The 576,716-nt window shown below is 45.6% G+C and overlaps 1 protein-coding gene across 6 annotated transcripts; it reads right to left on the bottom strand.

Moving 5' to 3' along the window:
• Positions 1 to 127,684: 127,684 nt before the first annotated feature.
• DENND2A (DENN domain containing 2A) lies at positions 127,685 to 548,598 on the bottom strand. 6 transcript variants are annotated; one of them, XM_069628810.1, is made up of 23 exons: positions 548,546 to 548,598; positions 548,429 to 548,459; positions 548,294 to 548,329; positions 548,088 to 548,117; positions 347,224 to 347,322; positions 331,392 to 332,591; positions 326,440 to 326,564; positions 277,876 to 277,994; positions 275,273 to 275,476; positions 274,950 to 275,043; positions 273,662 to 273,712; positions 272,927 to 273,111; positions 257,259 to 257,368; positions 252,761 to 252,830; positions 214,721 to 214,798; positions 207,573 to 207,713; positions 201,486 to 201,634; positions 165,663 to 165,840; positions 164,969 to 165,010; positions 152,832 to 152,949; positions 149,868 to 150,107; positions 130,519 to 130,605; positions 127,685 to 128,902 (listed from the first exon to the last, which is right to left on the bottom strand). In XM_069628810.1, the coding sequence occupies exons 5-23, from the start codon at positions 347,307 to 347,309 to the stop codon at positions 128,871 to 128,873; spliced, it is 3,309 nt and encodes a 1,102-aa protein (XP_069484911.1). In that variant the 5' UTR covers positions 347,310 to 347,322; positions 548,088 to 548,117; positions 548,294 to 548,329; positions 548,429 to 548,459; positions 548,546 to 548,598; the 3' UTR covers positions 127,685 to 128,870. The 6 variants fall into 6 exon arrangements, with proteins under 6 accessions (XP_069484911.1, XP_069484912.1, XP_069484913.1 ...); XM_069628811.1 differs by lacking the exon at positions 548,088 to 548,117 and having other exon boundaries at positions 548,546 to 548,596; XM_069628812.1 differs by lacking the exons at positions 548,088 to 548,117; positions 548,294 to 548,329 and having other exon boundaries at positions 548,546 to 548,593.
• Between the last annotated feature and the right edge of the window lie 28,118 nt (positions 548,599 to 576,716).

The raw sequence follows: 576,716 nt of genomic DNA, 5'->3' as shown, positions 1-576,716 counted from the left end.
TGCCTTTATGAATTTGTTTCCTGCTATAACCTCTTCGGGTTTGGGAAGTCGCAGATTGCTATAATTGTACCAGAGGAGTTCATAGTGCCTTGCGCAAACTATGAAATTACTTTTTTGATGGATCAGGTGAAGCTACAATTGTATGTAAACACACAGTAGCAATGTCCAGTGAGTGGAAAGGATTGCCATTAAATGGAAAGCTGTCTCTTTCTATGTTGGAGCTTTGAGACTATCCAGAGTGACCATTACGCTCTCTCAGTTGAGGATGGGTAACTTATTTTTGCCCTCAAATGTCTCACAAAGGATTGGGGCGGGTAAAGCCAATTGGGGCTATAATGCCCTAATTGGATTAAAGTCCAGGCCCCCAAGACTGACCTGTGGTGGGTTACTGTAGTTGACCCCTCTCACACGCTACGTGATTGGGATTTAGGTAGATCCTCCCCATACCAACCCTGGGCCCAACGTCCACCGGTATGGGGTGGCGCCTGCCTCCCCCCTCCACCACCTTGCTGGCCCTCAGAACCAATAACGTGACTTCATCACAATGTCGCACTTCTAAGTAAATGAGGGTCCACGCCTGGCACAGCTACTGCCACACAGCATACAATGGATTCTTGTTTAATCCCTCTTCAGTTGTGATTGTACTTTTTACACTTCCTGTATAAACAGGAAGCAGATTTGTACGACACCCAGAAGACATGTGATCATGATTAGAAAGTTATGATGAAGTTGTATAGATGTGTAAATACATTGCAAGAAAGTAAGTGCCGAGTAGGCTTTGACCGACATGCTTTACATTATGAATGCTCACGGTTGACTCTTCTGGACAGCTCCACGCTTGCGGGGTGATGACGGCTGCAAGCATTAATAGAACTTGCAGTAACAGCCCTGAAAGACCAAACTGCTACTCCTGTTCAGGATACTATGAACGAGAACCACCACCTGGGGAAAAAAAGGGGCAGGTGCGTATAGGGAGAAGATATGACTTCTTTCATTAGCCGCATGAGGAAAGAAGCGATGGCTGGACGGTTTAGAATTCATCTCTAAGATTAGAGAACCTCTAGAGCATTGTTCTTCATTCTGTTAAGCCATTATAGAAAAGAGAAAGACCATATACAAATCAACACTTGGCGCTCTCCCCACCCTTAAATGGGGCAGTCCAGTCCAAACTGCTCGGCCAAATCCCTTCTGTCCGAGACCACAAGCAACCCCAGACATATTTCAGCCTCATTGGGTGTCATCACTGAGGTGTACCTTGGATCTCTTGTCCGAGCACGCTAACAACATGGGTCCTGGGCCTCGATCCCCAAGCTATACCTCCCTGATGATGCCTCACTGACGATGCGCAATGAGGCAAAACATGTCTGTTGCCCAATTAAAAGAAAAACAGCCAGAACCATTAGTTACGATGGAAGAAGAAGACCTCTTTGAAAATCGATAATACCTTCAGAAGTAGAGACATACAAAGCTTTGGAAAAAACTATTTCTAAAATAACAGAATGATGAAGATAAGTCGGTTTTACCATGCCCTGTTGTCAAATACTATGCTCTGGAGGCATTTCATGTGGAATTTCCACCAGTGGCCAAAATGGACTCCCGGACATGTCATTTATCACCCCAAATGTACTATCAGAGGATGGTTCACCCCCAATATCCATTTGATAAGAAAATAGAGGTGATGGTAAAGAGGGCCTTTTCGACAATTTACTTTTCTATCCGGACAGGAACGTATGCTGTATATCCTGCTCAGTCCATAATTTTAGATTTCAGAAATCTCTATGACATTACATAAGAAGAAGGAAACTTCACTCCCCTCTTCAGAATGATGACAAAAAACAAGCTAGATTCTTATTGGACAGCACATTGGATGGGCTTTGTTGTGCAAGGGCATCTTCTGGGTCAGCTTTAACTGCACACCGCTGGTAGGTGAACATCCCACTTTTTCTGATGTGATAATTCCCCTGTACCTTTTGCTAGGTTTTCTGAGTTTTTGACTGTATTTTCCCTCTCAGCTAGACGTAAAAACAAAGCCTGACTGAGAGAGTGACTCTGTGTTTGGTGCTTTGCCTTAAGAGTCCTTTAGACTCCTAGGGCCTAGGCACCCCATGGTGTTCCAGAGAGATTACCCCATGTGTTACTCATGTGGCTAGGCTGCAAGCATCTTTTTCATTTCTGTTATAGGGTTTGCACCTCATGGACACCATTTTACCTGAAGGGGGTCCTTTTCTCTCTAGCACTGTGTGGAAACTATAGCACACAGCACCTCCGTCCACTGCCTTCAAAATGTTCAAGGATTGTCACTTGTATAGTGTTCTCCAGTGAGCCACCTACATTTTGGAGTGTGGTCACATAATCTGTGACTTTTCAATAAATGTAGTTTTAGTTCTTTATAATCATTTCTGTGATGTACTTTCCACACTGAAATCATGTTGCCGAAGGTGCTTTTAATAGCACAAATATCCAATGTTTATCTCTTGAAACTTCAAAATCAAAAATTGCCAACCCCTGTTTCAAGCCACTACAGGTTCCCTCTCGGGGCATAATTACATCTGGAGTGCCTAAAACGCCAGGATGAAGGGGAATGTCGTGCTGTAAAAAAGGTATTTATTAAACATGCAGGCGGGTAGGGCATAGTGGCCTTGGCTGAAGCTAGGGCCATGCACCATAAATTGCTGAAATTGAAGAAAGTTGAGCATTCTGGTCGGTAATAGAGCAACCTCCTCCAGGCATCCAAGGAAGGTGATTCTATGGTTTTTTTGGCAATGTATAGGTGCAGGGAAGTGTACCGATCACAAATTAATACAGAATGCCACCCCAGAGGCTGTCTGGACTGCCTATTTTGGAAATCTTTATAAGGATGACAAAATTGCCTCTAGTGTGGCTGCTGGTTCCACCCCGGAAAGGTCCCGGCATGAGGATGCAGTCCCACCAGTGTTGTCTGTGAGTGATATCAAGGTGGCACTTATGTCACATAAATTGGGGAAAGCCCCCGGACCCGACATGGTCCCCATTGATTGGTACAGGCAGGAAGCAGCCATATGGATCCCTTATTTGGTCAAACCTTTTAACACCTTGCTAGTAGCTAATGCAGTCCCACACTCATGGACTCAAGCACTACCTGTCCCCGTATTCATGAAGGGAGACAGGGGGTCTCCTGCCAGTCATAGACCCATCTCCCTTCTTGATGCGGGAGGCAAGGTGTTTGCAAAGGTGGTTTTGGGGCATTTGGAAACATGGAGTTTGGAGGTGGGAGCTTTGGACCATCTACAGGCCGTATTCCAGCGTAACGTTCGCCCCATTGGCCAGGTTGTGAGCTTTACTTGATCATGGAAAAATATATTACGCGGAGGAATATGAATGTTTATGTAATCTTCGTTGACCTCAAAACTGCCTTTGACAGTGTGCCCAGAGCAAGACTGTGGTAGTTATTGATGAATCTGGGCATGCCATCTGGTATTTTGAGAGCGATCCAGTTGCTATATACCAGCAATGGGGCAGTAATTGAGCACTTGTTAGATGGACAAACCGCATGTAAACATAAAGTCGATGTTGGGAGTCAGACAAGGCTGTGTACTTGCCCCTAGGCTGGTTTGTCTATTTAATTATGGGGTCATTCACTCATTATTGGCAGAGCCTACTGAAACACCTTTACTGGCGAATGAGAGAGCACCAATTTTTGTATTTGCAGACAATGCTGTTTTATTCTCTCACTCCCAAAGCCCTTCGGAGGCAATTGACTATTTTTGAAAAGTTCTGTGAGGCAAATGGTCTGACAATAAATATGCACCTTATGACTAGCCTGAAGGATGGCCTGATTGAGCAGGTTACTCAATATGAGTATTTAGCTGTTAGATTGAGGGCGAATTGTGCAGGGAGTGATCAGGTGAACTGGGCAGCACTGCCGTTGACGAGGCACTATGGGGCTGTGTCCAGATACGTCCAGGATAATGGGGTGGGCCTGGTTAGTGTTACTTTGCATATTTATAAGAGCCAAGCTAGACAGGCGGCCATGTATGGGGTGGAGCTCTGGGGCATGTGTAATACAGGCCAGCTCCAGGTTGTGGAGCATACACTTTTGAAAACCATCCTGGGCCTGCCTGTAAACGCCCCAAATGTCCTGTTTTTTTGGGACATGGATTTGAGGAGTATTGGCTTCATTTGTGGAGCAAGGGCAGTGTTTTTCTAGGCTCTCCTTTGGCCTAATTGTAACCTGCGCAATTATAGAAAAGGGGTAAAAGATGTCTTGTCTCAACCTGGAGGTTTGAATATAGGTTGGCTGGTGGATATAAGAAAAGCGTTGACCACTATGGGGTGGGGAAACTACTGGCTGGATCCAGAATCAATTCCATTACATTTCAAGATGCAATTGAAGAATGCCCATGAAAGAAGATGGGAGAGAGAAATCTGTGTGAAATTAGTAAACTCATCTAGTTTGGCTATGTATGCCTCAAGGAAGGAAAAGTCTGGTTTAGAATATTATCTAGACAGAATGCAACGAAACTGACGAGATGCCTCTACCCTAAGCTGCATGTGGGCATACTGCCCCTTGCTAGCCTGAAGCACAACTGGAATTCGAGTAATACAGCAGACTGCCAGTTCTGCTTAAATGTAGTTGAAAGCACAGGGCACTTTATTTTCTTTTGCACAGAGTACCTCCATGTTAAAGGACATTTGTACCGCACACTATCACCACCGAAGTGGTCCCCTGGCGCTCTGGCGGCTCTGAAAAAGGGGAGGAGAGGGGGTGGGTTAGTGGGAATAAGCTGGAAAAGTGCAAGAGAGCAGTGATGTGCTGTTGGCAGCCTCAGCCCGGTGGGTCCGTTGGCTGGGCTTGGGGTGTTTTACGGTCCGTAGTCATGTGCTGTTTAAGTCTGTGTGGTTTGTTTTGTTGTTGCATTGTTGTGAAGTTTGTGGGGATTGCTGCGTTTTAGGCTTGTTGTTGTGTTTGGTTAGAGTTTGAGAGGTGTATGCAGAGGGATGGAATTGTTAGTTGGTTGGTTAGTTGGCATTGCTGTCCTTGCAATTATGGGATTCCATCGAGGTGCGGTACATGCTGACATTTACATTTCTATCCAAATGCAACGCGAGCTAAAGTTTAAAATTCTAAGTGTGGTGCATGTTAAAAATAACATTTCTATCTAGGTGCGGCCTGAGCTAAAGTTCAGAATTCCATACGAGTGTGGCACATGCTAACAATCACATTTCTATCTAGGTGCGGCGTGAGCTAAAGTTCAGAATTCCATACGAGTGTGGCACATGCTAACAATCACATTTCTATCTAGATGCGACGCGAGCTAAAGTTCAGAATTCCATACGAGTGTGGCACATGCTAACAATCACATTTCTATCTAGGTGCGGCGCGAGCTAAAGTTCAGAATTCCATACGAGTGTGGCACATGCTAACAATCACATTTCTATCTAGGTGCGGCGCGAGCTAAAGTTCAGAATTCCATACGAGTGTGGCACATGCTAACAATCACATTTCTATCTAGATGCGACGCGAGCTAAAGTTCAGAATTCCATACGAGTGTGGCACATGCTAACAATCACATTTCTATCTAGATGCGACGCGAGCTAAAGTTCAGAATTCCATGCGAGTGTGGCACATGCTAACAGTCACATTTCCATCTCGATGTGGTGCAAGCTAAAGTTAAGAATCCTGAGTGTGGCACATGCTAACAGTCCCATTTCTTTCTAGATGTGACGGATCTAGATGAGAAGGAAATATTTGATACTGCTTTTTAAACAACTTTGCATAAGAGTAAGTGAGGCCCTCCATTTGTGCTTCTTGGCGGGTGGGGATTGGGGATGAAGTAGCGACCCACTGTATGGGGAATTATGTATGCCATGCCTGGAGGAAGAGATCAAAGCATGCTATCTGTCTGATGAATGATGGACTAGGCCTGGATGGTTAGTTGGCCCCATTTGAATGATTTTAAGTATTTTTAGCAATTTAATTTTTGCGTTATTTCCTTTTTATCTGTATTATCCCTTATATGTACATGTTATTTATTGTTGATCAATTTTATGTATGTGGCTTTTATGATCTGCTGGATCGAAATAAAGTTAAATGAAATGAAACACCAGCTTCTTGTTTTAGTATGCCCAGGGTTTCTCCGGTTTCAGATGTAGAATGCCAATATGTGGGCTGGGCTGTTCAGAATAGCTGTGTGCCTCTCCTCTGTGTGGATAGGTTGTGAGGCAACAAACTCACAATGTGTATAACCTATCGTAGATGATTGAAAATGTTTTTAAGTGTAAGCTTGTATATAAATTTAAATAGTTCAACATCCATGTTGATAAAAGTCATCGTAGGTTAGGGGATATTAAGGTAGCCCTTTCTGTCATTTGCCCGCGTGGAGTCCACAATGAGTCCAGTCATTAAAATGAGTCTGATCAGTCTTTATTCAGAACATAAAAGATTAGAGGTATTGTCCAAACATCAGCAATGCATATTTCATCAAAGTCTTTTCTTTCAAGGGTTATTAACCTGAACAAAAAAGCTCCTCCATACATGTTCATAAGGATTTTGGATTAGCTCCCTCGCACTCGCAGTCTAATGATTGTTTATATCAAAAGGTCCTCCTAGTCATCTTTTCAGATGTGATTGGAGATTACCGCTGCCAGTCCCTAGAGCCGTCACTGTCTTGGCAATAAAGTGCAGCAGTAGCTGCAGAGTGGTGTCTATGGGCAGGTCAAGTGAGCCTGGCCTTTTGCCCCCAGTTTCCACAGAGATTTTTCACGAGTCTTGGCTCCCCTCTTCCATGGGATCCAGACATCTACCTTCTGCCCGGTCCTTTCCTCTTCGCACTGTGGACTTGGCCCCTTCAGCTCGGAGCTCCATCCCTACCTTTTGCCCCTTGGATAAAATGTGCCCTCTTGTACTCTTCTCTTCAGACAAGTACTAACTTCAGTAGATTTCTTCTTCTCCACATGCTTTCCATCTGCCTTTGGATGATCCTTTCTGACCACCAGCTTCTGGTATCCTCCTGCCACCGTCTGTTCCTCACATTCCAAATGCTGTTCTCCTACCATTTGCTCTTCTCCCCTTCTCATCTCCAATCTCTGCCACTCCTTCCCCTTGTCCTCCACTTCACTCCTTCTTGTAGCCATCCCTTACAATGCCAAATCTCTGCAAGCTCTGCTCTTCTTCTCTCCTGCTTCAAGCACCCAAACCACATTTATCACTATCCCGCTTCTCCCCAGGGTTGGGCTCGGGAGTAGGAATGTTTAGGTATGTCATGTTATTTGAGACAATAGTTGTGCTCCAGTGATGATCCCGTGCCTGCTGGAGGAGGCTAAGCGGGAGTGACAAGGGGGTCCTCCCATCGAAATAACACCCGTGGCGCTATAATCCATTGGCTTAGGGAGATACCCACCGTCCTATTTACCCCAATAAAGGTCATCAGATCCAGGCAAGCAGACTTTTACAGCGGCTAGTTCTTTGTTGGAAATGTTTTGATTAAGTTCTCCACTCTGCCGCCTTTTGTATTTGTATTTATTTGAAAATATATAGCTCTTTACGCCAAAGTGCTGTACATATCAAACTTACAGTACAAAAATATGAGAAAAAACAAAACATTTAAAATGTTAATCTTTTACATCATGATTGAAGAAGATAGCACTTAGGAGAAGAGTGGAATAAGAAGAAACAGAACAAAGAAAAAGAGGGAGGGCATTCCAGTGAAGAAGGGGCAATAATGAAAAAGAACAGAATCGTGATTGGGTGCAAGGATGACGGGGAACTGATAAGAGAAATTGAGAATGGGAACGAAGCGAATGAGACAGAACATAGAAAGAGATGAGAGGCAAGGAGGAGCACAACCATAAAAGATTTGAAGACAAAACAAAGAAAATTGAATTTGGGACGACGAAAAAGGCTAGCCATCAAAGAGAAGATAAACACAGGGAAATAGAATCACAAGGAGAAAGTGAATATAGAAGACACATATAAAAATTGAAAACAGATTTTAGGGGAGCCAGCTGAGAAACATGAGCAGCAAAAAGTAGGACTGACCAGTAAAAGAGATGTGCAAAAATAAAATGAGGAGTTTAGTAGCATTGAAAGTAAGTAAATGCTGAGCTTTATGAATGCTAAAGAGATGAAAGCGACATAAGCATGAAATAATCGAGATGTGACAAGAGAAAGACAAGTCAGTGTCAAGATAAAGACCAAGATTACGACCAGTAGACAAAATTGGAAGTCGAGCAGGAGGAAAAGAAACAGAGGCGGAGAGGGAGGAAGGAAAGCATTAGCAGAGAAAAGGTCGACCTCCGTTTTAGTAGTGTTCATAACGAGAAAATGGTCAAACATCCAAGATTTGATCACTAAAAGACAAGAGGTAAGATTATCATTTATAGCAGAGGAAAAAGGACTGAAAGAGTTTGATATCATCAGCATAAAAATGATATGATACCACAAAGGATGACATGATAGCAGCAAAAGGAGATGAGAGAGAAAAGACAAGGATCCAAAACAGAACCTTTTTGTTTCTTGCAACTAGATTAATGAAGATGGGGCCTCTCCTTTGTTTTCAGCGTTCTCTTTCTGTTATGTCCTAATTTTCATTTATACTTATTGTCATAGATACAGGTTTTTGAAAGTGAACGTTTTTGCGGTAATTTTGTCAGGATCCTCTTTTGTATCTGCATATTACTTTGTTTTAAAAAAGATCTTTTGGCAGAGTGTCACTGGTGCTTGTATCTTCATCATTGCTTGGTTCACTGATCCCGCTCAGAGCTGGGTGGGATTGTGCCAGGAGTGCTTTCTGTACACTGCATTTGGCCCTTTTTCTTTTGTAAAGTATAGATATAACTCTCTCTAGAGCCAATTGTCTCACAAAAGAATGTATGTGCCTTTCATGTTTTAATATATGGTCCTGGAAATTTAATAGCATCCCATTGAGAGAAGTGTAACCTTTTGGGGTTGCCTCCAGTAGTGTTTCCATTCTGTGTTTACTGCCTCATTTTCTTTATCCTAACTAGCATGGCAACGGGTTAGAGGTTTAATCAAAATGTGAATTTTACGAGAGGTCTTATTTTGACGGGATTCCCAATTCTCTTGTAGATCTTTAGATTTCTCATCCTCATGATTTGGAAATCTACATATCTGGAAGCCATGTGCAATATAGTCATTTTCCAAGTATCGTTTGAGAGTGGTCATTTTACAAAAAGGGGTGTTTTTTTTATTTCGTCCATCGTTCCAATTTAATTGATTTATCCTTTAGTGTTTCCTCTTTTACAGTCTAGCTGCTGAATGCAATACAAGTGGACCTTCGAGGAGCAAAGAGTTTGCCAATCTCTGGTTCATGGTTGTCTGCATTATCCAAATTTTGCAGCAAATTTCTCAATTTATTGCAGTCATTTTTATATATAATCTAGGGCCTTTGCCTTGTGCAAGCTGGAAAGTTTATCAAAGAGAAAAATGTGGGTTTGGTTGTTCTTTCCACCACTTGGACCTCAAAATATTCTCTGTTGTCTTCGATACTGTGTGACAGCGGTATCACAAGCCACCTCCTTCCAATGTCTTTAAAATGATTAAGGATTGTCATGTGTACAGTGTCCTTCAGAATGTGACCTATATTTTGAAGTGTGGTCAAATAATCTGTGGTTACTCGTTCATTCAATTTGAGGTCTTTATAATATAATAATGTTTGTTATGTGTTATTCATATCCCATCCAACATCAATTGTCATGGCTTTTAAGTGCTCCAAGTACTCGAGGGGTTCGCCAGACTGTACTCTGAACATACATTAATTGCCAGAGAAATACATTGCATGATATTATGCATTCACGATTGCATGCAAATGATAATTTTTGGCAGAGTTGACAGTACTGTAACATCATATTTAGCAGGTATATGCATTTGGTGTGGGTGCAGTGTGATTTGCTATGTCTGTTAGAATGTAGCCGCTGCCATGAGGAGCGAATCTGGCATGGGACTCAGCCAACTAATATGGGAACGCTCCACTAAAAGAGGAGCAAGCAGCATTTGTAAATATACAGGACTATCTAGCATTATAGCAACTGATTGTAGTTGAGGACTCTGCAATATAATTTAAGAGGGTATGTTTAAAAGTGACGAATCAAGGTAATTCGTCCCTTTTCCCCAAGGCACCCCTGTGAGGGTAGTGAGGTGAGCCCACTCCGCAAAACCCTACCTAGGGGTCGAGGCAAGTGGGTCCTCACCGGGAGAAACTCCCCCTTAGGGAACAAGGACTCCTGTGATGAACTCCCTAAAGTAATATGGTCATACGGAACCTAAGTTCTGCAGTGGTTAATATTGGCCACTAACTTTATCTATCGAGTATTGGTATAATGCCAGTTCTGATTCTCCTCTTGATAGTTGATGGGCATTGCCACTTGTCTAATAAAGAACTGGGAAACTCGAAAAGGAGAGAGGGGGGAAACGAAACTTCACTTTGGTTAATAGGGTCTATACACTACTGACAGCAGGTGGTGAAGTGGGAGGAGTCGTCTTAGAAAAGTACCCATGATCCAGGGTAGGGCTGGGACAAGAAATAGGCCCGGACACTGAAAAAAAAAGTGGCCCACCCTCACCTCAAAATAAGTGGCCCTCAAACCATCATCCCTGAATCGTATCAATTCACGAATTTATAGAAAATGCTACTTATGGAGGGTTCATCATATGTCTATTACAATACAAATCATAAAATAACATAACTTTGCATACAGTTCTGTGATAAGGTCCACAGCTCTGAGGCGCAGGAGTGGCATGAACCAACCACCCACACAGCGGTTTTGGGACCTGCTGCAAGTCAATGCGTATACAGGGCTCTGCAACCCCAGCAGGTAAGGAGGGTTAGGGTGATGATGATTGGATAGGAAGGGTGATAAAATGAGTACCACAAGTTGGTTAATTTTAGCACCTATCTATGAGAGGCATATGCTAGCTATACACAGTCCCTTAACAGTCACCATAGGAGTCTTGGAGTGAGTTATTATGACTAAGTCGCTCTTGTTACACCCACCTTAGAGAGGCCAGTGCGAGAAGTTAGAAACCCACCTGTGGAGGCGAGCTGGGGGCCTGTGAATCTTCAGAGACAGTCAAGGAGGTAGACAAAGAGGCTGCAGTTGACTGGAGAGAGAGCAAACGGCTGGCGCAGGCACAGGGTGATGGGGGAGAGGCAGAGGATGTCAGCAAGGGCTGCACACGCCCTGCAGCAGGGACAGGTGCTTGGCAGCTCTACCAGCTGCACCCTCCGGGTACTCACCCCGGGTCTGTGCATGCTCCCCTTTCACCCCCCCTGGTCAGCAGGCACGCGAGTGGCAGCTTCTGTGTCAGGCTACATACGTGCCCCGTGCTGTTTCATGGTTAATTTAATGCTGCACAGCATTGTGGTCTACCCACAATCCCTTCTTGGGTTCAGTATCTTAAGTATATTAGTTATCCAATTGAAAAACACAAGACCACGGGAGGTTCAGAACAAAATGTATAAAAAATCAAAACACAACTTTGCCAAGCTTACTGCATTTATCCAGTCTGTTTGTTGAAATGTTATCTGAGTGGGAAACAAAAAAGCTTACAAAACTTACTGCAAACCCTCTGTACAATCAGTGACCTTGTTCTAAAAGGAACATACATAAACACTGATGCAGCCTCAGCATGGTATTCATTTATAGCATTCTCACTCTGGCAAGCACATACACCCTTACAATGTTCACCACAGCCTCCTGGACATGTAGGGAAAATGTTCTGCTTCAGGCAACAGACAAACATCCAACTCTTAATGCAACGTTTCAAACATATTAAGTGGCCAGGTTCGGACTAGCCCATAGGGCAAGCAATGCCCGAACCAAAAGCAGAAAATGCTAGTGTGGGCCAGTATTTTCGGTCAAAGTGGGTCACTTGTATGGCCAATGTGTGCCAATTTGTTGAGTTACTTCGCTATGCGGCTATTAGTAGTTATGACTAGTGTTGCTGAATAAATATTCTTTAAAATGCACAATATGCATCACATTTTCTTTTTTTTGAAACTCCACCTTGGGTACTATTCAAACGGTCTGTCACAAAAGGAACGAATGAATTGCCATTTGCCACTGTGGGCCACTTTTTCATTGGTGCCAAGACATTATGCCCCAGTCCGACCCTGCTCTGTGTTACCATTCGGGCTGCCCATGCCCAGGGCCGACTCTAGTAGTTCATTTAGCAACCTCTAAAAGGGAGATGGGCCCTATAGGACTTTTTGGCTTCGACGGCGAAGCGCATGTTGTCTACATGTCAGTGGCTAACACTTAAAACAGGAGCTTCCCATTCCCACCTGGCATATTCAGCGCAGTCCCAGGAGGATGGATACAAGCTGTTTGAAGATGCATAATGGCCAGGTTATGGGTTGTGAAACTCGTGAAGAGTTTGTGGACTGTGAAATGCAATGACATTTCTTTCAATCATTTTGTTTGCCCTGGCAAAGTAGACCATACAGGAATAACATTCAAAATAATGTTCTTACTGCTGCCTGTTTGACCTGTGCAGTATTATTCGCTGAATTTAGCTTACCCCAGGATCTTGTAAAAATGTGCGTTACGCATTTTATGACGACGAATGGGTCAAGTGGACATCCACAACTTGGTTTAGCATAGCAGTTTCAATTGGTAGCCAGTGAGCATTTTAAAAGGCCAGCATAGCAGGAGAACCATTTAGTTATCTAGGTCAGACAAACTGGTAGAAGGCCCTGTCAATCCTCCCAAAGCAGTTCAGACCCACGATAAATGTAGTCCAATTTTTCACATACTTCCTCTAGCTTTTCCTTCTCAAACCTTCCTGAGCATCTTATCTATCTCTGGCCCCATCCCAACTATCTATCCGACTCTGCTCCTCCCTGCCACTACTGAATGTTCTATCATACTCCTCCTGTGCCTCTATGGACAAGCAAAGCGCTTCAACACCATTAACTTTGGCAAGAGGCACTTGCAAATGCAAGATAACATAACCTAACTATTGAAGTGGGTCATATTTAGGTTTGAGCAGGCACATCAACCCAGCAATCCATCTTACCATGCCATTTGTACATGGGAACAAATGGGATATATGAACTGGAGCATGCGGTCATTGGGAACAGGCAGTCCGCTTTCCCATTAAAAGGGATTGCTGTATTTTTACTGAAGCACAATAACACACATCTTGTTCAGTCTTAAACGTTGTCTTTACAAATCAGAAGCATTAGGAGCTAATCAAATGACATTTTACAAAGACTACAACTCCCAGAATGCAGCAGTTTGTTAAATGAAACTCAGGACAGAAACATTGGTGTGTGTGCAAGGTTGGGTTATCTATTGATCGCACACATCCCTGTGACACTCAGTTGACTTAGTACACTTAGTGATCCCAACCACAGTCCGATAATTCCAAAGAAAATATGAATCATTGAGAGCGAGCGAGCGAGTGAACACCAAGAGTCGGGCTTGACGTAAAACCTCTGCAGCGCTGCTTGGCCCATTTCCAAGCGGCACCAGAGAACCCACTACCCCAACCAATAGTGCCACTTTGCACGCCTCCGCCCACCAGGCGCCAGTCCTCGATAGCTTTATTTGGGGTAGGCAGGCAGAGATTGCGGCAGCTGTCAGGGCGGCACCGGTACTCACTGGTGCTGCGGCTCAGGCGGGCAGGGAGCGTGTCCTCGGTGGAGCTGGTGCTTGTGGATCGCCTGTGGAACTGGTCCCGCCGCGTGACCGCTCGATGCCAAGGCTCTGTTGTCCTTCGGCGGATCCTGGAGCAGGAAGCTCAACTGCACTCATTTGCATAAGGAGTGTCTGGCTCCCTCCAGCCCTCCTGTGCTTTAACTCTTTCATGTCGGCTGTCTGAAGAACTGCCGCAAGGGTGCTGACCTGGGCAGTCTGGAATGCGAGGACAGTAAATGATTGGTGGTTGTTGCGAAAAGGGGGTGCACTACCTCACCACTGCCAGTCTTCTTCGGGGTCTAAGATACAAAACAGCTCCCCAAAAGTGAACACTCATTAAACTGGCGAGGAGGGATGGGTTACTTCTAAGAACTGTGGCAAAGGATTGAGGGCAAGTGCAGAGAGCAGAGATTCCTGGGTCGGGGCAGGCAGGGTGCAAGACTTCCCTCCCTTCAAGGGCAGGCGAGCACCACGGCATGAGCAGTTGCAGGATGTTACTTTTTTACAAAACACTGGGAGCGGGCTGGGCTGCCAGCTCGGCCCACTCCCAGTGTTTTATAAAAAAGAAACACTTGACTTCCTTCAATGACAAAGCTCACCAGGCGGCTGTTGCCATGGTGTCTCTCGCATCAACTCGCTGCCTGCATGTCCTGATCATGCAGAGCAGATCAGAGGCAGGGCCTGCAGGCAGCCCTGAGCTGGTGCGAGACCGGCCCAGGCATGGGCTTTAAACCGGCCCCTTGCCCCTCGCCCGCCTCCATTTTGGGCCAATCCGACACTGCCTCTAGAGTAAATCTAGAGGAGAATTTTGAGATAGGAAATATAAGAGACAGAATCGAGAAGGCTCATCAGGAGATGAAGACAAAGAGTGAATCGAGAAATAAAGGGAAAGACGATTGATCTGAAAGTGCCCAGTCACAAGGCAAGGAGGGAGGCCTATTTAGCCTCGAGCACAGAGCCCTGTCTTTGGACAGACTGACTCTAAACAGAGATGAGAAGGAGGATAGCCACACTAGTTGGGGACAAGATATGTCAGCCGAAGACAGGGAAACCTTCCGTGGGGAGGAGAGTGATGGAGCATGAGATCCTGAGGGATGTTTTCAGGAAGACAAGGAAGTGAGGTGGTCTGAATTGGACCTGCCTAGAGAAAGGACGCCACAGACTATGGCGCATCCAGCGCAACCTAAAAGGCAACCACTTAGTGAGAGGGGGGATTCGCCACCCTATGTGAGCAGGCTGAGGTCATTACTGGGAAGAAGGCGATCAGGAACCATTGTTCCTGCTATGAACAGGCAGACGATGGGAGACGATTGCAATTTTGGGATTTCACAATTTCCCTTGTTAGAAAAAGGAGGAGCCAGACCACAGTATATCCCGTGGCCCCAGATGGATAAGAGTAATCTAGGTTTTAGCTCCCAAGTTTGAGTTTGGGCGCTGGCAAATTGATCTATGAATTAGAGGAAATGACAGGAGGAAACACGCCAGCTATAGGGGACATCAAGGGTCTTCTAGCCTCTATCCTTGGGGAGAAGGCTGATGACATTTGGACAAGAGCAGGATACTCAAGTGTCACAGCACAGAACACAGTGCATGATGCGGCGCTGTTTAATAATTGCAGAGCGGCAGTCTGGAAAGCGCTTAGAGTACAATATCCTGATGCACGTAAGATGCAGGAAGGCAAGGATCCGCTTGCTTACATTCTGAATTTTCAGGAACAGTGGTCTTTGGAATCTCAAGAGCCGTGAGGGAAATCAATACCTTTATTCTATCATATTTTGTGTTAGGGATTGCCAGACCAGGTACAGAGACAGCCCAGCGGCTGGTGGGTATGGAAGCGAAGCCATGGCCAGAAATCCAGCTGACCATTGTCGATTGCTGCAAGAGACAAATCAAAAGAGGGAAGATGCTAGGAAGCTTGAGGAAACCAAATTAGTACAGAAAAAACGGTCAAAATATGGTATTGAAGCAGTGATGCTGACTAGTGGAGAAGGGCCAGGATCACAGAAGGCTGCAGGTATGCAGCAGGTGACTAATCAATGGCAGTTGGATCAAGGAGGGAACTGATTTATGCTGAGAGGCAGGGGAGGCTTCCGCAGAAGAGGAGACTTTCAGAATAATCAGGGAAACTTTCAGAATAACCAAGGTGGTTTTCAGAATATGCAGAATGATAATCAAGGCATGCAGGGAGGGCAAATTGGAAGACCCCCTTCTGTGTGTTAGACATGTGGAATGACAGGGCATATTGCGTGATCATATGGGAACCAAGGGTATGTACAGAATGAGCAATTCTCAAGAGGGGGCACAGCTTATCCTCCAGCATATAGCCCACAAAGTAGGGACGGGTTCGCCCAAGATCAGACAGTGTATCAAGCACAAGGCCCGCAAACGCAACAGGCTTTACAACCACAGCAAGCACAATTGAATCCACCTCAAGGGCAGTCACAGCACGCACCCATGCAGATACAGCAGAGTGCAAAAATAGGACAGTTATTGACTCCTAGAGTAGGAAGGGTCACGTGAGGGAATCCTTTTACAGGCACAGGAATAAGTATGTACCCACAATAGGACAGCTCACAGGGTGACTTGATGTGTTTAGTACTATCGGTGACGCCACATCCTCAAGAAAAACAGAGGGTTGACGTTACCGTAGGAGGCAAATCCTTTTCTTTTTTTAGTAGAAACTGGGGCAACTCGCTCATGTATACGAGAGGAAACATTTTCATTATCTGGAAATGCCATGAATGCTCAAAGATTCTCTGGAGCTACAAGTAGAGTTCCTTTTACTGAGAAATTGCCAGTCTCTATAGGAGAATGTGATATATCTGTCCCGTTGTTGTATTCAAGGCAGACACCAGTTAATATATTGGGCCAAGATTTAATGACCAAATTAAATATGACGATTTCCTTCACTGATAAAGGCATAGTGTGTTCAACGGCAGGAATACATTATTTAAACATGGGCAAATTTATCATGGCATTTACTGGGTAAATAGCTCTGCAGGGAACGCCGTTAGAGCCTGAAGGTTTTCACTACGGGGTACACATTTTGTTAACATGATTACCTGGTTTAGTGGGCAAGATTATGAGTATACCTGATGAATTTCTATTCAGGCCACAGATACCTATGGATGAAGTGGGGGGACGGGTTTTTCCCTTGGAATTACAGGCAGCCATAGTGTGAGGGGAATTGGCCATGCTGTCAGGCTTCGCCCTTGGAAGCTGTGGCAGGTATGGAAACACAAATCAATTCCCTTAAGGATCAGAAGATGTGGTCTAGTCCTCAACCAACATGGCCACCGCCTGTATATCTTTGCACCACTCCCCCCGGAACAGCGCGTTGTATCCGTCCTCCTATTTGGACAGCACTGCTGTGTGTTCACAGTTACCTCGTATTCTGCTAGTCTTGGATTTCCTTTGGACTTCATTTTGCCCTTCTTTTGCTCCGTTCCTGTTCGGAGCACTGCCTTTCGTTACCTCTTCAGTTGCCCTTCCGTGTACCGGGTATGCCGTCTTTTCTACCTTGTTCCTCCTCTGCTCTGCTAATTCTGCTGTCCTATACCTTTCTACCTTTCGCTCGGATTAATTCCGTGGCTTGTACTTTTCTTATTTGCTTATCTGTCTCTGATTGTTCCGCATCCTCGCGTTCACGCTGCCTTTGTGACTTGTGCTGCCTCTGCCATTCTTCAATCGTCGCAAGTCTTCTGCCTCGCTTCGGGGAACGGCGGTCCCTTTCTTGCTGCTAACTACTTTCCTTACCTTTTCCTTCTCTTCAAATCTTTCACCTGAAACATCCAGCAGTCTGGTGAACCATTCTGGGTATTGTGGCCACAGTCATCACTATTCCTCTTCAGAAGGCATTTTGCGCTCTTGTAGAGCTTGGGAACTGACTTTTCTTACAAAAGAAGGACTTCATCTCCCAGCATACCGTGGAGTGGAATCTGCATACCCATAAACAGAATTAACTCTTGGAGGCATAAATCCACCTGCTCGCCTCAAAAACATAAACAACCCCCTGAATTGAATTACCACTGCATTTACCAGGGTTTTTTGTTGCCGACTGGCTTTTTCCCTGGACTGGGGGTTTGGCTCCTCACAGTTCTCTGAGATTTGGTACCTAATTAAGTTGAGATGGCCTCTGAGGGAGACAGACCCTACTTCCACGAAAAGAAGGAAATAAACAAAAAGGAGAAGAAAGACCCAGATACAACAAAGACAAGAAAGAAGAAACCGACAAACCCCAAGGACAGCTCCTCAGAAGGTCAAGGTGAGGAGGAGGTTCGGGAGGGTAATCCACAGCCTGACACATGCTTTAAGGTTGGGAAAAAGGTAGGCCATGGAGAACAGTGATTGCTATCGGGGAAGGATATAGATTGATTGACGTCACTGACAAGGTCATGTTTAAAGATGACCCGTCAGATAATGTTATGTTATGTTATTTTGCATTTATATAGCGCCTTATATACCATTGGTATGGTCTGAAGGCACTGGTAGGTTGAACGTCCTTGGGAACCGAAGTTCATATCAGTAGAGAGAGTCAAAAGGTGTGTGTGAGCACCTGCTCGTGCGGTATCGTGAAATAGCTGCTTTCTAGCGGTAGGTGTGGTGGTTGAGAGGTCAGGAGTATGTGTTCGTTCTGGCAGGATTTATCCATATCGGATATGGCTGCGTTAGGCCTGAGGAGAACGCCTCGCTGGGGGGTGTGTAACCAGCATTGATTATTTAGAGTGATGTGGAGTGAGCGGCGGATGTTGATATGAGAACAGTTATACCGAATGGTGTCATAGTATCTCTGTGTTCTAGTTGAGTGGTGATGTAAGGAGAGAGTAAGTGTGTTGGTGAGATGTGATGGTTTACATGCCCTTTCAGAGACTTCTAATTCATAGAGAGGCTATTGGGCATGATTCTAAAATTCACAGAGAGGTTATTGAGTAAACTTCTAAATTCAACTTTCACAGAGAGGCTATTGGGCACACTTCTAAATGCAACTATCTAATTGTACTTCTGAATTCAACTTTTCACAGAGAGGCTATTGGGTACACTTCTGAATTCAGCTTCTAAATGCACTTCAAAGTCAATTTTCACCGAGAAGTACACTTCTAAATTCAACTTTCACAGAGAGGCTATCGGGCACACTTCTAAATTCAGCTTTCCACAGTGAGGCTATTGGGCACTCTTCTAAATTCATCTATTCACAGGGAGGCTATTTGGTACACTTCTAAATTCACCTTTCACAGAGAGGTTATTGGGCACACTTCTGAATTCAGCTTTCCACAGTGAGGCCATTGGGCACACTTCTAAATTCAGCTTTCCACAGTGAGGCTATTGGGCACTCTTCTAAATTCATCAATTCACAGGGAGGCTATTTAGTACACTTCTAAATTCAACTTTCACAGGGAGGCTATTGGGTACACTTCTAAATTCAACTTGCACAGAGAGGCTAATTGGGCACACTTCTAAATTCAACTATTCACAGGGAGGCTATTGGGCACACTTCTAAATGTAACTTTCACAGAGAGGCTATTGGGCATACTTCTTAATGCAACTTTCTAATTGTACCTCTGACCTCAGCTTTTCACAGAGAGGCTTTTGGGCACACTTCTAAATTCAACTTTCACAGAGGCTATTGGGCACACTTCTAAATTCAACTCTCACAGAGAGGCTATTGGGCACAATTCTAAATTCAGCTTATCACAGAGAGGCTGTTGGGCACAATTCTAAGTTCAGCTTATCACAGAGAGGCTATTGGGCACAATTCTAAATTCATCTTATCACAGAGAGGTTGTTGGGCACAATTCTAAGTTCAGCTTATCACAGAGAGGCTATTGGGCACATTTCTAAATTCAACTTTCACAGAGAGGCTATTGGGCACAATTCTAAATTCAGCTTATCACAGAGAGGCTGTTGGGCACAATTCTAAGTTCAGCTTATCACAGAGAGGCTATTGGGCACATTTCTAAATTCAACTTTCACAGAGAGGCTATTGGGCACATTTCTAAATTCAACTTTCACAGAGAGGCTATTGGGCACAATTCTAAGTTCAACTTTCACAGAGAGGCTATTGGGCACAATTCTAAGTTCAACTTTCACAGAGAGGCTATTGGGCACATTTCTAAGTTCAACTTTCACAGAGAGGCTATTGGGCACATTTCTAAATTCAAGTATTCACAGAGAGGCTATTAGAGATTCAATCTAAGTGTGGCATATGCTAACAATCACATTTCTGCCTAGAAGTGGCGCAGGCTAATCTGTGTGGTTCTTTCGGGCTATGGTACAGGTTAACATTATACTGCAGACCATTCAAAGGTAAGTTAAGAGTGGCAGGAGCTTTCAGGAGTAGAGTAATTGCTCTACCCTCCACTCATGCCAGCACTTACAGTTTTGTCGGTGTCTGGTGCTTCCTTGGCGTCCCCTGCGGACACCTGCAGACACTTCCTGGAGCCGCCTCTGTTGGAGCCGCCCTTGGCCTTGGGGCCCTTAGCTGCTGGGGGCTGCCAGGCAGGGGGCTGCCCTGGGAGGACCAGAGTTGAGAGGCTCACAGCCCAATCAGAGTGGGGTTGGCGGGTTGGGAGGCGGGAGGGGAGCGGGAACCAGGAAGGGGGTGCGGGGAGGGAGAGGGATGCGCAGAGGGTCTGGGGGCCTAGTTACCCCCAGAAAGAAATGTGGAGGGCCCGGATGGGCCTCTTACCTCGCGCCTGCTGCCTGCAGGGAATGCAGGGGCCGGCGCGAGGAGGGTCGCTAGACCCATTCAACAAGGGCTCACGGCCCAATCAGAGTCGGGTGGGCGGGTTGGGAGGCGGGAGGGGAGCGGGAACCAGGAAGGGGGTGCGGGGTGGGAGAGCGATGCGCAGAGGGTATGGGGGCCTAGTTGCCCCCAGAATGAAATGTGGTGGGCCCGGATGGGTAGTGTAGTGTTTGAGCATTACGTATTGGATCAGGACAGAAAGATCAGAGGTTCCACAGAAGATGTTGATAGTGCATCAACAACCCACATTTCTTTATGAGGATATGGAGAAAGTACCTATTTCCTTATGGACTATGGGCCCTTATGACGTAGGCCTGTTAAAGGGGGTGAGAGAAGTTAAAACCAAGTTGAAACCAGGAGATTTTGTCTCGAGAAATGCAGTATTCCATGTCTCGAGAGGCAGATGAGGGTATTTTCAAGACTATATCAGCTATGATGGAACAAGGTATCTTAGTGACATCAGAGTCACTATGAAATACTGCGGTGAAGCATATCAAAAAATCAAAAGGTGTCATGGTATTTAATTCAGGACATGATACCGATTAACCAGATTGTAGAGCCAGAGTTTCCTCTAGTTCCGAATCCTGCAAATATTTTGTGCAGCATGCCCCCAGAAGCATGCTGTTTTATGGTGATTGACTAAAAAAATGCATTTTTCTCAATCCCGTTGCATAAAGATTCCCAAAAACTTACATTGTTTACATTCCATCATATTAAACTGAAAAGTACACATTTAGCCCAGGGGTACTGTGAGTCTCCATCGATCTTCAATAGGGTCCTGCAGATGGACCTAAGCAATATTGATTTGGCAAGTGTTGTGTTGCAATACGTAGCTGATATTTTGGTCTGTAGCAAAACAGAAAAGTGCACACAAGATTCAATTCAGCAAATTATTATTTTGGCAGACAAAGGATATAAGGTGGACAAAGAGAAACTGCACTACTGCCAAGAAGAGGTGTTGTACACAGGACAGTTAATCTTGCATGAAGGAAATAAAGTTACACCTGAAAGAGCTGAGGCAATCTTGAAAACATCAAAAGCGCACATGATAAAGCAAATGCAGCAGTTTTTAGAAGTATGTAATTATGTAAGAGCATGGCTAGTTGATTATAGTTCATACACAAGGCCTTTGTTGCAGGCCCTGAAAAAGGCACAGGTAAATAAGGACAAAATTGAATGGACTGAGGAAAGGGGTTTGGTGAACTAAAAAAGGCAATTTGTGTAGCTCCAGTTTTAGGGGTTGCCAATTATTCTGAGGCGTTCTGTTGATTCTTGCACATAAATGGGACAGTCATGACAGCAGTAATCGCACAGAGAACTACATTGGGGTACAAACCCTCAGCATATTACAGTGGGATTCAGGACCCAGTTATGAGGGGTCACTTCCCTTGCGAACAATCTTTGGCAGCAGCCGCATTCGCTATCGAGAAATCTGCAAGCATAGTGATGGGGTGTACCATGACATTATTTGTTGAGGATGCAGTGTTTGCTGTTTTGGAGAAACCTAAGGGTACACTGACGCCTCAAAGCGCTGCTGCTTATGAGGTGGTTATATCAAATCCAGCATTCAAAATAGGTGTGTGTAAAATGGTGAATCCTGCCAAGTTTGTAGCCGAACCACTGGCAGAGGATGAACAAGTGCATGATTGCTCAAACTATTGACGAGAGCCCAAGGGTAAAGGAGAAGGCACTAGCAGCTGGGGGGGTTTTCTTTATTGATGGTTCTTCGAAGATCGATCAGACTGATGGAGAAAGCATTCAGGCTCAGCTGTGGTTAGACACAGAGCTAATGGGGATTTTGAAGTGATAGCAAGTGCGAGACTACAGTCTCATTTTTCAGCACAGGGTGCAGAATTGGTGGCGTTTATTGTCACGCTATAGAATCACGCAGGGCAGGAAGTGTCGGTGTACAGTGACTCCACCTATGTGATGTCAACTGTGCACTCAGGGTTAGCACATTGGAAAAGGAGTGGTTACCTCCGTGCGGACAGCACTCCAGTGCAACAAGCTGCATTATTCAACAGGCTTATTAAAGCACTATAACTCCTAGTAGCCATTGCCATAGTTCAGTGTGCAGCACACAGAAACCAAGCCGCAGACGAAGAGATCAAAAGGGTTGCATATTCTTCTGATATTTTTAGTTTTGATACTCCTGATGTGAAAGAGAAAATTGTTGTAATAATGGTTGTGAATGAAAGCTTTAATCATTTGTCACAAACGCAGTTATTGGTGATTCAAGGTAAAGCTCCACAGGAAGAGAAAGACCTGTGGATGCTGAGGAGGTGTTCTTTATCCCCTTCCAAATTATTGTAGCCACAAGACAGCACTGGTAAACCAGTGATGCCTGTAGCCTTATTAAGGTTGGCGTTAGAACAGCTGCACTACCCTGCACATTTCACTAGGGAGAGCCTTGCAGCGACCATTGTGGAGGACTGGTTCATATCGTATCTGTTGAAACATGTTGACTGTTATGTAGTAAATTGCATCGTATGTCAAATGCTTACTGCTGGGCACACACTGCAAACAGTCAGAAGAGTAATTCCTTGACCAAATGGTCCTTTTCATCATTTACATATCGATTATGTTGATATGCTGAAGATTTGCAATGTATGTAGGTATATGATGGTGGTAGTGTGGCCGTTATCGAGATTGATTGAGGCTGGTCCATGCACACATCCTGATGCCACTTGCGCTGTGAAATTCTTACACTGAGAAGTATTTCCTAGATGGGGAGTATGTGAGGTATTGATATCAGATAATGGCCCCCATTTTGTGTATGAGGTATTTGAACAGATTAGCTTATTGCTTAGTATTAAACACAAGTTTTCTTCTGCTTATCACCTGCAAGCGAATGGGATATGTGAGAGACTCAATAGTCTGCTCATGGAGAGAATAGCTAAGTTGAAACTGACACTAAAAAAGGGGTGGTTGCATTTCCTGCCCCTTGCATTATATCCATTAAGAAATCAGCCCAGTTCTAACCACCACCTCACACCCCATGAACTAGTCACAGGGAGGTGAATGAGAACGCCTCCTACTCCTCCATCGAGGACTAGGAGTGATGCCCAGACAATTGCAAAATTGTTAGGAAATGAGCTACATGTGTACTTAACATGTATGACCGCTAGTATCTCTGTCATTTCAGATCAAGTCAAGCGGATGGGGTGTCGGTTTTAGAACACAGATAAAGACCATGCAGCAACTGGACCTGAAGGGCTATGTATACCTAAATTGTTTGCTGGAGATAAGGTTCTCATAAGGCATTTCACAAGAAAGTGGCACAAGCCACGATTTAGCGGACCTTTCATTGTGGAGGACATAACTCTGTCATCAGTCAAAGTCCCAGGGAGACGAGATTAGATACACCTAGGAGACGTGAAAATCTACACTCTAGAGGTTGATGCACGCCCAACCCATTCAGAAGCAAGTCAAGGAGAAGAAGTTCAGCACGTGCAGACTTGATCGATGACGAGGAAGAAGTATGCAAAGACTGTCCAGTAGATAGATCAAAGGGTACATTTGGACTGTAGCTCCCCTGAGACACTCTTTGTAATTGCTATAGCAAGGAGTGAGAAAAGCTACTGTTCTTGGGCCACAGAGGTTTTCTGACATTGGACTGTGGAGTGTTGGAGTAAATGAAAAATGCCCAATTTGGACTATTTGTTCCACGACTGGAAGAGGGAGCAGTTCCCCGACTCGTTTCTCACTGTCTTTTTCTTTGGAGTTAACCATGGCGTTATCAGATGTTGACATACATAGACTATTTCTTGCTGTCTTCATATTTATACTCTGAGCTTACCCTGCTCTTGTTCGGCATAGCACTGACATGCATACTTTTGTCCATGATCCTAAAAATGGCCTGACGTTTAGACCTTTATTGGCAGAAATTATAGAGCAGATCAGACTATTACCTGAACATCTTTCCGGACGCACAGATGATCCTATTGAACAATGAAGCGCACAAACTACTTGTCATGATCTTTTACTATTTGCTTCAAGTATACCCTTATCTTTTTGGTGAAACACTAACACTTATGTGTTTATGCGAGATATTATAAACTGCCCAGCAATCAGCTGATTACTTGTGAAGATCATAGAGCAAATTCAACAACTGCCGGAGCATCTAACGAGATTGCCTGAATAAAACACGTTTATCCTTCCTTAAAAATAGTTACAGACAATCATGTGGTCTATAGAGCATATTGCAATTCCAGAGAGTGAGCAGAGTCAACGCTGTGCGGAGAGACATTGATAGTGGAGCCTAATGTATTGCTGCATAATTTATGCCTGTTCAGCATCCATCATTGTTTTTCTGTTTCTATTGATTCAAACTGTTTACTTTAATGGGTCCAGAAGGGAAGGTGTTTCATTAATCCTTCCCACTCCAGGTACTTTGGCAGAACTAGACACGGCAAAAGGGCCAAGGCCTTATGTTATTGTCCCTACTCGAGTAGCTCACGTAGAGGTACATATGTCTGTGACAAGTGGCTGTATGCTTCCCTTTGGAGGGAGGTCCATTTTTTACTTACTCCATGATCATTATGTAAGGAATCATTTGCCAAAGAAGAGACCTAAGAGAAGTGCAAGGGAGGATGATTATAAATGAAATGATTATTTAGACAGTACAGCACATTTGGGGAACATGTGGTGCCAGCACTTGAATGAAGTGGGAAAAGGAACTACTGAGGAGGATTGCTATGTATGTGCACTCCTGCCTTATGCTATGGGAACGTCTAAGATATTCATAGCTATTGAAATAGATGTTCAAACTGCTCATTGCTTGACTCACCTTGCACTCTGTCATGAAAGAGGTCGGTTCCAGGGTCTAACAGCATCCTTGGTATTGTCACGCTCACCTGATTCCCACGGGGGCGCAGGTCTGGCTTCGAGTGCTGATGCTTCTTCAATGGTGAAGCGCAGGACTCTGAAGATGGACAGGTAGGGCCCCTCTCCTCTGGCTTCTCTGGCTCGTAGGAATATTCCCCTGTGCGTGAAAAGGGAGTATTACCTACTGACTGAATAATGCTCAAGCCTCCCACTCCCTTCCAACCCTCCACGATACCCTTCCACGATTCCCTGTGAAGTCTCACCTTAGGGTCTGGAAGGATGAGTTCTCCATCCTGCTTCTGATGCAGGGGCGCGTTGAAACCCAGTTACTTCACTGGATTGAGGTTTGATGGAAGTTCAAATAAGCTTTACTATTCAGGTAAGGCGCTGTAAGAGTTCTGTTGCAAGTTCAAAAGTTCAAGCTTAATAATAATGTCCATTGTCTTATTGCAGCAAGCGCTAACGCTTATGTCTTTTTCCCCTTAGGGGCCGGGGTTCGGAATGCCGGAGATATGGCGCCGACCCGAAGTGAAACGTGCAGTTCCAATAAATGACAGGTAAGTTCTGGATGAGCGTTCGGGTAATGTCTTTGCATTCGCTCATTCAATGTCTTTGTCTTTTTTCCCCATAGGGACGGGGTCCGGAATGCCAGGAAGCGGCAGGACCCGAAATGAAATGGGAATGACCCAACAGGTAAGTCTTAGAAGGAAACTGAGCTTTTCCTATTCCCTTCCTTCTCTCACCTTGTGTTCTTGTCTTTTTCTCTCTAGGCTCTGGGAAGTGGCTGCGGATCCGGATGATCGCTGCTGAAGATGGAGGTGCCCAGGAAAGGTGAGTGAAATGCACATTGCAGCGATCGAAGCGAAATGCTTTTAAAAATGTCTTCCCTTTCAGGATCGTCGGTGTGATGTCTCCGTGATACAGCTTTAGCAGGTAAGGTCTTCTTTCTCTCCAATTCTCTCTTATCTCCCTTTGCAGGTGACCCAGGATGCTGACAGTCGTGGCTGAAGTCCAGATGCAGGAGCTGACACGGTGAGCGTCCAGCTGCGAGGAGAAGAACAACGCGAACCGTGAGTTGCTGATCGGGCGTGGTTTAAATAGCTTTGGAAGAAGTTCCAGGTATGTATCCTTCCACCGATCAGATATGTATCCTTCCCCGACCACACCCAGGTGGAAAGTAGTCCCACAGGTAAAGTAGTTCCATTCAGGCCTCAAGAGGGCCTGGATGTAGCAGCATGGTCTGCATCAGGTAAGTGCACATTAAAACACTTGAACACATGTCTAGCTTTATGAGCCTGGCGCCTAAGGCGCCAGGACAGGGGTCCAACATGAGCCTGGCGCCTAAGGCGCCAGGACTGTGTCCAAAGGGCCCCAGCTTGGGCCCGCTGGCACTTCCCTGGGGGGAATGATGCCTGCCTCTGGGGTTGCTGGGTCAGACCTGGCTCCTTGGAGGTAGGCATCATGACAGGTATGGGCTACAGAATGCACATCCCTAGATGAAGATGATTATGTTCAAGATTTGAAGACAAGAGAAAGAGCACACACTAGAAATCATGTGATAAGATATGAACAGACTGGCATGAAAGGAGCTGGAATCAGATGGGAGATAAACAGGAAACTCAACTGTCAAGGGAAGACTGATGAAGAAGATTGAAGCTGCAAGGAAAGAGGCCAGATGCAAATCTGGGGAACAGTACTTTCTCCAGATGGCTGTTAGAAAGGCATAGTCGTAAACAGAGCTGTGGCAGTAACTGGTCATCACAAGACAGTTATTGAAGGTGTGTAAAATGGATGCAATTTCCATGGCGGAGGCTTGCGAAACTTCTAACATGGGTCGAAGACAAAGGGGGTCCACTACAGATAGTGCCACTGGCTAGTGCAGAGCTATGTTTCAGAAACAATGGCACAAGAAAAGTTGGAGAGAATCAACAGTGCAGCCAAATCTTTGATGTACCAGGAATGAAAGATAGGACAGTGGTAATAACAGATCACTATTAGGCCTGTGGATCTAGAGCTTACATGAAGCTGCCCAGAGACTTGGGAGGACTATGTTCCATCCTGATGGTTCATGTTCCAGCGTTGCTGATTCCAAAGAGAGATGTAAATATTGGTGAGTTTCCAAAAGCAAATGCTCACCTGAGGAAGAAGAGATCTGCTAAGCTCTTTAATTGAATGAAGACAGAGAACTATTGCTCAGCTAAATTGATAGAAGCTTTTGATGCCATTCCATATGAACATAGGTTTTTCATTCAGACTTCAGCAATATTCATGACAATCTTTATGCCCAGGATCCAGGTGATGATGAATGCCAAATGGTTACAGATGACCAGATGGCAGCTTCTGCAGACGATCAACACCACCATAAAGGGATTCAATGCTATCAAGGAGGAGCTGAGAGCCATCCAACTGATGACTCTTCAGAACAGATATGTCTTGGATATGATTACAGCTATGGATGGAGGTGTTTGTGCCAAAATCACAGAATCATGTTGCACATTCATACCTTCTCACGATGACGAGAATAGCACCTTGACAGAGGCCATGACAATGTTAACAAACCTACATGTCAAGATGGAAGACAAAGTGGAAGACATTGCTGATGACAGCTAGTTTGCGTCAATTTTCTCATGGGTTCCACAATGGATGGCAAACACTTCAAGCTCCTTGGAGCCCTGTTGGTGATGATAATGTTTGGGTTCTGTGTGATCAGGATAATAATCACACAATGCAAGAAGACTGCGAATAAAGCACTAGGAATGAAGACTGAGATTGATGTTGAATCAGGATTTGAACCTAAAGAGCTAACAGATGAAGAAATCAGAGACTATGTGAAAGCCAGTATTCATGCACCTGAGGGAACGAAGTTCCTGTACCCAAAACACCACAAGAAGTATGTGGGAAGATGGATTTACTGCAGTCCCAATGGGCAATGCAATTGTATGACCTGGAGTATTGATGAACATGTGAAATCAGCAGGATGCCTGAAAGGAGTTATAAAGATATGGGTCCCAAAGAAGCACTTCTTCAGACGAGGATGTGTTGATGTGAATATTGATGGGAGAGTGGTCGATGAATCACCCAGAGGGGGGAGTGTAGAGGAAGAGTCAAAAGCCCCTACCAAAAGCTCGGCCCCCAAGTTGCCTATGTGTTGGGAACCAGAAATTGCAACACACGCAGCACCAGTGAGGATGCCTGTACCGCAGAGAATCCTGGATACAAGGTATCCATTGAGAAAACCCTATATGCATTCACGAAGATATGATGGCCTTCTGGACAGAGACCCGGAAGAAGTGTGAAAATGAGTGAGAAAGAAGACTGGTGATGTCATGCGGAGCAGAACTGATGCACCCTGAAAAGATATGCAAGACGAAAGAACAAAGACATTCTATAAGATCTGAAGAGGAGGTGTTAAAGATGAGCAACAATTTGGGGTTGGAATGAAGATGCTCATGTAAAGAAACGCTGAAGAAAATTCAAAGTTATTTTACATGTGTACAGATGCAGTAATGCAAGTGGACAAAGTAATCTTGAGGTTGGCTACGTAGTGAATAGTTTGCAGCAATGCGCCAATGTATATACATTGGAATGTATAGAACCTGGATGTTCCACGATGCACTTTAGCAAAACTTGAACCCTGTGAATGGAAAGGGTTTTAGTGTGGCGCAGTTGGAAAACAGCTAATGGCGAAGGAGAATTCAAGAAAGGCTTGGCTGGCCCAGCATCAAGAGTCAAGGCCACCATGAGCCTGGTTGTCTGTCAAGTAGTTACATAAACGTGAGAAAGAAGCAAACTTCTGTTTGAGGTGGAATTAAAAAACACTGATGTCGTCAAGAGTTCATCATTTAATAGTATTATATGCAGCAAAGAGCTTGAAAATGTGGTCTCCAGTCACATGGTCAGATTGAAATAGACTTTGGGTCGAGCTACACCAAAACCAGAAGATAAAACCATGCCATGCTCTCTTTTATTCTCAGGCACAGAGAGCTTCTGCAAAGCCAAGTTCAAAGTCTTAATTGAATGGCAGACCGCAAGAGTGATGACAGATGTCTGGCTAATTAGGTGGGAAGCTATGGTCAAGACCAGCCCACAGGCACCTGGGATACCAGCCTGCATGCTGCTAGCGTGTGGAATATTCCGGAAGGGTACAAGTGTGCCAACCAATTGTAGAGGGTCATGTAACAGAGAGCCTTGTAGTTTGTATAACCAATGGATTGTCGTATATTTTATGACAATGAAGATGACTTGCACTAGAGGAGGGCTTAGTTGTCCACCTGATGTTAGAGACCCAATCACAACCCCTGTCAGTATGGAAAGTATACTTAGATGTTCCCTGTAATCTTATCACATCCCCAAGTAGGTTTTTGTAGTTTGTCACGTAGTGTGACATCACTAATGATGAATTTTGACTATAACAGTTGTGTTTTTTTATGAAATTCACTGAGATCGTGCTTTGCGACATCCGTTGATGTCCGTTGTAACTCTCTGTTTTAGATCATTGCAAATAAAACAGTACTATGTTTTGCCAACTTCCTGAGTCGGTTTGATTATTGATGTATGAGTAAGTTCTGCATCCCCATCCATCTCTAAGTATTGCTATCTCGTCTTAAAGAACCCAGATCTATGGGTTCACCTTCCGTCTAGTTTAAGCAATATTTTCCCTCCCACCCACTCATTCGATGGGATTGCTGTCTCTTAATCCTTCTTATGTCTTTGGGTCGCTTCCTCACCCCCATCAACTTCACCTGCAGCTTGCTGCGCTCTTTACACTCGTCCGTCATGGTCTCTACTTTCTGATTCGCCAGCTTAGCTCCACTAAGTGCGTATTCGCTACTGTATGCAGGAGGTGCAAACACTGGATTACTGTAACCTGCTGCAGATTTTAATTCCTTCAAGAGGTGAAATCCCCATCCTCCTGTCAGTGGGCCAGTTGTCCGAGGAGGAGCAGTGGGCGCTTCGCTCCCCCCACATCATGCTGGTTGAGCATCCACTCTCTCTTGGTTGGGTTCGCTTCCTTGTCCTCAAACATCTTCCATAGTTCCAATATTGCTCAATTTCTTTCCTTTGTATGCAGCATGCAACTATGTGGTCTTGTGTTGCAGCACATATTTTGAAAGGCTCCCCTCCTGGGGCCACGGCCTCACCATTTTGCGCTCTGTTTCGCAAGTCCATTCTGCGCTATACTTGCATATCTTATCCTTATATCGCAGAAGGGGCTTGCACAAATGTCTGAGGGGAGTGTCCCCCATTATGGCATCTCACCTTCTGACTGACGATACTTACGTGATCTCAAAGTGGTATTTTTCTATATTTCAAATAATACCAATCTTATTTTTATAGTGCTTGTGAACAATAAATCAACTCTTCCGAAATGCAACAATCATCAATCTATTCCTCCAGCCTCTCCGGCTTCACCAACATTGATGAGGGTGCATACCACAAGCCGCCCACACTCTAACTTGCACCCATTAAGGCCAATCCAAACCTCCAAGTGCTCTCAGAGCCCAGTCCAATTGTGCTACAATCCTTTTTGTTTTCAGAAACCTCAAACTCTTGAGCTAGTCGAGCCTCCACTCCTCAATCATCACCTTAGCCAGCGACTTTGCACTTTTTGCACTTTTGTTCACCAACATCTATGTTGCTCCACTGCGGGCGGACAACCTTCTGCCAATGTGCTATGTCCTATTCACAATCTTCTTTTGACGTCATCAGCCACTATGCATGCAAAATGTTTGAGTGCACTCTCAAACCACCGCAATAATCAAAATACCCCAGCATCCCATTTCAATATCAATACCCTGTGGCCGTCTTCCTGGTTTTACTCTCAGGGGAATCATCTCTTAAAGTGCCCACTCAGGGCGTGGCCATTCTTCTGTACCATAGCATAGGATAACCTTCTCTTGTTTGTTTTTTATGCCATTTTATTTTTTCTGTAGTATTCAACAGGGTGCCACTTTCCATAAACTAAGCTAACGCCTAGCGCCTAGAAACAGGGATCATCTCATCTTCCGTAACCTCAGCTCATGCCAGGAAACAGGACTTCTCACATAACTAACAAGTCACAATATAATTCCCTACCTCCTGTTTTTGTCAGATTGCTGGACTCAAATTAACACTCTGTGGGAGTGACGGTGTCCGAGGCCTTCGGCGGATCCACAATCTTCCACTCCACCTTCTCCTCTGCTGGGCATCCCATGGGGAGTGGGCAGGAATTTCACCAGGGGGAGCTGCTGACAACATCTCAGTTCATGCGTTATTAACAATCCTGTCCTCGCAGGTCACAACGCATCCCTTCAGGCGCTCAGCGGGAAAAAAGATTTGTCACCAAGGTTATTGGCGAACTGTGCCCTGCTACCACTGGTGGTGGAGGGGTGGGAATGCCCCCATCATTTAAGCAAGAGGTCTGGGTCAGGGGACATTCCCAACACCAAGAAACGGAAAAGTCAAAAAATATGATAAAACACTGCTTTATTAACAAGATCTTACAAATCAGGGATCGTACTGGACATCTCAAGATTCCCATTACGATGTCAGAGATGACACTTTATTCCACAAAACCTACGTTGAACCAGGGTTGGTTAGTGGGGAAAACTTTAGCATCTATATGGAGTTAGTGCCTTTATTGGCTACTCATTATCTGGTGGCCCCACATGTGACCACCTGATAAATGTTGCAAATAAAAGGCATGTCAGGTTAGTGCATTATGAATGGTTGGTGCAACAAAGTGTGAACTGGCACAGAAGGGGAGTAGGGATTGGTCAGTGAGGGTCTTCTCAGCCTTGATACTTTGGAAGGTTACCAGCCCATGAGCAACAATTCAAGGTGATGCGAACATCCCCAAAGGTGCTGTCTGTACTAACCAGGTTACCATCTCCTATTCTCTAGGCCTTGAGACAGGAATTAGCTTTCAACCTAGTACTACTTTGTATTGTCTGCCCTGGGATGGATCGGAATGATGATCTCTACCTGGCTCGAATGAATAGGCTTTGTCCTCCAGTCTCCGATCACGTGTGTAGTGACCACCGACCTGATTATCGTGCTCAACATTTACGTGAATCTTAAGCCTTTACGCATGCAGGTGTTATACCTTCCCTTTCCTCTGGAGGCTTGTTCAAGCTACCTTTCAGTCACTTTCAGTCTGATGTGGTGTGTCTCTGTCTTTCTAGCAACATTTGTTTCTCTCCCAATCTAAGAAGACTGTTTCTTTTGTCTGACGTGGTCTGTGCCTCTGAGTGCAGATGTGAAACTCTCCCTTCCTTGATGGCCTTAGCAGAATCATGTACACGGGCTGCACTAAAAGTCTGGTCTCTGTTTTCTTGCTAAATCAGCGTGCCAGGCCTCTCCCTGCATTCTCGTGCCTCCTCAGTGTTCCCATTCACTCCAATGTAGCTGCATCTTTCATTTTTATTTGTACGGCTACTTATGTTAACTGCGATCTGCGTTGTGCAAGCTTCATGTTCATCTGTGTGTCTTGCTTTCAGCATAGAAAAAGGGCATATGTCCTCTATCTAAGTGGGTCAAAAGCATTTTCTTTGTGTCTATATACAATGTGGCCTATTGTCTGTGTAGCATCGTGATGGACAGGTATATGCTTTGTGTTTAACGTATCTATATCTTGGTCCTAGTCGTGACATCGTTGGCTCCCTGCACCGTCACAGTCAGTCCACTTGCTCCATGATCTGCAAGTTTATTTTCTCTACAACGTAATCGGGGTAGGGTCTGTATGGTTGTCTCAGTGAAATGCATTTGTGGTACAGTGGTGATGGGGAGGAGGAGGAGGAGCCCAGGAACGATGTACACCTTTGATTCCTGTGACGTTGAGACAAGGAAGGAACTGGCGCAATGAGGGCCACACTCATCCGTCTCTCTTCATCAGTCTTTCCAAATCAATCCCCGCTCCATCAAATGGCATCAATCGTGATAGGTGAAGCCCACACTGCAAAACAGTGTTCTGTGCCTATTTTGCTGAGAGCACAGTAGATGCATGTTTATCTACCCTTTGGTTTTGCAGGGTGGGACCTAAAGGAGATAATATGGGCACTTGGGATATCAGAGAGAGGAGGGAGAGGGTGCTGCTTTCTAGTGCTTTAAGATGTGATAAAGTGAAATGGAAACCTTTCCTTTTCACCTTGCAACTTAATTGAGTACTAGTACTCTCTTTCAGGCCTTGAGAAGTGTAGGTACTCAAATGCTCAAAGATAAGAAGTGCAGGTACTGAGGACCGGCCCATTTAAAGCACTGAATGGAAAGGTTGGGCCGAGAGGACTGATCACCTTGCGCAGTGTTAGAGCACAAAATGGCGTCCTGCAGCAGGCCAGGCATCAGGGGTTCGGTGTGGTGTTAACCGAATCCTTCCCTGCAAGAAGTCCATGCTAGGGCTGGCCCAGCTGGTAACATTTGCTGATCTTTATACCACACACAGCAGATTGGAGTCAAATCTGACCCCTTTCCATTACACCCATGATGCGAAAATCGGCATGTTGATGAGAAACAAGGTATTTTGGTAAGGACATTTCAGCTTCCAAATTGCCCAAAATGTTTGAATCCTACATCAAAAAAACACCAATAAATTGCTAATCCTGTGGAAACAGAATTGGCAGGAATTCTGCTCTGCCAGCAGAGTGGAATTGTGGACAGAATCCACCGATGCCGCTCTGCAGGTGGCCATTTCCCCCACTCTTATCTTATGTTGTGAGGGCATTGAGAGCCATGATGCCTACCGCTACTCAGAGCATTCAGCGCGACTCAGAATCTTGCCAGTCAGGCAGGCGCTAAGTCCTAAACAAAAAAGTGGGGCGACTCATTAACATACCAATTGAATGTGGTGTCACCAGAAATTAGCCTATGAAGGTGCCCAGCCGCGTGTAACCTAGGCTGCAGCCCTGCTCTCAGGTTACTTCTGACGTCATGCTACGAGCTCCAGTGGTGCACGATGGTATCCATTGCATGTGTACCTCAATAAGACGAGTTTTATAGGCGCCATGGAATGGCTGAAGGTTGGTCTATTATGCAGAAAACGCGGGCTCTGCAGGAATGAGAGTGCACGGCCGGGACCAGTAGTTAATACGGTGCTCCCCTACCCATCCAAACTCCACATCTCCCCTGGCAAACCAATTGGAAGCCCTGAGTGAGTCCCCTGTGTACAGCACTCTGTTTCTTCCCAGCTTGGTCTGTGCTTTTTAATTCCTAGACATAAACACACACAGTGGTGCATTGCAGACCTGCTTTGCACCCACCCAGAAGCTCTGCAAGTGGTTATCTGCCTGTTCCACGCCGCCTTGATACCAGTGTAGTTCTGTGGGCCGGGTGGAGAGTTCAGGGTCAGTGTGGATGAGCGGTGCTTTGGGAACAGGGAAGGGGTGGGCAAAGGGGGGCAGAAGCAAAACAGAGGGCTGCAGTCAAAATGCATGCCCGGCATTGTCCACGCGCTTTTTCCGAGCCGAGTGGTGATATACCAGTCTGTCCAGGTCTAACCCAGACAGAGTGCAGATTAAAGGGTGGTCGTTCCTTTTGTTTGCGTTTCCATATTTCCACAGGGGGTCTGATGTCATTCTTTGAGGATGTTCTTTCCAGTGCCTCTAGACTTCAAGAGCAGAAATGGGGGTGAGCCGAGGATGCCTTTCTTTTCCAATGAAATATCATGGAACAAGTGAACTGAGCCCCCAAAGCCAATCTACAAGAACATGAATTTGCCTGGGAGAGTTTCCATTGGAAATTGAGGCAACGATGGATCCCACCCCCCTCCCGAATGGAGACGTGCGGGCCGGCTCTCAGCTATTTTAAGCCTGACAAATTCTCCCTGATTGGGGACGTACGTCCTCCGAATTATTTTAAGCCTTCTGTTTTGTAAAGGCGTCTTTAAGAGGATCTCTTTTAACACAGAGCGCCGCAGCGTCCTAACACCTGTGGGAGGAAAATATTCCATCACGACAAAGGGAAGGAGATTAAGGAGCCTACAAGGACTCAAGCAAGAGCTTTCGGAAAAGGAGGAGGAGTCGGTGCCAACGTGCCGCCAGGCAGCGACAGGTCTGCAAGACGATGAAGTGCAACCTGGAATCTGTGTGTCAGGGGGGTCGTGGGGTGGGGGTGGAGTGAAACGCACTAATATAAGAACCCCAGCAAACGGGAGTGGGACTGGATTCTCCAGAGCCAAGCCAAAGACACCCAACCTTCCACCAGGATCTATCAGAGACCCGAAGGATGAGGCCTTCTCGGTTGGGCGTTGGCGCCTACTTACTGGGCCACTTGTCCCTGCTGGTGCTGGCTGGGGAGGCAAGGAGCCATGAGGGCCTGGCCCCGGCTAGCTCTCCGACAGCGGGATGGGTACCCTCTCGTACAGAGCAGATGAGTAGGGTGGTGCAGTGGGCACCTAGAAAGAAGACGCCGGCCAGCCAACTGGAAGATGGGTCAGGAGAGGATGGCTCCGGCGCCTTGGACCACAGCGCAGAGGCTAGCAGCTCTCTGCCGGCGTACGATCGGCAGGGCCAAAGCATGCAGGTGCTCCGTTACCTACAGCGGCGCCCCAGGAGCCAAAGCTGGCGCCCAATCCGCCACCTCAGAGGACATGGGCGATTCAACACCGACACTGTGAGTACCGTGCATTACGCCACCCGACCGTGCACCGAAGCTGCAGAGACACTCTAGGCATTGGGGCATGGCGAATTGGAACACTCAAGAGTGTAGACCATGCCATCACTCCAAAAGTCAAAGTCCACAAGGACTCGGTGCCACTGTGCAACCACGAAGGCATTCCAGACCACTTAACATGGTGCCTTTGCAACCCCAGTCTGGTGTGAGTACAGGGCATGTTATCCAAGTTGAAAGGGTGGTAAAAGCCTGGGACCACCTTCCAACAAAAGTGATGGGCAAAATCTATAAGCAAATCAGCTTTCTATGGGTTTTGCAATTTATAAAGGGGTGTACTAGAAAAGGGTAGACCGGTGTGATATTTGGCATATCATGTGTCTTTGGGTGTGTTCTTTATTGCGATTACATGAGATATTTATGTAGAGTGTTTTTTAAAAGCGTTTATTGGCGTAATAGGGTAGGAAGGGCGCCAAATGTCCTGGAACTCCATGTATATGCCAGCTAGTGCCATCATCTGCTTATGTACAACACAAACGTGTCAGTGATTGATACTGTAAAACCCGGTAGTGCCATAAAATGGCATGCTTCGTTTTTACATGGAGGGCACTGCCAAGAAACAACCATAACGTGTCCCAAGCATGCCCATAAAATGCCCATGATCTCACCTCATATGGCAAGTATTATCGTCATATGCCCCAGTACTACACCCCCATGGCATGGAAAGCAATCATTTGCACCCTCAGTTATTCCCATAAGCAGGTGCCATATATTAACATGAGATGCTCATGTAATCCCATTACATGTGCAAATTCACTCACAAAAACTCGAACCTCTTAAACCCACATACATGCACTGACAAACCTACAGACACACATTTTCAAACATGGACAAGCGTGTAAATGCACCAAAGCATGTACTCGCAGCAGCACATGCCCAAGCAGAGCCATGTATTATCACACATACTGTTGTGCACATACTTACACACACACACAAAGATGCGCATAACCACTGCACCCAGCGGTGCGCCACATATCAGATGTACTATTTGGCTGAATACCAAACAGTTGGCCAAGTTCTCAGACAAAACTGGAGCTGAATAGTTGCCTTTTTAATTCAGAAGCTTACAAAGATGAAAATCGCGCTTTGTGAACAGAAAGCACTCTTTTGCGTATCTAGCCCGTGCTTTCTTTTCATTTTGTTTTCTGCAGAGTATGTTTGTTTAAAACATATTAAGAGCAGACCATCAGAAAAGGCAGTGCAATAGCAATGAAACTTGCATTTCTGTGCATCCTTAGGTGTAGCTTGCATGGGGGAGGGTTGGGCTGAGCCCCAATAACTGAGGGGAGGCCAAAGATAGAGGCTGCATGTGTCCACTTAACGAGTGGGGAATAACTGGAGAGGCTCCCCACATAGTTTCAAAAGTTCGTGTTGGGGTTAGGCATGTTTTGATTTCTGGCTCCAGCAAACACTGCAACACAAAGGGATTTATTATATCAATTGGCACCAAACTGAAAGCTCAAGTGCTGCTGAATACAAGCTTTTGTGATACCAAAGGCTTGCTTTCTCCCTGTGGTAAGGAGAGGAGGGATTTAATCATTGTTTCTGTAGCATTAAGCATTGAGTGTTGAGGGGTGGGGGAGGGGGGAGGTTTAGCTGGTCGGAACTGCTAGCTTGAGCGGTTGTGGACCCAATCAAAGTTGTAACCTCAGCAAGCGCCAAGTGCTGTTACCCCAACCTCCTAGTCTGAGCTACGGTGGCCCTGAGCAAAATGGGGACCCCAGCAAGCTCTTAGGGCTTTTACTGACCAAGTCCACGCCCCTAATGTTTGCTTGATGCTGCATTAGCACCGGGGCGCTAAAAATATATACATATTTTTTTTTTATTTGGACCACCCGACAGCACATGCCAGAGTCCCAGTAAAATAAGAAAAACCAAGATGGCCACCACACAAGTAACGTAGAAGAAAGTGTACGTTCGTTTTCCATGTTGCTGCCACCCACTGCATCAAGCAGGAGCAGGCAGTGAGGGCCTCTAGGGCAAGCATAGCTCTCAACTCACACGCTTTTGGAGGGTGTCACCCGCTTTGTAAAAGGCTGACTCACCCGCCAAGCCTCCAGCACTCCCATTCATTTCAATGGGCGTCTCACCCGCCAAAAACAAAATCGGGTGATTTCACCCGCCTTTGCAACACAAATGGTTGAGAGCTATCGGCAAGTGTGGGGGATTTAGGGAGGACTAGACGTACGTGGGGGTGAAGACGGGGGCACAAACCAAAACAATTGTCGCAGTGGTGCAAGAAGCTGAAAAGCAATGTGGGCTTATACTTTCGGAGCAAGTAAGCATTCCTGATTTGTTGGCGCCACTCCCCGGATGCTGATTATTATTAAAAGCTAGTTCGTCTCTCACAAACACACACACAACACACACACATAAACACGATGCTCAGCACTTTTCCTGCTGTGGGGGCTGTTGTATCTGGCCCCTAGGCCCACACAGGCACACGCACACAGACACGGACCAAAAGCACATGACGGACGCGATGCTGCTTGCTCCGCGTCCCGGCGGCAACTGCCGCACGGACGCACTTTATTTAACCACGCATGCGCGGGACCATAACGAGGCCCGCGCATGCGCACCAACAACCTGGGACGTCACATCCCTTTTTAACTTTAACCAAACAAATTAACCAGCTAGGCGTGCCTCCGCCCGCACGCCGGGTGCCCGGGTGGGCGGACATATGAACACCTGAGAGTCTCACCTTGCATCGCTCAGCACATGAGTCCAGGACATAGTCCTTGAGATGCCCGGGCAGTCGCCGCTCGCGGCGGATCGGGTACCTAGGTGATGCGGGAGGTGGAGTCGAATCCTCACTTTCAGGTCTCGGGGAGTCCCTGCCCTGCTCGCCCTCCTGATCTCCTGGCGGACCATCCTGCCCTACGCCTTCCTCTGATGTCCCATGTTCAGTCGGTCCTTCAATGCGTTTGAAGAACGACCGGTTGCGCGTGACTGTTCCTCGGTCGCAGGCTGCCGTCACCATGGTGCCCTTAACATGCGTTACCTTCCACGGGCGTGGCTCGAAGGGCAGGGACAACTTCCCCTCGGGGTGCCTGTTCCTGACCAACACTGTGTCCCCCACTCGCACCTCCTTTTCTTGCAGACCCCTTCTTTCACTTTCTTTGTCGTTGCGCCTGGCCCGTTCTTCCCTGACACCATCATTGTCTATTACTCCGGGTAGACGGCCGTCCTCTTCCGGTAGCATTCCCCTCGGGCATCGTCCAAATAGTGCCTCGGCTGGAGCCACTCTCGTGGACTGGTGGGGCGTCGTGCGGTATTCTCTCAGAAACTCCACGAGCTTCCTCTCCAGGTCTTCACCGCCACAGGCGGAGATCCTCAGGACCTTGTTAAGAGTCCGCATCATTCTCTCGGCCTCGCCGTTGGCCCGCGGCCAGAGCGGGGACACCCTGCGATGCCGGATCCCCCTTTCTCGGAGGTAGGTTGCAAATTGGCTGCCTGTGAACGGTGGCCCATTGTCCGAGCACAGGAGGTCTGGGAACACATGGGTGGCAAAAATTTTATCTAATGCCTTCGTTGCGAACTCTGTCGCCGTCGACTGTACCACCTCCACCCCGGGGTACCTGGACCATTGGTCCACTGCCACCAGGAAGTACATTCCCCGACCAGTCGAGCCAAAATCCACATGGACAGTTTCCCATGGTCTGCAGCTACGCTCCATCGACCTTATCGGCGGAGCTCTGTCCCCCGGGGCCGCTGCTTGACATGCGATACACCTACTCACGAAACTCTCCACTCGCCCCTCCAAGTCCGGGAACCATACTTTGTGTCTCAGCCGAGCCTTCATTTTGACAATCCCCTGATAGCCGATGTGGGCTAGTTCGAGGACCCTTGACCTCAGTGCCCGTGGGATGACGATTTGCCGCCCTCGAAGTATAAGCCCATCGTCCGCGACCGAGAGTTCATCCTTCACCTTCCAGAGCGCTCGGAGGTCGCTCTGAGCCTCCGCTTGACGGCGGGAGTTGTCGTGAAGCACTTCCCTCCATTCGCCACTCCTCACGGCATTCTTGACAATGGAAAACACCTCGTCCTTGGAGCATTCTGTTGCCATCTCAAGTCTCGATATTGCCATCGGAAAAGACCCTTCCACCACCTGACACAAGAGCCCATGGCACTCATTCGCCCCAATGTCGGTGACAGAGTTCTCCTTGCTGGGGTGGCGCAACAGGTAGTCGGCCGGGTTGTTCGTGCCTGGTCGGTATACGCGTTTCACCCCGTACTCCATCAGGGCTAGCATCCACCTTTCGATCCTGGGGGGCGGCTTGGACGACCCCCCAGCCAGTATGGGCAGGAGCGGCTTGTGGTCAGTCACCACCACAACAGGTTTGCCCAGTATGTACAGCCGGAAATGGCGACAGCCCCACAGGATGGCTAACGCTTCCCGTTCAATCTGTGAGTATCTCATTTCCGTGTCCGAAAAGGCCTTACTCGCATAGGCGATGGGGCGCATGTCCCCACGTTCGTCAGGTTGCAGTAGCACCGCCCCTACTCCCACTGGACTCGCGTCAACCACCACCTCTGATTCCACCTTGGGGTTGAAGTATGCCATGGTGTCCCCATCGGATAGGACATTTTTCAGAGCTTGGAATGCCTCCTGCTCACTGGCTCCCCATTTCCACACAGCGTCGTTCCTCGTTAGCACTCTGAGTGGTTCCGCCAGCGACGCTAGCCCCTTGATGAAACGCCCACAATATGTCACCATCCCCAGGAAGATCCTCACTTCCGTAGGGGACTGCGGGGGGGCGGCTTCCTTAATGTCCTTCACTTTGGCTGGGTCGGGCGACACACCGGCCGCGTGGAAGATGAACCCAAAGAAACCAATACGGTCCTTGAAGAACTCGCATTTTTGTCGATGAAGGGTGAGCCCTAAGTTCTCCAGCCTCAGGAGCGTGTCCTCCAACCTGTTCATGTGCTCCCGTTCGGAGTCCGCAAAGACTAAAATGTTGTCGCTCATGTTCAGCACCCCTTTTAGGCCAGCCAAAGCCCCTCTAATGGTGTTCTGGAAAACTTCGGCGGCCGATGAGATGCCGAAGCTCAGCCGTTTGAATTGGAAGAGGCCGTCATGCATCGTAAAAGTAGTTATGAACCTGGAGTCCGGGTGCAGTTCCAGCTGATGGTAGCCCGCTCGTAGGTCCAACTTCGAGAATACTCTCACCCCCTGAAGCTCTCCAATAATGTCATCTAGTGTGGGTGTAATGTGCCTCTCCCTCTTAATTGCAGCGTTTGGGAGGCGCATGTCTACGCAGATCCTCACTGCCCCAGGCTGTTTTGGCTTGGGGTCCACCACTATTGGGGACACCCAGGGCGTCGGCCCCTCCACTCTCTCAATGATGTCCATCTCTACTAGTGACCGGAGTTCCTCCTCCACCTTTTCTCTTAGGTGGAACGGGATCCTGCGGTGCTTGAGGGCTGTCGGTCTGATGGACTCGTCGATATGCAGGCGCACTGGGGGTGCTTTGAGTTTCCCTATGCCCTCGAAGATGCCCGAGAACCTGTCCAATAATGTCTCAATGTCTATCTGGTATACACCATACGCAAAATGAACCAAATTGAGGGCCTCCGACGCTGCGCAACTGAGAAGCGAGTGAGGGCTCACGTCGGTGACAAAGAACTTTGCCTTGATGGTACTATCCCCTTTCGACACAGGTGACACGAACACACCCTTGAGTGGCAGTGGGGTGTCTCCTCCAAAAGTAAATATCTTCGCCATTGGCTTGTCCAGTGCCGGCGGGCCTGGAAGTTTCAGGTAATCTTCCTCTGCCAGCACGCACACAGAGGCTCCTGTGTCTATGAGTATCTGAGTCGGCACACCCAATATGTCCACCACACACCTGGGTTGCCTCCTTCGTTTGTTTTCCGAGGCAATGTTAGAGATGAAGAACACCTCTTCTTCGTCCTCCTCCTCTACTTCCTCTTCCTCTGCGAGTTATAGCCTCCGTATCTCCTGTTCGAGGGCTGCAATGCTGCGTTGCCTTCTGAACCCGCCGCCTCTCATTCTCGCGGGGCCTCTCTAGGTGGGTACAGGGGCCGGTGCGCGGCACATGCGAGCATAGTGCCCTAGTGCATTGCACCGTCCGCACGACCTCGTCTTGGCGGGGCACTCCTCTGCATGTGGCAGGTCATATCCGCAATCTGGACAAGTCGACCCAGGCGTGGACAGATGCCTGTTCTCTGATGCCTTTGGGGCCCACTTCTCCTTCAGCTTTGTTCTTTTGGAAACAGCAAAAGCCTCCTCCCTTGCATTCGGCCTGACCGCCGCGTCCATGCTGGCACCTCTGGATTCCGCTAGCTCATATGTCCTTCCACTGTCTAGTATCTGCTGCAGTGACCACCCCGGCTCCCTCAGCACTTGCCGCCGCAATTTGCCCGAGCTGCAGCCCTGGAGCACCTGGTTCCTTATCATCAGCTCGTCGTTGCCCCAGCGACACGTGCTGGCTATAAATCGCAGTCTGGCATAGAATTGATCGAGAGATTCTTCCTCCCTTTGCTTGTCTCTGCAGAATAGGAACCTTTCGTAGTCTACATTTGACTGTGGGATGAAATGGTTCTCAAGCGCGGTCTTGACAGTGTCATACGTTACCACTGGTAGGGCGAGTGATTCATAGACGCGCATAACGTCCAGGCCAGCTGAATATAGAAGGGTCGCCCTTTTAGCGTCGTCATTCGAGGTCCCAGTCGCAGTAAAGTACATTTCCAACTTCTTTACCCATAGGAGCCACCTGGGTCCCAGCTTGGACGGGGGCCCTGACATGTCAAACTCCTGCATGGGCAGCTGCGATCCCTGTTGTGTCCTCACCACTCTCGTCGCCACTTCCGTTTCATCCTCGCTGCTTGTCATCTTCACAGGTCGCACAAGCACCTCTCGGGGTGATAGAGGCCGCAAACCTGGCTGGTGTGCTCTTCGACGTACCTTCTGCTGTGGTCAGCCGCTCTAGCCTTGTGTCCGGCTTTTTTTTGTTTTTTTTGGATTGTCCCCAGGTTGCTGTGAACAATCAAGAGTTCCAAAAATTTTCTTCGTGGCAGCGCACAAGCACCTTTGCAGGTCCCTCCTGCCTCGAGGCGAAAAACGTTCGCACTCTATCCGCGTCGTGCACTCGCGTGCCGACGATGTGTATCGTGCGCCCCCGTCCGTTGGGCGAACGCTGTGGCAGCGATCCCATTCTCGTCGCCAGTTGTTGTATCTGGCCCCTAGGCCCACACAGGCACACAAACACAGACACGGACCAAAAGAACATGCGGGACGCGATGCTGCTTGCTCCGCGTCCCGGCGGCAACTGCCGCACGGACGCACTTTATTTAACCACGCAGGCGCGGGACCATAACGAGGCCCGCGCATGCGCACCAACAACCTGGGATGTCACAGGGGCGAGGGGCGGTGGGGTTGAGGCAAAATAAGAATTTGAGTTAAGAGTATTTTACCAGCTATTTTGGGACGTAGGTGGTAAAGGGATTTTTAAGGAGTAAATGCACAGTTCTCATTCTAGATTGGCTATTTCTTTAGGCAATTCCTGCAAATGAACTATCATCAGTGCTCAAAGTGGGCCGGGGCCGGGCCCCGTCAGTCTCCAAAAAGTGGGACTGAGCCGGGGCCCCCCGTCCTACCACAACATTGGCGGGATGCATTATCCCGTCGCAGCCGCAGCCGCGACGGGATAATGTGCATGCAATGAAGTCAGGCGAGCTGACAGAAGTGGCAGCCAGCCACAGCGACGCTGTGACTGGCTGCCACTTCCGTCAGTCATAGTAACTGCCTTTGGTGACCCCTCGCGCGAGAGGTCACCAGAGGCAGTTACTGTCCCTTTGTTTCCCCAGGTCGCCGAGGCGTCTTTAACCCTCGGCGAACCTGGGGATTCCTCGACATATTTCGAGGTTTATAAAAGATGGCTTTGAAAGTACACATTTCAAGCCATCTTTTATAAAGCTTTGTCGACGGACAATGTTGTCCGTAGTCAAAGCTTTATAAAAGATTGCTTGAATTGTGTACTTTCAAAGCCATCTTTTATAAACCTGAAATGTTTAAAAAAGATGGCCTGAAAACTAGGCAAACCGTAGGATATGCACACAAATATATATAAATGTTATATATTTGTGTGCGTACCTTACTATGGTCTGTGTACTATGCATGCCATCTTTTCTAAACGTAGACATATGTAAAATATTTCTACGTTTATAAAAGATGGCTTGCATAGTACACAAACCATAGTAAGGTACGCACACAAATATATAACATTTTTATATATTTGTGTGTGTATACCCTACGATTTGCGTACTTTTTAGGCCACGCCCCTCCCACAAGCCACGCTCCCAAATGACCCCCCCCCCTCGATTTCTTACCCCACTTAAAGCCCTGACTATCATACATGCCGTCTTTATATCAGGAAGCACTGTAGCAGACATCATCTTTGTGGAAAGTGCAGGTTATGCCACTGGTCTGCACCCATCCTCTGAGCACTGCAGGTGGCATGAAGGGTCGAACATATTTGTCTCGGTTACTTCCTATGTTTCTTTGTTGTGGGTATTGGCCTGGTGTAGGGAGTAAAGCACGGGCAGGCACAGCTCTTATCTAAAGTTCTGATCCCTTAGTCCTTTGCATCTTTTTTTGTAATTTTGGGATGAGGTAGATCTCTTAGGGCTGATTTACAAACATGTTTTTAGCTGGGAAAGCCCCATTGAAAACATGTTTATAAATCAGGCCTCGAGGTTTCAGGGTCAGCAATACAGACCAGAAGAAAAAAAAACACAAAAAACACACGCAGGCACACCTTTCAATTTTTGTGATTTTAAAGTGGAGATAAAATAGCTATTGGGCCGCCCACGTTTCTCTGCGGACTTTGTTTGGGCGAGGCAGTGCTGATTTACAGACCTGAAATTGACACGTGAATCTGTATTTTACTTCTTTATTTGACTTATAAATCATTTGATCCAATTTATGTCAATTGCAATCAGACTGTCTTTAGTACGCAAATACCACTGTTTCTTAACTTTCCAATGTTGGGAGGGATTTCTTTTGCTGCTAAATAGTTGGGCAGTCTTGGCAAAAGAACATGTTTTTGTTTTAATAATGTGCTCACACCCTAGGACTGCCAAGCCCTTTACTAACAGCTTTTACCAATACCCACCGGATTTGTTTTGGCAACATCAGAAGGGTGAAAGTTGGTCCTGCGGGAATTATACCCCCTATATAACAGTTACCCACAGAGCTCAGCAGCAGTAACACTATCCTACTGAGCAGTCTCACATGGTGTAGAACCATTGAGCCGCGAGCTGCCTTCAGTTCCCCAGTGCAGGTGCATTACCTCCCAAGCTATTTTACTGTGATTGCAACTTGCAGAGTTCTCTGCAGCAGACCTATTACCACCCATAACTATCTCAATGCCATTGTGACTGTAACCAGCAGCTTTCCAACACAGTCCTTCGGGAAATCAATTTTCCCTGAAGAAAAGACGCCTTTCCTGTTGCAAATGGCTAAGGTATCTGTAATATGCAAAGTCAGCATCCTGGGACTTCAGGTAAGTGAATCACACGGAGCAGGAACACTCAGGATGCTGGTAAATATAAAAGGAACTTGCTTTATTAAGTTGCAGAGTTAAGTATGGCAGTTAGGCAGGGGGGTGTAGATGGTGCATCTCTATAGTTCAAGCTCCTACCCTGAAGTCCTTAGCGACAGACTTCCCTGGAATCTGGGGCTACCCACTTCCCTGGAATCTGGGGCTAACTACTTCTCTTGAATCTGGGGCTACCCACTTCCCTGGAATCTGGGGATACCCACTTCCCTGGAATCTGGGGCTACCCACTTCCCTGGAATCTGGGGCTAACCACTTCTCTGGAATCTGGGGCTACCCACTTCCCTGGAATCTGGGGCTACCCATTTCCTTGAAATCTGGGGCTAACCACTTCCCTGGAATCTGGGGCTACCCACTTCCCTGGAATCTGGGGCTACCCATTTCCCTGGAATCTGGGGCTAACCACTTCTCTTGAATCTGGTGCTACCAACTTCTCTGGAATCGGGGGCTACCCACTTCCCTGGAATCTGGGGCTACCCACTTTTCTGGAATCTGGGGCTACCCACTTCCCTGGAATCTGCTCTACCCAGATTCTCTATTCTGTGCATCAATGATGTAATAGATATGCAGTAAGGATACTACAGGACTCCTCTAGTTCAATGGTTGTCTATTAAAAAGTACAGGTTGGAGCGGAGTACACTCATTGAGGGGCTCACTTTACAAGCCACACTGCATGGAAACACGTATAGAGCGAGGTGCTAATGTTTTGCCCCAGTCTTTACACTAATTTTACTGCCCGGGTCATTTTACAAAACGTTTGCAGCTGGAAAGGCTTTCTCTGCATCATTCCTGCTCTGCCTATAAAAAAGAAAACAAACAAAAAAACTTTACGCCTGCCTGCATTTTTATGCAGGCGTACAACTAATGGATTTCTATGGACGTTGCCTGCATCGAGCTCCTGCTGAAAGGTGTCGGATGCCATGGGGATTCCCTGCTAAATGCCGCCTGTAGATGTGCAGGCGGCATTTACACCGTTCACAACACAGAGGCTAAAATAAGAGTAAAGTCACGTTTACGCTGTCATTTTCCCCTTCGCTGTGTGAATGTGGATGTGGAAAATGACGTGCAGGGGACCCAACAGCACGTCACTGCTAACCCTGGCGGTCCCCACGCATACTGCTTTTTGTAAAACGAGCCCGAGAGATACCCTTCAACACCCTCCCTCACCCATCCCACGAAAGGCTCTCTGTCCCACACCCCCACACCCTTCCCTCGCACTTGCACGCTTCCTTCATTAAGTACACTACATTTGCTTTTTGCGCACGCACCTTACAGGCTGCCTTTGCTGGCGCCATCAGGCAGTCTCGACCCCCCAAACCCGTCAGGCATTAGCAGTGCTAGGTGCTCGTTCTTATCACTCGTTTGCCTTTCTACTTCGGGTTTCAACTACATTAGCACCTCGCTGACCAAGGTAGCTTTTCGCAAGTAGTCTTCTAGTGTTTCTGCACCCGGCTTGGTGGCCTTTCTTTGTTCTGCCACGCAGAGGCAAATAAGCCTGTCTGTGATAATCTGCGGTTACTCACCCCCCCCCCCTCCACTGATTTATCTAGGGTTTTGCCACAGAATGACAGTGCAAGGAGGGATGGATGGCGAGCACATCGCTCCATTAGAATCCAAGGAGCTCACAGTGGCCTGAGATTGGCTTTCTCAACAGTAGGCAAAGAGTGCCCCAATGCGGCCAAATACCTACGCAAAGACGCTTTTCAGTCTACTCCTAACTGCAACACAGACACATAACGTTACAGGTATATGTAGCCAACATTCGCAGGAGCACGTGTTCATGTAGACAGAGACTCCTATCAATGCAAATCAGGGATGCTCAAGATCCATAGGGGAGCCCTTTGGTATAGTGCATGCACCCTAGTGTCACAGGTTTCCCCCCTTCTCACCTGTCTATGTTGCCTGATGTCCTCCTTAGGTGGAGTCTTCTTTCGTATGGTTCGGGACTTAAATAAGCCCGCTCGGCCGTCCTTGGCTTCCAGATTATGTTCAGCTTCGATGTCCAGGATCACTGGAAACTCCAGGAGTATTCAAGAAGGTGTTGGGGGCACGCGGAAGCAGCACAGGGATTCCGGGAAGTAGGAAAGAGGGAAGAAGTCGGGAGAAGGGAATCCAGGGGATAGCAAGTAGCATTAGAGAAGGTTTCGGAACACACGTCCGATCACAGCTAGTAGCAGCGTTGAGACACGCGGGGCCGCGGGGGTGTGGCTTCTTTATAGAGGACGCTGCATAGAACGTGAAGACTGGCGAGCAGTGTTCTGAGCTTGCCGCCATGTTGGTAGTATTATGGAGTGTAAGGCCCGACGTGTCAGGGACCAGGAGGCCCAGAAGGGGCGAGTTCGATGGTTCATGACAGCATGCCTCCTCCTGAAACTCGTTCCACCGGGTTTGCCCGGGTGTATGAGAAGGAACCTTATGAGTAGCCTGGGGGTATTTAGATTTGAGATAGGTTCCCAAGTGCGTTCACTGGGGGGATATCCTTTCCACTACACCAGGTACTGGAGTTTGCCACGTCTATATCTAGAATAGCAAATCCTGGAGACCTCATACTCTAGTTGGTCATTGATGAGTACTGGTTTGGGCCGAAGGTTAGTTTGAGAGGTCTGAACATATGGCTTTATTAAGGACGTGTGAAAGACTGGGTGGATTTTCTTCCAGGAGTCTGGAAGCTTGAGTCGGTAGGCCACTGGGTTGATGATTTCCTTTATAAGGAATGGCCCATAATATAGAGGAGCCAATTTATTTGGTCGCAAATACCATGGTAGCAGTTTCGAGGACAGCCAAACCTTATCCCCTATTGTATAGGAGGGGCTTGGTCTTCGTTTGGAGTCCGCATACAGTTTGGTCTGGGTCCTGGCCTTTTCTAATTGTTCTTTGGCTTCTCTTTGAACATTAATGAGCATTTCAATCCAGGAATCGACTGTTGGAACTGGTGTAGGATGAGGAAGGATGGAGGGTAGACCCGAAGGGTGGAATCCTTGGCTACAGAAAAAAGGACTGGTCTTAATAGCAGAGTGGTCTGAATTATTATAGGCGAATTCTGCCACTGGTATTAAGAGGGACCAATCGTCCAGGACCTTGGTAGCAAAGCAATGGAGATATTGTTCCAAGGTTTGGTTTACGCGCTCTGTGGCTCCGTTGGTTTGGGGGTGATATCCTGAGGAAAGAGCGCATTGGATTCCTAGTATTTGGCAAAGATTTTTCCAGAACAGAGAAATGTATTGGGGCCCTCTGTCTGATATGATCTTGGAAGGAAGTCCATGCAGTCAGAATATGTGTTCCAGGAAAATTCCAGCAAGTTCTGACGAGGATGGCAGTTTAAACAGAGGTGTAAAATGGGCCACATGGGTGAACAAATCAATGGTGACCATGATGGTTGTGTATCCCCTGGAAGGTGGTAATTCCACAATGAAGTCTGTTGCTATGAATTCCCAAGGCCTTGTTGGAAGTGGAGGTTGCTGCAATAGACCCGCTGGTCTCTTGTTGTCATGTTTGTTTTGATTACAGACAGAGCATGCCTGGATATAACTTTGTACATCAGCTTTCACTCCAGGCCACCAAAATTGCCTTGGTATTAATCAGAGGGTATTGGTAATACCACAATGCCCGGAGTAAAGAGTATCGTGACAGAGATTTATTATGCTTTGCTGTAGTTTTTGTGTTGGGATGACCAAGGCATTGTCTTTGAACAAGTATCCATCTTTGGTCTTAAGTTTCCACTGGTTCTTGTCCGAGATACCTTTCCAGAGTTCTGAGGATTGAGTCTGAGTGCGGACTTCATCTAGGAGGCTGGTCGCCTGGGCTACAATTATTGTGTGGGGAAACATCTTGGGAAATGCTCGGTCATCAGGAGGTTCATAGTCAAGACACCGAGACAAGGCATCAGCAATTACGTTTTGTGTTCCCAGAACATGGTGAATTTGGAACTGGTATTGAGCAAAGAAGAACGCCCAACGGGCCTGACGGCTGTTCCTGCATTCCAGGGCCTGTAACACTTGGAGATTTCGATGGTCCGTCCGAACCTGGACAGGATGTTTAGCTCCTAGAAGTAAATGACGCCACTCGGTGAAGGCTTGACGGATGGCTAGAAGTTCTTTTTCTAAGACTGAGTAATGAGTTTCACTGGAGGTCAATGTCCGTGAAAGATAGGCAATAGGATGTTCCAGCCCGTCATCTAGTTCCTGTTTCAGAACTGCTCCGATGGCATAGTTAGAGGCATCTGTTTCCACTAGGAATGGTCGATTTATATCAGGTTGGACCAGGATGGGGTACTTGTGTAAATTCTGTTTTTAGGCGTTGGAAGGCCTTCTCCTGGGCTGAGGTCCAATGATAGGGAGTATCTTTCTTCAACAAGGAGATGATCGGTTGAACAATCTCGGAGAAGGTTTATAGCAAGCTCAATTTCCTTAGTCTGAAGGGTTATGGGTCCAGAAGAAAGAGGTCTTCCATCAATAGCTTCTACAGGTTGCTGGACGTTCCGGGATTCGTAAGGAATATGGTGTTTAAGGACCCATTCCTGATCTATGAATATTCCCATGGCCCCACAGTCCACTTGTGCAAGAATGGGGTAGGATTCCTTCTTAGATGACGATAGAAAAGCCTGTAAGACTACCAGGGAGTTTTGTCCAGGAGAGTTCAAGGATGGTATAGATGTGGAGCCTGCATCTCTCTCCCGAAACTGAGCTCCATCTAGGATCGGGAGCTGGCGTTTCCCGAACGCCGTGGAGGGGCTAAGGGACATTCTCTGACTAAATGCTTGTCCGAGGCACAGTACATGCATAAGCCAGTATGGATCCTTCTCAGCCTTTCTTGGGGGGATATAGGTCCACGGAAGGCCCCTAGCTGTATGGGTTCAGGTTCATTTGTAGGAGCAGGAGAATCTTCGGATTTTGAAGGGCTCACAAGAGGATTTTATTGGATGGTTGACTTGGTCTTCCTTTTCTCTGCCTTTCTTTCCTGGATGCGGAAATCAATTTGTAGAGCAAGATCCATAAGTGCCTGGTAAGAACTAGGACGTGCTACCCTGGCTAATTCATCCTTAACATCTTAATTTAGCCCTCTTCGAAAGAGGGTGAAGCAAGCTTCAGAAGGCCAACCCGCTTCTTTAGCCAATTGCTTGAATCGAGTTACGTAGGCGAGCATGTCCTGAGAGCCTTGCTGGAAATCGAGTAAACGTTCTTGAGCACTAAAGACCTGTTCTGGGCGGTCAAACATAGTCTTTAGTGCTTGAATGAATCCATCATAATCATCCAAAAAAGAATCTCCGGTGTTAACTAATGGTGTGGCCCAGGCTAAGGCATTCCCGGAGAGGTGAGAAATAATAAAGCCCACTTTAGCCCTGGGGGTGGAAAAATAATAAGGTTTAAAGGTAAAGTGGACCAAACAAGAATCCAGGAATCCTTGGAAAGTTTTTGCACAGCCGTCATATTGTCAACAATGCCGCCCAATAGCACACTGTCCTTTGAGGCAGAGTCGCGTGAGAATACCAATTGTTTCAGTGTGGCGTTCTCCGCTTTGAAGTTCTGTACTTCGGTCGATAGTTCTTGCATGCCACGCATAAGATCCTGGATGGCCGCCTCCATGTCTGCATCGACTTCGGTCAGGTGGCGTCTCAATCTGTCACAGGTTTCCCCCCTTCTCACCTGTCTATGTTGCCTGATGTCCTCCTTAGGTGGAGTCTTCTTTCGTATGGTTCGGGACTTAAATAAGCCCTCTCGGCCGTCCTCGGCTTCCAGATTACGTTCAGCTTCGATGTCCAGGATCACGGGAAACTCCAGAAGTATTCAAGAAGGTGTTGGGGGCACTCGGAAGCGGCACAGGGATTCCGGGAAGTAGGAAAGAGGGAAGAAGTTGGGAGAAGGGAATCCAGGAGCCGGGGGATAGCAAGTAGCACTAGAGAAGGTTTCGGAACACACGTCCGATCTCAGCTGGTAGCAGCGTTGCAGGGCCGCGGGGGTGTGGATTCTTTATAGAGGACGCTGCGTAGAACGTGAAGACCGGCGAGCAGCGTTCTGAGCTTGCCGCCATGTTGGTAGTATTAATGAGTGTAAGGCCCGACGTGTCAGGGACCAGGAGGCCCAGAAGGGGCGAGTTCGATGGTTCATAACACCTAGTCTATGTGGGCAACCCAGGTGCATGCATTAATGCAGACCAAGAGAGCAGAGCTTCAGGCACCCATACAAACAGCGAGAACACAGATGAAGCTCTTTGAAGCACTTCACCTGTGTATAAGCACTATATATATATATAAACAATAAACAAATGAAGGAAGGAAGGAACCCATGCAGAAGCCCAGCAGTGTAGATATGTACTCTGTGGGCAGTATGTTTAATAGCAATCACTGGTGGCCATCGTCGCTATGGACACATTAGCCAGCGCAGGTAGTAGGAATGTCCATCATGCAATATAGACTGAGATCCATCAGGCAGCAGAGCGAAGGCTTAATTAGGCAATGTAGGCTCCTGTATGGCCCTATAGTGCCTCGAAGTTTAGCAGAACCGCACTGTAAAATATTTCACATTTAATTGTGTCTTCAATTAGGATATTTTCTTACGTTCTTCTTTTCATAACTGTTTTCTATAAACAGTAAATCAGACATGTAATGTGGAAATAACGTTTTCAATAGATTAAATGACACGTGTTTTACACCACAGGGTGCTTTCTCAAGGCTTAATACGTTTTGAACGAAGTTATTTGACTCGCTGATATGGCCACACAGCCTCCAACGAGCCCTGCTATGGCTCTGTGATTCTTTAAGAAATTAGCCGCCACTGGTGTACAGACAGTGGTCGAAGTGGGCGGGAGCGGTGGGGAGCGGTGCTCCTCTACTTCTTTTAATTAAGTTTTACTGTTCCTATACTTTTATTTTAAAAAGAAACCGTTCCGGAACAGTTTTGTTTTAAAATGAAAGTGTAGGAAGAAGTTGAAACATGCCCTTTCAGTGCACTGCACGTTCCCTTAAACAGCAGGTACATGTGTTTTGGGGTTTGCATTGTGCATGGGAGGAGGCGTGGTGATGGAGTTTGTGGGGAGCAGTGCAGGCCAGTAGGGAGCATAGTTCCACTACTTCTTTCCGTACTCCTCGACCACTGCCAAAGGCCAATTAGGGCTTAAGTCTAAGGTACACATGGGTGGACGAAGTCCCCCACTTTTTTCAGAGGGCACCTTGATATTAATTTCTGGTGACACCACATTCAATTGGTATGTTAATGAGTCGCGCCACGGTATTTATTTTAAGGACTTGACCCCTGCCAATCACAACTTAAAAGCTGCAGTCCCTCTGGGTTCCACTGAGTCACTTACTATGCTGAAGCTCTTTCCAACTAGCCCTGTACGGGTATGGCACATGTAAAGGCGAGTCCTAGGTCTCCAGTTCTTTGTTGCTCTTGTACTAGGAGCACCGTGCATTGTGTGGCAGCATGAGGGCAGATGGGCAGACTGTATGGGTCTCTTGGGTCTGTCCTGCTGTTAGTACTGATGCCTCTCTTGGTTGGGGAATGCTCAGCGGGAAATACAGTTATCTGCACATCTTCAGGAGCAGATGGAAATCACTCCTCTAACCTAGGAATAGGAGGAGCATCTTTGAATGGGGGCACACTACTCCTATTAGAATCTTTTCAAGCTCATGCTGGGGCCAACATGTATACAAATGGGGTTTTATCACAATCTTATTCTCGTCACGGACTCGGATGACCCGGTACACAATGGCTACCACAGACCCAAGAAGACCAGGGCAACATCTGGGCCTGATATGGGTAGAATTCCATCGGCAGCCAAAATCCAGGACGATTGAGCAGGAAAGCACACGTTTTGTTTGTGGCAAATGTCAATGTGACTCCCTATGGTGATTAATGTTTCTTGTATTTGTTTTTCCTCTGTGTTAGCTTGTTATCTGGGTGTCATGAAGTTACACTTTTGGTGTGCTCAGCATGTGCAAGCCACAATTTATAAATAAATACAGCCAGTGATTCACAGAGGGGTCATGAACATAAAAACGTGAGTGCATACGTCAGTGTAGCATGGGCTACATGGATCTGCCCACAGTCACACAAGGTGTCAAGTGGGAGCGCAGATTCCCGCATGCACACTAATAAGCTGTACTTCGTGGCTGCTGATTGCCTGCACCAGACTATGGCAAGGAGCGGCACTGGGGTGGAAGTTAGTTTGGCGATAAAAGGTTTCTTCTCCAACATGGTTCTGACCTTAGAGCGCCAGTGCCCTTGTACACGGCACCCAGTCCCTCTCTACAATAGATCCGCTCTTGTAAGTGTCTCCGCCTTACACTGACTTGCATGGCTTCGATCAGAGGCCGTCTGGTTGGGTAGGGCCTACTTGGGCCTTGAAGTGGGTGAGTGAACAAGAGAGTGTGCATGTGCGCGCGCACACTTATGAGTCATTGATTGGCTTTTCAGAAAGGTACTAGGATTTGGTCAATGACACCCGAATTGGATCTGTAAGTGGGTCTGTTCAGAGGGTGGCTGCAATTGTTTGGAATTTCTCTCTTCCATAAGTGTCTGCTGCGATCTGGGAGTGGATATATTCATGAGCTGGTTGGTGCGAGGACAATCACTCTTCAAACGGTGTCTGTTAGATTCTGGGAGTAGGTCTGTTCAATGAGTGTCTGCTACAGTGCAGATTTAATCATGAGGTTGTACGCTCTAGCTGGCTATTTTCAAGAGGTGGCTGCTACTAATACAACCCCAGGCGCCGACCGATGAGGTGGCCTGGTAGGTTGTCGTGAATTGCCAGTAACCACTGCGTTTCACAATGGCCTGCCACCTCCTTTCCCCTGTCTCCTTTTCCATAGTTATGGCATTGCCTTCCCCTCAACCTGAACCACCCTTGCCCCCCACCTCACCCCTTAAATACACCCCCCCACCACCCGACCACTTGCCTACCGGCTGCCACTTCCCTCCCAAAGCCAGTATGTCCGCTGCCCACCTTGAATGTCAAAATGGATGGTGGGTCCATGTTTGTTTTCTTGATGAGGAACTGGCTTCTGGGCTCAGCGCGAAACAGAATCCCCATTGAAAAATTGATGGAAACCTATCAGCACCCTGGCGGGAGACTCTTTGCTGGTAGACTTGACACCTTGTTGCTGGGCAGGCTTGTTCATTATCAGCCCCAAGCCCTCACCAAGGCTCTCGCTTCGCTTGGGTCTACCATGACTGACTTGGGCTGGCAGGCCAATCACGGACAATCCTGCACAACAACACAGTGCTTAATACTGCATCACCACATGGAGATTGTTATTGACCTCCTCTCAGCAAATCAGAATGGTTAGAGTGCAGTCAATAACTACTGGTATTGACTGCATTCTGAACATTGTCTTCCGAAGCAGACAGGGAAACAACAAAGCAATTTCCAGTCAAGATTTCTTTCAACAAGACACGTCCTCCCTGGAAGGACTTTTTTGCTGCAATACGCTATTTAACTCATTAAAGAGAGAGAGAGACATTGGGAAATCGTTTCATTGCCTTAAAAAGAAAATATTTGCCTTTACATGGTACCTAGTGCATGCTCATCTTAAAACTGTTCCAGTTCAACCAATTTGCAATTAAAATGTTTAACTTATCAAAACACAACCATGTTATTTAACTACTACAAAACAAAATCACATTTACTTTACTGTCTCAGCTTGTCTATTTACTTTACTCACACTTAAAGTACAATTGTTTACTTCACCAGTGAAACTCCAAAAGATGTATTTCTACTAGCGCATCACCTGCTAATAGCCTTATGAACCACGGGAGGGGTAATTATCGCATGGGATATTGACCATTACCCAATTTATGTACACCGGCTACTCCTTGGGCTATAACTTGATAGCGGGTCATTATCCCACGATAATGACCCTTCCTGTGGTTTATAGTGCTATTAGCACATGGAGATCGTTAATGAACTGCTCTCAGCCAATCAGAATGTTTAGGGTGCAGTCTATAACTACTGGTATTCACTGCATTCTGTCTTCAGACGCAGACCGGGAAATAATGCAACAAGGCAACACTTTCTGGCGGGACCTTTTTTTGCAGCAACATATTTAACACACGAAAGAGAAGGATAAAACTCTTGAAATTGCTTTCACTTTCTTACTTTTACATGACACCTAATTCAGGCTCATGTTAAATCTGTTCCAGTTGAGCCAAGTTACAATTAAAATACTTAATTTATGAAGACAACCATTTTATTTAAATAGTAGACATAAAAACATGTTTAATTTATTTAACTCTGTCCTTAATTTACTTTTCTCACTCTTAAAGTAACGTTTTTACTTCACCACTAAAACATGTATTCCTACTACCACCATGTGCTAATAGCCTTGTAGACCTCGGGATAATGACCCTCCCCCATGGGGCCATAACTTGGTGGCAGGTGACCCCCTCCATCGATCTATAAGACTATAGTGACTAATGCCAATCCTGAGATACACAACCTTGTCAAGACAATCACTTTTCAGAAAATAAAGCGTCCACTGCAAGTTGTCTTCACTGAGCCATTTAAAGAATCTTGTGAACAATCATTGAAACCCAATTGCCTCTGTTCAGGCCAACTTATGTGAGCTCATTAAGGCATCCACGCCATTCAAGAGAAGTTCATCTTTGCCTTGGTTTAACTCACAACCCTTTTGCTAAGCCCCATTACTTTTCACGTGTTCACCCTGTCATGGGTTTTGACCCATGTTGAATCAATAGACTGGGTAGATGTGGGGATGAGCTGTCGCCGCCCATTATTCTTTCCCAGAACAAACTAAATCAATAGACTGGGTGGATGTGGGGATGAGCTATCGCCACCCACATTCACGCCAGAATAGGAGAACTGCGCAGTTGGCATAAGACCACTCCAAAGATGCAACCTTCTTGTGGGGAATTCATTTTCTTAATCCCAAAAATGGTTGCATTACCAGTACTCACCACTATCAGAAAGCCATTGTTTTAAAACCACCAGACTTTTGTGTAAAACTGCACAAATGAAACAAAACCAGACCAAGGAAAGACTTGCTAAGAGGTGGAAGAATGTAAAACCATATTCTGAAATGACTTGAAGGAAGTCATTATTTAATGTATAGGTACAAATTGTCAGTTTGATTTGAATGTAGAAAACTGGGAACAAAAAGTGACATTTAGCTGAAACCTGGCTTAATGAAACTGAATTCTGCCTGACAACTACCCCCCGACAGGAGTTGATACTGGATCAACAGCTGTGTTCCCAGGCCTGGTTGCCAGGCCTGGCTGCATCCTGAGGTCACATGGCCCTGTTGATTAGATTAGGGGTGGAGCAGCTGGGGACTACAAGCAGTTGAACAAAGGCCTGTCCTGGACTCAGGCAAATGTTATATTGGGGGCGTCGTAAAAGTGGCTTCCTCTTAGGGGAAACTGGGAGGGGCAGTGTCTCTGCTAGCAGCTGAGCTTGGGGGAAGTGGATAAACCAGTTATTCCACCCTGTGATGTGGGAAGCCACACCCCTTTTTGACCAGGGCATAATTTAAAAAAGATAGATAACTCAAAGTGCGGACTTGTCAGAATTATATAAGTAATATCATTATTTTTGTGATTTTTCTGTGAACATTTTGAGATGCGTTAGGACCCTGTGGTGTATTCTGGGGGGTTGCTAGCGGAAAATAGGGTCTCACTCCAAATGTCTGCATGTTAAAAATCTGACACTTCATCAATTAATGTCCATACTCCTTGCGCACATGTGTGTAAATTTGGGTAAATGTCCGATATTGCAAAACCAGTTAAAAAGCGCAAAATGTTGTCATTTTTTAATGCAAGCCCCCAGGAAGATCAGAGGCGGACAAGCATGGACCATAAGGAATATATAATGTGCACATGTAATGTCAACAAATTGTATAACTGGGAAGGATGTATTTGAATCAAATATAGATTTGTGGGCAAACTGACCAGGGGAGGATCCTCTGACCTATAAAACCTACAGCATCACTCTGACTCACATTTCCTTCCCCCAATCATGGGAGAGGGGGAATGGGGCCAATGACAAGTAGAGAGGAGCAGGCTTAGCTAGGCCCAGGCACATTTTCAAAACACATAAAAAGAGACTGCTGGGACAGGTAGAGACATTCAAATCCAGTTGCTGCGGAGCGTTTTGCCGGACCACACAACCTCCAGAAGATACCAGTTCCAGACTGACTCCAGCTACATACTCCAGAACCTAGAACTTATACTTTAGAACCTAAATCAGAGGCCTAAAACCACAAGCTGAGTTCTCTGCAGCAGGCCTCAAATCATTGCAAGTTACTCACAGCCGGGCGAGCTGCTTGAATCCCTTGCCAAGAACTTTTGCCAGGACCAGTGCAGAGATCCAGGAGCCGTGCAGAGACCACTGTATCCGGACAGACTAGACCAGAGTTCCAGAGTGACCCAGACCACTGTGAGCAGAACCAGAGAGCTGACCCAGATCACTGTGAATTGCCGAGACCAGAACCGGAGTCCAGTCCAAAACCTGACCAGATCCGTGGCGAGGCCTATTTCAAATTTATATTGTGAGTACCTAGCAGAACCAATCTCTTAGTTAAAATAATATAATCCAAACTATTTTAACCTAAGTAGAACAGCCTCCTAGAAATCGTGTCATCTGTCATTTGTAAAGCTGCACAACTGTCACCTGTCAATTCTGAAGCTGCAAGCTGTCACCTGTCATTTTGAGTTTACTTTAAATCCGAAAAACTACCTTTATTTATTTAATCGTCCGTATCTCTGGAACCGTTTGGGATAGGAACGAAATTCAACTCTCATCTGAAAGCTTAGAATCTCAGCTCTCCAAGGAACCTAGAACCGACTTATACTTTTGCCGTAATCACGATTCATGCACTAACAAATTTTACCGCGATTTGCGATTTGGTTAAAAATCCAGCCACATGTAACCATCAGCAGTCATTTCTTTCCTTGCTAAAAATTCGTTTGCCTCTTAATCACCATCTCTGAATCATTGCTAAAGTGAGCCTGAACTCATCCCAAGTATCTCTCACTCACCCTGAACCTCCTAAAGGGAATTAAAAGCATTTTCAGCATATTTCTCACTTCATTGCCACCACATTCAAAGCACTTGGGCCTGTGTTTTAAAACTCATACCGGTTTTCTCTAAGCTTGCTGGGGGGGAACTGAATTTCGTATTGTATTTGATTGCATTCCTGAGAACTGTGTGCTCCTCTTTCCATCTCCTTCCATGTCTTACATTGCATAGGGGAGGGGGGTGAATTGCCAGAGAAAAAGTGATTATATTATCTTTTGCTAAAATCATCTCAAGTATTTCTGTACTGCATTTTATTCCTCATTGCTTTTCCCTTGAAATCATAAAAGTATTTTTGCTACTTGATCCATCCTATACTAACTCCTCATTGATTATAAAGAAGTGTGCTAGTGTCAGATTACCCATTGTTGATTAACATTATATTTATAAGGGCGATATCGATTATTAATTTATTATAAAAGCGTGGTATCTATATTTTGTCTTATTTCTCAAATAAACCTTTTAAACTTGCAAAACAGAACTACTTCTTGGCTCAGTGGGGTCAGGGGGATTCCAAGAGAGGGGTGTTATATAGGGGTAGTCATCCAGAACGCATGAACTGGACGTAAAGATATATCACTAAGGGTTTCCATTCAGTATCCCAGACTAGGCATTGATTTAGCTGCAGTGCAGTGTTGAATTGAATCTTCTTACAACCCATAAGTAGAGCAGTTGGTCATACATGCCAGGAACACCTAAGAAGGTTATTTTGCAGCATACAAATGGAGAACGAAGAGGAAGGAAATTTCGAGAGATATTAACAGTATGGATAATAAATGATAGGTCACACTTCTAATTCGGGATTTTAATATACTTCTGGTCAGGATCTAGTCAGTTTCACTTTTGGTGATGTAGTCTACACCCAAGTACAACATGCACGTGCAGCCGATAGCATTTGCTTTATGCATCCCTCACCCCACCTTTCGGTTATGGGGTTGGGAGTGCAGATTGCACAAATTGAGTTAGTAAAGTTGGATTATGCTTGGAACCAGAGTGACTGGAGTCAAGTGATGGGGGGGTTTTAGTGGAGAGCCGGCCCACCCACAAAGTGTGCAGGGGTGAGGTTCCCACAGAACACAGTGAACAGTGGGGAAATATTGCTGGCAAAGGAGATTACTTTTCTGGATGGCTGATGTAATGACTGGTCCACATCTTCCTGCCTTTGGAAACCATCTTGAGTGCGTTTGTAACAAAGCCAAGTATTTACTTTCAGGGAGGAGCTGACACATATGCGGTTAGTTCTGGGGGCGGGCAGTTGAAGGCGTATCAGGATCAATCCTCTGGCTCCTTACTTGACTAATGGATGGAAGGGCAGTATGGTTAGACGCAATGACGACAGTGCACTGCTCAGCAGCTGCCCTCAGTTGACTGAATGATTAGGGCACAATTTGCCTGTACTATTAAATCTAACTGATGGGCTCTGGATTAAGTGCCATATCCTCCCGTGCCCAGAATGCGGCTCAGCTTCAGGGATCAGCTGATGCCATGCAAGGCCCTGAAACTGCTACTAGAACCCAGCAAGAGAAAGATCATGTTCCTCGAGGAGCATTGAGCCTCTGGCGATGAATTTGGGACTGTGGAGTCCAGGGGGATTAGGGACCCAGCAGTGACAGTGACCAAAACAAGTTCAAGTTGGATAGGTTTAGAGCTTGCCTTAAGCTGCATGTGCTTTCCTCACAGATTGGTGTAAAGAGGCAGATGTACACGTCATCTATAGTGCCCTCCCCTTCACCTACGTCATATTGGAAGAACAAGAAAGCATTGTGTATGACACCTGGTATTGTCCCAATACCGTATCGAAGATATGAGAGATGTTATGCGCTCAAACAACTGTACCAAATGTACCCTCAAACTGATGTGGTGGAAGGATGTCTGCATACACGATTGAACATAGAAGAGCTATAAGTGAAATCTGACAAGAGTAAAGTGATGTCATGAAGAGAAGGTACAAGGACACACTGAAGCGATATGCGAATACTTAATCAATAAAGATGTGATTGAAGTAACAAAGTAACTGAACATTCAAATATGAAGAAATCATATGCACTAAGAAGGTAAGTGAGAAGAGGTGCAGTAGGTAAGTGAGAAGAGGTGCAGTAGAAGTACATACGCAGACACTTAAGGTAAATGAGACATACAGAAGCTTGCTGCAGTAGAACATGTAACTCAGGTAAAGCAGCCATGATGAAAAGATGGACACTAGTTTTGTATAATAGTAAGCTAAAAAGCCCCAAGAGTGCAGAGCTGACGTGCGCTGGGAAAAAGCTTCATGGAAGGAACAAAGAATATCTGTTTGGCTTGGGATCAGGGATGCCACATCAAGAAATAATTGCAAGGCACAAGAGGAGTCGAAGAGGATAAGCTACATACAAACAACATATTTTTCTTAGATTAAGTAAAGAAGTGAACATTTGCAAGTGCCAAGTATTAAACAATCAAAGATGCAGAAAGCATATACAAGACAGAGAATCCAAGTCTCCAGAGGTCAAAAGGAGTAATAGCACTGAGTATAATTGAATCAAATAGCACTAAATAAAAGGTCAGAATGGACACAATTGTGGTCTCCTCACATGTGGTGCAAGACTGGCCTATTCATTAAGGTCCAGACAAAGATAGCAATGTTCCTTCACTCCCTTAAAAGTCCTGAGGAAGAGAACAGTCATCAAGGTCAACTATAAAGAAGGCTTGGCTTACGGCCTAACTGATGAGAGATGGTAGGCTAATTGGGCAGTGGTCTGACATTGTTCCCCGCACCTGGTTTTTGTTTCACTTACATGCTGCTAATGAGCCGACTGTCCAAGGTTGGAAGAGAATGCCAACCAATCATGAGGGCCTATGTAGCAATGGATCATACATTGTTGCAGAAGCCAATCCGCTGCTTTTATTCTGTTATTAATCTGTATTATGCGTAGTCCGAGGTAGTTCATGGCATGCCTACCAGATAAGGGGCAGCCAATTGTGTTACTAAAACCTAAACGAAGTATAGGTATATATGTTCCCCTAACTAATCCCTCCATTCGATAGGTTTTTATTATTTGCCATGTAGGATGATGTCATAGCTGACGTACATCGAGGTATAAAGCTTTTGTGTAATTGAAATGTATTCGAGAGTGAGCTGCAATCTGTTGGTTCACCAGGTTTCCCTAAGTTATTGAGCTGATAACATAGTATTTTTCCACATTCCTTGAGTCTGTTCGGTTATTTGGATCTGAAATGTATTGGCAATTCCATCTGGTGCTTGGAACGCTCCAGGTGCTACTGCACACTGGCACGGTCTCACGGTATCATCTCTGGTTGCTATGGTTGTGCTGCAGACTTTAAAATGGGCTCACAACTCTAGTACTTGGTTTAGGATCTTGGATTGTATCCAGGACGGGGATGGAGGGGCCTCAACATGTCTTGCAGAAAACTAGATGCGGCCTGCGAGGTGCTTTTCCGATGGATGTAGCAGTAGGCGAATCCCTAAACACTGGATCAAGTGCACGCACATGCGCACACACACATCCAAAACCACTGCCAGATGGCCAAAACATTAGAGAGTAAAAAGTGAAAATCTCTAGTTCCGCCAGACCTGAGGCTAACCCCTTCCTGTGTTAGGACTTCTTGGCCAGTCTCTCACCTGTTCCCCTTACGAGGATCTCCTTCGAGTTTCAAATGTCCCCCATAGGGGATCTCCAGGTTTGGTCTTCTCAGTCCCGGCCTATTAGGGAAAGGTTGACTTTTTGCAATGTTCCCGCAATTGACTTCAATGGAGTCCCCAGCTTTTCTGATATGGACTTGGACTTTTGGACGATTTTTGCATGAAGGCTTTTTAGCTTCATTTGCGCCATTGGTGGTGCAGTGGGTGGTCCTTATGGTTCCTGATGCAGAGAAAGCGTCTCTTTTTTATTGTAAGTGGAGCGTGCAGGGACACTTTGCAAGCAGCTGCTGCACTGCCTGCAGCCCGCCTGTTTCTATATATTTCCTTCATTGCACCCCCAAACACCAACAGGCTTCACTCATTGGGCAGATGGGTCCTTCTTACTGAAAGTACCCCGAGGGAACAACTTTCATGCTCACATTACTTCCCATCATCTACTTAAATTTACCATCCGTACTCTAAATCCTAGCTGCTGAGTAAAGAATACAATTTGAAATTGACATGGGTGGGTCAGTGAGCCACAGGGGGAACCTTTTTAGTGCAACACCGGAGCTGGAAGGAAGTTGAAACAGTTGAGGCAAGATGGAGCCATTATGCACAACACTCTGGGTGGAGCTGGTTTTATACAATACAAACAGCTTTTTGAGGCCTAATTCGATATACATAACAATTAACAAATTTAAAACGTTGTCCTCTGCTCATACAGAGAAAATTAATTGAAAATAAATCCCAGTCTCTGGGCAGGGCTGGCTCAAGGACGACTTGAACTCCAGAGGGCCTGGTATCTTCTCTGCCCCCCCCCCCCACCACCCCCTCGCCTGAAGCACCAAGATTAGGTGGCCATTCTGTGTGGAAAGCCACTCCCATAGCAACTGGCATTAGGGCCCCCAAACGCCTTTACATGACTCTACACATTATAAAGGGCGGTTCTTTATCAGTTGCGAATGGCAGCAAGTCTCCCTAAAACCACGTTAATGTATGGCCGATAAGAGCTGGTGGGGACCCCTCTCCCCCAAGACCTCCCACAGCTTCAGTTGGCTACCGAAATGTGTGCCCTTTCTCAATACAATTAAGCAGTCACAAAACAGCCCCTTTCCCCCTCTTAACCGGTCTAATACAATTCGGATTGTCGGAATATAAAACTGCAATCCTACTATTTTTATTTACCATATTTATATACAAGTATATTTAACCAAAGCTGAAAAGAAACGTCATCAAGCAACAGCTGAATTTGTAGCTTAGGCTCAAAAACCCCACTAAGTTACGTCTCTTGTTTTCAAATTATTGTAATGTAAATACCCATTCGAGACTATCAAAGACTGGCATCACTCCCTCTCAGACCTCCATCTTCTGTATTGTTACTACTGACCATATAGGAAGCCTGGCAAGGCTGTTGCCACATCAGGCTTGGAATATTCTAGAACCGGCCCCACCTGTACGTCACTAACGGTTTTCTTTGCTCGCCTCGTCTCTTTCAGCACTCCTGCGCCGAGATCCAGTCGCGAGCCTGCCAGAAGCCCTCGGACTGCGACGGCTGCCTGGGCCTGTACACCTGCAAACCCTTTGTGTGGAAGTGTGACTTCAAGAGCCTCTCCAGGAAGACAGGTATAGCACGCGGCACACGCCTGCAGAGGAATGACACCAGCGGGGCCCCCGCAGCTAGGGTGACCTCTGACCCCCGGGCCCAAGGGGCAGGCAAGTCCCTTCCTATTTTATTAACTCAAAACCCTTTGCACTCTGGGATTTGTAGTAAAATGGTGACGGCAATGGACTGTTCTTCGATTCCTGTGTACCCTGCATTTCTTTGTGCAGGGATAGCCCATCATGATATTACATTTGGTACATAGGCATACAGCCTCATACAGAACCAATAAACCTTTCTTACGATATGAGGCAAAAGGCCAGGATTATTTCTGAACTCAAAAGAAGTGATGGGGAAAATAGGTTTGGGGGAAATACCACACCAGGGAAATTGGGCCTGGTCTGTGGCTAAACGAGCAAGCTGCGTTATGCAATGGTTTTCAGTATTTTGGGCACAAGAAAGGGGCCACTGATCACAAAGTTGACCTGTGGTATTTGAATACATATTTAAAACCTCTCTATCCTTGGGAATAGCTGCAAATATAGATGGGCGGATAGGTTTAGATATTTACTAAGGTGGGGGGGGGGGCTAGTGGGGGAGGTGGCAGGGGTCATTTTTCTGCAACCAAATGTGTAAAAAAAAAAAGAAATTCTACGAAATTGGGCCTCGAACTAATTTTTTTGAGGATGCACCGTACATCCGCCCTATGGTCTAGTAGTGCCCTCAGACTTCCATCGCTGGAAAATTGCTTGTTACCAGAAAATTCCTCATCTTACCTATTTTATGATTCACGTTCCACTCTCTACTATTACACACGCACCCCTAGTCATACAACCATTTTCCCTTTACCCTTTTCCGACTTGTACGTTCTGGGCATCCCTCTACTATTCCCGGTTCCCCTGAGCACTCAATGTTGCCCTTTTTCTTTTCTTCTTCCTCCAGAGGCTAAGGCCTGGTTACCCCAGGTTGTGGCACAATAGGACCATTTCTCAGACAAGGTACCAGACCGTGGTCTATGGAGGAAGAAGAAAGGAAAAAGAGCAAAAGCGAGGGGAAGGGAGAAGTGGGGATGTTAAAGGTATTTGTACCGCACACCGTCACCAACGGAATTGGTCCCCAGGCGCTCAGGCGGATCTGTAAATGATAAAGGTGGGATGGGTTAGTAGGTTAAAGAAGGGAGTAGGATAGTGAGAGGAGTGGTGTTCTGTTGGCAGCTTCAACTCCGTGTACACCGGGTGCTGAGCTTTGGTGCGGGTATCGGATCGGAGTCAGACCGCGTGTGCTGTTTTTCCGACTTATGTGTTGTTGCAGTGTTGTGAAGTGCGTGCGGCTTGTTGTGCGAGAGATGGTTGTGTGAGTTTTTAGTGAGATAAGTATGCAGAGTTTGAGCTTATATGGGTTAGTGGGTTACCTGACCTTTACCAATGCTAGCACTCGTAGTTCTGAGGAGTGTGGCACTTGTTGGCCCTCACATTCCCATCTAGACGCGGCGCAGGCCAATGTTTAGGGCTCCATACAGGTGTGGTTGTGCCAACATTCACACTTTTATCTAGACGCGGCGCAGGCTAGTGTTTAGAGATCAGTCCAGGTGTGGGCAAGCTAACATTCACAACTCCATCCGAACGCCACGCTCGCTGGTGTTCATGTCTCTGAGTGTGGCACATGCTAGCATTCACGTTTTTTCTAGGCGCGGGCATGTTGTCCTTCAATCGATCCTATCCAGATGCGACGCAGGCCAACGTCCATCTCGATGCGTCTGCCGGTCTGGGTGTGTTCGACCGGTACGTACGAGCGGGAGAGTCTAGGTTTTGTCTGGGTCTAGGTATGTGGTCAGTCTCTGTTGCCTTTCTTTGTGGCTGTTTTCCATGATGTCTTATGCTCGGTCGAGTGGTTGGTTCTTTGGCTTGAGTGTTTGTCCAATTTGAGAGTGGCCGAGGTTGGAGTTATTTTCATCATTGTTTTATTGTATGGGCATTCTAGTACGTCTACGTAGTGGTTACGCTTTGAAGAGCCATGATTTGAGGAGTTTCCTGAATGCTAGGTGGTTTGTTGTATTCCGTATATTCTTAGGTAGGTCGTTCCAAGTTTTGGGCGCCAGGTGAGAGAAAGACGATCCTCCGAGTTTTTTTCTGTTGTAGGGTTTTGGTTCCAGGCGTATGTCGGTGCTTGATCTTAGTGTTCTTGTCGGTTTATGTAGGCGTAGTTTGTTGCTTAGGAATTCTGTGCCTTGTTTGTGTATTGCTCTGTGCGTGATGCACATGGCCTTGAACTTTATTTGCTGTTTCAGTGGTAGCCAGTGTAGTATTTTTAGCGAGGGTGTGGTATGTTCTCTTCTGGGTAGCTTGAGGAAGAGTCTGGCTGCTGCATTTTGTATGCGTTGCAGTTTTTTAGAACTCGTTCGGGCATGCCCAGGTATAGGCTATTGGCATAGTCTACTCTGGACATGATCAGAGCGATGATGGTAAGTGTTTTGTTGTTGAACGACAGGAAAGGTAGGATCATTTTTGCTGCCCGCAGGAGGAAGAAACATTTCTTGATTACCAAGTTTACTTGTGGCTCCAGGGTGAGGTTGTTATCCATCAGGACCCCTAGGTTTTTTACAGTTGATGATGGTTCTGGTGTGGTGCCGAGCTCTCTTGGCCAGGGGATGTAGTTGATGTCTCCTCCCTTTTTTGAAAGAATCATTATCTCTGTTTTGCCTGGGTTGATTTTGAGATGGTTGAGGTTCATCCAGTTGAATATGTCACAAAGGCAATTCTCTAGTGTGGTGTTTTCTTCTCGGGTGTCTTGTATGTTGAAGATTATTTGAGTATCGTCGGCATAGTTGTAGCATGTGAGGCCGTGTTTTTTGATGAGTTTGATTAATAAGTACATGTAGATGTTGAATAGAAGCGGGGAGAAGGATGATCCTTGTGGTACTCCAAACGTGGAGACTCTGGGTTTGGATTTACAAGGTTTCATCCATATTGTTTCTGTTCTGTTTGTTAGGAAGTATTTGATCCATAGTAGGGCAGTCTCTGTTATCCCTAGTCCTTCTAATCTCTTTATGAGGATGGCGTGGTTGACAGTGTCGAAGGCTGCAGACAGATCAAGGAGAATCAGGGCGGTGCTGTTGTCTGAGTCTGTGTTTGTTTTTAGGTCGTCCCATATTGAGAGGAGAGCCGATTCTGTTCCTCTCATAGGTCTGAAGCCAACTTGTGCCTGGTCTAGTAGGCAATGCTCTTCTATGAATTCTTGGGTACTTTGGTAGACGTACGTTTCTAGCAGTTTGGCTATGTAGGGTATGTTGGAGATGGGTCTGTAGTTAGATGGGTCCTCCACGTTTCCTGTTGTGTCTTTAAGTAGTGGCTTGATGTAAGCTGATTTGAAGGCCTGCGGTACCTTGCCTGTTGAGATTGAGAGGTTGAGGAGATTCCTGTGGTATTCCATGGGGGTTCCTTGTTTGAGAATTATTTTGTATATGTCCGGGGGGCAAGGGTCTTCAGGAGAGCCCGATTTGTTTGATGAAAGCCTCAACTGATATCTCTGGGAAGTTTCGTAGCTTGTTTGTGTGTTCCTCGTCTGTGTCGGTGGGGTGTGAGCTGTGAACGCTTGGTTTGTTTTGTATGGTGTGTTAGATGGAGGTTATTTTGTTTTTGAAGTGGTCTCCGAGGTCCTCGCAAAGTTTTGCCGATGGGATTGGCGTGTTGTTGCAGGCCGGTGGGTTTTTTATTTAGTTTATGATTTTGAATAGTTCTTTTTGAGCGTTTGGTGCTCTGGAGATTCGGTTGTCATAATGTTTCCTCTTCGCGTTTTGTATTTCCTTTTTATATGTGCAGATTTGTTGTAGGAATTTCATTTTGTTTGCGGTGGTGTTGTTGGTCCTCCATTCAGCTTCTAGTTTTCGGTTTTTCCTTTTCATGGCGTTGAGTAGTGGGGTGAACCATTTTGCTGTAGTTTTCTTGTGTGATGGGGTGAAGGGCTTTTCTTTGACGATGTCGTCAAGGGTTGTTGCGATCCAGGTATGAAGTAGGGCAACTTTATTGTGTAGGTCTGCTACTTCCATGGTTGATGCTTGTGGTTTGCTGAGTTCTAGGAGCTCGGTTAGGTTGGAGTTTTTTATGGTTCTCCAATTTCTTTTCATCATGATGGGTTGTTTTTCTTGTTGCTTTTTTGTTGGGAGCGGCCGTCGTGATTATGAACGGAATAATGAGGTCGTCGCTCCAAAGTATTTGAATTGGGGGTGCCGTGGTGATGAGATCCTTGTTGCCGAAGATTGTGTCAAGTGTGTGCCCTGCTGAGTGGGTTGCTCCTTTGACTAGTTGTTGTAGGTTCATGGTTGCTAGTTGGGCGGTTAAGGATTTTTGTGTGGTTGTGGTTTCTTCGTCGAACCAGATGTTGAAATCTCCGAGAATGATCAGACGATTGTACTTGATGGCTAGGGTAGTGATTGCTTCCGTGAAAGCGTCTATGAAAGTCGCATCGTAGGTTGATGGTCTGTATAGCAGTATGAATTTCAGGTTGGTTTTGGGGTTTACTGAAAGTCGTATTAAGGATTCGCATTTGTCGACGTTTAGTGGATCTTCCAATTTGATGGCCAGTTGTTCATTGTGAATGATCGCTAGTCCCCCCCCCCTTTTTTGGATTTTCTGTTTGTTTGGATGCATTTGAAGTCTTCAGGCAGGCAGTTGTCGTCTAGCCATGTTTCGGTTACAAATAGGATGTCTATGCTTCCTTCTGACAGCAGGTCGTATATTTCCGTTGAGTGTTTGGACACTGACCTCGCGTTTATTAGGTTACAGTGGATTCTCTGGGTGAGATTTTGTTTTGAGGTTATTTGTTGTTCGAGTTTGTAATTGTCTGTTCGTGGAGTTTCTGCATTGATGTCGGTAGGATGAAGAACGGCGACAGCTGCTTCTTCATTGAAGCAGTCTAGTAAGTTGATAACAGGGCTGATTAGTCGTGGTGTTTCTGCTGTGATGCTACTCGGATGAAGATCAGCGGTGGTTTCTTCATTGGGTCCGATTGTTGGGTCGGGGGTGACGTTGCTGGTTGTTGGTACTTCGCCGTATTGTGCAGGGCATAGTGGGAATCGGTGTTGTCCCTCTGTTCTTGTAATGTAAGGGGTAATGGGGTCGGAGCCCTCCCACTCTCTTGTTGATTGCCCCCATCTTTTTTCCATGTGTATCAGGAAATTCTTTGCATGTTTCGAGGTTTCCGTGTTGGGGTGTCGGCGTACCGTGGTTGTTGCGAGGTAAGGTGTGAAGTATAAGGATTTTTCTCTTGTGGATTTTGTTCCGCTTGTGGCTGCTTTAGGCGTGTTTTCTTGCAATGGGGCTGTTTCTTGTGGGTTCTGTCGGTGTTGTGTGTTCGCGTCTCTTGTTGTTCGAACTTGTTCTCTTTCTCTGCGTCCTTTTCTGGTAGGGGCCATTTTCCAGTCTAGGTGCAGGCGTAGTGTGGTAGTTGGTCCTCTATGCTGTGCTGTGCGGTCGCAGTGACCTTGGTTTCCTTCTCTGGGTACCCTGGGGTGTTCTCTGGCTCAGTGTTGCTTTTGGTCGGTGGGTGGGGGGTATTTCCTAAGGGTACACTGTCGGGGGGGTTAGGGTGTTAGCGGTCTGCTGGTATGGGATTTAATTGAGTTGAGTCCTATCAGTGCAACCTAAACATCATACAATGCAATTAGGAGACAGAACCCCTGCTATAGTGGGAGAGAGGCCTATCAATGCAGTCTAAATTTCATACAATGCAATTAGGTTAGGAGACAGAACCCCTGATAAATTTGAGAGACCTGTATGGTGGGAGAGAGGCCCATCAGTGCAACCTAAACATCAAACAATGCAATTAGGAGACAGAACCCCTGCTAAATTTGAGAGACCGGTATAGTGGGAGAGAGGCCTATCAATGCAGTCTAAATATCATACAATATCATATCATACAATGCAATTAGGAGACAGAACCCCTGCTATAGTGGGAGAAAGGCATATCAATGCAGTCTAAATATCATACAATATCATATCATACAATGCAATTAGGAGACAGAACCCCTGCTTTAGTGGGAGAGATGCCTATCAATGCAGTCTAAGCGTCATGAAATGCAATCATTTTTTTTTTAAATTAATTTTTTTACTTTGGGTTTGGTAAGTGGCTCTGAGTCTGGGGTAGAGTAGTTGCTCTAATCCTGACCCAGGCCACTCCTATCTTACTGGTCCTTGTGGATGATGGTTGACGGCTGGCCCCTGCCTCCCCTGCAGACACCGGCTGACACTTCTTGGATCCTTCTTCTGGGCTCTATAACTGCGCTGAGCCCTAGCATGGCTTCCGGTCTCCCTCCTACCAGCTCCTCTCACTCTCCCCCCTGGATTCTCTCCCCACACTTTCTTGCATCTTCAGAACTCTGCACTTCAGAAGGCAGGCTCCACTCCAGTCTCAGGTCTCCGCTGCTGGCTGGCACTTCCCCGCCTACATCATGGACATAGAAGAGGGACTCCACTTGGAGCCCGACGGGCATAGCCTTTTAACACAGAAACCTGAATCAACGGTTTGCGCACTTGCCCCCAGCCTGTATTTAATCTGTTTCAGCATGCTTTTAACACCCTGGGTGCTTGACCCAGGATGCCAATACCAGCAATGATTCACCATTAATTTACACGTTTAACATGGACAGTACACACTGTTCACACACTACATAGTAACAGACTTAACACTCGCAAAGAAATATTAGATGGTCTTGACTTTGTATATTATTTTTAATATCTCAGTTGTTCCTCAAATGTAAAAACGAATGTCTCTGGTTTTTAAATTATCTAAGCATCAACCAATCAAATGCTTAAACTGCTCACATTCACAAATACGTTGGGTTCTCGTGGACACTGGCCTATATGTACATAACTCCACAGGTAGAAACAGAAATGTGGTTATTTTCAAATGTTGCAGAAGGAAAATTCAAAATCCATAAAGAGGTATTGGATGTAGCCAGCAGAATCTGCTTTGCACATTTGGTGAACTTACTGGTCAACGTTTTTTGTTCCACCTGATTGGGAAGTTCGATATGGCAGTTTTCACGGAAAATCTCGCTTTTGAGTCCAACGTCAACACTCTACTAAATCCTAGAGCAATCTAAATAAATAAAACGTCTTTGTATCTAAAACACACTCTTATTAACTTGTGGCACAGATTAGCTATCAGGAGACATGATAGGCCACCCAAAAGGCCAGTATCGATCAACGTATCACCTTGACTTTCAGAGTTACAATGGATATCTAGGCGTTTCATTACCTCTGCATCTTTGTTCTTACCTTTGTTCACTGCATCTCCAAGAATGTCCAGCTTCTTCACCTTTCTGGACACCCTCTGTAGGTTTGGGAAGCCCTCTTTTTTCCTCTACTTTCTAGCTCAATGATATTTAGATCGCTCCCACCTTCTCCACCCCACTGGGGTCCATTATCCACCCCCTAATGGCATCACCTTATTTCTCAGTGATTTCAGCCTCCTTGGCCACCACGTGCTCACTCCTTGCTACCTGCAACTGCTCTGTAAGATATTACTTTCCAAGCACCTCTAGGTCCTCCCTCCAGAACCCAGGCTTGGTATTGGCTGGCTTCTTTGATTTCTTCTCCAGCCTCCTGGGTCTTGGTCTAGATTGGGTCCCTTCTGGTGTGGACTCATGCAGCCCCCTAGGTATCTCTTCCCACCTCCCTGGTCTTTATCCAGATCCGGTACTTTCTGGTCTTGCCTCACCCAGTCTCAGGGACCTCAGCCTCCTGGGTCTTTATCCACCTAAAGTTCCCAATTGCCTGGCCTCCTGAACACGCCTCCCATCTCCTGGATCTTGCTGAATCGCTTCCTCTCTCTCACAACTTTTTCCAAACAAACTCCTTTCTCCAGTCTCCAACTCCTTCTCTGAACATTTCCCCTGCTAGACTTCTTATATATGTGCTTTTGTAGGGCTTTGGCCACGCCTTCGAGCCACCCTAAGATAAGGGGACGCAGGTGTGTTAGATGAGATAGGGACTGGCTGTTTGGCTGTGCCCCTGGGGATGGATTAGAACCATAATGTGAGACTTGGGATTGGCGCGCCCTTTGCTTGGGGTGGTCCTTTCTTTGCCGGACACATTCTGGCCTGCATTACAGCCTCTCTCTGGGGTAAGGGGACTCTGGTGGACCCCATCCCTGAGGATGGCTTTCAGTTCTAATGTGGGACTTGCAGCTGGTAAGTCTCTCCTCTTGGGTAGGCTAATCTCCGGTCATCTTCTCGGACCCTCCTAATGGCTGCCTCTTTTTCCCTCTGTAGATTTATACAGGATTCCGGCACCCGCGCAGTTACATCCGCATCTGATTCTTTAGCAGAGTCAGACGTCCTATAGTGCTGAGAGGCCTTACGACAGATCTTTTCTGCACCGTTTACCATCACATTTAATTACCCGTGCCAAACGTCTATCACTAACGCCGGCTTCCTCTTTCAATTTGCCAGATGAGGGCCCTTCGTAGCCTGCTGGCCACCCATAGGTTAGCATAAACAACTCTTCGATACCAAGGCTTTAACGTTAACCTCACTCTGAGCAAGGTTACGTCTAAAGAATTGCCTCCATCTGGTTTGCCATTGCCAATATTTGATCTGCCTTCACTGAATAACTTAGCATCCTGATTAATGTGCTGCAACATACACGGTCATTACACGTTCACCATTCTAGAGCTTTACCCGTGCTGATATCGACTCTTAACAACATCATAAAAACATTTAATGGGGTGTTTGTAGGTGTTGTCTGCATGTTGTAGGGATTTTCATGAGATTAGGAAAACAGACTAATATTGGCATTCTTTACTGGGGACCATCTTGATTACGTTATTGGGCCTGTCCCCAACCTACTACTTCCAATTAATCACCTATCCTGGGCTTTATCATCTCGCTTTCAGAACTCATGGAAGGTACATGCTCAGTCTCAGGAGGATCTGAGCGTGAATATTCTTAAATTGACTCTGGCCTAATTTCCTGAGGTAGACTTAGAGTCTCGAGTTCTGTTAAATTGAAGTTAATCAGTCTCGGACCTAAAATCCTTGGATGAAGCTTGATGCGTAACAGGTCCTCTGCAGCTTTAGATTTCACCTCTTTCCAGAGAAGCCGATCTGGGGTACCATCTTCTTGGGTTAATGCCTGCAAATGGGGGACCAGTCCTCTTCTTCCAAATAACTATCAATAGGTGAGCGATCAATCACTATGAATAGGTTGGAAAAGAAGCAGATGTAGCCTCCTCCCCTGGTGTAACATCTTGCAATCCCGTGCAGCTGATCCACTTGGCTGCGTGTAATAGGACATCTAGGTGTCTCCGAACTCTTCCTGCTGAGGAACATACACATCCAATGAACAACTGTGCTTTTCTACGCAGACACTTGGTCACCCTCCCACTGTCCTGTTCCTTGAAACCCTAAATTTTAAGATGCCTTTAGATTTTCTCTGTGATAAAAATAATGTCTCCCACTGATTTCCAATCTTGATTCTCGGTTTTCGACCATAGACTCATAATGGGTCTCTTAGCCACTCATGGTTGTTGGGCGCTTTTGCGTTGTGGGGCTGTCCCCGAACACGCAGTACTTACAGACTGAGGGTAGGTGTCTGTGGCTCTCTCAGCCAGAAGCAGAGAAGGTGACACGCAGCGTTATCCGCTTCACGAGAGCACTTGCAGTTGGTGTTGGCTCAGGTGTTTGCAGCAAGCACGGACAAAGAGAAAGGATGTTTGGGTGGTCCTGTTGGGTAGGAAAAACCGCACAACGCATGTGACCACATATATAAACTCCTGTTTCTTCACTGCTGACTTAAATGGGTGGAATGTCTTGATCTAATATCTCAACTCTTTCTTATTGTCATTTTACAATGACTCAAAATCAGACAAGTCATATCAGTCTGGATTTAAAATGCATCTTATTCTCCCCTCTATGTCCGATGCCATCTAATACAGATGCAGCAAGTCTTTACCCTCTGCACGGAGCACTTGTGCATACCACCGCTCTTGAAATGGGGATGCTTGCCATAATATTAGGGTACGCCTCCTTTTATCCATTCTCCTTGTAAAGGGTTAGTCAGAAACGGTACGACGTTACATCGGCAGGCTTTTTTTCAATTCGTTTTTTGCAAAAAATCTTCAGCCAAAAAAAAAATCATCGGAAATATGGGGTGGGGGGTCAAGGGAATATAAGGTGTTGGGGGTGAGGGGAATATGGACTAGATAATAGGGAAGGGGGTTTGGGAGAACCTCACCAAACACAAACATTACAAAATTCTATGAGTTTTCTCAGCTGGAAATATTCAGAAAATAACTCCCCAAAAAAAGACCTGGCAATCGAAGAACATAGAACCGTCAGGAGCACCTCTTTCTTCCTTTCACTCCCTCATTATTGAATACACTTTCTGATATACCTTTGATGAAAAGGGCATATCACTTATCTAGGATTCCTTCTAATCATTGTGAGGCATGGTTTGTGGAAACAGAGGCGATCAGCTGTGGGACTGTAATCTTGCTGACATTACTTTTCCTACTACCTTCCCACCCGCCCATCACAACCTTGACTGTTCCTTCATAGCAACTGGCCTCCAACACAAATGCAGGCCTGCAATTCTATCCCTGGCAGCACCAACTTTCATTATGAAAGCTCAACAAATAAGCACAGGTAAACTCATTCACTGCCCAGTGAAGGTGATGTAGGAGCAGGGTAGTTTCTTGACAATGCAGAGCTCATGGTGGAAAACTAGACTGCTCTGCCACACTCAGTGGCATAGCACAAGATTAGGGAGCCCCGCTGCAAGCCATGTTGAGGGTCCCACTGCCCCATGCACCTCAACAATGCATGGGTCCTACCGCACTCCAGGCCGGCCTGGACCACAACGCATGCGCAATGCCCAATGTTGATCATGCTGCTGCAGGGGCCTGCCACGCACTAAGCTAAGTGAAAGATCCAAGTATGTTTTGTTGATCAAAGCTTAAATCTTCCACCCCGTGCAGAAACAAGGGGTGGTGCCTGGCCCCTGGCATCCAAATGTACCAGTCACCTCTGTGCATGAGCAGTAATAGTGCAGTAATGATACCATAAGAAAATATTTTCATGTTGGCTTTTCTAATATATGCTAGTATCCCCATGAAAGAACTCACTCCTGTTGGCTTTGTTCTCATTTCCAGTGAAAAATATCATGCCACAGGAAGAAAACATGTTATTGCTGGCTTTAAAAATTGCTTCACACTCCACCATGTAAGAACACTCTTCATGTTGACGTTGCTCTCAACGCCAGTAAAAAAATGCAATGCAACAGTAAGGAAATGTCTCCTTGCGCCTGCACTAATGCCCCACGCCCCACATGATAACACACATTGGGGCTCATTACAAGTATGCTGGTCCGGAAGGCCCATAATGAGCCCCATTGACTTGACCCTTAATGCCAGAAAAAAGCCATGTTTCAGTAAGAAAACCTCATTGTTAGCTGCACAAATACTCACCCTCATCCCTCCATCCCCACCATGTAAGAACAATCATCATGTTGACTTTGCTCTGGGCCTTAACATCAGTAAAAATAAATACAGCATGCCATAATAAGAAAAAATCCCCTTGCTAGCTGCACATACTCCCTCCCCCCAAACACAAAAGAACACTTCATAGTCACTTTGCCCTTAGCGCTAATAAAAAATGCAATGCCGCAGTAAGGAAACATTTCCTGGCTGGCTCCACAAATACCCCCATCCCAAATATAAGAACACAAATGTCCGCCAGGCTTTGCCCTTAATGCAAGTAAAATGGCACCATGCCTCAGTAACAGAAACGTCCGGGCTGTCTGACCCATTTAAGCCCCCCACCCCACCTCCACTTCGAAACACCCATCAAGTTGGCTTTGCCCAAAAAATGATAGAAACATATGCTGTGTCGCTTTAAAACAGGTCAGTGCTCCAGTGCTCTGTGCGCCTTGCACACACACATTATTTCATTCATAACCATTCACCCACCAGTCACTCGCCCATACAGCTTCTCTCACATAGACTCATATGCACGCCCAGAACATTCACACATACACACACTGCATTCTCATTCACAGGACACGCGAACTCACACCCATGCATACACACTAGTCACATGCACTCCCTCATGTATCCATACATACACATCTGACATGCATGCACAATACACACACAGCCATGTACAAATAAAAAAAAGTCTTTTTTACCTGTTTACGGCCCAGTTTAGGCTCAGACGCGATGCCCCATCTTCACTCCAGGTCTCCGACTCCCACGCTCCATGCAGCCAAGAACCAGAAAGCAGGGAGCGATTCCTGGTTCCTGTCGGACATGCGCAGGGGAGCCGGAGGCAGAGCAACGCCACGCCTCGCTGCAGTCAGCCGCCCATTGCTGGGCCCCAACCCAGCCCTAGCCCAACATCAGAGGCGTTGCTGGGGGGGGGCTAAGAGGGCTATAGCCCCTGGTCTTTTGGTTGTAGCCCCAGATAGAATCTCAGGAGCTACAACCAAAAGACTAGGTAGCCCCCAGTCCCAACTGTTCCGACATTAGCATAGCCCCGGGTCTTTTCCAGACCTAGCAACTCCCCTGCCCAACATTATATTTCAATTTAAACAAAAGCGGTTTTATTAACTTGTCATTTAAAGTACTCAAATGTAATCGGTAACCACAGAAAGGTAGATAATATTGCACAAAAGTATTTACTTTTATTATCCCTTTTATCTGCTCATTGAAGCTCACTCTCCTGGATTCTGCTGCCTCGTACACATTTATTGCTGCAACACAATGGAAACAGACAAAAATGTCACCCTCAGAATTCCGGTTCCCGAAATTCCAACCTTTATTTTCCGAATCCTCTTACAGCACATATATATGTGGCAGTGGTATGGGATTAGAATAGTATGGGTGGGGGGGGGCTGCAGTGGTCTCCCTCTGCATATGTATGTGGTGTAATGGGGGTTGAAAGGAAAAAAAAAAGTCGGCATTTTCGGCCGTCAGACTTCTGGGGGTCGCAGTAAACACATAGATTCCAACACAATCAATTTTTTCAACAATGTTGCTCTCGATGGAAAGTATAACTAGAGCCAATAGCCTCTCTTCAGCCACTAAATATATGAATTAAAATATATAAATGTAAATATGTTTATCAGTTTTAATTTACACCTCTTAAAGGCATGGTCTAGTAAAAAATTTTATTGTCCCTACGGGTCGGCCATGTTTTGTTAAGCCTAAGTGGCTCGATTTTAGAAAACTTTCCTATGGACCTTTGCCGAGTTTTTGTCCATTAAACGCACGCGAAAACAAGCACCAGGGAGCCGCCATTTTCTGATAATCCTATCTTTTCCCCGATCGCCCTGGCTGACCTGCTTTTGCGGCACTAAATCAATTCCCCCGCCCCTGAGCCTGACATTATCAAAACATTCATATTCCCCGCCTCTCTCCGTGACGTTACTGTGCTGCGTAGGCAAACGCGCCCAGTCGTCCTCTGCGCGACTCCACACAGAACCCGGAAACCAACACAGATCAACTCACAACACAGCGCGCCACAATTCGGAATATGAAACTGTACTTTAAAATGAAACAGCAACACGGTACATTTGGTAAAGTACATTTATTTGACATTAAATGTTTAGAGAATATTCAGCAATTGCCATATGAACTCAGAAAGCCATTTATTTTCTTTTATCTGTATCCGCAATAACTGTTCCGTTTCATCTTGAGTCACGCGCTGTTCCTTTATGGTACACAGGGTGTTCATTTTCGTAAAAAGAATCACTTTGGAAGCACGGTGAACCGCAAGGCTGTTCCATCAACTAGGCACTAGTCCAGCCTAAAGGTTGATATGTTGCTTCTAGCCACTAGTACAGCGTAAGGGCATGTGGGCCCTTGGCGATCGTCCCATAATATGGTGATCGTGCTCCAGTTGTTGACACAAAGCTGCAGGTGTCTGCTGAAGGATCCATCCACCGGTGTCTCAAACAGATGGCAGTGGCAGAATGGGATCAAATACCTGTTATGAAAACAAAAAAATTATAATTAGTCTCGCTAGCCGAACTTCATTAATATTACTCATTTTATTTATTACGGCCGATCAGAAACTATTTGCTTGCAAGGATAGTTCAATGGAGTATGTTTGTCTCTAAAATCAATGCGAAAAGTAACGAGATAAATCGAGGCCAACACACAATGATAAACGACAGTTAGTCTACATGCGTGAGGAATTATATGATATATGATATGGCATTTGTAACGCGCCTATACTCAAGTGTTTCTAGGCGTGACGAGGCAGGTGGGGAACAAGGGCAGACAGACAACGATCCTACTAGGCCAGGTGTCTTTCTGATCGCGCATGGGGGAAGGGCTGTACATGGTTAGTTGAATACAAATTAAATAATAGGGCCAGCTGGTGGCAATTGCAAGGTAAATGCCGGGAGAAGGGGCTGAAGGATACAGAGACCGTCCCGTAGTGCAGGTAGGCAGTGCAGGGAAAAGTGGCTGGGCCAAGGACCGAGATCGGTGAGACCAGTGGACCTGCATGCCCAGGTGCCCACTACGAACACGTTTTACTTGCTTTTCCTAGCTCTTCATTCATTAATTTATTCATGCATCCATTCATTAAATCTTCATTCCGGTATAAAAGCGTGTAAAGATTTACTTACATTATATTTGAAATTTCCATTGTGTCTCTTCGTAATGCAGTCTGTAAAACGGATCGTGCTCTTGAAACGATTTTTCGTATACTGAACTAAAATGAAACTCGGTGTGGTTTCTGAATTTTCTGCCTTATCGTCTCTTACGTTATTGCGCACTCCCTTCAAATGTAGTTCTTTCGGCATGGTCCCTGTCTCAAGATAAAAAAACAATAGACCCTTATACTTCCAGTGCGACTTGTGGGCCTCATCTGGGCGCTGTCCTTCGCATTCTTTATTTGAAACATCACGTAGTATAGGCATCTGTGAGAACTTGAAGTTTAGAATCCGTCTATGTAGTGCGCCTTCAATGTGCAAATGCGAACTGGCTTCTCTCCCAAATGCCACGGCCCGCTTGGCTGGCGCTTTCTAAATGCCCCAATTTTGTCCCCGTTGTCTGCGAGCTTTGCAGCCCAAATTGAGACATTTAATTTTTGGCGGACGGTCAGGGAAAGTATAAAGTACCACAGGAGTTGAGTTAAAAGTGAGATTTATTGTTTGTTTGTTTTATTATTTGCAATATGCAAGCCTCCCCTCCGTTAACAGTGCGCAGCATTTACATTTACATGAGATGAGACATGAGAAAAGTATATACATACACATATGTGAGGTGAATAGAGAGAATTCAAAGATGACACCCAGCTTGTTCGCCACCCATGATGGTGAAGGTAGGGGTTAGGTTTACAGGTACACTGTACAATAACATTTATTTACAAAAATACAATCTTATTGCAATTATTTAAACCGGGATTTGTACTTCACAATCAGCTGTGCTTCGGGTGGGCATGGCACAGTCGCAATGTTCGGTGGCAATGGATCACTGCTCTGCACAGAAACGTCCAAAATTCCATATCTGTGCTTCTCCAACACAGCAACAATAAGGCCTTTCACAAAGTCGAACTGCATTTCATCATAGACTGGTTTGATCACCCATTGCTTACTTTGTTTTGAAAACACCTTAGTGTAGCGAGGCATCCTTACTTTACCCCATATTCCTAGATTGTTCACGTCCGACATTGCGGTTATGGGCCAAGACCGCTAGTAGAGTGCGATGTTTCATGCCCCGAAAGCTAGAATGCAAGCGCTTTGGACTGTACTTTAGGCACATATTGCGGAACACCTCCAAATCTCCTGTGTGACAGAATTCTGTCAGTCCTCTCAAATCTCTTGATAGAGTTTTGTAGAAAACAATCTTCTCAATGGCTTTGTGTGTCGGTGAAGATGGAATCAACCACTTCCTCTTCCGTGCCTCCTCTGGGGACAAAGGGCCATGTTCACATTGGTGGAAATGTTCATTTGCTGTCCAGCGGTTAACGTTGGTACAGTGGTGCATCAGTGACCGCCATTTTTCAAGTAGTATTTCCACTGACCCCTCACAAGTTTTTGAGCTCCACCAAAGATGGTTGGTGATAGAATGTGACCACTGCAAAATACTTTCAAAACCTTTTTTTTTCCCTGCAGCCGAGATTTTCTTATTGATTGATTTAGCAAGATGCCATACGTCAAATTGATGTTTAATATGTGGGAACTGCTCTCTCATTGTTTTGGCAATTGAAACGTGTCTATCCGTGGCTATGATGTCGATGTGCATTCCCCTTGATTGTAGATATTCCACTGATTTTATAAATCCTAGTTTCTCCATGGCCACTGAGGATGTACATTGTGTTACCTGCACGACCACCGAACTCACAATTTTCTTACTATCCATGCCCTGAAAGTGGTAGGTGCAGTACTTGGCAGAAAATCCAGGGCTGTCCCACTGTCCATCGCCGGCTAGCCTGAATCGTTTGCCTTCAAATGTACTTGCTAGAGACAATTGTTCAATTTTCCAAGCATCACTAATGGCCGGAAACAGATAATCACGTTGGTATATGTAGTACAGCGCTTTAGAAATGAAATGGAGTCCCACAAACTGAAAGAAAGCCTCTAACTTTCTAAAACTGGAGCCACTAAAAAGTGATGCAGCTGCACACAGTAGATTGCCTGCTGGCAGTTTCCCCAGCATCGGTGGTGCAGACCGTGAGAACCTACGATATAATCTACAGGCGGCATTTATTTTGACGTTACTGCCTTTTATTTGATGAGTCACATTAATCAATGGCTTCTCACATGCTTTCCCTCTAATGGAATGCACACATTTCAGCATACTTATAATTTCCATCAAACAACTGTCGAATACAATGTATTTGCTCACTTTCATTAGACTGTCATCCTGCGTCAACGTTGTTTCGGCCTGTGACGTTGTGGAGATTTCAACACATTGGAAAGTAATATCGCTGATATCAAGTTCTGATGCGTCTATGGATGCTGCGGCTGGTTCATTCTCTGTCATTTCGACATCTATTACTTCAACATTGATGGGAGAACACAACAATGTCGACAGGTTTTTTGGTGGCAAATTTTTGGCGGGTGTAGATTGTGTAAATTGATCTGCAACTACTTCAGAGCTATCTTCAATACATTCAATAACATCATCTTGTGGCGGTCGCACTGTAGCTATGGTCCAATGCAACTTTGCTGTAGTCTCCAAACACAGTTAATTCATGTTCTGGCCATTGGACATGAACATCTCGAGCCTGACCACGCCTCGCCTCAATTAATAGTTCCTCCATAGTGTACACGGTCTGGCAAGCCACATCTCTCATTCGCTTCACTGTCTATGTGTGTATAGTTCTGACACCCACAGGTAACTGGAGGAGAGATTGGAAAAGGGATGTTCAGTTTAAACACAAGATGGAGTGTAGTAGAATTGACTGGAAAAAAACATAAAATAGTCCCCAGCACAAACATTTTTTTAAAGTTATGAACTGTTTGTAACTAACCTTTTTTTGTTTTTTTTCTTTGCAACTTTTTTGACTCGACCTTCAACATCTGCACGCTGTAGCTCCGATTCGTTTCCGCATGTCCTCCCTTCCTCTTGCGCTGCAACGACTATATTTTCTGTATCCGCATAGACAGCACGGAATGAGGCTCCATCGTCTCCCTGAAACATAGTACTTTCATTACTATGTATCAAAATATTGTTAGCATAAAACACACGTGAGGACGAACACACAGGTACATCTCAATAGCCAAACACAATTTAAACATTGTGTGCAACAATCAAGCGACAAGTATTCGACCAGTGATGATCTATTTCGATGGAACTGTCAGTATCCATACCTCTGGCTCTGCATGGACTGCCATGAATGGTTGTATTGGAGAGGAGGCATCCGCATCTCCCTGAAACACAGTACTTGCATTAGTATGCTTTTCAATATTGGAAACACAACACATACTTGGGGTCGACGGCACAGGTACATATAGAGAGATAACCACAAATGATGCATTGTCCAAAAGAATCAAGGAAAATCCAAATATGATCACATTTCATCGACTTATTTCAACGATTCCTTTACATCTGCATCATCTAAATGAGATGTTGTGATTGTGGTGTAAGCTCCGCCGTCTCCCTGAAACACAGTACTTGGATTAGTATGGTTTTCAATATTGGAAACATAACACACACTTGGGGTCAAACGCACAGGTACATATAAAGAGATAACCGCAAATGATGCATTGTCCAAAAGAATCAAGGAAAATCTAAATATGATCACATTTCATTGACTTTTTTCTCCGATTTATTTACATCTGCATCATCTAAATTGGATGTTGTGATTGTAGTGGAAGCTTTGTCGTCTCCCTGAAACACAGCACCTGCGTTAATAGGGAAGAAAGTATAGCAAATGGAATCACGTTATATGATCACGCATGATGGAGCTGTCATTATCCATACCTCGTGCTGCTGAAGAATATCTATGGATGTTGCAAATGTAGTGCGCACTTCCGAAAGCTGTTGCGCCGATTCGTATACGCATGGTCCCGCTTCCACTTCCCCTGAAATTACTTGAATGTCAGGCTCTGCATCAAGCGCAGGGGTTGACGCTCCATCAACTGCCTGAAACATAGTACTTGCATTAGTGAGGATTACAATAGTGAAAACATAACACACACCTGGGGTCGACAGCACAGGTACATATCAACGGCTAACCACGAATGAAACATTGTGTAGAACAATCAAATCAAAATGCTCAATACAGCACAGGTCCCTGTTCCCATCTATATACATTCCGTTTGTGGGTTATGAAATCGAAAAAGAATATATTGGTAAATGTCATTATTCAAAAAACTATACACTGATATAATATCAATATCGAAATTATTACAAGGGATAGAACACCTACAATATCAATTAATCCGTTCGGATACCTACACACTACCGCAAGGCCTAAAGCTAAATCCGGACACTTGACTCACCGGTGGCGGAATGTGGACGAATAGAGTGGGAATAGCGTTTTCGAGCAATTTCTGTGTCGTTCGCCATTTATTCTTCTTTGTTACCCAAGATGTTGTGTACATGTCCAAGGAAAAGTGCCGGCTGCAGATGCGGTATCGATCACCCCTCTTGTCCTGTAAGACTTGTTGGACTCTACATTCCAGCTCATTCAGTGGATATCCGCAATGTCTGACCCATTCTCTTTTTCGATCAACAGTTTTCGGGAATACATGCATTTTAGTGCCTTCAGATTTCGCATGGGTCTTCGAAGGGCAACCGCTAATCAAACAGGCAGGCATTGTTGATAAATCTGAAAAGTAAATATCGACATTATTATACAATCTTCAAGAATAAAGATTTGATACAAAAGTAAATGAAATCATACAATGATCAATGCAAGGTTTGTTTTGGTCGCAGGAACTATACCAGTTCATTATGAGCTGCTTAGTATTTGCATAAGTTGCAGAAATGTATAAATGATATGACTAAAAACTGAACATGTGACTCATCCCTTGGATGTTCTGTATTGCACGAGAAGGAAACATGCTTACATTATAGACTGGACCCCCGAAGGGTGCAATTCGATGACAATAGTCACAGATGAAAATAAATAGATCTATTGATAGCATAGCAATGGAAACTCAAGTCAATAGCAATGAGACCAATGAACCTAGCACTATTGTGTACTCAACTCGCAAATAGATAGAAATTTAAAAATCTGCGAAATATGACTAGGAAACATGGCCTTACCTTGACCAACAAACAGTTGGATTCAGCAAGCAGAGCAGTATGTTGCAGGAGAATAGGTGGGTGGCCACAGGTAGCACACTGATGGGTTTGCTCTAAGCGGTCACAGAAGTTCACGGATAGCACGACGACAAGCAGATTAGCGTAGATCTCAGTGGTTGCCAAGTAACACGTTCAGGAGTTGACTTGCAAAGCACAAAGATGTTCTCATGAAACATATCAAGTGGTTTATAAAGTATTAGAAACAGGGGTGTGTTTGTGAATGAATGACGTATGTATATCGTGGTCTTAGGGGTGCGGCCTGCTTCAAGGGGAGGCCTGGCTGGAGAGACGGCGTCTGAGGAGGCCATGTGACCGATGGCCCCTTGGCGTGGGATACTTTTTGAAGTGTACATGTAGTTTGACACCTTGGCCTTTCGCGCCCCTGACAGCCCCCCATGCCAGTGCGCATCCACTGGCGCGAACCGCCTTTGATAGAGGGGGCTGGGATGGATGGGCCTGGGGCGTGCAGATAAGGCACAGGAAGACTGCTGAATGGAGACACACTTGTGTGGATTGCAGGGGGGCGGCCTGCTTCAAGGGGAGGCCTGGCTGGAGACACGGGGTCTGAGGAGGCCATGTGACCGATGGCCCCTTGGCGTGGGATACCTTTTGAAGTGTACATGTAGTTTGGCACCTTGGCCTTTCGCGCCCCTGATAGCCCCCCATGCCAGCGCGCATCCACTGGCGTGAACCGCCTTTATATCAGTATATCGTTGCTTATCAATAACAAATGCCACATACCGGAGATTCTTGTGAGCACAGACCCACACTTCAACCGGTGTATTATAGTGGTGAAGACCCTAAGGCCTGTATAATCCAATGGTAATTGTTAGTATAGATATATGTGTGACTTTTATAGAGACATGACCTACTGAAAGACCTTGAACAAGTGTTATATTCGCGATAATGCATGCACTAAATGTTATGTTAGCTTAGATAGATAGTGACCACCCTGCTTCACAGCGACCAGACCTTTACCCATTCGGAGCACAGATGTCCGACGTCCATCCTTGAATGGAGACGTACTTGATTCATTTAAAAATTGAACAACCGTTGTTAAAATATATGTGGTGTTTTATTTTGTATCTTATTTTCATGACACAAAAATACAAGACTTTAAAGATTATACAGGTCAGGTTGCAGCACAGTGAGAGAAAATCCCCTGTACTGACCGCTGTCACTCGGGAACGTTTCTCTAATGGCACGAACGGCACAGGCAGGTATCACTCTTCGAACGCGGTGTCCAAGCCTCCTGTGCAGCCACCATGTAAAGGAACGATAGGCCACCAGCCTGTACCACCTGTGAAAAGGAATGAAAAACTGTTTTTAAATGACCAAGATAAGTTTAATAAACGTTTGTTGTCAATGACAATTCTTGTAACTAATGGCATTCTGCACGGACAAATGCTATCTAGACAATGCACACTATTGAGCGACTTACATGCGTTACAATGATATGTAGATGTAATTTTGGATATAGTATAAGAACATGAAATAGGAGTGGCATGACAAGCAGAGTATACTTACTCGTTACTCGGATTACGAGGACGAACAGTCGCGCGAAGTTTGTGCATAAGCACCATCATTATTCTCAACACGGCCCGTGTGAGGCAGGCTGCCCTGAAGTCTGGCAGCTCAGTGATGCATTGCGGTCGTGGCTCGCCTTCCGAAATGTAGGCCAGGCATCCCGAGTTTTCTCGGCAGCAGCAGTTCTCGTCCTCAGTTGGCATTAGCTCGCACCGATTGCATGTGCACCAGGTGGAGACGCCGTCCATTCGACTAGGCCCAGGCTCTTCATCTGTTGATTCGTCCTGCCAACTGCCGTCCGAATCCCCATCGTTTTCGCGTGCTTCCCTTTCCAGTAGTTCCTCCTCGGTATACTCGGGCTCGTACATATAGGGCATTATTGTAGCCATTGTGTGTTAAACAAACTAAAATAATTTATAGCGGCGGTACTGGTATCTGTTCACACGGGCTACAAGCGGTGAAGGTAGCTGACCAGAGCACTGAAACGAGTCACAGAATACTCAAAGTAACACAGAGAGAGGAATGGAATCGAAAATCTGCTGCTGTGTGTTGTGAAACGGTCTTTTTATACTTATTGAGGAAAGGGGCGTCCTGCCATTTCCATGGCGACACGTCATTAGCTGGTGCACAGCGAATGTTGACACGAGACGTGCTTTGGCGTTGTGAAATGGGCGGTACGCGTCTGCTGATGACAGGCTCAGGGGCGGGGGATATGATTTAGTGCCGCAAAAGCAGGTCATCCAGGGCGATCGGGGAAAAGATAGGTTTATCAGAAAATGGCGGCTCCCTGGTGCTTGTTTTCGCGTGCGTTTAATGGACGAAAACTCGGGTATGGTCCATAGGAAAGTTTTCTAAAATCGAGCCATTTAGGCTTAAAAAAACATGGCCGACCCGTAGGGACAATAACATTTTTTACTAGACCATGCCTTTAACAATTAGCAACAGCAACTAAAGCCGGGGTCCTCTGGCCAACGCACACATTTGGAAACAACAAATAGCTCTGTGTTGTCAAATATGTTGCCGCACAGAACATTTTTTCACTATCCACAAGCCATAACTGTTGTCTTTGTCACTGCTACGCTATAGTGTAGTAATCCATGGGTGAGGATTTGTTTAATAGAGCATCATTGTTGAAACATGCCGTGTAACCAAGAATGTACTTTACTGTAACATCAATCAAGCCTTCGTACATTTTCATGTAAAAGCGCCACGATGCATTTGGGCTGCAGCGTGCTCTATAAATACAAATAAATAAAGTATTCTGCAAATGAACAACTTCTAGGGACTTTGAATTTTGTCAGCTGAGGCACAGTGATATTAACTGAGTTCTCTCCCTCTGGGGAGTCCCACACTTTGGCCAAGCATTAAAGCCAGGATTTGAGCTCAGTATGAAATTTAGGTGCTTGATCAGAAGGCTTTCCATCTATAGCTGGCAAAGCTATGTGTTAATGTTGGGCTTCCCAGAACTAAATTAATATTCTGCTTCATAGGGATGACTTGAAAAGTACACACATTTTTATTTATTTATTTATTGTGCATTTGTTAGGCGCTTATACATCAAATAAATTGGATTGCAAAGCGCCCAAATCACATCATAAACCCAACTAAAAATCGTTATAGAATCATCTGGCCCCAAAATAATATAATTTTATCTTTAGTGTACCCATATCGAAGAGCCTTAAAGCCAAGCAAGAAAATAAAATGCACAATATGGTCACTTGTGTGTAATCATTGTTTTACACAGTGTGGAGCTGGTTACGCACACCTCCCATTTCTAATCGCACATCATTTTCCCTTCTTAAGGAACATCCCCTACTCACTGCTGATCTGTAGGGCTCTAACACGAATTGCCTATTACTGATATGTTATATTAAGTCTTCACAGAGAGGCAAGTTTCTTTCTTTGTTCTTAGGAAAAGGCAAAGACATACAGAGCAGCACAGCCCTCTGAGGACTGGTTAGCAACAGATGATCCTGCGCACGAGCAGCCACCTGCCCCAAGAAAGTGCCCTTTTTAGGAGGCTGTACCCCACTGGAATTGCATACATCGTTGGCTGTCCACTTTAAAACGGCTCTTTCGATAGCTGCCTCCTATTATTTTTTGGAAGGTGGCAGTTGGCATGATGTCTTCTCACGATTTATCGGAAGAAATGGTCAGAAATCAGAAAAACGCAATTTAACCCAAAGAAAGCATCTTGATCCGAAAAATGCGAATGAGGTAAAGTGGTATTACAGGGGCAATAAGGGAGGGCCTCCCATATAGGGAAAGGAATGGGGCCACTAATCGAAAATAAACTGTGAACCCTAATTCTTCCAGCAGGTCAATATTAACCAAATGCATAGATCGGTCTTCCTACACCTTTCTAAATGCAAGCATTACTGAAGTAGCAATTGTGTAGATTTTAAATTTCATTTGCAAACTATTTTCGATCCAAGCCAAATGGTTTTATTATTGAAGAGGAGTGAGGACAAGACTGAGCCCAGGCGTGACAGCAGACTTCTGTGAAAGAACGTATAACAAGCAAAGCAGAGGTTTTCCATTCCAAGACCGCCATCTTGCTGGCCCACACAACGCGACAAGTAGTGTTCAAGGCAGCAGAGAGGACAGGGGAAGTCATAGCTTCCTGCCAGCCTTGACCTGAACCATCAACTAACTCTTGTCAAGCGTGGTTACATTTCAAAGCACCAGAAAAATTGCCAGTTATGTCCAGCCATTCAACCCTGAATGGACTGTTCAGGGCCCCCACGTCATCACTGACTATTTCACTAATGACATCATCACATGACAACACCAGTGACATGATTGACCAACTTCCCAGTGACCATTTCCTTCATCATATCCCTAATAACTGCTACACTGCACTGCTTAAGGATCACATCAACGTATCACCACTGCCCCACCCACACACCAGATCAAGAATACATCTCACTGCCTACCAACCTCACTACTCACTACATGACCTATTCAATAGCGCACTTATCAATGTCTCACTAATTCACCTATTCCCTCACTCCCTCCCTCAATCACAGTCTCGCCTCCACTCACTCGCATCTACGTAACTCATCACGCGCACACTCATCTACTATCAATAATTCTCCTAGTCAACACCCACTCACTCACTTTCTCACCTGCTCAAACATGCACTCCCTCGCCCAGCACCTCACCTATCCTCTCGCCCCCCCTCTCCTTGGCCTTCGCTCACCACAACATACTCTTCTATGTTACTTTTGCAAAGATATTGCTCAGGTCACGTGACCAGCTCCTGATACTGCAGGGCAACGAGTGCTAGAGGTAAGAAATGGAGCTGCAGCATAAAATAATCATCATACGATATAATAAAAGGCCAGAAGTAGGTTTGTCTGAGGCAGTGATGCCCAATTGAGACTGCCCGCTTTGCCTGTTGTCAATGCTTTGAGGGAGCAGTTGCCTTATGGAGCATGCTAATGGCCTCTATCCCTGACAAGTCACAGCTCGGTTCTATGTGAAAGGATCTCTGTTTAAAGGTCTCAAGAGAAAGACTGATTTACAATGCCTGTTTTTTTTTATCACAAAAACAGCATTGTAAAGGTATATATATATATATATATATATATATATGATATGGCATTTATAACCCGCTTGTACACAAGTGTTTCTAGGCACGACAAGACAAGGAGAGGTAAACAAAGGGAGGACAAAACAACGATCTTACTAGGCTATGTGTCATTCAGATTGCGCATGTGCGGGGGATAGGGAGGGGAAGACGTGCCAGGGCAGATGGGAAGGGAGAATGCACGTAACTCAATAAGTGCAGCCAGCAGGTGGCTCATAAGTGCAGGGAGAGGGACTGTAGGGTTGCAGGTACAGACCCTTAAGTGCGGGGGGAGCCCGGGGGCAGTGCGAGAGCAATTGGACATGCAAGCGCCTGGGCCCAAGTTCAGAGGGTATCCAGGTGACAATGCACGTAGCAGTCGGGTACATCAACAGGGGAGAGGAAGAGAGAAAGCGGAACCGAAACAGATGGTCTTAAGTTGCTTCTGGAGGTGAAGGTGGTTCTGCTCAAGTTTGAAAGAGGTAGGGAGGCTGTTCCAGAGGGAGGCCCCAGCCGAAGAGGGAGATCTGTCCCCAACTCTCTGCTTGGAACAGCGCCTGACCCTCAGAGTTGGAGGTGGATGAGCGGAGAGCTCGAGAAGGAAGATGTTTTGGAAGAGAAAATTGGAGGTAGAGCGGTTCCAGGCCCCAGAAAGCCCTGTGGATGATGCAGAGGTTCTTGAACTTGATCCTTGCAGCCACGGGGAGCCAGTGAAGAGATATCAGGGCTGGAGAAATACGATCCCTGGGCTTGAGGCCAAGGACAAGTCTTGCAGTCCTGTTCTGGATAAGTTGTAAAGGTCAAAGAGTAGAGACAGGCAGATTTAGAAAGAGGCTGTTGCAATAGTCCAGCCTAGAGAGGACCAGGGCTCTGGAGACAGTGAGCTTCTGGGGGAAAGTGAGAAAAGAAGAATACCTCCGAGGAGGTGCAGCTGATAGTTTGACTTCCTAGAGACGTCAGAGATGTGAGAAGAGAAGGCGAGGGTGGAGTCGAAGATGACACCAAGGTTCTTAGCATCACAGGAAGGAGCAGGCAGAGGGCCCAGAGTGGGTGGCCAGAGAGAGAGGAAAGGAGGGAGCAGGTGTCCCATTGAGGAGGATCTCAGTCTTACTGGCATTAAGGCAGAGATTATTGGCAGAATACCATTCCTGAATTGCAGCCAGACGGTCTGGTATGAGAGAAGGAGCAGAGGTGGCTGAGAGGAGCCTGAAAGAGAGCTGGGCGTCGTGTCATCCCCATAACACTAAACATTGGAGCAGAAAGGAGCGCTGTGGTGGGCAAGAGGTGCCAGGTAGTGGCTGAAAAGCCAGGGAGAGAGGTTAGACCCCTGGGGAACACCACAAGTAGAGAGATAGAAGAGAGGAAAGACCCCAGTTGGACCTGAGAGGGTCGGTCTGTGAGAAAGGAGGTTAACCAGGCCAGGGCCTGATCAGTGATACCCAAGTTGTCACAGAGGTATTTGAGCAGAATGGCATGGTTGACCGTGTCAAAAGCAGAGAATGCTCGTGGAGACAACCAACAGATTCAGTATGCAGATTAAGCTGGGAGATGACCAGTTTTTCTAGGAGATTGCCCAGGAAAGGAGTGATGGAGATCGGGTGATAGTTAGCCAGAGATGAAGGATCAGCTGAGGGCTTCTTTAGGTCTTTTTCTTTTGAGACCTTTTAAATGCGTTTTTCTTGTTTTTTTTATATTCAGGGGCTTTCACCCCCTGAATCCCTCATTGTTCTTCCCTGACCCCCCCCACCCTCTCCCGTGGGATTTCATCCGCAGCCCTCCCAACCAAACCAAAACACATACCAACACACACGCACCCACACATCCGTTCACCTCGTCCTGCGCTTCCAGGTCTCAACGTGCCCGTCGTGTGCGGCAGGGGCGTGACAGTTCAATTTTCGAAACACTGCTCCATGCGGTCACAGAATGGTCTTTCTAAATCGATCTTTTGGTGAAAAGATCTTTTTAAAAAGGTGTTTTCCCCTGGAATGCACAGCTCACTGGGAAAGGTCCATTAGCATTCCAAAGCCCTCATTCTGTGCATTCTCCACAGTAAATGCGTGCATCACATAACCCTGAAACAGGTTGATGCATGCACACTTGCACATTTGATTCAGAAGATGCTTGTGTGAAGACAAGTAGCGCAATACATAGATGTCTGGTTGTCTTGTGCAGGAAAGAAATGTTCAAACATCAGGTGTTGTAATTGTTTACAGACTCCTTGATTTTGGGAATAAGTGGTGGTTCAAATGAATGTTGAAAACAAGGAAAGTGGGTGTTTTATAAAAATGGGGACGAGCATGGGTGCAACTTTAAAGTGAGAGTGCATCCACTAGGGAAAGAACACAGATGCAGTAGACAGCAAACAGTCTCCCGTCAGACTCGCACGAGATTGCCCTGGGCCTCACCACTAGCACTTCCTCGGGAGACCTCAACAGCGTATCCTCAAGCCGAGGCAGAAGTGACGATAGCCTCTCTTTGAATTGAGTGCCAAATCCAAACGGCTTCTGCTTTAACTTCTCCTCACCTTTTCTCTTCCCTCTTTAGGAGGATTCTTACAGAGTCTGCAGAGCACGTGAAGGTCAAGATCCACAAGAACATGGAGGCGCCCGGGACTGTGGAGGCACCGGCGATCCCGAGGCGCTTTGGACTGTAAAGACATTGGGGGCAGAGCCATCTGGGACTGGGGTGGCATTGGGGAGCAACTATTCCGATGGCAGACGACGAAGGCGGAGTAAAGATTCACCTACAACTAGAGCCCTGGGGGAGCAAAGAAGGATATGGACTGGGGGGTTGCGGGGGTTGGCGAGCACAACAGTCTGGGAACAATGAGCTGTTGAAAGCCTGAGGTGGTGGGGTGCTGTGGAGAGGGGGTGAGGGGGTTGTTAAGCAAATCATGAACCGGACCAATATCAGTTATCTTCCTGTTTAATCCAGTTCGCTGGGATTCACTTCACTATTTCGTGCCTGTGAGCAAGAGCGGTCCATGTATGTGTACACCTGGGCACACAATATGGTCTTGACAATCCTTAGATTGCGAAAAATCGAATGTTTTTAATGTTCTTAATTTGAAAAAAGCAATGGCAGAAATAACTGCACGAACACAAGTACTTGCATTAGGTACAACAATTGACCCTGTGTCACTGGTAGAGCCGCCCACGCGTGCGCAGGAGTCATGACTCGTCTACATATACACGCAGGAAATTCCATACCTATGCAAACATCCACCACCATCTCATCAAATTCTCTTCTTTCTGCTATTCTCTAAACCCAGAGACGTGCTCCTGTATTTACAGCTGGCTGGCCTAGTCCCTCCCAAGGCACACTCGCCTCATATCCGAGTCCATCATCTTCGCTATGCAGGCCAGTGGGTGCCTCCCAGACGGCCTTGCTTCTTCCACAGGTGTTATGGGCGTGAGTTCCTGTGCACTTGCGTTCTCCTAGGTCCAAATGCCAGCCGGTTTTGAAACAGGTGTCACATCTGGTAGGCTCAGGCCGGATTCTTGCACTCCTATGGTGAATGTCCCATTGTCCCCCCCACACGTTTGGTGACGGTTAAAGGGCAGTCGGCCCACGCCATTGTGCCTCTACAAGATGATCACGTGACTAGCAATAGCTGGTTCCGCTGTACTTTATTCGGAGTGTTGCCATTACTCAATGTCCGCCTTCCTGCACTGCTAGAGCCAGCACTGCAGACTGCTGCGGCCATTGCATTACTCGCATAAAAAGCTCAACCTAGGTGAGGAAATGCAAACACATTTAAAAAAAACAAAGTCGAAACATCTCGAAAAACCTGCCAACATCAGCCCCGCTGATTGTATTACTAAACATAGTTGTCTTCGGTCTCAAAAGTCCAGGGCTGCTTTTCCATGCTTGTATAATTTAAGAAACAGACTGCGCCCCTCAAACAACCATACATCAATAGGTACAGAATACACCAAAGCACTACCTGATTGCGACTGCCTGTGTCACACGTGCTAAAATGCGGCACTGTACGCTCACATTTCTACCAAAAGCCAAAAAAGCCTGGCACACTCTTGCACCCTCTATCCCCCAACACTCCAAAGCCCTAGAGTTCACTCACCCCTTTGCCTATATTGCAATAGGCCGGCTCAACCAAAACCCAACGTTACTGACTACACTTGTACTCTTGTGCACCTGAAGGCCTTTTAGTGGGGTCAACGTCCAGGATTCGCACGCGCTGGGCCCCAGCGGTGGGCAGCTAGATTGTAAACAGGAAAGTGCATGTAAATAAAGGAACGATGATGCTGAGCTGGTGCTGTTTGTTCTCTTTGCTATTTCATGAGAAGTCTGGGATCATGGAAAGCGGTCATCTGCTGAAGCCAGCGACGCCTAAATAAAGCCGCGTTCACATGGGTTGCAGATGTAGAGAACCGCGCAAAGTTATCTGTTTTTTTTTAAAGAAATAACTATGATAGCATGTCTCAGAATTGTTCAAGTAGGTTCTCGCCTCTCTGTATCTTTTCTGTTGCTTGGCTACTAGAATCATCCCAGAGACCCCATCTCGACTAATGACCCCCAAGGTAAACCTGTGCATTACTCTAGGGATGGCATGTAGCAGTTGCCAGGGCTCTGAAGTGTGGCTGTTATCCCTGTGCATCGCTCTCACCTTGTATGACTTTGCAAACCTCTGGTGACCCAGGCAGGCATTTTGCCTCCTAGAAAGGTGGAGAGCAGGCATTGGATCTTTTGGAGCAATTGCTGCCTTCAGCAGGACGCCCCAACCCCTTTCTATCATCCTTGGCCAACAATGCATCCCTCGTGACTGCACCCGGGCCTTAGTATTGGGCACTGCCCCGCCTGTTCCTACCACTCCACAAAAGGAAGCAGGGCCAAGGGTAGACCGGGAGAACGTGAAAGGGCAGTGTGATGGCCCTCTGCCAATCCATGGCTGTTCTTCTGCAGGACACATTCATCCTGCATGCACAAAGAGCATGACGGGATCAGTAGTGTCGAGCCTCAGAACACTGGGACTAGTGCTCATATGTATGGCAGTGAGTGGGCACTGCAAGACACTAGCGGCATGCTGGCAAATTAAGCAACAACCATACCTCCTTGCGCAGTACCCCAATAAACTCAGGGACGCTCTGGCATATTATGGGCCCATGCACATTTAATAAAACCCTGATATATAGCAATCTGCCATATTGATCAGTACCCTAGGATGTTGAGCCACACCCTGGCATACTGAGAAGGGACAGCCCTGAATGGCGGAACCTAGGGCTGGAACAAGAGAAATAACACAGAAGTGGTAGCCGCCAGTATTGATTTAATCATACCATTAGTGGTGTATGATGGTCTATTCATAGAGCGGTATGATGTCATTGAAAATAATTGCAAAAAACCTTATCCTTTGGTCTGAGGTGGGTGTAACAGAGCGAGGTCACAATAAAGAGATAAAGCAGTCTATAGCAATCGCAAAAACAAACTAGCCTTGTTACATTGGCTGTAATCTAAGATTTATTACCTATTTTTCTAATCTTTTCAGACCTTGGTGTAAAGCACTTAACATCCAGGTTTATATTTTTTCAACTAATGGTGTCAAACAATCAATCCCATAGTGTTGGTACACATTATTTTAGAGCAGTGGCATTAAAAAACTCCATAATTGAACAAAACAAAATTGGGTAACGCAGTAGACATAAATACATACAAAATATAAGCTAACAAAGATGTCTGTTGTGAGTAAAGAAAGAGTATGTGTTCTCAAAGGTAGACCCCAACTATTGTAGGTCTAACTGCAGTATGAAAATTGAGCAATCCTAGGGACACTCACATTCAGCTTGACCACCGATACATTCTCCAGCACCCCAGCCCCATTGAGCAGCAGCACTGGCACATTGAGCAGCTCTTATGCATATTTGGCAGCACCATGGCATATATGCATCATTAGGTCAGTATGCAGTGCCTTGGTGCTGCCGGCATTGCTTTTGTATATTGACCAGCACAACCCCTGAAACACACAGCAGCACCCTGCAATATTGATAATCAGCCTTGCCTATTTTATCAGCACGGTCACTGACTGAGAAGCCCTTGGATATATTGAGCAGCACATCATCCTATGGCATATAAAGCAGCATCTTATTAAGCTTTATTGCGGTATTAGCATATTTGTCCGAATATATTTGGCTGAAATGGTACATTTGACTGAATTTGGCCTGTACCATTCGACTGAATATATCCGAACAAATTGGCTAATACATACCGAACATGTGGAGCGGGGGCTGCAGGGGTGTCCCCCGCTCCCCATGATCGGTCTGTATAAGCTTTGGGGGGTTGTGGGCATGTCCCCCGATTCCTCGATATTGGAGGACCAGGGGAAGAAAAAAAAAAAGAAAAAGAAAAAAGCGACCCTGCAGCATCAGATACGACCTGCGTTAGCGGGACAGATCTGGCGCCACAGGGTTGAAGTAGACCAGGCAGCGAGCGAGTAAGCAGATAAGTAGGGAAGGGGGATGGGGATATGGGTGGTGGTGTTTGATCATTTGAGAATTGATCGCAGGCGGGCTGATTTCTCTCGAACAGTTTGCCGCAATCAATTCTCATACCATCAAACACCCCTAAACCTGTATTGCTATACCACTTTAATTACACTGGGAAATTAAACTCTCAGGATTTCAAACCTGCTTCCTGGTAGTAAGTGCAATAGTGCAGAGAGCAGCAGCTTCATAATGGGCAAAAACCGGGGTATATGATCAGTGTTACAAAGTCCCAGCTTAATTCTGGGGACTTTTGATTGGGTGATAAAGGGGTCGGAGTCCCCTCTGAGACTGTGGGTAATGGACCCATGGACTCTATGGATAGGATCCCCCGGTCATCCTGACTTATCCCCGGTCACTAGGCAGCAGAAAGTCAAATGCTGAACGCAAGTGCAAGTGGCCCTGTAGGGGCCTTACCAGTAAACTTGCAACATCATATGGGGTAGTACACCCACCTCAAGCCCAGGTTCAGCCGGATGCAGGCCCCAACCTCACCAAAGACTGTCACAGCACTCTCAAGCCCAGGACACGCTTACCGCAAGTCCCACTGCATATGCGGCCCGCTGTGGGGCGCAGACACCTATGTGCATGGGTAGACGCCCACGGAGAAAGCATCTGAGCTTAAAGCTGTGGTTCAGCCCCATGCTAGTACTACCTACTAAATACTCTACATGGGGCTGGGTGTGGCAGTTCCCTTCACCCAATCACATGACAGCACTAATAAGGGTGCACACATGGAGGCCCTAACATCCAGACTGCCTCAAGAGGAGCTTGTGTTGGAATATAAGAGGGACGCCCCAGGAAAGAAAGAGTTGGCAATTCAGGAAGGAGGCAGTGGATGGAGTTGGGAGAGAGAGCAGAGGAGGCTGGAGACAAGAGAGGGGTCGAGGCACCAGCAGGTAGTTAGAGGGTGACATCAGGAGGAGGGAGACACCCAGAGGTTTCCAGAGGAGTTCATAAGGTGGTAGGACAGGCACATCTGGAGGTGGTTGGGAACCAAAGTGAAAGCACAAAGGGTTAGCAAAAGTCACAGTGGCTTCTTCACAAGCTCTTGGGGTTTTGGGTCATGGGGCGATTCAGCACTCTCCAGGTGCCTTTTCAACCTCATCATAAGCTCGTTGTCAGGCCTTGCTGTGATTGAGGCGTCCCTCCAGCAGTTTGCAGCTTCTCTTGAAACTCCCACGAAGGTTCAAGAGCTTCCACATCCTCTCCAGTTGCTTTTCAAACTTAAGTTGGCTGATCGGCTCTTGCTTTTCCTTTCTTCTGTCCTCCTCTTTCTCTCCCTCTTTGCTCATTGGCTTATTCATGGCTCTCCATAGAGTCCCTTCTTCCCTCCTGTGCTGTGGGGATTCTGGTTGGGATGTTAGTGGGAGTACGTCCCATGTATAGAGAACTTAGGGGGGTCCAGGGAGTCCTGCAGGCCACAAGGAATCTGCCACCTCCATGATGAGACCCCAAGAGGTGGTACACAGAGTGCCCCCAGGGTCTGCCTCCTCCTCCCCAAACTGCCCTGTAAGGCATGGCCCCATGACTCATCTTCCTTACATGAGAAGCACGGAAATAACACAGAACCGTCCAGAGGTCCAGAATTAGGCAGCAGCACCGAGAATACAGAATGCACCCCTCAACACTGACGTCACGTGCCTGCTCACACAGGTGAAAAATCAGTCGTATGATTCCAGACTTCTGGTAGCATTGGGCAGACCATGAGCACAGAGCAATGGCAGTTTACTGGCACAGATAGACAGGGGGCTAGGGGGGGGGGGCGGTGCAGAGCCGTGAGGGCACCATGACAGTTCAGCCAGACGTAAGTTGGCAGTGGCCATCTTTAGGCCCAAATCCACAGAGCAAGTCAAGTAATTATGAAGAATGGGGTGTTGAAGAACCAGAAAGTCATGAAGGGAATGAGAACGCAAAGCGAAACACGCTGCACGAAGGACAGACAAAGTAAACACCAGCCAATCAGTGAACAAGCACAGAACAGGAGAACGATCCAACCAACCCGGTTCCTTATAAAGCCTATTTAGAAGAGTACAAAAGCTAAGCCAGGGATGGCAGAGTGAGCGAGTTTGGACAGTGGCGCAGAGAAGTGCAGCGGCCAGAGAAAGAAAGAGTGGAGGTGCAAGAGAACCGGCAGACATTACGAAGTTCCATATCTCAGTGCAGTGGGGAACCAGGCAACCTTTGGAATAAGATGTAGCCAGCCTGCTATGATCTCTAATTCAGAGCCCAATAGGGGGGGGGGACAGTACAATCAGCTAACTGGGGCTATGTCCCAGGAGCTGGCGAGCTCCTGTGATGGCCAGGGAGATAGAGGAGTTGTCAATGTCCATCTGGTGACTCGTTATAAACCCGGACACTGGAAAGCACCAGATAAGTGGGGAATGAGAGCAACAGAGCCCGCAGTGGATTTAAGCCCAGGAGGGCCGCTATTGGCTGGTGGATGAGAATAAATGCAATCTGAAAGGCAAAGCATGCTGGGAGGGAGAATATCCTGCTGTTAACAGGCTCTTGCTGGTAGGCTTGTGATAACAACAGCCTTCATAGATTACCTGAATTTAGAGAAAAACTAGAGGGAGCCACGAAGGGGGGCAGAAAGCACTTCACAAGAGATATGTGGGACTTCGAGAACCGCCATGAAGGACAGGAAGCTCAGTAACAGAAACACGTGGGACCCGGACACTAGATTAGAAACGCCAGGACTTGAAACTGAACTTTAGGGGAAAGAACCAAGGCAGCTGGCCCTGTAAAGAGCCCTAAAGCACATTTGGTAAATAGTTCACACAGGCACCTTTTAGGTCATAGAGATCTTCTAGAATCCATCCCATCTCTGTTGAGAATTATGTGGAGGCACTGGGAGGGGTGAAGTATGTACCACTGGGGCCAAATCTTTAAAACTCCACTTTTGAAGTATACATATTTTATTTATTTATTGTCCATTTGTAAGGCGTTTATACATCAAGTAAATTGTGTTTCAAAGTGCCCACAGGACAACAGGGAGGGAACATGGGAATGAAAACCAAATACAACAATGAAAGATGGAGGCAGACCTACTAGACCTTGTGAGCATTCAGAATATGCAAGTGCAGAGAGAAGGGATGAGGCAATGGGGGGTAAGTGCAAGGTATACCAGGAGGGAAGTGCTAGGGAGTGAGCAGCTTTAAGTGCCAGGGTGAGTGGTAAGCTGCCAATACATAAGTGCAGGCCTGTGGTGGCATAGGCCAGTTGGTGCCAAGGCAAGTGCTGGGAGTGGGAAGATACTGAAGGCGATTGGGTGTCGGCGGCCAAGGCCCAAGAGCACACAAGGGCCCTGGTCACCAATCTCAGCAACTGTGTTTTAGCAGAGGAGGGAGGAAGCGAAGGAGGGGGTGAAAATGAAAGTCTTGACGAGCTTCCGGAATTTGAGGAGATCTGGCTCAAGGAGGAAAAGAAAGGGAGAGGCTGTTCCATAGGATGGAGCAAGCTGAGGAAAGATCAGCCACCAGCTTGCTGTTTAGAGAAACACTTGAGAAGTTGTGTTGTACTATTATTACCCTGGGAGCTGTAGTCAGGGAGGATACCCTGCTTCTTTGAGACCCTTCATCTGCCATGTAGCCCATGGCCCAAATCTTTAGTTTGCATAGTCCCCCCCCCCCAGTCCCCTAAAAGTCAATATTATGCATTTGGAGCTTGCAGGAGCAATTGTTTCCTGTTTTACTTGCAAATACCTCTGTATTCTGTCAGAACGTGGGGAAAGTGTAAGTAAGTGTTGTAAGTAAGGCAGTAGATCTTGAAATGTGATCTAAGATAGCTAGGGAGCCAACAAGGAGAACATACAATTCGGGAAATTATATGTTAGTGAGCTCTTGCAATGCACAGACTCGTCACTGTAGTAGATTCAAGGCTCATGTCCTTGCCCATAAGTGGTACTCAAACGTTGACCAATCCAATGTTAAGCACGCAGAGGTCTACAAAATGGTTTTCAGAGGAGCCATGGTAGAAGAAGGAAGGCACATGAACATGATATTCCCATCATCCATATTCTAAAGAACCAGGTCTTGGATGGCAGTACGAAAGACTGAGGAAGAAATGACAGATTAGATGTTTTGATGTACCAACAACAAAAAAATGTATTGCAACAAACGAGAAATATGTGATTTAAAGATTAGATTAGAATCAAGAGTAAAACCCAGAGGTTTTTCAGAGGACACCAAGTTCAGGAAACCAGAAGAGACCTTCACAGGGTGTTTAACAGAACCACAAATACCCAGTGTCTTCTCGACCATACAGCATTCTGGGAATCCCAGACAACAAGCTTTGGCTGTGCCAGCCATCAATTTACTGGCTTCTACAGCACCATATAGGAGGAATGAAAGTGATTCCCGGAAATTAACGTGGTCAAGGTTCTGCTAGGATGGAACTAGATCAACACTATCTGCCCCTGCTTAATGTCCACTGAAGTGCATCATCTCTGTTTCTTGGGTACGGATTGGGAGGAAATGACCCGCCATCCTTAGAATTGACATGCTGTGTCATGGCGTGTCTGTAGATCGATTTCATCAGTTTCCCTTTTCAGAGCATCGCTCCAGCTCAATTTAATTTCCTCGGGGATAGTTGGTAGGAGGAGATAAAATGCTTTCTTCAGAGGATGGTGAGGGTCCCCCAAACAGTCAAAGTTTCCTAAACTAGCTTTTATTCATGCGGACAAGTCATGAATCTAAAGACCTTAGCAGGTTGGTCTTAAAGATTCCTCATACTTTTTCTCCCCACATTGGTAATATTTCTCAGAGATGTCACTACCAGCTCTTTAACATTCATAAAATCAGATCTGTTCTTTCTTTATCTGCTTCCAAAGTTCTTGCTTCTGCTCTTGTATTCGCTCACCTGTTTAATTGCCCCTCCCTCCTTATGGGTCTCTGTGCTTTCAACCTTGCTCCTATTCACTCTATACATAGCTATTCTGTTTGTATCGTTCCATCTCTTACCCACCTGCAGATCTTGTCCTGGCTTAGATCTCCTTTTCATTTTCTTTTTATTTTATATTTAAATATTTTAATTTGTATTTGTTTATTTATTTATAAAGCTCACCTGGCTGTTGAGCAACTGGGCGCTTGCAAAAAAAAAATATCTTAGGTTGTTACAGGTACATAAATATGTTGCATTTCTTATGTTACAGGATCATATATCAAGCATTTCTTATGATACAATATCAGAAGACTTACATGTAAGATACGTTACAGTTTCAAGTATTTTACAATAAATGTACAGAGTATTTGGTACAGTTGAGGCATTTAGTGGTCGTTGGTGTGAAGCCAGAGTTTGACATTAGCTTTGAACACATGGAAGGAGGGGGTGGCTCCGAGTGCAACTGGGATGGCGTTCCAAAGCTGAGCTGCTAGAACTGGGAAGCTGGACCCACCAGTTCTTTTCAATTTAAAGCTGGGGATTTTAATGCTGTTAGAGAGGGCCTTTCGTTCAGACGTGTACGTTGTGAATTTTTCTGTGAGGTATGCAGGTGCTTTGTTGTTCAGACAATTGTGTGTAATGTTCAGAGTTTCAAATTTGATATGGTCATCGATGGCCAGCCAGTTGACGGCTCTTCTATGGACAGATATGTGTTGCCCTTTGGGAATACCTAGGGCAGTTCTAAGGGCATTGTTCTGCAGGGTTTGGAGTTTGTTGATGTTATGTTTACTAGTGCCTAGGTACAGTGCGTTACAGTAGTCTAATTTGGAGAGGATGAGGGCTCGCGCTATGGTTGTACAGCTGTCTGTGGAGAGGTATGGTTTACATGCGTGAATAAGTTTGCAGGTGTAACTGGTTGCTGAGGCTGTAGCATTTACTTGCTTGTCGAGGGTGAGAGCTGAGTCTAAGTAGAATCCTAAGGTTTTAACTTCCTTAGCTACCTTGATTTTGATGCCATCAATCATGATGGAGTTGTATAGATGGGGTAATTTGTTAAGTTTACTGGTAGAGCCGTTGATTAAGAGCTCGGTCTTGTCGTCGTTAAGACATAGGCCATGTGTGGCCATCCGGGTTTGGATGATTTGGTAGATTTTATTTATGAGGCTGGTGTCCTTTTCATAGTCCCCCTGGATTGGAATAAGGATCTGGGTATCATAAGCGTAGTTGGTATATGAGACCCCTAATTTGTCCAATATATCAAAGAGAGGCTTTGTAAAAATATTGTACAAAGTGGGGGAAACACATGACCCTTGAGAGACTCCACAGTGATGGGGACTGGATCCGCTGCTGATGTAGGTGAGAAGACTCTTATGGTTCTCTGGTCCAAGAATGAGCTTATCCACGCCGTGGCTTTTGTGGAGAAGTTGGCCGCTGATTTGAGGTGATTACAGAGTACCTTGTGATCTACCAGGTCGAAAGCAGCCGATAGGTCTAAGAGTAGGAGAATAGAGATGTTTCCTCTATCTTTGCGTGCATCTAGTTGGTTTTTAAGATCAAGGAGGGCCGTTTCGGTTCCATGTCTCGGTCTAAATCCTGATTGTCTTGTCCCTAGTAGATTTTTGATCTCCAGATAAGATTGGATCTTTAGATATGCAGCTTTATCTAAGATTTTGAGGAGGAACTGGACAGTTATGGGCCTATAGTTCGTTGGGACATTGGGGTCCAGGTTTGCCTTTTTTAGGAGAGGTAATATCCAAGCATCTTTGAGGTTGGCTGGCACAGAACATGTTTTGAATGATGAGTTGATAAATGATGTGACGAAGGGGGCTAGTTCATTTGCAGCCTCTTTGATAATGGGGCTGGGCAGGTGTCACCAAGGCATCGAGACGGTTTAAGAGACATGATGATGTTCTTAGTTTCCGCAATAGAAATGGCTCTAAAACTAAAATTGGTTAGGGGGTTTAGTTTGGTTGGCGGCAAGTTCCTGAAGCATGGTTTCTTGCGTGGAGAGGGCAATGTTGTGGAGGGCGGATCTTTTGGCTAATATTTTGTCTTGTAACATTGTGATTTTGTTGCATAGGGCCTTTTGAATGTTTGTGCACCAGACTTTGTCTTTGGTACAAGAGTCTATAGGTGCGATTGGGGATTCTAATTCTCTCAGGATGGAGAAGATTTCCCTAGTGTTCGAATTCGCTTTTTTGATTGTCATTAAATGTCTCTTTTTTTGCCTGAATGATTTGGTTTTTGTAGCTATTAGTAAGGGCAGTGAGGAGGTTTTTGTTACGGGGAGAAGGGTTCTTTCTCCAGCAGCCGTGTCGTTTCTCTTTGCGTAAGGCTTTTAGCGTGGGAGTGAACCAGGTGTTAAGATGGGCAATAGGTTTAGATTTGGTGAGTTTCAGCAGCGCGATGGCGTCAATCGCCGAGTTGATGGTGTTATTGTACAGGTCAGCAAGATCATTAGGGTTAGAGATCAGGCTAGAGTGATTCGTGATAGGTTGGATCAGGGGGAGAAGATTCGAGAGTGTTATATTTTTTTTTTACAGCGGGTGAGGGCAGGGGGAGCATGCGACTTAGAAGATTTGGGTTGGGGAGGGTCTGCAATGGTCAATGAGATCAGATAGTGATCCGTCCATATGCAAGGTTCAATTGCCGTTATGAGGGAAACGCAGTTGATATCTGCGACCCAGTCCAATGTGCAGCCTTTAGAGTGCATGGGGCCGTTATTCCGTATAGTGAGGCCTGCTTCCACAATGGTGTTGGCTATGGTGGAGGCATTGGAGTCTTTCAGGTCCTTATAGCCTAAGTTAAAATCGCCTAGTAGAATGATTTGTGTTCCCGGTTTGGCATTTGTGTTTAAGAGGGTGGATAAGTCTTCTTCAAAGGTGCCTAATGGGCCGGGGGGTCTGTAGATAAGGTGTACCGTGATAGTACGTGAGACGGAGATTTCTAGTTTTAGGGAGAGTAGTTCAGCTGACGGCATAGTAATACTGTCTATTTCTTTGATGGTGAGGTTGGCTTTGCAGATAAGAGCTAGGCCTCCTCCTTTGGAAGTTTCCCTGTCTTTTCTGAAGATGGTAAAGTTTGGGGGTATGGCTATCATAAGGCTAGGGCCAGCAGCTTTGTGTAGCCATGTTTCAGTAACTGCTAGGAAGTCGAGTTGGTTACAGGTGATGATGTCAGCAATTTCAGAGGCGTGGGCTATTCGAGATCTGGCGTTGATGAGACCTCCCTTGAGGTTTTGCATTATTTTAGTGTTATTGCTGATGTGGTCCTTGTTAGGCAAGGTTTCAGACGATTTGGCTATTAGCTCCTTCTTAGGGTGGCTGTGAGGTGGGTGTGCACCTGGTGGTTTGGGAAGTCTAGTGCTGAGTCTAAAGTTCCTTAGTCCGGTAGGACAAGCCTGATCGGTCGGGTCTGGGTAAAGGGAGCAGGCTGTTGGGGTGGTAGCTGTATGTGCATCTTTCTGGTTGGTTCCCTTTCTGTAGGTAGATTGTGGTGTGGGCCTACCATAATGGCTAAGGCAGAAAGTGTATAGAGTATAGCTAGGTAGCCTGTAGGTGTGTCAGACATGGGAGATGTCATAACTGTGTTTGTTGGTAAGTTGGACTGTAGTAGTCTGGTGCCTAATGGTAGTATAATCTAAGTGTGCAGAGTGCAGTTCACCCAGATTCGAGAATCACAATATGAACTAAAAGGCATGACTTCGAGTAGTTAGCAGCGTACAAGGCAAGCGACCAAAGGGTCTTAAATAGGTAACAGGATGCAGTGGCAAGCGACCAAAATGGTCTCAGATAGGTCACAGGGTTCAATGGTAGGCGACCAAAGAGTCTTAAATAAGGAACAGGATGCAGTGGCAAGCGACCAAAAGGGTCAAAATGGGTCGCAGGGTACAATGATAGGCGACCAAAAGGGTCTCAGATAGGTCACAGGGTGCAGTTATAACAATAACTATAACAATGCGGCATTCTAGGCAGTACTGAGTGAATGAGTGGGCACATTCATAGCAGAAATACAAGAGGGAAAACAAATACCAAGCTTGCAGCGAATGTGGGCATATAGAGCAGCGTATTCAGTTCAACAAAGACACAGCACCTAGATTCAAATTTCTAGGTTGAGGCAAAAATCAATATTGTCACAATGGGTAACAGTTCAGTAAAATCACAGCGCCTAGATTCGAATTTCTAGGGGGTGCACGAGAATCAATAAGGTCACCATGGGGAAAGTTTGGCAAATGTCAGTTGTGGCAGGGTACAATATCATGAGCGGAGAAGGCAAATAACATAGTTGCAGTAAATAAAAACATTGGGTTACTGTGAGCAAGTATCATCAAATGCCACAGAAGGTTAGACAGTATGCTCACAATGTGCTGAGTTCAGCTAAGTCACCGTAGGCTGAGGACAGCAGTATGGGCAGCATATCAGAGTGGCATGGCAATGTATGTAGAAATGTTCAAAAGAGCATTTAAGAGACGTACCAGCGAGCAGGGATACGCCCATGTAGACAGTACATTGAGTGTCATAGCAATGCCTAGTCAGTAGAGTTCAGCGTAGCAGGCGATCATGGTTATGTGCGATCACTCGGAGCCCTGCGGGGGGAGCAACAATATGCGCTTGTTCCCACTTATCAGTTAACAATATCAGCGTCTTCGTGCCGAGACCTCGCGGTTGGATATATGTACACGTAATCGATGTACTGATGCTTATAGTGAGCCCATTTTCGGCGGCGGCATGTGACTGGGGGCAGCGGGTAGTACAGTTATTGATGCAGAGGAGTATATGGGGGAAAGGGGGAGTTCAGGCGTGACATGGAGAGTTTAGTAGTTGAAGCGCCGAGATGCACGCCGGCGAGTAGACTAGGAGCATGATATTAACAGTTTGTATACAGACAAAATCAAAGGGATGAATGGGGGCTGGCGTGCAGAAGCTTCTTTGTGGATGATTTACAGTTGGTTAGGGTCATGCAGGCTGCTTACCAGTGTGATGGGCGCTGGAAGTTGAGGGTAACAGCGGCTGATAATGGAAGCCAGGGGTCCAGGGCTCTGTCAGCTATGGACAGGCTCGGGACAGGAAATGTCCCTTGTTGTGTGTGCTGGAGCTCGCCTGCCGGCGCCGGATTGGTCCTCAAGAAGGGCCCACTGGCCAATGGCGGCAAGGCAGTCCCTGGTAGAGGAAGATCAGTACTAGGCTGCAATAAAGAAGCTGCAGTCGGCCATCTTTGGCTATGTCGAGCCACGTGTGTTGTAATGGTGGCTTAACACACAAGTGATGATTCAAGTCGAATTGCAGTGCTGGGCAAGACGGGGTCGATTGGGGGGAAAAACGGCAGCAAATGTAGGCAAAAAAAGATGCGGTTTCTGCGGATGTAGGTCGGGGTAATGGCTGCTCCGGTGAAAGGTCGAAATTAGCCTAATGGCCTACCTTTTTGTTTAGATGATGCCCCAAGATCACCTGCAGGGGTGGGGGCACTGCTCCTACCTTGCCCCACCTTATCCTCCCTCCTCCCCCACCTTATCCTCCCTCCTATCTTTCTATTCCGCTCCTCGATCTCTTTGTTGCCAATCTTTCTCCTTTCTGTAGCTAGACCACCATGCGGGCAGTCCCTTTCCCGCTCATTCTCCCTTCTAGCACCCAAATATTGGAACTTTCTTCCTTTTCCATTCTTTCTATCTTCGCTTAGGCATAAGCGCTTAATAATAAAAAAATATTATAAAATGGAAGCATTGCCACTCCACGATGGGGGCGCTGTACTTCACCATGGACACTTCTCTGCTGGGAAACTGGCTCGCAGAACATTCTTTATCATGCCCCACAGCAAGGGGACTGGTGCTGCTTGAATTGTCCTCTTTTCCCGTTTTTTCTTTATCTCACTTTAAGATACTCAACACTTTATTGGCCTTGAATTAGGAACCCACTGTAACTAATCTTTTAACAGGTGTATGGGAGGATAGGTCCAAGAGACCCCCCCCCCCTCCCCTGCAGCCCCCCTTCCCTTGTGGGGTCCATGGCTCGTTGGGGGTCCCCCCTGCCACCGGGTGGACCACTGGTTGACACATCGACCAAACGTGCTGTATTAAGCTAGGACCTGGAAACCATTTTGTGAAACCAGAATGACATGAGCCCCTGTGCGCCGCAGCACGGCCCCCACCCTTGGAGAGTTCTCACTTGTCCCTGCGGCCGCAGCTCCCTGGCAGATCCGCTGAGAGCCCGTTCCCACGAACAGACGGACATGTGCTAGTGCTAGAAACTAACATTCACCTTCCGCAGTGTATTACTGTCCTCAGTATGACCCGGCCAGCAGGGCCGGGGTGGAAAAGAACTGTAAAATGGTCCCCCGACAAAAGTAGAGACCCCAAATACTAATATGCAAACTGCCTGTGATGAAACTCTTCTCTCCATGACCTTTTTGATGAAATATGTAAACTCCATGAGGATGGCAGAATGTGTATTCATGTGGCATTCTGGTTGAAATACCCATAACCCCGTAGCTATGCGCAAATGGTAGAAGTGTCCCGGGTTTTATGTTATATGTTTTTCCCAGAAGAATGTACTCCAAGGCCCTATGCCGTAACTGAACTAATGCTGCTAGAGTGCAACGGAAAACAAGTGCAACCACATTGGGAGCTCAAGTATATTGTGTAAGAAAACGCATAGAATGTATTCGAATGTTCAAGCTCACCATGTGTCACTGCCATCAGTCTCATTGGCCAGTTGTTCCTGCGTGCTCCACCAACCTTAATACTACCTCGCTTATCGTGCATGCATAGAGTGTAACAAAATGTTGTGGTTGTTAAATGCTTAACATACAGTTAACAATAGCAACATTGGTATAGGTAACACATTTGAAATGGCCATGTAAAGGCACTAACGTTGTAGACATATAAGCTTTGAAGAAAAAGCTCAATGAGTATTGTACAGTATATGAATTATTATGTCTTTTTGTATAACCTGCAAACACACGAGGAAAATACCATTGTGGGCATATCCAAGGCCACTTCCCCTCCCTCCCCAGTGAAGCCTGCCAGATGAAAGACAGAGGCCCGGGCTGCTCTACCTCACCTCCCCCAATTCGGCTGGAGCTGCTTCAAGCATTCACGTTCCCCCGCAGCTCCCATGGCCGCAACCAGCCACCTGAATTATTTACAACCCAGCAGTAAACCCCGGCCATAAACGCAGGCCAAAAGGTGCCCTTTCTTAGGCTCCACGACCCACCAGCTCACCCCAGGTTAATGGCCCCTGTAAAATTAGAACACCCAATACTATAGCAACACTGTAGGAACCCATTCATAATGACTTCTAACGAGACACGAAAACTTGGACAGCTCACCCCTTGCCCTGAGACCCAACCTCGTGACCTACGATACCCGGCCAACAGGATGATGGTAACCATGTATTGATGTATCACCAAAGGACCCCGCTCTAGGTGCATTCCTCCTGTGTTGCATTAACCTGTAGAATAACTTATTGTAGGATTTACAGGGAAAGATAATATTGCGGTATTGAATGAATGGGGTGTGCGTGGCCCTTAGGGCAGAAAGCCAAGGAAGACGTTCATCACTGACACTGGCCACACCTGGCACCGCAGCACCGCCCGGATGAGCCCAGCTGACCTGCCGTCCCACGTTGGCACCCCGTGACGTCCACCAACCACGGCGTAACACATCACAGCTGGACCTATAGTTAGTTGTCGCCACCCAATCCCCATGAACATGTGCCCCCTATAGTGTGTAGGTTCTTATGACGCATTTTGTAAATATATACGCCTGTCTTTGCTAGTGTCGGACAGAGCTCTCTCGGAGTTTGCAGAGTCCTTTGCATGCCCTATTTTTTATAAACTCCCATTAAGCTCACCCGCACTTTGTCTTAGCCTTATTCCCATCTTGGGAGAGTCCATTATTGTCTCTCATTGTGGGGAGGATCGTGCTATCAGGGGACGCTCACCTTCAGTGGTGACCCCGACAGCGCGATTATTTTTTCCTTAAATATATCCCTACCGTCCCCTTTGGCACAAAAATCTCCGGTCGAAAAGGGATACGCACGGTGTGCCGGCTCCGGTAGGCTGCCCGCCAACAGCGACCGGTACGCTTAGAAGTGCGCACTCAACAGAAAGAGGGTACGGGATCCCGGGTTAAAAAATCCCCTTTGAGTACCGCTCGCCGGAGCCGGGGCTGACCACTGAGCGTACGGCAACACTGCCTGGACGGACCCAGTTCAGAGACTCTCGGTTCAAGACTGGCACGTGAGTATTAAGTGCGAGCGACCATAAAGGGAGCAGGGGAGGAAAACAGGACAGGGAACGAGGTTATTTAAAAAGGGACACTTTGGTGAATACTAAGAACCACTATAGACTTTCTTTACTTTTTCGTTGCATATGGCCATTAGGATCAAAAGGTGAAAAGAGATAAAGAGACGGGAACCTAGCTCCGCAAGGGGGTAGAAGGCGGCGCCGCATAGTGCTATCTTGACTAGTACTGGCAATATATGAAGAAGTGGAAAATAAGATAAAGTTGTTTGGTAAAAGGGAGACACGGTGAATACATTAGCAACTGCTATTCTTTCTATTCTTCTCTCTGGGTTTATGGGGAAAAAACAGGGTTAGCACCAAAAAAAAAAAAAAAAAAAAAGAAGATAACCTAAGTAAAAAGACGAGTTTATATCAAACTACAAAGACAAATTTATATCAGATTAAGAGAGAAAGGGACAACTAGCAAGGGAGGAAAGGGATTACAAATTGAGCTGTGAATAGAGTGTTGCTTATTGGTGTGTATGCATCACATGTGTCAGAACATATTTTGTCAAGATGAATGTGTAAAAGTGGTAAAAAGTGCATAATTATGGTGTGGTCATGGTAAGTGTGACCAGAAGAAATTTTACGGGGATGAGCCCGATGCAGTAAAATGACTATTTTTTGAATAAATGTGCTGAAGATATTGGTAGTGTATAAAAGGTGGTTTGCTCTTGTATGTACCCCCTAAACTAGACAGAGTATAAGCTGTGCACACCCACTCCCATATTGCCCAGGTGGTGAAAACACACAGGTTCTTGCACGCAGAGATATACATATACATACATATATATCTAGTGATACATAGGGCAAACTGCACACCATGGGGGCAGAAACACCTCTGGCCCATATTTGTAAGAATCTACCTGGGTACGCTGAACGTATTAAGAAATATCATGATCAGTGGATTACAGAACTGAAGGGGGAAGGGTTACCCCAAATATGGCCAGAAGGAGGATCGTTTCACAAGAGTGTCCTGGATATGGTAGCCACATGCATTTGTTTAAAATACAAGGGGAAGCAGTTACATAATAGGAGAGAAATATTAGATCTATGGAGATTGCTTGAAGAAGTACCCCCTCCCAAAAAAAGAGAGGCAAGTACTGATTTGCCATCCACCACTGATAATCCATTGTTGATACCTGAAGACGACAAGGTGTCGCAAGAAGGGGGACCACCAGTAGAGGTAACTAGATTGTACCCAATACTAAAAAAGCCAGTGCCCGCAAAAGGATACAGTGACCCAACATATGTGGCCCCAACAACAGTTACTACGACTCTAGGGCCAACGGCACCCCCACCGTATGAGAGCCATAGACATCGCGACCAGGTGAGCACACCCACAGTAAATATAGAGAAACTAACAGAAGACTTGGAGACTAGGCTCTCCGTAGCAAAAGATGAGCTCTCAAGGATAAAAAGCATATGTGAACAGAGTGGGGCTAACACTGCTTGGTCAGAGCTGACAACAAGAATACAGGGTCATGATAAAACTATTGAGGAAGGGTGGAAGAAGGGAGAGATACTGTTCAGATTACAAGAGGAGCCAACTCGAATAATTGAAGTAGAGGAAAGGGAGGAACATACTGACAATGAGATTATGGCCACAGGAGGTAGAGAGGAATTATTGTGCGATATAGAAGAGGACTCAGAGGAAGGTGAAAGATTGAGTATGGCGATGGGAGGAGGAAATGAGGGGTTGGATGGTGCATGTTCGGAAAGAACAATGGAAGAAGAATGGGCAGGACGATTAAGGAATAGGCTGGGGAAAATGGCGCCACTAGGAAAGAAAGGAATGAAGGCGAGTACAGGTAATGCAACAAAGGGGAAGTTACAACTCCCACTAATACACAGGGGAGGAGGGAGGCCAAATTACATACCCTGGTCTCAGATGGACAAGGCTAATTTGTTAAAGTTATTACCACCGCTATCAGGAGGGGCAAGCAAGTGGATATAAGCATTTGAGAAGCATACAGCCGGGGTACCGCTAGCAATAGGTGATGTGAAGAGTTTGCTAGTATCGGCAGTTGGGGATCAAGCTGACAGAGTATGGGTAAAGGCTGGCTTCCCGGGGGTAACGTTAGATTGCGATCGCCATGATGGTGCCTCTTTTAACACAGTACGTGCAAGGGTGTGGGACGCGTTAAGAGACACATTTCCAGACACCCCAGATTTGCAGTCAGTAATGCAATCTACGATGAATGATGGAGAAGATGCTATGGATTACATTTTTCGGGTCCAGGAGATGTGGAGAGCGGAAACGGGCACGCCCTGGTATCAGTCAACCTCATTATTTTACCTCATAATAAAGAGAGAGCTCCCTAAAGAGGTACAAAAAGCACTTGACAAAATTGCAGGTATTGAAGCGAAAGGGTGGCCCGAAATACAGAGCATAATAGTTCACCACTGTAAAAGGATAAAGGAGAGGGAAAAGGAAATAGCACAAAAGAGATTGGCAGACGAAGCAAAGTTAGTACAAACAAAACTGGTGAAGGTCGCTGCAGCAGTAGCCGCGCTCCCACACAGCAGGGAGGGAGAGGAGGAGGAGGAGGAGGAGGAGGAGGGGCTGGTAGCAATACAGGGGAGGATGGCAACAAATTGGGCAAGAGCAAGATAACCACAGTGGAACGAGCAGGAGCAGAACGGAGGTCCGCAGTGGCCAGATTGGGCCCCTCGAGGGGGACGAGGTGGGTACAGGGGTCGCAGAGGGGGTGGACAAGGGTACGGGGGAAACGGAGGGAATGGATGGCAAGGTCCCAGAGGTGTGCAGGGAAGTTGTTGGAATTGCGGGAGGTGGGGACACTTTTCCCTAGAATGCAGGAACAGGCCAAACAACGGCTTTCAAGAGATGGAACAATATGGTAACCCCCCCACCCGGGAAGCCCGTACGGTCTTCCAATGGGACGACAACAGAGGGAACAAGAACAGGGGTATGCAGAACAAAGACAAACACATCATTATAGGTCACAGAATCACCCACAAAACAACGACAATATGCAATACACCCCAGGCAACCCTTTTGCAGTTTCAGGGAATGTCTTCAGCCAGGGGGGGACAATGAGACAACCAGCATAGGACAGCCCACAGAGAACACTTGCATGTCCAGTTCTGTCTACCACCTACGATGCAGCGGAGGAACCATTGGTAGGGGCGCAGATAGGAGACAAGCAGTTCATATTTATGGTGGATTCGGGAGCCGAGAAATCATGTATCCGTGAAGGCCGGTTTCCATTATCTAACCGGAAGTTAGAGACGCAGGGGTTCTCTGGGACTGTAATTGAAGTTCCTTACACAGAAGATTTGGATGTGACAGTGGGGGGTAAAACGGTAAAGACACCCTTACTTTATTATGAACAATCACCAATAAACCTGCTTGGAAGGGACCTTCTCAGCAAGCTCAATATGACAATATCGTTCACAAAGAGAGGGATAGTGTGCTCAACCCCAGTAATATGCCCATTACGCGTAATGCTGGTGGTACAGTCCCGAGCAACAGCACCAGAAATAAGCGGCATGCCAGTGGACGAGAGAATGTTTATTGAAAGATTAAAAACACTAGCCCAAGTAGTGCCCGAGCTAAAAAAAGTTAGAGGGAAGGATACCAGCAGAATTCATCTTCCGCCCAATAGTACGCCCAGACATAGCACCAGGTTCAGTGGTATCCTTAGACCTGCATGCTGTGCAAGTATCAGCCAAAAGGATTGCAGTAATTGGGATGGACATAGACGGGTGTGAATGGCGCACTGTGCTGTGCATCAATGCTGAACCCTACGTGACTTGTCTGATGAGGATCTCTTTTCTGATTCAGAGAGTGATGGCGAAATAATAATGGAAATAGCAATACCCTGTGACATTTTAATTCAAATAAGACAAGTGCCCATCCAGTTGATGGCAGTGGTGGGAGCACCACCGTCATTTTTTGATGATGACATGCGACTGGTGCCAAATAAGTTGTGGACAACGGGCCCCCATGATGTAGACTTGTTGCATGGAGTGACACCAGTAGTAATAAAACTCAAACCAGGGGCAATTGTGCCCCGAGTGAAGCAATACCCATTGTCGCGCGAAGCTGAGGAAGGGATAAAAGAGACAGTAAGTGCATTGCTAGCACAGGGAATTATAGTGCCCTCAAACTCCCCATGTAACACTTGTATCTATCCAATCAAAAAAGCAAAGGGAGGGGCTTGGAGGATGATCCAAGATTTCCGCCCCCTTAATGACGTCATACAAAAAGAGTTTCCTTTGGTCCCGAACCCTGCATCCATACTGTGCAGTATCCCGAAAACGGCATCACGTTTCACAGTGGTGGATTTAAAAAATGCATTCTTCTCCATCCCCTTGGCAGAAGAAAGCAGACACTTGACAGCATTCACACTAGGGGGGAAAAGATACGAGCATTGCAGGCTACCTCAGGGGTACTGTGAGAGTCCAAGCATATTCAACCGCATACTACACGAAGACCTGGGTAATCTAACAGTTGAAAGCACGATCATTCAGTACGTAGACGATTTGCTCGTCTGCGCACAGAGTGAAGAGACGTGCAGAAGAGACTCGGTTACCCTCGTTACACTGCTGGCCAATAAAGGATACAAAGTGGACAAAGGGAAACTACAATACTGCCAATCAGAAGTGCTGTGAATGGGACAGCTGATATCATATACTGATGGATGCAGTAATGCAAGGCCACTTCGCGTGCGAGCAGTCTCTCGCTGCCTCCCCGTTCGCCATTGAGAAAAGTGCCACAATAGTAATGGGGTGCACTGTCACGTTGTTTGTGGAACACTCATTGTTTGCAATACTGGAAAGATCAAAAAGTACACTGACTACACAACGAGCAACTGCCTATGAGATAATATTGTCCAGCGCCAATATTCACATAGTGAGGTGCAGGACAGTAAACCCAGCAACATTCATCACAGAACCGTGCACACTAGAAGACATGCAAGAACACAATTGTGCAACATACACAGGAGAAACAGGGGAGGGCACGGTGGTGTGTGAAAATGTCCTGAGCGAGGGAGAGGTGTACTTTGTGGATGGGTCAGCGTCAATTGACATGGACACAGGAGAGAAACATGTGGGACTAGCAGTAGTGAGGCTAGAAGAAGGGGAGTATGAAGTGTTAGTACAATATCGCCTTCCGTCCCATTTCTCAGCCCAGGCAGCAGAACTTATCGCCCTAATAGAAGCATTACATGCAGCAAAGGGATGTGCAGTGACAATATACACAGATTCAGCTTACATGACGACCACCGTACATGGAGGTCTAGCCCGGTGGGGGCGGAGAGGGTTTCGAAGGGTGGATGGGACCCCAGTACAACATACCGAACTGTTGAAGGAATTGATTGAGGCCCTGAAAGGCCCAACAATGGTAGCAATAGTGAAATGCCAAGCACATAGTCTAATACCAACGTTGTGACTTTGGGGAACGCAGCAGCAGACGCTGCTGCCAAGGAGGCTTCGTATTTCGAAAGACATGGAGCAGGTGAGTACCTATTGCAGCACCAGACGAACGAAGAACTTCCAGCAGGATACAATGCCATGCCCATATCGCAAATACTAGAGGTGCAAGTGGGGAAGAAAAAGTGTTGTGGGAAAAAAGGGGGTGCAGCCAATCGGCAACAGATTTATTGTGGCGCCAGAATAACTCAGGAAAAGTAGTGATGCCCATCAAACTGTTAGAAATAGCATTCCAGCAGTTACACTTTCCAGCGCACAATACTAAACAACACATTCAGAGATACAGGAAGATTGGTTTGTGCCATGTCTCCAGGAGCACATATCCAGGTTGACAATGGAGTGCACGACTTGCCAAATATATAACTCAGGGATGACCCTACGGACACTCAGGGGGACAATTCCAAAACCTACTGGGCCCTTCAGAGAACTACATATTGATTATGCAGATATGGGAGAGAGGTGTAATGGGGCACGCTACAGGATAGTGGTTGTATGTCCATTCTCCAGGTGGGTGGAAGCGGGTCCATGTGCGTGACCCAATGCTAAGGGCGCTGCAAAGTTCCTAGTGAGAGAAGTGTTCCCACGCTGGGGAATCTGACGTAATGCGCTCATACAACGGCACTCATTTTGTAAACGAACTCTTCAAGGAAGTGACTACATTATTAGGAATAAAACAAACTCTGCTCGATTTATCATCCTCAAAGTAACGGCATTGTCAAGAAGATGAACGGCCTGCTAAAAGGAAGATTGTCTAAATTGTGTTTTCATTAAAGAAAAACTGGATCTACTGCCTACCCCTTGCACTGTTTGAGCTGAGGAATCAGCCGAGCAAGGATCATCATCCGTCCCCGCACGAAATCGTGACAGGGAGACGGATGCACACAGCACATTCCCCACTGTGCCAACACTCAGATGCACACAGAAGTGCCACAATATTAGGAGATGAATTCACAGATTACCTGAAGAAGCTAACTAGGGCAGCGCGTGCAATCTCAAGGCAGCTCTCACCACCATTTACACAGGAGGTAGGGAACATAACAGTGTCCTTTATGGAACAGGACACACAAGGACAATTAATGCCAAGAGAGTTCATTTATGTCCGGAGCTTTGTGCGCCGGTGGAATGCCCCAAGGTTCCATGGGCCATACGAAGTAGTGTTTTGTACACCCACAGCTGTAAAGGTGAAGGGACTCAGGTACTGGATACATTTGACAGACGTGCGGAAGGCATATAATAGTGTGCAGGAAGAAGTGGATGGGGAGGCACAGACAACAGCAAACCAGAATAATGGAAATGATGAGTAAACATGAACAGATCAATGGAGGAATGTAACTGGTAAATTAAGCTGTTAACGAAACAATTCTATTACAGGTTATTGATCGAGATAAATGAGAAAAATTAATGATGGAAGAAAAAAAAATGTTTAATTGAAAATAACGGTGTAAAATATATGTATTTTCTGTTCCCTTCTCTGTGCAACCTCCCCCCCCCCCCCTTGACCATCTCCCTTTCTATAACTTCCTGGTACATACAGTGCCAACAAAAATGTTTACATGCACGTACTTAATGCACTTTTATATTTCAAACAGGAACTACCATGGCAACAAACGGGCAGCCTGCAACGAATAGATTGATTAAATGTAGAGATGCTTTAGCTGAAAGGTGTAGATATTCGTATGAGTGTGGATTGTCTGTATGCATTACATTATTTTTTACAAAACTGTTTGGCTTGGCTACCTATTGGTTTATAGCGTTCATCTCTATCGAGGTGAACGAGGGGGGAGGGAATAACGGGAATAATGTAACAAATCAAACCACAACTGCGAATACTAAAGAAGGTGATTTTTTGGTGTGGGACGGATCTAAACTTGTATGGGGATATAACACTAAACCGCCCAATGCAGCTACCTCGCGAACTGAAAGAATGCAGGATAAAATACAGGATAGCACAACTTCCCTGCCAGATGTCTCCGATTACAATGCCCACAGTTTAAACGATCGTAACCCTTCTGTTATATCATGGCTGTACAACACCCCCACCAGCGTGTCCACACATGTAACCACCCCCACAACAAAGAACACACTACCTGATAGAATAAAGAAAGAGAATGAAGAGATGGCAGTGAGATACACAGCATTATATGATGAATGGGAAAAGGGGGGCAGAGGGAAGAAAGGGGGGTCTAGACTGTTCCTCGCCCGTGAAGCCGGGAGATATCTTAAGAATAATAGGAGGAAAAGGGAGGTGGGGAGGAGAAAATACGACGAGTATTAAAGTTTGGGACTGGACAAGATGGAAGACCCACGACACCCCCACCAGACAAATAAATGGTATGCAGACATGAGTGCAACTGCAAAACAAACAACAAATGAGAGTTGCTATGTCTGCTCCCTCATTCCCCATGCTTCAGGTACACCCAAAGTATTGCTACCAAAAGAGTTGCCTATTGTGGATCCCCAATGCCTCCTTCATCTCACGTTGTGCAGAATTAAGAACACCTTCCAGGCACATGAGGTAACTTTTAAAATGCTGCAAAACGAGAAGACCTGTTACCCCGAAAGCGGAAGGAGTGATATGTTTGGAAGAACCATTTTTTATAATAAAAAGGGACATTATTCTCGGAAAATAAGTGGAAAGATGAAGAAATAATGTGCAAAGCGGAGGCGCTGCGAGGTGTGGCACCAGAGAAACTGCAGTGGATAGAAAAAACATGTACACCATTATGGAAAGAACACATCTCAAAATTGACCTGGGTGACTGCCATTGAAAAGCCATTCAAACTACAGAAAGAAATAGGCTATGAACTGTGTTTCAAGGGAGATGGGAAAACTATCATGGGGTTAAACAAAAACTGCAACAAGACCCTCACAATCCCGGACATGAGAAAAGGGACAGCGGCCCTCATGGACACTTATTGGGTATGTGGCAACCAGGCATACCTGCACCTCCCACAATCATGGAGCGGCATCTGCTCATTGACCACCCTACATTCTGCGCTAATGGTGATACCAGAGAGCCACATTGGTGGGAGCAAGAAAATGCGAGAGATTCCTCAGAAGAATGAGGCCCAACCAACTGCAGAATCACAATTATATGTCCTGTCTTCCGGCAATAAGGGGGAGATGCTGTCTCGGAGCAGACGATCGTCGAACTACATATCAAAAGCATCCTCAGAACTACTGGCACAGATCCCAGACAGATATCGATTATTCAGCTCTGCAGAGACTTTCTTCGCCTCACTCATCCCCAGCATCCAGGCACGGGCAAATGCAAAATGGCTCCAAATCACATGCTGGGTGCTGATCCAGCTGGCAAATGACACTGAAGAAGGATTTAACATAATAAAAGTGGAGCTGAGAGCACTGCGGCTAATGACCATGCAAAATAGGTATGTTTTAGACCTATTAACAGCGATGGACGGAGGTGTTTGTCGAAAAATTGGAAGTGCCTGCTGCACTTTCGTACCTTCTGAAGATGCAGATAATGGTACCTTATCCCACGTGATCGAAGCCGTACATAACCTGGGAGAGAGGATGAAAACGGAAGGTGGGGCCGAAGCAAGCACATGGTTCGACAACCTCTTCTCCTGGGTCCCATCATGGCTGGGAATGACTGTCAAATTGCTGATGCCCACGGTGGTGTTACTCTTTTTATTTTTTGTATGTGCCAGGTGGGTCTTCGATGTTGTGCAAACGCAGTACCAAATGGTGCAATGATGATGGTGACAATGGGTAACACTCGCGGTGCAATACAAAATATGCAGGAGGTGGAAGTGCAAACAGGAGAAAGAAACACACCAAAATTCCAGATGGTGCCCATATACCACAGTGGGGATGTAGTAGACAGACTATGGCACACCACAATTAAAGAGCCCCATGAACTTGAGTGGTATAAGGAGGTGTGGGTGGAACTGGAAGGGGACGGGGATTGTATATATATGACCTGCACACCAGACGAGTATGCTAGAAGGGGGAAAGCCTGCGAGGGGTATGTAGGGCATGGAGGCCCATAAAAGGCACCCCTGCATGGGATGAGGCAGTAGCAGAAGAAGAGGAACGCAAGAGGTTGAGGCAGTTACAGTATTCGTTACTTAAGTAACGAAAGGGGGGAAATGTATGGATGGATAGGTCCAAGAGACCCCCCATCCCCTGCATACACCCCCCCTCCTTGTGGGGTCCATGGCTCGTCGGGGGTCCCCCCTGCCACCGGGGCCCAGGTGGCGGGTGGACCACTGGCTGACACATCGACCAAAAGGGTATATTAAGCTAGGCCCTTGGAAACCATTTTGTGAAACCAGAATGACATGAGCCCCTGTGCGCCGCAGCATGGCCCCCACCCTTGGAGAGTTCTCACTTGTCCCTGCGGCCGCAGCTCCCTGGCAGATCCACCGAGAGCCCGTTCCCACGAACAGACGGACATGAGCTAGTGCTAGAAACTAACATTCACCTTCCGCAGTGTATTACTGTCCTCAGTATGACCCGGCCAGCAGGGCCGGGGGTGGAAAAGAACTGTAAAATGGTCTTCCGACAAAAGTAGAGACCCCAGTAGAGACCCCAAATACTAATATGCAAACTGCCTGTGATGAAACTCTTCTCTCCATGACCTTTTTGATGAAATATGTAAACTCCATGAAGATGGCAGAATGTGTGTTCATGTGGCATTCTGGTTGAAATACCCATATCCCCGTAGCTATGCGCAAATGGTAGAAGTGTCCCGGGTTTTATGTTATATGCTTTTCCCAGAAGAATGTACTCCAAGGCCCTATGCCATAACTGAACTAATGCTGCTAGAGTGCAACGGAAAACAAGTGCAACCGCATTGGGAGCTCAAGTAAATTGTGTAAGAAAACGCATAGAATGTATTCAAATGTTCAAGCTCACCATGTGTCACTGCCATCAGTCTCATTGGCCAGTTGTTCCTGCGTGCTCCACCAACCTTAATACTACCTCGCTTATCGTGCATGCATAGAGTGTAACAAAATGTTGTGGTTGTTAAATGCTTAACATATAGTTAACAATAGCAACATTGGTATAGGTAACACATTTGAAATGGGCATGTAAAGGCACTAACGATGTAGACATGTAAGCTTTGAAGAAAAAGCTCAATGAGTATTGTACAGTATATGAATTATTATGTCTTTTTGTATAACCTGCAAACACACGAGGAAAATACCATTGTGGGCATATCCAAGGCCCAGTGAAGCCTGCCAGATGAAAGACAGAGGCCCGGGCTGCTCTGCCTCACCTCCCCCAATTCGGCTGGAGCCGCTTCAAGCATTCACGTTCCCCCGCAGCTCCCATGGCCGCAACCAGCCACCTGAATTATTTACAACCCAGCAGTAAACCCCGGCCATAAACGCAGGCCAAAAGGTGCCCTTTCTTAGGCTCCACGACCCACCAGCTCACCCCAGGTTAATGGCCCCTGTAAAATTAGAACACCCAATACTATAGCAACACTGTAGGAACCCATTCATAATGACTTCTAACGAGACCCGAAAACTTGGACAGCTCACCCCTTGCCCTGAGCCCCAACCTTGTGACCTATGATAACCGGCCAACAGGATGATGGTTACCATGTATTGATGTATCACCAAAGGACCCCGCTCTAGGTGCATTCCTCCTGTGTTGCATTAACCTGTAGAATAACCTATTGTAGGATTTACAGGGAAAGATAATATTGCGGTATTAAATGAATGGGGTGTGCGTGGCCCTTAGGGCAGAAAGCCAAGGAAGACGTTCATCACTGATACTGGCCACGCCTGGCACCGCAGCACCGCCCGGATGAGCCCAGCTGACCTGCCCGCCCCACGTTGGCACCCCGTGACGTCCACCAACCATGGCGTAACACATCACAGCTGCACCTATAGTTAGTCGTCACCACCCAATCCCCACAAACATGTGCCCCCTATAGTGTGTAGGTTCTTATGACGCATTTTGTAAATATATACGCCTGTCTTTGCTAGTGTCGGACAGAGCGCTCGGAGTTTGCAGAGTCCTTTGCATGCCCTATTTTTTATAAACTACCATTAAGCTCACCCGCACTTTGTCTTAGCCTTATTCCCATCTTGGGAGAGTCCATTATTGCCTCTCATTGTGGGGAGGATCGTGCTATCAGGGGACGCTCACCTTCACAGGTCATATCATTTGGGCCATGCTTATGACTTTGATTCGTGTTTTCTTAATTCTTTAGTTCAGTCACATCTATTTATTAAATTAAAAGTTATTGAAAAAAGAAAATTACATTATTTTCTTTTGAATGCATGTTTTTATAAATCCCAGGAGGATAGCTCAGTGGTAATGAATTTGACCAGGACCGCGCTTAGAAACCTTGGGGTATTTAAGCGCATAATAAATATGCAACTAAGACAACAACACATTCTGTAACAGCGCCTCGATGCCCCCGGACTGTGTGAGCGCTTAAAAAAAATGCAAATAAATAAATATAAATGAATTTTTCTATGTATAAATGCTGCTTCATAAATGTGAATGCAGGCTTGTCTTGACTGTTTTTACCATAAATGACAGGTCCAGGTTTTATGCCAGGGGCACTCTAGTAGTATGTTTAAGTGGTACCATTGGAGCCTGAATCTTTGTTCCACTTTTGCTAGACAACCAACAAGTTGTGTAACTCCAGCAGTAAAGTTCTACTTGGACCCCCATCTCAGGCTAATAGAAATGCATGAATAACCTCTCCATAGTCCTCAACTCCAAGAAGACATTTAAGAGGGACTTCATGTGTTAGCTTTGGGAAGAAGGGCCTCACAGGTTGGGGAACCACCAGCCTCCTATGGTCACCACCTGTGGACGGACTATGGTTTCACTGTACAGGAAACCACCTTCCCAACAGATTCTATATTCCCAACAGATTCACCCTCCAACTGGGAACAGGCCTGTCTCCCATGGCCTTCAAGAGATGGACACTCTCTCTGACCATTACTAAACTGTGCACTTCATGGTGCTTGCAAGGATTGAGTATTCCAGGCAACCAGTTTTCGTCGTCAGGTTGAAGGGTTTGGTCAGCTACCTCGACCTCAGTGGTAGGTAGAGTAGAAGAGGAACTCTTCATCTGCTTTTTTCAGATTCTTCCTATCCCTTGCCTTGGGTTTCCCCTTTGGCTTAGGCTTCCCTTTAGGCTTGGATGAGGCAGCTTTCATGTTCTGAGACCTAGTACGTTGTAGCTCTGCTGTGTCCCCCACAAGACCAAAGTTTGTGAGATCATTCTCCAGCAGAACCTTACCTGGAATCTGCCTCTGTACACTTACAGGTATCATGACACTCCTCCATTTACTCCTAGAGTGACAGGCACTGGGAAGTTAAGAAGCAGGCCATCAGCCAACTTGATGGGCATCCGGGGAGCTCTTTACTAGAGAATCCACCACAGTTCGACTGGCCTAGTATCCCTGATGGCCCGAGGTGTCCACACCATCTGCCAGTACACTATCCGTAAAATAATGTTCAATAGTCAAGGATGGAAGCATACGCTTCAGCAACTCTAGGCTTCCACGATCAAAGGTATACTAGAACTACTTCTGATCTAATGACTCTGGGCAAGGAGTCAGAACAAAAGGATGCTCCTGTGAGTATTTTTCCATCATAAGGCAATTCCAGATTCACAGACGGGACCCCAACCTATCACCCTTACATTTGTGGTCCCCCTTCTGTCACTTTCTCCACAGGTTACACAAGATCCTTAGAATCTTTGTGTGTAAGGAGGCCTACTGTACCCACTTTCATGCTTGGGATTGTGAGTTTCTCTACCCGTTACATACTCTCCAGGTGGCTTACTCCCCTTAATGTTTTTGTGGCCTTATGGGATGCAGGTTTCAGTACAGCCACCCTCTTTCTCGGTTTGCCGCCCCCTCCCCCCTTATCCTTACTAAAAGCATGTTTGTCCTTTTGGGACCCTATTGGACACCCACAGAAAGATCAGCAGCTATGGCCAGTTTATTTACATCTAACTCCTTTAAATATGCCAAGTGCTATTTCAGCTCACAGGTACAATAGGCAAAATGTGTTAAAGCAGAACGATTAACCATGCCATCAAAAGTGGTTACTTTATGACCTTCAACTCAACCACTCATGTTTTTCCAAAGAGTCATCCACACAAGTCACCCAGTATCATTTCCTTTCTTTTGGTGGTTCTACACCTATTTAAGTAACGGTCAGGATTTTTCCCAAACTTTAGGAATAGAGCCTGCTCCAATTTATCAAAGTCTTTTCTCTCAGGCATTGGACAGCTCCATAATAGCACTGTAGCCATTCCTGAAATGTCTGCTGAGCAACCATGCAATTTTATCAGACTCATTCACACCTTTTTCTTCACAAGCATACTCAAATAAAGTCAACCGATCAATAATGTAATTCTTATCATAGACATTCAACAGATCCTTAAGAAATCGTGGATGAGAGGAGGACCCAGGATTATTCCCAGACCCTTCAGAGGAAACTGTAGACCCTTGAAGTCTAGCGAACTCCAACTGGAATGTTCTATCATTCCCAGCCCTATCAAATTCCATCTTGGACATTTTATAATTTATTTCTTTTCCTCTGATCCTCAACTCCTCTTTCTTAATCAAATACAGCCTCAGCTTCAGATATGGTAATAGACGTCAGAGAAGTACTCTTCTCCTCCCTTCTGGTTTCCAGAACAGGACCATTGGTACAGATGGACCGTGCCCCAGCATCTTCTACACCACTAGCATCAGGTCAAGATGTGTTTCTAGCTTCCTAGTGATCTATTAGTTTCTACACAAGATTAGCTTTTACACCAGAGGTAGGCAAGTCCCTTCTCCACACAACTTCAAATAATCAGGTTTGTGCAAAGCAAGAGTATTACTAGTGTATGTTTCCATAATAGGATATGTTAGATAACTTTTTACTGGCCCAACACTTTTAAACGCTATAGTTCTGAGCAAACAGAACTAAGATATCACTTGGTTGAATCTACACTGAGTGCCAAATACCTTAACCCACTGCTGCAAAACAATTTAAGATGGATTTCTAAAATCAGCCTCTAGGGAGGATTTTAGGAGTCCATCCAATGTATTGTATACAGGGAAGACGCTGAGAGGTTTGCCAAAATCCAGTCAAGGCTTAATATCAGGAAAAATGTGAGAGCGGTATAGGGCTTCAAAGAGTCCACACAGAACAATAATTCAAGTTAGTCAGCAAGTATCAACAATACAATTATTAGGCCTTTTCTGAAATCACCAGCCATACAATTGTAATCAAAAGCCATATATATCATTTATATCCAACTACCCTTAGAATTAAGATTGCATATTTATTAGATACCAGTAGTCAACTGGTGAGTAATTAAATGCAGAGAAAGCAGTTGGATTAGATAGACTAATCACAAACCTAGTTCCCTCTGTATTATGAAGTCCAGCCCTAAAATGTAATGTAGCCTTGTGCCCAAAAAGTCACAAGTTCCAACTCTGGTTTCTTTAGGGAAGTTATGTCAGAACCGATACAGTTGGTGGTGGTGGTGGTAATTGAAAAGTTCTTTAAAGTGAGATAAGTACTTAATTTGTTAGTTAAGTAGCCCAACTCTATTCTGTTCCCAAGGTAAGTCCTATTGCAGGATCCTTAGCCCTGGTTCGACAACCAAAGGCCAGTCCAGAGGGAGTTTACCAACAAGCTTTCCACACCAAATGTTACTCTATGCTTACCCTTTGGGAATTATATTACCTTACGTTCATCTGCCTCAGATTCTACCAGGTGACACTGCAGGTCTTCTGAAATTCTCTGAGGCTCCAATCTTCTCTCCTTGGTTCATGGGGGGCAGCGTCTAGGGCTTGCGGGTGCAGAGGATGCTTTTCGTATCACGACCTGGTTGCAGTTCTCACTAGATGGTTCCAGGCAAATTCTTGGAAAAGACCCCAAAGAAAAAATGCAGACCGCAGCTGTGCAGACCCTTGAGGACACCTAACAGGATTGCAGAAGGATGGTTCAAGCGGAGGTCACCACGGTCAGGTGGTGACAGGGGATCTTTCAGCTATGTTATGTTAAATGATTTTATAAAGCGTGTGCATTCGCAGAGGCATAGCATATTGGCACTAAGAGATACAGCAAGACCTAGAACAGGTGGGTTTTCAAAGAGCGACGGAACGCAAGATGGTCCCCTGTGGCTCAGAGGAAACACGAAACAAAGAAGAAGCCCCAGCTCTGTTTCGCTTGCCAGAAGGTTGAAAGTGCAAGAACAGGTGATTTATGGAATAAGCTGAAGATTTTGAGAGTCCCAAGGCTTTGCTCTGAACGGAGCCAGCTGAATTGTGGTAGTCCAAAAGGGACCACATGTGGTCCTAGGACACCTCCGAAGGCTGCCGAGACATGGATCCGTGGACATGGGTCGAGACTGGTAGTTCCTACTGGTCCAATGGTCGAACCAGCCAATCACTGGAGTCGATGCTGGTCAGCTGCAGAAGTCTTCAGGTCGTCAGTGTATTGCTCGCCCTCGCAGAATTCTTGGTTACATTGATCTCCCCAAAAGCTGCAAAAGCGCTCCTCTTCTTCAAGAATGAGGCTTGAAGCTAGCCCAATCCCACCAATTGTAAGGATCTGTAACATTCAAACATCACAGGGATGTCCAATCCTTGGCAACCACTGGCCATAACATACATCGAGCAACAGACTTTGGGACACCCTAGGATGTGGACCCGGACCAGACAGTCCCAGCCCCCTCCTCTGAGAGAGACACACACACACACCCCACAACCCACCCCCCATTTGCCAGTGAAAGCAGTAGCTTTCATCTGGAAAGGGGTTACCATATATGGCATTTCCTGACCTTTGAAGGCAGGAAGAAGGCCAAGGACAAGCGAAAATCTCTTGGCACAGCCATCTTAGGGTGCTAGCCACCTTCGGTAGACATTCGCAGTAAAGGCAACAGAACAAGTAAAATATCACAACAGCAGTTAAAATAAATCAATCACACAGCTGCCACTAGCTGTCTTTGGCACATTGTCAAAGTAACCAAAAAGCCTTTAGGGAAAAGGTTATATGGATACAAAGTATCCTAACTGCACTTCACTGTAAGGTGATATGTGCAATTGTAAAAATACAATAATTCCAAAAAGAGAGAACGCCTCCAGTACTGACAGTCTTAGCGACTAGTCAGTTTCCCCTTAAGAATGAACAAAACAGGAAAGGGAAGTAAAGCAGAATCTTTAATGACTTCAGAAAATCGGGACATGGTTAAAAAAAAAAAAAATTGCAAAAAGACTGGGAGTCCCACAGAAATCTATGGAGGGAAAGGTGTAAGCTTTCCTAACAAGCGGTGTACAGCTCTAATGCTGATAACTTGAAAATGTGTGTTCTAGCAGGCAAATCTGGTACTACTCTTTACAGGGAGACCACTTTTCCAGGGTTCTCTATTGTTATCTGCAATTAAACACTATGCGAAATCCACTTCATCATCCGTGGCAAACTTGGACAGAATTCCAATCTTGAACAACTCAAAAGTGCCTTTCATCTGAATAATAAACTTGAAAAAGTAATCCTCTCCCAGTCTGAAAGCTGGGAAGGGTATGGCAGTAGGTACTTTACAAATGGAAGATAACATAAGTACCTTTACCAAACCTAGTAATAACACTGACTTAATAGTTTTGCAGTTTCATTTTGGTTATAGAGTTACAGCACGAGTCCAGCAACACCATTCTTTACAATAAGAAATAAGGGCTATGTGTGGGTCACCTGGCCCATTGTGGAATGGAAACACACGATACTCCACATGGTGACACTATTTAAGCAAAGACACCGGGTTCAACGGCCATATCTGGTCGTAATAGCCAACATTATGCCCAGGCATAAATTAGGTCCTTGGGCTATAACCACCAGGTACGGCCCTTAGAAGCCAGCATTATTGCTATTACCACCCCAGGGCAAACCCCCAGAATGCTAAAGGTTGCCGTAAAAAAAGATCCCATGGACCACAGTAAATGAAGGACCTTTGGATTCATAGGGGACAATAAATATGGCACCACATGGAGTCCATCTTCCATTTCCATAGCGGTGAAGGAGGAGGAAGCAGGAGGTCGTGAGGCAGGTGGATGCAGGAAGGAGTTGCTTAGTAAGAAGTGGGTGGAAAAGCAGAGCACGTGACGAGCGGGAGCCAGGGAAACGTGGCCAGGATACGGGGCAGGATGAGATGATATATGGAGGGCTGAGAGGGAAGGTAGCAGGCACGAACATGGGTTTATGTAAGGGAATCAAGAAAGCGTTCGGGTGTTCCTAATTGGTTGGCGCCTTGTCCATGGGTCAAGTTCATTATAAAAAAAACAGCTTGACCCTAAGCTAAGACTTCTTAAATTGTTGAACTGCGTAGTTCGCATGTGGGCTTGGAACAGAGATCATTGTTACAGATCAGTTGCATGTTTATGTCGCAGCATCAGGCTATTCGGGTCCCATGCTGAGACGGAAGCAGTCTTCAATAAATCCCTCAGTGCCCCCATTCATCACATCTGTGCATCGGGTCATGAAGCGGATGGAAGACAGTTCTTTTGTTTTTAAGATCATTGTGAAGACAACCACTAGGTGGCAGGATTATGCACATCATGCAAATCTATAAAATATGCATGCCAAAGATAGATCATTTGACCCAAGTGGTGCCAATGCGACTCACTTGCCACAGGCAAAAGTGCACTTTATAGGCATCTACTCACAGAACCAACAATAGAATGGTGGCAGACTTTGATGCAAACTTACAATAGCTCAGTGACTGGTAATGTGCTTGCCTAGAGCGCCAAGAGGCATAGTACAGGCTATGAAATGATCGCACTCACTTATTCACGCAATTGACCCCTCACTGTCCTAGGTCACACCTTCCACGCTTCCGATTCACACTCTTCTGCTATGCAGCGGGGAAGGGATCATTTGGTCTCTTGTTGCCGTCTCACAAATCATCTGCTCAATTGACGCCATTGTTATCCAGAAATTCTCAGACCAAACCTTCCCAACTTAATTCGGAGGATTCACTAAAAATAAGCCAACCCTTGCTAAACCTGAGGCTTGTGGCTCACTGCTACAGTCCATCATTCCGAGACACAGGCCACTCGAGGCACTCCCCCACACACCGCAAAAGCGTAACCTCAAAACACTCAGAAATCCATCTGGAGGCCATGCACAGCAAACACCTAACCTTGCCCAACCATTTCGTAACTGGAGGCAGAGTAGAACAACCGTCTCTGGCGTAGAAGTTTCCAAACCTCAAGCGCATACTTGAGCACATCTCTGGTCCCCTCACACAACTAGACTAATTCTAGTACCACTCAAGCACAGTACTAGAAACTGCCTTCCTGAAAAATGAGCTTGCGTTAGAGGTTGCGGTTTCTACTCATCCCTCAATAGTTATTTGCTTGATCAAAGACCACTGACCACACACTGCAACCACAATCACACCCCCTCTCCCCTGCAACACATTTGTACTTCTCAAGTTGTGCATCTCTTAGTTTCTATCCTACTCCTGCTTCTCCTTCCCTCCCCGTTGGTTTCCATTATGCCCCCACACAGACCAGTCAGGTTTACTCCTGGCGGGAGCACAATACACCACTATCCAGACAAGCGTTGGCACTAACATTGAAAAGAGTCATAACATAAAAAGACATCCACTTACGATGCAACCTCATAACACAATGGAACTCCTCAGGAATATTATGTCGATTGATATCTCCTTCAAATGTAATGCTTACACGACTTGTGACCTCTCGGGATTAGGAGGATGCGGGCTAGAAAGTACCCTCCAACGGAACCGAGAAATCCTGATGAAGAGGAGTCCATTATCAAAAGAGTGTTCCTCATAGGATCCAACAGCTTTGCATCATGGGATACCGCCAAGCCGTCTCAATGGCAGGATTACCACCAATCTAACACACCTGGCTTGCAGGAACTCCCCTCCAAATTCTAATATGATGAATTACTTCCTTGAACTCACCTCAGTGCTGGAACGCATCGGAATGCTTCTTGAATCCATAGGCACAGAAAACCATTTCACCTTTCCAAGATCCACTTGCATCCTTGTACAGACATCAATAGTTTGGGAATATTTTATTTCAGGTCACATCACTACACTGTACAAATCTGCAAACAAGCACTCCTCAGAATCCTGATACACTCCGCCTTTGATTAGGGAAATCTTACATCACCTTTCCCCCACTGCAGACATAGCATTTGGCATGGGCATATCAAAACCTGAAAGCAGCATATTGAAGACCCAGCCCATCTCATTCAGCACCACAAGGCCTTCATCTTGGACCCAGGCTGATCCTTCTGAAAGTCTCAAGCTAACCCAAGATGGTGCCTTCTGTACCACCCTTGCCATTGTCCCAAGATTTCATTGGTTCACACTCAGTGGGGAGTCTGTTGTAGTATTTTGGTCCCTTTTTGCGTCCCTCTGTGCGTCACGCCACCCCACCTAGTTGTGACCAAGACACTGATATGCTACAATAAATGGACAAGCTTGTGTCGTATCAGCTCTGAGAGCTTTGCCCTGGGATGAGGAAAAACTGTACACGTCAAAGTCATTTAGTGATGCGCTCCATTTCCATTCTTCAGGTCAAATGTCAATGTTTCACATTTCTCAGAGACATTCCCTGGCGGCTTGACAGAGTGTTACGCATGACATCAACAATGTCCCCCCCGCCTCCCCCCCCGCCCCTCCCACCCTTTCAAATAGTAAATAAATGGTCTCTATACACAGTGGAGTGTTCCCTTCTTCTAGTCTTTCCAACCCATTTCACGAAAATGGGGGTAGTCCAGAGATCAGTGACCACTTTTGTTGCGTGGCAATATTTATGAGAACAAATCCGACTAGATGCCATAAATAGAAAAGTTTTTAATATATAAAAAATGAATCCATTTTCAAATCGTCTGAGGCAGATGCTGAGTTTATCCAATCTCTCTTGTCCAGTGCAAATAATCACAGGTTAGGAATAATTAAAAGCTTAAGGAGAGATATCTTCATTTCTTGAACAGACGGACTGAGGAAAATCTCATCTGCTCAAAGCCGCCGGACTGCAGGTTTCTCCCAGATCTGGCCCGGCTGCTTCAAGAACAAATCCCCAGAGGATTCTGGGGACTTTAAGGCACCAGTGGTCACTTCACGAGAGCTCGGCCCACCTTAGAGTTTACAACAGCAAAGGAACCACGCTTGTTACCATCATTCAGCCACTGGTACACCATGTATTTCACGATTTCACGCTCTGGCAGGGCCACTTGCTTATTTCTTGTGCAATAATCTTATCCTGTTACCTAAAGAAACAAATCAAGAAAAATGTCAATGATTTACATTGGGCATTGTCGATCACACAGCTGAGAGCAGAAAGAACATGGCTTTAGATATTGAATGGTATTACAATATTTTTTGCAGCCCGGATGGCAATGATCGACAAAAGATATTTTTTCACTGTACTGGCTGCAAAAATATCTTCAGTGCATGCATAGGCAAAGAATTGTTTAGCGTACTCCGATATTATCATACTACATAGGACATGCACTGCATATTTGTTTTTAAAACCTTGTGGCTGGCACATTGGGAGAACATGCGCTCTCTTTCTGTTTAGCTGGCTGCAAAGGTTTCTGCCATACCAACCCTTGGATCATTGCTTTGATAAGAATGAAAAAATCCAAAGGCTCAAGGGCTGATCACTATCGTGGTATTGCACCCCCAAAAAGCTCTTTTGCAATTATTCCAGTTTTAAATCTTAGGGATGTTCTATGATAATCGTGAATGAAGAAACAAACAGAAAATAGAACGTTCCTCATGGAAACGGCAACACAAATACGATCACTGATCTTGGCATGCACAGCAATTTACTATAATCGCTACAAATCTAAAAATGTATGTATTTATTTATTTCATTTATTGACAGCGCCCATACCCCGAGGTATCACGGCGCTGGTACAGACTAGAAATAACAGGCAGAAAGTTAATGGGACAGTTTGGTTGTATGCAGGCAAAGGTAACAAGGAGCCTCAGACAGCACAAGCTTGCAGTCTGTCATATTTTTTGAACAGCCAAGTTTTTTGTCTTTTTCAAGTATGATGGTGCCCCTTGGATTCAAAGGGGAAGGGCATTCCACAACAACGTGCTGTAGTGAAACGTACCCTTTTCAAAGTCTGTAAGGAACTGTCCCATCCTGCAGCCGAGGATGAGGTGGCCAGGAAATTGAACAACTGGGCACCAGAGTAGCTAAAGGGCCAGGCACCATTGAAATTCATGGGTAAGGGTCATTCAAGGGCCATGACAGAGGCTGAGAAACATAGAAATCAAAGGGTCATGTAAAGAGTGATTTAAATTCAAGCGTCAGGTATTGTGGGAATTCAAGGGATGCAAATCATTAAGGGTCATTAATGTTGTGGAATAAAGGGTTATATATCAAAAAAAGCTTACATTCCACATGATTAAGATTGTAGGGTTGTACACAACAGTCATTTGAGGCCTGCTGTTGATTTGAGGTTTGCAAATAACTAGAGTAGTGTGCACATTTACAAATAATTCAATATTTTGTGATTTAGAGGGACTGCTCCAGACAGCAACAACGCAGCCTGGAGAGAATGGATGGGCCGGGAAGATGCATAGGAAAATGTAAGTTTTTACCTTTTAAAATAAACCTCCACATTTTGGCAGATACACTAACAGAAAAACAGGAAAATTACTAAATTTGCCCAGGCACATACAATTTGGTCAACTGGAGATGCCGGGAACAAAAGTAGGCCTATTACTTACAGTCCTCAATCGAACCACCTGTTCACATTGAGACCACTGCTCAGAGACAAGAGTGCCTTCATAGCATACAACTGAGGAGCACCTACTGAAATAAAACACAAAAGGTAAAATTATGATCAGTGCCAACATGGCCGCTTACCTAGTCCTTTAAGGAATTTATCAACCCCTCTCTGCTTACTGCTGGGAAGAGTTTCCAAGTATTCCTGTGCTCGCACTTCAAACAGCCCTGCAGAAAAGTGAAATGAGAAATTAAAGAACATGGTTGCAGGTGACAGGGCAGGCAGCCAGAGTGAGGCAAATGAATCAAAATATTACTCTGCTATAACCGCAGAAAGAGCACATTTCAGTCTCAAATTCTACTTGTCAAGCAACTTTTCCAGAACTTTTTTCCAGCCAGGAATAAAGGGCATAATGTGCTAAAACCGATCCTGGTCCAGCTTTGTTCTGTCCCATTTCAATAAATTACATTCAGACATTCTAGGGAAAATTAACAGGTTTTACTAGACCACTGCCTGAAAGAGTTGGCTTGGACAGCTGTTCAGTTGGATTTTTTTGCAGTATGACACATTGGAGAGTTTGGATGGGTGGCCCCAGTGTTTGAACTTGGGTCACAAATGGAGCAAACATCGATCTGCACTTTTTGCAACCTAAGTGCCGATGAAACTACATGTCAGCTGACAATATGGTGCCTTGTTCAGGTTAAGTCCATTTGGCTTCTGGCCAAGGAAAAGGCTAGAATAATATTCTTATAAATTAAAATTTGTATTGGTTTTTAGACATCAAGGCTGAACATACAGGTGGGTACATGTTATATTCACATGGTTACGATAAGAAACAGATTTGCTCCACCTGAACAACTTTTTAACATCAAATACTTTTCTCACCCTAGTGGCGGGACGTTATAAACCTTTACCCCCCCTCCCTTGATAGTGCTCATAAGTCTTCCAGGTCCTTGGCATTTGTTGTGGTGGTTTATAGTGGGCGACGTGATGATTGTCATTGATCTTCGTCTGGGTTGCGGAATATCAGGTTTATGTTTGTGACAGGCATGTCAGACTGACGGCGTATCCTGTGCTGCACAGCTCGTAACACGATAACGTATATTCGAACTCCCTTGGTGCGTCGAGTTGCTTGCTGCAGAGCCTGCAATGTAGTGATTGGCAAAGTCGTTTCAGGCCTCTTCGTGTCGTGCGGCTTTGGCGTGGATGGTTGCCGTAATTTTTTCCATTGTGTAGATGTTTGTTGCAATCTGTATCCAGTCTTTCTTAATTGGAAGGTGTGGAGATTTCCATTTGATGACCAGGCCCGTTCTCGCCGCTATAACAGGGGGGATATCAGCCCTTTAACTCTAATCAGTTCATCGTCCTCTTATTCAAGTCCAAAGAGAATTAGAAGGGGGGATGCTTCCCTTTCTACGCCATCTATCTGCTTGATCCATCCGAGGACCTCTTGCCAGTAGATGCAAACCTTGGGGCAGGCCCACCACATGTGTCAGTAATCGGCTTCCATGCCACATTGTCGCCAGCACGCTGGGCTGGAAGTCTGAAACATTTTAGAAAGTCTGCGTGGGTCATACTGCCATCTGTGGAGCAGCTTTATTGCATGGAGCTTGTACTGGGCTGCAATTGATATTCTGGATGGTGTTGCACAGATTCTGTTTCAAGCCTGCTGATCAAATTCTCTGCCGAAATCTTTTTCCCATCGCTCTTTAAGACGGGGACTTGTGATTTGTTCCCTGCAAATCAAAGCATTGTACATGCGCGCTATTAGGCCTTTATTTGTGGTGGCCGTATCCAAAATGGTCTCAAAAGGTGTGAGCCCCCTCTGCGTTTTGGCCTTCCACCCTCTTCTGGATAATACACCTTTTAATTGGAGATACAGGGAAATCGGAATCGGGCGCAGTTGGAGATCTTCTTCGAGTTCTGTCACAGGTATGAATTTTCCGTTTCTCCACAGCTGGCCGACTCACTCAAGCCCAGCATCAAACCAAGCTTGGTATCTGGCGTGTTCAGGGATTTCCTCTCTGACTCCAGGGGACCAGAGATGGCTCAGGGGGGGAAGGCCAAGTTGTAACTCCAGACATTCCTTTCCCTTGCTTCCAGATGTTCCACAAAGTTCCTAGAATTGGGTGGTTACGCAATCTTCTTATTAGTTTCCGTCTGGGGACCCATAGCCATTCCGCCAGAGTGGCGGGGGTCAGATTATCATTGTCCAACTGAACCCATTGTAGGTCCTTCCTGTCACGCAGGTGTGGGATCAGGATCCTGAGTTGTGTCTCCTGATGATATCGCTCTATGTCGGGGAGGCCCACTCCTCCCTGTTCCTTCAGTAGAATCAGGGTCTCATAGGGTATCCTGGATTTCTTGCCATTCCATAGGAATTCCGATATGGCCTTCTTGACTTGTTTGAAAAATTGGTCCGGGATTGTGATGGGCAGAACCTGGAAGGGATATAGGAAGCGTGGTGGGAGACTAACCATCTTGATAGCATTTAGATGTCCCATCCAGGAAATTGTGAGGAATTTCCACTTTGTAAGATCCGTTTTAAGGGGGTCGAGGAGCTGGGGAAAGTTTGCTTCGTATAGGCAAATGCCCTTTTGTAACATGGAAACCAGTAGTGTCGGTCTATCCAGCATGAGAAATATGCTCAAAGAATACCCCTCATTACACTAGAAAAGATACAACATGTATTTTTATTTGTATTCCAATGCAATCTCTGTTCCTATGCAGGCTAGGAGGATAGCTCTGTGCCAACGCATTTGTCACGGAAGCAAGACAATGCAGAGCAACACAGGTTTGAATCCCCGTCCTATGCTTAGAGAATGATCTCCAGTATTGAGCGTGTTATAAAAGATTATGTGGCTTTCATAGCCAGTTAAGCAGATCATGCCAAATGCTAGTAATCATATACTGCACTTCGAAAGATAAAACAGTTTTTGGGCTGTTTACATTGCCAGAAATCAACCCTCTATACACAAGCTTAGCCTTGATTTCCCCAGCTGCCAAGCCCACTTTCCCAATTTTTTTTTTCCTGTCATTGGCACAACCAGCCAAATGAATGCATGTAAATGTAACAAGCAACTACTTGGGGTGGAATGGAGTGCAGTTTTAAAATAGATTTGGATAATAATTTCATTTAAAGTGTCCATACCCGTAGTTTTTAAACTTGACAGTGAATTCCACTACTGTTGATCTGTTCTGTCTCGACATTGTGCACCTGGTCTCCCTCTGTCTCTAGGGCCATGTACCTGCTCACCCTGCCACCCGCCTGCACTGGCTCTGGGCAATCCCTTGCACTTGCCACTTGTTGGCTGCACTACCACTGTTTGTTATTTATTTATTTGTTGATGTTTTATTGACTTTCCTATTTTTTCTCAGCACTTTCTACCTCTCCCCCAGCCCTCCCTTGCACTTACCTCCAGCCCTCCCATGCACTTGTGCATTCTCAATGTCACTGGGCCTAGTAAGATCATTGTTTTTGTTCTCCCTTTTTCCCCTCCCTTGCCTCGTAGCGCTCTGAAACACTTGTGTACGAGCACGATACAAATAAAATATCAATACTTGCCACTTCCTGCTACATTAACATGCATGGGAAGGCATTTTCAGTCTCCAAATACAAACAAGGTACCAGTGACAATGGAAACTGCAAACGGGGTTGCTTCAACACTTGGGCTGACTGACGAACGTTACTTGCCTGCAACAGTATTTTTCCAGCTGGACGGTCTTGGATTGTTTGGGCTGCCATGTAGTAGCTTGCCTGCAATATTGCAACTTGTGTATACTCCCCTCACCAATTGGTAAACAACTAGGTGCTAGTATGATATCCATGCACCTCTCCCTTTGGTCCCTTGAGTAGGATGCCTCTTCAGATTGTAGTGTTACACCTACTTTATGCCACACGACCGAGGGAACCCAAAACTACTGTCACTGGAACATCGTTAAAGGGTTTTATTAAGCAAAAGTCAAACATAAATCTATAGCATTGAAATTGGTTCAGGATGGCTCCATTATGAAAGTCCTTCGGAAAAGTAATCTTTGAGCTCAGAAATACATACGAAGGAGCAAAGGGGCATACAGGAAATTCCAGATGAGAAGGTCGGCTTAGTTCTTTCATGCACTCAGTCCTCATCTATTCTTCTGGAGACAACAAGGCCTCTCTAACACATGATATTTTGGGAGCTTCCTCATCGTTAGATGTCCCAAAGGTCCCCCTACCCCACATTACTGGGGCTATCCTATTTACTTCCCCCTTGCAGGACCAATGGCACCCGCCTCTGTTACACATTCCCTCTTCAGGGGATCGCAGTCACCATCTCTCTTTACTGGAGTAGCCCACTTCCTGGCTCATGGAGCTCTCCTCCCCCTCACAGGAGCATTCCCACTTCTGGAGTTCAAAGTTGTACTCCTCTTCTGTTAGATCAAAATTACTCTCTCCTATTACATGCACACCCCCTCTCAGGTCAAGGGTCTCGGGGGCATCTCTTCTGGTCTGAGTGGTCTCACCTCCCCTTCAAAATACCACACCATCTTTCTGTGTGCAAAAGGTCTCGCCTCTTCCTCCCTGGACCGCTCCAGTCTTCGGGTCCGACATGGTTCTCCTAGTGTTTCCCCATAGAGTATCTTCTGATGAATCACTGGTAGACATTCCAGAATCCACTCTGGGTGTTTGAGCCCTAAACATTATGCATCCTGGGAGATGTAGTCCCAAATATGCTGTTTCTTTGGGGCCAGGTAATTACTAACTAGTGGTCACTAACAAGGTTCAGGAATAGTTCAGGGATGATCTGCCTAACATCCAGGGTCTCATTCAGAGAGGCTTTCTGGTAGGGTCTTAAATCCTGTGGGGTTAGTCTGCAAGCCCTCTTCTTTCTCTCCCGCTCTTGTGCATTGATTTTTCTCCTGGTGCCTGATCAAGCTTAGGATGTTAAACTGCTCAGGTGCATATCAGAGTTCTGTCACTCTTACTCTCAGGCAGACAGTTTGCAGGCTATGCAGTTGGTCCTGTGATTTTCTCACACTTTTGTTCTCTTATTTTCTTTAACCTTTTTTGCTATTCCATATCAAAACTCCCCTCTAAGATGTTTTTTACTTAACATTTACAAAACAATATAAAAACACATGAAAGGTGCAAACATAGTCACAAAAACTAATATCTTTGGTTTAAGGTGGCAGGCAGGGCTCTTGACAGAGTTTCAAATACATCCTTAAACAATTCTTCGTCAACCAAGGGACTTCACTAGTTTGTGAATCAATGTAAAAATGCATCGTGAAAGTGTGCGTCAAGCACCACATATCAGTTCTGTGTATACCTTTTAATGACAAATATGAGGTCTGCATGTAGAATGTGTTGCCCTTAGAAATGGCTGCAGGCTTTTCAGACACAGTTTTGTTTGAGAACATATAACATTATTGAATACACTGAACTAGCCAGCTAGATACAATACCCATAGATCAAGCCTGTCCAAACCTTTGATGACCATAGGACATTCATTTGTCTCATAATATCCTTTGTTTTCTGATTATATCAACATTATAGCCTTTGACATCTAGTGTGTGTAGACATTCATGTGCCCTATATATTATGGATATATAAAAAATCCAGTAGGTTAATAGAAATTAGAAATAACCTTTGATGAAAGTTGTGGATGCATTATAAACCCAATGCTAGAATTGTGTATGCTCATAAAAGGGTCCTGTACTGATATTGATTGTATTGGTTAACTTTCTGATCAAAGTAATTAGTCTTAGTACTGCTATCTTCCTTTATACATTTTCTGAATCACATGCATCAGCACAAATGTGAAAGCATGTCTTCTTAAAAAAAACATTGAGCTTCCATGTTGGTGGTGTGAGACAGGCATGTTATCAAGTGACGACACAGACAAGTAAAAAAACAGTTTGAAAATCTTTATTACAAATGGTCAGGTTAGTGTAACGCCTAACTTGCCCTAACTCTAAGATGGGAATGTTCCCCCCAACTGAAAGAAAACAAAATGAAGTCCAAGTCTGTCAGTCCAAAACAAAATACTGTGTGTGTCAAAACCTAGGCTTGTCCTCACTTCTACAAAATAATGGGGTGAATAGGATTTGGTCAGCACAATAGTGTTCAAAATAAAGCTAATATGACAATGGAGCCTTTCTGCACTTCCCTTCCCCAAGTTTAACGCACTCATGATTATAAAGTTCTACAAGTCTCTCAGGTTTCACTTGCCAAAGAAAAGTTCACATGCCACAATGTTCACTTGGCAAAAAGTTCACTTGGCAAAAGAAGTTCACTGCACAATTTCCTTGGTAAGTTCTTTAGGTTTCTCCGGGGTCTCCTTTTTGTGAAATCATAAGCCCTTCAGCTCATGCAGCTCCTTGCTTTCAATTGGGCTCCCCTGTTCATGGAGCAGTTGTCAGATCACACGATTCACCCATTAAAGGTCATGCAACCAGTTGCCTTTTCCTTAATAGAGTTCTCTTTTCCTTATATCAGGGTCTCTGTGGCCAACCTTGATCAAACTCCTGCGTGGAGGCCACCCCAATGCTTTTCCAAAACACCCGTTTGTTCTCAACACGTTTATTAGTTTTGGGAATTTTGCTCCCACTTCATTCCCACATAGCTCCCCTTTTTAGGCTCTCTATTTTGCTCACATTGTGTCCACGCACAGCTCCGCTCTTTGCAGACACTTCCTTTCTTTACACAGTCATTTGAGAATGTGTAATCATATATGCTACCACTCTGCTACTATGTATCCTTGTAATTCAATTTGTCAATTTCAACCGATGCGTTTACAGTCTTACGTGTTCAGGCTGTAGCGTTGTATCTTGCTCACTTACTTCAATACACACTAGGCTCTCACTGCACTTCACTCACCGCTGGCGTTTTCTTCATTCTTGGGTTAACGTCTGTTATCTGAGGTTATGGTCTCCCCATCTGCCCCTCAGACACTCCTGGGTTCCTGTCCTGGCCCCGGGGAACAAGCATTTCATTTTTACCAATGTAACAAGGCATCAGCACGCCTCTCAGCTCCCTTCTTTGGACTTCCCTTCTTTGCTGGAAACAGAGGTATTTGGCCAAACTTCTCCTGGATGCTTCCTCACACAGACCATCAGCAACCCCGTTGCTTCCAGCTGGTCCTGGGCAGCCACGGCTCCTCAGCTCTCCTCCAAACTGGCTCTCTTTGCTGATTGCTAGTGTTCCTTTTAATCTCTCCTGAAGACTTGATAGGCTGCATGTGGGCATGGTTGATTTCAATTGGCTGACCCTGCCTGGCCTTGCTAATGTGTCATGGCCTATAAAGATGTTGATGTACCTCTATAAGCATCTTCTTTGTCCCATAGTGGTGTTTCTCATAGGAAATGTGTACGCCTTGATTTCCTCTTCTTCCTCACAGTACTTGAGTGATACTTGGGGGGCGGTGGGGATTAGATTGTGTGACTTAATGCATCCTATTAAGGCAGGAGGTAGGTGGATCACTGTCAAGGAAGGGGGGGATATCATGTTTCACCTCTCCAGTATACCCTCTCCAATCCTTGAGGACCCTGTACTCAAGTGATCCTCCCTCTCGCTTGTTCACCCCAAGGGTCAGGATCCAAAAGCGATGGCCCTCCCCTGGCCACCTGTGTAGAAGATCCCCATGGAGTAGGCTGGAAAAGACCCATAGGTTTTTCACAGCGGTAGTGTGGCTATGGGTGGTGTGACGAATCAAGGGTATTCATCTCATCTCCCAAGGAGGAGCCTCCCCCTTTGAGGCTAGGGAGGTGAGCCCGCTCCGCAAGACCCTCCCTAGGGGTTTGGGCAAGTGGGTCCTCATTGGGATAAACTCCCCCTTAGGGGACAAGGACTGTGATCCTCTGAGGAACTGATCATCCACCATAGTCGCATATGTGGGACTATCAGATATGAACAACATTATAGAATACAGAGACTTAGCTGAAGACAAAATTAAAATACCCCATTATGTCCAACGAAGAGGCTCTGTCTCTTCAAGGGGAGATGTACATTTAACTGAGACTTGTAAACTGAAGAGGGAGAGCACACCAAGGAGAAGCACAGACAGAGAAAGAAGAGCATAAGCAGGGGAAGCCCCTGATGAGGTGATGTCTGGAGGAGGCAAAGCCGAGGACATCCACGAAGCCCACGACTTTCAGAGGAGTCCTGAGCATCAAAAGGAAATGCTGGAGGCCTGGTGTTTCTGAACAAATGGAAGCCGGGGGAAAGGGAATCCTTATCCCATTGATGGCGTGGCCGGAAACCAACCAGCAGGGGTGTCAACGAAACGTCCTGCGACCCCCATCCAGACCCATTTGCAATGAGAGAGAGGACTCAGTGCGGGACACCGATAACAAGGAGAAGCATAAGATCTGGAGAACAGGAAGAGAACTCGAGCAAAAACAAAACCCAACAGCGTTCCCCTGCAGATACAAAAGTAACAGGGTGAACGGGAGTAAAGGGGCATCATTATGGAGCAAGAGAAACTTTTCCCAGTAAAATTAGACGAGATACTAAATATAAAGACAATAAAGTGGAATTGTGTTAATGTGATCAAGAGAATAATTAAAAAACTTGAAAAAGAAGGTATTAAAAACTGGGCACCAATACCCTTGGGAGAAGGGAAAGTATACCATGGTTTAAGAAATAAAGAGTGGAAGAAACCAAAGAGAGAAGTCTATAAATAAGAAGTGAAATTAAATGAAGCAGACAAAATATTCAAACTGAGCAACCCCAGGAGAGAGGGGAGGTCAAGTCATTACAAAGGAAGGCTGAAACTACAAGAGTCAAAGTCATATAAGCCTGGATCAGAGTATAAGAAAGAGTGATGCAAAGGGCTGTGGAACAACTGTCCCGAAATGGGAGACAAACCCCAATTACATTGTAAAAGAGTTACAAGATCTTGTCCAGAAGGTGGCAAGAGACTATTTGAAAATATTTTAAGAAGAGGCATTGCCATAAGAGGTAACTAGGGAAGGGCAGACATCTACCTAGTATAATTTAAGTTAGTTCAAATAGTGGTAGGGTCAGTAAGAATTTGTTTTGGACCATGGACACATTCATTTGGGTCTAACTGACTAGCACCATTAGTTATTTATATAGGCAGGGATATCCCTCCAGCAGTAGGGAAAGATGGGCCTGATCCTTATTATTTTAATAGTGTCAGCCTCCTCCTTCTGATCGGCCAAACCTTCAATCCCTAGGAGAGGTGGGCTTGAGTGGGTGCTGAAAATATAATCTATATATTGTTTTTGCAGCTGTTAGATAGTTTTTGTGGTTTCAAAGGCTTATTTAGTCATGTTGCCAGAAAAGCCCCACTTGCACAGTGGGGTGCAAAAAGTATCCAGGAATGTTGTCTGGGTTGGAGTATCTGAAAGGACCCAATATGAATATATCACTGTGGTTCACACGCCTACCATACAGCTAATTTCCGACCGTGAAAAAGATTGCACAAGACTAGACAGATTGCGCAAAACACCTCAAAGATATGGCAGACAGATTCAGACCCTGTGGATATCAGGACACAGAAATTACTAGCTCCCTTAATAAAGTCGAAAACATCAATAGAAAACCATATTGAACAAAGAGCGTGAAAGCACAACCCCCGCTCATCTACGTAACCAAGTATTCTACACAGAGTAACAAGATCAGAAAGATTTTGAATAAGCACTGCCATTTTCTATCCAAGGATAGAGCACTCAGTAGATTATTCGAGACCCCGCCTGTATTAGTCTACAGTCGAAGCAGGAACATAGGAGACAGGCTAGTCAGGAGCGACTGCAATAGACCCCTCAAAAAGCCAAAAAGGTGTGGAACTTTACCATGCCTTCACTGCACCAACTTCAGTTTTGTATAGAAAGGAAACTTAATTTTCCATCCAAACACAGGCAAGAAGATATTCCTGAAATGTTACGCCACATCTGAGAGCAGTAACATTATCTATAGTATAAAATGCCCATGTGGGAAATACTACGTCGGTCAATCTAGAAAAGCGAAACTCCTGTGGAATGAGCACTGCTCCAATGTTTGCACTGGAAATACAAGATCACCAGTGATGCAACATTTTCTAGAAGCAAAGCACCAGATACCTCAGATGACATTTCAAGTATTGGAAACAATTGAAAAAAGAGGGGGGGGGGATAATGCAACTTCACATGTTTTCTTTGGACACAAGTACACGTAGACAACTATGCCTAACACCACCCAGCAATCCTAGTGTTTACATACTGTACACATCATTGGATGACATATTATGTAATGACTATGGGTGTGGTAAGTATGCAACGATTGTGTAACTGCACGGAGCGGTTATCCGTTTATCCATCTATGTAACACTGTTAGAGTATAAGAAAATACCAAGTATGATGTTTTGCATTATCATCACACTGACCTGATACACATCTCTAAAATGGTGACAAGTGTGTACCCTATGCTGATGCATGCACCACTGGAAATGCAACAATGGAAATTAAATGTCACAAAGTTACAAGTAGCTTCCAAACAATGTATGCAACCTCCACTTGTATCAATATGCTTCGAGATTCTGTTCATCTTGTAAACTAGCAATCTCTCCCATGTAACCAAATGGCCCCACATCCAGACTGCCAATAGCTCTATCAAAAAATGTATATGTGACTTGGAACCACTTTTGTAAACAACGTGTTAGCTGGTCATCATGACACTGTGCACAAGATACCACAAGATACCATCATCAGCTCCACTAGCATAGAAGCAAATACCATTCTAGCCAGTGGCAACACCATCAAGTCTAGATTCCCCATTTAAACGGACAACAATCAACAAAAATAAACAAAATGGCTGCTGCCGCACAAGAACGTCGTCACATTGCCGTCATCACATAGCCGATGCGAGTGTCATTTTCAATATACAAACGCTCCTGGTGACACAGGAAAGCACTTCCTAGTGGTCCTGGTGTCCCAAGCAGGCGTTCTCAACTGAAAGAAAGGCAAGTCACTACTTGTAAATGGGATCATGGAGTCCAAGGAGATTATAAGAAATCCCGACCTGCACACAATAGCGAACTGAAAATATATTTGCACAGATACCAGGACAAGAATCCAACTGAGAGCCAATGACCCTACTTGACTAAGGTATGAATCCTGTTCTTTAGTTAAGAATGTAACTATCACATTAGGCAAAATGGAAAAACTAGCATAGCAACTCTATTTTACTCTACCACAGAACCTCCACAAGGACCTTATGTCATAGAAGCAGATCTGCATAAGAAAATACCCTTTACAGCAAGATAGGAAGAAATTAAGCTCTTACAGAAGTAATAAGTGAAGACCATAAAGGCAGGTAATAAAGGTGAAAAATGACATGGATAGACATGAAAGAATTATCATGTGTGACAAACCGCTCATGAAATGCACTTGATAATTCTATTTTAGAACTTGGCCCCTGAAGATCGTCCAAAATGCACTGGACATCCTAGGAAAGCCTATGTCTCTGAAAAATAAATATGTCTTCTTTTTATACAAAACCATGCTTTTGTAAAATATTCTATGTACAAGTATGAAGACATGAAGTACTAACTATGTAACATGAATGTTATATACATACATATATGAACCACAGTGATATATTCACATTTAGCCCTTCCAGACGTCTGGGATATTCCAACCCAGACAACATTCTTAGAAACTTTTAACCCTTGCCATACAAGGTTTTGGTATTTTCCATCATGACAACTTGTGCTGCAATGTGGTATTTGCTGCCCAAGCGGTTAGATGGTTCAGGGAACTCTGGTCTGACAAGTGCCTTAAATGAACATCAATGGCCTTTCTATTGAATTCTAGCAGAGTGATGGACCAGCTCACTCTTAAACCAAAGAAGGAATCTCTTTCATGCATTTGCATAACAGAATCAAATACTAGATTTTTGTTTTAGTTTCTCTAAGACCAGGCACATATTTATGTGGCAATTATAGGTGCCTGAATTGGCTGCTAAACTCAGTGCCACAAGGTTAGGATAAGCAATACTTTCCCGATTTCATGGTAACATTTTTATCTTTATGTAAGGTTCCAGCAACTGCTGCAATTGAACCAGATTGATCTCACCCATGTTGGGGCATTTAGACTCATGGCCAAGTTCAACTCCATAACCTAGCAAATCAGTGGAATGGGAACCGGTGTAAGCAAATATCCCTTACCAATGTATCTAAAGTGGGTATTGCATAGTGTTCCCCCTTGTGAGTGCCTATCGCTTCTTCTCTCATGTTGCTATGAGCTTGAAGTCTGGTATCCCCTACCTCGTTTCCCTTTTTTAGCCAGTCTTTGAGAATTGGGCATTTCTGCAACCTCTACCAGAAGGCAGTTTGTAAACCTACCTGAACACGTAGATACCTTTTTTGGCTTGGATGCATTGAAATATGAAAATATGCATCTTTTGCTAGCCATTGCTGTTATGTAATTTCATTTCGACTTGAATGAAATTACTTTCCGCAGAATCGTTGTGGTGAACAGTTGCGTCTATAGGCATCTGTTTAGTGGTCAAAGCCAAAATGGGACATATTAGGATTATGATTATTATTGTGGAATTTATTGAGCACAGACCTAGCTTTGAGAAGCAACGGAGCGCTTTACAGAGGTAACAACAGAACAGGTGTACAGCGTGGATAGGATACAGAGGGGTACAGAGGAGCATTACGGCTGTACCGGGGGACGGAGAGGGGCAGGCGGACGGCGTCTAGTGAGTCAGGTGGTGTGAGGGGCAACGTGATGGCCTAGGTGTTGAGGAGGAGACACTCCTTGAAGAGGTGGGCCTAGAGTTCTTTTCTGAATTGTATGAGCGTGGGGGACATAGCGTTCTGCCTTTAGCTGAAAGTTGAATTGTGCAACCTTTCCTCATGAGGGACTTTTTCTATTGCTCCCTTTTTGGAAATGTAGGACTTCTCTGTAATTTGAAATACATTTTTTAAAGTTCTAATGTTCTTTCCTTTCAAAGCGAACAACTGTGTACACAAACTGATTTTGGGAACTCTAAGTATTTCTTCGGGGAGTGACCTGCACAGCAAGCAATGCTAGAAGGAATCCGGATTCTTTTGGGGGTGGTGCATGGAGCGGTGTGTGGCAATGGTTTTCCATCCTCTAGCTCGGTTATTGTCATGTGTGGCTTTGCATTATAAAGACACTATGCCCCCCAGAGGGCCAGAATTAATATGGTGGAACTTCCAGACCTTTAGGACTATTTTTCCTTCTGTCTGGTCCCCCTTTCTTCCCATCCCCTTGGCCATCTGATTTTCTATATTGCTCCACTCGCCCCTATAAGTGTTGGGCAGCTGATCACTTTGTCTAGGGCCTACCAAATAAAACAGGGGTGGATTGTGTCTTAATGGCACTGTGCTTAAATGTGCAATACAACTTTCATTATTAGGTTCTGTGGTTCCCTTGTTCTCCCTCGGCTACTAATTTATGTTGGCTGCCGACGGCGAGGAGAGGCCTACAAGATAGTTACTGTTCATATAATATGCTCTGTATTACTTACTACAGTGTACTATGTGCTAAGTAGCTTACTTGATAGAGATCTATTTGTGTAACATAATAAAAGTATATATTTTTCAGTATGGTGTATTGAATAGAGTTAGTATGTGGACTAATGGTACCTTTGTTTGTGCCTGCTATCCCTGCCTGAGAGTCAAACCTTGTCGCTCTGTCCAGATTCCCTACATTTAAGAGTGGTTTGGCTTTCCTTTCTCGTCTGGTGTGTTAGTCCCCCACACCCTCTCCCCATTATGTTCAGTGGTTGTAGAGCCCTCAACGCACGATCTACAAAAGAAACTGCCTCAACAGTGCCTGGAGTTTGCACTTGCGTGTCCACGCGGTGTCTGTTCCATTTTACTGACGTCCATACTGCCCACCCGTTTGAGAAGGGCTCTTGAAATGCTGCTGCCTGTGCTGCATCCGTTATGTGTTTTGGGGGTAGCTTGCACTGCTGCTGCAATTGTCCCTCATGCGTGCGGACCTCGTTTTGATACTGCAATTGCACTAGTATAGCACAGGACCTTGTTGGGGGTGGGTGGGCGCCAAGGGTTGCCGCATAGAAGAGCCTCCATTATCTGAAAAGGACCTCTGTGTTTAGCACTGCCAGGGCTCCACGCGAATAAGCACAAGTAATGGATCTGCTCGAGGATAACCCAAGCCTCACACTTGAAAGCGATTCAACTGATTGTATAGGTCTCATGCTTTGCAGGCATTTCACCACCGGTGAGGGTTGCGGCACCTAAAATGATCACCAGGCCCATTTCACTGCTACGAAGGGTTTCACGTTTGAATCACTATTACAGGCATATTTCTTCAATCTAAACATATGTGGTCATTCATGTGTTCTCAAAATCCTCTGATTGCATAGCGAAAGCGGGGAAAAGGTGTTTGAATATACAACTAGCTTATAAAACTATAAGTACACAAGCACTTTGAAAACAATTTAAAGCAGCCCAATCAAGGTTTGAGGCAAGTAATTCATTGGGAATACTTAAGAAGAATTTAGAGCTGTTACCATAGTTCTCCCAAAGCTTATGATGGGGATTAATTCAACAGGCAAGTGTGGGTAAATTGTAAAAATTCATTGAAAAGTACTTGCAGGTTTTCCTGTGGATAAAGAGGGCAGTTAGCAATCCTGGGTGCGAGGGGGGCCCCAGACAGGCCAGGATTCTAATAACCAGGATCCACCACCAAAGGGAAGGCAAGCAAGGTTAGCTACAGGGTAGGACTTTGTGACCTATTGGACTCAATGCGAAACAGTAGGGGCAGAGCGGTAAAAGGGAATGCAGTCCAGTGTTGCGAACCCCAACCAAGAACACCAATGACCTCAGGTAAGTCTGGGCAATTGGAGACGAATGATCCCAACATTGGTTGGCACGTTAGGAGTCCACAGGAGGCCCCTTGGTATTAGGTCAAATTACCTTTTTTTTTTTTTTAAAAACGACTATTAAAAAAAAAGACGGAGAGGTCCTTCCAAATCAAACTGCGACGCCCCTGCTGTACATGAGTGCGCGCAGGGGAGGACAACCACGCCAGGACCCGGAAGCACCAACGAGAGAGACCGGATAAGTGTGTGTTGTATGTTAGGGTTGGGGGAGTCTTGGGTTGGAGGGACCCGTGGAGGGTATGAGGGATAGGGGCTCGAGGGGTGAAACCCTGCCAAATTTCAAATTAATCGTGCCAGAGAGGATGGGGGGTGGTATGTGTCAGGGCGGTGGGGGTGGGGGAGGGTTGGTGGTTAGGCGAGGGAATGTCTTTCACTTTTGTAGGGCATCTAAAATTGGCTCGAAAAAAAAAATCAGTCTTCGATAGGCAGCCTACGAAAAGTGAAATTATAACCTAGAACCGGCCCCTTTTGACCGTTTGATCTGGCAGTTCAGATCTACAATGAAGACCTCACAAATCTTGGCCCGCCAGGCTGGACCGCAGGTTTTAAATGGCTTTCCAATCGTGGATTGCCAGCACAGCCACAGTCACCTGGCTGTGTATCTGGACAGTTTGCAGCCCTTTACCCAGCCCAAACCAGTTGCCAAGCTCACAACAGCTACTTCGAGGGTTCTGGCCAGAGTCTGCAAAGAGAATTATATAAGCAATTTCCTCCCACTCCGAGGGAGGGAGGGGGCCAACAAAGACAATGAGCCAGAAAAATGGATGAAACAATGTGTTGATCCATGCTGGCCATTGCTGAGCTAAAATGGCTACCACGTAGTACAAAGTAAAGGTGCACATGAATGTAAAAATTGTAAGCATAAAAAGGTGCCACGGACATCAGCCAGTCTGGGCTACACAAAGGCAAAAATGGCCATAAAGGAAAGGGGAAGAAAATGTCCCCTGCACTGCTGTCCATACGGGATGTACTGTTGCTAAACATTAGCCATCATTCGGGGTCTAGTGCTAAGGACTAAACAGTTACCAAAAATGAAATAAGTTAAGTGAGAGAGGCTAAAAAGACCTCGGTCACTAAAAACAGCTAAGGAAAAAACTGTCAGCAGATGTGCTGTTGGTCCCATCGAAAGAAATGGGAAAGCTTGAAAAAGACAAATGGTACTCAGTCCTCAACTCTCTACATTATTGCAAAATTGGCTCCCTGGACGAGTCAGTCACTCTCAGTCTCTGGGATTTTACAGTGTCCCAAACACTTTTCTCGTAGGCCTGTGACTTTCTTTGCTGGTTCATGAATGTTCAGGGTTTCGCGTTGGTGTTTCAGGGAAGCAGGACTTTCAGACCAGATAACGCACCCTATTACATTAAGAAGTCAGATTAGGGTCAGACAATACATGAACAGCTGGACCCCAGGATACTTCAATATTTCTCCTTGTTTGGTCTCTAAAATACACTGTCTCGACTGTCCATAGCCTCTTATCTCTAGCTTGACTGTGGTCCTTTACCTAGCCCCTCTCTAACAACGTAGGCGCACCTTCCTTTCCCAGGTGTGAAAAACCTCCACCCCCTTATCCTTCCTCCCAGTATTTGATCACCCTTCTCTCCTTCTGGTCTTCTCCTCCATCACTGGTTGTCTGACCACCACCTACTCTCTGTCCCACACTCTTCTCTTCCCTCTCCCCTTTCTTGCTGTTCCTGCTCGGCCCCGCTCCCTTGGTGTTCCCCCATCCTCTTTCATGCTCCCTAGATGTCATTTCTCGTCCTCTCCTCCCATCTCTGTGAGCTCCTCCTAGGCCTTCTCTCTTTCTCCTCTCTTTAGGTATTTCACTTACACCTCCTACCTTCTCTCCTTAGATTTCTCACCTCTTACTTCATCTCTTCTTAGATGTTTTACCACTACCTCCTCCCTTTTCCTCTCCTTGGATGTTTTACCTTCTTTCTCTCTATATATATGTATTCCTCCACTTTGGTTTAGTTTATTATTTATTACTTTCCTTTCTCTCCCTCGGACCTCTCCCACCTTTGCCCTTCTTTCCACCAGTGATTGAAGTGAGCGGGAACTGTCCGGAGCAGTGTTCCAATACTTTTCTTTTTTCTGTTCATCATTCCTCTACTTTTTACGAGCATGTTCACCATTCTATATAGAGGATTTGTCCATTCATTTCCCTGTGCAAGTGTATGGCTCTTGAGAGGATAGCTCAGGGGGCAACATGCTCTCCTTGGAAGCAAGATTACACTGAGCAACACAGGTTCGATCCCTGCGTCAGCGCTTAGAAACCTCTGGGTAATAAGTGTGTTATAAATAACCAATCGCATCATATAGGAGCCTTGTTACTTGTCACTTAGGACAACTGGAATGCCCTGGGCCGCAACTCTTGCCACATATTGCACTAAGCTTCCACCTAACCCCTCCCCTGCCGAGACTACAGTTAGACTACTACACTTCTAGCACTGCTTTCCACTCACCTCTCTCTGTACTCTCCAAGCATTTCCAACTCCCGCTTGGTTGACTCTCCTTTCATTGTCCACCCAGAATTACAACTGGAGGGACACACGCGCATTTGTTTACCAATTACGAGCAGGCCTTTTCATTGGTGGGGACTTGAACAAACTACAACTTCCTTAGGTGTGTTCAGTTGTACTACCAACTTCATTGCAGCCCACTGCACTGAATCTGCCATTTTGGAGCTCTTCTTCATGGCTCCTCAACTCCAGGGTACTGCCACCTGGGAATCCCACCGCTGAATCCATTTGTGATCTCTTGCCTCAATGGAATGACGGCAAGCTCCTTGGTCCTGATATAGGTCTGACCTGTGGTGCATCCCGCCAGCTAATTTCCTGCACCTATTTTCCGAAGTCATATGGCATTTTCTGATGTCAACATGCAGCTGGCAGAGCCACGTGACCACGGGCTTGTGAGAAGCTTTTCCTCCGTGTGCTGCCTCAATGAGTCAGCATTGCGAAGGCAGTGGTGTTCGCCAGCCGCCACGGTCTCCCAATCTCCATATCCTATCCTTGAAAATGGGACCTTGTCACAAGACCAGTCTGATTCCAAATTAATGTTTTGAAAGTGTGAACAATGTTTTTAAAGGATTTGCCAACTGTTATAAATAGAATTTAATCAATAAATGCTTCAGATGGGTTCCAGGAGGACCCTAAATAAATATATAAACATTGCCCTGCAAGGGGGCTGAACTCCCTTGCTGGAACCAAAATATTATTCGAAAGGTGTCAAACGTTTGCTTTAAGAAACCAGCTGACTTCATAGAATATAAAGATACTACTTCAATGCGTCTGAGCGAGTTCTAGTGGTATTCTGTTATACAGCCCCGGTTAGAAATTATAACAAAAAACACTAACAGACTTGGGGTCCTACAAAATATATTCATTGGCCAGAGCCCTTCAGGGACCTTTCCCGCTGCACAGGACCCTAAATGTTATTTTAAATGTAAAGAAATATCTAATTAAAGAATTTATCTGACCCATTAAAATAAAGTATGTTTTCTTTATTTCCATGGTCCAAATAAATTTAAATAAGATTGCTGATGTTTTTTATACCATACTTTGGGTTTAGGTTGAACCTGTTCCCCACTGGTGAAATATTATCTAAGCGAGCTATCGAGAAACAAAACTGTCACCAAGATGAAACCATAGAAACAATGAAACACCTGGTTCTATATTGCATCAATCTAAATGAAATCGGATCTTGATTGATGACAGAGTTCACAATGCATAATACTTTTCAAACAGCGGAGGACTGGTGGTTGGAGCTACCGAGAGGCCCACGATTGCGACTGACAATAGCACTGGTCAAACTAATACTAATTAGTTAGTACTAATACTAGTAATTTGTAAGAGACTTAAGGACCTCTCATACAGTGAAAAACAAACAACCTCCGTTGGACCCTCCTAGTGGAACACAAAGTGACTAACATCATCTTCAACTGTTTTATGATTATTCTTTCTTGTTCTTTTTTTAAGTAACCCTTTGTTATTCTGTTATGAACATGCATGTTTTAAAGAACAAAGGCAAAAGGTTTGTAATATACTAACCATAAAATGCCAATAAAAAAAATAATAATAAATTTCATACTTTGGATCTAGCAGGGCAAGCTCTGAAGTGTTGCAGTCATTTTATTGTTATTTGGATGGGGGAGTTGTTGACAGGAGGGTGGCAATGAGGCAGATGTTTTAGCAGGTTTATTTTAGCACCCAGCGTTAGTTATTCTTTGCATTAAAGGTTAGTCCACATCCAATTCTTAAAAATAAAAACTTCCATTGTAATATATCCATGAACTTTTGCAGATTCGGTACTTCTTGTTTTTCCCTGCTTTTCCGAGCCTTACCCACCCCCACGCCCCTCGTCATGCATCCTACCTCGTCGCCCACAAACCTTTGCCCCGTAGGGCCTCAGAGTAGTGGTGTGAGGGGTTGAGGGATGTACTCCATATGCTTTATGAGGACGCAGTACATTTGAGTAGAACTCAATCTAAACATATTCTTCTTGCTGGGAGGGGACAATCTGCAGGATAGTAGCCTGGTCAATCATTGCGTAATGAATTGGGCTGGTCACAAATAAAGTTCAGCACAGGGATTAGCAAAGGTTCCTTTACAGAATGGTGCTCACCTTTTGATCCTTGCTTCTGCAGCTCCCGTTCTTGGATGAATCCCCCAAACATTTGCGTTTCCATAAAGACCTCCAGAAATCGACGGAGGCTCTTAGAAGAGACCGACTTGCGGAAAGCTTCCCGGTGGAGAGTCTTCTCCTCCCGCTCCCCCGGGATCAGGAACAGGGAGTAGTGCCCCACCACCTCCACGAAGAAGCGCACAAACGACTCTGACACAATCTCATTGAGTGGGCTGGAGTCTGGGTGGGGGAAATAAAAAAAGAAGGTGAGAAGAATACGTTTGGGGAGTCAAATTAACCAACCGATCAGAAAGGGTACAGCCAGATACAAGATCTAAAGAGAAAAAGGAGATGTAGACAGCCCTTGGAGAGCAAATAGAAGCTTGAGGTGGTGGATGGGGTTTGAATGGAATGCCAACATGGAAGGAGTTTCAGAGATGCTGCATCTACAAGGGAAATGTGAATCGAAGTATAGAAAGATTGACTAGGGCAGCATTTGTATTACATGCACCATGGACTGAATCTCCAATGGGCACTGCGATAAAGGAATCACGCCCATGCCTGGACTTATGGAAAGACGTGGACAGCAGGTGCTCAGGACTCTAAGGGAATTGAGGTAGTTCCTGGTCTTATATTGACCTATGGGAGGGAATTCCAGGTTTGCTCCCACTACTGCCAATAGTCGACTGCCATCCGGTACTCGATGGCTACACAAAGCTGCCAAGATCAACCTCCTCTAGCCACCCTCATCAACTGCACCCACAACAATTTCTTCTAGTTCTGGACCACCTCCGTGAGCACAATTTACAGCGCCATTAAATGGGAACTACAGTAGCTAGCGTTTATCAGAGACGCATAATTCAGATACTTTTCTCTCACCGGTCAACATGAAATCTTAAATTTCATTTCAACTGCGAAAGGAGGGCCCCCAACTTTCATCACCCTAATGCTGCCTAGTCGCCCTACCTGAAAGAGAAAAGATACCAGCTCAAACCCATTTGCTTTCCGCTAAGACCATTTAGTCTGTAAACTGGACTACAGTAACATCCCCTTCAATAGCCCCCCCACTTCTTCCTCCAACCCTTTGAAGAGGCCCACAGTGGTCCCAGTCGCCGCCGGCTCAAACGTCCTCAAATCTCCCTAAACCACCTGCCACAGGTAGAAGGCATAGTCACTGTCCAGCTCAGCAGGGCGCTTCACAGACTCTGGTTCGGAGCATTCGCCTCCAAATATAGTCTCACACTTCCATGTATCTCTCAGGATGTCTCCCTCTTCACTGCTACTCACCCATCCTCAATCCCAAGCCCCAAAATTGCAGCATCAATTTAAATTCCAGGCCCCTTGAAGATACAGGTCTGCCCGTTCTTCCTCCCACTGCTCACCCTCTACAGCAGCACTGAGCCGCTCGGCCTTCGAGCTATCACCAGCCATTGCCCTTTTAAAAGAGCCCTCAAACAGCAGCACCTGAACACATGAATAATGAATCATGAATCCACCTCCTCCCACCTCCAGTCCCTTTGGGGCAGAGTATATGAGCATGCCACAAACTCTACTACAACTTGTGCGATTCGCTTATAATGTCTCTCTCACCGCCTCCTCTATCAAACACTGTTTTCATTACCACCCAGCGCTACATTGCCATCCATTTACCTCTGTATAGAATGTCTGAACAAGACGCTCACCTAATGAATACATGCATGTACAGTGTAGGTGGAAATTGCTGGACCAGAGAAGGTCCAAGGCTGTATCTTAGGAACTTGTAGCAGAGGTAGAATGGGGTGTCCACAGAGGTCCCAGGGAGCCAGGAGAGGGTCTTTAGTGTACCTTTATTAGATCCCTCCATAACCCATGGCTTTGGCGGTTCCATGTAATAATGTCCCTGCAAAAATGTCGCCATGCAAAAAATTCACAGAAAAATTGCTCTTTTTTGCTGAGACATTATTACATGGAACATTCAGGGGATACCCCCGTTACCCCCAAAACCTTTTTTTTTCAATGGGAGCGGGGGACCCCCCCCTGCAACTCCCTCTCCCCCTGTCCCTATATATATATATTTGCGCTCTGAAACACTGGTATATTGGTGCAATACAAATAAAATATATCATAGTTACCTATATAATGTCGCCACAAACTTTTCCAGGCAACATTATATACAACAACCATATATATATAGGGATATTATTACCTCAGATACCGGTTTGAACGTTCTTTAATGTTTACAGTGTTCTCTCTAAGAGGCAATAGTAGAATACATTTCAAAAGGTGCTGTTTTGTGCGCCAGCCCTTCAACAGGGCGATATTTGCTGCTGTTTTCAAGGACAATATGGTGCCCTCTGGTGCACATTGTGGTTGTGCCTTGTATGGCCTTCTATAATTCTCTTGCTGTAGAACCAGCACTGCGCATGCAGCCCCCAAGTACTAAAGTTGATCTTCTATGGCTGTTCTCTGGGCTCATCCGCATCCCAGCCTGAAAATATGTGAGGGAGAGTGGGTGTAGGGCCATGCAACCAAGGTACAAAAACCTGGGGCAGAGATGAGAAGAAAAAAGGCGTGTGTGTTTGGATGTGGCCTTCCATGTATTGCTTTCATATGAGAAATTGAGTGCTCTGGGATTAAAACAGTGTCATTCCGGAGATCCATCTGGAATTGATGTAGTGGGACTGGGATGCTGTTTTGGGCGCCGCCACAGGCACAAGGTGGCCACTCCTGAGGGATGATCTGGCCTTCACCAAGAGACTCTGGGAGGTTGGTCTCCAATTAAACCAGCGGCACGGTTATATGATTTGACCAGCAACACTGGTGTCACCTGTATGTACCAGCCAAAACCGCGAGGTCACCTGGAATGGACCCAGTAACACTGATGGGTTACTTGGAACATCCCCAGCAAAGTTGGGCGGTCGCTTAGAATGTTGCTTGGTAAATCCGATTTCCCTGGCGATGCAGAGGGCCTGCTCTGGGATTTACCTTGTCTGGCGCTTAGAGGACCCGGCACCCACTCAATGAAAAGCTCATTCCTCTGCTCCAGGATTTGTTCCAGAGCCGCCTGCAGCTTCCGCGGAAGGATCGAGTCTTCGTCATCCATCTGCAGTATACAGGAGTGGGAGAATAGAAAAAAAAACTTTAGAGGCACAGCTCATTCCACACAACCAACGGGAACACCTACACAGTGACCTGTAGGTGTGATACAGGCTGTCATGAAACACAATACGACGCAGTGACGACGTACAATGAGAGACCGTGACACACAATTCTGCATGGGAAGGTCTTCAGGCACAATAATATTCAACGAGCTACAGTGGCATACAATTAGAAAAGGTGGCACACACTGTGTGCAGATGAAACCAGTTTCACTCTAAAGTCTTTGACCGAACCCTCAATGGTAGGGTGACTGGGCAGTGAATTCAGGAGGAGGTGGGCTTGATGTGAAGTACAGTTAACATGAGCAAAGCCTGTTAATGAACAGAGATCCACACAGGCAAATATAAAATATACTATTTAATTAACACAATCGGTAAAATCAACACACTACTCGAAAGTAAAGTCCATATAAAACATATATACACACACACACATCACAGTTTGCAACACCAACATGGATTACTGGACATATTAGATGAGAACACAGTTTAGTAAGGACATGTAGCAATATAGATAGCTAGAGGGGGGTTTTAAGAACACAAGTCTCAAGCAGGCTAGAAATACTTTAATCAACAAGAGCAACCCTTTAGAAGCACAACTCCACCTTTGTGATAGTAACATCTTTTTTTTTATCATTGCAGCAAAGTCTCAGAAAGTCCTCTGGCTAGGGAAGAAGTAGACTACCAGTTTGAAAGTCCTAGATGACCAAAGATAGTTCTCCAAACACAGGTTCCTCCGCTTTTGCCCTGGAAAGAGAGCGACCTCTAACTTGAGGGCTTTATGCCCAATGCTAGTCAGGGTGGGCATGGGGTGTGTAAAGAGTTATAAGGTATCATGACCCCAGGGCTCAAACTTGGAACACCAAAGAAACTACGTGCAAGGAAATCATGGGGCAACAAGGCTCACTATATGTTTTGCTGTAGGAGGCTCATAGGATGTGGGTTTGAGGCTTCCCTCGATGTTTAGATCATGCTGTGGCAGAAACCACAGGACAGGCTGCAGATGGCATACATTTAGTCCCAGCGGCACATGAGACCCCTTCAGGAGCAGCATATTGGAGTGGATATTGGTGTGACCCAGGACAGGGTGAGCAGGCCTTCAGGTCAGAGTAGGCCTCTTATGATGAGACAGCAGAAGCAGGTGGCCAGGTGTCGGAGCTCGGCATGCAGACCTCCAGCAGTGAGGCAAGTAGGGCCCTTTGCAAAGGTGCAGGCCAACTGCAGACCCACTGTGGACACCGACCTAAAACGGCCATGGATGCAGAGCAGGGCTTCACACTGCTTGTTCCCACCAGTCCAGAGAGGTAAGGCACACAGTTCAGGCCTTCCGATTCGAGCTGGAGGCCTAAAACACTAGAGTTGGCTTAGCCAATTGCAGCTTGTACCAACAGTCCTTCGATGGGCCTCTGGTGGTCCTTTGTTAACCACAAGATCCAACCATCTGAAGCCACTACGCATGGGGCTGTCCTAGGCCATCTATGGAAGGGAGCTGCAACATTTAAACAGGTGGAGACTGTCCAATCAGGGACAGTGTCACCACACATTCTGCCCAGCAGCAGGACATACCCTGGGCTGAAGTGTGGTCTAGGCCTGGACAGTCCCTAAGGGCCTCACTCACCCTAAACAGAAAGCAGGTAAGCACATGGACTTCATTGAAGTAAACGCAGGAAAGTTGCAAAAACAAAAAAAAAATTTCTGAACAGAGACAGAAAGTTGAGATGGCCCAAAAGGAGTAAAAAAAGGACTTCCCGGTGGATCGATAACTGTATAAATTGGAACTGGGGTGCCCTTATGTGCTTTCTGAGCTGGCGCCCACCATGATTTTTCGAGGCACAAGCTATTAACCCCACTGTGTACATGGCTTACATAGGCATGTAATCCAGAGGTTCACTTACATCAACATTTCACATCTCCATGACCATGCAAGAGTGGAGATGAGAAAAACATTACACCTTTTCTAGACCAGCATATCATACGTGCTGTCTTCAGAGAACCCTCTCCCTGCCCAAACTGGATGCAGGCAATTCAATCTGCCCAGCGTGAGACCAGACAAGGTTGCCAATGATGGTATAAAACCGAGGTATGCAGATTGCCTTTCATTTGCACCCACACCAGCACACTATCCTGGCATTTAAGAGTCTTGGCTGGCTACCAGTGAAGTGGAAATCTGGCTTCAAGCTGCTGAATGTGGCACATTCAGCGTCGTAGGACCATCTCCTGGTGCCTTCAGAACATGTGGTACCAACACAGTAACTTTGAATGACATCAGCACCCACATCTCCTTGTGAGATCTAGTGTCAACAAAGAGCTTGAGGAAGGCTCGGCTGTCCAACAGACCTGCAGTCTATCTCCACATCTCCAGTCAGAGGCAGTGCATGCACAAGCAAGACGCCAATGGCACTTGGGAGCTTGCAGTGCCAGCCTCTAGTGGTGGGTGTGCAGTTGGTCCAGGAGTAAACGCATTACAATTGAACTGCTTGACGCATGTGAGAATCAGTTCTGGTTTGTGCATCTCGTCACAGATGGCCTCAAGAAAACACTAACTCTCAAAGGCAGTTCAAGGGTTTTTATTGTTGGAATAGTCAAGGGGCTCGCTATGGCTCATCCCACCTCTCTCGACTTGTGCAGGCCAATACCTCCCTAACAAAGGTGTCCCTCAACCCCGAGATTGTCACCAAAGCTTGGTAACCCCCCTACTATCTAAAAAGCGGTCTGTCTGACTGTGGTGGCCTAAAGGCAAACCCCTTCCCTCGCCAACTCCCTCTGGGAAAAACTTACCAAGTTCCCATATCTAGTATTCCGCAATGGTTGGTGACTTTCAAACACTCTGGCCTCGCTTGGTCCTTTTCTTCCTCACTCTGATATTCCTCTCCCCACGCCTCTGTCCCTTTCCCTTTCTTCCTCCTACTCTCCTCCCTACTACCCTCACAGCACCCCTGTTAATCACCCCTCTCGGCACTACTGCTGCCCATCCCACTCTGCACCTCTGCCTACTACTCTACCTTCTTCACACTACAACTCTACCCTTTCCACCCACACCTCCTCCCACAGTCATTCTCCGTTCACTTCCCTAGTCATGCACTACTTTTTTTCGATTAGTTCCACCTTACACACACACTCAAGCCAAAGTACCACTCTCTCCCACCAACCAATACCTCACTGCGCACACTCCTTCAGTAATCCTCTTTCTTTCACTTAGTGTGTTGGTCCTCCTCTTTCCTTGACCTCACCCGAATAACCCACGTCTTCCCGTTTCCTGTCCCCTCTTTCATCCTCACTCATCCCCCTCCATTAGCTCTCTACCTCACCTCGTTGCCTGGGACTACGCCAGTCATTCAATTTCCGCAGGGGAGGTGTAACAGGTGAGCAGAAGCATAAAAGCTGTCTTAAGTCCCACCCCTTTCTTGTACATGGGTCCACCGGCTCTTGTCCGTGTGAGGGCTTTCCGGCTTGTGTGGAATGCCGGTCTGACAGCGGGCCTATACTGCTGCACCTTTGCAGGAAAACACATTGACCCTGTGGGTGAGCGTGTTGCTGGAAAGTTTGACTGAGCGCACCAGTTTTATGGAGGGTGAAATCCTTGGAGTGCAGAGCACTGGGATTGCCGGATGGGTGTATGGATCGTTCAGTTGTCTCGCTGTCTCTCCCAGTTGCGCTGCTAACACTCTTCCACCGCTGGGTCTTTTGGGAACTGCCATTTCCTGGGGGAAACGGACTGTCCAAAAGCGTGCACAACAGGCACAGGGTAAGAAACTGTGGTACTCATATCTAAGTTGCACGCATATTAGTCCCAGGAGGATAGCTCAGCGGCAACATGCTCGACTTGGAAACAAGACGACACGGAGCAATACAGGTTCGATCCCTGGGTCCGCACTTAGAAAGAAACCTCTGGGTATGAAGCGTGTTATAAATAACATATCATATATGAGAAAGACAGGGACCCTCCAACTACCAGATCAGCCTCTGGGGCAGGACTGGCTTGAAGAAAACCCTGTAACCCTCCCACCACAGAATGAGAGGGGTCTCCATCCCCTCGACAGAGTCAGGTCCTTGTCGCAACCAATACAGTAGTGTTTTTGAAAGTGTACATTGATCTCCAGGTTGCCGCTTTACAGATTGTGCAGAGTGGAACATTTCCTAGTAGTGGGCAGCTGCTTATGTGCAAGAGCGCCGCACTCTAGGAAGCAGCGCATTACACCTCTGGCAATGCTAGGTTTGTTAATGGGGCATCCCTCCTATAGAACACCAAACAAAGCAAAAATGCATCGTCTTTCGTGTGTCCTGCATCCTGTTCGTGCAGAACATCACTGGTTGTAGTACAAGGAGCGTATATAGGCTCTTTTCTGCTATATTTTCTCTTTTGGAAAAAAATGGAAATTCTCTAAACAGACAGGCATGGAATTTTGAAGTGAACTTTGGTTACAAGTGTAGATAAGGGCCAAACAGCACGTTGTCCTCGTGTATAGGCGATAAGCGTAGAAATACCGACAGTGACTGTAGCTGACTGACCCTTCTGATAGAGTTGACGGCCGCAAGGTAGGTCACCTTGTAAGTCCTGCGCTTGAGCGAGCACTTGCGAACTGGTCTCGTAGGTACTTGTTCCTCTTTATGCACCACTGCCAAATCAGCTGTGCTGTTTGGGACAATGTGTGGCGCTGGATGTCCCTCTGATTATGCAGACTATAGCCGGAGTGTTGTCCAGCTTTATGGGAAGCGTTTGCCCTTTGAACTGGATCTGGAAGTGCCTACCACTAGAGGAATCCCCATAGGTTCAACTCCCCCTACTGAGCAGTCAATTTACATGGGGCTTTAATTAGTTAGATGTGCACCCAACACTATCATGAATGCTTCTGTTGTGATGGCCACTTGAATCTAGTACTTTGACAACCCTCTGTGCTACCACCATTAGTTCCTTCCAGCCCCCCTTTGCTTGCATCTGGGGAAGACATAATCCACATCACCTTCACTGGCACCCTGAGCGTCTCTGAGCTGGTTATCCCGGATTGGATAACTGCTGAGTTTGCATGGTGAATGCACTCTGATAGATGGACAGTGTCACCCCTAAACCAGTATTTTAGAATATCTAGGAGTTGGAGGCATTCTTGAATCAACCACCTGAACCTAGATTCTGATGCGTGAGAAGCCACAGAAGGAATGCTGGTAGCGGCTACCACAAGTACTGCCAAAGCCAAGTACTGTGAGGCAATGACCTGCCTGCTTTTGGTCAGAGGAAGTCACAGCAGTGTATCCTTCCCTTGAAATGGTAGTTCACAGTCCTGTACCTTGTTTGACTCGGGTCCACTACAGGTTGGTCTCTCCAGACCCCACACCCATGATGGTAGAGAAAACCCCTTGCAGCGCACTTACAGGCGCTGTTCTCCGTCAAGTCACCCAGGTGAAGGTGAATATGAACTCCTTGCCTGTGTAGGTATGCCACAACTATCGACAGCACAGGAGGTGCTCTGGTTCTGAGTGCGATTCCCTTAGTGGAACATTGCACTGTGGCATAAGGAACTATACACACAGTACCTGTACCGTACGGTTTCCAGGACCCACAGGTCTGTGGAGATGGTCTCCCATACATAGGCAAATGGTCGCATTCTTCATCGATGGAAATCAAAAGGCAGAGAACCAGATGAATGGAGTCATTGCTTTAGGGTGCTTCCAATTTTGGTGGGGGGTCCCCAGCATACAGACACAGCCACATTTGGCTAGCGATATAGGCCCTGCTGGTCATAAGCTTGAGAGTAGCCCTGTTGACCTTGAGGCCCGGTAATCTGAATAGTTTGACAAAACTGTTGATACAAAGGAACAGGTTGGGTTCTATAAACTGGTGAAGGATTCTGTGCACGAGAAAATGCACACTGATAATAGGTCTGGTATTTTCAGAGTTCCCTGTTCTTTCTTTGCATTCTCCAAGGCATAATGAACAGTTTTGCAAAAATAGAGGTTTCCCATTCAATGGAAAGCATATTAGTATCACCCATGTTTCTGGCCAAAAACATTATCATTATTACAGTATTGAGTGCTCCCTAATTTCGGGCAGCAACAGGGTGCTTTACAAATCACAGAGGGAAGGACAGGGTGGGGGAAGCATTGATACAGGGGAGCGGGGAGCTGACAACGTGGGAGGGCAGGCAATTTGGTAACAAGGGATCTAGAAGCAACTAGGGGAGGAAACCGGGGGGGTGAGTAGAGACCACCCAGTCTCAGGTTTGGTGGGGAGTGGAGGGTGTGTGGACTAAGGTGTTTGGGAGGAGAACCGTTTTAAGATGGCTGCATTTTTCACCAAGCATCCTGTGGTTTCTGGCCCATGTAAGCTGCTTTTAATGGCAGCATTAGCAGCCAGTTGCCCTTCGTGAATTAAGGCCTGGGCTCGAGTTCCAACTCCCCGGAGCATATCCTATGGGAAGGTTTGGATATCGTCCCATTTCGCCCGGTCACGCCTACTGATTAGGGCTTGTGTGTTGACAATGCGGATACTGTGGGATGTAGGTGTAGCCATTTGTTTCCCACAGAGTCGGTGTGTATCCTTTGCCTGTAGGTGTGCCCTGTTGTGGATACAGTTTGTGAGCTGCTACCACAGAGGAATCAGATTGTAGCTGTACTTGTCGCAGAGTGTGTTCGTAGGGTTACAGAGGACACCAGAATCAAACATCAGTGAGTAGCTTTAATGACCGTTGGTAAACCAGGCACAAGGTATACACACGTCGACACTTAGGGCCTGATTCATCGAAGTGTTTTATAATGGCGCAATCCCATAGGAAAACGTTACATGAATCAGGCCCACAAAGGCACGTTGACCGAGGGACAGACCATGGGCCATCCACACTCAGCCAGTCCCAGATGCAACTGTCACAACTGGAATACTCCTACAGTCATCCACACACCGCATTCCATTGTGGTCTCCCAGCACTCCGACATCACTGGCTCTGCAGCGTGGCAGCCAGAAACCGAACACCGTAACACATCTCCCTCCGTTACCATTTACACAACATGAAACCCCAACATACTCCAATGGATAATGGATCTTGCGGGTGATGGTTTGTATTTTCTTTTCGTAACTGGCCAATGTCTGGCACCTCCATCGTGGGACTCATTTGCCTTTTTTTTGCTTTTATATTGAACCCATTATGGGGATACGTTGGGCTATTGGCTAGGGGTTGTGCAGTGTCTTTTTTAATTTCATCATCCTCTCCTTGTGTTTCAAAGGCAAAACCTGCGATAGCCCTCCCGATGTATGTGGACTAGTCCTCTACTAGCAAAACGGGCACGCAAAGGCCGGCATCGAGCAAATCCCAAGGATAGTCTGGTTTGCCTTATCAGAGGTTCTGCGCCCTCTCTTTGAGTCATCCACCACTACATTGGATGAATAAGCAACTTAAAAATGCAAATATGCACACGGATGTTGTGAGCTTGACCTATTGTTAGAGAAGACTTTCAGCCTCAGACACCAATTCAAATCAGTTCGTTTTGGGGGCGCTGGTTAGTCTCCAAGACTACTAGTGCAGGAGGTCTCTGTCTCCATGGATTTTTTTGTGTAACACTAGTCTGCTTAAGGAGTAGTACATGGGGACCTCACGCCAGCCTTTCCCTTCCACCTCCAGTGCCTTTGCACTTAAGCCGTGATGTCCACACAGGATGGTGGCAAAAAGAACTTTAAAAAAAACATTTTTAGATTGAGACCTCTATTGTTACCACAAAATTGCTGTTTTTCAAAAAAATGCTGTCTCTTTGGCTCATGGGCTTTTCTGGCCACCTTCCACCCATGCAGGGGTAGGACATTGCTATGCATGGTTGTGCTCTATTTCATGGTCTCGCCAGTGCCTGGGAAGAGACTCTGTGCTTGGGAGCTGGTTTGGACCGGCCTGCAGATGCCCCAATACACATCCAAACTAGGGTGATGTCATGATGGCGGCATCTGTGCTGGCTGTCCATGATTGGATAGCTACTCAGAGCGTGAATGTTCAGGTCCTTTGATAGATGGGCTCGGGTTCTTCCAACCCATTAGTTAGTAAAGACTTTAATTTTGCTGCTTTTCTCCCATTGACTTCTATGGGACACCCTTTCTTTTTGCTTGGTTTAGACCTGACTTCGCTTGCTTTGGGCTCATTTTTATGGCGAAATTCATCAGTACCATCAGTACTGGAGACTGTCTCCCTTAGTGAAGTATGATTAGGATAATAACTTTTCCTTTTGTAACCTTGGTTACAAATGCAATGTGTCCAGGATGGGCTGGTGGCAGCAGATTTGTTTTCTACCGTATCTGACTTTTTATTTGTGCACTTTTGCATTTTACGACATAAAGCCATAAAAAGTACTCAAAATGGCCGTGCCTCGATATTTTCACCCGTCCTTTGGCCTTCTTCCTGCCCGCTCAGGTCTGGAATTGACAAATATGGAAAGCCCTTTCCAGGCAGGACAAAGCCTCTGCTTTCCTGGGCAAAGTCGCAGTCTGTGTGTGTGTGGCCGGATGGGGGAACTGGGACTGTCCGGTCCCAGTCCACCTCCATGCCCTAGAGTGTGTTTCTGGGCAGAATGTTTGGCCAATGGCTGTCCATGATTGGACAGCCCCTACCAGTTTGAATGGTGCAGATCCTTACCATTGGTGAACCGACCTGATAGCAACTCCAGTTCAAATCCTGGATACAATCAGATGAATCGACAAATCATTGGTGCCAAGACCCCTACAAATAAGTGCAGCCTGCTGAAGGCCACAGGACGATCTTTACAGCTGACCAGCATTGCCTCCAGCCAAGTTCTGGTGAAGCCCTGCCCCTCTCTCTGTCCTGATCTCAAGAATGCCCCTGTCGGTGCTTTGATCCCTGGACTGGTGGGAACATGTCTGAACCCTGCTCAAAGATCACTGCCTGTTGAGGCTTCAGAAGTGTCCCTGGACCATCCGGTGGACTGACCTGCTCTTTCCTGGGATACCCTGTTGCAGTCATCGCAGTTCGGAGTACATCCTTGAAACTTGGAGGCTCTTCAACTTGTACTACAAGATGCCTCCTTCTGCAGGTTCAGGCTTCTAGTCTCAACGGAGGCCGTGCAGCACCTGCTCCTTTGTTCTCCAACCAAAGATCACCTGTCAATGGTGGATTGTGGCTGCTCCCGATGAATCCAGTCTTCCTCAATCACTGGAGGTCTCCTGAGGTTGCCTGCTCCACAGAAGTCTTCTGTCTTTCGCTAGTGATCCAGTGGTGATTCTCTGGATCCAGGTACAGCGATTGACCAAAACTAAATACCACCAACAAAAATTACCTCTGCACCCGCGACCCCTAGGCCTCCCTCCACAGGACCAAGCACAGAAGTATGTGGTGTCAATAGAGTCCAGAACCTCTGAAGTTATCTTTGGGAAAATCTGAGTATGGGTCCAAGTTAACATATCCGTTTCAGTCCCCTCTCCTCCATAAAGTTACATGGGTTGTAAAGTCCTGATCCCATATCTCTCTTGCCTGACTCAGATAAGTGTGGTACTACATCAAAGCTCCCTCCCTGGGCCTTATCTAGTGTGGTGGGATTGAGAGAGACACTTACCTGAACTTTTCTACACTTTTCGAACTCTTAATCACAGCCACTGGTATTGCTCAATCCAATAGTAAACCTACCTGAACAGTATATCGTGTGGAACTGGTGACACTAGGCCCCATCCTATATCAGAGCTGGACTTACAAAGAGTTAGGGATCTAATTGTAGGTTCACTCCTAAGTGTCTTATCTGTATTTCTTTAGTTTGATTACTTACCTCTGTATACAGGTTTTGAATCAACTGTTCCCCTTAGACTCAATCTCATCCATTCATTGAAAGTATTGCTAACTATTACTTAACTTTATTTAATATAAGGTGCTGTGATTCGATTAGGAATCCCCAATTGTGGATGTGTATTTTGATAGTAGTGTGATACTACTTACCTGATGTCATTGTTTAGTGTGTATTTTAAAAGCCTAATAAATCATTTGATATGTTTGTAATTTTCTGTCTCACTGGAATTATTAGAGTGTGTCTGTGTATGTCTCACTGTATCCCTAGACCACTCTCACACCCCTCCCGTGTCCAAGCCTTGCAGCTGTGCTACAGACCTTGAATGGGTTTGGCTATACTTCAGTGTCTTTCCTGTTCACCATAATATGTTGGCCTCCCAAAATCCACCCCACGGTTGATGCTAGAAATCCATCTTAAAACAATGTCTCTGTATATCAAGAGGCAAACTGGAACCATTTGTTCTGGAACCTGGAATCTGAAGCATGAGAGGCCGCAGAGACACTGGAAGCTACTGCTCCGACAACCACTGCCAATGCCAACTTTTGAAAGTCAAATCTCCTTTCTCTTTTGCCAAAGGCCTTCCCAATGGGTCTCCGTTGAGTTGGTGGGCACAACCATTTGATAGTCATAGACCTCGATAGCCGTCCTCCCTCTGCTTGTAGAAACAATAAGTCTTTAGCTGGTCTGCATCACCTGGATAAGGGATTACTCTGCACCTGCACATTGTGCAGCCTGATGTGCAACACCATCGAGGGACATTGACACTGTGGCTCCGCTGCTTGCTAAGAGGTAGAAAGGCCTTGCTGGAGCTGAAGCCCTTTGTACTCCCTCATCCTTGCTGCAGACCCTTGTTGGGTCACCAAGACTGAGGCTTCCGGCTCTTGCATCATTGTGGTCCTTGCTTTTCATGGGTGCTTGAGCAGAGGTCCTCCCTAACTGGGAAGCTCGAATACCAAATCATGGGTATGTCAGGTAACGTGAGGTCAAGAATGGAGACCAGATGTGCTGACTTGCGGAACACAGCTGTCAAATAGAAGCCACCTCTGCAGCTGCAAACTCTGGAGACCCAGCAACACAACCAACATTGAGAGCAGTTATTCCAATGGCCAACGCGTATAACCTAGCTAATAAACTAAAGTAATTGATCTCCTTGGTCACAATTACAGGGGCATGGGTGCAGACATCAATTTTTGGCCACTCGCACCATTTAAATAAATTGGCGGTACAACCTGGAAACAGGAATCTTGTGTGGGGGCTCTCTGGACCAGGAGTCTGCAACATTTGGCTCTCCAGATGCTTTGACCACAACTCCCATCATCCCTAGCCAGCATAGTCAATAGCCTTCTATCATGGGAATTGTAGTTCGAAACATCTGGAGATTCAAAGGTTTCAGACCCCTATACAAGACTCTTGTGATTGCTGGCTGTCCTTCCCCAAGGAAAATCTGCAAGTACCATTTTACGAATGTCACTACAATCATGCTCGACTATTAGAATGAGGCGGGTTAATCCCCATGAGAGAATTGTGGTACCATTTTTTAACTCCCTAAAACACCAAAACTGGTTGCTTACAGGCGAATATTGATGGATAATTGTTACGAAGATAAGACTATGTCTTAAGGTAATTTTGCAGTGTGTCGGAGCTCCTTATAAAATAGTAAGGTTTGAGATATAACCCAACATCTTTTTCACCCCACCTCAGCCTAACAATGCATGGTATAAGTAACTATTTAATTGTTGTGATCCAGCATGTGGTTGGTGCCCCCATTGGGCACCAATGTTGTGTAGTCTATATATAGAATTGGTTTACTTACCTAGTAGTTTATTGAGAATGATGCACTGCACTGTTATAACTAAATAAGTATATTTGTAATACCTGCCTGTGTACAAGCTAATTTGACAACAATTGTGTATGTGAGTTGTACGTTACATCAGTCTCCTCCATTCCTTTCACTGTTCGGTCGCTTTACCAGTAAGAGCTTGGTTCAACTTGGTGAAAACCCTGCAGGTCGACTAAGGCTGGTCCCTCACAACCCTATACCAGTAGTGGTTTGGAAAAACCTTCCTGACAAAGCACAAAATCCAAATGAACGATATGCACATTCGCGGGAAGGTATGGTGGCGTACACATTTAGGCACAGCGTTAAGTGGCAAAAAAAAAGACACCCTGCTAGAAACACAGAGCAATAGCGCTTCCACTCACCTGTCTTAGGAATCGATTATGAACCAGATCCACCACGAGAACCTGTAACAACGGAAAGACCCATAATTACACCATGTCGCAAGTTCACTGCCCATCGTGGTCATTCAGTTATCTCATAGCACGGAACACACTGCCTCAGATCCCTGACCCTCTTCTTAGCCGAGCAGTGAAGAGGGTAGCCAAGGCGAGACTCTCTTCACACAGCGTACCCAGTAGGCGACACCCAGAAGTGTGAAATGAACAGTATTTGCAAGAGGGTCAGCTAAAGGGGTAGGGGAAAGGGAATGTTTAACAACGCATGGGCCTGGTGGACTTTTGTGGTGCCGCCTTCTAGGAATTTAGGAATGTTGAGTGTGTGCGCACACCACCCGTGCCCGGCTTCCACCCCCATGCACGCTGTTCACAGCAATGGTCTGTACTTTCTACACCCACATACAGTTTTTTGTGTTTGTTGGATTATAGTGTCCAAAATATGTTGCAACTGTGCCATAAAGCACTTTATCTTTGCTCTATGGAAAACGCCAAAATAAAAAACACAAAATCTGCTAGTTTCCAAATTACACACTTTTCATTGCCCAAAGGAGAAATGTATCAGGGGCCTAGAGAGGGCACTGCGCTCATTTTCTGTTGGTACAAAGGAGTAAAAGACCATATCATTTAATCCACATCTCGATTCCATTGAAAGAGGACTCACCTCCTCCACAGGCAACTCCTTAAGGCGCGGTAGAGAGCTGGACAGGAGGCCAATCAGGAACGGGGTCGGAGAGCAGACTATGTCAATCATGGAGGGTGGCAGCACGGGGATGTAGGTGTGCTGCCAGGCAAAGGGGTAGATCAGGGCCACCACAGCATGGCAGCATTTGGAAAGAGTGCTGAAAAACAGAAAGGCACTGAATCAGCACACACGTGAATCCATGCCCTTCGAACATGGGTAGCATGACGTCAACAAACTGAGGAGATTGCAAAGGACGCAGACACCGCACATTTTAGAATGTGCAGCAACTTTAAGTACGAGAAAAGTTTGTGTCGTTTTGAATTTAAGGATTTGCAAATGTGTTTTGACACTTTATTGCATTACAACATTATGGATTGTTCGGAAGGTTTTTCCACAGCCCATGTAACCTAATGCAAAAGCAAGGTTCAAACTAAAAGGTAGAACAGCCCTCACAATAGGCAGCTATGGCAGACCAGTCATGCTTAATGCAAGGGAGGACGGAAAGTTGGCAGTGAAGTGCAGTTAGTACCAACAGTTACCTCCAAAGAATACACTAAACACGTATACACAACAATAAACAATGGTCTTTAAAAAAACACACATAAAATATCTATTAGGGCAAATAAGTGTTTAGGATAACAGATTAGCACACCGGGCGGGGGAGCCACTAATCAGGATGCTCGGATCGTGAGCTGTATCCCACGAACCAAGCACGCGTTTCGAACAACCCGGCGGCTGCTTCCCTACCCTGCCATCTTCCCCCTACCCTGCCTTCCCTTCTCCTTAATTTCCCCGTCTGTCCCACCCCCACTCATCTGATGGCTTCAGCGGCCGCCACTGCTGCTCTCCGTCTTCCTTCTGGCCACAATGGAAATTGAAGAGGGTCTCTGATTGGAGCCCCATCTCCCAGCTTCATGGCGGCCATTTTGAAACATTATTTTGAATGAATGGGGCGCCGCGAGGTGTCCAGTTCATTCATCCAAAAGGCATAGCCATCAGCAGCCCGGGTTACTGGTTTGGCAATCCGGGGTGCTAATAGTAATCATCACCCGTTCCACGGGCTGGAACGGGCGGTAACAGCACCAGGGACCCTCATTAAAATCCCTGGTGTAAAGTAAAACAGTAAATTAGTCAAAAAAGACCCTACCCATCCCGAATGCTAAATTTATGTCCACTACCTTGTTATGGGCACTATATTTATATATTCCAAGGGGTGGGTAGAAAAGGGTCCCTTAGATAATAAGGACCTGCAATTGCAAACATAAAACAATTATTCCTACACCTCTAGCACATACCAGCATAAACGCTACAAATGTTCGACTTAGTGTCATGTTTCATGTACAGGGAGAAAAGGGGGTTAATACCCCAGAAGGCCATCACAAGTTAGGATCAGAGTAGATGTATAGTGCCAGACTCCACGAGGTCTCAATACCCTCCTAGCAGTCGGGTAGAACAATACCTAGAAGTGATTTAACTTCGAACATTTTCATGGACCAGGAGATAATGCAGAACTTTAAAGATTCATTTTAAACCAGTGTTGGAAGCTAAAATTCCAGTTCATTCTAAGAAACCCTGAGGGCCCCAGAGGGGCACAGGCAAAATGTCAGTGTTCATACAGGTACCCTTAAAAGTCATTTGGGAGGAGTGGAGGTGGCCGGGAGGATAGTTCCGGGGCAACATGCTTTGATACCCGGTACCCCGCTTAGAAGCTGGTGGATTCCTGAATGAAGAGCGATATAAAAGACCAATAACATTTTTTGGACATGTTGGTAAAGGTTCCCCATAGGCTATAATGGCAAAGGTCTGCAGGCACAGCTACAGTTTTGAGGAAAAGTGAGTTCTACCACAAGTGTGAGCAAGGAAGAACCCTACCGCAAGGGGACAACAAAGTTGACCATCATGAAGAGTTCCACTTTTACAGGTTGGACACCCAGAAACAAAAGAAGCCAAGTAGAATGCGTAATGTGTAACTATGGCAAATTGTGGTAGAAAGGGACCTGCAAAAACCCTAGGGGGGCCTGAAAGGTTACGTTTAAACAATCCACCAGCCCAGGGCAGGGCCAAGGGGCAAGTACTCCCAGTGCCAGTTCCAGAAAACATGGCTCTGGGTCACAGTGAAACAATCCAGTGAGTAAAAGTCTTCTGTTTCAGGTCGAGTTGCAGAATCTAGATGCCCTGGGCCCACAACTACCCAGACTAACCATACCAACAACAAAGAGCATCTCCATGAGGGTGACCCACCAGTCAATAGTGTAAACAACAGTAAGGAAGACCCCAAAAAGACGTAGGATCTAGACTGCTCCATGGGGGAACAAGTGGAATCCAGCCAGCAGAAAAGGGTCCCATGAAGGAAACAATGGTGCAGGCGACCCAGGGCAGCAGAGTTGGGTAGTGGCTTCCCACCACCCCTCTGGAAAATGGCAGCTTCCTACCTCAAAGTGCATCACCAGGAGGATCATTCTGGAAAACTGCAGTAACACGGCGCAGAAACAACCTCAGAACAGGACATGCAACCCCATCCAGCAAGGACTAGGGCAGGAATGGCCTGCACTAGCCAAAAAACGAAAGGGTAGGGGCACTGGACCCAGCCCATATAGCCATACCGGGTCCTAACATTTCAGCAGCAGAGCTTCATGGCAAAATCCTCCAGCATGCAGGTAAGCAACCTACACAAATCCGTTGTGTTTGATATTGTTAGTGAGAAAATCCTGAGAAGGCTTTTTAACGAGCCGCAAATAATGGTGGAAAAATTATTCCAAGTGCCTTTTCACCACGCCTAATATCTACATACATTTACTATCTAGGGTCTCACACTGTCATCTAGCAGTTTTTACATTAATTCGATTCAATTTCTACAAAAGTCATTTATTTTCATTTACATAACCTAACATACAAAGCGGTAAACTAGGGTGTAAATAAATAAAAAAATACATACATTTAAAAAAAGGGATTTTCCTTCCAAACCTGAGACGCGTGCAGTGTTCCACTGTAGGAAGGACAATCCTTTTCCAAGATGGCCACCATGGAAAGGGAAGGCGGGGCTCCCTATGGTGCCTCCCACAGCCTGTGGGAGGCAAAGGGAAGGAGCGGATAAGGTAAGTAGCGGTGTGGGGGAAGAATAAAAGAAATGGGACAGAGGGTGGGAGGGAAGATGGCGGCTGGGGGAGCCAGCCGTCGGGCAGCTTGGAACCCAGGCTTATACAGGTGGTTGAAGCCTGCGTTCCTAGCCATCTGATTGGTTGGCTCCCCCCACCAGGGTGCCAATGCATAGTAAAATCCTAATAACATGCCATAATGATAGATTTTTTTCCAATTGAACATAGGTGTGCCTCAGAAAACATCAGGCATGTGTCTGTGGGCCATCAGGTAAAATTGGGGGCCCGTCACCATTTGCCATTAATCTGAAGGTAGTGAACGGCATCCGAGCAGTGGTTACACCTAAAGAAGGCACATACTCAATGTTTCTTTTAATTTCTGGGAGGTTTGGGTAAACTGCTGCATCTTGTCGAGAGCAGGTCAGACAGAGATGCAAGCAAGTTCTGGGAGACAAGGTAGGTCTTCTGGTAACCGGGTAATTTCTCTCTCTGGTGCAGGTACATTCCTGGAAACAGAACCACGCACTGGGCACACCTGCCCCCTAATCTGGGAATGGTGGAGCAGAAGGAAAGGAAGAGCTGTGATCTGGGAGTGGGGGTTAAAAGCAGCATTGCTTTCCCAACTGGTTCACATTAGCATCCACAATCGCAGTGCTAGACTCCATTTGAGTGAAAGCGGAACCAGCAGTGTAGTACAAGGGAACCAGCAATGATAGAGCAGTGGCCAGTAGAGAGCGGAAGAGGGATCCAACCGGCAGAGAAATGGAGGGAAACCAGGCGTTTTAGAAGAGATGATAACCTTCAAGGGGACACAAGACATCCAGAAAGTAGAAAAGTTGAAGATGGAATTTACAGTGGGGTGTTGGGAGGGGGGCAGCTGAGGAACCAGAAACCTTCAGTGATGAGAGCAGAAGGAGTACACCTACAGTACTCATTTTTTTGTTTGATTATTGGTTTAAAAAAATTCAACCTTAACAAATCAATTCTTTTAAAAAAGTGAAAGATGAAATCAAATAAAAATCAAGTACAGAAAAATAAGACAAAAAAGCACATCCACAAAGGAGAAACAGAATTCCAATAAATACATTTCAAGATCGGATAGTTTCTTAGTCGATTGTGCCACAAAGCAAAAAACTATATACTTAATCCATGAAAATCAATACATTTGTGAGTGAAAATACAACTCAAAGGATGATTAGTATAACAAGTTATGTGGCCTAGTCAAGTTATCCAAATTACTTCAACTCAATTAGTCTCAAAATATTAAAGAATGGGACTACTGAAACCACCATGGAAACTTGTGTGCCCTCTAAACATTTTCCCCAAAATGATTCCCGGTCTGCACAAACAACTGAATCAAAGTATTTTTGGAAATAACAGTACCTTCTCGTTCTTAGTATAGAACATTCTGTTCGTAGATGCTTCAGGGTTTCAATTTACACTCGGTTTTGCAGAATCTGCATTCAGCCTCTAGCCCAGACAACTTCTGTTTAATCAGAACCTCCTTGGAGGGAAGTAGTTTCCAGCGAAACCGCAAACAGTCATCCCGAATCTTAGCACCAGGAAATGTCACCAAGTAAGGAACCAAAGTCCCCCTACTTCTGTGTTCATGTTGCAGGTGAGATCGGCTGATGTATTTTTGCATACTTTGTGTTTGCGCACCAGTCTTGATCAAAACGTTTTTTGTTGACCCGCTCTGGATTGCTCATCAAGATATCCTTTCCCAATTCCAGTTTGCGTGATAAGATTTCACAGCGACGAGTGAATTCCACCAACGTAGGTACCTGGTCGGAATTCATAACCTCAGCAAGAGATTGATACAGTGTGTTTTAGGGCCGGAGAAATTTGGAATACAGTGACAAAAGGCGCCAGTGGCCTTTCGCTTTCAGGGAAGTGAGTCCAGGTTTGCATCTAATGGCACTCACGGGCACAGAGTTGGGGACCCCCAAGATTTTGCACCAGAACAGACCCTCAATCCGAGCAAGAAAATCCAAAGCCCAATCCTCCAGCATCTCAATTCCATATAGAAATTTTGGAGTTATTTTACCCTCAAATAATCTAATTAGAGGTATAATTGAGAATTTACAATAGCGGAAAATAATTCTTATCAAATTGTGGTATATAGTGTTCCACTTTTTGCCCCCAGATATTTCATAAGGAATTCTCTATATGGAGAGCTTGTAATTGGAAAGCCAAGATAGATTATTGTCTTGACACTTTCTAGAGTGACCCCATTCACGGAGCAACTTAGCTTGGTGAAATTACTTGTGGTTTTTTTTTTAGATTTGATCTTGAGGTTATTTTCCCTCGCATTGCCTTCAAAAGCCGCCAAAAGGCGGCGTAGCCCTATTTGGGTGCAATCCAACAACACAAAGTCGTCCGCATAGGGCAACCAATTTATGGGAATATTTTCAATTTTGGGAGAGGCAAAAGAAGCTCTCTCCAACAATGGGCCCACATCGGCGACATGCAGGTGAAAGAGACAGGAGGCAAGGATGCACCCCTGTCCTAAGCAATTCGTTCTGGGAATCTTCTCAGAAAGACTACCCTCCATGTTTAATCGGACTTGGACATTAGTGTCCCAATGCAATTTGATGACCAGTTTTTAGCAAACCCTCAGGGATACCCCATTTCCTTAATTTTGCCCACAGTCTGGGTCTGGAAACAGTGTCAAACGCCTTGGATAGGTCCAAAGTTGCTGGATGTATTACAGCATATTTTCCTTTTTTGACTAGATCCTGAAGACAGCCCAACACATGCCCATTCAAGTTTGTACCATGATTTTTTCGGAAGCCGGTCTGAAAATGGGATAACAAGTTTTTACTTTCAACCCAAGCTTCCTGATGTTTCAAAATGAGACTTGCAAAAATGTTACTGTATGCATCTAAAATACTAATGGGATGGTAATTTTCGGCATTGAATCGACTTCTTTTTATAAAATCGGAATAATGTACGCTGTCCTCCACGTTAGTGGGTAAGTTGCAGTCTTCAGGAAGTTGTCAAACAGGAGCTTCAGTATCCCTGCCCACTTTGACATGGCTCCCTTGAATAAACTGTTGTCCGAATAAAACCTCCCTGGGGCTGAGTTACTAGCTCTCTTAATGGCCTCCAGCACATCATGTGTGTCATATGTAATGGCACCCATAAGCCCTTTATTAACCACATTATACATTTCATGAGTGGCCTTTTCTGTTACTAACTGCCCATCAGTGATGCTGAACCCACTCTGCTTCTGAGACTGCATTGAATATATTTCCTCCAGAGCCTTTAGTTTGATCATTCAATAAGGCCCAGAAAGATTGTGAGAGTCTTTCTTCTGGAGATAAGCCAACATCTATTCAGCATCTGTATGGGCCATAATTGCACAGTGATTTTTAACCCAATTCTTAGATTTTAACTTGATTTTCTTAATTTGCTCCAAACACTTGTTTTCATACCCATGTCGTTTCTTGATTTGTCGTATCAAGAACCTCATGTCCTATTCTTCTGCCACTGCTTTGGCGTAAAGCGCTATATAAATAATAAAATACAAATACAAATCATATCTATGAGTTTTCTTATTGGGGGGTTCTTCAATCTTGTCCTCATTCCGGTTATCAACATGTGTGCTATCTACAGTGCCCTGCAGAAAATTGTCAAAATGCTCATAGGTGAAGGTCAGCAGTTTCCAGTCTTGTGTTGATTCCATTTTATTCTGTTAAGGGCAGAGTTAAGCCCAATGTCTACATCATACTTATCTCGACCTCCTCCCGTTGGCCCACTAATCGTGCAAATCACTAAGCTGTGATCGCTCCATGAATTTTGTGTGATTTTGCAATCACTACATTTGGTCATCAGAAAACTGTCAAGAAAAATGTAATCCAAGGCAGATCTCTTGTTACTACTTTGTCAGGTAAAATATTCACCTGTATCCACATTAGTGGTACCGTTCAAGAAGTACAGCCCCATATCATTTAAGCAGTTTTTCCATTTGCTACTATTGAACCCCAACAATTGGGGGTCCACAAAATCAGTATTGTTCCATGTGGATGTTTTGGATGACAGGGCTTCTTCTGCCTCCAAATCAAGATAAGTTGAGATAAAATCACCTCTCTGCGGGACCCCATCCAGTCCACGGAGAAGGTAGAGAGGGCTTCAAGAAAATAATCTAGCTGCTCTATGCCCTCATGTCAACAAATGTTGCAAATTAAAAGTTGTAAGTGCATGAGTTCAATGGGAGTTTCACATTCAGTGGCCATGAGGCCAGTTCGGAGGTCATGTTTTTGGTGAACTAGGCCACTACCAGATCTACACATGGTCTCAAGAACCCCTGTTGGCCTCCCCCTTGTGCCCTTACTTGTCAATTGTGCGATCAAAGTATATCCATCCATTGCGGGTGCTTCCATCAGCCATGTCTCCTGGAGATAAATTAGGTCTAATATTCTAAGCACGCACCTCACAGATGGATTATTGAATAATGGCCTGTCACCTCTTGTATTCCAGGTGGCAGGTTTAAAGGCTGTAGGTGCTAGAGCCTACATGTACGTTTTTGGGGTTCATGACAGGAGTTTAAAGTTGCTGTCAGCCAGGACCAGTATAATTGACACTCACCCCCCTCCCCTGTCACTCTATCAGGGACCGACATATTATCCTGTCTGCCCTCATTCATTGTTTGAGTGAATTGTTGTGAGGGTATGTTATATTTACAATGTTCATGATTAGTGGTTAAAACCTTCCCCCATCAAGCGCGAGGCCCTGGCCGTGTCCATTGGTTTAATGGCAAACCCAAGTCGCACCAATGTCTTAGCTTCCCTCAATATTAGGCCAAAAAACACTAGGGACTCAAATCCAAGCACAACTCTGTCTGTATGAGCTTGATCCACAAATTCTACACTCTCAATGTCTCTGGTGGATAGAACACTAAGATTGACAATTTCGGAGAACAAAGACAGAACAGCAGAGTAGTTCAAAGCCAACCCCCTGTCTTGGTATAGTTGGTCCTCCAAAAGGAGTTTGTACGTGGCCTGTGGTTTGGCTGGATGCAGTTTGAATCCATCGTCCCGAAAAGAGACAGCCGGTTTCTGAGATGCATTATAATGATCTCGATTTCTCTGCGTCAAGCCACCTAAGTCCTCTCTGCCCCTTGCACCTTTCAGGATTGAACATTTTGCATTTTTGCGATTAGTACAAGAACTGTGCAAGGAGTTCTTTGGATGTTGGCATAGCTTTTCATAGATGTTCTGTGCACCATTTATGTCCAGGCCGTCGTTGTCAAGGCCTCCAAGTTCTTTTCTCCCTTTAAGAGTGCTGGTGCCTGGTCTGTCCGACAGTTCATCCCTAATAGTCTCCAGTCTCTGTATATGCTGTGGTGGGAACTGTGGGTTAGGCCCATGGCGACCCTCTGAACCAAATCTCAGTGCTAGTGTGTTGATAACCCAGTTTGTGATTTTGCAATTTGTATCATTGCTGGCCCTATGGCCCGGGATGACTGCCGGCTGCACTTTTGTAGCAGTCAGATTTTCAATTGCAAAATTCACTCACACTGGGGGTTCCCACAGCGAGCCTGCATTACTAATGGAGGGAATGAGCAGGGAGAAGAAAACCTACAGTGAGAGATGGGGGCGGGAAAAACCTTGTAAAATAGGGATACAAGTAGGGAGAGATGGTCCTTGAGAAAAGAAAGAAGGAACTATAGAGGGGGTGCAGTGATCTGCGGTGAGAGAGGAATAAGCCGGCATTCCTACAGCGCTAAAGCATCAACCAGCAGCGAGGGGAGGAGGGAACCGGAAGTGACAGTGAAATGGCAATGATTTACAGGATTGTGGGACATGCTGCTGAAGTGGATTTCATAAAACCTATTTGGGCACTGGTGAGTACAACTGTGCTTCTCCCAAGTCTTTCCAAATGTTCCCCAAGTCTCTGAACGTCTGTTACTCTTAACATAAACAGGGCCATTGCAAAGCCTTCGAAGATGAACGACATCTAGAGGTGAGAGAGACTGATTAAACACAACAGGTGAAACACTGCATCAAGGAATGGTAGGGAAAATGGTAGATCCTGCTCCTGGAGCTGGAAGGTCCCCTGCAATGTTGGGTAGAGGGCATATGTTACAAGTAGAGACGGCTTCAGGGGCCAGCTCCGCATCACGGTGCTGAACTGAGGGTTCGGGGGGGGACTGCTCCTCACTGCTAGAGGCATTAACAAGCATTAAGCCCATTTACAGTGACGGTACAGGTCAGATGCGCATACCTGCTTCTTGCAATCTTTGCCAGGGTTGAATGCCAAAGACTTCGGTGGTGATGCATTAAAGGGGATAGGTCAAATGGAGCAGCAAGAGCCCAGAGCAGGGTCTGTGGAAGGAGGGGAAAAAAAAGAACTCCTGGCACGTTCACATCCATAACTTGCCACATTTTTTATTTATTTAGTCCATCCGTTTTATAGGCGCCGACCTTCCTCCAACGGGTAGCGGCGCACCGTACAACATCTATTCTAAGAGTGCAAGCACAATAAAAACTATATAAAAATAAAGTTAAAAAAATGTCCAGAAAATTATACCTTAAAAAGAAAAAGAAATAATCAGCCTGCATAACATGCACTGCTCATCACATTACAAGAAAGTTTTTTTATTGTTTTCAAAATGACAAAAAGGGATAGACTAAGACGCAGGGCTACAAGAAGAGTTCCAGAATATAGGCGTGCATTAAGAAAATCCTTCTTGGTGTGTTTTTCGTTCCTTTCCTTCAGAATCTCTAATCTCAACTCATCAAGGCTTCTAGTTGAGCATCTCAGGGGAAATCTGTACCGTTTTTGCCAGGTAAGAGGACTTCCACAAATAAATAGCTTTGTAAATTATGCAATCCACTTTAAAGAGAATGCGCAAGTCCAATGGGAGCCAAGGAAGTTGGACCAACATAGGGGGAACCATGGTCGAATTTCCCCTTCTCATTTTTGCGTGAAGCAGTGTTGGCAGGAGCAACAGCAAAGTTGTAGGCACCCCCTTACCAGTGCATTGCTCCCCATCAATGGGTGCAATAACCACAAATTGCACAGCAGACTGAAAAGTATCTACTGGAATAAAGGGTGGCTTTTCCTCAACATATGCACTTGAAAGAGGGCAATTCTTGTGCCTCGTTTACCACATGGGTCCTAGGATCTAACTCAGGATCTCAGCAAAAGCCCAATGATTTAGCTACAGTTTGGAGTGTAGGGAAAAATGATTGCAAGGTTATGGCATGCAACCAATCTCCTATCATGCCCCCATTTTCGCGAGAGGAAATCAATAGAAAGTCTGGTTTTCAGGGTTTATATTTAAGGCTTTTTAGGCACTTCTATGGTGGGTGGACATCAGCACAGGAGGAGTATCGTTCAAGGACTGGAGCATAACCTTTTGCCTGGCACCAAAGAAAAAATGTCCCACAGTCAAATGGCAATTCGTTCCTTTTGTGACACACTGTTTGATTAGTACCCATGGGGCAGGTTTTTGATAAAATGTGATGCAAATTGTGCCTTTTAAAGAATATGTATTCAGTAACACTGGTCAAAACTACTAGCCGCATAGTGAAGTTACTTATCAAACTGGACCACATGGGCCAAAAAAAACTGTCCAAAAAACTGGCCCACTGATTAAAAAACTGGCCCTATAGACCAGTCGAAGCCTGGTATAGTTTAGTATTATTCCATAATGGTACGTTGAAACCCCTCCATTGCGTCAATAGATGACCCATGGCTCCTTATACTTATGAAAAAGAATCAGATTGAATGGACCCCTGGGGCACCCCCACAGGGGGGACCTTGAAGACACAATAAAAACAAACGATGTCCAGTGAGGCAGGATAAAATCCATTAAAGGACCTTACATAGAGAAGAGGGCCCCATGATCCAGTATAATATCAAGGTTGTTGAGGGGTAATAGGCACCAACAAGCAAATCCCTCCCCAATCCAGAATTATCAAAGCATCCACCACCTGAAGGGTTGCAGTCTCAATACAACATGGATGAAGCCGGATTGATACGGCTGTAGTACATTAGCCTGGTCCAAATGGTGTTGCAATTGTATAGACACTGTCCTCTCAATGATTTCACCCAGAAAGGGTACATGAGTGATCAGTCTATAGCTGCTCCATTGATTAGCATCTGGATACAACTTCGTTAACAGTCAAAATACCAAGAGATTGGCTGGAAAGTAGCAGAACAACGCCCGGTTATGAAATGCATTGACCATCTTGGGACCCAATGGCCCGTTCCCCTAAACCTTTAACCACACTGGAGGGAACATCTGGCTGCAATGGAAGTGCCAGTCATGGTGGTTCACTTATGCCAGTGGGGTGGGGTTTCAAGATTTTCTGACCGAGAGAGCACCCAAAGCGATTCCAAAAGATGAGAAATCTGGGGGTACGGTATCTTTAGGCAGGGTTGTTAGAGTGGGAGCATATGCCTTGCATTGCGAAGGTGCAGAGCCCTCACACTCCTATCTTACACACACCCTTATCCACGCAGGTATCTATGTTCCACTAACTGTTATATCTTCATTAGCACTGCCAATGTGACCAAAACACATCTTCTAGCCGCATCGACATTATACGCACTTTTTATATCTTCGTTAGTATTGCCTATGCCACCTAACCGTTTCCGTTAGCCACGCAAGCTTCAGTGATACTTGGATTCTTTTGTACCATGATTACATCGCCTATGCATCACCTCGGATCCACTAGCCAACCACTTTCCCAAGCCCCGCTTCCAGGCATCAGTTCATCAACACTAGTGCCGATGCACCATCACCTCACGCCAAATCCAAATTTGCGTGCAGCCTCAGACAAATGTATTGTAGAAATTCCAAACCAATATGTGCAGCACAAGTGGTTCTAGTCACCACCCTCATACTAATACATACCATCCACTAACAAAGACTAATCACCAACAAAGGTGCTACAGCCACTCACTACCACCAACCTACAATGTACGGCCAACAGGACACCAATCCCGTAAACACCACAACATGCTCTAAGGGTGCATTCATTCACCTAGGCTATGGTCTAGCCCGCATCTTCTGCAATAGACACCACCCTTTACCATGTCCTACATCCTTCCTGCCTAACACACCACCCTTCATAACTACACCACAAACACTGTTAAACACCCCACCGTGCCTCTATTAGACGCATTACGTTGTTCACGTCTATCATCTAGAATTAAGTACACTCCCACACTATCAAAATCCATATTAGGGGCAAGGAAAGCAAGACTCTCCTCCCGCACACACTACTGTCCAGCAAGCACCAAGACTCACACCATACTGCCACTAACCAGCAACCTAGATAGGCACCAACCACTCATTAACCACAAGCCTTCCGGCATCTCCACTCCTCCACATCCCAAACCTAGGAATATAACTAAAAAACCACAGGGTGACACCTTACCCCGTCCACAAGCGCCACTAACTCAAACACCCCTCTCTATTCCAAATAAAGCTCCTTTAAAATGTGCCTTACTCAACATAAGATCCTTAGGCACTCACGCCATTGATGTGCATGACCTAGTTCTAGAATTCCAGTTAGATTTCTTAGTAATGACAGAAACATGGCTCCACCCAGCGTCAGGTCACTGCTTACACTAGCCATCCCACCTGAATAAACCATACTCGGAGCTGACCATCACAAAGCCACAGGAGAGGTGTTACCATCATCGCCCAAACCACTGTTCAATTCAGAGAATGCAAAATGGAATCCTCAACAGGATACAAACTACTATCCCTAAAACTAACCATTGACCACTAAAAACACTAGCAATCTCCTAATAGTGTACAGAGCGCCCAGCTCAACCAACAGCCCTGATATTGACCTACCGCTACTCTATCACACCTCTTCTTAAACCTTAAACTAAATTCATCCTCCTAGGAGACATTAACTTGGGCTAAAACGGCAGATCAGATCATAAAGCCACAGCCTTCCATAACGCATTCCTAGAAATGCAATTTACACAAATTATCAACGTCCCAACCCATTCTAAAAAAGGTAGAATCCTAGATTGGATACTAACATTGAATACTACAGTCACACTAGAAGAGATCATAGAGATATATTGGACTGACCACCTACTAATTAGGTTCAACATAATCACGACTAATGATCCTGGTTTAGCCACCTCCATTCTCTCACCCATCCTGGTGAGAAACATACGAAAACTCACCCAGAAAATCTGTCCCCCATTCTGATTAAATTACTCAATACACATCCAGCAGTTGACGACAATTCTGACAATATATCACTGCACTACCACAACTGTCTGGGAACAGCCATCGATGAAGTAGCCCCTCTCAGATCTAAACTCCCCAAACGCAGCAACCCCTGGTTCAACGATGCTCTCAGTGAACTCAGAAGGAAAACACGACCGCTTGAACACCTTACCAGAAAAAAAACCTCTAGCAAACTCAAAAAAGAACTCCAGATAATTTCCAAAACCTACAAACTCGAAGTAATTACTCAAAGCCAACTCCCTTAACCTAAGCATCACCAATGCAACCTCTAACAGCAAAGAGTTATTCTCCATTATCAGAGAATTAGAAACACCCTTCCAACCATCAAGCCTAGCCAAAGTGAGTAAAGAATGGTGCACTACCATCCAGGATGCGCTAGCCCCCAAAGTAATCGCTCTTCAAAATAAAATTGCTTTGCAAAGAAAGCTCCTAGTACCCACCTCTGAGCCCTCCCTCCCATCATCACCAGGAACCACAGCAAACCCACACGAATTTCATTTTACCTCAGTGACCCCTACCCTGGTTCTTAAAACCATAGCATCTCTTAAGCCCTCTGATTGCAAAGGAGACAGCTTTATCGCCAAATGAGTCAAGGACTCTGCCCTCACTCTAGCACCCATCATCACCAATTTTGTGAATGCCTCGTTCAGCCCCAACACCATTCCAGCTAATATAAAAGAAGCCTGGGTCACACCACTTCTTAAAAAACCCACCGTAGACCCCACTATCCCTGCTAACTACAGACCGATCACCACAGTTCCCTTTCTCCTCAGAATCATAGACAAAACTGCTTATACCCAAGTTCAATCCCACCTTGAGAATAACCAGCTATTAGGGGACAGACGATCAGGTTTCCGCCCAGCTCTACTAGATCTAAAAAAAAGATGGCAGCCATCAAAGATTCAGGAAATGTATGTATCCTACTTCTACTTGACCTACCAGCAGCATTTGACTTAGTGGACCATAACAAATTATGCCCAACTTTAGAAAATAACTTCAATTTCTCAAAGGAAGCAACCACCTGGGTAAAATCATTACTCTCAGACAACACCTCTAGCGTAGCCATCGTAGATGTAGCAGCAGATTCTATAACAGTCTCACTGGGAGTCCCACAAAGATCCTGCCTCTCCCCCACGCTCTACAGCGTGTACACTAAACTCTGCTTTGCGACATTAGATGCAATGGGAGTAATATATACCAACTTTGCAGATGATATGCAAATACTTACTACCATCATAGGCAACCTTGGCCAGGATACCATCTTTGTAAACCAAATTTACTCACTTATCCAGAGCTGGATGGCGACAAATATCCTTTGTCTTAATGGAGAAAAAACAGATCCTCATAGTAGGTGCCCCCACCCTCCTAAGGAAGCTCCACCCTCAGTACACTTCCATAATCATAGATGGCACCAGGGATGTCATTTAGGGGTCGCCAGTTGCGACCTTTGGGGTCTCCTTTGCGACCTCTGTGGTCTCCCTTGCGACCTCTTAAAAAAAAAAAAACTGGAAAAAAAACGTTTTTTTTTGTTTTGTTTTTTTGTAATGCAAACTCCTGGGCTGTGGCCAGCACCATGTGGCTCTTTAGTTCTGGAGTGGCTGGCTTTCTTGTTCAGGCCCCTTAAAAAAAAAAGAACAATAAGAACAGGAGTGCCACAAGTCTAGCACTTTCAGCACTGACCCTAAATAAGAAAGAATAGGAATACCAAATAATGTGTCTTTCTGGAATTCTATACAATAATTGCTAGACTCATTAAAGGTTTATTTCAGGCACACTTCATGGGGTGAGTCACTGATTTAGTCTGTTTTTAACCACCTCAACTCAGCCTTTCATCCTTCTGAGGTCGATAAATGAGTACCAACACAGGTTAGGTGATATTGGGTGTATATTTTTTTCTATATAAAGCGCTTAAGCGCAAGTGCTATATAATAACACATCCTTATCATTTGGTCATGGACGTCTGCTTGCATTCACAGTAATTTGGTAATATGGGCCTATACACACTGTTATTAACGATACATATGGCGATCCATTCTTGTATGACAGAGGTCTTCAATCTGTGGGGCGCGCCACCATGCCTGGGGAGGGCGCGTGATGCCTGACGCAGAAGAAGAGTAACGCTTTTTTTTCCTTTTTTTTTTTCTTTCCCCTGCTGCACTGAACTGAGAATGTGTAATGGGGAGCCACTGGCTCCCATGCACATGCTCAGCCAGTGCGATGTGCTGGGGGCGTGGCCATGAAAGAGGAAATAAACACAGCCTGGACGCGCGCTTTCCTGCATTTGGATCGCGCGTCCAGGCTGCGTTGTGGTGTCCTGTGTTCCTTGCTCCTGCTGCCACCGCCCGTGAGAGGTAAGTGACCCCTTTATTTACAACGTGGCTCCCCCGTGGCAATCTGCCACTGGGGAGCTGCATTATTAATACAGTACCGGTCCCCCCTTCGCCCCTCTCCCCCTTCGTCCCCCACATTAGGGGGTATGGAGGAGAGGAGGCGAGCGGGGGACCAAAACTGCTCTGCCGGTGTTGTTTACAACGCGGCTCCCCCATGGCAGATTGCTGGGCTCCAGCAATCTGCCATGGGGGAGCCGCGTTGTAAACAACTCCGGCAGAGCAGTTTCGGTCCCCTGCTCGCCTCCTCTCCTCCATGCCCCATGGAGGAGAAGAGGCGAGCAGGGGACTGAAACTGCCCTGCCGGTGTTTTTTACAACACGGCTCCCCAATGGCAGATTGCTGATGCAGCACCGGTCCCCCCTGCGCCCCTCTCCCCCTGCGTCCCCCACATTAGGGGGCATAGAGGAGAGGAGGCGAGTGGGGGACCAAAACTGCTCTACCGGTGCTGTATTAATAACGCAGCTCCCCCATGGCAGATTGCTGGGCTCCAGAATCTCCCATGGGGGAGCCGCGTTGTAAACAACACCGGCAGAGCAGTTTCGGTCCCCTGCTATATATTTCATCAAATTTATCATATTGTGATGATCGTTACCCTCTCTGCTCTAATGATCCTTACCTCTTTTGAGAATTTACTCTGAAGAAGTATCCTAGTGTGCAGGGGACGGGAATATCTTTTACTCTTGGAGACCATTTCTTGTGACTTTTTTGTACTTACAATTTTTGTGCCAGGGTTGTTGTCTTCTCCCCTGCACCTTTATACTTCTAAAATGTCTTTACCACCTTAAGCAATACTTTCTTTTTTTCTTAACAAGTGGTGTGCAATTTGGACAACTAATTTTTTGCAGCTTCACTCCCCCACCCCAAGCCCCCTGGAGGAGAAGAGGCGAGCAGGGGACTGAAACTGCCCTGGCGGTGTTTTTTTACAACGTGGCTCCCCCATGGCAGATTGCTGGAGCCCAGCAATCTGCCATGGGGGAGCCGTGTTATTAATGCAGCACCAGTTCCCCCCTGTGCCCCTCTCCAACCCCCACATTAGGGGGCATGGAGGAGAGGAAGCGAGCGGGGGACCAAAAGTGCTCTGCCGGTGCTGTATTAATAACGCAGCTCCCCCATGGCAGATTGCTGGAGCCCAGCAATCTGCCATGGGGGAGCTGCGTTATTAATACAGCAACGGTCCTCCCTGCGCCCCTCTCCCTCTGCGACCCGCACATTAGGGAGCATGGAGAAGAGGAGGCAAGCAGTGGAGTACCTTTACTGAAAATGTTGGGGGGGACATGACATCTGCTGAAAAGTTTCCCCAGCTAAATGAATGGGGATAAAATGGTGTGCCATGAAAGTTGGGGGGGGACAAACACCCCTGTCCCCTCTAAAATTACGCCCATGGAGGCAAGCGGGGGACTGAAACTTCTCTGCTCTCGCCTCTGCCTTTATTAACCTCGCCTCTGCCTGTGTTACCCTTGCCTCTGTGCAGTCAATGTACTGTTACCTTTCAGCACCTCATACCTGTGCGAAATTGGGTTCTCTGCACTCGCAGCCCTAGAGACAAAATATCGGTCAAAGCTGGAGGTGGAAGAAAGCCTGCGGTTGGCTATTGGAAAAATTGAACCCAATATTGACAGGCTGGCTGGTGAAAGGCAGACCCATCCTTCACACTAGTTCTCCAGTATGCCACTCTCCAACTTGCAAGTGACAGCATTGACAGTACGTTGTTGTACTTGAGAAACAAATTGTTACAGCACTTGCATAGTAAATGTTACTACAGGACAGCAATATTGGGTGTTTTCATTTGTGTGAAATAAATATCCAACACTATTTTTAATCGAGTCTTCTGTATTGTAGCAAAATCAGAATGCTTTGTTCACAAATATTTGTCCTCTAATCTGATTTGAATCATTGCAAGCAATGATTTTGAAACAACGTGGTGTTTGGCATTCACTCCTTCGTTAGGGGCACCATTCTACTCCAGCGCGCGATAACCGTTCGCAACCGAGTACAATTTTGGAGTCCATGTTTATAGGGGGGGCCTGGGCCGGAGAAATTTTTCTTAGGGGGGGCTCGGGGTCAAAAAGTTTGAAGACCACTGTTGTATGAAATGTACATCACATTATAGTGATATTGTAACCCTATTTTTTGTAGTGTACAATGCTATGTGATGCAACTTCCTATTTTGTCAACGGGTGAAAGGTCCCGTTTCATCTCTTCACGCGATATCACTTGGGGGGTGGGGTCAAATGACATCACTTTCTGTGATGTCATCGGGCCAAGGGTCTTGTGATGTCACTTCCGCTACCCCTGGCATTTTGGTGAAATGACGTCCCTGGATGGCACACCAATCACCATCTCGAACCAAGTGAAAACCCTAGGTGTTTATTTTGATTCCAGCCTCACCATGTGCAAACACATCAGTGCGTTTGCCTCATCCACAGCATACACATCCAAACTCTTTGCACTGAGCCAACCCTTCCTAACACCCCAAAACTGAATCACCCTTGCCAGAGCCCTCATCCTAGCCAAAATTGAGACTGCAACATACTCCTACTAGGGACCTAAAAAAATATATAAACAAAATGCAACTTTTACAGAACAAGCCCCTGAGAGCACCACTAGGTATAAAAAAAACAAGAACACATATCACAATATAGGAGAGAGGCACCCTGGCTAACCATACAAGCGAGAATACTTTAGAAAACACTCACCATCACACACAAACATGTCATTGGTAATGCACCTATCTATCTCAACCAAAGCCTTTCACGCAAAACCACAACAAGAACACTTCAATCCAATGTCAATACACATCTTATCCTCCCCCGCTTTAAGAATGCGAGAACAGGCAACTCTAGTTTCCCGGAAGCAGCCCTGAGAATCTGGAACTCACTCCAGAGCACTCATGCAACCAACCTTCCCACACTGAATTCAAGAAACTTCTAAAAATCCTCTTGACCCCCAGATGATGAACCCTGCTTCTCTTGCCAATAGCCTAGTTCACCCCTGCCACCACCATGGCTGCCGGTCATACTCGGATACTGTACACTCAGCCATGTATTCAGCCTTAGTAGTTCTACCATGCAACTACTCAGATTTGTAAGCTCTCAGTTTGTTGATTCTTACCTTGTAACTGCTAAGTCTATAAGTATGTCTGTTTTTCCTTTTGACACTGCTACCCTGTAACTAAGCATCATTCCACGTCTGCTCCCTGCTGCTCTATCATGTAACCATTAAGACTAAGTATTCTTGTAAACCCTTGCCGTGATACTCCCGGGTTTGGGCGAGTAATCAAACGCAATAAATAAATAACCAATTATACCATAAATAAAATAAATGTTTAAAAAAATAAAAAAATAAAAATCACACCCGGAAAGGAGTTCCCATGGGTTCAATGGCTCATTATGTACCCGGAAGTGCCCTTGTGATAGGAGAGTCTTCCTTCACCCACTCATTACAGCAAGAAGACTCCTGGTGCTCTCACTACACGGAAAGCAGCGTCCCCCCCCCACACCCGCCCCTGCCCATAATGAGTCACCATGCGGTCGTTTCACCGAGTAGAGCCCTCGTTGTCTTATGAGCAGTCCTTGTGCTCTCATTACATGAGCAGGGTTCTCAAGCTCCCATCAGTGTCCTCACACTCATCATAGTGAGCAGAGTCCGTCATTTAAAACTCAGATACGGGACACATGCCCACGGACCAGTGGCGTTGCCAGGAATCAAATTTAGGAGGGACACAGAGGGGTCCACAGACAAAAGTAGGGGGGCCACAGACAAAAGGGCAATGTGTGACATCAGAAGCACTCCTGCAGAGAATCTTGTGTGCACACCAACTGCCACACCCCACGGCTCCTACCCTCCCATCAGAATGTAGGCCCTAAACCGTTAAGTCACTAATGACCCATCATTAGCGGTTTTGTGTGCTGCATTCTGATTGGCGGGGCTGCTCTTGGCTGCAGGGGGAACTTCACAGCTCTTTATTGTTGTGCAGCAGCCTTGATTGTGGCGCTGTGTGTGTGCTGTGCAGGCAGATACAGCACTGTAGACGGAACAGAGAAAGTAGCCAGGGTGAGGTAGGAGGGGGGACACAAAGGAGGGGACCAGGATTTCAGAGGAGGGCCCTGGTACCTCCAGCCCCCCCCTAGCGACGCCACTGCACGGACCCCCCCTGCTCTGGCTCCCACCTCAAAGTCGACCAGCACAGGCTGCGCATGGCCTCCTATTGCGATCTCATCCTTAGCGGCTCAGCAGCACACCATTTACAATGTAAGATGATTGGTGATGTAACACATGAAACCATTGTCTCTAAGGCTAAAGTTAATTAATGTTGCACTTGTGGGAGCAATAACTCCTCCCACCATAAGAGCCGCCTACCCCCGGTCTCTGTCAATTTTGCAAACGGGGCCCTTTGGCTTAAATCTGCCACTGCGTCACATTACAGAGAGCAGAGTCGATGCGCCTTACTACAGGGGTAGCAGAGGGGGCTTGTGGCCTCTGGCTGGTCTGTGCAGCACATGTTCAAGCCGCTGACCTTCTGCTGGGGACAGTTTCTTTAGCGGGAGCCGGCTTTACACTATTTGGGGGGTGTTGCTTGCTCGGGGGTTGCGATTTCCACCACAAACACGCATTTTGCAATATAACAGAGACATCATGAAAAGGGGGGACAGTCAAACTCTGCCAACTCTTGGTTCAGGGGTCGGTGCCCTTTAAACTTCTGTGAGGTCATGTAATTGCCTTAAATGGATTGTTTTCACTAGTTGTCATGGAGACCCACACAGCACCGAGCTTCTCGTTCCTTTCTCACTGCCAAAGTATGCGCATCAAGGGACGAGTGCCAAAGCCCCCCTCCCCCTCAGACCACCCGCCCCCCTCCCCGCCTTCCACTGCGAGTGAGAAGACTAGTCACTAGAGTCTTTCAGCTGGAATGTAAACAGGCCTTCGCTGCTGCAGTATGGCCTCAGCTGGCAGAAGTTAGTTCAAGCACTGTTTACCGACTCGGAAATGCAAGCAGTGACGAGAAAGCACTAGTCCCAGTGCTGCCAGAATCCAGATGACAACGCAGCGTCACACCATGGAGCCCAGCCTCGCCCCCTCCCACCCTCACGTGACCTCAATTGATTATTATATCCAAGAACTGTCATGTTTCTGTCAAAAACATAGCGTTTGGTCCAACACGTTGAAATCTCTTGGAACGTCAGAACGCAGGGATTACAGTTGCGAGCGGTTCTGGACTGAATTTACACACAGCAGAATGACCATAGCTCTCAACTCACACGCTTTTGGCGGGTGTCACCCGCCAAGCCTCCTGCATGCCCATTCATTCCAATGGGCGTCTCACCCGCCAAAAACAAAATCGGGTGATTTCACCCGCCATTGCGACACAAACGGTTGAGAGCTATGAGAATCACAAAGTGAAGGTGATTTTGCCCTGGTGGTGGCACCGACTGACCAGTGTGAAAAATGGCATTTGCTCTCACAGACCAGCGCAAAAAATTAGTTTGCATCGACAGACAATATTTTGAGCTTTTTGTCCAGAGCAAATATCAGCAGTAAATTGCCATTAATGCCACTACGGCAATTTGTGCGAGACGTGGCCCAGGATGTTTCTGTCCCATTAAGTGATGGGTGAACGCCATCCTGGTTTGCCCTGTCACGGCCCTCTGTCTCCAAGATGGAGACAAGGCTCGTTAGGAAATCACGTGAGTCGTGACGAGAAGGGGAGGAGTTTGGGGAGAGATTCCGCAGTTACGTTTTGTCAGTTAATAAAGAAGACGTGTTCCATTATGCTGGTGTGCGGTCCATTTATTTACAAGGCCATTCCAGCCTAACGACTGGCAATGAGGTCGTTATCCTTGCGCACCAGCGTCCTCCTCCACAGTGCCAGGGATCCCTCTGCGCTGGGCCCGAGCGCCCATACAAGGGCACCCGATCCCGGGCCCCGATCTCCCGCTAGCGGACCTAATCCAAGGTTGCACTAAATTGTTTCCTCCTCCAGCAACTCCATCAAGCAGGCACCCGATCCCAGGCCCTGCCACCTCAGCCACCAGACCCGATTCCCGGGTTATGGTGCACTCCTCCTCCGGTGAACAGATCTCTCGCATGTGGACCCGATCCCGGGCCCAACCTTCCTGCAACAGCCATTACAACGCTGCTCAGGGCCCCACAAGCACTCACGATGCCTCAGTATAGGTCATACCAGAGGCCACCGCAAACACAGCCGTACCAAATGCGACCATACCAGCAAGGACCTCGAAGGTACGCAAGGGTAGTTGAACTCTACCCAGAGGAAGAACCGCAAGAACACGAGGAACAAGACCCCGCCCGTGACTAATATGATGGGCCGCCTCCGCGCCAAGAGTACTACACCACAGTGCCATATGGCTATGACTACATGAATGCTCAATATGACCCTTTTGCTCCGGAGGACTTTGTCAACCTCATTATGGATGACACGAAAGCTGGTGAAGCACCACGGATAACAGTGGATATTTGCGGAAAACTGCTTTGTTTCCTCATTGACTCAGGAGCCACCGTAAATATAATGGGTGAAAAAGAGTTCCTATAGATCCAAGACAAACCGAAACTAACACAGGCAACATCCAAGATCTTCCAATGGGGCGCCGATATCCCACTACACTTCATAGGGTCTTTCAGACATCGCCTCATCCATCAGAGCCATGCCAAGACATCAACCATCCACTTGATTAGAAGCCAGACAAAAGGGAGGTGCCTCTTAAGCTACAAAACAGCCTCAGACCTGGGACCGATATACATTTGCATGCAGGAAAATGACACCATCCTCTCCATGGATCCCCCACCTGAACCAGGGAATCGCATCTGCTCCATGCAAGTCAACGCAACAACTCCCTCCACCATCACAAAGGAAACAATCCTGGCCGAATTCCCACTCCTATGCACAGGGCTTGGAAAAATGAAAGGCCCACCAGTCAAACTACACATTGACATGTCCGTTCACCCTGTACCCCAACACCCACGCAGAGTTGGCTTCCACCTCCAGTCAGCTGTGTCAAATGAACTCAAACAACTACTAAAGAACGACATTGAGCCGGCCAGGGGCCCAACCACATGGGTCTCACCTCTTGTCATAGTCCCAAAGGAGGATGGTCTGCTAAGACTCTGCGTCGATATGAGAATGGGCAACATCGTGATTTAGAGAGACATCCTGGCCCAAAAATCGAGGACATGATCGTACAGCTCAAAAAAGCTGTCCTCTTTTCTAAGCTTGACCTAAACCAGGGCTACCATCAAATGGAACTCCACCCTGAATCCCGGGTCATCACCACCTTTGCCACGCAGAATTGACTTTTTTGCTACAAACACGCTGGAGACCAAGTAATAATACTGGGTCACACAACCGCTCTCATATGGGGCCCAAGATGGGCACGTATTTATATCTGATTCACGACAATATGTTCAAGTATCCATAATATACCATACTTCTTAGAGAAAGGAAGATGAGTCTTTCTGATTCATATCAAAAATGATTTATCCATAGTAGTTCAAACAAAAAGCTATCACTAATAATCCTTATTGAGGAAGCAGTTGCCAACAATCCACATGTATTAGACTAAAAAAGCCAATGCATTTCGGAAATTATTTCCTTCATCAGGGCGAGTCTAATTATATAAGTCCAGCAAGCAAGTATATAACATAACAAATGCAAGTATGTGACATAAATTCATATAATGGTGACAATTCAAACTAAACATACATTGAAAAAAATGAATGAAAGGAAACATACCAATCAGTAGATGTTACATCATGGGTAAATATCAATAGCAAAAAAGAAAAAGGAAAAAGAAAAAGAAAAATGCCAAGTGGTTTATAAGGTAAATAAATGAAACCAAAGAATATTAGGTGTGGATTTACCTCATTGGTGTGGTCAATGGTGAGCCCACTCAGCAGTGGGTTGTAAATGACATTATGCACAAAGGCATGGAGAAAATCCACTCGTGCTTACAAGGAAACCAATCTGTGGATCATAAAAGATCCAATTAGATACTGTGTTTTACACTCATACTTGGTCAAAGAGAACGATTGTAATCAGATTCTTACCTTGTAATACACAGAGAGAAACGATCCTCCACTGTGCAGCTGCAGGGCAGTAACACAGACTGCAGTGTGAAGCCATTGTCTAGGCAACGGTTCTTTTGTTTAGCATGTGACCACCTCGTTTCTGTGAGATGCAGGTGGTCACAATTAATGATGTAAAATCGGCCAGGGCCCACAAAAATGACAAACCAAATATTTATGGGGCATCATCAATAGGTGCCCATAATTGTAATAACAAATTCCCAAATTAAAAAAAAAAAAAAAAAAAAAATATGAAAAAACAAAGTAGTAGTGATGGATTTATGCAGGTGGTCACAAATAATGATGTAAAATAGGCCAGGGCCCACAAAGATGTCAAACCAAGTATTTATGGGGCATCATAAATAGGTGCCCATAACTGTGATGATAAAATCCGAAAAAAAATGAAACATTAGAATAATGAAGATAGAAAAAATACTGACACAGGTCCTATGGCTATCTGGTCACGAATACTGTTGTAAAGTCGGCCCGGGCCCACAAAAATTAAAAATGAAGTATTTATGGGGCATCACCAATGGGTGCCCATAATTGTAATGACAAAATTCCAAATAAATATATGAAGTAACAAAGTAGTAAAAATACTGCCACAGGTCTTTAAGCTGTCTGGACAGCAAGACATAACGAAATTAAGCTAAGGTAATAGTAAGACTATTGAAACGTAGATGAGCAGTTGAAGTACAGTCACAGTGCGTAAAGTGTCGCCCAGGGGCGGCACCTTGGATCCCAGACATACGTCCGGGACATGCACTAGGGCTGTTACTAGAATGCTCCAAACATGATTAGACAAAAGGCAACATATGCCAGACAATAATTAAGAAAATAAAGCAAAAAAGGCTCCATGAGGTAGAGTGATTCGAACAAGTTAAGCTCAACGGCTGTCCACATGTGGAAATGTAAAAAAAAACAGTATCCAAATGTTCAGAACATCTTTCACAAATTACTCTGAGCATCATATAGAGTAGCCAATGCAATCAAAAAGTAATAATTAGAGCATAGGGCAAAGAGACCCCTATGTATGAAAAAATTTTAAAGTATACAACTCAAGCACAGAAAGAACAGTAGAAACAGTAAAGTCACAAGAGGAACAGTAGAGGCCATTATGTGTGAAAACATGGCAAAGCATACACCTTTAACACAGGCAAAACAGTAGTATCACAATCAAATATAACAGTGGTAATTGATCTCCTCATTCAGACCGCTCGGGACCAGACTACAGAGTTTATCAATCCAAAATGTCTCTCTGCGATTGAGGCGCAGACCTAAATCTTCATGAGGATTATTTCTTGTGAGTACCTCCAGAATCAGAAACTTAATCTGTGAAAGATTGTGATTGTTCAAGGCTCAGTGGCGAGCTACAGCCGAATTAGGGTTGGAATTACGGATACATGACCGGTGTTCGTTCCATCTGATTTTGGCTGCTCTAGTTGACTGGCCGACATAGTATTTTCTGCAAGGACATTTAATGCCATATATGATGTTGGCAGTGTCTCATGTGCCAAATGTCTTGAGGATGATCTTCTTACCTGTGCGTGGATGGAAGATTACATTGCCTTTAATGACGGAATTGCAATTGATGCAGTGTAGGCAGGGAAACGTACCAGTGCGTTGTGTGATAATTTTTTTCAATGGAGGTCTTGTATGTACAAGTTCGTCCCTGAGATTCCTACTCCTCTGGTATGCAAACACAGGTAATTCAGAAAACAAGTTTTGTACTCTTATGTCATTTTTGAAAATGTTCCAGTGTTTCTTAATTGTTTGTTTGATTTTATTGCTCTAGGTAGAGAATTTTGATACATATACTGGTGATTTAAGGTCCCTTGTTGGTTTCTTAGGAGTGGATAGTAAGGTTTTACGGTCAAGACTGTTGACCCTTTCAACTGCAGAATCCAGTTCTTCTTGATGGTAACCTCTTGCAAGAAATTTCTCTTTCATAGCCAGTTGCTGTGAAATACAATCCTCGGGGTCACTTACAATCTGTTTGACTCGAAGAAGTTGACTAAATGCCAGGGGGTTTGATAGGGTCCTTATGAATCTTTGGCAGAGTGTAGAAATTCGGAATTCGGAGTACAAAACTTGTTTTCTGAATTACCTGTGTTTGCATACCAGAGGAGTAGGAATCTCAGGGACGAACTTGTACATACAAGACCTCCATTGAAAAAAATTATCACACAACGCACTGGTACGTTTCCCTGCCTACACTGCATCAATTGCTATTCCGTCATTAAAGGCAATGTAATCTTCCATCCACGCACAGGTAAGAAGATCATCCTCAAGACATTTGGCACATGAGACACTGCCAACATCATATATGGCATTAAATGTCCTTGCGGAAAATACTATGTCGGCCAGTCAACTAGAGCAGCCAAAATCAGATGGAACGAACACCGGTCATGTATCCGTAATTCCAACCCTAATTCGGCTGTAGCTCGCCACTGGGCCTTGAACAATCACAATCTTTCACAGATTAAGTTTCTGATTCTGGAGGTACTCACAAGAAATAATCCTCATGAAGATTTAGGTCTGCGCTTCAATCGCAGAGACACATTTTGGATTGATAAACTCTGTAGTCTGGTCCCGAGCGGTCTGAATGAGGAGATCAATTACCACTGTTATATTTGATTGTGATTCTACTGTTTTGCCTGTGTTAAAGGTGTATGCTTTGCCATGTTTTCAAACATAAGGGCCTCTACTGTTCCTCTTGTGACTTTACTGTTTCTACTGTTCTTTCTGTGCTTGAGTTGTATACTTTAACATGTTTTCATACATAGGGGGCTCTTTGCCCTGTGCTCTAATTATTACTTTTTGATTGCATTGGCTACTCTATATGATGCTCAGAGTAATTTGTGAAAGATGTTCTGAACATTTGGATACTGTTTTTTTTTACATTTCCACATGTGGACAGCCGTTGAGCTTAACTTGTTCGAATCACTCTACCTCATGTAGCCTTTTTTGCTTTATTTTCTTAATTATTGTCTGGCATATGTTGCCTTTTGTCTAATCATGTTTGGAGCATTCTAGTAACAGCCCTAGTGCATGTCCCGGACGTATGTCTGGGACCCAAGGTGCCGCCCCTGGGCGACACCTTACGCACTGTGACTGTACTTCAACTGCTCATCTACGATTCAATAGTCTTACTATTACCTTAGCTTAATTTCGTTATGTCTTGCTGTCCAGACAGCTTAAAGACCTGTGACAGTATTTTTTCTATCTTTACTACTTTGTTACTTCATATATTTATTTGGAATTTTGTCATTACAATTATGGGCACCCATTGGTGATGCCCCATAAATACTTCATTTTTAATTTTTGTGGGCCCTGGCCGACTTTACAACAGTATTCGTGACCAGATAGAAAAAATACTGTCACAGGTCCTATGGCTATCTTCATTATTCTAATGTTTAATTTTTTTTCGGATTTTATCATCACAGTTATGGGCACCTATTTATGATGCCCCATAAATACATGGTTTGACATCTTTGTGGGCCCTGGCCTATTTTACATCATTATTTGTGACCACCTGCATAAATCCATCACTAATACTTTGTTTTTTCATAATTTTTTTTTTTTTTAATTTGGGAATTTGTTATTACAATTATGGGCACCCATTTGTGATGCCCTATAAATACCTCATTTTTTATTTTTTGGGGGCCCTGGTCGAATTTACAGCAGTATTTGTGACCAGACAGCCACAGGACATGTGACAGTATTTTTTCTATCTTCATTATTCTAATGTTTAATTTTTTTCGGATTTTATCATTACAATTATGGGCACCTATTGATGATGCCCCATAAATATTTGGTTTGTCATTTTTGTGGGCCCTGGCCGATTTTACATCATTAATTGTGACCACCTGCATCTCACAGAAACGAGGTGGTCACATGCTAAACAAAAGAACCGTTGCCTAGACAACGGCTTCACACTGCAGTCTGTGTTACTGCCCTGCAGCTGCACAGTGGAGGATCGTTTCTCTCTGTGTATTACAAGGTAAGAATCTGATTACAATCGTTCTCTTTGACCAAGTATGAGTGTAAAACACAGTATCTAATTGGATCTTTTATGATCCACAGATTGGTTTCCTTGTAAGCACGAGTAGATTTTCTCCATGCCTTTGTGCATAATGTCATTTACAACCCACTGCTGAGTGGGCTCACCATTGGCCACACCAATGAGGTAAATCCACACCTAATATTCTTTGGTTTCATTTATTTACCTTATAAACCACTTACGGCATTTTTCTTTTTCCTTTTTCTTTTTTGCTATTGATATTTACCCATGATGTAACATCTACTGATTGGTATGTTTCCTTTCATTCATTTTTTTCAATGTATGTTTCGTTTGAATTGTCACCATTATATGAATTTATGTCACAAACTTGCATTTGTTATGTTATATACTTGCTTGCTGGACTTATATAATTAGACTCGCCCTGATGAAGGAAATAATTTCCGAAATGCATTGGCTTTTTTAGTCTAATACATGTGGATTGTGGCAACTGCTTCCTCACTAAGGATTATTAGTGATAGCTTTTTGTTTGAACTACTATGGATAAATCATTTTTGATATGAATCAGAAAGACTCATCTTCCTTTCTCTAAGAAGTATGGTATATTATGGATACTTGAACATATTGTCGTGAATCAGATATAAATACGTGCCCATCTTGGGCCCCATATGAGAGCGAGGTTTTGTGACCCAGTATTATTACTTGGTCTCCAGCGTGTGTTGCAATTATAAGTCCGGGTGTCTCCAGACTTGTCACAGCCAGCTCCTTTTCAATTGGATGTATATTCTTTTTTGAAATATTTGATTTTTACTTGAATATTCTGAACATTTTTGAATACATGGTGGTGCCCACTCTCTTCTCTGTTTGTTCCTTTTTTGCTACAAACGCCTGAACTTCGGAATATCGTCAGCGGCAGAGATCTTTCATGAGGCGATACGACAAATTATTCGACCAATAAAAGGAACACTTAACTACAGTGATTACATCCTTGTATTTGGAAGATCTAAGAACGAACATGACATCGCTCTAAGAGCAACATGCCAAGCCATTCAAGAGGCAGATCTTATGCTTAACATAGAAAAGTGCAGATTTAGCTAATCAAAACTCAAATTTTTCGGACACATTTTCAGCGGACGGTATGACCCCGGACCACAATAAAGTTTCGACCATCTTCAATCTGCAAGAACCCTGCCAAGCGGCGGACATTCGATCATTCCTGGGCATGGCAAGCTACTGCGTCAGATACATTCCCCATTTTTCCACCATCACTGACCCACTGCGACGACTACTGCAGAAGGACATCCCGTTTACATGGTCCAATGAATGCCAAGTAGCCTTCGACTCCATCAAGCAAGCACTAGCGGAAGCCAGGAGGCTTGCTTACTTTGACCCGGAATGGCATACAGAGATCGTGGTAGACGCCAGCCCAGTGGGACTGAGACCCATCTTAGCCCAAACCAGCGGCTCAGATGCCCATCCGAGACACATTGTAGCCTACGTCAGTAGGGCACTGGCCCCTCTGGAATCCGCATACTCACAGGCTGAAAAAGAAAGCCTCACAGCAGCATGGGCATGTGAACACTTCCACAATTTCGTTATTGGGAAGAGGTTCACCCTCATCACAGACCACCAGGCTCTGCTGTCGCTCTTTGGAAACCCAAGGACAAAAATGCCCCCGAGGATAGAGCGATGGGGCATTAGGCTTCAAGAATACGACTTCCAAATCATTGATCGGCCAGGGGGCGAAAACAATCCAGCAGACTACCTGTCAAGGCACCCAGTGGGCAAGCCTGTGTTGAGACAAGGAGACACCGAATACATTAAGTATGTCACATCCAACGACCTACCACCGGTAATCTCCCTAGAGACAGTTGCGCTAGCCTTGGCAGCAGACGAGTCAATGGCTCTGGCCATCAGCCTAACTGAAAACAACAAGTGGAAGGACTTCCATTGTGCGATACTCCGTCATCCAGGAGTATGCAAGGATGAACTCGAAAGGCAAGCCAAGATCCACACATAATTGGCTGTACAAGACAAATCTATCCTCCTGCGAGGCTGCCGACTAGTCATCCCAGCGACTCTACGCTCTGAAGTCATAAAGAGAGCCCATGAAGGGCATTGAGGTGCAGACAACACCAAGAGACAATTGAGATGTCACGTATGGTTCCCGTTCCTGGATGCTATGGTGGACCGCTGGGTGAAAAACTGTACCTTGCCAATGCACAGCCAGAGATGAACCCCCAGTCCCACTTCAACCAACCCAAATTCCAGACCATCCATGGGAAAGAGTAACTGTCGACTTCTACGGATCGCTTGAATCTGGTGACTATCTACTCCTCTTCATAGACGAACACTCCAGATTCCCGCTCAGGTAGCCGCCATATTTGATGAAGTCATCAGTGAATGGGGGATTCCTGAAGTCATCAAATCAGACAATGGTCCACACTTCTGTGGCCACGAATTTGGAATATTCGTAAAACACATGGGATTCAAACATTAGAAAAAAGAACACCACGATGGCCCAAGGCCAATGGCATGGCAGAAAGATTCATGGCATCCATCAAAAAGGTCCTACAAAGAGCACGAGTGGAAGGCATCGACCCACACCAGGCACTATGCCGAATGCTAAGAGACTATCGCAATACGCCTCACGAGGCCATGAACAAAACACCAGCAGAGCTGATGATGAGGTACCAAGTCCGCACAAGGATAGTCAGAAACTCAGGAAACCAGCCTGTAGCAGACCCAGAAGTTCTAAAAAGAGATGCACAGAGAAAGGAGAACACAAGATTAGCAACGGATGAGCGCAGAGGAGCTCGCCCGAAGGAGTTCCAGATGGGGGATGGGGGATGAGGTATGGGTCCAACAGCCCATGCAGAGAAAAACTGACCCTCAGTTTGCACCAGCACCCCTTCAGGTCACGGCAGTAAAAGGGACAATGATCACTGCCTCCAACGCTGAAAAAGAAGTAATGAGAAATAGCTCACAGTTTAAACAGGTCAGCAGAAGAGAAGAGGGAGGATCACCGACTCTTGAGCCGGAGCCTGAGGACCCAGAGTCAAGAGATGACACATGGATTCCTCCTGAGCCACCAAGTCAGCAGCCAGAGGAATCATGTGACACACCAGATGGACACATGATACCAGAGGCTGCCCGCCGACCACAGAGGAACGTCAGGAAGCCTCCCCGACTACTTGAAGAATGTCAACAGCGTGTAAGGACATTTGTCCGGGGGTGTTGTCACGGCCCTCTGTCTCTTTAAGACAGAGACAAGGCTCGTGAGGAAGTCACGTGACTCGTGACGAGAAGGGGAGGAGTTTGGGGAGAGATTCAGCAGTTACGTTTTGTCAGTTAATAAAGAAGACGTGTTCCATTATGCATGTGTGCGGTCCATTTATTTACAAGGCCATTTCGTTCTAACATGCCTCCCCCTAAGCCCCCTCGCAACCACCCAGTGTTTTTTACCACCCATTAATAATGGCATCAAAAACGTACAGCAGGAAACACTTTTCCCCCCATTTATAAAACGGGGGCAATAACGCAGAGGGGGAGAAGCTACTTGTTGAGGGGCAGCGTCAGGGTTTAGGTGGGTTACCCGTTGTATTTTGACAGACGGAAAAAGAAAAGGAGGAGTAGGATCAAATAGTGGAAATGATGGTGGGGTAAGTGAAGTCAGGGGATTTATGGGTTGGAGTTAGACTGGTAATGGGTGCGTCATGGATTAGGTACCGTTTGTGAAAAGTATTATTTGGTCACTAATTAAGTTATTCAAGGGACCAATTTTGAAATTAGTGGTATCTTTAAAAAATAATATGGAGGTCGGTGCTCAGAGTGTGGTATAAACAAACACAGCTGGGACACAGATACATATGTGGTGTAAAGGAACACGCGTGAGAACAATCAGGAAGATGGCGTTTAAGATCATGGTACACATTTGCAAGCAATTTTAACGAAGTTGCCGCATGACCAATTCCGTCCCCACAAAGGGGCATGAAGTGTCCACAGTGGGCATGTGAAGGGTTCAGATGTGGGGCTGGATAGCACATCAGGTGCCTGATCGATGCGATACCAGGAAGGGCAATGGAATGGGGCCAAAAGGGGTAGCGGATCGAGACAAAGAGCTAGCCATTAAGCTAGGTGCACATCAAGCAGGAGAACAGAGAGGGGACCCAGAAGGGAATTGGTGGGTGAAGATGGACGATGGCACGTTTTGGGAAGTGAAAGGATCATAATAGAGTTAGTCTGTTCCCTTGAATGGCAGTACCAGGGGGTAAGACCCTCCCATACGCAAACATTTGCTTCCAAGTGCCAGACCGGGAATTGAACCTATGCTGCACGGAACCATCTTATTCCGAAGACGAGGGCAATGTGGTAACACGGTGTATGTGGGGAGGGGGGGTATGTACTGGGGATTTAGCCATACGGGCAGCCCTTTTGTTTGTGAGCAGCATTCGTTGGGGTGGTTAGAAGACTGGGGTAGTGACTGGTTTAGTACACACCACCTAGACAGTCTGAAGAGGAGTGAGTTAGGTGCCAGGTGGCAAGATTTTAAGAGTCAGGAGTTACTTGTGGGAAGAGAGGAGTGGGAGGAAGACGTGTTCGGGTCAGCAGTTTCTTTGCTCTTGGTTGTCAAGTACACACTTGAATAGAATGGTTGCGGGTGTCTTATGCGTGGAGGTCTTCAGTGGTCTGCATGGCTTTAAGTATAAGAGCAAGTAGGGAGCAGTAGTGATTACTTACTCCTGGAAGGGGCTTCCAAGAGAAGCTTAGCACTGGAGTCCTTAGCAATGGTGGGTAGTGGATGGAGAGCCTGAGAATGGAATTGCTAAACTGTGGCTTTCATCTTTTCATGTACATCTTTTCTGCCTTTTTGGCCTTGCTGGTTGACTTACTTTTCCTTAGAAAGCATGAATCTTCAACACATATCCTACATTTCAACACGCCCCGTTACATGTGGGAGATCTTTGTCTAGGATGGGTATTAAATTCGCATTCTGGGACTTGAGGTCCCGGTTTTCCCCATTATAAAACCGTAAACATTATTTTATTTCAAATGATCAATTCTTTCTCCGTGTTCCCATTGGCCTCTCAAGAATTTGGTCTGGATTGCTCAATTTCTCGGTCTCGGCTGCCTCCAATTAATAAGCCAACGGAAGACATGGAGTTCGGTCCTGCCTATACGAGTAACATACAATGCGCAGGATCCGGGAAGAAGTGGTGACGGAGAAGGATGTTGCCCCCTTTATCTTGTTCTGGGGCCTTGCGAAGGGGAAAGTTCCACAATGTGTGTCACGTGTTTCTTGGAAGTGATGGTCTTGATTTAATTTTGAAAAATGATAACATAAGCAGCGCATCTGATTGGGCAGACAGTTCCAGGTCCTTGAGACAAGGGATAAGTGATTTACTGTCATCTGCGATCTTGTTAAATGTGGAGGAGATCTCCTTCCCTAAGGAGTTTGCCTTTACCCTTCAAGGATTGGGAGTTTGTAAACTGGGTATTTTGGGGAGTTGAAGTGGATGGCCATCAGGATGCAGCAAGCTTTAAAGAGGAGCCACTGCAATGCAATAATGACTGGAGTGAGGAGATCAAGGCAGCGGGTCCGTAACATCGGACTCTGCTGAAGATTCTATCATGTGGAGTGCCACCATGGCACCCCAGTCAGAACCCCATAATCTATAAACCCATTTGCCTCCTCTCCTTCCACCCAAACGCAATGCTAATGGCTTCCCACTGGCCTACATACTACAATTAACTATGTGGATTGGACAAACACAACTAAAAGGGAACCCAATAACTGCCACCAGAAAACTTTGAACAAGGCGTCTAACATCTTCACCAACCAGTGCATACTACCCCGGACACAATCACATCTTTACAGATACTCCTATCCCTTCCCTGCCACTATCTTCACCCTGTACATTTACCCCCAACTACCCAAACAGCCTCTAAAACCTCACACTTCAACCTCACAGCACACTCAAACCTTCTGTACAGATGGCGATCGACAGCCCAGTCAACACCACAGAAGAACAACCAGGCTATAACTTCTACTTCTCTCTTTAGCTACATTATATTCCCCCAAATTAGCAGGTAACACTGCCCTAATGCACTTGTTACAGTATTCAGTCCTGGTGTGCTCCCCTCTGGATAACACAGAGTATGCCAAACTCCTAGAAGCACATAGATACCCGGCACTTCTGACCTGCCCTCTTCAACAGTGCAATTCTTGCATTTGCCTTTTCTGCTACCCCACTAACACCGCCCCCCGCCCTCTTTATCTTACAAAGCCACGCACAAAGAGGCCGACACAATGGCATATGGGAACAATAGAATATTGGGAGAGGGAGACACACTGGGCGCTTTGTCTATGGCACTACTGAGACCAACCAGAGCTATTCAGCACCAGCTGCCATGCAAAGCAAGTCCAGAGTGGTGAACCATTGCCGTCTTGTGTGAAATCTTCAAGAGATTTCACGCGATGTGAAGGTAGGAGAACAGAACACGGGTTCGTGAAGAGGTGCCTGACACGGCATAGCAGAGTTTGCTTTAGCATTATATTTTTTAAATGGCAAAACTCGAGAGTAAGAGAAGGTAAAGATAAGACGCCCACAAGACAAGCAAAGGAAGGAAGGATCAAAATGAGCAAATATTCCACTTTTATTTCTCCAAAGACCTGGGTAAAAGGAAGCTGAATTTTGCTGGATCCCTAGGAGAGTCCTGCAGTGCATGGATACCATTGGTAGACTGTGTGATATAAGGAAATCATGAGGCCTAGCATGAGGTACCCGGTCCAGATTCAGAATCTCAGACTCGGGGCATCCTCAACCAATCTTTAAAGTCCCCCAAGTTTTCAGGATGTTGAAATAACAGACGATAACATCTCTACAATGAGGGAATCCGCACTGCTGGATTTCTCTGCATTGAGTCATAATGTCTCATCAGTAATTTGGCAGCAAATTGACCTTTGGCTTTCAGGGAAGTGAGAGTTTTGTTGACTTTTAAATTCTTGTTATGGAACAATATATTTGATTGCTGCCCAATAGGGTTCTATTATTGAACTTTAGGAGCAGAGCTTCCTGGGGTTTCAATGCTAATTTCTAAAGAATACAGTCATAAGCAAACATGACTTTTTTTTTAAAGAATGGTCCTTGCTAGAAGTCTCATCGATGGGAGCCTTTAAAAGAAGAGTAAATGTACCGCATTTTAAAAGAAAAAAATGCAGCAAATTGCCAACACAGCTTTCAGTCCTGCTTTTGAGTCTTGAACAATGAGGTACCCCAACCCTTTTGCAATATCACTGATCTTCAGTTTCTTTTATAACAGTGGCTTAATACCGGAGACTAAGCGCGAGACTGGGATTCGAACTGTCCTCCCGGCCTAGTTTGAACGAATAGTTAGGTCTACAGAGTATGAAATTAGCCTATTTTATTTTCTCAAAGGAAATAGAGTAAACATATAAATACAAACATGGGATTACAAGGTCAAGAACACAGATACATGCGAAGGTGAAGTGACAACCCCTATAACAACTTTTTTACATAAGGTTCATTTTTTATATTTGCGGTTAAACAAAATTCAACGAAAAACAACAAAGAAAAGGTGCTCAATAGCAAGACAACTCGGGAAAAGCCACCAAAAACAATGCTGTTTATGGCAATAATAATGTTGACGATAAGTAAAAGGAAAATTATAAGAATATCTGGCTTTTGCTTTGTTGCATGCATCATTGTCCAGTGGTTGGTTTTAGAGTTCCGTATAGTGGCGCGCGACTAAGAACCACAGCAGCGCTACATGTTCGGAGACTCTCCTTCTCGTAGAGGGGACATTCAACTACACTTACAAAGCTATAGCAATAGGATATACCTTAACCCAGAAAAATTAATTCTCCCCAGTTGCAAGTGGAACGTGGTTCCCAGTATTCTGCCCACCCCAATGTGGCATCCACACCAGCGACTACTTTGCACAGCCCTGATGGAAGGTTCTTACCTGAGCGTATCAGCCATGAAGATGACCCTCCTCTCCAGGAGTAGGGTGGCGAAGACTCGAAGCAGGTGGCGAATGCTGAGGGACGCGAACAAGGACTCAAAGTCCACGTGTTCGAGCCGGGAATCCAGTGGCCTGTAGAGCTCAATCACCTGAGAAGAGACAATGGAGCAAGGGGTCAAAGATTTCACAACCTTTACCAGGGCGTCATACACAGCCAAGGACTACTGCCAAGTTGTACCACTTCTGGGAGGTAAAAGTGAGAAACGGTAGGTTAACTGAGCCTAATGACAGAGGAGATCGATATAAGGACTGGAAGCACAGATCATCTACTACAGCTGGAGGTGTAAGGAATGGAAGATCAAAGAGGTCCATGGAATAGAGCCAGCAGTGATGCCAGCTCACAATGTGCACATGGACACTCCCTTGCCCACATCTATATGCAATGCCATCTATTGATTGGGATGTTGGAACTTCTCGCAAAGTGTCGACATTACAATCACAGATGATGTAGTTGGAGGGGTCGGTCCTTCCTTTTAATGATCACATGGCTGAGGCCACAGATCATTCAACACAGGGAAGACCTGAAGGTCCTGACAACAATGGACTTGCAGCAGCAAGGAGACACTCTGTCAGAGGAGGTAACCCCAGTGCAAAGCTACCGACGCAGGGTGCGCCACTGTGGCAGACAACAGCACCAGTAAGACAACCTCCAAAGAGGAGACTGGAAGAGACGGAACGAGGCGTAAGGCAGAAGAGCCAACCAAAGAGCGTGCGGAGCAGACACTGGCATAGAAGAGCAGCAGCCAAGCAAAGACTGAATGCTGACAAAGGCATCAATGAGAGAGCCTCAGGCACAGAGGGTTTGTCAAACAGTATGGGGACAGTAGGCAAGAGAAAGACGGGCAACCAAGAGAACATCCAGAGGCAAGTGTAAACAGGAGCCCAAAGAGCATATGGGAGTTCAGAAAGTTTGCTGGTGCCAAGAAGTGGGGCAACCCAGTGTGTGAGAGGGGAATGAAGGATCCAGGAGAACGTTATCCTAGTGGCATCCAGGGAAATGTTGTCCAAGACCCAGACAAATATATATATCGTTCTGTTAAGCAAAAGGGGTACCGTCATAACTGTATTTTCAGCATCCTGAATGGAACACTGCAAGTACCAGAATGCAAAGTAATAGCCTAAAACAATCTCCTCTGAGTTTTTAACTGCAATTTCACAACTTCAAGAAATACAACAACAATACTGTTTGACAAGGTCACCTGCTAGAAGTCAATGTCTGACACAAAGTTGTACGCTTTCATTATACAGCATTATTGCCATTCAAAAGCCCCAGGAAAGCTTTCCTCAATCCACAAGCAGGCCCAAGGGGGAGCAACAGGCGGCTGCCACATGTCCAAGATGGTGGAAAGTGAGGAATAAAACTAAAATGAAGTGTGGCAGGTGGCAAGCCTCAAGTCCAGGCAAGCATCGATTCCCAAGACTGATGTGACTGCCCAATGCCCCATTCACAAACTCAATAACAGGTGGAGTCCCCATAGCCACCGACCATGGACATGGAGAGAGTAAAAGCAATTGTGTTGGCAGACGCTGTCCAAAAAACATTGTTCTCCATCATTTATTTCACTTTTTGTTTCGGAGAGGACCATGGGTGGTCATAAGTGACAGAACAATGGGCAAGTCAAGAGACAATTCGCCGTTTGTGTGCACTATATGATGATACATAACCTTTACCTTTGGACCAAACAGTATAGTCCAATACACCATGAATGGGTGAGGCTTTCTGCAGTGAACACTAAATGGGATCATTTCTAAGTGGCTGGAAAGTAGTAAGCCAAACAAAATAAGGCCCATTTGCCCAAGATTACATAGATTGGTCACGTGGGGGAAGCTTGGCTGCAGGCCCAGGTTTTCTGGTTGCACAGTTTGCAATTGTGTAGGTTTCATCCAGAAGTAGCCCCTGTAACATGAGGGGAGGGCCTGGCAGGCTGAATACACACCTATTTTGACTGTAAACAAAATGATACAAACTGTACTGTGCACTTTCTGTAACTAGCGCCCAGATGCACGAGTGTTTTGTGCACTGATACAAATGTAAAAAAATAAAGTATGCCCCGCATTGCATCTGTAGATTGGTACCAACATGCCATGTCTGGCAGAGAAAAACTAATTTCATGAGTGGACGATCGCATGCAGTTCTTTCAACTGTCAGCTGGTGGCAGTGACGCTGCGCTTCGTTGGGACTGTAGCAGATGAAGGGCGAGGCGATCCTTGGCTCAGCTGGAGCTGGTCTCGTCTTTCGGCAAAGCACTCGATAATGCCTCTGGTGCGCCATTTCGACAGAGCAAGGTGGAGGATGTAACCTCCCTTGCAGTTTTTTGTTAAATGGATCATCCGTGAATTGTTTGCCCCATCATGAACACACTCTTCGTCGCACCCAAGTATGCTATACACAAACTAAGTGGCTCGCATACACACAAAGAAAACAACTCTATACCTCTACAACCAAGGCACCCTAGTACCATGGACACACGAGGTTCCCATTGGGGCACAAATGCTTCGAAGCCAGTGGTGGACGACCAGCCATGTTTTGGCCTGCAGCTCCCATCAGCCCTGGCCTGCATGGTCTTAGAGGGGTGCGAGGTCCTACGACTTTTGGGCTGGAGCGTCTAGGGGGCTGGAGGTGCATGACTTGCCCACCACTGCTATATGCCCCTGACACAGAAACACACAGACTACTGCGGTGTCCAGTCATTCATTCGAAACAAAAGGATCGAATGCAATACATTCAAATAAAAAGGACCGAAAAAAAAGACCAAATGCCTTTTTTTGATGTATTTTTTGGGGGGGGTTTAGTATAGGTAAAATTAATGGTTTTTGGCCTTAAAACAGGGGTTTTGGGGGGAGGGGCCCGTCCTAAAAAAAAATGCAGTCTTTTTTATCCAGTCCTTTTAACTCGAAAGTATTGCATTTCGATCCTTTGTATTCGATCCTTTCACCCATAACCCACTATTGCGGTGTATGCAAGCTTCACGCCTCAACACAGTAGGAAAGCCATCATGCATTTCCCCGCCCCCTCTACCCAATACCATAACCAGCCCCCACCTCTCGTTCAAAGCCTCCAGAGCGCCTGGAGCCCATGCACATGGCGGAGGTGTGCGGTAGAAATCCCATTAACAGAACAAAGCATAACACAGTAACTGTCTAAGGGAGACTGAAAGAATTATGAATCATTGATTTACATTCTAGAAAATGTGGCCTAAAGGTTCGCCGAAAGAACAAAGTATTATTCGATTTGCATGCTGGGAATTGTGGTCCAAATGCCCAGTGAAAATCTAAAAGAATGCGAGTAGTCAAGTGAACTGCCCAAGGACAAATATGCTACAAAGACCATGTGACAAGCTATGATAAAACGAGGAGACTTGAAGTACATGTTAAGAAGTGTGATCCAGGAAACCAGTTCCATATTAGGAATGATTGAATGGGCAAATCATCATTAAGTTGAATTCTGGGAACGATAGTCCAATGACACGTATAACCTAGTTGCACACTATTCATGTCACGGAATGTTATCCAATGGTGTGACACATTTTGTTATATCATGACATATGTCATATCATGTCCAAATATATATCATGACATGATGCGTCATGCTACAAGGCATAAAAAACAAGATGTGGGGGGGCAGCACTATAAAACTAATTTTGATCAAATAGAGAACGATTTGCGTCGTCAACCAGTAACCCGAAATTCAATTTTTGGGGGGAAATAGGAACTGTGAAATAAATCTGATTTCTACCACCAGAGCTGGCGACCACCTTCCGTAGTGAAAACCACTGCATTCGCCAAAGACTTAATGACAAATAAATTTAAACAATCATTCCTTTAGATCTTCTTGGTGACAACCTTTCTTAGAGTACGGTGTGCCATGTTTAGTGATGAGGCGGCAGGGTAAATAGCCGAGGCATTTCTAGTGTTTTTGACAATGGTGACATTAGTGCTTGGAAGGACAGAACTAGCCCAGATGACGGACCCTTTGTCCGAAATGCATCGGCTATTTACTCTGCCTCTTCAGAACTAAAGATGGCACACTGCCGGCTACAAGGCATTCCATAAAATCTCATTTTACGGAATATCAGGCAGTCATGATATGGGTGGCAAAGTACCCTCAGAACTCGAGGAACATTGACGGGAGGAATATTTTTTTTTTTTGTGCACCCGTCATCACATGAATGGCCCAGTGGCACTGTGGAAGAGTCACAAAGAAGAGACCGCCAAGAGAAAGGAGTGAACGGCAGAAGGAGGCACACTGTGGAATCAGCTTGAAGTCTCCCCACTGTGTGAGGACCAAACAGACTGAAGCATGCGGCTTGAAAAGTTCAGCAAGGGAGACTGAATATCCGACCATTTCAGAGAAGGCACGAATGAGTAATAGTGAGGAGTTGCCAAGACTGAACCACCAAGGAAACTGTCACAGCACACCGTACCACGGTGGGACAGCGTCGTACCACCGTGCAAACTTCCAGCCACGGGGCCTATGCGACGGGAGAAGACAGCCAAAGAGGCGGTGTGCAGGGAAAGGTAGCAAGGGGACTGCAATGGACACAGACCTCAAATTGCTTCACCTTGTGTAGCGGGCCTTGCAAGCGCTACCAAAGTAAGGAGCCCATATGAAGACCCGACGACTCAAAGGGGGATAAACTAGCCAGCCCAGCAGAGAGGAGTCTAGGCACAAAGCCAAACCATAGGCCAAGAAGCAGTTACCATAAATGCCAGAGCGAGCAGGTGAACCTATAAATAAATCCTTAAAGAGAAGGATTGTATTGTGGGGATCGATACCCATATTTCCAAAACCTCTGAGGGGAGGATACATCTCAAGTCAAAGAAACTGAAGAAGTGGTGTCTTCTAGAAACCATCATCCATATTCCCAATACCCAAGAAGGAGGGGTTGTGCATCTGGGCAGTCAAAGGAAATTGAGAGGTGTTGCATCACGGGATCCAAGTCTGGCAATCTCAAAGGAGGACACAGAATATGCCAAGTCTGCATCTTGGGGGCTAAAACCTATTGAGAAATTACTGATGAAGAAACAGCCTTTGAAACGAACTGCGTGATGGGAACAGAATGTCAAGTTCTCCCATCAATGGAAGGAAAACGTACAGAGAGACTAGGAAGGAAAGCCACCTGCTGGGAGCTGAATTTCAACTCCCCAATTCAGCCACAGCAAAGACCTTACCCCAGACCATCAAGTGTTAGAAGCGAACACGCACGTTTCCAAACACAGAACAGCAGCCACAGACCATGTCTTATGGTATGTTCTGCCATGGGGGTGCATGAGATATCCCTCCCAGTAAACTACTTGTTTGACTTTACAAATTAGCTTACAGATTGACATTCCCAGTAAGAACTCAGTATGACATTCCCAGTGAGACGGTCTTTCCCAGTAAGGTCTAAATTGGGCACTCCCAATACGCATGATATTCCCAGTAAGATCACAGTTTACAGAATTCCAATATATTGAACTGTAACATTCTTCCCAAAGATCATGGCAAGCAAACTGCCACTAAGAGCAGCTCAAAATAAAAGGCCACACATACGCCTAGGCTCCCACAGAACATAACAGCAGGCAGTGCAACGAGGCTCGAGCCAATCCCTCTGAGGCAACACTTTCTAAGACATGGCCTCTAAACACTCCGGAGAAAAGGAAAACCAATGACCCTCTGAGGGAAGAACAGCTTTGTTTTGCAGTTAACAAAGGTCTACACAAAACGTATCCAGGTTATGTATTGTTTGGAATGTTCAATGTGACTAGATTAAAAAACATACTGTTGGTACACTACTGTGCTCTACAGCTGACTGCTCGTAGGTCTATGAGATTACAAAACCATACACAGGAGCACCACATGAACAGACAAGCAGGGTAATGACAAGTTGCAAGAGGGCATAGAGATGAAGTCCTACAGAAGGTTTTAGGGAAAAGCATATACTTCCATTTAACTAAGGCCATTCCAGGGATGTTCTCCTGTAGATTGCAGGATGGAAGCGAGGTCCACCATTCGCTGGATCCTCCATTGAAGGGGGAACGTCCTACCTCATTACCGGAGCCTGGAAGGAAGTTCTTGACGGTGATGGTTCGTCCAAGTGCTGGGAAGGGGGCCTCAATGATGCTTCTCATGAACGGCTGCACCAACGCTGGGGAGATGCTTCTTCTCTTCTCCACTTCATCCAAGATCTGAAAGAGGCGTGTGCAGAGAGTAAGGAAGTAGAAGAAACACTAGCCTCGTATTACACAGTCCTCCCCAGTAGCCCAAAAGTAAGATTATGCCCCAGGGTTGAGTGCCTTACAAGCCTGGATCACATTCAACGACACTACTTACAGGCAGGCATTAAATGGACCCTCAGGCAACTAGCATAGGTTATTTGGCACAGCATCCGTTTTTGGAGAGAACTGCTCTGAAGGACAACTGTACGCAACATGTTACTTTTCACCTGTTCTTTTACCAAACCTGATGTCTCCCACACCCGCCCACTCGTCCCAAAATTAAATCTGAAGGAACCCAACATGCAGGTATCAATATTTTCTTCATTCCTCTTTTGACCGAACTTTAATTTTGCTTTCTCGTACTTCAAATACTTTGCACAGCACCTCTGCCATTAGAATGCAGTTCACCCCCTTAATTAGATTCGGTCTAGCTGCACACATAATGTCTGTCCTGCCTCACATACCTAGCTGCATTCTAATGGCAGAGGTGCTGTGCAATCGCCCACGATATAATTCGGTCTAGCTGCACACATAAGATCTCTCTCGCACAATCTCCAGACTACCTCTCTGCATAGCCAGGATTGTCACAAGTGGTGCTTAAGGATAATGTAGTTGGGCCCATCGCAGTGACATTAACATCTGTAAACGCCCATTCAGTGCTGATTGGTGGGAATTTACAAATTTTGGGTGGGCCTTGCCCGATGAGACCAAACCATGTCTGCGCCTCTGCTCTGCACGCACGCACCCAACATGCCTACTCAATATGACTGACTAGCAGGGACTTGGCTACCCCTGCCTACCTTCATACCAGCTAAAATGCCCACACGCATTCTAGGACTCTGACGAATTTCCTATACTTGGACTTCGGTCCCTCACAGGCGTTGAACCTACAGCACATTGAGACCATACCAGTGGTGAAAGGTGCTATACAAATGCCCATTACATTACACATGGACTCAAATGAGAAAACATGAAAAGTAAAAATACACAACGCTTCTACCTTACCTCGGTTCGCCTAACCCACGTTTATCTTTCACACACGAGAATGGATAATTTTGCAAATAAATTTAGCAGAGTTTTAATTTGCACTATAACTGCCTGAGGAAAGAACCAATGTGGCTTTGAAGAGTTGTTGCAGCAGCAGCAGCAAATAGTCGGCCTATTAAAAAGGTGCCATTTCTGCAAGATCATACGACTATCTTAATAACAAAATAAAAACAATTTGTACACACGTTGCCAGAAAGAAGTTGTATAGCACCTGCACGATGCGAAATACCATCTGTGCAGCATACAGTCTGGAAGAAATTAAAAAATGCATTTTGAAACCCATCTCTGTCCTTTGGGCAAGGAATTATATCTTAAGAAAATTAATCTTGGAAATTAATTACGAACTGGAATCTCAAAGAACCCTCTGATAACCCTAAAGGTTGTTCAATTTTTGTTTCCCAATTGATTTACAATGGCCAGAAAGTTATGTAACCACACTTTTCTTGAGGCCAGGATGTAGGAAACGAGGGACACAGGGGACCAAAGGAGATCACCAGCAATGTGATGTTCTCCAAGAGGTGGTACACAGTGGAACCCCAGGACCTCTTCGCCCCTCTGGCCTGTGTGCAACAAAGGCAAAATGACCCTAAAAAGAAATCTGACAGACCTCTTCGGATGCATGCACCTCGCAACCATGAACCTGTACAACTACCACCAAATAGATCCATGCTCACAGGCGGTGGCGCAGACCATGAAACACTACACACTACAAACCTGTAGCAGATACTGTGGCTCTACCCACATATTAAAGCAGAGTAGGGCTGAGCAAGTAATCCATATTGGAATCAGGCAGCCACCATGAAAGGACTGCCTGATTCTATAATAGTGGACAAGGTACTTACGCACTGCAAGGTACTGACACACTTGGCCCAAAGAGCAACAGGACGATCAGTTTAAATAAAAAGTAATTACAGTGATTAGAATAGGCCTGGGGCATGACCAATAGATGGATGAATCGCAGAACCCAGTCCGTTAGCTCCCGGAGGAGAATTCATGTACACACTCAATAAGATTTATTGACTAAGGGCCTCTGAAGGTATCATGAAGCAAGACACAGATAACAGATCCAAATCTCTAAATAAAATGGTTTATTGACTCGAATGTCAGGACGGTTGAAGGCCTAACTTGCCCTATACTAAGGTGGGATTTCCTGACCTGAACTAAACTAAGGGAAGTCTGAGTCAGAAAGTTCAACTTAAAAGTCTGTCTGTGTCCGAAACCTATCCTTGCCCTCGCAACTAAAGCTAAGCAATGTGCAGGAATGTCAACAAGAAACTAAATGGTCATCAAAACAAAGTTCTGAGCTTCTTCCAGCTCCTAGCTTCCTTTTCAGCCTCCTTCCCCAAGTTCAAGAAAGTTTCACAAGAGTCAAGGGATTACCTTTCCCAAGTTCGCAATAGTTCTTCAAACGCTTGGGGTTCCATTCCCCCAAGTTCAAGGCAACACAGTGCCAAAGAAAAGGGTCTTTTGGGCTCTTTCCTCAAGACAGTATTAAAGTTCATGAAGTCTCTGGGTTCCCTTCCCCAAAACTTCAATTTACCAAATGATACTTGAGTTTAGTCTTTCAATGTTCAACACAACTCCAGATCAATTTGACACCCCTTCTGGATTGGATTAACAGTTCACTTTAAGTTGCTTATTACTTGGTTTACTTCAACAAGGTCTGTGGCTTTCATAATTGAGGAATCGCTGGTCCAGGCGCAGTTGTTGGACCACACAGTCCACCCATTACAGGTCACACAAGGAACCCTGGGCACTTCAGCCCCCACGGGTTCTTCTGTACCAACCCCTGTGTCAAGGTTCACACTCACTTCACTTCTTGTCGGCCTCTTGGCTTTATTTGAAGATTCACACTCACTTGGCCTCTCCTGATTGGCCTCGGGTTTGCCACAATGTGTCATATCCTTTTGCCAGTCTTCGCATTGCTGCATTGTATTCAAGCATAAAGTTCACTTCAGGGTGGTTTTATTTCTCCCCACCTTTCTGTCATGAACTTTCACAAACTTCCACGCTTGCTCTCTGATTTCGTGTGTTTTCCAATGGGCAATTTCATATTTATCCCTCATCAGATCGTAGCTTTGCCCTTAAAGTTTTAATTCAGTTCGGTAATTTTAATTTAACCCATGGCTTCGGGTTTGTTTCAATTTGGACAAGTTATTCTGGTAATTCGACATTCGTCTCGCACTAACACAGCTCCTATGAGCGCCCTAGTTACGAGTGACGCCCCCCTTCACTCACCGGTCCTCTGCGTTCCTTTCAGACGGCTGAATTGTTCCCCTTCTGCTCCACCTGCTGGCTTGCCTTGCACCGCAAGCTCCGGTCACATTTCAGAAGCTTCTCTACTCCCACTGGAAGCTCTGCTTCCCTCACGCAGACGCTGTCGGCTATTCTGCTTTCTTTTCTGTGTCCGCAGCTCCTGCTGCAAATCTCCGACACTGGAGGCTCCCAAACATGCGGGTTACGTATGGCCCACCTGCCCCTGGGCTCCACAGGTCCTCAGGACCGCTAGCCGGCATCCTGGCTTCCATGCAAGACCCACCACGGTATACAGTGATTTAAACAAATTGAAAATAATGAATTAAAATTTAACTGAAACGAAAAAGGAATAATAAATGTAATTTTAAAAAAAACAAAATCATATGGGGGTAAGTGATTAAAATAGGTGGGGAGGTGTAAGGGTGGGGTTTTAAACATAGGTAAATGAGGAGTAAGGGGGACCCCCTCAAATAAAAAAAGAATACAAAAATAGTTATTTTTTCGTTGTTTTGGGTTAGTTAAAAATATATTATTTTTTCATTCACTAAAATCACCTGTAACCCCCACCTGGGAGGTCTCCTTGCAAACCGGAGTCCCTGCTGGCCTCCCTGTCAGTCTCCCTGCTGCTGACCTGCAACCATTTGACAGGTTGCAGAGGTGTGAGTCCACAATTGGCATTGTCGGACTGCAATTAAAGGGACATGCCTGACCGTTACAGCAGTCTGTATGCATCTTCCTCGTCTTAGTACTAGAGTGGGGAAATGACCTGCTGGTGTTCACTACTCATAGTCGCCTCTTCGTTGTCACGCTACTGTAATAGGTTGAGTGAGGAAAATGAAAGGGAGTGGTTTTAAGCAACCCATAAAGGGCAGGGGAGGGGTAGGCTGGTTGTCATATGGGAAAGGGGGATACCATGTCATGCCTTTCTCACCCTTAAGCCATCTCTTGCCCACACATCCCCCAAAATCTCGGTGACCCAACCCAGTGCCAAAGACACTACCCCACCATGCACCTCGGTGCCCTGCCCATTACCGATTTAGAGGGAAGGCGCTGGAGTGCCTTTTCCTTCTGGCTTCGTATCCACCGCCTCCACGGGAAGCATTCTGCTGTGAACGTCAATGTTCCCAAGTGCAACTGACAATATGTGGCGCAGCTCTCTCGTGGCACCAGGATGGGGGACGGTCTTCTGTTGCATTCCTTAATGTTAGCCACACAATACATTCACCCCTGACTAAAGGGCCAGACCCCCTGGCTTGGTCAATGATTGACTGCGTTCAGCACATTCCAGTAGGGAAGTGATCGACATCTAAATATATGCAATGATTTCAACATCCCGCCTCTCCTCCTTTCAACAACCTGGTACATCTTAAGGATGGGCCAATGGCCTTTAAAATTCCACGGATTGAAATAGAAGAGGTGCAAAATCCCAAGTAAAAATTAAGGTCACATGCATAGCTGACATGTTACCCTATTGTTTTGTTTAGTCCCAATCGCATGCTGGGACTTGTAGTTTTGTTTTGCCCATTGAAACTAGGCGCCTACAAGTTATAATATTTATAACCTGCTTTATACCCAGAGGTTACTAAGCGGGGACCCGAGGATCGAACCTGTGATGCCCGGTGTCGTCTTGCTTCCAAGGTGAGCACATTACCGCTGAGCTATCCTCCCGAGAGGTTGGGTTACTTGGCAGCCATGCAAGGGGCGTTTCCAAAGACTTCAGAAATAAATTAATTTCTTTTCCCCCCCCCCAAACACTGTGGAGCCCTGGTTTTGTGTGTGGTAATGGGGGACATAAAGGAGGGACGGGGCTCTCCTAGACCCCCACATGGAGATTCTGGCGCTTTCTAGTAGTTTCTCACTGGTCACGTTCATCGCCTCAGATGAAGATCATTTCAAACCTAATAAAAAGCAGCAGAAAAATGTTCCTCTGGCCCCAGGCTTAGATCCCAGAAGGTGAACCAGACGCATTTCTAAGTGCTCTGGAAAACAACTTGCGAGCCAGCAAAGCGTGCGTGAGCACGGTTACATCACCCACACAATGCAACGTGCCCTTGGAGGGGGCCGCTGCAGTCCTTGCACATCTGGAAAGGCAGCGCCGGAACCTCGCCAAACTCTCTTTGTGAGGTAAAGAGTAAGGAAGAACAGCAGCGAAAAATGGACGCACTCGAAATACTCGCAGTTATGGAAAATGAAATGGAATCCTTCGTTCATAAATGTCCAGTGCAGCGCGCGCTCTTCATACTGTATAGTCTCTCTCCCTCTGTCGTCGTTGTTCGGCCCTACAATGCTGCACGGATATAGGAGCAATAGGGCATGGAGGCGTAAGAGTGGCACAGAGGTAGCAATGTTGTATCTGAATTGCACCGAACATTGCTGCCCCCTACAGACTCTTATAGGGGGTATTCCTCACTTTCATGGTCTCTGAGTGGTTAGAAGCAGACGGTGACCACCAACCATACCTGCCTAGCCTCCAGTTTATCCCAGAGACTCTGGGTTTTTACACTCTTCTCCGGGTCTCTGCCCTCGATTTGATTGGCTACAAACAGACAGATAGTAGCCAATCCCATCAACGTATGGGCAGATGAGTGTAAATCTCGCTCAAATTGGCGTCATTTGACATTGATTTTTTTTTGTTTAATGTGGGTGGTGCAGGTGGGCGAGGTCTCAGGGTAAAGGGGTGGATCACCCAATGACAACATCCTCCGGGTTTTTCTTTAGCAAATGTAGGTAGCTATGCCAGGAACACCCAATGAGAATGATATTTAAGGCCATCAGATGCATGGGCAGCAAAAAGTAACATATTTGTAAGCTTCCTCTGGAAGCGGCGGACGCCGCTGCTACTCCCAAAGGCCATCACTACCAAACATAGGAAGCGGGGGACATCCCGTAACCCCGCTCCCCATGTTCGGTAGTGATTAGCTAAATTGGTCGTTTCCAAACGATCAAATGGTACTGGCCGAATTCGGCCATATTTACCATACGGTCAATTGGAAAAGACCAATTTGCGTAATACTGCCTATTGAGCCTCTGATTTCCTAAAATACCAGACTCACTGGATTAGGAGTACAGATTGAAAGGTACTTTTGGAGTCACCAGTATAGCACTGCAAACATGCGGGATGCATATTTTTCGTCGTGTGACAAAGGAAACTTATTTCACAGGTTCACAAAATGTTTGATTCTTTGCTTGCGCTCTCTCAACCAACAGCATCTCACTCCAACCAATCCTTCATCCTTGGGTGGCAAGGGGCCATCGCATACACCACGCTTCCCAGTCATGCCCTCACCTCCTAACCCTACTTCCATCCTAGTGTGTCCATACCCTTCCTCGATTCCCCAATTCTCTGGTCACTCCAACCATGCTTCCCAGACACGCCCTCACTAAACTACTTCCGTCTGTCCATAACCTTCCCCGATTCCCCAATTCTCCAGTCACTCCCACCATGCTTCCCAGACACGCCCTCACCTAACTACTTCCATTCTAGTCTGTCCATAACCTTCCCAGATTCCCCAATTCTCTGGTCACTCCCACCATGCTTCCCAGACACGCCCTCACCTAACTACTTCCATCCTAGTACGTCCATACCCTTCCCCAATTCTCCGGTCACTCCTTGCCTCATCTCCCTATTCCGCCACCTCGCACGGGTTTCCTCCCTCTCACCTTTTCTTGCTCACCTTGGAGAAGAGGTTGAAGCAGCCCAGGCGGCTCACGATGCAGTACACTTCCGGAAGACGCTTCCCTTTATTGCCGGGCTATCGAGAGAAGGAGAAAGAAAAGCCAGAAGTGTCAATATCGAATTCCAATCAAACATCCGATCACACCAGAACGCCTCTAGAAACAGCTAAATGCCTGGAGGTTGTCCTACACCAAGAAGTGCTTACTCTTGGTACCATTGCCGGAAGAACGATTTGCCAGCAACGCTGGCTTCACAGCTTGGTATGCGTTATTATAATTGCACATATTTGGACTATTCCGACCATCTAGTTCCATTATGTGGAATAGTTTTGAAAACGTTATTTAAATCTAAAAAAATGAAAAAAAACTTGCAGGTATAACTAGAAGCAAGGAATTAAACAGGATTCCCCAGTGCCCTCCCGGATTGGTCGATCATTAGATGGTCTACTCGAGCTGCCAACCAGTGTAAATGCATTCTTGTGTTGTTTTTAAACCCTCAGAGCGAATGATTGCCCCACCCCCATGTCAAAGCGGAGCAAACACCAAGCAGCAGCATTATATGCCAGCACCTTACCCCTGAACGACTCTTGCCATTGTTTGATAAGCTGCCAACTACTCTAATGTGATGCAGAGACCTGCTATGGTTCAGCCCGACGCTATGCTATAGGATCTTGACTGGCACAGCTGATCTGAATGCCACATGTGTGTGTAGCAGAGCAGCCCTCTTCCGCCATCATGACCGCAGGGTTTGTGTCAATGGTAGCAGCAGGGGAGCAAAGAACACCAGAAGTGCAATGGCCCGCTTTCTGCGAAATTCTGACATCACCTTTAGTTATTAAACTTAATTATTCTGGAACTAGGACACAAAGCATGTGCAGCCCACTAGCCCTTCTTGCTGCCATAATCAGTGTCCCTGTAAAGACACAGCTACCGAGGGGCTCAAATAGATCGTGCCAATGTATTTGGATAATATCATAGAACAACTTTAGAATCTCCAAAGCACCTTCTATAAACTACTGGAAAATAGAACACTCTTTATTGGCGGAAGGTGATGGAAGGTTTATAACCTATATTCCATTATTTCTTGAAAGGTTTGTTAGTGGTAAGCGGCGTATTCCTCTGGCCTGCAAAAATCTAAAAGCACATCACTAAAAAGAAAACAGTCGACAACATCTGGCCCCCTCAGCCCCTTTTCTTTTTGAAATTCCGAAATCGTCATAATATTGTCCCCTTTCAGCAAAGCGGTGGTCCTAAGTGTGCTGTCTTCTTGGGGTATTTTACTGGGGCGCTTGGATCCCTTCACGGAGAATGCTGTAGAGGTGGCGCCAAGTACCCCCCACTCCACCGGCTCTGCCTACATTACCTGAAACGTATGAACCAAAGTATGTGACGTATAGTGAGCAAGTAAACCGGCAGAGAGGGCTCTGTGCAGTACCCATAAGAATACCTATACCTAAGAATATGGGAGGTAAAGTACCCATTGAGGAAACCATACCTACATCCAAGACAATATGATGGCCATTTGAACGAGATTCCTGATGAAGCAACGGAACTGAATGACCAGGATGAATGGTGACGTCATACAAAGACGGACTCGACTCCATATAGATGATAGCCAGACCAGAGAGGCAGATGATTTATAAGGAACAAAGTACCAAGGATAATTAACGTCTTGGGATCAAGATGAAGAAACATATGCCACAAACATGATGATGATACTTAGTTTAAACGTGTACAGATGCAATGAAACGCAAGCAGCAAAGCAAACATGAAGTTAGCCACATGCTTTTAAAATAGTTAGATCGCAGCAAGCGCCAAAATATACATATATACTTCATAGATATATATGGATTAAGTAAAGAATAAATGTTTCCACTATGTATAAAGCATTCCTGAACAACAAGGAAGGCCTCAGGTCAGTGTCGCAGTTACAAAAGCAATTGAATTAAACAGAATATATTTCAGCTAAGGAGTTCACTGAGCCAAGAAGCCAAGGTCTTATCAGAACTGGTATTGGCTGACATTGGATACAATTAACGTGAAAGAACAGAAGCTCCTGTTCAAGAAGGTCAAGCAAAAACAAAAGACGTCGGAGCACTATTGGAGAATAAAATCAAATACACGAAAAGACTCCATTCGTGGTGTGCAGTCACGTGATGGAAGAAAGTTGGACAGGTGAGAAGATCACACCTATGCACAGAAGCCAGATAGTACCCATACTACTTAAAAAGTCCTAGAGAACAGTACAAACTCAAGGCCAACTTCAAAGTACTAATTAACACTGGACCATTGAGGTGATGGAGTGTATTTTTAATTAATGGGAAGCTGCTAGCAAGACAAGCTCACCCGCACCTGGTTGTTCGGTCTGCGTGCTCCTCGCGTAGGTGGAAAGTTATTGACGGAGGTTAGAAGCCAACCAATTGTAGGGGACCACATAGTTGGGGGTCCTACAGTTTGTGTAGCCAATGGGACATCGTACATATTGTGACGTTCATAGTGGCCATTTTTATGGGAGGGCTTAGTTGCCCCACCTGATGTTAAATATTGAATTATTTCTCTCGTTACTCTATACGGATATTACACCTATACTTAGTTGTTCACTTAGAACCAATCCCGCTTCCCGATGTTTCTGAAGTTTGCCACGTAGGATGATGTTGGTAATGACGCAGGTCAACACGTCAGCTATGACCAATTATGGGTTTAAAAACCCAGCTTTTTAATGAAATGATTGAGAGTTAGAGTATCGAGCGATTGCTGATGTTCGTTGTGCTCCCTGTTTTAAAGACTTGTATTAAAACAAACTTTTGTCAAGCTATTTGTGTCGTCTCAATTATTGATGTTTGATTAAAATCTGCACCCCCATCCATCTCCAAGGTATTGCTACTCATCCTAAAGGGCTGGAAGCCTCCAGTTCATTGTGCTGCCATTACACAGAATGGGGCATACAGCCACACTTGCTCAATGGGGCATTCTGTTTCAAGGGGTCTACCCGCAAAGCAACCCTTGCATCTGCATCTGCTCCTCTGGATGCCAGGACCCGCACACTGCTAGCAGGCCATAGCGACCTCAGGGCCACATCTCCTAAAGAGCACAGGGTTGCCCCCACGGAGTGGGCCATGGTGCTGGGCTCAGTCACCCAGGTGGTGGGGGGAGCACATGTAAATGCCCTACATGCAAGTGGCACATGACCTGGAACAAAACTACAAACCACTTGACCCTTCAGCAGTTCCACTTCCTCTACACTCATTCCAGCGAGATGGGTTTCAGACCGACATGGCTGGCAGGAGACCCCATGTTATGTGTGACAACTTTACTCAGCATACTAGTAAATGGAAGCACATACTTGTAATGGGAAAATGAAAGCCTGCAACATGAAACGCCAGGACTGGATTAAGGATTGGTGGTAGAAGCCTGTGACGGAAAATAACCTTCAGTCTTTTCTCCCCTGAACAATTCCGACTTGGCCCCCACCCACACCCCCACCCCCAGACCCCTACATGCCTTGCGGCGGCACACTTCGCTGTGTGCCGCCGACTCACTGTGTCCCAGCGATGCCTGTTCCCTTTCACTTCCGTGATCGGGAACTGGCACTGCAGGGTCCTTTCATTTTTGTTTTCGTTTGTTACTTTTTGGGATCGGCTGCGGGGGGACACCCCCTGCCCCCCAACCCTTGCTCACAATATAGGCTTGGGCTTCGGAGATCAGGGGCTGGATGGCAGGTACAGCAAGCACGATGTTAGGATTTGTCTGTTGCAGCGCTGCCCACGGCATGGTCTCCAGGAGCTCTGGCAGAAAGGGAATAAATCAGACACAAAGTTCCACAAAGGGAGGTTTTGCCAAAACCAACTGGTACGTTCTTTAGATAATGACACAACAATGTTAGTTTAAAGGGTGTCTCGAAAAGGGACAGTGCAACCCCCAATTCATAGTCATTGAATGGGCCCCAAGGCTGGAAGCAATGCTAGACTGGAACTCCCACAGTCAGGTAGGGGATAGGACTTTACGTTCATTGAATTCCTTTTGGAACAGGGAGGTTCCAAAGGTGGAATGCTTTCTCATCCTCAAACTCTGATTCACAGAAAAACCATCCACAGGCAAGTGGCGGGCATTGGGGACAACTATTCACACCTTTGATAGGGTTGCAAGAGGTCCAGGAGTCGGCGGTGCTGTAGTAGTCTTCAGTGTTGGTTTTGCGGCACACTTGCCCCAATTCCAGTCTCACAGCACCATCGGTTCCAGTGCCACACCAGCTAGACAGGGTTGATGCTTATGCATGACCAACTCAACTACCACATTGTTGAGGAAAAGCGGGATACTTCAGGCACAGAACTATGCGTTGGTGCCCCTACACAGGGGCAGACAGGCTCCAGGCAAGCCCCTCGTCACAGTGGAGAGCAGCAGCAGGTGACCAAGCCAGAGTCCCACAAGGAACTGTCCAGATGAGACAGTGACCAAGCAGCAAAGTCCCTTTTGAGAATTGTCCAGGCCCTGGTGAATTCCAGAAATGTGTGTGATGGATGGCTATATCGGACTTCACACTGGTTAGGCCCACCAGTCAAATTAGGAAGCCACCCGGTTAAGGTCTCCCCTTGACTCAAGATGATAGTCAAGAGTTTCCCTAGTGAGTGGCTTTGGCAAAGCTGCCCTCACTGCACTCCTCCGACATTCCTTCACAATGTCTTTAGACTCTTGCTTGATGCGTGCAGCATCCAGGACGGCTCTAGACCTTTTCCTTTTATCCAGGGAAGGAGCATCAACAGCACCCCGACAGTAAGGATTTGCACCATTCTATGAAGGAGTGTCTATCCAGCCACCTGCCCAGCATCTGCGCAGCAAAAGACATCTGCTGGTTTGAATGTAAATTGGGGACCGACAGCCTCAGGACCCAGATACAGACAGGTCTAGGTGCACACAGCACTGACCAGGGGTCGGTCCAAGGTTGGACCCTGCAAAAGTGCACAGCCAAATTGACACAAAGAAAGACGGCACAAAGAACAGGGCTGGTACCACATCCAGCAGCTATTTTGAGTATATGGTACTGTAAAAAGGCATTCTCACAGTAAAAACACAGGCGCGCGGTAGTGCACTGTAACTGTAAAAGAAAGTAAAAATAAGTTCACTGCCACTAGCTTGTTCAATGCACACCCATAAGGGTAACACAAATTAACTAAAAGCAAACGGGGCCCAGTCTTGCTGCAGTGCTCCATTTAAGTGGAATGTGCAACATTTAGACAAATAAAAGGTAAAAAGAAATGGGAGAAGCTCATCCTGCAATGGGAGCCGTAGGGGCTACCCAGTGCACCACAAATGACAAAAGTGCAGCAATTTAGACGAGCTAAAAAGGCCTCACTCCCCCCAAAAAGCAGCTAGAAATGCAAGCCCTTGAGAGAAATGTTGGGGTCTCAATTGAAATCAATGGAAGAGTCACGTTCTCCTGCAGGTAACGTTTTTTTATGGAAAAGGAAAGTGCATCACAGCAGCCATGGCCTCCAGTGACAGGAATGCTCTGCGTGGGAGTTGGGTTGTGAAGTGGATATCCAGAAAGACAAGGGGGCACAGTCAAAGAGCCTGCCGGCCACAGCAAGTTTCGCCAACAGTACTCCCGCATGTGGGGACACCAGAAGTGGACAACAGCCTCACCCAAACCACGGCTCTCCCCCGAAGAGTGCTCGTGCGGCCAGGCAAAAGGTAAGCCAGGAAGAACTGATTAGGGTAGTCTGGCCACGGCGCGGCCGCTGCCACCGCCGTACCAACACAAGTTTAAGGTAACAAGCAGAGGGAAGAGCTGAGCACTGCGCAGCCTTGGTCGCTGGACATGCCGACTCAAGCAGAGGGAACCTCAACAGGAAGGGACTGCTGTCACGGCAGTACCAAGGAAGAACCCCCACCTGAATGGGGAAGTGGGCATGGCTCTGCCTGCTGCCATTCTGCGGTTCCTAACCTGGTGAGCGACACCAGGAGATTGTCCTCGCCTTGACCCCATACGCATGGCATAAAGTATCAAGAATACGGTCTGCTGCAACGGACAAACATCACTCGGGCCTGCTGGAGTACCATCCTGCAGTAGATGGACCAGAGACCTGCTGGAAAGACGACAGCCGATGTGGCCCCCGGTATCCCTGGGTGCAATTTTGCCGGCTAGTAGAACGTACTCAATCTTGGGCGAATGGACAAAGAGGGCTGTGGCCCCGGTACCCCCAGTGCGGCTTTTCCGGCCAGTAGGGCCATCCCCACTTACGTATTGAACTAAAAAGCTTTTAATAACTAAGCTCCAAGGGTGTGTCTCCCACCATTGTATACATGTGTAGAACAATGTTTGCCAATGACTCCTGGGGTCGGAGCGGGTTCAGTGAGTGTGGTAACACATGCCATCTTAAATGTTAATCATTTGTCTTCACCCTTGGCATGGGATGTTGTGACGTCAGCACGGTGGCACATGCCTATGTCACATGTTGGAGCCCACTCTAATAAAAGAGCTGAGCAGTCTCCGGCTTGGCAGTTACAGCGACACCTAAAGCCGTGTCTGTGTGTTTATTGCCAAGCTGTGTCCAGCAGGGGCATCCGGTCCCCCATAACACCTAGGTGAGACTGGCAGACCCTCCTACTGCAGTGCACTTGGCAGCTTTACCTAAATATTAAGGAAAAACAGCATCTCCCCCAGTGTTATGGATACCAGAAGCCCATGTGCTCCTTTGGAAAGAAACCGAGTGGAAAATCCCTCCAGTCTTTAAGGAGCGGCTCCATCTTGGGAGCAGCTTAGTGTAGCATGAGTTCCCTTGCGAGTGTCCGCTGCATCCGGGAGACGAGCAGAGCACAGGAAGCGGCGCACAGATAATCAAACGCACGCGCACTCAGCTTGGCACTCGTACAAAGAATAACAGAAGACAGACTTCGGCTGCTTATAAACACATTCTTTTTATGTATTTGTCTACAAGTATGCTTAGTGAGGCAGAAGAAGTGTGTCTTACATTTCCGTAGTTGGAGGGTGGGAGGGATTGGGTTGTGTTTTCACTCAAGTCTGATAGAAGTGGTCAAACCGTCTACCCGCTCCCGGCACTTAATCCCACTGAATTGAGATTCACCCTGGAAGCAGGGGGGTACCCAGAATTGCAAAAGTAAGTGTGTGTGGTGAGGGGTGGAGGGTGTGGAGAGGGGGAGGGCCGGGTGATGAAAAAACTCCTGCGACTTTTCCACCCAAATGCAGTGCACGCAATTCCATACGGTCTCATTTGCGTCCCCAAACCGCCCACCCCTGCCCTATTCTACGTTTTTGGTGACATTAGTGGCAGATGGCATTTTAATACATAACAAACAAAAAAATGCAGAATCATTACAGATGCAGAAAACTCATCCATAGTGAGCTCTGTCCAGGCCATATGGGGCAAAATACATGTAAACCTCCCAATTTGCATGTGTATTGCAGCAACTGAAATTATTTGACAGAAAAGGACATCCCAAGGAACATCAGTCTGCGATACCTGGAGGCACAATGCAAGTGACTTTTGAATAAGTTGCCATAAGTAAGCTAAGTGGCAAATAACTTTGTGGTGCAACATACCTACATTGCACTATTGTAAATGGAGCAACTCTATGGTCAATCTTTTTTTAAATAACAGCATGATATATTAAACTATGAAGTGAATCACGTACAGAGCTGCATATAAGACATAGTGCGATAAAATGATTTGCTCAGGATCACAAACTTTGGCTAAATGGTGAAACTGGGATGTGGACAATTGAAGAAACTGAGCACATCTTCCCAGGTTTAGTTGATATAGATATTTATTAAGGTTTTGCTTTGACTTTCATGTGCTTGAACACTACTTAATTATAGCAATGCCATGGACGCAAAACACATTACATACTAGCCTTTCATAGTAAACTTTATAAACTGTATTTTTTAATGCGCTTCAATATCTCTCATAAATAACTGACATAGTTGGGTGAGAAAAGGTGGAAAAACAGATTTTCCCTGTGTTATGCAGACATCGCGGTATACATTTATCGTCTCATGCCTTCGGGCCTGAATGACTCAATAGTGCGTGGAAAGTCACAATAGCATCATGCAGATTCATGTGAGCCTAACAAATCCCCTGACAGTTTTAAAGCCATAGTCATTATTTCATAAAGCATGCAGCATTATGCACCCTCTCACTTCCTCCCATTTCTAAAGGGAAAAAAGTGCCTGCTAATAGTCCCCCCTCCTTCCATCCGTGCCTAATGGCTCACATTGAAAGGCTCTGACGCAGAGCAACGCGAGCCCCTCTGATGCCCGGCACTCCTTGGGACATTGCGCTGGTAGCAGGACACCTCTCACGTTCGGAAAGAGTAAGGTGTCCTGCCAGGACAATAAGTGTGTTGAGCAGGAAATGCTCAGCACACACTGTCCTGCAGCAGGCACACCTTTCCTGTTGGGCACCCTCATTGAAGTGCCGATTGGCAGAGATGTCCCAGTGACAAATGTCCCGGTCTGGTTCTCAATAGATCCTCTGTGGAGGGCAGTTAGCCACCCCCCCACCCCACCCGAACCCTGCTGCTCGGTGAGCCACTGCCTGAAAGGGAAGCTAGCACACACTTGTTTGCTCCAAAGTGATCCTAATGCGTTAAGAACAGCCTAACCCTTTGCACACATGGGCTCAGGGTCTGACATACAGTGACTTTCTACCACACAGCTGACATTCTAGGACTCTTCAGAGTTCGACCACAATACTCAACAAAGCAGCAGAATCAAGATATTCATGCTCTTTAGCGACCACATCACCCGCTTAGTAGCGACCTAGGCCCAGATTTTCACGAAACCCTTGTGCAGTGTTGTAATCGGGGCTGAGGGGTCTTATATTGTGCTGCGTCTGTGCTCTAAAGGAGATGTTTTCCTGTTGCAGCCCTCTCAGCACAGATGGGAATCGGAATAACTTCTTGGTGTGCCTTTTTTCCAGACATGGCACCCTTTACCCAGAAACACAAACTACCCAACCAAGCGCTGATGATTAAATCTTCATATTTAATTTATAAATGATCACATTCCATACAATCAACAATTTCTTTACATTTCTCCTTATCCAAGGAAATATCCCTTTCCTTGGTTGCAAGTCTCATTTTTGAAGAACTTGTATTTAATTCACATTTCAATTGATTACAAGATTTGTGCCGTATACCAGTCATTTGCTTTTTAGAAAGCTGTGCTTGCATTTAATACACATTTAAAGATGTGTGCCTTCCATCATTTGCCTACCATCTGCGTGCCAACACGTGTTTCAGTATTGTGAGAAACCAAAGGGTGCCTCACCCGGTAGTCCTCTGGGACTTGTCATCCAGGTAGCCAGGACACGGCCATCGCTTTTGGATCCAGTTCCTGGGGGTTGGACCAGTGTGGGAGGATCACCTGGAAGGGTCTTTTGGGAGTGGGGGTGTTCTCCCAAACCCTCACATTAGTTAGGTATCTGAGGAAGCATCTCCCCCACCCCCTTTTTTACACAAACACTGGGCCGAGGAAGCAGGTAACAGAGTAACCAGACTAACTCTCCCGCTTCGTACTGGAGGTGTCCCATTAAGTCAGGCAAAGTCAGGCACTTGACTCTAAGTAATTCCAAGGAACTCTCCTCACACAAATAAAAGGCAGAACCTAGAGACACACTCTGAACAAGGCGGAACACAAGCACAAGCAGAACTTCTGGGGTGAAGGCAAACCTACTGGAGCAGAGCAACGGACCAAGGGACGAGAGCAGCAGATCGAAAAACCCCAAGAGTTCCCTACTGAAGGTCTCTGCCTCTGAAAGGCCGCTAAAGACACACAGAGAAGGCCAGATCCCACATCAGAAGGCTGCATTGTGTGTCAATGATGCCAGTGACCCTCCTGGGTGCACGGCAGAGTTGGGGCAGCGAGGCCAAGCCTGTGGTACTAACCTTAACTCGTGAATTGGAAATTGTAAAACCAAGAAATAAACACACATAGCCCGTGAGTTGGCAGATGACATGAGAGACCGGAGTGTGTTAAAGTCTGAAGTTAGCAGCTTTTATCGCAAGTGAAGGCTGCACGCATGTGGATGAGACACGAGGAATTGCAGACCTGTGAATGAACTTTGAAGTGAGGACAGCTGTAGACTCAGCGATACTGAGTAACGGAGTGGTCAGGCGAGAGGAAGTAGCCCACTTAAAAGTCTCTGTGAAAGGTGCATTGTTTGTAACGATAAAGCAAAGTAAGCTAAATTGACTCCTAGAGAAGGGGGAGAGTGAAAGTTGAATTCGGAACTTTTAATCGAAGTGGTCCTGCGGAGATCTGTAGAGAAAGCCACGCACATTCGAAAGTCTTCGACATCCAAAAGCGTTCTGAGCCAGACTGAGGGAGACCTGAAGTGTAATAAGCTTGGGGAAGGGAGCCCCCTTGCAAGTTTTTGTTGATCATTGTTCTGAAGAGGTTTGAGCCTGGCAGAGGGGACCTATGTGGACTTTATTGTGAAAGGTCTGAGCCCGACAGAGGGTTACCCATGTGAACATTTTGTTGAAACATTATTTGGAACTCAAGAAAGAGACTTCAATGTGGAAGGTCAGGCAGGCCTCAATCCATGTTTTATAAATTTCTAGTATGTTGAAAACCGAGCCAGAATGTGTCATCCTGCCTACAGGGACTGCCTTACTCTTTGTGGTCGAATGTGGGGAGGAGAGCTGGTTCAACCACATTTATTCTTTTGGACACTGATTTTTACTTTGCATACATTACCCTTTTATACACTATTTGTGAAAGAAATAGGGCAGGCATTAGGTTTTTGTTAGCATAGGCCATTTTTATTTGACGGACTACACCAGGAATGTTTTGTTTATCATTTGATGGTCGAGACTACTCCCATCTTAGTTATAGGACAGAATAGGATTTTTCGAGCCACAGAATTTACAATAAAGGTTGTATGAATTGTACAGATTGTGTCAGTGTCATACTTGTGATACCATGCCTCTCTTATATAATACAGTTGTTTTGCCTCCAGGTTTTCTTTCAATTTGTTTTTAATGAAAAATCTTCATTGGAAAAAAAACATTGAAAAATAAAGGGGGTTGGGGAAGGGGATAAAAGGGATAGGGACTAGGGATAGAGATTAAGTAATAGTGAAGACAAGGGATTGGGGGGACCCCCCTAATATATAAAAAAGAAAATCAGTTTTTTCAATGACAGATTTTCATTAAAAGACTCGTCAGAAAAAACTGGCAGCAAAAGAGCATAGAACCGAGTCTCACGGGCCAAATTCTCTTTTATTTAACTTAACTGAGCTTCTTCAGGCCTAACCACATTTATCAGCACATAATTCAAGAAAGGTTTTTTTCTCGAAAAAACACAAATTAAATAATAATATGGCCAAAAAACAAAAAATAATATTTTAGACACCTTCAGGAGAGAGTTCATACCTACATGTAGCAATGTCTCTGGTGCATATGGCTTCAGGGGGAGCCCTTATATGCGTCACACAATGACTCTAGTGTGCACACTACAGCAGGGGAGCCCATATACGAGTCTAGAAAAGGCTCTAGTGCATACACTTCAGGAGGGTTTCCACATCTGAATCTAGCAAAGGCTCTAGTACAAACACTTCAGGAGGGAATCTGGATCGGACTCCAGAGCATATGCTTATGGGGGAGTCGGGAACAACATCTAGCAAAGTCTCCAGTGTGTACGCGTCAGTTAGAGTTGAGATATGCGTCAAGCAAAGACTTTAGTTTTCACCCTTGTTAGGGAGATTTATCATTTGCATGCTTCATCCCCTGTCCTAGTGAGGCCCCCAGCACTTTTCGCCGGACTTCTGGACCTTTCTCTTTAATCCTGAATGAGTGGAGTCTTTTTTCACTCTTTCATTCTTATGGGCTCTGTCTTTTGAAACTCTATTCTTTGTATTTTACCTGTCCTATGAGGTCCATTTAACTACATAACTCTTAAAGGCATCTCTATTTTACTATTGCAGCACACAGCTCCTCATGGGCAGTGTTGGAAGGGACCCTTAAGGTACACCTTTGAGATTATTTTTCTTATCCTAGAGTAACTACAGTTCTTAAGGACTGGAAGTACTTAGTATCTCTCCTAAAACGTTATAGTCTGAGCGATTGACACACACCACCTTATGTGGAGTGGCAAAATTATACCCAGTATCCGCTTCTCTCTGCTCCTGTGATGTTTTAGTCACATAGACAAACTCCTACTTATGGCTGGTGGCAGTGGACATGTCCCATCAACTATTGTGGGATTTTTTCCTACTGCAGGCAGGGTCGATAGCCCCGGCAGTGCACAATAGGGGCACTCGCGTACCGACTCATGGCCTCCCTTCATTTTTCACCATTACTAGAGTGGTTGTTCTTTGTTAGCTCTTCTACCATTCTGCGAGGGGGAGGCCTGCGTGTGTGTTTTGCCTTTGGCGGGAACCCTTGGGTCACCCCACCTAGGCTCCAGAGTGTCTGGGCAGGCAGGAAGAAAGGGAGGAGTTTTTCACCCCCCCTGTCCATTGTCTGCCAGAGTGCCTGAATGGGACCAGCTCCCACTAGGGGTCTGGCTGTCCCGATTGGACAGCCAAACGCCCTTTTCTGTAAACTGCTGAGGAAGATGGCAGAGAAGCGAGTGCTGATGCTGAAACTGTATAAAAGATGAGGCTCCTGGAGTGAAAAGCAAGCCGACCACTGGAAGCTGAAGTAAACAAAGAAGACTACGACCAGAGATGTCTGCAGACCCTTTTCAACACTGAAGCGACCACTGCTGTCCTGACCCTGTTCTTTATAGGACAGAGGAACTCCAAAGAGGACGCCTCCTTCCCTTTGACTGGTGCAAACAACCAGTCCCAAGACAAACTTAGATTTGAGCCATCTCCCATGGTCCTGAGTTTCCAGAGCTGCAGAACCCCAATACCAGGAGAGCGGCTGCCCATTTCGAGTGCAATGTCGTGGAAAGGCTGAATCTGCCCAAATCTATCCTGAGCCCTCAAAGACCCTCCAGAGATCCAATCAAACAGACCCAGGCCCCCTCATCAGAGTGTGGGACTGTAGGAAGCAAAGAAGAGACCGGGCAAATCACGTCCTGTTGGTGCTGCAGAAAAGGCGCCAAAACGCAGAGTGACCAGAGATGTTTCTGAAAGCCATGCCAGAGATACTCCCTCGAGACTGCTGCTGAGAGATCACATCCATTGTCCTGCCCTTCGTCATCAGACCAAGGAATCCAGAGGTACGGTCCAGAGCTGCCACATCACAGAGCATCCAACACAAACTATTTCTTCAAACCGCAGGTACTGCGGGGAAAAAGGTATTGCTTACCGGATTACAGAAAGTTGCTCCAGAGCGTTGGAGTGCACGTAGAGGTGTCCAGGCCAACCCCCTCTTACCTCCGACTCAAGCCGCTGCTTGTGTCCCTTTATTGAGTCCTTTCACAGGGTCTCCACTGTTGGATAAGCCTTCTTGCATCTGCTTTTCTAGAGACTAGAAAGTACCCACAGGAACTTTTGAGTTCTGCTGCTTTTCAAGATTTCACGCCTCTCTGAACTGCCTTTTAGCTAGAGCTGCAGTTTGGACTTTAAAAGACTTTCTGTGCAGGGAAACCGCCTCTAGAACCCAAAGCTCTGTTAGGAGAATACTAACCAACTGTTTTCCATCCTAAAAATCACTATCGTATATGTGTATTACTTTGTGGGTGCGCGATATTACTGATAGTACGATAGACCTGTCAAACTCCTGTAACAATTGAGGGTGTTCAGCAACTACCAACTAAGAAGTGGCCTTTTCAAAATTTTGAAAAGTATACCTATGTGTGTTGGTTTATTGTGCTAAGTATTTTAACAGTGACTTGTGTAAATATAATACATCTATATTTTAATATAAATGTATATTAAGTGTTTCTTTGACGTGCGTTACTAACTGGGTTCAGTGCACTTACCTACAGCTCATATCTTCCTCTTAAAATAAGCCTGACTGCTCTGCCGCTCTACCAAGGTCTCCGAGTAGTACGGACTGATACTAACAGTTGGGGGGGATCTACAAATGACTGGGATAGCTTACTAAAGTCTTACCTCCAAGTGGGACTTTAGGAAGACTCCCAACAAACCTCCAGGAGTGGAGCCCAGATATGTGTACAGCAAAGGCTCTAGTGCATGCGCTTAAGGAGGGATTCAAGATTGGCTGGCTCGTCTTTTATGAAGTGTCTGAATCCTGAGTGTAATAATCACAACTCCATTTCAAGAGCGAAAAACGTATTGAAGCTTATACTGAAATTTCGGGGAGGCTTAAAGTGCAAGAATCTGTCACGGTAATAAATAGGACTGGAACTTATTTCAGATTAGCTCACATAGCTGATGCAGACCCCAATAAGGACATCGAGAGCAGATAGTAAGTACATCCAACATGCCTCTTCAATCCTAGGCCAGGAGACTGGAAATCGCAGCTTTTTAGAGCCAGCCCTAAAATAGAAATATTTTGGCATTCAAGTCAAACATGTAATTTCAAGCATTTGCCAAGCCAAGTTTTGCCTGGCCTTAGAAGAGTGTCTGCTCAATACGTTCCTCGATACAACAATCCCAGTCTGGGTCATAATGTTCCGAATTTGTCAACTATTCCTGCATGAAAAATGTTCTCACAGCAACCTTATAAAACTCGATATATTCAGTTATTTAAAAATGATGATTCGTCAAATGACAATAACATGATGGGAAGTGTTCCGAGAAGAGAAGAGAGATCTGAAGGTTTACTAAAATGGGGATGTTTGATGACAAGTTGAGCAGCTCAAAGGATTTTCTCCATTCTGACATTTAAAATGACTGACATTTCTTCAGTCCATAGGAATATGGCCCTTGACGATACAGAAAAGAGGACATATAGACATTACAGAATGTAGTCCCAGGATTCTCTGAACAAGCAGCTGTAGAGCACAAGCATTACTCCTGTGACAGGAAGTTTGGGGGCGCGGAGAGGGGGGGTCGATATATCAGACAGGAAGCACTGAGGAGAAACTCCACCCCCAGCTTAATTCAAACAGGCTGATTCACTGGGCACTTTGACAAGGAATAAGGGGCGGCAGATGTGTACTTCTTATACAGTAAAACATTGAACATGTATGTCCCTGCAAGCACGCTAGTGTTGTCGAGGGGTGTCTTACATGTCGGTGCGTGCGAGGTGGAGGGAGGTTTTATTATCAATCACATATGATACAAACAAGAAATTAATGTTTCCATTAGGTCCCATTTTTGCTAGTTTAGTTTCTTAATTTCACCTGTTAGAAGCATGCCAATATCTCCCCTATTGGTGTGTCTCAAGAACCTGTTGGAGATGTCTTGGTGAACGCCGATGGTGTTGCTGGCTGATCCATGCTAGTATTGGACGAGTATGGCTGAGAGACTAGCCAAACATGTTCTGAGGGTTCCTTCATGAGGTTATGGGGGATGTTATCACCACTGAAGGACTGAGGGGGGGGGGGGGGGAGTGGGATCATTGAGGTGTGTGTGGTTGGTTGATTTCATGGATCGTGCCAGGGTGTCCGCATTATTTGCAAGGGTGGGTTGTTGCTTTGCAGGGGTCTGAGATCGGAGACAGATCGCTCACGGGGTGGAATGTAGAGGTGGCTCCCTGGATGTGACGGACGAGGCCCACCTTCAGTGTTCTGTTTGCGGGGTGTAGGGGTAGAGCCTCGGATAAGGGGGTTTGGAATGGTTTGGTTTAGGGGGTTGGGTTGGGAATGGGGGTGGGGCCCAATGCTGGGGAGGTGGGTGCGGGTTGGTGGAGGAATAGGAAGGGAGTTTGGAACAAGTTGGTTCTAGGTTAACTTGTCATGCACACACAGGTCTTGCTTGGAGGAGGCCTAGTAGTTTACTAGTGGAATTGGCCCCATAGCCACATTGAACCTCGTTAGCTAGAATGGCAGAGGATTAAATGATACAGTGAAAAGGTACACGATTCGCTCCTCCCTCATCTGGCATAAGGTAGATGTGGCCGTATTGCAAGAGACACACCTTGATGCTCGTGGGTTGAGCACACTGTGGAACACATGGAAGGGTAGGGTGAATTGGGGCACCGGGTTTTAGGTCATATTATAAGGCATCCACTGTGCAGCATATGGTGGACTGGTTTACTAGCCCACCCCAGAACTGACTTATGAATTGGATCATGGCCGAGGTGGCACCTCTGCAGGTGTTGAAACTGTTAGGGGAGTGCGAGAATGAGATTGGACGACATCTGACGCTAATCAGTACCTTTATTCGGATATGGTGGAAGGACACTAAGGTTCCAGGACAGAGTTTTCAGTTTATGGCTGAAATCCCTCTAACCTGTAGTAGACTGGGGCGGGCACCACCGCAGAGAGATGTGTGTGTTGTGGAGCGGCTGGGGGAAGAGGGTCCCATTGGGGTTGTATACATGGAGAGTGAGATCTATACCTTTGCAGAATTTAGGGAGCTCACCCGATGGTACGGCTGAATCTTTTAGTATACACGACCTTGATGTTGGGTGTGAAGATCGCATGGGAGGGAGGGTTTGCCAGATAGATCACGCACGCATAGGATTAATGTAACAATGATGCGATTAAAGGAGGGCGGTAGGAATGTCTCAGTTGTACGCAGCGAACAGGGCTGAGCTGCATATCAAGGCACTGAGCTTACAGGGTAAATGGGAAAGATATAGGAGACACATTCTTGGACATCGAGTGGAACAGGACTTTCCTGCATGCTAAGCAGGTCCCTAGGAATGCGCGCGTCCATTGGATACAGTATAAGATCGTGAAAAGGGCATATGTCACTCCAGTAAGGGTGAACAAAATGGCAGTGCCCACCATAGAGAGCACGGGAACACTGATTGAAAAGGGGGATCCAATAGTCCTCAGTCTGAGCCAACGCAAGGCATGGGAGAATGGATGTGGGAGGGTGGCCGGGGAAGGAATAGCAGGGAGGGGGTGGGGGGGTTGAGGGAGGAGGATAAGTGTACTGACTGTTGGTGTTGTGACCTGGAAAAGTGTATTGATATTAAGACGTGAAGGTCAAATGTTTGAAAGGACAAGTTGTATGGTTAAAATGACAAATAAAAGGTTCAAAAACGTCATTTAAAAAAAAAATGGTTCTGACGTTCCTCAGTAGTTTCAAGAACTCTTCATTGGGAGCTTGTGGGACCCCCAGTGGAAAACATGTAGTGCCGTATCAAATAGCATATTTGCCCAAATACTAGTTTGTGAACTAATTGGCCGAAGACTAACAAGTGGACAAATAGCTGCTTTATTTAACAAATCATGCCCCAATCATGGAAAAAAATACTTTAAAAAGAACCATTTTAAGAGGGTTTCCTTATTATTCTTTTATTTCTGTTTACTTACATTAACACGTCAAAGATATTTAAAGAATACAAGAAGCCAGAAAATAATAGATAAACAAACAAAACTGGGTCCAAATGTACAATAGGATGTTGCATAAGCAGAGGCAGCTATTCTGAAAGTGTCAGTCTTCCCGAATGCAAAGTGTCAGCAGTATGCAATGAAAAAAGCAGACATTTTCATTTGGAATTTCCATAGCGCATAATACATACTGCAACCCCTTGCGAGTTGCAAGATAGATTAGGCGGGCAGTGAGTCGCCAAGGATTTCTGGCTGCCCATGCTGTCTCAAAGTATTGACTGGTAATTGTCATACACAGCAAAAGGTAAGCAAACGAAAAGCAGAAGTCGTCCATGCAATTCCAGAGTTTAGAATGCTATAACGTCATATGCTCGTTTCCTTCCCTTCCTTCCTCTTGTTCTCTGGTCTGTCCCCTTGTCTGTGTCCCTGGTTCGTCTATTATTTATGCTCTTGTCTTTTTGATAAGAGTTTGTAGCATTTGGCTGGCACTTTAAATTTTGAAAACACTACTCTCCCAGCCCCAGGGGCGCCGAGTACGCAGGTGCTCCCGGGCCGGGCACCCCCCAGCAGAATGAAGTCGGGGCTGAGCCCCTCTACACCCTGGGCCAGAGAGAAGAGACGCAGTAGGGATGGCCCTTTGTTCCGTCCATACTGTGTCCCTCTCTGGCGGCCCGGGTCAAAGCCGGGAAAAAACGAGGTTTACAAATTGAGGGACGGATGAAAATCAAGAGGCTTTTTTTTGTTGCATCTGTCCCTCAATTTCTAAAAATCATTTTGGTTTGGGTGTACTTCTACATCCGGGATGTAGAGGTACACCCAACCCAAAGCGATTTTTAGAAATGGAGGCACAGATGCAAAGCAAGTCTGTCCCTCAATTTCTAAAAAATCGTTTTGGGTTGGGTGTATTTGTACATCTGTACACCCTCTTGTCAACAGGGCTTCTATAATTGTAATACTGTGCTTTTGTTGAGGCAATGCTAGTTCATCTTAGTGGTGCTGCTATGCTTTTGTTGAGGCAATGCTAGTTCATCTTAGTGGGGCTGCTATACCTTTGATGGGACAACATCAGCACTTCTCAGTTGAGCTTCTACACTCTTATTGACAAGGTCCCAGCACTTCTCAGCAGATTTATTTTAATTTTAATTGGTTATTTATAATGTACGTAATACCCAGAGGTTTCTAAGCGCGGACCGAGGGATCGAACCTGTGTTGCACGGACTGAGGGATCGAACCTGTGTTGCTCCATGTCGTTTTGCTTCCAAGGCGAGCACGTTGGCCCTGAGCTATCCTCCCGAGACTCTGAAGATATGAAGTACATTTAATGATAGAGAACCAGAACTATTGAGCAAGTCTGATATCTTCATCATCATCAGAATAACTCAACACTGTCGTGGTTACACAAGAGCTAATATATTTAAAGGGATGGAATTACCCAGAATGTAGCAGCACTATTCAATAACCCAAAGTGCTTAAGCATAGTTGTGAAAATACTACACTTCTCACTGTGGGAAAGAACTGCCACTTCTCACAGAGGCTTCTACACCTTTTATGGGGCAGCACTGATCCAGCCTGCTGGACAGCTTCACTTTTAATGGCACTTCTCAATAGGACTGCTATACTTCAATAGGAAATTACCAACACAACCCCGCAGGGAATTGCATACTCTTGATGCCACCGAAGCAGCACTTCCACCCACCACAGCTGCTTTATTTTTATGGTACAGTGCGTGTACTTCTCAGCCACTCTGCTTTACATTTAAACAGACCAAAATGTCATTTCTCAGCAGGATTGCAACACTGTACCATTGTGTTCTGTATGTTGAGTGCTTCTTCACCACAAATGTGGGTTCATGGCACTCTCCCGGTGTCCACATAGTAGATCTGGCTACATTCAATTGGCAACAGGCATGTCCCGAACTGCCTGCTGTACATAAGCAGCCGCTCAGAATGTTGGAAGCCGTGATGGGGCAAGGGATAAAAGGCTCGAGGCTGTAGGAGAGCAGAATCAGCAGGGTCTTAAAACCTGCTCACTCATTCTGGAGTCAGGGGCCACGGGACAAAATGAGCCTGATCCCACATACAGGGGGTTGTTACCACTTTATCTCTCCTGAATGAAAGAATGATCTCTCTCAGACACAAGTTATCACCCCTGCACACACAATGAATGAATATGGTATGGATCTATAGATAGAGAAAACTGGAGTGAGAATTCAGAGTGTTTTAACATAAATATAATTGTCTTCCCAGATGGGAGACTGTCTCCATTAATATACATGGGGTCACTGAGATGACCAAGAGTGAAACTGTACGTTCAGTTGCGAGATTACCAGCAACGGGTATACTATGCGCCAAGGTGTGAGCTGCCCACTCAATATATCACACTGTTTAAAGGTGTGAGACCCATCCTGAATGCTTGCCCAAGAGCCTTGACCAGAGTTTCACACTGAAGAGGTGACCACACACACGCATGGGATTCCCATGCACCCACTTTCAAGATTTGCACCAAATTAGTGAGATTGTGCTCCAAGGTAGGAGGCACACGCAGAGTCTTTGCTTCGAGGTTTGACACACTCACAGGATGGGATGGCATTTCGTTCTCCCATCCTAGTTGTGTTGCTCTGCCTTTTGAGGGCTACTACAACCTGGATGATTATAGAGGGGTAGACTAGGGGCAGTGCTGGCCTACTGGAATGCAACTGGAAGGCCTACACCTCCTTCTTACTTGACTTTAGTATATGCAGTACATGCTAGCCAATGTTTCCGCTGTTTAGCACCCCCCCATCCTCCTCGCACCAAGTTGGCGACTATGTGCAAATGCGGTCATATAACCGCTGGTGATGTCACTTCCTATATTTGAGACGTGCTTCTTCTAAACATGAAGGTTTCTCAGAGAGACCAATAGCCACATGTGTAAGTCTGCCCACAACCTACAAGCTCAAAAAAGGTGCTGCAAGTGTTGAAGTACACCAAATGTCCACTCACGCTCTCTGACCTAGCCTCCTTGCCACCACACTGGGAGAGCTCTACGCCTTTCTTTATGCCCCTCATTCTCCAACCCTCCACCCCACAACAGGAGAAAGTGAGGGCTCTGTCTAGCTCTGCCCGCACAGAAGAGTGGTCTCAACACTTACATGTCTCTGAGACAGACTGGCCTCTAGTGTAATGGAGACATTTGCAAATAGGCAAGTTTGCTTAAGAGACCAATATCGGTGGGGAAAATGCTGGCTTCCTCTTGCCCCATCCTTCCTATCACTATCAATCTAGTAGAGGTGCCTGCCAGTTGGGAAAGTCTTTCAATTTCAAAAAGCCCTCTACCTATGTCCCATAAAAACCTATTCCTCACACCTACCACTCCATACCCCAATGGCCTGACTGGCCCAGAAGGGAACATGAGAGATTTCCCAACATGAAGTTCCTGCGGGAGGTCTCTTAGGTGGGTGTATGTCGCCCTGCCCATCACTGACTTTACTTCAGCTTTATAGGTCTCAACTACCAGTTGTGAATTCTTCAAGTGTCTCCTTAACCTCTCCCGTAGGAACAAAAACTGCTCACCTCTTGCTCAGTCTTACCACTTCTCTCGAAAACACAGACACGCATTTTAGTGCTATATATAATAAATAATGCAGTCACACTGTTTAATTCCATTCAATTTTGCAGTTTGTGCTCCATATTTTGAATATTGAATTTAAATTAGCAAAGTAATTATATGGCACCCAATAGCAAGAAAGCATTTGTCCAGAGTCAAATCGCATATTACAGCTGAAATTACTACCAAATACTTACTCGAAGCTGAAGTTCGGTATACCTCTAAAACAGTATTTAGAGTTTGTGACTTACTGAATGGTCAGAGCTTGGCACAGGTAGGAAAGTTTCAGCAGGATTGTTGCCCAGCAAGACACCCGCCTGCTGGGATGCAGTGTTGCTAGTTCCTCATACATGCTCCACAGGCTTACCCATTGTGTCTCCAGCCTTGAAATCACATGCTGGAAATACCAAATAGCACAGCACAAGGTTATAGGGGAAAAATTTAAATCCAAGATTATGGATAGACAATGATAGCCTTGGCACAACTCCTTCAAGTCCTGTGATCCCACAGGTACTGGGACGAGGAAGAGTAGCTTGGAGGCAGAGAACTGCAATGCGCAGTCCAGTGTCCTAAACAATCTACACCCGAGCAGGAATTTGTATTATTTAAATCCCCCTCAGGTGCAGATACAGAGGATGGAGGGGAATAGCAGTAGTCAGAGTAGAAGTGGTTTTACATGGCCATGTGTGAAGCAGGGGCAGAGCAAAAATGCCAGGACAACTGTTGTGCCTGTGGCGGTTAATGGTGCTGAGCAGGGGTGTTGCTAGGACTGGAAAAGAACAGGGGCTATGCTACTGTCAGGACTAACTAGCATTTTGGTTGCAGCCCCTAAGCTTCTATCTGGGGCTACAACCAAAAGGCCCGGGGCTATAGCGCCCTTCAACCCCCCCACCCCTAGCAACGCCTCTGGTGCTGAGAAGGTCGTAAGCAGAAGGAGCCCGGACAGCACAAGTTGCGCAGTGGGAAGCGCTATGGTTGCAGGCTGCCTGGTGGGAGAGAGGAGCTCGCTGCACAGCATGTCTATCTCTGGTGGCTGTTGAGCACCGAGACACGAAAGGAGCTATGGGAAATCCTGCCGAGGAAGTCAAGAGGCATTCAGCAGCAACCAGAGTGGTCAGGCGCTCCAAGTCTGGTGAGGGAAGAAATGGCAGCAGCGGTACAGATTTATGTGCAATGAGAGACCAGTGGGTTGGCCTTGCAGAGGTGACCCCGGGGTGCTCTGTTGTGAACCGATAGTTGCTTACTTACCTTCTGAATATCAAACTAATGATATAAAAGCAATTTTGGCACAATACACTACACATGCTAAGAGAAACCAAAACAAGAAACAACCATTGGCAAAGTAAACAGGATGCTGTATTTGTACAAAACTAACCAGTATGGCCAAAGTCAAGAGGAGGCAATAAGCAAACCAGATAACAACCAGCATTGCCTCAGCCAAAGCAAAGTGATTAGAAAGAAAAGGGGAAACCGCTTTCTTGGAGAGAGACACACATTATTTGTTACCAGATGTGGTAGTAGAAAGCCAAACTGGGCAGTTAGGTTACCCTCCTTGGAGAGAAAGTCAAGGGAGAGTGAAACATAACTTGCATTGCATGTGGCCAATCCAATGTTGGAACAAACAGCACCAATGGGTGTTACAGCCTTATAGAAGAAGTTGTCAATTGTATTATTGTTTCAAGTCAAAGACTTTACTGAAGTTATGAAGTAACATACATTGCAGAGTACTGGTGGGAGTGGTAGAAGATTCATCCTGGCAGCAAAGTACACCAGGGAATGGATTATTAGTGGGAGTCCTGGCAGGTTAGTGAACCAGGAAAAAGACTTTGAAGTACTCTATGGTGATGTAAGGTTACGGCAGAAAGAAAGTGGCAACACCACCTATATGTTTGATGAACTGCATAAAAACCATCCTGACGAAAACATTTTTGTATGTACCAAAGGAGTGCATAGTAGTTGTCTTTTTCAAGAGAAGAGAATTCCTATTGAACTATTCATTGCATGTATGATTAACTGTACTTGCTTCTAAGACAATCACAACACCTAATCAAAATATCCAGAAGTGAAGGAACTTTGTGTTGAACACGTAATTTGGCTTTTGGAAGAAACATTTGTGTATTACCTTTTGAAGTAGAATCGGACTATTGGAATTAACTTTATTCATTGGAACTTTCATTTGGAAATTCTGCTTTAATTCTGGGGAAGGGGGATCCAATCCTGGTTACAGGGATATTTGGTTCGAAGTATTGTTTTATTGAACTTGAACAGCCATATGAAAACCTGAATTGCTTTTCTTGTACGTACATCTGTGAGCGACAGATATCCTTGTATATTAGAGTTGCAGAGGAGGTCCCAAGTATAGCCCGCACTCCAACAGTCCATTTTGAAGTACCAGGAACGTTCACACCGAGATATTTGACGTTATGATGAGCAAATAAACCAGCAGAGAGCCACAGTGCGGCTCTGTCCAATACCTATCAGAAGAACAGCACCTATTGAAGTACCAGTACCAAGGAAACCATGGACAGTAAGGTATTTGAGGAAGCCATATCAACCAATAAAACAAAATGAAGTTCATCTAAATGCAGTCCCTGAAGAAACCAAAAAGGTCTTAATGGAAGACGAATGGTGACGTCACAAGAACCTGGACTGACTCACACATAGAAGAAATGACGACCAGAGAATGACGTAAAGAGACGAAACGCCATGAGACAAGGATATCGTGAACCTAAAGTGAAAGGACGATGTCAAATGCAAGAAGCTTAAGCCATGAGAAAAATGAAGATATTCAACCAAGTTTACACATGTACATATGGTTGGAACCGCAAGAAGGCTACGAAAATCGTGCAGCTTGCTATGCTTAGTAGAAAGCTAGTGCGGCAAGCGCCACTATACATAATCTACCTCAAAGAAGTACGTTATATAAGTATATTTCCACTTTGCACAAGAAGCAGAATCAACCAAAAGGTTAGTAAAAGGCCACACGAGAAAATTTTCATATGTAGCGAAACCAAGAATAGAGCGGCAGAAACAAAACTCAGCAGAGGCAAATCGTGCCTGGAGAACCAAGGTCGTAACTGTCAAAATGGACGAACAGTGGCTACAATTAATCAAAGCAAAGAACAGAATATACTGCTGAAGGGTCAAGATAAGAAGCCGAAGGCAGGTGGTGGGTGAAGCGAAAATAAAGAAGAGGCAAATTCACGGTGTCTGAACCACGTGACCAGCTGAGCGAACAGAAGCAAGCCTTTCACACCTACGCATGGAGCCTTATCGTAACCATCCTCTAACTTTCTCAGACCAAGAGGCAGACACAAGGCCAAACTACAAGGCAGTAATTGACACACGGCCACTAAGGTGATGAATGGCTGTAACATAAATTGAAGGAAAGCTGGGGTCCAGACTTATTCCCTGCACCTGGCCTCATTATTCTGCATGCTGCTAAGCGAAGTGGAAAAGTACGGGAGGGGTTGGTGCCAACCCAATCACAAGGGAACAAGTAATCTAGGGTCCTATAGTAAGTAGAATCAATGAGACGTCGTACTTTTGGTGACATCTACAGTAGCTAGTTTGAAGGTAGGGCTTGGATGCCCCACCTGACCACGTTTACCCAATCCCCTTACTCTGTTATCATATACAGATATAGTACCTATAGTAAAGTTACCTTTCCTGAACCAACAGAATTGTATGCCAACTTTTAAGCATTACACGTCAATGATGATGAGTTTTCAGATAAAAGTTATGATTTTTATGACGTTCATTGAGTTGAAGCGAGAAGGAAGATCGCGCCACTGCTGATATTTGTAACTCCCCATTTTTTGTACTCGCCATTAAACAGACTCCCTTTGCTAAACCGTTGAGTTGTCATTATTGATTTGGTGTTGGAGTATTTAATCTGCACCCCCATCCATCTCACAAGTGCTGCTATCTTGTCTTAAAGTCCTTCTGGGCAAACCCCGACTCTATGGGCCGGTTGGGGGTCTCGGAGCACACAGTGTTTTCCTTTAGCCTTAGTTTCATAGGCAGGGAAATCCACCTTAAGTTAGGGAAAGTGAGGCGTTTATCACACCCTTTTCATTTAATAAACTGGCTTCTTGTGAAAAACCTTTATCAAGTTGTCCGCCTCACATTTATGACCCCTCACACTACAGACATCAAATTACTAGTCCTTGTGGCAAACGTTTACTAGGAGACCAACAAGAAAAGGAAACACTATAAAATCACGCTGATCCAGTCAAGCAAAGTGGGTTGGACAAGGTTGGTGAAGGTTGTGCTGAGCCAGGAATAGGAGTTATTAGGAGGTGTTGGAGGCAGGGGGGGGGAAATGAGAAGTTGTTGGTGGTAACATCAGAGGAGAATGTGGTATCGGAAGTTGAGGTGGAATTACTATCGGAAAATGAGATATGGTAACATCAGGACATGCAGTTACATGGATAATGCAGAGTCTCCTACCTCAGATGTGTTCATTGGGCCCCTTGATGCTCTGAATGATACTTGGCGGGTCCCTAGGACTCTCTGGATGGGGGAATGCAACACTTACTGGACGGCGTGGAGACCTTGCTGGCAAGTGCAACTTCTCTGGTGGCCTGATGTAGCATCAGGCGCCTCAACACAGATGAGGGAGGAAGTATGGCTTAGCAGCACATGGGGTTAGTGGTGCACAGCCTACTGCGCACTTCACTTAATGTGTGGCATTTTCTCCTTCAGTGATGAGCGATGTGCACTGCTGGTGAATGCTAAACAGTAAATTCTGAACCCATGCCCAGTCACACGAATACTGACCGAGCACTCCAGGGCTGCCATGGAGATCGCAAACGTAAGAAGCGGTCTCGCACTCCCTGCAGCTGGTGTTCTGAAAGGGAAGGCTTAACCAGGGGAAGAAGTAGATCCCCCTGGCAGGTGTTAGGAATATTTGCTTTTTGCAACTTTCCTCCATTGACTTGAACACAGTCATCCACATATCTGCTTTCGGTCTGAATCCTTACTGATTTTCTCCTTTTGTATGAGGTGCGCTAGTCAGTCCCTGTCACTACAAGTTCAGGGAGTGAGTTTCCCTTTATTGCTCACCTTTATTTTTACAGTGTACCATAAGTCACATTCAGGAGGGGGCTGTAGGTAACATTTGTGTCCATTTTACCTTTGTCCAAGTAGCATCCCAGTTACTATTGGAATGTCTAATGAACAGGCTGTGGCAGTGAACTGTTTTTCATCCTTTTCCCAGTGCACAACTGTGCACCTTTATTTGTATGCACTTTCATGGCAATCCGGCTCGGACTGTCGTTAAGTGCTTTGTGTGCGTGAATTGCCGGAAACTTGGTTTTGAGACTGTTTGGTACCAATCCACATTTAATCCATGTTATATCCTGCTGCTGGGCAGAATGTGAGCTGGAAGCCTGTCCCCGATTGGTCAGCCTTCACCCTTTTAAAAGTTGCAGGTCCCTTCCATACGAAGAGGGTCTGGAGGCATTCGAGACAAAAGACCACAACATCCAAGTACCTGAAGCCAAGGACCACCAGAGACCCACACTACGACGGCTCCTGTAACCAACATTGCTGAAGCAAATCACTGCATTTCAGACCTCTGGCTTCAGATTGACGTGTGAAAACTCTTAGCCAGGTGCCTTCCTCCTCGGAACTGGGAGGACCAACCACTATGAAGCCCTGCTCTGCATCCATTGCTGTTTCTAGGCCAGAGTAATAGCTGGGTCTGCATTTCAACTGCACCAGACTGGAACTTTAATTCAGCTCTGCATGGGTCCCTTCCCACCTACTTGCTGGAAACTTGCCAGCTCTCTCAGAGCTCTGCTGGCACTTGGATAACCTGCTGTTGCCCTCTTTCACTACTGCACCCAAGATCCTGCTCAACCAGTCCGGAGTCGAATCATAGTCCAAGCCATTGGCCACTCTGGAGGGGCCTGATGAACTGCTGAAGCCAAATTTAAGCAATCTTAAGCAACCGCTTACTCGAGTCTCTCTGTGAGCCTGACCCAACCACTGCTGCAAGCCCCAAACCCATTGCCTATGAAACTTCTACAGAAAAGCTTACTTTGAGTTTTGTTGACCCCACCAAATCCCAGTCCTGTGGGTCTCTGTGGTTTCTCAAGTTGGAGTCCAGGAGTCGAGATACCTTTTATCTATTTAAGCACCCCATTACCATTGGCTTGCATTGGGTGGAAATCATTTAAGGAAAGGTAGCTAGCTACTTTACCGTGCCTAGGTGGTTGTCTACGGGTTAGGGGTCCACACTTTGTTCATCTAGGGCCTGGTAGTCTACCTCCTAGATAGCTGGAAGACCCTTTTGCACATTTCTATAATGGCTGTTTTGCAAGAACTTGCTTGATAGGAACACCCGATTTTGATAGGCGGCACTATAACATCTGGGGAAGGACTTCTAAAAGTGCTTCTCTTTTTGGTATCTCAGACCTTTGTAAGGCTTGTGAATCGGTTCCCAACGTTCCCTCCCTCACTGTAGACATTTACAGTGTATGTTGCTAAAACTGTTGTAATCTAAAGTAACCCTTTCTGGTGTAAACAAACTGTGGTGTACATATGTTTGATAGTGTCTTTACTTCATACCAGTAGGTTTTTGATCTTACTGATGGTCTGTGTCTAATAGTATATTTTTATATTTAAAAGTGTGGACCTCTGTTCCTTAACAGACTTTGCTCTCATCAACTGTACATCACGCCAAGCATTTCTCTTCCAGAGTCTAAGCCTTACTGCTCAGCTACGTTTGGTCTAGAACTGAAGTGTAAAGTGGCTGCTCCTTTGAGCTGGCTTTTAGAACCTGCTTACCAGATTAGGTTCTGAAAAACCTCTTAACAGCCCAAAAAAAGCAAGCTACAACCTTTCTTTAAAAATGCCAGTGTATTAAGTTTATTTATTTTATTTATATTATTTGTTGGCAGCACCCAGACCCGGAGGTATCACAGCGCTAGAAGGCTGTACATAGTGCGTTACAAGATGGTAGGAAACAGTAAGGTCATTATATTTCATTTTGGGTAGATAGTCATGTTCAAAGTGGACAGAAGGTTGTACGAATTACACATTTGTTGAATAGTGAAGTTTTTCCTTTTTTTTTTTTTTAAAGAGTGCGTAAGCAGGTTCATCTTGGAGATGCTGAGGGAGGGTGTTCCAGAGGGTGGGAGCGATGGTAGTAAAGCAGGAGCCCCCCAGCTCTCTTTCTGGCAAATCTAGGTATGCACAAGGCCAATGTCGTAGAGGAATGGAGATTGCGTGTTTTGCGTTTCTTGGCGATACGGTTCCTGAGGCAGGAGTGGCAGTGGTCTGTAAGTTGCGGTAGGTGATAGTTAGGAGTTTAAATTCGATACATGCTTTGATGGGGTGGCAATGAGCCTCCCGTCTGATTTGTGAAATGCGATCAGAGCGTTTCATGCCCCAGACTGCTCAGTGTGTGTTATTTTGGAGCAGTTGGAGTTAGTTGATGTTTTTGGTTGAGGGCCCTGCTAGGACAGCATTGCAATAGTCCAGTTTGCTGCCTATGATGGCTCTAGCCAGGATATGAGAGTTGGTAGGGGTCAGGAATCTCCTGGAAAAGTTAAGTTTGGCAGGATAAACTGCAGAGGAAGCGACAGCTTTGACATGTTTTTGCATGTTTAGTTCTGCGTCCAGGTAAACGCCTAGCGTTTTGATATCGGCGGAGACAGGGAGGGTGTTTCCATTGATGCAGAAGGAGGAGAAGGCAGGACTGAGGTGTTTGAGGCGGTGTGGAGAGCCCACAATAAGGACCTCCGTTTTTTCAACATTCAGGCAAAGATGATGGGTAGCCATCCAGGCCTGTATGATGCTGAAGATGCGGTTAATATTGGTAGAATCTAGTTTGTGGTTGCAGGCGATTTTGAGGAGGACCTGCATATCATCTGCAAAATTGGTGCAGGCTATGTTGCGGCTGTCTAGGTGGTCGAACAGGGGTTTCGTACACATGTTGTAGAGGGTGGGGGAGAGGCAGGAACCTTGTGGGACACAGTGGGAAACAGGTATGGGTCATCTGATTCGGGCCCCGCAAATACTCTAGTGGATCGGCAAGATGGGAAGGATTGGATCCATACGGTGGCTTCTGGTGTGAGGTGGAAAGTCGTGGTGAGGTGTTTGCAGAGGATTTCATGATCTACCAGGTCGAAGGCTGCAGAGAGGTCTAGCAGGAGGAGGATGGCAAGCTCACCATTAACCCTAACGTTTTCAAGCTGGATCTTAAGTTCAAGGATTCTGTACTGTGTCTGGACCTAAAACCTGATTGGCGGGTACCTAGTAGATTATGGTTTTCAATGTGTAATTGAACTTGCAATTAGGCAGTGCGGTCCAGGATTTCAGGAGATAAGGTACTGTGTGGATTGGGCGATAGTTAGTGGGGATGGTGGGATCTAGGGTGGGTTTCTTCAGGAGAGGTGCAATTTAGGACAATCCCTGCTAAAGACAATTGAAAGAAATCTAATAATAACCAAATTCTCAGAGTCAGAAACCATGGACCACCACCCTGGCAAAAACTGGCAAACCCCTACTGGAGGTAGGATTGCCCTGGGCACCACCACCATAGCCTGCCACCAAAAGTATTTTTTTAGTGCTTAAAAGCACATGATGCGCACTGCGAATGCGGATTCCCCCCTCAGTGGCTTCCCGCCTCCTGGTGTTTTTTCCCTGCCTCCCGATGTGATTGGCCCATTGAACCCAGGGAAAACAGAGGCCTAAAGACCTACTGCCCATGCTGCACCAACGCCATTGCTGGCAAAACCCTGCTGGAGGTAAGATCGCCTTGGGCCCCTCCACCATAGTCTGCCCCCTAAAGTATTTTTTTAGTGCTTAAAAGCACATTATGCGCACTGCTAACGTGGATTCCCCCCTCCATGGCTTCCTGGTGTCTTTTTCCCCACCTTACCGACTGCTCTCCCGATGCAATTGGCCCATTACACCCTCATTATGACACCCTAGTGCAGCCCCCTGTCCGGCAGCCCCTGCGGCTAAGGGCCCCGAGGCAAAGGGCGGCTCCAACAGAGGTGGCTCCAGACAGTGTCTGCAGGGGAAGCCAGTGAAGCCACCCATCAACCGACAGCAACAAAAAGTAAGTGTGGCATGGGTAGGGAGTAAAGCAATCACTTTACTCCAGAAAGCCCTGCCAATCTACATTACCTTACCAAAACAGACTACCAGGTGAACATCACCTACAACACTCATATGTAGATAGAATTCTGATCATCAGCCTATTTCTATTTGACACATGATTGTAATTTCTGGCTTGCATCGCACCTAGACATATTTGACCATGTTAGCGAGTCCCACACTTACAAAGAATTTTGAGAAATACCATGGAATCTTAGACACTAGGCTGCGTCGCATCTGGATAGAGTTGCGATTATTGCCATCCCCACACTTGGTTAGAAACATGAATGTTAGCCTGTCCCACACTTAGATAGAAGTGTGATTGTTAGCATGTGCCCCACCTGGATGGAATCTAGGACATTGGTGTGCATCGCATCTAGATAGTATCTATGTCGGCATGTCCCACACTAGGATGATATTGTGAATGATAGCATGTGCCACACTTGGTTGGAATTATGAACATTGGCCTGCGCTGATAGGCAGATTTGCATGCAGTATCCTCTGGGACCACCACATACAATTAGGACTACTGGTGTAAGCAAAACCAACCTTTGGTATAAGTCTGTACTACACAGTTTGTGGTAGCGAGCTGAGCAGCCAGGCTTATCTCAAGAGGGAATGTGAGCAGTACAAGGATGTTACACAGAGGTCTTACAATCACAATGGTTCAAGTAGACACTTACACTCAAGGTTTCTTGTTAAAACACTTTTATTACACAGTCATTTAGAAACATTCACTAGAAGGAGGCAACTTAATATCATACACAAATACACTTCAATACCAAACCAATATGTTTGAGTAAATTAGGCTCCCCTGAAATAGGAGCAAAATAGCACTTCAGTCACTTTGAATGGGAGTAAAAAGGCACAAGTTAATAGAATAGATCACAAATACGTTCTTGGGCAGTGCAAATAGTCAGTTCACTAGAGGACTTGATTCAGTTCAATAGGCCTAGGCCAAAGTCAATTGACTAGTGTCTTGGATACGAAAGAGCAGTTCTTGTAGTAAACAGTAAAGTCTTTGCCAAAGTTCTCAGAAGTAGTTTGTTCAAAAAAAGAATCATATGTTGGGCCACAAGCTGATTAGGCCTGCAAGTTGGGAAGGTTCCATGAATTTCACCGCGAGAGGTAAGTTGTCTCAATCTGGTTGGCACAGTACCTTAATATGAAGAAAAGATGCAGCTGAAGACGTTGGTTCCTGGCAGCTCCTGCAGATCTCGCTGTTCCCGAGTCTCAGTCGTGGGGACAAGAGGGAGGAAGTCGGGGGACTCCTGCACTGAACGGCGACTGGTCAAACAAGCTGGCGAAATGGAAGATCTTCGGTTCGAGTTGCTGTCGTCAAGCTCACAAGCTGGTGTCCTTCCCCCTGGTTAATCCCAACCAGCTCTGAGAATGGTATCCAGGTGGCTTATGAGTTGATTGGTCCCACCAACTCAAAGGAAGAAGCCGTCCTTGAAGGGGCTTCTCTGTCGAGATTAACTTGGAAATTCAGACCTGCAGCAGGGCTTTACCGGGCAAACCAACAGTCCAGCAGTTGCATCAGCCGTCCTCTTCCAGCTCGTCTTTGGTTCTTTCGTTCCAGTGGTCGACTCTGCTTTCCAGTCCAAGAGACTCACCTTTTAAACAGTTTTCTCCCTTTCAGTCCAGCCTAGCTGCCACTCACCCAGCAGGGTGGCTGTCCTTTCCGCATAGTCAGCCAGCCAATCATGCCAGAGTGCATTTGGGCCTCCTAGGAGACTAAGCACAGGGAGTTTCGGGCACCTCCCTCACTTCCTGCCCACCCCAGACACTCAGACACCAGAGGCGGTCTTCAGTCTTGAAGCCCGCCAAAGGCATAGAAACAAAGGGACCAAACCTAGTTTGGCACGCAGAGACAAACACTAGAAGAACCTTTCCAAAAAGAAATGGCGATAAAAGAAGACCGGAACCTGTTTAAACAAAGGGACTTAAGACGCCATCTTGAAAAACAGCTACCACTGTTCGCGGTCGGGAAAAATCATGGTAGTTCGTTTAAAACCATTGCCAGAAGCCATTTCGATAGAAAAGGGTAGCCTTTCACTACATGAGTTTCTAGACACAGGTGATACTAGGTAACCTCTCCAGCACTCTATAGGAAGATAGTGTGTGCTGGGTCTAGGAATTTAAAAAAACGAGTAAAGTCAATTTAACCTTACATTCTCTGGGAAACAGTTTATCTTTTTAAGTCTAAAAAGACATCCCTGTGTCACTGCACTGAGGGTGCTGTTTAACGCACATGAAAATATGCCTATGGAGTGATCTTAAAACTCCACAATCAAAGAACACCAGAGTAAACCACACAACAAAATACATGAAAGAGTGGGAAAAAAGGCTCACACTCTTTCCAGGTAAAAAGGTAAAAAATATCAAATCCTCAAAATCCAGCAAAGTTGCTGGGGGTCTCTAATGTGAAGGGAATTAGCACATTTATGAAAATTCTCCCCAACATGCACCGCATCCGGATGGACTGTGGATTTCGGCATGTGCCACACTTGGATGGAGTTGTGGGTGATGGCGTGTGCCACGCTTGTTTGGAATTGTGAACGGTGGCTAGAGTCGCATCTGGATAAGATTGTGGATGGTGGCAAGTGTCACACCTGGATTGAGCTGTGAGCGTCGGCATGTGCGACACCTGAACAGAGTTGTGAAAATTATCACATGCCACTCTTAGAGGGAATCTTAGACATTAGCCTGTGCCGCATCTAGATGGAAATGCAAATGTTAGCATGTGCCTCATTTGGATGGAATCGCTAACATTCGCCTAAGTCACATCTAGATAGAAATATGAATGTCGGCTAGTGCTGCACTTAGATGAAACTGTGAATGTTAGCATGTGCCACGCCTAGATGGAATTGTGAATGTCAGCATGTGCCACGCTTGGATGGAACTAGATAGGATTGTGAATGTTGGCATCTGCCACACTTAGAAGATGCTAATAACCAACCCACTAACAAGTTCACCCCTCTGCATACACCTCTCAAACTCTAACTAAACACAACCACAACCCTAAAGCACAACAAACCGCACAACCCTCACTACACTGGAACAACAAACAAACCATACAGACTCGCACAACAGCACACGACGGCTAACGCCGCAAAGCACCCAAGCCCAGCCAACGGTGTTAACCGTGTTGAGGCTGCCAACAGCACATCACTGCTCTCTTGCACTTTTCCCACTCGTTCCCACTAACTCACCCCCCCCTTCGCTTTTTCAGAGCCGCCAGAGCACCAGGGGACCACTCTGGTGGTGATAGTGCGCAGTACAAATATCCTTTAACATTAACCCTCATGTGCTTCAGGAAACGTAGGCGGGGGAAGGCAGACCGAATTTTATAGCCTCCTATTGGGTGAGTCATCCTTAACTTCAAATCATACAGAACAAGAACCTGGCACCAATATAGGTGTTTGATCAGATTCTGCCCCCCAATTTCGTGCCCATTGTTATCCCTTAAGAAATCCTCTCAGCTCAAGCTAGCAGTGTGATCACTGAAAACAAGAGTACGGAAAAATACACCTCTCTGGGCAGGGGAATCCTTGTGCTCTTCACACCTTTACACCAAGCACCCGTATGCTAGATAACAGGGAACTTTCCAACACTAGAATGAGGGAAGACAGTAATGTCCCTCGTCTTCCTCTGCTACTTTAATTCTAGATTCCCTTTTAGGATTCCATATGCGTTTGGTGGGGTCTGACCTAACAATCACATGGTTCGATATAAAAGCACTTTCAGCTCATCCAAACTCGATATCTCCTGCTCTGAGTGCTCTGTATGTATCTGGTCAGGAGCCATTTCGCTCTCCAACCTCTGCATCATAGATTTGCATGGTTAAATCCGTAGTTTTATTCTAAGACCCCACATGGGCCTTTTTCTTAAATCTCCAAGTCTAAAGCTCTACCTCTGTGGTTCTCTCCAAGGAGAAAGGGGCCTCAGCAGTGTTGAAACTCAATAGTGGGAGGGGGAGAGAGTACCTCTCCTGCCTCAGCATCAGTATTTTCAGATTGATATTCCTGAATAATCTTAATGAGTTCAGATCGAGTGCCTGTAGCAGTGAGTCCATACAAGTTGATGATGATTTTTTTTACATTTATCTTGTGTAGAGTAACACTACTAAGAAATTCCATCCGCAACACAATCGCAGGTGATTGTAAACCCATTGGCAAGATGTTTCACTCCGTCTTTGTTCTGCGTCTCTTCTACCAGTATCCCTCCTCATCACCCCCACTTTCTCTCCTTTTCTCCATTCTGAGCGCTCCCTAATCTCTCCTCCATCTTCCCCTGTGCTTGATGCTTTCTGTGCTCTCAAACAATCTCCCAACAACAAACCTCTCCATTGCACCTCCTTTTAGAATGTATCCAGTAGCAGAATGAGCCTCGCTAGGGACAGAATGTGGCAGCTGGGTGCTAATTAGAAGTCGGGCTTTGGATTGATACACAACAGATTTCCCAAGTGTGGTCACTTCTGCTCCTCACCTATGTGCACCGAGATGATAGTGTCCACCGTCCAAGTCAGAGGACCCTTTCCTTAGGGCCACCCGACTCCAGGATGTGGTTGCCTGCCCATGGCGCTGCTAAACTCTGCTCTGTCGGATTGCATTGCGGACTTCAAACTTCTCTGCCTTGTGAAATGACTGACTTGCAGAACATGGCACAAACCTAGCCTGTACACTTGCTAACCTTTTTCGGGGGCGCAAAGCCCCATGCCTGCAGGATTGAAGCAGCCTTTTCTATACTCCCCAAGGTTCTCTTTTTCTATTTAATGTACTTTATTGTCCATGATGGGATTCTTCAGGTGACATGGGGCACAAAAGGTTGCAAGGCAGTGAGTGATGAGATGGAGGCCCGTGGGATATCTGGTATACTGCGTCATGGAGCAGTTCTTGATCTCTAGGATGTCCCAATACCAAACACAGTCACCTTTTCCCTGTGACTCAGCCACACACCTGCCTACCGCCAAAAGTCTAACATTTTATTGGCTCAAAAGATGGGACATAATTAAAAATATATATAAAAAATATTTTTAAACAAAGTTCCTATGTAAAAGTTTGAGCAAATGAGGCTCAAACTCAAACATTTCAAGCACTAGGAGGCATCCATTTTGTGAAATGGACGAGCCTCGTGTGCTTGTGTTAAGCTCTGCCCTCGCTGCAATAATGAAGCAAAAGCCACCTACTAGTAGCTTTTATTTATTACAGCTGGCTGGCTTTTGCTTCATTATTGCTGGAGAGCAGAGAATGCAGTCAGGATCCTGTCTGCTGGTAAGTGCTTTTGATTTTTTAATTTAGATCTAAAATCACTACACTTATAAACCCAACGTTGTTATATTCATGATAGCAGTGGCTTTCGCTTGGAGTCTCTGGGGCTCCTCTGAGCTGGAGGAGCTCAGGAGACTGAAATCGAAAGTAACAGCATTTATAAATAGAAAGTGGTTGTATTTATGATTTCCTCGTTTTTCTTTTTAAGTTTCCCGCGCTCCTCCGGCCCGGGGGAGCCCGGGAAACTTAAAAAGAAAACCACTGCAAAATCCAACAACATTGTATTTATAATTGCTGCCCCTTTTCTTATAGTGAAGTCCAGGCAATTATGAATACTTCGCCGGCATCCGGCAGAGTATTCATAATTGCTGTGACTTTCTTTTCTAGTTTCTGGAGCGGGAAGTTGGATTCAACTTCCAGGAGAGAGGCTCCATTCACCAGGTTTCTCACACATAGCCAGGGGGAGTTCCTCCCTTCCCCAGATCTCTTGATTAGTTGTTCCGTTTCTTTTAGATGTAGCACTACCAGGAGAATGACTACAGTCTCCTGGTATCTTGGTTTCACAGTCACTTCACACTCAGCGGTACCAAGGGTGAATGGCTCCCTTCCCCTGGTGATCCTCGTTTCACACTTTTCTTTCTTTCCCAACAGTTCATGCACAAGTAGGATCTTGGCCCAGGTTTCTCCAGTATAGCCCACTTGGCCCTCTGACTTGCCATGTACTGCCATTAGGAAGAGGGTCATTCTCTCTTGCCTTCTTTGTTCGTGGGTCCCAGACCCATATTTCTCTATTCAGCTCATTGTACAAACACTAGCATGCCAAGTACTGTCATGAAGGAGATGATTTACAAAGTCTTTTTGACTCTCTCTCTAGTTGTAGGGCAATGGTACCATTTCCTCTTTGTGAGTTCCTCCCCTTTTCCAATCACAATATTTCTCTCTGTCCTGGGGGTCTTATACTAACCCCTATTCTCATGATGGTTTTCTCTGACACTTCCCCTTAAGTTGGTCAAGGCAGTTCTTAAATAACTATCCCATGTGCTTGGAGAACCAACTGCAATAAAGCAGCAGTATTATTGTACTTACTTTGAGCTTGTTTCTTACCTGAGCCGGATGGTACACTACTACAAAATACATTAAAGTGGCATTGGTGCCATTAAGAGAGAATGTGTGGAGTGGAGAATGGCCTTGCTTGGAGCTTGAGTGAACTTCAAACGATGGTGTAAAAAAAAAGAAAAAGGTTACGATAAGAGCTAGCTAGACCTGGCGACACTGTCACTGCACAGTCTGATCCATGGACAGCCGCATACCTGAAGCTGCAAAAATTAACAGCGATTGAAGCCCTGTTTATAGGGTAGTTCAACATGCTGAAGCAACTTGAGATAGATAGGTTGATAGAGCTAGGTGGGCAATGTCCAAACGTCCAGATACAACAATCTGAGAAGAGATTATGTTAAAAGGCAGGGTTCAAAACTGTTGGGAGTTTAAAGCTTTTTAGCTCCTTGTTATAGCCTAGGAGAGCGTGAGCGGTTTGACATTACACCAACAGCTACCATTGGCTCCTTGGTCATCTGGTGCCATCACACGTACCCATTTCAAATTAAAGTTGTGTATTTGGGAAAGTGTATAGCAGAGCATTGGGGCACATTTACAAGGCATGTGATAGCATGACTGTTCACAGGGAGATAGGAGTACTGTACAGCAGACATTAGTGGGGGACTGGGTCTGCAGCAATAGTGTATCCTTAAGAACTAAACAGGGCCCCCAAAACAAAATGAGCTAAGCAAGTGAGGTTAGTAAGACCTCCACAGACCAAAAATAGGTCAACAGTTAGCAGATGTAATGTAAAAGGTCTTGTATAGCGCCCGTCTGCCACTATTGGTGGCCTCACTGCGCAGATATGCTGGCGGTCTTCTAGAAAGAGGTGGGAAAGCTGCAAATAAAACAAATATTTCTTAACACCCATCACTGATCTTGCAGATTATGTTGCTCGGGTATTCCATGTGAATAGGTAATGTCTCCACACATCAGGCAGCGCATTGCCCTTTAATCAATGCTCTAGGAATTTCTGTCATCACCTACGGCAATGCCCAATCAGGGCTTTCTGATTAATATTGCAGGTGGAATGGAGGCAGCACAACATTAAAGACTGCATAATTCCCATTCTCGATATTTGTGGTAGTATTAAATGCTTCTATCTATGCATTCCTGATACTTGGTACCATCAGCCATTGACCTGGCATAAAGGGTTTTGGAAATCATCCCATCAGTATAAAACTGGCCTGAGGCCTACACAATGTCCTTTTTGATCGGTGAAATGAAGGTTTCCAGGACTCTGGAAACTGATAGGCTGAACAATGGACAAGACCCTCAGCTGCCGTCTGTCTATATCATCACCCCTCATGTGATCCTTTTCACCCTTCACCACTCTCCGCCAGCAATGCCAAAACTATTTCCTACACCCCAAAACTATTTTCATGGTCAGCGTGTACACCCTCATTTTCAGGGGTCTCCCAATCCAACAAGGGGCCTTTTAAGTCAAGTGGCCATCCCAGTCTCCTCTAATCAACCCAACCACCACCACCACCACCACGCATCAGGTGTTCCCCAAGTGACCCCTCTATTCCATTACGCTCTTCCATAGCATGCTCATCTCTGCACTGTGCCCCAGATGAAAGGACTCCACATAATGCTGGAGGTTGGAAGGACACCACAGACCCAAGTACCATGATAATATTTACCAAGAGGCGTCGGCAGTATCCAAAACGCCGGCTGCCATCCTCACCAGTCAGGACAAACGAGAAGGTTTCACTGCAAGGAAGAAAAATGACAGGTAAGAAGCACTCCCCTAGTACCGACAGCCACGCAATGATGACGATGCAGACGCTTCATTCCAGAGCACACACAGGGGACCATGAAAAACGATTTGCTGCAAGGAAGACAGAGGCAGAAAGCAAGATGAGCCTCACAATCAATAGGCAGACACACTAGAGTCGCAAACACTTTCTAGGCACACAACCGAGACCTTAAATCTCACCACGCCAAGCACCTTTGCAACTTTGGTTCCGCTGTTTCTAGGCACTAGCTATGAGGCATTAATAGGAGATAGGCTGTAGGGTTAATGTCCTCCAGAGTTCAGCGTGGAGTTTCTTTAAATTGGTATAGCGAAGCTCTCAAGTGTCCTCATTCCATGTATGAGCAAGCCATTCAGTCCCATTTTTCCCTGCAAATTCTGGGGTTAGTAGCCGTAGATATATTATGGAAAAGAAAATGAAATCCCAGAGTTCCAAGAAAAAACAGGACTGCGTGGCTTTCTCGTGCACGTAATGGAGTACTTTGCATGCTCCAACCGTAGTACATACACTAAAGTGGACACGGGCCGATGGAAAATGTTTCTCTCGCACCATTATATACACCCACAAGCAAAAAGTACCTGTAGTCGGCACAGGGTCTGTAGACGGACATTATAACCCTTGCATCAATTGTTGTAAATCGCTGATCCTGTAGGTCGCTGTTCAGATACGCTTATTGCTTAATGTGCTTTGCACTCTGAAGTAAACTGCACTGAGAATGGGTGGGTGTGGCTGGCGGACGATACGCTTATTGCTTAATGTGCTTTGCACTCTGAAGTAAACTGCACTGAGAATGGGTGAGTGTGGCTGGCGGACATACCCAAAGACGACGTGCAGGGGAGGCGAGAGTTGACGTGCTGCAGAATACTGGGACGTTCTTTGCGCTCTACCCACCGGCCACCTCACCTTGGCGTGGTACAGTGCGTTGCAGTGCAAATATCTCAGAAACAGTGTTTCAAGGTCCTTGAGTTTTATTCCTCGCGTTGAGATGCTTAAAAGGAGCTTTGCCCAACCCTTCTACGACCACATTTATGTTTCGCTAATTACAGGCAACTGTCTCATGGGTGAAGGGGCTGAAATCCAGGGAAAGGAGTGGGGTGTCCAATTGTCATGTAGCAAGTAATGTCCGGAGGGTCCTAACTGGTAGTAAGTATGCAACATTTGGTGCAGATTGGTGGAGCCGTGTGGAATTGTATAAGGCATAACATTGCAGATTTTCTGTTTTATACTCAACTGCTTTCCATATATCCAATCCTTTTTTGCACGTCTTAGTTAAAGCAGTAGTTTGGTAAATGAGCTTGTTACCTGTTTCGTAGTTGCCTTCTACAAAATGACACTGGCTTGGGTACAAGGCTGAGACCAATACAAAACATGATATCCAGGCGGAAGAATGCTTTGAACCTTGGTGAGGGATATACACCCTGAAGTCACAATGGGGAACCAGCCGCACAGTGGCCACTATGAAAGACTGAGGTGAGGCAGCACATAATGAGAGGGAGGGGCAGGTGAGGGCAGGCTCTGCTGCATTCAGACCACAGTGAGCAATGGGTAACACTTTGGTATTCGAAAGACCCGTAAAGGAACCCCTTTACATCACTTCTCACTGCCTATTCCATCCTATTCTTTCCTTCTTGCACCATTTTCTCTTAGGGTAGTTGTGTGGCTTAGCAGTAGGCCTAGCAGGCTACATCTGTGTTCTCAACTACTAGTCAGTTCAGGCATTGGTCACTATTAGGGCGTTTTTCAGAACTAGCACTGGTATGGGGTTCCGGGAAGCCAACCTAGACCACCAAAGGTTTTACACACTATTGTGGTCAGGCCAAAAGCTCACTTGTTAATGAGGCCAACCCATCCTGCTGAGTATTTTTATTTGCATTTGGGTTTAAAAGGCACAAACCTAACTGGGAAGCAACCGAGCACTGAGCATGTCCAATCCTGGCCACTGCATCTGTCCGACGGACCTAGCCCCCACATCCTGCCACACAAACAGACCACCACTTAGCCCGTGATTGATGGAGCTTTCCGGGGAAAAGGCTTACCATACATGGAAACTCTGGCCCACCTAGAGCAGGAAGAAGGTCAAACTACAAGATGGCCAAAGGGCGGGCAAAAGTCTTATGGAACAGCCATTTTGGAGTGCATGTTAAAGGGCATTATATGGCCAAATACAAAACGGCACAAGACTATAGAAAAGAAAATAGCAAAAAATTATCAGTTGCCGTCAGCCCATCCTGGACATAGGCAAGCAATCACACTATTGCCAAAAACAAAATTATAGAGACACAAAGTGTCTCTACCACACTTCACAGAAGGAAATGGGTGCAGGGAAACAAACAGAATGCTACTATAAGGAGCATTGTTCTTGATAGCCATAGGGGCTGATCGGTAGCCCAAAACAGATGTGTTTAGCAAGGTAAGTGAAGCAAAAAGGGCGTCACTTACCCTCCAAAAGTCAAGAAAGGTTGAGCACAATAGCAGAAAGCGTGGTTTCGCAATGATGTGGATGGAAAGCTGCAAAAAGAAAAGGCTTTCCTAACAGATACTTATATTTTATTTTACCTGAATAGAGATGTAAAGTCCTGTGTTGCTGGATCTATTAGAGTTCTTCTTTGTGTTGTTAACTGTACTATTGCACCAACCCTATATCTCCAGAAGTCTGCCTTACTGCTCAGCCCATGCTTACCTTGACAGGGTTTGGCTAGACCCAAGTGCCAATTACCCAGTTAATCCAAAAGATGAGGTCTGGGGGTTAGAGGGAGCGCCCCAAAACTCTCCTGCAGTGCTGGTTCTGAAAATCCATCTTCACAGTCCCCGAGTTGGGTCCCCCGCCTCCTTCTTCCAGGATTATTGGGCATCTCTTTCAACCTCTTCAGGTTCTCCTCTTCTACTTGGGTCTGGGGTCTCATCCTGGTCCTAAAGATCATGGCTCTTGTGGCCCCCATCCCTTACATGGTCCGTGCCTTCTCCGTCTCAGTGACCTAGCACTTTTTCCAAGGTTGGTGATGGGCTGGGGACCCCAGGGGAATCTTCAGTCAACCTTCTCCACACCCTACAACACAGAATGGGTGGTGGCACCCGGCCCCCATGGCCACCCTTGTCCCATCATCCAGCCGAAAATGTGCCACTTGGTCAGAGAGTAACCTTGCACGAACTAAAGGAGAGGAGCATGAGGCGACTGGGCATTTCCGCTACCTTACTACTTTCTTCAGAACCCCCTTTTCTCCCATGAATGCTCTCCAGATATTCAGTTGCAAGCTTAAAAGCGTGTGATGCTGTTGCTGGGAATTGCAAATCTAATTCCAGCCTACTCAAGTGCTGTAAAAGGCGCTAGTAGTATGCTTACAGAAAATACAACTAATAATGGACTAAAACACCTAGCAAAGAAAATGAAATGACGCACTGCATCACACCTGACATGAACCGACAAAAAACAAAGATCCAACCAACTACGCACATTCTACAATACACACAAACAGGGGCGAAGCAGAGCAAGAGGGAAGTATTGCACTACCACCATTAGGCCGCAACTGGTGTCATCTTGAGACAACTCCGTGTAAATGGCCTGGTGCTCACCCACTTCAGGGGGCGTGCACTGAAAATAAAAGGGGCTGGTAGACAGCATAAGCATGCCTGAGTGTTGCAGGCTCCCCACATAGACGGACTCTCCCCTGACCAAATGTTTTAGCATTGGGGACCACAGAAACCAGCAAAAACAAAGAGGTGATGGCTGGAAGGTTTAGACTGAATCTTAACCACCGGCGTTGCTCTGGGCAACCTTCCAGACAATCGTACTTCGCCTGCCAAGCCATTACAGAAGGGGAAAAACCATTTGCAAATCAGGTTTGCTCCCACCCCAAAAGGGGCAGTCCAGCCCGAACTGCTAGGTCACATCCCTTCTGCACGACCAAAGACATGCCCAGACGTGGGACCCTTGCTCGCTGCACCATAGGGAACCAAGCTGCACCTCACTGAGGAGGCGCAACAAGGCCGAAACATGTCTGGGGTTGCTTGTGTTTCCATGCTGAGGGGACCTGGCCTAGCAGTTCGGGCTGGGCTGCTACCATTTGTGGCAGTACCTGACTGATTTGCATATGGCTGGACCGCTTTTGTAATGGTGCAGACGGGCTAAAAAACGGTGGTGTGGAAGGTTGCCCAGAGTAATGCCAGTGGTTCAGATTCATTCAAAACTTTCCACCCATCACTTTTGTGACCACAGAAACCAGTCCATAGGAAATACAGCCATCGGCTATATGCACAGGTCGGCTACACGAAACCAGGCACACATAAAAGAGCTCACATATTTTGCACATAGCACGCATTCAAGACTCTGATGGGTGCAATGAAGGATGAGGAGCCATACAGGCAGCTGCACAGGCTGGCGTGGTACCTGGTAAACTGGTCCACAGGCCTCCAGTCCTTGACATCAGGGAAACAGAACTGGGGGATGGCTTTCAGTTGGTCCTCGGCCTCGCGCATGAACTTGAAAGAGCGCTCCAGCTGTGGAATAGAAGAGGGCACATTCTGAGGAAGCACACAGAGAAAAAGTCCAAACGGTCCTATGAGAGAGTGGGAAAGAGCGAGAGCCAGAGACACCGTAGAAGAAGCAGCGGGAAAGGGGGTGGAGGAGCAGGCAGGGCAGAGGGATGGAGAAAGAGAATGGAGAAGAGGGGGAGGAAAAGAAATGTAGGGTTTTGTGTCAAGGAGAGATATACGCGAGTTGGAAAGTGAGAGCGGAGGTGGAGGAAGGAATATGAACAGTTAGGGAGACGAGAGAGGGGAGTGCAAAGTAGAGGAAGGAGATGGCAAACAGAGGGAGTAATACATCCAGAGAGAAGAGAAAAAAAGCAAGGAGCAGAGATGAGAAGTTAAACAAATAGACTAACAGTGAGGGGTGGGAGGTAGTGAGAGAGAGGAGCGAGGCGCTGAGAGAAAAGACCAGATGGGGTGACAGAAGGAGATACAAGAGGCTTTGTAAATCTAGATGGGGGGGAAAGCTATGGAGAACAACTGAAACATGCCAAATGCTGTGGGGCGGGGCATTGCCATGGGAGACAAACTGGGAGAACACAGTAACAGCAAGGATGCAGAGGGGGAAAGAAAAAAACACAAAACCCAGGACTACGAGAAAAGGCACAGAAGAGCAGCAAGAGAAGGGGGCAGAAAGTGAATAACAAGAAACATGGCGAGAGGGGCGAAATGGGGGATAAAGGACAGCCATGGGAACACTGTACTCGTCAGGTTCATCTTCACATTTTCAAAACATATGTTTAATGTAAATTCTACCAAAGAGCTGTAGGTTTCAAGTACAGTGCTCGGGTAAGATGGATTCCCCCATATTTCCATGACAGCAAATAGGTTTAACACTGGATCAGTCTCAATCTGTGGTTTTAGCACCAGCACAAATGCCAGGTACTCAGAGCTGCAAAGGCATCACCTGACTAAGAAAACCCATCACAGAAATAACTGCTCCCATGTGTGTGCAAGCTCCAAGCCTAGAACAACCCTCAGAAAAACAGCTTTCAGACAACAAACTCACAATATACAAAGAAACACATAGCATTACTAGCATTGACTTGGAATGGGTAAAATCCCTCCTTAAGGACCGTTAAAAAAGGTTTTCTTCTTTCAGCTTTCCCCCCATAGAGTTCAATGGGACATCCTATCTTTTTGCTATTGTCTGCATCCTGACCAGACTTTCTGGATTTAAGTAGAGGCCACAGATTTCCTTCCCTTGCTTTTGCAAACTTTATTGGGAGACTGATCCATCCCTAAGACTATCAATATGGGGAGACCCAGTTTCCCTTAGTGGAATTCTTGTTATTTCTAAACTGCACACATCACCTTACTATGAGGTACAGATGAGATGCTTTTTGTCCCTTTACCCTTTTCTTTTATAACTTTACTGTTGCAGACATAATGTGTACAGGATGGGCTGGTGGCAGGGGATATTTTTCTTCCGTGTTTGTAACTTTTCTCGCATGCACTTTTGAATTTTACAGCAGAATGTCATTTAAAGTACCATATACTCTAAAATGGCCGTGCACCAAGATGTTTGCCCGTCCTTTGGTCATTTTGTGTCGTAGTCTTCTTTCCCTCTCTGATTTGGAATGGCTGTATGTAGGAAGCCCTATCCCGGGGGAAAATCCTCTGCTTTCTTAGGCAAGTGGCAGCGTGTGTGCTTGGATGTGGAAGTTGGATCTTTCTGGAACCAGTCCACATCCAAGGCAAAGCGTGACTTGCTAGGCAGATGTGTTGGCCAGAGTCTGTCCAGGATTGCGTAGCCACTGCTAATTAGAATGGTACAGAGCCTTGCCATTAATAGATTTGGGGGCGACCCCAGCCCAAAACCTGAATTAAAGCAGGACTCCTGCAGACATTCGACAGATCACCATTAGAGCCAAGACCCCTGCCAAGAAGCACCGCCCACTGATGACCGGAGGATGACCATTGCAGCCAACTAGCATTGCCTCCAGCCAAATCCTGGTGAAGCCCTGCTCCACTGGACAGGTCTCCAGCAGGCCCTGATCAGTGCTTCGAACCCTAGAGCAGTGAGAGCAACCTATCGAGACCCCCTGCTTGCAGACCCATGCCTGCTGAGCCTTTGGAAGTGACCTTGGACTGCCCGGTGGACTGACCAGCTCTCTTGAGCTAATTCGCTGCACCAGTCGCCGTTCAGAGTTCAGCCTTGGAATTTTGCAGGTCGTCGAGAAGAGACATTTCCCTGCATTTTCTGCCTTGCTGCCCAAAAAAGAAGCTGTGCAGGGCCTGTTCCTTTGTTCTCCCCATGAGGAATGCCAGACATCACCTGACTGAGGTGACCACCGCTGCAACCCTGCTTCATGTCCTGGAGGTCCACTACATTCGCCTGCTCAGTTGAGATCTTCATCCTGCAGTGCCAAGGATGTCCAGCTGTTCAGTCTTCAGTACAGTCTCATCAGAGCCTGTGACTGCTGACAAGCCGAACCCAATCAAGATGCAGAAAGTGCCCTCTACATCCACACCCATGGACCGCCTTTGACCAGACAGTCCAGAAGTGGGCCCAGCAGATCCAGGACACCCTGAAGTAATTGCTGAAGAAATCAGAGTAAGGGCGGGGGCGAGTTTGCATATCTATTCCTACGCCCCTTCTGCCATAAGGTTCTATGGTTATGAAGTCCTAACCCTACCTCTCCCTTGCCTAGCTAAATTGGATGATGGTCTGGTCAAGGATCACCCTTTACTCCCTGGGCTTGCCCTGGAGTGGTAGGTTTGGGAGAAGAACTTGTAAGAACTTTACTTACCTTATTTTCATGTTTCTGGAACACCTGCAACCATTGGCTTTGCAAACTCTTGTCCTCAAATCACATAGTAAACGCTCCCGACTCTCTGCAAAGTGAACCTTGTGGAACTGGTGACTTTTGGGCACCAAGTCCAAACTCCTGCAGGTCAGGACTGATTAAGGAACCTGAAATCAGTTTATAATGTGGGTGTTTCAACTATTTTCTACCAATTTACCTACCGGTCTCCAACTGGTTCTAAATTGCTATTTGGCCTCTTCTTCACTTGCTTTAGCATACAGATCATCTTAAAGTAGTGCTTCTATTTGCCTAACTGTTTTAAAGGCAAAATGTTGGTGTTCAGTTAGCAGAAGCCTCAAATAGCAAATATATATAAGTATACAAGTAGTAATGTGACAATACTTGCATATGTGTATTCAAAAGGCATAATAAATAATTGTATATTTGTGTACATCTTCAGTCCAACTTGAATTACATCAGCATTGATTCGGACGGATGATTTCTGGCACTTAAACTGTTAGTGGAAAATAGATACTTAATAATTTTGAGTGTATATGCGCCCAATGTAGCCCAAACTTGAGTTTTTTGGAAAGCTGTATGATGTGCTCCAGGATATGGGTAATGGGTCTATACTTCTCAGAGGTGACTAACACCATCCTAGATAAAATCTTGGATACATCTGAAATGTTGTGTTCTCATGGGGAAGAAAGGGCTAGAAAAGGTCTCATGCAATTCATGCAGTCGCGGCACATGCATGATATTTGGTGAAAATTGAACCCCCATAAAAAAACAATATAGTTTCTATTCGGCTGCAATAATACTTCGTTTCGAATGGATTCATTCCTGGTAAGCAGAAATTTGGTGATGTGACTGAATCTGAAATGGGTGGTGATATAATCTCTAATCATGCTTGCATGAGTTTAAAATCCGATTGCTCTTCAGAAGGTAGAAAACCTAATAGGCAACGGAGATTCAACGCTGGATTGCTAACAGAAAGATTTTAATAAACAAATCGAGATTGAAATTTCCTTTTTCATTGAAGAAAATGCTGGAAAAATTGATAGACTGTCCACACTTTGGGATGCGTTAAAGGCATTCTTGCGGGGTAGGATAATTAGTTATGCCTCATACAAAAAAATGACGAATGAGGCAGAACTCTTACACCTGGAAACTATTTATAAATAGTCGGTGCTTGTTCATACGGCCTGCCCTTCAACGACCAACCTTTCTGATATGCTGGATGTGAAACGGCCCTTGATAAAGTGATACAAGCTAAGGCTGAAAAAGACTTGTTTTACACAAGACAGACATTTTGGGAGTGTGGGGATAGATCAGGGGCTTTGTTAGCCAATAGATTGAAAGGTAGAGATAAGGGAAGGCAAGTGCTTTTGTTTCAGAAAGTGACGGGCAACTGTTGAGAAAGAAAAAGCATGTTGTGGCGCATTTGGAAAATGTTATGCGTCACTATATTGCGAAAATGAGGCAGTGACTGATGAGATAATAGAGTTTATTGAGTTTATTGATATCCCGACATTAACTGCCAATCTAGTTTGTTTAGATGGTGCAATTTCAATGCAGGAAGTCACTGACTGTATGGGGTTAATGTCACCTGGTAAGTGTTCAGGACCAGATGGTTTCCCAATTGAATTCTATACTGCTTTTAGTTCATTTCTTGCTCCTATTTTGGTAGAGCTTTTTACTGAGATTATCAATTCTGAACAAGTGGCTGACTCAATGAGAAGTGCAGTGATATCTGTGATACCTAAACCCGGAATTATAGACCAATATCCTTACTAAATGCAGGCGTCAAACTTCTAGCAAAGATTTACGCAAAGCGATTTAATCCGATACTGCCGAAACTAATTCACCAAAATCAAACGGGTTTCGTATATGGTAGAAATAGTTTTGATAACCTAAGGGAATTATTGGATGTAATACACCTCAGAAGTACCTCGCTGGACCCATACGCTGCAATCAGTATTGTCGCTGAGAAGGCATTTGACAGAGTCAGTTGGGCATTCCTCTGACAAGTATTGATGAAAGTGGGTTGTGGATCACGAATTCTGAAGCTCTTCAATGCATAGAGACACAGAAGCAAAGGTATTAGTAAATGGCTGTCCATCAGAGAGTTTCTCTATCCGCCTGGGTACACGACAGGGTTGCCCCCTGCCCCACTCTTTTATGACCTCTTTATTGAACCCTTGGCAATCATTAGGTAAAATGCTGAAATTAAGGGCATCCGGATAAATGGCTGTATCTACAAGATCCTGCTATGTGGAGATGACCTTCTCTGGGATCCGGAACATTCATTTCGGGAACTGCTCTCGACTTTACAGGCATTCGGTCGAGTGTCAAATTATGAAGTTAATGTTTCAAAATCAATGATCTTTCCAATCTCGCCAACATGTCATAGAGGTCTTCTTGGAGTTGATCAGGATGTTTGGGCGGAGAATGGATTTAAATATCTGGGTATTCATATTTCCAGAGATATAAATAGCGTCTTAGTGCATAATATCCAAATTAAGCTGAAGTGGGGAAGGCTGAACCTGATGTTGTGGGCAAAGGTCAACGCAATTAAGATGACCTCGCTTCCTACATTGCTTTATGTCTTCAGTATGCCCCCTCTTCCCCTGACGGATATTTTGTTGCGTAATATAAAAGTATTTCAGAACTTTCTGTGGGGAGAAGGCGGAGATCTAAAATTCCTAGAGACGTACTTATGAAGCTCATGAAATTGGGAGGTTTTGATTTTCCAAATGTTGCCTTGTACCGTCGGGCCTTTACTTTAAGCACCCTACACTTTTGGTTACAGGACGATGATGCTAGTTGCCCGAACTGGGTTAATATTGAGAGGGCCTCTGTGCATCCAACCCCCTTGGATTCTCTCCTTAGTATGGAGAAAAAGTTGGTTGCTGGTTAAACCCCCCCCAATTTGCGAGATATGTTTTGAAAGATTGTAAAAAATGTTGTGAAAGCTCTGGAGTCAAATATCTTCTGAGCTCAGTGTCCTCAATTTGGAAAAAACCCAGCGATTCAATGCAATAACCAAACCCTGTCATGGCTCTCTTGGCAATCGATGGGTATTTGGAAGGTGGGACAAATCTATGATGGTACTTCGTTACTCACCTTTGATTTCCTTAGATTTAAGTATAAGCTGTGCCCATCAGAAATCTGTTGTTACCATAAACTTTGTGAGGTATTGTTTGCTCCTCTGAACATGACCTTACATGTTGTCCCCAATATATTTATCTAGATGTACACCTCTTTCGGCTTCTACTTTATATAAACTTCTTGCGCTGGCGGACATCACTTCTACTTTGAAACAAGGTAGAGAGACGAGACGTGGTGTTCGGATTTTAACTTTATTCTTTCGGACGGAATGGAACCAAATTTGCACAGGACCAAGTAGATCTAAAATAGATTTAGATCTACGGTTTACGCAACGAGTCATGCATTGTATCTATTGGACTCCCTCTAAGATGAAGCGTTGTGATCTTTTAGATGATGACACATGTTGGAATTGTAAGTCAGATATTGATATTGGTACTGGTTTACATATGTTTTGGTCTTGTCAAAAAATGTGCGATTTCTGGGAGGCTATATTGCAGCGCATGGATCTGGTGTTGGATTTTCAGCTCCCGTGAACTCAATTGTTGTGTGTGTTGGGTCTGTTTCCTGTTAACCTTGATTATGTCGGTTGACTCCCTCTTTTGGGAATATAGGGCATTGATGGTGGTGAAGAAACACATATGTTAGAAAAATATAACTAAGCCTTCTGTTGATGACTGGTTACATGACCTTTCTTCTCTTTCAAGTAGGGAGTTTGTTACTTATCAGAGATTGGAAAAGATTGACAAATACTCTGCAATTTGGAATGTATTTAATGAGTTATATACTTAAGGATCCCCCCTTTTGTCATCTCTTCTTTCTCCCTTTTCTCTTTGCTTCTTCTCTTTCTCTCACTGATTTCTGTTATCTGTCCCTTACTTGTAAATATTATAATATTTGTTACTGGTTTAACTTTTATTATACTTGTTTTGTTTAAAAAATATTAATAAAATTCAAACAATTATTGGAGCGATTTATGTTTGTCTCATTGTAGCCCTAGACTGTGCTCATATCCTCATGAGTCCAAGCATTACTGCTCTGCTACCGTGGCTTGATTGAGTTTGGCTAAACATCGGTGTCTTCTCTCTGTTCACTAAAACACTTACATCTCAGAATCCACTTCCCGGATGGTTTCTGAAAATCCATCTTAATACCAATATGTGGAAGATCCAATGCTTGCCAATAGTTTTTAAAATCAAAAACTGCGCAATTAAGTGTTCTGGCCACCACAACACCGGAAAACAAACTCACTCCATGGTCCTTATACCAAAAAACCCCAAAACAATCTCAAAACCTCAATCATGACATGGTTTCGAGAGTGTGTACAAACTGTTAACAGTCATTTGTAATCCTATAGAAGGATGCATACTGTTGCAGCCTCATTATCTGTTCAAGGAGTGAAGGTTTGTTCTCGGTCGACCCCCATGTAAATGGCGGCCTGGATTTAGAGTTCCAGTGACACACCACACAAGGCTCTGTTTATGTGGGAAGCATGGACACCATGCTGTAAATGGCCATGGCATCCTGAGTCTACACGTTTGGAGTTCACGCAACAATGATCAAATTAGGTTGAATGGATGAATCAGCGTCTGGCTTTCATTCTGAATGCATATTCTGAGTGTTTGCACAGGAAGATTCAAGTGTGTCGAACACCCCTGATTATGTGGCTGCCAATGATTTAATGGCTTAATGCACGCAGCCCCGGAACAGTGGGATAATGGGAGTTGCAGGACCATATCTTTTCAAATGCTGGGACTCTTCCGGAAGCAGCTGGATAAACTATTCACCCAAGTAAAAGTAAGGCTCTGCAGCTTCACGCAATCGGATGGCAACGTACTGCTGAAATCTACATTTTCCAGACATCCTTCCGACTCCAGAGGGAGCCACACTGTTGCACCCTTCCCTTGACCTGGGAGGCAAACCGGGTTACTCATGTCAGGACTCCTGGTACTATGGAATAGCACTAGGAACCACTTAGTGGGCTTCCCAGGTCTCCTGGGACTCCGGCTCTGCGGCAACGCAATAGCAGTATGCAAGACATAGGACTGCTACAGCAGCATCTTCCCTACATTTGGAATGCTGCGCCTGAATCTGCATCACCAAGGGTGCAATCTCGAAATCAGAAGCAACTGTATTAAGCTCCAGCACGCGTTTCATCACCCCTGCGGAGAGCGTTGGCGTCCAGGATCCCTGCACCCTCCTCCTTAAGCAGCCTGGGATGCACCTGTATAACGTGCCTCTTCTACCCTGAGCCACGACTTTAACCGATCGCTTTCTCCATAACCAGAGGCTCAATATATGTGCATTGCACCGACAGTCAAACATTGACCACAAACTGTGCAAAACTGCAACTTGTTGTGACCGACTACGGAGTGATAGCTCCTTTTCCACAAAACCACAGGCTTTTCTTTCAGGTCTATTCCAGTGGTTAATGGAGGGATTTGACAAATCCTAAATACCTGAACTAAAGACCCTGTAAACCTAGCCGGCAAGGGCAAGGGCGCAGTGTTTGGCGGCCCGGAGCCCCCCCCTCCCAGGTCTTTCTTCACTGCCTACTGGTTCTTTGGCCACGCCCCGTGGGATACATCTCGCCGCCACAAACCCTGCCGCGTTGAAACCTGCGGCTGGGCAAGTGCGCAGTGTTTGGTGCCGCTGGTGTGAGGCATGGTGGTGTGAGGCTGATCTGGACTACGTGGCAAACCCTGAACCCCCCTGTGACCCGAGGAGAGAGTTGTGTGTGAAAATTATTTTTTGTAAGACTGCCCCGGAAACCATTCTGGCCCTGTACATGAAGAGCATTGAGTCCATACTCATCTCTTCCCTCCCCCACTCCTTTTTTGCCCTGCATGAAGTACAAGTTAATCCTGCCACAAAATGCCAACGTAAGGTGCTGGCCATGAGGAGACGGCGCATCCAGGTCGGGACACTTAAGGAGGCCAGAATAGACGATCCTCGAAGGTATGGGGGTCAGCGGAGTGTATTGCAACTAAAACCTCTGGCCTTGTAAAAGAAGCTGGTACGTTTGAAGAAGCCCGACATTTTGCGGGGGTAGCCATGATGATCTGGGAGGACCATTAATATCCTTGAATGGCTGTCCCCAGAGGGTGCAGTTTGACATTCTGGGTGGCTCAACCGACACTCGACCTGGAGTGGGCTACAAAGCTGAGAATCAGGAACATTTTGTCCCCCATGGGTGTCCCTTGACTGAGCAGGAATCCCTTTAGCCTGGATATTGTTGCTGACAAAGGTAAAGGAACCCCGGGAATTCCTCCCTCTTCAATCCTAGCTGGCACCCCTCCAATTTCCTCGTTGTGCCTACCCTGAACTCGCCCTTTGGCTCAATATGTTTTGGTCTAGCAAAGTCGCTAGCATCAGCACTGGGGCATCTGCCCCTGGAAACTCTTGTGGGCTGTACTCCGCTGCCTGTCCCCACTTTAGCATCCTACACCCTGGTCCTCGATCCTGCACCAGCCTTAGGAACACAGTTTGACCATCCCATGGGCATTCAAGCCCCAACCATCATGGACCATGACGAACATCATGAACATCCCATGTGTATTCACGCTTCAACTCCCATGGATCTAGCGGATACAATGAACTGTGTTGCCGCTATGGCTAACACTGCTCCCAGCTTATCTGGGGCTTTGGGCTCAACCAGCAGAGCCTGGCGTGAGCACCTCTCCTCTACAAGCCCTGGGGGAAGCTCTTTTCTTCGCTTATCCCCGCTCAGAGCCCACAACCCCACTGGCCATACGGTGGATCAGGGTCCTAACCTGAATTACAACCTGCCAGTTAAGGATGCCTGTTCCACAAGGAGGTGCAAGTGAAACCAGGTGCTTGCTGAGTTGACAGCCATAAGGAAATTACTCCTGGTTTTAGCAGGAAATCGGGGGTGCGAAGGCAAAAGGGTGCAGGAGGAGTCTGCAACCATCCCCCATGTTGTCAAGGCTCTCAGTAATCCATCCCCGGAGCGCACCTTGGTTCAGGACGGTACGAAATCAGCATCACCTAAAGAACATGCTGTCTCTCACCGCAGGGCACTCAGGAGACCACCCCCTATCATTGCCCCTCGGGAATCTGGAACTAAGACCTATGAGTGCAGTAGAGTGCCCTAATTTAAGTCAAGGTCACCCTAAGCTGCGGAGCAAGCTTCACGGCCTGCACTAGGCCCAAGCACGAATGTCCCTGGAGCATATAACCTGCATCACAGGGGGAGCATACCAGGGTACTATAAGAAGGGTGGGCCTGCCCCGACTACAGTCTATTTACACGGGGTACAAAAACTGCCAGAGACAAAACCAAGTGACGCTCTACTGAATACGTGCCAGCCCTGGTTGCGGACCGTTAAGAGGCTGTGCGTTTGTTTCGAGAGAATCCATGATGGGATGCTCGAGAGTGTGAGATAAGGGCTTGAACTACCACAACACTGTCCAATTGGTCTTTTGGGACTGGAGAGTGGCCAAAGGGGCTCTGGGAAAAACTGGGTGGGATTGTCGGTTGGCTAAGGGTGGGATCTGAACCTGCCAGCACCCCCAACAAGGCCCCGATGGCCGTTCTGGATGTACCCCATCTGACACCCCTCTAACTGGTGCAAACCTAACTCCTCTGGGACAAAGATAATTAGGGTTCACTGTGGTTGTACTCACTGGCTTGGTGTAATCTCGAATAAGGCTGGTCTCTTTCCATAGTGGTTTCTCTTCTGCTCATCTTCTCTACGACCGCCATGATGTTCTATAATATGATTTTGTTTGCTTATTAAAAGTATGTGTTAGGATGTATTTTGATGGCAGAATAAAGTTATATTGAATTAATACATTTGTGAACTTTTCACTTCTGAAGATGTAACTACCCCAGAAGACTATCCTAAAAAGCAACTTACCTGCATCATACTGCACAATCCTTTGTGCTGAGATATACAAAGTAGATTTTCATACCTATACTTTATGGCCATTCCCTTACTGTATACAATTATATGCTACCCTGCACATTCTTGTCCTGCACACTTCAGAGCACAGCAGTCATTGCTCATCCGTTCACCATTGGGAGAGTCAAGAAGTATACAGATGCGCCCATTGGTGTGGATTGGTCTTTCTGAACCCGAAACTTTTTATCAAGGAAAACATTCCAATATCAGTGACACACACTTACGAATACTCGGAAACCAATGTCGGAGCCCGAGAGCCCCAAATGGGAAAGCAGATTCAGGCAGAAGCATTGCGCTAAACAACCGGGTTGTTTCTGCCTGAATCTGCTTTCCCATTTGGGGCTCTCGGGCTCCACGCGGGGAGCCCGAGAGCCCCAAATGGGAAATCAGCTGTAGGCTGAATCACTACGCGGCATGTAAACACAACTGCGTTGTGTTTCTGCCTGCTGTGGCTTTCACTTTGGGTCTCCGGTGCTCCCCTGGGAGCACCGGAGACCCAAAGTGATAGCCACAGCAGGCAGAAACACAACACGGTTGTGTTGGAAAACGCTGCGGTTTTTCTTTCCGAGTTTCTCAGGCTCCTCCGAGCCAGAGGAGCCTGAGAAACTTGGAAAGAAAAACCGCAGCGTTTTCCAACACAATAACGTTGTATTTATGTTTGCGGCCGCTGCAAAAGCGACCGCAAACATAAATACAATGTTTTTAAAGCTGCGGTTTTATTTCTAAGTTTTCCGGGCTCCTCCAGCCCGGAAAACGTAGGAAAAAAAACGCAGCTAGTGCTTATTTTTGATTTTTAAATAAATAGCACTTACCGAGATTCAGCTGCAGCTTTCCTGCTCTGGTCTCCGGTCCCCGTCCTCCGCGTACAGCACTAATGAAGGGAAAGCCACCCAGCGGTAGCTTTTGTTTACTACAGCTGGCTGGCTTTTCCTTCATTAGTGCCGCAAAAGCCAAAGCGAGCACAGGAGGGCATCCATTTCACAAAATGGATGTGCCCATGTGCTTGCTTTTGCGAATTTTGAGCCTGAATAGCTCCAAATTTTACATAGGAAGTTTTAAAAAAGAGAATGCTAGTATTTTTTTTTATGTTGCCTATCTATTTTTTAAATAAAATGTTTTACTAGACCATGCCTTTAAGTTCTGGAAGGAGTCAGTGGTCAATCACAGAGGAGATATTCAGAAATCTTCTCCAGCAAGTTATATCTGACTGGATATGTAAGTCAGATAACTTTGTCCAAGAGCGCATTCGCTAGCTGCCAAATATATTGGCCCCAGACCACGGCCATCTTCCATACCAGCAGCTGTAGAAGCAGTCAAATAAAGGGCCTTTATCCACATCAGAACAAAGAAAGCGGACAAAACATCCTTCACACCAAAGTAATAATCACTAGCTATTAAAACCAGTACCTGAAAGGGCTTCACAAAAGCTACAAATGTAAATTTGGTGGGTCGGTCACAATCAGCAAAGAGATCCATCACGGCACCAACTTTTCGGGCTTGCAGGATCTAAAGCAGCGGACTGCAGCAAAGGGACCTCAGAAATGCTAGCGACAAAGTCAAAAAATCTCCCGAAACAAAGCGAAGTAACCAGGAACTACTCGGGGTGGGAGGAAGAAATCGAAGAAAGACTGCTGGGCAGTGGGCCCACAACCATTGGTAGAGGAGGGCAAGGGAAACTGGTGCAATGGTCTTTATGGGTTTGGCATTACCACATGTGAGCTTTGGAGCCCCATGTTTCAAATTTGCTGTGTGTCAAAACACTCTAGTACCCTCCATTGCTAGAGAGGAAGTGGAACAAGTAAAGACAAATACGATTGCAGATCTAGCAATCTCATTTTTTTCTATGGCATCTCACAGCTCTGTTCGGTCTTACACAATGGTGAAAAACTGCCCCCGCCTATAGACCATCATCCTGGCTATTTCTTTTACAATGGGTATGGGATCTGCTGTGTGGAAGCCCTAGGATGATGCTAGGTACTTTACTACCTGGCTTGTGTTGGGTGAGGATGGCACCTGCAAGTGATAAAAAAAAATGCTTTGTTGGACAATCTAGATGCAGGACATGATATGATGATCTTGTTGGACCCCTCTGCCTCAATTGATGCACTAGATCACTAGATCCTTTTGAATAGAACATCTGGTCACAAAGCTACTTCAAGCCATCTCACTCAAAGCGGGACACATCTCTGAAGAGTACGAGCAGATGAAAGCCCAGAATCACTACACACAAGCCCATCCCAGATATCCTCCTCCGATCAGACAATTAAGGGTGGGCTGGAGGGGCTTGTAGTGTCAGGGACAGATATGTGGCACCCAGGTCAGGCTGGGACACAAAATCTGTCCAGGCCTAAATGAAAATGTGCCCCACATTCACACATTACAGTTCCTTACTTTTCAGAACAGACTACTACTCTTTGGTAAAATATGTTGAAATAATGCATTTTGAGGGGAACAACAGTAACATAGCAAGGCCGAAAACTACAAACGTGTGTTGCTCGAATCCCGAAGAAGACCTCCCCCCCCCCAACTTTTTTTATGCAGGGGAGACCCTCCCCTGAAATCCCCCCATTCTTTTATATACCCTTACCCAAATTACTATTTTTAAATTTTTAAGTATGAAAATCCAGCAAAAAATGTGAGTTTAAAAATGTGATGTTTTCGGCCTCGTTTTTTTCGGTTTCGTTTTTTTGACATGATACCGTTTACAGTCTATTTGCCTAGTTTTACATTGGTTAAAACCGGGCCAATAACTTATGAAAGTGATCCATTCTGGCCAAGAAAGTAGGCCATACTAAAATCATGGGCGGCACTTCGGGTATTGCGCAATGGACCAGTTCGAGCCCGATGGCCTCTACAGAGCATTTTGGTTCATAATCTGGTTCATAATCTGCGAGTGGCTTGTTCTGCTCCAAGACCATGCTTTGCATAGCTCACTGACTAAATGCCATATAGCTCCACTCCGAATTTGAAAAAAATAGAGGATTTGGGAAGTTTGATTTTAGTGACAACAACAAAGTCACACATTTATTCGACTCCCCTTTAAGGCGGGCACTCCCCTTTAAGGCGGGCACTCTGTCGAATGAATTTCACAGGGCTCACGACTTCAATATGTTACAGTCCTGCATGAAGCATTGGCACTCATAGTCCATGCCCTTGCCATGAGGAGCAATAGGCAAAGCCCAACCAAGAATAGCTGGAGCCTGGTTGCTTTACCAAACACATACTCCTAAATATTCTGTCCTCCATCTGATGAAGGAGTCTATGGGGCTTTGAAAGATAATACAATGTTCCATCTCTGCATAATATTTCCAGGTAGTCCAAAATTAATTATCAAAAACTTAATTTTGTGTGAAATGAATGAAGTAATGTTCCTTTAAGAAATGTTGAACATGAACAGTGTATGGCCAACTGAGACATGAGGAGTTGCGCGGATGTAGCCTTGTATAGAACATTGCTTTGAAAACATTGGGTCTGATTCGCAGACATTTTTTGGCACAAATAAGAGGATGCACTAGCCTAATCCTCGTCACTTGCATCAGGAAAATGTGCCCAAGTCACAAAGGGCCTGAGAAGGTGCAAATGAGATGCATACAGTCCGATACCCCTTTCCCCTCTGCGTCTGCATCTGCACAAAGCAAGAGGACAAATGGCCATTCCTGCACATGTCAAAGTGCATCCTAAATTCAGAAGTTGGACGCGTTTTGACATGGAAAGGAAACAAAAGCCTTCTTCTGAACCTGTTCTAAACAGAGGCAGGGGAACGTGTAATTCCTTAGGGTCATTTCTGGCTCTTAAGCATGTATTTTAAGTGGGTCTCAGCAAATGTATGAACCACAGCGGTCCCACTTGCATGTCTCTCCCTCAAACAGGGCTAGAAATGATTTTCTCCAGTTATCACAATAAGTCTTTGAATGGTCACTGTGAAATGCGCTCCTAAAACTCATATGGGGGCTAGGAGTCGATTATACATTAGTTTCAGGAGAATGCATGCAAGCGGGCTGGCCGGCGTGGTGCACAATCAATGTTTATACAGAACCAGTGCAACATAACGACTGCACAATCCAGGAAGCAAAATGTGGTGGCACGAGGAGTGGTAAGTGGGGAATTGAGAGCGGTGGGTCTGGGAGGAGGGAAACAGATGGACGCTGTTCAAGCATCTGGCCTGTGAACATGGAGTCCTTGAAATCCCAATCCTTTGGAATCGTGCGGTGGTATTAGATCGGAGAATAACAGGTACATGGACTTTGTAGCTTTTCTGATAAAACATCGACAATGCAGCAGACTTGGACAGGGTTCAGGGGCCCTTATACGCTCTGCTCTCAGTGGCACACTACGCTTCGTGGTGGAACCTGCCGTACATTATTTTGGGAGCTGTGTGACGTGGACTTGATGCAGATTAACACGCAAGGGTCTTCACTATCTAAGGCCCTTGATCATTTTTACTTATTGGTACAGAAAGAGGAATGAGTGTGTGGGGGAGATGGTGGGTTCTCTGAAGAAGGGGCAGCAAGAATTGAGGCAAAGATGCACAGCCCATCTCTATTATACTGGCACATGAACTTTGTAATTCCGTGACCCTCACCAGAAAGCAAGCAAGGAGTTTCATTAAAAACGGGGTGAGATCCTGGAAAGACAATGATAGAACATGTAGAGCATATAACATTATACTGATCATGGCTCCACCCCCTCTACCCCCCTCCGCCCGTCTACCCGGAGGCCTGAACAGTAAGGGAAATTGACATTTACCTTCAAAGGGAACTGTTGAGTAACCTCCGGAGTGTACAGGTCTCCCACAGGCTTCTTCAATGAAACCACAACAAAATACTCAAAGAGTTGCCGCTTCCGGTACTCAAGCAACTCGCGCTCCAGTGTCTGGTATCGCGGGGTTTGGCTCAGTCGCGATTTGACGTGGACCAGGCGTCGACTGTGAGCTTATCAGGGACAAAGAAGCAGGCATTCTCATATTGAATTTGCACATAGGTCCACAGTAATGTGAAAGTCAGCCGTAGTGCTCCTTACCATCGCCATCGAAAATTGATACAATGCCAACAAAGCACGATAATGGGTAGAAGTATCGATACATTTACAATCCATCCATTCAGTCATTCATGCCTTTTTCATCCATTGGTATTCCACATTCAACAGTGTTGAGACTCCCACTTCCCCCATTTTCAAAATTACCAAGTTGGTTATGCATTCTAATGGAATGCCTTGGCTCCAATGGTGGAGACTTCATAGACACCGATCAACTCCACTGGGGCCCCGTCACACACAAGTAAAAACAAACCACACACACACATGCATACACGCACCCTGTATATGCTTCAACAAAACTAGGAATCCTGCACAAAAAAAGTACATTTTCTTTTGGACTGTGTCCCAGCCTTCAACCGTCGTCCTGCTTTCCGTTAATGACATTCCCATATGGTCTACCAAGCACCGGACTTGACACCCACTCAAATCCCAGACAGGACATCTTACCTTTCAGCTTCTCCTCTGTGTCGCTGTCGGATTCACTGTTGTCGTCTGTAACTGGCAGGTCAAATTGAGAAAGATAGAGAGATAGCCGGGAAGGTGAAAGGAGAAGCCAGCCAGGAAATTAACAAAATGGGGAACATAAAAGGAGGTTAGAATTAAAGAAGTGAGAGATGACGGTGACAGAAGACAAGAAAAGATTACAGGAAGAATGGGGTGAGAGGAGACAGGGAGGTGGACGAGAGTAAGTGAACAGAGCCACACGATATGAAACAACCACAGTTCACAATAGAAAAGAGGTAAGCCGTAAGAGAAGAGTGTGAAAGGGAGGCAGACAGGCACGAAATGGAAGAAACAGAGAGGCCGACCGGAAAGGAACAAAGAACAAAACAGACAACACCGCCGTGCATGAAACAGAGGGAGGGTATAACAGGATGAGGGAAATTTAAAGGTATGGGAAAAGAGATGATCAATGAAATAAAGTGGAGAAAGGGTAAACGAGTGGTGCCCATATGAGCAGAAAAAGAGAAGAGAATCACGAGTGGCACCAGGGAAAGAAAAAAAAAAGGACCTGGTTAGATTGATGAAAATTCAGTGGATAGATCCAGCTGATGCCACAGGCCAACTCCAACTATCAAAGAATACAAGATATCCTAACTGTGCCCACATGGTGAATAGGTTCCCGGCACATGTTTCGACTTGGAAACCCGTGATTTTACTGCCAACGCATGCGTGCTAAAGTCTCCCATCTTGCAGGAACAAACCCCTTGAGGAGCTGCTGTATAGGAGAAACGTGGTATTGCCACACCCACATACAAGAAACCACACTCCCCACACTTGTACACGTGAGAACACCGCAACTCCACAGGAAAGCAAAAACTCTTCCTGGGCCCATACAGTGAGTAACGACATCACCACATCTTTGCAGTCAAGGAGCTCCACTACATATTCGTACGATAAGGGGAATATGTCTCCCCTCAACTCAACAGAAAAATAAGCTTTCTCCAGTTGGGGAACCGCTCACGCTTGCAAAGGGGGAACCCCTTCACCTGTGCATCTAAAGGGAGTCTTTGTGAGGAGCCCCTTCTTCCTAAGGACATCTATGCAGTCCCAGAAGCTGGCGAGTCTCTCCCGGGACATCCCAGATCATAGATACAGCACAGGCACTGGGGTCAGGGATCTTTCACCATGCATGGTGAAAAACTGAACAAGTGACAGGGCCTCCTAGATGGGTACGAAAAGCAACACCATTCAATGAGACGCATGGCATTGAGTTGAGGTTAAGATCCCTCACCTTTTCCAGAAGAGCTCTCTGTAGACTGTGAAAGCCTTTTCACTCGCTTCTTTCCACGCCGTGCCTCGAAAATGGCATTTATTTTCAACACCAACTGTTCATGGGCGACAAGAGGGGAAAGATGTTAAGTGTCCCATGGTTTTCCGGAGTCAGCTTCACAATTCTGGATTAGGAGGTCTTAAGGTCCTCTGCTGTCACACACAAACGGCCTTTGTTAGTACACACTCTCCAAGGTGTTAAATGCCATGTGGTACCAAAACCATGCTGTGGTGGGCAGTAGGGAAGGAGTGGTCACCAGGAACTGGAGTCAGAGGAGCCATTACCCTTGGTATCCTCCGTCTCCGCCGGCCATTCTGCAGGTCTCCAGAGTTGAATAAAGCCTCATCGGGGCTGCTTGGGATGGAAGGAGGGGGGCTGGTCCCCCTAGATGGGGATGCGGCACCGTCTCGGTTCACCTTCCGCAGCTCCAACAGTTTGAAGCTGCGCCGGTCTGAATTCTGTCGGAAGAAAGTGGGCTTCGGATTGATCTAGAAAAGGGTGCAAAAACAAGGCCAAGAAGGAAACACCAATACAGGTGGGAGTTTGTGGGAGGGGAAACCAAGAGGGTGTGGAGGGTCGTGGTGGAGTGGGGATTGTGTGGTCAGTGACAATGCAAGTTGCAGGGAAGGAGTGGAACAGGAAAAAGTGAGTTCAGGAAAGAAGGTGGGGTAGAGGAGTGGGCACAATTAGAGATGAAAACGGAGGATTAGAATCAAAGACGAAGAGGAAACAAGAAGGGAAACAAAAAAAAGACCATTAACATCGGTTGCACAGTGAACAGCGTATAAAGTACTACTTTGCTCAAATGAAATTAAATGGTTTTTAAAAAGTACGTTCTGAAATTGTGTGTGTCTAAATTCAGAGCATGATGGTTCTTGGAGCAACCAGAGAGTTTTAAAGGCTTTTAGAATTTGAGTTCCCATTAGACATAACTAGCCATGCCCTCAATTTCGTAGAATGCTCTTGTCGACGAAACATCACTTTAGGTGTCTGTTGCAAACTGAGTGTAACCATTTATTTCCTGTGAATATCAGTGAAGACTAACGTGAAGGTATAGAACTGCTATCTGCTTTGCCTGACTTTACAGCGAGAGTTCCATGCACTATAACCGGGGGATGGCACGTCGTGGATAAACGTCAAAACGAGCAGTCTCTGACGCTTCTGCTGATTTCAACAGTGGTTTAGAGATTGGGAGTCCAATCGACCTCTGCAGAAGTGAGGTACTCCCGCGTGTTTTGACAACACTCCTCTGTAACTTGTCACTAAGGGCAACCCTGTGTGATGCCTCCTCACTCAGGAGGCAACTGGTATGCAGCCAATCGCTGCCATCTCGGTGAAGCTGACCTTCACCATGATACGCCACTGTCGCACCCTCACCTCCAGGGAGGCCAGGAAGGGTGAAGGATCCTGCATTTGCCACAAGTGAAATCCGGGATAGAGGTGTTACAGGCAAAATGTGAACTTGCTGCTCAGGTTTCTGCCAAAGTGTGCATGTCTTTGCTGTTGGGAGGCCAGGAAACTCTCCCATAGCAAGTATCCAACCATCAATTTTTTAACCCTCACTTCAATCCTTCAGCGGACTGGCAAGCTTTAAAGGGCTGCTCCACTCTAGTCATCCTTATATCCCGAAAATTCTGTTCTACTATTGGATTCACAGGGGCCCACACTTGACTTTCTACCACCACAATAGGCATCCAACACAACATCGCATCCTCTCGCCCAATAGGTTTCCCAGGTACTGATCTAGCTCTGCAGTGCCACTTAGCCCACCCTCTACTGGTATCCGCATGGGAGGAGGCAGCATGAAGCGCAGTCACAAAGCATTGAAAGCTGCCGGTCGCTCGCGGCAACAGAGCGTGGAGACAGTAGTGCGGCAGCGCAAGATGCACATCCCAATCCACTTATCTAATGATCCAGTGACCAGTGGAGAAACCTACAAGTCCCTATGCCAATGGCTCTTCTGTGCCTGGCGAACAGCCAATCAGTGTAGGATATAAGAACCCAAATACTGTGTAATTCATCTACACAGGTTCGATCCCTGGCAGTGTCGAGTCAATGCTTCCATCTCTCTGACTTCAACTGCATATCAATTGCTAATACCAACTGTTCCTGCTGAAATCCACACACATTCACAAAATGACTTCAAATGCTTCATAAACTACATGGCAAACGAAGCTATAGGCCCCTTGGGCAAAATTAATTTTCTTTTGTTGAATCATAGACTTTGAATTCGTTGAACCTTTCCATTGAGCTAAACATTCATATAAACAATAATAAAAGGTCATGATGATATATGTCAGAGCCCTCCCTGTGTACCGTGCATGATTTACAAAGTTTACAAATGAACTACAATTGTCTCAGAGGGCTGCTTTGACCAAACATGGAAGGAGGAAGTGTAAAGTTGGCCCTACCCCCAATGGGAACCTGTGAGGCGCATGCCGCATTGATGTCTCTGCCGCAGATGTTATTAGCCCAGGGAGTAACTGTACTTCTACTCCTGAGCTGCACCGATTTCACATGCAATTACCACTGTGAAGAGTTTGCCAAAGAGTAAACTCCAGCACGATCTGGCAACAAAACTGCACGCAAGCTCTTGCTGCACGATGAGCGAAAATATCTGCGAGATCGATACAGGCTTTAAACACTAACCTATGAACGTATTAGCTAAATTGTGTGGCTTTGCTTAGCCTTAAATCTCCAAGTAGGGGTTGAAATGAAGCCTTGTTCTCACGGTACACTGACCGCATAGACGAAATCTTCAGCATCCGGGCCCTCATCTTGCCACCCTTCTTTCCACCGCCCAATTAATCATCGCCCCATTACCAGCTGTGCTTCCCCTTTCCAGGAGTGATGGGGCAGTGGTGAGCTGGGTCCCCCCTCATAATACCTTGTTTGGTGTGGTAGGTGCTGAAGAGGTGGGAGAAGTTTGCAAAGAGGAGTATTTCTTCCCAAGGAACTGCCCGTCTATCTCAATATCTTCATATGGGTTTTCCTTCGATGGTGTGTCTACAGAAAAAAAGGAGAAGGGGGTTATCTCAGTTGAACACATTTACCGTAATGCAAAATTAATCAAGACTCTCCTCTTCTACATTTTTCTGCCCACATCCATCTTTCCTCCATGCTTTTGCAATACCTTCCTAGTCAGTGTGTAACAAAATGAATTAAATTTATTGAAATTTCCTACTAGCAAAAAGTACCCGCACTCCGCACGGGTTCTGTAGACAGACCCAACACACTCATCAAGTGTTGAAAATCAATGGTCCTGTAGGTCGCTAATCCTAGTCACTTATCGCTTGGTGTGCTTTGCACTCTGAAGTAGACTGCACTGAGAATGGGTGCGTGTGGCTGGCTGACATACCCCAGACCAGATGTGGAGGGCAGGCGAGAGTTGATGTGCTGCTCTCCCCACCTGTCGCCTCATCCTGGTGCGGTGCAGTGCATTGCAGTGTGGTGCAAATATCTCAGAAACGGTGCAACCTGGGGCCTTGACACGTGTCGAGTTTTGTTCCTCAGGTCAAGATGCTTAAAATTAGCTCTGCCCGGTCCTTCTACGACCACATTGATGTTTCGCCGATTTCAGGAAACTGTCTCATGTGTGAAGGGGCTGAAATCCAGGGAAAGGGGTGGGATGTCCAAATGTCATGTAGTCAGTAACGTCTGGAGGGCCCCAACAGGTAACTATGAAAAATCTGGTGCCGATTGGTGGAACAGTGTGGAATTGTATAAGGGACAAATTAAGAGATTCGCAGCTTTATAGAGATACCAAAGTGGCATGTTATTGTAAATCACAATTTCACGGTATACTGTACTTCTCCATACCGTCGTACAGGATAGATATATTTGACAGATGGGCTATGTCTGGAGCAAAGTTAGGAGGAGCTCAAGACGACAATTATGATTTTGGATTCAAGAGCCACATTAGGCTGGAGTCAAGGTGTGCAATATAGGGCTACTTCAAGTGTAATTTAATTTCTGGGTACCCACTAGAGTGCTCCCATTCTGGTTGGTGTTCAGTACAGACCTGTGAGATTGTCTGCTTCTTACATAGAACAAAGATGGTCCAACTACAATCCACTTGGTTTAAAGAACATGCTTTTAATACTACCAAAACAGTTTATCGGCTATTAGTGCGCTCCGAGGCCTGTGGGCGTGTAGCGCTGTACAAGAACTAAAACATAAATGAACTAAATAGTACCCATTGAGGAGGGTGTGGGGGCCCAGGAGGCTCAGAACAGCAATTTCACCACACAGTAAAACCCCTTCTCTGAGCCTCCTCAGAGTTGGAGGATGCCATCTTCTCTCATGTGGGATCAGGTAAGTGCACTGTCCTGCGTCCCCACGCCCCCCACCCGGCCCCACTTACCTGGTGCTACCATGTCCCTCGCCAGCGCTGGGAACACTTGTGTTCCCGTTGCGCCCCAGTCACTCAATGGCCTCCATGGAAAGGGAGAAGGGACTACATGTAGTTCCCTTCTGCCCGATCCATGGTGCCATCTTGATTTTTAGTCAAACACATCATTTCCCAACCTGAGAAAAACACTATTAATTCCCCCGGAACAAGTTGCTGGGGTACAAATAGAAATATAACCCTAGCAAGGGGGGAATACTGGTGAGGTAATGCCCCAGAATGAACGTTAAAGCCTCGGCTTCGCTCGGGCTTCTAACATATACCCCCAAGGCATTACCTGACTAGTAAATACACCCTCTGCCCCGCTCTGGTTATAATGCTTAATTGGTAACCTGGGACCATGTGTTAAAGCTACTCTAAGAAGAGTAAAGAATTAGTATATAAAATCCGTAGACCATTAACAATGCTTGAATCAATACTGAGGATGTGGTCAGGCCGCAGAGAGAATTATTCCTTATTGGACAATTCCAGGTGACCCAGCCCACTAGCAAGACTATTTCATTCAGCAGAGCTCTCAGCATCCCACCTGTGCGGTAGTGAAGAATAACCCAAGCAAGCAGGAAAACTCACTGGTGCCTCAAGAACTGGTCAAAGTACCGAGGCTGCCAAGAAGAGCCGGGGCCAAGAAATCTACTTCCGATCAAGACACCACCCGTTGGAAGGCTCCACCAGATGGTAAACAACAGTATTTGAGGAAAGCAAATCTATGCGTGCACTCTCCAAATGGTCTCATTTTATTTAGCGTGAGCAGATGGTTAACCGTCATGAGCAGATCCATCGAACAGATGCAACCTGTGGCAACGTACCTGGCGCGGCAATGCCTGCCACGCTTGATGCTCTTATTCAGGCGCGCCCAAGGTTATCAAGCTCTATAAATGAATGCCCTTTAGAAAAACGGCAACCCTAACTTTATGTTGGCATCATAAGGTTTAATCCATCTTACTGGTTATGCAAAGATGGTCCCTCCAAGATGGTGCCACAAAGACCCCCCAGTTGCACATTGCTTTTATGTGTAGGAGCGGTAGAACGACAGTAAGTAGAATCAGAGAGGGCTCTTATCTAAGTGAGGACGTTTCACCTTCACCAGGATACATATCGTGAAACCATTGCCATCCATGGTAAAAAAAAAATAAATAAAAAAAAAAATGAATATGCCTCAATGGCCTACATAGGCTATCCACCAATTACCAGCTGCATTTTGAACCCCTCAATTGAACAAAATGGTGTTCAGACCATGATATGGAGACCCAGAAAATGCAGCAACATAACTGCTCATGATGGCTTATGCGTGAGAATGAATGTACCCTAGAAGCTTGTTAACTGCAGACACAAAGTGAATAACAATAAGCATTGGCAAAGCCAACAGTTTGGGCTCCTGTGTAGGCATGGGAAAGGCATTTTTCAGGCACAGCTGTAGTGATATTAACTGGCCATCGATGGCAGCAGCTTCAAAACAGTGCGAGTACCTGGGCATATAAAAGCAGCGCCTGGCAAATGCCTAATGCTTATCCAGAAGCCACAAATTTTCGTTTTGCCAATGCTTGTTTTTAACAAGACTTTAGTGCAGGACATGCATAGTGCTTATAAATGGAGTGGCTTAAGGCAGCACTGTAGCATGGCAACCTGAAGGTCTCCGATTCAGCCAGGGCGAAAGAGGCCATCGGACACCAGACTGATTTTCCAATGCCTAACAAAGTAGGGGTGTACCGAACTTCGGCTTCAAGTAAGTATTCGGCCGAATTCCGGCTGAAAAAAATGCTATTCGGCTCTTGCAGAATAATTTGTCATTCTCATTTGAATACAATGCAACAATAACTCAGAAAGGCAAATATAGACTTCAGTTTGCAAAACTGAATAGGATTAGACCAGACACTTGGCCATAAAACCAGAAAAAATGACTATCACACAGCTGTAAAATATCTTATATTGTAATCTACTCTTTAGGCCATGTTTTGTTACATATTCTTAGACATGAAAGGTGCTCAGCAACAATACAGGAACATATTTTCCTCTGGCAAATGTTTATATGCAATGTGCACTTTCTTCAGTTGGAAAAGAAATTGAAAGAAATGTGCATATTTCACTTTAGGATACATTCAGTTCCTGTCATGTCACTTCCCAGTGCGTACGTCCTAGTCCCCCCTTTTCTTTTCTTAACGACTTGAGTCATGAGTTTAACATTATCTGATATTTTATCAGGAATGATAAGGTGCATTGGCGAGAAGTGGCGAGGATAAGTGAAAAGTGAGCAGCATTTGTTCCTATGGGCCATGCCTATGGAGAAACATTAAGAATTCACAATAGGTAGTGGAGACTAGCCGGGCTCGGTTATGTCAGGCAGAGTAATATGCCCCCACGTACCAGGCCTCCCGGAGGAATTTATGTTGGGTAATCTCTCCAGTTCCAAAGTAGGCCAGTGTGTGACCGCGGGTAAAGATAGGTGTGAGGACTTTGTATGAGACAGTCAGAAAGCTATGCTCTGTTGGTGGAATTTGTAGGATGTAGAGTTGGGAGAGCCAGAGAATTCCTGGGATGGGCCAAGTCGGGCCGAGCCTTGGGGTTAGGCTTGGCTCCAAGTGGCAAACGTTGTCTGAACCTGCAAAATTAGCATGCAAGTTTTGTAACCAAAGACACCATTGCTGACACTCTGCCGGCATACAGTGCAAGCCCCCATTACTGGCATACTGCCTCCCCAACACCTCCTCAAACTTCCTACTTGGGGCCTCCAAACACCTTATACAAATACCAAACATGGCATTCCACCTCCCACCCCAACACAAATCCCCTACATGGAATTCTGCTTGCCCATCCATACTAAACATAAATGCCTGCATGGCCTCCCACCTCCCCAGACCACGCAGAGAGAAAACACTGTACACCTACTCGGAGCCATCAGAAAATTAAGGTTAAATCTGCTTTTTTTCTGGCTTTTATACTTTAAATAAAGATGCTGCATTTATTAAAATGAAGAGAAATACAAGTATAGAATGCATTTAATATTGTGCTTTATGTTATTTTTAAATAAGTGTGTTTTTTTCAAGTTTGCAACATGATTTATTATTTAAAGCAACTATTCGGCTTCGGCCGAATAGTTCAAACTATTCGGTATTCGGCCGAATACTAAAAATGCTATCTGGCACAGCCCTATAGCAAAGTCAGCTTTGTTTCCTCTGCAGGAGCGGAATCAGAGTTAGGGACCAGAGGGACAGTTTCCTAGAGTAGGATCTGTTCTTGGAAGAAGATTCACCCCTTTTCTTCTTCTTGTTAGAGTGGCAAGATTAACGAGAGCGAGGGGGGCGTGGCTTGGAGCGCCATCGATGTGGCTGCTCTTTTGAAGCCATCCGTGGGAAGCCCGCTGCTATGGTGAAAATGTGCAGCTTCCGCAGCGTTTTTGGGTCGCTATTCCCAGCGTAGGCAATCAGAACCACTCAGGCACCGCTGACCCAAAGGAGCGTTCTACGCTTCATCATTGTACCCGAATTTGGACCAAATTCGCGGGCCCCTGACGGAACCCAAAAATTCAAGATGGCGGGCACGTACTGCATCTGAATGCAGAGGCGCATCTGAATGAGGACCCTGACGGCGAATACATCTCGGCGCACCGGAGCTTGCATGGGCGGCTCGGCCCTCGCAGCAGTGGATCTGGCGCTGCCGCAGACCCACCAGAGCAGCGCTTGACGGGAGCAACAAGACGAGCAGCGTGTGCCCCGCCGCCGCGGGACACCGAAGATAGACTTCGGCCCCCCACGCAACGAGCAGCAAGAGCCCACGGCTCCCCTAATGGTCAGAGGGACGCCCAGGGTAAACTCCAGCGTGTCACGGGAACCCCGTGAAGGGCCACACTTCCAGGCGATGGCACCCGCACTGCAAGCCGCAGGGACAGCGGTGCAAAGATAGAGCGGGCAAAGCACACACCGGCAGCACCCACTGTGGAGTGGGAGGCGGGGCCAGGCCACACTAGATTTGGGCCCCGGCGGTGATGATCGAGGACCTCGCGCTGGGGGAAGAGGAGCCAGCTTCATCAATCCCAGGAGCGGAGCACTTTCCACATCCTCCCTCCCCCGCAGCCGCTAGAGTAAAACACCAGCTGTGATCAGCCAGGGAACTGATACACTGCTGCCGGAGTGGAGGCAGCAAACCTGGTCTCCCCATCACAGAGTAAACCCATCCTTGTCCGCCCTGGGGAACCGGAGCAACCCTCAGGCGCAATCGAGGCAGAACCGGAGCTCACTGGGGCTGCACCCTGACTCCTCAAGCAGCAAGGAACTCTGATAGGCAGACCCCTCACCTCAGGCCCATCACCCAAGCAACCACTGGGGGCCTACACCATAAAGGCAACCCCCGGGGTTCCCAGGCCTCTAGCTCCACCTGAGGTGCTTTGGGTCCACGCCCTCTTCTGCAGGGAGGTTACGCGGGGCTGGTGCGCTCTTATGGTGGCCCTGACACCTCTCCTCCCCCCCCCACCCATTTCCTGGGGCTCCCCGGCCCACATCTTCACCCCCCTTCTCAGCCCAACCCTGAGGACTAGAGAACAACATTATAACCCCCCCACTCCGCATCGGAGGACCTACAGTCTCCCTCCCCTCCTTAATTGGTATTGGGAGGCCACAGTCTACCGAAGCACCTATTTCAAGAGGGCCCGAGCCAAGACACTGGACTTTCCACTTTATCGAATCACAGAGTTACAACGCTCCAGCCTCGACCAGTACTCTCTCAAACCCTACGCCAATGGGAAACTTCAATATTACTCAAACTGTCACTATGGCTAAACAATCGAAAGCCAGTAAGAACTCATGACATTGCCACTATGTTCACGTCAACGGATAGGAGGAAGAAACCTGACTCCTCCAAGCTCACCCCGCAGAAACCCCTTGAAGAAGGAGAAGCCCTTGCCATTAAAGGGGATATACTGGCCTTCATGGCCGATATCAAGTCTGAATTTAGATCCTGCATGACAGAACTCACCACTAAGCTAGAAGATACCGATCAAAGGGTGACCGAGGTGGAACTAAGACTGGGGGAGATCGACGAACGCTCTCAAGACCACACATCCACATTGGGGGAAATCCAACGCTCTATCAGAGCCTTATAGGTCAAATGCGAAATCCTTGAATTTAAACAGGAGGATCTGGAAAATAGGGCCCGACGTAACAACCTCTGGATCCGAGGGATCCCATTCTCTGTCCCAGATAAGAACCTAGCGGAATATGTAGGGGATTTCTTCCAATCCCTGCTCCCACAATTGGACAAAACCCAACTTTTGCTGGATCGCACCCATAGGCTGCGGCCACGTCGTGGAGTGGAATCGGACCTCCCCCCCAGATGTCATAACCAGAGTGCACTTTTTCACCACAAAGGAGGCCATTTCAGCGATCAGCCGCTCGCAAGATGAACTCTCCTTTCAGGGCTCACCTCTCCAGATCTATCAAGACGTCTCGCTCCTCACTTTCCAAAGGAGGAAAACCCTCTTCCTCCAGGAACATCAGGTCCGGTATAGATGGCTATTTCCAACTGCTCTACAATTCTCATACAATGGAACCCTTCGGAGAATTAGCCATCTCGAAGACGCCAACAAAATCATGCATCCATCCTCACTCAAAGAGACCACCTTGTCGAACCCCAGCGATCACCAATAATTCGGAAGCTCCTCTCTCCCCAAAACCCAGGCGTTCCTCCTGGTCGAAGGTGCCACGGAGCAATAGAAGGAGATAATCAGGAGTAGGACCACATACAACAGAACTCTGCTCCACACCTTCACCAATTACCCAGCTCTGTCCCAAACAAGATTACTGACTTTGATCCAGTCTAAAAGTAACCACGACCATGGCAGCGGGCACCACCCACGGCTCCTGCCTATTTCCAGGGTACATTCCACCTATGAGTCCTTGGAATCCCACATCACCCTTATCGTTTCAATTGGCTCGGTTGGCCAGGGGATTGGCTGAACTCACAATGTCAGCCACCCGACAGTTAAAGTTACGGCCTCCCGTTGGGGGCTCGTGTTAAAATTTTTAGAACAGGATGACACGCACTCAGCTCTCACTCGAAATGACGGATAACCCTCTTCCTGCCGACCACTCCTTCCCAGATGCCGCTACAGGAAGCAACCTAGCCCAGGAGCACCAACACCTAACATTTCTCTCCCTCAACGTCAATGGACTACAAAAACTTCAGGACGAAGATGCAGCGGTGGCCCTGCTTCAAGAGACCAACCTGTTGCCAGTGGATTTTGGGCGCCTCCGCGCCCGACCATATCCTCTCCAGTTCTTCGCCTTGGGAGGCTCTAAGAAGGGTGGACTGTGATTCTTTTCAAGAGGGGTCTAAACCCCCAGGTTCTGGAATCAAAAACATGCCCAGAGGGACGATTTGTAGCAATCAAATGTCTATTACTGGGAGACCTGTATACCTTAATTTCAGTATATACCCCCAACTCTGGGCAAGCTGCTTTCTACGACTTGCTGGGCTCCTCCCTTACTCGGTTTACAGAAGGCCAAGTCATAATTGGGGGAGATTTCAATGGAGTACCAGACCCCACAAAAGACAAATCTTACCTTCCCCACCCCGGGATATTTTACTAAGGCGCTCAGCCTCCTACGCCCATTTAGATCCCTGGAGGTGGACTCATGGCGGGTGCTACACCCCTCTGAAAGGAGACTATTCTTTCTACTCCTATGTTCACCAGACCTTCGAGGATTGACCTCCTCCTGACATCCCCCAGACGCTCACCTATGCCAACAAAGTATCTATTGGCCCAAGGATCCTATCTGACCACGCTCCAGTAATCATCAAGATCCGGGCACACGAACCTAAGCCCAACTCTCTCCGTAGATGGACCCTCTACGATCCAATCCTCAATGACATGTCGCTAAGAGACAGAACCGGCAAACAACTGGGACGCCTTAAAGGCGGTGATCAGGGGAGATATGATCGCACAGGGGGTGGCCTACAATCGTCAGACGACAAGCCTGGCTGGCCCTTGAAGAGGAACTTAAAGCAGCGGAGAACACCCATAAGGAAAAAGGCTGGTCCACTAGGACACAGCGAGCCATCCGCACGGCCAGAAAGAAACTACAGGCCCACTATGCCGAACACACCGCACAACTCATGGCCTAGGCCAGACAATTCTACTATGTAAAGAACAATAAGGCAAACAAGCTGCTAGTGGTGGTGGCTAAACTGGCCAAAGCAAAACAGGCCAACACCATTATTGGACTGCGTGACTCACATGGAGTGATACAGTATGCGGAAGTGAAAAAAAACAGCCAGCGCTGGACCACCTAGCCCAAGTGATGACAGCACCGCCACGGGACCAATCTAAGCAGAAGAAATATCTGCAGGAAGCAGCCCTCCCCCGACTGCACACCTCGACCAGGGAGAGCCTGGCGGCACCGATAACAGGTGAGGAGGTTGAGGAAGCCATTAAGTCCCTCAAAACACGGGCCCCGGATTTTCGCCTAGATTTTATAAAATATTCAAGCCCCAATTGGTCCCCCCCTGGTGGCACTCTTCAATTCCTTTAGGGAAACGGGGACGGTGACCCCCTCAATGCAGGGGTCCACCGCTGTTCTCCTACCCAAACCAGGGAAGGATCCAAGGGACCCGGCCTCCTCTAGGCCAATAACCCTGTTGAATATCGACGCCGACCTATATTCCAAAATCCTTGCTAACCGCCTACCACGCATACTTCCCGACATAATTCACCCCGACCAGGCAGGCTTCATCCTGAACAGAGCAGCAGGAGAAGACATCCGCAGAGCCCTGAACCTGGTGGGCCTCACCTCCCGAAACTCCCAGGGGCCGGTGCTGATGGCTCTAGATGCCATCAAGGCATTTGATAGGGTGGCCTGGTCGTTTATGAGCCTCACCCTGGAGGCCTTTGGCCCGGTGTTCTGGGCCATGGTACTGCCCAACTATAAATCGCCAAGGACCTTCCTGATGATCAATGGCTCACTCTCCACTCACTCTCTGCCCGATCCCCCTGACCTGCGGAACCAGACAGGGCTGCCCCCTATCGCCACTGCTTTTTGCATCAATCATGGAACCCTTCGCACAAAAGATCAGGATGAATAGCCATATCAAGGGTCCCCAGATCGGTGCATCTCAACACAAAATTGCCCTATATGCAGACAACGTGCTGCTTTCGATCACGGATGCCCGCTCTTCACTTAAGCATGCACTGACTGAAATAACCAGTTACGGGGAGGTTACCGGCTTTTCTGTCAATTTCACCAAATCAGTGGCCCTGGGTGTCGGCCTCTCCACGGAGGAACGGGAAGCGCTGGCCCTGATGTGCCCAATTGCATGGAGGAGAAGGGCCATCCCTTATCTGGGAGTCCACATCCCCGCAAACCCGAAAGACACGTACCGGGCCCACTTCCCATGGCTCTTTAGGGAATTGGAGGGGGATCTGAAACGGTGGACGACCCTAGAAATCTCACTGATGGGACGTATAACAGCTTGCAAGATGAACTTACTGCCGAGATTCTTTTATGCTCGTTCCTCCCTCCCGGGGGCGATCCCAGCTCCAGCCATTCACGATTTGCAGAGGAAAATGCTTCGGTTCATCTGGAGGGGCAAAAAGGCCAGGATCCCCCAAAAAACAATGCTAGGCAGTGCAAGACTGGGTGGGCTGGGGGTCCCCGACCTGCAATCCTACAGGGTGGCAGCGCAGTTGGCACATATATCCGGGTGTGGCAGATAACCAGATGGGTGGAATTGGAGCCCCAGATGGGTGGAATTGGAGCAATCACGACTCCCGCTTCCCCTGCGGTTTCTCCCACATATCCCGCCTCCCCTCAGAGAACGATGGAAGGGACTTCTGCTGTCCACTAAACATACCCTGAGCTCCTGGGACTGGGCACTGAGACATAAGGGAATCCCGAGATGACTGAGTCCCCTATCGCCAATCTTCCACAACCCGGCTTTCTCACCTTGGGCAAACCCCCGTAACTTCCAAAACTGGATAGAGGGAGGACTTGAATCTTTGGAACAGCTGTATGCGGGAGGCCGGCCCCGCACATTTGAACAATGCAAGGAAATGTTCCAACTCCAGGAAAGATAGATTCACATACAACCAGCTACGCCACTGGTGCTCCCATCCCCACACCCTCCGGGCGGCTACGTGCCCCCTCAGCCCCCTTGAATTAACTCTTAAGGACCTCCCGGCCCGAGGCAAGATCTCCACTCTATATCGGCGATTCCTGGGGGACTTGCTGGTTTCAAAAACTCGATGTATGGCCCAGTGGGAGGCAGATCTGGGACACCCGGTTGAGGACCAGGACTGGGTGGACATATGGACTCAAACACACACCTCATCTACCTGTGTCACCAACAGAGAATGCGCATACAAGATCCTGCTGCGCTGGTACCGCCCCCCCCCTCAGACTCCACCACATGAACCCCATGGCTCACTATGCCTGCTGGAGAGGGTGCGGCCAACCAGGCTCCTTTTTTCACATGTGGTGGACATGCCCAAAGATCCAAGAATTCTGGAAACTATGCTTAGCTACCATCGAACAGATCACTCAGACTGCGCTCCCACCAGAACCCGAGCCTGTCTTGCTGGGGGTACCGGTTCCGGGATCTATCCACACTCTGGAAACAGGGCTAAGCTGCTGACACAATGCCTCCTAGCGGGGAAAATAGTGCTCGCCCGCTCTGGAAAGCCCCGGAGTATCACAAGTCTCTCCCCTTCTCACCTGTTTCTGTTGTGTACTTGCGACCTTCTGGGATTTCTTCTTCTTTACGGTCCGGGATTTGTATAGACCCGAACGCCGCTCTTCGGTGTCCAGCGTGAGAGTAGCGGTTCAGTTTCCAGGAGCGTTCACAAAGTCCAGGGTAATTCCAGGAAGTAATTAAGGTACGCTCGGAGGCATGGAGGACCGTGACTCGAGCGTGGAAGGTTTTCCAGGAGATTGGAGAGGGAAGGGAACAGGAGGGGATTCAAGGAACTGGGAACAAGGAATCAAGCGAGAACCCTGATCGCACTCCGGCTAAGCACGTCCGACTACTGGTAGCGGTAGCATTGAGACACGCAGAGCCGCGGGGGCATGTCTCTTTTGTAGGATGAGCAGCGTGGAACGCATAGACTGATCCGGAGCATTCCGTTCCGGGCGGCCATGTTGGAAAGTTAACTGCGTGCAAACCCCTGCGAGTCAGGGACAAGGAGGTTCAGAAAGGACGTAGACGATGGTTCATGACACGGAGGGCTCTTACATGTCCCAATGGTGGGGGAAATTATGGGATATATTGATCGCGGAGAAGGTGACAGCGGCAAGGGCCAGAACCCTCCACCGCTTTCAGAACATTTGGGCCCGAGTGCTGGAGTATGACTAGAAATTTCCTGCACTGACCCATAAGCCCATCAACACCCGGTGGGCCTTGGCGGCCCGGGAAGCGCCCTGAAAGGGGGCCCTGGCCTATGGAGCCCCAGGAGGAGCGACCCTACGAGAGGGGTCGCAGGACTAGAAACATGGGGGCGGGGGGGCAGGCGAGGACTCAGAGGGGTTTGTTAAGAGTGCCTTATATGTCTTGTTTACGCTGTATTGGTGTCATCCTGCCTCGATTTAAAATAAACATTTTAAAAAAAGATTAAAGAGCGCTAGAATAGGGGTCCTACAGCAGTGAGCTCAACTGTCTATTGTAAGGCTTGTGGAGTACTGCAAACAACTTTGCCGAGGGACTCCATGATTTCCTTAGGGGCCATAGATGCACAAGAAGCACAGCAGTCATCAAGGTTCGGCCCCAGGCACCAGACCGCACTGATGTGGAGTGACCATGTACATTTGGCGCTTGCTATGCCTGCAAAGCTTAAAACACAAAGCATTTGGTGGGATGTAGTGAAAAACTACCTAAAATGAAAGGCTTTTCTAGTCTTGGCATCTGCGCACAAGACCATGAGAATGGATATTAGGGGGCCTGTGCAGCTCCAGCATCCTATATGCACTGTGGACATCCCTTCCTGCACACGTAACACCAATGATGCTGTGGCAGTAGGTGTAGAGTTGCACAGCATCCCCTGGTGCCAAGAAAAAGTAGCAGAGTCCGGACTGTGTCTGGGGATTTTGCACAAGACGGGAAACCTGTGAGGCAAAGGTGTCTAATAGATGTAAAAATGGAGGAAGAACAGAGATTAAAAGGTCAGAGCTGACCGAAGGCCATCAGACATCAGCAAATGCAAAGGAGGCAAGTCACAAGGGGGTCAGGGCACCAATCATCCATCAAGAATACTACAACAGTACAGGCCAATAACACACCATCAGCTGAAGTCCCAATTGCATAATCACATGATGGGACGTGTTATGAAAAGCCAAGTGAAGGGACTGGAGCCGGTCGGACTTGGATCACAGAACACAGAGCTATATGAAATGTAAGGAAATTGGGGTTTCATCAACAGCAATTACCTTGAACACATTGTGTTTGTTGCTGGTTGGTCGTAACACCAGCATACATGTTAGTGGGGGTATGATATGATACAAGTAATTTATCGTCGATATAAGTTGTTTGTCTGCGGTTCGGGCATTGAGCATATGCAGGTTCCAAAGGCTTTCCTCTGAAAGGGCGGATCTGTCACTGGATGTTATTACTATCAACGCTTGGAGTAATGATAAACATGAACAGGCCGGTATTAATGCTAACACGACAATTGACGAAGCTGCCAATTTATCATTTAATCCAGGGGAGACTTTCTGGTCTCCCCAGTCTATAGCAGCCACCTTAGATATAGAGGGGCTCAGGAATAATCCAGAAATGCAAACTACCCCCGCGTTTGCAGAAACAACCAATTCGGAGGATAACTACCAGGAGCAGATCACCCCAGATCAATGGATGGTGGTAAAGCCCAATATAATATCTAAATTTATGCCAAGAATTTGTTAATTTTAGTAATTGGATGGACTCCCTGGATAACTGTGGGGGGAATGATCACATTGTAAAATTGGATAAATCATGCCAAACTGATCCGATAACCTCTCTGCTGATGCAACAACATATGGCCAATTCTGATATCTCTGTCCGGTCTGCCCATCGAGGGATGGGTATCGGGCTCCACCAATTACACTGCCAACGCCCAATGATTTGGTTCCTATCATTGGCTCCAAGCCTTCAGGGGGGCCTTTCGCTCCTCCTATTGAAGTAGATGTGAGGTTCAGAGATCTACACCCTCCATTGCTGGTGGACCCTGGGAAGCGGGTTGTCCCGTGAAAGGCAACAACCATTCAATTATAAAAACTTTCTAGCGAGGTAGTCTACAATGCCACGGACAAGGGACAAGACCATACGAGACTTCGTCATGGACAATAGGAATTTCATCATTACAAACATTGAAAAGCCAATTCGGAAAGAACCCAGAGATGCACTAAGGAACAAAGTCTTAGCCTGGCTCCGTCAACGAACTGGGCCAGGGGTGCTTAGACAAATAGATCTGAAAATTCTACGTAGGTTGGAAATTGACGAGTGGTGTACCCAGAAAAATAGATGCAGACTGTGTTCTGATGGGATGTGGGGTTAGTAACCTACCAAATTACCTTATTAACTGGAAATATGTGCCCAGAGGCTCTTCAAATTTGAAACTTGTAGTGGACTAGCCCGAAGGCTTGTATTCTCGTTGAGAAGGCTGCCTCAAGATTAATTTTATCAGGCTATACCTATTGTACTGAAGGTGTGTCGACTCCTTTTGAATTTCATGTTGCAAGTTCCATTTTTGTTATGGCGCTCTGATGTCTGCAGGCTTCCGGTGCCTTATTAATATAAATACATTCATAACGTGCCTGTACACAAGTGACTCTATGCGCAACAAGACAACGGAGGGAAGACAGAAGGAGGACAAGACAAACAATCTTACTAGGCCTTGTGTCATTCAGATCATGCAAGTGTCATCCACATAGGAAAGTTAGAGGAGAAGGTAGTGATTGGGTGGGCCAAAGGGGCCAAGTAGAGGTTGAAAAACAAGGGTGAGAGGATAGAGCCCCGGGGAACGCCAAAGGTAGAGAGGTGGTGCAGAGAAAGGGACCAAGGTGGACCTGAGAGGGGTGGTCCAACAGGAAGGAGGTCAGCCACTCCAGGGCCTGATTCGTGATACCCAGGTTCTCACAAAGTTGATTGATCAGGATAGCGTGGTTGACCATGTCAAAAGCAGAGGAAAGATCAAGGTGGATGAGGACAGAAGGAATGCTGGAATAAAAATCAGAGCAGATCTTCACAGTTGTTCAGGAGAGCAGTTTGTGCCTCTGGCAGCCCTTATGCCAAACTGATGATCACAGAGACAACCAACAGATTCAGTGACAGATTCAGTGTGGACAGTAAACTGTGAGATGGCCAGCTTTTCCAAGAGTTTGGTCAGGAAAGGGGTGATTGAGATTGGGCAATAGTTTGCCGGACAGGCAGGATCATCAGACGGCTTCTTGAGGAGGGGGTGAACAAGGGAGTGCTTAAGGGGGGGAGCAAAAAGTTCCAGTGGTGAAAGTGTGATTACAGAAATCAGCCAAGGCTGGAGCGAGGATGTCAACATGGTTCTGGAGGAGCAGGGGAGCACCTGTTTGAATGACACTTTCATAGATCGGAGTGGTCTAGAAGCCTCGTCAGGTGTTGTCAGAGAGAAAGGGGAAAAGGAGGAGGAGAGTGAAGAGGAAGTGCCAAGCACCATCCACACTCCAGCCACCCCTTCGTAGTACCAGGTACGTTCATGCCAAAATATGTGACGCATGGAGAACAGATAAACCAGGAGCGAGCCGTAATCGGGCTCTGCCCAGTGCCTATCAGAGTAACAACACCTATTGAAGTACCGACACCTAAGAAAACCTGAAAGCCAAGGTCGAATCGGGCTGGAAAAGGCCAACAGTGGATACAATTAAAGAGAAAAAGAACAGAGTATCCTGTTCAGAATGGTCAAGATAAACCACAGATAGTAGAAGACTGGCAGAATTAAATCAAGTACACGAAAATACATGAAGAGGTCGATTTAACAGTGTCCTAATCACGTGACAAGGCAGGCAGGAAGGGATGAGACTTTCAAACCTACGCATGGATCTCTGCCATGCCCAAACTCCTTAAAAGTTCTCAGACCAAGAAGCAGACTCAAGGCCAAACTAATTGACGCATGACCACTGAGGTGATTGATTGTAACATAATTGGAGGGAAGCTGGGGTGCAGACAAATTCCCTGCACCTGGCTGGTTGTTCTGCATGCTCCTAGACATGAGAGGAAAAGTATGAGTGGGATTGATGCCAACCCAATCATAGTGGACCGATTAATCTAGGGTCCCATAGTGAGTAGAACCAATGAGGCGACGTACTTTTAGTGACGTTTACAGTGGCCATTTTGAAGGTAGGGCTTAGTTGCCCCACCTGACATTGATTATCCGATCCCCTCTCCCCGTTACCACATACAATTATAGTACTTATGTTAAAGTTATCTTCCTATAACCAATCACGTTGCATGTTTGGTTTTTAAGATTGCGCGTCAGTGATGACAGGTTTTTGATACAAATACTGTGTTTTTTCTAAAATTAAGTGTAGTTTAATCGAGAAGGAAGATTGAGCGGTTGCTGATGTTCATTGAAACTCTTTTTTGTACTAGTCATTAAACGGACTCCATTTGCCAAACTATTGAGTTGTCATAATGATTTGGTGCAAGAGTACGAATCTGCATCCCCATCTATCTCGAGGGTGCTGCTACTCATCTTAAAGGGCTGTTTGAAGACCCCCAGTCACATGGGCCGGCTGGGGTCCATCCAGTTCAAGAGGGAGAGATGGCTAAAGGGGAGCGGGAGGAGGAAGTGGAAAAGGAGATAGAGGACAGGATGTCCTGAGATTTAGCTGAGAATTGAGAGGCCAGAGCCGTACAGAGGGCCTGGGAGGGAACAGAAGAGGTAGAGACTGCAAAAGGATTGGCCAGTTCCTTGCAGATTTTAAAGAGTTTAGCCATGTTGCTAGAGGCCACAGAGACGCAGGCTTGAATGTGTGATCTCTTCTTGGACAGGACAGAGGTTCTGTACTGCCTTTGGAGCAGGCAGCAGGCAGAGGATGCGCCCAAAGCCCTTCACTTCCTCTCTGCCACCATGCACTTGCGTTTCAGGATGGCAAGATCGAATTCATTCCAAGAGTTGCACTTGGAGGTAGGCTTCAGCCAGATTCTCATGACATTGATAAAGGTGTTGTAAAAAGAAAGATGCAGATTAGAAAGGGCTGTGTCATGGTGCGAGTCAGCCGCAGGAGTAGAAGGAGCAGAGAAAGTAGAGGCAAAGGCATCCACTGACACAAGCTTTATGGGCCGAATGACCAAGAAGGTAGGTGGCAGTGCTGGGGGGTGGAGGGCTTTTTCCTGAGGGATAGAGTTTCAGATGAGAGGAGAGTAAAAAGTGGTCAGTACAAGAGAGAGGAGTGGTCAGAGGGTTATAGAGGGGGATGTCTGAGGTGAGGAGAACATCCAAAGTATGTCCGGCAGTGTGTGTCCGGCCAGAGGTCAGAATGGAAAGAATGTCTCAGAGGTTACAGAAAAGCCCAGAGGAGGGATTAGAAGCATCCAGGTGAATGTTGAGATCTCTGAGGAGAAGTTGAGAAGTAGAGGAAAGGAGAGAAGATGAGAGGTTGGCCCATTCAGAGAGGAAAAGGGAGGCCTGGTCAGGTGGCCTGTAGATAGTGGCCACAGTTAGAGAAGCCAGGAGAGAGAGAGCCTGCAGACCAGGCATTCAAAAGGAGGAGTAGGTCTGCGTAGGGATGACAGAGGCCGGGACCCACTCGGGAAAGATCAGGGCTACTCCCACCTCCAGGACGGTTGGTTCTGGGTTCAGAGAGGATCTTGTAGCCTACAGGGAGGAGAGTGTCAAAATGTGTGACTAGTCGTAAACTATGTCTTGGTGAGTGCAAGGACATCTAGGTCGAGTGCTTCGAGGCGACATGTCAGTATGGTGTGGCAGCGTTTATGGATTCGACTATGCTGGGCCAAGGGGCCCCACTGAACAAAGAAAATGAAGGCCAAGAAGGGTCCAACAAAATGTGGTTGAGGTAAATGTGGCCGATGAAACTACACAGAGCCCCATTGTGAACATGCTGGCTGCTTGTCCGGATAGAGAGACAGAAATCCTCCAAAACCAGTTGCTGGAAGAAGAGTCTGGTATGTATTACATCTCTGTGTGGCCCGAAAAATCCACTCCATAGGAAAGAGCTGTTGAGAGGAGACCTGCAGTACCAAAGAAATGCCTTCCACACCCGAGACCCTGGGTAAGTGACTAACTAAAAGAGGCCCTCGAGCTAGCTATACCACTACAGGCAAGTCTCTCTTCTGGTCATTCACTCACCCAGCTAATTGCCCAAGAGGTAAACCAACTGGCAAGGTTTTGATCCATCACAGTATATGGTCGGCAAACTGAAGCATGCATTATTATATTCCAGATATAGAATATCCTCAAACATAGTCCCCACAGTTTCTGCTAGATGATATTCTATTTATATAATGCTCTTACACATACACATTATGCAGATTCATAGAATTTGAGGTAACGAGCCACCTGCAGAAATGCGTATACATTCTGTGTGTGGAGTCCACAGGAAACCGTATACCTATATCAATTGTTCTAGGCACAGGGGGTGTCCCTGGGTTACCAAAATACATTTTCTATCTTGATTTGGGCTCAGATTGGCTTCATGTATCCAGCAACACTGACCTTTGTTAACCTCTCAGGCACAGACTCGCTGAGACAGGGAAGACAAGTTTTAACCGAATGTCAATTTAGAACCCACATCAACTACAAGTAGGGAGTTGTAGCTATGAAAAGCATGGAAGTGGGGGGGGGGGGGTGTCGACTCATAGGAAACTGGCGGGACATAAGTAACTGAGGAAGAGGCTGATGATCCGGAGGCAAGTGTAAAGTAGGTACAATGTGATAAAAGGCAAGCACATAGTGGGCACCAAGAAGTCACAACAAGCCCACAGCGACTGGGCATGTGGAGAGTGAATAATGACATGTAAGTGAAAATTCTGCAGTACCCTCAGACAAGTGGAAAGCTGACACTCGGCTGGCATTGCAAGAAAAAAAACAGATTGTACACTCAAAAGTCACTAGATAAGAGTATGGAAAACATCACAAAATCCAATTCAACATGAAGAAAAAAGCTAGGCCATAACAAGGTTGGTAGAATTTACTCCAACCAGCCGTTTAGACAGGCTATTGCAAACAGAAGAAAAAAATACAAGCACAATACCTTCCAAATTAAAAAAAAGGTTGATATCTACAAGATATGTGAAGGGCAATCCTGAAAGATAAGAGCATGCATGGACGGTACAAGGACAGCAGCCAATTGCAACAAAAGTATGTTGATGACAGTGAACAATCCATTCACCCTCATGGCCCCACAGAACATTCACTCCTATGCTACAAGGTGCATCACTAGCTAAGAATGCAGAATACAAAAAGGTTCAAACCAGAAGGAGCAGAGGAACTAGCTCGACCAATCCTTCGTTCTTCACTCCATAATTAACCCCTTACCGAATGTTCTGAGTTTAGGGCCCTTTAGGAACGTTCATATGTAATGGATTGGATCGTACAGATTAATTCCAAGTCCAAATAACCGATCCGCCTCAGGAAGATGGCAAAGTACTGTTTTATTAACAATTATCTAAAACAGGGTATTTGAAACAAAGATCAACAGACTTACGCTCAGTCTCAGCGATCTTAACACAAAACAGTCTTTATACCAAAGATACGTCAGAGGTGACATCCTACTACGTGGCAATAATGAAAACCCTATCATGGGTCAGGATTGGCTAAGGGGAATAGCGAAGTATACTTTTCTGTAGGAGCTAGGATTGTGATTGGCTGTCCACTATCAGGTGGACAACATATGCCTGCCTCTAAAACAGGTCATCTTCAGAAACATTAGATACACAGTTTCTCTTTGGTCTTAGAACTATAAGGTCCTTTGGCATATGAACTAATTCAATTGTTTGGCACGCTTGTGCCAGGTCTGGAACATTCAGTTTACTTAGAAGCACGTAAGCCCAGACCCAGGTGCAAGTAGATGGGACATTATACTACCTCACCACCCAATTAGCCCAGCATCCCTCATCGCCCATGCCTTCTGCCATGAAGATTGTCTTTGTACTTAGCCTTGCAAAGTATCCTTGCCTTTTAGAATGCACAGGATTGAGAGCACTCACTATCTTGTCTGGGGCTCCAAGTTTGAACTCCATTTTCATCCTTGGCCTCGTGACAGAAGACCACGATTTGGTCAATTTTGCAGGTTTTAAATGCTCTAAATTAATTAAACTTGGCACTCTTGGTGTTCTTTCTTTGCGCCTTAACAAGGGAAGATTCATCCTTCGCACATTTTCTCATTTCCAGAATAGATAGCTGAGCTTGGCTGCTTCAGTCTTGACTCCAGACCAGATAACCTTGTCTTGCAGCTCCATGATTGTACTTATTCTTGCTGCAACACAGTTTTCCCTTCCCGCTTCATGGGTTATGGGTTACTAAATTCATGATACTGATGTCCAGTTTCTATATAATGGCGGCTTTGCCTGCGTTCTATTTACTACGTATAGCCAGCTTCTTTGACTTGGTCTACCTTGCGTTTCAACATCTGTACATTTGTTGAATGGTTGATTTTCTGCAGCACTTGGTGCACATGTAATCTTTTTTTCATTATTAAAAGTTCACCTAATTCTTTACTTCACCATTAGTCTCTTTAGGATCTATACATCCTATTCAGCCATTATCTCAGGGCATCGTATATACTTTGTGATGTCACTAGCTTCTTTTCTTTGCTCTTTCTAATATTCCTTCAGGGAGTTCCTCCCTTAGGTTGTCATCACTTCAGGGATACATTCGGTAGGGTTGTCTCAAAGGGTATCTTCTTTCGAACACACTGCGTTATTGGAACAAAGGCTGGTGTCAAACACTGCCTCATGTCTCCAACATATGGGACGAAGGGGGGCAGGGTCTGCTGCAGATGTATGCAGCTCCTCGTCTACAGTTCCTAAGCAGGACGCTGAACCCATAAATACACTATCCATATTTAAAGGCACGCCATCCACATGCATCACTTCTCACTGCATTCCCACACAATCTCACCATGTTCCAAGTTGTTCAGCAATCGCATGGGTGATTTTCAAAATATCCCCAGAGGGAGAAGAGTAATAAGGAAAGTAGTGGAACTGTTACTCTGCTGTGGATGGATGTGGGATCACGGAGAACATGGCCGGTAGACAGACAAGAAGAGGGTGGGATGGACCAAACAAGGGCTACTCTGGGATTTGTTCAATTTCTTCTCATCGACAGGTTTGGTCAGGGCTACAGGACAATGCCCAAAGTGCCGGCCCAACAGCCTTGTGTGGAGCAGTTATTTTGGTCCAAGGGGGCCCATTTACTTGGCCAAAGTGGGACCGGTTTACGTGCTGCATCACTGTGCAGCTAGTAGTTATGAACAGTATTACTGGACAAATATTCTTTAAAATGCATGAATTGTAACACCTTTTACCAGCCGCCGCCCCCACACTCACCTGGGTACTACTCAGTCGGTCACAAACGAAAGAAATTGTCATTTGCGACAAACATTTTTTTGACGTTTACCTACCCCAATAACAGAAAGCTATCACAAGTCTTAAAAGGGGTTCCCGATTTATATCCGACCCATGCCTTTCCTCCGGAGTTAGAAGCCTTTGAAAATATAGTAATCAGACATGTCACAGAAGCAGCGAAAAAAGATAATTTCACTAGAGACAATTTGATTGCAGAAGAACAAAGCAGCCTACAAACCTTACATGATAAACTCGATATAACTATAAAACCAGCCGATAAGGGCGGGGGAATAGTTCTCCTGAATACAGATGATTATGACAGAGAATAGTTGCAGCTTTTAGCTGATGTCACGGCATATAAAGAAAACGTGATGGGGATCCCACGACAAGATTGAAAGAGGAGATTGTGAGTCTGACTAACCATGCTGAAACAGAAGGCTGGATATGGAATGAAGAACTACAGTTCTTACAAAAGCAGCACTCGAGAATAGCAGCTTTTTACATTATCTCGAAAATTCATAAAAGCCTGACACAGCCACCAGGATGACCCATCATTTTAGCTATTAATTCACTTTTAGAACCTTTGTCGGTCTATGTAGAACATTTTCTAAAACCATTTGTAGTAAAGATGTCCTCCTACGTCAAAGACTCCACCGATATGATAAAGATTCTACAAACTTTAGCAGTTGAAGAAACTGATGTACTTGTCACCATGGATGTTGAGGCACTCTATACCTCCATCCCACAACTAGACAATTTGGAAGTCCTTAAATCTGTTTTGAACACACACAGATATCCTGAAGAACCACCTACCAGGTTTATTTTAGAATCTGCCAGAATAGCTGTGATGAAGAATTCTTTCCTCTAAGAAACGGATGTACATCCAGAACAAAGGGGTGAGTAGAGGAGCTACCTTTGTACCAGATGTGGCCAATCTATACATAGTGAATTTTGAAACAAAGTTAGTCTTTTCAGGTATCAGTCACCTCACTAAAAACATCTCGACTTGGAAAAGATAAATCGACAATGTATTCCTCATCTGGAGGGGCACATCGGCAGAACTTAATGAGTTTCACCAATGGATAAACGACTGATAGAAACATCAAGTTGACTATAGAAAGTAATTCACAGTCAGTAAACATCTTAGATTTAACGATATATAGAGACAGTGGTTGTCTATGCACTACCCTGTTCAGAAAACCAACAGATATAAACAGCCTCTTACATTCCACAAGGGCTAAAAACAATCTACCATACGGCCAATTCCTGAGAATTCGGAGGCATTGCACAAATGAAAAAAACACATTTGAGATACACATTGAACACCTAAAACACAGACTCATTTCCAGAGGGTATCTACACAAGCTGGTTAAAACCAACTATAAACGAGCTGCTAACACCAACAGGGATATGTGCCTAAGCTTGAACCAAAAGACAATCACTGAGAGACCGATATGCAAAACAACTTTCAGTCCTATCAGTAATGCCATGAAAAACACCATTCACAAAAACTGGCAGTTGGTTTAACGGAGTGGCACCTTATTATAAATAAAACATGTTCGCTTTAAAAAAAAAAACTACAACCTGAAGCAAAAGCTAGTACACACATACAGACAAACAGAGGTTGAAACAGTATGCAGTACCTGGGTTTACCCCCGGTCACAGGACATTATAAATGTTGCACCTGTGTGGCCTGTCAGTTTACTAATACCAAAGATTTCTTTAAACATGGAATCATCAAGTGGGAACTTCGAACCCACACAAACTAACACCAAAAATGCCATTTGTATTGTTAAATGCCCATGTGATTTACTATATATTGGCAAAACTATCAGGCCAGTCAAACAACGTATATCAGAGCACCGGTCGTGCATCAGGAACAGAATTAATGACAAACCGTTGGTTGAACATTATATCAGAAAGGGACACACAGACGAGATGTAAGATTGTTTATTCTACAGACCATTAAACCACATCATAGAAGCGGAAACATTGCTGGACAGCTACACAGACTGGAACAGAGATGGATCTATCGCTTGATCACCGTCAAGCAGGGCCTGAACATTTTGGTACAGTGGCATCATCTAATTTCCGCGTGATCCATAAAACAGAGGAATAGCTCCCTACACATCTGTCTAGATGGAGTGGGCCAACTCAAATAGTGGAGGCGATGTGATACTTATCGAGTACCTTACCTCTCGCCTCCATTTTTGGTTTTTTAGATCATGCGAGTTGGGCTCTATAATCATGCTAGGTTACATACAGATCTTCGAAAAAATGCCGGCAACTACTCAAATAACAGATCTACAAACTATATGTTGTTGTATAGCCTTTAACAGATTCACACTGCATGATGTAATTAAGGTCCAACTTCACAAGTTGGGTTTCAAGAAGAATGTTAAGCAACATAGATTTTTATGGTTTGCCGTCAAACAGTTAGAGGTTTTAGCCATTACATGCCACTCCTACTTTGGTGTACGCCCAAGGTGTATTTTAGCCCACACAGCAGTTTGACCTCCATGGAGGTAAAGGAGGGACTTATGGTCCTGTAGCATATTTTTCATCTAGAGTTAATAAAACTATAAACAGTACCAATATCAGTTGGGCATATAGCATTGCAGTACACATTTTCATTTAGGTATCAGTCTAGTGCCATGCCACTGATAGTAAAAAAAAAAAATAAAAAAAAAGAGGACTACGAAAAAGAAACCATCAATGGAGACAAAGAAAGCCGAGAACCACACAAAACGGTTCTGGCTTAGACACTTTACCAGCAATGACATAACAAGAACTAGCAAGGTAAGCATCCACTAAATTTCATAAATAAATTCATAAGCAGAATCACCAATCTTTAGTGCCTGTACCCAAGGTGGTGGGTACAGGCACTAAAGAAAGGCCTTTTTGGACGCTACGAGCTCTAACTCAATTAACGCCAATTAAAAAAAACTCTGCTGCCAGCATGTTTAACTTATTGGAGGGTCTATGCACAAGGATGCAATGACAGCATTGTGCCATTAATATAGATTGCTTTAATAATGAAAATATTTAGTTAAAAGCATAAATGAAGACATCTAAATATTGATTAATAGATACCAGAGACATAAACATCGCCTGTTCAGTTGCAAGTCCGTCCTGCATCTTAAATCGCCAATAAAAAGGACACCAGTCAAGACATTCCAACAAATATTCATACTTTTAATTAGCAGGTACGCAGATTTAAATATTGAGCAAGAAGAAAGAACGCAGATTCTCAACTAAGTTTCCTTTGAATAGAACATGGAGATATTCCTCATGAGTAAGTTCACGAGCAAGCTGTGCCCTAGCAGAGTGTGCATTTAGCGTATCACACATTATAAAACTTCTGGTCTTTCTTATTTAACAGGGGAGAACCAAGAATTTCTGAAAATATCTGATTAGATGTCTTTGGGACATTGCCAAAAAAGTTCCATAGGGGATTTGAATATCACCGGACAGGTGAGAGAATCCTTGAGATAGAAAATTAATTTCTAAAATACAGCGGGTTTGTAAAACAGCTAAAATCCCCCTGTACCTTTTGTCTACAGCTAATCGACAACCTATAACATTCTCCACCTAAAGAAGGTTAAGAGCAAAATTGAATCAAGTACACACAAACACCAACGCCATTCTATCCAGCAATCTCAAAAGCTCTTCTCAAGTTCTCACCCTGGGGGACATTAACATGGGCTACAATGACCCGGCAGACCAAACAGCCAGCACTATAGTCACCACTCTCGCCGAACTAGGCTTTGCGCAAAGAAGTATGGCACCCACCCATTCGAAAGGTAGAATACTTGATTGGGTGGCCGACCACAACTGCCTAGCGAACATCACAAATATCTCACCACTAGTCTGGACCGACCACCACCTGGTATCGTTTTTGTTATCTACTGACAGACCCCCACCTCTGCCCATCACCATGGCCCCCCCTACCCTCACCAGAAACAAGAAGAACATTACACCAGAAAGACTCATCCCGAATTTACTCCCCAGACTTAACACACTTCCCGAAAACTTGGATCCAGATATCCTGGTTGAAGAATACAACAAGGTCATGGCTACCTCGCTGGACCTCATCGCCCCACTCAAACTCAGACCCAGTAAACCGAAAATGCACCTTAACAAATGGTACACACCATTCATCAAAAACCTAAGGCAGCAAAAAAGAAACTGCGAAGCTACCTGGAAAAAATCCCCCTCAGCCGCAAATAAACTCAAACTTTCCAAACTAGCCGCGCTATATAAAAAAGAAATCTACCTGGTTAAATGAACCTCCTTTGACTCTCGCATATCCCAAATGAAATCTAATATGAAAGAACTCTTCTCTATACTCAAAGAAGTAGAAACCCCTATATTACCGCCTGATACCTGACCCAAAGTTAAAAATTGGTGCTCAGAAATTCAAAATGCCTTAGCAAATAAGATTGTGACCCTGCAAAGCAAGATTTCCAGCAAAAACAGCTGCCCTAAAAGACACGCTCCCATCCAATAGTCCGGATAAATGCACAGATCCTACCCGCTTCAAGTTCTCTAAAGTCAATATTCTCGACGTAGAAAAAATCATCCTGTTTTTGAAACCTTCTAATTGCCAGGGAGACTTGTGCCCAGCACAGCTCATCAAAGATGCCGCCCGTGACCTTTCACCCTTCATCACTAAACTGATCAATGCCTCTTACCACTGGCTCCATCCCCACCAACCTAAAACAATCCTGGGTACTTCCATTACTAAAACAAAACACTTGACTCAGCCATACCTACAAACTACTGGCCCATAACGACTGTTCCCTTCCTACTAAAAATCCTAGATAAGGTTGCCTATGTACAAATACAGAAGCACCTGGAAGAACACCACCTCTTAGGATCCAGACAATCAGGGTTCCGCCCTCAACATGGGACCGAAAATGCACTCATTGACCTAAAAGCTCAGATTGACACACTCAGGGACAAAGGGCAAGTTGCCTTGCTCCTCCTCCTTGATTTATCTGCAGCTTTCGACTTGGTCGACCATTCTGTCCTAGGCTCACACCTCCACACAGCAGCACACTTCTCTCCCGAGGCCATTACATGGATCACCTCATTCCTTAACGGAAGAGCTGTGAGGGTCTTCTCTCCCACTGCTGCAGCAGACCCTATACCCATCACCTGTGGTGTCCCTCAGGGCTCCTGCGTCTCCCCCACACTGTACAACATATTTATCAAGCCCCTTTTCGATGATCTAGATCATCTCGGTATCACCTACACTAATTATGCAGATGATACACAGATCCTCCTTCCGCTTTCTGGAGATTACGGAAAGGATTTGGCCTTGCTAAATAGGGTGTACATCATCCAGGTACGGATGGCCACTCATGGACTATGCCTGAATGATGAGAAAACGGAGCTTATCATCCTGGGTACTACGCCCAGCTTAAAGAAACTCAGCCTGGCCTACAATTCCTTCATGATAGATGGGAACAATATCAAAGTTGGACAGGAGGTCAAAACACTAGGATTCTACTTGGATTCTAACCTTTCTTTCAAAAAACTGAGTTCCTTGGCATCCTCATCTGCATACACGTGCAAATTAATCCGTTCAGCCAATCCATTTCTGTCAGACACTAGCTGCCTCACACTCGCTAGAGCCCTTATACTATCACACCTTGACTACTGCAACGCCCTTTACCTGGGAACCTCCAAGGCTACCACCAGCAAGCTACAAACCCTCCAGAACAACGCCCTGAGAGCAGCCCTAGGCATCCCCAGAAGAAAGCACATCTCAGGACTTAGCCAACAGAACAACTGGCTCTCCACTAGAGACAAAATTCTCCTAAAAACGGCATCCCTTACCTACAAATCTCTCAACAATGCCGCCCCGATCTACCTGATTAACAGATTCCATAGACAAGCCTCCTCGAGACCCCTCAGAACCACATACAAAGACCGCCTCTCTGTCCCAAACTTAAAACTTGCCACTATAGGAGGTAACAGCTTCCCGGTAAAAGCAGCCAAACTATGGAACTCCTTGCCTCCCAACCTTAGAGTAGACATGCCCTACCTTAATTTCCGTTCCAAGGTAGTGTCTTGGCTGAAATTGAAGGACCACCAAGATAGCTAAGTGCCAAGGCTATCCCTTCGTGCTATCCGCATACTGTGTAACCACGTGTGCCCACTTTGTACTCTTGCATATACTGTATATATTGCCCGTTTACCTTATTATGCCTTGTATATACTCCCTTTGCCAATATGTACATTTTATACTTTGTAACTAAGCTTTGCATATTCTTGTAAATGCTGCGCCCTGATACCCCTGGGTATAGCTGCACATTATAAATAATAAAACAAACAAACACAAGGTATGCACTTCTTTACCACAATTAATTTAATTTGTAATTTACGTCATTTGATTAAATCAAGTTTAAAATAATGTTTGCAGACAGGACCCTTTTTAAACAAAAGGTTTTATTCTCTTTATTCTAGACTCTTTATGAACACTGATGGATAGACAGTAATGCAGCCCATTAACTAGTCATTCCTTGTCTTGATGATGGATGGTGCAGGATTTGGCATGAAAAAATCACCAACAAGTACAACTTGATGAAGCATGTGTCGACAGACAACCAGATTCATCTGTTGTCAATTTGTGTGTAATTTACGCGATCTTTAGCGTGTAATGATAGGGATCGAGGGGAAATGAATGTGCATGGAAGAGTGGTATGCATGGATTGATTTGCAGAAAATTAATGCGAAATATCTTTACATCGATGGTATTTTTATACTGTGTTGTAAAAGTGTTAATGATGTTTAACAGAATCAAATCTAATAAATGAAAAAAGTAACAGAAACTGAAGGTTGTGGTACTTAATGTTCCATAGGCTTTTAACACTAGATTAATAGTGTGCTTTGTCCTGTCTGGCATGAACTGGTCATGATCATTTCTTTGTATAAATGTTATGAGAGCCGGTAAGGTCAAGACCAAATCAGGAAACCCTATTTGTATTTCCTATTGGCGATGGTGGGCGATTTTTCATTGGTGTGTGAGACAGTTGTGTGCACCAGTCTGACCCTGCTCTTTGGTCAAAACAGATTTCAGTTTACAAGCAACATTTGTGAAGGATGTTGTATTTTTTGCGACTGCAATCTCTAGGAAAGTGTGGGTGAGGTGGCCATTTCGATTTGTTTTCATTGTCAACCCAGGTATGGCATTATATGGTTCTACAAATGTTCCACACTCTCGATTTATGCTGGTTAAAGTAGAAAGAATTCTCATGCTACAGTGAGGGCTGTTTTCCCAAAAACTGAATTTAAGGTAAGAATTTAAAATCATAAAATTTTAAATATTGTATAATAATTTAGCCAAATGTGCCTCTCTTCATCAACACAGGCTTTGGTGGAAATGGACAACCCACAAGTAGTCCATGGGCAGGTGTGTTTCTGTTAACAATATATGTGGACACCAGGGCTTTAAGTGTGCCGGGGCCCCCCGGCAGTCTCCGAAATTTCGTTTTGAGGCGGGGCCCTGCCGGGGCCCACTAATCTCCCCTGGCAGCCCCGGCCACTACACGAAAAGGCATTTTTTTCTACAACCTGAAGCTCTCGCTCGTGTACGAGAGCTTCAGGCTTCAGAAAAAAATGCCTTTCAGCCATAATGGTGGCGCCGCACGTGCGAGGCATCCCTTTAATCAAGTGATGCCCGTGGGCCGGCGCCACCATTAAGGAGATCACGTGAGGCCGCTGGAAGCAGAGGCCTTGCTTTCTAAATACTGAAGCTCACGTGGATTCGCGGGAGTTTTAGTCTTCAGGAAAAAGGCCTCAGCTTCCAGTGGCCTCACCCTTTCACCCTTAATGGTGATGCTGCCCCTCCCCAGCTGGCGAGGGGCAGCATCACCATTAAGGCTGAATAGGCGAGGCGCTGTCCCCTGCCAGGCAAGCCTATAAACAATAAATGCAGAGATCAGCACCCTCTCCCTAATAGGGAGAGGGTGCTGATCTCTACAAAAGGCTGCCTGGCAGGGGTGCCAGTAGCCCATTGAGCCGAGGCTCGTCAAGGGGGCGTGGCCTGACGAGCAGGGGGCGAGCAGCCCGGCTCGATTTGTAGTGCCACTTAAGGCACTGGTGGACACATTAAGTTAAAAATAGAATAAGGGAAATACAAAAAACGTGTATAGATTCAAGAGAGAAGCCATTTGTTTTGGTCATCAAGGTTCTATTAGGGCTTTTAGGGAGAACAGAAGCAGTACAGTATTTCCCCCAGAGGCTCACCGTCTCCAGAGCCCTGGTTCTCTCTAGACTGGACTACTGCAACAGTCTCTTTCTCAATCTTCCTACTGACACTCTGCAACCTCTTCAACTCATACAGAACAAAACCGCAAGACTTATGCTTGGCCTCAAGCCCAAGGACCGCATCTCTCTGGCGCTGAAATCTCTTCACTGGCTCCAGTGGCTGCAAGGATCAAATTCAAGCTGGATCTCCTCAAGTTCCGGAAACTCCTCAAGACCTTCCTCTTCTCTTCCCCTCTCCGTCTCCCCTGATAACCCCCTTTTCTCCTCTCTTGCTCTCCTCCCCAACTCTGCTCAGTTTGCTGACTGGTCGCCTGGCGCACCTCCAGAGCCACATAGGCCCCAGGCTCCCCACCAGTCCTACACTTGTCTCTGGGCCTCTGCACTCTGCCTCGCACTTCTGCATTTGGAATACGTTCCATGTGAGAGGCATCCTCTTCTTCACTTAACCCAAGCCCTGGTGGACTGGGCGCACTTGTCCCGCCCTTCCCCATCCCCTCCCGTCTGCGCACTTGCACGACCTTGAATGCACTAGGACTAGCAAGTTCGTTTTGTCCTGTCCTCCCCCACTAACTTGGTTGCGCCTGAAACACTTGTGCATAGGCACGTCATGGTTTGCTCTTCCCTTCTCAACCTCCCTTCTATCCTTCCCTCCTGTCATGAGCTTGCACTAGTAGAAATCCCTCTGGCCTAGTATACTAGTAAATTTTTGTTAGATCATTCGGAAACATAAAGGCCTAAGAAGGACTACGGTGTTCCCCTTGTTCCCTTCCCGCCTTGAAGTGCTTTGAAACCCTTCACTTGTGTAGAAGGGCTCTAAAAATAAACAATTACATAATGTGATGGATACTTTCAAAAAGGGCCTTTTTGGGCAACGCAAGCTCTACCTACACCAGTGGTCGAGGTGTACGAAAAGAAGTAGTGGAACTATGTTCCCAGTCCCAACCACACTCACAAAGGAGGCAGAAACCAGCACTGTTCGAGGTCTTACACTTTGCTTTCCTGCTTACCAGCTCAGCAGAAGCCCAGTTTAGGCTACCAGTGAAAACATTCCAATTAAATAACTGTCAGGGAACTGTCAAAATGGTGGACCTCAAAGGCTCACACGAGGCCTGCACATCCTTCTGTTCTTTTTAAATGCTCCTTTATTCCCAAAGATGGCTGAAAAGCTGTAACCTTCTTCGCAGCCCATAATGAGAGCCATGGTCTTTCAGGAGAACACTGGCAGTAACTGGAGTAATTTAACCAAAAAGCAGACATTGTGCGACCAGTCACTTCGTGATGGAGCAAGACTTTCCTGGGGGGCAAGGGGATTTGGGCAGGAGCAGTTGTGGACATAAAGGGGAGCACACTACTTCTATAGCAAAAATGGAGGTGAGCATTATGCATTTTGTTTAGTAAACTCGGTAGCAGCCCCCCCAAAAACATGTCACAGAAATCCTGAAGAAAATAGGTAGTTTCAAAATTCACTACCTCTGAAATCCAGGATGTAACCTCACAACTTGCATCACTCGTCACCATTTCGCTACTGCTCGACCAGCAGCAAATATTGTCCTTCCAATTATCAAGCTTCACATTGGTCAATGACTCGTGGTGTATTTTACAGTTTAACCCAGTGGATGTGTATAGGTTCCTTTCAAACCTCTTGAAGGGACATACCCATTTTGCTGGACACTTGACCCCACTTCTGTGTCTTTCTGTCCACCACCAATCACCCACTTGGGCGTGCACTTGGAATCTGCCATAATCTCCCATGGGTTAGTCTCATTATGTAGAATTTACAGCCGCTGGTGACCTGTTAGGGAGGCGCTGCCCGACAGCTACGTGGAGGAGTTGTTAGGAACTTTACCCAAAGTTCTTAAGGTATCAGGTAATGTCGCCTACATAATGTCCCCATACATAATGTCTCGGGGGAAAAGCCATTGGCGACATTATATATGGTGCCATTATGCATGGTGACGGGTTGCGGGGATGTCCCCTGCTCCCCTCAAACCCAACCAAGAGTACACCCAAGAAGATTGATCAGTGGCTTAAGAACGGTTCAATGTAATGTCTCTGCAAAAAACAGCACATTTTTTGTCAGGGGACATCATTACATGGAAACGTTTTTAAGCCACTGATCAATCATCTTGGTACTCATGGCTGGGTTTAAGGGCCTTTCGTCTGCGCGGCCCCATGGGAAGAACGCTCATATGCAAAAAAGAGCAACTCTAACAACAATTAGGAATTTGGGAGGACATATAATACACAAAAATGATCCTATTAGGAAAATAATTATTTAAATCAATATTACCTTACTGGTCAGTTAATGACATGTAACGGCATAAAGGAATAGTGTAAATACATTATACAACAGATTACAAAATTAAAAATGTTGTTGGAAATAAATCAAAATTACCAATAAATCAGACAAAAGATTAAAAAGTGGGTAGATCGTTCCACTTGGAGATTAACCCTCCTCCCCCCCCACTTCCCCCACCCCTAGTTTTTCTGCTCGGCTCTTCACCCCCATGCTTCATCAGAGCAAACGCACATTGAGAGTGTGTCGTCACAGGCACACAAGATGGGGTCTCCCAGCCAGAGTTCTAAGTGTACGAGAAGAAGTAGTGGAACCTGGCCCCCCTCCACTCCCCACAAACTCCATCGCCACGCCCCCTCCCAAGCACAATCCAAACCCCCCAAACAAACGCACGTTCAGTACAATAAAGTGCAAGCTTCAAATTCTTCCTACACTTATTTTAAAACGAATCCATTATGGACCGGTTTCTTTTTAAAATAAAAGTATAGGAACAGTAAAACTTAATTTAAAAAAAACGAGAGGAGCACTGCTCCCGCCCACTTCGACCACTGCTCCCAGCTAGTTTACGCTGAGGCACACAGCACCACCTGCTGTCCGCCGTCATGCAATTCCCATCCGCTGGTCCCAAAAGCGTATTGGGGCCTTGCAGCTGAAAGCACATTTCTAGGGATTTGATTTACCTGAGAAAGCGTTCTCCCCCACCCCACAGGCATGCAGAGAGCTCAGGCAGACATGTCAGAGGAGTTGCCCAAGGAAGATTATGATGAGCTCGACACTACCATCCATGCCCTTAGTATCCAGTTGGTTTAGAGTGCTGGGTAGGTCTTTGGATATCGCCATTCACAACGCTTCGACAGAAGTGGTACTTCTGGTAGGCGAGTGCCTAGATTACATAAAAGCCCTCATTGACCCAAATTACCAGCAGAGCCAGAGGTCTTCACAAAATTCCTAGACTGATGCAGGAAAATCCTCCCAAGATTGCAAGAAAGAGAAAATATCAGCCTCAAATAAGACAAAATGGCAGCCTTGGTATGCAGTAAGCATCCAGACACGAGACCCACTGGCCCAGAGGAAGTACAATCAGGTAGATACGTCACCTCTTAACATCATATGAGAAATGACCCACTGTTTGAGGATGAACCATACCCTCACGCTGATTGGGATGCCAGTAACCCCGGTGTCCCTTTGAGAGCACAGGAGCACCTAATGGAGAGCCCATGGTAACATGAGAGGGTGCAATGGAGGAGGTCATTTTTGCCTAGACACAGCCCTTTGCGGGAAGCCGGATGTCAGTTACATTGTTTAATTGTGCATTGCTGCCGAATATATGCAGGCATACCTGTGAAAGTCTCAAGACAATGAGGTCAGGACCCGGCTCAGTAATGAAGGGCCCATGCACACTACTGAAGGTGCAGCTAAAGCATCTGACCCCCTTAACACCTGGATAATTACCCTCCTGTCCAAGTCAAAAAGTGTAAAGATCAGTCTTGCAAGTCCAACCAGCAAAGCTCTTGGACTTATCCACCCCACTGGCCAGGACTACGGATCTTCTGTAGAGGACTTAAATCACAGGTGAGCCAGTGGATTTGGAGAACCTTGCCCAATGGTCACAGCTGGTAGGAGTCTAGGGACTAATTTTCAAAATGGACTCCAAGTTGAGTGACCGGACATCTTGAAAACAGGACGTAAGGCTCATGGACATTTCTGTGGGGACACATTGGCTAAAAAATGGCTACATTTGCGGGCACTTATACAGCATTGGATAAAGCACAAGCTTCCATCAGGATACTATCCCCTAAAAGAGTTTTTACAAGGAGTGGGCTTGATGAGAACCTCCCAGATTCGATGCCATCAATGTGGTTCTAGGTTGCAGGAAGGCTATGGCACCTCATAACAGTTAGTAGTGGCAAGAAAATAAGCAATATAACATGTCTTCCCCTCTTTCAGCCGAGTCTGTGGCCATAGACAGAAATGTACCACTAGGCAAACCGGTATTGATATTTCAAGATGAATGGCATCCATCTACTCAGACATCATACAATTAGGAGATGGTCTGGCCTGGCTAGACCTGCCTGATGACAATCTAGCAATCCCAATTATTGAGCCTCATTGCTGGTTCCTTTAGCTTGGCAAGACCAAGAGGTGGACTTTGTAGTTCTCACCTATAGTCTTTCATCTGGGCCCTTGTGCAACACCCAACTGAGATACAGGGTCAAATATTTAGAGAGCCAGATGTATACGCCATCTCTAGTGTGCGCCCCCTCACCTCCGTCATATTGGAAGAACAGCAAGAAAGCACTGTGCATGAAACCAGGTATTATCCCAATACTGCATCGAAGATATGAGAGATGTTATGCACTTACGCAACCATATCAAATGTACCCTCCCACTGATGTGGTCGAAGAATGTCTGCATACACCATTGGACATAGAAGAGCTATAGGTGAAATCAGACCAGGGTAAAGTGATGTAACAAACAGAAAGCAAAGCTCAATTACCCCTCTTTTAGTCCACCTAACATGTGGGTCAGGGACAAGGAGAGCAAAATTATAGATTGTCTATTTTTTCTATCTAGAGGTCACATAGAACACATATTATTGTACTGAAGATAAACTAAGTATAAACACATATTTTAATAATGAATTCAATTAAAAAAACATACAAATGTATATAGTTGGTGCTTTCCACAAGACACCTACACATATTTAAAGCAGGTTAGAATCACACAAAGATTAAAAAGTCCAGCAAAAATACATATTTTACTTGTAGTGTCTAGAGTTAGTAAAGTGACAGTGTAGTAAATCACCTTGACAAATTAATTTTCAAAACATTATTTGTTTTGTTATATTCGGGGGAACATGCTTGAAAGGCACAGCACGGGAGTTTTAATGCTGTATAAAGACACATAGATTTTCGTGTCTAGATGTCTACATATGTTTCGGCACAGGATTTACATGAACACCATCCCTGGTGTTCTGCTGTTGTAGTTCTAGCCCTCTTCAGGACGAAATCTTGTTTTTCAGAAGTGACAAAAAAGTTCAACAAAATCCCTGGATTTTTCAACTTTCCAATGCTGTAAGAAGTGGAAATGCGAAATTTGCGTTAGTGCTTGATCAAAGATAAAAAACATATTTAAATGCTATTTTGATAATAGTTTATGTGACTAGGATTGCTAAGTTATCCAGGTCTTCGCTTATCACTGACCTTTTTATGCTCTTGTGGTTGGACTTAAGTTTTAGTTGATGTAACGAAGGAAGTGGGAACTCGCTTCCTTTTCCATGTATGGTGTCATACAACAGACTGATTCTGTGATATTTTAGCAGACTTTACACGATTTTACTCCGCCATCATGTCATTTGTCTTGTTGTTCTCAGCAGGGAGACTCTTTTTTTCTCTCGACCTATAAGGGAGGTCATATGGTGCGTTTTAGCAAGATTATTTATTTTGATATTACTTGTGAGACAGATCGTGCGGTATTTCGACTGACCTGCAAATTCTTTAGTCAATTTTTGTTCAATTTGGCACTGGGTCGCTGAGCAGTATCACACTGGGCCGGTGCTCAATTTTGAGAAACGGATGCCGTCTTTATCCCACCAGCCTGAAAGGACAAAAGGGTGGGAGGGGCATTAGGGAAAACTTTCTTCAGATCCTCTCAGGACTACCTTCAGTGTAGCATGTCCCAAATAGTCTTTTTTCGTGCTTACAATTCCACTCTGAGGGAAAGCGGGTGTTTAAGGACAGGTTCGATTTACCTTATGAGTAATTCCAGGTGGTCGGACGTCTTTCAGGGTACTGCGGCTCCTGTTTATTTGCATGCGGGTGAACCAGTTCGTCTGATACAGTCTCCCAGAGGAGTTTTAGTGTTTCGTGTTAATGTGTCACATGACCACCTATTGCGCGTCTGGTCCGTGCTTTTACTTTGTAATTCGATATACGTCCAGAATGGTCGGCCATCTTGAAGGGTGTGAATGCAGTACTAGGTCTGCATCTTTTCGAATGTTCAGAATGTCTAACCAGACTTGGTCCTCAAATATATTGAATATGTCCATAGTTGTATCCTATTCTATGATGGTGCCAGATGATGTTTAGTGGAGAACAGAAGTGAAGATATCTATATTCAGTTGATATATTTGATATTTGGGATATTAATCCTTAAAAGAAAATACCCCACTCCACTGCTGAATTTAGGCCATTTTTCACTGTGTCCAAATCAAAAATCCATTTTTGTTCACACTTTCGGAGTGCTAGATCGCGATCTCCTCCTCTTTTTGAGATTTGGACTGTTTGGATACTGAACCAAAATATTTCGCATGGTTTGTGTTTCAAATGGAGCTAATGGGCGACCAGTGGTTTGTTAGGTTTTTGGTTTCTAATGTTGGTACGGTGTTCTCCTATACGTGTTTTTATATGTCTTTTTGTTTTTCCGATGTAGAGAAGTTGGCAAGGGCACTGGATTGCGTAAACTACCCATTGGGAGCTACAGTTTGTAAATGATTTCAGTTGCCAAATTTTTCCTTTCACGTTAACATTCTTCATGTTTTTTGTTAAAGAGCATGCACATCAATTACCACACTTATAGTGTCCTGTTACAGGAGGTAGATCCCAGAGTGTTTTCTGTGTTTCCGCCTTCTTTATTGCCTGGGGGTACGTATGGACCAGATTATCTCTTAGGTTTCTTTGTCTTTTAAAGGCGAATCTTGGTGGTGCTGGGATAAAGTCTTCTGTTTTTATGATGTGTCAATTTTTTAGAACTAATTTTCGTAGATTATGGCTAATCGGGCTGAAGGTCGTGACACATGTCATCTTTTCCAGAGTGTTTTTGTTTTGGGGATTTAGGCATGTTTCTCGATTTCTGTTTTTAGCCCTTTTATATGCCATATTTATTTGTTTTTTGGGTAACCTCTTTGTTCTAAACGTGTTTTGAGTTGTTTCCCATGGTTTTTGTAGTCCATCATCGAGCAAGGAGATATCTTCGCAACACTAGATGTTGTCGCTCTATACACCAGTATTCCACAACTTGAATGTTTGCAAATATTGGTACAATATTTAAACCAACGCAACATGAACAAATTTGGCAACTGAAATCATTTACAAACTGTAGCTCCCAATGGGTAGTTTACGCAATCCAGTGCCCTTGCCAACTTCTCTACATCGGAAAAACTAAAAGATATATAAAAACACTTATAGGAGAACACCGTACAAACATTAGAAACCAAAAACCTAACAAACCACTGGTCGCCCATTATCTCCATTTGAAACACAAACCATGCGAAATATTTTGGTTCATTATCCAAACAGTCCAAATCTCAAAAAGGAGGAGGAGATCGCGATCTAGCACTCCGAAAGTATGAACAAAAATGGATTTTTGATTTGGACACAGTGAAAAATGGCCTAAATTCAGCAGTGGAGTGGGGTATTTTCTTTTAAAGATTAATATCCCAAATATCAAATATATCAACTGAATATAGATATCTTCACTTCTGTTCTCCACTAAACAACATCTGGCGCCATCATAGAATAGGATACAACTATGGACATATTCAATATACTTGAGGACCAAGTATGGTTAGACATTCTGAACATTCGAAAAGACGCAGACCTAGTACTGCATTCACACCCTTCAAGATGGCCGACCATTCTGGACGTATATCGAATTATAAAGTAAAAGCACGGACCAGATGCGCAATAGGTGGTCATGTGACATGTTAACACGAAACAACACTAAACCTCCTCTGGGATACTGTATCAGACGAACTGGTTCTCCCGCATGCAAATAGAAAGGTGCCGCAGTACACTGAAAGACGTCCGACCGCCTGGAATTACTCATAAGGTAAATCGAACCTGTCCTTAAACGCCCGCTTTCCCTCAGAGTGGAATTGTAAGCACGAAAAAAGACTATTTGGGACATGCTACACTGAAGGTAGTCCTGAGAGGATCCGAAGAAAGTTTTCCCTAATGCCCCTCCCACCCTTTTGTCCTTCCAGGCTGGTGGTGTCCTTCCAGGCTGGTGGGATAAAGACGGCATCCGTTTCGCAAAATTGTTCAACCGGCCCAGCGTGATACTGCTCAGCGACCCAGTGCCGAATTGAACAAAAATTGACTAAAGAATTTGCAGGTCAGTCGAAATACCGCACAATCTGTCTCACAAGTAATATCAAAATAAATCTTGCTAAAACGCACCATATGACCTCCCTTATAGGTCGAGAGAAAAAAAGTGTCTCCCTGCTGAGAACAACAGGACAAATGACATGATGGCGGAGTAAAATCGTGTAAAGTCTGCTAAAATATCACAGAATCAGTCTGTTGTATGACACCATACATGGAAAAGGAAGCGAGTTCCCACTTCCTTCGTTACATCAACTAAAAAGTCCAACCACAAGAGCATAAAAAGGTCAGTGATAAGCGGAGACCTGGATAACTTAGCAATCCTAGTCACATAAACAATTATCAAAATAGCATTTAAATATGTTTTTATCTTTGATCAAGCACCAACACAAATTTCGCATTTCCACTTCTTACAGCATTGGAAAGTGTGAAAAATCCGGGGATTTTGTTTGACTTTTTTGTCACTTCTGAAAAACAAGATTTCGTCCTGAAGAGGGCTAGAACTACAACAGCAGAACACCAGGGATGGTGTTCATGTAAATCCTGTGGCGAAACATATGTAGACATCTAGACACAAAAATCTATGTGTCTTTATACAGCATTAAAACTCTCGTGCAGTGCTTTTCAAGCATGTTCCCCCGAATATGACAAAACAAATAATGTTTTGAAAATTAATTTGTCAAGGTGATTTACTACACTGTCACTTTACTAACTCTAGACACTACGAGTAAAATATGTATTTTTGCTGGACTTTTTAATCTTTGTGTGATTCTAACCTGCTTTAAATATTTGTAGGTGTCTTGTGGAAAGCAGCAACTATATACATTTGTATGTTTTTTTAATTGAATTCATTATTAAAATATGTGTTTATACTTTGTTTTTCTTCAGTACAATAATATGTGTTCTATGTGACCTCTAGAAAGAAAAAATAGACAATCTATCATTTTGCTCTCCTTGTCCCTGACCCACATGTTAGGTGGACTAAAAGAGGGGTAATTGAGCTTTGCTTTCTGTTTGTTACTTCACAATTTAGTCCCTATTTAAGCTCAATCCCCCTTTAACAAAAAATTGGGACCCACCCTTTCTTATGCCCAGGGTAAAGTGATGTCATAAAGAGAAGACCCAAGGACACACTGAAAAGATACACAAATACAAAGATTGAAGATGTAACTGAAGTAATAAAGTAAACATTCATGCGAATACGAAGAAATCATTTACACTAAGAGAAGCAGTAGATGTAAATACGCAGAAACGTAAGGAAGTTTAGAAATATAGATGCTTGCTGCAGTAGAAAACATAACACGGATAAAGCAGCCATGATGAAAATAAGGACATCAGTTTCGTATAACAGTAAGCTAAGAAACCTGAAGGACAGATTGAGGCTGCAGGAGCGGACAGGCGCTGGAAAATAGCTTTGTGTGAAGAACAAATAATATCCGTTTGACTTGGGATCAAGGATGCCATATCAAAAGGTAACTGCAAGGCACAAGGGGAGTCAAAGAGCATAAGCTACTTATGCATGGCATATTTCTCTTAGATTAAGTAAAAGAGTACATTTTCAAGTGCCATGGATTGAACAATCTCAGATGGAGAAAGCATATGCAAGTCAGAGCAACCAGGTCTCCAGAGGCTACGAGTATAATTGAATTAAATAGCATTAAATAAAAGGTAAAAATGGACAAAATCGTGGCCTCGTCACACGTGATTCAGGACTGGAAAACAAGGCCTATTCATTAAGCGCTAGACAAAGATAGTGATGTACCTACAGTCCCTCAAATGTCCCAAGGAAGAGACCAGTCAGCAAGGCCAACTACAACGAAGCCTTGGCTTAGGGCCCAACTGATGAGATCCTAGGCTAATTGGCCAAGTTGGCAGTGGTCTGGCATTATTCCATGCACCTGGGTTTTGTTTTGCTTACGTGCTGCTAAGGAGCCAAATGTCCAAGAGTGGGAGAGAATTACAGCCAATCATGTGCGCCTATGTAGCTGTTTACTATACATTGCTGTAGAAGCCAATCCGTTGCTGTTATTCTGCTATTAATCTGCATTATGCGTAGTTAGAGGTAGTTCAAGGCGTGCCTACCAGTTAGAGGGCAGGCACTTCTGTTACTAATACATAAATGAAGTATAGGTATATATGTTCCCTTAACCAATCCCTCTTTGCGATATGTTTTTACTGTTTGCCACGTAGGATGACGTCATAGCTGACATACATCGAGGTTTAAAGCCTTTGTGTAAATGAAATGTAGACAAGCATGAGTGAGCGGCAATCTGCTTGTTCACCAGGTTTCCCTACTTTATTTGAGCTGATAAAGTCATATTTTGCCATCTGTCTGGTTATTTGGGTCTGAGATAGTTCATTGGTAATTCCATCTGGCACTTGGTACGCTCCAGGAGCTACTGAAAAAAAAGCTTAAGGGGTGCAGAGGATAGATTACCTGGATGACATTACATTTGGTTTGAGGAGTCAATCTGGGAAGCAACGTCATGAGGGCCTTGTCACTTTTACAGGATCTGGACTGTCTTGCCAAATGGGAGAAATTAAAGCTGGCTGTGGCAAAACCCAAATGTTTCCGGGGTTCATAGTGGACACTGTCCAGGACCATCAGACACTTACATTACAGCTAAGTGGTGATCTTGAAAGGTACAAACGCATCCAAGCTGCAGAGGGGTGGGGGGGTGGGGTCAGTCATATTTAAGCAATGAACTGGGGAGCCATCTTTGATTCTGCTCTGGATTTGATCGAGTCTTGTGCGAGCAGGTCAATCTGAAGAGCTTGGTGTGGCCTAATTTTCATGAAAAGGAAGTGTCTTCAGCAGGACCTCTGACTACATATCAATTTCTTTGAACTGCTAGTGAGCTCCTTTGCTATCAGGTCTCTGTTGGGAGATGGGGAGGGTTATACTTCTCTTCTAAAGATGGACAATGGCTTTGGGGTGTGTAACAAAACCCATCTTTTCGCCGTGATGGCCAATAATTGGCATTACCTCCTTAGATCTCAGTTACAGTGGAATACTTGCCAGGGTTGTCCAATGTAGTGGCAGAACAGGCATCCAGATTTGTAATGATCACAGCAAAAGTGTGCTGGACAGTTGTACATTTTGCAAGATGATGCAGAGGTATGTCTTGCAGAGGATGGACTGGTTTGCTTTGCATTTTAAAGGAACACCTCTGGCTTTACTTCAATTGGCAAACTAACAGACTAAAAGCATCCACTACATCTTTAGTCCAATGTTCCCATGATGCATGCCTTTCTCTCATTTGCAACAATAGCCAGGACACAGACTGCGGAACAGAGTGAGGGACTTGTGCTTGTCCCAATGGCTCCTTTTTGGACTGCACAAGCATCTGATGAAACCCTCATCCGTTGGTTATACAAGCATCTCTTACACTAGCAGCCTGGATTATTTTATGCATCAGTGGGGAGTGCCTGGCATTTCAGAGAAATTTAGAGAGCTTATTCAGGATTCCTGGGCTCATTCTATGGCCAAAAGCTACAGGACGGTCCAATACAGCTGGCACGTAGAACAGAGATTTCATTCTGATTCAATGTTCATGTGAATGCCTTGACTTTCCCAGCTTCACTAACAGAGGAGTGTGAGAAATAATCAATCTATTAGGGTTTTTAGGTTATTAAGGTTTTAGTTTCAGGTTTTCATTTTGTGAGACCCCCAGAGCACTGTTATTAATAAATGCAGAGCATTAATGAAGTTGTAAGGGGGGGAAATAGGTCAGGTTTCTGTGTCGGATTCCTCCGTGTAAGATCATTTGTCTTTCTAGCACTAGATCTATCTGGTCAATGTTTGTCTCTGGCAGGCATTGCTCTTTTATATTTTGAGAAGAACGAAGATGTGAATTGGGGATGTTTCTTATTGGGGTTCCCCAATCATACCAACCTTTACATGGTTTTAAAGAATGTTGGCCCTGCACTCTCCAGTAGCAAAGTAATTGTTGATTGACTTATGGCAGCCATTTCCAACCGGAGACTTCTTCCACCTTGCACCGACAAGTAAAGGTATCATGGAGCTGGCAATAGTAGAAATCTCTGTTTTTGGTGCACAAACAGAGGTGCTTTGGCTTATAAAGCATTTGCGATGAGCACTAGGTTGGCAGTGAAGTGGACCACTGGTCTAGGGATTTAAATGTTAAGCTTGTCGCTCAGTTGGCGTTGTTGGTTATGAATGATCTTTAAACAATGATAATGCTACCATTTATCACACTATATTCTTTCTCGCAAACTATGCAACCCCGCCCCGCAAAGCGCACGCTTGAAATGCCAAATCCTAGAATTCGTATTAAAGTATGCAGCTTTATCGATACAGATTTGCTGTGAATACATTCATTAGGAAAGGCGAAGTCCTGCAAATCTTGTTGGATTTGTTTGCAGCTTATACAATTGTGTACTCTGCAATTTCCTCGTGAAGAAACTACAAGAATGTATCAGTTCCTTTCTGTCCAAGATATGAACAATCTGTGGAGTTTATGTAGGACTCTGTGTCGGCCCCTGTCCTTTTCACAAAATGTACTTCAGGCTGATAGATATTTTCCTACTACGCTGCAAATGGACCCTTTTAAGAATCTATGTTTTGCGTGAGTCTCGGTGCCACAGGCATCACACCTAATTTTCCAAAACTATCAGATTTTCAAGAGACTACCTCTCCTGTTGTGGGAGGTAGGGGTTGGGGAGTTGCAGGTACTCAATGGTTTCCAACCCCCTCCTACCGTGTCTGTTCTCACCGCTGATGCTACGGATATCCTGAATATGGAAAAGGAGAACCTCAGGTTCATGGAAATGGAGAACTATTTAAAAAGAGCTGAGATTGCATCAGATGGCAGACAGTGGGAAGCTAAAATAGCTGCCCAGGACAGAGTGGACACATGAAGCAGCCCTTAAGAGAGAAAAGTTAGAAGTACAGGCACCCCTTAAAAGGAGGGAAACTGCCATAAAGGGAAAAGGAGTTTGCCGCTAAAAAGGGCAGAGAAAGAACAAGGGTCAGCATCTTGAATGAAAAGCGGTGGAGGAAGCCAGATTTCTGAGATACAGTGGATCAACCTCCTCCTAGTAATGGGACCATCTCCTAGACCGCCAGTGGGCCTGCTAAATGTATATGACAGGGGCCTGAAACCTGTGGCTCTCCAGATCTTGTGCACTCCAGCTCCCATGATCCCATACCGTTGACTGTGCTGGGTAGGTATGATGGGAATTATAGTTCAAGACATCTAGAAATCCAAAGTTTGTAGAACCCATTTGCAGGATGTTAAAGAAGGCATTTTAGATTGGTTGAATTCCTTTGAGTTCACTTGTAATGTACCAAGAGGGGGAGGAGGGCTCCTGTACAGGATTCATGATTGCTTAGTAGACTTTCCCAGAGGGGATGCGATGCTGTTTTGGAGCTGGATGTTAGAAAACAAGATGGTTATATTAGTATGAAAGAAACCCTCATCCTTACATTGGGAAGACTCCTCAATACGTACGAAAATGGTTTCGAGTGCACAAGAAAGATGGTGTGACATGGGTGACTTGGGCCAATGTCTCCCTTAAGAACTTGCATGGGTGGATAGATGGCACAAGGTTAAAACAGGTTTGCACATGGTACATTTGTTCATGCTTGAGCACATCTTTATGCCAGTTTCCCAGAGCCAAGATAGCACTTAGCCAATTTAAAGAAAAGTGATCCTAAATTAGAAGTAGCTACTGACTTACGGGTGCCCCATCGAGTATACCCCTGAGGACAAGGGGCTCCCCAGAAACGTGATGAGGGTATGAGGCATGAAGAAAGTTCATCTGAATAAAGTCCCCGCCAAGCAGGGCCACAAACATAAGGGGTTAACTCACATCATCATCCTGGTAAGTGTAGTGGGGCTCATAGTGACAAATATGAGTCAGGTGATACTAAGCCTTCATAGCCACAAGCCTTTGGCAAGTGCTTGCTTTGTGGGAATAATGGCCATGTGCAGGGGATCCCATATGTAGGGGCAAGACATTGGCCTTGGGAGTCACTACTGTCTTCTGTCAAGGTGATAGAAGTATTAAGACAGGTGCACCCTTCTCTTCTGCTGAACAACCTACAAATGTACACACAGACTGTTTCTGCATCAGTTGAATCCTCGGAACAGTGCATGCTCAAAACATATAATTACTTCCCTGATAATACCCGGTCTTACTTTAAGGATAGTGTCTTCATTCAGTGCCAAGAAACAATTGACATTATAGACAATGGGGCCAGCATATCAGTAGTAGACAAATCACATGTCAACCTAAAGGAAGTTGAAAAACTTCCCCTGAGGTTTACAAAACTGACTAATTGTCCCCTCAGATAGTTCCCAGTCTTACCTGGAACACACTCATTGAATGGCATCACTGCAACCTTAACTGTTAGACAGGAGGTCGTCACAGGAAAGACTAGTAGGCAATGACCTTGAGACTTTGGATATAGATTTTGGTGCAGTTGATTCTTAAAGGGGAAGGTCTCTGACCAAAAAGACCAACTTTTCGGCAAAGCCTAAGACTAGGTTTAAGGCAAAGGGGAACACCAAGACCAAAAAGGGGAAGAAGTCTTCTGTCCCTTCAGCACCTCAAGGTTTACGTGGGGTGCCTGAACCTACCTGATCATACTCCTGGTGGAGAGGAAGAGGAGGTTCTTGCTGACCTCGAAGATCTAAACCCTAAAGAGCAGCCAGAGTGTGGTGCAGAAAGTGGACTCTCTAGGAGAGACTTCAGTAATGGTGAGAGGACATGTTCCTCAATGGAAGGCCTGAGAAAGCAGATTTGTTACCAACTAGAGGGGGAAACCCCTGGGAATCAGGATGTATTGAGAAGATAAACTTTGGCCAAACGATTCCACAAAAAACACTACTGATGGCCAGAGAAGGTTGTTATTGCCCCAATCAGGTTGGTCTTTCATAATGCTGCTGGCCCATTAGGTGCATCTAGCAGGATACATGGGGTGAATATGATAAAAGTAAGGTTATTTCTTTAATGCTACTGGTCCACAAAGGGTTTTCACGTAGAAGGTCACTGCTGAAGCTGTGCCACTTGCCAAACGCCTGGAATAAGTGGTGCAAACATCCCAGCACCTATGGGGCCAATCCCTTTGTAAAAGGAAGGTAGGGATCAACATTGTTGGTCCCGTTGGCCAGCCTGCTGCATCAGGAATATGTGTCTTGTTTGCTCATAGAGAAGTGCTTCAAGAGGGTTTTGGCTTCATACTTCATATATATTTTCCAAAGACCATGTGTGAGGTTCCACTTTTCCTAGGAGTACTTAGAGTATAGTGGCAAAACTCCTCCATCTAGCATCACAAATTCAAATAAAAAGGGACTGAGTTATTGCACGACGCCTGTGGTGGAAGCAGATCCCCAGTGTGATGGAGTCATTGTGTTGATCTCATCACAGTGCTGTTTCTCCTCCTCATAGTCCGAACACTGGAACCAGAGAAGGTTTGAAGCAAGAGGAGCTATAAAACTATTAATTTCAATGAAGCCACCTTTCCTCTTCTCTGGAGTCAGGAGGCAAGGCATTCCCAGTCCTAGTCAGACTACAGAAGCACTGCATCCCTGTTAACCCACCCAGATGGGACACACTACGCTTGCTTCAATGTGGTCATTGTCTCTGTATCCCAGGGACAAGATCCAAGACACACCAATAGCCTGTTTGACACTACTACATCCCCCTTACACATCTAGGAAGAAGCATTTGCCAATCTGCCCCAATATCCATTCAGCAGTATGGCCTGTACACAAAAAACACTTCTAGACCTTTCAAACATCAGGAGAAACAAAAACTAAACTCCAAGGGAAAAGGGCAGAGAGGAGACGCCAACACCATGAAACGTCCCAGCTGAACCCCTCTTCCCTTGAAACAAAGTAGCAAACTGGAGAGGGAGAAAAACTGGCTAACCACCAAATACACGCTCAAAGCACATGGTGTGGATTAAAGATGTTCATCAGGCCTTTTGAAAGACTTCATATCACCTTGACTACTGTACAGAGCCTGAATAACAATAAAGAGGCAATAGAGAAACACCTGAATGGACCAGCCCCGGGGGAGCTGGTACCTGGCTTACTCAGGATAAAAGGGGCTCTGTTCAGCCATTCTGGGAAAATGGAAGCAGGTGCTAAGGTGTTTGCAGAAGGAGCTGGTGAAGAAGAAGCAGAGCAATGGAGAGATGGGTGGCCTGAGGCTGGAGACAGCACAGAACCTGTGTGTGGATGGATGGCCTGATGTTCCCGAAGAGACTGAGCTGCTTGATAACGAAGAAGGCACCTTATCCCTCTGTATTAAAAAAGGCAGTATATCTTATGATAGTGAGAGGGGCACTATATCCATTGATAAGGAGATGGGCGCAATATCCCATAAGAGTGAACTGGGGGCCTATAACCCAGGAACCGGAAGAAGTGGGCCAGAAGTATCCTCCTGGATGGGATGACAATCGGCGAGCTTGGTGCTAGATGCAGAGGAAGGAGATGTGGGCAAAGTGGTGGTTGGGCGATGTACCAGAGAAACTGTCATCCTGAGAAAGAAGCAAGCTGTGTGTTAGATGTGTGTGTTGATCTAAAGCAGTGGCTAGATGCTAGATCCTTGTGACTAGTTTTGTGAATAGAGACGCATGCACTGCACTATATCCCTGCGACTGATCTTGAGAAAGAAGCCTGAAACTGAAGTTATTTAGAGAGTCTGATGGAAAAGGGCATTGCTATCGGACAAGGGATCCTGAAAGCTTACAGTCTAATACATCGTTTTGACAGAAGAACAAATTTTAAATGTAGTTGGGTACGCCTTGTCCCCATAGGCATTCATCACTCTCCCATCCTGCCCATGCTAAATAAAGTCTTTAAAAATGTACTGTTATGTGATGTGTTTTGTTATATCTGCCACACTACCCACACTATCGTTGGCAATCCAGAAGGACGGAGAACTCAGACCTCACAGTTCCAGAGAGAATAGGTGATGAAAACCAAGATGCTGGCCTGAGGTTTGAACATTTTGATTCCCTAGGTCATGTAAACAGTCCAGAAAGATGTCATCTTGGGAAATAAGGAGGATACTAGTGGACTAATCAGGCTGAGATCAGGTCATAGGATTCCTCATCAATGGGATAATGTTATGAGAGGTACACAACAGAAGGGGAAAAGATGTAGAGACCTGCAAGAGGTGACATGGAGGCCCTACACCAAACGCCATACACAAGAACCTGAGCTGTTGGAAGGATCTTCATGCATGGGGCTGCGACAGGAAGACGTCATAGCAAACCAGAAGACAGCATCACCAGATGAGTAAGAGACACTGGAGCCATGGTCACATGATCTGCAAAAGGTCCTGCGACAGTTGGAGCATGCAACCGATATATGAAAAGGAGTGCCAAGGGAAACGAAAGAGGCCACCAACAATGGAAATATGCAAGTAAATACTAGAGGGAATGGAGAAGAAAAAAAAACATGTTTGAGCACCAGGCTAAGGCTTAGTGAATGGCGCAAGTGTACTTGTTGGGCCTGACGCTGCATATGGAGAAGTTCAGTCCATGTACTAAAGTGTCCCAAACGATCTAAGAAAAGGGAAAGCTCCCTCACTCCATTCTTGGATTTGTAGTCAATATACCTTTCAGATAAGAAAGCAATTCCAGCCCCACATTCCATTAATTCTGTTCCTCCAGCCAATGAACTGTTCCTTTTTTTCGTTTTAAGAACGATCTGTGCTGTGGCTTTCCTTTATAAATCAGTTCACTGTGCAGCATCTGATGAAGAGGTATGTCGTACTTTGTAAGCTAAGTTTTGTTCCATCTCTGCATAGATGTTTCAGTTAGTCTAATAAAAGTATCAAAATCTGCAACTTGCGTGAGTCAATATACCAAGGTTTTGAAGAAAGACGTGGGAGAGGTCTGGTGATGCATTGTGGTAAATATAGCCATGATACCACAGCGCCCCATGAAGATTATAACAGCAAGAAAACAGACACTGCATTCTGGAAACGGTAGCCAAAGCATCACAGTGTCTTTCTTCTGGGTGAAGGAGAGACAACGCTGCATATTAGGAACATGGAGTACGAAAGAGCCCCAAAAGATTGAGAAAAGTAACGCACTGATGCTGCACTGTGGCAATTGTAGTCAAAATACCATTGCGTAAGAATGACGGTTGGGAAGGGAGAGCTCCGTTCTACATTTTGAGACACCTAGGCAGATACCATGGTGGCCCATAGATCTTGTGAGAGAAGGAAGACTCGGACATTGAACACTGGGAGACAGAGTTCTGAAGAGTTTATAAAAGACTTTGTGAAGCGGACTGATTTGCAAACTATACGTAGCTGCTGAGATTTCCAGTTCCATGAGTGACACCAAGTCAGCCCTTGGTTTTCCCATTACATGCTGGTATTGTAGGGCCATATTTGCAATGGGAAAACAAAAACTACGTGTCTCAGCAAGCAACAGGAAAACATTAGGGCCCGCTCATATTGTTACCATGGGAACTGGGTAACTTGCAAATTCTTTGAGAAGTTCATTTTATTCCACAAATAAATTCATGAGGTTATAGTCGTAGAGCACTGCATAGTCAAAGAGCTGTTCCTCAAACAGGTGTGTAAGGTTGTGGTCTACCTAGAATATCTTCATATACATTATCTGCAGTCAATTTATGAGCTCTCTCTCTCTCTCTCTCTCTCTTCTTCCCCCCCCCTCCCTCTGCAGGCAACTTGCGAGGTTATATGGCGCCACCTATAATATCTTCATATATATTCTCTGCAGGAAATGTGTAAGGATATATGCCATCTAGAATATCTTCCTATACATCCTCTACATTCAACATGCGAGATCTTACGCTTCACATACATTCTCTGCAGATAACGTGTGAGGTCATACTCTACCTAGAATATCTTCATATACGTTCTCCTCCGAAAGAGTACGTGTTAGAATCTTGTTCTGGGCACACCAATCAGCTCGATGATTTTCCAATGCCGACTGCGGCAAATCTTCAAATTCGTACGATTTCCTGACACCCAATCATCGAAGAAAGTGGGGAGGGGGAGAAAAAATGTGCAAAGTATAATTACTCATCATTCTTTAAACCATTTGGCAACCAATACTGCTGTGCCACGTTATACCGATGGATATGTGTGCCACTATCACCAAGCTTTCCATTTTCTCATGACACTGGTTAATTTTAAATAATTGGTATTTGCTTCTAAGGAAATCCCTGAATGCTTTGAAATGTGCTTAACAAACAAACAGCTCTACTGTTCACACACGAGGACAAGGCATCCATGTCTGCATTCTAGTTGACCTTTTACTTCATTGACCACACAAGATGTGGCCAGCTTTCAAGACTGCAGCGCTAACACACATGGCAGAGTTGGCACTGTGCTGGCATCTCAGGGAAGACATTATGCCCATTAATCTCACAGAGTTGCCAATTTCATTGCAGTAACATAGCTTACTTGGTGAAGTCCAGGGATTTTGTGAAAATACGATTACCACTGTTCTCTGGGTACTGGTGCAGCGTGGCATCTGTCCCTTACCAACACCAGCGATCCGTGGGGAAAAGACCAGCATTACATTAATATCAAAGCATTAAAGCGATATTTGAAGCCTCCTGCTGTTTTTCAGCATGCCCTCACATGTGTCTCCATTGAAATCAGGCCAATATCTTTTAAAAGCCTGGTTTATCATTTAAACACAGGTGTACTATAAGGGGGTGGAGACATTTTTCTGGCCCCAAAGACAGCTGTGGGAACCAATAGTTGACAGTCTTAACACTGTGAGGACTATAGTGCCACTCTGTGCAGCGAGTTCCATGCTAAGGAAAGGTATGGCTCACTTTAGTGCATGTAATGAACAGGTCTAGGGCCTCCAACCCTTCAAGGAGATAAACACAGGCGGGCCCCGGCATTGCCTTGGAAAGTGAGTGCATTTGTTGGGCTAGGCTTCAGAGTTTCAGTTTCCCATTTATAACTGCGGCTTCTGCGATTCATCCAGGCCCATCTAGGACTGGCATGGGCAGTTTTGTTGCTGCCCAAGAGGAGGGATTGAGGAAGCGTGTGTGCCCCCATTTCACTTGTACTTGTGGTCGTTTAACCCATGAACACCGTTTCACAAATCGTCACAGCTTTTGGACCCAAACACACTTTGCTAACTCCACTCTGCTGCTCACCTTGTAAAACATAACATCGGATGTTGTGTGCCACCAATTAAGTGGTATGCCTTGTCCATGTATATTAGTGGACAAGAATCTAGAGTCAGAACTGCTGTCTCAAAAGAACTGTAAAAATAGTAAAACGCAGTCAAGAGCTAAAAAAGCACAACCCAGGAAGCAGCAGTGGGAACATATCAGGGTGGTGGTAAAGACGGCACCTCTTGTCGCTTTCCCCATCATAACTGGGAGCTATTGATGGCATCCTTATGACCACCCAACCACCCGTCTTATGAGTCTAGCAAAGGCGAGTTACTTCATAGTACCACAGGAGCAAGAACAAACCAAGCCTTTCTTGGCAGGGCCGTCTCCAGTGAATATGGCGCATACCAAGTCTTCTTGACAGTCAAACGAGAACAGACTAACCAAGCACGTAGGCGCTATCCAGCAGAGAATGGGGCAAACTGAGGCGGCCTTAACCTTAGTGGAGGGAGGACAAACGGAGTCATCCAAAAGGACCAGTGGAGAAGCATCAAACCAAAGCTTCCTCAGTATAGGTGGAGGAAACGCAAACTGCGTCTTCCTCAGAATAAGCTGCGCAGGAGCAAGCCAAGGCACCCTCGGTATCGGTGGAACAGTAGCAAACCGCCTTCCTCAGACTCCGTGGAAAGGGACAAAAACGCCTACTCGCTATTGGTAGAAAGTAAAATGTAAGCTTTGCCCGGACTCGTTGCAGAAGGTACAAATGCTTAATCTGTCTCAGTGGTGAGAATGCAAAATAGGGCTTCTTTAATGGCAGGGCAAAATGGGTAAAGGAAAGTTTAATTGTACTTATTTAGCAGCTGTGAGAACATTTCTATCCACAATGTTGTACAGGATATCATGTATATTGAATGAGGCATTCTCTGGTTAAAATATCTTTATAATGATTTTGCAATAGGGAGTAAACCAGGTGTCGGCATGATGGAAAGGAAAATAGCAAAGAGATATTGACTTGGGAACACGACACATAAAACCGACATAGGTGTAATTCACATTCTTCAGCCTCAAAGGCGGGTGGCCAGAGCCAAAAAAGGAAGGATAAGGCCAATGATTCAGGTGAAGAGATGAACCCTTGTAAGGTAAGCACCAACGTTTCATCAAGGCTTCCCTCCTCTGGGTAGGGATGTATAAGGCTGTCCCGATTCACATCCAAAACTTTGAAAGCACTGTGTTACCCCAAACTGGAGTCTTGGAAACCATAATTGCCTAATTTAAATAGAAAAGTTATGCCCCTGCTAAACTGCTGAAGTCATTACTACACGAAATTAACTTCACCTGTGCATTCCCAGTCAGGGATTGTGGAGCCCTAGCCTTACCCGTCCGATGGTCAGTGAGTTGGACAAGCTCATTTTGGCTATGCCTTTTGTAGATTGTACAGGTTAATACAAAGGGATTATCTGTGCAGCTGGAGTGAGGTCTATTATTCCAACCGCCCTTTTTCAAGATGGTGTCTAAGGAATTCTGTTTATATTAAGACAAATGTGCATGTGTTGATCTCCAAACTCAAAGAAAATTAATCAAATAACTAATTAAGGGCTGACTACTGCCAGAAACTGCACCTTCACAGAGCCAGTGTAGGCTAGCAGGAGTATTATTGTGGGCGAATGCTGTACTTAGGCCACGCAGGGACTTCCAGTCTATGGTAAAAGGCTATGACTGAACACCAAGAAGGTTGCAGTGCGCCGAAAGGAGCTACGGTAGAGGGCAATGATTGGGAAGGGTGGGTACGACAGACCACAGCAGTCGAAGCTCCTAAATGAGGAGTATCGCAGCCCAAAAGATAACATGCGACCAAAGGGTAGAACTTTCATATGAAAAACAGCACCCACGGGGCTAAGAACAGTGCATGCAAACCTCAAAAGATAAATCATTGGTGATGTTAGGCTGCCAGCCTAAGATCAGTAGTAACTGACTGAGGGCTCCACAGTTTGTACCTCTGCCGAAGACAGACTATGCGTCAATGGTCTGTCCCTTTCATCTCTAGTCTTGTTCTAGCGTTGGCTGTCTCCATCCCAAAGACATGCATGCAACCTTCACTGAAAGGCCCGACGCTGACCCAATCCTGCTTTCGCCCTCCATATCTTGGTTTGAAACTCCCCTTCAGCTCCTCCACTTGCATCAGATCCCTAGAATTTGACCCGTAAAGATTTGAATTACTCCCCCACCACACCCCCCCAATGCAGCATAACAGCTTCTTCCTCTGCACCTCATTGTCATGCCTTCCTCCTAAAGACCAGTGAAACATTGTTTTTATTTTTCATCTTGATCTAAAGATTCAATCCCACACAGCCCATTTAGAGACATTTAGCAGTCTTGGTAACCTCCTCTGATGTTCATGATATGATATATGATATGATATGATATGGCATTTATAACGCGCCTATGCACAAGTGTTTCAAGGCGCGAGGGATCCCTATCCCTTTATTAACCACCAACACATGAGAATGCGTTGGCCTTCCTTTGTCCTTGCTTACATCTGAAACTGGGGAAGCCTTGGGTTTAACCATTCTCCTTGGTAGTGGTGAAGCTTACATTTGGTCATTCCCCAGCAATGTTGAGCTCTCTTGGCGATTTGCCTTCTCACCGCAACAAATCTGGAAATGCGGTGTCCATTTCCCAGAAAACTAATTGAAACTGAGAGCCCCTTTGGGCAGCAGGCCACCAGAAAGCCTTTTCATTTTCCCTTTTTAGGTAAGATCAGTTGGGGAAAAGATAAAGACAACACAGGATGTTACCGATAGGAAACCATCAGGTCAAATCATTGTTGTCTGCAATTCTCAGAACCCACAAAAAGTTCCAGTAACCGTGCATCATGAAACAATACCCAGCATACTTCCACACAGCAAAACGAAATGGCAGGGAATATTCCTTTCAAGAACACATGCTTCGTTTCCTCAGGCAGTTCAAGGTGGAAGTCTTGATTTGTCTATTTGAGAAATAAGACATTGAAGGTCCGTCAACCGGCTTACTGCATCTAGTACCTCTGGTGTCGCCTAAATCCTGTCCCCTGGCTAGGTAGACAACACCTTTGCTTCCATTTTCATGTCTGGAATTAAATCATTAATTGGTCCCATTCCCACCCAGCACTGACGCCCCCATGTCTTTTACTCACACACACAAACTCTGAACTGGGGCCTGGAACCTTCCTTCCCTATACACTTGGGCTGTGCGCTTGTCGGCCTCCAGAATAAAACCCAAGAGTAAATCTTGGTTTGGCCACTACTCAGCAAGACGGAGAGGACCTCATCACTTGGAAGTAAGCCTTTGGCTCGCCAACTAACTGGAATCACACACTTTGACACTTAAGGCACTGAACTTCTGCTATGCCCCATCTTAAATGGGGCTACAAAAGCTTGGTTTGGCACTCACCCCTGTGGAGGCTAGCCTTCGCCTATTCTTTCTCCATCAGGAATTGAAGAGACTGAATTAGCTCTTCCTTACCTTGCATTTGGGCCATGGTGTATCTATTTATTTTCACATTGAGCTCAGAAGGTTCTGGAATCCCTACCTGAAAGTAGGGATGAAGGAAGCCAGATGCGCACTTTCACCACTTAGGAAACAGAATGCCTATTAGTAGCACCATGACCACTATGATAAAACATATTGTAACACGAAAAGAAGACAAATAAGAAAGTGGTATCAGGTCACCTGTTGTCAGCATTCGCCTTATGTTTCCCATTCCAACGTCTTCTGCTCACAGCTGGAGGTGGTGACGAGGGAAGAGGAGGTGGCGGCATTGACGGCAGAGGAGGCAAGCTTCTTTTCTCCTTATTATAGCCAGCGGTCGGTCTCAACCCTACTTCCTCTTCACCATCATGTCTGAACGTCCGCCGGGGCTTTGGGAGTGGGTTAATAAAAGGCTTTTGCTCAGGGACCCCAGGTTCTGTATAGGCATTCTCCGAATTGTAATCCTGGCCTCTCACGCCAGAAGCTCGTGAATCCCCCTCCCCCACAGTGCCAAAAACAGGCTCGTCCCCCCGAACATTCACATTGAAGGGCCTCCTCTGTTGTCCACTGCTCAGCCTGTCCTGACCACCTACAGAACTCTGCTCCTCCACAGCTTTCTCCTGAAGACACTGCGGCGAATAATAAGTCCCAGGGAACTGAGCTGCCACCTCAGTGGGTCCCTCCTTTAACACCTGCTCAAACATTTTCACCTGACAAAGCACCGAAGGAATGTCCTTGTCGGACTCCCGTTTATTTGCACTTTTCACATCAGTGCTTTTTCCAAGAGTAGACTCGCCCTTGTCCCCAATTTCCTTCCTTTCCAGTTTCTTCTCCGGCTGTTTGGTCCTTGCATCATTTTCTTTGCTCTCCGATTCCCTGCTCAGGAGTTTCCTTGGAGGCATAGTCCTATGTCCTGTACGCTCTCCTGCCTTCTCTGTTACGGAAGGCACAGCAGTCTCATTCTTCTTTCCCCAGTCTACTTCCTTCCGGGAAAGCAGCGGGGAGGGAGTCTCCCTTTTCCCTTCCCACTCTGAGATTTTGTCCTTTATGTTGCAGACTTTCTTCTCGTTGGCTTTGTTTGGGGGAGGCGGTCTTTGCGGGCTCCCCAGCTGCCTTCTAAGGATTTTATTGGGCTCCTTGGCCCCCAGATCCATCGTAGGTTCACTGATCAGCATTCTGTTCCTCAGCATGTCCTGCTCCAGCCCAACCAGGCCGGGAGGCCTCAGCAGGTTTGCAAGCAATTTCAATGGGCTCCTCTCGAGGGCACAATCTGCTCCAGGCTTGGTCACCTTGCCTCTAGGAACAATGGCGGTGTCGCAGAAGTTCTCCCATGTAGGAACACCAAGGTGCCTTCCAGATTCTTTGATCGTCTCTGTACTTTTTCTATCCACTAATCGATGGCTAGACAACAAAAAAACAAAAATGAGAAATTACCATCAGTAAGGACTTTTTGCAAGGTGCTTGGTTTCTCCAAGAATGTGATTATGTGCACGTCACGCAACCGCAACACACATGCATAACCCCTTGAAACAATTTCTTTAAGATCACAGCACCCCCATGAACCTCAGTTTAAAGTTGCATGTTCCAACCTTGAACCAAAACCAGCAATCAATTCCTTTCAATACATCGCCGCCACACAATCTATAAACCACGTGGTTGCTCTGCCATTTTCTCCCCCCCCCCATTTTGTTAGCCATTTTTAAGAGGAAAAATACAAAATCAAATATCAGTGAAATACAGAATTCAACAGTAAATACACATAAATGGGATAACAAAATGTTAATTAAATCAAACATAACATTTCCAATCCTTTCACTTGTAAAGTTATACGGTTAACCACACCTATAGAGTAGTAGATTAAAACAAAAGAGTAAGCGCCTGATAAAAGATTTCACTATGCCCTTTTCTAGAGGGAAGTATACGACAGCCCCTTTTTGTCCCAAGAAATCCAACAAATGGTAGACTACAAACTATGCCGTCATTTGACAAAGCAAGCAGGAGCGTTGTCGAGTCAAACCTGGGGATGTGTGGCAAAGACAACAGCGCATTGTCCTTTCTGAATGAACTGAAGAATTTGCGACTCTTCTTCTCTCACAATGGCCACCAAAGCCCAAACTGACCCACAGTGTGGTACTCTGTCTGGTGAAGGGTTTTGAGTAAATCATGGGGTGGTGTTTAAGCAGGTTCACAGAATAAGCTCAAGATGGGGAGTTGGAGTAGGCTGGATTGACTAGTTTCTCAAAGGATCCCAACGTACTGTACTTGCTTAAAATGAACCTCAAACGATGCCTCGATTTCAAAACTACGATATCCATCCAACTTCTTGCTCGAGAAACTTTCCCAAAATGCTCCCCACTCCTGAAACATCTCCCCTTAACCCACTGTTTGCAAAACAAATCGCAGATGGTGAAATTATTTAACCTGTGGTACTCACCTTTCTGAGGCTAGAAAGACCCAAGTGCAAGCCAACTGACCAGTGTCAGACCCTTGACTTGCGCTTACATTCTTTGCTCTTTTGCTACAGAATGTGTACTATTTGTGTACACAGCCCCAGGATCTGGTTGTGAAAGTAATGGGCAGTACTAACAGCAAATACCTTCTCCATTACATTGGTAGCATTCCCCCAAACAAGCTCTCCCTGAACAGGGCTGGGAACTTCTTGGCTAAGGTGAACGGTAAACTGTCCATTAAATACTTAAAGGCCTTCCACACAAACGGGCAAGTGGTTTCTCTGGGTGGCTGAAGGAGTCGGAACGAAAAAAGGAAAGGGGATGAACTAAGGAGCCTCAATGCACATCCAATGGGACATACTTCAGGTAACTCTGGTATCCCCTGTCCCTCTGGGACTCCGCTGCTCCATTCTCTACTCTGTGGCAGCAGACATGGTCACACTATGCAACTGGATTATGATCCTCCTACGAGGTGTGTTAAAAGATCATGCTAGTAGTATCTGTGAGGGCTGCCTGCTTCCGTTACATGAACTCTGGCATACAGTCCCATTGCACCAGACTGGTCCAAAGGCTTCCCCAATTACAGGTCAATTTTTCTCCTTTCTTAGCCCTTCTTCACATGCTCCCTAGCTTCCCGCAATGTCTAGAGACATTCAGAGCTGCTGGAATATCGAGAACCAGAGACCACCTAAGGGGCCTAAAACTATCAAACACTCCAGGGATAGACAACTTTGACAGGTTAATTTTGGGTAACGGAGACCTATGTTTAACATTGAGATAACCATAAATTCAGGACCAATATCCTACATGACCGACCAATCAGCCGCACGTTCCATTAGAAATAACAGGTTGATATGAAAAAGCCCCTGGGATTTACCTACAACCTTGTATAAACAAAAAGACAGTCCGATATTTACTTAGGTGTCACTAAACACTCTTCCCACAACAAAAAGTGGTATCAATTATCACAAAATTTTATTAAGATTCTAAATTTCATAAAACAATCATAAAAATGATCATCGTACATAAAACATATACATTATGCTTAAAACCACACAAGTAGAAATACCATAATTACGGCAAGTTTTCAGATGTTCTATAAGGATCGTACATTGTGTGTACAACTCACACTCTGATTCCTATGTCACACTACTAATGGCCTATTTCCTATTGGTATAATACAAACAACCCGACTTGTACAAGTTTCTGTCCTTAAGATACAGTGATGTAGGACATTCTTCAGGGGAAATTGTCTTGTGCCGCAATTTAAAAATTCTTCTTTCTTAGGGGAGAACTCTGTTGGTCAAAAAGTGAACACCCTATTAGTATCTAGTCATTGAGTATCAATCTCTATTTACATAAAACATGTATACCCTCATCCCTCCATGGGTAAAGAGTATGTCTTAAATTACATACCTCTCTGCTCAATCATGAATCTTGGGCTTTCTCAGTTAAATATTGTAGATTCCCGATTTCTTCAGGTATTCTAGCGCTTCCTTATCTCTCCCTTCTCTCTAGTAGTGTGTAAATAGGGCAAAAAGATATGGGATTTAACACAACCTCCCATATAGGTCAACTTCCTAAGCTAAAAAATAGGTTCAAAGTCTTACCTATATCAAAGCTAATATTAATTATCGAAACAGCACAAGAAACAGCTAAAAAAATCGAAGTAGATCTGAAGGACTTAGAAGAAAAAATCAAGAGTAAATTTGATGTGGAAGCTTTTACAAAAGGCTTAGATAAGCATCTTAAAGAGATGCAAGAATTCAAGAATGAAACTGTCTGAAAGAATTAAAAGAATGAAGAAGGATATTCTTAATTTCTCTCACGAAAAAGCTTTTCGTTATACTAACAAAGACTATAAATTTGGAGAGCCCGGACCCAATACTAAACAGAATCGGAGAGTACGGTTCCGGAATACATCGTATAGTTCGAGTGGAGGTGGCTCCTCGGACTATGACGAATCCGGCGATACAGATATTCCCAACAATAGGGGTGGAGGCCGTCCCTTTAGAGGTAGAGGAAGAGGTACAAGGAACAACAGCCAGAGGGGGAATAACCAAAGGCAGTCTTTTTTAGGAAGAGGAGGAGATCAGAGACAGTGGGAACCAGAACGGATGCAAACGAGGCGTTACAGGGGTTGGTAGTGAACCTTTCAGATACTCATATCACTAAAAAGGAAGAAGAAGTACTCAGTAAGGGTTTGAACTTTGTACTCACCAAGTTTCATAATCCTTTTGAATTTAGGATTGAATTCAATCAGTTCATGCGGAAAGTTCACCTTAAAGAATTCTTTATGGATAACGCCTTTGATAAAAGTGATAATTGCAGTGGTTTGAGAAATCCCTCCGTTTTTTGTGCACCTAGCAGTGCACAATCAGCTGAATCTAAGGTTTTTGAAAAAAAGGTTTTGGAAGAGGTAACTAAGTTGGAAACTAAGGGTATTCCTCACCATTCTAATTTAAGTATAGCAGAGCAGAAGATTTTGAAGAACTTGGGGGCAAATGATAAGATTATTATTCGCCAAGCAGACAAAGGAGGCGCTATTGTCATAATGAATAGGAATGATTATATTCAGGAATGTGAGAAACTGTTATCTGACGAGAATCATTACCTTAAAATAGATAGAGATCCCAGTAATGACCTCTTAAATATCATTCGAGACAAGGTACATAAGGCAGTGGATGAACAGATGATTAGTAAACAAGAGGGTGAATATTTGACAAGAGAGAAGGGGCGGGTACCCATTTTTTACACATTAGCTAAGATTCACAAGAGTTTAGAGAACCCGCCGGGGAGACCTATTGTTTCGGGAGTGAGTTCCCTTTTGGAACCACTTTCTAAATTTGTAGATTTCTATTTGAGACCCTTCATTCCTATTATGAGAAGCTATATTAAGGACACCACTGATGCTATCAACAGAATAGAGGGCAACACTTTTGACCCCGCGGTTAATTTACTCATGTGCTTAGATATTCAAGCACTATACACCAACATACCCCAGTTGGCAACTTTGGAGGTAGTGGAGGAAACTTTATTGAAAAGAGATGATGGGCACCCGGTAGCCAGTTCTTTCATAAAATGGTGCACAGAGATGGCCCTCACTAAAAATTTCTTCCAATTCATGGGACAGTTCTACAAACAGATTGAAGGGACAGCAATGGGCTCAGCCATGGCCCCAAATGTCGCCAATCTGTATGTCAACATGTTTGAAGAAACAGTAGTTTATAATGAACGTAATCCTTTTCAGAATAACATCTGTTGGTTACGTTATATAGATGATGTTTTCGTCATTTGGAAAGGGAACGAAGAGAAAGCAGACCAATTTTTACAATGGCTCAATCTACAAAATAGATATCTTAAATTCACTAGTAATATAAGTAACAAGGAAGTGAATTATTTAGATATCAGTATATACCACCAGAATGGATTACTTTTAGTTCGACCATATACTAAAACAACTGATAAGAATGCCTTATTACATTTCAAGAGTCATCATGCTCAACATGTGAAGAATAACCTCCCATTTGGCCAATTTTTGTGGTTAAAGAAAAATAGCAGCACTAATGAATCATACGAGAATGGAGCAAACAATCTGATTACCAAGCTGGTACATCGGGGATACCCGGCCTCTCTGGTAAAAAAAGCAGCCAAGAGGGCCTTTAATAATAATCGTGAATCCCTCCTTGACCAGCAAATTCAAAGAGAAAGAAAAACAAAGGAGAACCCTTTAGTATTTGTCAATACGTTCAGCAATCTGTCATATAAAATTAAGGATATTGTGACAAGAAATTGGAACAAGATCATGACCAAGGAAGTGGGCAAACCCATTGTAGCTTTTAAGAAAAGCACCACCGTACGAAATTTGATAATGAGAAATGATGTGAGTACCAAAAAGAGACCTTTGCAACAAACAAATCTATGGGGTTTACCCCCTGTTGTTGGACATTTTCCATGCGGTAATTGTTCTATGTGTACTCAAACAAGAAAAACAGTAAATGTAGATCTGGGACTGGACAGGATGTGGAACATTAATGAACATACCAACTGCAATACTAACAATGTGATTTATTTGATTGTATGTCCATGTAAACTGATCTACATTGGTAAAACTAATAGGAAATGCAGAACTAGAATGATTGAACATAGGAGCTGTATCAGGAATAAAGTGGAACAAGCGCCTATGGTCAAACATTTTATAGAAATGGAACATTCATGTAACGATTTCGAGTGGTGTATTTTGAAACAAGTCAAGGGACAGTCACAGATGGCTATCAACAGAAAATTATTACATCTAGAACAAAAACTTTTTGTCCAAAAGTCACATTAGGGGTTTGAATGAAGGAGTCGAATGGCATAATGCCTAATTAGGTAAATAGAGAATATGGACAATGGGGTTCTTCAATCTAGTAGAATATCTATGAATTCATATTCATATTAGTATAATAACTAGATCTGAAATTTCTGACACCCCTTGGTGATGAGGATTTAAGTTGTGATACCCATCTGGGGTCTTTTTGCCCATGACTTGCGTACAATGAAATGTAAAGTTGATGTATTACAAGATATTGCCAATGGGAAGAGTGTTATGAGTTTTTGACACCTTGAAGTTTGGCACATGACATCGGGGGACCCGCCAGGGTTTTTATGACCTGTCTCCCGCACAATGAAATGTTAAGTTGATGTGTTACAAATTAATATCTATGAGAATAGCGCTATGTTGTACAGCTGAAGACACAGTTCCCTTTTTGTTTTCGACATGGAGACTGATTGTGTGGTATTTGTATCTTTGTTCTGCTATCTGGTGTTTATTCAGTTTACACCTAACTATGTTTGCGACTCTCCGTGGCCTTGTTGACTTCCACCTGGAAATAGAAGTTTAGATATGAAATTTGAGAAGTTGTCCCAAAGGGTGGGCATTTGTGTGCCCTAAATCACGTCAAAATAAAAAAAAATTTAAAAAAAACAACGTTTTGGTGCGCGATGACGTCATGACGTCACGTTTTCAAGCCGTTTTTACCCGCGAAAATCGCGGGGCGCCAGATCCTAGCAGGAACACAGGATTGGTGCTTCTACGGGTTGGTGGTAAAGAGAAAGGATGTTCAAGTAAGTGAGGGCAGAATTTGGATGAATAAATCCATGAAAAACTCCATGGTGGAGGTGACATTTGTAGAACTATAAGGACTATAGAAATCTGAATGGGGATCTATCTCTTACAGGAACTTGGCCCTATAAGGGGAGTGGAGTCTGGTACTCACCAGTATACATGAGGAATCCTTACAGAACACTTGGGATCAAGATGTTCAGCCATACTGTAGCATAACCCTGCTTTGATATAGGTAAGACTTTGAACCTATTTTTTAACCTAGGAAGTTGACATATATGGGAGGTTGTGTTAAATCCCATATCTTTTTGCCCTATTGACACACTACTAGAGAGAAGGGAGAGATAAGGAAGCGCTAGAATACCTGAAGAAATCGAGAATCTACAATATTTAACTGAGAAAGCCCAAGATTCATGATTGAGCAGAGAGGTATGTAATTTAAGACATACTCTTTACCCTTGGAGGGATGAGGGTATACATGTTTTATGTAAATAGAGATTGATACTCAATGACTAAATACTAATAGGGTGTTCACTTTTTGACCAACAGAGTTATCCCCTAAGAAAGAAGAATTTTTAAATTGCGGCACAAGACAATTTCCCCTGAAGAATGTCCTACATCACTGTATCTTAAGGACAGAAACTTGTACAAGTCGGGTTGTTTGTATTATACCAATAGGAAATAGGCCATTAGTAGTGTGACATAGGAATCAGAGTGTGAGTTGCACACACAATGTAAGATCCTTATAGAACATCTGAAAACTTGCCGTACTTATGGTATTTCTACTTGTGTGGTTTTAAGCATAATGTATATGTTTTATGTACGATGATCATTTTTATGATTGTTTTATGAAATTTAGAATCTTAATAACATTTTGTGATAATTGATACCACTTTTTGTTGTGGGAAGAGTGTTTAGTGACACCTAAGCAAATATCGGACTGTCTTTTTGTTTATACAAGTGTATGCGCACAGAGCAAGAGGTCTGTTTTATCCCTACCTGTGATTCAGTACCGTTTTGAGAATAGAGATTTACCTACAACCAACATGCTGAAACTTTGGACAATCCTACCCATGCTGAGCTAAACATCTAGTTTCATATGCTAGTCACCCTATGATTCAGAAGACAGTCCTCATCTGAGCACTGCCAAGTGAATGTTATACGTAACGGCTAAGTGTATATAATGGTTCTTACTTCTCTGCAAAAGTAGATAAAGAGCATATAGAACGTCACTTCTACGGACTGTGGCGAACCAGAAGGAGTCAGACCACATGGTGACATTTTAAATGATGTTTATTTAAACTAAAAGAATAACACCCATCTTGCCTTACTGCTATGGAGGAGTAGTCCCTGCCTAACCAACGAAAACTAAGGATACACGTCAAAGTCCAAAAGAAATACTCCTTAATCCAAATCCTAAGATCTAACTGGCCCTACAATTTAGGAAAAAACAAAAAGAGAGGCTGGAGCAAGACCCTTGGTCCTTGGCCCAATACTTGGACCCCTTTCAAAGAAGGTTTGCTTTAAAAGTGCATCAGTTTCACAAGGTACAGAGTCCTCAACCTCTCTGTAGGTTCTGTATGCCAAATCTTAAGCTTTTTCTCTATCTTCCATATGGTTCCCTCTTTGCAAGGATACAAGATTCTCTCAACACAACTCTGCCACTTCTGATGTGGTGCTTGATAGTGTCCTTGTTTTGTACTTTTAAGCACTGGAACTCTCCAGGTTCTCTCAGATACCAGTTCTGTTCCTCCGGGTTCGTGTTTCCTGGGCTCCCTAAAGTCCCCTGGCCCACTGCTAGGGGCCTCAGTAGGGCATCTGCCCATTCAGGTTTTCTCGGGTCCTGTTACCCTTGTAGCTTTCCCAGTTTATACCACCCCTGTTCACCCCTCTTAGTGGCATTCTCTCTTCAGGAGCATTTGCTGCCCAGCTTTGCAGCTAACACACTTCTGTGGGGATCAAGGATCCGACTTCTCCACTGCAGTCTGGTCTCTGCATCAGTTGGGGCCCACTACCTCTGCCCGCCACCCTCCCCCAAGTGCACCACAGCTCCCGTGTGGTCACGTAACCATGAAATATGGTCCCTTTACTGTCTCAAGTATCAGACTCTCTCTCAACCACGACTTCTCAGTCAGACAGAACGCCAGCCTTCTGGCATCCTGCTAGCGATATCGCTCCCTCTCCAAGCTACCGTCGGCTCTGCAGTCTAGCATGGCTCAGCCCCTCCAGGACATCCTCCCATTAGAGGCTACCCTCTGCATAGGATTCTCTCCCACATTCCTTGTGGTTTTATGTATGTCATCACAAACAAAAGGCGTGAGTTGTTTCTCTTTGAGTGGAGTTCAGGCGGGATCCAGCACTACCTGAAGCCAAAGCGATTGAAGAAATGTTAAAACCAGAAGTAACAGTCTTTCCGATTCTCATGTAGGCGGATAACATGCTCTGTAAGGTGTTCCTTAACAGAATGGGAATCCTTGTCCCCAAGAGGGAAGTCAATCCCATTGAGGTCCAACTTGCCCAGAACCCTAGCTAGGTTCTTGCTGAGTGGGATACACTTCATATCCTCAAAGGGGGTGGCTCTCCCGTAGTTCGTCACAGGACATTCTATTAATTTAACCATTAGGTTGCTCTACTGTTGTATGTCCTACCACATCCCCCTGGAGAACTGTGCATCGACTGCTCAACAAAAGATAACCTCAGAGCTCAAGGTGAGGGTACACGTGGGTGACAGAGTCCACCCACTTTTTTCAGAGGGTGGACTCAGTCCCCCCCAGCTAAAATGAGAAACAATAAATGTCCTCTTTGAATTTATGAATTGAAGCCGACAACCAATACACTATATAACCAGATGAACTAAAGGTTAAATATGCCATTTCAGCAATCGAAGTTCCAAGGAAATCATTTCGATTGGTTCTTGGAGTTTAAAACCTGCACACCTTTTAACGTTTTCAAAAACACTATTAGAAGAAAATATCCTCTCTTGCTTTTGTGTGTGTGTTGATTTTATGAAAGTCAAATGCCATTCGTCCTGTGAAATTTAGGTGGTTATGCAAAGCCAAATCAATGACATTTGTATAGTTCACCTTGATATGCTAATTTCCGGCGACGTCAAATCCCATTGTGTTTGTTAACGAGTCCCCCCCACTTTCAGAGCTTGCCCCTGGATAACCTAGGTAGGCAAAGGACACTTGCAAAGTATTGCAATCATGCTTAGATCAAGGTGGTGCCATTGGAGCCTGAACAAAGGGCACAGGAGATTCCTCCTGACAACCTGGATTAATGTTGGGGATTATTGTAGGTAGGGTGACAAAAAAAAGCAAGGAACGGAAGACTATGGTAAGAAGATCCAGAATGGGAAGTAATCTTCATTTGCATAAAAGGCTTTGAGAAAAGGGAAATTGGACATTCTGTGTGTCCTTGGGAAGGAAGTCAGCTTGTCCCAGGCTATCTGGTAACTCCAATGCGTGAACATGAAGGCAGCCACTAGCCTTTGTTGACAATTTGGACCAAACAGTCTACCTAAATGTGGGCAATACTCGGGCCTTCCTCATTTTGGGAAACTTCTGGGATATGGCAACATGTTTGTAGTATGAACGAGTGCTATGCTAATTTCAGTTTATTCCTTTGGCTCTTTGTAAGATGTCAGCCCTCCTTGAAGAACTTTGTGGGGGACAACCATTAGGGCATAGGGAAAGTGAGGAAACCACAACAGGAGAAAGCAACCCCACATCCAAAACAGCAATCCCATCTTCCTGCTTTGTAAATATACTTCGAATTTAAACTCACTCAGCCATACTTTTATAATTTAGGATTATACATAGGGACAGGGAAAAATGGCCTGCGGAGGCTGTACCTTTCCTAGCCTATGTTCCTTACATCATTTCCGATCTAGTTTCCATGCATTCATGAATGTAATAGCAAGCTCACTTTACTTTGCACTTGGACAGCCTATGGCTCCTAGGAGATTTAAAGTCCAAGTCCTAAAAAAACATTCTCATACCGGATACCCCCACGAGAGAACAGACATTAAATAGAAAGTTACTGGGCAATATTTTCCCTCGCTACCGTCTCTCCTTGGACCCGACAGCAGATCGGACAATCCTTTTTCAAGGCCTAGTGCAGTAGACTGTTGTGAATAGGGTAGCGAAACTCTGGAACAGAGAGCTCTTATGTCGGTTACTCGTTTTATCCCTAATTATCTACCTTCTTCCCATCTGAGCTCTAGGAAAAACTTGCTGCCCATCTGAACTCTGGGGATTTATGTCTTTCCAGCATCCCACAGCCACCAGGGTTACTTGAGCCCGACACCTGGATCCAGGGGCTGCTCTGGCCTAAGCCTTATGCAAGCAACATATCCTTAGCTGTAGGAAAATCCCTAGACAGTCACCCCATGGTTGCGTCAGGGAGGGAACAAAAGTGCAACCAAGTGGCCAAAATATCCAAAATAAAGAAATTCAATTTTGCATTTAGCCATTATAAAAAACAACTCCCTACAGTAAAGAAAAATTGAAGGGTGCTTTTATTTATCATCTATGTGGACTCAGCGAGGCATCAATTCTGAAACACAGGCGCACTACATGCATTGATGACTTCTTCCTGTAAGAGCTGGTATTGATTTGATTTATTTTAGTGAGTTTTGTAATGTGCTATACATGCCTAACAGCACAATGTACAATAAGGGTGGGCGACTGAAGAGGGAAAACCGAAAGAAATCGAAAAGGGAAGCAAGCAAATAAGGTGGCGGGTGGGGGGGGTGTTAAAAAAAGAAATATCCAGCACTTGTTAAAGCGAATGGCGATTTTGAATCCCCAATGAGCCGCACAAATACATCTATAAATTTAGAGATAAAAGTAAAATTCCTGAGTGCCATAGTTGGGTTTGCCATGATTACCTGGGAGTCAAGATGTTGCATGTGCCTTGAGTAGCATTTTAAGGGCCTTTCTAAATTGTAGGTGGTTCGTTTCCAGTCTAAGGACCAGTGGCAGTGTTCCCTAGTTATGTGTCTTGGACAGATTAGTTGCCCGCCAAACCTTTTTAGCCAGTAGGTGGGTGTCATCACAGTGTTCTCCATGGCTAACTGAAGACTTGTTGGGGAAGTTATAGCAAACTGACCTGTAGTAGTCACCCCGGGTGGGACGGGTATGCCCGAAGTGGGACCCATACCCGCTAGGCCTAGAGACCAAAGTTACACATCACTGATGAGGCCCAACAAGGCTGAAACATGTTTGGGATGCTTGTGGTCTCGTGAAGAAGGGATGGGACCAGGCAGTTTGGGCTGGACTGCCCCATTTGGGGCGGGACCAAGCCTGATCTGCATATGGTCTTACCCCTTTTGCAATGGCTTGGCTGGCAAAGAAAGATGGTCTGGAGGGTTGCCCAGAGCAATGCAATAGGTTAAGATTCATTCTAAACCTTCCAGCCATCACCTCTTGTTTTGCTGACATCTTGGTGAAATGCCATTTCTTTTTTATTGGGCGTCTAGGGCCCTGGTGCAAGATAACCGAAGTCTGTGCTTAAACTTTGTCATTCGATGGACTGCTGGATGGAGAGCCTGCGGAGCCTTGGATGTGAGGGCATAGTTACACCTGGGATCATGCATACTGCTCAATCTTTGATCACCTGGCATTCCTGGATGAGATTTGGCAGGCTGATGCGCATACACAAGTGCTTGGTTTGTCAAAGTTTTCTTTCGTCGATCCATGACAGGGATGACTTGCCAGGATGGGTGCAAATTGAAAAATGCACATTCTGTGATTAGACAGCATGTATGGCTTCAATAATTATATCCAGATTTCTTCCATTACCCTATAGGAGGAGGGCCCCATGATGAAGTCTATAAAAGGGGTAGTTTTACCATCCGCTTGGTGCCACATTCTAGGCTCTCTGGTTTTGATGTGTCAGGAATTGGCTTCTTTAGATGGCATCAAGACCGGTTGATATCTTGCTTAGGAAGGGACCATTGTTGTCCAAGAAACTCAGTGAGGTGTTGCCAGCATACAGGCAAAAGCCTTGTAAAATGTCTTGATCAAGATGCTACAGAGTGACTGGAAATCATTTTAAATCCTTGGTGAGAGTAGTAATGCCTACGGGAACCTGCAGCATTGGTTTGATGGAATGGTTAGGAAGTCATCTAGCTTTATCTTGGCTGTGTGATCTCTAAAGTCAGAGATAAACTACTTCAGTGATGTTTCTAGAATTTCGAGGTTTCTTTTGGGAGGTAGAAGAAGAGAATGCTGTTGTCAGCGGTGTAATTGGCCACCATTAGATCCGGAATTAGCACATTCACTGGTTGCAGTCCACTCCCTAAACAGCCCAAGAGCTGGGAGGACCATGTCTAACAAGGGCTCGGAGGAACACACTGACAAGGGTCCAGAATATCATGGCTGACTAGGGCTCAGAGAACCACATCTAGCAAGGGCCTTTAGGACCAGAACAAGCAAGGCCGGGATGATCACTTTCTTCAACAATAGGAATGAAGCCTCCCTTTCAGAGTGGCAATGGCCAATTCCTACCAACGCTGGACTTGCCTTCCCATCAAGAGCTGTGATGATTATTTCCTACAAGAGTTGGGATGACCATTCTATTCAAAAGTCAAGATGTTTACATTACAAGATATTTATACCCAAACCCAAAACTCAGCAATGCCGTTACCACTGTGCTCTAGCACCTCCAAGGCCGCTTTGTGCTAGATGGAATTACCAATAAAGATCTCAGACCAAATAACTGGACAGACTTAAAGAATATGGCAAAGTACTACTTTATTCTCAATTTTAAAAAGCATGGTTATCTGGCAGAAATCAGCCTGATACTTTCACACTCCCACACAAACTTAATTATACAGGGGTCTTATACCCCAATATGCGTCATCTATGATGTCATCCTACATGGCAAACCATAAAACTTCTTAGCGGGAGGGATTGGTTAGGGGAACAGGTCTACTTCTACAATACAGTTGGGTTAGTACTTCGTTGGCTGTCTCTTATCTGTAAGAATCCTCAAACTACCTCTAAATTCGTATAATACTGATTAAAGCAAACTAAATGGCAGTGGATTGGTCTATGCAACATTGTATAGCAGTTTGCCCAATAGACTCACTGATTGGTTGGCATTCTCATGCAAACTTGGACTTTCGACTCTGCTAGCAGCATGCAAGGAAACCGAAACCTAGGTGCTTGAATCACATCGGACTACTCCCTGCTTTCCCCAATTAGTCCATCTCTCATCAATCCAGCCATGAACCCAAGTTTCCCATCCGTAGTTGACCTTGTAGCCTGACATTGAAGGGAGTGAAGGGAGTGAAGGGAGTGAAAGCACATCACTATCTTCATCCGAGGCTTAATGAATTGCCCTTGTTTTCGACATCTGATTGACATGTGAAGAGACCACAAATTTGTAAATTTCAGCCCCTTATTTAATGTAATTATACTGGGTGTCATTGCTCCTCCTGGCCTCTTGAGACTTGCTCACTTTACCTGGCATAGACTTTATACACTTTTAATTGTCCAATACTTGGCTCATTTAAATGTTTTCTTCAATCTTAGAGAAATATATCTTACGTCCTTGACTCATCCGTCTGCCTCCCTTTGTGCTTTGCAGCTATTCCTTAAAAATAGCAACCTTGATCCCAGGCCAACATTGACTCCTTTTTTTGCACACAAAGCTGTTCTTCCAGCATCTCATGACTCTTCAACCCTGGTCTGTTTCTGAGGTAGTAGAGTTGAATGTTTGTAAGAGCCTGCCTCCTTTTTCCAGTAATGGCTGTCCTAGCCACGTTATATGGTCCTCTATAGCAAACTTCTGTGTATCTTTTCTACCTTGTGTTACTACGCATTTATTCTTATCAGCAAGTTACGTGTCTTCTTTTGTGTTCATGAGTACTTTATCATTTCATACATGTTTCTCTTGTCACTTGAGTTACATCGTCATTCTTCAGTATTTTCATATCGTTTCAGTATGGATTCATATATCTCCTTTATGACATCAATCTGTCCACGTCAAGTTTCACTCAGAGCTCAATGATGTCCAATGGTGCGTGCTGCCATACTTCCATATGACCTACTTCCACCACTTCAGTGCGAGGGTACATTTGGTACAGCTGTCTGAGTGCATTTTGTCTCTCGTACACTCGATGTGTTTTAGGAACACCACATGGGTCCCATACAGAGCCCTTCTCCTACTGTTTCAGTATGATGGCGGTGAGGGGGCCGGAGTTAGGGATAATGCGTCCACCTGCTCCTCTACACCACCACATTAGGTTTTCCAGATGCACGATTCCAATGTGAACTTAAAAGCAAGATTTTTGCGATAAAATGCCTAGCTGCCTAATCTGTGGTTTCCAGGAGTATGTTTAAAACTTCATATGAGTGAACTAAAACTAACAGCACCAAGCTTGAAGCTTCCCATCGAGTCCTCATCAACACCAGATCAGATATAACATTTGTCACCAGTAACAAACAATGAAGGTACAGAGTGGTCTTACCTGTGCTGTGGTAACTGTGTGCAGGACTCCGATGTCTTGCTGGCTTCGAATGCCCCACCGGCTGTCATGGCGTTAGCACGTGGCATGATGATGTCTCACCTACAGGAACCAAAGAACAAAACAAGCATTAGAAGCCAAACAAGGCAGTCTGCAGTACGCACTATTTCGAAAAACTAAAGAACTAAAAAAGTAGCCGTAACCTCAGGGACACGAGGGGACAATCGTGCTGTGCGATTTTCCAAAAGCCCTACATTTCAAAAAGGTATCAACTAGTAAGACACTTGTCAAGCAATAGAAATGAGGGGTCCACTTTACAATTTAATGCAAATGGATTGAATTGGAGGACAGCTAGGAGCATGCTGTAAAACCACGTAGGTGCCATTGGAATAACGTCTGGCAACATATTCTCTCATCAAGGCATTAAATAAATAAATAAATAGATAAATAAATGGGATCATCATTCCCATAGCACACCACAATGCTTTGATAAAAGAGTACGCATTCGACTAGGGATACAGAACGGTATGAATATATAACACAATTAAAAACAGAGTTCACAAGTCAAAATAGATCCAGTAGAGCCACACAAAGCACAGAAATGTACCTCATCAGCCAAGTTAAGTCCAGTAGCAAGACATGCCACGCGTAGAACTGAACCATATCAGCATGACAGGCACAGGACAGGCTCACAACAGTCACAAGACGTACAGCTAGACAATATTGGCCTCATCAAGAAGAGAAGTGAGCCATGTTATGATGCAAATGAAGCCATGTCAAGGACAGAATCGAGCAATTTTAGCAATATCAACCACAGACTAACATCATCCACCGCATCAATCACAGAACAAACAAGTCACCCGTGGAGATAGACCTCCTGTGCACCAAGCTCCTTACTGAGTCAAATCAGTTGTCTCACACATAGCACCACACCATACCGTACATCCCGAGCATTAAACTGAGCCACACGAGCCGAAGAGCCAGACCAAATCAACCACTTCAAGCTCAGAACGGAGCTTCATTAGTCTTGGCAAGCGGCAAATTTGACTTCAACCACATTAAGCTCAGACCTAAGCCACGCGAGTCATGTCATAGCATTGCCAGGAGTACTAGATCATCTATGTCAAAGACAGAACTTATCCCAGTGAGCCTCACCGAGCATTCGTGGATTTATAAGAGTCCTGTTAAGCACAGAATTGATTCACATAAGATAACATATCTACCTTTGGATCAGTGCAACACAATGGGAGGACCTGTGCTCTCCACTATTTTATGTATGAATATTTTTTGGGTCAAAAGCGATCTACCCAGGAATCTGTGCCTAACATGAAATGTTTGAACCACCTTCCTCCACAATCACCGACGTTGCGCCCACTATTTGCAGTTGTGATGTGTCTTATAAATACAAATGCCTACATTTGATGCGACATTGTGTTTTTACTTTAAATTAACCTTTTTTGACAAAAAAGTGATAGTTTTGTAACCACAACAGTCAGAATTGTGCAAGTAAAACAAAAGATGCACTCCATATATTCATTTTCAGTTTTTAAGTCTATTCCTGACACGCAAGTATGAACTATCATTATTTGGGTCAGTTCACTAATATTCAGTTTCATTGTTATGCAGAGTACGGAACCATAATTGGTCTGAAATTCACTCCTTTTGGTGTTGTCTACTGCCCCCCTGTTTGCTGTACTCCTTTTCACTCCCGCTGAAATGCTATTGTTTTGAACAACAAGACGAACACACGTTCTTGAAGGACTGAAACGTTTCTTCTATTTCTCTCTTGTACTTTGGATTTCTTTAGGACACCATTGTGCGGTGGCTCGCTGTTCAGCTCTTCAGAAAAGCAAAACGTTGTACAGAAGGGCACGACTGAGCATGAAGTCAAGTAGACCATTCCTCACAAAATTCAAGGCATAGAAAACCAGGCGGAAAAGGAAAAATGTCCCATGCCGAGATCAACGGGTAAACTTTCAAACAAGAAACCCGCACAGGCAGCCTTAATGAACGGATAGAATGGCATAAAATAAAAGCTAGTCAAAATCATAGACTGAAATAAACATTGGGAAAGGAATACATTTAAAGGGGCACTGCAGAGAAAGAACACACTAACAAAACACTCCACTTATGTACCAAATGAACCACTTTAACTTGCAATGCACTCCCAGGTAGTGCTAGGCAAACTTTTTTTTTTTTTTTTTAATTCTCGCAAATAGTTAATCCGGTGTTAAAAATACAAATGTTTTGAAACAATTTGGTGTTTCGCTACAAAGCAAATCCAGAAGAATTTCCCTGGGAGACGGAGATCAGTAAATCATTTCTCTTTTAAAGGAACCAATTTGCTTTTGTAGTAAAAAGCTGAATTTACTACAAAGAATAAATTCCTTTCTGGGACATTTTTTCAAATAATATTTGTGCTTTGATGAAATTTGTTTTAGTAAAAAGAAAAAACACAAACAAAAAACCATTTTTAACAATGATTTGTCATAACAAATGATTTCCGTCTTTATGGCCGTCCAAACATTTTAGGCTAAACTAGTGTGATTTGCAGTTTGCCAGAAAGTCAAACTCTGGGCCAAATAATGCTCAACTCACTTTAGGGAAAAATGGAAATTAACCGGAGGTAGTCTTGTGCCGTCTTAATGCTATAGCCATTCTGTATTTTTTGCTAAAGTTTTTTGTAATTTGTACTCTCCATTTTTAGTCATCAATTGGACGGAGGTGTATACATAAATTAGGCTATTTTGTTTTTTATGCTTGTCATTTCTAATGTAGAGGGGGAAAGGATTGCATATATTAGTAGTGTTTGGAATGACTTATTCATGCACTTAATTAAAAGCCATTTTAGAATTTGCCCCGATACTCTGCATTCAGTCACACCTTGAGATTCCAACCATGAACCATTATTGGAAAACAGAGACCAACATGGTGGATTTATCCTTCAAAGCTTAACTTCCAAATGCAGGAATGCTAAAGTTGGATTAGAGGTGGCTAAGTGACAATCCCACAACAGTTCTTTATTCGCCATTGCACACAGACGTTGCATTCAAGCCTTCACACTCAAGACTTTGCTACACTTAGTGGTTGGGAGTCTTACCGTTCTGGATAAAGTTAGCCATAGATGCATGACAGTTTTCATCATTGGCATTTATATGGCTCACAATTGCCACTGATGGCGCCTTATATCACAGTCTGCTTGACCAAGACCAATACGGTATATGGATGGATTGAGCCCTATTTGGTTTATGTTATGTTAAGTGTGTGAGTACCAAAATGTGCCCCAATCCAGGTTCTGTGGAATTTTTGATGTGCCTAATTGGTGTGCTTGGGGTTGTAGATCCTCTAAAGAGGAGAGGCAATGTTAGCCCATTATCTCGCATTTTAGTTATTGGAAAGTCTGGGGCTCCAGGGAGGCCTACCGAGGCATCATGGGGTGGCTTTGCTGATAGTGCGCGCTTAGATGGAGATTTTCCTATGCGAGCTCTGTCATATGTTGCCCATTAGGGGTCAGATATTTACGTATCAGGACGAGGTGCTCATGTGACAGGAAGTGTGCTTCCGCAGAGAAACGACTTTACACTGGAACAGGGCTAGATGTAAGGGGGGGGCTTGTCACAGGACTAAACACAACACACTGGAGGTGAGTCATTGTTTGGCAGCATTATGGAATTATCTCAATACACAGCCTCTCACACCTCCCCCGCCGCCCCAACTGTGGCATTTTGCTGGAAACTAGCTCCTTTCCTTTGGCCCAAGGTTGAATGAAGAGAATTATGAACAAGTACTGTTAAATTGGCAATGACAAGTGTGTGTGCGTTTGTGTTTGTGTGAGAGACACCTAATAATGCAAGTGTAGGACTAATTAGCATCATGCAGGATATGAAACGTCACAGGAAAGACGACGTGAGGTCACCGCGACGTAATGCCACGCCCCTTCGGTAAGTGACGGTGTATCTGGATAACGATACATGACTGGTCTTTGGCCACACAGTGATCTGCAGAGATAGTAACTGCTGAGGAGAACAGGCTTAACTGCAACAAAACTAGTGATGTTCCACCACTGCCCACTTCTCACCAAACTTCACTCCTTCACATTCACACTCGTGAGGAAAGAATAACCACGCAGAGCCTGAAAAGTGATTACCTACAAATCCTGGATTTGCGCTAACGTCATTTTGAATTCCTGTAATGTACTTAAAGCGTTATTTTCCCTTTGTTGCGCTCCAAAATGCATAGTGATGTGGGCTTAAAAGCCAGGTGGTAGGAATATGTTTCAGGTGTCCCCTGATGAGGGTCTAGAAACACCAACCTGTAGCGTTAGGAAGGGTTGCCACCAGGTTCGGTCTGATTCTCGCAATGGTAGACGTGTCGGAGCAGCTAGACTTAACTCTTAGGCGGATAGAAGGCGTGATCCCAAGGTACAGCTAGTCACATAGAAGCATGCAGAGGTAATTCCACCCAGGAAAGTTACTGACAAATGTACACTTTAGTATAAGGTCATGCAGTCAGAAATAGCAACAAAAAAGAGGCGTACGTTAATATCGTGAAATAGTATCATAAAAAACATAAAATGATATATAAAAGAAACCCAAACATTAAAAATCAGTAGCACACACTTTTATTGTAGGGAAGATCTATTTATAGACTTTAAAAGTGTTCCAACAGTTACACACTTGAACAAATCATTTAAACAATAGTATCACTAGTACAAACGATGCTCCTGAAAATGGCAAACCCCAATCTCAACACATATATGAAGCACAATTTGCCAGGAGAGTCAAGGTTTGAAACACATAAGGAGTTTCCTTTGAAAAGTTAGCCAATAGAGTTCAACGGATAAATGTCACAGAGTTCACATTTATTGTGAAGAGGTAGGTACGTATCATCTGCAGGGGGCAGGAGCTGAAGAGGTGGTAGCCTTCGGTCTGGAGAGCTTTAAAGACGCCACCAGAAGAACTGCACACCCAAGCTTGAACTACAGCTTACAAACCCGCCAAGACCCTGATGAAGAAGACCACCAGTGGCAGATTGGAGGTCAGGAGACCCTGCAGCGGCAACCCGATTTGTGGTAGCAGTCACCAGTCCTAAAACACCAGGGGGCGGGGGTGAGCAGTGTAAATACCAAACCTTAGTTAGGAATGGATTTATTGGATCTGGGTGTTATAATTATTATAATTGTTCTTTTATAATGCGCTGGGATGGGGGTCCAAGACAAAAGCGTTGCCCCCGAGCTATCCTTCCTCCATCTTCCTAAATCCCAGTAGGATAAAGCCTCATGATTCTACCACCATTAATATCAAATGAGTTGTACATCTGTCATCTAGTATTGATTCACTCCAGAATTCCTGCGTACTTTCCGATACAATCATCAATTTTGTTTTGTCCCACCGTCCTACACATATTACATATCTTCTTAAAAACATTACAGACCGCACGCTCTTTGTGGGTTGTGTCTTATTATACACAACATAACATTTTAGTTCCATCACATACTTTAAAATCTATAGAGGTACCTGCGCTTCATTTTTTAACATTAAGAGATCTGTAATTGATGCAGTAAGTTCTACATTTCCTATGCCTGAAAAGCAAAATTCATCCTTTGCACATTATATAATCGCTGCATATGTGTGCTAGTAAATTAATCACAAAAATCACCAAACATGTCCATACACTTTTTCAGCCTGTTTTGAGGAGCAGTCAGTGATCTCTTCCCTATACAGAAAGGACTCCCTCATAACAAAACACAAATACTTGAAACTTAACAAATGCACTCCTGCTGGGCTGACGTGAATGCCGAGTACTTATTACGGTTTTGTCCACCCTATTATATAATCCATTTTGAAATGCCAAAAGAACCTATCCAGAACGCTCTAAGAAAAAATACAAACCAAAAAAAGCCAGTATTACATTTTACCTCCTCAAACTAGCAAAAGGGACCCAAAGTAGGAGTTCTGAGGATTGACTAAACCACTAACACCTGACAATCTCCATAGACAATCCTACTTAAAGAGCCGGTGTTCGGTATTGACCTGCTTTCGATCATTCTTTGGCACAAGCGTGCAAGGTGTGGTTGTACAATATGATATGATTGGGTATTGCGCTTATTACCCAGAGGTTTCTAAGCGCGGACCCGGGATCGAACCTCTGGTGCTCCATGTCGACTTGCTTCCAAGGCGAGCATGTTGCCCCTGAGTTATCCTCCTGAGATTAAATCTGCAGTTCAGCAAAACAAATATATGTTTTTTCCACTAAATAAGTAGTCATGGAAACGGAAGAGGCAACTTTGAAAAGTCCATTTGTATTCATTTTGTTCTTGAGTGCTGGTAAATATTGAGCAGCTCACTGAGGGCTGTGTGGGATTTTGTCTTTGAGATGCAGATGAACGTAGCTAATAACTTTAATTTAATTGTTTTTTTAATAACACCCCTAATACCATACCTGAGTTTGGTTCTAAGTGCGGATCTGGGATTCAAACCTCTGTTGCTGGCGTGGTCTTGCTTCCAAGACCAGCGTTGCCCCTGTGATATTCTCTGTTCACACAATGACAGAGTGTTAGCAACCAAAACCCTGTGGAAGCGCTCTGCTCCACAAACTCGCACTTAAACGGGAGAATGTCCCTTACTCCCTTTTGGCCTTGGGAGTACCTACTCGTAAAGTGGTGAAGACTTAGTACATGAACTGAAAATACCCTAAATGAAGAACCAATCAGTGTTTGGGATTGCAAATGTTGTGGGGCAATGCGATTGTGCCTCAGTGCTCTTTTCCTCCTCTTGATTAGATTAACTACGTTCAGTAGAATTTCTTTATTGGGACCTGAATGGTTCCATTTGTTACTTAACAGTCCCTGGGTAATTGTGATAGGAGTCTCTGCTTTTATGACATCTATGCAGTGGCAGTATATTTGGCAGATGTAACCAGCAGGCGTTAAGCCAAGCACTTTTAAAGATATAATAGGTTGGCATGAGATTGGCCGTTTCGAACGTATCCATTTTGCATAAACTGGGAGGAGTGGTCCAGTTTTCAACAGTGAAATTTGCTCCTATGCCATCTGCGAGGGAGGAAGAGCGTGAGCTTTTTTTCATTTTTAATGTAAAATGATGCAGGTAAATCGGTCTCTGAAACCATACCCCACTTTCATGATGCTCCATGCTGAATAGTATAGTGCAAGCACGTCATTCTGGGGAGCCAATCCACTGACACCTCCCAGCAGCTGCCTGCTAGTTCAGCAAGATGGCAGTTACAATGATGTGCATTGTCACCAACAGCCTGATGGAATCCAAAGTTCCATCGGTGAGGGACTGCCTTCACCCATGGGCAGCTCAGATCCAGAAAGTCTATAATTGTGCGCTCCCATCCCATAGTAGTCTCTGGCAAAGTACAATTCCACTGGGGAAAAAGGCTTTCAGTTTAATTTGGTCCATTTGGTTGCTAGCGACTTCATCTCACTGACAGGGTCTTCTATGTATTATCATCTGGGGCTCAGTTTCATCTATAACCACCATTTGGGGACATCTTTGAAAACCTCACTTCTCTCTTGGAAAACTCCATTGCCATCACGAGAGGACAGGAAATCTCCCTAGCCGGTGAGCTTGGAACCACTGCTTCAAAGGAGAGCCCTGCCAGGACAATGGAGGGCTCACAACAGGGCAGTAATTTCAAAGACTTTGATGCAGCGAAGAAAGTAGAGAGCAGAGTTGGAGCAGCCAACAGAGGAGTACTGGTCCAGAGAAAAGTCCCACCATCTTCTACTCTCACAGTGATCCCACGCTTTCTGTGCCCCATTCCTACTTCCTGCAGACAAAGCACTCTGGGACTGACATAGCCAGGCAACAAACACTGAACATAGAAGCCAGGACTGGACCTCTTACATAAAGCTATAAGCCACTGCTGCAGATGGTCTATTTAAGGGGGTGAGACCACCCCTTTTGTGGAATTAGCTTTGGACTACAGATTAATTTTACCTGGCCCTTTGTTAGGGGTACAGTCTACCACAAAGATATCTTCCATGGAAGAAGAAAATATCCAAATAATTGGCAAGCCCTTTGCCACAACCGTCACAAAGGAACATTTGGACTGATCTGCTGGCTGTAAAAGGTCTACTGCAAGCAGAGACCACTAGTACTCGGAAACCTGCACAATCATGGCTTCAGTGACTGCAGCGTGACAACAGTCAGTGGTGCAGCCGGTCGCGGTTCGAGGGCTCGACTGCCTCAAAAATGTCCTTGAAAGATGGATGCTGGCCGTGGCGATCCTTGCAGTGTCTTCGCTGGGCTTGTGTCGTCCTTTAAGGTGGACGGCCCAAAGCTAAGGAGAGTGTTTGCAAGCAACAGCCTTGTCCTTTGTTCAGAGACTCTCAGGCTCTTCCCACCTAGGAAGCTAGCTGGCAGAACCTAGCTAGGCACGCTGTGTGCTAGCTGGGTAATGGTTCTGGAGCTGCTGTACGGGTCCTGCGAGGTCAGTATCTTCCTCTGTTCCATGGGTGATGTTTATGGGAGGGATCTTGCTTCCCTATTTGGAAATCCTGGCCTTCCTTCTCTGGCAGAAGCTGCCAGGCAGACTGTACTTTCAGTCAGGGCCCAAATGAGTCCTCCTTACTCCTCTCGAAGTCGTCTGATGATCTGCCAAAAGAGGGGTTCAACCCTCTTTTAAAGCCAAATGGGCCCCAGTGATTGGTGCAGGCTAAGTCTACCTTAATAAAGATAATCCTGGGTCCCCACCAACAACCTTCTGTTATCCATGAGGTCATAATCAGAGTGCTTTGCAACAGGAAAGCTAAAGGGGTGACAGCATGTAATAAGTCCCACCCATGTTCCTGTCTGTTGTGAATCAAAGTGTCTCTCTGGTTAATTAAGCTCTCTGTGCTCCTGCTCAAAGCGCAGGTCTCCCTTGAAGTTATGGCAAGAAAAGGCTTTCTGTCTCCATCAAATCACATACTCGTACCTTCATGAATGCAGGGATGACCACTCTAAAATGTTGTCCCAGACATGGCATTCACTGCCCTTCAGACTAAGGGGCTGGAGCGGACTTCAAATTGACACAGATGTATATCAAAAGGGTGTTGGGTTTCCTGTACCCTTTGTTAGTCCAGCGACCAGTCCTTTTTCAATTATTTCTCACCAGTATGCGCTGCCACCAGCAGGCAGACAAAGGATAGGGTTGATCCATGGAGCCTTTGATATTTAATTAGGCTGGCCATGGCAGGAGGAAGGTCTTGCCCTTCTCCTCTTGCTGCTTTCATGAACCCATGGCTTTCACATTCCAACTGAACACGACAGGAAGACTGTGCCTGTAGGTTGTGTACACCCAGAGTACATGTAACTGTTTGTTGGGCTGTGAGCATAGGAAACTGTGCAAATTAGCCCCATGCATTTTCCAAGGTTGATTTCCCATCATTCAATTTCTTTTTTTTTAAAAAACATCAAAAAAGCCTAAGCGAGTGCACACCCACTGTCCGGATGGTCGAATTCCTCACAGGGGGAGGTGGGGGGGGGGAGAGATGCGGCGGTCTGCACAAAAACTAAGTGCTATGGTGTGAAGGGAAAGGGTGAGGGGAGAAGTGCAATTGCTAAGTGGAGGCCAGAGGGCAAGTACCAGGGAATGCAGTTAAGTGCAGGGAAAAGGGGGAGTGGATGGGGCGGGGGTGAGGAGCTGCAGCCCTGTAGTACTCAAAGGGAACCAGTCAACCCATCATTGAGGCAGAAGATGTTAGGAGGGGAGAGTAGAGTGACGGAGGAGGAGAAAAGGAGGGTCTTGAGTAGCTTCTGGAACTTAAGGAGACCTGGCTCAAGCCTCAGACGGGCAGGGAGACCATTCCAGAGGGAGGCTCCTGCGGAGGAGAAATCGACCCCCCACTCTTTGCTTAGAGAAGCATCTGACTCACAGAGACTTCGAGATCGCAGACTAAAGGGCTCTAGCATGGAGTTATTTCGAGGGAGAGACTTGGATGTAGTGGGGTCCCAGACTCCAGAAACACTTGTGGATGATGCATAGGGTCTTGAATTTGATTCTAGCAGCAACCGGGAGCCAATGGAGAGAAATTAAGCCTGGAGAGCTGCTGTGCCTGGGCTTCAGGCCAAGAATAAGTCTTGCAGTCCTATTCTGGATTAGTTGAAGTGGACGAAGGGAGGATGAAGGAAGATTGAAGAAGAGGCTGTTACAGTAGTCAAGCCTAGAGAGGCCAGCACGCTGGAAACATTGAGTTTCTGGGGGAAGGTGAGGAAAGGGAGAATACCTCTGAGGAGGTGCAGCTGATAGTGGGCCTTCAGGGCAAGGTCTGCGATGTGAGGCGAGAAGAATCAAAGATGACATCAAGGTTTTCTGCCTTCCAAGATGGTGAGGGGAAGGGACCCACCGAGGGTGGCCAGAGGGAGGAAGGGAAGGTGGGAGCTGGGGTCCCAATGAAAAGCATCTCAGTCTTACAGGCATTAAGGCAGAGAACATTGACAGCGCACCAGCCAAATCAACCAAGGCTCAACAACCACGACCCATTGGGAACAACCGGCTAGAAACATCTCCACCCATTGTAATGCGTCTAAAAGCCTTGCTCCATGTGGTCGAGCTCACAGAACAAGCCCAAGTGATTCTGTCCTGGCAGCTTGTTAGCTAACATTTTAAAAGAACCCTTCAGTGAACTTCACTTTGCTGCTGAAATTGTTGTGTGTGATCATCATCAACCCAGAGTGCTCCCTTTCTTTACAAATTCTGTATATTTTGTATCTTTCGCTTACTGGAATGGGTTTGATTAGGGAGTTTGTATTCCTAGTATAAATTAAACCTTATTTGGACATTTTATTTTGGTTCCACAATACTACGGTTTTGGATGTTTCTGTGCTAGCACGCATCCCTCCTAAGGAGTATAACCTGCCTCCGGCCCATGTTACTCCAGGAGGTAAAAGATATATACCCATCAGGATGTGCCGGTTTCACCTTCATGATGGAGATCACTGCTGGTTTGGTGGTAGTAGTGTGGGGCTATTTAAGAGTTGTATCCACTACTTACCCACTAGTGCATAGCAGAAGTCATTTTGATCTCAACTAACTTTCACTTTAAAGCCAAAGGCTTGGGCGAGAATGTTTTCCATCTATAGTCCTTATAAAACCAAAGTAGAGACCTACTCCTTACAAGTGGGTGGGCACTCGGTTTACTACTTTCTCATCTCAGACAGGGTATTCAATGGGACAACACTTCAGTTGCTTTCACCATCTGTCTTGTACATTGCATGGCGTTGGCATTTGGCTTGGTAAACAATATCCCCACGCATCAATGTTAGGCCAGGAGGCGAGCATTTCATATGGTTGGCTCTCATGTGGGTGCTTGATGACCCACCAATTAATCGTTTGGAGTATCGCCATTCTTCAATCTGGTGTTGCCCTCAAAAGGCCTACGAATTTCAGGTTCTCAGTTTATACTTTCTAGTCTAGATGCAATCCCCATTGTTTCAGGCAAAACCTATGAGGACAACCCTCCAATATTACATAGGCAAGTGTGGTGCTCACCCGCAAGAGGAGAAGAGCTCCCAAGATACCGGAGATCTAAAGACTGGACACCTAAACAAAGTCAATGTGCCAAATGTATAAGGGGCAATAATGTGCAGATACCACCACCTCGATATAAACCAAAGTTTAGTGCATCTACCGGCCCGGTGCTAGGAAATAGAAGTTAGACGTTCGTTCACACCGACTCCTGTATAACAAAATGGAGGATAGCAAGCATCTAGATGTAGTAAACAATGCAGAACATTTTCCTTCAATAAGAGACCTGGCAGGGGAAAACCAGGGATACAATAACTATTAAGGTGCACAAAACGGAGTAACCAGGATCCCAATTACAGTGCTACCCTTTCCCAATGATTCTTCAATATTGGTTTAACTCATGTACATATGAGAAAGGATAGGCATGAGTCCAAAACACCCAGCTAGTCCGATTGGGCTTCAGGAACACGAAGAGAAACTTATCATAGTGTTGAACATAAATGGAATACCCCGAGATTCCCCCAAATCCGGGATCACATCTCCCGATGTAGGCTGAGATACCAGAAAGCACATTCTTGTCCTGAACGACCACCAAACTCAGCACCTAGAACTAATGACAGTGCTGTGGGTCCCCCTGCTGAGTACACAGGAGTCATCTTAGGAATTTGGCCAGCATCCGCTTATCCAGAGTTATAATTGATGCGGCTGAAAAGCTGTGTACAGTTCAAACCAAAGACCACGTACATTAAAAAGTCCTCACCTCTTCCAGTGGAGCACATACATGTATTCGTATAGAATTCTCTGTGGCCCTCACTTTGGACACAATCCACCACCTCAGACTTCTCCAGCATCGGTGGGGCATTCATGGTGGTGGGGTATTTAAACAAGAGAAACCGTGAGCAGCAAATGCAACACATGATCTAGTGCTCTCAAACTTTTCAGCGTACACCATCCCGAAGCATCAGCGGCAATGACGCGCACAGTCCATCCTATTGGAGTCACAATTACTTTTGCCCTATTCAGTGAGGTTTGGGGAAACGATTTTGCAGACCAACATAAAGTGGCAAAACATAAACGCATCTGGTCTTCCTCATAATCATCAATTGGTCCTTTGTCAGTTAAAGAATCGGGCAACGCACTGGCCATCAGTGTCCAAAGTTCTCCACGGGCTTTCCACCTCTTGAAGGACCTTTCTCGTGTTGATCGAGGCAGTAGAGGTACGTAGGAGGCTTCCACTTCCAACACTGAAGGAGAGGGAGCACCTGGGGTTTAGAAATCCTACTCCAAGGGCATTGGCGTGGGACGCCTACTTAAAGCACCTACTCACCAGCCTTCTTCTCACTTCTCCTCACATGCACAACCAGGTTGCGTTATAACCACCTGTCCGAATGCTTCACTGCAATAGGTCAAAGCACATGTCCGTTACCAGACAACTTCCCGGGTTATCGGAGGTCACAGATTACAGATCTACCCTCTACAGAGCAACATAGCACATGGCAGTGCCCTCAGCTCTTCAATGAAAGTGAACCCTGGAAGTAATTGCACTGTCAGAACAGGGAAAAGGTAGAGATTAACATTCGGCATGCCAGGGCGCAGTCCCGATGGGAAACACATGAATGACAAACAATGTTGCGCCTACCCCCAATTGTCACAGGTGGATAGACCGGTTGGGCTTTTTCGTGTGGAGAACCATTACTACCTTAATCACCCTTCCACTGTCTGGGTGCAACTGCCTAGGTTACGATATGCAGAGGCACGGCCTGCACATTTATTTCCTAGCCCACAGCACAGGAGGGACTTGGCAGTGGTGTTCAAACTGTGGGGCTGGCCCCCCTACGGGGATCTGAAGGATGGGTGGGGATTTGGGGTGAATCTTCAAAAAGAGGGTACAGCGACTGCTTTTAATAGAAAATATAATCAGATCTGTTTTTTTCGGTGGTCCGACAACAATATTTTTTCTCAAGGGGGGGACTCAGACAATATTTTTGAACAAAGGGGGTGCGCAGCATAAAATTTTGAATACCACTGGACGGGGCGCCAGCAGTTCTATGCCTTGGGCTTGCTCGCTTTCGATCTTACTTCACTGCATGTCCTTGCCATAGGAACTTTGCACTTCCTTGCCTCTTGCATGGTTAGTGTTGGGAAATGATCACTGTCTATTACCTTCTGTCTTGACTAAGGTTGTTTTTCTTTCCTTTACTGGATACACTACTGGCAGCCATCTCAGAGTGGTCGGCTTCACGTTTCTTCCAGTCTGGGTTTTAGGACTCCCCAAATGCTAGAAAAGGTCCCAGGCTCGCCATGGTTCAAATTATCTCTGGTGATAAGGGCTTGTTTCTCGTTCCGCTTTTCGTGCCGATCTTGGGGATATTTGGATGGCAGAAAATTACAAGTGTGACTAACTTTTAAGCAGGTTGCGTTCCCATCGACCTTGTTGCAGCTCAGCTGCGCCCCCAGAAATGTTTCGGAGAGTGGGGGGTGTTCTGATAAGGTCTCTTGGGGTGGCACACCAAAACAAACGCCTCTGAAGCAGGCAGGCAGGCTGGTGGGGGAGCCTGCGTTTTTATAAGGATGGCTGTGGCCCCCTTGTCCATGCCTTGGTGGCACCTGAGAATTTGGACTTGTACGGCTTCACCGCCGTGCTGCAAATATTCAGTTTCTTTTATTCTGGTGTCCCAATTGTCTGCAACCCTTGTTTGTACTTTGACCTGTGCTTACCTGGCAACCTCTGTGTCAATGTTTGGTAATCGTGGTCATCTCATAGATGGACTGGCATCCAAACGCGAGGCTCGGCAGGCTCTGCGGCCTGGATTCCCTTCAGATGGTCCATATCCTTCTTTAGGTCTGTGGGAACCGGACAGGTCTGACGTCTTTTCTCCGATCGGCAGCTTCACACAGAGCATTCTCCTTTATCCTTGCGTCTAGGGCAGGTGGGGGATTATTCAGTCGCCATGTGTGGTCTCCAGTCAACATCTATAAACCTTGGATTGGAGGTACGACTTTAATTAATGACTTTGGAGGGCTAAGGTGCACAGTCACCCTTTTTGCGAGGAACCCTACAGGGGAAACCTCTTGGGTTTGACACAGTAAAGTGTAGTCTCTACCTGGGTACCCATTTCCAGAGGCGTTTCTAGGAGGGCACCGGGGGAGGGGGGGTGAAGCCCCGGGTAGAAGCTCAGGAGCCACAACCAAAAGGCTAGCTAGCCCCGAGTCCCAACAGACCAGACAGTGTAGCCCCGGATCTTTGCCAAACCTAGCAACACCCCTGCCTGTTTCCAAGGCACAGCCTATTTAGGAATGAATGTTGCAATAAAGATTACTAAGATGTAATAAAGTCATTCGACCAGCTGCAAAAGGGGTGTAATGCTCGCTGTGCACTCAGCCAGGATCACCTTGTGAAGGTGGTTTCTCCTGGACTACACCATATCCGCGGGGTTCAGCATCACAGGAAGTGTTTGGGCATCACCCCATGTACTTGGTAGGGGCCATTAGGAAGTTGAGATCATGTGAACTCGCAGGAATATCGCTTCAGTGGGAGTAGAGCTGTCCCGCCCGAGCCTGTAAACCCGTGCATCGCTCTGCGTCTCCTTTCAAGGTTACCGTAAACATTCGTTCTAAATGTATCCAGCTGTTATACCCTATCAGAGTATCCCATTGATGTACAGTGCTAGGGTTTGCGCTGTATAAAGCACTGTGCGTACACATTTATATTGATAAACACATTTAAAAAAAAGATTGTCATTGTAAACTATTTTTTTTAAAATACTAGTATTTCAGGAGTCTTTAAAAAGACAAACCGTTCCACAGGTTTCCCCATTTTTGGGGCGATTTATTTTCTTCCCATTCCTTAACAACTACTTGCCAATCCCAAAGGGGCAAAGGTTTGCATTTTGGACATTTGAATGAAAGTGGCAATAAGAAAACTAGCAAAATGGAGCACGAGTGGAGATTTAAATCGACTTTTCCATATGTCCAAGGCCAGACCGGTGGTCCTCAGAGACGGGCGGTGCAGCAAATGAGATGGAGCTTGAAAATGTGCAATATGTTTTGCCCACGGGTACTAAAAAACAACAGTGCTTCTTCCTACGGGCGTCGATACAGGATGGCTGTCGCGAGCCCACGCCAATAGTTGCATCAACGGAAACTGAGACCTCATAAATAAGCGTAGGCGCGTGCATAGGCTCGTCAGAAATAGAATGTGTAAGCTGCATGGTGCAAAACACCCAGATCACTTATTTTGAATAACTTTTTTAATTGCGTTAACCTGTTTTTAGAAATCACAGAAAAGCAAGAAGTTGGCTACATCTATATAAGTATTGTAAAAGTGACCCCTGACTTCCTGTTAGGGGTGCAGCGGGTGGGTTGGGGGCCAGCAGGGCCGAGAGGAACGCACTGCACGGGGAGCAGAGGCACGCGTCCCCCACGCCCGGGCGTTGCTCTGTTGGAGTGCGTGACACTGACATTTACTTCCGCAGTTGTGCCCACGTGCTATATTTTCCAATCCGAACCTTAGTTTCGGATATGCCGGCATCTGTTGAATTCATATCGAACCAGGATATGTGGGAACGCGCATAAGGGAAATACCCGGATGGAGGAAAGATGGCCCCGGAGTACTAGTGTCTAGGGTACCAAAAAGACTGCACGATTTGAAGACTGGCAAACAAGGATTATACAGCCAACACCAATCGTTGTGTGTGCGGACTTGACTCCTCGTTTTAGAAAGTGTACATCATGACAGAGCAGTTCTTACTTGAAACCTGGAACGCACAGAACCAAAGTAATGACGGTGTGACGTGAAGCTGTTTCTCTGAGCTTGAGGACGCGGGGAAGCTGGTAGCCTTTGAGGTTTGAATTTAAGACGACGAATGCCATAGCAAAGACCGGTACTTTTACTCAGGGCTGGAGTCGAGGGTACACGCAGGTGGGCGGAGTCCACCCACTTGTTTCAGAGGGTGGACTCCGCCCCCCCCCCCCAGCTGAAATGATAAACATTGAATGTCCGTTTGAATTTAGGAATTATTAAAGCCAACCTCGGGGATCCAATGGCAGTCGTCAGCTTTACAGGCCGGACACTCACCACTGCACTAAATAACCCAATAAAAAACAAACAACTAAAGGTGAATTGCCCCCTTTCAGTACTGCAAGTTCCAGGGAAAACTTTTGTATTGGTTCACCTTTTAACGTTTTCAACAAATCCCATTCATCCCGTGCAATTTGGGTGATTATGCAAAGCCAATTTAATGATATGTCCATATTTCACCTGGATATGCTACTTTCACTCCCAGCTACTCCGTTTTTTTAAAATCAAATGGATACGGTCTTCTCTTGAGCGAAAAGTACTTCGTGGGTGCGCCAGTTGTCCACGAATTTCTTTTCACAAGATGCTTGATTTTTCAGTCCACATTTTAGGGTGGGGGGGAGGGGGTCAGTGCTGCTTGGTATATTCTAATTAATTCAATCACTACATGCGTTGCATGCTTAATGTATTGCTTTTTGATAGCATATGATATGCAAAAAATGAACGAGACCGTGGATAAAGCCTCATCAATACACGTCACGAAATAACCAGATTAGTTCTGGGGTTCTCACTATTGGCAGGTACCCCAGAAACAGAATTTGCCCCCCCCTCCTCCTCGCCCCCAACCTCCATGAATGTCCCATGGCTGTGAATTTGAATATTAAGGAGACATGCGGTGAACACTAGCGTCGAAATAAGTTGCAACTGAAAGCAACAGAGATTGGTGTCCCTGAACCGCGACTCCACCGACGCCCATTCATTGAGTTTAGTCACCAGAGTGCAGGGACATCCTTTTTGAATACCAAATGTATTGGGCCAGCAAAAGACTTCCTTCAAACAAATCTAGTTTATTATCATCGGCAGACCCGAGTGCTTGCTCAAATGTGTTTCTCTTGAACATGTGTTCCATGAGGTGGATGTCAGTATGTAGTAGGCGACTTCTTCCTCCACAGAATACCTATCTCTAAACCACACAGCCTGAGGCAAGGGAGGAAATGTTAGGAGAGGGGGAGGAGTTAATATAACCAATGTGCTCGGGCATCAAACCGCGCGTGTCTAATATGGCCTAAGGTTGCCTGGGATATTGAAGTGTAGTACAAGCAAACCCGCCATGAGTAAAGTGACCTTTATCAATCAATGGCAAGCATTTGCAACCATTTGCGCTGTCCTTCACAGAGTAGCCAATGGTATCCATAGTCCAATTCTCTTTTCATTGTCCATTGCTTGCTTGGATGAGGTCGGAGCCTTCAGTCGGCTTCCCATGCTGTTTGAGAACTGTGAAAAGAGCAGACTTACTTTCAGCGTCCCTCCTCTAAATTCACGCAAAGGGCCGAACATAGCGGAAGAACTCCTCAAATTAACTTTATTTGCACATTAATAGTGAGTGTCAGACTGAGGAGCCTAATACATTCCATAAGGGAATGGTCTGGTTAGATGTGTAGCAGGGATGTTGCACATCTCTGCCGTTTGTGGGGCCTCCCGTGTCGGGATTCCTTGTTTTTCTGAAAAGCACCTGATGGTGCTTGTATCCTGATCCTGGACACTCCAGGTTCTGAGTCTCTCAAGTTCTAGACTGAGCTCCTGAGCTGTCCTGTATCCCATCATTTGGCTTGATTCATCACAGGGATGGAGTAGAAGCAGGCGTACTGTGCATTCCAGGGGCGCCAAGTATGTGGGTGTCCGCTCCCCCCCCTCCAAAAGGCCATCTCTCCGAAAGTCCCTATACAATGGGACATCCTGATCCTTCACACATTGGAGATTCATGCGGAACTGTAGAGTGAACCCCAAGCTTGCATAGCATCTTGCAACTAACTAGCAGCTGCATTAGGGGTTATGGACAAGTATTCTCTCGTTAACTGATCCGCGAGCCTGGGTTTGCTTGCTCTTGGCTTAGTCTGAATTGTGGGTCTGGTTCCTGTGAGCCATTCCTTTTATCTCGGCAAGCCCTTCCACTGCGTTTGGACTTTGGAGTCCCCACAATCCGTCACCACCCCGTTTTTAGGGGCAGTTCAGCAGCCCGCTTTTTGGCTGAAACGTTTTAATACTCCGTCCTTTTAAAATCCTCAATTTACACTTGTAAGCGGGTCGGTGCCTGGAAATCCCCGGTAGCACTGATTTGAAGATGCTTTGCCACTCCGGAAGTCAGCTTTTCCTCTGCTAAACCCGGTCTAATCCACAGAGTAATGCCAACAGGATTTCTGCTCCTGGCATAGCTGGTGCCAAAGCCCAACGCTGCTCCACTAGAGGGATTTGTACAACTTTGATGTGGAATTATATTTATACATTCTGCTGCCTGCCTGAAACGCCATAGGAATAAGCAGGCGCATTTTAGACACCTTTGGTATGTTTTTATAACAGTTCCATCTGCTGCATGGCCATTCGGAGACCTTGGAATCTGAAAGTGCATTTTGAAAGCATGCAGCACTTTGCTTCTGCGCAATGCACTGCTGACCGTTAGCATGGTGGAAAAGTGCAGGTGGCACAGTGTGCTATGATGCAGTGTGCTACTGCTTTCAAACACGCAATTATTATTCCTATTTTCTTTTTTTAAAAAAACCTACAGCTAATCCCCTTCTTGTTTAAAACTTTCGTCCCATATCTCCTTTACCTTTTCTATCTAACCTCCTGGAGCGTCTTGTTTATTCTCAAATCTCGACGTTTGTGCCTGGGCTATCTCTTCTCCCCCCCCCCACCCCCGCTCAGTATGGCTTTTGCCCCCGTCACTCCACTGAGACAGCCTGGACCTGTGTGCTTAACTCTCTCGTCACAGCCTGCTATTCTAGAGACTCTTCTGTTCTCATTCTTCTCGATTTATCTGCTGCTTTTGACACTGTGGATCACTCTTTGCATTTGGACTGCCTTTCCTCCTTTGGTCTTCGGGGGGTTCTGTTCTATCGTGGTTCTCTTCCTACTTATACAAACTTTTTCTGTCTCCTGGGGTTGCAACACTTCTGTACCTTATCCCCTTGATCAACGTGTTCCTCAGGGATCAGTCCTTGGTGCTTTTCTATTCTCCCTATATACCTCACTCCTTGCTTCTATATCGTCTTCCTTCGGACTATCGCATCACTTCTATGCTGATGATACTCAGCTCTTTCTATCTTTCACTCCTGATATTCATCACACTCTTTCAACATGTTTTTCTGCCATCAAATCTTGGATGTCCTCTCATTTTCTTACTTTAAATGCCAGAAAGACTGAGGTCTTATTCTTTCCGGCCGACACTCTCCCTCAGCACCCCCTCCTCCCTCTATTTCTTTTCCTCCCTCTATTCTATCTTTCTCTCCTATTGCGCATAACTTTGGTCTTCACGTCGATTCTAATCTTTCCTTTGCCTATCATATCTCTCACATCTCGCTCCTGTCACTTTCACCTTTATAATATTTGCAGAGTCCGTCCTTTCCTCACCTTACATGCTACAAACCTTCTCATCTCTTCACTAGTCTTTTCTCGATTATCCTATTGTTCTGTTACGTTCTTTGGCCTTCCCTCCTCACGTCTCGCTCCTCTTAAATCAATCTACCATTCTTCTATTCGCTTACTTTGTCTTTTTCCCTATCGCGACTCGATTTCTCCTTCCCTAGCCTCACTTGGTTGGCTGTCCTATTCTCAACTTAAATTTCACTTTCTTTGCTTAGTTTTTAAATCTCTATGGGCTCTCCCCTGGCTATCTTGCTTCTCTTCCCCCTTTCTATACTCCCTCTTGCTCTCTCTGTTCTTCCAGTCTCTTCAGGCTAAATGTTCCCCCCTCAACCTCCCCGTGCTCAATCCCGCTTTCCTTCTTTTCAGCTCCTTGCTTCTCTTCATTAGAATATGCTCCTTCTGTCTCTCCGTTCCATTACTTCTTGCTCCGTTACGTTCTCTAAAAAGTCACTTGCTCATTGTCCTTGATTGCCTGTTAACGGTAGTACCTGAACGTCAATCTGCACTACTAATGTTTATGTACCGTGGTTTCTCCCTATGTAAAGCGCTTTGGACAAAGGCGCTATATAAAGTATAATAAAAATACAAATACAAATAAACGAGCGATTGTCAAACATCTGGGGGGTATATTCTACAATGGTTTCAGTGTACTGCACAGACATCTGGTAGAGAGCTCGAGTTCTCCTCAAGAGGTAAGCGACTTGCTTCTGCCATCTTGCAGCCAACCAATTGCCTTTGGGGCTAAAGAACCTGAGACTACGACGCGCAGCGGCGTAGACAGGGAAGGGCCTGAGCGGGCAAGGCCCACTCAAAACCTGTAAATGCCCACTCAGCAGCGCTTAAGGTCACTGCTACATTAGCTTTAAGCCCCACTTCTTAGACAATCCTGGCTGCACGACGTTGGGCAAGATGAATGTAAAAGGGGCAAATGCCAGATCAATGCCACTTTTTAAAAAAATGGCGTTAACTGATTGTGGGAACGGGTGGGTATTTAATTTACAATACAATTCTGGTGTTTTATTTTTCCACAGAGCTCTTTTTCATGAGTAATACAAACTTTTTTTCCGCTCACCAAGAGTTCCAAGTTATACCCGCAAAATTAGGGAAATGGTACTGACCCCCCCCCCTCTCCGACTCGGCCAGTGCCTCTCTTCCCACCCCCCCTCGCCACCCAACCCTAAGGAGCACTTCGCGTCTTCGCCACCCCTGGCATCAAAACCTGGCTTTGCCACTGCTTCCTGAGGGACAGGATGAGCAGGTAACAATGTGTTAAGCCCTTTCTGTTGTGATCTGTGGCCAGTGTGCCCGTTGTAGGTTTTGTGCCCTACTTGTCAGAAAGCAGCCCTTTCGAGGTCGATAGATTAAAGCACAATTTTAATAGTAATAACCAACATTAGCTGCTATCAAGTTGAAATGTAGCTTGCAACTCTCCATAAGCCAAAGAATTAAAGGCCCCTCGCGCACTCGCATTGACGTCAGTTCTCCACTTGCACATGTGATCATGGTTTTACTTGCCGAGAGCTAATTATTTTTAGCCTACGGCTGGTGCACATTTTGTACCCATCACGATTTTAACGGCGAAAGGGCATAAGAAGCAGGGAAAGAGGATGAGGGGTTTTCGATGCAGAGAACCCCCAACAAGCCATTGGTGTAGAGCTGGAGGTAGTGGGTGCACACGGGGTGGGCATGAATTGCGATTGGTTACAGTCGGCAGACTAGATGGGGCAACGGGGAGATACTACTCCCGACATGGGACACCTAAGACTTCATGTTTGGGCAGCCATATTTGCCATACGGTAAGAGATGTGTTGGAACCAGCTGAGGATTAGGTCAGGACAAGACAGAGCTGCGTTTCGGAAAGTTGGTCTTGCTGGAGCGCCGTTCCCTGAAGGGTAATCCACATACCCCACAAACTAGATATCCCTGGCAGCCTCCAAGATCTGCCCCCAGGCTGGGGCTCTCTATGTCACCCATAAGCAGCAGGATACACGTGTCAGTGAGACAGAGATGTATTATTGAGCTTGGTGTGGCAACAGCCCAACCCTCGCAGTCATTAACAGGCCTTCCAAATGAGTATATAGATCTTGTGGTTTTTCTGTTAGGGCGATCACTGTGACAAATGAAAAGGGCAGAGAGCCTGGTTTCCATTACTTGCTCAGAACGGTTTAATGTGTGAACTACTCCCACAGGCATAGTTGAACTATAAAATTCTGTGGCCAGTGTGGGAGATCTTCTCAAATAAAGCTCTATGACCCCAATCTGTTAACGGGAGGCCACTCTGTTCAAGGCAGGTCCACTTTACAATTTAACACCATCAAACTTCAATTTAAACCCCTTCAATTTCGGTGCTTATCCTTTTCTTCTCCCTCTTCTTTCTGTTATGCCCCCTCTTCTGGTTTTCTTCCCTGCTAGTTTTATCCACCAACCTTGCTGCTGCTCGTTCTCTCTTGGTCGTACCTTCCCGCTCTAGGAACAAGTACTGTTCTTTTCTCTTTGCTTTCCCAAACAAAGAGAAGCAAATTCTCTTTCCTTAATGTTTTACAACTTTACAGCGCGTTCCCTCCCCTTCTTCATGCAGTGTCCCCATGGGTGGGATTGTTCCCTTCCACCCACAGTGCCGAAAGCCCTTCGCTTTTATGCAAATCGACAGGATTGGATTCCTTCAGAAGATGGGTGCTACTCGACCTGGGCTGCAGCTCCACCCTTCTGCCACGCCCACATCATTCTGACCCAGCCACCCTGCACCCATCTCGCAGAGGGGTGGGGTGGGAGTTGCCAGAGTACATTTTTTCTATTTCCTATACTGGTTGAAACACAACGTAACGCGAATGCTGAAATCAGGCTAGCAATACCACTCACTGGGCATTAGGCTCACCCTTCCACAAAATTCAGAGTCTCGCTCATCTACAGAGCCGTCTGTTATGGGAAGGCCACAGGTGATAAACTGCTCCCGCAACTACCTCGGCCAGCAAGTTAACAGAAGCCTGTCAAATTCGCTAGTAACACATTTCACTGTTAAAAGCAGCACTTCTCTTATGCGTTAATGTTTCAGCAATTGAAAATGATGGGACATTTCAAACAACGCCCCCACACATCTGCAATTACCAACAAAATCTGTTGTGAGACAGCATGGTATCAAGAGAGACACAAATGGTATCAAGAGAGACACAGACTCAAAAGTAACAGTTTGAAAACCTTTATTGTCAAACTTTGTGGGGTTGGTGTAATGCCTACCTAAGGGGATTATTCCCTCAACTGATGCTTCTAAGGTTTGTCTATGTCCTAAGTCCAAAACCAATGTCTGTCTGTGTCCAAACCTATGGTTGCCCTCACTCTTAAACCAAATGTGATAGGCGATTTTCTTAAAGGAAAAATTGACAAAAATAAAGAAAGGAAATATAAACCACAGCTGGTTTCAGGTAGTCTTACCAATAGGTGTAGTTCTGCCAGTTCAAAATAGTTAAACTCAAATGGTTGCCCCTTGGACCCTTCCACGCAGGGTTCTTGCCGCAAGTCAATAGAGTTCACAATGTCTCTGGGTCTCTTGGGGTTCCCTTCCCTAACCTTTGATCCTTCCAGTTTCAAACAAAAGTCACCGTAAGGCCTCTTAGGGTTCTCTTGCACAAGTGTAGGCCTCTCTTCACCAAGTCAATGTCTTTAGTGGGCCTCTTGGGGTTCCCTTCCCCGGGCCAAGGCCCCTCCGAAGTTCAACAAACAAACAGAAAGTTCCTTGTCAGGATGCACTGTACAATGTATTCATTTATTGTGTGTTTAGTACAAAACCGACCTTTTCATACATCAATCATCAATTACTTAAAATCACAGAGAGAACAATAAATGAGTTAATTTACGATTTCAAATCTTTGCATGGTAAAAACTATAAACTTCACACTTTAAAACTTTAAAAATGTAACCAATCTTAACACCTGCAGTCCAAATAGATCATCTGGTTAACACTGTATAAAAATACTAAAACGGCAGCAAGTGTACATACGAATAACACTGAGCAGTAAATAACCCAATCGAACTGACAGCAGGGTATAAAAGAGAGCTTCCATCCATTTAATATCTGCGCGAAACGAAGAGGAGAATGAGAAAGGAAAGTAAGAACCCTTTCTCCTATACTGAAACAGTAATCTAATAGACAGGGAGATTTCATTTGTATTAAGGATTCTAATCCATAAATCCTCCTCAAGTATACGTGGGCAAAACACTGTTTTCTGCCCACAACAGATGCAGAGCTGGGCAAGATGCACACAAATGTCTTAGCGTTTCATCGTATAAAGCACAGTGCCTACAGAGCCTTTTCCCCTGCAGGACCTTTCTCCTTTCGCCCAAAACATTCATATTGGGGAACAGATTTAACTTTAACCTCAACATTTGGATCCTAAATTCTGTAGACGGATGCTTTCTCAGGTATGGGGCTGGGGTGTTCTAATTACTCAACGATCAAGTAAAATGGTAGTTAAAACAAAGATATTACAACAGAAGAGCCCTCAGCTGTATCCACACACATCTAAACAGTTTTTGCTTTACTTTTGTCAAGATGAACTGTACTGTGGAAGTGTTTGGAAACAGTATAGTTAACTTATTGTGTGTGAAGAGTGGTACTAGTTGAGTGTAGTGTGGTGAGGTGGCATAAAAAAGTGAAAAGAGAAGTCAAGAGATAGAGCAGGGGATATGTCTAGGGAGGTTTAAAAGTGATGAGAGTAAGTGACAAGGTGTGCGACAGGACAGTGGGAGACAGAGTGAAAAGTGGTAGTTTGAGTAAGCAGGGATGGTGCAGAAAGAATGAGTAGGATCAGGAAACAGATGGGTTAGGGAGGGACTGACAGGAGAGGACAGTCACTGGGGGGAGAGAGGAAACAGAGGCAGGGGAGAGGAGAGGCGTAGGTAGTGAGAGGATGGTTGAAGAGAGGAAGAGGGAAAGAAGCACCGGTGTAGAGAGGGGGAAACTAGGAAGATCACGGAGAGTGGAGAGAGAGGGAAAAATGGAACATAGTGAGATAGAGTGAGAACGGGAAGGACTGGAAGAGAAACCTAGGTGACCTGTGCCAGTCAAACATACCAGAAGTATCCCTTAAAACATCCAGCAGGGAGATGAATCTAAAAAGCCATGGTCTTTAGGTTCCCCTGTCAAGATTAGAAAGACTTTCATAGTAGGGCTTACTTTCCTTTTGAATACTTCAGAGATTCTGGGAGATGGGGTGCCTGGGCTAATGTGAAGGGAGCCTACAGAAGTTCAAGAGAGCTATGGAGTCCCTTTTAGTTTCAACCGTTCCAGTCTTCCCAGTTGGTTAAAACTTAAACACCCTACATCTACTGTTTTTCTTGTGGATTTCTAAGGTCATCTGGAACAACACAGAATATGCACATACTTGCCCGATGTATGTGCTCTTCCTGATAACATCCAATGCATGTCTCAGGTTTCCACAAGTCATTTTAAACACAAAATATAGGATTGCGGTGTAATACACTGCTTTAACTGGAAGTGGGGAGTAATCCGAGAGTTCAAAGATCTGCTTACCAAGGTGATACCAACATCTGGGAACAAGAAGATTGCTTGCAGGTCCATGCATTTGGGCTTCCCTTTGGTGAAGTATGTTATACAGACGTTGATATCTGAGAGACCATTGTGACCAATCAAGAGCATTGGTCCCTTTTCCCCAGGGAGCTGCACCCCATGGAATGCTAGAGAGGAGAGCCCGCTCAGCAAAACCCTCCCTAGGGGTCTTGGTTAGTCGGACCTCACTGGGAGTGACTCCCCTCTAAGGGACAAGGAATCTCATTCCCACATGGAACTTCCTATGCAAAACACACTATCAGCTTCTATGGGATTACCAGCAGTAGCAAGTAATGTGCATTCCCTTCCATTGGCTGTAGATAATGCTGGAGCGAGTAAGATATTGGAAGCAAAATATAATGCCCCTTTGAATAGAGACTTGTATGTAACAGGGATGAACCGATCGAGAAGACGGAAAGGGAGCCATGTGCAGGGAAAGCCCTCTGATGTAGTCACATCTTGGCGAGGCAGAGCAGAGTGGAGCCAGTGGCAAACTGCGAGGGAGAGAACGCAGGAGAAGGACGCTGGAGGTCAAGCAGAGCTAACAGTGGGGAAACCACTGTCAGGACTGGGTCCTGTAGACCATCCTTTGTGGTGGCATGACCACAGGAAAGTCATGGTGAGCCGGTGGCCCGATCAACAACGCTGAAACCAGAAGAAGTTGGAGGAACTAAACCTCCCATCGGCAGACCTATGCCGAGCATGCAAACAGTATGAGATGCCAAAAGTGACTCTGCACTGGAGCTGAGAAAGCAGAGACAGAGATGAGAGGAGCTGAGAAAGCAGAGACAGAGATGAGAGGAAGCAAATCCGTCCCGACAGGCCACCTCGTGAATCTGCCCACGTCAAGTGAAGATACCATGGTGGATAAGCAGAGGGGGGGGGGGGCACATGAACTATATGCACTACATAAAAGGAACCGACAGATTGACTGTGGGTCATGGAGAAAGCACAGGCCTATATGTTGTGACGCACCAAGAAAGTTGCCAAGCATAACTGTTTTTGAGCATTGGAATCCATTACTAAATGAAGTTGAGAAACCTGAGTTTCTCAAGTACCAACCCTAGGGAAAGAAAAGGTAAACCAGAGGTGAGGCCCCAGGAATGGTGGTGAGAGAGAGTGTGTGAGAGAGTGAGAGAAATTGAAACATTCTGAAGGACTAAAATTGAAAGGAGAAGTGTCAGATTATACACAGAAAGGAGGACATTTATGACATGAATGGGTCTCCCAAAATACAGGATATCTATCCTGTAAATATGTACTACAAGCTACAAAGGTTCATGCAAGAGAATTTGTAACATGGAGAAAGATGCACTACTGAGTTGTTTGAATTTCCAGAACTGGTTGCATTTGGACTAACCCTGAAAAGAGGCCAGGAAACCAGGCCAAAGAGAAGGTACCAGAAGAGAGATATTCCGGCAGTGTTTAGTTATTAGTTCAGGTGGCAGGGTCAGATAGAAGTAGGTTTTGGACTGTGGACATTTAACTTGGACTTTTGATGACAGACCAGCCCTCATTAGTTAGGTAGGGATCATTCCCTCAGCAATATGGAGAGTTACATTTTTTGCTCATTATTTGAACAAAACCGGAAGAAATGTCCAACACATGTCCGACTCCTCCTTGTGGTGTGCCACAGCATCCAGTCTGTCGAAATTGAGGCGAGACATGAAAATCTGGGCTACCAGTGGGAACGAGTCAAGTGATCAGCACAAGGAATGGGCCATGCTGCTCAGTTATTTTCTTCTTCCACCTGACAGATTACGGTCTTGAGTGGATTTGTAGGTTAGCAATACTACTTAGATTAAGTGACAGTCATTCAGTAATGCAGCTTCCTAGGTGCAAAGGAAAATGCTCCAGAAGGGACGGAGTGGGAGTCCTTTTGTCCTCCTTATCTGCGGTAATTGGTAACACAGCTTCAGCTCCTAATGCAATGTAAAATAGTCTTGTACTGCACAACCTCTGCCCTGTTGAAGACCTCTAGGGGCTTAGTCCTTGAAGGAATTAGGGAAAGGAGGAAAGGGGCGTGAATGGTAGGAGATATAAAGACGAGTTGCAAAAACAGGAGGTATTGCCAAGTATGGATTTCAGTGAAAAAGTAGGTTTCCAAGTGATTCCTGTTCAGATCCGGTTCAGCATCACTACCAGGATCTGACCTGAGAGAACGTTCCGATGATCCGAGACATGCAAGGGAGTGCATTTCATGGTCGGTTTGAAGTGATGTAGTGCAATTCAGATTCAGGTGGAGTAAGTGGGAGCAAGGTGAGGGTACTATCAGGTGTTCTGCAAAGTGTGTGGCAAGCCGGTGCGCGCAGTATGAGGCGGCAAAAGGGGTGAGAGTAGGTTAGTGGAGAAGGGAAACTGTACCAGACCGGAGGGTCCGGACTAACCTGGTGTATTCTTGTGGTGATATCGGGGGTAGAGGTTACAAGTATATTCTACATGTCCCAGTCCCATCCTTTTGAACGCAATTGTCCGTTTTATCCACAGTCACAGAATGCCCTGAATTGAGGTTCGATACCTCGCCGGTTGATCCTGGATGTCAGTTGCTTGACATTTGTAGAGTGGGAGGTGTTCAGCTGGGCCCAAGGAAAGGTCCTGATGCCTGGGGTGCACGGAGGAGGGCACATGGATGAGTCCAGCTTCTGGAGCACTGGCAGCATTTTCCTTCTTGCAGCCTTCCGTACAATCAGTTTTTATGGAATTCCCTGAAGGTAATAGGTCATCTTGTGCGCACAGAGCGGCCTGGTTATGGCGCTACACTGGTTGGTTGCTAGGACTCAGAAGGACCCTTCCACCCTTGGTATTGCCTGCTGAAGAAGCGCAGGACTGTTACTAAAGTCATGTTACTGGGACGAAGCATCCTGCCAGGATCTTACGGGTTGGAATTCTTCATGGTTTCTTCCGGCCCTCTGACACGAAAGGCAAACTATGCGATGCTGAAGATTTTCAAGCAGATCCTACACTTTACTGAGAACAAATCAAGAGCGCAGAGGGCTGAGGTGATGGGTTTTCACCTTTCCAGTTTCAGGAGCAGTCTGGATGCCAAATTAGGTTATTTTCATAGAGAGTTCAGCAGGTAGTCTGACGCCCAGCAAAAGGTTGTTGGCATAGTCAAATCTTGAGCACAAGCTCAATGACTGCCAAAGTTCTGTCTGGGAACAAGTAGTGCAAGATGTGATGAATGTTTATTCAATAAAAAAAGCTGGTGCATCTATTGCTTGAACATGTGGTTTTAGGCGGGAGTGTGTTTACTTAAGTCGTTTGAGGGTAGGTTTAGATTTCTTCTGGCCATTAAATAGTTTTAGGGTGTGTTGTATTTGAGCTGCAAACCACAATTTTGTATTTTGATGGGTTGACCTTTTAGTCGTTTGGGGTCATCCAGGAGTCTATTAGTCAGAGCCAATTGCCGAGATCTAGTTGGTTTTTGGTTAAGATTGTGTTCATTTGTAGGTGTGTGCATCATTGAAGTAACTGTAGCAGGTGACATGACATTTGAGCTGCTGTGGATCATTGAGTGGGTGCATTTAGATGAGTGGGGCCAACAGGATGGAAGCCTGTGATGCTATAATGTGAGGGAGGATTTTAAAAGCAAGATTTCACATTGGACCTTCCTGTGCCAAAGTTAAGAAGTCTTCCAAATGGTTCCCAATATTGCAAAATCATCAAGGCAGATTGTGCCACATTCAGACAAGATATCCAGAAGGATACAGGTGTCGGGTGCGTCAGCATCAGCGTCTTTCTTCAAAGTGTCTCAAACATGGCAAAGTGCGGATTCCTCACATCTCATTGGTCTGAAGCCATGTTGTGTTCCATGCATGATCAAGATGGTCTCCACGTAATGCCGAAACTGTTCGTAGATGAATTTCTCTTCTTTTGCTGGGTAGCAAGTGTTCGGGCTACAGCGGTAAGCTGCTGCATCATCTGAATTCATAGTAGAGGCCAAGTGTATGATGCAATTTATATGCCGATGCTTTCTATGATACAATTCTGTATACTTTCTCACTTTCATCATGAGAAAATATTAACCAAGTATATTAAACAATAAAGAAAGAAAATGAACATGTGTGGGACTGTTGAGCATATAAAATGAGCAGTTTGCTCAACCCCGGCCAACTTAAAAGTAGGATTTGAGAAAGAACGGTCACATTAATCATCTTCATTAAAATCCAAGTGTGTCAGATTTCATAACGATTGTTCGAAGATACAGAATATTATCACCCGGGAGGAGTGTAATTATGTGCGTCAAACGCGTGTTGCCAATTTTACTCAGGCATACTATTGAATTGAACATCGATAATGTGTTTTGTGAAAAACATCACACACACACCCCCCCCCAACCAAACTTCCTGATGGGCATCAATGTGTAACTCAAATAGACACCCAACAATAAAGGGAGCGTGACCCTACAACTTACACAAGCAAGAAGGTGTTGGTGAAGGTCTCCAAATCAGCACACCACAGGGCACCCATTCCCAAACATCCCCAAATAAAGAGCACATGACTGTTCCGCCTTACCATTTCATTTAAAGACGACTTGGATATGGGCAAGAAATGGGGAATTTGAGTTAATTCAAATGATTTTGTAGCCAACTGCACAGAGGACCGGTCCTAATGCAAGTCTAGAGTCGGTCAAGGGCAAGTCTCTACTGTGTAGCCACCTGGAAAGCCCCAGGCAAGGGTGCCAATTTGGCCCCAGGCCTAGTAAATGTGTCCTGATTGCTAGAAGAGGGGCAGCAATAAAGTGTGGCAAAGATCCTAGCACAGGCCCAAGATTCTAACATTCTAACCCAGGCTGTCATTTTGTTTTGGTCTCAATAGCTAGAAATGTCATCAGTTGAAGCAGTACGGGGCCTGGATTCCTGGCTCCATCTGCGCTGGAAAATTATTTCACGTTCAAAATACACCCAAGCGTTCCAGTGCTAGGAAAGCCCCTTTATCTCGAACACAATGAGTGCGAAGTAAATGCCTGTGGCCAGTTTGGTCGCGCTTCCAGCCCCAAGCCGAAAACACTGAGGTTTGGCAGGCCGTGAAAGGTCTCAGGAAAGAGAAGGGCCTCATCCAAGAGATTCTTATAGAGAATCAAAGCTAAGTTAAATGCTTCTTTTTTCTGGCGACTCAAAACCATAATAACAACTCAAGTACACGGAATTTAAGAAACCAAAAACACATTCTTCTCGCTCACTCCTCTACAAACAAAACCTCAAGCCCTCAAAAGCACAAGACAAAAACCACAATCTCTTCTGACTGCCATCATACCCATACAATGACCTCGGGCAAGGCGAAAATTCATTCAAAGAAAGAGGAAACCTTCTGGAGACACAACCACCGAAGAATGTCATGCGTAATGAAGACAGACTAGAGAACCCAAGGCCGGAACACACACATGCCAGCACACCTACACATGCCCAAGGTGACTTGACACGCCCAGATTATCCTCCCACCTTAGCGAAGCAGTCGTCACATTTCACGGGCATGCTAGTGCGTATTGAATCCATCACATGACCATGGGCCGACTAAGAACTTGAGGAGCTTTTAACACAATTCAACATTTTTGTTAGTCCCTTCTTGCAGAAATTCCATGTTACCGACCGCTCAGGAACACAGAGAAACTGAATTCCTTCATTCATTACTCAAAAAATTAAAATCATTCAAATGATTCAGTCAAATATTGGCGCTATTAGCCTCGCCAGTCCTGAACTACCTTACCCCCTTTAAAAAAAAATGTTTTTAAAAAAAGATCGGCCACCATCATCGGATCCTTCCTTACATCCCCAACTGCAGTTACGAAGTGCGGTAGGGTCACAGCTTAACTGGAAGAAGGACTAAATATACATTCAGTGCAAGCTGGTGAACCGGCCTATCAGCGCCATTGCCTGCAGTCAGGACAGGCTGCATTCTTTGGGAGTTGCGAATAGGGTTCTGTCTCCCTATGCCCAGGTCACCTTCATTGTCTGCCTGTTGAAAGGAAGCCAACGCTCAAGCTCGGGTTATTGGTTCTCAAACCTTTACATGGATTGGCCTCCCTCTAGCTTTCGGCAAAGATTTCCCCTCGTCCTCCATCTAGACCACTGAGTCCCTTAAGGGGGGACTCCCTGCCAACACCACCATACTTCTAACTTCAAAACCAGAGGGGGCAGAAGCTTCTCAGTGCAAACCCCGAAGATTTGGAGCTCCTTTCGGGCAGAGAAACGTCTGCTGTCCAATCATGCAATGGTCCAATGTACAAAAAGCAGCAGCAAAAAAAAAAAAATAATACTACTTTTTTTCTCAAAGTATTTTTTCGGGTGGGTGCAGGGGCTTGGTTCCCTGCTCCAACTCAATCTTATTGTGCATAGATGCTAATTAGTTTGTTCCCCTTTTCATTATGTGAAGTTTAATACAAACCATTTGTAAAACATTGTTTGCATTTTAAATAGTAATAACATATTATATACGAGGTCACTGTATCACAGAGAAAAAAACATTTTCATCAAATCAAGAAGCCTTGTAAATGCTGCGCCTTACACGTACTGCCAGCCAAACATAACAGAACAAAAGGCTGAAATAAACGATCACACTTGCATGTGCAGTCGATGGTCTAGAGTCTTAAGTAGCTGGGTGCCATGGCATTCTCATCTAGACAGAGCCGCTGCCCAGCACTGTGCAGCAATACCCCATTACCTCACAAGAGCTGCACAGTTCCACGCCTATCAAACACTCAAAGTTAATAGCCGGGATGCCCAGAACTTTGCCCCTAATGGACACATTTAGAGCGGACCACGCTGCCAGCTTATTTGCAAGGGGGTAACGGGTTCAGGGAGGGAGGAATACAGGAAGGGTGTCAAGAGGACAGGGCACTCGCCTGGGAACCTGCAAATCCTGGAACCTCTAAATAGCACCTCAATCTCATTTCAAGCTTACAAAATGTAAGCAGGAGTGTGGCCACACCAGTGCCATGCCTCCTGCTGGACCCTCCCACACTGCTGCTTTCCAGAGCCCCGACAATCACATTCCTCTTTCTTTCCATACAGATATGCCTTGGCAATTCCAGGATTTATCCCAGGTTGGTGGGGGAAGTGTATACCCATCCAGTCCAGGGACGCTTCAAACTAGACTAGACTTCATGAGCACATCGCAAGCCTATCACGCAATTAATCACACCACCTCTGAGAACACCCAACTGGTAGTAGCAGATCTGGCAGCTAAAACACACCGCATCCCAGCCCTACATCACACCATGTCTGCCCTGCCTGGCCCTCTTAACTAGTGACCTTTGAACAGGTCCTCTAAACAAGAATGTTTTTAACAAAGGAAGTTCCAATTACACATATTAACAGATTTGGAGAAAGCAATCCCACAGACATTACAGGAAAAGATGCTTCAAGTGAAAACTAGATCTATGCGTTCGTTAGTATAACAAATACATCGAAGATACACCAACATTTTAAGAGGTACCAGAAAGGTACTGAAAACAATGATTCAAACTATTCATATACAACACATTCTAAACAATCATTCATCAGAAGAGCATGGTAACAAAAGGCAAACAATATTGTTTAAAAATATTCAGCAATATGGTATTTAACGACCATATAATATGGAGTCTTAAAAAAATCCTCCAGAGTTAACCATGTTTTTATTTTTTTAATGGTCCTTAACACATTCCGACTTGAATGATCTTAATACGTTTTTGCACAACAAAGTCCTGTTCTGGGTCATGAACAATTCTCTAGTAGATGCCACCAACAAATACAATGTTGTCAGCCAACAGCCCACTTGCCCAGCCAGGATCAATAACCCTGCATTAAAAAGTCTCGCGAGTAGCCAAACTGGTACCGCGCCATCAGGATGTCAAATATACACCAGGGAGCAAACGGGACGCCTAAGAATTGAATGGAGGTAGGGAATGAACGGCGGCGTGTCTGCAATTTTCTGATCTACTCCTTCTCACTTGGAGGATGTTGACGAAGCGTGTGTCCCGCTGGACATCCAGGCAGAAGCAACAGGGGCTTTTCACCACTTTCAAACCGAATGAAACAGGACAAAGGCACCCAATTAAGCCATCATATTTGTGAGTATGGTGTTGGCTCCACTGGCATCCTCATGTGATTATGGTGGCACTCTCAGCGGAGCTTTGCCAACCAAAGACAAGCCACTCTCAAAGACCTTATGAAGGCCCTCCAATCACAAACATACTCCAGACTGTTTGGGCCCAGGCCAGCTACCCCACAATGGAACTTAAGCACGCGAAACACAGAGCCGAAGAAATCTGTATTGGTTATTTGTTAGCCGCTTATAAAATTTGCAAAAACAGTTTCAAGGCGCCCACAGGGCAACAGGGTGGCAGGTAGACAATGAATTACAACAGAGATAAGTAAATAATTGAATATTACAAAAATGGGAATAAAAAGGAGGGTAGACAAACCTACTATGCCCTGTGAGTGTTCAGAGCGCGCAAGTACAAGGGGGGGGGCAGGGATAGGTGCTCATGGAGAAGTGCTTGGAGTGAAGTGCTTAAGAAGAGAACAAGAATGCAAGTGCAAACTCCCGTGGGAGCCTAAGTAAGTGCAGTAAAAAATACACAGCGGCTGAGAGGAGTATATGGGGGGGAAGGGCCCCAAGGATACATAAGGGCCCTGCACCCCCCGTCACCCCCCCAAGGATACATAAGGGCCCTGCACATCAGTCACGCTACTGTATGATTAGCAGGGAAGAAAGAAGGAGAAGGAATAAGTAAAGAGAAAGCTCGAGACTTTTTTTGAAATGAGGAAACATTAACAGTACTTCAGTTACTCTACTTTTTACAGCCCACCAAAATCAAGACCAATCCATGCCTAAAATGTAGCTTTCAACCACAGAAGACCATTTAAAATTGCTTTTGCATACAAAATTAAATTATGTCGTTTTAAAAATCCATTGCACTCACCCAGGCACTTGCTGCGAAACTATCGGAAAAAACAATGATAATGTTATGTTTCTCATTAAATAAAATATGAACCATTTGCTTGCTCGATTTCCACAGAGAAAAAAAAGAATTCTTGAACTTCCGGAAAAGGAGACTTTAATTGTAGCTGGTACCGCCTGATTTTTGTTAAGTATGCCACAGAGGGTCATAATTAGTTTGCCAGGGCCTGGCAATATAGTATGCCCATCAGTGGCCTACTTGACGCAAACATGAACCCTATGTAATCTCCAGCTTCAGCCTTGTGCTCTGGACACTAGTGCTCCCTTACATTCATACCTACATTTTTTTGTTAAATACATATTTAATGCTTTCGTCTACTTCGACACAGATATCCTTCCACTCCACAATTAAGGTAGGTCAACAGTGGGAGAAAAAAAAGCTGGGTTTTCATTGTTCAAATGCCTTTATTCCAATTCTTTAAAGTACATAAATATATAGTTGTATTTTGTCATACAGAAACTATGCATTGTGCATTTTCTTAACATATACTGTGACGATTCACCAGCTATCGCCTCTTCTCCCCAAGAGGGAGCCCTTTCCCATGAGGCTCGGGATGTGCAGCCCCTACCGAATAGCCCCCCTACATGTAGTTTAATGTGGGAGGACCTCATGGGGAGGGACTCCCCCCTCCCCCTCTGGGAAGGATGACCACATTGATGCATCACCCCCTTCTCCATTTCAAACCATTATATTGAGAATAAACCAGTGTATTTCTGTAGTGCCTGTGGTACAGCCAAGAAGAAAATACTAGGAAGAAGAGCACAGAAAACATGAGGAATACTGACTGTGCTAGTACAGAGACGTGGTGGCTCACAGGAGGCATGAGGTATACCAAGGAGCCATTGACAACAGGTGTCGACGTATTGCTGGGGCAGAGTAAGCCCTATAATGTGGAAAGAGAAGAAAGACTCAGCATCTTCGTCTTCCCTACTTGTCGGAGAACCCGGGAGTTTCGGAGTCCGCAACCGACCGGAGAGGGCTCTGCAGAGGATGCCGGCAAGTGGCTGAGTAAGTCTGTGACGGGTCCAGCACCAGCAGGACTGATCCCAGCAGGAAGCAGGCGAGGCAGTAGCATGACCTCTAGGATGAGGAGGTGGCGTGGTCCCCTAATGGTGCAGAGACTGCAAGGAGCCACGACACAGAGTCGTCACAGATGCAGTAAGGAAGCAGACAGCTGCAGGAAGAAGATCGAATGCAGTCCCTGGAGAGACCGTCAACATTCAAGCAAATCCCAGAAGGCAACAGGAATCACGGGCGGACTGGTAAGGACATGGGTGTGGGGCGGAGGGAGAGTAAAGAGGTCTCAGCTTGACGCCGGGGCCAGCGTAAGGCCTCTCACAGGGCCATCAAGGGTTGGGGACCTACAACAAGGTAAAGAGTGCATTCAAGGAAATTGTCCTCATACCAGTAGCAGAGATGAGCCCACTGACCACCAGAGAAGGGTCTGGGACCCCGATATTAAGTTAAACAAGCATTGGAGGAAACCCTCCTCGCAGCAGTTGCAGGAGTAAACCCACTGATGATCAGAAAGTGTCTGGGACCCTACCAACGCTGAAACCAGGCATCTGAGGAAATCTTCCTTGTTACAGTGACACAAATGAGTCCACCGGAATCCAGAGAAGGACTTGGGACTTAGCTGATACAGGGAAGGATTGACAAGATACAACTCCAATTGAAAAAGAACTCTCAAACATCAGGAGAAGGGAGTCATTCTCCTGGTGAGAATACTGAATTATTTCAAGTACACTGAAGAGAGGCCAGGGGAAGGAGTCATTCCCCCTGGCCTTTGTTGTGAACTGTATTGGAGAGTGCAGACCAGTATCAGGAAAAGGGAGCCATTCTCCTAGTCGAGAAAGTTGACTGTACAAAGTGCTGAAACTACAAGACGTGAGAAGGGAGTCATTCCCGCTGGCATCCATTTACAAGGGGACATTTTGAGGGCACCACCCGTACACCAGGAGAAGGGAGTCATCCTCCTGGGGAAGGAACTTTCTGTTGGATTATATTATTCTTTAATTGTAGTAGAAGGGATAGAAGTAGGCTGTGACACAGGACGGTGGACTTTTCATTTGGACGAACATTCTGACAGATCCTTTAGTATTAGTTTGTGGGAGAGAAACCCCTCTTACGGATATGGAGAGTGAGGGCTCCTTTACTATAAATAAATGTCCATAGCAATAAACATGCCACTCTTGAATCTGCGTCCTTCTTCAACACCCTTCCAATAGGTTGACATTCCTCTTCTACATACTCATCTACCCATTGCGTACATTACAACCCTTCCACATTTTCATCCAGTCAAACAGTCTATTGTTTATCACATTCATCAGATGATCACTCAGCAATTCACGTACCAGGCATAGCTTGCACCCGTACTTCTAATGAAGATTATATCAATGTATCCCAACATGTTTCTATTCGAAAGGAAAACTAGTAACTACATGGGTGTTCATCAGGTGAACGCAGGTATGCCTTTTATTGCGTCTTCTTTATAAAAAGTATTGTATTTATTGGCATTCAATTGTTAAGGTCCATCGCAAAGGTAATGTGATAATTGGCAACTGAGGGACATGCCAGACTGGGGCTCTAACTGGAAACCTTTATGCTTTCATTCAGGAAGCTTTCTTCCTGGGGTTCTCCACTGGTGATAACCCGAAGATCTGGGCATGAAAGCTCTTTTGAGGGGAATGTCGGGCTCTGTCCTTTTTCCTGGTCGTTTATGCTCCTTGCATTTCATTTGTTTACCTGAATTTTGTTGGAAACCCATACCACTCTGCAGCTTGGCCCCTGTAATGACTGCAGCTCGGTGTCCCCTACACCCATCCTAACGTCTAAGATGGCTATGCTCATGTCCAGCACGTTTTCCGAGTGGTAAGCCACTTAGTTCACTAATCCGTCTGTTAAAGTTATTTCCAATATCACGCTTGAGCCTCCGTTAGTCCCACTATCTTCCATTTGGTTGCAGGTCAGAAAGGAACAGTTTGGAACTCACCGCACTCCATAAAAACCTGGGGTGGATGGGTTGCTTTCTCAAGGGAGCATTTTATATCTTAATACTAACCAGTCAGCCACTTTGTGGCGTTAATGTTAAAGGATATTTGTACCGCGCACCATCACCACCGGAGTGGTCCCCTGGCGCTCTGGCAGATCTGAAAAGGAAAGAGGGTGGGATGGGTTAATAAGGTTGAGTGGGGCAATGAAATGACACTACGAACAGCAAAACAACAATATTCCAGTTTTGTCATTTTTCAGTGCTATTAAAGACCGTCCCCGTTGGTGAATGGGGGGCACCAGGGATGCCTTCTGAAGAGATAGTGTGCCCCGTCTCTCCTCCTGACCTCAGAGTGGACACGTCACCTCTCCACCCCCACTCACCTGAGGGGAGATTTGCTGCTGGGTAGCTATTGTACTCGGCTGTGAAGTGACCATCTGGCCCGTGCTGCTGAGGTCACGGAATAGGGTAAACCTCTCCCCCACCCCTCACCTCGACTCGCCTTCTCCCCGTCTATGTGCATTCAGCATCACAGTGCAGTCTGGACGCTGCACAGGGGGAATAAATCAGAAGCTCTCAAGGCCCCCGGCTTTGCGCTTCACTGTTCAAATCAGGTAACGCCCACCACCAGAGGCGGATCTCATTGTTGGTGGAAGCTTCTGATGCCTGGAGGGCAGGTGCGCTTTAGGGGGCACCAAGATTCATCTGTCAACCCTCACGCGGGTGAATATTTTCCTTGAAAGGGCCCAAAAGGGCCCCAAAATTAGCACGAGAGGGAGCCCAAAATAATGAGGAGGGTTCGAGAAACATTTTTAAAATGCGCATTTTTTAAACTAATGTGTTGAAGTGATGCATTTTTGAAACAGTGTCGATAGGGTGTTTTTTTTTTTTAACACAATGTTTGAACAAAACAGGGTAAAACAAAAGACAGTTAACAAGTGGTTCTCTTGGGTAACAAATAAAAATAAATCCAACACATTTCATGATCCACAGGTAGTCAAGTCTGGTGAATATTTTCAGGGAAGGGGCCTAAATATTTTCCTAAGTTAGCTTAAGCGACAGAATTTACCGAGTAAGGGAGTCCAAAAAATGTACAGGGGTAGTGGAGCGGGGGTGTCGGCGGGCAAATAGGCGAGTTCATCCCCGTAGATTTTTTTTTAAATGATGTGCACAAATGGTGCATTTTAAAAGAACAATCCTTAAAGGAAATTCAGGCAAAAATATATGCAATTTAAAATTGGTTCTGCAGGGTAACATGAAAAATCGAACTAATGCCATGTCACCAACAGTACCGAGGAACACTTTACATTGAAGATGTGCCAATAATGGTCACTGTAAATCACTTGCATGAGGTAGAGCATGAGAACAAGATCGAAATCAGCATTACTCTGCACCCCACCACCATGCAAACATTGCATTCATGATCCCACTCACAGACACCCCCAGCGCCCCCCATTAGGACTTCACTCCAGAAAGAAGCACTAGACAGGAACGAATCCAGACACTGCCGATGCACCCCAGAAGGACTACAACATGTGAGTGTTTCAGAGCCACTGATCAGTGTGGTTGCATCGCAACCTGAGCAAGGTTTCTAGCAACCACGCAACTGAGGCAAACGTGCTGCGCTGCAACACACGGCTATGTACGCCATTAAAAGAAATATGTAAAATGAAGGCTGGTACTCGGACCAGACCTGTGGGAGGTAAGGGGGTGAAACGGGCACAAAGGAGGCGACCACAGGCGACCACTCCTGCTGCACTCCATTCTGGGTCCACCATAAGTGTCCTTCACATTCTGTCTCTATATGCACACAGTAGTAATGACAATTGACCTTCAGTCTGTGGCAGACTGTCAGGAGTACAACACCACTGGGCTAATTGGGCTTTACCCCCGCACGCCACCTTGCATTCCCTCCGAAATTCTAGTCCGTCCCCAACGGATCTGGTTCACCAAAGAGCAATGATGGACTAGTTTCAGGACAGTGCGGATGTGCGCCAGGCACCTTAAAAAGCGCCTAGCAATTACTTTGTTAACACATGACTCTTGGCAGCATCAGCATCGTTCCTTTCGAGTGCATGAACGGTAAAGGGATATTTGCAAATAAAAGCCCCTAAAAAGGCCTACTTACCTACGAAAGAGAATTGCAGCGAGTTACAAAATCAACATATAAATAAAATAATATACATCATATCACCCTTTTTATTTGCTTCGGCTATTGGGTGCTGCTTAAACTCTATCTACGAGCTAGAATGATTGCTTTGTAGTGCAGCTACGAGGGGGTGGACATGTGAGGAGGGGCACAGCTTGTGGGCAGATTTGGCCATTTAGCCATCCACTAACTGCCCAGGTCATGCTTCTCCCCATGGCCATCTCCACCCACTATTTGCTCCACCCTGTCCAAAAAACGTCATCCAGGGATCTTTGTGCTAGCTGTATCCAGCAGTTCCATCAAACGCTGCCCTGTCAGTGTTATTTCTAAGCAATCTGTTGAGAGTTAATGGCTTCATTACAGTTGTAAATCAGCTACTGGTGTTAGAATTTGTCCCTTCAGTAAGTTTATATATTTTCCTTGCATTGAAGTCCTGTTAAAAACAAGCATTGACAAAACCAGCAATATTGACTTGTGAACAGGTATTTGGTAGGCATTTGCCAGGCAATGCCCATGTAATCACACCATTTTCCAGCTGTGGCCAGTTTATGGCCAGGTAGTACCATTAAGGTAGGGCATAGAAAATGCCTATAAAAAAGCATTAACTGTTAGCTTTGTATAGGCTTGTTTAAAGCTTATTTACAGCCATCATGTCTACTAGTTTGACACAAAACAAAATGGGTATGCTTTTTTGTGGATAGTCCCTTTTTTACCATCATGCAGAACAAGCAGGATGTCCAAGCCAAGCAATTAGTATATGCAGGTGACCTTGTCACACAATTTCTTGTATAGGTATGTATGTTATGGAATGTTATAGAGACTTCTAGAGCATAACATACACCATGCCACAGCATCATGGCCCTGAAAAGACTCAGATGACAGATCTGATCCAAAGGTTGCCCTCCAGTAAATTTACTACAGAAACAGGAGGGTCCTCACACCTCATCTAAACTTGAGCTGATCACTAATCGGGCATCAGGAGAGGGGGTTAATTCCAGAGTTTAGTAGCCCAAACAGTGAAAGAACGTCCGCCACCCCAGCCTTCATATCTAAATCTCGGGGTGTCAAAAGAAACAGCAGAAGATGACTGCAGTGATCTAGAAGGAACATACCAAAGAATTCTGGATCTGAAAATGGAGGGCAGTATTATAAAAGACCTTATGCATAAAATGGAGTGCCTGAAATTTGTCCAGTTGATCAACCGAGAGCCAGTGAAGTATTCATAGAGAAGACGAGATGCGATATCTACGACCCAGATGGGAAAGAAGCCTTAGAGCCACATTCTGGATCAATTGCCAATGACGAAGAGTCCGTTTGGGCAAACCAAGGTACACCGCACTACAGTGGTCAAGTCTACTCGAAATAAATGTGTTGAGCAATTGTATCGCATATTTAAAAGGTTAGAAAGTATCAAGATGTAAAACAAAAAAACAACAAAATACTTGGAACAGAGATTGACAAAATATTAACTTGGAACGCTGAAGAATGGTAGTGTGCGATTTTTGAAGGACGAGACAACAAAATGACATTTGCCCTTACTTTCTTTCTGGAACAGATTACCAAAAAACTAGAGAATTGAACATAAAAGCTTAAAGAGAACGTCACTGCACCAGAAATGAGAAAAAGAGGAATAATATATGTGAATGTGTTAAAAAAGTCGTAAGATTTTAAAAGTTTGTAACAAACTATATAAAGTAACACATTTTAAAAAATTAAAAAGAAGAATTTTTAAAGCTATGGGCTGGGATATTGCATCTAATCTTCAGCGATGTACTCTTGTCCCAAACAATGCCCGATTCCTGGAAAGTTTCCTATGTGATACTTATATTTAAAAAAGGAAAGCGTCTGTGTCCCAACAACTATAGACCTATATCAATAATTAATATAGAGGCTAAAATTTTTGCCACAATTATCTTGGAAAACTTGTTGCTATGGATGGAGGAGAATGAAATTCTTGATGTGAGGCAATTCGGGTTTCGAAAAGGCATAGGGACCGATGCGGGTGGTCTTTTTGTATCTACTTTGCAAAGTCAAGCTAAGAAATCTAACTATGGACCTCTATACGCGGCCTCTATGGACTTATCTGCAGCTTTTGATAAGGTTGATCGACCTACATTATGGCAAAGGCTTGATACATTGAAAATTGACAGAGGGTTGCTGCCGATGATTATTCATCTGTATTCGAATACAAAGTTAAAGGTAAGGCTTAACAACTCAGGGCTGATGTCCAGAGAAATCAAGGCGATGAATGGCCTGAAGCAAGGCTGCGTTTTGGCGGCCATCTTATTTAACCTTTATGTATCCGATGCAAATGCTAAAATTGCGTCCGCAGGTTTATTAAGTCCAAAAATGGGTGCTTTATCGGTCAATTGGGTTGCTTACGCCGATGATTTTTTACTGTTAGATCGCACAAAGATAGGCCTACAAAGACTAATCGTGGCATTTGCAGATTTTATTAATGAATTGAAATTAAAAATGAATCCCGCAAAAACAGTTATCATTAATTTGGGTCAAAATGACAAAGCATACAGAAATCCTACATGGGTGGTTGAGGGGTCTAAGATAGGGCTCCAGAAGGCTTTGAAATATCTAGGGTATTCCTTTGCTAGTAATATGACATTACATTTTTCCAGAAAATGCTTGGAATCGAAAGCAAAAGTGGCGAGCAATCAGTTGAAGGTAATTGAAAGAAAATTTGGGAAATTCACCATGTCCGGTTGCAGAGACTTTTACCTGCTTAAGGTCATTCCAAGGTTAACTTATGGTTTAGAATTTAACCCAGTAAAAATTAATTCGTACCTGAAAAGGCTAGAAGCTACTATGTGGAAAAAAGTACTGTATTTCATACCGAAATGTATTCCTGTAGAAATGATAAGGTATGAATTTGGACTGGTTTCGCTTGAAAGTATAATGGAATGTAAAAGAGTCATGTTGTACAGAAAATGCATGCTGGCAGGCTCCAACTCATTATATAATATCTTAAGGCAAGATGTTAATGGGAGATTTATGATTGATTTGCAATTTGATGCAGAAAAAATCTTGGTAAAGATTGGAGCTTCAAAGTGCTGTCTATTTGAGAAACCAGCTAAAATTAAAGTATTGATAAAGGCTTTCGACTGGGTCACAAACAATGCTGTGATTATGAATTCGAAACTATACAACCAAGTCGTTTCTGTGTGGAAATGGTTTCCTATACTTGAATCTTACCTGACAAAATATCCGTCGAGGAAACTTCGTAACAACATAATGCGATTCAGGTTTAATGTGCTTAACCCAAATGAAATTTGCTATATAAGAAAATCAAACATTGTGAATAAGAATTTATGCAGGTTCTGTGAAGAGCATGAAGTGGTGGAAACACTGGTACATCTGTTATTGGTTTGTCCTATGCTAGTGAGCGAAAGGTGTGCTTACTTCTCGGAATTCGTATTTGATACTGCAAATGTTTCTAGGGAGCGCTTATGGTTCGAAATGATGCATGGTACCAACATTGCCCTGAAGTGTAAAGTGGTTGATTTTTTAATGATTGTTTGTAAAATACTCTAAATTAGGCCTAATCTGACTATTTAAGTGCTGTTTTTCCTTCAAATTTTATGTTAAGTATTGTTTTATTGGAACTGTGCAAGGTTAGAATTAGAAATGCTAATGTGTTGTTTTATTATATTCTGTTTGTTTTAAGATTTTATTGATGTTCTGTTTTGTAAAGGTTTAAATAAACCAAATACAATAAATAAAATTAAAAAATGCTACATTACTTTGCATTTTGGGATTTCTTATCTTCCATTCAGAATGTGAAAAACAAAGCAACAATCCTACTGTTTTGGCTTAATATTTCTGTAAGGATTTACATATAGTTTCAAGTTGCTTTACTTTGTAATATGTGGACTTCACAAGTCAACTCTACAAGACAGTACTATTGTAGTTCTTTAAAGTCAAAACTTGAATATGTGTACCAACTAGAGCTCATAAGGTATACAGTCAAGGGAATAAACTGCAGAGAGTTCAAATCTAGATTCATTGCTTAAACAAAGTGTGTGATGCTGGGCAAACAATGTAATCTCACGCTTCCTTATCTGCAAAAATTGTGAGCCCCGTGAAGCAATTCAGTTCACGCTATTCTATAAAAGCCTCTCTTGCAATGGGTCAGATTTAATATTTTTAGGTGCAAAGTGGTGTCCGCTTATGCTCCTCGGTTGTCGGCCCCCGAGCGTGTGGTCTAAAATTGCATTATTGTATCACTGGTCCTACCGTAGTGTTTCTAACTTGATTTAACAGGACGACGTATATTCTCACCAGCCAGTCAGTCAGTCAGGACATCAGAGATTCCTGTATAGCAGACTGATGGCAGCAGAACCAACATTCATTTCCTCCGCTGCTGCCAGTCTCAGGAGTTGCTTGGGCCAAGAGGAGCTCTAGCCCCACATCCCTATCTCTGCTACCCCCTTCTTCTGCAAAAGCCTGAAGAAGTTGGTCATCTCCCAACTAATTCATCACACTGAATCTGTTGGCTGCCTTCACGACCACCAGTCTGGCTTCAGGCCATCTAGAGGCACGGAAACTGCTCTCCTGAACACCCGGGGTGACCTACTCAAAGCAGGACTCAAACTCTGCTTCCGCCCTTATTCTCCTTGACCTGTCCTCTACAGTCAATCATTCCATCCTCATAAATAGGCTCTGATACCCTGGGCCTCACAGACCGGGCACTGGGTTGGCTAACCTCTTTCCTCTCGAATCGGCCTTCACAAGTTCAACTTGGCCCTTTTCTCTCTCCTCTACTTTACTCTTGACCTGCGGTGTCCCTCACAGCTCTACTCTCTTTCAACATATACCTTGCCCCTCTTGACCAACTGATCTCCTCTCCAAATGTCCAGTGTTACACTGATGACACACAGCTAGTAAGACTGAGATCCTTCTCATTGTGACCCCTACTCCCTCCTTCCTGCTTACACTCTTGCTGCCCTCCCCTCACCCTTGTGTGAGGCAAAAAACCTGGGTGTCATATTTGACTCCTCTCTCTCCACCTCCCCTCATATCGCTGACTTTGCCAAGAAGGCCCACTATCAGCTTCACCTCCTTCGAGGCATTCTCCATTTCCTCACCTTCCCCGAGAAACTCAATGTCTCCAGAGCTCTGGTTCTCCCAAGGCTTGACTACTGCAACAGCCTCTTCCTTAAAATGCCTCACTTCTGCCTCGTCAACTAATCCAGAATAGGACTGCAAGACTTACCCTTGGCCCCAAGCCCGAGGACCACATCTCTCCAGCCCTAAAATCTCTCTACTAGCTCTTGGTGGTTGCAAGGATCAAAATCAAGACCCTCTGCATCATCCACAAGGATTTCTTGTGCCTGGGACCCCGCTACATCCAGCTCCGTCTCTGTAAATACCTCCCTGCTAGAGTCCTTCGGTCCTCTAGCTCCAACTCTCTGCAGATCAGACGTTTCTCCAAGCAGCGAGTGGGAGATAGATCTCTCTCTTCGGCAGAAGCCTTACCCAGAATGCCTCCCCTTGCCCCTTTCCATCTTGAGCCAGATCACTTCAAGTTTCGGAAGCTCCTCAAGACCTTCCTTTTCTCTTCCTCCACTCTCTCACTCCCTCCCTGGCTATTCTCCTCCTGCTGCTACAACTGGATGCCTGTGTCCCATATGAGTCCCCCCGGGGCCAGGCCATCCTTCATCTAGTCCCCCCTTTTATCCCTTCCTACCAGCACTTCCCTCGGGCTCCCTTCCCTGAATATCCTTTCAAGGCTGCTCCTCCCCCACTCGCACTACTCCCTGCCCTTGGTCTCCCCTGGCACTTGCCCACCTCGGCACCCCTTAGCAATTACCCAGCTGCCCGAGTCCCTCCCTCCGGCACATCTCCTCTTCTCCCTCCCCTATTCCATCCTTTTCCTTGACCCTTCCACCTCCCCCTGCACTTCTAAATACTGCACTTGCACGATCTGAATGTCACATGGCCTAGTAGGATCTTTATTGTTTTCCCCATATCCCGCTGCCCCCCCCCCACTCTTGTCTTGTGGCACCTGGATACACTTTCTGCTGTATAGGCGCCATACAAATGTTCAATAAATAAAATAAGTAAGGGAATGAGTGACTCTTTGATATGCCGTTTGATTGGTCTCTTGACGCTTCAGGATCTGCAGCAGTGGTCGAAGTGTACAAAAAGAAGTAGTGGAACTATGTTCCCTGTTGGTCTGCCCCCGCTCTCCACAAAGCCCATTGTTGCTCCCCCTCCCACACACAATCCAAACCCCCCAAACACACCTGCTATTTAAGGGAATCTTCAGTGCAGTGCATTGAAGTGCAAGCTTCTACTACTTCCTACACTTTTATTTTAAAACGAACCCATTCCAGAACGGTTTAATTTTAAAATAAAAGTATAGGAACAGTGAAACTTAAAAATAAAAAGTATAGGAGCACCGCTCCCGCCCACTTCGACCTCTGATCTGCAGGAGCATCAAGCGGCCTGGGGAACTAACAGGGATGGAGGCAACAGGTTGCTTGCTTGCAATGCTGCTCTTTAATGATCTGAAAAGGTAGGGCTCGGCGTGGTGTGCAAGTTTTAGATATTTTGAAAGTTGTGTGGAGCACTGATTAATGCACAGGACAGTTGGTCATGTGAATTGTGTGGTTTCTCCGAGAGTGGCGTTTAAGGAGAGTGTGAACAGCTGCGTTAGTGTGGCGCTTAAGGAAGTTTGATGTAGGTGCTTGCCTTGAGGTGATGATGCATTGTGTCAACCTGTGCTTCTTTGTAGAGACGTGTGGTTGGTTAAGAAGGGTGGGAGAATGATTTAGAGGGGGTGAGTATTGCCGTACCTAGCCCATCAGGGTACCCAGTGGCCACATTGTTTTACTCTGGGGACATCGAAGAGGCTGAATGTGTTGACTTCCATGGGAAACAAACCACCTTTCTCCAGTTTCCATACCTGGTTATGCTAGATGATGTGGGGGTAGAACCAGACATGCTCCATCGCGATTTGTAGTCCATTGCCCGCACCCTCCCTTCTCACTGGCCATGTACACCTCAAAAACAGCGCCACTGCATATGAACCACGAACTGACAAAGTCAACCACACACCACATCACAGCCACAACAGCAGAAAGCTGGCAGGTACCAAACACAATTTGTTTTTGGGCAATGTCAGTGGGGGAGGGTGAGCAGGATGCCTCATGAAAGTAGTTTGCCACGCCCAAACAGTCTCTGGTGGTACCCTTCTTCCACACACCATTTAAAGCGCTGGGTACAACCCCCACCCGCCTCACGAAGCATTGTGCGTCTCTGCGCCAGTGCAGGGGGCCGTGTGCATTTGAATGCGCGTGCACGCACAGTAGTCTGGGAAAGGATACGAGCGTACGCGGACAGTGGCCAGAGAGAGTGGCCTTTAGGCCAGTGTATATGAACCCAGGCCGCGGCCACAAATAGAGGTCCTATTCTGTGTATGGACAAAGGCCGGGGTCAGGGTGCGAAGCCCCGAGCTGCGCTGCATCGCATAAACATTCCCGTTTCCCAGGATAGAGGGCCATCTTTCCACAGCTGCTTAAAGAGCCGAGAACCCGAGGCATTAAATTACAACCAGTGCTCCCCCCGCCCTCCTCCCTCTCACCCCCGTTCATTCTGATGTCCCCACCTCCTTCCAGGCTACATCCATCCCATCCCAGGATCCAGAATGGTCACCGAACTCGGTTACCCGCCCCCGCCCCCTCCCCCCCGCAACATCTGCCATGCCTGCAGCTAACGCGAAGTTTGTTCTTCCAGTTCCAGCTGAAAGGGGGGAGTGGGTGAATTCTAATGAGCTGTTCTGCAAAACGCCAGATTGTAGGACGAAGTACCCCATGGGTTACCTAAAATGTGACGCAAGTCTGGGGGGTGGAGGGAGAGCTCGCTGCCGTGAGATACGGGTACCAATAAGAACTAGAAGTGTTCGACAGCATTCGCCATCCCAGCGTTCACCTTACCAAGTCTGTTCATAACAGATGTTATTCATTAGCCCCACTCAGCGGTACTCATGTCAGCCTGGGAAGGATGAAAGGCTGAGCTGGCAACCAAGAGAGCAACCAGCGTGGAGGGAGTGTAGGGGTGGAGGGGCGAGGGAAAGAGGCGGTGACTAAAGAAAAGTCCCCCTTTTAGTGGGGAGAATGGCGTTCTTCCAGTGCATGGTAAAATAAGGTAGTAACACCTACCTAGCCATATTCATGAGCTTGCATGCCCCACTCTGACAATACCACCACAGTTTAGTGCAGTTGCAGCTGGTGAATTTGCTAAATGGGGGGTGGAAAGTTTTTCCCTGAATGGAATCAAGCAAGCGCTGTGAGAGAGTGAGAGTGTGTGAGGGTGCGAGTGTGTGCGTCTCTCAGAAAAAATGGTTAACAATGCAGAATTTACACTCCATGTGCAGGGAAACATGAAACACTAATAGATCCCAGGGTCGCCAACAGTAGAAAAACAAACAAGTTACCGATGTGTGGCCACTCCCCAGGCGGGGGCTCTCTCTTTAATGGCTGGCCACAAATCCAGGAGGCCTCTCTCAGCATCTCAATATATGCCAGCATTGCCCCAGAAAAAAAAAAATGTCAGGCTGCCAGTTCCCAAAAAATGCCCATCTCAACAATGTATGCCCACACTGCCCCACGTCATGCTGCTAGTGCCCAAATCAAATCCTGCAGTCTACCTCAATACATGCCTGTGCCGACACCAGTTCTGCATCAGGTCACTCATGTAGTTTACTATTGTTTTGACAAAAAAGGATTTATAATAAGGTTGCTGTTTCTGGCCTTAGCCTCATTCCATGCCATCGCTGCCAAGGAAATCCTACCTCCTCAAAAGGTAAAGGTGGCAGTCTAATGTGGTCTGTCCGGTCAAGTTACAAAAAACAACAAGGACGGTTTTGAATGAAACATAACCTTTGACATTGCTAAACTTCCAGAACATCGTGTTTCAGCCAGTCATACAATCACAGGTAGGGAAAAGCCATATGTAAATCAGGCATGATACCACCACAAAAGAGGCAGTCCAGCCCAAACTGCCAGGTCACATCCCTTCTGCACAAATTAACAAGGAACCCCCATACATGTTTCAGGCTCAGTCTGCCATAGGGAACCAAGTTGCACCTCCGTGATGAGGCCCAACAAGGCCGAAACATGCCTGGGGTTGTTTTCCTCTCTCTACATAGAGGACATGGCCCGGCAGTTCAGGCCAGACTGTTGCCATTGGTGGTAGGACAAGACTGATTTGCATATGGAAAGTCCTTCTGCAAAGGCCCAGCCAGACAAGCTAAAAAACAATGGCGTGCAAGGTTCCCCCAGAACAATACCAGTGGTGAACATTGATTCATACCCTTCCACCAATCACATTTTTGGATCTAGTTTGTCTACTTCAGTGAGACAGTATATGCAGATGCGTGGGTCCCTTGCTTGCTGCTCCATATGGAACAAGGCCGAAACATCAGATTTGCTTGCGTTTCCGTGCAGAGGGGAAATGACCTAGCAGTTTGGGCAGGGCTGGGTTCCGATTCTTTTGCAGTTTCTTTGGTAAATGTTCTGAGACGTCAAGGTACGATGCGGTTCACTTAATCAATTCTTGATTGAACCAATGATCTAGCTTGTTGGGCCCTGTGTGGGAAGATGAGGAAGGGCATTATTCGCCTGATCAAGCGGATGTGTTAAAAGCACTTCATGACCCTGCCACAGATTGTAGTTTCAGGGTTAGTTTCAAACATTCATGCGTCTCACGCACCCGCTATAAACCCCTCTTTCAGCTCCTGGACTCCCTCAGCATTTCTTACACCAATTACGCCGATCATACCCGGATCATCTCAGGCACCTACTCCAATGACCGTTCCACCCTTAACTCCAGCTACAAAACTATCCAAGCCTGGATGACGACCCACAGCCTCTGCCTGAACGACCAATAAACATAGCATCTTATAGTAAGCACTCTTACTTTCCTCTCCAGCCTACCAATCCTTCCTCATTGATGGCCGCTTCTTACCAATCTCACCATCTGTAAAAACACTAGGCGTGTACCTTGACTTCTCTTCTGCTTACACTACATAACTCCCCAATGCCTGCAAACCCTTCCCCTCAACCAACCACTTCTTGCAATTGCACACGTGCCGCCAAATTGGACTACTGCAATGCCCTTTTTGTGGAACGTAACCTCCAAACTACTAGTGATCCAAAATAATGCACTCTGCCTGACACTTGAACTACCCAAACGGGAATACATCACAGCCGGCTAGGAGGAAGGCCCGTTGGCTTCCAGTCCGTGGCCCCATCAGCTTCAAGACCCTGCCGATCACTCATCAGTGCCACTCAACTCTGCAACGCCCTACCTTTTGCAAAGAGTCTCCCTCCCAATTCACTCAAGGTCCACTCGCTCCTGAAACAGCCTTAAGATCTGCGTGCCCAGGCTCAAACAATAAGAGTAGGTGGTTCCAGCTTCGCTGTCAAAACCGACTCCCTACTGCCTGCACTCAGATTAGAACAACCCTAAACGTCATTCAGAAAGAACCTTAAGACCTTGGTATTTGACTAGAGTATAGGGAACACGGGTGACTTAGTTAATCAGCGGCCTCATCTACCTCTACCATGCTGTCGCGATATATTCCCTGCTGTCATGTACTGCTTTTTTAATACTATTCACTCATGTAACCAGCGCCCAGATGCCTGCTGAGTGCAGTTTACAAATTAAAAATACATTAAGTTGGCTGGCCATCAGGATTCCTAGGTTCTTGATTGATCGATCGCATTTGTATAGTGCACCTTTAGTCTGGGGTGCATCTCCGAGCCCTAGTGGCCTAAATACCCAGACCTTCGAGGTAGGTTCTGAAACCCATAAGCGATTTTGTCCAGTGAATGCCAAGTGAAAGAGCATTCCAGATTTTAGCACCTGGACAAGAAAACGCTTCCCTCCCTTGTAGCTCATTGGCGTGGAGGCAAACAAGCACGCGAATACTTAAAAAGGTTGCACTGAAGTACCGCTAGATTTTAAATGATTTTAGAATTAATAGGAAGGTTGGCGTTTGCCATCAGAGTGATCTAGCCCAAGCTTCGTCATCAGAGGTGGTGTAATGCCTGCTTGAAGAGTAGATGGAACATGGCCAGAACGAAAGCCCAGATTAATTTGAGGTGTAATGCAATCCTCAAAGAAGGCAGAACAGTGTGTAATCGGCCACCCAGGGCTGGATCCAGGTCAGAGTTAGACGATTTCAAAGTGATGGGCAGCGTTTCAGAGCGGGCAACTGGGCAGAAGTCGAATAAGGATCTTACCAATCCCAAAAAAGGGAGCAGGAGGATGGGGCGATCAGATGCTTTATCGATCGCCCCCAGGTTCTGTTTCATAGCACCGATTGTTGCGTGAAAAATTGAACTGAATTTATTGCACAGGTCTTCAAAAGCCAAAAGGAGCATTTGGATAGGTTTAGAAGATGAGCCAGACAGAGTAGAGTTTCAGACGGATTGGCTGCAGGTTCAATCTTGGTCTTTGAGTCGATCTTTCTAGCGAATAGACCAGGCGGCTTTTTTGTAGGTTTTCAGGTGGAAGATGTAATTACTTTTATGAGATTACGACCGTAACGAGTCACCTTTTCTTACCTGCTGTTTGAACGTTTTTGGACAGAGTGTAAACCAAGGCACTGCATGAGATTAAGGTTTGAAACAAATGTGTGGAGCCAATTTTGTAACCAGCTCCCGGATTATTTAGAAAAAGTATGACACGTTTTTGCAGACACAAAAGAGCACAGATGCCATGCAACTACAAAAAGGAGGTCCTGAAACAGTTGCGTTTTTCTGCCTTAAACTCGGTCTTCAAGTAAGGTCCCTGCAAGTACCACAGCACACCAGGCTTTTTTTTTTGGTTCAGGATCATCACAGACTATCTAAATAACTCCCACTGCGATTTACGGCAGTCAAATGTTATGGGTGTGAAATAATGGAGTGCATTTTAGCCCTTGCAGTACTTGGAAGACAAACTAGGATGATAAAATCTAAAGAGAAAACTATTATCTTTGCAGATAGATGTGCGCACTCAGTGGTGTAGATCTTTGCATTACATTCAATCGGCCACACACAGTACACTATAGTAGGTAGCATGATACAGGTGTGTCAAATGGTTCCGATTTAATGCAGTAGACTGCAGGTAAATAAATATGCATGAGTGGTCAATCAGTAATCTACCTAGGATTTGAAGCAGGCACACCATTTCAGCATAAACACCTACGTTTGAAGTGCTAACACAAATGGGGCCGATTCATAGATTTTTTTTGTGCGTGCGGTAAAGTGACTGCACACTTTTTAGCGTGAAAAACTCCTTCAGTCAATTCATGGATCCGACTTTGCGTGCAGTCAATTCATGGATCCGACTCTGCGTGCAGTCAATTCATGGATCCGACTCTGCGTGCAGTCAATTCATGGATCCGACTCTGCGTGCAGTCAATTCATGGATCCGACTCTGCGTGCAGTCAATTCATGGATCCGACTCTGCGTGCAGTCAATTCATGGATCCGACTTTGCGTGCTCTTGCGGGACCTTGAGATGACTTTGTGCAGGTCCGTCATCTCTTTGCGTGCAGACAAGCACTTTGCTCGAGACTCTGCAGTGTGGGACCTTCCTACGTAAAGAGATAAAAAGGGGCGAAACATGCATATTCCCCATTCCCCACGCAGAATGAGGATGAACAAGGAATTACATGGGCATATCAGACGGGCTACACAATGGAATCCAAACCGCGGCAAAGCACAAACCCAAGTGTATTCACGGATCTGAATGTGCAACGTCACATGGGGGAAAGATGCATGCAATGCTTGTGATCTCACCGTCACATAATCGGAGGCACAAAGTCCAATCGCATAGGAACCAACGCGCAAAGGTAAGGGAAAGTCAGGGATTTAGGCGTGCCAGTACACAGTTGAGGTGCCGATTGAAGTTAGGGGTGCTTGTATGCAGATTAGTGGGATGCAGACATTTACAGGGTTTCGCAAGCAGATTTACTGGGGGCCGACTTGAGTTACGAGAAATGTAACATTTTATCGGGGTGCAGTTAGGAGTTATGGTGGACCGTACACAGTGTCACTATACCTTGATTGTGGGGGGTGGCCTGCAGTATATGAGATGATAATGTATTTATAGCACATACACAAGTGTTTCAAAGCGCGACGAGGCAGGGGAGGGGAAACAAGGTAGGGGAACAAGACAATGATCTTACTAGGCCCAGTGACATTGAGATCGCGCAAGTGAAGGGGAGAGGAAGGGGAAACGTGGCGGGGGAGGAGGAGCAAGTGCAGGACATAGGATATACACAACAAGAAACAATAAGTGCGGCCAGCAGGTGGCAGCGCAAGGTTAAGTGCAGAACAGCAAGTGCTTGATAGTGCAGGTAGGAGGACTGTAAGGTTACAGATACAGCCCAAGTGCTGGACTGCCAGGAGGTAGTGTAGGTGTGCAACTGGGAGGGCAGGGACCTGGGCCCGTGGTTGAAAGGGTGGCCATGTAACCAGTGCAGTAACAGACAGGAGATCAGCAGGGAAGAGGAAGAGAGAAGCAAAAAGGTGATTACCTGTGCATGTGAGGTGTGGAGGGCGCTGGGGGAAGGCATGCCATTTATTATTGGCAATCTATGCCCAGTAAAAAAATGCCATGGCTGTACCCTGGGAGCCCGATGCTTTACACACATCTGCCCCCTGGCTCCACCAGCGCTTCACACAGTGCGAGGTGCTGGCGCACCAGGGAGGCAGGCATGGCATTTTTCCTTTTTTAATGGGCATGGATGATAAAGCAAGCATACATGTAATGTAGCTAGACTGGCATTCCAATGCAGCCAGTCTAGACATTTAATAATGTTTTATGACATTTTGTATTGAGGATATTTGGTAAAGGAAGCGTGGTAAGGGGTATTATTCTTACTGTGGCATGGCATTATCATTGGTAATCTTTGATAAAGCAAGCATGATACGTGTTATTACATGGATGGACTGACATTGTGATATGACCAGTCTATCAATTTCTTACTATGGCATGACATTTTGTATTGAACATCTTTGATAAAGAAAGTATTATGTAGCTAGAATGGCATTTTGATGCAGCCAGTTAGGAAACATTTTCATACTGTGGCATGCATTTTTAATGGCACAGCCAACTGGAGTATGTTCTCACATGGGAATACTGCCATATATTGGCTGAACAAGCATGGACAGATTTTCTTATAGTATAATTACTGGCTATTATGCGCAAAGCAAACAGGAGTATGTTCTTATATGGGAATATTTGTGTATTCTGGTGCAGCCAGCATCGACATGTCTGGGCACAGCCAGTGTGAAAATGTTTCATACTGTGTGAGAAACCAGAGGGTATTCTCCTGAGACAACTTCGAGAATCCCTTATTCAGATGGCCTGGGAAGGACCAATGCTCTCAGACACCATCCCTAAAGGCGGACAAGCGAGAGAGGAACACCTGGCTGGGGCGGTTCAGAGTTGTACTGAGGGAAATATCCAAGGGGAGATGCGGTATTATATCAAAGAATAAGATGAGGAAGACAAAATTCCGGAGGCTTTTGTGGACGATACCACATCTGCCTTCCCTCCTCACATCGCATCTCCCTTGCCCAAATCTGACCATTCCATGCACTTGGAAATTACATCTCACAGAGTCCCTATGATCCGGTCTCCTAGCTGAATGCTTCCGGTCATACCTCTTCACGTTCCACTGACTACCCTTTCCCAAAACCTCAGTATACTACACCAACACATTACTATTCCCACCATTCCCTCTGCTCAGGTCATGAGAAAAAAATCTGGCTATTCCTGTTCTCACAAACCTCATCCTTCCCCCCCATCTACCAAACCTCCTAGGATCAAGAATCTCAGTCTTCATGATAACTCTTCCCCCCCACTTTTCCAACACAAATACTTTCGTACACAACGAAAAACGATGGCCAAACACCAAAGAGGTCTACCTGACATGTCCAACACAAGGGTCAGAAAGTCAGGCAATTGATCAGAAGCAAACACACCCAATGGCCCTTTTCCTGCCCCACAGGGATAAAAGGTGGAGCATGAAAGCACAATACAAGCAGATTCTATGTACACGTTTTATTTTTAAGTTGTCAGAATAGCATTTCTTTTCTTAAAGTCTCTTGGTGATTCTTACAATACAAGCAGGACAGACCGCACAACGAGAGGGAGGGCACAGCAAGGCAGATCAAGAGGAGGAGAAAGACAGCACAAAGCGAGACGGTGACAAGGATAGAAGCGACTTTGCCTTTTCCAACCAAGGCCTGTGAGATGTCTGCAGAATAAATAGTAAGACCACGAACAATAGCCAACATATGTTGCAGCAAGTGTCAATGGTACACAAGGCCCTTCTCTGCAGACAAGCAAGCCGGGGAGAGACGCTGGTCTCCGGGGTACCAACCTTGATGCCAGAGAGAAGAAAAACAAAGAGGTTCATCACAGCCAGTGAGTCAAGGGTAAGAAACCAAACTGTGTTGAACCAAAGTAGCAAACGGCTAGTTGAACTGTGAAATAACAAAACTATTGATACTAAGAAGGGGAAAACCATTAGCAGAAGAGTCTGCCACAAGGTGGGTGCTCACTCAAGAAAAGCTGGGCGATTACCTGTTGAAACTACCAGAACCAGAAGGCCTTGGGAACGGCGAGAAGAGAGTCAACGTGGTCATACAGGGATCTTGTAAAATCCTCTGTACAGTCATAAGTCGTTGACTGACAGATGATTGTAAAGTTAAGGGAAGTGAATCCAAAGTTGAATGTGCAATTGACAAAGTTGGCAGGAGTGAACCCAAAACAGGGATGCCGAGAAAAGGGGACGAAGTCTAAAGTCCCGAAATACAGTGTGTTGACAAGAGTGAACCCAGCAGAGGGATGTCCACAATGTACTGTGTAAAAAGACATTAAGCTTTGTGAATACCAAAGGGGTCCGAGTCTGAACGAGGGCGATCCAAGGGGTGAGTGTGGTATGCACTTGCAATGGTGTATCAATGCAAGTCTAGGAATGTTTCCCTGGGCTGGAATCTTGTAGTGTGATGAGGTTCCAGCAGTGGCAGTTGGGGACAGACAGGATGGGAGAGCAACTGAGATGGATGCATTTATACTAGCTCCCTACTCCCATTTCTATAACTTAACCCTGTAACAATAAAGAGTCTTCATATGTATATATACCAGTGTCTGCGTATCTCCTAAATTACCTGGCTACAATATGACACCAGACACTAAAGTGAGCAACCATCACCCATAGATTTATGAATGTGAAAGGAGAAAACATGTGAGCGAGAGCTGTGGTGACCTTGACACCCAGCAACACTTGAAAGCAAGCAGAGCAAACCCGATCGAGGGAAAGCGATATTCAACAGAGGTCTAAGCCCGAAGGAGTGGGACCCGAAGGGTGAGAAATTATCACCCAAAGTGCAACTAGAAAAGAACGGTTATTGAATCTTTGTTTTGATACTTTGAACCGGTCAGGCCCTTGAAAGCAAGAAAAACAGCTATCGGAGGTCCCAGTATCACTAAGGAACTTTCTAGGAATCTCTGCCCGGACGAGGGGGATCCAAGGGTGAAAGGCATCCCCCAAACCTGCAAGCAGAAAGAACTTTTGTATTGTTTTGAATTAATCATGTCCACGTCGGCAAGAGACTTTTTGTAGAAAGGAGACTTAACCACGGAAGCCAATGATCACTGAGAGCGGAACTGTCGGCTCGTGCTGGGAAAGCTAGAGCGTGTGCTGTGCTCCAGAATCCTACCTTGTCCCCTGCTCGAAACGTGGGGAAGGGAGACTCAACTACGGCATCCTGACTTATTCTTTCTGAACACTTCCTTCTTTCTTATGAACATTATCCCACACTTGTTTTGTATTTATAGTAAGGATTTGGCAATTGGTTTCTTAGTATAAGCCCTTTTATTTGACACACCACCACCAGGACTGCCTTATTATTATTTGATGGTCGAAGCTTGCTCCCATCTTAGATTTAGATTAGGCGTTTTTCCAACCTGCCTTTGCAGTTTAAACACCCTTGAACTGTGATCAGTTGTGTCTGTGTTTACTGTTGCCACCATGAGTTCCTTACAACTGGAACATATTGTAGGCAAAGGTAACATAGAAATGTGTTGGAGAACTGTTCCTGTGCACTTCTGGTGACTTGCATCTAGTGTTATTTTTTTTTTATTAATTACACTACTAAACTAATTGCAAGCGGTGTGGCTTTTTATGCAATTTTTCTAAAAAGGTATGCTCTAAAATGCACCATTTTGACCCATTATTTTTAAAAAGGTTCTCAGGGGTAGAACACCCTGCCCCACACTTCCCTTGATTGGTTGGGGCTCCCTCTCCATTCTCGGTCACTATGGCATATCTACAATTAATATTTATGCACCTCCACCCAAAGAATTCACCAGCCGCCACTCAACATTGGTGGCTGTTCTGCTCTCTGGATATCAGTCACCTCTCGAGAGATTTCACAAGAGCTCACACATCATGTGGCAATGTCTCCAGTATCCCTTACTCTTCAGCAGAGACTTTGTCCTGGATTCTCTGCCAACATCCCACCGTGACCTCCAAGAGTCAGAATCCCTTCCGCAACCAGGGATCACTGGTTAGCTGGACCCAGGCGGTAGACTGTACAAAGTCACAGCCCCCTTGCTCATAGCATTCTCTGGGTCATCTAGCTGTCAGGCTTCAGTGGCTACCACCTCTGTCACCTTGTTCTGATCTCCACAGCTTCTAACTTCTGCTAGGCGTCTTCTCATACTTCTCATTACTCCCCTCTACCCCCACTGGTGGAGAGTCCCAAGTCCTGTTCTCATGGGTCTCATTGATCTAAGGCTCCTGATTTTTGCACAATGTTCCTGGTGTCCATGCTCTGCACACATGGCCTGGAAATTGTCCATTATAAAACCTCTGGCCACTATCTGAGGTTTCATCACCAGTCCTCCACAGAGAGGCTTGGCCAGTGCTTGGTGTCCCCTGAACTCTTGGTTTACCAGGGGTGACTGGCTGCATTTCTGCTTTCTTCGGCATACAAAGGACGCTCGTGCATAAAAAGGGGTTTGTGACACAAGATGACGGCCCCTCACCATGGGATATAGGTACACAGAAAAACATGGGACACATCCATACTGAATACCAGCACAGCTGCTGTATGGCATAACATAGTGCACCCAAGTGCCTGGCACATGTGAAGGAGATACATTGCACCATTCTAGCACAGGGCACCCATTTGGAATACAAGGCTACATATTGGGTGAAAAGGTACACCTGTATGGCACAACCTGTACTTCAGTAAAAATGTCTGACTCTGCACCTCTTGGCTCATATTGCTGTAGATGACTCAAATTTTGTCGTCCTCCAGTCCTTCCAGGCCACGCATAAAGAGGATTTACAATTTTTACAAAAATAAAATAGGACCTTCATAACGGTTAAGGTTTTATCTTCTGCCTATTTTCCAGTGGAAAAATAACTTTCCGATCCACTGTATTGTCCCTTGTATTGAAAGCACCTTCCTTACTATGGTTCTGCATTTTAGGATTGGTTATCAAGCCATTCAAGTAGAAGTGACTCAAGAAGATGAGGCTGTGTCTTCAGAACCATTAGAACAGCAAAGGGGCAGAGTCAAATGTTGCACTTTCTTGGACTAACACCAGCATGTTGACTTGCATATTAATCCTGCCTCACTAACAGTAGAAGTGCTACGGCTAGATATTACACAATCACCATGCTAAAGATAAAGGGGAGAAGGAGAAGAAAATGAAGGAATTGAAAACCAGAGCACTAATGCAAAAGGATTTTCCAGAAAGAGGCAGAGGTAATGTGCATTTGCAAAGGGGAAGAATAATGTAGAGGGGGGAGGGGTGGTAGCGCCCCACTAGATAACGGAGCAGGTATAATATACACTGGGTGTCATTTCTGCAAGGCTGAAGACCATTGGATAAGGAAGTGCCCATTGCACCGGAGACGGCGTTCTTATGGGTGAGGACAAGGAGACCTCTTGTAAGAACTGGGGCAGGGAGCAGTATAGTAACAAATACTGTTGACATCGACAGAGAATAATGAGCAACAGCATAATTATTTTGACCCTAGGCAAGGCCAGCAATATTCAGCAAGGGAATAGAGAGGATTACAGTGCAATTAATTAACAGCATAGAGCTGCCCTGGAGAGGGAAAAAGGTGCATAAGTATTCCTGTAGATTCAAAGGGGTCATTTGTAAAGGCTATAGTGCAAGGCAAACAGGCAACATTCCTCCTTGATACAGGTGCGTCCAATACATGAATTTCCCACAAACAAGTACTTCATATTCCCCTCTCCGGGAAAGTAAATACTTCATTGGGCTTCTCCAATAATCCAGTTCCAAGTCCAATATCTGACCTTGGACAGTTCAGCATAGCTCCAACATCTTGCATGGCTCAGCTTGTTGTCACTAATAAATGTGCTTTAAACCTGTTGGGAATGGACTTGCTGAAAACCTCATGCCACTATAGAATGCTCACCCGATGGAATGTACCTAACATGTTATGCTGAGATGAGCTTTTTTCAAAATGTTTTATATCACAAAGGAAATGCCATTTGAGCTTCAGGGAATCAACCCTGTGATATTGGCTGTGGGATCCAATGATGTAGGATGCACGATTGTTGACCCAGTGAAAATAAGCGTTAAGCAAGGTGTGCTATTACCAACAATTCCCCAGTATAAAATACCCAGGGATGGGTTAGAAGGAATCAAGCCCTTATACAGGATTGTTTAGGCAAAGGGATTCTAAAAGAAAAATTGTGGGGCGTCCATGCAACAGCCCAATTCTTCCTGTGCAAAAACAAATTGATGGGAAGCCCTGTGTTCCAGCACAATTGATATTTTATTTGTATCGCGCTCGTACACAAGTGTTTCAGAGGGCAACGAGGCAGGGAGAACAAAACAATGATTTTACTAGGCCCAGTGACATTGAGAACGTGCAAGTGCAAGGGAGAGGGAAAGGGTGAAAGTGCATGCGGGTTGGGGAGAAGTGGAAAGTGCTAAGCAAAACAATAAAAAATAAAAATAAAAAAATAATAATAATAATAATAGAAGGAGAAAAAAGTGGTAGTGCAGCCAACAAGTAGCAAGTGCTAGGTTTGAGGCAACAGACAGGGTGTGTCAGATAAGTGCAGAAAAAAAAGGGGGTGCTGTAGGGTTACAGATACAGATCCCAGTGCAAGGGATTGCCGGTGGCAGGGTGAGCAGGTACCTGGGCCCGACAGTCCGAGGGTAACCAGGTGCACAATGCCGAGAGAACAGATCAGCAGGTCAGAGAAGGAGCAAAGGCAGAAGCACAGAGGATGGTCTTAAAGTGCTTTTGGAACCAGAGATGGTTCTCCTCAGGTTACAGAGTGGAAGGGAGGCTGTTCCAGGGGGAGGTCCCAGCCAAAGACAGATCTACCCCCAGCTCCTTTCTTTGAAAAATGATGACCCTGAGGCAGTGCGAGGTGGAGGAGCAAAGAGCTCAGGAGGGAAGGTATTTACAGAGGGAAAGCTGAAGGCATTTTGGACCCAGGCCGCTGAAAGCATTGTGGACAATGCAAAGGGTCTTTAATTTAATCCTTGCAGCCACTGGGCTGCAAGGAGATTCAGGGCTTGAGGCCAAGGACAAGTCTCGCAGTCCTGTTCTGGATACGTTGCAAGGGGCGGAGAGTAGAGGCAGGTAGATTTAGAAAGCGGTTGTTGCAGTAATCCAACCTAGAGAGAACCAGGGCTCGAGAGACACTGAGCTTCTGCGGGAAGGAGAGGAAAGGCAGAATACCTCTGAGGAGGTGCAGTAGGAAGTTTGACTTTTTAGAGACACCAGAGATGTGGGCAGAGAAGGAAAGCTAGGAGTCAAAGATGACCCCGAGGTTCTAAGCCTCGCAGGTGGGGGTAGGAGGAGGGCCAAGGGAGGCCGGCCACAGAGTAACGGGAAAGGAGGGTGAAGGTGTACTGATGAGGAGGATCTCCGTATTGCTGGCATTCAGGCAGAGATCATTGGAGGCACACCAATCCTGAATGGCAGATAGGCAGTCGGAGATGAGAGAAGGAAAAGAGGTGGTTGAGGGAGGTCTGAAAATGAGTCGAGTGTCATCAGCATAGCACTGTAAATTTGAGCAGAAAATGGCAATGCAGTCGGCGAGAGTTGCCAGGTATAGGTTGAAAAGCCAGGGCGCGAGGTTAGACCCCTGGGGAACACCACACTTAGAGAGGGAGATAGATGATAAGAAAGACCCAAGTTTGACCTCGGAGGGTTGATCAGAGAGGAAAGAGGTCACCCAGGCAAGACCCTGATCAGTGATACCCAGGTTATCACGCAGACGGTTGAGCAGGATGGTATGGTTGACCGTGTCAAAGGCAGATGAAAGATCGAGTAGGATGAGGACAGAGGGAATGTTAAGAGTTAAGGTTGGAGAGCAGATCTTCACTGATGTTCAGGAGAGCAGTTTCCGTGATCCTGGTAGCTCTAAAGCCAGACTGATGGTTGTGGAGACAGCCAACAGAATCAGAGTGAAGGTTAAGCTGAGAGATAGCCAGCTTTTCCAGGAGTTATCCAGAAAAGGAGTACTGGAAATTGGGCGATAGTTAGCCAGGCAAGAAGGATCCACTGTGGGTTTCTTGAGACTAATTATCGATCTTCAAGCAATTAATGTTGTGGAACCACAGTATCTTGTGGTACCAGACATGACTTCTCGGTTTATCATGATACCACCTTGAGCCCAATATTTCACTGTTATACATCTTTGAAACATTCTTTGGCATTCTGATCCATGAAGGAAGTCAGTATTGATTCATCTTTAATGTGGAACGGCGGTCCTACACTTTCCGTAGGGCCCCCCCAAGGTTACATTGAAAGTCCAAGTATTTACAACGAAGCACTGAAAACACAGCTAGACATGTTTTTTACCAACTGCTCCAATACGTTGATGATCTATTGATAGCTGCAGACACCCAAGAGTAATGCACAGAATGCACTGTACGGCTGTTACAACTTTTAACACCACTGGGACATAAAGTGTCTCTAAAGAAGTTACAGTTTTGCAAAACACAGGTTACCTATTTAGGACATCTATTGTCAAAAGGAGAGCATAGACAACGCCCTTGTCGCATAGAAGCTATAATAAAATACCTGTCCCTATCACACAGAAAGATCTTAGAGGATGTGTGGGAACAATTTCACTTTGCAGACAGTGGAATCCCAATTTGTTGCTTATAGAAAAGCCATTGCTAGAACTAACACTGAGCAGCACCCCAGTTCCCTTGCCATGGACTGCTACTCGGCAAGAACATGTTGATGTTCTAAAATCTGCATTATGTAACTCACCTGCTTTGGGCACCCCTGATTATACTAACCCTTTATGTTGTTTGTGCATGAAAAACAAGGCTGTACATTATCTGTACTAACGCAACAGCAAGGGGAAGAAACAGACCATGTGCATATTTGTCTTCTACATTGGACCCAGTGGCAAAGGCACTTCCAAATGGTTTACGGGCAGTGGTCGAAGTGTACGTAAAGAAGTAGTGGAACTATGTTGCCTACTGGCCTGTCCAAGCCCCATCACCACGCCCGCTCCAACACACACAATACAAACCCCCAAACACGTGCGCCTGCTGTTCAAGGGAACGCTCAGTGCAGTGTACTGAAGTGCAAGTTTCAACTTCTTCATATAGTTTGATTTTCAAATGAAACCATTCCAGAACGGTTTCTTTTTAAAATAAAAGTATAGGGACAGGAAAACTAGAGGAACACTGCTCCCAACTGCTCCCGCCCACTGTTTACGGGGTGTAGCGTCTACAGCCCCTTCTATGAAACAGGCCGATGCCATAATACCGGGTCACCAAGTTACATTGGCTGTGCCACATGCAATTGATATTTTGTTGAATAAAACAAAAAAACACAGCACCTGACAAATGCCAGGTTTAACAAGAAATGAGCTGACGTTATTGGCCCAAACATTACCATACAGCGTTGCAATACTCTAAATCCTGCCACCTTGCTACCCCTCCCGTCGGATGAATTAAAAGTAATGCATGATTGCATATTAATAACCGATAATGAGACAAAGGGACGGGGAGATTTGGTGGATACTCCAATTGATAAACCTGATGGTACATTGTATCAGCTGGAGCCAATCAGGCTGAATCTGCCAGTAGACAGAGAAGAAAGACTGCTTGTGTATGCAATTCCACAGGGGCCCAGAACGCTGGGCATGCCAGGCACCCTCCTGCCAGGGACGCTAAAAGGAAATCGGCTGGGATGATGGAAATTAAACGAAAACCATAAAGCAAAGAAAACAAAGAATATAATCTAATGCCCAAAAGAAGGGGACATGTCCAGTCACCCACCTTAGACGTGGGAGAACCTGCACCTGAATAAAAGGAAATTAAAATAAAACTGCAACCAATAATAAATAACTGAAAAACAAAAATAACAGGATTAAAATATGCAGCTGCATGGCTACTGATCCTGACCGTAATGTTCAGTAGTATTTGCAAACGTGCCGCTATAATGAAGTTAGTATTACTAATACTATTGCTACTACTACTGGTAGTAGTGCAGCTTCATTACAGATACCAACAAAGGCAGTACTAGAACAGTAGTTTAAGCACTACTACTACCACCAAGAGGTGCAGTAGTAGTAATAGAATTTCTGCCAGTAGTATTACTGCTTCTACTAGTTATGTTATGTTACTTTGCATTTATATAGCACCTTATGTACCATTGGTATGATCTCAAGGTGCTGGTAGGTTGAACGCCCTCAGGAACCGTAGTTCAAGTCAGTAGAGAGAGAGAGTCATAAGGTGCGTGTGTGCACCGGTTAAGTGTGCAGCAGGTGTGGCACTCGTATGATAGCTGCTTCATAGCGGTAGGTGTGGTGGTTGGGAGATCAGGAGTATGTGTTAGTTCTGGCAGGGAGATACCAAACTGATTCTGGCTGCGTTAGGCCTGAGGAGGACGCCTAGGCTGGCGGGTGTGCAGGGTGTGCAGCCAGCTGTGTTTAGTTAGGATGATTGGGAGTATGTGGCAGGTGTTGGTATGAGAACAGCTATACCGAATGTGTCATAGTATCCCTGTGTTCTAGTTGAGTGGTGGTGTATATAAGAGTGTAAGCATAGTGATGTGATATGGTGGTTTTCAGTAGGTGCTTCAGATCGAGCGCCTTCATGCTCCATGCGTTTCACACGCTCCAACCATTCCACCTGCTCCAACCAGTAGTAGTAGCAAAGGTACTGGTACTACTACCAGCATAAGAAGTATCACTACTGGTAGGAATAGTAATACTGTACTACTACTTGTACTAGTATTGTAGTATAACTACTGTTAGTCATAAGCTGTAGGTAGTAGTGCTACTCGTACTAATAGTACTGAAGCTAATAGAAATAGTGCAAAAAAACGAGTGTTAGTGTTGGTAGTAGTAGCTGTTGCACTGCCACTGGTAGCACTACTACTACAGGTAACAGGACGGTCACTACTAGTAGTAGGGGTAGTAGTTTGTCGGTTACTACTGGTAGTAGTTCTGCTAGTAGTATTCATGCTATTGCTACTAAAGCTACCACCAGTGATAGAAGTAATAGTACTTCTAATGGCAGTAGTGCTTACTCCTGTTTTCTAGTGGTGCTATTACTACCACTAATTTTAGCACTACCATTATTGATGGGGAAATATTATTGGCCAAGTAACCTTGTTGATGTTGCAACCTTCTACATTGCCCTTTGAAGCTCTAGTAGATCTGCGGACTGCACTTCCTCTCCTCCTTTGAGGTCACTTCCTCTTCAGGGGTTGAAGGCAGCTCACAAACTGGATTACAACCATAGCCAGGAAAATTACAGAAATGTTGAAAATAAGATAGGTAGGAGGTTTTCAATTGGGAAATTGGCAGAAGATAAAAAATGTACAGTAAGGAAAATATTTTGCTTCTGTAAAAACGACATGTCTCCTTTAAACTCATCCAAGTTACTAAAAAAAAAAAAAAAATCTAAAATGGACCCAGTTTATCTATGCGCTATACAACAATGTACTCGCGCACACAACTGGCAGCCTTATGCAGAGGTACTGCAGCCGTCACTTCAGTAAGCGGCGCAGAATGCGAAAGAGCGGATCCTGCATGGAGCTTCACTCTACCCCAGACAAAAACGCAGCCCTCGCCCCCTTGCCAAGCCCAGATGCTACCAATATTCACAAAGCAGTCGCCCCCTCTCACTGCTGCCTGCGAGAGCATCTCAGATTGAAGGCCCACGACTGAATAGGTCTCAAGTCCATGCGGGAATATGCTTTGCGTCTCGTCAAACACTCATGGTTTCACGCACAAAAAGCTATACATTACTCATACAGGAATTTCGCTCAAATCTAAACCAGCTGTATGACTACAGGCCAGGCAGGGGTGCCAAGCTCCGGACGCCTATGCATGCAGCTGTGCCCAGGGCTAGTTCGAACGACCCGTTCAGTGCCCCTTCATCTGCGCATGCGTTGACAATACCGGAAGAAAAATCAAAGAAAATGCCATCACTGGGAGGGCCCTCAGTCTTCGATACTCGAGGCCACCACGGGAAGCTGCGTCACAAGACTTTGCCATGAGTAAGTTGCAAGGAAAATAACTTTGCGACATGCAATCTATGAAAAGTCACGGTTAATATGACTATGGGAAATACCAGGACGGAAAGGGCACCGTGAACTGAATCTCTTCTGGGGACTGCCAGTGTCAGCAAGAAAAGACACACTGACAGTAAATAACGTATGTATCACAAATCACACTTCACTTAAGTAGCGAAGCCAGGATTAGAGTGCAGTCTGCGACGTAGGCACAGGACCACCTTTCTCCTTCAGTCAAGTTTGTAGAAAAGGTTGCTTTGATGGCTACTCGGTGTTAAAGAGACAGATGCACTCAGCAACCCTTGGGCCAATGAGGGCCAACCCCCAAAACGCTGTGCCCTGGATGACTGTACACAGCCGTGTCTGGGGCTGCGCTGTAAACAAAAGGTCTGGCAATTACTTTTTGTAACTAATTTCATTGTTAAAAGTGTTTTCCTTATGCTGTTCGTAGGCAAAGGAAACCGTGATGGGACAGTTCCAACTGAAAGCCTCCGCACAGCTGCAATGACCACAACATCTGTGCCTTCCTACAAGACAATGAAAGTGGGGGAAAGGTAGTGAATTTTTTTTTTATATATGTGTCAAAGGTTTGAGTAAAATGGATAAAGCCCAGTGGTCGAAGTGTACGAAAAGAAGTAGTGGAACTATGTTCCCTGCTGGCCTGCACCCACTCCCCACACACCCCATTGCCACGATCCCTCCCACACACAATACACCCCCCCAAACACGTGCACCTGCTGTTTAAGGGAAAGTGCACGTTTCAACTTCTTTCTACACTTATTTTAAAACGAAACCATTCCAAACGGTTTCTTTTTCAAATAAAAGTATAGGAGCTGCAAAAGGTAATTAAAAAAAGTAGAGGAGCACCGCTCCGACTCACTTCGACCACTGAAAAAGCCATATAATATTTTGATAGGAAGTCAGGATTTAGTTAAGAAATCAGAAGGTCAGCACTAATATGGCAGGAGTTAAGAGGACACAGGAGACCACTCATCTTTGCAAAATTCCTAAAATCTTTGGTTGTAGGTGTGAAGGAGTGTGAACATCATCTTTTCATATAAAGCCTTTAGGTGAAGTCTTACTAAAACGTGTGCAAAGTAGGGGTGTCACAGTATTAGTTTTAGGGCGGTACAAATACCTTCTTGCCAAATGACGGTATATCATGGTTATCGTGGTATAGCAGGTGGAGTTAACTAATCTTAACTAATATTTTCTTAAAAAGGTCATAAATTGTCAGATTTATCTTCACAAACAAAATCAGGCACCCATGGCTAGAATTGGGCTTTTCAACATACTTTCCACTGAAATGCCACCCCTTGCTTCCACCAAACACACGTGTGGAGAGGAGGAGGGGGGGAACCCTGCTGCAACTGGCAAAGCAAACTTAATAGCTTTTCTTAAGTGGTCATTTAGGCTTTTAGCTCCCCCACTGGCTGCTGGTGAAGATGAACATGTTGCCATCTTGATCATCTGCATGCCACAGATCAATGGAGGCTGATGGTAGTATGTGCTTGTGCGCATACACACACACACGCTCTCTGTCTTTACGTTACAGCCTTTAGTTTATTTGTGGGCCAAAAGGTGTTCAGTAAGCACGGACATGTTACCCTTTGGCATGGCAGCAGGAAATACCCGCAGAGATGAGTGAATTTCGTGATGCGACTCATTATATGTAAATTCAATGATAGAACCAGGGAAATCCCCATGGTCATATGTTTAGAAAACATCTATTATAAATATATAAACCCCAAAGCCGCCAACCCAAAGTAAATCCTTTACCTTCGTGGCACTGTATTTATTCTAACTATTGCTAACATGTTGATTTTGTGTCAGGCACGTGTGGTTTACGGAATAGCATTAAAAACTGCTCCAACTGAAACTACTTGTACCAAAAAAAAGAACTTTTTCTTTACATTGCCTTTTTGCATTTTGAAGTTCTTTAACTTACCATTAAGTCAATGCTTTTTAGTTCACTTATGAATACGCAGGCAGGATTTTCCAGCTGTAGGAAGGTAGCATTCTGAAACTTGTCTCTGCACATATTAAGCTGATCCTCCAGGAATCTAAGGCGGCTGCAGAATTGATCTTTCTAGGCGCTCACTTGTTGATCGCGTTGAATGAAAGAGTGACTAGTGGAAGTGTTATAATGCACATTTTGAGCAATGAACGTTCTGCTCAGTCACAGGTCATCACTTTTGAAAATTGTCCTCGACTTGCCTTTTTTTGGAACCACATGACATGGGCATCATGACGCCTCACTGTGACAAAAAGTTTGTTTTGATAACGCTTTATCCCATTAAAAGGGAGAAAAGTCACTCATGTGCGGTCTGAAAGCCCATGTCATTGTGTTTCTTTTGTCAAAATGTCATAGCCAGCACAGACACCGAAATTTTGAATAGTGATCTAATCACTATAGCTGGTTTACCATCTACCTGGTGCATTATGAAGGTCTGATTTCGGAGTCACCACTGACCATGTAATCGTAAAGGGACAGCGTTCAGTGGGCGCTGTTGATTTCCTTCTTCATTCTTGCAATACATGTTCATTTACCTTCTTAAAGATAGTGGCAAAAGAAAAGTTGAAAATTACAAAGTTAAAATACGTATCAGCACAAAAATGGCCTAGACCACCACCTCACCACAGCCCCATCATTGCCGTTTTCCCCGAGGTTTAAGTGCATTAGCAACCTTGTGATGCGAGTTCAGACAGAGGAATGCTTTCATGGGTGGTGTCACAAATTGAGAATAGACCTAAGAAATATGTCACCCCCATTACTCTGGATACTTCAAATTGAATGTAGAATCTGTTCTGCCTGCTTGAGCCCAGTGCCATATGCAGAAGGCAGGTAGGTGAAGGATTAAGCGAAGCAACAACTCTAGTGCCAATGTGCAAATCTACACAGAGGACAGTGGGGAGGCAGTTTATTTACTAGCAGAAAGCACTGATAGGCCCAGTGTTCACACAGTCTACAGCAGGGTTGGACTGGGGCATAAAATTGTCCCGGGCACCAACATAAAAGTGGCCCGCAAATGGGAATTCATTCCTTTTAGAACACTGTTTTAATAGTACCCATGGGGGAGATTTTTGATAAAATGTGATGAAAATTGTACATTTAAAAGAGTACTTACTCAGCAACAGTGGTCAAAACTATTAGGCACATAGTGAAGTCACTCATCAAACTGGCCCACACAAGCATTTTGCGTTTTTGGTTCGGCCATGAGCCTATTGCCCTAAAGGCCAGTCCATGCTTGGTATACAGAGCTAAAGTTGTTTGTGGACATGCATCAGAAGGGCATACAGTCCCTTTGAATTCTGGGATGTGTAGTTCCCCATCTTTCAAATTGTTGGGAAAACTACAAATCCCAGATTTGTAAGCTAAAACAGAACTGGATGTCTATCCGATCCAGGACCATGAGAAACCTAGGTTCTTTGAATTTAAACCTTCGGTAGAGTAATTCGATATGCATGACTTCACTGGCTGTCCTTTTTTTTTACAATTTGCACAGCCAGAGCAAGAGCTGTTCCAATGTGTGTTTGCTCAGTGCAGTAGGACCTTAACTTACTGAACTAATGGCACATGATGCAGGGCCAGGCTGAATTGATACATTTCTGCTCCTGCTGGCTGAGTGGTTGCTAAACAAAGTGCTCCTGGCTCCACTGTTTTGCAAGTCCCTGAAGGTTTTATTACATTTGTTTACATACGAACAAAAGGAAAATTAAAATGCTCACTTTCAGTTCAGGCCCTCAGCTCACCCTCGTGATGTCCCTGTGGTCGTGCTAATTGCAAATTGAAAATTGGGACAATCACCATAGAAGATCTGACCTGTAGCGCGGAGCAGCATGACTGTGTGAAAACGTTTAAAATCTTGATGCTGCCTTTCAAATAAATAATGCCTGAAACAAAATAACTTTGTTCTAGTTTGCCCATGAAATCCAGGTCTGGTGGAATCTATGAACTGGAGTCTCTAGTTTGCTTATAGAGCCAGTCAGTCAGCTCATCGTTACCAGCTTTGCATGGGGAACGCAAAGGTTCAGGCACTAGGCAGCTTTCAACACAATTTGCGCAAAGTTGGCTGATCTTTGACTGGACTCTACTGATCACAGAGAGAGTGGTCACAGCAGCAAAACTGCATTTACTAATGTGGCCTCACTTTCCCTATGCTCTCGTCTGCCAAACAAGGCCCCCTTTGGCAGATGGCACATCAAACAGTGCAAGATCAAGACTGCGCAGCACTTGCTTACTGCAGCCTTTCCAAATCAGATTGAAAAGCACACTTAACGGTATAAACGGTATACCGGTATAAATAACGTGACGGTTATTATTGTTCCATTAAGTTGTTCACGGTATCTTTAACAGTATACTGTTATACCATTACATCCCTAGTGCAAAGAAGTTAGGCGCCCTAACCACATCCAGTCAAGAGCAAGAAAGTGAGTCACAAAATAAAGCTACTTTTTAATGCCGAGTTTAAAATTCCTGATGTGAACTAGTTCAGCATGCAAAGGACAGAGGGTGGGGGGCATGCTGGTACTTCGACTCTTCCATTGAGGATGTGCAAAATACAACTAGAATGGTACGCTATTGGCTTAACATAAGGCTCCATATATATATGGTCACGGTGATTGGTGTACCTTGCAGGTAAACTGTAGAAGACCACATTATTGTAGTTCATGAAAGCAAAAACAGATATTTGTACTAACTAGTGCTTCAAAGGTAAGTGGCCAGGTGCCTAAACTGCACAGAGGATTAAAGTCCTAGCTTCGCTGCTTTATCGAAGTGTGTGGTCCTGAGCAAATAATGTAATCTCACTGTGACCCAACCGCAAAAATTGGAGGCCTTAAAAGTGATTCACACTATTAAAAAAACAAAGAAAAACACAGTGAGGTGGAATTTATGATTTTATGGAGAAAAGACCATCGCCTAGAACTGTGTAATTGTAGCACTGGCCTACCTACCCTCAGTCCTACATTACTTGATTGGACAGGTAGATACATATTCTCACAAGCCAATCGGTGCACCAGGGGATTCTAGTGTAGTGGACTGACTGCAGCAGAAGCAATATTAATTTTCTCCCCTGTTGCTGCCAGAGGCTTGCCTCACAGGAGAATGAGTGAATCAATGTTATTGAGTCTTCCACACCCCAACCTTTGCCATTTCCATGGTTTTGTGGCACTTCTGGATCTCCATGAGTGGGGGTAAAGGACTAACCTATGAGCAGATAGAGCAGGGCAACGTTGCTTTGTTTCAGTGTCGTGCAAATCTGAAAAAATAGGGCTTCCGGGGGTGTGTACATTTGAGATATTTTGCAAGTTGTCAGACACAGTGGTTATTGTGCACTCCAAGTTGATAATGACAATTGTTTGTACGGTTGTCGTGTCTGGTAATAGTGGTTATGGAGAGCGTGAAGAGTTGGGTTGACATATCTGTGGAGGTTTGGTGTGCTGTTTAGGGAAGGTTAGTGTAGAAACTACAGCGTTGTGGTCCTCTCGGGTCTTGCCAAAGACGAGAATATCGTTACTTTAGTTCAGCACTCCTTGGATTGGTCTAATCACTTGTCTAATAGCTTCCTGAAAAAAATACCAAAGTTGAGGCATCAGTATCAAAATAGGCCATTGTGGGTGGCAAAGGTGGTAATGTCCCTTGAATCAGGGTGTCATTCCAACTGGTGGTACCCCTGATTGAGGTACAACTTCAAGAACATCACGGCCTTGTTAAGCATCATGTCTTCAATCCGTGGGCACAGGTGCCATTCTCTTTGAATGGCGTTGTTTGCCATCCTCATGTCTACACACAATCTCAAACCTCCTCCTTCATTGGGCACGATCACTAGAGGCGAAACCCAGGGGATCAGGCCTGTCAGCGGCTCAATGATGCTGTCGTTGAGGAGCTGGTTGAGTTCTTTCGAGACTGCCTCTTGCAAGTGGAACCCCACCCTCCTGGGATGTTGGGCAACGGGCCGGACCATGTTGTCAATATGCAATTTAATGGGAGGTCCTCAGTTTTCCTAGACCTTTGCAAAGGAGCGGGAATTTCGACAGGATCGTCTCCTTCATGATGAGATTCTGCGGCACGGTGGTGGCATTCATCATGAACACGTTCTCTTTGTCGCTTGATGGCGCGACTGACTGGTTTACATTGTCTTCATGGAAATGGATATCAATGAGGCATAGGCAGGATGCAGTATGGTAGCTCAGCAGGCATCACCCCTTTGTCGGGCTTCGAATTACATGGATGACAGTGGCTAGTGTCAGCCCATTGTGTATGGGTTGACGCTTGAAGTGTCCTGTGGAGGGGAAGGGTTGCGCCCCACTGGAAGATTTTTTAATTGGTTTTGGCCAGCGTCAGTCTCTCAGGGATTTGTAGGAACTCTGTTCACAGATAATGGTGACGCGGGCACCAGAATCAACCAGAAAACAGAATGGTCTATTGCCAATGTTAACAGTTATCCTGGCGCCTCCCTCACTTCTGTCATCCAGAATGAGATTGACGTATTTGTCTTAGAAGTATTAATCATAGTCGTCTCCTCCGTATGAGGGACCAAACTGCACATTGTGTTCATGATACGCTTGCAGGGGTCTGTCTTATTCGTCCTCAAGGTGGGGGGCTTGGTCATAGGGTTCATAGTCTTGGGCGTAGTCTCCAGGGTGCTACTCTTAAACAGCTCTTATCTAGCGCCTTGGTCCTGGCTGGTGAATTTAGTTTGGTACGATGGGCTTTGAGGGGTTCGACTGAACATTCTGTTTTGTGATGGTGGAGTCATTCGTGGCGTGGGAAATGGTCTGCCTTCCCTGCAGATGAACTGCAAGTGTCCTTCTTTTCCAGAGTTGCCACATCTTTGGGAGAGTACGGGGCATGTCCCGGAGTGTAGGAACGCCATCCTGCAGCAGTAGCACGGTCTTTGTGGTCTGGGACCCGTTTGATTGGCCCCTCTTTAAGGCGCAGCTCCCCTGTGTCCAGGTTATTGGGTCATCAGTTGAGTCGGTGCAATGAGCTTGTTCTCATCTTGTTTGGAGCTGGGGTTCCCTGTCATGGATGCCACTTGTACGTCCACTCTTTCAAAAATTCTTGCCAGTTCACTCACTTTGTCTATTGAGAGTGGCTTTTTTTAGTAGTTGCTTCTTCAGGGACTGGGAAAGGCATCCCTCTATCACCCGCAGTCTTATTGCCTCGTCCAGTGAGAAGGCGTGGAACTCACAGTGCGTGCCTTTAACTCTCAGGTGGGTGATGAACTCCGACTGTTTCTTCCCCCCTCTGTGTACACTGATTAAACATGTAGCGCTCACAGTCACAATTGGGTTCAATCACGAGTTTCTTGTTTATGGCATTTATTAGTGAGGGGAAATCTGGCTGTTATTCAGGGTGGATTGTCTTGATTCACTGCCAACAATATTAATAAACATGTCCTGTAAATTCAGTGACTTTTCCTCACCTGCCGCTATTTACGAAGTGGTTAAAGTCTTCCATCCATTCAACCCACCTCAGACCTTTGTCTGCTTGTGGGGTCATGATGAACTGGAGTGGCATACACAGCAAGATTGATTTGGACCTGGGTGGGAGGGGTGGTGACACTGGGTTACTTATTGTGGCGTGTGTGGCAGTTGAGGCATCCATGTCCCCTTCGGCGTGGGCCTCTTAGCAGTGATTGGCTGGGTGGCGAATGTGCGACCTGTGCCCGAGATCCCATGCAGATGGTGCCACGGGTGAGTTGTGGATGTATTATTTGCCACTTAGCCCATGGGGCTTGTCCCACTTCTCCACTGTAATTCAACTTGAGCGTCCTGTTTAAGTGTCCAGTGCCCAGCCTGGGGGTGGAGGAGGAGCCGTTAATGTGTAACTTGTAAACGTATCCTAACCTGTCCATAGTGGCGAGTGCTTGCAGGGTGACCCGCGTGCCTCCTTGGGGCTATTTGTACCTTAGTATGGCTGTCGTGTGAGGAGGTATGCCGTTATGATGGCAGGATCGCCTGTGGCGGATGGAGGTGGAGGCACCTTCTATCATGAGGGCAGGGCGTAGGGTTGGAGGGAGGAGGAGGCACCCACCTGAGGGCTCCGCGTGTCTTTTTGAGCTCCTGCACGTGGGAAGGAGGAAGACCGCTGGCGTACTGCCGCACGGTGTGTAGTGGATGGCTGTGTTCTTCTTACACAGCAAGGAGTGTTGTAGAAGTGAGGGCGTCTGGAACATTCCTCTGCCGCAAACCCGGGATCGGATGTCGTGGTGTGCCACAGGATTGCTGGCACTTGGAATGTGTGTGGACAGAGCAGGGGATCAGGACCCTGCATATGCGGTTGGATCAGCCGCCAGCTTGGAGGATTCCGGGTCGCAGGAGACCGCCTCGTCGCCAGTTTTTAGGCCGGATGGCCTACTGAAAATAAGGACTCGACACCGGAGTGGAACGTAAAGTCTTCTTTATTCATTTGCAAACTGCATACTAACTTTCTGCCGTTGGCTCCTCCCCTTTTTCCATCATCTCCCACGTGGTCACTATCTCCTTGTAACAGAAACATGGGTTTTCGGGGGCTGCACGCGCTATGTTGCTAAACTGTGCAGTTCCGGTGCTGGCGAGATGCATCAAGATGTTGAAATGTTTGTTATTATGCCTTGCTCAACAGACCTCCCGACAACAATTGGGGCCAATCTTTTTTCATCTTGGAAACAGCAGTTTGTCTCATTTATTTTGTTAATATCCGTGCAAAAGTTCTTTCTCCAGCTTTCATGCTGTGTTATGTTATAGTGTGTGATGCTAGGCTAAGTCATGCTATGTCACATTATAATGTACAAGGGCCCACAATTTGTATTGAGTTCCCTGGACCTCCCTTCGGACACCTCCAAGACACTCCAAACATAGCGAAATTCTGTCTTAAATGGGGTTATGGTGCAATGCAACTGGACATGCACAATGAACTAGCAGCTGGCAAAGTCAACCACAGCATTAGCAAGCTGGCGAATACCAATAGAAATTAGCATTTTTCCTTCAATCCCATCGTGTTTATGGGCAGTCTCCAGTCACAGTAACCCAAATGTTCTTTAAAATGAGCAATATTCTGATAACTTGACACAAATTACCATAAATATTCCTTGGCAGAGAGCACCTCCCGATAAGTAAGTTTGCCCTGCCCCACACAGTGTCTGCTGGTAACCCCTCCCTCATCATTTGAAGTTAAGCCCACCTGAAGTTTTGGTCTCACTGCATTCCTGGTAAAGAAATTATTTTAAAAGTACACAGATCACAATCTAGATCAACATGATCATTGCAAAAATATGTTAAGCAAGAAAAGTAGTGTTGGAGTTTTAGTTTCACCATCTTCAAGTACTAGAATTCAGAGTAACATTAGCCTAAAAAATAAATTTTAAAAAAGAACGCGTGGGCTTTGCAAATATACTTTCAAGATTTAAAGGCGTGTTCAGCTTTCTTTGTGATAGGGTCACCTGCTTGTAGTCAATGTGTGACACAACTATGCACCTTTCATGATGTAAAGAAAACACTACGTGCATGAAATAGGAAACGCTTTTGTATGTGCATCAAAAAAGAACACATGAAAAGTAGGCAATTTATATTTTTTGTGGTTTAGTTGGTTTTGAAAAGAAATGAACACATTAGGTAGCTCACTAGAGCTTTATGTGGGTTTTCATAAGCCAATCCAGCCGTCAATATTGACCGCCCAAATATGAACACATAGGTAGTTCTTTGGTAGGGGGTGGACGGGATGAGCAGAGATAACACTCTTAATTGCAACCGTTGCTTGTTGGCATGCATCTGCACTGTTTTAAACCCAGGAAAGAAGTCAGTGCGCCAAGACGACTGGGGTTGCTGTACAAGGCTGATGCGTGCTTTAAATGGGCAACAGTTGGTGCATGTGCACACGCTAAGAAACGTGTGTACACATGGAGGATTCTGGGAGAAGTGAAGAGTTCATGAAATGCATGCACATGTTCGCCAACAGATTGTTGACAGCATGCGAGAAGCTGGGGCCTTTCACTGAAGGGTGTGGACGCTTCCCCCAGGTTTGTGGGGGGAGATCGAAGGGGGATCGGCAGTCTGGGGAGCTTCGTGGACAAGAAACGGCGATTTGAATGTACATCTATGTGACAGAAAGCAATTGTGGTGACTGGGGGCTCGGATGTATGTTGTCCTGGCATTTAGTCTTGCCGCTAAATTTGCACTTTGTTTACAGCAGAGTTGGCTCCTTCTCGAATAGAGTGGACATATTCCGCTTTTGTATTGTTTGAAAGGTTGAATTTTTCAGCCAAACAAATAAAAATAAAAATGAACAAAAAAAAGATTCCGCTTTTGGGGAAACGAGAGCATGGTGTTACGAGATTCAAAATGGAATGGGGCAGATTAATGGTTCAAAATAATTTCCAGTCCAGGACCCGGAGGACAGGGTGGAGTTAATGGGAGCCTCAAAACGAGAGAGAGGGCTGTCCAGGGTCACACTGAAGCTTTTGGCGTTTGTGACTTTGAAGATCTCGCCATCCAGTTGTTGGCAAGCAGAGCCAAGAACAGCGAGCCCTTCAGGTGATCCTCGTGCAAGGAAGTCCGTCGTGTTCAGGGACAGCATGTCGGCGTTCATCCATATTTTGGAACTGCGAGCGCAGATGTGGCTGCAAACAGCAGCAGAGTTAAGGATGGTGCCCAGGAGCCACATATTGGTGCAGAAGCGTAGGTGACAAGACAGAGTCTTGGGGACTCTGCAAGCGGGAGCCGCCTGGGTGCCCTGTTCGAGTTTACACAACGTAATGGTCCTTGAACGATCTAACTCGGAAGAAAAAGGACCGAGTTTGGCTTGGATTCTTACCAGCCAACACTGATAACGCCATTTTTCGGCTAGCGCCGAACTTGCTGAGCTACCATGCCTGGCAATGAGACCGCAGCAATTGACCTCCTCCCTTTCTTTAAGGCCTTGGTTACCGTAAAGGCTGCAGCAGCTACTGGGATTGGTATAGTTCATTCTCACGTCAACATCCTTGTAGAATAAGTATATAGCACAGGTACACAAAGTCCCAAAAACAAATGAAGCAGGCATGACTGCTAACAAAAGATATTATAATACCTTGTTTGTTGCTCTTTTCGTACCACTGCAAATAGCACCTACAATAACTCCTCATTTGAAGAATATTGATCAATTTCGCATTCATAAAGGTCGGAGTCGAACAGGTAGTGTGACTGGGCTGTATCAATGCTGGTCTAAGTACAAGGCCCAGGCCTTCTTCATATGGAAACGCGTTGCTGGCGTACCTTGATTTGGCTTCCATAAGCACACGCCCCCGCCGCTTCTTAGCACAGAAACAACACTTGCAGGAGGCAATGGACAGACTCCTCCCTACAGCCTTGTGGGGGATAGGTAGGGCCTCTGCAAGGCCTTTCGGTAGGCGGGGGAGGCGATTGTAGGGCGAGCTTTCCTGGCGGTGGAGTGAGGATGGGTAGTCACCGGTGCCTCGGATTGGGAAGCAGCACCTCCAGGCGCTACCAAGTAGATCTACTGCCGCCGCCTATTCTGGTGGCTCCAGCGAGGCCACGGCTCCTGGTTGCAGTGTGGCGACATCAGAGGCAGGGAGACCTTGGGTGATCTGCTCAACTTGCAGTTAGAGAAAGCAGCTGGGCCATATTGGGGAAGGAATTGGGCCGGAACAAGAAAGAGCTTCGTTCCAGCAAATATTGTCTTGCCGGAGCACCGTTCTGTGTAGAGCCGAGGCCCAAACACCGAGGGTGCATGTCATGTTCAGAAGGAATGCACCTTTGAATTACTACCATAAACATGTTTGATAAATCGGTGGTCATTCTTATGCTCCCAAAACGCACTTTGTTTTTATGCAAAGCAGCCAGCATCCTACATTCTGGGCATCCACATTACTCGACACGTAGTCCTTTGCCCCACACCACTGACAAATCATTCCCCTGCACCCTCCCTCATGGGCGAAGGAGGGGGAGGCAGTTCCCCCAGTAAATGATATCCATTTTCAGCCCTGAGCCATATTATAAAATGTAAATACTACAGGTCTAATGTGTATGTTCATCACAAACTGGGAGCAGATCACAAGGGCACAAACCAGTGTGGCAAAGATTCTCACAATCCATGGAGCACGTTTGAAGCCCTTGTATGAAATAAGGTAAGGGTGACCTAGCTGCTATGGGCTTCTAAGCACTGAGTGACAACCTGTAGTGAAACGTATACATGAGAAGGTCCCCCTATAGGGAGATCACCCAGTCCTGGAATGGGAACATTTTATCACGAGGGACAGCACCTAAAGTACGCCTGCCATAAATACAAAATAATTAAACCAACCGCAGGTGCGGAAAATTATGTCAGAGCGGATGATTGCAAGTGCAAAAAAACAGCATGCCCCATAGAATTGCCTGAAAGATGTATGCATTTCGAAAGAGGAACCATCTATTTTTCAGTAACAGAACAACCAGTGTAAATACACTTTTGGAGTACTATCACATGGCAAACGCTGGGTAGTATAACTCAGTGGCAACGCGCTTGACCTGGAAACAAGACGACACAGAGCCACACAGGTTCAAATCCCGGGTCCGCGCTTGGAAACCTCTTTGGTATTAGTGCATTATAAAAACTATCTTGTGCTCTGTGTAACGTTTATTGAGAAGCCACCCTCAACACAGGGAGTTCCTTCCCTCGCACGCACGTGGTTATGCAACAAACTATTTAACAGATTACTTTTTAGCCCGATCTCAGACACCCATCATGCCCCTTGGATCCCTCTCCCCTGAGCTGTGCCCCTTGTATCCCTCTCCCCTGAGCTAACAATGAGCCAAGAACTGGTGTACGGGAAATATATTGGTATTTATTTAAATTAAAAGTAATAGAAATTAGCACGAAAATGCCAAAAACCACTTTATCCATGGCACAACACAATCATCTTCTCTCAACATGAATAAATCACAAAAGTGAGTTAAAAAGAACACAATCAAAATTCTTCACTTTCTGTGAATTTCACTTCACAAAATAATTACACTCATCAAAAGAAAGGCACTTATGTAGTAATGTGTGATTTTGATTTTCCTGCAGGCTTAAAAAGCTAGCAGTAGGATTTCAAGATTGGTAATTATGATTTTGCCCACACATTTGGTTTAAAACAATCACAGGGTTTTTCTATCTGTTCGTTTTTTAGACCCCCTCTCCCCAACCCTTGCTTTGGTCTATGTTGGGAAGTTAGTCAGAAAAATTGGAATGCTTTGGAGAGTTTTGGATTTCAGACCCCCCCTTAATGAAAGGCCGGTGTTGGGGATGCTGGATATAAAGGTTGGACTGATTTGAGAACAAATCTTAAGAAGCGGGTCAGCTGGACATCAAGGATTACCCAATTAATTCATAGGTTATAGTTTTAACCCCGTAGTGTTCTGCAAAATGCAGAATTAATATTTTTGGTTAAATAGGCTAAGTATCTATACAGTTCTGCCCCCCCCAACCCACTATAAAGGGAAATGATTCAAGTCAAGCAGACTCCCCCACCTTTTGGTTTTTGAAAGAGCAGGTCTGCTTACCTGAATCCTCCAGCGATTCTTCTCTTTCAAAGGGGATAATCTGGAGTTCCTCCACAAAGTGGGTTCTTCTTTGGCCTCTCCTACTTACCCTTTGCTCTTTGGGTTCTAATGTTTTGGGGGTAGAAGAGACTCTTTCAGGCTGAGAGGTTTTTAGGGGTTCTGTGGGTGAGAAAAATCTTCAAGGGCTTGGCACCTCCCCTAAACCCGGGCCCCCTTCTCCGGAATCTGTGGTTTGTCAGAGGTTTCCTCCTTTCATTTCCCCCTGTGGCATCAGACCTAGGTGTTGGGGAATTCTGGGAAGCGGGGTTGGGTTGAGAGTTGGACTGAGCCCTCAGCATGCGCCCCAGATCATTGGTCAGTTGCTGGACCCCTCGCTCCAGTTGCAAGACCTTGTCTGGGTGGTAGGGAGGTCTCAAGTCATACCTTTGCTACTCCTGAAAGGGGTAACTGTCCCTTCTCCCGGAGTAGCTCGGGTATTGGATATTCCTCCCAAAATGTTCCATCCTGAATCTCGCTTCTCCCAGGGTCAGGGATCTAATCTCCTGGAACTGGGGAGAGGGAGGAGGATTGTTTTGGAAGTTCTGGTTTGGAGGTGTAACGCTCACCTGATTTCCACGGAGGCGCTGGGCTGGACTGAGCTGTCGCCGTGTCTTCTAGTGTGACTCGTAGATCTCGGCCTTCTCCTAGGGCTGGTCCCCTTCTCACGATGTACCGGACGTGTAGAGTGAGGTGTCTGCAGACGGAAGAACAAGGATTTAGGAACTGGATTGACTGAACTTCTCCTTCCTCAGTCCTCTTATTCGAACCAAGGGCGTGGCTTGCTCACCTTAGATATATTAAGGCCGGGCTCTCCATCCTGCGTCCTTGCAGGGGCGCAAGTACCAGTTACTTCACTGGTTCACTGACAATCCTCTTGATTGCAGAGGTTGATCTGGAAGATACCGCCGTTTACCGCACGAGCGGTTTCTTGATAGTTATTGGAGCACCCTTAATTTAGTGCCTTGCTCAGTCTCAGGGTGTCAAGATTGAAATTGTAGAGGAATGATGCGGCGAGCAGGTGAGTAGGAAAGTTGACCGGTTGCTGTCACCCTTTCTAATGTCTCTCTTTGTCCTGCAGGTTTAGGTGCAATGGACGCTGATGAATAAGTGCCCAGGATCGTGCAAGCGCGTATGTACGAAGAAGATGAAGCGCGGTGCACGTAAGTAAAATGACTGCTGTTTGTTTCAAAAGCACGCCTTAATGTCTCTTTTGTCCTTGCAGATCGTGGATGCAGAGAGCATTGCTAGATGGATGCCGGCGAACGTGCGAGCGCGTAAGTAGAAAGTTTATGGTTGGTTTAGAATGCGCCTTAAAATGTCTCCCTTTGTTTTGCAGATGCCAGCATGCAGCGCTTCTTGAAGTTCCGAACGTGCGGAGCGCAGGTAAGCAATTCAAGAATGCAATGCTTAATCAAGTCCTTTTCTTTGCAGATGTCGATGGGGAGCCGAAGAAAGCGGCGGAAGGCTTTGGAAGATGCCGCCGTATTTGGTAAGTAAGAGCGCTGCTCTCGAATTGAATTCTGCTAACCTGTTGTTTTGTCTTGGCAGGTGCAGCTGAGGATCGGATCTCTAGCAGGTAAGGAATTCGTTTTCACAGGAACTGGAGCTGAAGAATCTCAGGAAGACTGGAGCTGACACGGTGAGCGTCCTGCTGCAGATGCAGAATAACGCGAAGCACGTTTCATCAATCGGGTGTGGTTTAAATAGCCTTCTGTAGTGCTTAGGCGTCTTCTTCCACAGCCTCGCCCAGGTAAGAAAAGAGTTCCTGTGTTCTGATTCCAGGGAGTGGCTCCTGCCCCACCCAGACAGGAAAAGTAGTTCCATGCAGAGAAGGATCAGAAGACCATCGAGCTGGTAAGTAAGCAGCATGGTCTGCTGCAGGTAGGTCCACCCAAGCACTCTTAAGCATTATGAGCCCGGCGCTTCCAGCGCCGGGCCCGGTCATCTTTATGAGCCTGGTGCCACTGGCGCCAGGACAAGGCCCAAAAGGTCCCGATAGGGACTGGCTGGTACCAGGATCAAGGTTATGGGCCTGCTTCCAAGGATGTGAGGCAAGTCCTGAGCCCTTGGAAGCAGGGATCATGACAGGAGGATATCTGGGGGAAAAAGTTTAGATTGGGAGGTGGAGTGATGCTGCTCTCCTGAGGGAAGTTTGGAGGGATGTTTCCCGGGGCAGTGCTTACCCGATTGGTTCCATCCCCCCGCTTGCGCGGGAGGGAGTGTATGCATACCCCAGGATTGGTTTAGTACCCTTTCACCTAGGATTTAGATAGGTGGCAGGGTCAGAGGGATCATTGTTCTGGGCCCACGCCCATCTACCATTCGATTGTGCTGGGTTGGGGGGGGTACCTTCCGCTTTCCGTTTTGCTTGTTAGCAGGAGGGTTATTTTTAGGCCCCTCGCCCTCACCTCCAGATCCAATCGAGGGGTCGTTTTTACCTCCGCCAACTTTGCAGCAGCAGGGGTGTTCGATGGTTTGGGGGTTTTGACAGCATTTTTACTCTCAGCAAGCTTGAAGACCTCATAAATCATAGTGGCCTGTTCAATCACCCAATCCAGGGTCCTATGCTCGTGAAAGTCACGCACCAACTGAGTCATTATGTACATGAGGAAGAGCATGGAAATATGTAGTTATGAACTCCTTACTATGGGTGTTCACCCACCGGGAAGTCTGAGCCAATGTGCACTTTAGCTCCACACAAACTCCCATGGTGCCTGATCTTCACCACAATGCAAGTTATGTGCAGCCTTACAGGCCTCTTGTGAGTTCCCATGTGTGGAAAGACATTTCAGTATGGCTGCCTTATAAGTGGACCATTTATGATGATCCTGGTCCTCCAGTCCTGCAAAGAAACGGGAGTACTCGGGTGAGAACGTCAGTTTAGCAAATGCCATACAATTCACATCATTCCTGATCTGGAATGATGGCATCATCTGTTCATAAAGTTCCAGGTGCTCCCATACCGAATACTTGACATTCTTGTGGTATGGTGTGAAGAAGCTCTTTATGGCTTTGATTTGTCTTATTGGGTCTTTCGCTGTCTTTCTTCCTATGCACCCGAGTACATTCACCCAACTCTGATCTGCTATTGGTACTCCCTTCCTGGTCTTCTCGGCGCTCTCCATCTCTTTGAGACTGGGACTACCTCATGCCTGGACCAAAGACAATGCTCAGGGTCACTCTCCCAGGAGTTCCTTTTAGGCTCAGGATAGAACCCCGTTTCCTCCTCCCTCCTACCACAGGCTCTGGGGAATTCCCCCTTCCCCTGAATATAGAGAGGTTTTTAGAATGCCCTTCCTAGGCTGAGAGTCTGGCTTTTCTCAGTCAGAGAAGGGGGCAAGGTGGTCTCTTTGTAAATCGCATGTTCAGCCAATCTAACTCCCTGACTTTCTCCTCATAAGAGTTTTCATGGTCTGAAGTACTTACCATATTATTCCTTACTTCTCAGGACACACTGATCTGGCCACTTTCCCTTCTGTGTGGTAGAGATGAATACTCATCAATATCAGACAGGGACTGGCATTCTTGATCAGTTGGGCTAGGCCTGGGTAAATCTAACTGCCTCATGTCACCCGGTTCTTGCTAGGTGACATGCATGAGGTTGGTCCCCATTTGTGCACAAGAGGTTGTAAATGACTGGCATTAGGCCCCTGTTGGGAAGGGTGCCTCACCTTTATCAGTGGGCCGTGTCCCCTATACTGATTGGTCATGGTGCCTCAGGTCCTGTTTATAATTTGCGATTTCCTTACTGAGGCTCTCACACTGTGTCTCTATTTGCTGTTGGTAGTCAGAGAGCCGGCTTTTTACTACCAATTATCCTTTGTTTGCTGCACCTCCTGCTGATGCAATTCATTCGCTCTCTGTGAGCCTTGTAAGCTGCGTGCATATAACTAATCTCTCTTGTTCATCCCTACATTTTGCTGCCTCTAATAGTTCTGCTTCTATTTGCCTCACTCGCTCTACAAGCTCATTCCTTTCTTCTCTAATTCTGGTCAGTTCCTGAGAACCTGACTGTTCCTCTTCTACCTCCATTTCCAACTGATTTATCCTCTTTAATAGGACACCGTTAACCTGATTCAAGAGGTATTTTTCCTGAGCCAGCTGCGTCCTCTGTTTCAGAGTACTTACCTGCTGATGTATCTGAACAAAGTCATTTTGGGAATCAACCCCTTTGATAATTAATTGACTATTTTCAGTTTTCAATTGTTTCATTTCTGATTGGAATGCGATAATGTCCTCCAAAAAGACTATTATTATGAGCAGACTGGTAATTTAGCTTGTGTTGCAATGCACTGAGATTTTCTACACACTCTTTGTGCATTTTTCAGTGCAAAAAAAAAAGTGTTTCACACTCTATACTCTTGCTGTAGTGTTTCTAACTCAGCTTTGAGTTGTTGAACAAGATTCTGGGCCTGTGACAGGTCTCCAGCCTGATTCATCCTACTAGCCTCACTATTTTGCCAACGCTAGTCTACTAAAAGCAAATGAAAATATAACTGAGCAGTTAGCTGAGCCATTTGCATCTGTTCATCACGAGCAGTTGTGGTTATATAAAATGCCTCTAGTGCTTTCTGCAATATCCCACCTTCAAACCAAATATCATTGCTTATTGAGGTAACCACCCACACAATTCTGGTTTGCCAGTTTCCTGCATCATCCTCAACCCATTCTCCTTTCAGAAATAGTTTAGTAAGGAGATGCTTCCTGGCTTCCCCAATTTGTACAGTAGTCATTTTCACAATTGGCTTTTTGCACTTTAATAAAACCACCTTTATGCAGGGGCAAAATCACCCTGTTCCTGCTTGATTTCCTCACACAAATTCTTACACGATCTTAAATTTTCCTGTACACCTTCCTGGAACTCAGGAGATAAGTCCTAGCGGCACTTTAACAAAACAAAAGATGACTTTCCCTCCACCTTAATGCAATTGCACCAAAATGAATAGACTGTCACAATGTACTTGTCATGGGTCAGGAACCGGAAGCCAAATCCCGGACGAGCCCCCAATTTTTAACAGTTTTTGAGAAGCCACCCTCAACACAGGGAGTTCCTTCCCTCCCCACTCACGTGGTTCTGCAACAAACTGTTTAACAGATTTCTTTTTTCTTTTCCTCTCCCCCGAGCTAACAATGATCCAAGAACCAGGCCGGTGTATGGGAAATATATTGGTATTTATTTAAATGAAAAGTAATAGAAATTAGCATGAAAATGTCAAAAACCACTTTATCCATGGCACAACACAATCAATTTCTCTCAGCATAAATAAATCACAAAAGGGAGTTAAAAAGAACACAATCACAATTCTTCACTTTCTGCTAATTTCACTTCACAAAATAATTACACTGATCAAAACAAAGGCACTTTCCATGTAATGTGCGATTTTGATTTTCCTGCAGGCTTAAAAGGCTAGCAGTAGGATTTCAAGATTGGTAATTATGATTTTGCGCACACTTTCGGTTTAAGATAAATAACCCTGTGGTTATCAGTTTGTTTTTCAGAATCCCCCACCACCTCTTGCTTTGGCCTATGTTGGGAAGTCAGACAGAAACATTGGAATGCTTTGGGGAGTTTTGGATTTCAGACCCCCCTTATTGAAAAGCCTGTGTTGGGGACCCTCGATAAAAAGGTTGGACTGATTTAAGAACAAAGACACCCCTCTTCCTTAAGATGTCAGGGTCAGCTGGACAACAAGGATTATCCAATTAATGTATAGGCTATAGTTTTCAGCACACACTGGGAAGTGAGCTTTGTTAATTTTGAATTTTAACAAAATTCACTCCCTAGTGTTCTGCCTAATGAGGAATTAATTAATATTTTTGGTTAAATAGGCCAAGGATCTACACAGTTTTTCCCCACACGCACCAACTATAAAGGGAAAGGATTCAAGGCAAGCAGACTCCCCCACATTTTGGTTTCCCAGTGCTCAGTTCCATTTACATAGCAAGCCTCGATTTAAGGTTCAGGAAAGCCAGCTGCATCTCGGGACACTCTGGAAAGATAGGGCAGGGGTCTGGTCACTCCACTCTCAATGATGGCCTCCCACTCTCCACCATAACACCCAGTCAGCTTTGAGCCCTTCCTAGAAATAGACAGCTCCACCCAGATGCACTCTCTGCAATCTCCTCTGGTGTCTCCTTACAGCTGTCAGATGGTAGTTTCAGCAGCCTTCCTGATTGTCAGTCTCCTCTCTGGCCTGTCTTTCTGTCTGTCCACTTTTGTTTGTGTGTCCCCTGTCCTAGTGCAGTCCCCCTTATATAGCAACAGTGACACCACCAATTGTACAACCTTAGGGAAGTACCTGCAATACTCCCTGCTACTAGGATTGGACAGTTACCTTTCTCTCTACTCCCAAACCCAGCCTCCAAGTCAGGATCGGTTTACGGGTCTGGAGCAACATATGGCATTTCCCATTTCTAATCGCCCTTTGTTCTCTTTTCAACTTTTGGGCAAAATCACAACTTTATAATTTTACTGGCAACTGCCATACAAAACATTTTCTGTTTCAGCTAATCATGGGGAATTAGATAAGCCGACCACCAATCCGTATCATGTAGCACGGCCATGTGGCACCTTTCTGCCATTTCCATAAAAAGCACAGCAGTTATGAATATGTAAGTTATTAAGCATATCCCTAATTTTCTTTCCCCACCCACTCACCAACTCTCACATTTGGAACATGTTCAGATCAGCCAGAAACACATCTTAGATAGCCATTACAGTTCCATGAGTCGCAGATGGATTTATTGTATATCCCCAAAATCGCCTGCAAATTACATTAAAAAAAATTGTACATAGATGAAACCCATCTGCCTTATGATAGCTGAGAAAAAGGCCTAAATTATAATAGTCCTTTTAAATTAATTGTGAATCTTCATGTGGGACAAATGGCCCAACTCCTGCCTTCCGGCCATTTGTTTTCACTGGGTCAGCCTGTGCCCAGAGTTTTTTTTTTAATCAGTCTTCTTTGTGCTGGAAGCTTGCTCTTTGAAGTGGGTGGCCCCATTTTCACACATATTAGTCATGCTCCAGCCAAGGGGTAACTTTTCTTGAAGTCAATGCTTTCAGAGCCAGCAGGTCTGATGAACACTGAAATTTGACACCTTTAACAGGACATGTTTATTCCGGTTGGTAATTTGATGGGAGATGTGACATCCAGGCTATAAGTGGAAGATATCCATGTGAAATATTGTCCACAGCCAGCAAACGGGACTGCCTTAGGCTGACATTTTCCATGAAGACAAAGTGGCTCTTCAAATGTCACTGGAGTTTTGTAGGAGAAACATGATATACATTGCTTTTGGTCAACCCGCACATCATGTTTTGTTTTCCTGACATTTTTCTGTGAGCAGTGACATTTTTTTTCACTTTTACTTTTTGAAACCATTTTTACTTGCACACCCATGTGCAAGCCGATTTTGTTTACAATGTTTAAAAAATCCTGTTTTGCATGTGATAGGGATCTTTGATTCCTCCTCCTTTTGTACATTAAAATGCTGCATATCAATTGGTAATGACAGGGAGGCCCCTTTCCACATGGCTCTTTAACTTTACTTGGAAAACAACAATAAACAGGCCATTTTTGTTTCAGTGTTTAAAATCTTTCTATTCATGTGAAAGGGACCTCTTTTTGGAGCCTTTTAAATGCAGCCCACATCCGTACGCCTCCCCCCCCCACCCACCTCCAACCCCCCACCTCCAGGATAAATGGGTGACTGTGGGCCTTGTGCTCTCTCTCCAGTGGCCAGAGAGAACATGAAATATGAAACTCTGGGCCCAGGAGAGTGGCAGAGACACGGTTCGGGGGGCCGGGTAGAGGTGGGGGGGGGGGGAGAATGACACCACCCTTTTTCAATGAGTATTAGCATATTGACCTATCACATTGAAAGGAGGTGGGGTTTCAGAAACCGTCAAACAAATGTTGGCATCCAGTCAGAAAGTGCTGCCAAGATCACTGCAGCCGAATCAACCTGCTTACTTCGCCCGCCTCTGAATGCAGGAGGAACAACTGAAAAAAAAATCTAATGGTATAGCATATCTAGGCTTCATCACCATATGTTTTCGCATGATGGAGACATGGAAACCCTTCCCCGAGAGCTACTATGCTGTGGTTGCCATGGTAGAGGGGAGGTCCTTGGAGGCCCTTGTAATTGAGGGTGATGAGCCAGGTCTCCCAGAATGGGAGATGAAGATCACTTCACTTGGTAGTACACCCACTTGCAGCAGGCAGTTTTGGGCATTCTGAGTTATCCTTGCTCTCTATTTTCTTCTAGATTTTCCATTTCCAACACCTCCCCTTAACCCACCTTGGGGTAATCGTCCATAGACTCCATCTCATTACCTTTTCTGCTCAATGGCACCCCATAAACTGTAGGTGGCATTGGGGGGTCTCATACTTCACACGTTTGCACTTGTAGGAAGTATACATTTTGCTTAATTCATTGCATGCCAACATCCTGGCCAATTGCTCAAAAAGATACACCATGTACAAACTTTGAGAAGGGCATGATCCGCACAAACTGAGTGATTTAGGTTATGTTCCAGCCAACCAATCTGTGGTACACCCAGATTCCGGGTAATTTATCGGACACACACTTCATCGATTATTCATGGTACGCGGAAATCCTGCATAATTCATGGAATGCATTTAATCTAGCTGGACGATATATATGTGCAGATCTTTGTTAAATCACAATACCGCACACCTTGGAGATTCAGGTCTGTACAAACCCAAGGAGCTCAATTTTAAAACCTCGGGTGAAAGTTGAGCTTCAGTTGCCATTGATAACATTAAGAGGTGCACCCTCTTGGGCATAGACTAGTTATCAGCTCTGTAGGGCAAATCATAGTTTGCCATCTTCCAATGGCAGTTCTTGTAAATTATACCACTGCCTGTTTAGAGGGGTGTAGGGGGAGGTAGGGTGGATACACGTGGCATAACCTCGATACACGGGACAGTTATCCGCATGCTGATATACATGAAAGTAAAATCCACCCAAGAGAATGGGAGCATTTTGAGCTGGGGAATCAATCCAATATTTTGATGGCTAATAATTGTTAAAATGTTGTTTGCGGGCAAGATAAGTGATTAATGTGACCTTTGCTTAAGTTCCACGCAACAGACCGTTTCCTCATACTTTGTTCTTCGGAAATATATGTCGATTGTGTATAAAATACCAAAATTCCCATCCTTTCAATACCCAGGCCTGCGAGACCCGCAACTGGGATAATATCGGTTCGGCTGTGCACCCGTATTCCTTTGTGGAACACTTTCAGGGTCATTAATTACAGTGCATAGAACAGACTTCCCTGAACGTCAAGGCCAGGAGAGGAGAACTAAATTACAGAATACAAAAATAAGGAAATAAATCAAGCAGGCCCGAAATGTTCATGTTAAAGAGCCAGAGTCAAGCGAAGCGAGGACAAAGGGGCAGGGAGGCTCTGGTGGCCAGGCGATTCATTACCTTTTACGGATGATGGATACATTTGCACCCCTTGCTGCCCCGAGAGCCCACAAATGTGGGCAGCGCCTGATCTTTTCTGGGCTGCCAGAAGGGTAGAAGCAGGGGACAATCTGTTCTATAAGCATTCTTGGCAGCAAGTATGCTCAGACACCTCACAATAACAGCCTATTTTTTTATTTATTTAAAATGTTTTATTAGTTTCACAAAACCTTTAACAAATATTACATCATCTTAAAAAGGAACCCATAAAACAAGATAAAAAGATAAAGGAAAATATAAACATATACAATTACATATGTACTATTTCATTCAATTCAATAACATACTAATCATCACCTGGTGAGGATTCTTTTTGGGGGCCCACGCCCCCTTCTTGTGCAGTCATACCAGTCAGGAAAAGGAACGCACAGTAGGTCATGGTACAAATTAAACAGTTACCTGTTCCAGGTGGGAGCACTGTGGGGCCAGAATTAATCAGGAAGGAGCCCAGGCCTTTATCATCCGGTACAGCCCCTGGAAGGGGTGATTATTGCTATTAGCACCCTGGGTTTCCATGCAGAGAGCCTCTTCCATTTCCACAGCTGGCTCTGCAGGTCAAGGTGTGAAGAATCATGGAGGTGGAGAGTGCACAGTTAAGTGGGACTGGGGTATGGACCAGGCTGGGAAGAGGCAGGAGCAGGAGAGCACTGGTCAGGCTTGGTAGTCTCCTTAAGCAGGCAGGAGTGTGGGTGCAAGCAGCGCACAGCTCGCTTCAAATGCAGGCTCGGATCTTTCAATTTAGGCCTAGGTTAGAGCAACCCGATTTGCTGCTGCACCTGCTACAGTTCCTAATGCAAATTAGTATCTCACCTTTGGAATGTCGAGGATAGAATGCTGGGAAGATCTGTTGAGAATGACCATAGATTTGACAATTGTCATCGAAACCCTAAAAGGCTTTGTCTCCAATATAGCAGTAATCTCACATTCTGCTGACTACACCAGCCATTAACGCGAGGCCCTGTTGCCGTTACCGGCTGGTGTAGCCTCCAGGACATGGTATTATTGCCATTAGCACCGCAGGGTGCCAATCCGGTAAAACGGGGGTGCTAAGAGCAATGTATTTTCTTTGAATAAACGGGACGTCGCACGGCGTTCCATTCATTCAAAGAATATACTTTCTCAAGATGGCCCCCATGAATCAGAAAGGTTGGGCTCCATACGGAGCCCCTCGTCCATTTCCTTGACAGCCGAGAGGGAGACCAAGTGGCAGCATGAGCGGCAGCTGCAGGCTCCACCGCCGCATAGGTTAAAAGGTAAGTGGGGTGGGACGGACGGGATAGTTCAGTATGAAGGGAAGGGAGACTGGATGGGGGGGTGGGGGATGGTGTGGGGGGGGGAAGCAGCCGTCGGGTTGCTTGGAACACAGACTTGGATCGTGGTATTGAGTCGGTGAACCAAGCAACCCGATTGGTTGCTCTCCCGTTCCAGTGTACTAATAAGCGTTTCAACCTTGCTGTAACTTGTGACTTCGACATGCCTTCAAAAGATTTGGGGTGGTCGACATAATACCCAGATGGATACTGGATGTATATTCCTGTCCACAGCATAAGATGTAAGAACTGACCAAAATCACTGTCGTAGCAAATTAGAAAAGACAAGTTAGCTGCAGTGCCTGTGAGGCATGGTCTAAAACAATACAGTCAGAGGCATTGTGAAGTACACTAGAGTGAAATCGACACTACTTCACAACCCAAGTAACCACAGCAGTCACAATACATTTGGGCGCAGATTCTCTCCAATGTGCCTGTCCAAGTGTGGGGCATCGCCAAAGATTTGTTGCCATGCCTCTGCACTCTTGTGACCACAGGAAGCCTTACCAGGAGCCCAAACACAGGTCAAAGGGGGAGCTCCACCCAGGACCATGTGGTCATTCCTATGGTCATTTAAGGTTTTGCCTGCTTCCACCTAGAAGTGCACTTCTCTGTGAGCACATGGTGTGGTGTCTTGCCCAGTGCTTCACTGACACACCGCTTGTGGCACAATGAGAGGAATTTGACCCAGGCCCCAAAGGCGGGTTTGCAGCCTACTTGGGGCTCCATTGGGTCCAGTCAGTGGGTGATTAGCGACATCACATCACTCATCAGCCACTAAACCTTCAGCTTGTTCAGGGCCAGGTTCCCCTAAAGCTTGGAGCGGACAGTGTTTCCAGCCTCAGAGACTGCACTATTCAAAGTTATTCTGAACAGAAGCAGTAGCAACACATGTTACAAAGGAATCTGACACCCATTCAGCAGGAACTACAACCGGAAACTATTAATACAAGTACTGAAAAGGTAATTGATGCTAGGCAGTGAATGATCTGCCCTACTTCCCACATGTCCACTCTTGAGTTGGGACATTGTTGGTTTGTAGTGACCATATGTGGGGAACCTGTAGTCGATAGGGGGAGCGCATCCAACCACAACCATTTTGAGTGATCCTATGCATTGTGTTGTGTCCTTTCATATGCAGAGAATGACAGTTCCCCATGCTCTCCCCATCCCTTTGGGAAGAGAACATTCCACAGAAACAATGGAAAATGCTGTCCAACCCATCCCTCACAGCCACGCCGGATGAGTAGAGGATTTACCCAACTGAAACAGATATGCAATTTTTTGTTTTGTCTGATGGGGTCACAGGCAACCATTGGCAACTGTTATCATGTACACGGCTGAGGAGATTGGCAGGAATAAATTCCACGCATTGCAAAGTAGTGCCTCGCAACAGGATTTATACAACATGTAGCAATTCAAGCCAGCTTTTTTCATCAATCGCCATAAAAGCATGACACGGTCTCATTCGTCTTTATACAATGAATTAAAAAACGAAACCATGATAAAATATGTGCTAGGAACTACAACAAATAAATACAAATAATTATATCCACTAAATCAAATACAGAAAACAGTAAAAATAAATAATGAACACTACCATTATATAGTACATAGGGCAAAGCATTTAAAACCAATTTTCCCGTTGCACAAAATACAATTTGTTAACCAATGGTGGGAAAGGAAAAAATGTAAAGGGGGATTCCCACAAGGGGTGGGGGCGGAGCAGGCAGTTTTATTCCGCTCAAAAGGAAATGTTCAAAATAATAGTTTAAATATGGTGCAATTCTTTCATGCAGCTTCCTTCCGAACTCCAAACTGTACATCAATTCCATTTTAAATAATTTCCATGGCTGTGGAGCACCTAAAATACTCTTGGCAAGGCAGTGATTAGTACATTAAGGGATCCATAGACATTCTGCAGTAGAAGGCTACCGGGGTAGCTCAGCAGGTTGAGAGACCGTTGCTGAGATGTTATATATTAAAAACTGGTTATTAAAGTATGACATTTTGCAATTCCTTATTAAAAAAAAAAACAAGTGCTATAAAATGTGTTCGGCCAGGGGATGGGTTGGGCTGGTCGGTTGCTTATATTCAGGGCGTAGGTGGAGGCATTTCTGCCCCTGTAGTCAAAATAGAAAAGTTGGCACCCATGAACCCACTGTTTAATTTCATTATAACCGCTGTCAGCACAACAGAAGCATGCATTTGTGATTAAGCAGTTTGACAAGCATATAACATGTTTATAAATATAATCTCTGATAAAACACAAAGCTAAAGGCACAAAAATTACAGAGAATGTGTGTGGTAGTCGGACAAAAAAAGAAACGCATTTCAAAGAAAACTAGTGAATACAAGTTTTAGCAGCATTGTTGAGTTTGGAAAGGACTTCTTTCTATGAACGTGCAAGATGCACATTTGGAAAACAACAGTGTTCCCAGCATGTAGAAAGCCTGTTTTTAACAGTGATGGCCCTCACCCCAGTGATAGTCATGGCCCCCCATCTCAGTGAAAGTCATGGTCCCCACCTCAGTGAAAGTCATGGCCCATTGATTCCTCAGGTGTCCCTTTGAGGCCAGAAGAAAAGAAACAGGCTAGGCAAATAGAACCAGCAAACGCGCCAGTGGGCTGGGGAAAGGAGATCAGAGCAGATTAGATCACCGAGCCCCGGCAAAGCTGGGGACTCGGTAAAGCCTTATTAGTGCTGAGGCCGGCCGGGTCCAGAATCTGAGGAGCCATCTGATGCTGGATCTCGGACTCGGCAAGAGCCAGCCCATTGACCAGCGCTGTCGTGAACATGATATAACATAACCTCTATCCATTAAGGCGCGAGGAGTAAGACTTGGAAACACACTAAAAGCAACAAGAACCGAGTTTGTCGGATACCGATATCTGCCAAGGCAATTGCACAAGAAAATGAAAGATGCATACATTGTCCAATGTATATATTTCATAGTAACTCCTCTAGGGGATTATCAAGAAAAGAAATGTACAAAACATCACACTGAAGGGCAGCATTAGAGAGCAAGAAATATAAGCCCATCCAGTCTCAGCCCTTGGATAGCAGCAGAGGCCACTTGAGAGGAGGGGGTGGAGGGGATCCCATTACAATTGTTCATTTCTGCCAAGCCACGGAAAAGGCGTAGGTACATACATACAAAACAACTTGAATATCTAAAAGGGTTAACTTTAGGGCTTACATTTCATAGTACATATCATCACACTAAAGAGAAAATAAAGAGTTCAAATATCAATATTAGGATTCCATCATGCGGTATACATCAGCCATATGCACATCTGATTGAGCGAAGGGCTCACTAGTGGTAGAAAACATACCGTATGCTATATACAAAGTGCACCGCGCATTCGTTTGGAAGGGATCAGGGCTAGTACAATGACGCAAATTCATTCAGCAAAAGAAATTACACCTGAATCAGGCTCTAGATGAGCTGAAAAACGGTTAAACTTTGACCCGTACGAGCACGGGGATAAACCAAAGTCAAAACTGAGCGAGTGAACCTGACTCAGCAAGACAAGGCATTTACGCCTTAAGGGGTCGTAAAGAATTTCAGTGCATCCCAACTATTCGAACCGAACCGGGTTACTTTGCTGCAGGCATACATCTTAGTCTTTTCTTCCAGGCATTGGTCAAAAATGGAGCCACAGGTTTTTCAAGGTCAGGATAATATAAAGATCTACAAAGAGCAAGTGCCTCCAATACATTGCTGATGCCTTCGGCCTTCAACAGAGGTTGCAGCCGGTGAAATCTTAACGATTTGTACAGTGGGCAGAGAAAAGGAAGTGAATTAGTGTTTCATCCTGTAAACAACAACAACAACATTTGGCTAATACAGGAGTTCCCCATTTATAGGTCAATGTGTTAAGTGGCAATATTCCCAATCGCATTTTGACCATAAGAGTGTGCACAGCAGCCACCTCATGTCTATGAAAATATCCCTCAAAGGCACTAGGATGCTTGTCATTCAGCAAGTAGTCACTTGATCAACGTGCACCCTCACCGGAACAAATCAATTCATTCTTAACCCAAGAATGATAAGCCCCCTCAGTATGGCTTTTGCCTGCGCTCCACATCGGCGAGGCTCAAGCCACAGCTCTACTATATTCTACTTTTATAAACACACTTATTATGTATTTGAGCCAAGGGAAATCCCTGGGCCCCTGTCAATCTGAGGAATTCACACAGTGAAACTGCATAGACTCGTGCATTACTGGAATGGCGAATGGCCAGGGGAATCACCAAATGGCCTAAAACAAAGCATTTAGGTCTGTACGAACCTTATCTCAGTCTCACAAGAAATCCAGAAACGGCTAAAGTCACACCTACATGAGACATTGATTTTATAAAGTGCAATGGCGATTTCGTGGTGCATGTTGCAGGATTTCATAAGCAACTCATTACATTAGTTTTGCATAAACCCTTGTACACAGGAGAAAAAAAATAAATGTTGAAATGTTCCATGGCCTGTTTGCAGGCGAAATAATGTAATGGCTCAAGGTGCCGACTTTTGGCAAGGTTCCCAGGCATAGTTTTAGGTAAAAGATACGAGCCTAGGCATTTTGAATCCAGTCCAAATACTGCTTGGAACCATATGACTCAATCCCAGCTGGATAATCACAGAGCCGTGTGCTCAATGAATGATTTGTGAGGGTGCACTTCAAGTGGCAATTCAAATAAAAAATATTGCCTTTTTGTTATTAAAGCGGAATGTGTGTAAATACTACCGAGGTTACCCTTAATATTGGGAAGGACCAATGGCTATTACAGTAACCCCCTGATAGAATTCACCCATTGCAAGCTGGAGCTACCCTCTTGGCCGTCAATGTCAACGCATTCCTATTAAGGCCAAGTTGTGGAGAAGACCAAACCTTTCACCAATAGAAAACTTGTTTGTGCCACAAGAGCAAGGGGAGGCCAGCCTAGATATAAACGGGTCAATAAAGGAGTGGACAAAATAGGGACTCCAATGATTGTTTAATGAATGTGTTTTAACATTGAGTCAAAATGTCAAATTGGGCTTGGGCCCAGGTTTCAGCCCCGTACAATCCATCATTTCGAGACTTTGATTTAAAAACTTTCAAAAGTGGGCCTATGGATTTATGGGCAGGGGAGCGTGGGAACCACAGGACTGCACTGGAGTTCTGAATTAATACCACGTTAGGTTTCACAAGGTCTTTGCTCCATAACCCTCTGTAGGCAATCCCTAGATATTCAAAAGAAGAGACCTTCTGAAGAGAATCCGTTCAGGACTACTTTATCTTCATTGGTTTTGTTTTCAATTGGTCCCTTAGCAGGTTAACATTTATTTTTGAGTAATTCATCTTCAGCCTTTTGGCTTTGCTAATCTCTGCAAGCCGTGTCAAGTTTGTTTCAGTCCTGGGAGGGGGTTTCGAAATTAAAAACAGCATTGCCTGCAAACAAAAAGATGCATGCGGTTGAGCCATTTAAGGAAGGCTTATCGGCCATCAAAGATGCTATTTTATAGGCCAGATCATTTATAAACAAACAAAAGGAAGTCCTGGGCCAAAATACACCCCTCCATGGCACCCCCCTTCAAAAGGGAAAGGCGGCCATGCTTTGTCCTACGAAACTGACCACATACAGTTATCTGTGTACTAGCCATACCCCCGACATTGCCCAGGTCTGTCGCTGACATGAACGTGGGGAACTGCTATTGCCTTGTGTATGTTATATTGTGTCCTAACTTCCTATTTAAAAACAAAAACAACGAAAAAATAATTAAAAATAATCGGCTATCTCCCAGGAATCGCCAATACTGATAGCTTTATAACTTGATGTGCGTCAGCTGTGGAGTCATAATACGTGGCAAATAATCAAAGCTATCGGATAGAGGGATTGTTTAGGGGAACATATCTACTTCTAGGTTCTGTAAGCATTAGTAACATTATTGGCTGCCCCTCGACTGGCAGGGAAGCCTCTAACTTCCCTCTAACTACGTATGATACAGATTATAACCGCATAACAGCAGCGAATTGGCTTCTGCAACAATGTATGCTAACCATTGCATAGGCCCTTTGATTGGCTGGCATTCTCTCCCAACCTTGGACACTCTGCACACTAGCAGCACGTAAGCAAATCGAAACCCAGGAGCAGAGAACAATATCAGAGTAGTGCCCAATTAGTCTAACATCTCTCATCAGCCAGGCCTTGAGCCAAGGCTTCTCCTTTGTACCCAACCTTGCTGGATGTTCTCTTCTCCGGAACTTTAAGGGAGTTGGTACATCGTTATCTTCGTCTGAAGCTCATGAATAGGCCTTGTTTTATAGTTTTACACCACGTGTGAAGAGACCTCGATTTTGCCAATTTCACCTTCTATTTAGTGCAATATGATTTAATGTCAAGTGTCATTACCCTTTCCGGCCTGTGGAGACTTGGTTGTTCTGTCTCACATATGCTTTTCTACACCTTTATTCGTCAATGCTTGGCATTGGCAAATGTTCACTCATTTACTTAATCTGAGAGAAATAGGTCCTGCGTACATTGCTTATCCTCGTTCACTCCCCTTGTGCCCTTCAGTAGCTTTTCGCAGTGGCATCCTTGACTGTGGCCAACAGCTATTAATTCATGCACACATTTATATTTCCAGCCTCTGTCATCTCTGCAGTCTCGGTCTCCCTCCTTCGAGCCTTTCGCTCACTACTATTCAGAGTCGGCATCCATCTTTTCAACATGGCCACTTCACCCATGTTCTATTTTGTACTGCAGCAAGCTTCTATGTGACTCATCTACCTTGCATTTCTGGATATATACATTACTCTTCTGGTTTCGTATCTTCTTTGTATGTATGGTTTCTTCTCACTTGTATGTATGCTATGTTGTTTCTTCAGTTATCTCTTCATTCTTTAAGGATTCTTAGATCGTTTTAGTGTGTCTTATCTTCTCCTTATGACATCACTTTGCACCCATTGGGTTCTATTTACAGCACCTCGATATTCAATTGTGTCTGCAAATCTCCTGCTACCACTAGAAGGGACATTCGATATAATTGGTTGAGCGCATAACGTCTTTCATACACTCAATGCAGTATTTGAATAATACCAGGTGTCAGTGTCTTCCTGTTGCTCATCCAATAGGTCAGAGGTACGTCTGCTCCTCTGCAGGTGGGGTTTATGATTGGTTATTTATAGCATGCTTAATACCTAGAGGTTTCTAAGCGCTGACCCAGGGATCGAACCTGTGTTGCTCTGCATCGTCTTGCTTCCAAGGCGAGCGCGTTGCCCCAGAGTTATCCTCCAGGATTGGTCAGATTTCAGTATCACCAGTGAACCCCAGACTGGTATGCCGACCTTGGGCCAAAGTTTCAGCCCACCAAGTGTTGTGGGGCTGAAGCCAACACCAAACATACAAACACACTTTCACAAATATATGCAGTGGGTGCACTGGAAACCCCCGGTCTAAGAGAGTGGATAAAAGCCACATCCTCAGTACTGTGTCGAACACGGTCCATAAATCAATAAATGCCATACAAAGGTTTTGCTTGCATAGCATGTCCAATTTATTGATTAAAAGGTGAAGCATAGAAAAGGTGTGATCAGTTAGATATAATCCCCCTGGAAGTTGCCTGGGGATGAGAAATGACCCAATAGGTGGTAATACATTATTCAAGACGAAATAGGAGGGCTTTTCCATAAATCTTGATGGTGGATTCCAGGAGAAAAAGGTTTAGTTTCCTGTGAGCTCTCTGCCCCCCTTCTTATAAATGGGTACAATGTTTGCCCTGCGCCAAGACTCTGAATTTTCTGCAAGGGGAGGATAGGATTAAACAGACAACAGTCAATTAAGGAGCCCACATCGTTAATAAATCTTTGAAAATATGACTGAGGCCTTGGGAATTTACCTGTAGATTAAGACTGAATGGGTGCAATTATTTCTTCAACTGTAAACGTTATATCGTTAACTTCAAACTCCCTTTGTGGGGAAGAGATAGAATCACTGTCAGTGAATGCCAAGAAGCACCTCCAGGACTCTCGCTAAAACGAGTAAACTATTCTAGTTCCGGAAATGCAAGATTCCACTACTCCCTTGTGAAAATATTCTCCAAAACGACTTGCTGTTATTTGTTTGGGAGGTTGTCATGAGGGCTTGCCATTGTTTCACGGAGAGAGCTTGGTACTTCCTTCGCACGAGATCTCTGTATTGACTGCAAACTGCCACTATTTCAGCCTTAAATACCTCCAGGTGACGCTTTTAAAAGGACTAATAACCTGGATTTAACAAGATCTCCACTTCTTGTCCTACCATGAATCTTTCTTCAAAGCCATGGAAGAGATTTCAAGCACCAGTTTTGAAAGAAATTGGTATAGAGCTTCAGAAACTGCCTTGAGGAGAGTCCCAAGCCTCTGGATGGGCGAGTTATTGTGGACCCATTATTGCCTGCAAGACGAGCAAACAAATTGCAATGAACCATGGCCTTGAGGGACTACAATGCGAGTCTCATATCAAATAGGTCGAAATGTATTAAGTTAAGTTTTCTACAATGGCTATAGCTATCACCTGACAACAGCCTATAAAAAAGCCCAAGCTATAGGTTTGGTCACTGCACTTTTTAAATCACTATATGCGGAATCACACATTTTGTATCATTCACTAAGTGCATGAAATGAAGAACAAGGAAGCAAGGGCGATTTATTATAAAGTATAGTTGATGTCTTATACACACACACACACACATACACACTAGAAAAAACTTTGTTTGAGGGATGTTATGGTTAAGTTGCACTACTAAAAATCTATGAAATTCACTAAAAAAAAACTTTATAAACGTGACATTATGGTTCAAAGTACAATCGAAAAACCCCTGAAATTCGACAGTTATGGTAGGCTAAGCAACCATAACTGCCCACACCACTGTGCACTGCTAACACTAAAATCCAGGACATCAAAGAGGACATGTGTGGCATTGTGATACACAGTACACCGCAGGAACCTATATAACCACAAAAGGAAAGAGCAGGGCCACCAGAGGTAACCAACAAGAATTTGTGCTTGGAAATCCAAATACTCGACCATACAAAAAGCAGATTTCACTCAAAGAGAAGACCCTTAAATGGTGCCAGCCCTACTGCAGACACTTCCCATCATAGGGAATCTGGCATTCTAATGCCACGCTCTCCTCACCCCAAGAGGAGGCTGGGGTCTCTTGGCCAGAGTCCGGATCACCAGCTTTCTCGCCAGTGATCCCCCTTGACTAAGCCAGAGGTCCAGGAGGGATTTTTAGAAATCACACTGCTGCTCCTTTTTCATCTGAAATCCCCTTTCACTAACTTTTTCTATACAACATATCCCTTTCAGAGAGCACATCTAGAGTGTTTCTAATTACACACGTCTTCGTTTTATAAACATTACAGTCGTTATCACTCTTTCTCCCGCTTTTATCCCCTTCAGTGAGACTGCTCACTGACCTTGCATTTCTACGATACTCAGCAGTTTTCCCCCATTTAAGGGAGATTTGAGTGTTGGGGCGGTTACTTGCTATCCGTGCGGACTTCCTTCTACTCCGATCAGAGCTCCTAAAATCCTCTCCAGGATAGCTAGAGAGGAAGTAAGCTACAGTGAGGAAGAAATAGACGTGCATTCCGCACCCTCCACACTCAGCGGAGTAACTCAAACAGGCCCCTGGCAAATGAAGGGGACAAAATAGTGTGCCATGGTGAGGGCCGCCCTCCTCTCCACCACCCAAAAGCTCCACAACAACGTTTGGGCTGCCACTGGGCTGGCCTGGCCCACCATTCATGCGCAATGATCGTGATCATGCTGCTGCAGGTGTACGCAGCAGTATCCCCAGGTAGGAACATACACCGGTTGGCTTTGCTCTCAATGCCCATAGGAATTTCATACCACAAGAAGAATGTTTGCAATTTCTGGATGCACAAATGCTTTACCCTCCCCCATGTAACACTTACGTCGACTTTGCTCTTAATGCCAGTAAAAAGAAAATATGCTTCATTAAGATATCATCTCCTTGCTGGCTGCACAAATACTCCCTTTTCCCCTCCCCTGGTGTCGTATGTATGCTTGTGCAGATATGACACCCTCTCACGCACACCTCCAAAACTTTTTTTTTTTTTTTAACCCATTTCCCTATCAGCTCTGGACTGGATGCGCCTCTCTGGGCCGACGACTCCCACTCTCCACACAGATAGGAACCAGGGAGAGCTTCCAGATTCCTGACATGCATGGTAGAACCGGAGCACCTTCAACGCGCTGCCTCTGCTGCTCGGTCATTCAAAGATGGTGAGCGGCCCCTTCACGCTCAGGGCCTACCCCTACCCAGTCTACATCCTGGCCTGATGCACAGACTAATTTCAGAGTGTTGAGGCCCCTCCCTCTCCTCCTGGGGACATGAGGCAGCGTGGCCTCCTGCTACGCCAGTGAGTCAAACCTCAACTTGTGCCCTTCTACACAGATGTTTGGCAGAAATAAAACCATCTACTTCAGAGAGGGGCTGATGTAAGCCTTTATGAAGAGAGTAGCATGACCTTAGCAACAGCCGAGCAACACTATGGCAGAGAAGATGTAGCTTTGCCGAGAGATGCAGCGGCTGAGCAGTGCTTTGTACATAATACGAGGATGATGGAGCGTCCCTTATTTATTTATTTCTATAACGTAAACCAATTTTTATTCCACCATATTCTAACAGCACCAATACTACTGACTTGGAAGTGACCTCACAGGATCTGAACGTATCTAAAGTAAAATATGCACATTTAGTTCAATTGCCTTTTCCTAGTGGAAGAAAGTGCACAGGTCTTTCAGAAAATGTTAATGTTAAAGGATATTTATATCACGCACTATGATATGATATGATATTTTATTTGTATCGCGTTCATACGCAAGTGTTGCAGAGCGCGACAAGGCAAGAGAGGGGAGGGGAACAGGGGAGAACACATCAATGATCTTACTAGGCCCAGTGACATTGAGAACGTGCCATTGCATGGGGAAAGGGGAGAAAGTGCATGGACGGGGAAAGAGAGGAGAGTGCGGAGCAGAGGAGAAAAAGATAAATAATAAATACAAATAGATAATAGAGGCAATAAACAGTGGTAATGCAGCCAGCAAGTGACAAGTGCAGCGTTTACGGCAGCAGACTGGGAAAGTATAAATAAGTGCAGAAAAGGAAGAAAAGTGGGGGGCTGTATGGGTACAGATACAGTCCCCATTTCAAGGGGTGGCCAAGTGGCAGTGCAGGAGGGTGGCAGGGTGAGCAGGTACCTGGGGACAGAGTGTGGCCAGGTGCACAGTGCCAAGAGAGCAGATCAGCAGGGGAGAGGGGGAACGAAGGCAGAAGCAAAGAGGAAGGTCTTGAGGTGCTTCCGAAACCGGAGATGGTACTCCTCATGTTTTAGAGTGGCAGTGAGGCTATTCCAGAGAGAGGCCCCAGCCGAAGACAGATCTACCCCCAGCTCGTTTCTTTGAAAAACCACTGACCCTGAGGGAGGTAGAGGAACAAAGAGCTCGAGAAGGGAGGTATTTACGGAGGGATAGCTGAAGGTATTTTGGACCCAAGCCCAAGAAAGCCTTGTGGACAATGCAGAGGTTTTTGAATTTAATCCTTGCATCCACTGGGAGCCAATGGAGAGATTTCAGAGCTGGAGAGATACGATCCCAGTGCTTGAGGCCAAGGACAAGTCTCGCAGTCCTGTTCTGGATTAGTTGCAGAGGGCGGAGGCAGGTAGATTTAGGAAGAGGCTGTTGCAATAGTCCAACCTGGAGAGAACCAGAGCTTGGGAGACAGTGAGCTTCTGGGGGAAGGAGAGGAAAGGCAGAATACCTCTAAGGAGGTGCAGTAGGAAGTTTGACTTTTTAGTGACCTCAGATGTGGGAGGAGAAGGAAAGCTTGGAGTCAAAGATGACCCCAAGGTTCTTAGCCTCGCAGGTGGGGGAAGGAGGAGGACCAAGAGAGGCCGGCCAGTGAGTGAGGAAAAAGGATGGTGGAGGTGTGCCGATGAGGAGGATCTCCGTCTTGCTGGCATTCAAACAGCGGTCCTTTGCGGCACACCAATCTTGAATGGCAGACATTCAGAGATGAGAGAAGAAGAGGAGGTGGCCGAGAGCAGCCTGAAAATGAGTTGAGTGCCATCAACGTAGCACTGGAAATTGGAGCAGAAAACGGCAATGCAGTGGGCGAGGGTTGCCAGCTATTCCACTCCGCTTCAACAGCTCCTGGTACTGCTCAACAGACATAACCTCCACGAGTGCCGCCACGCTGCTAGGCGAGCAATTCAAATGGCAAACTGGGCATGGGACGGGCCACCTCTTGGATAATAAGCTTGTTTACCTATGTGGCTGGGACTGCCCTGATTTCTGTTCTCCAATAAACTGTAAATTTGAAAGAACGTATGAAAAAACCCCAAAGAGGACATTGTTCTACAAAGTGCAATTTATAAAAAAGGTGCGTACCTTTTAAACCCAAGTATAAAATACGGAGCAAAATGACCAATGAGATTCTTTGGTTAGTTTAGCGTGTAGTCTCGTCAGGAAGAGTCTGGTCTAGGGACTGAACAATCTGGTTTGGAATCTTGGTTTTGAAACGCGCTTAAGTAGAACAATTAATTGAACTGAAGGAAACAAGCCACCAGTTGTTTGTGGCCTTAAAGCACCTTAGGGTGTGGGGGGTGTGGGGGGGATGAGGGGGGACTCGGGATTAGAGGGATGCGATGAATTCCCTTTGGAAAAAGTGAGAAAAAAAAGGAGGCGGATGGCCATCAGTGTGCGTGTACCCTTGACTTGTGCCCACTTTACTTGTCCCCGCTTGCCATGCCAGCACTGTCTGCAGCAGATTTAGAGAGCCCAACTCAACTTCGGGTCCAAGAGGCCTACTGGATCTAGCTGCACCTCCAATGAAAAAGGCCCGACTCCTCATCTCAGCAGAGAGGCCCTGCTCAGAGGCCCTTCCATCAGCCCTTGCATCATTTCCAGACGCGCATGTTATTTCTGAAAGGGCTCCCAGACGTGTCGCTACCCGTGCTTAAACGGTTAAATGCACGAGTTCTCTTCAATCCGATCATTTTGGAAAAATGAGGCCGCCCACTTTTCCACTTGGGAATCGCTACACTTCAAAATCAGATGCTCTGCAATAAGCCTGAACGCATTAATTCCGCCTGTTCCACAACATGTCAGTGGAGGCGAGGCTGCGCGGAGCATGGATTACCTGGGAGGCCGGCCAGGCCTCGGCTCAGATCCGCTGCAGCCCGGGATGGAGCGATGGCTGGGGTCTGCTGTAGACATTATCAGCCTCGGGGCTGTGCGTGGGTGCTGGGGCGCGCTCCGCGTGGAGCTCCCTGGTGGGCGAAGCTTCAGCTGGAGCCCTGCGGTGAAATACCGCCGTGGGTGGGAGCAAAGCAGGCACCCACACATTCATCGGAGGTAATCTCAGTTTACATACTCCACGTCCTCATCCTACCGCCAGGGACACCAACATGCCCTCACAGTTAATGCATTCAATTCCTTTTCGACACTCTTAAAAACATTAAAACTCTATTTGCAACCCCCACGACCCACATACACCATTTAAAGTTTTCTTTCAGATCTAGAGTACCCCAGTCCGGCCTGTCAGTCCCTTTTCCGTCCCGCCTGAGTACCAGCTCTAATTTTTTTTAACCTAAAATGTTCCTCTCTCTGACCATCATTCTTTTTTGCACCCCCTGCCCGCCCAGAAGCAGGAGTGAACTCCTTATTCCAATTGCAACCCCTTTCCCCACGCCCCTGACTCTGGTGATATTTCCAGAACGTCTGCACAGATACTCTGACAAAATGACTAGTACTCTGTGAGTACAGGGGTGTGAAGTGGCCACATCGCCTACTTGGCTCCAAACTACTACTAAATCAGTAGTGATCTCAATCATAACAGGTGCAAAAGGCACAGCCCTAATGGTGTACCTCCTTCACCTTATGTGGTAGCGCAGGCCGAGGGTAGCCTTTATCTACAGGAAGGGTGCGAGAAGATGACCGTAGCCACCTAGTAGAATGTTCCAAAATAAAAGGAATGGTTCTATAAAAATAAAGAGTTTAATCAAACAAATGTAATCAACTAACTACAAACCCTAGCAAAAACCCACCCCTGTAAAGAAAACAGAACATGCAGACTGTTGTGGAACGGCTCCCTGGGTAGATTAGCTGGGGTGGTCCGGCACTTAAATGCCACAATGCTAATGCACAAGAAGGTCTTGGAACAAAAAGGCAGAAAAAGGAGGGGACAAAGTCACTGTGTCCCCAGAAGTGACCTGGGGGGGGGGGGCGGAAGTGGACATTTGGGGAGGGGGGGTTAAAGTGGGCATTTGCAGAGTTTAAGAAATTGCAGAGGCTGGTTTGATAGATTTAAGGAACAAAAGGCCATTTCATAGGTTGTCGAGAAGGACTGGCAATAGCGTGAGAATGGAATACACTGAAGTGACCAGTCAACAGGCAAAGGAGAATGGCAGGTCAGAGAGTTTGAGGAAATCGGAAATAGGAAAATCCCATACATTCCCGAGGTCACGAGAACAGACGGAAACAAAACACTCAGGGTTAAAGCTGGCCACTGTGTTAGCATTATGTCCAGGCCAGGCCATCCCAAAGGCCGGCCACATAGATATTGAGAGAACTCTAAACCACCTTTGTGAGGCTAGGATGTAGCGTTGAAATCAATACAATAGCAGATTAAACTGAATTCTCAAAAGAAAGATAGTTTTGTGCAGAGATCAAATCCAGGACTAGAAGTTCGGAGTGTTGTCCTGCACTGGCCAAGCGTCCTTTTCTTACCAATTTCAGTGGTTTGTGGGTTCCATCACAGATAGCACTCCGTCAACACCAAAAGCAGAACAAGCAACAGGAATAAAGCAATCCCTGTCAAAGTAATAATTCTCCTCAACACCATATCCAAGGACTAGAAGTCTGTGCCAATCAGCAGCAGCCAACGGTTCAGAGTCCTTATTTGTAACATGAGGGATAGCCTATTGTTGGGCCGGACATGAAGGCTGAATAGATATTTTGTACAGGGGGGGGTTGTCCTGTCCTCGAGCATTTGTACTAGATTGAATTATTGTAGTGACAGTTTGAGCACATCTCCATATTAAAGTTTTAATACATCTATATAGGTATTTGCCATTGGAGGAAAGTACAAATCCAAGTCCTGGAGAGAAAACTCTGTGACCTTTATTAATTAGGTCGCAAGTCACAAACATTGGTGACTCAATGTAAATACCAAAAAATAAAACATGAAAAGAATTTTTTAAACATGAGACAAAAATAGAATAAAACCTAGTCACCCACTTGGTAAGTTATCTACAACAAGAGTACATGTATTTCAAATATTAAGTACATATTTTAAATAAGACCTGTCCATTAGTGACAGGTAGTCACTCAATTCAGCCTGTTTAGTCCATACAGTGCAGCATTTCAAAGATGACTATTTAGAAATGTACCAACTACTCCCCCTCCACCACTTCTCTAATACTGCTGCTCCCCATCTCTTCTCACTACTATCCTTTACTACCACTACCAACAAACGCCTATCACTACCAGCTCTACTCCACTCCTACTCAACTCACCCATTACTTTCACACACAAACATTCCACAGACCCCCCACCCCCTCTCTCCAATAGCTTCCGCACTCTTGTCGCACTCTCCTCCTCTGGTCTCTCGGACATCATCCTCCACCGCCTGTCCTCATCCAACTAACCCACACCAACTCATTCACACACACACACCTCCTTAAATACCCAACCCCCTCACAGGATTGGCTACTTACCCTGTCCAATCACTTATTTTACTTCCAGGTGTGTGACAAAGGAGGGCTCACACGGGCACGGAAGCCCTGCTTCTGGCTGCATTTCTCACATGTAGAACAAAGCAGTCCATAGGGGACTGTTGTCCCTGGTTTGTAAGACCTTTAGGTACGTTTATTTTACTGATCCCTGGTGGGCTGGTGGTTTGCCTTGGCCTTCTTGAAGGCCTTGTTTTAAGAGAAGACTCCCTGGTGGTTTAGGGGAGGCCTCCCCTCTTTTGGTATTCCCCAAGGATCCCTGGTGGGATGGTGGTGATGAAGGCCATCCTGGTGGCCTTTTATTAATCATTTTCCCTGGTGGTTTAGTGGAGGCCTCCCCTCTTTTGGTATTCCCTAAGGATCCCTGGTGGGATGGTGGTGATGAAGGCCATCCTGGTGGCCTTTTATTAATCATTTTCCCTGGTGGTTTAGTGGGTTCTTTGGGCGCAGGTGCCAGCAGACCCTGCCTGCTGGAGCTAAGATCCAATTTCTGCCGTGCCGGTGTTGCAGGATCATCCCGCAGTGTTGCCTCGCCTCTCCGTCCTACTGTGACCAGTGTGGTCACATATGTCACATCCTGCGGCGTTGCACTACTGCCTTTTCCGCAGCCCAGCATTGCTGCAGCAGTGGGCTGCCGCAGACTCCTGCCTCTCCCGACTTCTGGCACAGTGCTGCCACCACAGTCCTGGTTGGTCAGGGTCCTCCACGGTCCCACTGGCGTTTTTCTATCGAAGGGGCAGGGAGGGAGCCTGCCCACACTCCGGTACCTTAATGGGGTGCTAGAGGTGGAGCTCCCTCGCTGCCCTGGACGTGAAGGCAGCCCGGTCACCGTGTGTGTGCATAACTTGGTGGTAGAGGGACATTTTAGGGCTGGCTAGAAGTTTACAAATTAAATGTTTTACCCCTCCAATACCTTTACACCATGTTGCAATTACAAATTAGTCTTAGTCAATGCGCAGGTGCTGTGTGAATGCTGGGCTAAGGCAACTGCGAGGAAGCAGATCTTTGAACGGTATGGCCGTCTGATCAATACACTATGTGGAAGACAGGGGTTCAGATTTAGGCTGGTTTTCAAAATCAATTCAATGAGATGCAAAGGGAAAATAGTCATCTTTTGATCCATTTTCAATGTCATTAAAGCCTTTTTGGATAGGCTTTCAGCTGCATTTCCGCCTCTTTTTGCTAGTGTGTGGCTTCGAGCAGTAGAAAAACAGAACAATCAAAAGGTGGACTTGAAATAAAATCTAATTATAGTAAAGAACATATTAAATATGCATGAACCTTGTTCGTAGAAATTTAAAAGCAAGAGAGAATGCAAAAAAAGAAAAAAAAAAAAGGGATAACTATTGTTGTTCCTTGAAAGGCATCAATAGCAGAGGCTGGTTTGAAATTCCAGGGAGTCCTCCTACCAAAGACATTAAATAAAAAAGAAAACAGAAAGATAAAGAGACATTTTAGAAGGCTCCACTGTGCAGGCACATAATAAACTTCCTCCCTGACAGCCGAAGAAAGAGTGACCTTTCCGACAAAGCCAAGAAAAGCAATAGTCCCATTCAGTTCCGAAGGCCCTGGCTGCTCTCCTGGAAAGGAGCCCTCGGCTACAGAGCGGCAGGGATGGACGAACGCATTCCTAATATGGCTAAAGATCAGTGGTAGAAGGATCAGTTCCAGCGTGCATCGATGGGGGCAACGCCAAAGTAAGAGCTGTGGCAAATTCTACTCCCATCTAACCAAGTGATCCTTAGGGCAACAAGTTAACTAATCAAAAAAAAATCTGATCAACTCCCAACCACCTCCACCCCCCACCCCCGTACCCCTCACAATCACTTAAAAAAATATGAACACAATTCCATTCTTGGCATCATCTATCAATAATTCATCATTGCTAAATCCCATCATATGTGGACGATTATTACAGTGCTCATCCAATCGAACCAATTGTGTCCATATCAGTGTTGCGGTGCTGTTGCCTTCTGCAGGCGTCTAAATCTAGCTGCTTTTGCCTGGGCTGCACCAACCTGCCCTCCTCAGCCCCTCCTCCCCCCACACAAAGGCACGCATGAGCAACTGAATGTGGCAAGCCACCACCAGGGGAGTTTCTAGGTCTGGAAAACATCTGGGGCTACACTAATGTCGGGACTCGGGGGCTAGGTAGCCCTTTGGTTGTAGCCCAAGCTTCTATCCAGGGCTACAAACAAAAGACCCGGGGCTATAGACCCGTCAGCACCGGGAGCAACGCCTCTGGCCACCACTTTGGTGAACAATCTCCCCAAGATAAATGCTCCACTCCTGGATGCTCCAGCACCACGAGCAGCAAATCCGGCCTCACCTTAGAGATCCCATGGACCAAGGAAAGCAAGACTCCTGTAATTAGCTACAACCTGCTTCAAGCCCAGAGTCTGGCACCTACCCAAAGTCATCAGTTCAAGCAGTCCATTAAGGTCTCTTCTTCCAACAGAAATCTTTGCAAGTGAATTTAGGATTACATTGGAAAGAACCTTTGGTTCCTTGTGGTCTATGGTCCAGTTGGTTATTAACGCAAACTTTGTTATACTGTGAAGTGCTCGATAGAGCCTAGACCTTGCAATATGGTTCAATTTTAATTGTATTAACTTATTTAAAGTATAGAAATATGTCCTTTTATGATGCATCAACAAATCAGAAATCTTTTGCAAGTTTCCGTACATCTATTTATTGGTATGTGTCCTCAATAAATGTATTGGAGTGTAGTGCAGGCAAAAAGGCAATGTTAGTATCTTTAGAATAACATTTTAAGAAAAATCAATAGATTGATAAGCAAGTCAATGGAGGGTCTTTTCCAATTGGAGAAATGTCCTCCCACTTCGATCAATAAGGAGGAAAACAGTCTGGTGCAGAATGGCGATTTCCACATGGGACAGTTTCTCTTTTAGAACATTCTAGAGGGCAATGCAAGCCAATGAGGAAAACGTGGCTAAGAGTTTGGCTCTTCGTACATGAGTTTGCAATTAAAGACATCTTTCCACGTAGAGTATGACGCAAGTCCATGGAAACGGTCAAAAGACAGCACTCGACTGAGCTGGATGGGGCTTTTTTCTGGCTCGACATGCTCAGCACCCTGGCAAGGAATGATTCTTTGTTCAATGCCATAACTTGACCCCCAGATGCGATAGTTAAAAGGGCGCAGTCTTGATATGCCCATCCTACATAAATCACAACTTGAAGCATCATAGCCAATCCCCCGGCTCGGCTGCATCAACAATGACTGCTCAAAGCTTTGCCCACGTGACAACAGAAAGCTGCAAAAGTGATGTACTGGTCGGTTTTACTCCATTCAGCATACACTGCCGCCAGCAAAAGGTCGGGTAGAGCAGATCAGGCAGAGGTCTACCCCTTGCTGCCTCCTCCAACGCCATGCTAATGCTTGTCAGACCAGTGGCATGAGGAGCTCTTTTATATATGAATTCCTCGAACGGTGCTAGCAGGCATGAAGGAAGCACATGTTGCCAGGCTCGGGCTGCCTTATAGGGCAATAGGCCCATGCCCGAATCCAAAAAACTGAAAATGTTTGTGTGTGCCAGTTTTTTGTGTCAAAGTGGGGCACTTTTTTGGCCAATGTGGGCCAGTTTGATGAGTTACTTCATTATGCAGCTAATATTTTTGACCAGTGTAGCGAATAAATATCATTTAAAATGTACAATTTGCATCACATCATTTTATCAAAAACCTCCCCCTTGGGCACTATTCAAACAGCGTCACAAAAGGAATGAATTCCCATTTTGCAACTGTGGGCCACTTTTTCGTTGGTGCCCGAGACAATTTTATGCCCCAGTCCGACCCTGCATGTTGCAATAGCAATACCTATGTTTTCCAAATTATTTCAGTTTTGTTACTGGCCTAAACATGCCCATTAATGAACTAAATTGTTTTACTCCCCACTTCCTAAGATAAGTAAAATACTACCACTTCCTTATCAGCAGCCTTGAGCAGCGCGCCAGGCTCGTTAAGCCTCGTAGCGGGCTTGCTCGCAGTGGTCGTCTATCTCCGCTCATTGATATACCCAATACTTTTCAGGGGTGTTTCGAGAGTGCAGTCCAACAGCATGCTGCCATGCAATGGGTTTCGACCTCTCAATGGGTGGCCCACTCACACAATAGAGACACTGACTTAGGCAATAGGTCGCCCACTTCATGAAGAGATCGATTGCAACATTGGAAAGGCCCTCAAAGTCCAATACTGCAGGATGATCCCCAGAGTCCATTACTGTTGCCATCCCCTGCACCCAACAGCACCCGTATCCCCTCCGATTGAACGACACGAGTGCCCAATGGTGCCAAATAGTTGCATTGCCCGTAATTCTATAGTGCACTTGATTACTAATGGCGGCAGGCTCTTCAGTGTTCAAAAGCGCAAGGAAACCCAGTGACCGTGTCAGACTCCCCATAGTCCAACAATGGTCTGATCACTAAGGTCAAACATTACATCAACACTAGTATTCAATAAATTATCAACTACTGTGTTGAATATTGCTGTAGACCTCCGTGTAAATAGAGCTGTGTAATGTACCAGTGAGCCATCATCCTGCCGTCCCGGTCCTCCTATTTCCTATAGTGGCACAATTAGCCGTTTCCAACTGGCCCCTAGTTTCCAATAGTGTTGAGGATACCACTGCTCTATCATGTTGTGGCCCTCATCGTCCAGCAATACTGTGGTCACCAGGGTCCAACAGTGTCGCAAATCAACGCCAAGTAGTGCTACAATCATCAGTGTTAAATATTGCAGCTGCCCCAGTTTCCAATAGCGCAAGTGTGGGCAGTCTCCAATACGGTCATGGCCCCGGTTTAGTACAGTGCTGCAGATCAAGTGGACTGCAGCATAGCAGTCGCATTGCCATCATCTCTAGAGACCAATAGCGCCCCCAAAGTCCCACTGACCCATAGTACCCCAATCAACAGTGTCCAAAGGTACAGGTGCTTCAGTTGCTAATGATGACAATTCTTTGCATTAAAATCCGTGGGCGTCATGATCCCCAGTGTACAACAGGGGTCCCCAGTTCCCAACAGTGCCCACTTTCCAATTGTGCCAAAGGCCGGAATTTCCGTTAGTTTGCGGTTTCACATAACGCTGCCCACATCCTATAGTTCTGTACATTTCAAAGTCCAATAGTGTCAGGGGGCTAACCCGCACAGGACCCGGGCCAGCAAGTGCTAGTGCAGAGTAGCCTTTGAAGTGGCATGTGCTGAAGAGGGGAAATGGCTGTACCAAGATGGGGCTTTCCATTCACTTCCGGTTCAACTTCTTCCCACACTTTTTAAAATTAAACCATTCCTCAACAGTTTCTTTTTAAAATAAAATGATAGGAAGTGGCAATGCCCTCTTGGGGTTCCTCTGGGCGATGCAATGAGTCCTCGTTTCAGGCTAAATCTTTCCAGACGGTGCTTCCAAATGTCCAGTGGTGTTTCGCCCTGAATGACCCACTGCTTCGCCCAGAGGAACTCCAATAGGGCATTGCCACATGGGAGGCCAATAAATATAAGCGGCCACAAGAGGCTCATCTCCAATAAACAAGGAAGTAACTACGCTAAAATGAACACATTCCAATAAGAATGCAATCCAACCAACCCACTCAATTGAGGAAGGCGACAGGTAATCCACCGAGATGCCCCATCAACAGCTAGCCAAGCTCCTAAATCGACAAAAAAACACAGATGTAATGAACACGAATGCTGACTCACTATGAATGTGTAAAATAAATATATTATGCACATAGTGTGCTTACCCAGATTGGGTGCAAACAAAAAATAGCAGACACACTGGGTCAAAGACTGCAACGTTGTAAAATTGGACATTGTTGTAAAGATTAACTCACAGTTTTAGCCTTGACAAAGCAAATTCATTGGTGAAACATTAATGCACGTGCGCCGGAGGCAATTGTTGGCTACAACAGCAAATGCATGCAACTTATATGTCACAGAAGTCACACAATTGAATGTCTGCGTCCTTGGCATATGATGCAGTATTCCAAGTTTAATATTAAATAAAACCAGACAAAGGAAATATATAATTTAAGGTGCAAGTAATTTACTAAGACTGAACAGGACAAAGAGCGAACAATTGTGGAGTCATTTGCTTTCTTGTGTAATCATTTCAGACCGACTAGTAAGCAGTGGTGGATGTGAGCGGGAGCAGTGTTCCTCTACTTTTTAAAATAACGTTTTACAGCTCCTATACTTTTATTTTAAAAAGAAACCGTTCCGGATTGGTTTCATTTTAAAATAAAAGTGTAGGAAGAAGTTGAAACTTGCAATTTCAGTGCACTGCACTGGACGTTCCCTTAAACAGTAGGTGCAAGTGTTTGGGGGTTTGTATTGTGTGTGGAAGGGGGCGTGGTGATGGGGTTGTGGGGAGAGGGTGCAGGCCAGCAGGGAACATAGTTCCACTACTTCTTTTCGTACACCTCGACCACTGCTAGTGAGGCGTTACAGTCACCACCCCCACCTGTTGCAGACATTAAAGTCCAGACACCAAAACACTCATAAACCACTACCATAGGGTTGGCGCAATCACACCTGGCAACACCGATACATACAACCAAAGTTCTTTATAAAATTGCCCAATACTAGAGGCCGTCCAAATCTGCCAGGAAATGTTTGGGTGCCAATGGATGGGATTTCTACATTTCTGTAGTGGAAAAAGCTCAAAGTCTGTAGGTAAAAGCTGAAAAAGCCAGTTAATATTGCTCAGTGGAATATAGTGAAACAAACTGGGCCGATAGGTTATTCAACCTTTCTACATACTTGGAACTCAATCCTGTGAAATATTTGCAGAAATGTCTGTCCACTGAGGCATATCTCTATGCAGCTGTCACTCCATTGCCAGGGACCCCGCCTCTTCAGTCAAGTTTCACATGTGCTCTCACACACGTCTCTGCTCAGCCATTCCATTTCTGTCTTTAAGGGGTCTCAAACCGTCTGAGCACACAGGTCTGCTACATGCAATCGCATGTACCAGGAAGTACCTAGCATTCTGCTCCTCTAAGGCTGGGGCCTGCAACCTTTGGATCTCCAGATGTTTTGGACTACAACTCCCAGCAGCCCTAGCCAGCATGGTCAATGGGGAAGGATCATGACAGCTGTTGTACAAACCATCTGGAGCGCCACAGGCTGCAGCCCACCGCTGTAGAAGGTAGCCTCTACTGGGTGCGAGAGACTTAATCCACCTGGCTCTGTGCAAGAGACTTAATCCGACTGACTCCTTTGCAGAAACACGCTGTCCAGGAGGCCCACTGCTCAGTTCAGTAACTCATGTGTTGCCATTACTTACAATCAAACAATACGTCAGTCAGTGCCAGCCTTCATATTTGCCAGTGCTACCCCAGATCCCCTCCTTGGTTACATTCATGTGCATGACCTCTCTGCATGGGTGCATGCCAGTGCAGGAAATGGACAAAATGTACTGTGGGAAGGCCCCCCCCCGCCCCTTACATGGTACGGATAAAGGGAAGGGGGGATTTTAGAGTAATTTGGGTGGAGCTCGTTATAATGGTCTTCAAACTGTGGGGCTGGCCCTCCTCGAGGTGAGGAGTAGAGGGTGGCCGGGGAGGGAGTTCGGGGGGGGAGGGGGCATGGGGCTCTTCAAAAAGAGAGTACTGTGATGGCTTTCAACAGAAAACCTAAGCAGATATGGCATCTGGAAGGCTGAACAACAATATCACTGTGGAAGGCCCTGAATGTCAGAGGCTGGCTGCTTTGCACACCATCAAAGTGCATTTGGGCACTAGAAGAATGACCACCAATTTGACAAATATGGCTGTGATAGTAATTCAAGCATGCAATCCTTTCGAGCATGAACTACACACTGGGTGTGGTGCTTATTTCATTGATCACAATACTCACCCCAAAAGGTCTGTATAGTACGAGCCATATATTGGAAATTCTTTAATGTGATATAGTATGAAAATAAATTCAAACTTTACACATATATTAATAGACATAAAAAATCATACATATATATGAAATCATACACATAAAATCAACAAATCAAAAATCACTATAAATAACCTCTAAATCAAAAAATGCAAATCAAGTAGAATAAGAAAAAATAAGAGTCTAAATAGAAGAGAAATAGATGTGGTCACTAATGACCTTCATATTATTAATTACATAATTTTTAAACGGCTTTGGCGGGTTTGCAAACATCCTCAAGTCACTACGTAAAAATCAATGTTAAAGTTCACTCAAGTTTCCACTTCATGTTCTATCTGTTGCCATACATTATACAGGGCTATGAATAAATGCATGTTCGATGTGTTGGTACAGTACTGCCAAAACCTGAATTTGGGTATATAAAGCAGATCATGCACAAATTCACCCAAAAAATGGACAATAGTCTTCTTGAGTGCTCTACATTGCGTTAGTACATGTCTAGCGGTCTCTAGACACACAGGAGATTTGCATATTCGGCAAGTTCCCTCGCTGTAGGTATATTTTCTCTTGCTCCTATTTTAGATAAGGTAGGCAGTTGTTCCAGTCTGAATAGAATAATGAAACGGCGGAGTTTTCTAGTTGGACAAAGGAAAAGATAGTCCTGTGGTTTCATGAACTAATATACTCTATAGTTCACAAAATGGTAAGATTTAAGGGAGTCTAGATGGGCAAAGTTCTCCCAAAGGTCCACCTTTTTCTCCAGTGCATTTAGCATTTCTTTAGTCACATTTCTCCCTCTGTGCGTCCAGCCAATTTCATTTAGGAATTTTCCCATATCTTTATACAGGGATGAGGTGGTGAGTTTTTTACTTAGTTCCTGGTGTAGAGCAGTTAGTAGGGGATTTGGGAAGCCACTTGTCATTTTAAGGTAGAACCCAGTTCTTTTTTTCAACACCATAGCCTTGAGTGATGGAAGACCCAACTCTGGTCTAATCAAGGCCATTGGCACCCCCGGGGGAAGCCCCAACATACGCCGCCAGAACTTTCCTTCTAGCACTTGTAGCCACGCCAAATTTACCATCAGCAATGATTCCAGGCCATAAATGACCATGGGGGCAAAAACTTGCATAGAGGTGACGTGTTCCCCATAGAGTGAAGCCCCCTTGTTTATTGATGAAAGATGCAATAAGTGCAATCACTTGGAGGGCCCTGATGTTCCGGCCTTGTTTGCAGAGCGCATAGTCTCCTAGGGGCTCTATTTCTACTCCCAGATAGCGGTAGGAAGGGGCGTACAGAATTATCCGTTCATGTATTATTAGATTCACACGGGTAACTCTTTTCTTAGTGAATCTTAATACGTTGGTCTTCTGCAGATTGATGGTCAGGCCATTGATTTTAGCATATCCCCAAAGGACATGTGCAGAACGCCTGAGCCCACCAATGGTGTTATCAAGGACCACCAGATCGTCTGCATACGCCAAGACTACACACGTCACCTCGCCTAGTTTTGGTGGACAATTATTAACCTTCACAAGTGTCGCCGGGATGTCGTGTACATACAAATTATAGATGATAGGGGCTGTAACACAACCCTGCTTCACCCCTCTATTTTGGATCACATTTTGGGTCGCCTGCCCCTCCTGATTAAGTCGGATGCTTGCCGATGTGTCTCGATGGAGTAGTCTGAGATAATATAACAGACCTGTGGGGCAGCCCAGTGCTTCCAATTTGTTCCAAAGCCTAGCTCTAGGGATTGAGTCAAATGCGGCCTTAAAATCTATGAACAATGCTTACATTGGGGGCTGATTCTTACTAAGTGCTCTCGTACGCAGAACATCCATTACAAAAAGGTTATGAGAGGTCGAGAAATCTCTCCTGAAACCGCATTGAAATCTGCTGAGTATTTGCTTGTCTTCCACCCACGTTTGCATTTCGCTTAGAAGGGAGGCAAACAATTTCCCAGACACATCCAGCATGGATAGCAATCTATAGTTACTTGGATCAGTACGGTTGCCTTTTTTATATACCGGGATCAAAATAGCCTTTTGCCAAGATCGAGGGATTTCCCCCAATGCAAATACCTTGTTGAAGAGTACAGAGAATAACTCTGCCCAGAAGAACGGGTTACTTTTTACCACCACATTCGCTAGCCCGTTAGGTCCGGGGGCTCTGGAAGATTTAAGAGTAGCAATTTTGTTGAGTATTGCCCCAGGTGAAACATCAAAGGGTTGAATGATTGGAGGTTTCCCCATAGGCCGATTTACCGACCCCTCTTCTTCCATATTGCGATTTTGGAGAAATTGCTCCCATACTTTCTTACTTATTGGATTGGCAACTGAGCCTTTGGCCTTAGTTCTATTTTCATTTAAAAGTGCCCAGATGCTTCAGGAGTTTCTAGAGCAAATTGTTTCAATGAGTCGCCAATAGCATCCAATCCTCTCCGTTGACTTGATGCTTTTCACCTCCGACCTGTATCGGTTTTTAATTGATCTTAGTTTCTGTTGGTATAAGATTTCAGAGAGATTCTGACTTTTTAGGCTACATATCAATCTTCTCAGTCTTCTCTTGGCATCTCTAATTTTCCCGTTATATGGGAGAGGCTCATTTCCTTCTTTCATAGCATATCCATTTTTGGTTGCTGCGTGATGGCCTGAGAAACCTGATATCCACTCTTCTATTTCATTAGCAGACATATCCAGGAAATCCCATCCACTCTCTTCTTTATCCCACTTTAACGCTTCTGATGCCGCTTTGACATTCTTCTCAGACCAAATAATTCTATTTCCTGCACCGTTGGTTGCAATACTTCCGATATTTAGCTTGGGAGTGTCAGGAATCGGAGTCCTAAATGAACATAATACTGCCGCATCATCACTCCAGCTGTTGGGCTTTAACCACATATCAGCCACTCTAGTCTGCATCAGGGGGCACATAAATATATAGTCCAAAGTACTCCGAGATGATCCTTTGGACCACGTGTGCTTCCCCGGTCTGTCACCCGTGGTGCGGCCGTTGATCATAGCAAGGTGCCAAGCATCAAATAATTGCAACCACCCTAGGCCTTCCTTTTCTCTCTTTCCATGGGTCATCCTGCATCTAGCGCTGAGGTCTGGATTAGTGAAAATAGTAGTTTCATCTTCCATATGACAATTGAAATCCCCCGCTATTACTACTGCAGCATTATTTGGTCCCATTGTCCAGGAGGACAGTAGGTCCACTATGGCCTCTTGCAGTTCGTCTCTTACACCTGCGCCGGGGGGATTATATAGGTTGATAAGCAAGAGCTTACCACTACTCTTATCTTGAGGGTACGCCACCTCTACGGCCAACAATTGATCCTCAGCTCGACATTGAATTTTGCGTGACAGCATGTAGTTTGCAATCCCCGTAAGTAGGCCGCCAAACGGGCGTCCTTTGCTTCCCCGGTGTGCCGGCGATTGGTGTATAACATAACCATCCAAAAACAGGGGTTCCCGGACCCAGGTCTCTTGTAGGCATATAAAGCTATGCTGGAACAAAAGATCTGCCGATCCCTCTGCCCTGAGTAGATGGGAGAAGCCTCTACAGTTCCAGGATATTAAAGATAGGCTTCAATGCTTGTGCACCAGCTGCGGAAGTGTCTCCAGTAGAGACTTGATTGCTTGTTGTACCTCAGCCAGAAGTGGGTTTTCCCCTACCACCCGGCTGGGGTCATTTTCCAGATTCGGAGTTATATCTGTGACTTCAGGAATTGCTGTAGGATCTTTCTCCTGCAGATCCACGTCAATAGCGATGTCCACTGCTTTCAGCTCTTCCTCATGTTCTCTAAGTAGTTGGGCGGTATTCAGAAACACGGAGTGTAGAGCAGAGACATTAGGATTAGGGCCCGATAGTGGCTCAACGAATAGAAAATCCTCTGATTTTAATACTCGGAGTTGGGGGATATGATATAGCCTGGTCAGTAGCTCCGTGCCAGCCAGGAGTGGTTATCCCTTGGGTATAGGTTCTTTATAAGGCAGATGCGATTCGTGTGGTTAGTCTGGATATCCTTCGTTTTCTCTGACAATATAGGTTCCAATGATTCTCTTGATGACCGTCTCTCGTATGAGGTATCATGCTGGGTGATTATGCTTGCTTCACACTCTATTTCAGAGATCTCCCCAGTGGTGATATCGAGGTTCTCCTCATTTTGCTTCACTTTGGGTTTCAGCCAATCTGCCAGAGGACCTTTTTTCTCTGCCATCCGGATCGCCGCCCTCCTCATCCTTTTCCGGGCTTTTTTAGATTGAGTTTCCATCGCCTGGCCACTTCTCCCCGAAAGAGGCAGAGAGCCTGTTGTAGGGGATTTATTTTTAAGAGCCTTTTTTGCTAGTCTCCGTTGTTTCCGTGTGAGGGGGCCCCGTGGGCTATAATTCTGCTCCCGATCTATTTCCTCGATGGGAACCTCTTCGATCGAGATATTAGTCTCCCGTTCCTCCTGTGCCACACTTTCTTCACTCTCATATGCCATGTCTTCCATCTCCTTGGCAATTTGAAGGGCTTCTGCTAACTTTTCTTCCGCATCCTCTTTTGGTAAATTCTTCAATTCCAGTGCTAGTGAAATGGCATTGGAATTCATCAGGATGCGACCCGTCATCTGTAGCAGTATTTTTAGAGCAAATTGGAGGGCACCCATGGACGTTTGCAGCTCAGCTAGTTGAGTAGGACCATATATAGATCCCCTATCCCCCATTGTCTCATTGTCTGGCTCATCCTCCATTGAGGCCATTGCAAGATTCGGGGAAATGGATAGTCGCTCGCAGAGTCCTATCGCGTTATCCTCCCCTGCTACAGGATTCCCACTGTTATCTTTCAGGGTCGGTGAGCCACTAGGGATAGTCTGTGGGGTATAGGGTTGCATTTCTCTTTGTATTGTCAAGCACAGGTCCAAAAGGGAGTTATTATCAATATCGTCATAGTAAGAAGAATTGATAGAATGACTAACCCTAGGCACTTGCGCCAGCCCCTCATTCTGCACAGGCTCTTCATCAATATTAGTGGAGTAATTCAGTGATGGCACCTTGTGCTACCGGGTGTTCATATTTGGCGTTCTTCCTTCGTTTAACCCCTTTTTTATTGTGCTCCTTGGGTTCTTTCTGAGCTTGTGTCTTATTATTCCTTAAATTATATATAGAGTGTGGAGCTCTCTTCCCCCGCTGCATCACTATTATTCTGGCACCTTAGTGTGATTGGGGAATTCGTGGGGTCTGTCAGTTACAAAGAACTGCACAGCTTGTTACAAATAGACAGCTCACTCGTGACCTTCCCCTTGTAGAATCGAGACTCACATCTGTGCCCAGAAAGCCACAGAACTTTAATGTGGTCTCCACAATCTTAAAACTGCTCCGCTTTTATCACACAGACTGCTCGCTCAATGGGCTCCCCTTGCAAAGACACAAAAAGGCACACAGGTCTATGCCCAGCAAGCCCTGTTCAGAGACCACGTCTTCTACCAGACCCAGTGACCCCTTCACTTACTTGCACCCCCATAGGCAGCTGGGCTTGATGTTGCCCAAAGCTGCCCCTCTGTTGCACTGTCTCCGGAGCTGGGGGCTGCCTCCACACACTCGGGACTCCACTCCCAATGTGGTGTGCTGTGTGCCGTGCGCTCGCGTCCCCCCTCCGCTTCCTCCCCGCGGGCCCCTCGTCCAGACACAGCCGGCACCGCAGGGAAGAGTCCAGGGGAGGGAAGAGTCCACACAGTCCACACAGTCCGCACAGTTACCAAAAATAGTCCGCCGTATTCACGGACCGCTCTCGTCTCTCTCGTCGTGCTCGCCTCGCCTCACCTCGTTTACTTGAGGAAAGGACCTGCACGTTTAGCTCACGGCTCACGCTCGTGTCAAGCCGCACCTCGTCTCTCGTCTCGTCTCTGAGGCCGCTTCCGACACAAATCAAGCTGTGAATGCCTGCATGCCATATATGCTCTTATGGACCACTTCACCATTCAGGCTTGTGCTCTCTTGGTCAGCAAAGTACAACTTTTCATTGAAGCTTGCATGTTAATTGTATGTCCTGCAAACCGCAAGTCTCCCGAAGCGCATGTTCAAGCAGCCCACCGGATACATTAGAGCGTTTCCACAACACTGGGGGGTTTGGGCCTTGGGGGCCTCCATGGAACGGTGTTCGAGCAGGACAATTTTTTGCCGCCTTGTTCCGGCCCTACTGCTCTACTGATGCATAATGGTCCAGCTTCCACAGGTTAAGAGGAAACCAGAGTAATTTTAAAAACTCATTCAGGCATCTGCATTGCCTACAAAAGAACATAGGTATTTGGGCGCTAGATTTCAATTATCCCTACTAATAAATCACATAAGCCATCTGGATGGTCCTAATGTTATCTTCCTGCTCAGAAAAGTTTAACTTCCCTTCGACCATCAATGGAAAACAAAGACAATACTTCACACATCCGAATCAATCATGCAACGAAGAGCAGGAAATCAGGAAGCCCAAATCCATAACATGACTGGAGCCAATCTCGGACGAGAAGTACAATACAATGATATACATCAAGGTACTTAATTGGCATGACACCTTTTACAAATATTGCCATAGTAAATCCATAGAATACATAAAATTTTACAATATCTCCAGCACAGACATTCTGGAGAAGCGCCTGGTCATTCGGGATGTCCCTCCAGCAGGAACACAAGGACAGGACAATCCTAAACGCACTGGACCTCCAACCATCCAGAACATAAGCATAGTAAACTCTTTCCCCACAGAACTTCCTCCAGCCAGAACATAAAAGAGTAAGAACCTGGTCATTCAAGAGTCTCCCTCGAGCCAGAACGCAAGAAAAAGTAGCTCCTCATCATCCAGAGTCCCCCTGGAACTAGAAAAGAAAGACCGGGAAGAACCTCATCATAGGGATTCTCAATCCAGCCAGAACGTAAGGACAGGAAGAGCCTCGTCATACAAGTCTCTCTACATACAGAACAGGAAGAGCCTAATAACAGGGCATCGCCCTCCATCCAGGACAAAGACAGGAAGATCCTCATCATACCAAGTCTCCATCCAGCCAGAACAAGGACGGGAAGAACCACATCATACCAAGTCTCTATCCAGCCAGTGCAAGAACAGGAAGATCCTCATCATACCGAGTTTCCATCCAGACATATCAAGGACAGGGAGATCCTCATCATACCGAGTTTCCATCCAGCCATATCAAGGACAGGGAGATCCTCATCATGACAAACCTCCAACCAGCCAGAACAAGGACAGGAATAAATGCATCATACCAGGTCTTCATCCAACCAGAACATGAACAGGGAGATTATCATACAAAGTCACTCTCCAACCAGAACATAAAGGACAGCAAGATACTTATTATACCAAATCTCCCTATACCTAGAAAATAAGGGAAAAAAGATGCTGGTCATAGTGAAGATCCCTCCCAGCCAGAACACAAGCTGGGCATTTCTTATTAAACAGAGTATTGGCTCAGCCAGAACATATGCCAGGAAACTTTTCATCATACAGTGTATCCAGAATACGACCAGGAAGCTCCTCATTGGACAGGGTTTTCAAGCAGCCAGGCTATAAAGGCAGAAAACTCCTCATCCTGTATGAGGAGCTGGATGTGATCATCTCAGATTTCAGCACTTCCAGCAAGACGTCTCGCAGGCAAACTAAGCAGCTCCAGCGCCGGTTCCAGGCTGGCAAGCTGGATTGGGAAATGGACGAGTGGGAGGAAGCATCGTCTGCTGTCCGCAAAGCTTGTCTGGGTCATTGAGGTGATCTACCAATAGCAAGGCCCATCCTTTCCCCTGACTGTATTAGAGGCATTGAAGATGGACTGTTCTTTGGAGAAGACACCCAGTTTAGAAGAGTCAATAACCGAAAAAGTGGAACGCAGGATTAAAAAAAAAAAAAAAAAAAAAAACAAAAACAAAAACAAAAAAAAAATATATATATATATATATATATATATATATATATATAAATAACCACGAACACAAGAGCATGGTTGCAGAAATAGTAAACAATTTCTGTGCAGCCTAGAGGAAAGTCACAACATTCAGGTGACGAAAGCCTGGCAAAGAGTATAACAGAGGATACTGAAAGCTACAAGAGACGAATGATGCAATTATCATATTTAGTGACCTCACATTTTCCAAACAGATTGACAAGGCAGCATGAAGCACCAGGAGTTGTTAGGTAAACAACGCACCATAACATAATGACTACAGATTTCACATTTATGCAAATGTATCTTATATGGAAACACTGAAAGCCTGCGGTGAAGTCCATCCTCAGCAGGAGTTGGACACCTTTGCTCTAGAGAACAGTCACTAGATAATACTTTGCAGTGGAGGCTCAAGGGTAAAAAAATAAATAAAGAAAATTCAAAACCATCATCAAAAAATGACTATTAGAGAAAAAAGATGGTTGATGCATGGAACCACCTTCCAATAGGTCTAGTGGAGACAAAAATCAGTAGGGTCTGGGCAAAAACACAGGGAGTAATACAAGTGTCAATGAAAAGACAGAACTGGAGACTATGCAGCAGACAAAAATGACAGACGAGGTGGGTCCGTCTGTCCTCGCAACCCAAGGACCCACGAATGTTAGCACTTTGTACTTGTAACCGCTTCAAAAGTGCTCCAATGCAAAATCTGCGAAAAAGCACCCCGCGATGAAATGACATAGAAGTGCTTGAGGTTGGGTTTCTGCCAATAAAACCCCTAAAATATGTAAACAAAAGTAAAAAAAAAAAACATATTCTACACCAGATACTCTTCCAATTGCAGGCTCATGCTAACAATTGAAAGCAGAAACGACAGCCCTTTTGTATGACAGAAGAATCAAGTGGGGTTCTTCCTCTTTGCCGCTTACTTGCACAACCCTGGCGGGCAGGACAGCTACCAGTATTGTGGCAAAGCTATCGGCGCCATCAGGGAAGTTGTCAGTGTAACAGAACTGCCTCTACTCATTTGCCAAAAGTGTTACCCAGGAGCATCTGGGCCTGCACTGAGAGGAACGAGATGGCGCAGATAGGAGCCGTCACACAGACAGAGCAGTTGCGCAGGCTTCCGTGTGGGAACATAGTCCCACACAGCCACACGCTTCCCATGTGACTCAGCAGGGCAACTCACTTTGCATACAACAACTCAGCATGACCACACACTCTATGCTGCCCCCAACTGGCCACATTCTTCCCCGCTGGGATCCCGCTCGGCCACACACTTTCCTGTGTGAACCCTGCATGGCCACACCGTTGCCGAGAACAGCTGCGATATTCTGTGTGACGTACACAGCACAGCCATCACCTTTCCGCGTGACAATACCGAACCTTCCACACTTTATGTGAACACCTAGCTACACGCTTCCTACTTAGAACCCAAAACAACCACCCGCCTTCCATGGTGCCACAAATATCAACACGCGGTCAGGCTGCAACAATTTACCTCGGACCTAGAACAGCAATACATGTTTTCGTAGGACCGCGTGTGCACTGTATTTGCCGTGTTGCATCGCTCGACCACACCTTTGCTGTGCGACCACGCACTGCCACACGCTCCCCTCGAGTCTGAAACAACTGCGCACTTGATCCCCACGTATCAAGTGGTACGACACTGCTAAACACTTTCTGTGCGAAGCTCGCAAGACGGACCCACGTGACCCCCTACTGTCCACACTTTCCACAGTGATACTAAATAGCTGCACACGTTTCCATGACACACTTTTCTGTGTATCCTCACACGCATAGCTCTGGCCGAGTAGGCACAAAGTTCCAGGAACCACACTTCCCTCACTGCCCCCTGCTTCACCCAACAATTAAGCTACAGCATATCATTTTCTCACTGTGTAGCTAAACCGGCCGTCGGTTTCCCCGCTGGTTACTGGGTTGGCAAGGACACCAAACGCGTACCCGAAAGGCGGAAATAACCTTGAAATTGCGTCCCTTTGAAGGGCAATTTCCCTCTGGCTTTGACAGAGTGGCTTGTGCCCGATGAAAAATCGGCCTTCCGCTCCAGTCGCCTTACTGCGCCTACACAGTGCGCACACACCCTGGGGTCAGTGCACAGTGGACGGGGAAGCAATTGGTCGTTTTAGCCCCTCTGCAATTTTAGCAAAGGTTGCCCCTCGTCCACCTTCCATGTTACACTCATTCAGTAGGACCAAGGCAGGTTGGAGAGCAAAGTGTTTTGATTACATCAAGAGTTGTGCTTTCTCTAGCCCTTTCATGCAAGATAGGGTGCTCTGTCCAACATATACCCATATTACACAGAAGATATGGGCAGTTAACAAAACGTGTGGCTGTTGGACCGGGAGTTCTAGTCCCCGCTTCCAGCTTTCCTTCCGTAGTAATGCTTACGGACAGCCCCTCCGCACCCCCCACTTAGTAGGTGGTCCGCCAATATCAAGGATATGCTTTCCTACAAAAAGGTGGAGACAATTAGGACAGGATCATGGGTAAAGTGGGCTTCAAGATTGCTGAAGCTTTAGCAGTTTTGCTTTGAAGCCTTTTCACCCACTGTTGGCCTACCTATAGACCCTTGATTTGCCACTGGTAGATGCTACATGGAAGAGAAAAGGAAATCCGTAAAGAACCCGCCATTTTCATTGATCAATTACACAATGGTGCATGCTCTCCCAGTGCCTGCTTCTGCATGGATCCACTCAAGGTGGCGCGACAGAGGTCAGTATCAGAGGATACCCAAGTTCGGGTTAATTGGGAATGGCCCTGCCCCATCAGGCCTCCCAACACCACCAGTTGGTGCAAAGGGAGCCCTCACAGGTCATGATTTAGCCAACTCAAGACCTGCAAATTAAGGTCCAGCTCCCACACTCTACCACAAAGGCGGTTTATGCCGCATGCCACAAGACATCAGACCACTGTTGTATTGTATTGTTTGTTTATTTGATAATGCGCACAAAACCCAGGGGTAGCCGGGCGCAGCAGGTACAAGGTTACTTAAGCTTGGGTTACATACAGAGTATAGGCGAGAAACAACATAACAGTACAGTAAGACATATCAATACTTGCCGTGTGGCAGAAGAAAAAGAAAAATTAGCATATTGTAGTTTTGAAAGAGTGTGCAGGTCTGAGAACAGACGTCATTTTGGACAACAGTGTTATGGCCATTGGGTGTCTCAGGAGTTAGTTGTCGTTTGTCCAGAGCCAATTTTTAACCTTGTGTCTAAAATTGGAGTAGGGTAAGTTGGCTCTTAGTGCAGTGGGTAATGCGTTCCAGGCCTGGGCAGCTTTGACAGGGAAGCTTACTCCGCCTGCTTTGGAGCGTCTGAATCTAGGGGTTTCGAGTAGGTAGTGGTTAGTAGCCCTGGTATGGTGCCTAGATGATTTTCTCGTTAGTCTGGCTGAGATGTAGGGGGGAGCAGTGTTGTTGAGCCCTTTATGGGTAAGTGATAGTGTCTTGAGCAGGACTCTGTCGCTGATTTTGAGCCAGTGGTGGTCTTTCCTAACGTTTGAGATATGTGCTTTGCGGGGTATGTCAAGGGCAGCTCTAAGAGCATTGTTTTGAAGGATTTGCATTTTATTTATGATGGACTTGTTGGCCCCTGCATAGAGGGCATTGCAGTAGTCTAGTTTGGACATGACTAACGCATTGGCAAGCATGATGCAGTTAGTTTTAGAGAGGTAAGGTCTGCAGGTCCTGATTAGTTTGCAGGTGTACGCTGTAGAGGATGCCAGGGAGTTGACTTGTTTTTTGAGGGATAGAGTGGAGTCGAGGTAGAAGCCCAAGGTTTTTACCTCGGTAGCCACCTTAATTGTATTGCCATCTATGTTAAAGTTACGATAGTTGGGGCTCAGTTTTTTTAGGTTGAGTCGGAACCCAGTATTAGTATCTCAGTTTTGTCGTCATTTAGGCAGAGGCCGTGGGAGGCCATCCATGCCTGAATGAGGAGGTAGATTTTGTTTACTAGAGCTGTATCTTCGACAAAGTTGCCTGATAGAGGTATGAGAATCTGCGTATCGTCTGCATAATTCGTGTAGGTTACCCCTAGTTTGTCAAGTTTGTCGAAGAGAGGCTTAGTAAAGATATTGTACATAGTCGGGGAGACACAGGAGCCTTGTGGGACACCACAAGTGATCTGGATTGGGTCCGCTGCTGCTACAGGGGAGAACACTCCCATTGAACGGTTAGCTAGGAAGGATTGTACCCATGCTATAGCTTCACTTGAGAAGTGAGCGGCAGACGCTAGATGGTTGCATAATACTGCGTGATCCACCAGGTCGAAGGCCGCTGACAGGTCAAGGAGGAGGAGCATAGCTATGTTACCTTTGTCCTTCAACTCGTCAATTTGTGTCTTAAGGTCAATGAGGGCTGTTTCAGTACCGTGCAGTGGTCTGAAGCCGGATTGCCGTGTACCTAACAGTTGGTGCGTCTCCAAGTGGTTTTGGATTTGGAGGTAGGCTACTCTATCAATAATTTTAAGGAGGAATGGGACCGTAGTAATAGGCCTATAGTTAGTGGGGATAGCTGGGTCAAGTGTCTGTTTTTTGAGGAGGGGGAGAACCCAGGATCCTTTAAGGTTGGTAGGTACAGTGCTCGTGTTAAAGGAGGCATTGATAAGTTTCGAGATGAAGGGTGCTAGATCTCTGGCTGCATCCTTAATGATTTGCGCAGGGCAATTGTCGCCTTGGCAATTTGACGGTTTAAGGGACAGAATGACCTTTTCCGTTTCCAGTATAGAGATGTTGGTGAACCTGAAGGGTTTAACATTGTTTTGGGGGGGTGTGCTAGGTAACTCCTTCAATGGGGTAGTGTGGGTACCGTGCGGGTGCAAGGAGGCTTTTTTCTCAGCAATTTTAGATTGAAGGGTTATGATTTTATTTGCAAGGGCATTTTGGATGCTGGTGCACCAGGATTTGTCCTTGGGGATATTGTCTATGGGGGCAATAGGGTTTTCTAATTCACGAAGAATAGTGAAGAGTTCTTTGGAGTTAGAGTTGGCTTTACTGATTCTATGATTGAATGAGTCTTTTTTCGTTTGAATGATTTCCTTTTTGTATTTTTTGGCAAAGTTAGCAAGTGTGGTTCTATTGTCGGCAGTGTTGTGTACCATGACAACATAGGTGCTCCTTGGGCACAATAAAGAAATGAAAGTGAACAAGTGAAGTTCCCAGCAAAAGCCTAGTCTGCAAAGACCCTAAGAAGAAGGCCCCGCAACAGATATCAAAAGAGGCAAGGGAAATAACTGAGTAATGCACAAGCAACCCGAACAGCTTTGGCCACAGAGCGAAGTTAAATGTCTTAAAGATAGCTCAGTAGAGAAGGGTCTGAGGAAGTGTGGAACTGTGAGGAATTCGACCATCTGCACGGGGAGAGTGCGCTCGCCTGGACTTTTTGATTTTTTAATAATGTAAATGAATGATGGGAGATTAGCCTCCAAAATGTGTACGGCCATTCCACAACCATTTTATCTGCTCACCGCACAAAAACGCATATTCACATGTACTACATTCCAGGAAGACACAGCCTACAGGCGCCATCATATTCAGCTGGAATGTGACAGCCACAGGTACCTCAAAGCATCTCCATTTATATATTAAAGGCTCCATGGATATGCTTTCCTTTTGTCTGATTTGGCTGGTGGCAGTGCATATTAATGAGAGATAACTGGGGCAAGCCTGCTAAGGGGGCTTGGTTGCCGGATAGACATCAGGAAAGGCGGGGCTAACACCCCTTTGGTATGCAATGTGTCAACTTGAAGCTAGTTCCCACGCTTCTGTATGAAAGTCAGTGAAATGCTTGTCTGGGTCCACCATTTATCGTAGGCAAACCCCTGCAGAGCTGACCCCTTTCAGGAGGGGAGAAGTATGTGATTTGGGGGAGACAAGAAGTCTACTCTCGGCACATACTTCAAGGAAGACCTGCGCTTTAATCAAGAGTCAGAGGGCTCAGTTAACCAGAGAGACTTGTTGATCTGTAACACACAGGAAGATTGGTGGGAAGTATATGTTGTCACCCATTGTCTGTCCTGTTGCAGATCACTCTGGTCCTGACCTCATGCATATCAGAAGATTGTTGGTGGGGACCCAGGATTGGTTCATTAAGGTAGGCTTAGCCTGCACCAATCACTGGGGCCCATTTGGCTTTAAAAGAGGCCTGAACCCCTCACTTAGCAGATATCAGACAACTTCGCGAAGAGTATGAGGAAGCACTCATTTGCACACAGGCTGAAGGTACAGTCTACCTTACATCTTCCACCAGTGAAGAAAGGCCAGGAGCTCCAAGAGGAAAGCAAGATCCCTCCCATAAACATTTCCCAAGGAAGAGAGGGAGATACCGGACTTAGAGGACCTGTCCAGCAGCTCCAGAACCGGTACCCAGTCAGCACACAGCATGCCCTGCTAGGTTCTGCCAGCAAACTTCCTAGGTGGGAAGTGCTGGAGAGTCTTTGGACAAAGGACAAGGCCATTGCCTGCCAACACTCTCCTGAGCTTTGGGCCATCCACCTTGAAAGGATGATATGAGCCCTGCTAAGAAGCTAGGAGGAGTGCCACACAAGCATCATCCAGCGTCCCATCTTTTAAGGACATTTTCGAGACAGTGGAGTCCTCTGCTCACCGCACCACTGACTGTTGTCACACCGCAGTCACCAGAGCCGCCCAAGATGCCTCGACCAGCATTCCAGATCGTCAACCAGCCCAGAGACAAAGACTCTTGGCCCCAATCCGCCGCGTCGGTCAGCCTGCAGATGTCCGTCCAACCTTGCTTGCCAAATTGCCTGCCGCCTGGTACCCGCAGTTGTCTCCCACCACTAACTCTGTCTCAGGGGCTGCAAAGCACCCTGGAACTGCCTCTAAGCTATCGTGCACCAAGAACTTCTTCAGCGCCAGGTACATTGTGGTTCTGCCCCCCTGGTCCTTCTTCGAAGGCCGCTAGAGACAGCTACGACCCTTTGCCCCTTGGATGTAAAACTAAATAATCTTAAACTATAAGACTGATTATTTTACCTACTACCCTCCTGTCAGTATCCAGAGTGCATCTCTTTCCTTTGTGAAACTGCCTTTCCTCTGCGTTCCTTTACAGTGTGGGTTGTAATTGTAGTGTGATAGAACTGTCTGTTGTAGTAATAACAAAGAAGATAATATTTGTGTACAACCTTGACTGGGCAGTCCCTTCTATCATTGGGTAATTGTATTTTCACTGTGTTGCAACTAACCAACAATCCTCGACCTGGCGGAGATAAGCCTGCCGTTCAGATCCCTCCTGGTGCACTGGAGGTGTCGGGTTGATTGATGGTTTAGAAACAGATATTCATCCCTGGACCACAGGTGCCCCGGAAGTTGATTCATCACAGGAACCAAATTCCCCTCCCACCCCCCTTTGCCAAGCATTACAAAAATCCATCACAAGTCAACCAACATGGATATATTCCATCCCCGACTCTAAAATCTCCTAAAGAGAGTGTGAGGTCAGCACCAGGTAGTAATGACTTGATGGAGATTGCTGGCTTTCAACCAAGGGCAGAAAATTACAATGGCTTCCACAAACCAACCTTAATGGGAGCAGCAGAAACAGAAATAAACAGACCCTCTGACAAATCAAGAAAACCTGTGTGGCTCTCCATGATGCTTGTAGAACATTTGGAAAATGTGCACAGCTGAGCAAAACCCTGCATCCTGGGTGATCCATCAGAGAGGGAAGGAAACGCATTACAATGTTCTTATTGAGGACTTCCTACCACTAAATGCAAACCTGCATCCAGTGGATTCAGTTGGTAGGCCGGGGCCACGAAATCTTAGATCTCACCACAAAAAAAGTGCTGCCCAGAAGGATGATACAGGATCCCTTTTGGCGACCTTACAAGATGCAACAACCTGAAGACAGCTGACATAGGGCTCAATTGTGATGGTGAAGTAGATTGTTGTGAGAGGGTTTGGCCCGGACTTACATCCAGAAACACAAGCAAGAAGAAGAGGGCTACAAATTGCTCTTTGAAACGTTTAAAAGCACCCAATAAATATTGCAGAAGGCAGCAAGGGAGGAACTGAAGATGCAGACAGGAACTCAACAGTGCAGTTAGAAAGGACAGATCAGGTGAAACTTCTAGGAATATAGCTTCAACAGGAGAACACCAAGCAATGGATCAAGATTGTGCCCACCTTTGCCTCGCAAACCTGTATCCCCCCTGCCCGACTGCAAACCCATGTGTCTCCCCTCCACGTGTCCTGCAAGAGTACTGTGGTGAACCAATAGAAGGACTTGGGCTACAGTGGGTCATGAAGAAATATGCCTATCTGGCCCTACCGCTAGGAGGGAAGAAGGAAGTCGTAGCAATGTCCTCTGGTGCAGGCTTTTTCTGATTATTATGATTGGTTATTTATAACACACTTAATACCGAGAGGTTTCTAAGCGCGACCTGGGGAATTGAACCTGTGTTGCTTCGTGTCATCTTGTTTCCAAGGCGAGCATGTTGCCGCTGAGCTATCTTCCCAGATAAGCTTCTGCCTGGCCCAACACTTGGATGCCAATACCATAGTTCAGTCTTTCAGGGATTCTAGTCAATAAAAACCACACATGTTCTCCTTAGGAAAATAAGGTTCTCATTAGACTTACTCATCTTGGCTTTGATCAACAGGTTTCAGATCTCTCTAGGATCATTGGTACACATAGGACACACACTGGTCCTATTTATAAGTTCCTCATACCTTTGCCAGTCTTCCCAGCCTTGGTACAAAGCACACATATCCATGTCACTCCGTTTTACATAGGGCGTGTGTGCCATCTCAGTTGTTTCAGGCTCTCATTCTCTGGTTGGCTTTCCCAGCCTTGACATACAGTGTTTGTATCTCATTCACTCTCCTTTACCTGGGTCTTGTGCCCATTCCGTTTTCTTAGATGCTTGTGTTTTTGTCGGTTTCGATACTCGTGGAAAACCGAAGTTCAGAGCCCTCACTGGCATCTTCGCTTTGGGAGCGTTCACTTCCCATTCGGTAATCTTTGTATCAGCAAAGGCACTCGCTGCATGAGGCTCTGGGAGCCGGGCTCATTTCCCTTCACTTGTCTCGACGTCAGTTGCCGGGCACTAGGCCCACAACTTTTTTCCCCAGTGGGCGCGCCACCAGGGAAGACGGTTTTCTCTCCATCTCTGTATCTCTCTTGACCGGAGCTGCTTGCTATGTCAGAGAGCCCGCCTCTCAGCCTCCAGCTAGCGGTCCTTGCTTCTCCTATGCCACAACCGGCTCTGCAGCTTGGCGTAGTACTGGCCCGCAAGGACGTAATCTTCGAGGCTAGCCTCTGTGTAGCGATGACTCCTCCTTCCATAGGAGTCGGTTACCCCTTCACAGTCCGTGCAGCTCTTATACACATCATCAACACAAAAAGAATTATGTGTTTGCTGCTCATGGCATTCAAATGATGTTCAGCATTAGCTGAACCCAAAAGAGCAAAGGAAGGAGTCTTGTTTGTTATTGTTGTGACAGGAGATCTCCAAGTCTTTGTCACACCCATATAAGCAGAAAGTGTGTTAAGGACTGGGAGTCTCTTATCAGAATGGGAGTCCTTTTCCCCTAGAGGGGAGCGACTCCCAGTGAGGAAGCACTTGCCCAGACCCCCAGGTAGGGTCTTGCTTAGCGGAGTCACCTCCCTAGCCTCAAAGGGGATGGCTTCCCTCTGTGGAGAAGGGACAAAATGGGCCAGTTTCATTACAGTACTCTTAACATTCAGTCCCGATTTTCTGCAAATGATTGCACCCTTCTACTGTGTTCCTTGTTGCATAGCACTCCGTTGCCTCACATATATAGAACCTAAACGGAACACTGCGTCAGGCATGGCGGTGCAAGTATTAATTTGGCAGGGTGCAAGAGTTTGATACAGGAGGTGACCTGTTCCTCCAACCAGGCTGGTTTTTGCCCAGGCCTAGAGCTAAAGTGGAGAGGGCCATGCAAAAATCACTTTCTGAAATATAGGGCTGGTTCTACAATAAGGCATCTATAGACGACGAGCCAGTCTACCACTAGCAGAATATTGGTGCAAAACCGAAACATTTGCCCTTAAAGGGTTCATAGTGTCAAAATGGACCTTAATCAGAGGCAGTGTGAACCAATGCCTGGGCCCTCCTGGAATGTAGAAAGTCTGCCCCTGTGCAACAGTGACATGAAGACGACCACCTAAAGGAAAGCGTTTGCTTATTCGCTTCCATTTCTTTATGGTTTTTTGTGCAAGTCGAAAAAGGATATAATGACATATCATATACAATATTAAAATATAGAAAAAGTGCCCAGAAAAAAAGCCCCTGCCCTCGCCAAAGCCTACTCAAATCCCTGCAACAGTGACTAGAAAGCAAACCAAACCTCGTGAGAGACAAGCAGGAGGCAGTGGGCGCCCACTCCTTCGCCGCTATCCTATTAAAGGTGAGCGGCAGCCAAGAGCCAACTCCTGTGCCCGAGCGTCGCCGCCAGCTGTGCGGCTTGGGCACAGTGCCAAGAGAAACACAGAGGCCAACAATGCAAACTAGATGCAATGCAACCTGCTGCCTAGTGTGTAGCCAGCAGGGGCAAGAGGAGAGGAGAACAGTTGCAAATAGCGCTTGCTGAGACGGGCGGGCTCTCTGGCACTAGCCAACACCAAACACAAACAGCTGTCCAGGGCCTTACCAAAAACGAAGCCCGCACCGGAAAGCGCTCCACCCGCCCATTATCATTTCCGGGCACTCGAACCAATGGAAAACAATTCAAAGGTGATCTATTTAATCAACTGTGCAAGAATGAAAGGCAGAGTCAGCCCCGGCAGGATGCAAACTTGCAGGCTTAACGCAGAGCCCTGCACAGCAGACACATTAACTTACCGAGCCACCTTGCACATTAGTCTTCTAGCAGGTGTTAAAACAGAAGTGAACCAATATCCGCATCTTGAATGATGAAAGGTTAAGCCGCTTCCCCAGTAGTCAAACCTGTGCCCACCACCTCAGACACATTAGCCCACTTGCTCATCTGGCAGACTAGTCAGTGGACCGAGACGATCAGAGAAGGTCGCCCACAAGAGAGGTGGCAGAAAACACATACCCCTCGACTCCAGCTGAATTTTGGACAGGTGGGAATGGAATACAAAGGCCACAGGCCGTGGACCGAGCTGGGGGATTTAGGCTTAGGGCATAGGCAAAGGGGCTCACTGGGGTAGGGCGGCCATGAGGCGCCATAACCGATAAATTGCCATGGCAACAAACAGGGGTCCGAAAAGGGAAAGAAAAGAAAAGAAAGATGCGAGAAAAGGTAGCAGGGAATAAAGACAAGAAGAGGAATAAAAAGGGCCACCAGGAAGGTAGCAAGCACACCCAGTTAGGGTAGAGCGCGACGGGATTCCCACCCAACTAACCCTGGGAAATGGAGTAGTGAGCAAGACGCTGGGAGGCAGGTTTGGCACCAGGCCGAGTTGTAGGCGGCACGCGTCTAAGCAGAGGATGCCAATTGGGCTGAGAGAAAGGAACCAGCCAAGGATAGAGGCAAACGTCTGGCTTGCAGGTACGCAAAGAAAGGGATTTGCCAGCAGAGCCCGATAAACGGTGGAAAGACCACTAGCAGAACAATCGGCCGGTACAAGGCATCACTCACCTTGGACATGAGGTGTCCAAAAGCACACCTGCTTTCTATCATGTGTTTATTATTGCTGTAAATATTCAAAGTCTACGGCCAAATGGTATTCTACACAGAATGGCATGTAGTTTCTGGTTACTAGTTACGGGTATGAAAGAGAGAAAGAGTGCCTACACTACTTAGCCTGTGATAGGAGAGTGCTGTCACTTCCGGGGTCTGTCTTTTGGACAGGACAACCGTCTACTGCACTACACGCGAGATGAGGCACGTGTTGCCCGTTTCCCAGACCTCGCAAATGTCCTGTGGCACACGTGAGGGCGAATCAATCATGCATTTTTTCACACATTTCAAATGGGAAAGAAAAAAAAGCTGCAAGCGCCATCGTTCCGAGAAAAACCAGGACTGGATCGCCTCCTAAGGCATGGCCATGGGAAATTGGAGAACTCCGATTTCTTTTGTTGCTTTGCATGCAGGGTGTCATGAACCAAACACAGACCAGAACAGGACAGCGGTCGGAGCTTTGAGGAACTTCGGCCATCAGCCTCGAGAAGGCGGTGGGGAGGAACCTTGAGGAGGGCAGGTTCTACCACCACAACGCTTGCATCTGTACTAACCAATAAGAAGCTCAGGCAAGGCCTCGCGCCTCATGGCGCGGGGGGCCACTTCAGGTGTGCAATGCAAACAAGAGACACAATGAGCATGAGTGCACAGTCTGGCAAAGCCTCGCCTCATGGCGCGTGGGGCAACTTCAGGTGTGCCAAGCAGACAAGAGACACAATGAGTACGAGTCCACAGTCTGGCAAAGCCTCACCTCATGGTGCATGGGGTAACTTCAGGTGTGCAAAGCAAACAAGAGACACAATGAGTAATGAGTGCAGAGTCTGGCAAGGCCTCACCTCCTGGTGCCACTTCAGGAGTGCAAAGCAAAAAGACACAATGAGGGCACAGTCTGGCAAGGCCTCACCTCATGCTGCTTGGGGCAACTTCAGGTGTGCACATGAGCAAAAACAGGTATGATTTTGTAAAGGGGGTCAGACCTGACCCCTGAGTAAGGCAGGCTAGGTATTGAAGTATGGAATAACAGATGACAAGTGACATTGATACGCGACAGTAGTGGAGGACGGGTGATACGGGCATAGTAGACCTGGAGGATTTAGAAGGATTCCACAGGGGGAGCAAGTCTGTCAGATCCATTTGATACATTAGGAGAGAACCCCCAGTAAACTGGGGCGCGCAGGCAGCAGTTTACCTCCCCTCCCTCCCAACTCTAACTTGGGCCTCTTTCTGTACCAGCTTGGTATTGTCAGGTGGCAGGGCTGGACTGGCCTATACAGAACTCTGGAGATTTCCGGGTAGGCCTCTGCACACTGGGCCTCTTGTGTGGTAACCGATTTCATTTCCACATTTTCTCAAATTGCTGAAAATTGGTAACATGGGGCCACTTTGAACATTATTTTCAGGGCTTCTTTTGGTTCCCAGTTCACCTCCGTCAGGTGGCCCTGCCCCTCGCAAAGTCCTCGTCTTCTGTCTGCATTTCCTCTTACAAGCAGGGTCTAATTTTAACATGCCTGCAGCCATGTGTGTGCAATGAGGCAGACTAAAGGCAAAAGACATGCCCCCTTATGATCAGGCACTGCAAGCTAAAGGGCAGCCAGCAGCACACCATGTGGCAAGAACATGCACCGTCATGCGTCTGTTAAGATGCACCGTGGCTGATGGGAAGGTCCATATTGGTAAAGGACTTTAAAGGGCACAACGTGGACCGAATTCTCATATGAAGTACAGCCGCGCATAGGCAAGTGTGCTGTTGCATTCTGTGTCCCCAGGAGTCCTCAAAACCCACGGTGAGAAGACTGCACAGTTGGGTAGAACTGCAGCCCCCCAGTGTGTTTAAACGGGCACCAAAATGCACCCTGCAAACTCTCGCAAGCTCTGCGAGGCAATAAAGGTTAGGGGCACTGGTGGAAATTCCAGTGGGAGGTTTCTACTGGACCTAGTTGTTGCCATATGTTTCTTAAGCATCTATGGAGCAGCCATGAAGAAATGTAGCGAATTCCATTGGCATTGTGGAACGGATTACTGAGGTCTAATTGGGGTCTATTGTTTTCAGGCAGTAGTTTTTTTGTTGTTGAAATAGTAGAATTTCCTTTGTTTTTTCGTGCACCATTGAACAGGCTGCGTGCGGCGGAAGAAGCCACAGACGCAAGCTCGACCTCCGCGTCAGCGCAGATCCGCCTTCTCCACAAGTCATGGCTTTAGGCCACCGCCTGATTGCTACCACAACTTCTTGAATATCTTACAGCTGTTAAGAAGTGTAAAGCAGCTGCTTGAACACTGCAGCGGAGAGGCAGCGGCAGTAGTGAACGAAAAGAAGTAGTGGAATTATGTTCACTGCTGGCCTGCACCCACTCCCCACAAACCCCACCACCACGCCCCCTCCTACACACAATACAGATCCCCCAACACATTCACCTGCTGTTTAAAGGAACGTTTAGTGTACGTTTCAACTTCTTCCTACACTTATTTTAAAACGGAACGGTTTCTTTTAAAAAAAAAAAGTATAGAACAATAAACTTCAAAAAAGTAGAGGAACACCACTCCCACCCACTCCGACCACTGGGTGGGAGGGACTGTGCAGCGGCAACTGTGAGGGCCAAGGCTATGATCACGCCTAGCAAAGGGTACCAAACCACTGAGTGTCTGCTCAGTCCAACAGCTGGAATAGGTAGTGGGGGAAAAAGGGGCCATGATGAGGTTTCTGTGGTAGGGTGGCAAAGGAGTGTTTCTATGGAAAAAGTAACGCAAGAAGAGGGGGATAAATGTACCAGAGGATTTGTGATGAAGCAGAGCAACAACATGCCTTGTGTTAAAATCGCCCGCACCCCGTGACATTCCCATCGGGCAGCAGCACGGTTTAATCCGTTTGTTTAGGAAGAAGCCAGGTAATTAAAATGGTGTAGTGGCCGTTCCCTTCAAAGGGCATACATTTCACTTGCACTCACCACTCAATCCTTCCATCCCCACGCACTCCTCACTAGAAAAATTATCCCTCCGTTGCTACAGTTACCAGCCAGCGGGACAATGGGTCATCCCAGATGGTTTAAAAAAAACAAAAACAGCTAAATGAATAGCTTTTAATACATTTTATCTTAATCACAAATCAAAAACAAAAAATAACCTGCCAGTAGAAATGCATTATACCAGATACCTCAATTAAGGAAGAAACCATAAGAATAACAAAAATACAGAAATACAGATACATTCAATCTTCAAGCATTTGGGTTATGCCATAGACTTCTCTCCACAGCTTGTTAAGGTAGACAATGAGCCCCTCATGTGAGCCAGACTTAAAAAGACCCCACAGAGTATCCGGAGAGAGGAGGTATTCCAACCCCAATGCCCGAATGGCGCTTCCACGTAGCTCATCCAGTGCTTCGCAGAGTGTCCGGAGATGTTGCACTGTCTCCACCTCACCTTTACCCCAGAACCAACCACATCCACCCCCCCTCGGGATTTTGGATCACCAACCTGTGACTTCAAGCGTATTCACTGCATTGAATTTAAGGCTGAGATAGACCCACACAATGTGATTACCCAGGAACTTGGAGATGTATGAGGGGGACCATCTGTATTTATTTATTTATTTCACATTTATAAAGCGCTCACACAGCCCGCAGGCATCGAGGCGCTGTTACAGGAATTGTCTTTTTTTTTTGTTTTTCTTAGTTGCGTAATTGTGTGGGTTTTTTTTCTTAGTTACGTATTTATAACGCGCTTAAACACCCAAAGGTTTCTAAGCGCGGACCCGGGGATCGAACCTGTTGTTGCTTCGTGTCGTCTTGCTTCCAAGACGCGCACGCTGCCGCTGAGCTATCCTCCCGGGATAAAGATCCAATATATACGGAAATAAGCCATCAGCCGTTGACTTGGTCACCAAATTGACAATCATTTGTTTGCATTTGAGAGAGACCAATTTCCCCCTCATTGCATTCTTAAATTGGTTTGGACCCAGCAGAAAAAGAACCTTCCGAGAACTCCCAAGCCACTGCTCAGTCAGGCACAACATCTTCCCCAGAATTGAACACTTCATATAAACAGCCTTGGTGATAAGGGCCTTAAAAAGAATCCCCATCAGGGTATTTCTCCAGCCGTGCGCAAGTCTCCAACAGAGCGTCAGGCTGACAAGTACAATACGCTCATGAATCATGGTGAGATCAAACTCCAGGGCAATCATTTCTGCCAGAACACAAGATGGGAATCTTAGAAGACGCCTTAGGGCCCTATCTCAATCTTAGTAAGAACCTCTAGAGCGCCGAAACCCCAAACCTCTGCCACAAAGCTAAGAATCGGCACTACTTTTATGGTGTATAGTTTAAGCAATGTTCCCACCGAGCATCCTCCACCCCTACGTGCGAATGAACCTATGGTCCCCACAATTCGCGCCAAGCAGACCTTAAGGCCACACAGATGAGATAGATCTCTTGCGTTTGCTTGAAAAATACCCATATAGACTTAATTGTTCACAACCGGAATTGCAGTACCATTCATATTCCAGCCCGCTCCGATTGCATGCTTGCGACAGTTTTCAAAGACCACAATTTGTGTTTATCCTCAAAGAATTCAGGACAGAGTAAGAGTGGAGGCTATCCAAGGAGATTTGAAGGGCGCTTGGTGTACGGTCCAGGACAACAATGTGGTCTGCATAACCCATCCAACGTACCACCATATCACCAAGCTTTGGAGGGAGGCCCTTCGGTCGGGTAGCGCAAGTCCCATATCAGAAAGATACAGATTAAAAAGGATTGGGGTCAGGAAGCAACCCTGTTTCAAGCCCATGCCATTTTGCAAGCCCATGCCAGTTTGGATCCAAGCCGAGGTTCCCCAGTCAGCCTTTACCCTTATTTTGACATGCGTCTCAGCATGTAGCAACATAACCATCTTTAAAAGACCAGGTGGAATACCCAAGACTTCCAGCTTCCCCCACAGCCTTGCGTGAACCACTGTGTCGAAGGCAGTGCTATAGTCAACAAAAGCAGCATATACAGGTCTCTTGCGGATAATCCTTGCCTGTTCCAAACGTCCAATATAGCCAGAAGGCGATAGTTGCGCGGGTCAGTTCTGGTACCCTTCTTATACACCGGTACCAGGATGCAGTCATGCCATGAGGATGGGAGGACCTGGGTAATATAATACAACTAAATAAATGATGAAGAGCCCTGGCCCAGAGGGGGGTGTCTGCCTTGATGATTAAGTTACAAAGCCTGTCTGACCCTGGCACCGAGTAACCGCTCCAATTACCGCGCATGCGCCCCGTGGACCAGCCTTTATTGGCATGTGCACGTGACTGCAGTCTACTTAAAAGGGACATTACAGCGCCCGGCCACCTGCAGGAGACAGCCCAGAAGCACAGGCCCCACATGCAAGGTGCACACATTCACCACAAGTGTAGCCAGACAGCATTCCCACAGGATGGCCCTACGGCCAGCAGAAGATGGCGGCCCCTTCACACTGGGCACAACAACACTTATGGTACACAAGCTGAACCCTGGGACCAGGAAGGGCTCATCTCCGCCTGGAGCTTCCAACTCAAAGGCGAAAACTCCTGCATCCTGCCTGGGCGCCATTTCCACCCACCACTGTGAGTAAAATTAGTAACATCCACCCCCTCTCCCACTCCTAGATTCTCTGTTCAATGATTGGTAGTCTCGCTTTGGATTTGCACACGTTTACAGGATGTTGTGCTGGGTTTGCAAGCGACACTTACTATAAAGTGGAAAGAGTGCCAATGCAGGACGAGCTGCAGACCCCCGGCCCCTCCCCCTTGACGCACGCAGGCTCCAGCAGCCATTTAAACAATAATCACATCGCTCAGAACTATAATTTGCAAGTCTATGGTTTTCCGTCTTCCTGTATAAACACCAGACCTAACATGGAGGCTTGGCACGGCGCGTCAGCCCACCTAGCGCCATCACTCTGCTCAGGCCTGCGCATCTGTAAACTTTGAGAACAAGCCTCTCTTGAAAGATGGCCTTGCACATTAAGACTCTTTGCTATCTCCCCGCACATGCAAAAGGGCGGGGTGCATCCTGTAAGGGGAAGCAGGAGGGGGTATGGCCGTGTCTGTCTGAAAGGCATGAGAGTCATCCGGCCAGGGCTTAAGTGGCAACTAGGAAACCCTACATAGTCCTACCATTGCTCCCAAACAACCTTCCCCTGAAGAGGCAGAGACTCAAACACTTCCCCCATCAGGCCAAGGGAGGGGGCGGGGAAACGTCACACCCTGCCAGCAAACGATTCCACCGACCATTCCTGCGGATGGGCCCCCTCCTCAGAGGTCCATGGAGCACTCCTCACACCCTCAGACCACCAGACACCAGGTAACTTTCTAGACCAAGCATAAGGCAACCTCCTCAGACGGCTACAGGGAGTTCTTCTTAGAAAGCTGCAAATTGTCTTTGCCAGAGCTGGTCATTGGGCCGGCTCTTGGCGGATCCGAGATCCGGCACCAGATCTGGAGCCAGATCCCGGGATCCGGCCAGAGTCAGCCGCCCAAGCCCATGAACCGCGCTGGAAAAACAAACCACAACAAAAAAAATAGCGCCCGCGATGGCAGCATTGCCTTTTACCGCGCCTTTGGCACTGGTGCGTAATGCACAATGCTCGCTACATGTACAACTGAAAGGAATCAGTTGTACATGTAGCGACCATTGTGCATTACACACCAGTGCCAAAGGCGCGGTAAAAGGCAATGCTGCCATCGAGGGCGTTTTTTTATTTTATTTTTTAAAAGTATTCCAGCATTGCTGGATGTCCACTACGAGCACCGCCCCCTCTAGACCACTGCCTTGTGTTGTGGTACCCCCACCACATTTTTTCCATTTCCACCACTGGTCTTAGCCAGATAGAAATGGGCCTTGTCAACTGACGATCACCGGGGTTCTTTCTCTAGCCACCGAAGGCATAGGGCATCTTCCTCGAGAGGAGCATGCCCTAAGGCATCTTCCTGAGGAGACTGTGTCCTAGGGCACCCTTCCTCGGGGAGGGTGCCCTGTCCTAGGGCATTTTCCTCAGCGGGGAAGGGGGGACCCTGCCCTAGGCCATCTTCCTCGGGCCGGGGAGGTGGGGGGGAACCCTGCTCTAGGGTATCTTCCTGAGGAGGACACTGCCCTAGTGTATGTTGCTGAGGAGGACCTTGTCCTAGGGCATCTTCCTTGGGGGAAGGCGCCCCACCCTAGGACATCTTCCTCTGGGAGGGCGCCCTGCCCTAGGACATCTTCCTCATGGGGGACTCTGCCCTATGGCATCTTCCTGGGGTTGGGGGGCTGCCCTAGGGCATCTTCCTCGGGGGGAAGGGGGACTGTGCCCTAGGGCATCTCCCCGAGGAGGACCCTGCCCTAGGGCATCTTCCTCTGGGAGGGCGGACCCTGTCCTAGGGCATCTTCCTCGGATAGCCACTCAGCTCAAGAGAAAGGCATGGGGGGGGTCTTGGTTAGAATGAACTGGACGTTTTTTAGAGTTCCTCATGGCTGTCCACGTCAATTTGGCACAGAAGTACTTGTGCACTCTCCCTCAAAAACGAACTATATGTTACTCAATAAGAGAAAAAATGTTGGTTTTCTACATGGCCGATTACAATAGTCTGGCGCCTCGCAGCATCATCACACCAGACGCCTCGCAGCATCATCACACCAGGTGACCCACAGCATCATCACACCAGGCGACCCACGGCATCATCACACCAGACGATCCAAGGCTTGTGCACTTCACATCCATCCTTCTCATATCAGGAGTGGAATCCATGCCACACTGCTCACCTTACATTGTGACCATCATCTATCCAAGGGTGACATTCGCAACCTCAGTTCATGCATACATCTAATGCCACAAGGGGCGTTGCAGGGGTGGAGGTTGGGGGGCTGCTATAAGCCCGGTTCTTTTGGTCGTAGGCCCGGATAGTAGCTCAGGGGCTACACCCATAAGGCTAGCTAGCAGGGGCGCCGAGTACACGGGGGCTCTGGGGCCCGGGCACCCCCCGGCAGAAGCAAGTCGGGTCGGAGACCCCCGGGCCGGAGAGAAGAGACGCAGTATGGATGGCCCTTTGTTCCATCCATACTGTGTCCCTCTCTGGCAGCCCGGATGAAAGCCCGGGAAAAAAAACGATGTTTAAAAATTGAGGGATGGATGCAAAGCAAGAGGCTCTTGTTTTGCATCTGTCCCTCAATTTCTAAAAATCGTTTTGGGTTGGGTATACTTCTACATCTGTGCACCCCTCTTGGCAGCAGGGCTTCTATAATTGTAATACTATGCTTTTGCTGAGGCAATTCTAGTTCATCTTAGTGGGGCTGCTATACTTTTGATGGGACAACATCAGCACCTCTCAGTTGAGCTGCTACACTCTTATTGACAAGGCCCCAGCACTTCTCAGCAGATTTATTTATTTTAATTGGTTATTTATAATGCACGTAATACCCAGAGGTATCTAAGCGCGGACCGAGGGATCGAACCTGTATTGCTCCATGTCGTCTTGCTACCAAGGCGAGCATGTTGCCCCCGAGCTATCCTCCCGAGACTCTGAAGATCTGAAGTACATTTAATGATACAGAACCAGAACTATTGAGCAAGTCTAACATCTTCATCATCATCAGAATAACTGAACACTTTTGTGTATATACAAGAGCTAATATATTTGAAGGGATGGAATTACTCAGAACGTAACAGCACTATTCAATAACCCAAAGTTCTTAAGCATAGTTAATGTGTAAATACTACCCTTCTCACCGTTGGGACAGTACTGCTACTTCTCACAGAGGCTTCTACACCTTTTATGGAGCAGCACTGATTCAGCCTACTGGACAGCTTTGCTTTTAATGGCACTTCTCAATAGGGCTGCTATACTTCAATAGGAAATGACCAACACTACCCCGCAGGGAATTGCATACTCAAGCAGCACTTCCACCCACCACAGCTGCTTTATTTTTAATGGCACAGTGCGTGTACTTCTCAGCCACTCTGCTTTACATTTAAACAGACCAAATTGTTATTTCTCAGCAGGACTGCAACACTATACCATTGTGTTCTGTATGTTGAGTGCTTCTTCACCACCAATGTGGGTTCATGGCACTCTCCCAGTGTCTAAATAGTAGATCTGGCTACATTCAATTGGCAACAGGAATGTCCCGAGCTGCCTGGTGTCCATAAGCTGCCGCTCAGGATGTTGGGAGCCGTGATGGGGCAAGGGATAGAAGGCTCGAGCCTGTAGGATAGCAGAATCAGCAGGGTCTTAAAACCTGCTCACTCATTCTGGAGTGAGGGGCCATGGTGCAAAATGAGCCTGATCCCACATACAGGGGGTTGTTACCCCTTTATCTCTACTGAATGAAAGAATGAGCTCTATCAGACACAAGTTATCACCCCTGCATACACAACAAATGAATCTGGTATGGATCTACAGATCGAGAAAACTGGAGTGAGAATTCAGAGTGTTTTAACAGAAATATAATTGTCTTCCCAGATGGGAGGCTGTCTCCATTAATATACATGGGGTCACTGAGATGACCAAGAGGGAAACTGTACATTCAGTTGTGAGATTACCAGCAATGGGTATACTATGCACCAAGGAGTGAGGTGCCCACTCAATATGTCACACTGTTTAAAGGTGTGAGACCCATCCTGAATGCTTGGCCAAAGAGCCTTGGCCAGAGTTTAACACTGAAGAAGTGAGCATGTGATCCGGGGTCTGCACCCCACACACACGCATGGGATTCCCATGCACCCACTTGCAAGATGTGCACCAAATTAGTGAGATTGTGCTCCAAGGTAGGAGGCACACACAGTCTTTGCTCTGAGGTTTGACACACTCACAGGATGCGATGGCATTTCGTTCTCACATCCTAGTTGTGTTGCTTTGCCTTTTGAGGGCTACTACAACCTGGATGATTATAGAGGGGTGGAGTAGGGTCAGTGTTGGCCTACTGGAATGCAACTGGGAGGTTTAAACCTCCTTACTTGACTTTAGTATATGCAGTAAATGCCAGCCAATGTTTCCCTGTTCAGCAGACCCCCCACCCCCACCCACCAAGTTGGTGACTATGTGCAAATGCGGTCATATAACCACTGGTGATGTCACTTCCTATATTTGGGCACCCCCCGGGAAATTCATAAGTCGGCTCCCCTGCTAGCTAGCCCAGAGTCCCGACAACTGCCCCCCCACTTTTTCCGGACCCAACACTCCCCCGTGACTGGCAAGCGTGTCGTTTGGTGATGTGGCGTTCACCTGTGGGACAAACGCAAAACCATAAGGTGATCTCTACCCAAGATTGGGACTGGTCATGGGTCACACATTGCAAAGGGCACTCATCTCACATCATCATGGGGACCATATAACAGTGTGAAAAGCAACATTTCACAGTGGCACGTGCACCATGGGTATACCGATGTAACCATAGCTGCTAAGTTTCCCAGTTCTATTGGTAACACCTTGAGCCAGTCCTGATGTTTCTCCCCCACTGCATCCTGGGACTTGTAGGCCCATACTTACAATGGAAAAAATGAAACTACACGTTCCAGCATGCAATTGGAAAATAAAACCCGGACTGGCTCGAGGTGTCACGCATGGAACTGGGAAGCTTGGCACCCATAATAAAGTGTAGTGCTTTGAAACCGCTATGGTGGCAATTTGGTGCCGTATAAAATAACAACGTAACATCTCTTGACTGGCATGCCCGTGATAGGCTCTCAAGCAGTGACATGGATGACCACAGAGCGTCAAAGCAGCGCGTCCTTCTGTGAAAGCTACATCAGGACAGACGCCGTCACACGCCCAGCCGTGAACAGGACCAGCAGAGCGCCCAGTCACCATAAGGTGCAGTGGAAACACACACTTTACTCGGAGCCATATAAGTGGGGGTCCAGAAATTGGAAGGGTGTTTTTTTACTATAAAGTATTGGGCTGTTAGACAGGAAAGAGGCCGAGGAAAGAAGGGTGGGTGGGAGTAGAGTTGCAAGTGGGCAATGAAAGAGGCAAACTACGGAGGGGGCGCAGGGAACTAGAAAGTAAAGCAGAAAACAAAAGTGGACGGGAGAGAGATGGAGGGGAGGGGCGGTAATTGAACACAAATGATGACGCTGGTCCCCCAATTTAAGAATATGCTTCGCTCGGGACACTTCGCCCCTTCTCAGTATTCTTTCATCCAGTCCCTCACCCCGCCCTTTCTCATTATAATCGATAGCTGCCCTCTCTCTCCTACCTCCGGTAGCTCTCGCTTCCCGGTCCGTACCTGGCTCGGGAGCTCAGTCTCCATGGTGTGCAGTGGGGGGCTCCCCCGGCATGGCCCGGCGGCCCCTCTCTCTCTCCCCGGGGTGGGAAGTTTCCGGGCCTGGGTCCTGGGGAAGAGTTAGTTGATCGGTCTGAGCGGGGCTCCGCCGCCGCCTCCTTCTCCTTTCCCTCTAGCAGAGGCGGCTGACGTATCCTCCCTCCTCCCCCTGCCCTCGCCCCCGCCTCCCCTTCCTCACCATCCTTCCTCTCCTGCCCAGGGGGCGCTCAGCAGCGTCAAGCATCCGTGCGGGGAGGGGGAGAGGGGGGTAATGAAATGACCTGGGGGATCCAAGAAAACTCCCGGGGTAAAGTGGGCCCGGTAGTGTGACGGGAAGGGGGCCAGTCATGTTCCATAATGACAGTGTTCCGAGAGGCAAGGGGAGCAGAAGTAACCACGGCTACCGGAACGGTGGCTAAAAGCGAGGTACAAAAAGGCTGAGGAAAGTGACCTAATACAGCCAAGAGTGACCTCGGAGAACTAAAGACAAGTGACCCGAGTGAGCATGCCCCGTTCTAGTCAGGAGATGCGTGCCCATGCTTAGCTGTGGTCTAAACCCAGTACCCCAATTCCCAGAATGGAACGTTCAAACCAGGACTGGACTGCCATCTCCCGAATAGAATGGTACATGTTGGCATGCATGCCTGAAAGAGGTTGAGAAAAGTGACCCAAGAGAGAAGCAAGGGGAAGCATGTGTACGGCAAAAAAAGTCACCCATGAGGAGATGGGTATAGGTTACCTAAGAGAGAGGAGGGACCCAGGGGAGCAGACCTGTTTTGAAAACCAAAAACCCTGAGATTGCTTCCTAAAGCTCTGCCATTGCCACACATAGCGTAACAGGTGTGTGTGTGTGCCTGTGTGTGCACACAGACACACATTCACTCAGTTTAATTATTAGACCCTACTGAGGTGAAAAAAACAGGACGTCTGTAGTTTACATTATAACTCCTGCAAATAAGGCACAGAAGGTTAAGCAGATTTGTCCAGGGTCACACACTTTAGTTAAATGGTGATGCCAGGATTTGAAACCAGTCCACGCACCTTAGGGATTTGACAGCATATCTTTTGCATTGATTTGAATAAGACTCTTATTTAAAGATATTATTTGAAAAGTACGCATCATAAGAAAACATCATGGTCAATAAATAAACCCCCTATAGAAATACATTAATCAAAAAGTGAAAAATTGTAGTTTTTTTTCTCCATCTTGATGGGAAGACTACAATTACCAGAATGCAAAGAAATGCGTGTCAAGTAACACATCGATGACAGTAATGGGCTGTGACAAATTTATATCTGTAAGAGAAACCCCCCAGAGATTTTTCAAAATTTGAGGCGCCCTAATTGTTAGCATGCCAGAAACATATGCAGTTGCAATTGTGCTTAACTTTTATAAGGTGGCAAGCAAGTTTCTTCACCAAGAAGAGTAAACCGATTTCGGATGCCAAATCTGCCACAAAAGTGGTATAAGTCTACAATTTAGGTGGTGAAGGGGAAATTCACAACCACCTTAGGAAGATGCCCACCACATGATTTTTACCTGGCATGTATAGAAGTCACTCCAGTACTCACACACCGTAGAAGGGGCTTTTTGGCCGAAATTAAATGCTACAAGAAGAGCAATAGTCCTAACCCAATTGTTCAAACAAACAAACAAGTACGCTTTAGTGTCCCTTTAGGGCGAACGACCACAACTCCAACAACATCCTCCGAGGAGGAAGAGGATCAAGGGCCAGATACAGGGAAAAACACAAACAGACGACAAACTCTCTCCAGTCCCAGGAACCTCACATCCAAGTCCATTCTTAGAACATAGTCTACAATTTATCAAGTAAAGTTTTGTCCAAAGCTGAGTTGTCCCTTCTGAATAAAGGTTTATCATTTGCACCCTTTTGTCAGTCGGACCTTATTGAGTTTCAGATTGATCTTTTAAAATGTATTCGAAAGCTCATATTGAAAAAGTTCATCCATAATCAGGTTAAAAAACATATGCCGAAACAGGTACAAGAACCCGTTAGTCATTTAACTATAGCAGACATTGAAGATACTAGGCTATTAATGTCACTAACAGAGGACCCACAACCCACACATATTTCACTCCAACAAGAGCTGGCATTTACCAACAGAATGTCCAACTCTTAGAACACAAATCTAGATCCAAATTTGTACCACCTTCGCCCAATGATAATGTGATCGACACTGTCTATCAGGCTGTGATTCAGGATATACACAAGTATATGGACCATTCAAAATTCGATTTGAACAACTCCAACTGCAATTTATCGTCTCCAGAAAAAGAAGCACTTAAAAGCCTTATGCAGGACACTAGTATTGTCATTAAAGAGGCAGATAAAGGCGGAAATCTAGTGATTTTGAATACTCAGGATTATATTAACATGGCCAATGATCATCTGACTACTCCGCGCTGCTACAAATTCTTACCAGTCAATCCTACACAACAAAGAGTTTCGGATCTTAAATCCCTTATTTAGGTATGGCACTCACGTGGCATGCTTACTGATGACGAAAGACATTTCTTATACCGGCCATTTCCAGTCATTCCCACCTTCCGAAAGTCCACAATGATTTCTCGACATTACCTCAAGTTAAACCTATTATGAGTGGCCTTGTATGGGCCACCAAGGGTCTCACCCAATATATTGACACTGCTATCAAGGACATTGAACCAACACTTCCTGCCTTTCTCCGTGATTCCACACATACTCTCCTGATTTTGCAAACTGTAGAGTGGCGTTCACATTATCTTTTGGCAAGCTTTGATGTCAAAGTACTTTAGACATCCATTCAACACAATCTGGCACTTGATACCATTGATTTCACGTTTTGCAACCATTCAGCTTCATACATGCAGCATGTTCAAATGATCAAAGATTTCTTGGCATTCACCTTAGAACACAACCAGTTTTTATTTAACCAACAATGCTATGTGCAGACAAAAGGTGTAGCCACGGGTGCACAATATGCTCCATCTCTAGCCAACCTCTTTATGTTTTTTTTTAGCATAAGTGCATTTTTGGTGCCCATGAATTCAACTCAAATGTAGTTGTTTGGAAAAGGCACATTGAGGACGTTTTGCTAATTTGGAATGGGACGGTTGAAAGGCTTGCAGCTTTCTCAGACTATTTGAATCAAAACAGTTTTGGTATTGAATTCTCTGGACATGCGAGTCCCGATATGTTGGAATTCTTAGATTTAAAGATCCAAATCATTAATGGGGCCTTACATACACAAACCTTCAGAAAAACAATGGCTGTGAACGCCACCCTACATGCCTCGAGCTGCCATAGACGTTCTGTCATAAACAATATTCCACCGTGCCCGTCGCAATTGCAGCTTTGCGTCTGCATATGAACTGGAGTGTGTACTGATCAAGCAGAGGTTCTCAGAACGAGGCGATTCAGCACAATCTATCAATAAAGGCTCTGAACGCACTAACAAGATCACAAGAGATTCAATTTTAGCCATTCATAAACCCAAAGTTACTTCAAATCCAACTGAAGTTCAGTTTATTACCAAATATGCTCAGGATAGTGGTAACATGTATCAATTATTCAATAGACACAGGCATCTACTTTGTCTTGAGCCGGATCTACATGCCTACATCTCAAAACGACCAAAATTAGTCTTTACCAGGAACAAAACTCTTAGAAACCAGCTTTGTCCCTCGTTCTTAGAGCCGAAGCCTGCTCATTTACCCCACAACACATGGCTCAAGCCTAAACCATTTTGTTTTTTCAAATGTGGAATATATAATTTCTGCCAATTCACACTCAGCAAGAATGTGTTCACATGTCATCAAGGTCTGAAAATACAGATTCGTGACTTCATCAATTGTAAATCAAAGTACGTAGTCTATGCCATTTTATGTGTATGCCAGAAGGTATATGTAGTTTCGACAATTAGAGAATTGCGGGTTCGCATTCGGGAACATTTTGATCACCTTAAAAGTCAGGATCCAAAATTGCCTCTTGCAACCCACTGGCAAGCATGTCACCAATTGGATTCGGTTAAAGATTTAAGGTTCATTGGACTGCTACAAGCACATGCCCACCCAAGAGGTAGTGACCGGAAATTACTACTTCGACAATTTAAGGCACGGACCATTGCCAAACTCAGATGTACTAGGCTGGGACTCAACAAAGATGCAGAACTGAATGTCTTTCTTTAATAATGCATCATGATTGCAATGTATTAATGTTGGAACAGTCTCCCCTTGTTGGCATTGTACTTTTTACTTTCTATTTTCTATCCACCTTACTTTCTCCAGTTACTGGTTAGGATACACCAGAGTACGTAATTTGAATGAATTTTGGGTGTCCCGTCTGTTCCTGCCCACAACTCTCATTTTCTATATGCACATGCACCCCATGCTATTTTGTTCTCCCCCTGTATCATGTCTTTTCACCATCGTTATCCACTTGGTAAATCACCTTTCTCCACTCATATCACGCACCTGGCAAAAGCATACACACACATTTTCTACTACTACTAATTCCACATGCATCTGCGCAACACCAACAGTACCTCCCTTTAACCTACTCACCAAGTTGTCATTCTTTTTATTCTATTCGTATAAATAGGATTTTCATTTCCAACCAATAATGTAGCATTACAGACATTCTGTAGCAAAGGCTTACACCAATCATGATTATTTATTACTTACAGTATTTATCAATGGCTTGTATCCAACATTCACCCAATTTTGGTTAACCAATGTACCCTGTCCTTTTGGTACGCATCATTGTTTATGACATATACTTTGGAATGTACGTTTCGCCCGTACTATCCTTTCACCACATCACGTGATTAGGACTCTGCACGTGATCGCGACATGCTGCGCAATACCCGGAAGTTCTTATACCTTCCGAAAGGATTCGGTCCAGCGTCCGAGATTAGCGTGCGCACACATACTGCTGGAGCAACAACGCAGGGGATCCAACCCTGTGACAATAGGTATGGCATGAGATTTCCAAGTGGTCTAACTACCCTTGCGCATGGAATCTTACATGCAAGCAAGATCTCGTTCCCTTCAGCTTGGGTTTCACGCACGCCTCTTGTGGTTATTACTTTCAGGCTTTACTATGAGGCTTTAATTTGGATACGTGAATCATATTTGGACTGCAAGAACCATACAGCACGACCGTGACCACCAGTTTATTTTTAGCAACACACAGAATCTCAGGTAACTTTCCGCTACAAGCGTTTTCTCATTTGCTTATATTTAATACGTCTCTTGTCTTGACCCCAGTGCTCAACACATCAATCCGTTTATTTCCACAGGCTTGTTCGCCCACGTTACGAACGGTTGTAATTGTCCATTTTCACGACCATTCAGAGGTCTTGAAGTGCTCATCTCTACTATATTTACGGTAACCCACTTTTTATGCAATTTATATAGTGGGCTCTGTAGTATAAATTATTGTATTTTGGCAACATCTGGCTGGCTATATGTGTGCTACATTATAGCAATAATGTGATCCCATGCAGTGGCGCTGCACTCCAAAATACAATAATCTATACTACAGCTCACCAGGGCTGGCTTTTTCAAGGACATCTTCCCATTTTTTCAATCCTTATCTAGTTCACCACGGGATAGCACATTTTTTTTTTTTTTTTGGTTGTCTTGATTACTTTCTCAATACATTTTTTTCACATATTCTCTCACTTTTTAGTTCTGCGACAGGACTAGTCAGTTGGACACCCTACCTACCTTTTGATAATAGCATACCTATCCATTCTGGTTCCGGCACGCTGCTAAAACACTTTCTGTCCTCCATACTGAACTCGCTGTGTGTGACACTGATCGGGTAACTAATAGAAGACTCACCAATTGGTCTTTTGTGATTTTTTATTCCACTCAAACATTGCACAAGTTGTCACTAAGTCTTTTTTCAACTACTTATCAAGGACCTCTCTTCACAGTACCCTTTTCCTCCCTTTTTTTGGGTCGCTTGGTTCCCCAACATCCTGTTTTGGACACGTTGACATTCAACATCTACATTGGTAATGTTTTGTTACATTTGTTTTTATCACACCATCAATTTCTGCTTTTGTGTTTCTTTCTGTTACATTTGGCCCTTTATTCATGATCTGCATGTGATGTTTACTTGTGTCTTTTCCATTCCCATTTGTATGGTGGACTGCACCTGTACTTAACCTATGGGGCATTTATGATTTGTTTTCCATTTACCTTTTTTTGTTTCCCTGCAATATAATGCTATATGGGTTCCTTTTGATTTGTTTCAATCATATACAGTTTTGCTTTGAAAAGGAGTCTGAGTTGGGTCGAAACACGTGTCGGCAGACCTGTGGCAGACCTGTTCTAAATTCTACTATGAATAATGTTTTTTCAAAACCAGATGTCTTTGTGACTTTGCCATTTTGTCTGAATTATACCCATTGTCAAATCATTCCAACCTTACAATTGTTTGCTACACTTGCATCCTATTCAACCCGCATGATTAGCAGCGCACCTTGAATGAGGTGACACTCCCCATTTCCTTCTTGCAACTTGTAGTAGGTTTGAGGTATCTACTAGTCCCTCTAGGGTGCAGCAGCTTTTATGTTATTCAGATTTTGTGGTTTTTCATGAGTCTTTTTTCTCTCTATTGTTGCCCAAGCGCCTCATCTACCGGGCATACCTCGATCTAGTCTCATGTATAGAAGTTATTCTAGTTTTTGCATTGACTGTTCTTCAATGAAAATGGGAATACATTTGAATAAGCAGTTTTACATTTATATAATTGTGTGAGCCCAGAAGTCTGATGGTAGATTAATATCTAAATATACGCTATGTCTGTTTTTAACATGGTGACTGCTGAGATTACACAATTATACAGCAACAAACAATTGATGCTGTTTGCTAACAGCTTGATTTACTTGTGACCTTCCTGGTCAAGGGCTACTTTGTATTTACTGTGTGGGGTGTGCTTCGCCCAAAACAAGCCGTATGGGTTCAGCCCCAGCAACAGCCTTTGTTTTTTCTGGGAAGGATTTGTCACCGTCTGTGACAAAATTGTTATTGCTCTGCAGGAGTACAGGAATGAGTAGTGGCTAAATGCCTACTGAGCCCCCACACTACTGCTAAAGAAGCAGTGATTACAATCATAAGGAGGGAACAGGAACAGCCCCACAGTCATACCTTCTTCACCTCTTTTGGTAACATGGGCAAAGGGTGGTCTATATCTTCAGGAGGGGTGTGAGCTGATACATTTGCAAAACAAACAGCAATAATAAAGTGGTACCAAGATAAAATAATGTCCAAGCAAACTTTTATTAAAATATAGGGATGTAAATCAAAATACTCAATGTACACAACTCATTCAAAACACTGAAGTCTCACCCCTGTAAGAGAAGCAGAGAGACTGCAGACTTGGATGAGAAAGGGCACTTGTTTGGTAAGCAGAAGTTGTGAGGCAAAATACTTCAGCAACAATGTCAAAGTTCATGGATGTTCTCAAAAAGGCAAAGACAGGGGTTTAAAAGTCACTATGGACCCTCAAAGTGCCCTAGGGATGAAAGCCGCTTCAAAATACCGTTGTCTTGGGCGCTCAATAGCTTCGAGCCAGGCTTCTAGATGCTTTTACTGCAAGCAAGCCGATGTCAACGATGTCAGCTGCTTCTAGACTTCTGGGTTGCTGGGAAGCCCAATCCAGGGATAAGGTGAGTCCTTAGTTCTGCACTTCCACTCCACAAAGTTGTCTGGCACCTGCAGGGGATACTTCACCACCAGTGCACAGACAGCAGAGAGGCCTTGGTCCACAGCAGTGTCGACCCCACATTTACAAGTGTTCCATGGGGATGGTTAAAGAGCAGAGCTTGCCTCTGTCTTGAATGCCTTCTGTCTTCACCTCTATGGCAGAGGACTTTGGAATAAGCTGTATTCCCAAGAGAGGTCCAGTGAATGCTGCTTCCTCTTGTGAAAGTTCACAGATGAAGCAATCAATGAGGTTTTCCTCCTTATAAAGGCAAAATAATAAGGGAGCTGGACCAACGAAAGCCTGCTGGAAGGGGCCCACTCCAGGATGTTATAACGAGTGTCCTTTGTCTTCTGACATCATACCTAGAGTGCCTTCTGTGCAGGAAATGGGGAGCATGTGATGTTGTAGAGTGCCCTAGCAGAAACCAGGATGGCGAAACCACTCTTTCAGCCTACCTCTCTCCTCTGGCTACTCTAGCTCTGGCCCTTCCCATGTATGCTGACTTCAATGGGTCTCCAGTGGTCAACACCCTGGTGTGAGAGTATCCCCCTTTACCTCACCACATACACTTGCTTTGTCATACATTAATTTCACCATACATTTAATTTATCATGCCTTTAATTTGTCTACACCTTCTCTTTGTGAAGATGGTAATGGATGTGGTTAGGGATAGCGTAAGGTTAGGTTTGGGGTCAAAGGGTAGCCGGGGAAGAATATGGGGTAGAAAAGAGGGGTCCAAGGATTCTCACCATGCAATGACAAAGTAAATGTCTGGCGAAGTCAATGTAGACAAATTACATGTCTGGTAAGTAAATGTGACAAAGTAAGTGCTGGCGAAATGAATGCTGACAAAGTAAAGACATACATCTGGTGTGAGTGTGCCATTTCTATGTCATGTAAGTGATTTCAATCCAGCACTCCAACTAAGTCAATGCCTAGCATGGGATGTCCAATGGAAACCCTTATTTATATATTTTTATGTTAAAGTTTTTTAAATTCTGGATGATGTACCCTTATATAATGCCCCTCTCTTTGAATCCCCCCGGTCTCACTGAACCAAGAAATAGGTTTGTTTTGCAAATTAAAAGATTTATTTGAAGAATCGAACAATATATAGATTACACTTTCATGAATATGAATAATATCTGAATATCACACTTAGGAATATGAACAATGATCAGCAGTGTGTAATATTACAATATGAACAATCTCTTTAATCAGTTAGGAGTAGGAATAGGAAGAATAATCTAGCAGAGAATACTTTGTATGGTTCAAGAAATTGCAATAATAGGAAAGAATGCAACACAGAAATAAAACTTGATATGACTTCAATCAAAGACAATGAGATCACTCTTTCCCCATGTTATTACTCACTCCCCCCAATATGCAATATGAAGAGATGGAATGAGGGCACACAGATATCAGGAATACAATCAACAAAGCAGTTCGATCCCAATTCCCCCCAGCAAGCTTAGAGAAAACAGGAATGCTTTAAAAACAGGTCAAAATGCTTTTGAATGTGATTTGCAATAAATGGGAAAATGCTAAAATGATTTTAATTCGCTAAAGGAGATTCAGCACTAGTGCGAGTGGCTTTGGATTGGTTCAGGTCAACACGAGCAATGATTTATGAATGATTATCAGATGGAAAACGAAATTCAGAAGTTGAAATCAAGAAATAACTATTTTACATAGAATGAAATTGAGCCAAATTGCAAATCGTGGCTACGTTACCGTGTGCGGGAAACGTATGTATGAAAGCTGAGGATGTTAGCTTCAAAATGACATTTAAATTTCGTTTCTAGGGCGTGTGGTTCAAAAGTTACAGAGGTTTTTGTGAAGGTCGATTTTTCAGAAATAGAGTCAAGATTTCAAAATGAAAGATGCACTATTGAAGATTTGAAACAAAGATTTCTTAACACTAAAGGGTCTATGGAGCCGCAAACTACACGACAGCCCAGCCACCTATCCAGATGGTTTCTGTCTGAACGAGACGATTTCCTTTCTCCAGAAGATATATATATTAGCGCCAAGATGATTATCACTACAATTACCAAGGATTCTGTGGAGGAGAGAAGAATTTAGGATAGACAAAAGAGATTCAATAATGCAGTTATGGATAGGTTGGAATGGTTGGATTGGGTTATTTAATACTAAGAGGTTGGTTATGGACAGTTCTACGCTAAATACTTACAACTATGGCTTTGGAATGGAATGGGCCCGTCAAAGATCTGGTCAAAGGTTTGGACTTCACTCGCCACCGGACAGGTCACAGGCACTAGGTTCTGCTCTCAGCAAGGCCCTCTGGTCTGAGCGGCCTCTTGGACTGGATCTGACAGGTTCTGGATACAGCTCTGCTCTACGGGTCTGGATCTTGGTTCTAGCACGGGGTTCCTAGCTAAAACAGCAAAACAGCTCAGCCAGGCTGTTGGATTTTGTGGGGTGCCCCTTGGAAGTTTAGGGGTTAGAATCAGGTTGCTTAAGATTCTGAGGCCTGCTGAAAAAGGGCTCAGCTTCTTGGGTTAGGCCTCTCTGCTTCAAAGTTCTAGAGTTTGGTTCTGGTCTCTGGATCTATGTCTGGAGCCTGGATCTTCCTGCAGGGTGCTTCGCCAAGAAATCAGTTGAGGAGTGGAAAGTGTGTGTCCTGTCTGTCTTCAGCAGTCCCTATTTATCCATTTCCAAAGTGGGTGGGGAGGATGATTACCTATGCCCAACCCCCTAAGGATCTGATAGGTCAGAGAATTTCCCCTCTCCTGATTTGAGACAGGAGCAGCGTGTCATCAGGTGTCAGAGTGATGCTGTGTTTATGGCCCAAAGGAAATCCCTCCCCTTTGCTTTTTCTTAGGAAATCTATTTTCCCCAAAAAACATATTTCCAAGATACACAAGTTGTTCATAATACATAATTACATGACAGATTGCCTAAGGTACATTTCTGTTCAACTCCCATCTTCCTGACAACTCTTTCACGCTTTTGGTGGGTTTCTCAATGTTAGTTCTGCACCAATTTTTATACATGCATGCACGTCCCCTCTGGGCACATTCCTGTAATTTTTCATGTTCCTAACATAAACACCATGGCTACAATATGAATAATTTCTGGGGTTCAGTCTCAGAACATTGTACAGATTCCAGCTTAGTCTTAAACTGTGAGCACTTTTTTCATTTTAAATATCTCTAAGTTTCATATTTTTGTCAATTCAGTACACTTTGCTATAAGCATTTTTCTAAACATACATTTAATCCAATGTCAAATCAACAATTTCAGTCTGGCCCGCCTCCCGAGCTGGGCTGAGTCAGAGGGTCACATGGCCTGCCTTTCTGCCAGAGCAGTTTGTTGTTAGTCACACCCAAATTAGCATTACTATTAAGCCTAAGGAATCCATTGTTTCTTTCTCCAGGCAGCACAGAAAATCTCCTCCCCTCATGATTAACATGCCAATGTGAAATGCTCTCCTTTTGGTGGGAATGAACAAGGTGTGAGTTTCCCAGGGGAAGAAGGCCTCTTGGAAGTTTTACTGAATCAGGTTACCTTCTGGTCAATTGTGAAAAAAAACATTTATAAATGTAAAATAAGCAAACCCATCTTTACTTCCAGTCCTTTTTCAACATGAAAATCAATGTGTGCACTCTTATATGGCATTTTGATGGAACTCTCTTCTTTGGCATAGTTTGAGTTCAATGTTCACTTTACACATAATAGGTTTTAAATCGCCGGCGTCTGACAAATGTGAGTAACGGCACTACACCCATTTTTGACAGCTTTCTTTCCATCAAGTATCTTTAAAAGAGAATTTTGTTCTGATAACATATGATTCTTGCTGACATTGTATTTATGTGGATTCTTGCAGTAGAATAATGTGAACACCCAACAAGGAGGTTGTGAGCCATGATTTTTGCACATTTTTGACAATCAAGAAAACGGATTTCCAAACAGCTCTGTGTTTCTTTTTGGCAATCAGCATGGCTTTTTCAAGTGATTTCAGGCTACTTTTGGGCAGCCAAATGATGGGTTTTGGCAGTGATCTCCTGTGCTCTCTAAGATAGGCAAAAGTGGATGGCGGCCTATTTTTCAGATTTTTACTGCGCAATTTTTGGGTGATTTTTAGCGAGCAGCATGCTTTCCAGTGGCCATTTCTGAGGTTTCTGCTGCCAGCAATGCACAGTAATGTTGCAGGGCCTGGGCCAGTGGGTTGAGACATCCCACAGTCAGTACTGCCTTTCAAGCACTGATTACCAGGGAATCACCTGGGGAGGGTTCCTGTGCCCTGGAAGGACGGTGTTGTCCTTTGTGCAGTAGGATCAATAGTGAAGAGGGAAAATCAGAACATACCTTCCCCCTGATGGATCACCCAACCGGAAGAAGCATCCACGACAAAATGACAGCCGACCACATGAATTTGCAACCGATCCTCACTGCCCCCACCATGGGCATGCACTATGAAAGATACCTGTCCAGCTGACATTACAACCCTACGGTGGTCCGAACACTACCTAAGGTGAACGAGGAGAGACAAGACCAAGCAGGAGACGACTACATGGACTGAATTGACTAAACAACACTGCAAAGCCATGCTGAAAGTCGTTAGAAATGTCATGACGGCATAGCTACGTTAGACATGAAGCACACGTGCAGTCTGTACATTCCGGTGATTCCCACAGCAACGCACATGAAGAATACATGCGTACAGTTCTATGAAAGAGAGGACGGTAACATATACATACTGTCTGCACTTTCATTATTTTGCCACTTAGGCCACTTCAGCACCGCAGAAACGCAAGATGCCAGAAGAGCTTGTGTAAATGCTTGCAGATGCTATTCGCTATTAACCCTATGGAAGGACAGGAGCACTCAACGGACCTGACCGACCATATCTCATCTTAACCTATGGACATTATGCTGAAATCCATATGCAGAACCAAAGTAGGCCTTTGGAAAATCCCACAAGCCAAGATCGTCTCACAGGAGCCCCGAGCAGTAAGATGCTGTGCAAGCAGAATAAGCCATGACAGGCGCTCCGACAGCCAAGGCCACAATGTTGCAAATGACATTCCACAAACACCAAGCCAAGGTAATCCCAGCCGCAGCAGAGGACCGTTCGGGTAAAATATAAAACAAATCAAAGTAATTCAGCCTCACACACAGTGGTCTCACACGTGACTCGGCCATAGCTGACGTGATGCCAAGACCTAGAGGCTGGGAAGGCAAAGCAGCCACAACTGAGACAGTGCTTGCAACAAATCACAACAACATTATACGCTGGGACTGGAACACTCTCATGGCAATAGTATACACACACCATTGTTATTCGCTGTCACATAGTCACACTTTGCTGATACACTGTATACAGGACCAGGTGTCTTGTGGCTTGGGAACAAAGTTTGTCCCAGGCTTAGGGGCCCACGGCCTGACCAATCAGAACCTGGGGGCTAGGGGCGGATGGCGGGACCTACTAGCCAATCATCAGGTTTTCCAATATAACACTTTCAGAGTAGCAATTTTTAGGGATGATCCAGACACACCACCTGACACAGCGGCCTCCACTAATATTGCACACTATATTTTCCCATACTGGACCTACCCCTCAGGGAGCCAATCCTGGGTGGCGATAGGTTTTGAAATGGGACCCACTGTATGACGCAGGTATCAAGGTCACTTTCCTACAAAACTAGCCTGGGAGCCAGAATGTGTGTGATTTTGCCTGTAGATGATCCCTGTTGTTTATGCTAATAAACTGCAGAAACGCTTGCTCCTTGTGTGGACCTCAGCTTCTTTGGGCAGGGAAGGAGTTAGGGGCTTCCGGTACCCAGAGGTTTGCGGCCCCAGGTGCAGCTTTGCCGGCCACCGGAAAATCCCTACCAATAGGCAGATTCCCGGCCACTGTCTCACATAGCTGTTGTGGAGACATCGCTGCAAGGTGGCTAATACACACCACCCTATGATAACTGAGCACTGCTCACCAAGCTGACATTAGTGGTATATCAATATCAAATTCTGTCGCTGAATAATTGTGGGATCCTAGTAGCCACCATGCCTTAATAAGACATGGCTTATATCTACACTTTAATGTGCCACCAGGCTGACTAGGGTACACAATTATTATCCTTTGAATAGGAGGTGCAGAAGATTTAAAAGCCAGCTCTGCCTGTTAAACCTTATGTTCCAGCAGCTTTCAGAAATGCACATGTGACCTTTCAACCCACCCTCCTGCCACTGCAAAGCTGGTGTTGGGGGTGTCAGAAGATTATCTCAGCAAAGGCACACGAGTGCACCATCATTTTGGCATGGAGGATTATAAAAGGGGGTCTGCTTAGCAGACCTCCCTTTCAGAAACAGAATAACACACATTATTTTAGTAATAGAAATCAAAAAGGCTAAGGCTTTCATACCCTTGCAGATGGCAATTTATCACACCTTCCAGGAAGACAGGAAGTGGCCCCAAGAGGTAGGGAGAGGTTCCGTTCTTTAAAGGCCAGACCGTGCAGACCATAGGAACTCACACCAGTATGGTAATTGCTGGAGTCCTGTTAAAGTAGCCTGAGTAAGGCGTAGAGTTAAAGTAGCCCAGGAGAAAGCTGCAGTTGACAGAGGGGGTCCCACAATCTCCCCATTTCCTGCAGACAAAGCACTCTGAATATGGCATCAACAGGCAAATGATTCAGAACACAACAGTTAGCACTAAACCCCTTACAGAAGGCTAAAAGGGTGAAGAAAGGAACGTTTAGAAAGAGTGTGAACATCAGAGGGACAGAAGAAAGAGAGAGACTGGGAAGATGATCAGAGGGAGTTAAAAATGAAGGGAGAGAGAGAGAGAGAAAGAAGAATAGAGGGAGTAGTAAAATCGGGGAGAGGAGAGAAAGGGTGCGACTGATGGAGAGGTTGTCCCAAGTTGTCTCATATTGGCACACCCAAAACACCAGTTCCTGCTGAGATACCTGAGGAAGTGTTAGGTCAGAGCACCGCTAGAAAATCCCAGGACAGAGCCAGATAGAAAAGGCTTTGCCTTTAGGCCCTCACCAACAGCTAGAGCTTAACAGTAATGGTTACCAATCGCTAGCTGGGAAATCGGGGGGCTGAGGGGGTGGGAGATGCCTGGGTTAGGGTGATGGGAAGCCAACGAGAGAAGAGAGAGGGAAGCCTATTAGTCTTTCCTGCCTGGTTCTAGATTCAGAAACAGGAAGAAGGTTGGACTAGTAGACAGAAAGAATGGCGGGATACAGGGAAAGTTTTCTTATAAACTTGGTTTATATTTCCAAGACTTTCGTTTTATTCTAAAAAACTGTTTAAAACAATTATTAAACACAATTTCAATAAAACATTGTGGCTCATTCATTTTCAATCATTCACATTCATACTCTCTTCAACACCCTGTTATGCTGGTTTGTTCGTAAAATGGTCTATACATAAGGAAACAGTCGTATATCTGTTGCATCTAAGAACATTTACAATTACTAAAGAGAACTCCCCATCAATTCGGGGTAACCAAAAAGTCTGTGTTGTGTTGTTCCCACAGATTCTCACGTCGACACGTGTTTCAGTTGCTCTCAACGAGCATCATCAATAGTGCTCCCTTTGTATGGCAACCTTCTTCAGGACAAACAACCAATTTTCTCATACACAAAATGAGAAGACACAAAATAGGCAACATTTTTAGGATGAAAGAGGCAGTCTGCCCTGGGTCTTGAGACAGGCAATATTTTCAGCAGCAATGTCAAGTTCAATGACAAATGTCTTTAAAAGGTGAGGATTGGAGTCTGAAATGCCACTATTGTCCATTAAAGCAGGCCGGGGGACAAAATGACTACAAATACCCTTTAGGATTGTTCTTGGGGCTCAATAGCATTGGCAAAGGTGTCAGCATCAAGATGGCTGTATCATTGGTTCCCAATAGGTTGAGTGCATCAAGATGGTTGATTCTGCTCAAAACGGTCCAGCCAAAGCGATGCGGTTAATGGGACGAGGAACAGACAGGCGATTGGCGAGTCAGTGTCTCAAAGCAGTCGAGTGGAGATCCAGCAACGCAATGCGGTTCTTCAGTGGTGATTGGCTCAAAAACAGCTGGAGCACACACAGTCAGGGGTCGAGTCAGCAGCTTAACAACTCGAATTGGGTCAAAAAGCAATGAACTTTAAAAGCAGCTCTAGCTCGAAAATGACTAAAATATGTGGTCAATTGGTGGTGGTGAGTCGGGCACTCCTTGAATTTGCAAATCAATTATAATTAATTGTATCGATATAATATTACAAGTTTGGGGTGAAAACCCACTGAAAAATGTGCCTCCCTGGTGTGGCACCTGAAAGAACCATAGAAAAAGAAAAGACCTTGGCCGTGTGGTCAAGTCAGCTCGAGAGTAGATGGAAGTGGGATGAAGAACACAGAGTGGTTCATTGACTTGTGGGTTCCTGGGGGACCCTTTTCCTGGTCTCCACGGGTATGGGCAGTCTTTGTTCTACCCTTTCCAGCCAAGAAGGTTGCCAGAGAACACGTGCCGTGGTTGTCACCTACAGTGAGCAGAAGTCTGGTTCCAGTCTTCAGGCAGCAGGCAGGCCTTGTCCACATAGTAGTTCACCCAGTATGTTCCTCTGGGCTGGGCGAGGGAAGGTTCTTTCTCCCTTCTTCAAGCATTTGTGGTCACCTATATGGCAGAGGACTTTAGGCAGACTGCACCCCGATAGAGGTCCAGGCAAAATCCTTCTTCTTCTGAAGTCCAAAGATGACTAATTTAAAGCAGAGGTTTAACCTCCTTATATAATTAATCTATCATAGCAGATAAGTCCATTTCAAGCCTTCTGCATTGTTCCAATTCTGGCTGCGGTGTTTAGTGTCTTTCCCTGGTGATGTCAGTCCCAGAGTGCTTTGTCTTCAGGAAGTGAAGTCACAGGAAGTGTGAGTGATATTCCAAGATGGTGGAGATCACTCTCATGTTTGTTACTCTTAGCCTGGTTACTCTAACACCGCCCCTTTCCTTTCAAAGAGTCTCTACTAATTACCACTCTGGTGTGACCTCCCTCTTGCATGGAAGTGCCTGACCTTTGAAGCACAGGTACATAACCTGCCCCTGATGGGCATATCCTGTTCTCCTGAAAGGTGGCAAGTGTTCCTGGAGACAACAATGGCTTTGTTGGCGATAAACCCAAATAGTCTGTTTTGTGGAAAACTCAGTTCTAGGCGGTAAATTCACAGAAGGCCCTGAAAGAAGAAGTCACTAGAAACCAAGCTGACAATACAATGACACCAACGTGTTTTGGCCAGAGTGTTTGCATATTCCCAGTGGCCACCATGTAAAAACTAGATTTTATTTATTAATCTGCAACCACGGCCTGGGAGTGCACAATTATATAGTTTGCATGATGGCTATACACGGTTCGAGGCGATGCCTCACTGTTGGAACTTTGGGTTCCAACTAAGAACATAAATCCAACGGACCTATACATATTGTACATTCTCTAAGCGAGAATTCAAACATGCAGTTACCCTGCATAAATGGCACAAGCATTATCAAGCCTACCATTAATATGGGTCCCTTTCTCAATTTGATCAATTCTTCTAGGGACAAATGTATGGGTTGCTTCAGTTGGTGAAGGATGAAATCGAAGACCAAACCATTGCACTGATCTAAGCATTAAGGCACATGCCAGCTTCCCAGAAGACTAACAATTTCTAATTTTATAATAGTAGGATACCTGGTGTCCTAACAAAATATGGGAAGGTGGACAAACAACTGAATCAGTCAGTAAATGATGTTGGTTAAAATAGCATAACCTCTGTTCATGAGCAATTATGCTTAAGACCACTTCTGCACATGTAACCCCTTACTTGATCAAGACCAGTGGACAACAATTCCAAATCTGAGATGACCCACTGGCCCTCACCAGGTTCTGGGTGTCATCCGCATAAGAAAAATATTGCAGGCCCAGCAAACCCAATAGTTGCAGAAGTGGAAGCAAATACACTTTACAGATCAGATGGAATAACAGGGATTCCCTACAGTGCTCTGCAGGTAACCAAGTGAAAAGGGGTTTGAAATTGACCTTCCCAAATGCTGTGCATATGGTTAATGTAAGGGCATCATGAAGTAGACACAGACAACAGATTCAACATTGGTTCTCAAAAGTTTTATTAACTCAAAAGGCAGGATGGAGTAAGGTCTAACTTGCCCTATGCTAAGGTGAGATCTCCCTACCTAAAGAAAACTAATGATAGTCTGTGCCAGGAAGTCCAAATCAAATGTCTGTCTCTGTCCACAACCTATACTTGCCCTCACAACAAACTGTATACAATATATAGGGATGTCAGCACCAGCATCAAAATGTATAGTGTTTGAAAGAAAGTTCAGACCTTCTTTCAGCTCTTGGCTTATAATCAGCTCCCCCTTCCCCAAGTTCAAAACAGTACACACAAGATATCTGGGTTCCCTCCCCCAAGAGTTCAGATCCTCCAGCTTTCAAAACAACAGAGTTCCTTGGGACATTTCCCGGCTCCTCTGATATCAGTACTTTTCACCAGTTCACATAGGCAGTTCTGTTTCTTGACTTCAATATCACTTACAAGGTTGTTGCAAAACACAAGCTTATTTATGTATACTTTTATTGGCTTTTCTATACAGGGGCACTTGCTCTAGGTGCAGTTGTCAGACCACATAGTCCACCCATTACAGGTCACGCAACCAATACACCTTCTTACTGCTTCCATTAACACTTAGCCACTGCTTCCATTTGACAATGATGTTTAGTTGAGTCCCCAGTGACACACTCTTCTGACAATGTACTGTGCCTTGGTTGGCCAACATGCACTGTGTTAGACTTTACTGTATTCCTCTGGCTCCTGCCAATTTAGGTTTCCTCTTAACCCGCAATTCCTGGAGCCATTTTAGCTTTGGGCCAATACTTGGTTTCTCATCTCATAGCCTTCTTGGTAATCTCTTGACTTTGACAGTACTTGTGTTTCATACAATATATTCTGTGGTATCTTCTACATGCACCAGCTTTCTTTCATTCTATTCACTAGTGCTCAACTTGCTTTTTACTCTGTGCGGCATTCAAAAAGTGCTTGCAATAACTTTCAATTCATTAGATATTCAAAAGTACTTGTTTCAGCATTCAAACGCATTTGCAGTGACTTTTAGTTCATTCAGTATTCAAAAGAACTTTGTTACAGGTTCCCAGAGTGACCCGGGTTGAGTATTTCCGTGGTTTCCACTCACCGGTCACACACAGCAGCTCCCTTCTGCTTGTTGTCTGACCGACAGGCCTCTCGATGCTTCCCCCTCTGCTTTCCGGCTTTCCCAATCTTCTCTCCCTTGATGCAGCCACGGAGAGCCTCGCTCGCTCTCATGGTTCCCTGTGGCAGCTGGGGTTTGTGGGATTGCCACAGCTCCTGCTGCGTGGACCCCATTAGGATGGCAGTGGGACTTCCAGACCCTCTTGCGGCTGCCTTCTGCATCTCTCTCTCCTGCTCGATACTGCTCCCGGCACCTGGGTCTCCAGCTCCCCTCTCTTCTGCCCGTCCCTCGTTCTTCCATGGGGCAAGCTTTATATCCATTAGGAGTGTTATGTGACACCCAGGTGTGGGTCATTAAGCCCAATTTCCAGACTATGGTGAAACCTATTAGGTGGATATGCCTGGTTGTTCCACCTGTATGCCTCCATAGCTCTCTTATTTGTCTCAGTACCAGAGTGGTGTTTGGGGATGTTTGATTTAATAAAAGAAGTATGTATAACTCTGTTTTGTCTCTGATATGTGTTTGTATCAATCAAATGAGGATGTGCATTCCTAGTTGGCCTCTTCCTTGTGCCAGTATTGAGGTGATGTTTAAGAGGGACAGCCTGGAGGGAAGAAAAAGGAAAGGGATGACAGTAGCCTACAAAGGCTTGAGGGAAAGAAGGTGCATTGTGAAAAGGGGAAGGGGGATACCATGTCTTATCCTCTCCCCACTCTGCAAGTTCCTTCTACCCAGGTGATCCTCCCTCGCATATCCACCCCCATGGTCTGGATACAAAAGCGATGGCCTTTCCCTGGCCACCTGGGAGGAGGATCCAGGGGGAAAAGAAGTGAGGACACCCTGAAGGTTCCTCACATTAACCAGAAAATAATGCCAAAGGGGAGGTTAGAGAGCACATAGCCAACCCCATACAAGGTAATACATGGAAGGCCTACCTAAAGAATAGAGGGGGAGACCCAATACAAAATATAATGCCTGGCATAGTGGAAGGAGGATGGCCTCTTTCCTTCAATATTGAGAAGGTAAAAAAAATCAATTAAGCTGAAAAACTCTAGCGCCCTCGCCCAAATAAAATAGTGTTAAAGAGGAATCCCGACCAGTGGGCTCTAGTCCTGAGGGTTCTAAATGAAAAGGTCTGTCAGAACCAGCATATCCCCGATTCATGGCATCAAGCCGTCCTATTACCTGTCTATTAAAAAAAGACGATAGGATGGCTCCTGAAAACTACTGATTACTATCCTTATTAGACGTGACAGGGAAGATATTTTCATCCTTCATACTAGAGATATTGTCATCATGGGTAGAGGAATCTAAGACTCTCCATTTCTCCCAAACTGGCTTCCGGGCTGGCTCTGGAATGTGCCATAATCTAAGGGTGTTAGATTCATGAATACGAGGCACCCTGGAAGCCGGTAGTCAGACGCTATATATTATCTTTGTGGACTTTATAGCCACGCTTGATACTTTGGACCTGCCTAGACTTTGGGAGAAACTGTCTAAAGCCGGCTGCCCTATCTGGCTTGTATGCATATTGCAGGGCTTGCACCTTTCTACTAAAGCGGCAGTCAGACTTATAGATGATGGTATGACCACGGAAATGGTAGAAACTTGGAAAGGCGTCAAACAGGGTTGTACCTTGGCACCGACTCTGTATAACCGCTACATGTCTGATGTGCCGGATTGGTTAAATACAGAGGTGGGGTGTTGTCCTAAGGTTGGGGGGAGCCCTCTGCTATGTTTATTATATGCGGATGACCTCATTCTCCCAAACCATACCTTTTTGGGGGTAAATCCATGCTTATGGCACTTTGCAAATATACATCTTTAAACAACTTAACCATAAATATGGAAAATACCAAAGTCCTTGCTGTATCAGCGAAGAAGGTGAAAAGACCAACACTCGAGTGTGACCTTGGAACAATTGAGTATTTGGATTATTATTATTATTATTATGTGGGGTTGGATATCGATAGCTCTAAAACCTACATGCATATTGTTGAAACAAAAAAGCTTAAAACCCGTAGGATGATCCAATCAATTTGGAAATTTGCTAGGGTATGGCAAGGTTTTCCCTTGAGGGAATTATATTGTTGTATAAACAAAGTTTTTGCCCAGCTGTTCTCTATGGACTAGAAGCACTGGCCATGGGCGATTTATCCTGGTTAGATATATTGGAGGGCAGATTTTGGAAGCAACTGTTGAGACTCAAGCCCTCGTCAACAATACAGTATATCAGATTAGAATTTGGCTTGACCTCCCTAAAAGGGGAACTGTTGAGAAGAAGAGGTCTGTTACATATCAAAACCCACACAAATCCGAGTTGCCAACTTCTTAGCCTAATGGCTGTCCCAGTCCAGGGTAAAGCTAGATTTGCTAGCCTGGTACATGATTTGTTTAATGACTTAGGAAGGTACCTCGACTTTACAAGGGGCACATCCTATAAGACCCTAAATAGAGTATTCACAAAAAAAGTCAGACAATGGTACTGGGGGGCTAACTACAGATATATAGAGTCCCTACAGAGCTATACATATATAGCAGGTGTTGTGTACAATTATCTTCAGCCCCAAGGGTACCTTAGACAATGCCCTAATATGGGAATGCGGGCTTTTAGACTGAGGTTAAGGATAAACCAGCTGCAAATCCATACTCTAATAGGTTCACAGCTTAGAATTCCTAAAAAATACAGATTCTGTTGTATGTGTCGGAACCTGGTATACCCCGAGACTGCTAAGCACATTTTTACTGAATATAGAACACTGGGTCCGGAATACACAAATTTGTTAGAACCTTTTGTACATGAGTATGATTATATTAAGAGTGATGACTTCTGGGCATATTGCCGTAATACGCAGAGTCAAAAAGTGCATATTGCCATGTATCAGTTGTGGTTAATTATCAAAAAACGCCTAGACAGTGTTACAAGAATTAATTCATTATTGATTGATAAAGGAAATGTGTTTTTAAGATTTTAATCATTTGAGAGATATTTGTATTTTTGGTAAATGTGTTTTATGTTGAGTATGTTTTTAATAAGGCTTTGATAATACAGCATTATGTTTCAAGTGTTTTGTAAAGTTTCTTTGAAACTAAACAAATAAAGAATAATAATAATTAACCAGAAAATAATGGAACCAATCCAGTGCCAGCCTATTAAGTCTAGTACACTGAGATAACAATGAAATTAATAAATCATGATTTCTAAACAAATGCTGTGGATAGGTTCAAAACTATAAGAAAGGAGAAACCACTCCACCTGTCTGTAATGAGACATTGTCCCATGCAGATATCAAAGCAATCCATGTCCCATGAAAGGAGTGTTGGATGGCACTGCTACTGTCCTTTTTAAAGCGATTGTTAAATCACAGAAACCACCAGTGACTTGAGAGGAATCAATTCTCATAACTGTGTTTAAAAAAGTGAGATGCAATTAACCTAGGTCTAATAGGTTAATTGTACTGTTGAAACCAGTGAAAAACAGTTCTGTTAAAAGCTTATTGGAATTTTGTGGATAATTGAGCTGCTGTTGTCAACTTGATCTCAAAGGGGCAGTTAGGTTTCTGCAGTGACTGAGGCATGGCAGATCATTGCTGTACTCGTGCACAATTGGCCTGGAAGTGAAAAAAAAGGCCTGTCTTCTTTTGCGTTGTTGATTTGCAGACAGCCTTTCAAAAGGCGGACCAGAACCTGTTGTTTAAGAAACTTAAAGTGAGCTATGGTTCAGAATGAAACAAGTGCAGATGTGCATAGTGAAACCCGGGCCAGGCTTAGATTGGGTGGGTTGGATCATTGCTTGAATAAAACTCAGATCAACAGCAGGCTATGCTAAAAGTTTATATATACACCTTTTCTGTTTAAACCTTTTACTTCCTGCCAATCCAATGTTGATGATAAAAACATGTTATTTTCCCCATGTATTGGTTTTGAGGCACTTGCCAACTTATTGTAGGCCAACACCATCATTACTTTGGTCTCTGCTTCATATCATCATTATTATGGACCTAACCTTTTAAAGAGTCATTCCATAGGATGGAAAGTGGTGAAATAATTAAGTACCACAATTATTTTGGTGAATTGTCTATTGTGTCATAGACCTTTTCTATGTGGAAGAATTGGATCCAATGCTTTTGTACGGATGCACAGCGCAGGTTGCTGTTGCAGCACCCGCTCTTCCTACTTTTAAGGTTGGTGCTAGGTAAGTGCACCCAGACTGGTCCGTGTAGACCCATGCTGCGATCCCGTTTTAAATTGGCTTAATTCCTGTTGAAGAATGTTCAATACATTTCTTAGATATCCATTTCAGAGGTGTCTCTGATTTTTAAGTAGAGATTTGGGGTTTGACAATAATGTGCTAATGGGTCACACAGCTGCTCAATTCCAAAACAGTATGAAATCATTTGGCTTAATAGGGTCGTGATTTAGGTGTTGCAGTGAGATATTAGAAAGTGAATTAAAAAACATAAATGTACCAAACCGTGGGAATTAGGGTATTAGTGACAAGAGTACCATATCTTTAGACATCTTGCTTATGCTAAAATAAGTTGTGGGTGCACATTAAACATGCGACAATTGAAATGTGTAGAATTTAGGATGACGTGTTGTCATTTTTGTCCTAGCCAGGTAGGAGATGCTGAGTGTCTAGAGGCTTGATCAATATGTTCACCATTTCACAATTCCAGTTCAGCCAGTTTGACAAATTACTGTTTTCAGTTTGATAACCTCAGTACAATACTAATGTTCACAATAGAATACCTGTATATTACCAGTTTGGCAATCCCAAGATAATACTCTTGCAAAGAGCAAGTATACCCACAGTTTTACAGTCCCAATATATTTCCAGTTTGCATAGTTACAGCATATTTTGTGACAATGAGCTCAATGAATTCCATGACAACAACCAATAACGTTCATATTTTATTTTAAAATGGGTGCTGTGAGAAACCTGAGGACATCCTCACATATATTCCCCTTGGGTCCCCTTCTCAGGCGGCCATGGAAAAGTCATTGCTCTTAGATCCTGACCCTGGGGGTGGAGAAGCGAGGGAGGATCACCCGAGCGGAGGATCCTTGGGGAATGGGAATGAAGTGTCCTCAGGTGAGACACAGTATTTCCCCTTTCTTGATGAACTCTTAGTCCCGGAAACCTTTGTGGGATATTGTTACCCCATTCCCTTTGGTCAGAGTAATATCAGGAAAAATGACAAGCCTCAAAGACACAGAGGAGGGTGAGAAAGAATAAGGGACCCGCAGACAAGACATGGAATCCCCCTTTTCCCATTGACGAACAACCTAACCTTTCCCCAACCTATATGGGTGTTTGTAAGTCAGCTCCCCTTATTTCCCCACATGTTATGTTATCTAGACTTGTAGAGCGCACGGTCTCCCAAGGGCATCATGGCGCTAGAGAGGAGAGCTGCTCACGGAAGGGAGGGCCAAAGAGAAAGGAGAGCTAAAACAAATTGGTTTTAAGGGCTCTTCTGAAACCATGGTGGTTGGAAACACTTCTTAGTGCCACTGGAAGATTGTTCCAGAGTTTAGCAGCTGCGATGGAGAAGGCCCTAGCGCCGACCCTTTCACGGTTAAACCTTGGAACAACAAGGAGATTAGTGGTGGAGGAGCGTAAGTCACGTTCCGGGATATAGCGTGAGACTTTTGATTGCAGAAACTCAGCTCCTTGGTCGTGGACTGCCCGATGGACAATATACAGTGACTTAAAATGGACACGCTGGCCCACCGGAAGCCAGTGAAGTCGGCGGAGCAAGGAGAGATGTGGGCTCCATAGGGAGTGCCAGTGGCTAGCCTGGCCGCCAGGTTCTGCATGCGCTGAAGCCGCTGTATTAGGCCGATCGGCTGCGACAGGTATAAAGACTTACAATAGTCGATCCGCGAGAGGACTAACGCAGCCACCACAAGGGGGCGAATGGCTTCCGGTATCATGGGTAAAACCCTCTTAAGGACCCTGATTTGATGGTGGGCAGCTTGGCACACAGCAGTCACTTGGTTGGACATAGAGAGAAGCAGAGAGAATGACACCCAGGTTTTTCACTTTACTAACTGGGCTAGGAAGAGGACCTAGAGAGGTGGGCCAGAAAGCAAATGTCCACAGTGAGGAATCCAGAGGGCAACCCACCACCAATACCTCCATTTTGTCACCATTAAGTTTGAGCCAGTTCTGGTCCATCCAGCCACCGACGGCTCTCAAACAGTCATGAAGGCATGAAGGCATGACGACACCTCCGCTGGATCTTGATCTAGATGGATCAGGATTTGAGTGTCGTCAGCATAAGAGTAACAGTTGAGGCTGTAAGAGCGAATGAGGCAGACCAATGCCCAGATATAGATATTGAACAGAATCGGGGAAAGTGAGGATCCCTGTGGGACACCGCAGGTGAGGGAGCAAGAAGAAGAAAGGAAAGGGGGCATGGCAAGAGTTTGTGTACGATCTGAGAGAAAGGAAGTGAACCATGCAAGGACTGGGCCAGATATCCCAATCTGAGCCAGGCGTGAGAGCAGGATGGGGTGATCAACCGTGTCAAACGCGGCTGACAGATCTAACAGAATCAAAGCACCCACTGCACCCGCATCAACTAGCCTGGACATGTCGTCTTGTACAGAAACCAGCACACTTTCAGTACCACTCCCAGGCCTAAAACCAGCCTGAGCAGGGTTGAGGATTTTAGAAGATTCCAGAAAAGAGGACAGAAGGGGAGTGATAAGAGATTCCAGAAGTTTGGACAAGAAGGGAAGCAGAGAGGGGCAGAAGTTGGCGGGGGACTGTGGGATCAAGTGAGGGCTTCTTGAGAAGGGGGATAACCCTTGCAGATTTCAGCTCCGAAGGAACCAGTCCTGACTGCCAAGAGTCATTTATGGCCGAAGTAATATCTTCTTGTAGGTCTGGGGTGATCTTCTTCATAATGGTGGCAGGAATGGCATCCACAGAAGAGGATGATTTAATTTTCAAGATAGCCGCTAGGACCTCTGCCTCAGTAAAAAGTGTGAAGGTAGACCAATTGGCTGAGGGATCAATAGGGGGTGCAGGTACTGGCATGATGGCATCTGGAGTCATTATAGCAGGAGATTTTGCGATATTAGAACGGATCACTTCAATTTTAGTGATAAAAAATTAGGCAAGGTCGTCACACAGCTTTTGAGAGGGCTTAAGCTTGGAAGTAAGGGGCTCAGAAGAGGCTAATGAGTGAACAATAGAGAATAAGGTTTTGGGCTGACATAAGGCATTTTTGATTTTCTGGGAGAGAAAAGTGGTTTTAGCCATTTTAACACTGGCCAGATAAGTAGATAGACCAAGTTTGTAGGATTCTCTGAGTGCAGGGTTGTAGCTTTTTCGCCATTTGCGCTCCATTTGTCTAAGTTTCAGGCGAGCAGATTTAAGCTGATCCGTAAACCAGGGTTGGGAGGGTAGTCGGCGACCTTGAGTCAATTTTAGTGGGGCGCAAAAATCTGCAGCGGCCATGAGGGATTGAGAAAGTGATTTTAGAGATAGTGGCCTCAGGGAGGCACAGTTGGTGGCTATTTGGGCACTAAGTGCCTTAGTATCAACCGAGCGCCAAGAGCGTAGTATGGTTTTAGGAGGGAGGAGTTTACAAGGTGGATTCGCTAGTATAAGTGTGCAGGATACCAGATGGTGGTCGGAACATACCACTGGTTCAATGGGGCCAGGACATAGCAAGGAGTTCTTGGCAAATACTAAGTCAAGCGTGTTCCCATGAGAGTGAGTGGGGGCTTGGATCAATTGATGTAGGTTCAGATCAGATAGACTATCGAAGAAAGAATTAATCTCAATAGGTCTTGGCAAATTGAAGTGCAGGTTGAGGTCACCTAATATCACTAGATTGGTATATTGTAGATTCAGGTCAGCTACGAGGTTGGCTAGACCTTTCCCGAAAGACCCTATGGGCCCGGGAGGACGATATATGAGCAAGAAATGAATAATACAGGAAGTCGCAATAGCACATCTGAGAAGTAGGGCTTCCATATTAAGTGCGTGGGGGCATAGCAACTGGGTGACAGCATACTTGTCCCTGAAAATAACCAAAACCCCTCCCCCACATTTGAGGGGTGGGCGGTCATGGTGAATGATGAGGTAGGCAGCGGGAATAGCTTGGACTAAAGCTGGCGCCGAGCTTGGTGTTAGCCAGGTTTCTGTCAGGCACAGAAAATCCGGTTCCCTACTAGATAGTAGGTCCCAAATTTCACCAGTGTGAGCTGGGAGAGACCTGGTATTCAATAAAAATAGTGTAGGATTTTCCATAGTGGGCTCCATGCTGCTGATGATGGTGGCAGGGATGGGAGTCATAGTAGGCGAATGGTGACTCCAGTGAGCTGGCCAGATGGTGTCTGATGGGGCAAGGGAGAGCAGAAAGCTTCTGTCAAGCAGTCCTTCCCATCCCCTCCCGGCACGGACAGGCACAGAAGGGCTTGCCTTAAGCGTGCCTTGCACCCACTGCGCACGCCCGCTACGCAGGCGGACGATCCTGCACATATGTGCAAGGATCGGGCCGAGAACGAGGCAGAGGGCTGGAACAAAGGGCGTAGAAAGAGGACTACGAGTTAGTCCTAGCCCAATGTACACACCCCTAAACTGCCGAGATCATGTTGCCAAATGGCCACGTTGCAACAATAAAAATGAAGAACTTTTTCTTCATTCACTCCACTTCAGCCACACACAAAATGAACTGTCGAGTAAGTTCTAGTGATTTTTAAATCTAAGAGCAAGTAAAATACAGTGCAGTGCAGATAAATTCAACAGCTGTCCACTAACGGAGCAGCTTACCTTACATGTGACACTTGACAATACTGAGACTAGGAAGAAGAGACCTAGAGTAATGCACACCACACACTCTCACCACTCTAGCCCTGGGACGAAGAATAGGCAACTAACGGCAAGGAAGATTGCACTCTTTCACCACTCCGGTACTGAGACGAGGAAGATGCCTGCTAAGAGCTGTGAAGGTCAGGCATGTACTTTTGATTGTGGTCAGGCAGGGCTAATTGGACATTCACACATGCATCCTGTCAAAGGGCTGCAGGCGTATAAAAGGAGACCAGCCAAGCAGGGAAGAGAGTGACATGAGAAGCAGCAAGGAGGCCGGTGCAAGCAGCAGGGAACCTCATCTGAGCAGGACACCTATATGCTGGGGGCTATAGAGAGAGGCGGTCTGTGGAAGCCTGGCACGGGAGCTGGGGCTCTATGGAATGGACTGAACGTGGTGAAGGGAGCTGTGTGGGAAAGCTGTCCTTTTCCCTTATGTCTGAGGTGCTCTTTCCCCTGTGTTGAGGGCCAGGAGTTGGAACCCTGACATCAAAAGCAGAAGGCTGTGTGATCCCTGCTGCTGGAGAAACTATTAAAGTGACCTGTGAGTTTCTGATAAATGCAAAACCCGGTGCACAAGTGTTTGAACTCTATTGTCTGATCCCAGTTTGTATCAGAGTGGTCGCATGCTGCAGAAGAGCACGTTTTCAAAAGTCCCCGATGTTAACCATTGTCGAATACTAAACTGCCAGGAATACTTTGTATCGGAGTGGTCATGTGTGGAAAGAAACACGTTTTTGAAGGTCTCTGAGTGCTAGGCAATTTATTTAAAGTGAATCAAACTAATATTGAACAACGGATTACATTAAAAATGAGTCATGAGCAAAATCCATAGTTATTGAATACTGAACTGAATATAAAATGTGCAAACAAACATAATTATTACATGTTGAATCCAAAATGGAGCAGAACTTTAAATTCAAGTAAAGACACTGTATTCTGAGTTCTGAAGTGAATGTAACTTTAAAGAATGAGCAAACAAAAAGAGACTGGACCTTGATTTAAAGTGGAACTTTTAAATTGAACAAAAGAGAGGAAGGAGTATTGGATACCAAATTGTGTAAAAACCGCAAACCACAGGAATATACATTTGAAAGCAGAAATAACTGAACTCTGGAAATTAAAATTAGGAAGACAATCATATTTTGGTTTAGAAACAAAACTACATTTTGGGGAAGGGACATTTGCTGACTTGAGGATGGAGTCTCAAGGTTCTCTTGTAAATGAACTGTGTTGTTTGGAACTTGGGGAAGGGAACCTCAGGGAATGTTTAAAACTATATCACCTTAATCCCAAGAAGGTACTTTTTAGACATTTTGTCGAACTGTTTTACACTTGGAGAAGGGATCTGAAAGGAAGCTGCAAGATGGAAGAAGCTCAGAACTTTGTGTTGAACATTGTTTTCTTTTGGTTTCTGACATCCCTACACATTGTATATATTTAGCTGTGAAAGCAAATGTAAGTTTTGAACACAAGCAGAATCCTAAGTTGAACTCTTTGACTCAGACCTCCCACCTTAGCATAGGGCAAGTTAGGCCTTTTTCCATCCTGACATTTAAGTTAATAAAGGGTTTTATTTGGAATTCTGAATCTGTTGTCTCTGTCTTGCTTCATGATGCCTTCACAGTGCATAAAGCAGTTGGGGTTCTCAGCCTTGGACTGCTCCCTGTATGTATTCCTTTAACCTTAAAGGGAGCTCCCACCCTCCTAGCCAAGGCTCTGTATTCCACCCCATGCTTGTTCCAAGAACAGTTGACTACAGCCGGGTACCCTGTTGTCTAATTTTCTCCCTTGCCCTAGCGAAGCCTAAAGGCCATAACCGTATCCAACTGACTCCCTTTCTATGGGACCTAGATGGCTTGTCCTGGTGACCTTCTCCCAATGGCTATTGCTCAACCTTCTCCTTCACCTCTCACTCGCTATGTCTTTCTGCCTCTCTCTCTTTCTTACACAAGCACACTCACTCTCCTCTATCCACTCTCTTCACATTCCACCCCCTGGTCTTACCTACCACTTCCGACCCCTTGTCCTACCACCACCTTCCAACTGATCTCTCCCCTCTCCTTATACTCCATTTCCTGGTCTTATTGCTCTATCCACTTCCCCTTCGAATACCCTCCAACTGATCTTCCCCTTCTCCAAAAACATCCACCTGCCACACTACCCCTGCCTCTCCTCTTCCCGCTGCCTCTCCTCTTCCAGCTGCCTCTCTCTCTCTCTCTCTCTCTCTCTCTCTCTCTCTCTCTCTCTCTCTCTCTCACACACTCTCTCTCTCTGTCTCTCACAAACACACACACACACCCACTCTCTCTCACTACTACTTTCAGCCCTCCCCTCTTTTCTACTCTCTCCAAAACTCATTCAGTCAGTTTCTCATTCCCTCATTCAATCACTCATTCACACACATACAAACAAATGCATACCAAACTCTCAGTCTTAACACCTCATCTTCACTCTCTCAAAGCCATGAGCAATGTCAGGTTTCTGAAAAGTCAGGTGCATGCTGGTCTTCATATTCATATATAAGAATAGAAAAAGAGGCCTGGCCAGAACAGAGGTTGATAGGCATTGATTCAGAGAGAAGGTCACCGATTGGCATACATGTCTCCAGACATACTGAGGAGGCGGGGACAGCGGCCCCCCTCAATTCTCCCCTGTGCCCTAACAGGGTTATAACCATGAGTCTGATAATGATATAGTTCCTTGTTCCAGAGGGTGATCCCCTTCCCCTCGATTTCTCTTCACTCTGTTTTATATTCAAGAATATCAGTATCTTAAGTGTGTCTTGATCAATAACACAACTGGTACACAAAACCACTTGGCTTGTTAGGATATCTGCTGTACACTCCTGCCAGGTTTTCCCTCTTCTTTAATATGTTCCCACAGCCTTTGGCTAGTTCTGATATATCCTTATCAAGATTTCCTTCGGTAATGTATACTACACATTGTTCAACTTGATGATGCCTGGTATACTTTCCTATGTATAAGAAGGGTTCCTGGTGAGCCTTGGTCATCCAGGTACAGTATTAGCAAAAACAAAAAGGAACAATCGCCAAGGGTATTATGTCACACTCCCTATCTCTAGTTATTCCACCAGTACCATAGAATTGTTTGATTTCTATTAAAAACATCTGTTTTTTTTTAATTTTGTACCAGGTTAACACACATTTTTCATTTAAGAACAATTCATGTATACACATTCATGAGCCAAACGTCTATACAATCATAATAAAACATATCTATTCTGTTTTTCTTTATATTTAACCAGCCCCAATTTAAGCAGTGCTGTTGGTAGCTGTATATCAAAGGTCGGTGTGTTTGAGACGTCGCTTCACCAAACTGTGGTTTCACAACTTAGCGGCCTTCATCAGGACAAAATCCAATTTCTAGAGTACACACCCAAGAACAGGTCATTGGGCTGTGTTCGTGCTGGTAGAGAGATTCCCAGACCCCCCCTTGTTTTGCATACCAAGTAACTTTGGGTCTCAACCTAAGCTACCAGGGGAATCCAGACGTGGATCCCTTGCTCACTGGTCTTAGAGAGGCACAGCTTCACCTCACTGATGATGCCCAACTAGGCTGAAACACTTGTGTGGGGTTGCTGTGGTACTCTTGTTCAGAGGAGAATTGCCTAGCATTTCGGTGCTGGACTGCCCCTGGGCAGGACAAAGACTGATATGCGGGGAAATGTCTTCTCTGTCAAAAGAACAGTGAGCTAAAGACTTGGTTGAGACTCTCCCGGGGGCCATCCACCCAAGAACAAGTCAATGGGCTGTGTTTGTGCTGGTAGAGAGTTTCCCAGACCCCCCTCTGTTTTGCATACCAAGTAACTTTGGGTCTCACCCTAAGTTACCAGGGGAATCCAGACGTGGACCCCTTGCTCACTGCTCTTAGAGAGGTACAGCTTCACCTCACTGATGATGCCCAACTAGGCTGAAACACGTGTATGGCGTTGCTGTGGTACTCTTGTTCAGAGGAGAATTGCCTAGCATTTCGGTGCTGGACTGCCCCTGGGCAGGTCAAAGACTGATATGCTGGGACATTTCTTCTATGTGACAAGAACAGCGAGCTAAAGACTTGGTTGAGACTCTCCCAGGGGCCATCCACCCAAGAACAAGTCAATGGGATGTGTTTGTGCTGGTAGAGAGTTTCCCAGCACCCCCCCCCCCTCTGTTTTGCTATGGTAATGATAGTCTGTTTCTGATAACTGATAGTCAAAGTCTGTAAGATTGTTCTCAATGATATTAAAAGGCAAATCCGGTCTTGATTAATATGCAAAGTCTGAAAAAGTATTCTTAGTGATTTTAAAAGGCAAGTAATTTCCTGGTGACTTGTGTGTGGGGTTCGGTTAGGTGTTCTCAGGATCCTTCCTAGGTGGGTGAGGAGTGGCATAACAACACGCCATCAAGGCATGGGACATGGTGAGGCCATCCTCAAAAGAAGAAAATGTATCGTCCAACAAAGTCAGGACTCCCTCCTGAGGGCTGCCTGGACCCATGTGATCCTCCCTCATATAGCTGCCCCCCCAGGATCAGGATCAGGTAGTGGCTGCCGTCCCCCAGCCACAAGGGGAGAGGCCACCGACGGAAAAGGAGTGATGACACCATTGGATTCATCAAAGTGTACAAACCCAGCATTGTTAAAGTTTGATCAGTATTCCACTATGCACAATTCCAGAGTATGAGTCCACAGTGTGGAATGATACACCGGAATCTGCTAAAATTTCACTTTCATCAGATTCCAAAGTCATTCCAGTTTGTAAAATTACAGTGTAAGAAAACTCTACCATGCAGACCAAGTGTTGCAGCAAATAACAGTTTGTTTCAACAAAATGCTACATATGTCAGTTATGTTTTGCAGACTATTGTAGTGAAACAGTCCCACATTCATTCAAAACACGAGATCTCCTCATCAGTAAACATTAACTGGGATAGAACATGGCCTCATGCTTGTGACATTACACAAAGAAAGTTTACATACAAACATTCAGCACAATGACAGCATAAACTTTGTTAGAAAATATTTTAGGTGACACAATGTTGATGGTGTCAACAGCACATTTTTGAGTAACTTTCACGATCAAGGTTAAATTACACCCATGTTCAATTTAAAAAAGTAAACTGTAGACACATATACAGCATTTCTATAGGAAACAACTTGCCTTAGCTACACATACAAATGGAAGGTGGATTTTGAAAGTGAATGGATATGGAAATGTATAATTTATTTGGGAAATGCAATTTTGGTACTGTTTGACAATTTCTGCTGTGAATGGTTTGGCACAAAAGAGATAGATAGTGTTAGGTAGAAAACCCACTTTTCCCCTCATGGGGTAGCCCGCTGCACGTTTTAGTGACTTTTCTAGGTTATTTGACTTACTTGTCTCCCTGCCAGTCTTAATACAAAGCCTGATTCAGAGTGTGTGTCTGTATTTCTGTGGTCTGCATTAAGAGTCACTATCGGAGTCATTACGAGTGCGGCGGTAAGGGGTTAACGGCGCCGGTAATGATGCCAGTGCCGTTAACCCCTTACTGCCACATTACGAGGTCCCTTAGCGGGAGTTATTAACAGGTCCGTTATTAGCTCCCTCTCCATTCCCATTGAGCCCTATGGGGGCTTGAATGGGAACGGGGATGGGTATTTTGAATGAGGACTTACCGGGTCCTCCAAGGCTAAGTCCCCATTCAAGGAACCCAGACCCGGACATGAGTTTGGTGGCAGCCATGGCGCTAATAGAGCCATGGCTGCCTCCAAACCCATAATGAGGCCCTATGGCTCTTAAGGTAGAGGTTCCCCATAGTGTCCCTGGGAAGGTACCCCATCTCTCCTAGTCATGTGGCTAAATTGATGGTGGCTTTTTGTCTGTGTAATATGGTTCCGCTGAGTGGAATCATATTACCTGGCTGGGACTTTTTTTGGCCTCCTCCTCCATTTCCCAAAACATAGTTTTTATTTGCCTAGAAGACCTGGGGGTTCACATAAATAGCCCCTGTCCCTCTTTCTGTGTATGTAAGGTGGTGGCCATCTCTGGCCACTTGAAAAATGTATCCTAGGACTGCGGCTCTAGTCAGTCTGAAACCACTTCTGATTGGCATATGCAGATGCCCATCTGGGATAGTGTGGCTTCTCTTCCTTGGTTTGAGGGAGTCTTCCAGAATGAATGAATGGATGTGGTTGGATGGATGGTCTGCCATTTTCTGATTAGCCCTCTGTTTGAATGATTCTTGGTGTGTGATTGGGTGTTGTGTTCACTCCCTGTGTCCCGAGGAGAATTAAAGCAGACCCTTTACCCACTCACGTTGTCTACTGCAGGAAATCTGCACCTGCATTCCTGGAAGGCCACCTGTTCGAGGATGACCAACACTCTGCATCAGCATCCTTTTATGCTCTGAACAAACCAAACAGCAAAGCTCTGTCTCTTCAGAAGGACCATAAGGAACCATTTCTGGTGCTCTTTTCCCCTGAGCCAGTGGGTACAACTGATTTGCAGCTCCTGCTCATAGGCCTCGTCCCCCTGAATCTCCTAACGATGCCTGCATTGCCTAGCCCAGAAGCCGGTACCCCTTCACTACCAGGACTCAGAAGACTCTCCAAGCAGAAACACTCAGGGGCTCTTCATTCCACAACTGCAGACACACACCCTGGTTCCATTTCCCCCGTCCGGAACTGACTAAAGTAGCTTCCATGACACTTTGGGTAGGTTTGCAGGTATGTATATTTAATAAGCATTTTACTAAGTTTAGTTACATAAAGAATATAAGAGCTGGACTGGCCGGTGACCAACAGCCAGCCTTCCTTGGTCCAACTCTTTCTATTACACAGAAAAGGGTCGTTGTTGACAGCAGAGTCTGCATACTGTGATTGGGGAATTGGTTTAAACTTTCATTAGAGGTTATTTTCTTATGATAGCATGTATTTTCGAGGGATTCAAAGTTTAGTAACGTTTTCTAGGATTTTAGGTATTGTGTTGCACCACCACCATTAACTTTGGTGCATTTTAATTGAGTATTTTTATGTTATGTGTTAGTAGTGGATTGTGTGTGCCCATTGGATGTATTGACTTTGGGTGCCCCCTGTTATCGATTGTATATATTGGACATTGTTGATTGGGTGCCTTCCTGGCGACACATGTTATGGATTGGATGTATTGTGAATTGTTTATAGGGTGCCGTTCTGGTGCCACTTGTTATGGGTTGGGTGTATTGCAGAGTGTATTGGGCTACACAAGTGAATAAGGTGTAGCGTTAAAGGTGTTGGGCTGCGCAAATGTGTGCATCAGATTTCCGGGATGTACTGAAATCCACCCCTGGAATACTAAACTGTGATTGGTTGGAGCTGATGCCCACAGGCCTGGGACTCGAACAAGTTCTCAGCTCTCTGTGCACCTCTTCAAGGTGATGTGAACGATTAACTTGTGTACACCACCTTTGCCTATGAGAATGTTCTCCTTACAGTTGCAACACTTGTTGCAGTGTGCATCTGGTCTGCTGGGACAACATTGTCCATGTTGTGCTACGTTCCCTATGGGTTAGCTATACGTGGTTCGATCAGGTTCCATATATTCTCCTGTATGTCCACACGACTATTTGCTTTAAGCATCAGCAAGCTTGCTCAGGATCTCTTGTGCCTTGTGGTTCTGTGTTACTGCATTTGGTTAATGACTAATAAAAGCATTGACAGTGTGTGTATGTATCTGTCCTCTAGCTATAGAACTGTGCGCTCATGTTCTTCATGTATATGAGTGTGTGTTTCTGTGGTGCAGTACGGACTGCAAGTGTGCTTTATGTCTAACGCTGCTATGTCGTCCTATCACTAATGACGTCCGTGTCATGGTTTCTCGGTGTTCAGTCAATGCTGTCTATATAGGCTTCCCTGTCCATGAACAAAGGCTCTTCTTTCACACATGGAAAGATTTGCATTGTATTCAGTCTGTATGGCTGGCTGAGAGGATACTGTTCAGTGTATGTCAATCATTGGTGTACCCAGGATCTATCCAAAATAAGATGGTGGCAGTGGGCGTTTCTGGCCTTTTGTCTCGTCATGAAATTCGTTCGGAGGGTGGAGATGTGGTCTCGGGACCCCGGGACTCCCACTTTAGGTGGGAAGTTTGAGGGGTCAGAAATATGAGGCAGACAACTCTGTAACGAGTTTTCAACTTTAGCCATTTTATTTATTAAATAAAAAGGTTGAATACATTCCTCACTATGCCTACCCTGATGAGGATTTTCCTACCTACAGTAAACTAAAGGAAACAATCTAACACAAGGATATCTGACCCTCTTACTTTTACAACAAATAAAGCAATAAGGAAATGTGTGGCATTTCAATTCAACAATATAACATATGAGTTGATTCATAATATATTCAGTGTCTCTTCTCATAACCTGGGTGAATTTTCCTTGCCCATATTTGAACAAGGGGTTTCTCCACAGGTCAAATAAAACAAGGAAATCGATTTTAACACAAAGTTCCATGACAGTTTCAAGGTTTTGAATAAAGGTCCACTGCTTCAACGAAGTATCTACAGAAATTAGAGGTTCCTACTCTTCCTGGAATAAGAACTGTATCACATTGGTTTTCTTCCCATACGCAACAACAAATGTCTTTGTCAGTATAATGTCACAACTTTTGAATTTCAAAGGAAATTAACTATTCCAACTCCTCCCAGAGTAAGAACAAGGTTCACCTTTGAAGTAACAACAAATGTCTTTGTCAGGATGGTTTACTTCAAACTTGACTTCAGGAGGATTTTTAACTTTTCTTCAACAAGTTTTTACAAGTCGTCTTTAAATGGCACAAATCAATATGAGTTGTTTATGTTAGAACCACAGTTCAGCACTTGCATCAACTACTACCTGGCTTATGCCTCTGACAGGCTATTTTGGGGCAATATCTCCTGCACTATGGGTTTACTCGCCGGCCCGTCCACTTCTTCAACAATAAGAACAAAAAAGTGCTTCAGTGGTAACTTCCAACTTAGCGTAACAACAACATCACTATACTTCTTCAGCATCATATTGTGGTGGAAACAAGAAACCACATTAGTGCTCTTCAAGACTTCTTGGCAGCTATGCTCCTCTCCCTCTGGATATTCTACTCCAGAAGGGAAGCCTGTTTACCACCTTTCTTTCCCCTCTGTACCAACAACCAAATTCGGATCACAAGTCAGTGTCTCTTTCTTCTATCTTTGCTTTGGCAATGCAAGTTGTTATCACTTGTAGATTTCTATTTTGTAGCACATAAGCAGTAAGGTCTATAGTCATTTAGCCTCTCAATATTCCCCTCTTGCCTTGAGTACTGTTGGTTACACTGGTGTTGTTGGTTTGTTATAAACCCTTGGCTTGGTTATTGCTGGTAAGCTTTTGGAACAATTACAGTTTTTCTGTGGGGATTTTGGGCTTACCACACTCTCATGTACCTATTTATACAGTCACTTGCTTTTAACTGGCATAACGTTTGTTGGTTTCGTATAGGTTGGTATTCAAAATTACTTCTATTGTCACAAGCTGTGAACTCACCGTGTAAGTAGCTCATGTACGCTATGCTCAGTGTTCACAGGTCTTCAGGGCTTTTGGCTTCTCACGGTCAGGTGGACAACCTCCTCTGGTCCTCCTCTGCTTACGCCGCGGACGATTGGAGCCTTCTCTGCAGCGGAGAGGGCCAGGTGCAACCCAGCCACCTTAATCCTCACAAGAGGGAACATTTCCCTCGCTGCTGCTGCGCAAACCCTGCACAGCTAAATATTATCAGGAAAGCATCTCGTCCTCATGCTTCTCACTGCACAACCTCTGCAACAGGGAGAGTCACAGGCCAAGACTCTCTCAAGAACTGCCACGGCTTCTGGCGATTTTGTGGTCCTGGCATCTTCTTTCGCCTCAGGCTTCCCACAGCTGCAACCACGGTACACGCTTTCTCTTCCACAGTTCTGCTTCTCTCTCTAATGCCTGCACCTGAGAGGGCTTGTTAAGCTTCCCAGTTATCTTTAGGAGTAGGTCATTTACAACAATTAAGAGATCACTTCCACAGTAGTGTTCCTCTGTATCCCTCTTCCTCGTTCCAATACTGAGGGAATTATGGGACTTGAAGTCCCTGGCAACAAGGTTAGCTTTTCTAAATCTTTTTTTCTTGGCAATAAGCCATTAAAGGACTAGGGCTTCAGAGAAAGTTGAACAGGGGAATCTCCCTATCTTCCTAACCTGTTTCCTCCCCCCATGTGATCCTCCCGCAGAACACCACAACCAGGGTTGGGATCAGGAAGTGTCTGCCTTCTCCTGGCCACATGTGGAAGGTCTCAGGTCGAGGTTTTGGGGGGAATAATTACAGATTCATCACATACATCATTCCTAAATTTACTGAAGTACTGCCCAAATCATTTATCGTTACCACCACTTGGTCCTGTAAAATTACCACAGGATTATAAATGAGGGCAGAGCAGTGTAATTCCCCATTTTTTGAACCAATATGACTCCATGGGGATTTTTGTGGGAATACTGTGAGTGTTAATCTCACCACAGTAATTCCAATAATACGGGGGGGGGGTTAAATGGAAGATCTACCTCCAGGATTTTGCTTGAGGTAGATATTGTAAAGGTTTAGAAGTAGGGCTCTGACACAGTGGTGGCATAGTTGTTGGGAAATACTTCTATTCAGTGATAGAAGTGTACCAAAAGAAAGTAGTGGAACTGTGACTCCGGCAGGGGACCGAGTAGGACGGAAGGGAGCAACGTGCAACACATTTTTCAAGGGTTGCAGTCATGCTGGTTGACAGCCAATTGAGTTGAAACAGATTTCACTTTACCTGTAACTGATATCTGGTGGTAAAATGGAGAAGTGTGCTTTAACTTCACAAAGAATAGTTCTGGAATGGTGAAAATGGTTGCAAAAAGTAGTAGAGCTGTTAACAGTACTAAAAGTAGTGGAACACCGCTCCCTGAACGTTCTCGCTCACTTCGACGTCTGCTTTTATTGAGGAATACCAATAAAGAAAAGAAAACCTATCTTGCCCTATTTATAAGAGGGGTTTCCCTGCCTCAACAAAAATACTAAGGATTCTGTCAGGATGTCCAATAAATTAAAACTCTTACCATCCTGTGGCCAAACCTATTTCTGCCCCTTACACTCTAAACTAAACTAAGGAAAACACTTAACATGCTTGATTCATCATGGATATCCTGCAAACTTGTCATACCATAATAAGAAATGGCTAGACTGGCTGCCTCAAAATGCCAGTCTAGCCACGTAATAGCACATCATCATTCTTTAGTCAACTGCTGGTTGAAAAAAGAAAGGAAGATCATTTTTTACTGGGCATCTATGATAGATGCCCAGTAAAAATTACATTGTTGCCATGTCTCCACCCCCGCTTCCCAGCCCAGTACAAAACACACATGTGCATTTACACAACACATACACGCACACCCATACATCACACCCTCACTCACCCACACACACATTTTACATAAAACATAAAAATCTTACCTGCACACCACTCTGATCCAGATTGAGCTCCGCCGCAGCCTCCTCTCCAGCTCCTTCACAGCATGAACATGAACCAGAGGGCTTCTTGCCGAAGTGGCAATGATGCAGCAAACTCTGTGTATATGTGCGGGGAGGCGCTGAAGCACCCCCTCCCACATACAAACATGCAGTACCCCAACCTGAATCGCCAATATGCCAAGCAGGGCTGGGGAAGCAAAACGTGCAGCCTTTCATGCTCCATTGCACATGCGCGGCTGGGGTAGGAACTGTCACGGTGAAACCACGTTTCCTCTTGACAGTTCAAGCAGCTGAGGCAGTTCTCCTGGGCTGGTGTGACTCCTCCATGATGGGTGTGGATTTTGGTAGGTCGACACCCTTTGCCCATTATGGATGAGCCGCCCTACTCACAACATCAGTATTCGGTAGACTATTTGACCCAGGCTCTGGAAGACACTTAATTGTAGTGTTTTGCACCAACATCTGTCCCTCCTACCCTGAACAAGCCTGCTCTGCCATGAATCAGAGACAGCCTTGGGGCCCAAGTGGTTTATTCTTGTTGTGGCTGAAGCAAAATGTCTTACTAAAGCTAGAGACGGACAGTGTAGGTTAAAATATTCACCAGAATCCACAAATCTGTACTAGTTGTAACTTCACAGCTATACAAATGGTGCTCGTGTTGTTAAAATGCCTATTACTCACTGTGTATTGAACAAGCGCCAAATAAACCAAATTAATTATTCAATCTATTGAAAGGACGTACTGTTCCTGCAGCAGTCTCCATCCCTGCTTCTCTCGACACCTGCACATAGCTTGCTAGTTTCTTCCTTAACCAAGTTCAAAGTATCCATGACCCTTCCTACTTCTGATACTGTCGCTGTATTACCTCAGCTGTCTTTCAAAACAAATGGCGATGCCTTTTAAACTCTACTAAGTCTGGCTCCTCTTTGGATGTGGGTCCTATAAAAACATAACAAATAAACTTTTTCATGAAAAAGTGGGTCCTGCCCTGCTCTGCTTGCTGAATTCCTTATTGATTCTTGCAGTAGCCCCTAGTTCTTTCTAAATTCATGCAATTATTTTCCGTCTGAAGAAGCCATCACTAGGTCATTCCATTGTCTCTAATGTAAGGCCATCTCACTCCTTGAGGCCACGGCTACGATGCCTGAGCAGCACTTCAAACCTGTGTTGAGGTTCATGCCTTGATGAGCCCTCTGCATTCATGCTGGGTTCTATCAGGTCAGAGCACAGAGTATGTTTTGGTGGCAGTGGTTGATGTCCTGTGCCAAATGACTGATGGTGGTGTTGGGGCACTCATTGTTAGATCATATATATATATATATATATATATATATATATATATATATATATATCTCTCTCTCTCTCTCTCTCTCTCTCTCTCTCTCTCTCTCTCTCTCTCTCTCTCTCTCTCTCTCTCTCTTCCCCCCCCCCTTCGGTGCAGTCCGACCCAGGGCTCATCACTATCCCCTATCCATGTATATGTTAGGGCATCTTCCAATTTAACCCAGTCTTACGGCTGCATCTTTATAACCTATTTTAGCGACAGTGACTAATCTGACTGGGCCCCATTGCATTGCTGACGTACATGTATGCACCCTATTTCTGGCAGGATGATTGCTGTCAGTCTTGAACTGAATTCTGATAAGACTGAATAAATACATGCAGAAAATGCATCAAACATTATGAGGCCAAGCCTCCTACCTGTATTTAAAGAGATGGGTCCTAAATTGGATAGCTGTCTTTCTTTGCCTCAAATTAGCTCAGTTGCATCCTCCTATTCTTTTCACATCCTACTTCGCAAACAAGTTTTGCCCTTTCCGTCCCAATACTTCTATTTTCGGTCATCACTGCCAAGGTTCAATTTTGGCTTCATTGCTGTCTACTTGGGCTTGCCAGGGTACAGCATCAAGCAACCGAAGATTCTTCAAAATATGGCAGGGAGAATAGTCTCCCATGCTGACCAGCATGTAGATATCACTCCAATTCTCAAATGTATCCATTGGCTTCTCTTAAACAGCATATCCCGTTCAAGGAGCTCTGTTCTGTCTACCGATGCTTTTATGGACGTACACCATAATTTTTTCCATATCGCTTTATGCATTATTGTCAGATTTGGCTGTTTCGATCTTCTGGTAACGGTCACTTGCAGGTACCTGGCTATGAGATGACTTGCAGGTTAGGTAGATCATCACATGTTTACCCTATCCATCCCGTCGCTTTATATATGTATGCCGCTATGTACGCCCCCTGTCCTGCTCTCGTGCTTGGTCACAGGCGCTTTACTGATAACCACCATATCACACTACTACGCTTACTCTCTCCTATATACCATCATTCAACTAGCACACAGCTATGCTATGACACATTCGGCCTAGTTCTCATACTAACTTGACCCCACAAACACCTAATCATCCTAATAAAACACAGCTAGCTGAGCACATAGCAGCTATCTTAGGCGTCTCCTCAGGCCTAATGCAGCCAGAACTCAGTCTGGGTGTCCACCCTCCAGACTGAACACATCCAACTGATTTCCTCAGCACCACACCTACCGCTAAGAAGCAGCTATCATGCAACAACCACATCTGCTGCACACATATCCGGTGCGCCCACGCACCATACCACACTCTCTCTCTCTACTGACTGAACTGCGGTTCCCGAGGGCGTTTAACCTACCAGCGCTTTGAGGTCATACCAATGATACATAAGGCGCTATATAAATGCCAAGTTACCTAACATAACATAACATAACAGTTCTCGGAAATTCTCTCTACCACTCTCTCTGCTCCACAAGAAACGCTCTTGCATTCCAACAAACCTTCAAGACTTGGCTCTATGTGATCACTCTTCCATGATCTTTGACTACTTTTTGGTCCCCTGACATTTCCCTTGAATGGCAAGAACCCATCCGTGGGTGTACCTGTGCTTTATTAATGCACATAATATTGCCTACTTGAATTAAGTGTGCTGTGTTTGTCCGCAGGAGAGCTTACTCAGGTGTTCATGTTATCTTATGTCATGTCATGATGTCATATCATTTGAGGTTGTGATGCCATGTGGCCATGCCATTTCATGATGTCATGTCACCATGGCATATGTAGTCCCTGGTTTTATTTGCCCTGGCCAAGGTAAGCACCCTTTAAACTTTCCTGGAACATTAATGGGCCACACTGGAACCACCTCACCATCCCAGACCAGCTGTTCCGGTGAGGCGCTGAGCAAGCTGCTATTTCATGGTGTTAGTACAGGAGATAGGCCACAATCCTGGGATATTAAATAAAGCACAGTACACGGGAGGGGACGTTTTTGACCTGTTCAGGCTTTTATATAAAAACATGCAACTATTGCACCGGTAGTCTTTCTTCCATACAATACTTGCCCCCATTTCATGGTCCCATTCAGTGTTTGTTGTCATATCCATAAGAGTAGTAGATACCCTTACATAACAAAACATTCACCATGTGAACTTTAACCAAGTTCCTAATCGCACTTCCCCTGGACATCCCTCCCGTTGAATCAATACTTCCCCTTTCGTCCAATACTTTTGACCCTCTATTACTTTCAATACCCTGAGCAGCCGCAGTCTGGCTTCGATCACCCATTTCCCTAATCAGATACATTAAAATTAAAATGTCCCCAAACACAGTAGCTTATTATCATGTTTCCTCCTGTCTGTCCTGGTCTTTTTGCATTTTGCATTTTCCCCTGCTCTGCTGTGGGTGGCTGACATGGGATATAAGTACTGCCCTTCAGGGGACAGCCCATGTCATGTGTGAACTTGTGTTTTCCTCAATGGCGGCGTGCTGAAAGATTAAGTCTTCTTTTTCCTCTGTGGTTCTAGTGCCGTCGGGTTTCCTTCTCTTCACCACCCACCCTGTCTGCCCCTGGGGTGGGTTTACTCCCCTTCAGAGCCCACGCTCCCATTTTCACGCAAGCCGCCACGCAGCCCGGGACTTTCGCATGCCTTGTTCTGCTAGGTCTGTCCCCTGGGAGGACCATATCCCCATAGGCCATTCCCCTGTGCGGGGGACGTTCACTCACAGGGCCCCAGGCAGGGACACTTTCTTCACCGGGTTGCCACACCACATGGCCTGGCCTTTCCCTTACTTCACTTACACCAATGGTCTAAGGGTCACACGGCCCCGGGGTGGGGCGTTACTTCACCCAAACCGCACCCCACACATGGCCTGGGGCTTCGGATCCATGCCAGGCTGCAGTTTGCATATACAGCCCCTCCTGGATGCCCTTGGGGTCAAGGGAGTGTTAATATTCTTTCTTCTCTCCTCTCACCTTCTTTCTTATTTCTCTCTCTCTCTCTCTTTACTTGTCTCCTTCTGTTTTTTCCTTCTAACCGGCTCTTCCAGCTCTTTTTTTCCAATGACTTCCCTTTAGTAATCCTTCTCCGGTAAGTCCATTCTTGCTGGCAGGGGAGACCTGCCCACTCTCCATTGTCCCAGAGTCCTATGTGCACCCCCATTTTGGGTACAAATGGCGCAGTCAAGGAAAGTCATTACAGTCAAACACATACATACACCTTTATGAATACACTATTGAGAAACCTCCTTGTGTCTGTGTCTTTTATTTTTTTATGTTGTTACTTTACCATTTCCTTTACCTCTAAACCCCTTTCCCAACCAGGCCCAATTTGGACTGGGGGTTACACATATCATGTATTCATGTCATGCCTAAACTGGAAGCACACTGTGACTGTGTAAACTTGAAGTATACGGGGATTTGCAGGAGTTTGCACGTGGGACCAAGGTATGAGAGGCACACATTGCTGGCTGCAGAGCCATCTCAGCAACCAGATACACACTGGTTTAATAGCTGGTGCTGTTAAAGCAATATGCGGAAGTGTTAGGACTTGGGCAATGACCATACTTGGGCTGGTGTTAGGTCAGTGCTAACACTGTGCAAATGTTGTCTTTTTGCCAGGGATAAGGTCAGTCATAATCAGTGACTGTGCAGGGTTTGCACTTTTTCATTTCAGCTGCAATGAGCCGTTTTTGTGAAATTTTGCAATCTCGCGGCTAGCGTGGAGAAAGGATATGTGTAGATCGTACAGCCTGGGCAATGGTCGGGTTTGTGCTGGCCCTAAGACTAGTGCACAGTGAGCTATTGCCACGGCAACAGCACACGTAATGCACATGTGCCATAAAGAAGTTTCCAGAAAGAAGTGCTTTCACCCAAACCTATACACTGTCAGGCTTGCTTGGTGGGAGAGTTAGGGCCTGGCAGTTTAGCCCCAACCTCCCAACCCCGAGCCAGGGCTCAACGCGAGAGTACATTCTGGTAGACAGAGTCCCCCCACTTTTTTCAGGAGTCCCCCGCTTTTTTCAGAGGGCACCTTGATATGCTAATTTCTGGTCATGCCACATTCAATTGGTATGTTAAGGAGTCCGCCCACTTTTTTTTAGGACTTGGCCTCTGCCCCAGCCAACATACAAGCCAATATCAGAGACTACCTAGGCTGAGACAATATTTTCTGTGGTATGCACTGCTGGCTGCAGCCACGCTCTCTTTAAGGCTATAGACCAACGTGGAGAGTGCTTTCCAGCACTGCCTACAAAAGGTCAATCCTGCTGGAAGAAGAGAGTTAAGGCCAGGCCATGATGGAATAAGCAAACATATTCAAAATTGGCATGGTTTATGTCATGGAAATAATGTGCAAACTGGGAATAATGTAAAGTTAGCATTGGTGCTGCGTTGTGTTCCTCCCATGTGATAAGTGACCAGGCCCATAAAGACTCTTTTCAACCCCATTGCCAGGGGACTCGAGTTCAGCAGTGGTTGCAGGGGCTGGAACACATATTTGAACAGACAACACTGCCACGTTAGCTTATATCAACTGGTGGAGTATAACTATGCCCAGAGCCCCAGAGATGCCAGGTTATGCTATGAGCCTGTGGGCAGAGAAACAACTGTGACTGTTCTCTGCATCCTATATCAAAGGAGTAGAGTATGGTTCATGTTTGGGTGACAACTCCTGGCACTTCGAACTTCCCTGAGTAACTCCCTCATTCCAAACTTTTGCACTAGATTCTAGAATCATATGGCATGGCGATTGGATGCACTATCCTTGGTAAGGCTGAAGGGACTTCTTTACGCCTTACCCATCCCTATTTCTGTTTGTCCCCCAAATGCTCCTCAAAACTGGGAAATCTTTATTGGACTATTGTATTGGTGCACCTTTGACCCACAGGAACTGGTTTCTTCTGCTGATTCAAATGGCCATCACTTACGTTTGGAAGCTGCCCCAAGCTCCCTCCTGTGACCTAAGCCCCCAGTTCCTTCAGCAAGCCCACAAATGGCAATAGCTGTTCTGAAACATAAGTAGGAGGGCATTCTGGGAAAAAAAGGCCTTTCATGAGAAACTGTGCTTGCAGGTGAACCTCCCTGGAGACCACCTTTCCTTAAGCCTTTTTTCAAGAATTAGGGTGTATCCCGGGCTTGGTTTGAGGCCAAAGAAATATCTTCTTTTGAAGAGAGTGTCCCTGGAATGCCCCCCTTCACCCCCATGAACATGAAGGCCTGAAGAGTCCAAAACGCACAAAGTTACTCACTATTCGGGCAGGAACCAGGAGTACCAGTGACTGACACGTATGCAGAAAGATATTCTCTCAGACAGCCATCCAAACCGTATCCAGTGAATGGGCCTCATTATAAGACCGGCGGTAGCCATGCCTGTAATACAGGCACAGCTGCCGCTGGTATCATTTTTTTCCCAGCGCCCAGGAATGGGCCATTACCGGGCCATTTTCGGCCTTGCCGGACCCGGTATTCGCCCATTCCCGGGCACCAGAAAAATGTGCTCCCCATTCCCATTCGAGCCCCATAGGGTTCAATGGGAATAGGGAGCCTGGATGTACCGGCACCATTTATAACGGTGCCGGTGCATCAGACATGGTCTGCAGTCAGGTGCCGTTCCACCCGCCGGGTCAGACCTGGTGGGCGGGAAGGCACCCGCCCACAGAATTCGTAGTTTGCTGGTCAGGGAACTACAGTACTGTAGTTCCCAGACTGGCAAACTTATAATGAGGCCCAATGTCTTCATGGATGCAGGTGCTTCAGCATTGGTCATGGATCCAAATGCCTCAATGGATGACATTGACTAATGCACAGAAGCCACTGTGCTGACATCATTAGTGACACCACAACATAGCCACATTAGTCATGAAATACACTTGCAACCATGCACAACGTTACACATCTGTATAGGGTGTGCCAACACCTTCCCCCTCAACTGAATATAGATAACATGATAGGTAGATCAAATAAGATCACTCTACCATCCATCATTGCAGACATCAGGATTAGATTGCCTTTATTAAAGGTTAAAGTACACATGGCACTGTACACATTTGAGTTGGGATGGCCCAGGAAATAAAGGGTGCTTTAAATGTTAAACACACTCCATAAGTGCATAAGGATGTATATGAATAAAGGATAAAACGTGAGAGATGCTTCATTAAATAACTAATAGCTCCCTGAAGCAAAATAGAGTGTCAGACAAAACTATATTTCAAAATGGATACTCAAGTGTTAAATGTTTTCCAGTCCTAAATCGGGTGTTGAGGACTATGACCCATGCCAAGAGATTTCAGACAAGCAACAGAGGCTGATACATTGAAGTATCTCGCAGTGAGGTAATTAGGTTTGTATTCGGTTAAAAATTTAATTTGGCAGGAAAAGCCAGACCAGATTATGATGCAGCCAGATAAGTAAATGAAGTTGTAGATACATTTATCGATATGATCTTATTGAAGCGGGCACACCGTGTGTCATGCAGACCATTCTGAGAGACCAGCTGTATTATTTTGGCACCATATAATAGAGTATATCTATTTTTCCAACAGTACAAGGCACTAACTAACTTGACAAGACCTCAGCAATCAGATAAAGATTATATATAGGTGTGTCAAAATGTTCTTGGCAAGAGTTGAGCACTGTCATAGTTGTGTCCAGCCAAATCTAAAATAAGCTTCACAGTTTTGTGGATCAGAGAAAATGGTGGATGCCAGCTATGCTAATGTGGGTTTGGTGTACACCAGATAAGCCATACAATGATAGTGAAGGAATGTTTTTTCTCTAACTAAGTGGGCCTATCAGAAGCATACTCTGACCAAGGTAGTCATTTCCATAAAGATTTGCATCATCCAAATAGACTATAAAGCAGGTTAGAGGAAAACATTTCTTTGAGAGTGTGTGTCTTGTTATTACAGCCAATAAAGACTGATGAAAAGCTCCCAGGTGTCTGATTTTCTGTCTACTTCTGTCTGGATCAATGAAGTGTTCATGGATGCCTGCGGCCTGATGAAAAAGGGGAAGCAGGGCCCTCAGTTCACAACCACATACTCGTATACACAAAGAACATACTTACACAGTTCTTTAGTTAGAGGACAGAGACATATACATACTGTCAAAAGCTTCTATTATTTTTCTCATTAGCCAAGTGCAGAAACGCTGAACGCAAGTCAACGAAGAGATGCAGAGCAAGCTTGCAGATGCTCATGACAACTAACCCCATGGAACTACAGGATCACATATGGAGCCTGGAAGGACCAAATACGACTAACCTATAGGAAACATAGCATGTAGAAATCATAGTATAAGTATAACGAGGATCACATAAGCCTACAAGCAACAGAATGAGAGACAAGGGAATGCAGAACAAGGCTGCACAGAACAGGACGGCCAGAGCTCACAGCTAAGGTCAGAGACAAGCATCACATTCCAAACCTAAAACGACAAGGGGCCATCTGCAGAAAAACAGAATAAATCCTCGTAATTTACAGACTAGAAGAATTCGATTTCATGGTCCTCGACCACGGGGTGCGGCCGAGCTAGACAATGGTTATTCACCCGGAGTGGGAAGATGAACAGTTCTTAGCACCACAGACATGAAGTGAAACATGAACAAGTTAACAACGTTGCAACGTGGAGAGTACTCTCACAGGCAAAAGTGGTTCTGCTAACAGATACATTAAGAATGCATAGTCATTCCCATCACCTTGAAGAGGTGCACAGAGCGCTGAGAACAGAGCTGGGTCCCAGGCCGGGGGGGACCAGTTCCAGCGAATTAGGTCACAGAAATCCAGGGGTGGAAGGGGTGGATGGCAGAGGGCAAGGGCCAATGGTAATCCTGCGACCCTGCAACAAAGTAATAGATAGTTTCTTGGAGAAGGGGCAGGTCAGCCACCTGACATGAGAGGGCCAATTAACTAAGATTAATAGGGGCAATTTATACCGTATACCACTCCGATCAACCAACCAGAAAGTGGGATAGGTTTTTCAGGGAAGGGCTCATGTTGTGACGACACTCTGCAACAAAAATGCTTGACACGGGTTTGGGAGCGGTGACTCTGGAGATTTTTTAATGTCCTGTATGATCCCTGTTGGTTTTTGTAATAAATGACAGTCTAACTTGCCCTTGGCTGAGTCCTCCATTGTTCTGGGGGAAGGGTTGTTGGGCCCTGGGAGCTGAACGAGTACGCTCGTAGTAACCCCCAGACCTCTGGTATACCAGACCTCACCAACAAGTTGGTAGCAGAGGGATGGTTTACTACGCCCGTTCGGCATACGCCGTCTCTTCCGCTGCAGCGCATGGAAGGCTGCAGGGCACCTCGCGGACACCAAGTCCAACACGATGTGCACCCCCGTACAAAGGCTGTCAGGAGCCAGCCCGGAAAAATCCTGCCCGCAGTTCATGAGGAGTCCAGCAGACCAGAAGGGTGAAGTGGCAGCTTTGGGGGAGCCGGTAGCTGAACAGCGTCATTGGATCACGGAGTGTAAGTACTGACTCAGCCATATGGCAACTAGGGGGAGTGGGAAAGTAATGGTGGGTTTGGGATGGTGATGAGTATTGTTGAGTATTGTCTAGTAGTGTCGAGTATTGTGAAGCATAGTAGGAAAAGGAGCAAGGTAGATGTAATTTCTGTGGTTAGAGCACATTCAGTCTTGAAGGAAAAGGTTCTGGTGAATAACCTATACTATTGATTTAAGGGCACGGATGACAGAAGTTATGTGAATAGTGGATTTCCTGTGAATTGGGCATTTTAGCTTGGGTCATGGATGATGGTATGCCGGTGTAAAGACTTAGCAAAGGGAGCTGGCCTAGATTGTGGAAGGTGTTTGTCTAGTTAAGTCTTCAGGAGTTGTTTTATCTGCAAGGCAACGGTGTAGGTACAGATTGAACACAAAAAATATTGGTATCCCCTGTTAGGAGGCAAGAGGACAGCTGTGGGTTCATGTTGGGGTTGTGTAAATGTGTGTGTAATGGGACATTAGCATTTTGAGCGTGATCTCTAGCCCTCCCTTGTTTAGTGAAGTGGTGACGTCACCCATCAGGTCTGTGCATAGGACTCGGAGAGCACGAGAAGTTATAGAAGTTGGTGTTGAGAAATTTAAAATTGACAGAGGAGGCTGTTCGGTGGTGGTGCGTGGAAGATGCATGCACGAGATTGGTGGGTGAGAGAGAGTGGCAGAAGGGCAATGCGCGGAGCAGGCCCGACAGGGTGTTTTGGGGCCAGAGATGCTCGAGAAGAATTGTTGAGAACTGGTATTTTTGATATTGATAAATCTGAGCTGAAAATATTCATTGTGCTTGTGTAATAACGGTGTCAAAAGCCTCGACTTGAGGTGAATGTAAAAGCAATGTATCAAGGGAAGTGCGGGGGGATTCGCCCCTACAGCACTTATGTAAGGCTCTTCCGCAGTATAAGGACAAGATTTGTAAATATAGCGTAGATTGGACGGAAAGCATGGATGGTAAATTGACTAAGCAATGGCCATAATGCAGAAGATTTTTCAAAAATGTGTTGCAACCATTACAGACACACAGACAAGACAACTCTAATGGGAAGAAGTTGGACAATCGTGTGGTGATATTTGAGCTCTGGAGAATGTTCCAGGAGGAGGAGGGGGAAGTAGCAAGGCAGCAATAGATGCTGAGCCAGCAGGAGACACCGGGGGAAGTGCCCTCAGTCCCCGCTCCCCCACCTGCTCCTGAGAACAAGAAAGCAGGAGCTCTAGCATAGGCACAGGGTTTATACCCTATACAGGAGCTAAAGGCAGTACACAAATCCAATATTTCAACCTCCACCATACACCAAGGAGGAGGGTCAGACAGGCAGACAGTGGGAAGGAAGCATGCGACGATGCCCAGATGAACGCTAAGGAGGGGTTAGAGGGCATAGCATTGAACAAATGGTTAGGAGGGCAGAGACTTTTGAAATTGGATGGGAAGGCAACGGGAGAATCAGCAAGGGCGAGTGAAGAAATGGAGGGTCATAAGGGGATCAGCAAAGCGCAAGTCTGGGTGGAGATAATGGAAGAATTAGAAAGAAAGGAGAAGGAAGAGGAGGGATGTGAGAGAGCATGTAGGGACAAGCAAAGGGAAGAGGAAAAAGAACGGGAGCAGTGAGAGATGAGAAGAAAGAGGGAGCTTGAAGAGATAGAGAGGTGAAGGGAAGAAGACTAGAAGGTAAAGCAAGTTTTAGTGAGAAGGGAACGGAGAAAGTGGGAAATAGAGCGACTCGTAAGAGAGCGCAATGGCAAGGAGGAGGAGGAGCGCACAATAAGAGACATACGAATAAAGTGTGGAATGGGCACAGTAGATGACAAAAGTGGGAGAAGGTAGATGAACAGAGCCAGACAGCAGTTTCACACATGACAGGACTACCACTTCATCGGACAGGACAGACGCAGGGTCCTTTGGGCGAAAGGGTAGCAGGGATCTGATTGATTTTGAAGGGAAGCTCAGTGAAGACACGACCTCTAAGCGACTGAGCTTTGCGGAGAATTTCAGTAGTGATATGGGCACTGACTCAGACAGGGACACAGAGGGAAGTGAGGACGAGGGAAGAGGGAGACCGAAGCATCAGTCGACGGGGAAAAGCGCAGATAGAAGTGTGACATGGGAAGTAGGAAAAGACACAGGGGTATTTAGGTGTGGCAAGGATGATCAATCAAAACAGTCCAGAGATGCATCATGCAGTATGGATGACTTGACCCCATATGTGCCGAGGCTTAGAGATCCAATCCAAAGGAAGGTGGAGCCAGAAAAGGCATGTACTGACATTAAAGACGCCGAGAGACCTGATAGGCAGATCAGGCTGACACGAGGAGCTAATGGGGATATCGGGTTCGCACAGTTGCCCTTACTGGAAAAGGGACGGGGACACCCTCAACACATACCATGAAAAACACATAGGGCCTCATTAGGAGTGAGGCGGTAAGGGGTTAAAGGTGCCGGTAAAGGAGCCGGTGCTGTTAACCCTGTACCTCCTCATTACAAGGTCCCGTCGCGGGACCCGCTCTGTACGCCTGGTCAGACCAGACGTCCTTTGCAGGTCCCGCGAGGGGACCAACATGCTAACAACGGCCCCTACGGCAGCTCAAATGGGAATGGACCAGGTTCCCTGAATGGGGAAATACTGGGCCCTCCAAAGTCGGAATAACCTGGTATTTCCCCATTCAGGGACCACGGACCCGGACCCAAGTTTGGAGGCAGCCATGCCCTTATTAAGGGCATGTCATGGCTGCCTCCAAACTTGTAATGAGGCCCATAGACAAGGAAAACCTGAGGTGTAGGCTACCTTTGTTAACCGCAGGTGCACGGAAATGGATATATGAAATGAAAAAGATGACAGCGGGACAGAAATTAGCAGTGGGGCACGTAAAGGGGCTACTCATGGCAATCCTCCAGGAAGCTGCTGATGACGTATGGGGAAGGTCGGGGTACCCAGGAATAACCACCCAGGACAAAGTTCACAATGGCCTGCCATTTGCTAACTTCTGAGCGGCCGTATGGCAAGCACTACGGACAAAGTACCCTGACATGTCAATCATTAATGTGATTATGGCACACAAAATGAGGGAGGACGAAGACCCCTTATACTACATTCAGACGATTCAAGAGCTTTGGTGCCTTGAAAAGCGAGAACCATGGGACAAAACAGTACCATTATTCTACCACATATTATGCCAAGGGTTGCCAGAGCAGGTGCAAAAGCAACAGAAGAAATTGGTGGGGATGGAGGCAAAGCCTTGGTCAGAAATACAGCTCACAATAGTACACTACTATAGGTTAATGCAAGATAATGCGAGGAAAATGCATGAGGAAAGAAAGCAGGAGGAGGCGAAGTTAGTACAGAAAAAGCTAAATAAATATGCCATGGAAAGGGCAGTAATGATGAGCATGTGAGCACAAGGAACACCACAGACGCAGTACGTACCACCACCCGCAGGAGTTAGATTCATGGGGTGGAGGATGTGCAGCATGGGGTTCGAGGAAGAGGGGGGCCAGCTACAGGATGCGGGTACAGACATCAGATGCAGCAGAACCACAGGGAATTCTCAGGGGGGTTTTCAAGGATAAGAAACAACAAATGCAACTGGGCCCAGGGGGATTTTTAGGGGGGTTCCAGAGACAGGTGAGGGAGCCACCCCAATGCTGGGTGTGTAGACAGATAGGGCATATATCAAGGGTGTGCAGAAGCAGGGGAGGGGTGCAACAGAATGGGGAAATGCAGTACCAGCCAGCATACCAGGGGGAACAGAATGCGTATTACATGGAGGACCGGGCACCACAACAAGGACAGACACTGAACGCATACCCACAGACACACCAGCCCATGACAAAGCCATCACAAATGCAGGCGCCTATGCAGTACTATTTGCAGGCACCACAGATGCAGGATAACACACAACACGCATACACAGCACAGCAAATTCCACAGACAGAGAAAACAGCACACAACCAAATGATGAAACAATGGCACACACAGACCCCATGACAACGACTCCCATTAGGACACTGGCGGGGTCACTGTAGTGGGGGCAACCAATTCCTGGGGAACGGGGTGCCATTATACTCTCAATAGGACAGCCCACAGACTTACTTGATGTATTTCATCCTATCAATTACACCCAACCCTACAGAGGAACCACGTACAAGGGTGATGATAGGTGACAAGACTTATAGAGACAGGGGCGACCAAATCCTGCATCCGGGAGGGGAAATATAGTATGTCAGGCAATGCCATGAATGCTCAAGGATTTTCTGGGGTGATGGAAGTGGTTCCTTTTACAGATGATATTGCACTTTATATAGGGGAGCGCAATCTATCTTTGTCCCTACTCTATTCTCTACAGACACCTGTAAATATACTTGGGAGAGACATCATGAGACATCATGAGCAGACTTAACATGATCATTTCATTCACTGGCAAGGAGTTGGTGTGCTCCACACCAGGGATACACCTTCTAAATGTGAGGGAAATCATTCAAGCTTATTGTGGGCGACGGGTACAGAGGGGGGGGTGCCAGTGGACAAGGAGCTGTTCCAATATGTGACTGAAATTATAATAGCATAGCTTCCAGGGATTCAGGGGAAAATGTGGCGCCTTCCAAACGAGTACTTATTCAGGCTAGAGATGACATTAGATGAGAGAGAAGGGACGATAGTGCCACTAGAATTAGAGGCAGTAATCGTGGGAGATGACTGGATATCAGTGCATGGGACAGATGACACTGGGAGACCATGGAGAGCAGTGATAGCCATAGCGGAAGGGTACAGGTTGACTACAGTCACAGACAAAGAACTATTCAAAGACAAAAGATCAGATCACAAGATAGTGTTCTAAATGAGCATCACATTTAGGGTGAGAATACATTACAGAGAAGTACCACAAAGAATGGCGAGGGTGCTCAAAGCACCGCCAACCTTTCTTGAGGAGGATTTGGCAAAGGTCCCCAGCATCGTATGAAGTCATTTGTAGCCCCGCTTTTTATGAAGGCCAGTCCCAGCCACGTTGGAAAAGAGAATTAGTGACTTTTTGTATTTTTTCTTGTTTTTTACAAACTTTTTCCTGGTCAAAAATTGCATTCTGATTAATGCACATCAACAAGAAGTTAGAAGCAGGCGCCCTTTGTTCCCCAACATGGACCTCTTTGCACCCTGTTGGAAGCCATGTGCTTCAGTCCTTAAATGGAAATAATTGTCACAGATGTGGTGGATCATTAGGAGCGCTACATGCATGTGTCTGAGGCTGTCTAGCAGTATCTCAGAGGCAGTGGGAGAGATGGGAATGTGTGAATAAGGGCCTTAGAAAAGACATGCCTGGGTTCAACCTCATATCATTATCATTATTTCCCGTACTCTCTATATGGAGGACTTACATTATAAAGAGATTTACTGGCAGGCCGACACCTCCTGAGAGCTAATGCCTCAGGATTTACAGCATTTTACTGGCCTGCTAGGACCTCTCCTGCTTTGCTTTCCCTACCAGCCAGTCCCCCTCCATCCAAAAGTGAACCCATACCACCTCACTTTAGGCCCTGCATTTTGACAAACTGCTGCCAATGCCTTGGAAAGTGGGTGAAGTGCATCTATTTCTGAGTGAATGGCACTACATGTTCACTCGTTGGTATCAGTTAATTATTCCCGTAAATCCTAAGGAAGTATATTTTCCCCATGAATTAGCTAGGAAATCATTTAAGCCCCGCCCACCCCCTCTTGTAGGTCACGTGAATGGGGCGGGGCATCAAGGAAGCCTTGCCCCCCAGGTTGTGCTTGGTAGGATGTGGCAATGTTGACATCTCGCTCCAGGTTCTCGGCAGAGGATTTCTTTCACAATTGCTCGGCCGTGCTGCATTGGAAACCTCTCTCAATAAGTGTGACGACGGTCCTCGGCCCTCGTGTGGTCGTGCAGGGAAAGGAAGTGTTTGTCCATGGCGGTCAGACAGCCTTGCCCAAAGCTGTGGCGACAGAGCGTCCACGCTCGCTGGATCATTAACTGCCAATAGTTGATTGGCGTGCGTTTCAGAAGAAGAAATGCTTTCGATGAAACGGATTAATTTGCAATTAAAATAAGCATATGCCTGTTTGAACGAGTGTCCTCCAAGACTGATGCTGCCCTGCTTCAAAGAAGATTCACAACGTGCGCGGGCCCGCTCGTGTGGCATGTGCCACTTCCTTTTCTGTCAAAAATCTCTGCCTTTTGTAATCCAGACTGAAATGGTGGCGCAACTGCAGACACACGCAGCGGCGCATGCGCTGCGTCACGGGGCCTGTTACCCAATGTTACTGTGGCTTTATTGAAGTTTAAATGTTGTGTTTAAGTAGGAAGTGTGCCACGTTTTCTTTGTAAAGTGAATGTTCAGAAAAACTCCATCCTTGAAATATGGACTCTTTCTCCCGGCTCGAAAGCACGTAAGCTCTTTACCGGGCTTCTAAATGGGATGCAACTTTTTTAATGTTCTGTGATTGATAGTGTACAAAGAAGGTGTGGAGATTTACTATTGCCCCATTAATGCATGGTGTGTTACGTTGTAAGAGTTCCACAGACACCAGCAGGGAAGTTTTCCCTCTCCAGTGAACCTCCTGAAAAGTTAGGATTTTCTTTTATGTTAAATTCAACATGGCACATCACATCTTCCTTTGAATTTCCTACTAGTGTACATATTTAAATGTGAGGCATGCATTAGTCGGTACAAGCCGTGCATGATGGGAAGCTTCGTGCATTACTGAGTTTGTGTACTGTGGTAGATGTGTATGTGCGCAATATGTGAATGGACGGGTTTTTAAAAAGCACAAACCAAGCTGTGAAGCAAGAAACGAAACGCTGTACAACAAGGCGATATAGTGATAGGGCACAATAATATGGATACAATTACAAGAACTGACTATTAAGGCCCTTAAGTGGGCTGGGGCTAGCCAGGGCCGAGCCCTGACAGGCTCAGAAATCTCGTTCTGAGGCGGGGCCCTGCCGACGCTAACTAATCTCCCCTGGCAGCCCCAGCCACTACAGGACAAGGCTTTTTAGGCTTCCGAAAAAGATGCCTTTAATCCATAATGGTGCCCCCACAGCTGCAAGGCATCCCTTCAAACAAGAGATGCTGTGGGCCGGCGCCACCATTATGGAAGAAAGGTGAGACCGCTGGAAGCAGAGGCCTATTTTTCTAAAGCCTGAAGCTCCCTCTCATTCGCTGGAATTTCAGGCTTTAGGAAAAAAGTCCTCGGCTTCCAGCGGCCTCACCTTTTCAGCCTTAATGGTGACGCTGCCCCCCCACAGGCATGATGCCTGGTGAGGGGCTGCACCACCATTAAGGCTGAAAAGGCGAGGCGTTGTCCCCTGCCAGGCAAGCCTTCATCAAATAAATGCAGAGATCAGCACCCACTCCCCCAGGGAGGAGAGGTTGCTAATCTCTCCAAAAGGCTGCCTTGCACGGGTGCCTGTAGCCCATTGAGCTGGTGCTCGTCAAGGGGGTGTTGCCTAATGAGCCGGCAGGTGACCCCCACTATTAGAATTCCCGTTCCAGAGTTATCTTACATTTTAATCGATTAAATGCTTTTACTCCAATACTTCTGTTATTCAATCACAAATTCAAAGCTCTATGTGAGGTTTTCCATATATATAATATTCTTTATTTTCCTGACTCCTCAGTGCCCCATTATTATTTGCCAATGCATTTCGGACTTCCGTCCATCCTCAGGGCTATAGGCACTGTCATTCATTTATCATAACTGGTTTCACAATTCCGCATAATTACAAAATTATATCATTGAATCACCATTGACCACCATGTTCATAAATCACAATACTAAGTAATGAATTAATTTTGTCATAACACATACCAAAGTGTAGTTGTTATCCGAACATGAGTTTACACAATTGTTAATAAGAAAAAAGACAAAAAGAAGAAAATTAATTCTATTGCATTGCCATATTATCTGCTGTGTGTTATAGCGCCTTATAATAGTAACTAAAATTCTCTACCTGTTGGACTTCAATAACCCAGAGTATTTCAATCTCCTGTGTAAATTAATCATATAGTTTTGTTATAATACAATCTGTAAATAGCTCAAAGTGACATGTTGATCACATAGATAAAGGAGTCTGATCTCTCCTTACCGGTTAAACACCCTTGTGCAGCCCATTCCATCTGTAAAGTCAAAGCGCAGACTATTAGTCACTGTTTCTACACTAATTCCCGTACTGATCTTAATTGATTCTCCTGTGACCGCTTACCTCACGTCTTCTCTTCTACTGATACGTGCGAGCTGCCCAAAGGAGCTGCCGCCTGTGTTGCGTGTGTTTATGTGACACTTTTTACTTCGCGCATGCGTGTTGGGCTCCCGCGCTGCTTTCCTAATTGTGTTCCATGCTATGTGTGTTAGCCAATATCTTTACTCCTGTCTCATTGATGTCTGTTTCATACTTAATACTGGTATTTACACCATGTTAATGATTACAAAATAAAAGTAAAATTACTCTGCGCGATAATACTCTCTCCGCATGCGCGCCACTCGTGTTCTACGTGTCTTGTACTCACGCATGCGTACGAGCAAAAAAGTAGTGTCTTGTATTGACTCCTATGTTGATACTCCATATGTTTTCAGGTGTCTTTGTTCCATGTTTGGTTTTCACCAATTTGTCTCTGAAGTTCGCACTTCTTTTATAGGCAAACGTTGGCGTCTCTCTTTTATTTTGTAATCATTAACACTGTGTCCCCCCAAACCCCTGTTTTTGTTTTTAAACACTTATTTAACTATACTAAATTAAAATAAACCCTTTAATATTAAAAAAATAAATTTTAAACTTTTTTTTTCGGTACTTTTGTTTCTGAACTTTTGTTATTCGAAACTATTGATTCAAAACTTTGCCTGGGCACCTGAGGGACTCCTTGCTATTAAGGGCCGATTCCCTGGCTATTTTCTCTTCAAAAGTGTCTGGGATTTCTGTGAGCTGCAGGACTCTGAAGGTCTGAGCTAATAGGCCCTCTATGAGTGGAAGGTTTGCAAGGGAGTGCACGTTTGTAGAAGTTGGGCCTGCCACCTGGAGTTATAAAATGTGAGATAGCTTAAATGAATGCTCATATAAAGCCCTCAATGCCCTGTGACGAAGCGTGGGAATTCATCCGTTCTAGACCTCACCCACCCCCCACCACCCCGCGTCTGTAAGGCTAGGGAGGTGGGCCCATCCCGCCACACCCTCCCTAGAATTTGAGGCAACTGGGGCCTCACCGGGAGAGACTCCCCTTTGGGGACAAGGACTCCCATTCCTGATTCCTGTGAGAAACTCCCTAGTAAACCTCCCAACAATACCACTTTGGACATACTCTGAGAAAACTTGTATGAAGAAACAAGTATATGTTTTTGTTAACAGGAAACTGTAAATGTTTCTTTAAAGGAAAAATCCCATTTTACTTGGACGAGGAGGATGAGATGCAGAGGAGAAGAGAATCCGCTGGAGAAAGAGAGAGACTCAGACTTATACCAGGGAAGTCCCACGGCTACATCATATATGAGATTCCTGCTCCCTTTTTCTGTCCCTCACTATGGCCATTTTGTATAGGCTCTCCCCTTCTCCTTCATCTGAAGCCAGAAACCTTGGAGTCCTTTTTGACTCCTCGCTCTCCTTCATCCCTCACATTCAGGACCCTACCAAGAAGTCCCACTTTCAACTCCACCCCCTCAAAGGAATTCTTCCTTTTCGTACTTTACCCCAGAAGCTCAATGTCTCTAGAGCCGTGGTTCTCTATAGGCTAGACTACTGCAATAGCCTTTTCCTTAATCTACCCTCTTCTTCTCTACAATCCCTCTAGCTAATCCAGAATAGGGCTGCAAGATTTATCCTTGGCCTCAAGCCCAGGGCTGTATCTCTCCAGCCCTAAAAACTCTCCACTGGCTCCCAGATGCTACAAGGATCAAATTCAAATCCCTCTGCATCATCCACAAGGCTGTCTGGGGCCGGGGACCACGCTATCTACAACTTGCTCTCACTAAATACTCTCCCTCCAGATCTTTATGCTCCTCTGGCACCAACACTCTGTGTATTAAGCACTTCGCTAAATAGCGAGCTGGTGGCCGATTTCTTTCCTCATCAGGCTCCCTCCTATGGAACAGCCTCCCCTTTCCTCTTCGTCTTCAGCCGGATCTCCTCAAATTCCGGAAGCTCCTCAAGACTTTCCTTTTCACCTCCTCCTTCCTCTGCTAAATCCCACAATTGCTGAGATTGGTTACCAGGGCCCTTATGTGTCCTCCCGGGTCCTGGCATCTCCACACCCAATTGCCAACAGCCTCCACCCCTGCCAGCACTTTGCCTTGGCACCCAATGGCCTATGTCACCACAGGCCTGCACTTACTTATTTATTGACGGCTGATCACTCCACCTAGGCACTTAAAGCTGCTCACTCCCCAGCACTTCCCTTGTGATACACCTAGCACTTATCCCCCACTGCCTCATCTCCTCTCTCTGTCTCTGCACTTGTATGTTCTGAATGCTCACAAGGCCTAGTAGGTCCGCCTCTATCTTTCATTGTTATATTTGTTTTCATTCCGATGTTCACTCCCTGTTGCCCTGTGGGTGCTTTGAAACACAATTTACTTGATGTATAATCGTCTTACAAATGCACAATAAAATAAATAACAACATTTTTAAAAACAAGAGTAATGCTACAGCGCACAGGCTGGTGCAGAGGCGAAGCTGGACGTGCAGCGTCCCTTAACAGAGGAGGAACAAGAAGCAGAATTGATTAGATGCACTGCATCTTGTAATTGAGGGAAGGGGAGAAGCGAAGTTGGACGCATGGAGTCCTGGAATACAGAGTGAGTCGGAAAGTGGTGGCATGACCTCAACAAGCTCATGGTGGACCGGGGTCCCAGGAACAATGCTGAAACCACTCTGCGACTGAAGACGCAGAACCTAACTATATGGTAAATACCGTACAACCATCCCAGACAACGGCACAAAGGAAGAAGCTTTGAAGGAAGGGCAGAGCCATGCGGGCAGAATAGAGAACTGACCTCGAGTGAGTAGAGGCCTGGTGACGTTATCCCAAGAGCAACATGTAGTAGGGAAATAAGGAGACCCTGGGGTGGGGGATCATTATGGGACCACTCATAATTGTCCCAGTCAAGATAAAGAGATCATGACATTGAAACCTAGAGAAGTAAATGAGAATTGTTATTGGAGTGTTCATACTCGGAACAGTCAAGGCAAAGAAAGTATAATCCAAGAAGTGTATCTCAGAGGAGGGCATCTCGGCTCAGTGAGGAAACTGCAGAGGGATTGGCAAAGTACATAGAGTAGAACAGATCGAACAAAAGTACAAGTGCAGGCAAGACAAATAATGAGAGTAATAAGAGAAAAGCCCAAGGATAAGGCTGGGTCAGAATATATGTCCAAAGACAGATATGAGAAAGGGATCAAAGATTCTGAACAGTACAAAAGAGAAAAGAATACCAAAGAAGAGAGTTGTAAATATTGGATAACTTTATCCTGGGAAGAGAGAAGAAGAATTTCTGTAGAGGAAACCCAGAGGAGGGCAATAAACCAAAAGAGAAGATTAACCCAAGAGAAACAAAACAAAAGCTCAATAAAGTATTCAGCAAACTGTATCAACTGATTAAAACAGTCACCAGAGACTATCTGAAAATCAGCTATCGACTAGAAGGTGTGAAGAAACGAATACCCAGGGGAAGGGAGTCATTCCCCTTTCTTTAGTTGTTATCTTAGCGGTAGGGTCAGCTAGAGTTAGTTTGGACGGTGGACAGATTCTATTAAGAGAATCACTGACAAGCACCATACCTAGTTTTGTTAGGTAGGGATGCCTCATAGCATAGGAAAAGATAGGCATTTCTTTTTCTTTAGTAAAGAAAGCAGTGGAATGGCTTATTCGAGTCTATGTCCTGTTCCTGATCTCATCTGATGTTGTTGTCTGTCCTTGGCGGTCACATTGCATCTAGTGGCCTTCCTTTATTTGTGTGAGTGAGATGGGAGCATGCAGGATAGACACAGAGAGACAGGGGGACAGTTGGGCATCATATTCTGACTGGGGCAAACAAATTGGCAATGTAAAAGTGCCGCAGAGTCGTTACTTGGCAATTCATTTGTTTTGCTAAAGACTGCTCTGTATTACCCAAGAGATTTGTTAACACTTGTTGCATATTGTGCGCTTTTCCAGTAACATTGATCAAAAGTACTAGAAGCACAGGGAGGTAACTCATCAAACTGGCCAAATAACTGGGCACTTTGATCACTAGTATGTTGGGCATGCCCCTCAGGCACTGCCCTGTTGCCCCACAGGCCTCTCGAAGCCTGTTGGGAATTCACAGAGTTAGGATGATCCAGGCAGGATGTATTTATGTATATGTAGCATACACCCAGCTGTGAAACAACGGGGTGCTATGCGACAAGGGGCTTCATTAATGGATTCGGTAATATGGATATGATATGACATTTGTAACGCGCCTGTACACAATTGTTTCTAGGTGCAACAAGACAAGGAGGGGGAAACAAGGGCAGGACAAACAACGATCTTACTAGGCCATGTGTCATTCAGATCATGCAAGTGCAGGGAAGAGGCAGGGGATAAAATTAAAAGTATAGACAGATAGATCTTACTAGGCCTTGTGTCACTCGGTGCAGGGAAGAGGGAGGGGATACCTTGTGTCACTCATATTGCGCAAGTGCAGGGAAGAGGGAGGGCATACAATTAAAAGAATAGACGGAGGGATTTTATTATCTGCGGTTTTCTACATTTTGCAGGATCTCATTTTTTAATTCTCAGGAAATTCAGTGTAATGTTCCTTCAATGCCAGTATCATGTCCTGTGGCTCAGAGGAGAGCCTTTCGGCTCAGTGAGGAAACTGCAGAGGGATAATCAAAGTACATAGAGTAGACGAGATTGAACAAGAAGGGAAGTACAAGTGCAGGCAAGGCAAGGAATGAGAGCAGAGACCAGAGAAAAAGGCAGAGCTTGCTGATGAACAAGTATTGGCGGGCACCCTGTACTAAACAAGAACTCTGGAATACCCCTAGAGGTGTACACAGGTTAGAGTCCGGACTACCCACAGAAACAAAAGGAAGCCCAATACCTCTGCACAGGTAACTCTAACAGGTAACCTATGGAAGAGCGGCAACAAGAATGGATTCTGTACCTGGATCCTAACATACAAACAATGAGTATGCGTACACAAGCCGCATCTATGAAGGACCAGATGGGAAAATACAGTGGATGCCTTCTTTGGAAAGAGACAACCCTTATGATGAAAACTAATGAACACGCAGAGATTGCCTCCTAGAGTCTAGGTGCCATTCTCCGTCCACAGCAATACACATAGGCACAGGGAAAAACAAAGTAGAGTACTTACCAGACACTTAATGCGCAAAAGGGAACACAAGGCAGAGAATAGGGAGATGTGATGGGCCAACAGGGAGAAGTGAAGGGTCAGAGTGTGAAAGTTGGACCTAGGAACTGGTAAAACTATAGCAAGAAACTGTAAACTGGCCAATTGCAGCAAGAAAATGGAAACTAGGGAACTGTTGCAAGAGACTGAAATCCAGGCAATTGCAGCAAGAGACTGGAAACGGGGCAATTACAGCAAGAGACTGGAAACTAGGGAACTGTTGCAAGAGACTGAAATCTAGGCAATTGCAGCAAGAGACTGGAAACTAGGGAACTGTTGCAAAAGGCGGAAATCTTGGCAATTGGAAGATGTTGGAAACTAGGCAATTGCGGCAAGAGACTGAAAATTAGGCAACTGAAGCAATCCACAGAAAGGGACTAGAAACTATGTAACTCCAGCAAGCTGTAACAAGGGACTGGAAACAAAGTCACTATAGAACAAATATAAAGTTTAGGCATCAAGGCCCAGCCAGAACTAATGCCACTGTCAGAAAAAGCAAATGAAAAATGAAAGAGAGGAAGACATCAACAGGGTAAAGAAGGAGAATCTAGCAACCTGAGAAAGTGGGAAAAGAGGAGATGAAGAGGGTGCAAGGAGTAGAGACTGCAAGAACATGCACAAGGGGCATAGCAGGAGACAGCTGGAGACTGCAAGAGCAGCACGAGGAGCTGCGGCTGAAGAATGCCAGAACACAGAACAAGGATCAGTGTCTGAGACTGCCAGGACATGGCACAAGGGGGAGGGGGTGGAAGTTGCATTGACACAGCACAAGAGGTAGGGGGTGGAAACTGCAGTGACACACAGGACACGCATTTGGGTCAATCGAATCGGCTGGAGACAGATGGGTGGTAAGAGGCCATGCAGTTCTGGAGGAAATCTGTGCCAGGCAGCACAGGAGGACGATGCAAGCCCTGGCAAAGCACAGCGCAGAATGATCAGCAACAAAAGGAAGAATGTGCCCAGATTTAAGACTGCCATTGGTTCCACAATGAATGCCCAATCCAGGAGCTTCATGGAGTGTGTAAGTTACCAGTAATGGTCATTGCACTTAGCGCTACCGGTTCTACGTTATTTCGCAGCAGTATTTTTCATCGCAGGTTTTTACATCGCCGTTTTTTTTCTTCGAAAAACTCATCTTTTTTTTTTTTGGGGGGGGGGTTTACCCCCCCAAAAGCACCCCCTTTTATTTTTTATTCCCTTACACCCACAACCATATATTTAATTTTTTAACCCCCATCACAGTCTTTATTCCTGTGAAGGATCCACCTCCTGGATAGAAACTCTTAAAATATAGTTTAAGGCCATGCCTATCCCCTTTGCACTAGCATAATATCCTCCATATTCATGTGATCTTCCTGACATAGCGATAGGCGATGGTCGATTGCATCCAACCGGATGGGAATGGTGGATATATCTGCTATGATGGGGACGAGTAGGACTTTGTGTAATGAAGATTAACAGTGAGTCGTCCAGCTATTGCTTCCACATCCATCCTCCCTGTCCAGTCCTTATTTTTGAGGCATGATGGACATTGGACTGAGACATAAGTATAACAACTTTCGGATCACTGCATCACCTCATCTTATACCTAATAACCTGTGTAACTGAATACATCAATCTGGATACTGCTGTAACCGATGCTACCCCAAAACTGTGAAAAAAGTCAATAGTCAATTGTATCCCAATGGATGCTTGGGAGAGGCAGATATAACACTTTAATGCAGAAGAGTAGGCCTTGCAGTTATGGAGAATAATGTTGGTTTTTGGCTTAAACAGTGGTATTTCGTGTCATACAGAATCTTCTAAATATACATGTAGACCGAATACATGGAAATTCAACCACAGATGGGCCCAGTTCACGCTATGAATAAAAGGAAAGGCAGACGTTATGAATTAAAAGTTTACCTTCTTGTTTTATTTTACTCTTTTTTTTCTCTTCCTTGTAATTCTCTGCGCTATTAATTGTCTTGGTTTGTCTCCACCTTATAACTTCACGAGTTTTGCTATTGTTTTGCTATCTTCCTGTTTTTCTTTTTCTCTTAATAATCTTGACTATATCTTGTCCTGGTTAGTCTCTACTCATTACTTCATAGGATTTGCTACGTGTTTGTTATTCTTACAAGACAATTTATACTCTGGACTGGTCCTCAAATGCATTCTGTACTGTTGCATTAAAAAAAAAATAAACAAACTAATAACTTCAGTTCCATTAGCCTGTATTCGACATAAGAGTCACATAGGTAAACAATTCATCGAGACAGTACAAAATGACATACCAAGATAAAAATTAGTATGTTAGAACGGGTACTGGATAAATATCCATATAAAATCTACAATTGCAGTTACATAAAACGAGTACAAGACAAAATTGACGTTTAGATCATATGTTTTTTACAGAACCTCATAGCATGTGCAAGGCTTCTCACGTTAAAGAGGTTTAGTACCATCTCCAAATATCTGCCTCTTAAATCCTTAAAGCCAGTGCATAGGAACATGAAGTGAATAGTCGTTTCCTCCCCAGAACCACACAATTGGCAAGAACTAATTCCATTAGCTTGCCAATCGTCGTGAATTTAGTGTGATGAATCCAGCGGAGTCATCACTAAACCCTAGCCTAACGTCCCCTCCCATGTGGCCAGGTGAAGGCCGCCGCTACCTGATCCTGATCGTGAGAGAAGATCACATAGGAGGAGACGGCTGTCAGGGGAAGTGGTGACTCCGTTAGGAGAGACGTGGTATTCATCTTCTGAGGATGAGATTCCCTGAATGCCTAAATATCTAACGGCATGCTGTCACTGTGTGGTTCCCTCTCCCTCTACTACCCAAAGTAAAGAACATGAAGACCCTTTTTACAAACGTGGAAAAGGTATAATGAGGGATCAGGAGGCTAATATCACAACTTCTAGCTGATATGATTCTACCTTATATCAAGGTCCTAAACCCAAGGGTAAAATACCAACTCCTATAACAATCTCCCCTACGTCTGAACATTCTCAGTTACCCGATCAAATGGGTTAACTAATAATAAAATGAATAAGAACATTATGGACTTCAAGTCCCATAATGCCCATAGTACTGAGACGAGGAAGAGGGCCTCAGAGTTAATGAAGTGTTATGAGCAGTCTAGTTGTTTAAATGGAAAACGCTTGAGCGGGAGCTTTAAAAACTGAAAGGGCTTTCAGGTGCGAGAGCAGGAGGAGGAAGCAGAACCTGATTGTGTCATTGTGGCGGCAGCAGGACGCTGTGTAGGAGTGGCCATAGAAGTCGGGGAGACGTGGCCATGCAGAGAGCACACAGTGGGAAGAGGTGCTGAAGCAAACCATGCCGTGTGGGAGAGGAGCTCCCAACACACCGTGAACTGCTCCGGTATTGAATTTACACAGGAGAATGAACAGAGCTGCAAGAGCTTCACTGAAAGTCCGCGCACATGCCAGCAGACCAAATAGAGCTGGCAGAAGAAGCCCCGAAAAGACCTGAAGCAACACCAGTGGTTAAGAAAGAGATGCCAAGGCATACCAGCGAGTTGGCCTGAAGCAAGTGACCCCGGGGAACTCCAAAGGAAACCACTAGATGACAATGCTTATTTTGAATACTGAATAATTGATTGGATGCAAACTGGGCGCAACACTCATATGGAAGGATTCCGAATAGGGGACCATTGTAACCCACATTGCCAAAGCCAGAAAAAAAGTGAGAATAAGGCAATTTGGGCACAACTCTACTAACCAGGGATGCCAATTATGAGACTATTGTAACCCGCCTTGTCCAGTCAGTAGAAGAGGGACACAAAGACAAACTGTGCAAAACTCTCCCAGAGAAAGATGTCAATTGGGAGATAATTGTAACCCACATTGCCAGCAGCCAAGAGGTTGCATAACCAGAAAGCAAAGGGTGCAGGAGCAACACCCTCCTTATGTGAGAAATCAAGGGGGAGAGAACTGTAACCTGCATTGCCTGAAGCCAGATTGGAACGAGATGTAACGCATTTTGTTAAGATTCAAAAGACTACCGAGAGAAGCAGTTGTTGGTTCATATCTCTTCATTTATGATTCTAGTACAAGCATTACCACTAGGGCTGTGCCGAATAGCATATTTAGTATTCGGCCGAATACCGAATAGTTTGTCAACTATTAGGCCGAAGCCGAAAAATGAAGCAGAATAGTTGCTTTATTTAATAAATCATATTCCAAACTTGAAAAAACACACTTATTAAAAATAAAAAGCACCATTTTAAATGCATTCTATAGTTTATTTCTCTTCATTGTAATCAATGCAGCATCTTTATTTAAAGTATAAAAGGCAGAAAAAAACAGATTTAACTAAAATGAAGGGACCAAATGTACAGAAGGTTGTTGCATATTCAAAACTAGTGCCAGTCAAAGTAGGAGGCTTCAAAAATGCAAAAGGACTAGGTTGCACTGAACAAAATAGATATTGCAATTTGCGACTGCCTTCGTGAATCAGACGCATTGCATTCTCTATCCAGTTGCAAAGTCACTGCAGTGGAATTTTGATGGAAAGGTGTTGTCTCAGCATGGTCTGTTCCTTTGTCACCTTAGCAGTACCTAGACCAGCAGCTAATATGATTGTCAAAAGAGCAAAATACTTATTTTGAGAAACAAGCGTGTGAAGGGGCTTAACATTTAGGAGAGCCAAAGCACATATCCAAATCCCTTTCATATACTAGACAGAAAGGCCCGTAAGGTACATTCTCATTAAAGAATTGCTTTATGTCAGAGTTGAACCCACTGCCCCTAGCCAAACCAAATTAAAGACGCTTTAAAGAAAACATTTCAGAGGAATAGTACTATGTTTTGCAGAACAAAAAGGCAATTTAATCCCTACTACCTGTTTATTTATAGTTTATTTTTTTTTATTCCTTGTGAAAGCAGAATCATTTTCTGGCTCTGGTTGCCTTCATTGTCTGATTGGTCCGAGTAGGTGTAGGGTGCTGTCTCTCTGCGTGGTCTGTGGAGGTGGGAGGCCATGCACAGATTTATGTTTAGTAGGGATGGGCAAGCAGAATTCCAGGTTGGGGATTTGTGTTGTAGGGGTGGGAGGTGGAATGCCATGTATGGTTTTTGAGTTAGGGGTGGCAGGTCCCAAGTAGGATGTTTGTGGTGGTGTTGGGGAGGCAGGATGCCAGTAATGGGGACTTGCACTCTATGCCGGCAGTCTCAGTAATGGTGTCTTCGGTTCGAAGACTTACATGATCATTTTGCCGGTTCAGCCAACGGACTCTAAGGCTCGGCCCTGACTTGACCCATCCCAGGAATTCTCTGGCTCTCCCAACTCTTCATCCTATACATTCCACTAACAGAGCATAACTCTCTGACTGTCTCATACAGAGTGCTCACACCTATTGTCAAGATGTGCGTCCCTAGGACGCTGCGTACCTGTGTTTCCTGTAGGCTTGCGTGCCGGGGTCGCCAGGACGTTGTTTGTAGAAAAGAAGATGACAGAGTAACGCCAAGAACCGGCCCAGGTCCCGTCCTGATTACAGGATTGAAAATGGGTCCGATTCCTAGCGCCACGGATGGACACTTCCCTGGATTTACGTGGCGCCAGAACAGTGCGAGCACTGGACAGGGAAGGCCGGTAGATGTAGACAGCGGACTTGAGTGCGTAGTTAGGATACTGCAGGAATCCTCTGAAGATGGTGAGTGAAGGCAGCCGAGACTGAGGTAGGGCAGCAAAGGCGGACAGCGGAATAGGCAGAAAAGGCACTGGAGGCACTGGCACCCAAGCACTGGGCAGAGAAGAATTCAGGCAAGGGAAGGATATGGGCAGGAAGGGAAAGGGAAGGTACCGGAGGCACAGACCAGGACCGGACAAAACCCCAACCCCGGGAAGCCAGACCCTAGATCTAAGGAACCAACCACCAGGACAAGGGAAGGCAGGAACCAGAAGGAAAGCAAGAAAGGACAATGAATCAGTAGCGAGCGGGAGGTCAGGACCAAACCGCGTTGAGACGCGGCGAGTACTGATCCGGAAGCGCCTTTATGGTGGCTCGGCATGGAAGCGAGGCTGACCCGCAATCTGAGCCGGCGCATGCGCGGAATCAGGCATTCACGGAAACGAGGCTTGAACCACAAGCCCGTTCCTGTTGCTTCCGCGTATGCCTGAATACACCCCGACTCGCCCGGGGTCGGGCACAAACCCCAAATGAGTGATGCGCACGGAAAGGGCGCCCACGGCCAAGGCGAAACCGCGGGTACAGCCGCCAAGCATCTCCCCGCCCACGAGGACACGGACGTTCCCGATCCCGGGTGAGTGTCCTAACACCATGCTCCCTCCCAGAAAGACCCGGGGCCCCCGGTTTACAAGGATGGCGTAAATAAAACTCACGCACCAAACGAGGAGCGTGGACATTCCCAACAGGTTCCCAAGTGCGGTCACAAGCCGAATACCCCTCCCAATCCACCAGGAGCTGTAATTGGCCCCGATGGAAACGAGAATCACAAATCTCCCGGACCTCATATTCAGGAACCCCCTGCACCTCAATGGCCGCAGGACGAGAGCCCGTGCGCCCATAGGGGTCATCCAGATAAGGCTTGAACAAAGAGACGTGAAACACGGGATGTACCCGCCAGGACGGGGGAAGATCTAGTTTGAATGCCACCGGGGAAATCCGTTTAGTTATTCGGAAGGGCCCTAGGAAACGGGGAGCAAGTTTCGTGGGTAGGTTGCGAACAGGTAAGTTCTTGGAAGAAAGCCACACCTTCCCACCAACCCAGAATATAGGTTCCGGGGTACGCCTCCTGTCTGCCTGGACCTTCATGTCCTCACGTGCCTTAACCAGGGTGCCAGTCGCCTGAGCATGTAGTCTTCGGATTTCTAGAATCAGCTGATCAGCAGAAGGAACCGTGCTAGGTCGTACAGGAACAAACGGAAAAAGTCTAGGACTGAGTCCATAGGAACAAAGAAAGGGGCTTAATCCTGTCGCAGAATGGACCGAGTTGTTATAAGCCACCTCAGCTAAGTCCAAGTGCAATGCCCAGTTGGTCTGAGAGGCGTTGGAAAAACAACGCAGATATTGTTCCAACGTCTGGTTGGTCCTCTCCGTCTGTCCGTTGGACTGTGGATGGTAGCCAGAACTAAGTGCTCGATGTATGTCCAGGTGACGACACAACTGTTTCCAAAAGGATGAGATGAACTGGGAACCACGGTCCGAGATGATCTTATCAGGTAGTCCGTGTAACCGGTATATGTTGTGCAGAAATGCTCGGGCCATGGAACTCGCAGAGGGAATCTTTGCGAAGGGGACAAAATGAGCCATCTTGGAAAAACAGTCAACAACAACCATTATGCATGTGAAGCCCTCGGAAGGTGGTAGTTCCACTATGAAATCAGTGGCTATGGTGTGCCAAGGATAGGGCGGTGTCTCGATGGGTTGGAGTAGACCGAGTGGTTTCCTTCTGGGTGTCTTTACCTGTGCACATACTGGACAACATTCCACGTATAGTTTGACTTGTTTAGCCAATCCTGGCCACCAAAATTGTCGGGCGACAAGTTCTTGTGTTGCACGTATGCCTCGATGGCCCCCGATCTTTGAATCGTGGAATGCTTGTAAGATGGCAACCCGAAGAGAGTTGGTGGGTGCATACAATCTCCCACTGAAGAAGAGCAACCCCTCGTTCTCACTAACTTGGGGTAATTTCAATAGTTCCGGTCTATCAGGATCTGCCAATGTTTCCTGTAAGAACGTATCCAGGCAATGAGACACAGAAAACAAGAAATGTTCTGGGGCTAGTAATAGCTGATTCTGGCCGTCTTGCTTGATGTCTTCCAAGGAGCGAGATAACGCGTCAGCCTTCAGATTCCGAGCATTAGGTATGTATGTGATTGTAAAATCGTAATGGGAAAAGAAAAACGCCCAACGGGCCTGGCGGGAAGTACGACATTGAAGAGACCGTAGGTACTGCAGATTCCTATGGTCGGTACGGACCTCAACAGGAAATCGACCTCCCAAAAGGTGATGACGCCATTCCTCAAAGGCTAATTTGATGGCTAAAAGTTCCTTCTCGATCACGGCATAGTTCCGTTCACTCGACGTCAATTTCCGGGAAAAATAAGCCACTGGGAATTCCACATCTGACTGCGGGTCCTTTTGTAGCAGAACTGATCCAACGGCGAAATTAGACGCATCTGCTTCCACAATGAATGGTCGACTCTCATCGGGATGATGTAGGATGGGAGAGGTGCTGAAGACGTCCTTAAGATGTTCGAACGCATTACTAGCTTCCACGTTCCACACAAACAACGTCTTACTGCTGGTTAAACTGGTTAGAGGTGCTGTGAGACTGGAAAAACCAGGTATAAAGCGCCTATAGAAATTGGCGAATCCCAGAAATCGCTGAAGGGCCTTCACATTATTAGGACGTTGCCATTCTTGAATTGCCCGTGACTTGGTAGGGTCCATCTGTATGCCAGAACGGCAAATCACGTACCCAAGAAACTCAATCTTGTCTTGATTGAAGAGACATTTCTCAGTTTTGGCGTATAAGAGGTTCTGACGTAAACGGTTGAGAACTTCTTTGACATGTATGATATGTTCCTTCTCATCTTTCGAAAAGATCAGTATATCATCTAGATATACCCATACTGATATTCCGTATAGATCCGAAAATATATCATCCATCAAACGCTGGAAAACGGCTGGGGCATTGCATAGTCCGAAAGGCATTACACGATATTCATAGTGCCCCAAGGGTGTCTTGAAAGCCGTTTTCCACTCGTCTCCAGCCTTAATTCGCACCAGGTGGTACGCCCCTCTTAAATCCAACTTAGAGAACACACAGGCGGAGTGCAAGGATTCCAGGATATCACGTATTAGAGGCAATGGATATCTGTCTTTCCGGGTAAGATCGTTTAACTGCCGATAATCCACACAGGGACGTAACGTACCCTCCTTTTTCTTGACGAAAAACAGCGGAAATCCCGCGGGAGACTTGGAAGGGGTGATATACTGTTTCTGAAAACAGTTGTTTAGATATTCTTGCAAGGCTGTTCTTTCTTGTGGGGATAAGGAGTACACTCGTCCATGTGGAATCACAGAATCCGGCAATAGATCTATGGCACAATCAAAACTTCTATGAGGAGGTAATGGAATGTCCCCTGGTTCCGAAAACACTGAAGAGTAATCAATATATTCAGGAGGTATGGTAGACGTTTGGCATACATAAGATGTTCCGTTCACCTCTGTCTGTGTGGCGATAGTGGATATCCCAACAGATATTCTTGAAGAGGAACATTCCAGCAAACAACGATCCGAATTAAACGTCAATGTCCGGTTTACCCAATTTATTTTAGGGTTGTGGTACAACAACCAGGGTAAACCCAACACAATCGGATAAGATGGTGACTTAATCACATCCAATGATATGTGTTCCAGATGTTCGTTGATCCATAACTGCAGGACTCCGGTGTGATGCTGAATGGGACCAAAAGACAAAGGTGTCCCATCAATGACCTCTATCGGTGTAGCTTGCTTCTTTTTAAGTAGAGGGATCTGGTTCTTCTTGACGAACTCAATATCGATATAATTGCCAGATGCTCCACAATCTAGAAGACCCATGATTACAGTTGACTTATCCTGCCACAGTACTTTAATTCGGAGGACCAAAAGGGCTGCTGGTGACATGGGCAGTAAGAAACCATCGGTATCCGGAAGGACTGGTTTGAACGATGGGCCTGTCATTGCCTTCCTTACATCTGACAGGCCAATTAGTTTTCCGACTTCCTGAGTGGACGTAAAGGACAAGTACCCAAATAATGCCCGGAGGCACCACAATATAGGCATAAGTTCAAGTCCCTTCTGCGTTTCCTCTCTTTCGCAGACAAAGGTCCTCTGAGTGCCCCTAATTGCATGGGTTCCGGACCCGGTTCCGGTGTATTGGAAGCACCAGCAGGTGATGTAAAAGACCTGGAGTACGACCTCTCCAACCGACGTCTTTCTCCCTTTCGCTCAGCCAAACGGTGATCAATTCGAAGGACCTGTTCCTGGAGTACCTGTATAGTATCCGGTTCTGGTATATGAAGAAGCTCGTCCTTGTACTCCTCTCTCAGACCTCGCCGAAAGAGCGTCTTTTGTGTTACTTCCGGCCATTGAGAGTCCGCCGCCAATTGACGGAACCGACCGATGTACGAGATCAAATCACTTGAACCTTGCCTTAAATCCATTAATTGATTTTGTGCGGAGGCGGCCAAGTTGGGTGACTGGAATACTTCCAGAAACGCTTTCTCAAAGGCGGCAAAATCACCCAGTATTGGACTGTTTGCAGAAACCAAAGGAGCTGCCCATGCAAGCGCATTTCCGGTTAGATTCCCTAGAATATACCCGATCTTTGCCTTCTCATCGGTGAAATGGGAAGTCCGGAACAAAAAATGAATCCTGCAGTGGTTACAGAATTCGGCCACTCTTCTAGGATCCCCGTCGAACTTCATGGGTGTCGTCTGTGCCATGGCAGAATCAGCCTGAGTTGTGGTGCTAGTCCTATGCACCATCATCTGACGTAGAGTCTCGTTTTCTAGACGAAGTGCTGTAATTTCAGCCCTTAAAGACCTGATTTCGTCTCTCAAATCAGAGGTTCCCTCCATCTCTGGGTCCGAACCGGAGGTTAGGCGTCTCAATCTGTCAAGATGTGCGTCCCTAGGACGCTGCGTACCTGTGTTTCCTGTAGGCTTGCGTGCCGGGGTCGCCAGGACGTTGTTTGTAGAAAAGAAGATGACAGAGTAACGCCAAGAACCGGCCCAGGTCCCGTCCTGATTACAGGATTGAAAATGGGTCCGATTCCTAGCGCCACGGATGGACACTTCCCTGGATTTACGTGGCGCCAGAACAGTGCGAGCACTGGACAGGGAAGGCCGGTAGATGTAGACAGCGGACTTGAGTGCGTAGTTAGGATACTGCAGGAATCCTCTGAAGATGGTGAGTGAAGGCAGCCGAGACTGAGGTAGGGCAGCAAAGGCGGACAGCGGAATAGGCAGAAAAGGCACTGGAGGCACTGGCACCCAAGCACTGGGCAGAGAAGAATTCAGGCAAGGGAAGGATATGGGCAGGAAGGGAAAGGGAAGGTACCGGAGGCACAGACCAGGACCGGACAAAACCCCAACCCCGGGAAGCCAGACCCTAGATCTAAGGAACCAACCACCAGGACAAGGGAAGGCAGGAACCAGAAGGAAAGCAAGAAAGGACAATGAATCAGTAGCGACCGGGAGGTCAGGACCAAACCGCGTTGAGACGCGGCGAGTACTGATCCGGAAGCGCCTTTATGGTGGCTCGGCATGGAAGCGAGGCTGACCCGCAATCTGAGCCGGCGCATGCGCGGAATCAGGCATTCACGGAAACGAGGCTTGAACCACAAGCCCGTTCCTGTTGCTTCCGCGTATGCCTGAATACACCCCGACTCGCCCGGGGTCGGGCACAAACCCCAAATGAGTGATGCGCACGGAAAGGGCGCCCACGGCCAAGGCGAAACCGCGGGTACAGCCGCCAAGCATCTCCCCGCCCACGAGGACACGGACGTTCCCGATCCCGGGTGAGTGTCCTAACACCTATCTTTATCTGTTGTCTCACACTGGCCCACTTTTGCACTGGAGAGATTACCCAACATACATTCTCTGAGAGGCCTTTTAGGTGGGGGCATATTACTCTGCCTGACATAACCGACCCCTGCTAGTCTCTACTACCTATTGTGAATTCCTAATGTTTCTCCATGGGCATGGCCCATAGGAACAAATAATGCTCACGTTTTCATTATCCTCACCACTTCTTCACGCTGTTACACAAACATATGCACCTTATCATTCCTGATAAAATATCAGATAATGTTAAACTCATGACTCAAGTCCTTAAAAAAAAAGGGGGGAACTATGACGTACGCAATGGGAAGTGACATATCAGGGACAGAATGTATCCTAAAATGAAATATGCACATTAATCAGTTAGTCTTTTCCAACTGAAGAAGTGCACATTGCATATAAACATTCACCATAAGAAAAGATGTTCCTGTATTGTTGCTGGCTAAGTATAAAAGGTTAGCACCTTTTTATGTCTAAGAATCTGTAACAAAACATTCCCTAAAGAGCACATTACAAAAGAAGATATTTTACAGCTGTGTGATAGCAATTTGTCTGGTCGTGTGGCTAAGTTTCTGGTCTAATTCTATTCAGTTTTGCAAAATGAAGTCTATTTGCCTTTCTGAGTTCTTGTTGCATTGTATTAAAATGAGAATGAGAAAGTATTCGGCAAGTGCCGAATAGCAAGAAACTATTCGGCTGGAGCCGAATAGCTTTTTTCAGCCGGAATTCGGCCGAATACTTACTCGAAGCCGAAGTTCGTTACACCCCTAATTACCACAGAGTATTAATTATAGTAGTAGGAGTTTTATCCTGGCAGGTGAGTAAACCAGGATAGGGACCAATTGTAGTTAGTCCTGGCAGGCGAGGATACCAGGCAGAAGAAAATGATTTAAAGTACTGTGGTTGTGGTAAAAGGTTGTGGTGGAAAGTAAGTGTTATATCCATCGCTTTGTTTTGTTGAACTGTGGTATTTTAGAAAGTAATTGTTGAGCCATCCTGACTAAAGTGTTTTTTTTGAAGAAGTATGATATGCTTACAAATGCTTGGCCTTTTGAGAAAAGAACACTTGCATTTGATTTATGAATTTATGATTGGAGGAAAAGACCTGTGTTTTACCAAGCAGAAGGTGCTTGGAGGCAAAATATTTTGTTTTATGAAGCAGGAGTTGTGGAAAAATTAACAATTGCCTTGATATGTAAACAAGACTTTGGAAGAGAGATATTCACTTTGCCAAGTGAAAGGATATATTGAATGGAAAAGACTTTCTTGAAACTGAAGTTTGTGCCAGATATTCCTGATATGATCCAGAGGAAGGGAATTCAAACCTGGTCACAAGGATTACTGTCTATGACTTTTGAGATCGACTTGATATGTTATTTTGTGGAATTTAAGACAGCCAAAGAATCCTTGTATAATTTTGTTGTGTATATTAGTGTGAGGGTCAGATACTTTTGGGACAATATGTCATTTTTCTTTAGCCTTGGTTTGTTAGGCAGGGACATCCTTGTTAAGTAAGGGAAAGATAGGCATTTGTCTCACCCCTTTTTATTTAATAAAATGGCAATTTTGGAGAAAACTATACCTTTGTGTCTGTCTCGCATATCTGACACCTCACATTAGCCACTGGCAAGGTGCCCATCCTGAACTTCCATTAAAGTGCACGTGCAAAAGGAGTGGTGGATCACATCCAGGAATGTTTCATAGCTGAAATATAGCTTTGATTCATAGTATTGCGGTCCTGTCAATAACCAAGAGCATGCTTCCCTCATCCTAAAGCAAGCCAGTACGGCAGCCATTTCTTTCAAGGTGTCTTTCACTTCTGAGTCGATACTGTGGGGATTATCCTAATAATTCCTTAATCCCAAAGTAGTCAAGCATCATTGAATATGTGCAAACCATGGGAGCGACCTCTGTCCCTCCATGGCCATAGCATGGGTAAGGGCCTCCCTATACTCTGCTAGACCTGGGGACCCCCAAATCCATACCCAAAACAGAACATATATATCTAATGGTCAGATCTTCCACGATGGGTCTGATGTCCATCTCCAGGTGAATCAGAACATAAGGGGTGCTTAAGGAAAGAAATAATAGCTTTTTAAATAAAACACTTTCTGCTTTAACAATGGTCTGGACACTAGAATGCCTGCACAACTAAGCCCTCTTAGTTGCTCCTGGCAAGGCTTGGACTTTATAAACCAGTAGCGCAGGTAGTACTACTGCACCACTCTGTCTCATGGCAAATATTCTTACAGCCCCACTGTTCTTGCTGAGGGTTGAGCAACTTTTGCTAAGTGGGAGTGCCATCTGCAGTCTTCGGCAAATCTCAAACCCAAGTAATCGTATGATGGAACTATCTCCTGTCTACAACGGTCCACCCTCAAATCCAGTGAGCGGAGAGTACAACGTTTGGGTCTAAAGATCATGGCCTTTGTTTTGCTGGCATTTATCTCTAGACCTAATGTTTTACATTTAACATAAAAGCTGTCCAGGTTCTTCCTAATCCCCATTGGTGATGTAGACAATAACATTGCATCATCCACGAAGAAGAGAGCAGGTATCTTGTCGACACCTACCTTAAGATGATCCATCAAATGCACCATGAGATCCGTAAAGGCCTCATTGATGTATGCACAAAATAACAATGGGGCCAGGACACAGCCCAGTTTGTCCCCCCTCTCAACCAGGGATGGGTCAGTCGGAGTGCCCCCCCAGACCAAACAAATAAATTGGAATGCTACTTGAAATAATCCTACCCAAAAACTGTGAGTGGTAACACTATCAATGTAGAGTCTATAAGGCTTGCCCAAAGTACGGGGGTTAACATAGGGTGTTGATATTCAAAACACATGAAGAGGGATCCTATGGGCTTCAGCCTACAAGGCAGCCATTCCCCTAGAAGATCAACCATAGACCTCCCAGGGGAGGTGAATCACGGATAGGGAATGATCAGAGACTGATGTTGACTCCTTAGTCGCTGTGCTTCGAGTGGCAGCTGGACCTCAGCTTTATCTCACTGATGATGCCCAAGGAAGAGGCAGAAACATGTGTCTGGGATAGTTGCTGTAACCCTTGCTCTTTAGAGATGTACCTGTCATTTCAGCCTGGACTGCCCTTTGGGCAGGATCAGCCTGCAGATGGATTGGTTTGAAAGATATAAAGATACGTGCTTCCCACTCTTCTCAGTGGATTCCAGCCCCTAGAACAGGCTATTTACTTTACTTTGTTCTTAGTAGAGGAATTCTCACATTGTTGGCTAATATTGACTCACCTAGGATTTTACCCTTAGTGAATATGTGACTTTTAGATGTGGATCCATCTATTTATTTATTTATTTGTTTATTTGTTTGTTTGTTTATCGGTCATTTATTAGGCGCTTATAAAATTAGCAAAACTGTTTCAACGCGCCCACAGGGCAAACAGGGTGGGGGACGAGGGGGGTAGACAATGAATTACATCAATGATAAATAATTGCATTAATATTACAACAAGTGATGAGAATAAAGGGAGGGAAGACGAGCCTACTATGCCTTGTAAGTGTTCAGAACATGCAAGTGTAGAGGGGAGGGGTGAGGGATAAGGTGCTTTGCTCAGGGTAAGTGCTTTGCTTTCTGTATATAGATAGACAACAACACTTCACCCACACCTCACTGATTATGCCCATAGATGCAGAAGCACTTGCCTACCGTTGATATTAGCACTTTTATTCAGAACATCTAGCATTTCAATACAAGCTATTTGGCTTGTATTTATTCACTGAATATGATTTCTCACATTGTAGGTTAATTTTAAATCACTTGTAAAACGGCATCTGCAACGTGACCGTATTGCACCAAAGATGATCAAGGAGGGTGAAACACATACCTGTTTTTGCTGTTAGTTCTCTTGCTCAGAGGAGATGTGGCTCCATGTTTGGCTGCACTGGCCTTATCTTTGAGATCACGGAGTTAATAAAATCGATATTCTTGGTAAGGCTTAGCATCATGAGTTCAAACCTGGTATTTTGGATAATAGTTTTGATCTGGTGAGAGAAGACGAGGTGGGAATTGAACGGCATACTGAAGTTCCTACATTTTCTTGCAGGAATTAGAGGCTCCCCTAATCCTTGAGGCCACCCAAAAGGCAGAGTATTCCAGTGCTACTGCCTATTATCAGAATCTCTGTGTTAAATCCAATTAAATCAGTCCATTGTCCATTATTAAATACGCCTGAGGCATTCTGATGTCTTGTTTTGATGTTGATAGTCTTTCTTCCTTCAGGGGTAGATCTGTGTGTCACTGATGTCCATTTGAAAATGCAATCGATTTTGCACAATAACCTGAGTTGCGGGTCTCATACAGATGTTGAAGAGCAGAGGTGAGAGTTAAGAGCCACATCTGCTACTTCTGGTTGAGGATGATGAGGAGGCACATTGATTTGTGGGCTGCACTTATAAGGATAACCGGATCCATTTTAGGGCTGTTCCTGTTACTCCCACCCATTTGTTAGCGGTCAAGTAGGGTGTCATGGATGATACACTGCGTCCGATTCCACATATAGGCCATTGATTTCAGAAGTTATTCCATAGTATTTGTCAAGATGGATTGAGGGCCTCTTTGTGTCTAAAAGCTGATTGATGATAAGGAAAGTTTCTGTGTGTTTTCAAGATAGATTTGTCAGGTGGCCTCACTTCCTATTATCTTTCAGAGATAAGGGGGATGTGAGATGTGGCAGTCATGTGAAAGGTCTTTGAAGTTCGCTAGGCTTTTCGAATTGGAGGTTATACTGATGTGATCAAAGGCCCCAGGGCTGGTTCCTAAAGTGAGATGGATATATCACTCCGCCGGTGTCTGGTATTATGGTCTTGATGCACTACTTGATGACGGCCACCACACATGGTCCTGCTGGCAGCTTGGAGGCTTTATTTCCCCATCTGACTGGCGAAAATGTTTACAGTGAACATGGCTGTCAGAATCATAGGAGGAGTAATGCGACTGATTTAGGACTTTTTACTTTTACACTTGACAGTGGTACAGATTTTTATGCTTGTAAAAATATTAGGTAATGTGAGGGGGTTCATTCTGAGCAGCCTCCAGCTCTGTGACTTCCAAGAAAATGATTTTAAGCTCTCTTATTTGGTTTGGACATTTTTCAATTTTGGTCGTGTGATATGCCTTTTAAGCACTGCAAACCACCCTGTAGTATCCCCTCGGGTGAACCTTGCTAAGAGATGTGTTGAATTAACTGTTAGATTTATTCCTGTATCTTTCTGGGTCCTCCCCATTATCACCATGTCCAGGTCAAACAACTTGTTGGCAGCTTTTAATGCAAATTTAGGGGCTTTTGTTCAGATTGGAGGCACCTCACGTAGGGATTCAAGAATGTCTTTTCCATTTGTCATGAAGACATCTTCCACACCTTAATCATGGATGATGGGATCATCAAGAGGGACGGGTACCGCCACAAACTGGGTGATGCTGGCACTGGGGGTAGCACAGGAGGAACCCCTGGCTAACCCCTAATGTCAACTTCGAAAGGCAGGGATCTGTCACATTGACATCATAGATGCTCCTGCCCCTTTAAGGAAATCGAGGAGTAGTGGTCCCGCAGAGATGGTAGTGGCTCCAAGCTTGGCTCCCCACCTGCTGGTGCAGAAATCCCATATAAATATACATAGAGAAAAAGAAGAACCTTAAATAGGACGGGAAGTTTGAGAGACAGGCCGTCTTCACTCAACAACTCCACAATCATACAGTTAAGAACAGAAAGTCTAAGGGAGCCCGACCCAAAGGCAGGGCCAGAATGAGACAACAACAGAGAGGACAGGTCAAGAGGAGGGACTAGCCATGGACAAGTCCCATATTGGGATTGAAAGCTATCCACGGGTGTGGTGCCCTCCAGCCAATCCCTAAACCAGCTACCTATACAGACTTGCTTGTGTTCCCTTGCCCTAGAGAAAGCATGGAAGGTCGGGCTAAGGCCTATAAAAGACAGTACTGGTGTCAGAAGGCTGTGAGAGTAGGGAGGAAGAGCTCATTCAGGGCTGTCTGGAGAGGTGAACAGAAGGCGCAAGAGAAAGAGCAAGAGCAGCAGATTGGATAATGGAGGAGAGCAGGAGACAGGAGGACAGAGGAGAGGCCAGTAGGCTGGGGTAAGAAGGAAACAGGAAGCAGAAGCAAGCGCCCAGGAGTCTGGGAAAATACAGACCCTCCAGCTGGGGAGTTACGGTACCCAGAGTGCTGGGGAAAGGAGGACCCAGGGAGCAGGGGTGAAATGGGCTCAGAAGGTTGTAAGGAGCGCATCTAAGAAGGCTAAAAGGAGAAAGCCCTAAGAGGCATGGAAGAAGAAAGACTCAGTAGGTGGGGATGAAAGAGACCCATGGGCCTAGGAGGAGAAAGACCAATTGGTTATCCTTAGATCTAGTGGCCCACCCTGTCCTGGGGTATTCCTGTGCTGACCAACCATCTGAAGAGGACACAACTACAGACCAAAAGAGGCCCCACCGTACACTGGGACTATGATTTACCTGTCTGACTCCCCAGGCTCAGAATCCCTTCAAACGCTCACCAACAAATAACACCTAAGAATTATTTTCTGCCTGTAATAATTGGGTACCCGCAAAAGAGACAGTGTTGCTTGAAATGGATGTACGCATTGACATTCCATCTGGTTGTTGCAGGACGCTGTTGCCATCACCATCATCCTGGTTTAGATCCCACAGTAACATACCCCGTACATGGTGCCCACTGACCATCATGGGAACTTTGTAGCCCTACCCATGAGCTATTCAGAGCAACCTATGTGAGTCAATCAAGGTAATGTCATCACTCGCTTTTCTTTCATAAATCTGTGGTTCACCGAATGTCCTAGGAAACCCACTGATCCAAGGAAATCAGAGGGCAGTGATCCAGGTACCATAGAGCAGATCATCATGGCAGATGCCAGTAAGAGTTGTAGATTCACTGCTGTCGACCTCCACACCATAGGACCTGGTAGCAAATCAAGCCTTGTCCTGCACGCCATGTTCAAGCTTCCGGAGTCACTGTGGCTTTAGGACCGATTCCCGGGAGAACAGCTGGGACACTCCCAATGCAAGAGGAGTTGAGAAAACTCCACCATCAGACCTGAAAGTCATTCCAGCACCACCATCCCCACTGTTCCAGAGAATACAAGTTTATCCTGATAATGATGCTGAGCTACCTAGACCTCTGCAGGAGCAGAGTTTCAGGTACCCAAAGAGCAACAGGACACCAATCAGCTCTGACTTAGGGCTAGGCTGCGAGCATCGGCTCACAGGGCCTCAGAGAAGATCGAGATGTCTACCACTCTGCTTCTTCAATGGATGCATCCACATATGGCAGAAATGGCCACTTTCCATAAGAGTCTGCACATGGAGATCTGAGTCTCCAAGAGGATACACCATCTGGAGGAGCAACAGCACTCGGCATAGAAAGTCGACCCCAGAGATCCCCTCAACCCACATTTCACCATAGTCTCACAATAAGGGGAATTCTTAACCTCACCGGGCCCCTGTCCATTTAAGATTTTATGACGAGTTAATGAACAACCGTCGCCTGGAGAACACTTATCCAGATGAACCACTACTAGGGTAAAATCTGTCTTGGCTTACAGAAAATTCAGACCCCCTCAAGGTAGGTTTGCCATTTGAACATCAGTCAAATGCACCCATCTTCTCTGGTGCCTTACCCTGAATTCAAGCAGATCACCCTGACACATGGGAAATCCAAAGGAAACCATCCTCAAAAGAAGACTGGCAAAGAGTCAGGAAAAGGATTGCAGTGAATCAGAGGAGGGTTCTTGTGAAAACCCTCACATTTAAAAAGTACCTCAAGCTGACCTAAATTGAGGTTAGACAATTCAAGGAAGCTGAAAGAGAATAAAAGAGCAATGGTTGTCACAGGGGGGCTGAAGGGAATCGGAAACACCCATTAGAATCTCAGAGGGTAACAAACTTCCATATCACAAACAAAACACCTATGTAGCTGAACTCCAGGAGAGCCCGAACTACCACCCAAGGGTCAGCTTGAAGTATGGGGACTGACCTGGCGGGTGGATGGTAAGGTTCCCAGTTGGGCCAGGTACCACCACAAGCTGGGTAATGCTGCACCTAGTGCCAAGTGCCTGAATAAAACCTCAACTGAGGTCCCTTACCACAGGGAGAGGAAGACAGGGCCAAGTGATGCTGGGCTAAATGCCAACTGCCTGAGGAAACTCACCTGAAGTCCAGGGCATGGCAGGAAGAAAAGGGACTGCCAAAGAGGCGGGATGTGCCATTCCCAAGTCCAATATCAGAGTTTAAAGCCATGCCCAGGGGCAGAGCACGACAGGGAAATCCCATCCCAGGTACCTAATCAGTCACGCCTGTGTCCCCTGCGAGGACAGCATGGTATTGAGTAGTAGACACAGACACAATGTATACAAGTTTCGAAAACCTTTATTTACAAATTTGATTGGGATGGTAGAATTCCTAACTGGTCGTAACTCTAAAATGGGAGTAATCTCGACCATTAAACAGTAACAAATACGCCCAAGTCAGTCTGGTCAAAATAAAAAGGCCTAGACTAAGAAAGCCTAACCTTGTCCTCCTTCCCAAGATAACAAATGTGTTAAGGGAATATTGTGTCAAAAAGAAATGTCAGAATGGCTTCAGTACCAAATCCCTTCCCCAGGTTCAACCCCACGGGGGCTAGAGAGTCTCTTAATAAACAAAGGATATGTGGATGGCACAGTTCTATCAGTCTTGCACACTTTGGCTTACTGGAACAGTCCAATAGTTCAATCTTAGGCTTTCAACTTCTGGTAGTTCAATCACTTCCTTAGGCTTCACCTGCAATGCCATCAGTACTCAGTTCATTTGCTCTCAATTTCTCACAGTTCTGCACAGGCTTCCCTGTGCCGGGCTCGAGCCTGTCTTGTTTCACTTTATTACACAATTTCTTACAATTCTGCACAGGCTTCCCTCTGCTGGGCTTGAGCTTGTCTTGTTTCACTTTATCACAGAATTTCTTACAGTTCTGCACAGGCTTCCCTCTCCTCGGTTCGAGCCTGTCTTGTGCTTCATTTGGGTTCCCTTCCCCGTGTTTTAACTAGGATATCTTTCACTGTCGAAGACTTTCGAAACTGCAAGGATTTTACATAGACCTCTGCATGACCACTTCGACCTCTCTTTCCATATTCCTTCAATTCACAATCTTCTCTTACAGCACCATTGCCTCTTAGTACTTGTAGTTCTTATTCTCTTTTACTTGGCCTTTTCCATAGTTCTTATATTTTACCTTTCCCCTCTTGGCATATTTCACAATTCACATATTTCATGTTTCTCTTATTCAACTTTCTTTCCTTTGATCTCTGCATGTAATATCTTTCAAAAGTTCATAACATTTCACACAGACTTTTGAATGTGTGACTTCCTCTGGCAGGACCACTCTGCTACTTTGTATCCTTTTCTTTTAACAATTGTTCTCTTCATTTGTGTTTTATCGGCACACGCACTACCTTCACCTTTCAATTCACAGTCACTTTCCCTTTAACATCAACCAGACTTTTGCTGCCCGCAATAACTCACTGGTTGTGTTAAATGTATTTATTTAATCTTTTTCCCACAGCTCAATACCATTACCAATGGCACCTCTGCTCCTCCCCAACTCCACCACACACCCGGGAGGGTCACAGGCCGTTTCCAGGCACCTTGAAGGTTTCTTTCCTCTGCTTGCTTGGCTTTGCTTTTTGAAACACTCACGGCTTACCGAATGCTTGGAAATCTCGCCTGGCTTTCTCTCGATCCTCTCAACTGTTCATCAGTCCGTTGGCCTTCCAACTCAAACAGCCTGGTTCTCATCAGCCTCGGAAGAGCTGTTCCTTTTTGTACCCAGCCTCGCTCAAAGTGTGCCTGTGCGCACCATCTTTTATTTTCACAGGGAGTCTTAATAAGTGGCAGGTATAAATTGTTAGATATAAGTGTTTGACTCTGCCTGGCTTCGTTACAGGGACAGGGCCAGTGCAAGTCAGGGGAGGTAATCCTTCTGACCTCATTCCTCATCTTCCTTTGTGCAGTACATTTGTCAAGACAAAGTGGGGAGGAATGATGGGAGTTGTAGTTTCCATTAAAATAAACAGGGATAGGGGTTAGATGGGTTGTGTAAAAAAGGGGTTACAATCTCTCACCATTGGGTGTTTCTCCCCCACTCCCAGAGGAACCCCTACCCAGGTGATCCTCCCTCACTTGTCCACCCCCAGGGTTGGGATCCAAAAGCGATGGCCTTTCCCGGCCCACTTCAGTAAGGGATCCCCGGGGACTAGGTTGTGAAACACCCTCTGGTTTTTCACACCCTTTAGATCATAGAGAGTTTGGAAGGCTTGGCAAAGGCCATATAAAAGGGAGGACCTGTGTCATAAGGCTGAGGAAAACAGGAGGCAGAGTTATTTGGAATTGCCTGGAGAGGTTAACAGAAGGAGCCGGAGAAGGAGCTAGAGTAAGAGCAGGAGCCAGTAGATTGGGGATCTTCTGAGACCGGGGAAAACCGGGGAAAACAGAAGGCAGGGGAATGGAGGAGAGGCCAGGAGCATGGGGTAGCAAGGAGACAGGAGGCCGAATTAAGGGAGGCCAAGGAGGCTGGGAACATAAGTGACCCAGAGTATTGCTGAAAGGAAGACCAATGGAGCTGGGGAGAGAAGGTTCCATATGTTTGGGAGGAGATATACTCAGAGACCTAGGAGGGGAAGACCCGGATATTTGAGAGGGGAAAGACCCAGAGGGCTGGGAAAAGAAAGACCCAGGGTCATGGAAGGAGAAAGATCCAGAGGGCTGGGGTGAGTTATCAGGTCAAGAGAAGTGGGCAAGAAAACAGAATGAGATAGAGGAAAGAGATACAGAGTTGGTGGAGTAGTTGTTGAAAGAGGTGGAGGAAGAAGGAGGCAGGGTAGTAAGAAGTGGAGAAGTAGAGGCGCTTCAAGGAGGTGAAGGAGAAGGTAATAAAGAAAGGTTTGGAGTGAAGCATTGTTGAGGCGAAGTTGGAAGGTTTTACATTGGAGATGTGGAGGTTAAGTGTGAGGAAGAGAAGGTGGTGGACCCTAATACACCTGGGAGGGGTGGAGGAACATGTTTATGGCAAGGCATGCAGGGTGGGCTTGGGATGCTTAGAAGGCAGGGCAAGAGAGAGGACAGCCTACAGCCTTTTATGATGAGGCGAGATGCGTAGGGGGAAGAAGGACTGGAGCAGGTAGTAAAGGAATCTGGACACAGAGAGAGGGAGGTGGTGAGAGACTTACTAACAATTAATTCCGGACTCTGGGGCAGTGTCCTGTCTTCCTGTTGGTCTGATCCTTGTGGGAAGGCCAATCCATCATAGCCACACATGGCAGGTCCGCCAACAGGCTTCCTTCCAGAGCTGATACTGCGCATGAGGATCCCCCACTTGTAAGTCAAAAGA

This window comes from Ambystoma mexicanum, chromosome 12 (assembly GCF_040938575.1).
Source record: "Ambystoma mexicanum isolate Mex_15411 chromosome 12, UKY_AmexF1_1, whole genome shotgun sequence".
Lineage (NCBI taxonomy): Eukaryota > Metazoa > Chordata > Amphibia > Caudata > Ambystomatidae > Ambystoma > Ambystoma mexicanum.
This window is presented reverse-complemented; position numbering and strand designations above follow the sequence as displayed.

Excerpts from the sequence above, each read along its gene's own strand:
- DENND2A (XM_069628810.1), bottom strand. The coding sequence starts at position 347,309 with ATGCCACGTGCTAACGCCATGACAGCCGGTGGGGCATTCGAAGCCAGC. Across the intron at positions 326,565-331,391 it reads AAGGCGAATGCTGACAACAG|GAAATCGTACGAATTTGAAG; the intron begins GTGACCTGATAC and ends ATTGGGTGTCAG. Across the intron at positions 201,635-207,572 it reads TTCCAGGCTCCGGTAATGAG|GTGATTGAGCTCTACAGGCC; the intron begins GTAGGACGTTCC and ends GTCTCTTCTCAG.